Genomic DNA, 526,310 nt, shown 5'->3' on the forward strand with positions numbered 1-526,310 from the left:
TTATTATTTGTATCAAAGGCACTAATTACATAAGGTGCACATGTTGGGTCTGTTACCGCTTATCTAGCAAATTATCTGTAAGATGCAGGGGTTGGGTATTCAGCTCTCCAGCTCTGATGATATAAGAGATGATTCTCTAACAATGAATCCTGACGTGACAAAGAGGCCTTCTGTTCTCTTCCTGGAAGCCAGGGGAGCATGACTCTCTAGGTGTCTAGAGGTGGTCTGCAGACATGTGCCTAATGGCACTTCTAGAGTGCTAAAGGTGAGGTAAGACTCCTAAATCAGTGGAGATCTGCCAACTGAAGAATCGTTCTCATTGTCAGGACTAAATACTTATGGCACAGACCACACACCCAAGAGCTTGTGAATCCCCAAAGGCCACAGCCAGCAGCTCCCTCCCCCCCCCCCCCCCCCCCCACCTCATGCTATTGGACTTCCACAGTGGCCTGTAGTCATCAGAAATCTTCTGGAGTGTTTCCAGTCCCTTTAGAAATCCATTCATCCACCGAAACATCCATCCTTCTGGAAGCAGGGAGGTATGTATTACTTTATTGATGGGCAGACGGTTGCCTGATGTGGGTGCTCTGGGCAGCCAGCCTGAAGACCAGGGATGGGGGTTCTCCATGAGCTGCAGGTCCCTTGGAGGGGTCTCAGTGACAACCGCAGGACTTTACCACCATATTCCGGTGTTTCTTGAGAATGACGTTGTTGCTGGTATCATAATAAAGGACCGAAGTGGCACTCAGCTTGGTGGGAGCACAGCAAGCCTTGGGGACGCTGTCGGGCTTCATCAGGTGCACCTATGGGGGCAAAAGATTCAGCAGGCTTGACCTTCCTGGGAGAAGCTTCTCAGCATGCTCCCAGCAGGCCAGAGGTCATTCAGTGAAGGAAGAAATAAAGGTAAGTATTACATCCCCCCCAACCCAGCAAATCCTTTTTTGTTTTCATGTCACATTTCCCAACCTCTCTCCCTCCCAGAGAGCCATCTGTTATAATGAAGAATAAAATAAAAGAGGGGAAGAGAGAGAAAGTTCAGCAAACGTAATCAACGCATGGAAAAAGCTGTACACAATCTGCAGCATTCCACACTCATGGACCCCCACTTCTGCAAAAGAGCAGGGGGAGGTGTCTTCTCGTGTGTCCTCCTCGGAGCCAAGCTCAGTCCCTGTCACTTCACGGACTTCTTAACCCACTGTTTTCTGCTGCTGCTTCTCTCCATTTGCATTGTTGTGGACCTTGTGAGGACTGTCTCCCTGACTCTGGGAAGTTTTCAGTTTTTCTTAAAAATACTTCTTAAATATGGGATGACTCATATGAACTGATGCAGGGTGAAGTAAGCACCAGCGGAACAAGATAAATACGAACTACAACCATGTCAAAGGAAAGTACAAAAAAAATTAAAATTCAGTTCTTTAATCAGAAACTTTTTAAAAAGAAGATAACCCTCTATTAACAGGATCATAGATAGCAGATTAAGGGCAGCTAGGTGGCGCCATAGTGCACAGAGCGCCAGATAAGGAGTCAGGAAGACTCATCTCTGTGAGTTCAAATCTGGCCTCAGACACTTACTAGCTGTGTGACCCTGGGCAAGTCACTTAGCCCTGTTTGTCAGTTTCCTCATTTGTAAATTGAGCTGAAGAAGGAAATGGCAAACTACTCCAGTATCTTTGTCAAGAAAACCCCAAATGGGATCCAGAAGAGACATAAACCACTGAATAACAAAAGACAGTGGATCCAAGACAGGAAGGCATTATTTTACTGATAAGGGAACTGAGGCTTTGAGATGTTAAGCTTCTTGTATGAAGACACATAGGTAGTAAGTGTCAAAGGTAGTCCTCTGCCTCCGAAGTCTATGCTCTGTGTAATTATAATGACCAAGCTTAGCTCCCCCCTAAAGAGATATAAGAATATGCCTCCTTCCCATCTTTCCAGAGGCTGTAGACTCTGTGTTTACAATTGGACTTCACTGATATATTGGTTAATTTTGCTGGACTCTTATTTTCTCCCCTTTCTTATTCATTATCACAAAGGATGACTGTCTGAAAAGGACAGATTAGGAATTGAGGGAGATCTAAAGCAAAGATGTCAATAAAACATATTTTAAACCTGATACTTTTTTTCATTCTTAGAAGACCCATAACCTCAGTGGTTTGAGGACTCCCATCTTCAATGCAGTGTCTAGCCCTACTAGATCTTAATTTCAAATGTTGCCCTGATGACTTCTCTCTCTAGGAGGCTGACCTCTTGGTGACTAGCCAAATCAGGCCCTAGATGACCTCACTAGGCCCATTCTCAAGGCCCTTCCAGCATTATACAGTGTCTGCCCTCCCCTGATGCTGTCTCTGAGGATGCTCTGCACACCACAGTGAGTCAAGGGAGGAGGCAACAGGTCAATAAGTCATTTATAAAGTACCTACTATGAACTGTGCTAGGTACAGTGACTGTGATACGAACAGTGAGGGGATGCTAAAGGCTGGGGATTCCCTCAGACTATGCTAGGCCCTTTGTGGTCAGGCACTTTGACATTCATTTATCTCCCTGGATCTTTACAGAAACTGAGTGGAAGACTATTGAGGGCTATTAGGACTATTAGGTTCATTTCACAGAAGAAAAGACAGCTCAGGGAGGGGGAAAGCCCTGCCCAAAGTCACGCAGGTCACAGCTGGCCCAGCCCAAGCATGAACTCAGGTGTCCTGATTGTAAGTCCAGTCAGTGATCTTTCCACTACACCCTAAACCAACTCTTTCCTTAAAAAAGACTCTGGTTGAATGAGTAGATTATTTTCAGCCTTCATGAAAATATTTATTCTAAACGCCTGGCAGGCTGGGCGGCAGTTTACATTGGAACCCTTCTCGTGGTGGTGGCGGCAGTGGCAGGCGGTGCCCCTCCTGTGGCCAGACTGAGGCCTCTGGGCGGCTCTCTGCCCCTCGACCATCCACCAGGCCCTCACCCCCTCGGGAACAGGCCAGGTGAAGGAAACTAGATATGAGGCCTTCTTTCAGTGCTGATGGCCCAGAAGGTCAGCCTGGTGGCAGCGTTTACTATTTGATTCTCCATCTCTTAGTGAGGGAATGACCTTCTCTCCACTCTGAGCTGGGCTTGGCCCTGTGGATATTCCACTCTCTCAGCAGCCTGGCAAGTTCCACTGCTGGACAGACCAGATGGGTGACTGCTGCAAACACTGAGCTTGCCCAAGACCCATGGACGACGAGGGGGAAATCCACTTGGTCCAGAGTAGGGCTGGCTCAGGGCACGAGGAGTCTGTCTGCTTCCTTCTCTCTGGCCTCAGACAATTTGTTGTTGTTCAGTCACTTTCGTATGACTCTCCCTGACCCCATCTGGGGTTTTCTGGGCAAAGATACTGGAATGGTTTATTATATCCTTCTCCAGCTCATTTTACAGATGAGGAAACCAAGGCAAACAGGGTGAAGTGACTTGCCCAGGGTCATCCAGTTAGTAAATATCTGAGGCCAGATTTGAATTCATGAAGAGTCTTTTGGGTACTGTATGCGCTAGGGCACTGCCTACATGTCTTGGAAAACTAGATCTCATCAGTGCTGCAATCAGGAGACACAATGTACATGAACCTGGGAAGGTCACATCTGTCCACATCTGTAAAATGAGGAATTTGCTCTCAGTGGCCTCAGGTATTTTCCAGCTGTAAATCAATGCTACCAAACTGACCTCTGGGCCTCTGTATTCATTCATCTCAGATTAGCAACTGCTGGGGCATCTTCTGAGAGCTTGGTAGATTCATTTGTCTCAGGAGAATGAAGTAAAGAAACACGGTTTCACATTATGAAATAAGACGGCTTCATTCCTACCATCTACTCTCTACTGCTTTTATGCAAGAACTGTCTTTTTGCTCATATATGTATCCCGAGTGCCTGACTTGGAGCGAGAAACCAGTAAATGCTTCCATCTTTCTTTTTCTGTTTTTTCTTCCTCTTTTCTTTTTTTCCTTCTTTTCTTTTCTTTTTTCCCTCCTTTTCTCCTTTCTCCTTTTCCTCCCTCCTTCCTTCTTTCCCTCCTACCACATTAGGAAGGTTGCCAGAGAAGCACTTAGAGGATTCAGGTCATCCTGGCTGAATGTGACTTGGAATCAGAAATTCTGGCTCTGCCTTTTTCTATCTGAGTGACGTTAGGAAAGTTACTTCCCCTCTGTGAGCCTCAGTTCCCTCATCTGAAAAATGGGGATAATAATACTTTGACTATCGACCTCCCATGGCTAGTTATAAGGACTGAATTAATAAAGCTTTGTAAATGCAAGCTGCTAATTATTTACCATTGAAATCTATCAAATCTCAGGGAAAGTCAGCAAGTTTGCAGAATCAAGAAGCTGCCAGCGAGGACTATTTTAGAAACGCTCACACCAGGGCAGCTAAGTAAAAAGGACTGATTCACTTGGACTTGCAATGCTGCTGTGGTGAGCCTGTCTCTCTTTCACTTTCCTCCCAGATCTGCAGTGTCATTTTAGCCTGAATCAGGACTCAAAGCCAAATGAGGGAGAAAACCTCTCTGCAGAGCAGCCCAGTTCACTGGGCACAGACAGGCAGGTACTGACCAGGGACTGCAGGATGGCGTGGTTGGTGGCATTCATGCAGGAGTCCAGTGGAAAGGCACACTCCCCCTCACAGTAGTAGGCAGAGTAGCCTTGAGGGGCAATGACCCAGTCCTAGAGAGAGAGAAAGGTTCAATTTAGCCAGTCACCCACCTAGCCACCCGCCTACCCACTTGGACCACGTCAGAACAAGTCACCTACTCCCTCTCTCAGAGGCCAACCTGCCCTCTCTGGTCTTAATATATAACACTCTCTCCTGTCTCTCTTGTGCCGCACGGCTGAAATGTGCTGTCCTCCCCTCTGTTTCTCAGTCTCCCACAGGCACCATCCACTGCTTGGAGCCTTCCCCAAGTCCCTCCCTAAGCCACCTGGGACTTAATACTGCCGGAGCGCTTATTCTTACACTCATATGTACTCATATGTACTCATTGCCTCTTCCATCAGAATATAAACTTGCAAGTAAGGACTGTTCTCATCTTTGTACTTCTAGCCTCAGGCTTAGCATGAGTCTGGCACCTGGTAGGCACTTAATACATGCTTGTTGATCGATTGACTTCTCCGAAAGCTGAGAGTACAATCCCACAGACTGGTTCACAGCTGGGATCTGCAGGCTTCCAGCAAGAGGATGTGGTGATGAGCCCCAGGGACAGACATGGCTGACTTATATTCTGAAGGGTTTGGAAGAAAGATGTCTTGAATTCCAATTTAGACAAGTCCCTGTGTCATTAAAAAACAGCAGCAACTCAAAATCCCAAACAACCTTTCCTTGATAACAGCACTGATGCTGAGATAGTTGATTGCTGTACTCTCTATGTACACAGCAGGTGTTTAATACATGCATGTTGGCATGGAATCGATCCTGTTAAGAACTGGGGGTAGCCAAAGCCCAGGAATGGGAGGCTGTCATGGAAAGACCTCCTTCTGCTTGTGTTGGCTAGGTCTGGAAGGATGTCCCAAAGCTGACTGTCAGCTTTTCTCTGATGAGGTAGAAGGAGGTGTCCTCCTTTGTCCCATGGGAATAACTAGGTGTGTACAAAGACTCACCATTCTCAGGAACTGGGAAGTCACAAAGACTTGTGTGGGTGGAAGGAAGGCATGACGTGAACATGCAGAGTGAGGAAACACTCTCCTCCCGGGGCTTTCCTGGCCCCAGACTTGTGTTCTCATTTGTGCCCTATGCCTGGGAAGTCGAGGGATTTTTGACACCAAATAGCACTGAAGTCATATCTCACAGACCAACTCTGGGAGGGATTTCACTCAGTGCAACTCAAAAAGTATTTAATAGGTGCCTACTGTATGCTGGACACTGTACTTGGAGAGTAATACTGTGGCAAAAGCAATGGACTTGAAGTTAGTGAACCTAGGTTCAAATCCGTGCTCTGCCACTTGGGTTACCTGTGAACTTTGGGGCATGGCACTTCTCCTCACTGGGCCTCGGTTTTCTTATCTGTAAAAGGAGGGGTTGGATTTGATGACCTGTAGGTCCACTCTAGCTCCAAACCTAGGATCCTATGGCAAAAATAAAATTCTCTTCTCTCAAAGAGCTTACATCCTACTGGGTATGGGGCAGTCATTGTATACTAGATAAGGAAATCCCTCTGTCTCTCTCTGAATCTCTCCATCTCCATCTCTCTCTTTTCCTCTCCTCTCTCTCTCCCTCCCACCCTTATCTTTCTTCTCATTCTCTCTCTTCCTCTGTGTCTCTCTCCTCTTCTCTTTCTCTTCTCTCTCCACTTTCTATTTCTCTCTTCCTCCTTTTCTCTCTTCTCTTTTTCTCTCCCTTTCTCTCTCCCCTTTATATCTCTTATTCTCTTTCTCCCCTCCTCTGTTTCTCTTCCTTCTTTTCTCTCTACCCCTTCTCTCTCATTCTCTCTTCCCCCCCCCCCTTCTCTCTCTTCCTCTCTCTGTCTGTCTGTCTCTCACCGCTTGATTGGAGCTCCTAACACGGAGACGCCTTGCTTCTCTGAATTCTCCTGCCACATACATGGGAACAATCCGTTCATGTTGGTGATATCCCAGAAAGGGCTGTCATCAAAACTCCCAGTCTGAGACAGTCTCACCCTTTTTTCCCTGAAGGGGATTCCTTCTCCCTTCTCTTTGCTTCTGGGCATACAGCAGGTGATTAATAAATGCTTCCTTCCTTCCAACTTCTTTAAATCTTGCTCTACATGTGTATCATCTTTTAAATGTTGTGGTTTTTATTGCTAAGTTCCAGTGTTTTAGTACATTTTTGTACAAACCCCAGAGTTTTGAGTGGCAAAGCTTTCTTTTCATCTCTTCCTAGATGAAGTATGCTCAGGAGCTGCTCAGACCATGAAGCCATAACCAGGGGTGGTGCCGCTTTGCTAGACCTTAACTGAAGGCCAAATATTTCAGATGAAATCAATAGCCTCTTGAAGGCAGAACTTGCAACAAACATGTAAACTGACAGCAACTTCAAAGGGAGCGTTTGTAACTAGACAAGCAGCCTGAGGGCATGTTACTACTAATTCAACTGAATTCAGTTCAGACTCGGGAAGGTGCAGGTACAGGGCATACGCAGATGAAATGTTCCCCAGTCCCTGGCCTTAAGGAATTGCAAAGGAACAGGAAGGCTGTGGCTTATGCACCAAAAACATGGTTCAAAGAAGAATCTGCTGGGAGCAAAGGAAGGATCCAGATGACAGGCTGAAGGGGAACGTCCAGAGGGAAAGATCGCGCGTACCTGGAGCCCAGGAGGGAATCAAGGAAGGCTTCGTGGAAGAGATGCCAGCTGAGCACTATCTGGATTTCAGAAAGGAAATGAGGAAGACGTTTGCTCCAGGCATACAGGCCAGGATGCATGAATGCATGGACATGAGAAAGGCCAGAGCTGGAGGGAAACATTTAGTCTGGTCTGGTTAGAACCTAGAATGCATGAAGAAGAGGCTGAAAGAAATCTAGACAAGCAGATTGGAGGTAGGTTATGGCAGACTTTAAATGTCTGGCTCAGGTGTTTGTATATTTTATCCTCAAAAAACTAGGGAGCCACAGGGGAGGCAGATCCATGGATAAGGAAGATTATTTTGGCTATTGAAGATTGTAGAGTGAGAGATTCTAGAGGCAAGGACACTAGCTGGGGGGCTATTACAATAGTACAAGTATGAAGTTATCTGGGCCTGAATAAAGGAGTGGCAATTTTAATGCCCTGATATTGAGGAGGGAAGATAGGAGAAGTAAGCAAGGAAGGGCTATGTTCCCTAGGCCATAGCCCCAAAGGCCTAAGGTGAGGGGTCAAGCATGAAGGCCAAGGTAGTCTCTAATATTCTGTCCCAGGCTCATAGGTCATTGCCTAGGCTGGAGTAAATAATGACCCCTAGGAAAGTATTCTTAGACAGTCCTGATCAAGGAGGTAAGTCTCATTAATCCTTACCGAAATCTACCTCCTTAGAATGGTGGCAATGCTTCCTAGACTACAAGTCAAGAAGTTCCCATCTTCATTCTGTCAATCCTTTGTTTTGCCCATCTCTGGGACTCAGTTTCCCTATCTGTAAACCAATGAGGTTGGACTAGATCTAGGTTTCTGAACCACCAATCCATAGACCAGTATTGACCCCTGATCAATCAGTCAACAAGCATTTCTTAGGTGTTTACTCTGTGGGAAGTCAAGCACTGGGGATAGGAAGAAAATCGCAAATAGTCCCCTAAAGCTTGCAGTTTAGCAGGGGAGATAGGGAGATAAGAAATGGGTACATGGGAGACACAGACATACTAGAAGGAAGGCAGCCTTAGAGGGACAGCTAATAGTAGGGAAGTAACAGCAACGTTTTCTCCAATCTTAACTTTTACTACCAAAGGCTCCTTATTTTTTAAAAACCTATACACTCATAACGGATTCCTTTTCTTTCTTGTCTCCTGTTCCCGTCTCCCTCTGACTGCCCAGAGCCTGGTCCCTGTCGCTGACAAAGGGAGAGCTCCCTTGCTGAGACTACACAGTGTGGAGCTGTCCGTGGTAGGTCACAAGCTGCTTTGTCTGGGCTGGAGGATCATTGAGGGCCACTCCACCTCCAACTCTTTGGGAGGGTCTTAACACCTCTCTTCCAGGGCACCTCATCCCAATCCTGAAAAGCCTCCTTTCAAATAGTCACACTAAAGCTTATTCATTCACACACCAGGCTTTCTTTTGCTTCACTCATTCCAACACTCATATTGGAATAGTTCAGAGAGGGCAGAGAACATTCTGACATCTTATATGTATAACATCTTAAAAGAATTTCATAATTAAGAAATGAAACAGGAAATTACCAGCCAACCAAGGTCCTGAAAGCTAACGTAGAGCTCATGCCTCCTGCAAACCTGTCTGCCCTCGGCAGCATGGATGTCATCTGGAGGAAGAGAAGGGTACATGTCTTTTCTGTCTTTACTGTTGGTCATACATAGTTCAACAAGTGTGTGACCTGCCAAGGCAGTGTGGGGGAGGGAGTGTAGCATGGTGCAGAGAGCGTTTTGATCCTGGGTTAAGTCACTTAACTTTTCTAGGGCTTCCATTTTCCCATCTCTAAATTGGAAGGATGATGATACTTCACTATTAACCTCATGGGATTATTATGAAGAAAGAGCTTTATAAACCTTGAAGTCTAATTTAAATGTGAATGGTTATAATTATTTCATGACATTGATGGATAAATCACTAAAAGTTATAAAATTATTAAAACATTGAAAAACTTGGCATTATTGCTCTCTAGGATTACTGGGAGGCAGCCAACTAAACCAAATAGGACTCTGGTCTTGGAATAAAGAGGCTTCAATTCTATTGCTGGATCTGTCACATATCAGCTGTGTGACACTGAACAAATCATTCAGTGTCTCTGTGCCTCAGTTCCTCATCATTAAAAACATTTGATACTTATCTCTTGGGATGGGTCTGAGAATCAAATGAGATACCAAACATAAAATTCATTGAAAAATTTAAAGCAATGTTGAAGCATCAACATCATTTTTATTGCTATTAGGAATTGGTTCTGTCTGGCACATTCCTATTCCATCTCTTCTCTGAATAATGAGGATTGGAAGCTATCCCTGAGCTCTCTTGCCATACTCTATGATCTCCAAATAAGGATTTGCCACATCTCTAACTTGTGTTTTGGAGCCTTTCATCTTCTGCCTCTTACCAAAGATCCCTGGGAGTTTGTTTGGGTGGGGGAGGTCATTGCTTTTTTTCGGCTGCCTTTTCTTCAGTTGTTTGAGTGCCCGAGGAGCTCGGATGGGATTTTGATTTGCCCTGAAAAAAGTGACCATAAAAGGTTGTTTGGAGCGTGGCCCCTGCCGACCCAGCAGTCCAGCTAATCCAGGATCAACGCTTCGCCCTGAGACATACAGGAAAGAAAACACATTTGTTTACTGAGGGCATAGATTCACACCAGATGATCACAGCAGAGTCCCCAGGGATGCTATGTAGCTGATGATCTAGGGACATACCAACTATAAAATCTGCAACCAGTCACCAAGTCTTCGCTGAGCCTTCCATCAAAATCTCTTTTGTTTACAAGGCCCCTCCTCTACTTCCATGGCCACCAGCTTTTTCTGTTAGCCTCCTGGACTACCTCAATAATCTCCCAACCAGTCTCCCTCTTTCCATCTGTTCCCCTCCAATCCATCTTGCACAGGTTGTAAGATTCATCCTTTTTTTTTTTACAGAGACTTAAAAAATTTTTTTTTCAGTTCCAAGTTTTCTCTCTTTCCCCTTCCCCATACCTATTGAGGTGAGAAAAACAAATGCATTACAATTATATATAGTTATACAAGACAGATTTCCACATTAGCTATGTTTAAGAAAGAAAGAGGAAAAATATGCTTCAATCAGTACTTTGACTCCATCAGTTCTGGCTCTGGATGTGGGTAGCATGTTTCATCATGAGTCCTTTGGATTGTGGTGGGTAATTGTGTTAATCAATTACTAAATCTTTCAAAGTTGATTAACTTTATAATATTGCTGTCACTGTGTAGATTGTTCTCTGGGTTCTACTCGCTTCACTTTGCATCAGTTTATACAGATTTTCCAGTTTTTACTGAAACTATCCTCTTCATCATCAGTTATAGCACAATAGTAGTGTTCTTTTACATTCATGTATCATAACTTGTTCAGCCATTCCCCAATTAATGGTCATCCCCTCAGTTTCCAATTCTTCTCCACCACAAAAGGAGCTGCTATAAATATTTTTGTACATGTGGGTCCTTTTCCTCTTTCTTTGATTTCCTTGGGGTACAATCTTAGTAGCAGTATTGCTGGGTCAAAGGGCATGCACAGTTTGATAGTTTTTTGTTGAGAATTTCAAATTGTTTTCCAGGATGGTTAGACTAGTTCACAGATCCACCAAGAGTGCATTAGTGTACCAGTTAACCCACATCCCTTCATCATTTCTCATTTTCATTTTTTGTCAGCCTAGTCAATTTGATGGGTGTAAGATGGTGCCTCAGAATTGTCTTCTTTTGCATTTTTCTAATTATTAGTGATTTAGAGCATTTTTATATGGCTATCAACATCTTTAATTTCTTCCCCTGAAAACTGCCTATTCATATACTTTGACCATTTATCAATTGGGGAATGCCTGTTATTCTTGTAGTTTTGACTAAGTTCTCTAGAAAGCTTTATCAAGAAAACTTGCTGCAAAGAATTTCCCCTCAGTTTCCTGCTTTTCTTTTTATTTTAGATGCATTGGTTTTGTTTGTTGCGAACTTTTTAATTTTATGTAATCAAAAATGATCCATCTTATCTCTTGTGAATCTTTCTATTATTTGATAATAAACTATTCCCCTATACAAAGATATAACAAGTAATTTCTGCCCTGTTTCATTAATTTTCTTATGATTCACCCCTTATATTTAAATATTGCACCCATTTCAAGCTTATCTTGGTATTGTGAGATGTTGGTCTATGCTTAGCTTCTAACAGACTATTTGGCAGTTTCCCCAACAAATTATTTTTGTCAAATAGCAAAATCTTTCCCCAATAGTTGGGATCTTTGCTTCTGAATACTGTGTACCTAATCTCTTCTACTAAATAACTTCTCTATCTCTTATCCAATACCAAATTGTTTCGATGATTACAACTTTGTAGTATAGTGTGGAATCTATTATTGCTAGTTCACTTTCCCATTTTTTTATTGATTTTTTTATTGATTCCCTTGCTATTCTTGACCATCTGTTCCTCCAGATGAATTTTGTTATTTTTTTCTAACTCTATAAAATAACTTGTAGGTAGTTTAATTGGTATGGTACTGAATAAGTAAAATAAGTTATATTGTTATTTTTACAATATTGGTATGATCTCCCTAGGAACAACTGATATTTCTCCAAATGCATCTGTCTTTGTGTGAAATGTGTTTTATAATTGTGTTCATATAGTTCCTGTGCCTTGGAAGGTAGACTCCTACATATTGTGTACTGTCTGCAGTTATTTTAAATGGATTTTCTCTTTCTACCTCTTCCTGATGGATTTTGGTGGTAATATGGAGAAATGAAGATGATTTGTGTGGGTTTAAATTATATACTCCAAATTTGCTGAAGTTAATTGTTTTGGCTAGTTTTTAGTTGACTCTCTAGGGTTTTCTAAGTTAATCATCATAGCCTTTACAAAAAGTAAAAGTTTAGTTTCCTCATTACTCTCACTTATTCCTTCAATTTCTGTTTCTTTTCTTACTGTTATAGCTAGTATTCCTAGTAAAATACTGACCTTACTGGAAAGGCTTTTAGCCTATCCATGTCACAAATAATGCTTGCTCTTAGATAGATACTGCTTATCATTTTAAGAAAAGCTTCATTTACACTTGTGCTTTCTAGTGGGGTTTTTTAAAAACAGGAATGGGTATTGTATTTTGCCAAAAGTTTTTTCCTGCCTCTGTTGAAAATACATATGAAATAATATGATTTTTGTTGTGTGGTCAGTTATGCTTATAGTTTTCCTAACACTGAACCAGCTCCTACATTCCTGGTACAAATCCAGCCTGGTCATAGTACATGTATGATCTTTATGATATACTGTTGTAATATCCTTGCTAGTATTTTATTTATTTTTTTGTATCAATATTCATCAAGATAATTGTTCTATAGTTTTTTTCTCTCTGCTTTGATTCTCTCTGACTTAGGTATCAAGACTATATTAGTGCCATAGAAAGAATTTGGTAAAACTCTTTACCTATTTTTTCAAACAGTTTATATGGCATTGGAATTAATCATTCTTTAAATATTTAGTAGAATTCACTTGTAAATCCATCTAGTCCTGGGTTTTTTTTTTCCTTAGGGAGCTCATTTATGGTTTATTTAATTTCCTTTTCTATGGTAGGTTTACTTAAACATTCTATTTCCTGTTCTGTTAATCTGGCAATATACCTTTTTATAGATATTCATCTATTTTATTTAGACTATTGGTTTATTGGCATACAGTTGGGCCAAATAGCTCCTAAAATTGCATTTATTTCCTCTTCATTGGTTATGAATTCACCTTTTTCATTTTTAATACTGCAAATTTGTTTTTCTTCTTTCTTTTTTGAAAAATCAAATTGGCTAATGGCTTACCTATTTTATTATTTTTTTAAAAAACAGCTCCCAGTTTTATTTTTTAGTTTAACTTTTTTTAAATTTCAGTTTTGTTAATCTTTTTGGACTTTTAGGATTTCTATTTTGGTGTTTAATTTTTTTTTAATTTGCTATTTTCTAGGTTGTTTTTAGTTGCATGTCCAATATATCTTCTCTCTCTCTCTCTCTCTCTCTCTCTCTCTCTCTCTCTCTCTCTCTCTCTCTCTCTCTCCTGATTTAAGCATTTAGGGATATAAATTTTCCCCTAAGTACTGCTTCAGCTAAATCCCAAAAATTTTGGTATGTTTCTCATTGTTGTGATTATCTTTGATGAAATTATAGATTATTTCTATGATTTGTTCTCCAACCCTTTCATTCTTTAGGATTAGGGCTCTCTTTCTGTCCTGGTGCTCCTTGCCCTGGTGTTCAGTTTCAGCCCCCTTACCATCCTTAGGCACTAGAATGCTCCCCACTACTTCTCCCAAGCTGTGTTCCTAGCCAACCTTTGTTCCAATGTCTGCAGACCTCAATGTCTATCTTTCTAAGCTGCCCTGTGTGGAAAAATTACTCACTGTGACTTAGATTTCCTGATCAAAAATTGGTCTGGTGCAGTTTTTAGGTTGTTGTGGAGGAAGTGTTCTGGGTGAACTGGGAAAAAATCCCAACTTTACTACCTCATCTTGACTCCAGTCAAAATTCATTCTTTTAATGCAACAATTTCATTACAGCACTCTACATATTCTGCCTAAAATCCCAAACCCACAGGATGGCATTGAAAACCCTTCACAATTTAACCCCACTCTTCCTGTCCAATCTAAACCCTAACACACAACCATGCTGTCAGAACTTGGTGAGACCTTGGAGGGCATCTAATCCAACTCATACCTAAGCAGGAAATCCTTCTACAACATTCCTGACAATGTGAAATAGTCTCCACTTGAAGACCTTCAGTGATAAGGAACTCACCATCATTTTTAATGGCTCTTGATTAATCAGAAATTTTTATCCATGTTGAACTCCCTGTAACTTCTACTCACTGATCCAAGTTCTGGCCTTGGGGTCAAGAACAACAAGTCCAGACCCTCTTCTCTGTGCTAGCCCACCAAATAATAAGACAAGGCTGCCATGTTCCTCCAAGGCTAGTCTACTATAAGCTAAACATCCCCAGTTCTTTCAACTGGTTTCCAGTTTTCTTACCATTCTGAATCTGTTCCATCTTGTTAATATCTCTTCTAAAATGTGGTGCCTCAAATTGGATACAATATTCCATATACGGTCTTAGCAAGGCAGACTTTTGTCTGAACACTGAGTTTTTATGAATGTAGCAGTTTAAGATCACATTAATGGCTCACATTGACCTTACATTCTCCTAGGACACCCAGATCTTTTTTCACATGAGTAGCTAGGTGGTGAAGTGGATGGAGTGCTCGACTTGAGGTCAGGAAAACCTCCATTCAAATCCTGCCTTGGATACTTCCTAGCCATATGACCCTAGGGAAGTCACTTACTTTCTCACTTTTCTCCTTAATTTCCTCATCTACACAACGGGGATAATAATAGCATCTGCCTTATTGTGAGGATCAAGTGAGACGATATTTGTTAAACGCCATAGGAAAGTTAGCTATTATGATTCACATGAATTTTCACCTAGCTGATCATCTGTCCTTGAGAAATGCCAAGAATGAGCCCCATTTGCCAACAAAGAGGCTCTCCTTTGTGGTCCGTTATACATACCTTGTCAGTTCATGTCTCTGTAGCTTTGCTTTGGCTGATCCTCCTTCAGCTGTTTCTCATCTCCTACAGGTTCAAGTCCAAACTCCTTAGCCCGGCATTCAAGGCTGTTCAGAATTTGGGCCTAACCTCCTCTTCCAGTCTTATTTCCCATTCTTCTATGTTTCTAGCCATACCAGGAAACTGATTTTTCTCTAAACATGTCCTACATCTTCCCACACTTTTACCTGGGACACACAGTCCCTTCTTACTCAAGATTCTCGCTCTCACATCTCCACCTAATGAAAGGCATCATGGTATAGTACAGGGATTGTTAAACTTTTTCTCTTTGGTTGATAGTATTGTGTGGCCTGAGGGCATGCACACTGCAAAGTGCACATGATATTCAGAACCAAGGCTTCAGCGAAGTTGAACAATGCAACATAGGCAAGCTCTGTCAGAAACACCTTGAATTCATTATGTTTTTGATTTTTAATTAATTTTTGGTCGTTGCATGGTCAGAAATCTTTTACTGTTGCCAAATTTTTCATGACCCCATGTGACCCATAGTTTAAGAGGCACTAGAGCAGAGGGCACACAAGGTTTGGAGCCAGGAGTCTTGGGTTCCAACTCTAGCTGTAAGGCTTAACTAGCTGTTAAGAAGTTACTCTGCAAGCCTCAGTTTCCCCATTTGTAAAATAGGGATGACAACATCTACAGTACTGAATTCACAGAGTTTTGGAGAAAGTATCTATAAACCTTAAAGTGCTATGTTATTATTGTTTTTGTTGCTAAGTAACAACTAGCATTTTAACGTTTATAAATCCCATCTTACCACTAAAACATAGCTACAATGTGGATAAGTTTTTAATATGCTTAGGTCTAGTACAATATTGGATCCATAAAAGGAATAAAATATGAACTAGGGATGACCTTGGTCCTGGCTCTGCCACTAATTCATGGAGAGATTTTGAGTAAGTTCCTTTTTTTAACTGGACCTCAGTTTCCTCCTTTGTACAATAAAAGGGCAGGTCCCTTCCAACTCCCAACATCCATGCCATTCCAGTTATTAGATGAGTTAATGGAATGGTAAAATATTACTACTAATAATAGTAAAAGTAGTAAAAGCTGGTTCATCTAGAGCTTCAAAGCTTGCAGATTGCTTTGCAAACATTATCTCACTTGATCAAGACTTGAGTGGAGGTGGCAACCAAATACATGAAAATGGAAAAATTGGGTTAATTTTCATCTGAGTTGAAAGAGTAAGTCATTTAAATGCCTAATGTAGGTTCAAACTCTAGCTTGGCCACTTACTAAATGGATAACCTTGGGTATAAATTACTTAATTTCTCTGGGTCTCAGTTTATAAGACCACATTAATGTTGACTTTGGGTTCCCCTAGGCCACCCAGATCTTTTTCACACACACTATTTACTTAACTCAGTGGTTCTCAAAGTTTTTGGTTTTGATAGACTTGCTTGCATGTTTGTAATAAGTTTTGTTTTTCTCATGTTTCCCATTGGTGGCAGGAGGGACTGAAAAGGTTCCAACTGATTAAAACAAATAAAATATTTTTAAAAATTACTTAGGCTCTCCCAAAGACTTTTTGCTTATTAATATCAATATTTATCATATTAGAAATGAAAATATCTTAATATTATGGTGATGATGAAAATCGCTTTTTCCTTGAAGACCTCCCAAAAGGCCTCAGGGGTCCCCTAGTAGTCCCTGGACCACACTCTGAGAACCACTGACCTAGATGATTACAGCCACCTGCTTCTACTGCATCCCCTTCCAAACCATTCTTCATATCATTGCCTGAGTAATCTTTCCAATGAATCTCTATGATCATGGTCAACAATCACTTCCACTCAAATACCATCAGTGCTTCCTCAGGGCTTGAGCAAAGAAATACAAAATTTCAATCCCAGCATTCAAGGGTTTCCCCAAGCTGGCTTCAATTTCCTGTTCTAGTTATATCTCATAATGTTACTCTTTGTATATCATTATTACTGTTGCTGGTGCTACTACTAACTCATATTTCTACAGTACTTTTATGTTACCTTTTTAAAAACAAAGTACTTTTCTCATGACAAGAGTTGGAAATAGGCATTACAGGCATTATTATTCTCAGCTTAAACCATCTGGAAATTGAGCCTCTTGTCATGATTTGCCCATGGTCATACAACTAGCTAGTGTCAGAGTCAGGATTCCACCCTCTGTCCAACAGGTCCTTCAGCCCTAGCTGTCATCCTGATCACTCCTATATCCTTGTCTTTGCTGACACTGTCTCCCTTCCCAATTCCGTCTACTGATCTCTCTCTTCCTTCAAGAACCACAGGATCAGATCAGTCCAACCTCTTTATTTTACAGATGAGGAAACCGAGGTCCACAGAAGTTAAATAACTTGTCCAAGATCACACAAGCAGTAAGTGACAGACTTGGTATTCAAACCCAGGTCCTTTGATTTCCAACTCACTGCACCACGTTGACTTTCAGGATCAATTTCAACCTGCTACTTCCTCTAGGGGTCGTCCTTAGAAGATCCATTCTTATCACAAATCCCTGCTACAGTGTCCCTGATCCAGTCTCTGCCTGATGACTACTTTCTGAGGCCCCCCAATCTACTTTTGAATGGCTCTCATTGTAAATCTTCATATCCCCTAGCCTTAGTTATTCATGTCCTTCCCTCCATTACTGGCAAAGTCCTTTGATAGCAGGGTGCCATATGCCTTTTGCATTTCTAGTGCCCAATACAGTTTTTTGCATAGCCTGGATTCTTAATAGATGCCTGTTGAATTGAGTTCAATTAAGGCAAAGCTGTTTCATCTCCATGCTGGTCAGTGCTTACTTTAAGCCAGCCCAGCATTTCCAGGGATTTAGAAGTAGCCTGAGACATCTCCCAACCTCATCCAGGACCAGCCAAGCTAGAATGGACCCCAGCTGGTTGGCCAACCCAGCTGGAGACATTTCTGAGACACAAAGTATCATTGGTCACTAGCTGTGGGCTCAGTTTCTGCCCTTGGAGCCAGCTTTTTAAAAGATCAGTCATAAAAGACCAAGGCCTCCAGGCCTTTCCACACTGGCAAAGGGAGGCCAATTCCAGCTACACTTCTGGGAATGAGAACTACCTTTCTGGCAGGCACAGCAGGAACTCCACCCTGAATTCTCAATCATCTATTCTGGACTGGGTTTGTGGGCCTGCACAGAAGTGCTCCTAAGCTCATCCCAGGCAAGCTGATGGAATGGAAAGAGACCCAGACCTGGGAGTCAGAAGGGCAGAGGTCAAGCTCTGGTTCTGTCATTCTTACTGTGTGACCTTGGGCAAATCCCTTTCCATCTATAGGACGATTTCCTTACTTCTAAAAAGAAGGGATTGGATTGGAATTAGATCGTCTCTTATAAGGGAACTTCCCACTCTGACATTCTGTGATTTTATTATGGTACTGTAGTAGATACTGTAGTGCTAGCCTTGGAGCAGGAAGGCCTAGGTTCAAGTCCCACCTTTGATACATATTAGCTACGTGACTCTCAAGTGTTCTAGACAACTCTCTAAGTTTCAGCCAAGATGCCAACCTGCCTTGGTAGAAGGAGTTCCCTCACCTGGGAATTTCCTATAAGAATGAAATCACAGGCCCATTCCTTATGCCCTATGATAATTTGAACAGTTTCTGAAGATTGCATTATTTCTTCCCCCTCCAAATCTGTTTCACAGAGTTGGTGTACAAAGTCCCCAGGGCAGAGGGCTACTCCATGTAAAGTACTAGATTGGGCTAAACTGGGTCATAAGTTCATATACTAATGTCCCTGGTCCCCCTGATGCAGAGGGTCCAGAGTCCAATATACATTCATTTCCCAGGTGGTCACCTCCAAAGCAAACCTCTCAGATGGGCAGCCAAATACAGATCTTACCATCCTCGGCTTCCACATAAAGACGAAGTCCAAGGTGACTTTTACGATTTAATAACCAGTGATTGCTGGCAGCTGTGACATCAAAAACCAGCCAGCCCTCATCCCCAGCCTGGAGGGTCTGCAGGTCTAGCAAGAATAAATCGGATTCCCTGTGGAAATAGAAGAAAACCAATCAGGTCAGATCAAAGGTGACTCTGGAACTACCTGTCCGGGTATCAGGACCATGGAGAGTCCAAACTCTGTCCCTATTTCCCAACACTGAATAATGCGGAAAGGTTCCCTTAAGCTTGTCTTTATTTTGTCTGGGAAACTTTTTTACTTCCCAGAGAATGACGTGCTTTCAAATGCCAGAGCACCCACTCTGGTATTTTAAAACCACCCTTGATGCCTTCTTACAAGATCTTTTTTTAAGTTACTTTGCTGACTTTCTCCTGCAGTGTCAGCATGGTAGACCAAGGGTTGGATTTGGACACAGGACAACCTGACTTTAAATCCTGCTGCCTGAAATATACTGGCTAGGTGACCCCAGGAAAGGAAAGGGCTTCAGTTTCCTCTCTTTAAAATGGGGATAATAAAACACCTGTAGTACCTGCCTCCCAGGGCTGTATGAGGCTCAAATGAGATAAACTATGAAAAATGAAGGATAAATCTCAAAGCACCATATAAACGTCTGGTATCAGAAGCAGCTAGAAGGCACACTAGGATAGAGTGCTCTGCCTGGAGTCACTCAGACTTGAGTTCAAATCTGGCCTCAGACACTAGCTGTGTGACGTGGAGCAAGTCACTTAATAACCTCTGTGTGCCTCAGTTTCCTCATTTTTAAACTGGGGATAACTGCCCCACAAGGTTGTTGTGAGGATCAAATGAGATGATATTTGTAAAAAGTGCTGAGCTCAGGGTCTGGCACATAGTAGGTGCTATATAAAAGCATATTCCTTTCCTCCCTTCCCTATTACGATTGCTGTTACCTCACTGTGTTGTGGGGGCTCCTGTGGGTTCTGAGAATCCATCCCACACCAGCAGAGTAACAAAGTGTCACTTTAAGGATAACAAACTGTTTTACATATGCTCTCTGACATGTCTGACAATGGGTCATCCTACTTCTGCTTAGAGCCTTCCAAAGAGGGGGACCCCACCCCCTCCTGAGGCAGGCCATTCCACCTTTGAACAGTCTTCTGCACTAGGAAGTATTCCCCAACATCAAGCCTTGACTTGCCTCTCTGCAGCTCCTGGTTCTGCCCTTTGTGGCCAGACAAAACAAATCTAATCCTTCATGGGAGAAATAAAGGATCCGTACCTGTTGGACTGCTCTGTGAGGATCTCATAGATGCTGATGTGGAGGGTCTTGTTGAGGTGTCTGGTGAAGCTCCTCATCTTATAGATTCGGAACTCAGCGGCGGTGACACATTCCCCTGATGGAATCTGGGTCAAGTCGAATCTAAACTCCTTCCAGTAGGGCTCTTGGTAAAATAGATCCCGGTCATGCTCGACTGGAAAAGAAAATTGGGGGAGGGTGATGTGTGGAAAAAAAGATGTTGAAGCTAAAGATCATGGATACTCCGACGATGCCTCCCGATCGCCTACCAGACCACAGCTGAGCTCCTCTCCCTGCATTCAAGGCTCTCCGTGAGCTCTGACACCATATCTTTGTAGCCTTTTCCTACACCACTGCCCTTCTTCCCATGGAGCCATGAGCCAGCTCAGCTGGAATACTTGCCCCCTGGCCCTTGCAAATACCCTCCACCATTATTTTTGCTCATGTTGTGCCCACTGCCAGGAATACCTTCCTGTTTGTTACCTCCTTTCCTTCATCTGCTAAAATTCTAATCTTATTTTAAGGGCCAACCAGCTCAAAACCCTGACTCCTCTAGAGAGCCACCGTCGATCTTGACAAGGACCTACCCCTGCTCCAGACTATACTTTCATCAGATATGACTTTGTGTCATGGCTCTTGGTGCAAATCCATATCCCTCACTAGACCTGAAGTTCTTCAGAAGCAGCTAGAGGAGAGCGCACCAGGTTCAGTCAGAGACCTGAATTCAAATCAAGCCTTAGACATTTAAAAGCTGTGTGACCTTGGGCACGTTACTTAACTTCTGTCTACCTCTGTTTCCTCAACTGTAAAATGGGGATAATAACAGACCCTACCCCTCAGGGTTGCTGTGAGGATCGAATGAGATACTATTTGCAAAGCATTTAGAACAGTGCCTGGTACACAGTAGGAGGTGCTTAATAAAAGCTTATTTCCCCTGCCCTTTGTGTCTCCCTAGAATCTTGCATACAGTTGACATTTAATAAATTTGTTAAATTGAAATCAATAACAATAACTAGCATTTGTATTGTGTTTTAAGGTTTGCAAAGCACTTTATATCTGTTATCTTATTTGAGCTTCACAACAGCCCTGCAAAGTAGCTGTTATTATAATTCCCATTTTACAGACAAGTAAACTGAGCCTGAGAGATTAAATGAATCACCCAGTGTCACACAGCTATTAATTAACTGAGGTAAGATTCAAACTCAGCTCTCCCTAATTCCAAATCCAACAATCTCTCTGCTGTGCCACCTAGCTAATTAAACTGGCAAAGGAGAGTCAGTGGGTATGAATTAGATTTTCTTCTATATTCTTCCCCTAATCTTGTATATATCTCAAGGCCCTGTCCTAGGCCAGCTCCTCTTTTCTCTCTATACTGGTTCTCTTAGTGACATCCTCTGCTTCTATGGGTTCAGTTATCATCCTTACTCAGATGAGCCCCAGATCTATACATCCAGCCCTAGTCTCTCTCCTGAGCTCTAGTCCCTCATCACCTACTGCCTACTGGATATCTCCCCCTAGATGTCTCATAGGCATCTGAAACTAAACATGTCCAAAAAAGAACTTGGGGTCTTCCATCCTACATTCACCTAGGTTCTGCCAATAGTACCACCATTTTCCCAGTCACCTATGTTCATAACCTCAAAATCCTTCTCTTCCTTAATCATGCATCTGAGCTGGGACCCAAACATCAGAACTCTCTAGTGATGAGGGACACCCCTCTCCTAATCAAAACTTGTTTTCAGCAAAGGATAAGATAAAGTCACCCACCACGGGGATTAAATGACATAAGGGGGCTTAAAGAGGGACCTCTGAGGGACTAGATCTTATATTTGAATAAAAAAACCAAACAACCAGAACAATGAATGTCAATGGATGATTCCGAGCATTCGGAGCTTTGAGGAGGCATTTTTAAAGGGGGTGCAGTGCCCCTGACATCACAGTGACAGACAGCTGCCTGAACTACCACATGGACAGACAACAAACCTGGCGACCTTATAAATGAGACAACAGTTGTAAACCACTTAGCACAGTGCCTGGCACGTAGTAGGAACTTCACAAATGCTTGTTCTCTACCTCCTCCATCCAAATGAGCTGTCTGTTTAACATGACATATATTTTTGAACTTCCATTCTGGAAACCAGCCCTAAACAGCCCTCTCCCTACAGGCAAATGAAAGCAGAACCTATGATATTGATCCAAATTTTGAAGGGAAAAGCACTATTTTGAATTGTCTGAATAAAGCAGGAAGATGAAAGAAGGCTGAAACTGAAGGTCAGGATTGTGAGCTAGGAAGGATCTTAGGGACCCCCTTATTTTACTCATGGGGAAACTGAAGCCCAGAGAAATTGTAACTTCTCTGTTCATTGATCAGCAAGCATTTATTCCTTCTCCCTCCATTAAAAATAGACTATTAAATGGATATACTACTTTTCAAATCAACCTTGTGACAAACATGAATGGTAATTGACATAGTCTTTTAAGGTTTGAAAATCTCGTCACCTATGGGACCCATTGGATGGCCCAGTAAAGCAGTGGCTCTCACTGGCCAAGTCCAGGAACATCTGGCTTCTTCTGCACCTCTTTGACAGGAGGAGGAGGGTGGGGGAGGGCTTCATCATCCTGTTAGGTATCATGTCCAAGGTCATGGAACAAGTTAATGACAGATTCAGGATCTGAACCCACTACTGTTCCTAAATCCCATAAATCCTCTAAATCCCAAGGCTCCTACTCCCATAAGTGAGAATCCCAGCTGTGGCAGTAGAACTCAAACAACCCTGAGCAAGTTGCTTCCCCCTATGAGCCTTCATTTCCCCATTCATTTCAACTCACTTCAGCTCAGCAAACATTTAAGCCCCAAGTGCTGGACACATGCCCTTGAGAAGTTTCTAGTCTCAGAATCTTGGTCCTCGGAGCCCTTTCCTCCCTCACAGTGGGAGGGAGGATCACAAGAGATGTCAGAGGACAAGTTATAGGAGAATAATATTAAGGTCAGAATAACAGACTTGGAGCTGGGAGGGTCAATGAATCCAACTCCTTTAGTTTACAGATAAGGAAACTGAGGCACAGAAAGGCCAAGTGGCATACACAAGGTCACACAGTTAGTAAGTGTCCAAGGCAGGATTTGAACTCAGGTGTTCTAAGGCTTTCTCTAAGACTAAGTCTATGTATCTCTCTTCTGAGTGGCAGTATCCCATCTCCAGCTGACCCTTGGATATCTTAAATCCACCATGCTTATTATCTTTTCCCCCTCTTCTCTATTACTGTCAATGACTATGACGGCTATTCTCTCAGGATCCCACAACCTAGGTGTTTCCCTTGGTTCCTCACTCCCTCTCAGCCCACGTGGCCAGTCTGTGACCAAGTCCAAGGTTTCTGCCTCAGTCACATCTCTTCTATACAACCTCTTCTCTCCTCTGACAGTGCTACCACCCTGGTCCTACCTGAACCATACTACATGAACTGCTGGTGGCCCTGCTTGCCTCAAGTCTCTCTCCACTCTGGGTCATCCCCCACTCAGCCACCAAAATGATCTTCCTAAAGCAAAAGCCATACTGTATCATTCTCTCTTTCGGAACTCAAGTGACTCTCTATTACCTCCAGTATCAAACAGAAAATCTTCAGTTTAGTTTTTCAAGCCCTGCATAAGCTGTACTCAGTCATCACTCCATCTCTCGGATCCATCATCTTTGGGCATTCTCTCTGGCTGTTTCCTGTGCCTACTCTCCCTGCTCATCTCTACCACCTGGCTTCTTTCCAGTCCCAGCTAAAACCCCACCTTTGTGTTAGAAGCCTTCCTGATCCCCCTTAGTGATCACCTCAGCTGATCCCCTCCTGTCTGTTTCGTTTGGATGTTATCTTTTCCGTTATACTTTGAGAGCTCCTGAAGATTAGGAGCTATTTTTGTCCTCCTTTTTATCATGTGATTAGCACAGTGCTTGGTGCATTGTAGGCATTCAACAAAAGGTGGCTGAATGGACCCGATGACTGTAGGAGCCCCCCCTCCACCAGCCATGGAGGACTCCCTAGAGCATTGCAAACCAAATGCTTCCCAACAAGGCGTGATTGGGACAGTGCATCCCTGAAACTGAACACTGAGATTTAATGAGGAGCCTGTGTGTCTTTAAAAAAAAAAAAGCCACTGTATCCCTCTAGCCCGAGGGCTCACTCACCACAAGACCATTTTTAAAAAAGCCTCAGGTTGGCTGGCTGGGGGCGGATGCGGGGAGCACTTCCTGCCCTCGCGGTGTGGGCCTGGCACCCGAGCTGGACAGCTGGGCCGGGGGAGGACAGGACAGGATGCTGGAGGGGGAGCATTGTGGGGGACTGATATTATCATCCCTTCACAAGACAGAGAAGAAAACAACTCATCCTGGTGAGACCCCTTAGCTGGCCTTGGCTGTTAGGGACCCACCACTCATCCAGGTCTCCCAGGTCAGGGAGCCAGTTACAGAGGGAAAGCATCCAGGGCAGAAATATCAGCCTGGCTGCCACGGAAGTTCTGGCTCCCCAGCCAAACTGGAAAAGGAACATTTAAGAGCCATCATGGTACTAGCTGGAGGGATGGGGCCCCCCAAAGCCCTTTGCTGAACTCTGGGTACTGTGCCTAAAGACAAGGCCAGCCTTAAGTGGACACAGAACCTGGGGCACTGAAAAGAGGAGCAAGGGGAGGCTGGTGCTTGAGATTTCCATGGGGAGGGGCGGGAACCATCACTTTGGCTTCCTGAATCATTCCTTAAAACAAAGAATGTCAAAGGGACTTTAGAATATAGAATATAGTTAGTCACAGGCAGAAGGAGCCTTAAGGCTAGAAGGAACCTTAGAACATTGAATGTTAAGCCTCAAGGAAACCTTAGAACATAGAATGGCGGCAGCTAGGTGGTGCAGCACTGGCCCTGGAGTCAGGAGAATCTGAATTCAAATCCAACCTCAGACACTCACATCCAGCAAGTCACCTAACTCCAATTGCCTCCCCCCACCCCCAAAAAAGAACATAGAATGTCAGAACTGGGAAGGGCCTCAGAAAGTAGAATATCGCAGCTGGAACACAGTGTCAAAGATTTGGAATGCAAAATGTCAAAGCTGGAAAGACCTTTAGAAACCATTTATTTAGTCCAATGCTCCACCTCCCCCATCATGGGAAATGACATGCCCAAGGTCACAGAGTTAGTAAATAGAAGACCCAGGACTCAAACATCTGATTCCAGAACTAGAGCTCTTTCTCTGAATCCCCCAGGACTCTTCCGTGCAAATCTGTAGTCCTGATAAATTTCCTGGGGATTCCAGGACAGGAAATCTTTCTGTACTATTCCCCAAACTGGGACATCTGTCAGGGAAACACTCATCGTCAGTTCTACAGAAGCAAGCCGGGGGCGTGGGAAGTGATACCGGAGCAAGGACACAAAGGTCTGCGACTCTTTTCATGATAACTTCTCCAGATCAGGAAAAATCTTTGTATAAAAAATAACAGCAGTAAACACTATCTTTTCCATGGCATTATAGAGTTTATAAGAGGTCTTACGTGAACTGTCTTATTCAATCTTGACTCATTGGTTGGGAAGGTTGTGCAAGAGTGATTGCCTCATTTACAGATTTCCCCTTTCCCCCATTTACAAATGAGGAAACTGAGGCAGAAGGGATTTACATATGTCTGTAGTCACACAAAACTCAAGGGGAAAACATTTTCTGTTAAAACTGCATTTCCCCTTGTGTGTAAAATTGCTGGAGAGAGGGAACAAAGTTAGGGCAAGTCCATCCATTTTTGCTAAGGAAGACTGATAGCTTGCATGCTAGAGAGGGTGACATGGGGGTGGAGGGGAGACCTGGGTTCAAGTAATCTGAGTGATCATGAGCAAGCAAGCTAACTCCTTGGAACGCCCATTTCCTCATTTGTACAACTGATTTCATGTCTGGAATGCTCTTCCTCCTCACCACTGTATCTTGGAGTCCCTAGATCCCTTCACAGTTTAGCTCAAGAGCCACCTCTGATGGAAAACTCTCTTTATCCACCACCTCCCCACCCCAATAAAAATTACCCTGTGATTTTTTGTATGTATTTTGTATTGATCTGTCTGCTTACATGTTGTGCCAGTGGAATGTAAGCATGTTGTTGGGAGGAGCTAGTTCCTTTTTGAGTTTGCATTCCCAGGCCTATGCTAGAGTAGGATTTAATAAATGTTTGTTGATTAGATGGATAGAGATATTTTGGTAATCAGGTTTCATATGCCCATGAGTAATGTCTACGAGTTTTCACAAACCCTCTGAGCATGGTAGAGAGGGACCAGGATCCCTCAGGGAGCCTTCACTAAGTCCCTGCCAAAGCACATGAAAAGAAATAAGCAGATGGTGGAGAAGGGCCAGCCCACTGCTAAGCCTGTCCATTCCCAGCCCTCCCCCTCTCTGCTTTTCTTCAATGACAAGAAACTGAAGCTGTCTTTGAAAGACTCATATTGGAAGAGATCTTAGAGATAGAACATTGAGTTGACAGTTTAGAATCTTCTTTGTGCCAAAGACACAAAAGTAATACATCCAAAAGTTTACACATCCAGTAAAACCTATGGGCCCCTTTCCAGAATCATATTTTTTAATGCATAAAGTCAAATATTCAGAATTATAAAGGAAACCTAAGGAAATGCAGTTATCTATCTATATATCTATCTGTCTATGCAGCTGTCCTCTAATCTATCTATCTAATCCATCATCCATCTAATCTATCATCTATCCATATCATCTGTTTATATTTATTTATAATCTGAAGGACAAAATAATCATCTATATTTATCATCTATTTGTATCTATTATCTACCTGTCTATATTTATCATCTATCTAATCTATCAATCATCTGCCTTCCTCTCTATCTCTCCATTTAATCTATCATCTATCTACCTCTCTATTTAATCTGTTTATCTATCTATCATCTATCTATCTACCTACTTCTATTTAATCTACCTATCTATTCATCTATCTATGCAGCTAGGTAGCGCAGTGGGTAGATCACTGGTCCTCAAGTCAGGAGAACCTGAGTTAAAATCCAGCCTCAGACTCTCACTAGCTTTATTAGCCTGGGCAAGTCACTTAGACCCAATTGCCTCAGAAAAAAATGTATGTGTGTGTATATATATATATATATTAAAGCAAGTTCATAAATCTCAGGTGATAAAGCCTCATTTTAATCCAAACTAGCTCTTTTTACAAAGGAGGGAACTGTAATTCAAAGACCAAAAAAGGGTTGCCTAAGGTTATAATGGTCAGTGAGTAGTTTAGTTGGGATGAGAGACCAGGTTTCCAGATGTCCAGTTCAGGGCTCTTACCCCTGTGGTGCTGTGGTGAAGAAAAAACAAGTTGATAAATCTCAGGGTCATATTTCAGACATTTGAGTTCCCTTTGGGTTTGAGTCTATGTCATATTTTTTTTGTGTGTTTGTCCTTCATTGCCAAAGAAGACCATGCCGTCAGAGAAATGATGACATGACTTGCACTTGATTTTGTTTTGAGTGAGGGAGGACTGTGCAGCTTACCAGCCTCACTTCTCCTCCAGAGCCATCGGAATCCAGTGACCAGATATTCATCAAGATGACTGCAGATGACCCAGGGTGCACTGGGAGACTTTGGCCCCTTTAGGGCAAGGTCTTTGCAGGTACTCATGTAGAGTGAGTCATATAAGGATCAATGAAAAGAACTGAGGATCCTTAGCCTCAGAAATAAAGACTTTTCTGGTTCTTCATAGATATTATATTTATTAACTGTGGGTAAACCCCAAGGCTCTGTCTGGGGCTTCCTTCTCTTTTTTCTCCAAACTATCTCACTTGTGATCTTATCACTTTCCATGAGTTCAGATATGTCTTTTATTTTATTTCTGAGGCAGCTCCACTCCTAATGTTCATGTGGACTATTTGTGCCCAACCCGTGGTAAAGCCTTCTGAGCAGTATTGGACTGATCAGCCATTGGTCAGACATACTGTACCTTGACTCCAATAAAGTGATGTCATTTTGGTCCTCTTCAAGAATGAAGAACAACAACCAACAATCTCCTTTAGATAGATAATTCACACACACACACACACACACACATACATCTATGTCTAGCTTTATCTCTGTATATGTTTATTCTTTCTATTCCTCTCTCTCCCCATCCATCCACTGAACCACTGAATCATTGATCCATCCATCCATCCACCTGTCTGTTCGTCCGTCCGTCCATCCATCCATCCATCCATTCATCTATCTTCAGAGCTAATCAGTTCCACATTATTAATAGCTTTTTAGACATCTCAAACTGGATGACCTGTAGACACTTCAAATGCAATGTGTCCAAAACAGAACTTGTGTCCACAGTTATTTAAATATCTCCTCCATCAGCACATGAAATTTTAAGGGGCAGAGCTTCACCTCTTCTTTGTATCTTCAGAGCTTAACAGAGTGCCTGGCACATAGTAGGTGCTTAATAAACATCTGATGACTGACGGATACATCTGTCTTCAAGTACCTGAATGGGTGCCACATTGCAGAGGGGTTAGACTTGTTCTACTTGGCCCTAGAAGGAAGGACTAGATGTTGTTATTGTTGTTTGCCTGTTTTCAAAAAGAACCAATGATGTCATGAGGGTGACTTGTGCATGAATTGGATTTAAGTGAGGCAGAGTTGCACAGTCATCAGCCTAGCCCTGTATTCCAGTCATCAGAGTCCAGTGGCAGGGCAAAAGTCAAGACAACTGGCGACGGCCCTGGACACAGTGGATGACCTTGGCATCTTTGATGTCCAACCAGACTCTAAGTGCTCCATGGTGCTTTCGTGGACGTTGGAACAAATTGTTGTCACCTGCCCATTCCATGGGGGAAGCCTTCACATGCATGGGGTAGACATCCCTCTAAATCACCAACAGGTTTGAGGTCCATAAGTTACCTTCAACCTGGTTTAGCCCATCTGTTGAGATGGTTTTACAGCTTCTTGGACCCACAATGTGAGACCTAAGTGCCAGGTACACACCAAAGGTGGATTAGCAGTCCTCACACCAGAGTGCTAATTTTCCTTGAACACACCATAAACCCCATGTATATAATGGATAGAAATACAGTCTGGCTAATTTACGTTTGACATGCCACTCTGCCAAAGTTTATTGGAATGACACAAGAGGCAATGGATTCCACCCTCCCCCCCACCCCCCATCTTCCTCCCATTGATGGTCTTAAAGCAAGACCACTCATTGGGTATGTTGTAAGGGGGATTCTCAGATCTGGGTCAGATGAGATGACTTCTGAAGGTCCTTCCAACTGAGAGTCTGATGTAATCCCAAGCCCCAAAGCCCACTGGTACGGGTATACCCCTTATTGGTAGAGATTAATGCCCCACCACTGTGTGAGAGTTGATGTGGAATGGGTGAGAGCTGGAGAGAAAAGAGGGTCAATTTCTTCAAGCTCTAGAATCAAAGAGATTCTAGACCTTCTGAACCTTCTGGCTTCCAGTTTCAAGAGAGAAGATGGAAGATGCCAACCCCACTTCAGACTGCTGAAGGAAAAGACTCTGGGAAGAAGCTGGTATGAGGAGAGCTGGCAATTGCCATCATCATTGTTCCAAACTTGCTCCACTGGAGACTTTGGGGAACTTCCCCTTGAGTGAGAGCTAGGACTCTTTCTCTTGGTTGAGCTGAGTTTATCTTGCTCCCAACGGGACAGTTTCTTCACTTTCTATTGTCTGGCATATATTTGCCTATGGACACTTTCTGTGATTTCTATTTGCCTGTCAACTTGGATAAAAGGGTTTCTTTGCTGCTTACTAGGTAAGTGAATTGTGGAACTGGTATGTGGTGAGGGGAAAGAGGTCAAGTCTTGGATAAAGCTTGAATCCTCCTTTACCCATTAAGAAATGGTGATCAGAAGTTTAACTTGAACCTGAGAACCATGTTCCTTAGATGAATAATGCTGAAGGGTGCAGCTAGATATAATTGTAGCCTGGTACCCCCTCTCTCTGCGGAGAGCAGAATGGTCAAGGTTTTGGTCCCAACCTCCTGCCAGGAATAAAAATCTCCCTCAGAGGGGGTTGGGGCAGGAGGCTGGAGATGTTTCTTCTTCCTCTCTGCATGTAATGATGCCACAGTGCCACATGTAAGGGGCCCAGACCCTCCCTGAGGGAAATCAGGGTAAATACCAAGTAAGCAGTTATGGCTGTTCCGGGTAGTCATAATTAGCTGCATATTAAGGACCCCTAGACAGGGACATCCCCAAGTTCCCCCATGTCTCCCAGGACCTCCATCCACTGTCCTAACCTACAGTCCCATCATTTCTCTCTGCTCCGAGTCTGCAGCCACATGGGTTCCATCTTCATGGCTTCTGTCAAATAAAATATGTGAAAGGATTTTCTCTCCTATAAATTTGCAGGATCATCTGTTTAGAGTAGTAAGGTGCCTTAGAGGACATGGAGTTCAACCCTTTTATTTTACTGATGTGCAAGGTGAGGTCCAGAGACAAAATGTGACTGCTCAGGTCTCCAAAGATCCCCTCTTCAATACCTCCCCCCAAAGTGATCACAGGTCTTTATTTTGAAGGTCTCCAATGCCAAAGAATTCACCATATCACGAAGGAGCCCACTGAGGCACAAAAGCATGGGATGTATTTCCAGCACAGTCTGGCCATTTTCATATCACTTACTTTACCTAGTAATATTTGATCTGCTTTGCAATGGAGAATAAGGATTTTGTCTAGTTCCACTCCCTCATTTTACAGGGAAGGAAACTGAGGCCAAGCGAGGGGATGTGACCTAAAGTCACACAGTTCATTAGTTCAGAGACAGGACCAGAATCCTGGACTCTTGCTTCCTCAGTCCAGTGTTCTATTAATTTAGAACACAATTAAATTGCTTTTCTTTTAAGGCAACTTTCTATCTTTCAGTTGTTAACATGGCTTGACTGACTTTTGATTTCCATGATTAGTTTAAACAACTGAAGTGCAATCTTGCCAAAATAGGGAAAATCCAGTTGGCCCATCCCCATCTGTTTTGTCTCTGGGTATCATGATCCTCCTGAATAGACAGAAAAATGTTACAGGGATTCCCTTGCATTTCATGTTACAAACTTCCATAACTATGTCCAACTACAGTTCTGGTGCCATATTCTTTGTTTTTCCTCCTCCACTTCAGCATTGCGTATTAGGTAGGGAGAAGGGAGAAAGTATTTATTAAGCACCTACTGTGTGCCAGGCCCTGTGCTAAGCACTTTGCAAATATTATCACATTTTATATACAGTTGTGGATTAGAAAGAGTCGGGAGTCTGGATTCAGGAAACCTGGATTCTGATCCTGGCTCTGACCTGGGCAAGTCCTTTAACATCTCTGAGGCTCTCTCCCCTTTACTATAAAATGAGGATAATTTTCCCTGTCCTCCCTCCCTCCCGGGCCTCCTGTGCAGATTAAATGAGATAATAATGTATGTACCTGTGAATTTGAGGGGCTATTACTCAAAATAGGGCCTCCTTCACCCACCAAGAAGTTAAATGTTAATTCTGATTAATGGTGGTGACTTTTGATGTCCTGACTGTAACTCTACATTAGAAACTGCTGAAAGATTTCCTTCATTTCCTTCATTTTCTTCACGTGCAAGAATCCAAAAAGACCAATGCCCAAGGGAGAGGCTGCCCCTCCATTTTACAGATGAGAAAACTGAAGGGATTTGAGTTCATGGAAGTACCAGGATTAGAATCCAAATCTCCAGACTCCTGGCTGGTCTGAGAATCTTTCCAGAGAACAGAAAGACAACTTTAAGGAGCCTCTGGAGATTGCGGGAGGGGGTCCCCTTCCAGGAAGGCTCCCAGCAGAGCTGGATGACCACTTGATAGGTATTTGGTGGAAGAGATCCTGGTCAAGATATGGGTTGGACTCCATGTTCCTCTGGGGTTCCTCCTGGCTCTAAAATTCTCCAACTCCCCAAATACACATGCAAATGTATAAGGTAACATATTTATATGTTTAAAGCATCCCAGGAAGGAAGCAGCTCACATTCCTACAGATGAACAAAGTTAACACTGTCAGGCCATAAGGACCTTTTAATGTTTACTTTCTGTATAATTTAAAAAGGACCAAATAATGTTCAAAAGGGCCAAGATGGCTTCCTCCTGGGGAAATCACTAACGAGTTTACTCTTCAGGCTGCTTTCATGTGGCCAGTGAAAAATACACAATTGCTAATCACCAACATGTGTTGCATGGAGGTTCTCTGCTCTGCATGAAAAACTCTGGTTTTCCTTTGGGCTTCTGATAGAAAGTGACCTCTCGGCTTTAGGTTCATGATCCTTGGTCTCACTGAACAGAATCTGAGCACGGTAGGGTTGGAAGGACCATTAGGATGCAGAATGTTGGAGCTAAATATAGACCATCAGAGCTGGGAGGGGCCTTAGAACATGGAATATCAGAGCTGGGAGGGGCCTTAGAACACAGGATGTCAGAGCTGGAAGGGACCTAGAACACAGAATATTGAGAGCAGGGAGGGGCCTTAGAACTTAAAAGTGCCAGAACTGGGAAGGTCTTTAGAGACTGCTAAATCTACCCCTGTTATTTTACAGACAAGGAAGCCAAGGCACTGAGGGGAAAAGGGACTTTCCCAGTCACACAATTTGGTGGTAACAAACAATACTAAACAGATACTTTTATATGAATTTAAGGTTTACAAAGATTTCTTAGGTCATTCGATCTTCACCATATCCCTATGAGGTCAGCACAGGCATTATGGTCTTGATTTTACAAAGGAGGTAACTGAGGCCTGGGGCCAGTGAGTTGCCCCAGGTTACACAGCTGCTCAGTGACGGAATCATGATCTGAACCCAAATCTTCTACATTCTAGTTTAGGGCTCTCTCCTCTGGGGCACAGCTACCCAACCACTCCTCATCCCCACCCCACACGCACCCCCCCTCACCTGGGCCTCTCCCTTTAAGCTTCCCACGGGCTGTTACTGCCTGATTGGTCACCTAATAAAATCCCATCCTGAAGAAACCTCGGCCCCACAGAGGGAGCCGAGAACCAGTCAAGGAGGGAATTTTCGGTTTTGACCCTGGTGAGAACAGCTGGCTTACAGAGCTGGGAGGCCCCCTGAAACCTGGGCTGGGCAGCCAGGCCCCCCTCAGGCGTCTGCAGAATGCAGGCTCCATGGATTCCCGGGCCTCAAATAGTTTCTCGCCCAGAAATCTCAGCCCGGTTGAGAAGAAAAAAAAGCCTAAGTCTCTATTTCCAAGGTATTTTTAGTCGCTCTTTATTGTAAACGTTCTTCGTGTTTCTATAAACTCCTCTGTACTTATAATTATGAGGCCCAGCTTCTCCTGGAGAGCCGGCAGGAGGATCGCAGACATCAGATTAAAAGGAAACACCGGCCCATCCAACCACATCAAGTGCGCCAAGTCTTAAAATATAACTCGATGTGATGCAAGGGAGCAGGGCTCAGTTCTTTCAGCCTAAGCTTGGGGGGTGTGGAGGGAAGAAGGGGGAAATAAATTACAGGAGTCTTGCAGAAAACAGCAAAAAGCAAAGGTGCCTCCTCCTTTCGGAGGCAGGCTCATGGGGTCGTAGATTTTAGAACTTGAAGAGATCATCTGATCCGACTTGTCTTAGAGGAGGAAACTGGGGCTCAGAGAGGGGGAGCCTTTTGCCCAAGGTCACACAGCAAAGATCAAGCTGGAAGGGATCTTTGGAGGTCATCAAAGCCAACCTCTGTATTTTATGTAGCAGGAAACAGAGGCTCTCCAAAGTTTAGTGATTTGACCAGAGTTACACAGGTAGTAAGGAGCAGAGCCAGAATTCAAACCCAAGTCCTCTGATTTTATTTATTTTCATTTGCTAGGCAATCAGGGTTCAGTGACTTGTGCAGGGTCACGCAGCTAGTGTCAAATAGCTAAGGCCACATTTGAACTCAGGTCCTTCTGACTTCAAGGCTGATGCTCTATCTACTGCCCCACCCAGAGGTCCTCTGATTTTAAATCCCACACCTCTGGCCTGGGCTACTGCAATAGCTGCTGGTAGGTTGGCCTGCCTCAAGTCTCTCCCCCTCCAGCCCATCCAAGATTTTTCTGAAGGGTGGGTTTGTCTCTATGAAACTTCCTTAACTTACAGTGAAATGCAGTAACTCCCTATCACCTCCAGAGTCAACCAGAAAGCCCTCTGTTTGGTATTTAGAGCTTTTCATAACTTGACCCATTCCTACTTTCTGAGTCTTCTTACATCTTTCCACCGGACCCCCTTCTCCTATGCCAAGAGAGATCACTGAATGAGATGACATGATCTGCCAAGGACCATACTAATTAGTCATAAGGTCTAGAATCCAGAGATCCTGACTCACCTTTCCGAGATGCAGGTCCCTACCCTTCCTATTAGCATTTCAGAAGACAGGAACCTTTTTGCTTTATTTGGGAGGTACTATGGTACAGTGGAAAGAACACCGGCTTGGGAGTCAGAGGATCTGAGTTCAGATCCTGCCTCTCCCACCTACTATCTGAGGAACCTTGGGCAAATAACTCAAAGTCCCTGAGCCTCAGGTGTCCCTCTGTAAAATTGTGTTGGACCAGAGGCCTCTGGCCTCCCTTTCAGCTCTGGCTCCTGGGATCTTCTAATCTCCCAACTCAAAAAGTTGTGATAATCACATTTATTCTTCCTGACTTTAGAATCAGACTTCAGTGGAAAAAAAAAAAAACCCAACCACTTATTAAGCACCTACTGCACACAAGGCCAGTGTTTAGTTCTGGGGGTAGGGGTGGGGAGAAGGATGGGAAAAAAACCCCTCCCTTCAAAAACATTCTAGTCTAGGAAGATGATGCTGAGTGAGGATGGTGCTCATGACCAATATGACACCAACTGGAATGTCCTTAAGTCCAAAGAAGGGAACACACAGAGGGTTGTGTGGGACTGGAGTGGGTTAAGGGCTAGGGAAGCCTTCACAGATGAAGTAGAATCTAATATGGGCCTTGAAAAAGTGAACATTTTTTGGCAGAGATATGGAGGGAGTCCATTCCATTCCAAGCTTGGGGTTGTATCCTAGTTCTCTTTAGACTGAGGAGGGACCTTTAAGGCCAGCTATTCCAACTGCCTTCATTTAACAGGTGAAGAAACTGAGGCCCAGAGAGGAAAAATAATTGGCCGAGGGTCATATGGCTAGTAAGTAGCTGGGGCAGGATTCAAACCCAGCACTCTTGTCTACTACAGCCCTAGCTGTATGACAATGGGTAGGTGGGATCTGAACCCAACACACAATCTAACACTCTTGCACCATATCATGATTCCCTATGTCAAGAACAGACTACCTTACGTAACAGGCTATCTCAAGGGTCATATCAGATAAGAGGTGGATTTTTCAAGTAATGGTATGTTTTATTGACAGTAAAGTCTTGCTTCCATCCCCAGAGTGGTTTAAGAGTTCCCTAACATTTCCCTCAAAGCAGCCCTGTGAGGTTGCTAGTGTGCTTATTGGGGGTCTCCATTTTACAGAAGAGTAAACTGAGGCTCAGACAGGGGAAGCAACCTGCTCAGAGTCAGTTACACAAGGCACTGAGTAAATGTTTGTTCAACTGGATTGAAGGATGCTAAGTTAGGAAAGGAAATAAGTTTTATCCATCCCTGGGTTCTGTTGCAACACGATTATCCCAGGCTGGTTCTAAAGAATCATTGTACCTGACCTGGCCCTGCCCACCCTCGAGGCAGCCCAACTGTGACAAGGATGGGGCACATCCTTTGCCAGGGGCGTCGGTGCTCAGCTCTGGCATCATGAGTAAATCATTAATGTGGGCGGCTCCTGGAGAGGGCTCAAACACCCTAAAATAGCTACTCTCAGTAGGTCTAGGTGAGCGATGGCAAGCAATTCCCATGAGCTGCCCTGGGATTCTCCCTTCTTCTGTGGGGCTCAGCTCTGCCTGCCCCTGAGGTCTACAGAGCAGTGAGGCCAGATTTTCCAGCAGAACACAGCCTTGGAAGCCATTAGCCACCCACAGCCCGTCTGCGGCTTGAAAGGTGAGCCTGGCCTGCAGGCGATGGGCGATGGGCGTGGAGAGCTTGGGTGTGGGAGACCAGGTGTGGGTGTGCTTGTTTGGGTGTTTATTGGGAAGTCACTATTCCATTAGAGTGGCTTCCCTTGGTGGCAAATTGGCCGGATGCCACCATTATCCCCTTGTAGGCCTCAGTTTCACAGAGGCCTCTCTGGCTGACCAGGATAGGCACTCTGGAAGGAACTTCCATAGCCATCTAGACCAAGCAGACCCCCAAAAGAAATGCCTCCATACGTACAATGACTTATCATTAGCCTCCCTGCTTGAAGACTTCCATGGAAGGGTCAAGCACTTTCCTCTACGCCTCTTCCTCACCCCTAACCTCTCCAGTGACTTTTCCATTACACAAACCGAAATATCAAGTTGGACAAAGACAGATGGAGGGCATCAAAACCCAGCACTGGCACCAGCTCAGGACCTTTCCCCCAAATCCTTCATTTTACAGAGGAGGACAATGGCACCCACATGAGTTAAATGATCACCCAGAGAATGCCACAAGAGCAAATTCTTCTCATGGCTGGAGCACTTCTTTTAACGTACAAAAACAAACAAAAAAAAGGTTTCTATCATCAAAGGTGGTGGGGGGGAGAGGAGAGAGAGAAGATGCTCTTCAGGGTTTTCTTCTAGCTTTCCCTAAGTGGTTTTTGTATTTGTTTGTTTGTTTTTAACAATTATTGTCTCATTTTGTCCTTACATCACTCCTATAAGACAGGTTTGAGAAGGCCTTTGATGCTTACTAGAAGTGTGACAACCTTTCTAAGCCTCAGTTGTCCTCATTTGTCTAACAGAAAGGTTGAGCGATTTGCCAAAATCACATGTCCAATGAGTATCAAAGGCGGGACTCAAATCCTGGTCTCCTGTCAGCCTGAGAGTTTGTATTTTAAATTGAATTTTACTGAGGAGATGTTCTTTGGTTGGACTTTTAGGATCTCCCCCTAGAACAGGCCTTTTTAACCTTTTGGGGTTCTGGACCCCTTTGGCAGGCTGGGAAAGCCAACGCAGCCCTTCACAGGAAGATGATTTTAGATGAATAAAATGTAATAAGGAGGATTCAAAAGGAAACCAATTCCATTAAAATAATAACCTAGATATTTGTGTAAAAAACAAGCTCCCAGACCCCGGGTTAAGAATATCTGTGCCTGGACTAAATCTTGCCACTGTGCCTCAACTGTCTTTTCCCTTGGCCCCATCTCCCACTGATGAAATTTTTTCTGGGACCTCCATTCTGAGAAAGAGCCCAGAGCAGCTGTCCTTCCTTCTCCAGACTTCACCCCGACACCCCTGAAAGGGACGCTTCTCCTTTACATCTCTCTTCCATGTGCTGTCTTACTTCGTTAGCATGTAAGTTCCTTGAAGGCAGGGGCTGCCTTTGCCTCTACTTGTATTTCCAGTCCTTAGTAAGTATTTAATTAACGTTTATTGACCAGACAGATGGTAGCTGATGCCTCTGACGTAGCTTGCCTCTGACACATCTAGGAGCCTGGGCAATTAACCTCTGAACCTTAAGTCTGGCCAATTAGTTTGGCCAACTTGGGAATTTGTTTTGCTCAACTATGCATATTTGAAACAAGAGTTCTTTCCTTCCTTCTCTCTTTCCTTCCTTCTCTCCTTCCTTCCTTCTTTCTTTCCTTCCTTCCATGGGAGAGGGAGGTAGAAGGGAAAGAAAATAGAGTTTTGTTCACTGAAGAAAAATACATTAAATTAAAAACAAAAGCCTGAAGTATTAATCTCTTATAATCAAATCCCCCCCCCCTTTTTTTGAGACCCTGAGAAAAGCTATATAGTTCAGTAAAAAGAGGTCTGAGAGTTGGGAGCTGGGGTCCCAGTCCTAGCTTTGCTACAGATTCCCTCAGTAGCCTGGGAGACAAGTGCCATCAGCAAGTCTGTTTCTCAGTTTTCTCTCCCTCCCAGGCTTGTGGTAAGTCTCTAATGAAGTAACAGGAATATATCATCATTATATCATAATAATCGCAATAGTAAACATTTCTATAGCGCTTTAGGATTTGCAAAGCACTTTACAAGTGTTTAGGGGCACAACGTATATAAAGCAAGTTGTCGACCTTAAAGGAGCGTACCAATGCGGGTCAGTATCATCACTATTATCTTTTCACAAGAAATTCATCTCTAGTGCTAGATTGTAAGGAGGTGGAGGTTGACCAGAAAAGATGTGCTCCAACTGACCAGCTGACCTGTATAAGATTCAACCCTCCACTCCCAGAAGCACCCTACACCCTGCCCCACACATCCATACTCCTTTACGTTAGTTAAGAAAAGTTTAGAGATGCACACGTCAATGAGACCTGTCACCCCAAAGACATCTCTTATTCCCCCTACCTGAGCCCTTTTTCCTCTTGCTGATCCCTCAGTCCCCTGTTTCCAGCTGAGTCCTCTCAAGCTCCTGAAGACATGTGACACCTTATAGGGTTAGATTGAAGTAGGAGGGGAAAGAAGCACGCATTACCTGTGAGGGGGTTTGGGGTCCTTCATCCCTCCTTCCCCCCAGAAACATGGCTGCTGACATCCTGACCTGTAGAGTCTCTGTGAGGTGCCATTGAAAACCTATTAGATTCCTTGGCATTTCTAATCAGGCTTCTAGAGGGATTTTAATTCCCAGCTTTGGAATTTCCTCCCGAACTGCTCTCTGGCTGATGTCTCTGGGTCTCCCAGTGTCCATCTGGGTTCTTAGGGAAATCCTTTAAATCATAATCCTCCTGCAGCCTCTGGCTCTCAGGATTTCATTCTTTGATGCTAATACCCACTTCTAGAGCCTTTGAAAAGTATTCTTTTTTTTCTTCTCACAATTACCTTGCAAGGCAAACAGATGGGTATTGTTATATATGAGAAAACGGAGGATCAGGATGGGAATGTGACTTGTCCAAGGTCACACAGCTGGATTGGGACTTGGGTCTTTCGGATCCTAGCTCAGCACTTTTCCTCTCTTCAATGGGACTGTCTCCTAGTCAGGCCTCTGGAATTGTTCTTGGTCAGGTGGGAGAGCCCCAACCCATGCTCTTCAAGGGACAGCCTGATGTACAGGGATTCACATTGGAACCAGAAGGGTTGGAATCTTTGCTCTCTCTTTTATTAGCTGAGTAACTACTGACAGGTCATTTCCCCCTTCTTGGCATTGGTTTATTTACCTGTAAAACAAGGAGTCCGGATCAGAAGATCTCGAAGGTTCCCTCCAGATTTAACATTTCATGATGTAACGTTCTATGTGCTAAAGTCCTTTCTATCTCTGTCTTTCCATGGTCCTCAGTTCTGACATTCTATGTTCTAAGGGTTTTTTCCGCCCTGATATTCTAAAGTCCCTCACAATGAGTGACCTGGAGTCACTTAACTTTTGTCAGCCTCAGTTTCTTCTACTGTCCACTGAGGACAATAACAGCACCTACCTTCCAGGCTATTGTGAGGATAAAACCAGAGATTTGTAAAATGCTTAGCATAGGGCCTCGCATATAGTAGGTGCTTAATAAATACTTGTTTCCATCCTTCCTACCTTAAGGAAACCTCTGCTCCTATGAGAACTCTCCCTCAGGTCCCCCACCCCCACCCTAGTCCAATCCCAGGCATAGCCAGCTCTTTTTAAAACTAGGACATGGAAGGTGGCAGCTGGAACCAGCCTGCCCAGACTCCAGCCACCAAGACTGAGGACGATCTGGTATTAAGGGCTCAGTTTGATGGCCTGGTCTCTCCAGGAAGGGGTGGGGGTCAGCTTCTGATGCTGTTCAGTGCTGCGGGAGGGGGCCCTCAAGGAGATGACTCAGAAACTAACTGGGAGCTTCTGCCAGAGGGGCCTACGGCAGGGGTGGGGGTAGGTTAGGGGGGGTGTCCAGGCTCTCCACCTCCCCCACTTTGCTCAGGTCAGGACTTTTGCCTGTTGAAATCCTACCATAAAAATTCAGCAGAATCTCCCAAATGTCTATAAATGCTTTTACATATGGTTTTTCGTGTGGTACAGTGGAGACTCGGTACATTGGACTTGGAGGCAGGAGGCCTGACTTGGAACATTTGTTTCCTTATGCAGAGACTGAGTCTTGTTTCACAGAACTACAGAATGACAGAACTGGAAGGAGCTTAGACATCATCTGGCCTCAATTTTCTCATCTTTAAAATGGTGGGGTTGGATTAGATCATCTCTAAGATCCATTATAGCTCTAAATGTACCAGCCTGCAGTCTCATGTGAGACCCCCTACTCATCCATCTTATGTTGTTGAGTGGTTTCAGTCATGACCCCACTTGGGGTCTTCTTGGCCAAGACACTGGAATGTTTTGCTATTTCCTTCTCCAGCTCATTCTACAGATGAGGAAACTGAGGCAAATAGGGTTAAGTGACTTGCCCAGGGTCACACAACTAGTAAGTGTCGGAGGCCAGATTTGAACTCAGCAAAATGAGTCTTCCTCACTTCTATCCTCTGAAGTTCAGAGAAATAAACTGATTTGCCCAAGGCAACATGGAGCGTCAGAAGCAGGCTGCTGGGCCACTAACCTCTGTCACCCACTTCCAGTTTTGTGCTCTGTCTGCCCCATCACACCACACCTGCTTCTTACACCGCTGTCTCCCACTCAGTGCAGGGCTGTGCATAGTTGGTGCTTAATAAACATTCGTTGAATGGAGAACACCCCCTCTCATCAGTACTGCTAGAAAGGACCTCAGTGGAGACGTTCTTTTAAATATCTGGCAGCATCCACATGACCTCAGGTCCCAGCAAAGCCACATTCTGACATCACAAGGTTCCCCCTGGGGGCTTTACAGAAGTAACAGAGCTATCTCTTAGGGGTTTCAGGCCTCCAAAACACCACTGCACATCCCTGTGATAGTGAAACTGCCAGCAGGAGCCTGGGCAGAAAAATAATTCTCCTTGCTGACCAGTTTATCCAGTTGAGCTGCTCTGAGGATGGTAATTTATAAGATTCTGGCAGAAAGCAAATATTTCCAAGCAGACAGAGGTGGAAAGGACCTCAGAGGACAAATTCTTCATTTTACAAAGGACAATGACACCCATACGAGTTAAGTGTTCACCTAGAGAAATCAGTAGTAGGGCTGTGATATGAATGCAGCTCTTAGGACTCAAGTTCAGTGCTTATTAAAAATAGTTTTATGGTATGAATTTTTGTTTGTTTTGGTGGCAATCAGGGTCAAGTGACTTGCCCAGAGTCACACAGCTAGTACACACAACAACTGACTCATGGGCCATTGTTCTATCCATTTCGCCACCTCGATGCCCCTCTTTCAATATTTTAAGCTTTGCAAAGCACTTTAAACTATTATTTCACTTGGGAGGTATATAGTATTTTATCCCCAGCTGTCTTATGCACACCTGACAGAAGGAACATCCTTATTTTACACAGGAGGAAACTGGTGCTCAGGGTTACGCATCTGGGAAATGTCTGGGGCAAGATTCAAACTCAGGTCTTCCTAACTGAGGCCAGCACATTATCCTCTACATCACCTAGCTGCTTAAGTAGTGAGTCTTCTGGAAACCTTAACAAACCTTCCTAGCAGGGGATGATGGTGTCAGTACTAGGAAGAGTGAGGAAGGACCTAAGATCGCATCTGGTTCAACCTGGCCCCTCATCTCCCGTACAAGAACCCCCCACTACAGATCTCTGAGTAGTGGTTATGTGGTCTCTGCTTGGAGACCTCTATAGCCAGGGAACTCACTAGCTAACAAGACAAACGATCCCGCCACCTCACTTTGAATAGCCATCTTCCACTTTCTGCTTCTGCATCTAGTTCCACTCTCTGAAGGTCAAACAATTCAAGTCCAAACTGTCTTCTACATGAAAACCCTTCAGATCCTTGAAGACAATGATCCTGCCTCCCTAATCCAGGTCATTGGAATCTTTCCTACATCATGGACCCCTTCTGGTCTGGTCTGCTAGGCTTTGACTCTGAACCCCCTTCTCTAAGATGTATTTTTAAATTCTGGAAGGAAATGCTAAATTTCAGTAAGAAGGTGGTGAAAATAAGGATATTCACACACACACACACACACACACACACACACACACATTCACAGACACCTCTCCAAAATCTATCCATAGGAATAGGATTATAAGAATAGGAAAAGAGATTTTGGGGGGTGTGCGGAACCCAGATTAAGGACCTTTTCTCTTTCCTCTGAGGTCTTCTCTCCAGATTACAATGCAGTATCAATACCTATCAGTTGTAATGAAAAACAAAACAAGAGCAAAGAACCCTGAATTCTGATCTTGTATAACCCCATGGTTTTTGAGACCCTTGGGGAGGGTGTGGGGCACAGTAGAAAGAGGTGAGGGACCTGAAGGAGCTCTGCTTCCAGGTCAAGCTCTGTCAGCTAGGTGGTGAAGTAAGTCAGGAGAATGTGAATTCAAACCCAGTCTCAGACACTTAACTAACCGTGTGACAAGTCACTTAATCCTGATTGCCTAAATAAATAAATAAGCGTTGGGAGCACAGTCAGTTTCCCCTTCTGTGAAACGTGTGTGTTGGACTCGTAGGTCTCGGAGGTCCTCTAGCAGGACGTTTGATGAGAAAGGGGGGAGAGGAGGACTAATGTAACAGCTGACCAAAAAGACGAGGGGAGGGAGCATTAGACACGGTGGACAAAGTGCTGGGCCAGGAGCCAGAAGATCCGAGTTCAAATGTGATCTCAGATGCTAGCTCTGTGCCACCAGGCAAGTCACGCCCTCTCTGTTTCAGTTTCCTTCTTTATAAAACAGTGTTAACAAAGCATCTACCTCCCAGGGCTGTGGTCACTGTGAAAGAGGATATTATATTGGTAAAGTTTTTGTAAATCTTAAAGCACCAAGCAAATGTTAGAATTCTTATTGCTGCTTTTTTCAGTTAGACGGAGTGAACAAATCAGGAGCAGAGTTTTCAAGAGGAGGAGATCTGTATTGTGGAGATGTATGTTGGCAGTAAGATCATGAAATGGTGCGCCTTATGGGCAGCTGACAGAAGGGATATTTCTAGAGTAGGAGGTCTTATAGGAATGAAAACCAAAGTTCCATAGCACTTAAAGTGTTTATCTTTCACTGTGAGTCAGGCAGTGAAAGAAAGAGTAGTTCCATTTTCTAGATGAAGCAACGAAGGACCCCTCCCTATCCAGAGTGAAGTGATTTGCCAGCGTTAGACGGCAGGCTGGTGGCAGGGCTGGGCTCAGAACCAGCCACTCAGGCCAGGGGTCTTTCTAATATGTTGTAGCTGCAAAATGCTTTTTAGCCATGATCCGGACAAGAAGGGCCTGCCCCTCAGCAGGAGATCTGGTCACCAAATATCTTCTGAAATGGGAGAAATTGAGTTTTCTCTGGGTCTGCAGATAACCAGGACTGGGAAAAGGGTTCAGTGAGGAAATTAGAAACATAAACTCTCACCCCAGTGAGAGCTGAAGGATAAATGGCAGAAACCACTTGGAGTCTTTTCTCTTTTTAAAATAAATAACTCATTATGAACTTTAACAAAACCAACTAAACTCTCCATTACAACAAATTAAATAATGAAGCAGTTACTTCTTCTTTCCTGTCTCCTCCCGGAGTCTCCATCCATTCACTTCTGTATTTGCACATGTGAATGTATTTGTGGGTGTATGTATAGTTCATTTACGGGATAAATGTTCAGCCTGAAAGAGCAGGGCCAGTTAAACATAGGCCAGCCAAAAACAAGCTGGAAGTCCTGCCTGTCTAATTCTGACCTGCCTTTAAGGATGCTGCCTCCCCTGGCTCCTTCTTCTCTAATTCTCCCCCCATTCCCCCGGCTCCCAAAGGTCTCTGGGCTTCTTTCTGGTGGCTCCCACATGGGGACTCGTATTACTTTTCTTTCTCTCTAAGTCATCCCCACTGCAAACATCCTGAGTTATGTGTGTGGCTGAGGGATGGTATCTTTTCATCTGTTTATCTCCCCCGCAAACCACAGAGACACACACACACACACACACACACACACACACACACACACAGCTGGGCCACAGGGCTTTTCTTGTATCTAGCAAGGGCTCAGTCAATATTTGGGAAAGGGGAAGAGGAAGGGAATGGGTTTAAGCATATGTATATGTATATATATGTACACATATGTGTGTATACATATATGCATAAACATATATTATATAGAGAGATGTGTGTGTATACACACACATACATACACACACACATATATAAAATAACCTACTATGTACCAAGCACTGTGCTAAGAGCTTTTTACAAAAATCTCATCTGATCCTCACAACAATCCTGTATGGTGCTATCATTCCTATTTTACAGTTGAGGAAACTGAGGCAAACAGAGATGAAGTGACTTGCCCAGGGTCACACAGCTAGTAAACACCTGAGGCCTGACTGCAGGCCCAGAGCTCTATCCACTTTGCCATCAGCTGTCTCTGTGAAAGTAAGTGCATTGTTGAAAAAAACAAAACACACAATCTGAACTCAGAGCACAATGGAAATCAACCACATCTTGTCTCCTAAAGATGGGGATTTTGGAATCTCTGGACTTGGGCCATTACCTCTCTGCTAGCCTGGCCCCCAGCTTCCAGAACTATCTGCCTATGAGACTGGGTGAATATCCCTTTTCTGTAGGGCTTCTTTCCTTACCTCAAGGGTCCTTTCCTTCTCTTGTGCATTTCCTTTCAACCTTGAGGGGGTTTGTACCAGACACTGGAACAAGGATCCAATGACACCTTGCGGAACCCCACCCTCCTTGCCCTTTCAGGGTCCAAGGTTCATAGGACATAGAAACCATTTAGTTCAACTTCCCCCACCCCCTATTTCACAGAAAGGGAAACTGAGTTCCAAATAAAGGAAATGACTCATCCAAGGCCACATAGACAATAAGTACAAAGTGGGGAGCCAAAGGTCCTCTGAACTGTGGGGTCCCTCCCTTCTCCCTCCTTGGTCTCCCACTCACCCATATTTACGAAGCTCATGACCATGTCAGCATGACTGATGACCCGTTCCAGAGGAGGGCTCTGGGTGCTCAGACTGGTTAGCACAGGCCTGGAGACCCCACGGCCCCAGGTCACATCAGCATCATCACTGCCTTGCCCATCTTCCTCTTCACTGGCCATGGCATGGTACAGGTCCAACATGAAGAGTGGGGCTGAAGATGGCAGCTTGGCCCCTGGGGGGGGCTTGGGCCGGGGGCGGCCTGGTAACCCCAAGATGGATAGGATCTCCCGTTGCATTTCCCGCTTCTCCCAGCCACTGAGTCTCCTCTGCAGGAAGCTGGAGGTGTGGAGGTAATTCCCATGGAAGCTGCTGCTGCCCAGCTCACACAGTACAAGTCCCAGGAGCCATAGCAGGGCCATTCCACCGAGAGGCCCACTGGAGAAGAGCTTCATGGTCCTGCTGGTCTGCCCCTCTCCTGCTGCCAGACGTGGCTGCACTGCCCTTGCTCCACTCTCCCCCTCCCCTTGCCTCCCTTCTTTTACAGTCCAGCTATGCGAGGGCAGAGTCTGAGGGATTTAACTGGGGGTGAAAGGGATGGATCACAAGCGGCCCATTCACGGATGGACTTTGAAATCAAGAACTAGGAATTGAAATGTTTTGTTAAAAAATAAACTGAAGTGTGAAGACTTATGGGAAATTAAAAAAGGAAATCCTGAAGCCTGTGAAATGAAATGAAAATGGAAACAGTGTCCAAGGGTCAAGAGAGGCTGCCTGGTGGTCACCAGAAGAGCCCGGAGTCGGTCTTCCACCCTTAAGAGTTCCTCTGAAGGTGGGGAAAGCCGCTTTGCCACTCTCCTGGAGGCCTCGTGGGCGGCTTTTTCTAGGTGGCCGGACAAGTCACCGGGAGCAGAGCAGAGCAGGGACTGAGCCTCAGCCCAGAGATTCTCCCACTGGTCGGGGGAGGCGGGAGGATGGGATGGAGGGAGAAAGGAGAGAGAGGAGGGAAAGGAGAGGGGAAAGGGAGGAGAGCCAAGAGAGGGTGGAGGAGAAGCAGGTGGGAGAGAACAGCAGGAGACAGGCAGGAGGGAAGAGAGAGGGGAGACAGACAGACAGGCACAGTGAGAGAGACAGGGATGCAGACAGACAGAAGGAGGGGAAAGACAGGGACAGAAGGGACACACGGTGAGTTTAAAGGGAAAACCGAGTCGGAAGAAGGTAGAAACAAGGAAAGCCGGGCGAGGGAGGAGGAAGGAGGAGGGCGGCAGCCCGTCCCGCTGCAGCGGCGCTCCCCAGCCCGTCGGTCCGCAGCTGCGTCCTCGGCTGGACCCACCGCGCTCGTCCGGGGCCTCCCGCAGAGCCCCGAGGGGCAGCAGGGCCAGCAGTCCAGGTCTCCCGGTCTCCTCCGTCGAAGTCTCTCTCCGGCTCCCGGGCTGGGCTCGAGGCTCGAGGGCGAAGGTGCCCGCGCGGGGTGGGGCGGAGGCGTGGCAGGAGGACTGGGGGGTGGCGGGGAGGAGGAGCCACCGCACTACCTGCCCCGGACCGTGGGTCCGTCCGTCCGTCAGTCTGTCCGTCCCGTCGGAGCACCCACACCTCCTCCGGCTGAGCCCGGTCCCTGCCCTGCTGGGCTCCTCCTCCTCCTCTCCTCTGTGTCCAGTCCCGAGGTGGGGGTCTCCCTGGGCAGGGAGGGCAGGCGTCTGCGGACACGTTCGTGGGCCCCCTGGGTGCCCCGCGCTGCGCCCGCAGGCTGGTGCGGGGCCGAGCCCGAGGCGGCGCCCTGGCCGCCGTGCCGGACTGGACTGGCGCTCGTTCCCACAGTGAGGGACTCGGTGCCCGCCTGGGCCCGGGACCGGGTTAAACCCAAAGCTGGGCTAGGAGGGGGCGTCGTCCCCGCGCCCGCTCCCGCTCGCCCGAGCCCGCAGGGCACGCTGACCAGTGCGCCTTGGACATTTTCTTAAATTTTCAGTATGGACAATAGACCAGAGCCAAATCGACTTTAAAGTGGACGCAAGTTTATTGTTAAAGGGCACGCTGACCAGCTCAAGGTCCGCAGGGACGCTCGGGGCGTGAGCCTGTGCTGGGATGCCCGCTTTTGCCAACTGTAGCCAGCTGTTCCCAGCTGTGATTGGGGGCTTCGCAGGCGCCTCTGCCCCCTCCTGGACATCCCTGGGCTGGCCGCTCCTCGGTGAAAACCCTTCCACAAATTCAAAAGCCTCCCTATGTACTTTGTACCCAGGATTGCGGAAATCAACACGTGAAGATCTATGAGCAGCCTATCCCTTGAGCTCAGCAGGGATCAGGGACTAGGATCAGGCTAAGACCTCAGAGCGTACTGAGTCTAATTCAGTCTGCCATTCCTACTTCGTCCCATTCCGTTCCGCTCCGACTTCCATGGACAGGGAGCTCACTACCTTAATCATTCCTGTTCTTGGATCCCGCTCTAATCGTTGAGAAATTTTTCACTCTCGCCTGGCGTTGGTTCTGTGATCTCATCGATATGGGCCCTTCCTCCAGACTTTCAAAGGAACTGTAAGAAAAGGGCTCCCTTTGGAGCCCGAGGACCTGGGTTCAGATCCTAGTTCTGTGAGTAGCTGGGAAACCTTGGTCAAATCCCTTTCCTTCTCTGGGCTTCAACTTGAGGAGGTCGGACTAGATGACCTCAAAGGTCCTTAGTTCCCGGGGAAGGGATCCTGTACTGGGAGCCTATCCCCTCTCACACCTCCACTGGCAGGTTGCTCGGCGCCCTGGGGGCTTTCTCTAGATGTTCAGACGTGGCATGGGCAAGGATGGAGTGTGAGTCATTGCCTTATAACCAGCTTGCTCCATTTCCCCTCGTGTTTCTCTGATATATTTTATACCACTTTTCTTCATATCAAGACCAAATCTTTTCCCCTGAGATTAATTCTCTGGTGCCATGTAGGCAAAGCCTGATTCTTCATTTCTAGCACAATCTTCTAGATAATTTGAAGATAAATATCATTCTTCCTCTTCTTTTTCCCTCTGTATCCCTGTCTCTGTCTCTCTTTGTCCCTGTGTCTGTATCTGTCTCTTTCTCTCTCCCCATCTTTCCCCACCCTTTCCTTCCCAGTCTTCTCTTTTCAAAGCTACACTCACTCTCTGGATCCTTCTAGGGCCATGATCTCTGGTCCAATCATTGCAAGTTTTGTGCTATTTTTTTTTTTAGATGCACTGAGAGCCTATTTAAAATTCAAACAAAATATTTTTAAAGTCATTGTGGGAATAACAAGCCAGAGGCTGGCCCAGATGCAATCTCCAATCAACTTTCACGTGCAAGGGGAATTTACATAGAAGCACCAGCCCTCAGTCCACACAAAGCTTCCTGGAGGAGGTGGGATTTGAACTGGGCCTTAAAGAATGGGTCACTTTATAGAAGCTTTTTTCTGTTTGAGTCTGACAACAGCGCCTGAGAGTTAGCATTGTTATTAATAAACATTGTCCCCATTTTACAGAAAAGGATGGAGGCTCAGGGAGCCCATGGTCACACAGGTAGGTTTTCTGATTCTAGGTCCCTTGCTCCACCCAGTATATCACACTGCCTTCTCACAAGCCACTTTAATTATGTTTCCAAGTAGCTTCATGCAAATGTCTAGTCTCCTCAACTAGATTGTAAAGAGCCCAAGGGCAAAGCCTCGTTTATCATTGTAGAAGAATTCACATGGAATTGGGATGGAGCAGAGAGTTGTATTTTTAAATGACAGGATGTGTATTTTCATAAACCGAAGCAAGAGGGAGTTTGGGGCCCACAAATTCCCAGGGTACTTTGTGGTCCTATCAGGGCTAGATTTCCAAGAGATTTGTCAGGTAGGTATGGGAGGGGGGCAAATTAAATCCAGGTCTTCGGAATCTCAGCCTGGTCTGGGAGAATGTCTGGTGCATCCAGCTCAGCTCCATATGTCACCTGCTTCAACCCCAGAACCAACTTTGCCTTCAGGGCATTATGTCCAATGTTATTCCAAAGCTGTGAACTTAGTTTCAATGGTAGTGTCATGGGAATCTTCCACTACGAGCTTTTGAGATAAATGGATTGGCAAATGGGCAAAAAAATCTATTAAAAGTATGTCTTAGGAACCACTGAATGTCAGTGACTTTCACCATGCTTTCTGATGTCACTCCACCCTCCCCAGATATTAGATTCCCAGAGTCAGAAGAGATGAACAAGAATTTAATAATGCGAATAGTCTGGCCTTTATTATATTATATATAAAATATTATATTAATATTATATATATTATATTATAGTTGCCCCTTTGGGGCAGCTAGACGGCTCAGTGGATAGAGCACTGGGTTTGAAGTCAGGAAAACCTGAGTTCAAACTGACCTCAGCCACTTTACTAGTTCTGTGACCTTGGGCAAGTCATTTAACCTTGCTTGCCTCAGTTTCCTCATCTGTAAAATGAACTAGAGTAGAAAATGCCAAGTATCTTTGCCAAGAAAATCCCAAATGGGGTCACAAAGAGTTGGGTACAACTAAAAACTGACTGAAAATAGTGCTTCAGGATTTGCAAAGTGCTTGACAATATTATCTCATTTGATCCTTATAATAACCTTGGAAAGCAGGTGGTGGTAGTATCCCTATTTTACAGATGAGGAAAACAAGGTAGGCAGAAGTGAAATGACTTGTCCATAGTAACAAAGCTAATGAGTCTGAGGTCTGGTTTGAACTCAGATTTTCTCCATTCCAGGCCCAGCATTCTGTTCACTGTATGGTCTCATTCCCTCCAGAACCCAGAGTCCTAGTCCAGCTTCTACTCCCCCATTTTACTGGAGTGAAGTGAATTCTCCAAGATCAAACAGATACAAGCAGGGGAGCCTGGATTTACATGCAGCCCCCTCTGAATATCATTCTTGTTGCTGCTTACTTTCCATGAAGCCAGAATCCCCTTTTTCGATATCCCTGAGAAGTGGGCATGCAATTGGTCTTCAGTTGAAGGCCTATACTGATGGGGAGCTCATTACCTATTGAGATAAGACCATTCTACCTCGAGGCAACTCTAATTGTTGGGGAGTTTTTCCTTAGATAGGACTGATCTGAATCCCTGTAATTCCCAAGTCTGATTCTTTTTCCATATTCTGGTCCAGTCCTGCCACTATTTTTCCTCCCCCATCTCCATACCCCAGCTTTCTCCCCCATGAATTGACACTTTTTGATGGCTTAGTAGAGAACAGTGTAGAACTCTGAGCCTTCCTGGCTTTTAATGGGGACTCAGACCCTTATTGAATGATCTTGGGGAAAGGCACTGAACTTCTTAGAGCCTTATCTGTAAAATGGGGACAGTAGCAGTAGCAGTTACTAGCACAGGGTTGAAATGCTTTGGAAATATTAAAGTGCTACATGAATTTCACTATTATAAGTCTGCAGGTGGGTTTAAGTGATAGCTGTCAGCTGATAGCTTAGAGGGAACACTGGGACATTACAATGGTGTTTCCTGAGACTTGCGATGATCGGTGGTGCTGTTGGAATTTTACATTTTATGTGCTGACTCTCTCCCCAAGTAATAGAGCTAAATGGGCAAGCCCTTCTGGAAAACAGAAGGACCAACGCTGGGCGTGAGAAATCCTTTTTGGTCAGAATACAGAACACTAGGTTATGGGTGGAGAAAAGTATGGACAGCCAGAAGCCAGAGCTTGAATCCCTCCCTATTCCCCCAAACACTAGCTAACGGTGCAGTCATGAGTGAATCACAACTTTTTAAAACCTTATTTTCTTCATCTGTAAAATGGGGGTGATGCCCGTATTTCCTACCTGTATATTCATTGGGAGGGTGAAATTTTCTAATTCTTCAAAATTTGAAGGCTGAATTATTTGACTGGTAGAAATGATACCTAAATTCTTTTCAGTAACAGCTGCCTACCTCCCTGTGGTCCAGTGAGGCTTGCGGGGTGGGGTAGGGGTGGTGCTCAAGGTCTAATCTCAAGTTGCTTTTCCATGTGTATCCTCTGGGTAAGGAGTGCTGTGGAAGTCTGATCAACTCCTTCGGGAACATGGACTCTCTAAACTTGACAAGGCTTTGGTTGTTCCATCTCTTTAAGAGATTGGCTAAGTGAGGCCAATGGCAGAGGGCCTAAGGACACAAGAACAATTAGTTTCAAGCCTTAGAAAGAGACTATTGGAGGCCTGGAGAGATTCTGAAAAGGAGCAAAATGCAAGCAAACTACCTGTCATTTTCTAGGTCTGCCACACAATGGAAGGAAGCAATGGAAAGAGAATCAACCAGGATCCTACATCTCAGTCAACTTGAGAAGAAAGGCAGAAGAGGACTAAGTTCTACGTGAAGACAGAATGCCTCGAGCTCTTTTTCTGAGTGCTGGACTTGGCTGGTACAAAGACCTGGATCTGAATCCTCGCTGTCACTAACTTGTGCAAGCCCTAAGTCCGTTTCCTAAAAACTGTAAATTAAAGAAATTGTAAAGTTGGGGCAAAACGTACCTCACAAGGGTGTTTGTGGGAAAAATGCTTTGTAAACCTTAAAGTGCTATAGAAACTTGAGCAATTATCACCCTATAGAAATCAGGGATCAGAAATCCTGGCCAAAGGCAAACCAGGGAACATTGTAAGGACTAACTTGTTAGTTTTGCCTCAAATAGCTTCGACAAATATCCTTTTTCTAAATGTCTGGGCTTCAGTTTCCTGAGAAGTAAGCTAAAAAGTAGCATTTGCTAGTATTTAAATGGCATGCTGAGATGTGCCTGGGCCAGTCTCCCAGATCCCATTTCTGGAAAGGTATCTGTACCTGGCAGACAGTGGTATAGTGGATAGAGCCATGTATTTGGAGTCAAATGGTCTAGGTTCAAATTACAACTTTACCACTTATTACTTGTCACCAAAGTCACACAGTATCACTAGGCCTTAGCTTCCCCATCGATAAAATGAGGAGACTGGACTAGATCAAGGGTTCTCAACCTTTGCTGTGTGGGTCATGGTGACTGTCAGCCTGGCTGCCATTGGACCCCTTGTTAGAATCATGTTTTTAAATGCATAAAGTAAAATACACAGAACTACAAAAGAACTCAATGATAATAAAAGTTGGCAAAGTATTACAAAAACATGTCAGTGGGCCACCAGATTCGGAAGTCCTGGATTAGCTGATCTCAGAAGTCCCATTCCACCTTGTATTACACACTGTAAGTTTACTTAGCCAGGGTGACAACGATGTAGAACTGAGTTGACACTTTGACCTTGGCCTTTCTCCTCTAAGTCTGATTGCCACCCATGATTTCCTGAGTGTTCTCCTTCCACAGACACATATTACCGTTTCTCCACCATGGACTTGGGGATTCCTCCCCATTCTTCCCTCCCAGTTGCTAATTTACAACTCCAAGGGCAGACTTCTAATGATGAGATTCTAGCTCAGCCAGCTGGGCTAGTACTTTGGAGAGATGGTCCACAGACCCTTCAAGTAGGTCACACCTGAAGCTTATCCAGGGGGACAGGTCCCTGATGTGACTTTGTGCTCTGCTAAGGTAGTCTTAGAGAAGCTAGGGGCCACCTCTGAACCATGCTGAAGCACTAGAGGTGACGACACTGTCTTTGTAGGAAGGAAAATACACAGGGGAAGAAGTGCTCCCGACAACTCACCTTAACATAAATGTTCCAACCTTCTGCTCCAAGTAATGACTCAAAATACACTCAATCTTAACTTTTAGCTAAAATGTAATACAGAAAAGTAGGGCTTGGAATGAATCAAGAAAATAAACCACCCCAAAACATCATGACTGCAAGCAATTTTAATACAAAAATGTGTCTTGTTTTTAAACAGTTCATTGGTACAGCTTTTGTTTCTGCCTCAGTTAGAACCAAGTGAAAGAATCACACAGCACCATGGTTGGTCAGAGCTGTAAAACAGCAGGGAACACACACAGGAGCTTTGGACAGCCCCTTTCCATCCTCCTCATGGTCACTCGGTCAGTTGATATCACCATTAGAAAACAATATAAAAACGACAAAAAAGCAAAGACACAAGTGAAACAGGACTTGATAGGGAGTGTGCTGGTGAGATTTTCATTAGAGGACAAATGGGTTAGGTTGTCAGCTTTCCAGATATGCTCTGGGGAAGCTGAATGACTATTTAAATAAATACCAAAAAGAACAAAAAAGAGGTGAATAATTCTGGAATTCAAACTTGAGATCATGTTGTCTGGGTGGCCCAAACAAACAAAACAGGACATTACCAAGCATGCTGCTGTCTCCTGATCTTCCATTCCCAAACAGGGCTCTCCCCCACTGCCCTCTCCGCCCTTCCAACAATCTCAAGATGAGCCCTGGACATCCACAGCGTTCATGTAACTTTTAAACACTCAGTGACTGAGACGGTAGTTTAAAGACAGCACTTTAATGAACTTTTACCATAACATGTGCAAATCCTATTAATTCAAATGAACTTCCCCTTTTCTTCGGCTAAAATCACAAAGTTAAAAACGATGGAAAAAAAACAGCTGGAGGTTCCCTCCCTCTACTCCTGCTTCTTGATTGCTTGAGGTGTCTGTGATTTACAAAAAAAAAAAAAGAGTCCCTTCCACGCCGCAGGATCCTCTTTTTTTAAATATAATTTATCTTGCTGAGATAGCAAGTCAAGTTTATAAAGAAAATGCATTTAGGAATAATCCTAAAAGATAAAGCAGGTTTATAACCCTGCACCGCGCAGAAATTCTATTTATAGGATTTTCCCCCTCCTTTAATACATGTTCACATCTTGACCTTTTTTACTTTTGCTTCTCAAACCTTTCAGTTTCTGGCTCCCCATTCAGTACTGGGGTTTCCCAGAAGGCAAAGTTTATCTACATAAATATTCACATGAAAATAGTAACATACAAAAAGAAAAAAAATAAGGCAGCTTCATAACACAATTATTCTTTTACACTTTTAACAATATAACTTCTCCCATTCAGAATAAATATACACCCAGCAGATGGAGCAGGTTTAGAACTTGACACAGGCTTGGAGGGGAGCTGTTATCGCTTTGGGCCTGGAGTCCTAGGGGAAGCTGTGGTGGTTTTCTTGGACATGGTAGGGATTTTGGAAGGCTTTGTTAACCCTCTCCTGGAACTGCCTTGGCCCCCTGCTGCACTGCTCTCAGATGTGTCTGAACAAGCTGACTGGGTCTCTAAGACGTCAAAGTCGGAGGCGTCACTTCCCCGGCGGCTGCTTGCTCGACTCCCTGTCCGGCTTCCAGCACGACTTGTGGGCCGACTTGTGGTCTTTTTCGGATCTGAAATTTATTAATGAAATCAGCCAACATTTATTAAGTACCTGTTCTGTGACAAAAAGAGGCAAAAGAGAGTTCTGCCCCATTTCAATGGGCTCATGTGCCAACAGGGGAGACAATGTGCAAACAAAGGTACCTACTGATAAGCTGTTTACAAGATAAAGAGGAAATAATTGAGAGAGGGAAGACGCTAGCATTAAGAGGGTTGGAGAAGGCTTCCTGCAGAAGGATCTTAGCTGGGACCTGACAGAAAGCCAGGAGAGTGACATGATAACCTGTGCTTTGTGAAGGTGATTTCACAGAATCACAGACATGAGGTTGAAAGGGACCCAAGACTCCAGTGATCTCATTTTTATAGATGAGGAAACTGAGGCACAGAGTGGAGAAGAGACTTGACCAGGGCCACACAACTGCCAAGTGAGTGAGCCAGGCCCTTCCTGACTCAGGGCCCTCATGCTGCCATTCCCCACAACAACTCCCCTTTCTGCTTGTAGAATATCCAAGCATTCCCTTTCCAGTCAAGCCGGCTCACTGGCCATTATTAGCCTGATGGGAAGAATAAAAAGGGATGGGCTTGGATCAAAGGTACTTGTCATCTCATGTACATGTCTTTCAGGGTATTGATTTCTTGTGTCCCCCCATCCCTGGTGTACCTGAACACACAGAAGTATTTATTTGTAAAAGGCGTCTTTTAATTTAGGAAGCTAGAAATTGCTTTCTTTCTCCCAGTCTATTGTCATTCCCAAATGCCAATCTCCAGAAACAATGAACAGGAGAGGCAGGGTTATCACAAGGACCTATCACAGGAGGCAAGCTTGCTAAGATGTGCATTGAACTGATGCCACTGAGGGGGAGAGAGGCTGAGGGCAGAGAGCAGCTTTATCATCAACATGACTGACAATCTAGGAAGGGTTCCAGTACAGGCCAGCATTGGATTCCGTCTGACATCCGGTGACCAGCTTAGGTAAGGGCACTAAGGTCTATCATTAGAGCAAAGTTTCTTAACCCTGAAATTCTTTGGCAGTCTGGTAGACCTAGCGACCCGCCCCCCCCTCCTCTATCAGAATAGCAATTGTATAGTGTACAAAGAAAACCAATTATATTGAAATATATAATTATTAAAATATTAAACAAGTCCCCAGACCCCAGGTTAAGAGCCTCCTACAATAGTGGGTTGGTCACCAAGACTCATTAAGACCATCTACCAAGGTATGATGCTGACCTGCACTGCTGGAGGGCACACTCACCACCACCGCCACCACTGCTGTTATCTAGAGGGAAGACTACAGCTAGTTAAGAGGTCTCCTGACTTGGGGGCCGGACATCTTCATAGGCTGCTTCCTGAGTATCAAAGGTACATGTTTATCTTCAAAGCCATTCAATCATTTCTAATAGGGCACAAATATCTAGACAAGATAATGTTCACTAGGAAATATGCAGTTCTCAAAAATCTTTTCCCACTCTGGAACCTTGGCCTCTCATGAGAAGTCAGAGGACTGATGACTCTAGAGTCCAATGAACTTACCAGTCCGATTGGTTTTGGCACTGGTGGAGACTGGAGAAGAACTGTTACTTGCATCCCCAGTAAGAGAGGTTCGGCTAGAATGAAAAGCTGGACGTTTCAACTTGCTGCCTGTGGATGACATCACCTTTGGGAGAAAAGGACATTGTTACTAAGCTGACTGACAGTGATTTGATTCAAAGAAGCACCCTTTTTAGCCCCTGCCATAGGATTTTAATATAGAACTATCCTGAAAAGCAAATTAAAAGTCAAGGAAAACATTCTTTTGTTGTTGCTTCAAAAGTATGCATTTTGAAAAGTTAGCTAATCAGAACTTTCTGATTTGTAATTTTAAAGTATTTTCTAACACCTTTATAGTTTCCATAAACTTCCATGAGCAAAAGGTAAAAAGTTTTCTCAGATTTTCAAGACCACATTAAGAATATTGTGGTTTAGCTGAGAGGAGAGGGGGTCATGGAAGGAAGGGAATGGGAAGAATTTTCTAAACCTTATAGGTCGAACTTCTTTGATAAAAACCAGAAAGATAACTTTCAGTCCAAAGTGCCATAATATGATTACAGTGAGACTTAATCAAGAAAGTAGGGGAATGGAAACTCCAGCAGACCAAGGGTCTAGTTTTATAGCTAAGTGTCTGGATGACCCTAGATCTGCTGCTTTACTCCCATGAGTCCCACTTTCTTTATCTACAAAATGGGGATGATATTTACCCCTGTCCTGTGTCTCCCTCATCATCCCAAGGAAAAGATGGACATAACTGGGCTTTGAAGGGAAGAAATTACAAAATTTTCAGTTGCAGTTAAAAATCCCAGACTTTGTTTTGGGGAAGGGTGGATATACATTTTGATTCCACTTTAAATGCCACTCTTCTTGTAAACATGTCCTAATTTTTTTCAAAATAAACTAAATGTTTTCCAAGACTTTTAAGATGTTCATTTGATCAGAAGAGAAAAATAACCCAGCAGGATTTTTCTGCTCATGGACTTCTGGGTTATAAGTTTTTCCAACAAATCAAGAGAAAGTTGAATAAAGCAAGTTATCCATCAAGCCCTTGGAGCCAAGGTCCTCGAGTCTAAGTGGACAGCAAAGCCCCAGTTTCAGAAGCTGCCCTTTTTGCTGGAATTATAAGTCATATTGTCTTAAGATAATAGCAGCTCAAAGTGTTCTTAAACAGCAATTCAATTTTGCCAAAGTGAGCTGGTTACAGGGTGACTGAATTAATGAATATCCAGCTGCCATAGGTAAGTCTGGATAAAATAAAACTTCAGCCACAAGATGAGTTTTCACCTGTAGGCCTAGAATTCGCAAATTATCTTTTTTTGAGCTTTGGAATTTCTCAGATTCTCATGAAACTGGAGCCCTAAAGAAGACAGGCAGCAGGATAAGCAGATCAATTCCTGGGATTCAAGTGGCAGCAAGTGATAAAAAATAAGAGTCTGTGCTTTGGTTTAAACTGGGCGGAATTCCCAGGTCAGTCCCAAAGCCCAGTGAATGCCCAAGCCCAGGGTTCTGAGACATTTTCACTAAAGCTCTTGATACAGGACCCTGATGCTGCCTGAGCAGAATCACAAATGCATATTTTGTGAAGAGAAGAATTTTGAAACGAGAACCCATGAATTAGGCAAGACATTTTATTTCTAAAAAGCTGCCATATTCAAAGTGTTGCGGTGCTTTAGTTATAGTAAATGAATAGGCTGAAATGCTGGTTTGTGTATTCAGGTCAAAATAAAGTTATGAAGAATCAAAGTCTAGGTCCAAAAGGTTCTGAAGTAAGGTTCAATCTGGAGCCCAAAGCAATTTCCACTGGCCTCTCTAGGCTGCTCCAATGCTGTAAGCCTTGGGGCCAGTGAAATGCATGCCATGGGGACCTGCGCAGCCAGTTAAAAACCAAGTTACACATGCGCCATTGTTGAATTTCAGGTGTTAATAACTCGGCTCTCGATTGGATGAAAACTTTTCTTCGTGAATGAACTTCGTAAAAGTGTCATTAAAAATGACAGAGTAAATGATCAGAAACCATAACTTTTTTTTTTCTGGCCATATTTTTAGTGCTGTTGTAAAAGCTATGACTGATCTGGTTTTTGGCCATAAAATCAGATCATGTGCATCAAATCAAAGATTTTAAAAGTCCGAGTTAGAAACTCCTGAAAAACACTTCCCCGTGTGAATTAGCCATTAGAGCAAGTGCTAGGAGAGGACAGGAGAGAGAGGAGGGTGCTGGCAAGTCAAGGAGAGAAGCCACTGGCTGCCTCCCCTCGGCACACTGGTCATTGGCCAGAGATGCCATACTCTACCTCAGAACCGGGGAGCTGGAGGTCAGGAGGACCGCTGTCCCTGAGGGGGGTGCCAGCTTTACTGTTTACCAACCAAGGTTTGTCATAACAGCGAGAGGACTGATGTGGAGTCTGTGGAATGGAAATCCAAAGCGGGGATGGAATGGTTGGACATGGAACAGAAAGGGGCAAAAATGGGACAGAAAAGCAAACGAAGGATCCTGAGTTTTACAGAAATGGAGACAAAACCAAGAGGCGTCAATTGTGGTCTAGTGGGAGGAAAGGTGGCAGCTCTTGCCCTGCAGAGTCTGTGGCCACACAGTTGGGAGACAAGGAAGGATCTGTGAGCTGGAATGGGGAGGATGCAAGAAACAAGTGGAGTTCTGAACAAGACCCTGCAGGCCCAATCTCCTGGGGCCAGGATGCACTTGGCTGGGTGAGGCAGCTTCCAGCCTGTACCCAGCCTGTGGAGAAGGTGCTTGGTAGCCCCTGGGCAGAAGGAAGGGCAGCCCATCATCATGCCCAGAACCTACCTTGGCCCCGCTGGCAGGGGTTGCTGGAGAAGATGGCATTGAGGCGCAGCTGTGGTTACTTTGGCTGGCACTGGAGCTAGACCGGGTAGGGGAGGCTGCCCGGGAAGATGGCTTGGATCTTCGACCACGGGATCTGAAAGGTGTCATTCCCTGGGACACACCCTCAGGTAAGATGAATTTCTCCCTAAGTTCTATGTTGGTTCTTCCTCGAGCTAAAAAAAAAAAAAAAAAGGGAGGGGGAGGGACACAAAAACGCACACAAACACAGACATATCCACAGAGTTAATCTTGAGAAACATTTTCCTGATTCCCACAATAATGCTCAATCCCACAATGCCAATTAAGTCTTAGGCATTGCTGACGCATGCAATATTATCAGAGGAAAATCCCACCCTTCCTTTAATGAAAATTTTGTCAACATTCTCATCCATTTGATGATAGCAAGCATTTTCGTTATTGAGTTTCCTTAGAGTGCTCCATACGTAAACTCTTCCTTAAATGGCATTTACAAATAAGTAGAGTGGAAAGGTATCTAAATGAGTTGACAAAATGCTAGTTGTCATGGTCCCCAGGGTAAGCACACTGCATCCCGGTAAAGGTAAAAACACAAGTACAGCCTTCCATGATCTGAATGTCAAACTAAATATCTCCTTCTCACAATATGTGTATCATTTATTCAAAACTTTTGAATTGTGACATTAAAAGAGAGAAATGCAGCCTTAATAGCTTTCACTAGTGGTGCAAACTCAAATGGAAACAGATCCCTGTGCAGCATATTGACTTAGAAAACCACAAATTAACATTATCTCTGTTGTACTGTATTGTTATTCTGTTAAATAAATGCTTCCCAATGTAGTTCTGGCCTCATTCAGAAGACCCAAGTGGTGCTACATTTGATCCCTCTGGTTTTCACAGCTCTGATTCATATAATGGTAGGGTATAGAAAGCAGGATTTTTATTTTTTTAAGGATGAGGGGATTCCAGACAGTGAGATCAGCACACAGCCACTTATTTAAAGAACAACCAAGTGATTCCATGTGGAGAAAGAGAAGCCATGCATAAAACCTGACTGTTGGGAAATATGTGAAAGAGCACTGAGTGGAGGGGTCTTGGACAGAAGCTGCCTCTATCCTACTACTGCCAATAAAACCAGGAATCAAATTTAGATTCAAAAGATACTTTAAATTTAGTTGAAGCAAATCTTAAGGATTTGTGTGGAATTCCTTAAGGGATTCTTTGAGTGGAATCTTAAGGAAAAGTATGATTGACTTTTAGAAGATGAAGGAGCCCCTTGGACCTTCCTTTCCTTCCTCTATTTGCTTCGCCTAAAAGCCTTCCCATTAGAAGCGCCAGAGGGCACTGTGGTGTAGTGGAAAGAGTTATGGATATGGAGTCAAGAGAGAACTGGGTTCAAACACTGCCCCAGGCACTTGCTAGCTATGTGGCCATGGGCAAATTACCGAACCTTTCAGAATCTCAGTTTCCATCATTAGAGATTATGTACTCCACATGGTTGTTGCAAGGATCAGTGGGATGATGGAAGAGCTGTGAATCTGGCGTTACATGATGTCAGTTCAAATGGGGCTCAGCCTCTGACAATCCCTGCGACCTTGTCACTGTCAAGGGCTCTGGGTCCATTCGTACAACATGGGACCATCTTGACTGATCTCTGAGGTCTCTTTCAGCTCAGATAATCTAAGAAACAGACTCATTAGATGCAAACTGATGTTTCCTTGGGGCTTCTTGTCTACATACTCTTCATTTTCTATAGTCTTTCTCTTGGATAATGCCATCCATTCTTCCACTTTTCTGCAAGACTCTCAAGTCTGAAGTCACAGCACTTAAATGTTCCACTCATTTTGGTGTTTGCCTGTGCTGTCATTTAAGTGTTTTGACTGTGTGTCCTCTCTCCTGAAATGGACTATAATCTCTCTCTCTTTCTCTTGGGATACAATCGGGATTAAGTGACTTGCTCAGGGTCACATAGCTACTGAGTGTCTGAGGCTGGATTTGAATTTAGGTCCTCCTGACTTCAGCTCTGGTGCTCTATCTACTACACCACTAAGCTGCCCTACAATTTCTTTAAGGGTAATAACTATAACTTGTATCTCTCCATTTGGAGCAGTGGAAAAATGGTAAATATGGTAATGGTAAATGGTAAATATGAAGAGGAGTCAGAAGGCCTGGCTTCAAATCTTGGCTCTGCTGTTTACGACCTAAGGTGACATCATGCAAGAGACTGGACCCCTTTGGGCCTCAGTCAGCTCATTTGTAGAACGAGGAGGTTGGATTAGATGATCTCTAAAGTCTTAGCCAGATCTAAATCTTTAATTTCCCTGTATCTGTTACAGGGGTGGCTACACAGTTGCTGGTGGATACACAATCTGTTGATTTAGAGAGCTCAGCTAAGGACTCAAGACATCCTCCAGCTGCTGCAGCTCCACAAGGCCCTCAAGGTTTAACATATGCTCAGATCTGAACTTTTAATATGTCAAGCTCTATCCAATTGCAGCCGTAAGCCAACTTTAAAAATCAAAAGTGAAGAAAAGATTTAAATTGGGGAGGGGAGAGGAAGAACAGGATTTACACTGCTATGAGATGCAACAGAATTACAGCAAGTCCATAACTGGATAGTGTAAGCCCTCAACAATGCAATTATGTCATAAGTTTACAGAGTCCTCTGTAGCTGTGAACACAAAAGGGTACAAGAAGAGGAATCAAAAAGGTTATCTGGTAAAATAAAATAAAATGCTGGGAAAGCAGTCAGAGAGGGAAGAAATCAAGACAATCCTGGGACTTTCTCTAAGAGGGAGGAATTGCTGGTCTGCCTGTGATCTCACCCAGTACCAGGTAGAGGGGTCCTCCCTCAGGTCCCTTGGTCTCTAAGCCTGGCACAGAGTCCTGTGTGATGTTTCATTCATGGCTGCCCTGGCATCTGAAGTGTTTCTGGTGCCCTCATCTTTCAGTCATGGGCCGGGAAAATCTAGTCCATCATGTACACAGGGCATACCAGACACACTACGAAGAGCACACTACCATATAAAACAGCCCTTACTCTTCATGTGGCGAGAGTGAGGTGGCTCTGGGCCTGAGACTGCATTGTTCTGGCTGTAGCTGTTGCAGCCTAGAGAATGGTCACCCCTTCTTCTTCCTTGGTGGGATGCTATGGCCCTTCAAGGAGACTTAAGAGTTTTAGGGTGAGAGTGACTATGAAAGAAATGATAATCAGTAATGTCTTACAGGACCTTTCATCAAGGTGATGAGTCTAAAGACTAGGGTCTGCTTTGTCATAGAGGCTGCTCTTCTACCTATGGTCCTAGGGCCCTCAGGCTTGTCCTTGGGGCATGGTATTTCATTCACTAAAACCATTACTTATCTATTTCTTATTATAAGTCTCAGCTAAAGTGACTAACCACCCTTTACATTCTGGGACATCTGCATCTTAAAGGAGAATATTTGAGGAGATAACACAAAGAAATGGCCCTAGAGGTTGAATTTCAGGCCCCTGAGTTGACATACATTACTTAGGAACAAGAGTGGTCTTGAGGCAATAAATAAGAAGAAGAAATGCTCAAAGGGAAAGGAGATTCTCAGGGGCTGCAGGAATTGGCTGATAGGAGAGGAGCTGATAACAAACGCTCTCAAGTCCCTGAGTAGGAGCCAGAAATATCAGAATCAGGCAGATGACTGTAGGGGAAGAAATAGGAGGAAGTTATGGAGATAGGGAGCGCGCACTAAGTTAGACTTTTTGCCTTTAAGTGTGTGAATGGTCCCTTCTTTCCATTTCCAATGAAAGTACTAATAAATATTCTAGAAACACAAGGGAGTTGACATCATTTGGAACAACACACTACTGGGTTTGGCATTACCTCGTTGCTCTTTGTATCAAATCCTGGTGAATATAGTTGCTCATTCCTGTCCTCTCCAAGTATATAATAAGTAAGTGCCTCTTGTGTAAGTACGGAAGTAGAGAAATTGTGTGTCTGTGAACCTTGGAAAACTTTCCCATGATGTCTGAAGACTCAATATCATATAGTCGGCCCAAAGGTGAATGGACAGGCACATGGTGGGTGCAAGAAAGCTAAGTATTCCTAATTATGAACTAAGCAAAATAAGTGGTATACAGCTGATCACCTAGCGAGGAATAACAGATCAACTGCCCAAGTGTGACTGATAGCCACGAAATGTAAATCAGTCTAGAGCAAGGTCTCATCTCCTGTGGTCATTAAGGACAAAGGTCACAGGATCTGGAACTGGAAAGCATCTCAGAGGCTATCAGCCCAATGTTGAAGAGGCAGTGAATGTAAGTGATGGGATCTGAAACCCTATTCCTCAGCTTCAGAATGAGCTCTTTGCACTGAATTCCACAAAAGACAGGAGGCATGTCAGATGCGTGCTGACAAATACTCACATTAATGAGTTCAGGGACTTCTTAAAGTATGGACAGAACTCAAGGACACCTCTTTCAAAGTAGAGCGTTAACATATTTGCAAATACCAATAGTGTGTTTCAAACCTGAATTCAAGTAGGGAAGACACATGGAAACTGTGGGGTTTGAAAATTATTGCCAGTCTATCTGGAATCTTTCATGTGAATTCTTAGAAACCTAGGGACTTTTGGGCTGCACAGCCACTGCATCTGAATAATGGTCTCACATTTTCATCCATTTTCTCTGGAGCAGTAGTAATTGGCTGAGGTGAAATCAAATAAAGATAGAACCTTAGAACTAGAAGAGACCTCAAAAGTCATCTAATGTTAGGTAGTCAACAATCAACAAGCATCTATTAAGCACTTACTATGTACCAGGGACCCCTACCTGAAGTATGAATCCCTTCTACAACATATAAAGTACTTATGTGTGTACATACATGTATGTATGTGCATGCTCATATATACACATGCACATGTACACACACAAACACATTATCCCAGGTACCATCTTGTCAAAGGAACATTACACAATATCAGCCCCAAAATTAAGTCTTTTGTCCCAGACCCACCTAGAAGTTGACATTCCCATGACTATGCCATGATGCCAAACCTAGGAGGCTGTCTCACTGACAAAGAGGCCTGGTTTAATGAAATCTTATGGAGTTAAAAAAGCATATGTCAATTGCAAGTTGGTCTGAAAAGGCAAGGGCAGAGTCTTTTCCCAAGATAACAAATCATGTACAAGGTTTGCCCAGCTTAATGTAGCAGCCTTGTCATCTAAGGCTCAGAAAACCCCATCCTGTTGGTTCAGTCTTAATGGATGAAGAACAGAGAAGCAGAAACCCCAACCAGGATGTGGCCCATAGTGGGTACTGTCCTACACCCACCAATCCCTCAGCTGGTGTGGGTCACCTTTTGGTTTGCCTATATGAGGTCTGACAGCCCCAAACAGCCTCATGTTTACACAATTCCAAAGCATTTTACTATGTTTTATCCTAGTCCTTAGTCACTGCTACTTTGGATGTCTTTTCCTATCTACCTCATCTATCACTGATAAAAAGTTGTATCCTTTTTGTAAACCCCCTATCATGCTGTATTGCTGATAAAAAGGTTGTAAAGTTGTTGGAAAGAGCTCCGTATGAGAAACAACACAATCTGTAACACTTCATTATTTTGCTTCAATGAGGCCACACTTTCATAGCATCATATACGAAAGTACCTCCTTGTTTCAAAAGACAAGATACAAACTAGAAAGATTCAAAAGATAGAAGGTAAATAGGGTGATCAAATGATAAGAGCACACAATTAGCATGGAATACCAAGCCCTATCACTCTGTCTGGATGAAAAGCTAGCTAGAATTCCATAGGCCTTGGAAAAGTTTTTGGTCATACAGCAGATGGAGGTCAGCCCATTCTAATTTCCCAAGCTCTTCATGTGATTAAGGCTTGGTTGGTTCCAGATCTGCTGACCTTCTTTTCACCTTTGAAACCCTTGAGCTATTCAGGGAAACCTGTTTAAGCTTCAAGCTGGGCAGCAGCTGGCCTTCATCATTCCTTGTCTCCCTAAACCTGCAAGTCCAAATGCCTTTAGACTTTCTGCCAATCACTTCATGATTTATCATCCTTGGGAGCAGTCTTCTGACTGAGTCTGAGTTTTACAGAACAAATCCTTTTATGAAGGGCCCTGAGACCACAGATTCGCCACCCCTGCACCTCGCTCAAAATCTTGGTTTTAACTATGAGTTTTCCATTTTATTTACCTCTTACAGCCAATCAGTTATCAAGGGTTAAATATTCTGCTCCTGCAGTCCTGCTTCTATCCAGCCTCTCCTTTCTATTTGTTTCTACCACCCGCAGTGTAGGCCCTCAATTCTGCCTGATTGGATGATTATAAAACCTCCAAATGGCCTCCTCTACCTCTTTTCTTCCCTGCAATTCATCCTTCATAGCAATGCTAGCTTAATTTCCCCTTTTCAGTGATCTGGTCGTGCCATCATTTTGATAAAAAATGCTTACTATGCAAAGTTAAAACTGCTGCACTCAACATTCAGCCCCACTTCCCCCATAACACCTGACGCTGCCCTACCTTTTGAGCCTTATCTCACACTGCTCCCCATCAGATACCAGTTCAATCAATTATTGTGTGTCTACTGAACAGGCCCTGACTTGACCTGCTTCCACACTTTTGCTCATTCTGCTCCATATCCCTAGAACATTTTCTCTCTCCCTTAATGACTAGTTATTTTCCTAGGTTATCTTTTAAAGCTCAACTAAAACACTGTCCCCCTCATTAGTAATAACCTGCTCTTCCTTCATCCCTCACAGGATACTCTGTTCATACTTTTCCTATGCTCTTATCATGTTCTGCTGTGTAATAAATTTGTCTTTTTTTCTTATCCTCCTTCTGAGCTGTGAATTTCACGAGGGCAGAGACTGTGCCACTCTCTCAGCACTGAGCAGTGTTCTGCAGACAGGAAATAGTTCATAAATACACAATGAATTAAGTAGGATTTCTTTGGTGCTGTTATTTTGATCTGGGAATGCCATAGAGGATGCCAGCAGAGTGGTCTCCTCATGGACAAGGCTCCTGTAGGAAGAGGAACATTCACTTTTCAAACATGCAAATATTAAACAGAGGCAAACCCAGATAGAACAGAGAGTATCTTTAGGGCTATTCTAATTCAGATATAGGCACATATGTAGAGAGAGAGAGATGATGGAAAGATAAGCCTTAAGTCAGTGGAATCATTTGGAAAGGAAGGAGTGAGGTTATACTTAGGCAAATGCAAGAAATTCAATACTGTGTCTGAGTTTGCCTAGAGAGGAGTTCAAGAAACACTCATTCCAGGAAAAAAAACAAACCCAATATTGTCTGATCATGGGCATTACTGATTCAGGCTGCCAAGTAAAAGCAAGAGAAAGCAAGTCATAGTGGATCCATTCCAGAGCTCTTCACTGCAGAGATCTCACCTCTTACTCCTTGATCCTCTCTAAATGCTCCCAACAGTATTCAGTCACACCACACGGGAAACATTGACCCTTAGTTCTATTATCAGTCAAAAAAGGCATTAATGTTTTTAACTTAGCAAATGGGGCCAAATTGGGTTTTTGGCCTCTATGCTCCCCAGCATCCTCATTCTCCCTAGAGAATAAATCCCCACAGCCCTGCCTTAACTGCAATACTGAGCGCACTGCCAGCCAGAAGAGGCATGAAAGCTGCCACCGTGCCATGTCGTGCATGCACAAAGGCAGCCAAAGGAGCAAAGCTTGGCAGATGAGTGACGACGAAACCAAAAGGCCAACCTATGGGAGACTGACTGGCCATCGAAGAGCTGGAGTCTGAGCGCTTTATCTTACTTCCAGGGTGGTGCACTGGAATAAAAGACACACATGTACAAAGACATCTCTGCTGACAGAGCTAGTCAAGAAAGGGATGACGCTATAAGAAGAGCAGGGCAGTAAGGGTCTTGTACACCCACATGCAGCTCTGTCATTGGGGTAGGCATCAAGGGTCCCTCCACTCCCCCCAGCATGTCACAGTAGCTGCCAGTGAGAGGACCTACAGTGGGAGAAGCCTCTGGGCGCCTGGCACTACAGCTGCAAATGCTTATTCGCCACCTCAGGAAAACAGGCTCATCCACCCAACAGGAGCAGGAGCTCTTTGACCCACAGAAATAGCAGAGTCCCACACTCGCCAAGCTTCAAGCAGACAGGCAGGTCATCAGGCCAGCAGAAAGAAATTACAGGGAAAGATATTTTAAACACCAGGAAAGAACCTTAGTGGCTTCATCAGGCTCTCTCCTAAGCATGTGTTAATTAGATAGCCTAAAATGAGATTTCCTGAATCTTTCATTATTAACATGTCACAACTATTCTCTGAAAGCCCATCTTTTGCCCTTTTCCCCAGAATCATGACTGGTGACAATGGGTAACCTGCAAAGCTTAAAAACAAAAGAAATAAAACAAGAAAACAAACAAAACCATGTGTCACAAGTAGAAAAGACTTTTGATGTGCATGTCTACCTAACCTATACAATCCCTTCCTGGGGTCTTTCATTACCTCGGCAGGGATCATTTTTCACTAAAAATTCATCCAGGGCCATCCATCCTCCACCAACTCGAACCATGACGGTGCTGCGCAGAATACGGACCAGCCGCAGTTGCTGGGAGTCTCCAAACTGTGGAATTAATACAGAATTAACTGAATAAATGAGGAATAAACTGAGCAATAGCTCCTTTTCAAAGCAGACTGTATCCAGGCAGATATTCTAAGAGAGTAGTTTGGATTTAAAAATCTCACCAAAAATGCAGCCTTGCATTTCTTAGTTTTCCAAAAAGGAATTTTTTTTGAAGAGGGGAAGGCAATTGGGGTTAAGTGACTTGCCCAAGGTCACACAGCTAGTATGTGTCAAGTGTCTGAGGCTGGACTTGAAATCGCATCCTCATGACCCAATGGCCAGTGCTCTATTCACTGCGCCACCTAGCTGCCCTCCAAATAAGATTTTTTAAATGGGTTTAAAAAAAAAAATCTATCCCAGAAACTCTAGTAATATCACAACTTCCTCTTTGCAAACTTTTGTTCCCCTAATGAATGGTGTCCTTAGCCCATTCACATCAAGTTAAGTTTTGATGTCCAAAGGAATGAACAGCAGGAATATCTCCAGTGTGATTTCTTTAAAGGTTTGGCCCAAAGTGGAACAAAATACTCTTTGATAGGCATTTGTTCCCATTTACTCCTGATACAAGACAGGCAGTTATGAACTGCATGATGTCTGCTGGCTCCCGGATACAGTGCACTGTACAGTGTGGGATTGCACTTTAGGAAGCCATGCCTTTGCAAGCACCTTCAGCCCTGAGCTTCCTTGGGGTCCCAAAACCTCAGTGAGTCCATCCCTGAGGTGATGTCACCGGCAAGAAAGCTACCCCAGCAGAACCAACCACCAGCAAAGTTCAGGTGCAGAAATTTAATTAAGCCTTTTAATCAGCAATGCTTATTCCAAGGAACACGTTTCTTTAGTCATTTTGGGAGCTCGCACCATTATGAAGATTGACTTCAGTAGAAAAAGATTCAGTATCCTCCTCTGAGATCACAAAGGCTACCCTGGGACCCACTCTCTTCTAGCTTCTTAGCATACCTAGTACCCTTCCTAACCCACAGACTTCTTAGTCCTATCTTCCCTTTAGGTCTTGGTGTGTCCCAGCAGGTTAAACAGCCACCACCAACACGCAGGAAGAGACAGAGGAGACACAGGTGACACTCCACCTCCTTTCTCCATAAGGTGCTCCCTCTCTCCTCACCTCTGCCTCCCAGAGGTCCTGTCAAAGTACCGCTTCCTACAGGAAGTCTATCCTGACACCCTCCAGGTGCTAGTTTTTTCACCTCTGAAAATTTCTATCTACTTAGTGGATATATTTTGTATTTAATTTTATGAGATGTTTTTCCCCAAAAGAACGTAAAGTCAAGGGAAAGGATTGTTGTTTTTTGTTTTTGAATCCCCAGTGCTTTGTACATAGTAAGTCAGTAAACATTTATTAAAGGCCTACTATGTTCCAGGCACTGTGCTGAGCTGTTGTGTTCATCCTTCCTTTTCAAAGAAGACCACGACAACAGAGAAATGATGGCCTGACTTGCACTTGACTTTGTTTTCAGTGAGGGAGGGCTGTGCAGGTCACCAGCCTCACTTCTCTTCCAGAGCCATCTGACTGGGGATATAGAAAGAGGCACAAGACAGTCTCTGCCCCTTATGGATTTTAGCTGGTAGTTGAAGAAGGCCAGGAAAGGCACCATGCAGAGACAAGGAAGAGAGCATCCCAGGCATGGGAGACACCAGAGGAAATGACGAGAGATGGAGGGTCTTGATTGAGGAATAGACAAGAAGCCAGTATCACAAGACTGAGGAATAGGGGTTAGGGTGGAAAGGCAGGTGGGGGTTAGGTTATAAAGGGCTTTCAGCATCAGACAAAGGATTTTGTATTTGGTCCTGGAGTGGTGAGGAAGTCACGGGAGTTCACTGAGTTGGGGGTGGGGGCATGATTATATTATATGCTTTAGGAAAATCACTTTGGCAATTGAGTGGAGGACAGACTAAAGGAAGGAGTGAATATTTAATTAATAGGATAGTATGGTTCACAAGGGTGATGAACGCCCAGAGTATAGATCTTGTTAAAGAAGCGAGAATCCTCAATCAAGAGACTCGAAGGATTCTATCTGGAGGAGTAGGGAGTGGAGAAAGACACAACTTGGGTTTTCAGGAGGATTTATATTCTGATGGCTAATCTCACTTAAATAGACTTAAAAATTAAAAATTTAGGAAAGATTTCAGAAAGTAGACAAAATTATCCCCATGCATTTTTATATGTATGGGCATTACTTGGCTCTATCCCTCAAGTCCCTCCAGCTTGATCAAACGTTACACATTCTAAGGTCTCCTCCAGCTCTGACATTCCATGTTCTACAGTCCCTTTCCCACCCTTGTTCTAATGGAGAGAGCACCAGAACTCCATGGAATGTGCCCCCCCAAATTTATTTGACAACATTATTTTTCCAAGTATTGCTTTTTCACCTTTTAATTTCTTTTGCATAGGCTATTAACTTGATTTATGCAGAACCAGGCTAACACTTTACATTCACTTACAAAAAATCCTGCTCTTTAAAATTTTCACTATTCTATCAACATATTATCTTTAGTTTCTCTATCCTAGGCTGTCCAAATTAAAATCAAACCCTACTGTGCCAATTACTACCTCTGAAGATGATGATTAATAAGGTTTCTGAGCAATCTGGGGGAAAATTTAGTATCTATTTTTTTCTTTTAGACATAATAATCATTTGAGGAATCAAATCAACCTTTAATTTGGTATTTCTAATCATAATTGGACATAATCACACATGGATATAATTTATCATGCAATATATGATATAAATGATGCCAGATCCCTTTGGGAATTCATGAGAGATTAAAGTGACCCAGTGGGTGGAAAAGAATTTATTTCTTCCTACATTTTAAAAAAATTCCATCAAAGTTCTGGTATGCAGGCCAGATTCAGAAAGTTCAGAAATCAAATAATTTACCTCGTACCAGTTACACTTCTCCATTTTCATTTGGTATACCTTATCAAAAGCTACCAAAGCATTCAAATAAAGAGCAAACCACAGTCATTCCAGGCCTTCTTTGCTCAGTATAAATTTCCCAATCAGAAGCCTGGAATTTATGCCACCTGACATGCCAAGCTAAAAAAAAGTGAGGTCATGATCTCTTAAAAAAATGAACTGGACATAGCTCACGCTTCAACCATCACTAAATAATTGCATCACAGTGATTAAGAGGCAACTTAGCGTCTGAGCAACACAGATGCCTCTGCGGATTTTAGTGGAATTTTTAGCATCCGCTTCAAAATACGTGCTGAGTCCTTTCACTGCTGTGAATGTTCTGAAACTCTGGCCTGTATATGAGCCTCTTGATGGAACCAGATGTGACACAAGCATGCTACTGATCACTTCTCACCACAGCAAAGGACAGAAAGAATTAACTACACAAACCACATCTACTCAGAGGGGTGGGTACCTCAAGGAACACTGTACCTGATTGCCGAGGAAGAACTACGAAAAACAAGGGAGGAGGAAAGAAAAATAAAACAAATAAGAACACTGGAACAAATCAATATTAAATTGTGGAAAAATCACTCAGTTATGGTACCAGTCACTAGAAATCTAATCACATCAAGCCCTTCATGCTAAGGAGAGACTGTCACCTTAGAAGGTAAGAACCAGACTCTCTGACTTCTCTGGGCTGGGTCTAAGCTAGATTCCGGGGATCCTGAAGCTGTCTCCCTTCACTGTGCCATGGCTTAGCTTCACCCACACCCTCTCCCCCCGAATACATAATTTCCTAAATCTTTTAACTTAACAAAAATTGTAGTGAGTTGCTTCCAGTTCCTCAAGCAGAAGAACTAAATCAGGGTATCTAACCATCTGAAATATGGCTGAGTAGTTTTACCTAGTCAAATCTGAGCCCTTCCATAGGAAACCTAAATGGTGATGGCTAATCCATTTCCACAGTCTGTCATTCAAGACAGAAACACATTTTCACTTATGCAAATACTGAAAAGACTTTCTATGATGACGTTTCCTACTACAAGGAGACAAAGGTGAAGAGGGCTGACAGTGGCATCTGAGGTCCTGACTACATTGACTGTAACCTTGGATAAGTCCCAGAATCTCTTGGGAGGCTCTACTGGACTTAGGGACTCTAGAACTCTTTAATGCTTTCTGGAAGTTTCTCACGGGTACATCAGAACCAGGACAGTCTGGCTTGCAACACTGCTCTGACTGCAGCTGAAGACAAAGGGCTGGTTTGGTAAGATAACTAACTTCTGTGAGACTCCATTCATCCATCTGTGACATGAACCTAACAGTGATCCAAGTATAGGAACATGTTTTGTAAACTTGTTGCATGCTCATTCTTAGCAAATGAAGGTTGCCTCTTAGTGACTCGGACCTGGATGGTTTCTACTTGGGATACATCCTCATGCTCACATAAACAAACTGTCTGACATCCTGGGAGCTACCCATTTAGCCACTATTTCACGCAATGCTTCAGATGACATCAAGAAAGGAAAAGTAAGGTCTGGCATCTCTCTACTCATAGAAAAGATTGAGGGACCAGCAGGGAGGTGGTGCAGAATGTAGCTCTCTTTCTCAGACTGAACAAGCTGATGAGCAGGGCACCTCTGCCTCAGGAGTGGGGATTGGAGAACTCCAACTGTGAATCTCAAGGATGCCCATTCATTCTGTCAGATGAAGACTCTGGCCAAGGCCACTCATGTGGCACTTCCCTGAGCTTACCCGGTACTTGTTTTCCCCAATCTGCTCCACTTGGAATCTTTTTGCACACTTGCACTGAGCCACCTGTCTCGTGACCTGTGAGGATAGAACAAAAGGGAGAGTTGAGCACAGGTCCTCTTCAGGTCAGGACACAGCCCCTTTCTATGCTGAGGTGTGGCACTGTCCCTCCCTGCCTTCGTGGGCCTGAGTGCTACCATGGCCTCCCTGTGGGATGACAGGAGGGCTGCAGCATGGCATCCTTTGGGGTCTGAATAGCACCTGGTCAAGCAAATGGGGCAGGCCAAACCTCCAGAGCGCAATAAGGAGTATGGAAGAATGGAAATAACATTGGACTTTGAATCAAGAAAGCCCAGGTTCAAATTCTGCCTCTTATCAACTTCTACAGCCATGACAAATCATGGAAGCTCTTCTCCCTCTATATTTTCACCACATGGTATGGCACTGCCAGTTTTGTTACCATCTCTTTGTAAACGATTCCCAGATCCAAATACCCAGTCCTATACTTTTGTGTGCACTTTGGTCCCATGTAACCAACAGCTTCTGGAACATCTCAGAGCTATCTCAAACACCCAATCCATCATCTTCTCCCAGTCACCAAGGCTTGTAGCCTCACAGATCTAGTCAGCTGCTCAATTCTGTCTTCTCCTTCTCCACAATGTCGCTCCTGTGGCTGATACCCTCAGTTCCAACCTTCTTTGCCTCTCATTTGGACTACCTTGATAGTTTTCTAATTAGCCTCCTGACTCTTCATTTCTAATGTGAAGGTCTGACTGTGTCCTGCCCCTGCTCAATCTCCAGGATCAAATATAAATGGTGGTGTTTAAGGCCCTTCATAGCCTGCTCCCTTCCTCCCTTCAATTCGGTCGAGAGCTCAGCCAGACTGGCCCACTTGCTGCTTTCCCCTTGGCATCCCCCCTCTCATCTCCGCCTGAAGGATCACTGGCTTCTTTTGTGTGGCAGCTCAAGCATCACCTTCTTCAAGAGGGCCTGATCCCTGGGCTGTTGGCACTTTCCCCTCTTGTAGATACCTTCTGGATACACACTGCATCCCCCTTGAGGAGGCTTCTCTGCCTCCTCAGTGCTTTGCTCAGTCCCTTGCACATAGTATGTGCTCAATAAATGCTTGTGGGCTGATCAATGGTTCTGAGTTCATCTTCCTCATTTTAAGAATGAGGATAATAATGGCTGAACCTACCTCACAGGGTGGTCTATCAAATAGGACAATATATGTAAAATTCTTTAGAAAGCTTTCAGTGCTACATAAATATCAGCTGTTATTATTACTTTCACCGTTATTGTTGACAGACCTGTATCTTTCTACCAACCTTGCTGCCTGGCATTCTAGGATGTTTGTGTTCTTTTAAAGCTTCATGTAAAGTATAAGCACCTTGAGGGCAGAGACAAGCTTAGTTTTGTCTCGTATACCCATCACCTAACACAGTTTCTTACACACAGTAGGCACTTAATGTATGCTGAAGTGAAGTGACTGTCATGTGACCTGCCATCTTAGTTGTCTTATGTCTATAGTGGTTGATACACTTTCATTTTCAGACATGACCTTATGTTTTCTGAGGCAGGAAGCTGGATGGGTTGTGATGGGTTCTGCACATTCATTCCCCTGCATCCACAGAGAACCTGCCTAGAATTAGTGCATCAGTGTGGCTGATGACCAGTGACTCAGTGACCAAAGAGGCTCGTACAGCCTGAAATTTTGGGTCATCAAATTACAGCAAAGCTCTCCTGGTAGCATAACCTTGCTTAACCAAGCACTCCTGGAAGCTGGGCTTCTCTCAAATAGGCCTAAACAAAGGGCTGAGAAAGTCATGACTCAACCCCACCTCTACCAACAAGTACCAAATACTGCTGTTGCCACAGTCACCATCTGGGAGGGTTAGAAACCAGGACGACAAATACAATGAAAGCAAAATGACTTTATACCTCATCTTCAATCTTGTCTGCATCGGTTGTTGGTCGATAAGCATCCTTATTAGGATGGAGAGCAGCCACAAATTCATAGTAATCAATATAGCCATCACCATCCCGGTCAAAAATATCAGCTACGGCAGTCATTTCTAACTTGGTGGTGGGGAACTCTGAATTGAAAAAGAAATTACCTTGTGAAACTCCAACCAGGAAGATTCTTGGAGGGCTGAGTTAGAGCAAGTTGTATCCCAAGTACCAAATACAAGAGAAACCTTATTTGAAAACACATTTAACTTAGAATTCCTATTTTTATGAAGTGAGCTTTCTTTTACTACTCCATATTGTTTTAGTTCTTGGTGAAATAACTTAAGTTCCTCTCCTTCTCCAACATTTCAACTATATTTGGTTCTCAAATTACTTCTTCCCTTTGCCTAGAGTTCTTTGACAACATTTTGCTTGTTTCAAGCAAGTGGAAAAAACATTCACAGGTTTCTTTCAGAGCTGAGAAAAGACTCACTAGATGCTAGAATCCCATCAATGAATTCTTGCCGGGTAATTTTTCCATCTTGGTCTTTGTCAATGCGTCGGAAGAAATCCATCACCCGGGACTTTTTGTGATTCATCCAGCGCATATACTTCTTTCTCCAGACATCAAAGTCAAAGTTTGCGAATTCCTTCAACTGGACAAACATGACAGGAGATCAATATGACTTGAGAGTTTGGTTACAGGGAAAACTTGCCCCCAAGCAGACTGTAGCTGTCAGACACTCAGTAAAGCCATGCAGGCCTTCTTGGGGTGGGGGGGCGGTGGCGGAGGGCGGGGGATGGAGAAAGGGAGAGGGTCCACCAAGGTGTATAGTTGGATATGATCACATTTTGAAAGGCATGACTTGGCTACTCTGCTTAAAGCCACAGTTACTCAGACAACCTGCAGTGTGGTACAGCAGCAGGACAGACACCATAACTAAACAATTGCCATGAAGAAAATGCAGCTTATAGGAATCAAAATAAAACAGGCAGAGAATGCTCAGCTTTTGCTCTGGGCTTTTAGTGAGCAGCACCTTCTCAGATATAAAAGAATAGGTAAGTTTTATTTCAGAAGGGGTGCCCTCAATATATCTCCAGCTATTTGGGACAGCATGGATCCTACTGGGATCCACCCAAACAGAAGGATCCAAGCAACACAGGCTGCATTCTCCAAATCATTCCTATAGGATGCCTTACATTGTTCTCTAGGGCTGAAGCACGAGAACCCCAACATGGCACCCAAGCATGTTGTTTTGAAATGGCACCAAAGTGAACAAATTGCCAGTGAAACTTTGGTTATCAGTCCTGAGACTTTGTGGGAAATGGCAAGCCTATGCAGGATGCAGGGCAGTTCTCAGACATTTTGATTGTTTTAACTCAAAATGCCAACAGTGCTTCAACCAACAAATAAAGAGCAGTTCCTTCCTCCACCCCTTGGTTTTCCAAACTTCCAAAAACTTCAAAGTTGGAAAGAACAAAGGAAAACATATTATGCTTAAAGCTCCACTGACCTACAGGAAAAAAAACAAACAAAAAACAGAAAACAAAACAAAAACCACTCACTTCTGGGCAGAGCTGCTTTGTTACGCATAAACAAACAAACAAACAAAGAAAGATATTATCAGCTTCTTACAAAGAATATGAAGAATACTTACTATCGGGCTTCTGTAGAATGGGTGATACCTCAAAAAAAAAAGTCTCTTTCCCCAGGTGTAGTGAGGACTGATCAACTGCCCATCCACAGAAGTCACCTCTGTGATTTACAACTGCCAGTATGTAAGCTGCTTAATCACATCCTCTTTCCCTCTTTATTTTCCTGATTTTCAATTAGCACTTGGTGCTAATGTGATCAAGGTTACAGGCTTCATTCTCATAGGATCAATACACTTTGCTCTATTCCAAAACCATGGATCAAACCTCTAATTTATCTAGCTGCCTCACAAATATGTATCTTTGGTCACAAGGGGGTCTGGGTCAGAAACAGTAAGGTGGACTCAATACAAAGTTCCTTAGACTAGTGGGAAGGCCCACCTCCTACGGACAACGGTTCAAGAGTGTTGTCCTTTTAAACAACTTTCTCCTCCAGCCCAGAGACGTTACCTCTTCTAATCTGTCCAGCATATCATTCAGTTTTCGCTGCCTTTCTAGGGCCAGGAGCCAGACCTGCTGCCAGCGCGCTGATAGCTGGTGAATCCGGGGATTTTTTGCTTCAGACTGGGAAAGGAGTGGCATAGGGGGAGGAGCAGCCTGGCCCAAAGACTTCCCTAAAAAGAAAATCATAACCACATGGGTTATTGGAGGCAAAGGAGAAATTTATGAGCCAAGAAACAAAGACACTTATAGGAGCAGGAATAACTTGGAAGCACATTACAAAGAGGTGTGATCAATAATTTGAAAAGAAAAAACGGGGAGAGGGGGAGTACAGGGTAACAAAACCTTTAAATGCATAAAATATCTTATTCAGTCACAGGCAGTTGCTTTTCTTCCAAATCCCTGTGGTTTCTCTTTTCCTATTTTAGTCTATCAAAGTTATGATCCACTTCTTTGGCCAAATGAAAGGAAAGAATGGGTTTAAATAGAGGCGGATATTCCTAGAAGTAAATCAGTGTAAATAAAAAACAGACAGCTCAGCAGGACTTACTGGAGGACAAGACTGAAGGCTACAGAAAAGGTTCACTCATTCTCCAAATTTCATTTTAACTTATGGAAGTTAATTAAAACTATTATTTGCCCTTATACTGATTATATTTCAAAATAAGATCCATGGGAGCGGAAGAGGGTTCATTAATATTTTTGAAATAAGAAGATCAGGTTTTAACAGTCCCTCAGCAAAAGGGCTCATCCTTTTTTTTTTTTTTTAATAGGAGGAAGCAACTCTTAGCTATTTGGACAAAAGAAGTTGGGAACATACGGTTACTGCGAGATTTTTCAATGAATGGTGCATGAGTTGGTTCTATGGCCTTCCTCTTATATGTCTTTGTGACACGATCTACATCAGGCTGTTTGCGAGTCATCTCTTCCATAAAGGCCTGTTAAGCACAAACACAACAGGAAAAACCACTAACAATTATTTTCACAGGTTTAGATGAGACCCAGCTGTTTCTTGCTTACAAATATCAAACTGACACAGACGTTAAAAGGGCTGGCTGGCTGGCTAGATTAGCCACAGAGTAATTCAAAAGGGTGCAGCCTTGGCATTTTGTGTTCAGGATCCCCGCTAATGCAACTGACACCAATAAACATATCATTGATCATGACAAGCAATAGTGGCTGGACTTAGAGCCAGGAAGACCTGGGTGTGAATCCTGAATCTGACTTTTACCAGCCATGTGACCATGTGACCATGAACAAGTCACCTAACACTCATCAGTAAAACTGTATCACTTCAAAAGGTTGTGAGGATCAAATAAGATAAAGTGTTTTATGCAACTAAAAATATTATAAATTGTTAGCAATGAAGATGATGACATGGTAGGAGTAAATGAACAAAAGACATGAGTTCAACCTCAAAAAAGAGATGGTTCCAACAAGCTTTCCTGTGCACTCTTGGGTTTCAATCGTATAACAAACACCTACAGGATACCTACTGCATGCAAAGTCATATTCTAGACATTAAGGGCAATGCTAATTTGACTGAAACGTGGCCCATATCCAAGCAGGAGACATCAGAATGGAAGATAGGGTATGAACTCAAAGTTTGTGACACGAAGTACAATGTGATAAGAGCCTAGGTGAGGTAAAAACGCAAAGCAGAGAGATCTGAGGATGACAGCTCCCATACATGACCTTGGGGGTGGGGGGGAACAGGACAATGACCAGAAAGAGGAAAAGCTAAATAGAGGAGGGGCCTTTCAGGTGGAACATGAAGAGAAGAAAGGCTTTTCAATAAGAGGAGATGGGCAAGAGAGGCTTAAGATTGGTTAACAATGAGAATGGACAGGAGAGGAGAGGAAACATAGATAAGATTAGGTCATAGGGTTTTAGAGTTAGAAAGGAAATCAGAGATAATTTAGTACAACTCTTTTATTTTACATACTGGAAAACGATGCTCAGAGGGAATAAAGAGACCTCCCCCAAGATGATATCACCATGGAGTGGCAGAGCTGGGACTAGACCCTATATCTCCTGACTTCCAGGTCAGTGCTGCCGAGGAGCTGACCAGGAATAGGATAGGGGGAGGGAGGTGCTGAGGTCTAACTGTGGGCAGCAGGTGGCCCCATTAACCAGAAGAGAAAAGTTAGTAGGAGGAATAGGTTTCCTGAGGAAAATGGATGAATTTAAAACAGCCCACGATGAAAACATATGGGCAGATTGTGATCTGCATCAGAAACAGCAGCTGTGAGCATAAATGAACTGTTCTAAGAACTACTGGAGAAGCCATCAGAGATGCGCAGCTTAGAAAAGGGAAATGTCATGAAGGATTAAGTTTATGCTGTTTGAACCTAGGAGGCAGAACTAAAAGCCATGGGTGAGGAGTGCTAAGGCAAAGCCAGGCTGGTCCCTCTTAGAACACTATAGTCAGCAAAGAGCAGAGAGGCTCTGGGGCTTCTTCTCCACCCACCCCTGGAGGTTTTCAGGAAAAGGTCAGATGACACTTGTCAGACATAATGTATATGGATTCCTAGTTAGGCACAGGTGGGACTACATGACTTCTGAGAATCCTTCCAATTCTTAGATTCCGGATCCAATTGTGGATCTCTTAAGTAGCCAAGTGGGAGGTGCCAGCAAGACATGTAGACATCTGGGGATATAAATATGGAGTGTAGATGACTGGTAAGGGATGGAGAGAGATTTATAAGTCATCTGTAAGGTGGTGACAGTTAATTTTAGGAAACCAAAACCCAAAGAAAGCCTGCAGAGAAAAAAGAGGGATGAAGAAAGGGACTCAAAAGACCTAATTTTTAGGGCAGGGAAGATGTATGTCTATGTAGAGAGGGAGAGATTGAAGTTCAGTAAATAAATGAGAAGATTTAGACACACACACTCTCTCTCTCTCCCTAGCATGATGGAAAGAGTATAAGGTTTGGAGTCAAAAGATCTGGGTTTAAAGCCCAGTTTTGTGACTTATTTTCTGTGTCACCTTGGGTGAGTCACTTTACTTTTCAAAGTAAAATTGTGGGGGGAAGGGGGATGTCAGACCACATAACCTCTATGGTCCTTTCCTGCTCTAAATCTATGGTCCTATAAGAAAGAGAGAAAGGTCTTGAAGGAAGGAGGGAAGGAGAAAGGTGTTGGTGGAGGTGGAAGAGGACAGGATCCAGGTCCAAGAGCAGGAGTGCAACTTGGAGAGGAGAGGAGGGGAAAGGAAGACTGTTTTAATGAAAAGAGGTTTGGACATATGCATCAGGGGAGGAGCCTGAGGGGGCTCATGTCACATGGTTTCAAGCTCTACAAAAAGTATGGGGTGAGGTCTTCTGCTGAGAGCAAAGGAAGTGTGTTTTCAGGGGAGAACTGAGAATGGAAGTTGCTTGGAATAGCTGTTATGGGCAAAATGGTAGAAAAATGCCAAGAAGGCAGTGAAGGCCCAGGGAAAATGAAAGAGCATCAATCATTTGGCTTGGCCTTGTGTACACACATTCTAGGGAGGTTCACTAGGCTGACTTGGTGGTATTTCCAAGACATGTTTATTGTGGGGGCAGGGAGATGAGTTGCCAATGTTCTTGGCTACAAATAGTATCAATTAGTAATTCTCTGATCAAGCAAGCAAGGAAAAACACTTCAGGAAAGGAAAGCAGGTTAATGTCCCAAGTACCTGGTGCTCAGCGATGAGGGATTTGACACGGTCAATATTTTGTGGGGTTGGTTCTTGATCTCGTTGGATGAGGGTAGTCTCAGCCCATTGAATCCAAGCTAAAAGTTCTTCCAACAGTTCAGCGTTTGCGATGAGTTCTGAAAGGGCTGCTTCAAGACGCTGCTGGTGCTGTTTCGCCCATGTCAAAACCTGGACACAGAACAAGAGAGATGGAGGAGGAGAAAGAAAGAAAGAAAGAAAGAGAGAGAGAGAGAGAGACAGAGAGAGAGAGAGCGGGAGAAAGGCAGAAACAGAAAGAGGGGGAGAGACAGTATGTGAGGAAGAAAGAGGAAGAGCGACAGAAAGATAGAGGGGAAGAGACAGAGTGAGAGAGAATGTGAAAGACATAAAGAGAGAGCCACAGTAAGCCTTTATGTTCCAGATAGATCATTGTGTGCTACGTCCTGTATTGTGCTGTTTCACAGGCAATGGTCACCCCCACTTGACAGACAACACAAGTGAAACCCAGAAGCTGAATCTTGTGCTCAAGGCTACAGAAACACTGATAGAATCAGGGCCAGAAATACAGCCTGCTGACTTCATCTTTAGTGCTTTTCTTCTACTCTATTAAGTCTTTGCTCAGGAAGAGGAAGAGAATGCATATGCTATGCTGTTTGCTAATAAGAAGCAAGAACTATATAAACACATGTGCAACATTCAGCACTCATTACTTGTCTTTTTTCCTTCACAGATTGGGGCATATTATTATGAGAAGGGGGCTAAGAACTAACAATGGAGGCAGTCTTCATTTAGTTCCTGTGGGAGTGCCCCTGAGAATAAGCAAGAGACTGCAAGAGCATCTTGTCCAGAGCCAAAATGCCAATAGTTTTCTACAGCCCTCGGAGGTCCCTTTCATTTGGGGCTCACCTCTTCAAACCGTGCACGGATAATGGTGATCCAGTGTTTGATAGTGGTGACACAGTCTGGGTGGCACACTGCCAGGATGGCTTCTCCCATTGCCACAGCAGCATTCACATCCACTCTCTTTTCCTCCACCTTCTTCATGAATTCCTAAACAAATATTTCAAAATGTGAATTAAGGAATGTTTTTCTCTTGGTGACTGCTAGGGTTACATTTAGAGGAGAAAAAAGTCAACGAAAAACTTGGAGTCAGTTGTCTTCCACTTTCATAGTTATTCAGACACTTAGTCTTTTCTGCAGTTGCCTCCTTGTTTGCCCAGATGTGAAAAGTGCAGAGATGGAGGGGACCATTGGGGTTACTTGCACAGAAGAGGGGCTTGTCTCCGAGGTGAGGACAGGTCTGAGAGCTGCCCCAGGGGGCACTAGAGGCCCTTGTTAGTTATGCCAATTTGATTATCCCTTTTTCCACCTTTCTAAAAAATTTTTTTTGATTTCTAAAACTTATAGCCTTTGGAAAAGAGCAGTTTCAGGCACAAATAATAAAACAATGAATTATAAAATGTGGCAACCTCTAAGAAAAAACTAAACTAAACCACAGGGTCCAGTAATGCTTAAAACATACATGCAGACAACATAAAATAATGGAAAAAATCAAAATGGGAATGAATAGTTGGCCTCCTCCTTAGGGAACACCAGCTTAAAATGCTTGGCCTTTCACAATGTCTTTCAGTCTAGTTAGCAGGTTCTGTGGGACCAGAAGAGGGAAATGATTTATAAAAAGGCTAGGATCCTACATTAAGGGAAATAATTAGCCTCACTTTTTGTAAATGGCAACAAGTTGTTCAAAAAGAAGAAGAAAGTGTTTGTTTAGCGAGTTCAGGAAGGGTGAATCTTTAGAGTGATACAAAGACCAGTCACATCTTGCAGAAGAATCTACTCTCATTCTCACTAGATAAGTTTGGGATAAGCCAAACTGGGACTTTTCTATTTCACATGATGCTTCTGAGTAAAGCATCTTCAGGTCTTTGGGTGCAGGGTGATCAGCCCCCATCAACATGTCATCAAAAGTCATTCCCCAGAGTGCCTCACCTTGTGTACATCAATGAGGGACTGTAAGGCTTCTGTGTCATCAGGAAGTGCTCCCCGAAAGCGGAGGGTCTGCTCGGCTTCAGAAAGCCACTCCAACAGCAAGTGGACTGCATTTCGAAATTCTTCTGCCTAGAGGGACCAAGGGTAGAGGAATGAATTAGACTCTTACAGCAACTCAGTCTCAGAGTTTACAACAGGAAAAGGAGCCCAGGCCTTCCATTATTTTTTTAAACTATCCTGAGCAAATGGAAGTACTAAGAAGTAGCACGATCTAGTGGAAAAAGTGTTAGATCTGGAATGAGAGGTCCTAGGTTCAAATTCTGGCTTTGCAAACACACTATGTGACTGTGGGCTAGTCATTTCTGATGATGATCCTATGTTGATGATCCTATGATCAGTCACCTCTTCACTTGAGGATCCTCTAATACAACAGGCCAAACTCTTGCAGCATTGATCTGTTTCTCTCATCCAAATAAAGGGGAGGGCCTGATGGGAACATTCAGAATAGGGATCCCCTACTTGATGAGCCTACCACATCCATGTCTACACCCACACCGAGGGATGCAGGCCCTCCCCTCATACCTGCTTCAGGGCGTGCTCCAGCCTGGTCTGCTTGGACACAGAGAGCTTGCACACGGTATCCCAGCGGGTGCTGAGCTCCTGCAGCTGTACCCGCACCCATGTGGTATCATCCCGGCTGTTCTCAATCAGCTCTCGCCCAGACCGCTTTAGGACCTGTACAGTCCCGGTGCGCTTTCCCAGCTCCTTCTGGAAAACCTGCAAAGGGAAAAAGGCATCTTCACATTGCTGGGAGCCTTGGGGTCCCTGAAGATTCTGGTATTCAGAATCTATCGCTGTCATATAGCTTCTGACTGGCTAATTTAGCTCAACTAAAGGCTGGGGGGACAAAGACAAAAAAGATCCTAGTTCCTGCCTTCAGTGAGCTTACTGTAGGGACACCAGGGGAGGGTATCACGTGTACGCAGTGAATACTAAGCACATACAAAGTAACTCCATGGGGTAGAGAACACAGACAACTGGGGGGATCAATCAGGGAAAGGAAGGCGGAGCTCTGAAGGAAGCTCGGCCCCTAGGAAATGGAAGCGAAGAGGGAATATATTCTCGACACTGGGAATGGCCTCTGATCAAATATCAAGGAACACATTTTTAAAATAGGCTTCTAAGATAGAGATGTTTTTCCTTCACTGAGGAAAAAATAAATCCTGATCTTCCTGGGAGTTGCTGGAGATTCCTTAATCCTCTTAGTCTAGAGATCCAGTCTATGAAAAGACAGGCCATCAAGAGGATTCTCAAAGTGAAGTTTACACAGCCACAAATCTTGAACAACACAAGCAAAGAACTAGTTTAGACAAATCTTTGACTCAGCACTTAGGGAAACTGGCCTCATGGAAATGAAGGGTGGGTGTGGCACCACCACCATCCGTGGTTTAGGGAAAGGTCACATCACATGGGTGACAGGAGCACTCAGCTGAGAATCAGAGCAGCCTGTCTGTTTAAGCAGGGAGAGACTTGCTTTGTTGCAGGTATTCCCTTCCAGGGAAGGAAGGACGAACACGATTCCCTTCCAGGGTACAGGCAGGGGAAAACCCAAGTGATGAATACGGTGCAACCTTTCACATAGCAGAGGCTGCTTCTTCCTACCTTATGCGCATCCATGAGGTTCATGACCAAGTCGAGATCCCCGTGGACAGGTTGGTCTTCAGCCAGCTGTGGCTCCACTTTGTACAACCAGTCAACCAGAGCCTGTAGTGCGTCCATGAACTGGCCAGAGAAGAGGAGGGCCTCTTCTAGCTTATGCTGCCTAAAAAAGTGGACATCACAGGTTCAGAATCGCAAAAGTCACTTTTGTAATTAACTTGAAAAAGTACAGTTCTTTATTTTAAATTTTATTTTTATTTTCAATTCTAAATTTTTTCCCTCCCACCATTGAGAAGGCAAGAAATACAATACATATGAAGTCATGCAAGACTTAGTTCTGTACCTGTCATGCTAAAAAAAAAAAAAAAGCAAGAAAAATAAAGAAAAAAAGCTTTAATCTGCCCTCTGACATCATCAGTTCTTTGTCTGGAAATGGAAAGCACTGGCATCATGAGTACTTTGGAATTGTGGTAGATCATAGTCTATGTCAAAGTTATTAAGTCCTGAAACGGAGTAGTTCTTGAGAAATAGCCCTAGACAACCACTTATTTGGAAATCGAGAAATCTGGAATGTGTAAACAAGGGAGATGAATGGCTATTTTTAATAAAAGGGATTGGAATCTTCACTAAGTACTTTTCCTATGCCCTTATGGTGACATGGGTTCTCAAAGGCTATGCCAGAAGTGGAGGCTCCAACAGGTCCTGTCAATCGCTTAAGGCTTTGAGGGTGTGTCTGACAGTGAACTGGATAGTTAACATCTGAGGACTGGCCTAGGTCAGCTGAGAGAGCCTTGCCTTCAGAAAGGTAGCCACAAGATGATGGCTCAAAAAGCCATCTGCTAAGGTATGGAGAGAATGCATTCTACACTGATAAAGGAAAAACACACCAACAATTTCATATATCTAAGATCTAAGATAGCTTAATTGAAGCTCTAGCCAAACACATCCATTAAAGCATTAATTTGAATTAGTAACTTTTTACAACTCCTCTTTTCTGTAATAATGGAACAGGAATAGACAGAACTATTATTTCATTGGTACAGGGAATTCCCAGAAGACGCATCTCTTTCTAGCCATGTAGATTGGCACCTTTTCTACAACCTACATGTTTAAGAGGGTTGCTTACGAGCACTGGTAGCAAACTCAAATAGAAACAGGGGCCACTAAACCATATATAAGGATTCTTGTTGACTTAGATAATATTATATAATATGTAGGTTCTATTTTTATTTTTTTTGCTAAGTATTTCCTAATTAGATTTTTCACGGTTTGGGTTCCCCTCAGGAGTGTTATGCTATGTTTCACATCTCTGGCCAAGAGCACTAAGTGACTTGTCAAAGGTCACACAGCCAGTTGGTGTCAGAGGGGGGACTTGAACTCCTTCCTAGGCAAGTTCTCTCTCCCCTCCACTATGTCACAATGTCCTGTAATAATGCCAGCAGCTAAATGTACTCCCAACTTCCCTTAACGTGCTGAGGGGCAGAAAGTTTAACTTCAAATTAGAGAAAATCAGATCTAATTGTAATGTGACTATTTTACAACACCCTTGAGAAGACTTGATTCCCTCTGGGGTTATCACAAATTCATGACACAATCACAAGCTTAAGACATCAGGTTTATCTGGACCTTAATGAAGACCAGCAATGCACTGAGTGCTACAGAGAGTAAAAAGCTGGGCCCTAAATCATGTAGACACTACTTTCGTTGAAAACCAATGTTACACACAGGCTTACGTCTACCCTCAGCTCACCGTTCCACAGACTTGCCACACACAGTGTCCCATTTGTCTCTGACTTCCCCCAGGCAATTGTCAAGTTTCTGAGCATCATCAGAAAGGGAGGTCTTTTCTTTCAGGGCTCGGCCAGTCCGAATGGTGGTATCATACACAGGCTGTTTGCCACCGAGTGTTTTCTGAAATTCCTGTGGTTCCAAACAGAAAAGGAAAAGCCTGTTTTATATCAGATACATTTCTGGCTTAGAAAAAGTAAGAGGCATGGATGGTTTTCTGGTCACATAAGTGGAAGAAGCATAAAAGTGACAGTGCCTTCTGCAGCCTTTGTAGTAACCAGAGCTTTTCAGAGCTGCTCACAGAAGTGAAGGGAAGCAGGGTCCAAAGGACAGCACAGAAAAGTCACACAGCAAGGTCAATGCAGACAGCATGGGAAGGCAGAATGTTCAGGGTAAATGCTGGTCCCACAGCACTGAAGTTTAAAATGTACCTCATCTCTTCTGATTAGCTATCAGTGAACTACAAAACTGCAGTGTAGGCTATACTATTAGGCACAAGTGCACTACCAGGAGTGAGTGGGAGGAGGGCAAGTTGTCTGGGGACTGGTTAAGAAGCATCTGTTGTGTCAAGACAAAACGTACTCCCCAAAGAAAGACTCTGAAAATTTGCAATCCATAGGCTTTTGCTGTCTAGAGTAGTACCAGATGCCTGCCTAAGACTGACTCACATGCGCTGGTGATCTATTTGTTGCAATCATGAAATCAAGGAATCTCTGAATTAAAAGAAGCCTCGGAGACCATCCGCCCGAACACAAAGCTAAACATATCCCTGACAGAGAGTCATGCAGATTCTGCTTAAAGCCTTTACCGAGAGGCTCTTCACGACCACAGCCAATTCTACTTTGGGGAGTACTGAACTGAGTGCCAGGCCTGAAGTCAGCAGGATCGGAGTTTGAATCCAGCCTCAGAGACTTACTTGAGCGACCTTAGGCAAATTTCTTAACCTCTCTCTGCCTTAGTTTCCTCATCTGTGAAATGGGGATAATATCAGCAGCTACCTCCCAAGGCTACTGTGAGAATCAAACGGGATATCTGTAAAATGCTTTGCCAACCCTCAAGTGCTATAGAAATGCTAATGATCACCACCATTATCATCCTTCTAGACCACTCTTTTTTTTTTGTTAACAAGTTGTAACACAAAATTTGCCTCTGTGACTGACTTTTATTCGTCACTCCCTTTTGCTGCCAGCCGGTACAAAGTAAATCAACTCCAGGGTCACACAACTGTTCTGTAAACATGATCCCCTCCCTGAAACCTCTTCACCAGTTCTTCCAGTCAATCCTAGAACAGCCTGGTTTCCAGCCCTCTTGCCATCCTGAGGACTTTCCTCTGCACACATTTCAACTGGTCATTGTCTCTTCTAAATCGTGGTGCCCACAACTAAATCTGACACCCCATATGTGTTCTGACCTGGGCAAGAGATTCCTGTTCTGAAGATGAGATTTCTACTCCTGGGGCTTCATGCCACATGAAGTCCTGTTTTGGCTGCCACACCACAGTGTTGGCTCCAGCTGGAGTTGCACAATAGTTCGCTAAACGTGGCAAGTATTTTACATGACATATTGTCTTGCTAGGCTTCCCCACTATGGGTTTTCTGAACCCAAGTGCAGCACTTTACAGTGGTCCTTACTGGATTCCACTTGACTTGATGTGAGCTACTGCCACTGTGCCAGCTATCCTGCCTAGCTCTGGGTCATCTACAAACTCAGTAAGTACACACCATCTATGTTTCCCTCTGAGTTACCACTAAAGCATGTTGAATAGAACACGGCCAAGAGGTCTTTCACTAGAGATCACCTTGCAACCTAATGGACCCAGTAATCCTCACTTGAATTCCAGTCATTCCACTCAAAATGTACCTAAGTAAATGAAAACACAGAGTTCCACATGACTCATAGACAGCACTCACTTAGCTGAAACTGGGGAACATCTCACTGTATCTACCAAGGATTTCTCTCATCTAAAACATGACACCTAGCAGACTTATGTCTAGCAGAAGCTGCTCTTGCTGAAATCACACCGACTTGCAGTTACGGTAGTATAAGATGTTTAAGGGATTTCAGAGAATTGCAGGATTCCCAAGATGTAAAGAGCCCGAGAAGTAGGTAGTCCAACCCCTTTCCAGTCTTCTCACTAAGGGGTCATCAGGGCTCCACATGCAGGCTCTGAATGAGGAAGGCAGTCCATGCCACAGATGAACAGCTTTCATTGTTAGATGTTTCTCAGACTCACAAATTTGTTCCTCTATAACCTTTCCCTTCCTTCCTCTTCCCTCTTGAGCCAAAATCTAACCACGCCTTTCCCATGTGACAGCCTCCAGGTGTGTGAAGACAGCACAGGTCTTCTTTTCTTTTTCCCCCGGGCCTACAACAGACCTACTATGTCAGGGTCTCAAGCCCTTCACTGGTCTGCTGGGTCTCCTCTGGAGGCTCTTCAGTTTGTTGCTGTCCTTAAAATGCAGCCCCAGAACTGGAAGTAGTTCTTTTGATGTGTTGTAAATGGGATGGTATACACAGTGGAATTACCCCCTCACTTAAGGGGAACACTACACTTCTCATAAGGAAGTTTTAAAATCTCATAATCTTTTTATGGTTACTATACCATCATGTAGTTGGCTTGCAGTCCAGTAAAATCTTAAGGTCTTTTTCCTATGAAACAATATGAGGTCAGACTGATTCTGTGAGAGAGCAGGAAGGAACATACACCTCTGGTTGGAAGGGTTTAGATCAAATGAGGGTTAATTTCCAGCATTCTACATCTCTCTAGATTTTGCTAAGTAAACTGAATCTCTTTCCTTATTTTTATTTACATATTTTAAAGTTCTATTACATCATAACTATTTCCCAATCTACCTTCCACCAACACCAAATCTTTTCTTGTGACAAAGAAAAATAGTTAGGAAAAATCAATATGCAAAACAACTGTGTCTGACAGTACATGCACAATAAAGCACTTGTAGTGCTTCCTCCATCTCCACCAAGATGAGGCATACTGAGGGACTCAGACCGGCCACTGAATACAGTTGGAGTCTGGCTCCCTTTAGTGCTGTTTTCACTCACTAGCTGTCTGTTTCTCTTCAAAGAGTTAGACTGCTTCTTGCCAAGCCATAATCTCTGTAGGTTTTTATATTAGGGACTGTCTTACCTTGTGCCTGGACAGCTGAAGCTTGATTTTGTCTGGATCGTTGGATATCTCCAGCTCTGAGTCCAAGTGATTCTCTGCATCTTCTAGCCAGTCAATCAGCTTTTTCCAAGCTTCATGGAACTGAAATCATATGACAAAAACATTGGGATGCTAGAGTACAAGGTTTGAACCTAAGAGATTGGTTTATAACGTCCCTCAGTGAAAGTTTCTTACCTGTTTAGCTCGTTTTCTGGCATCATCCAAAGATCGACCCCTCTCAACAGACCGTTGGACCACCTTTTCCCACCGAGACTGAACGCTAACCAGTAAGTTTTTGATCAAGACGACATCCTGCTTTTGACTGAGAAACTTCAACTGATTTCCAGTCTGGTCTAGCTCAATGATGTGGTCCCGGTGAGCATTCACTTCATTGGCAAAAACCTGAAGAAGAACATTGCTCTTGTAATCTCAAAAGACAAACAGTACTGGACCTGGGAGTCTGAAGACTTAGACTAAGTTCCACCCTCATCACATACTTGCCATGTAACCTTAAGTAAGTTTCAGACTTGCTATCAAGGCCTAGGTCTATACTGTCTGCCTCACTGGGTTTTTATAGATTGTAAAGTAGAAAATAACTGTAAGTTGTTACTGTATTACTCTAAGGAAAAGAGATTCGTCTCTGACATATACAGAACTATGAACTCATGAGCCTCTTTTATCCACACCTTTACAAAGAAAAATAACTGGTACCTTGTGCTCATCAATTTGTGAGAGGATGGTATTTAGGATAAGGCTGGGTGGAGGTGCTATGTTCAAATTCTGCTCTGCTAGCGTTAGCCAGTTGATAAACTCCTGCAGGGAATTCTGGAATTCTGTTGCCAGGTTGAGCACTTCTTCCAGCTTTGACTGAATTTTAATGACATAAAGAGAAAGGACCAAGTTTAGGGACTATGAACTTACAGATAAAAACTTCACTGTACACCAGATGAAATGATCTCTAAAAGGGAAACCTCATTAAGACAACCATGGAACATGACTTGTTTGTCAAGGGTGGATTTCAATGCTAAGGGCTGAAAGTGGAACAAAGGGCTAAGAAGTGGGCATTCAAGGAGCATCCAGGGAAAGAAACTTTAATAAATGGGAAAAAAAAACAGATGCGCTGGAAGTAACAGCTGCAGAATCTGGGAACTGGTTTGGGTAAAACCTTCAATTTCCTTCAGTTTATTCTTCACATTGCCAAATACAACAGGAGGTATGTCCATTGATCTGTTAGAATTTCTGTGAATATCCATTTTGGGAAAGCATGCTACAAAAAAAGGTCAGTGTAATAAAAGCAGCCAGGAAGTTTTAGTAGTTAGAGGTAAAAATCTCACAACAATAGAAACAAGCATTCCTATTCCTTGAAATTCAAGGTCCTATTACTTTGATCATAAAGATGTGAAATACAAATGCAAAGGAAAACGACCCAACTTGGACAAGATACGCTCCAATTTTCATAGGATTTAGCAAGGACAAATCCTTAAATATGTCTTAAATACCCATTTATGGGCCTCTACCCTCATAATCTACAACTATCTCTTTTACTTTTGGCTCACCAGTCACACCTCATCTTCAGGCAACACTGAAGTGATAGGAAGGTAAAGAGTACAACTACTTTTGGTACTGATTCTGAAAAAAGGATCTGATCTGATTATTCAAAACTGGTTGGCTCCTAATCATCTCTCCTTATTTTTGCTCTTCTGAAAAGAAATTCCTTAGCTTTTCTCAGTTATTCAACTAAGGACATGTCTTTGATTTTTGAAAATGTCTCTGGAAATTGCCTATAGGTGCTGCATGAAATTTAATAATCATGATTTTTAAAAGCCACTGGCTTTCCTTCAAGTTAACAGCTGGTGACAAAAACAGTCACAAAGTGACACACCACCTTAGTTAGTGATTCCAGGAAATGAATGAACACAGTATGATGAGAGTGAATCCAACCACCTATCTGGCCAAAAAGCCTCATGCTAGGCACTGCAGATAACGAAGACAAAATGAAAGACATTCCCTGCCCTCAAAGGGGGCATATGGAAGATACAAGATAAGCCTGTATACAGAAATTGAGAAGGGAGAGAGCCCAGACATCTGAGGGAATCACCACTTCAATCACCAGTGTAGCGGACTGGAAGTAATACAGACTGTAAACAAATATAGTAGGAGAAAAGGCTGCCTCTCTGGCTGAGATCTTTATAAGCATGTGTCTGTTCCTTAGCGATGGCGCTCATTATACTGGTACCTTTCTCTCTTCCATCTTGCTACTGACCACGTGCCACTTTTGTTCTAACAGTGTAACGCTCTGCTCTGTTTTTGAGCCTGATCCAGAGTCATCCCGGCTTAGGAGTATCAGCCTCCCCTTGTCCAGCAGCTGGTTATACGTCTCCTCCTGGGCTTTCAGCTGGTCATAGAGCTCCTACATGCAATTTAAAGAGGTAGCAAAAATATCCATAAAGCACATTTCAATGGGATTTTAGTTCAATGAAACTTGCATACCCTCATGCACATGTACACGCCCACACATGTCAAAAGAACCCCAGGAAAGAGCCTAGGAAGGTATGTCTAGGTCCGTCTCTTGCATCACAATTTGGCAGTTAAACTGAAGGGCTATGGAAAGCCCTATCTGGGAGCACTCTTGTCCCTCTGAACTCAGCAGAGATAAAGGAAAAAAAAATGTATTTTAGAACCAGACATGGGGGAGGGGGGAAAGACCCTAGGGATAACTAGATATGTCACTATCAACAGAGGATTTGTCCCTTCAATTTTACATCAATTTAAGACCCTTCTCCTGAAAAACTGCCATATTAGGATTTCTCAAAATCTGTACTAAATAGCCCCCTTATGGAGCACATCTCCATCTTATTGTTACAGAGGCAGAGTATAGATTATTGTATGCTCTCTTTGTTTCTTTACCAATAAAGTTCTCTAAGCCCTACTGATAAATATAAGAATATGAGCAGATCACTGATAATTTTTATCTGCCAAATTTCTCCAAAAAATACTGGGACATCATAGAAACTGATAAAAGCTCTGGATAAGTGCTCATCTGCAACTGTGTATTAAATTACCATCAGCAAAAATACATATCAAAGAGTAGCTTTAAAGACACAAACGCTTCTGGCTTTAGAAAGCAGTTTTGTGCTCTAACTCATGGCCTCTTACCATGTGAGCATTGAGTTGTTCTCGCGCTGTCTCAGGGAGTCCTCCTGTGGGCTTGGATGAAGAAAGCTGATTTTCCATTCTAGTCAGTCCCAAGAGAAAATCTTCAATTTCACTGTGGAAACCCTGGGCCTATTTGAGAAAAGCCAGATTATGAACTGAGGACATTAGCCATTATTAGCCTTCAGTTTGAAATTTAATTTTCTAAATTACTGCATATGGAATTCAATTTCAGGGAAAAGTGATTCTGACAATTCCAAAGAGTCATCCCATGACTTAGCTAGGATCCAGCCTGGACCATGGATCAACTAAAAAACATTTCCATCCTCTACAGCAAAAAGTACTACACAAAACAGCAAGTACAGGGGCCTCATAATAACATAGCTCATTATTTTACAGATTCAGATATTTCAAGAGTGAAATTAGATCTCTACCCAAACAATTCCATCAAGTAAACTCTGATACCAGAGTTGGTCTATAAGAGCAGCTCCAGTAAATCATTAACTGCTCCCTTCATAGGAAAAGAAGACAGGTAACTCATGTGATAGGAAACTGTCTTAAAAGAAGAACGGTGTCTGGGGTGAGGGAGGTGAGATGCTGCTTCTACCCTCGTTTTCTGCCCAGATTAAACCACTTTCAGTGGGGTACTGTGTTCTGTTCTGGGTGCTGCATTTTTTGGAAAGGACTCTGATGAGCTGAAGCATATCCTGAGGAAGACAATCAAGCATGGAAAGAGCACTGACATCATGAGACACAAGAATCAGATGCAGAAACTATAGATGCTTATTCTTAAAGGGCAAATCATAACTATCTTTAAGTATCTGAAGGGTTGTTGCAGCGAAAAAGGAAGATGCTTGTTCTGCTTAAGCCTGGAGGGCAGAAATAAAGAACAACAGGTAGAGGTTTTAAAGGAGCAAATTTAAACTTAACATAGGGAAAAGAACTGCTAACAGTTGGTGCTAACCAAATATAATGTACTGTCTCAGGAAGTGGTGGGAAGCTCCTGTCTGGAGGTCTTCAAACAAAGGACTCCATGGTCTCCAAGGGCCTCTCCAAAGCTGAGCTTCAGTGATTGTGTAAGTCTATAGACATGTATTTGTGTGCATACGTGTGTGTGCATGCACACTCACACGTGCAGCACGTACATGAACAGCTCTGCCAGCCCTGGAGGATGCCATCTACCTGCTGGAGGGTCGATTGTAGCTGCTGCTCTCGCTCCTCTGTCTTCTGCAGCACCGACTCCCAGCATTGGTTCATCGTTTCCAATCGGTTCCGTAAGCTGCTCGCATCATCATCACCAGCACTGGATTCCAGAAGCTCATTGCCAGCTTTGTTGACTGTTTCAACTGTGGCTTGGTGAGCCAACACATCATTTTTTAGAACCTAAAGAATATTGAACATGTTAATTTCTCTTGCATGTTTAATCAATTCAAGCCTATTCTGAGACAGAGAGACAGAGAGAGAGAGAGAGAGGGAGAGAATCAATGACTTACATGGTGTTTTGCAAGCTCAACCTCAATGACCTTGGGGTCTCCACTGATTGGCCTCTGTGCATCTAACAGCTCTTCTGTGTGAGTCAGCCAGCTCATCAACTCCTCCAATGCATGCTGGAACTGGCCAAGGGCTAGCAGAGCCCCTTCGAGTTTGTGCTGGTTGGGAAAACAAAGGCAATTTAGGAAAGTGAAACCCCAAAGGAATAGGGTATATGTGCTTTTGGTAACTTCTACCATACCTGCCTATGGGCGATTTTCTCACCCAGGTTCTCCCAGAGGTGCTTTAGTTCAGTCAGTGGTTCTCGGATAATATCTCTGTCAGTTTCATCAGTAGCTTTTTTCAACATCAGCTCCCCCTGGTGATTTAACTTCTCCATCTCAATTTGCTGTTGGTAAACTTCCATTTTAAACTCCTACCAAATACAAAACCCTTAACATTAGCGTGGCAGGCCTTTCAAAGATCACCCCTGCCCCCATGCACACAATTAGCCCACTCAGCCATGTTCAGGAAACAAACCTTCATCTCATTTAGTTGTTCTTTCACAGTGTTGAGGTCAGTGCCGACAGGAGGCATGTTGCAGAGTTTAATCACAGTGTTATCTAGCCAGTCAAACATGGTCTAAAATTAAACACAATTAGAAAAATAAGACTATGGAAATCTAAGGAAAAGTCGGTGGCCTCTACGCAGGTAAATAGAAGCAAATCCAATCCTCTTGTGATGTTCATTCTTAGCTTAAAAAAATTAGCAATCTTTATTCTAAAAATAAAGGATAAGAAAGTGAGCTTGTGAAGATCTAAAATTTAAAGAACTATAACTTGGTCTGGTTAATTTTAGATAAAAATTGGGAATTATGACAAAGATTAATAATGAATACTTGTCACTTGAGAGACTATAAATAGGAGGCTGGGACCATGTATGCTCTTTTAATGTTATCAGTATGGTTGCAAATCAAGACAGCCCACTCTCTTTGGATCTCCCTGGTCCTCAGCGTAGGGCCTGGGCCAGTTTAGTTTAACAGCCAAAATATGCCACTGTGAAGAACACCTGCCCTCTTGCCTCTCATCTGCTACCTTGGAGAAATCATTTAATCGCTCTGGTCCAGTCCCCTTCTGTGTTCAATGAGGGGCTAGAACAGATGACTTCCAAGGTTCTTCTTCCCCACCTTAAAGGCCTACAAGTCTAAATGCAAAGATTAGCAGAGACGTCAGGAAACTTGAACCACACCACACATATCTCACGATTTCCCTAGTTGCTAAAGAGCAGACCAAAGCTACACCAGTGGAAATCATCAGTCCTGAGAGTGACTGGGCACTTGGCCCATCTCTTAGCTCAGTCTTCCCCAGTCTCTCACCTGCAGGGTATCCTGATACTGCACGGCAGCCTGCATGGCTTCCTCCAGTTTTTCTAACCTCTCTCTCCAGGTTTTGTTTAAGTTCTCCCAGGCATTGTTCAGCTTTAAGGGAAAAAAAAACAATCAAGGCCCAAAGTAAGGGAATCTGCCAGGCTTCCTCTGTGGCCCAGGGCAGAAGCTCCGCCTTCTTCAGGACTCCAGCCACCTGCCTTCATACCTCATCCATGCTCTTCTTCACCTCTGGCTTCTCTGTTTCTCCACAGGCAAAAATCAAGTCTGCCCCGAGGATCCGGATAAACTCCAGTTCTTCATGCAGACCATCTGTCTCCTCTTTGATAGTCTGTGTGCAAATGAACATAGGACACAACTCTTAAGCTCTCTAAATGCAATTTGCATACTTCACAACAGAGAAGGCTCAGCAGAGCTGCCAGTGATGTCCTACAGATGTCATTTGATTTTTCCCATATTTTGTTTCTTAAGAATTAAGGCTCTCCAGAGTTTTGTTTTGTTTTGTTTTCTAATGCACATCAAGCAGACCGGAGAGGTTGCACTGGATTTTCAGTACTTTATGATGGTTCCTTCTCTTCCTCCAGCATTTGATAAGCAACTATGGCTTACAAAGGCTGCTAACAAAGCATTCTAGAAGGATAAAGAAGTAGAAGACAGCGCCTAGCTTCAAAGGACTTACAGACAATGTGCAGATTGTAGAAATGGCAACCAAGTCAGTCACCTGTTTGTTTTTGAGGAATATACTTGGAAGGCTTAGTTTGTTGGAAATACCCACTGCATCAGAATAAAAGTGATTTTTTTTTTTTAAAAGAAAAAATGGCACTGTGCTTATAGTCATAAGAGTCAGGTTCAAGTTCCAGTTGTGCCATTTAACCAAGTGATCCCAGACAACATCTTTTTCCTTTGAGTTTCAGCTTCTTTATCTGAAAAATGGAGTTACTAATACTGCCTCTGAGAATTACTGTTGAGAATCAAATGAGAGAATATATGTGAAGAGTTTCAGAAATGTGAACTTCTATTATCACTGAGTTTATATTTAGTTGGAGAGATTCAGCACCCCCCCCCCCCACATCCATGAAAATCCCCAAAAAACCTTCCAACATGCCTAAGTCACAGAAAAGGCCACCCATACGACCGCTCAGAGGCTAGGGAGTGAGGCGACTGTCTGTGGAACATGGGAACGGATGGGGAAGCCTCCTGAAGAGAGGCCATGACTGGCAGAGAGGGTGGAAGGAGTTACATGTGGAAAAAGAGGAAAAATTAAAGGATCTGCTACGAGAGCAGAGGAAGGTTATGTAAAACCCAGTGTGGACAGAGCTGAACTAGTGAGCTAATGGGGAATTCTGGAAAGGAAAGGTTAAATGGGTACTGAGCTTGGCTAAATACTAAATATGAAAGTTAAATGAGGCAATAGCCAGTGTAAAAATATCTATCATTAAAGAGGATTTTTTTCAGGAGAAAATAAAACACAGTAGACAGAGAACAAGGAAGATCTGGGTTCAAGCCCCATCTCCAACACTCCCAAGCTCTGTGACTCTGGTCAAATTAAACAACCTAGTTGATCCTCAACTTTTTCATCTAAAATGGAATAACAAATACTTATAGTACTTAGTTCAAAAGGTTACTGTAAGATCAACGTGCTCACCTCAGCAGCCTCCACCTGCTGTTTGATGATGGATGGGTCGATTCCTGGGCTCTCCAGATCATGAACAATATCCTGAGTATCTTTTATGGTGGTCAAGAGGGCTGCCATGTCATACCAGAATTTCTCTGCCAACTCAAGGACATCAAGGAACTTGATTTCCCGCTCTTCAGCTCGTGCTTTGATATCTTCCCAGAAAAATACCATCTGATCCAGTTTGTCCTGGATTTCTGATGTAGGAAAAGAAGATAATGAATAAAGATACCCTATGTATGTGGCTGCTTAGTCTCATTAGAAATTCCATCCAAGTCCTCACATATCACTGAAGAGTTGTTAAGGGTTGACATTTTTACAGTGCTTTGAGATCTACAAGATCACTGTGTGCATATAAGATATTTTGCTCACTCTCCTCCAGGCCTCTGCACTGGTTGTTCCCTGTGCCTGTCATCCTCTTCACTTCTGCCTCTCAAAATCCCTAGCTCCCCTCAAGGGTCAGTTTGAGTGCTACCTCCTATGTAAGGCCTTTCCTGATCTATCCCAGTTGTTATTATTCTCCCTCTCTCAGCAAAAATGACTTTACATTTACTGTGTATATAGTACAGCATATATATTATCTCCCCAAGAGAATGTAAGCATCCTGCGGGCAGGGACTGTTTTACTTCTTAGTACCTTCAGAGCTTAACATGAAGCTTGGCTGATAGGAAGTGCTGTGGAATGCAAATTGCCACACTGCTAGGGAATCTAAGCTACAGACAGTTGCCAGCTGATGAATGAACCAAATATTTAAATGAGCCAAAGTAAGGAGAGCACAACACCAATGCTGCACTAGAGAGGTCATCCTCAGTAGTTCCGGGTGACATCACCTCCCTCCTCCCCGTTGTGGATGAAGCTGTTGCTTCTATTGTAGGACAGGAGCAGGGAGGAGTTCGCGTATCTGCTGCCAGGGCTGTAGGGGACTGAGAACAGTCTCTATGCTTCCTGGGACTAACTTAGAATGAGGGTGGCAGAGTTTCTGCTCCTGCTACCAGGCAAGTATGGGATGTGGGCAATATTTAATTCTATTGCCAGGAATATCTTGGGGGAAAAGAGACAGAATGAAACCATAATATGCTTCTGGCAAACTGAATCTGAATTTGGTAGTCCTGGTTCTTGGTGTGGTGATGGCTCAAATGGAACAGGGATTCCCCTGCTACTCCTGTCCATTTAAAGGTATGATTCATACTTGAGCTGGTCTGGTTTCAAAGCACATCAATATTATAGCTCAGCAATGTTGTAGGCCAAGCTACCTAGAGGACCTGGGCTTGGCTCAACTCTCACTTCTACTACTTCTTACCTATTTGACCTTGGGCAAGTCTGGGAACCTAACCTGCTATGCATTAAATTGTCTGTAGAAACTACATTCTGAGTTCTAGACAACTGATTTCAAAACATTTTTGCAACATTTTTCAAACCATTTTAAGGTTTAAGACTAAGTAGGAAGTTAACCTTTTACATTCATTAAAATATAAATATGATGGGAAATAAAAGATAACCATTAGTTAAATGACCTCATAAAGGAAAGAGATTCAAACACCTTTTGCTGCTAGATCCTTGTCAGCTCCTTGGGATCGGCCAATCAGCTCCTCGCCCCGGCGTTTCAACGCTTCAAAGGATGGCTGCAGCTTCTCCAGCTCCATGGCTGCACTCTTGTTTTCACTGAGACATTCTCGGATCTTGTCCACTTCGGCAGGGATCAGTGGTGGTATACGCAGGCGGGAAGAGAGATTTTCCAGGGTTTCCAGCATGGGCTCCATTTTATCGTGGAACTAAACAAACATACATAGACTAGGTAGGATGCTGTCTCAGGCATTCATTTCTCCTATGTATTTTTAGGAAGTAATAGCAATATCTAAAGCTATCTGCTGCCTACGAGCTGGATGTGGAACCCTATTCACGGTTTGTGTTGCCGGTGGCCCAGATCCATCTGTCCTCCAGGACACAGGATGCTGACACTTGTGGTACAATTTCTCATGAACTGCTATTTGCCATTAGAAATGGAATTCTTAAAGGTAGTCCAGGGAGTAAATTACGAGTTAGCTTACTTCATCACTGTTTTAGATAATGTTGGGGCACTGTCATAGTTTTCCTACACCTGACCATGAACAAGAAAGAGATGAGACTATGAAACTGATAGAAATCAGTGGATCCATGTTGCAGATGATGGCTGCATGCATAACTTGAATATTCACAGATCAGAAACCCTGCATCAGGAGTGCAAACATGCTAGAAGATTTGGGGATTAAAAACAAAAAACCTGACATGCAAAGTAATAATTTTGTGTTTATGCAGAGAAGGAAACAAGTGGGTGACTAGGGAGGTGGAAATCATAGGCACTTTGTCAACTTTAAAGTGCTACAGCTACATGGCTAAGTACTGTTACCAATGCCAAGTTCATTCATCTAGTCTATGAGTCTAAAGAGAAGTCTAAAGATCCTCCCTTAGGGACTTGGCAATCCTAAAGCTGTCAATCAATATAGCAGATCTTATTTTATGACTACATCTAGGGTCCCTGGAAGGAGATTACAACAGAATCTTCTGAGAGGGAAATGGTTCCCAGTCCTCCACACAAATAAATGGCTCTTCTAGCCCCCTCCCTCCCAGCTCTACCATTCATGTCACATACTGCTTTGTAAAAAAAACCCAAATTTTCCCTGGATACCCCCTTTTCAAAGGAATTAACTATTGTTATTCTCTGTATTAAATAAATCACTTATGGGTGTGGGAACCTTACCTCTGAAATCTGTAATGGAGGGCGCAGTCAACACAACAATGAAATGTGACGATGTGGGGGAGACAGGAGGCAGGCAGCAACAACACACAGTAACACATTCCACAATGTGAGTGAGAGATGGGACGGAAGGTGGGGGAAAAACTTGAGTAAGTACAAATATCAACCAAGAGAAATGACTAAACGCAGGAATAAAATGCCCAGACATGACAAAAATTATCACTTACAGTCATTATATTAGTTGGAAAGTATGTAGTTACATGCTTACTCTCAAGTCTCCATGGGGCACATGCTCTCGGACCTCTCCCACTCTGGATTCCCCTCTCCACCCTCACACACCACCCTAGTCTTCTAGGTTCCTGCTTCTGTCAGAATACAACAGCTGAGGACAGTCTCTTGAAAAACAGATTCGTATGCTCTCATTCTAGAACCATATTCAACATGCCCTCCAGAAATCTGGCCTTGCCTGAGACACTGACTTGGAAGGTTTACAAAAATGAGTCTTTGCATAGTCATAAACCCTAGCCCTGCTACTCACCACCTCTAGGACCCTGAAAATAATCTCTGAACCTTCTGGGTCTAAGTTTCCCTGTCTATACATCAAAGAGCTGAACTAGATATGATTCCAAATCCTATGAGATGTCATCAAAAGAACCACAAAGCAGTGAATAAATACCTGTCATGAAACACTGCCACCTGCCACAAAATACTGTCCCATGCAAAATATATCAAAAGCTGTTGAATAGAACATAGATATTCCAAGACTTTCTGGTCTTTTTACATCTATGATCAGTGCAATGGGCTAGACATTTCTGCACCTTACCTCTAGAGCAGAGCTGTTTCAGCCACTGCTTGCTTATTTATATTCACATAAAACCACAGGCTCTTGAATGCCCAGGAAAGTCACATACCTGAGCAGACTGAGAGACCGCCTCATCCAGCGCCAGTGCGCGCCGGCGTACTTCCTCCTTGATTCTTGAGTAGGTCTCCTCTGCTGTCTGGTATTTCTCTTGCACCATTTCACCTTCATCAGGGTTCAGCTCCTTTAGCTGTGGGCCAATCTTCAGTAACTTATCAATGTGAGGCTTGTGTTCAGCAATGGATTCCCTTAGTTGCTGTGCCAGAGAACAGAACCAGCTGATTGAGACTGAAATGGCCTGAGTATTTCCATTGCAGGCTTTTTACTTATTGGTGTGCTCTGACCAGGCCCTACACATCCTAAGACTCTGGGAAACCTCACACTCCAGGGGCTGTAAGAGCTGATTCCGCACAATTCCCTCACTCTTTTCTCTTTCCATTTTCCCTTGGGCATATTCCATGCAAACCACACCAAAAGGTAATGTAGGCACAAACTATACCTCCAGTTGCCCAAGGACTCCAGCTAACTTGTGCAGGTTAGACCCTTCAGCTCATGACGGGGCAGGGATATGGATGCTGGCCAGTGAGAGGGGAGGCCAAATGAAAAGGAAACGAGTATGAATGGGCTCCAGCAATCTTAGGAAAGACACTGCACTGTCTTGAATGAGGTTTTCTCACTCAGCTGAGTCATTCCATTTCTATTTCGGGTGGCTTTCCCCTAGACTCTCTCCATTCCCAATGCCCGATGTTCTAATTAAGCTTGGCTCTAACGTGAAGGCTGTTGTTGGCACAAAGATTGTTTTTGGCAAAGCTGTTCATAGAAATCTAAACTTCCCAGGTTATTTTTATGGATGAGGCATTAAGATGACTGAGATTATCACTTCGTAGCTGCTTAAAACAGACTGCTGAGTTCATTTTCAGTAATAGAAATTTAAAAACAAACTCCTAACTTGCCAGCCTTCTTACCCTCATTTCCTCCTGTTGCTGCTTGAGTTGCTCATGATCAATGGCAGGTGGAGGCAACTGTGCTATCAGGGTCTGGGTCTCCTCGATCCATGGATTGAGCTCCTCATATGTTTCCCAAAACTGGTTCACTAAAACCTGGGCGCGTTCCAGGCGGGCATAGCGCTCTGAGTTGAGCTGGCTAATGGCCTCATACTGCTGTACCAAAGACTCTGTTTTCTCCTACCATTGAGAAAGAGTAAGGTGTTAAATGCTATTGCAACTCTGGTCTGAAAATCTAAGATCAAAATGGCACTATTAACTTTGCAGGGTTGTCATGAGGTAAAAAAGGTGCTTTACAAACTCTAATGCACTATTAAAACGCATCATTATCATGATCAGAACCACTCCCTTTGTCAGCTTCTTTGAGTAAGATGTAGGCCTGGAATGACTAGCTCTGCTGGTTAAAAAGCAACAGAACTACTGGAGACAAGGTAGCCAATCCCACCCCTCTCTGGGCACCTGGCTTTACACACAGCAGGGTGTCCTCCACAGCCAGACTCACAACTCGGCCAGTGATTCCCCAAGATTATGCTACGGGAGATGAGAATCAGGAGAGTAGACATGGATAGCATGATTGAAGCCTTCCTCAATCCTGGGAACATCGCTTAAAGACAATGTCCTAAAGCTGAGGGGTGAGTATGGTCATTGCAATTGTAAGGAAAAGAGGACACGTGCCTATTTCACATTCTATATCGTTACTGTTCAAAGGTAAATGCAGGGTAGGGAGAAGGTTCAGTGTTGGATTTCAATATAAGCTTAAGCAGTCTTTAATAAGAAAAGCAGGAAAGTATCTTTAAAAGTATTGTTTCATAGAGGGTACTTCTAATTTTCCAAAAGCCAGGCCCTCTGCATACGCCGTGTATAAAGAAATAACTTACTTGTAACGCTGCTTTCTGCTCCTCCCCACAGGTTCCAAAGATTTCACTGCGCTGGCTAAAAAGCTCATCCACAGGATCTTTGTGCCGAATGATATCAATGGAGAAAGCCTTGGAAAAGGAAAATGCTGTTTAGCAAAGAAATAAGGGCAGACGAGCTTTCCATGAGGTGGGGCAATAGAGGAGAAAGAATATTTTATATCGAGTCGGAATATATGGGTTCAAATCCCTGTTCTGCTACTTAATTCCTGCTCAAAACAGAAATTCACTGATCTTTTAAGTTTTAGTTTCTTCCTTTTTAAAATGAAGGGATTGGGTCAGGTGACTTCTAAGGTTCCCTCCTCCCTCAAGCTCCAAGATCCTATGATGCTCTGATTCCTAATTCTGAACTTTCAGTGGGTGAGCATTGGTAGCTTTAGTCTAGTTTAGATATCTATGATGATTACCACTGCTGAAAATTTTGAAATTTCCTTTACCACAGGGCTTAGTAGCCAATATAGCATTTATAACTTATTGGGCAGAAAGACTGAGATCATCTACTATCATCTAAAACACACCTTTTGAGTCAGTATGCCAAAGACCCACCCATCTCCACCCGTCTAGGACTTACAGTTTTGAGACAGCTGCCTGAAGTTCATCAGAATTTAATGATTTGCCCTTAGTCACTCAGCTAGTAAGTGTGCAAAGTCATATTTGAAGCCAGATTCCCTAGTACTCTAACCCCAATGCCTTTCATTTCAGGTTGGAGTTTCTAAAGTACCAAAGGAGGTGCCCTTGCTACAACATAGTGGAAGTCAGTTAGCTCTGGATATAAGTGCATTTTGGGGATACACATACAGAAATAGCAACTAGTAGCAGTGGCAGAAATACTTGAAAGCCCAATGAAAATATACCTTTTATTTGTGGCTTGAGCCAATACTTTAACTGACAGAGAAAGCTCCTAAAAAGCAAACTCATGGCTGTGCAGATGAACTCTTCAACATGTAGAGGGTGGCCCAAGGTTATGAAGTCATTATTTGTCTGAAGGGGGATGGGGAATCCAAGGCTTTCTGACTCCACTATGTTACAGCCTCTTCTATGTCATTGTTGTTAGGTTAAATTTTAGGAAAAACACTTCTAATGTAAGAATGCTAATATGCTGAATCAGAACAATAATCAGCTTTTGTTTGCCCTGTGTTTTAACTGAAAAATAAATTCCTTTCCTGTTGAATTTCTGCCAAGAAATTACCAACCACTCTCTCTTCTACACTGACTATAAACATGTTTGAAATTTAACAAAACCAGAAATTCCTCTCCTTCCTCTAGAATCTCCAACACTAATTCTTGGTCTGCTACTATGTCAGTGGATCATTTTATTTAACTCAGGATTAATGTTATCTGCTATATTTACTGTGTTCAGTTTGGAGCACCATATGTGCTCTGAAGGCCTTGATAAATGGGGAAGGGTAACCAATATTGTGAGAGAGCTCAAGATACTGTCATAAAACAAATATCTGAGGGGAATGGGGGCGAGAAAACTCAAGGAGGACACGACAACTCTCTTCAGATACTGAAGGGCAGACAAGGCACAACAAGGAATGATGGGTAGGAGCTGCAGAAAGGGAGCTATAGGTCTAACGTAAGGTAAAACTTGCTAAAAAGCACTCTTCTAAAAGCAGAAGAGGCTGCCTTGGAAGGCAGGATGTTCTGCCTCCCTAGAGATTTTCAAGAAAAGCTGAATGAGCACATGCCAGGTGTACTGTAAGGAAAGACTATTGCTCCTGTATGAGCTGTACTTGATGGACTCTGGATGTTCGGATCCTTTGAAAATCACTGCTGGACATTCTGTATTAACTCCCTGTTCTAAGCCCAGTTGGATTATTAGGGCAGCTAGAGTGACACAGTGGACAGAGTACTGAACTTGGAGTCACAAGATTGTATTTCGAATCCAGCTTTAGATACTTACGAGCTATATGACCCTGGGCAAGTCACTCAACCTGTCTTGGCCTCAGTTTCTTCATCTGTAAAGTAGGTATAATAACAGTACCTACCTCATACAACTTTTCTGAGGATCAAAGAAGATACTATGTATAAAGTGCATTGCAAATCTTATGAGTGCTATATAAACACTAGCGATTATTACCAATTATTATTATTATCATTACTTTCATTAAGCCATATCTGTGTGTGACCATCATACTTACCTTCTGAACTTGTAGCTGGGCAGTGGTCTGATCTTGCTCCAGGCGGATTGGACCAAGAGCCATCAACTTCCGCTTGGTTTCAGCCACCCAGGCTAATTCTGCATCAGCAGCTTGCTCATACTATCAGAAGAAAGGGAAAACAAATACATTACTACAAGCATGGGTCTACTCTCAAGTGCTTCAAATTTACCTAACATAGAAGATCCCTACTTGTACTAATAAGAGCCTCCCTCCCCTCCTCCAGAATGTAATTTCCTCTTTATAACACTATGCCTTCAGTCACTAACAACCTATTTCTGTAGAAGGAATTAATGAACTTTGTAGGAATAAACTTATATGGATATATATGATGGAACAAATGAATATGGGTACATGGCTGAAAGCAGCACTCACCAAAAAAGATAATTGAAACACATAAATTATTGTTTTGGATAATCCCTCTCTGTGCCCTTACGTAAACCATAAGAGTTTTTTAAACAAGTGTTTTAATGTGGTGGTATGCCTCATGCTCACCAAAGGTCAGCCAGGGAGCCTAGAAGCTCCAGAAGAGGCTGCTAAACTGCAGAAAAGTTGTGCCAGTTACACTGACAGATTGTCAGACCCTCAGGAACCAAAGCAATGACAGACTACTTAAGAGCTGTTGCTCTGCAAACTTTAATGAAGAATGTACAGTATATGTATTTGTATCTATTAATGTCATATTTAATATTACCGCACATCAACAGGAACAAATAATACATGAATACGGAATGTATAAATATGAATACATATAAAATATATACATATAAATATCTCCTGCATTAAGTTATTCTTATCTAGACTGGACCTATGCTTCCTCCTCATTTTCAAATCTGACAAGTTGCTTGCACAGATATTTAAAGATAAAGTAATCCTTCCCTAAGCAAGCAAGACAGCAGTTTACTTTTCATATGGTTGAGAGGATGAATATCAACCTTTGGATGACAAGTGAGCAAATGCAGATAATTAGAATAGCTCAGTCGGACTAAGGTTTGTGCCTTCAATGTGCCTGTCCTAGATGGGTCAAGGCAGACCTGAGATGGTTGGGTCAAGATAAGCCTAGCAAATGACTCTCCACTAGAAAAAGCTGCCTTATCTATAAAGCCAATGGAATGCATCTGTACTACCTACCCTACAAGATTGCTGAAGCTCAGAAGGAAATAATGCAAACTCACAACGCTTTGTAAATTTTAAACTGTGTACAAATGTGGGCTCATTTCATCCCTCTTTAACAGGTTTTAAAGCACATGGCAGCTCTATGTCAAATGACACTTAGACAATGGAAAGGTAAGCTACCACTTTTCTAAGAAAGCAAGAGAGGGAAGAAGCTGGGAAATGGGCTGTTCTCCTTCCTGAGCTAGCTTTACTTTGTAAAAGCGACTGACACATTTAATGAGCGGGTTGGTCTCCTCAAGCACCAAAGGTCTACAATCTACGATTTGGCAGAAATTACAGCTGTTTGCTTCCTTCCCTAGTCTGTCCAATTCTAAGAGAGCTGAGTATTTCAGAAAAAAATAAGGAAGTATTTAGCCTATAACTGAGGGCTACGGTTATCTACTATAAAGCACTCTTCACCAGCTTGGCAGTGCTATAATTAGGAAAGGGCCTCCCTCCTTTTTTATAGATTTCTTCTTTACATTTTTCCATCAAAGGGCCTAGTTATTCCCCAACTATTCCCTCAGCCTTGGTATATTCTCCCTCACTCAGTTGCTCCCCAGCACTGAGATATGCCCACAGGATTCCATTTGGCTTGATCCTGTAATTCCTGTTCTAGAAATTGTGCTTTTACTGGCCCCAGTGGCCATGCCTTCCCACATGTAGCATCCCTCCAGAGACGGTCCAGATGTAGAGTACATTCAATACCTGTTGCGACCTCTGGATAGCTGCATCGATTTCATCCACTCTCTGACCAATGGTGTCACTAACCAGTTTGTACTGGTCATTGGCATCGGAGACTAATTTATCCAGCCCCTCCCGGGCTCGCCAGGGCACCAGCTCCAAGAGGGCCCGGCTCACCTCATTCACTGTGTCCAGTACTAGCCTGTGCTCCATGACCTCCTTCTTCAGCTCCTAGGAAGGGAAGACAGGTTTTCAGGTCACACAAATTTTCAGGCTAAATAAAACACAATTAACAGCTACTGGGGGAGGGGGTGGAGGGGTTGTGGGGGTGTGAAGTGCCATCTTTGTCATATATCCCAAAAGGATTCTGACCTCTTTCCTTCAGTTTTTTTTTTCTATTGCAAAACGTTCAGTATATTCCCAACCTGACTTTCTGTTTAGCTTGCTACATGTTGGGAACCTTTCTGAGTCAGCCCATCTTTGGGTAAAAACCATTTGCTATTCATCTTCTTCCTTTCAACCCATTTAAAAAAAAATAAGGAACAAAATACCCTTAAAAAAAAATTACCCCAATCCTCCATCTTAAATTTAATAAGACAAAACCAAACAAATCAGCCAAAAAGTATCAAGCAGAGAAATGTTTTTATTTTGTACCCTTTCCCAGGCTAGCCCCATCTAATAATTTTGGTTCTTTTTTCTCTTTCTTCTTCTTCAAAAAACATGCAATTGTAATCAACGTACAGAGTGTTTCAGTTCTGCTGAAACTGCTCTGAATAACCTCACAAGAGTCTTTCAGAATTTATTCTTTGCTTTATAGTAAGCATTTTAAAATTCACTCAATGGTCACTGATGAATGGCAAATGACTACCTTGACTATCTTTAGCTTTACTGAGCCCACTGATTTTCATAGCTTAGTGAAGCAGGCATAAGGTGGAGCTTTTACTTCAGGTGCTCTTTACTAAGAGCGACACACATTAATGTGCCTGCTCCTTGCCACCCACAGCAGCATCAGCACGCATTTTTATACTGCCTGTTATGTGTCACACACTATGAAGCACTTCACAAATGTTATCTCATTGGTCCCCACAACAATCCTGCTATTATTAGCCCCAATTTTACAGATGAGGAAACTGAGGCAAACAAAATTAAGTAAATTGTCTTTGTTTCCATAGCTAACAAATGTCTGAGACCAGATTTGAACTCAGATCTTGCTGACTCTAAACCCACTGCTCTACTCGTTGTGCCACTGAGTTGCCTCTAAACCATTACACACCCAAACCACTCCTTCAGTTGTTGTGTGCCAAAAATGCACTGCTTGGGGATCAATCTTCTGGTAATGATTCTTTCTCTCTAAAATTAGCTAGGGTTTTCCCTTGGATGATGGGCATGGAGTCCCAGAACCGTACTTAAAGTCTTTACACCTTGGCAGGATTTAAACAAGCCTGTGTTCCACCTGCATAGTTGTATCTGGGCCATCTTTCAGATGTTACCTATCAGGCCAGTTTTTCATCTTTCTTAGATCCTGACTCTGTCACTCCTATGCATTATATTTCTAGCATTAGTTCATTTATAAGTCTGAGAAGCATGTCACCCATTGTCTTCTTTCTTTTTAAAAAAAATTCTAAACTTAAGTAAAAACCAAATAAAATGAACATTTCAGTATACAAGAAAGAAGAGAACACTGTACTTGAAAATGTCAATCTCTTATGTAGAGCTTGATTTTCTTTTAAATTATATAATAAAATGCTCTAAATCGCTAATAATTACAGGAAGTCTAAAAAATGGCTCTGCAGTAGCACCACATACCCATCAGATTGGCTAAGTCACTAAAATGACAAAAAAGGAAAATGACAAATGCTGGAGGGGATGTGGGAAAACAAGTACGCTGATGTATTGCTGACAGAACTGTGAGCTAGTCTAACCATTCTGGATATCAATCTGGATCATTCTAAGGAAGTGACTAACATGTCCAAATCTTCTGACCCAGAAGTCCTGTGTCCTACTGCAAGTCAAAGATAGCAAGAAAGGTTCCAATACAGAACAAAAGATTCCTGGTGATATTTTATGTAGTGAAAAAGAACCAGAAACAAAGTGGACACTCATGGAGTAGGGAATGACTACGGAGACTGTGATACTGGAGTGTAAGGCAGTATTGTGAAGCAGTAAGAAACCATGACTATGAAGAACTCAGGGAGGCATGAAAAGATCCACATGAATCCATGCAAAGTAAACACGCAGAGATGGGAAAAGAACGTACACAATGACAATATAAACTGAGAAAGCAACAACCACTCAAACCAAAACTGAACACTCTTATTAAACGACTGAGGCTGGCTCTGGGAAAGGGAAATGAGAAGGCACCTCCCCTCCCTTCTTTACAGAAGTGGGAAATTATGGGCAGCTAGTGGTACCACAGTACACAGAGTGCTGGTCCCGGAGTCAGGAAGACCGGAGTTTAAATTCAGTCTCAGACACACTTACTACTTGTGGGACCTTATGTAAGTCACTTAACTATTGCCTGCCTCATTTTCCACATCTGTAAAACGGAGCAAATAACAGTGCCTAACACTCAGGGTTGTGGTGAGGATCACAAATTAGATTTGTAAAGTGCTTTGCAAACTTTAAGCACTATACAAATGCTAGCTACTATTATCATGAGAGTGGAACACAACACACAGACTTGATTAACGTATTTTATTTAAAAGACTTTTTTCTTTCTTTTCTCTTTATTCCTCATTCTTTGCAATAAGGAATAGCCTCCCAGGTCAGAGAAGGCAAAGGCATGTGTTGGAAAATGAAGGTGATGTAAAAAGAAAAGATTTCAATAAAATTTTTTGAATGGTTGTTGGATGAATGAATGACTTAAATATAAGCAAATTCCCTAGGGATATTGAATATAATCTCTTCCCTATAAAGGCTTCTTTAGGCAATAAGAGTTGCCTCGCCTCTCATGTGTCTTGTAGTAAGTTCAAAGGGCTTGCTAATGAAATCTGTTTCCCATGACACAGGGAGGATATGGAAGGTCTCCATTTAGTGGAAGAAACTATGGAACCATCTTTGGTTTTGATCCAAGGTCAAAGAGCTGGGGAATGGCATCATAGAGCCTGAACCCAAGTACTGACTTCCTGCCTCAGACAAAGCAGGGAGATCTCATTTCTCACACTGTAACACAGAGCTCACCTTCTGTCTTTGCTGAAACTGAGGAATCTGCTCCCCCTTAGGAGACTGTCCTCCACTGGCCATCAGCTCTTCTTCTACCTTACTTAACCAGCCAGTTAATTCCTCATGAGTGGCCTGGAACTTAGTGGCGAGTTGGCGGGCCTGCTCTAATGTTCTTAGGGCCTTGGAACTACTGACAGTGAGGTCAGCGTAGCGTGTCTTGATCCCATCTAGTTTCTCCTGGATAAGGAGTACCTCCTCCCCTGTGGGGAAAAGCACAGAGTGAAGTGAATCATTTATGTCAATAGCAGGATCTTGTCTACTCTCCTTTGGCAAGTAAAGCAAAAACACAGATTCATATTCTCTTAATAGCTGTGCCTCTCCACCCCCCTCTGCCCCATTCCTTTAAACTTGGACTAAAGGTTTTTAATGTCCTTTCTCATTGAAAAAAATAAGCCATTTTTGAGAATGCTAAAATGAGAGAAGTCTTCTTATACACATTTCAAAATTTCCACAGAATGATGACATTCCCTATCCTTTACTCAGGAAGAAAAAAGAAACCCTACATAGTGAATCTTCATGTAGAAGCAGATGGTGAGATAACAAAGTCTTTCAGTGTCCCCAGAGACTTAACAGGAAATAGGAACACAGGGTCAACAGCCTCCCTGGAGCAGCCTGTAACATGATCAGCAGGAACTAAGCTTCTCATACACAAAAAGGGAATTGGCTCACATAGATCATCTAACTGACTGGGCATGTGATCGACCTATGGGCTAGGCAAGGAGTCAAAGCTGTTGATTTCATGATACCTGTTGTTTGTTTAAGAAGAGCTTGTCCATTCTTAATAGCTTGATCTACATTCTTCTTCCTGTTAACAATCTCTTCATTTAAAGCCTGAAAAGAAAAAAAATAGCATTTTAATATTTTTGTCAAAGGGCCACTAATGGCACAGAAAGTGGTACAAAGAAGAGGTGAGACTAAGACCGACTTCAAGGTTAGGAGATACGCTGTTAATGAAGATCAGATAAAACAAGCAAACTATTTATCTCACTTTCCTCAGCTGTTATTGCCTTCCCCATCCCCCTTTTAAAGGTCTTCTGGACACATAGTTAACTCTACCATTGTGTGTCTCAGTGGATAGCTGACTTTTTTTTTTTTTTTTGCAATCCTTGAGGCATCCTAGGGTTGACTAAAAAGTAAATGACAAAAGGAAGAGGACAAATATGAGTTAGAAAGAATGAGATCATTCAGTAACATAACAAATAGGATGGAAAACATGAATACCAGGTGGTCAGCATGCTGCTTCTGGAGGACATCCTGTCTGTAATCCTTTACGAAAACCGAGCTGAGTTTGTCCTCAGCCTCAGCCAACCAGTTGAGCACCTCCACCTCATCCTCCCCAAAGAGTCTGGCGTTAGCTACGGCTTGTTCAAGCAGGGCTGCTTTTCGACAGCACCAGTTCTGAACCTCACTGTAACGGGCCTGCAAGGCTTCTAGCCTGTCGGCCAGGATACCCTGCTCTGCCGGACAGGTCAGGGAGGAGAGGGAATGCCCAACTCTGACTGCCTGCTGCACATCAGCTGCTCGGCTCTCTATTTCTTCCTCCAGAGCCTGAAAATCCGGAGTGGAAAAAAATGAACAACAGAAACAAAATGGGAAAAACAATTCAAGAAATTAAAGTATACACAAAACAATGAAAAATCAACAATAAAACAAATGAAAACAACCCTCCACTCTCTGAAGGGCACAAATAATATGAAATACTCCTGAAAAACAAGAGATTTTTGTGATCATTGCCCATCAGGCCCCACTGCTGTCCATCCCCTCCACAGTGGCAGCGTCATTCCCACTCCTCTTGCTTACTCTACTAGTCTCCTGATAGGGCTTCCTGACTCGACTTGCTCACCATTCAAGTCCATCCTTCACAGTGCTATCAGATTAACGTCTTCTTTACACACAGATTGATCAGACTGTTCTATGTGAAACCCTGCACTGGCTCCTCATGACCTACTGAGTAGAATTTACACTCTAGACATTAATATGGTTCCAACATACTTCTGTAACCTTTTCTTACTACTCTGCTTCATACATTTGATGCTTCAGCCAAAACGGACCCTTCTCCCTGAATACATCATGCACTTTCCTACCTTCATGCTTATGCCATTCCCTATGTTTTAGTGTAACCCTCCTCCCCGCCTCTAACTGTTGAAAACCTCACCATCTTTTGAAATCTCAGCTGAAATGCTACCTCCTTCTCAACCCCCTAATAACAAGTTGTCCCCATTTGGACTTCATAGAGGTACAAACAAAAGTTCTATTTCTAAGGTACTTTTCAGTTTAACTCTGTGTTCTATTTATGTGGGTATCTTAACTTCTGAATAGATTATAAGGATTCTGAGAGCAGGGCCCACATTTTAAACAATCTTTTTACTACCTCTCAATCCCAAAGTATAGTGCTCTACCCATAGCAGATACTTAAATGTTTGAAGAATGAATTTAAAAGATGTGAGATCTCACCCAACACAAGAACGATTTAAAATATTTTAAATAAACCTGTAAAAAAATAAGGTCCTAAGGAGAGGTGCTGAATGTTACTGGATTATGGTTTGTTTCTAAGATTTCTGATTCCCAGCTCAGTGTTTCATTATAAAGATTTCCTACCTTGTGGCGCACAATCTGCTGCTGGATTTTGGCAGTCTGGGTGCCAACTGGCTCTGAATTGGCAAGTTTCTTCTCAGTCACAGATAAGAAATCAGAAATAGGCTCAGCTGTTTCATGGAACTGTTTTGCCAAAACCAGGATATCCTCCAGCTGTTTTTGCCTACACAAAACAGAAAATGATGCTAGTCAGAAGAGCAAACCAACCTGTACAACATTACTAGCTCCTTCAGTCCCAAAATACCAAGTGCCATACACTGTGTGAGTGAGCACATGATATTGTGGGCATTTTATAAAATAGTTGTTGAAATGAACTCAAATGTAGAGCAGAGCTAGTCTTTAGCAGAAATTTATCAAGTCTTTATATCTCTCATAGTAAAGAGAAAACAGATTTATATCCTATGTTTATATACAGCTTTAATGTTTTCAAAAGATTTTCACATCCACTGTATTAGTGGTATTTCACAACATCCTTGATAGAAAGGGCCAGGTTTGTGATGTCCACTTTACAGATGAGGAGAACTGAAATTTAGGAAGATGATGTGATCTTTCTGCCCAAGGGCATACCCCTGGCTAATGGCAGGAGGGCCCTAAGTACAGGTCCGGAGCACATTTTATGGCCCTGTGTATGCACATTCTCACAGTCTCAGAACATGGTGCTATGGCCTCCACTGGAATACTGCCATGCTTCAAGAAGCCATGATTTTGCCACTTTGAATGCTGCGTCTGATGTAGATCACAGCTTCTTTACTTAGGAGCTACAATGGCCAAGACAATTCATCAACCTTAAATTTACTGAAACTGATTCTCATATGACAGACACAGATACAATCTATCACTTAGATCATATCCAGGACTTTTTATTTTGGTAAGAAAGACAAGGTAATGTGCTTCACTGACAAAGCCTTCAGAATCAAGGTTCCTTCTCAGGCCTCAACGTATATAAGAGTTAAAAAGTCAAAAATGTCAGAAATCGTCAGACAGGACTTCTATCTCCTCTCCACAGGCCAGCCTTCCTGGCCCTGAAAATTATTTTAAAAAACACCAAAACATGTTTGCACTGCACATGAAATAGCTAGTCTGGGGCACTGAAAATATATAAATGTGGCAACTGTTGTAATCCAGTAAATTAATTAGTAAAAATTAGTAAATGGTATAATCTGTCTCTGAATCTGTTTTTTACAACAAATTTTCTAATAATTTTTGAATTTAGAAACACAAATGTACTTCCAAAAACTCTTACTTCTATTACTGCTTACTTCTTTAAGTAATATAAATGGGTCTCCCAAATCTTCCCAATCTTCTGAAGCGTCTAAAAGTCAAACCAACTCTAAGAAAATTTGGTGGGGTCTTTGTTGTTGTTTGGTTGGTTTTTTTGAATGGCAGACTATCCCAGAAAGGTGCCCAGGCACAGAGTTCTTAATCCTCTAACTCTCTGGCTATGATTGACAATCAGGTTTTTCTAATCAGGACAGGTGTAGAGAACAAAAAATGTGTCTCCATTTGCTCGGTATGGGTTTTTTCTTATCTCTTTCAAGGTGGGGTCAAGGAGGAGTTAATGTTTGCAAAGCAGAGGAAATGCAGACAAATGCCAGAGGATTGTAGTAACACTACCATACTCCCTCCCCACTAGGAGGTAAATCTTCAAGCAACTTGTCTAAGGCTGGGTTTGAACTCAGGTCGTCCTGACTCCAGAGACAGAAGCACTCTATCAACTTTGCCAACCAGCAGCCATTTAGGAAATGGATGAATTAGAAGACATGCAAACAAGATAGTAAAGGGATTTGAAAACAGGAATCAAGTAAAAGAACTGGAGATATTTATCCTAGAATAATAGCAGCTAGCATTTATACAGCTTTTTAAAGTTTACAAAGTGCTTTACAAATATTATTTCATTTTATCCTCATAAATAAGTACGTAATATTATTAGCCCCATTTTATAGCTGAGGAAGCCAAGGCAGAAAGGAGTTAAACAGTTTGCCCAAGGTCACACAGCTAATAAATGTCTGAGGTCATATTTGCACTCAGTTCTTCCTGATTTGAGTTCTCTTCTCTAAGCCAGAGAAAAAGAAAATTAAGAGTGACATGAGAGCTTTCTTCCTCTACTTTACAGAAGAGTTAGACTTGCTCTGCTCAGTTCCATTAGGCAGAACTAGCATCAATTGGTGGAAGCTACGTGGAGGTAAATTTCCATTCACTACGGAAAAACTTGTTAACAATGTCTAAAAATGGAACAGGCTGTGCTGGGATTACTACACAGCGATTCAGTCTAGGATTGGTCATTACTTGTCCAGGATACTGTTGATGTGATTCACGAATCATGCAAAGGGAAAGTCCTTCTCCTTCTGAGGCTCTATGACCTGGTTTCCTGGCCCTGAAGTGCAGAAAGCAGCAAAATTAGAGACCTCTGGGGTGGAGGGCTGTCAGCTCAGGCAGGCAGCCTACCAGAAGTGACCGGAGAGGGGAAATGGAAAATCTAAAAGGGACATGCCTTCTCTTTCCTTTCACTAAACAATAAACAGCCAGGCAGCAATGCAGGAGCGGAAAGGGAAACAGATTTGAAGCCTGGAGACCTGGGCTCTAGTTCTGCCACCTACTAGGTAGGCAGCCTTGGGGGCAGCCTCAGTTCCCTCCTCTTCAAAATGGGGGTAACCTCCTTTTTCAGTAGGTTATTGTGAGCACAGTGATTTGTACACCTTCAAGTGCTACTAAGGTAGGGAACTCCTATCAATGTAGATAGGCAACTCTCCTGCAGCAAAGTCAGTTAGAGTGCTGGACTTGGATTCAGAAAGAATTTTGCTTGAATCCTGTGTGCAGACAATCACAAGTCCGTTAGTTTCTGTGTGCCTCAGTTTTCTCATCTGTCAGGTCCCTTCCAGTTCTAAGCCCAGAAGCCCATCTAATAGTCAGAGCTGCCTGGCACTTGCCCAGAGTCACAAAGCCATGCTGAGGTAGGACCTGTGCCCAGGGTTCTCCCACTCTCTATGTTGCCTCTCTATACATGACAAACAACAGACATGGTGAACGAATCACCAAGAACAGGTTAAACGGGGCTCATCTGTTTAAGAATGTAGGAATGGAAAGATTTCAATGAGCAATTTAACAATTAATTAATAATGAACAAAAGTGAAAATGAACAATATTTTGGTTCTTTTTCAAGTTTTAAGCTTCAGTTATCTGGTTCCAGTTCACGTAGTCAGGTCAGTTTACTCTCTGACAATGCCAGCAACATGCGGTTATGATATTTTTTTTTGTGACTATAGCAAAACAATACATTCTAAGTCAAATTTCTGAACTGCAATATCCTCTCAGAATTCTCAACATGCAACAATGAAATTTCCATATCCAACAAAGTTCCTGCTGGCACCTCATCTTTCTTTAATACCATTAGTTTGTCTCTCTTTTCTGGAGTCACAGAATATTGGAGCTAGAAGAGACCTTAGAATGCATCCAACTTCCTCATTTTACAGAAGAGGAGACTGAGGCCCAGAGTGATGAAAAAATCTGCCTAAAGGACATAGACACCAGGCCTAGGGCAGTGCCCTTTCTACCACATCGTTCTGGCGCTGTTTCTTAATAAATTATGGCACAGCAGTATCATGACACATTTTTAATGTTCTGATTACGCGACACAGAACAGCAGCTTAAATATAACTCACCATTAAAGTTTGTCTTATAGAAAAGGGACTAGACTTTTTTCCTCCTTGCCCACGCTGAGAAGGCAGAACTAGAATTCAAAGATGCAAACTACAGGAAAGTAATGCTAACTACTTCTGGGATGTGGGGAAGGTAGCAGGTTCCTAGAACCCTGGTTTTCTGTTTCCCTTAGAACACTCACTTCATCTAGTGCATTAGGGCAAAGAGAGTGGCTAAAGTTAGAACCAATCAGATATACAGTAAGATAAGTTATCCTGTAGTAACTCTGTAATTAGCTTTTAACAAAAAGTGTCGAAATTCCAAATGGTACAGGCTTACAAGTTGTTCAATTGCTTCAGTCATGTCTGACTCTTCATGACCCTATTTGGGGTTTTCTTGGCAAAGATACTGGAGTGGTTTTTCATTTCCTTCTCCAGCTCATTTTATAGATGAAGAAACTGAGGTAAACAGGGTTAAGTACTTGCTTAGAGGCACATAGCTAATAAGTATCTGAGGCTAGATTTGAACTCAGGTCTCCCTGACTCCACGCCCAGCAATCTATCCACTAGGTCACCTAGCTGCCCTTACTACAAGTTACCTGCTTCCAATAGGCAAAATGATCTCATTTCTGTGTACAGAAAGAACTGTTTCCATATTCTGCCTGTCATGTGGCTATTTGCTAATAAAGGAAACTTCAACATAGAGTGCATGTAGGTCCTTAAAGTTCCTGTCTCCTCCTCAAGGCAGTGGACTGGCTGCTCCTACTTACAGAAATAATTCTAGCCCAAACTAGTAGGCGTACAAGAAGAGAAAAATTTTCAGGATATTTTAGTTCCTCATTTCAAAAGAATTATTCTTTTAAAAATAAAGGGAAATGGCTATTTCAAAAACTTGGCGGGTGGGAGGAGAGAAAATGGGGAACATCTTGGCCAGATTCTTTTAAATATCATCCTCCCACCACTTGATACAGAAAATGTAACAGAATACTCTTACTAGAGCAGTGTTTCTGATTTAGAAATTAAATAGATTATCTCTACCACACCTAAACTTACAGCAGATCAGCTGGAGCCCATTACACGTCAGTTCTCATTCATTAGAACTTTTAAAACTTATGTTGCTTCTTAGTAATAATCATCACATTGATCCTAATGGCATCTTTGACACAAATTCGGGGCTTTTTATTTCAATATCATATGGATTTCCAACACTGGCTATGTGCTATGGGATGATACAAGCACCAGAGAGGGTTGCTGATCTTAACGAAACATAAACTGACCCATACTCAGTCCAAGAAGAAGTTTAAGCAAGTGAACAGAAAAATAAAGTATCTTGTTCCCCTGCTCCCATTCCTCCGTCCCCCGATTTTACCTGGCTGCTGCTTTGCTTAACAGTTCAGTCCACCTCCTTCCCAGATTCTCCAGCTGGCTCGTGATCTTCTCCCTATCAGCCAGCTCAGCAGACTGAGCAATCCTTTCCCCTTCTGCCTGAAGCATGTCCACAGTGGCTTTGCGATCGTCCAGGAGCCGCTGGAGCAGCTGTTACACACATTTGTTTTTTTCCCAAGGAAAAAAAAAGTCACAAGGCTGTCAGGAAAGACATCTCTCAGCCTGAAAAAACATCAACCTCTAAGTTCAAGTCAGATCCCAATGGAGCAAGTAGATACTAGAATGATTTTTTATCTTAAACTCACAGATAGTGGGATGTGCCAGATTGCAGAACATTAGAGCCAAAAAACCCAGAAATCATCTAGTGTAGTCCAATACAGGCATACCTTGTTTTACTGAACTTTGCTTTATTAAGCTTCACAGATATTGCATTTTTTTAAGAAACAAATTGAAGTTTTGTTGACAGCTCTGCATCAAGTAAGTCTATTGGTGCCATTTTTCTAACAGGATGCATTCATATCATGACTGTCAAATTTTTGGTAATTCTTGCACTATTTCAAACCTTTTCATTATTATTATATCTATTACAGTGATCTGCGATCAGTGATTTTTGATGTTACAATTGTAACTGTTTTGGGTTGCCATGAACCATGCCCATATAAGATAAAGGCTGTGTGTTCTGATTGCACCACTGACTCACTGTTCCCATCCTCTGTTCCTCTCCCTTCAGCCTCCCTATCCCCTGAGACACAATAATATTGAAAAATATTATGTAAATTTAGTTGAGAAAGCAGTGGCAGGGTTTGAAATGATTGATTCCAATTTTGAAAGAAGTTCTACTATGGATATAATGTAATCAAAGATCAATGCATACTATAGAGAAATCTTTCATGAAAGAAGTCAATTGATACAGCAAATTTCATTGTTTTATTTTAAGAAATCAATACAGCCACCCCAATCTTCACCAACCACTGCTAAGATCATTCAGCAGTCATCAACACTGAGACAAGACCTTCCACCAGCATTATGACGTGCTGAAGGCTGAGGTGATATTGAGCAATAAAGTGTTTTTAAATTAAGGTATGTATATTTTTTAGACATACTATTGCATACGTAACAGACTACAATATAGTGTAAACATAACTTTTACATGTACTGGAAAACCAAAAAATTTATGTGACTTGCTTTATTTCAATATTTGCTTTGTTGCAGTGGGCTGGAACTGAACCTGCAACGTCTCTGAGGTAAACCTGTATTATCCAAATTAATTTAGTCATGGAATATTTTGGGTGTTAATTCAATTAAATCCAACAAACATTTACTAAACACCTCATGTGTGCAAAGCATTGTGATAGGTATTGTAGATATAAAACACCAACAATAATGAAACAAAGAAAAAAAGAAATTGCTGTGTTCAATGCCTTATTTTCTAAGGGAAGGATAAAACATTTATGTAGATACATAAATATGGGACAGGTGAAGTTGGGAAAGAATAATAATAATTGGAGGAACCAGAAAAGGTACTTGAGCTGAAACCTGAAGGAAGTTAAGGATTCTAAGAAGCAAAGCTTAGGAATGAAGGCACGCATTTTAGGCATGGGGGGCAACTTTATAAAGGGCAGGAGGTAAGAAATGGTATGCTGAGATTAGGGGAACTATGATTAGATTAGCTGGCAAGAAGGTCAAGTATGTGAAAGTAAGCAATGTGAAGTAAATGTGGAAGACTACAGACAGATTGTGATAGGCTTTAAATAGCAATTAAGGAGTTTATATTTTATGCCACAGGCAATAGAAAGTCACTGAAGTTTCTTCAGCAAAGGAGTCAAACTACTGAATCCATGCATTAGAAAGATGATTTTGGAAGCTGTGCGAAAGTCTGCAGAGGTGAAAGGATGAAGGCATGGAAACCAATTAGGAAACTATTAAAGTAGTCCAGAAGTGAAGTGGCAAGGATCTGAACTAGGGTGGTGGCCATGGGTGGATGAGAAGAGAGGCTGTACAGACAAAACTAAAAAGACTTGGCAAGGAACTGAAGATATGGGACAAAGAGTAAAGGATGACTCCTCTGTTTGTGAACCTGAGTGACTAGAAGGTGCTCTTAAGAGAAAAAAATTAAGTTTGGAGGAGAGATGGGTTAGAGGCATAGTGAGCTTGAGATAATGGTGGGATATTCAGGTGGAAAGGTCCAATAGGTAGTTGGTAATGCAAAAGTGGAGGTTAGGAGATTTGGGATTGATATATAGATTTGAGAGCAGTTTGCATACAGATGATAACTGAACCCATGGAAACTTATGACATCAATAAAAGACTAGCTTTAGAGAGAGAAAAAGATGGAATACAGAACCTTGTTAGATGGCCATGATTGGAGAAGGCCATGGATAATGATTAAGCAAAGGAAATGGAAAAGGTTTAATCCAATATTCTGAAGAAGAATACGAAATAGCAGTGTCATTTAAGTCAAGGGAAGAGAAAAATAGGCAGAGGGTGGAGCTGGTCAATATTGTGAAAAGCTGCAGAGGGGTCAAGAAGGATAAAGACTGGGAAAAGACCACTGGATTTAAGTTAAATGCATAATGTAATAACTGTTTCTGTTACATCACATTTAAAATTTTAGAAGGAAAAATAATACTAACACTGAAACTTCCTCATGTAACAACGATTCACATTATATGGAACACCAGGATTCTGCAGGACAAAGTTTGGAAAATGCTGGTCTTGACCAATCTCCTCCTTTAAGGCTAGGTTTGTTGAGGTACAGTGGGGAAGGACTCACCCAGGTCATATAGGTAGCCCTTGGCAGACTCAGAAACTTTAACTTCTTCCTGGGGACAGGGGCCTTTCCATTACACCTAGCTGTCTATCTCCAAGCAAGGGATAATTTCAGTCTTGAATAAATTTTTCTTATCCTTTTCATATATGTAGATCTGTTCTACATATATGATGAGTACTTAAAGACAGAAGAGCAGACACTTTTATCATGTAAATATTTAGCATAACTATTAAGATAAACTCAGATACATATAAAGTTAACTATGCCACAACTGAAATGGACAATTCTTAGACAACGTACATATATTGATAACTTTCCCAGTAAACTGAGGCTGGACTACCTAACACACCCAGACACCTGTCTTTTTTTTTTTTTTTAACTTAATACCATAGATCAAACATTGAAACAGGGAGCATGACTAATAAGTAGAGGTCTCTAGTACAAAAAAGAACAGGATGAAGTCATTTTGGCTGCTGAATGCCAACCACAGAGATTAAAATACACCCATGAAATCACAGCTCCTGTTTTCCTTTTCATACCACTACAAATAAATTATGAATTTATTCAAAACCACCGGCTGTGCTCTCAAACTGCATACAACTGTGTGGCCTTCCACTCCCTACCACTGTCATGGTTCCCTGTCCCAACATTCTCATTTACCTTCTGTTCTTGGATCTGGGCTTTCACCACTTTATATTCAGCAGATGGAGGCTTCTGATTGGCTATGAGATCCTCTGTGTCTGCTAACCAACTGAGCAATGGCTCCAAGGCATCCTGGAACTTCCCACAATGCAACAGGGCCTCCTGTAGTTGTGCAATTCTCTGTGCTACCTGAATTGTGTGTACATAAGTCAGGTCAATAGAAAGACAGATCTTGATTTCAATTGTGACACATTCCTAGATCTCCTCCCCCACAACCTATCCTTGTTGTTAATAGCCTGTCTTTCAACAGTTTGATTTGGGGCTGCATCTTAAAAGGAGAATCTGGATTCAGGTTATTCATTTTCCATTCCTACTACTTCCGGAAGGTATGCTTTGTTCACAGATCACAGGGCTATTAGTTTCCCCTCTGTCCTCAATCACTCACCTTTTTATTCAGTGTGTTCCATCGAGCATTGATCTCTTCCATGTCATGTTCTAAGCCTTGCACATCACAGTTTTTTCCTGCACTCTGGATCAAGCCCTGGCCAAGTCCATTTACCTGCTGCAGTTTCATCTGAAGGGGATCTACTTGCTCTTTCTGAAACATCTGGACAATGACAAATAAAAAAAGACAACCGATTAGGTGAGAAGGGCTAGGATCTACTATAATATACAGCTAAAACGAATCCCTTTCAGATGGTTCAGAATGTAATGACAATGCAGGACAAGTCAGAAAACAAATCAGAAGGAAGAAGACAGGTTATTTACATGCAAAACTCAACATGTAGTGGAGAAGACTCTAAGTCCCATGACTTTTTAAGAACCTAGATTCAAATCTTGGCTCTACCATATTATTAGCTCTGTGACCATGGATAAACAACTTCCCTTACAAAATTTAAGTTTGATTTATACCAGAACTGAAAAGCTCTGAGTGTTGTTTTAGCTGACCAAACTGGTCACTATGAACATAATTCTCCGATAAGTGACTTCACTGGGCCTGTTTCCCCATCTGTAAAATGGGATAATACTATAGGCTGTGAAGAAAGTGCTTTTGCAAACCATTAAGTACTAGAGAAATATGAGACATTATTTTGAGCTATTATAACTCAACACATGTATGCAAAGAATCATGGAATCCCTAAACCAAATGGGACCTCAGAGGCCATCTAACACAATTTATACAGGTATAGGAATGTTCTCTACAATGTCTCCAATAAGTAGTCCTGTAGCCTTTGCTTTTAAGGCAGCCTACTGAATTTATATACATACATACACACATACATATATATGCAATATTAAGCCTACACTGATCTTTTTGCAAGCAGACAGCAGAAGTCCAGACCCCCTAGATGCAATAATTTATTCAGGGAAGTTACCAACACCCAGTTTTGCTTCAGTCTTTACTGCAAGAAGTCAAGCTGCTTAATTTTTAAAGCCAAAGGTATAGGGAAAAGAAAAGTATCATCTTTACAACTTCCCAAAATTAAGTATGATTTAGCCCAACGCTGAAAAAGAAGAATGGAGTCAAACGGCTGGAACTTGAGAGGAAGATGACCCTGAGAGTTGCTTTTGCTGACAGAATTTCACCACTATGTTTGTAACTCTTTGATCAATGACATGAAACCAAGGCAGAATACCCATACAAGACTCCAGTTCATGGCCACAACTTGCACCCCTACTAATCTCAGTCTATACAGTATCAAAAATGCATGGCCTGGGGATGGTTGTCAGCAGCTAAGTATGGAAAAGGCTATAAAAATTCCAAGTTATTAAAAGAAGGCTGAACAGATCAATAATGTATTTTCTGTACAAGATAGGTAGCATTAGAGATCACTCTTCATTGTAAACTGATAGAATTCTCCCCTACACCCCCAAATAGCAACACAGATTCAGAGCTGGAAGGAACTTTAGAGGCCATATAGTCCAACCATCTCCTTTTACAGGTCAAAACTGAAGCTTAGAGAATGTGAGTCATTTGCCAAGGGCTCAGCGCTGGTAAATGACAAGGGTGGGACAATCTGTCGAGAAATTAAACCTAAATCAACTAATTTTACAATTACAGTTTGTATTTACAATTAAACTATTAAAAAAGACATTCAACATAACTATGTCTATAGCTTCCCCTCCTCCCACTGCCTCAATTGAGAGCCTTGCCTCATATTTCACAGAAAATACTGAAGCCATTTACCATCAGCTCCATTCAGCTGAAATTACTCAGATGCTTTCTGCCACTCTCTCCTCCTTCACTCCATCTATATACAAAAAGGTAGACCTGCTCCTTAATAAGTTTAGCCCTTCTCCATGTGCAAACAATGCCACTCCATTCCATCTCTTAAAAAAATTGCTCATTCCATCATCCTCATTCTCTCTTAAGTCTTTCTTTAGGTCTACTGGCTCCTTCTCTACTGCCCATGTTTCCTCCATCCTCAAAAAAACTCACTTGAACCTTACATTCTTCAAATCATCCTATATTTCTCCTGCTTTTTGTGACTAAAGTCCTTGAGAAGATCATCTACAATAGATGCCTCTATCTTCTCTCCTCTCACTCTCTATCCCTATAATCCAGCTTCCAATTTCATTACTTCAACAAAACTGTTCTCTCCTAAGTTGCCAAATTCAATGGCCTTGTCTCAATCTGTTCTTGACTTTTTGCAACTATGAATGACTCTTTTCTCCTAAACACTCCCTTCTCTCTAGGTTTGAGACATCCCTTTCTCCTAGTACTCCCCTCACCTCTCTGATCACTTGTTCTTGGCTTGCTCTGTTGGATCCTCATCCAGGTCACGCCCTCTAACTGAAGGTGTCCCTCAGAATTGTCCTGTGCTCCTTTCTCTTCTCCCTCTATCCCACTTCACTTGATGTTCTCAGTCCCCAGCGATTTAGTTACCTTCTCTGAGCTGATGATCCTCAATTTCTTGTTTCCAACTGTCTTATTTAAGACATCTCAGACTGGATGACCTGTAAACATCTTAAACTCAACATATCCCAAATTCGTTGTCTTTTCCCCTAAACTCTCTCCCTTCCAAATTTTCTTATTAATGTTGAAGGTACCACCATCCTCTCAGTCTCCCAGGCTTGAAACTTGGGTGTCATCTTTAATTCCTTACTCTCTCTGTTACTCCCCCATAGCCAATATAATGCAAGGCCCATCGATTTTACCACTGGGACATCTCTTGAATATACCCCCTTCTCTCCTCTGATGCTGCCAATACCAGGCTATAGGGGCAGCTAGGTGGTACAGTGGATACAGCACCAGTACAGGAGTCAGGAGGACCTGAGTTCAAATCTCACCTCAGACACTTGACACCCATTAGCTGTGTGACCTTGGGCAAGTCACTTAACCCCAACTGTCTCATCCTGGGTCATCTCCAGTGATCCTGATGAATATCTGGTCACTGGATTCAGATGGCTCTGGAGGAGAAGTGAGGCTGGTAACCTGCACAGCCCTCCCTCACTCAAAACAAAGTAAAGTGCAAGTCACATCATCATTTCTCTGATGATGTGGTCTTATTTGGCAACGAAGGACGATCACACACATCAGGCTATAGGTGCTCATCACCTCATGCTTGGAGTACTACAAAAGCCTGCAGGTGGAGCTGCCCACCACAAGTTTCTCCCCACTTCAATCTGGCTGCCAAAATGTCCTACACCATGCCACTCTTCCACTTCATAAACTCCAATGGTTCCCTGTTACCTCCAGGATCATCTACAAAATCTGTCTGTCATTCAAAGCCCTCCTTAGCCTACTCATTTCCTCTCCGCAAATTCCAGTCTTCTTGCACTTTCCTGCCACCATGGACTCTATGATTAATTGAGAGTAGCCTCCTGGGTGCTCCACCTCCCAACTCCAGGGATTTTCTCTGGCTGTCCCTATGCATGGAATGCTCTTCCTGATCATCTCCACCTCTTGGTTCCTTTTAAGTCCCAACTAAAATCTCACTTTCTACAGGAATGCCTTTTTTCCTACCCTTTCTTAATTAACAGTGCCTTCCCTCTGTTAATGACTTCCTGTTCATCCTGTACCTAGCTTGTTTGTACATATCTATTTGCTTGTTGTCTCCCATGAGATTGTGAGCTCCTCAAGGGCAGGGACTGTCTTTAGCCTTTCTTTGTATCCCCAGTGCTTGGCACAGTGCCTGGCATATAGTGGGCAGTCAATAAATGCTTACTGACTGACCTTAATTTAATCTCTTCTTTGTCACTGGGACATTTTAAAATCACATTCTGCACCCTACTGCTAAAATTCAACATTCTTCAGCATCAAGGATTTTTCTCCCCACGTAAATCATTATTTATTTTATTCTGAATTTAAGAAAACAAGCATTTCCAAAACACAGAATAGAAAAAAAGATTGCTGCACATGAAACTGCAAATCTATTATGGACAACTTGCTATTCCTTTTGAATATATGATAAAGTTATCATGCAGCTTTTTTTCTTCCCTCCTTCCCTCACCCCGATGACTATTATTAGATAGAAATATGTATGTGTATGTAAAATCATTCTATACCCACTTCTTTTTATATTAAATTACTAAGAATTTCTAAAAGTCTTAGAAGAGAAAAAGGGTGTCTCTGCTGTGCAACAACAATGGGGAGATAGCTAATTTCCCCAAAGGAGAATCTCCACTGTAAGATTCTTGGACTCTACTGCCAGGGAGGGCAGCCAAATAAGACTATATGGGACAGGAGAAGCAACAGCCCCAGAAAACAAACGCAGAGGAAAATGTGAAATCTTCAGGCTCATGGTAACTTAGCCAAGACCCAAATCGGTACACTAATGATGACAGTGGTACAACATACGACTAATGATACGTGGATCAGCTATAACTATACCAGACTTAGATTTATACAATCTCTGAACAATGCAATCCCTACCTGAATGGCAAATTCCCACTATAATATCCCTAAAGAGTCATCTATCCTCTGTACGAAAATATTTCTCTCTCCTCCCCCAAGTGACAGGGTACTGACTACTTTCTGGGGCAGTTCATTCTCCTGGATAGCTCTGGTTTACGCCTCTCTTTAACCTGCTGTTGCTAATTTTGCCTTCTGGAGCTATACTAAAATCCCTTGTAAGTCTCTTCTACTTGGAAACACTCTGAATACCTAAAGGCAATGATAACATCTCTTCTAAGTCATGACTAGTCTCTTAAGACACATGGTGCCATCTGCTGTGATGCAATTCTGAATCAAAAATCTTGGATTCAAATCTAGGCTCTGCTACTCAGTCTCTGTGTGATTTTGGAAAAATCATTTAACCTCTGACTGAGTTTCTATATTTGTATAATAAGGGGACCGCACTAGACCATTTCTAAAGTAACTTCTACCTCTAATCCCTATTAATTAATGGTCCCTCTGCAGAATCAATCAACAACTTGATGAGAAGAATGCTTTCAGTTTACAAACTGTATTTTAGACTGACTGGTAACATATTCTGGGAAAGTAGGTGAAAAGTCCCACTGATGTTATAGAATATAGGAAAACAGCAAGAGCCAAGGTATTTCATCAATTTGTTTCAAGACAGATGATGTTTATTCTCTAAGATTAAGGAGGAAATGCTGCAATCAACTGGTTTTTATGGTATAAGAAAAAGTCTGAATAGAAGCTGAGCTCTAATCCTAGCTCTACCACACCTTGACAGGAAAAGGCCAGGATCTCTGGGAACCCCGTAAAGAGATGTAATAGAAGGAACAGAGAAGAGAGGAGGACAAGGTCCCTGTACTGTTTTGGGCAAAGTAAAATATGGATCATGGTGACCATAGAGGGGATTACTCCTGGTAATGGAGAAGGACCAAAGGACCTGTGGATACCTTTTTTTTTCTTTTTAATTTTTTAAGGGAAGGTGGACAAAATGGTGGAGAAAGCAGAATTACATTACAAATTAATGCTTTCTGGGGAAAGAAGCTTTAACCTCAGGGTAACATGAAGTTATGACATTGGTGTATTTCTCCTAATGCTGGGCCTATGTGGCATCTGAATTCCTGTGGGGAGGACACTTACTTATTCTTTTTGACCTTTCTGAAGCATCTGACAAGGTCAATCACCCCTTCTCCTTAATACTCTCTAGGTTTTGGGTCACTGCTATCTCCCGGTTCTTCTCCTACCTAGCTGACCACTTCTTTTTAGTCTCCTGATACTCAAGTGGCAGTCACATGTTCTAACTGTACGTGTCGCATAGAGTTCTGTTCTGGGTTGTTTTCTCTCTCTATACTACTTGGTGATCTCATCAGCTCCCATGGATTTAAATATCATCTCCATGTTGATGATTCTTAAATCTACCTTTCCTGCCCCAATCTCTCATCTCCAACTGCCTTTCAGACATCTCAAACTGAATGACCTGTAAACATCTTAAACTCAACATATACCAAACTGAATTTATTATCTTTTCCCCTAAACTCTTCCTCCCAAATTTTCCCATGACTGCTGAGGGCACCACCATCCTCTCAGTCTCCCAGGCTTGAAACTTAGATTCCTCTCTATTTCCTCCCTCCCCCAGCCCACACCCAATCTGTTGCCAAGGCTTGTTGACTTCATCTTTGCAATATCTCTCAAATACACCCTGCTTCTTTCCTTTGACACTGCTACCACTCTAATAAAGGCCCTCATCATCTCACACTCAGATTATTACTGAAATAGCTGCTGGTAGGTCTGCCCCCTACAAGTCTCTCTGCACTTTAATCCAGCCTCCGTTCAGCTGCCAAAGTGATTTTCTCAAAATAAAGTTCCGACCTTGCCACTATTCTACTCATTAAGTTCCAGTGACTCCCCATTATCTCCAGAATCAAATATAAAATCTTGCTTGACATTCAAAGTCCTTCATAACCTAGCACCCTCCTACTTTCCTAGTCTCCTTATACCTTACTCCTTAACATAAGTGACACTGGCCTCCTGACTGTTCCTCGAACAAGATGCCATCTCAGCTCTGGGCATTTTCTCTGGCTCTCCCCCAAAACTTGGAATCCTTTCCCTCCTCATCTCTGCCTCCTGGCTTCCTTCATGTCCCAACTAAAATCTCATCATCTACAAGGAATCTTTCCTAATCCCTCTAAATTCTAGTGCCTTCCCTCTATTATTTCCTATTCATTCTTACATAGGATATATACATATTCAGGATAGTTTATTTGTAAATAGTACATATTTGCTTGCTTGTTGTCTCTCCTATTAGACTGTGAGCTCCTTGAGGACAGGGACAGTCTTTTGACTTTCTTTGTATACCTAGCTCTTAGTGCCTGGCACACAGGAGGTACTTAATAAATGCTTACTGACTGACTACCCAGCTGTGTCCCAGCCATGTTGCAGGAGGAGGTAAAGCTGGATTGTAGTAGCATAATAATATTAATTTCACATGCTTTAAGGGGAAAGCAGTTCATAAACAGATGTGCATGAAAGAAATGAGTTACCATTAATAATAATACATTTTTGAACTCGAGTCCTTCTATTGATGAAGATCAGTACCTACTCTGCAACTTGCAGCCTTAGAGAGCTCCCTAGAGTCACTGGGAGGTGACATGATTTATCTAAGGTCATGAAACCAGTATATGTTGTTGTTATTATTATTGATAATAATAACAACACAATAAGACTCTGTTCCTCAGTTTCCTCATCTTTAAAGTGAAAGGGTTAGATTAGAAGATCTTTAAGGGCCCTCTTAGCTTTAATTATGATCTTATTGATATCTCTAATAATTCTCTCTCTCACAGGGTCAATAATAAGACTTGTTAATTCAGCTTCTGAATAATCATTACAGAAGGAGTTTCTAATATCTTTCAGTATTTTCTCATGCAAGGAAGTCATTGGAGAAGAGCAGCAATCACATCCCCTTTTTAAAGGCATATGAAAGCATTTGGAAATGAATACTGATAATTTATTCAAAACAAACTGAGTCTAGCACATTAAAAGTGATAGAATGAATTCAGAAAGCACATTTTGCTTTCTGCTCAAATTAATAAAAATCAGAAAAGCTGCCTAGGAAGAACAATGTTTCCAAAATTCACAGAAATGCTCCCTCAGGCAAGAAGTATCTTGTTCAATGTCAGTGGACTGGTACTAAGTGATATTTCAGAAGCGTTTGCCAGGGCAGCAGAACGTAGAACACTGGCACAAACTTACTACACTGTTATTTATACACCACAATGGTGACATGGGGTAGAAATCTTGGGGCATTTTTTTTGTCACTGCTAATATGGGATTTTTGTTGGGAGTTAGCAACCAAATGAATGAATATTTGGGGGTCCAGGCTGCTAAGCCAAACCCACAAAATGATACTGTGGTGACCCAACTTTTGCTCTTAAGAGACCCTCTGGCACTTCTTAACTTGTTTGGGAACTTGTCCTTTTACACATATGCTACCTCGCGTTTTCTACCCTTTTTCTGTTGAGTAGCCAGTGAGCTGACCAAGTGAGGAAGGTGACTGGCTAACTCAAACCTCCTACTCCTTTAAACCCTAAATGCCTCCCAACTCCAACACTTCACACCTTGGTTTTCAGAAAGTTTTCTTCTACATTAACTACAAAAAAGACTTCGAACAAGATCTAACACAATTCATCTGACTCCCACTCTGGGCAGCATTTTCAGATTCTAATCACGTATGAACAAAGGGACAATTTAGCTCAGTTGCTTCAGAGATAACCTTTTAAAATGTGAGAAACAAACTTATGAAAGAGAGAAATCCTGTTCAATTAGGAAAGGATAACTGGGACTTATCTGAAGTAAAAAAGAAAATAAAAAGTGGGCTTCCCAAGAATAGTTCACACTATTTTTCTCTTTTCAGAAGATGAATTAACTGTGTAAATGCATTTTGTTTTCTTCCAGGAAGTACTTTCAACACTGTGTCCTGATTTATTCCAGCCACAGACAGGCTCTCTAGCTTTTGATCTTGCTCTACCTTTTAACTCCTTTGATGAAGGACATAAATGCAAGCCCTCCATTCACTCAGGGGATACTAAAGAGCCCCCAACAGACCACACTTCAAAGAGGCAAGGGTAATATTGTAGTTTCCTCTCTTTCCTTCACTTATCTCTCATTTCTTTCTCTTCTCACTCTAAGCCCTGCCCTTATCTCAGGAACCGTCTTCATAATCTCTGCATATAGATATCTTTAAACATCATGTAAAATTCTGTTGCCATTATTATTATTGAAGAAGCATTCTTTCTACCTTGTTTGCCCAATAATAATGGTAATTGCTACTAAATATTATTAAAACCAACCCTCTTTAGGAGGAAACTGAGGCCTAGAAGAGACTGACAATTTAAAAGTCAGTTGACTAACACCGTCTTTTCCTTCATATGATTTCAGAACTAGAAAAGAGGTTGGAAATCATTTTGTGCAGGCCCCTTTATTTTTAGAGGAAGAAACTGAGGCCCAGAGAGGGGAAGCAGCTGGCCCAAGGTCACAGCTAATAAGAGACGACAAACTGATTCCTAGTCAAGTAGATTATGGTACATCAGTGATTATGGGTCACATTTCTATAGTACTTCAAGGTTTACAAAAATGCTTGTTCTGTGAGGGGTGAAATGAGGACATTGCTGTCCCCTCTTTATAAACGAGGAATCGGAAGCTTAGACAGGTCAAGACTTGTCCAGGACCAGAGTTAGTCAGTGTTGATACAGACTTTACCCTAAACTCTCTACCACACCACCGTGGGCCTTACATCAACATCAGTTTGTAACCAAAGGGCCTAAAGAGAAGAAGCCAGAATTAACTTCAGTCTAATAACAATTGTAGTGGACATTTCCAAAGTCTTTTAAGGCTCACAAAACACCTTACATATTTCATTTGATCCTCACAGCAAACCAGTGAATAAGGTATTACAGATTATTATAATATTATTCTCATTTTACATTTCAAGAAACTGATGCTCAAAGGAACTGAGTGACTTGCCCATGGTCACCTAGCTAGAAAGTGGTGGATTGGCTATCTGAATCCAGGTCTTTGCTCATTCCAAGTCTCTCCTATGAAATACTATCTATCTCCAGAGAAAGAACTGAGGGAGTCTGAATGTAGATCAAAGCATACTATTTTTCAATTTCTGTATTTTCTGGTGTGTTTTTTCCCCTTTGGGTCTGTCTTCTTCCACAACATGACTAATCTGGTAATATATTTTACATGATTGAACATGTATAATCTATATCAAATTGTTTACCATCTCAGGGAGGGGGGAGGTGAGGAAGGGAGGGAGAAAATTTGGAACTCAAAATTAAAAATAAAAAAGAATGCCGAATGCCAAGTCTCTCCTATGTCTGTGACTACAAAGAAGTTTTCTGGTATAAACCCTTAAGCATTTAATAAGATTGAGAGGTTAAGGTCACAAAGTCACAATACTGAAAATGTCCCTCCTCCTTTTTTCTCAGCTTATTACTCTCCTCTTTAAGTATTCACTCTTCCCAATCATAGTCAAACTAAAACAAAGGAAACCTCCAGAGCATCGATAACTGTAGTTATCAACTGGGTTCTCAGGATTTAAAAACACAAATTAACCTTCGAACTCCAAGAAAAGTACAAGTGAAATGCTCTTCTTAGTTAAGTGACTCTGATCTCATGTATCTCAGTTTAGTGAGTCTGACTCCATTTATCATGTGACAGTTTATGGAGAAGCTACATGCACTGGAGGCGGCTTTGGGGCTTACAACAAAGAATGAGACATCAGCTAGATTTTGATATAATTTGGAGAGAAACAGTAGTGAGGGTGTTAAGGCAGCTGGGCAGAATTTACAAGGAGACCTTCGTGGGCACCAGGACCAGTATTAATACCAAGGAGCACTAGTACAGTAAAAAGAATAAATACCTTTCTAAGAGCTGGGAAATCTGGATTCCAGTTCGGTTGAGTTGCCCCAAGAAAGCCATTTCCCCTTCTCAGCCTGAGCTTCTTGGGCTGTGTGATAATCAGCCAAAAGAGGGTCTTGGCTACAGTGTTCCTTCCTCTCTTCCCTATCTTGACCACCGACCCTGAGTGAGCCAATCCAACTCTATACCATCATCTTTATTTTGAGTCTCTGGTCCTCTTATCTTGTGGTACAGAATTCAATTACTCCCACTACCTTTGCTCCTACTCACTGAATGAAGCTGAAGAAAAAGCACAAAAACATGCTGACTGAGCACACTATAAATGTATGTTACACAACCTTGACTGGAGCCCACCCTCACCTTATGGATTCATGATCCCACTCACCACAGCAGTTTTCCAAACCTGTTCATCTCCCCTTCAAACAACTCTTGGCTCACTCCACCCCTCCCCACCCATCCTCTCAGCTCAGAACCTTGACTTATATTTCACTGAAAAAATCGAGGTCATTCCAAGAGAGCTTCCTCTTCTCTCCTTCTCCCCATCTCACATCACTCAGAGGCCTTCCTCCACTTTCTTCTCCTTCACCTCTGACTCACTTGAAGAGGTAGGTGGCCAAACTACTCTCCATGCACAATTGATTCCCCTGTACCCCATCTTCTTCAGATTGTCCCCTCTCTCTTACTTATCTGCAATGTCCTCCTGTCTACTGGCTACTTCCCTGCCTACTAACTCACTCATAACTCGCTCCCTCCTTCCTCAAAAGACTCTGACACTGGCCTCTCCTTCCTGTTCCTCCCACAAAACATTCCTTCTTCTGACTCCAAGCATTTTCACTGGATGTCGCCCTACCTGAAAGACTCTTCCTCCTTATTGCCATTTCCTGGCTTTCCTCAAGTCTCAGCTGAAAAAACTTTTTCCAGATCTTCCTGAATGTTGATGCCTTCCCTCTCAGACTGCCTCCAATTTAACCTGTAAATATCTTGTTTGCATATGGTAATTTGCAAATTGTCTTTCCCATTGGTTGATGAGTTCCTTAAGAGTAGGGATTATTTTTACCTTTCTTTGCATCCCTAATGTTTAGCACAGTGCCTGAAACATAGTGAGCACTCAATAAATGCTTTATGACAGAAAGATCTAGACCAAGTCCTCATTTTACAAATGAGGACACAGAGGTTCTAAAGGAGAATAGACTTGTCCAAGGTCTTGAAGTGAGCATGTGGCAGGACAGACCTACATTTCAGGTCTCCTACTTCCCAATCAGTCATAATCTACAAGGAGGCTGGAGACTGAAAGGTCCCCTTAAGAAATTATCTAGTTCAGTTATCCTCATTTTACATAGGAGTAAACTGAGGTCCAGAGAGAAGTGACTTCTCTAAGATCCTCTTCAGTTCAAAATTCTGAATCTAAATTTCTTTATTTCACTTTCCACTCAATTTTCCTTTCCTTCTCATGTCCTTTTCCTTTAAATAACTAAGATGTGGGCTCATACGGACTCAAAAGTATCACCTCTCCTCCATTTCAATTGGGGACTCAAAATTTCTTGCTGAACCTCCCCCTCTCACCACCCCAACTTAACGCACAGGTGCAAAGTTTTTCACCACTTGAGGCTACATACAGGGGCAATCTCCTAATGTGTTCCTGCCTGTTTCTGCTGAGTCTTCTCATGTGCAGTTTATAAGCAAAGATTTAGCAGCCAGTTGGAACAGGATGTCAACCTCAATTCTATAGGCTCTGTGACCTCCAGATTAACAAAGGCAGTCAATAAGTGCTCAAGGATGAGGAAGACTTTTAATTATTTCCCCATATATTCTAATGTTTAGATTTAGGAAGGGACCTTATAATAGTTAGAGTTGAAAGAGATTCTGAAGATTATCTGGTTCAATCCCCACATTTCACATGTGCTCAAACTAAGGAATAGAGATGTTGAATAATCTGCCCAGGATCACGCAGCTTTCAAATACCAAAGAACAAATGGATGTCAACACAAGTTATGGACATTTTCTGCTTAACTGTCCGGTCACTTGAATTTTAAGCATCCGTGGGCTGTTTGTACCCAATCTACTTTCTCGATTCTGAATTTTCTCATCTGAAATTATTTCACTTTTCACCTAAATCCAGGCACTCAGAACGGTTCTGTACTAATGTCAGAAGACCAAGATTCATGGGATTATGTTTAAGAGACAAAATAGTCCAACCTCTTAATTTTATAGATGAAGAGGCTGGAAAAGGGAAGTGACCAGCTTAATGTTACTCAGTGAGTAAGTAGCAGAGAACATTCAAATCCAGGTCCTCTGATTCCCAAATCTATTCAGATTTCTAGCCTAAGCCCTGAATGAATTTGGGCAAATCCTGTCCTCTCCTTGGACTTCAAAGTTTCCCATCTCTAACAAAAGAGGGGTGAGGATCAAACTAGATGATTTTGAAAGACCTAGTTAGTTTTGACAGCTTTTGACTCTGAATTCACTTTGAAGAGAATATGCTATATTACAGAAGCAAAACCTCCCATTTCTTGTAAAAATCTTTCCCAAATTCTTAAATAATACCTACTATTTGCTTTATTTTCCCCTTGGACTGAGCAAGTCTAAATGTGGGGATATAAACTACAAATTTTGCCACCTGTTCCAAATATGTTGAATTTACTGTCATCAGCTAATTGCAAACGGAAGACTCCAAGTACTCAGGAAGACTGGGACATCAAAAAGGGCAAAAAGAGGCCTGTACTACTTCTAACCAACAACCACTAAGACAGAGAACGATCAATTTCCAATTCCTTTCCCCATCCCATCAACCCTTCCCCACCCCTCCTAATTAGAAGGATATATAAGTGAGTCACACAGAGTATGAAAAACAAATACCTCATCACTGTAAGCTAATTCGTTGGACACATCCAAGGAGCCTTCTGTATGAAGTACGGTACTAGGCAACTCTATTCCAGGTGTTAGCCTGGCCAAGGTCTCCATGGGTTGCACAATAGTGGGAGCAGCCTCTTCCACAACAGGTGCTGAAAAAATAATGGCTGAATACTGCAGGATGGGTATATCAGCTGGTGGATCCTCTAAGGGAGACACTACCATGGCACTAAACCCCTCTGAGGCACGTTCTGTAATAACATCCTTTCCCACAGTGGATCTTGCAGCACAGGGGGCAACTTCCTCTCCTGGGATGAGCACTGAAACACTGGGGACATCTTCCCCAGGGATGGACACCAGATCATTGGGAGCATCATCTTCCACGGTGGGCACTGCAGCATTGGAGATGTCCTCTTCTGTGATGGGCACTACATCGCTGGGAGCTTCTGTGATAGGCACTGCAGCTCTGGGGGCATCCTCCCTTGTGATGAGCACTACAGCTTCGGAACCATCTTCTCCCATAGTGGGCACTACAGCACTAGGGGCCTCTCCCCCTGTGATGGGCACTGCAACATTGGAGCGATCCTCTAGCATGACAAGCATGGCAGCATTGGGGGCCTCAGCCCCCGTGATACACACTGCAGCAGCTGAGGAATCTTCACTGGTGACAGACGTAGGCACCACATTTGGGGAGGTATCTTTCCCTATGATGTCCACTGCAGCAACAGGGACATTTTCTACCATGACAGTTCCTAGGTCCATCATAACTGGTACACCAATATTTCCTGTAAGATGATCTCTGACAATTTCCCTCTCCTCTTCTGATGCCACATTCACCTTTTGCTTGCCATGAGTAGCAGATTCCAAGCTCTCTTTGTCAAGTCTTGCTCCCTCCACATGCAGAAGCAGACCTAAGGAATCCAATTCTTTTTGTGTCTTCAAAACCTGCTCTGGGATATACCTATGAGAGTATGCTTGAATCTGACCATCCAAATGCCTGGACTCCCACATCCGCTGCTTTACTACATGGTCCTCATCCTCAACTGGTTCATTTTCCCTGGGTGGTAATTTTGAGGGGCCTGCCTTTTTCAAGGGAACCTGATCATTCCCTTCAGGGCTCTTCTTTATTTCCCCACTTTCCAAACTGATTTCATCTTTCAACAAACATGAATCTTGCAGAAACTCTTGCTCTTTGAGCCTTAAAGTATAGTCTATCTGTTCACAGTTAAAATCAGGCTTAAGAGATAGTCTTTCTCTATATTCTTCAATGTCTTCCGTTTTGCTAGCATTTGTTAGGGACAAATGAATGTCTTGTGCTAATACCAAAACAACAGAAGCAAGTCCTTTTTCCTCACAGGAATCCTTTTGGTCAGCAGTCAGTGATGCTTTAGTGTTCAACTCTCTCACTAACTCCATATCAGTCTGTGGTACCAACTTAGGTTCTGTAGCCCTTGGGCTAAAAGGCACTTTTTCACACCCTGCTGTGCTAAGAGTTGAAGTTTCTCTCTTAGCGTCAGGCTGGGTGCCAGGTTCCATAGGAACAGACACCTGAGGACAATTCAGGACATCAGCAGAACCATGATTCAACACAGGAGCTACATGATGTCTGGTTCCTGAGGCAGCCCCAAGAAAATCACAGCCTAAGAGTGATTTTTCTTCTTCTTGGAATGAAGTCAGCCCTTCTGAAGAGGCTGGATTTTCCAAATCAAATGGAGGAATTTCTGCTTCTTCACATAAGCACTGTTTTTCAAGTTCAAGAAACATCTGCACTGAATCTGTGTCAGAGAACTGCTCCGGGAAAGTAGGACTGACAAAACATTCTGAGTCTGGAATGAGACTTTCTTGATGTTGAGGAACTGTGTTTTCTACTTCACATATAACATCCCTGTCAGTGAGAATACAGCTGTAACCAAAGTGTAAATCTTGAGAAATAGATGTCAAATGGTTTTCCTCTGGCTGTGGGTCATCACAGCAACACACTTGACCACCTGGAGATGGATAGTTGGCTATCTTAGTACCCAGAACATCAGTTGAACAGTCTACTACATCCCTTACTTCTATAGGAAATTCTTGTTTCCTTTCTTCAGAAATCTCTGTCCAACAGTTCTTTTTCTCATCCATCAGCAAAATAGTCTTTTCTCTCTCTGACAGTTTCTCTTCCTCCAACTCCTCAGTTTCCATCATGATCCATCTCTCATCCTCTTCAAATTTCAGTTCAGATTCTGTCTTTTCTCTTAGGCTAGGGGTGATGAGAATATGCAATTCTGAATCCAAAAGTTCTTCACTCAAACAGGGTGAGAGTGGTGGCATTTCTACAATGCAAGCTGCCTGGGCTGCTTCCCCTGGGTGGTGCTGGTGGTCACTGAAGCTTCCCTTAACCAAACTTTTCATGGCTCTGGGCCAGGTTGCACTCGAATATCTCTGGTCCCGTGTGACATCTGTGTCACCACTTGGGGCTGTCTCTGATTCTAGAGGTTGGAATTCTCCACGAGAGAATTCATCCTGTTGAAATATGAAGTTGCGGCAGTCGACACTCAAGTTTTTTAACTCCTGAACTTCTGGAATGCCAACAGATTTGGATATATGTTCTAAAGTCAGTGACTCTGACCTGGGATCCTTGTGGTCCAGGTGCCCAGAACTTTCAGTTAGCAGGGAACTGGACTCCTTTTTTTCCTGCAAGGAAGGGTTTGAAGCACCAGCTTCTGAAACTTCACTGAGAGAGGCTTCCATTCTCTCTGCAAATTCTGGGAAATTGGGTGGCATAAAGGACTTCCATGACCTTCTGTTAATATTGTCTTTTCTTTCTGCATTTGGTCGCCTCCTCGGTGGTACGGGTGCTGACTTCTGCACATCACTGCTAAGCTTCAGTGCATCAAAGATTATTCTCTCATCTAGCTTTTTGCTTTCAGGTGCCCGAGATTCAAAGACATTAGAAGCTGCTCCTAAAGTCCCATTGCTCGATATAGTACTTCCTTCTATTTTCTCCATGGTACTTTTTGAAGTCTGATTAAGTTTTGACCCCTGGTCAATTTGTTCATTTATCCTCATGGTGTCATATATGGATCTCTGTGGAACATAACAGTCCTCTATATAACCATCTTCTTCCTCTCCTTTCCCCAAACAAGTGGGGTTCTGTCGCAAACAATCTGGTCTGCTAAGTGGCTTACCCATTCTTTTTCAATTCAAGATGAACCTTCAACCTAGTAAATGTTTTCCCCGGACTCTCCCTTGTGCATTCTGTACTAGTTAAAAGTCTTTTCAAATGTTTATAGCCCAAACTAGCAACAGTGGCATCTGCACTCCAAAAAGGCCCCCGGAGGCCTGCTCAGAAAACACTTTGGGCTCCAGTAAAGTCTGAAAAAGATCAGAGATCCAGACCTGCACCTTCATGGCTGCAGGCAGCTAAACAGGATAACTCAATCAACAAATAGAATTATCACCGATTCCTTGTATGACTTCTGGTTTTGCTTTGGGCTGTTTAATTTTAAAGCAAGACTGTTCCACGGGCCTTGGTCTCTGTCAGCTAAAGCCATCTGAATACAAGTACCATCCAATATCTATTCCCAGACATTTCCCGCAGAAGGTGCAGATGAGTTAGAAGCAATTAATTTATACCGAGTGTGTCCTTTAGTAACAAAGGCTCTGCTTCCTCAGTCTTTTCATGGATCCACAGTTCAGGCTCCCAAGGATTCTTCTCATTTTAGCCCCAGTTGCAGTCCAACGGAGGCCAGCTGGTCCAAATTAACCACTCGTCCTCCCCAGCTCCGGGGTGTTTGCATTTGAACTGGGTTGGTCAGGCGGATATTCCAGCAACTTTAAACACAGGAAGTCCTTCATTGGGGGCCAGCTCGGGGCTTCCTGTCTCCAAAACATCATGGCATTGTTGTGGTTCAAGGGGGAAGCACCAGGTCGCAGCTGAGCTCCGCGAATCCCGCAGAGCCCGACCCTGCCGCGGGCCCCTCCCGCAGCCCGTTCTAGGCAGTAGGGAGGCCGAGCGCGCGGCTCCCGGGCGCGGTCCGGCCGCGCAGGGCCGGGGGCCGGGGGAGGCCGCGCGCTACGCCGCAGGCGGCAGGTGCCAGGCTGGGCTGGCCCCGCTGGGCGCGCTCAGGAAGTTAGTTTGTCTTTCGCGGAGCAGAGTCCGGGGCACCGCGGGCACCGCCTCCCCCGCCGCCGCCGCCAGTCCCCGAGCCGCAGCCGCCGCGCGGCGGGCAGCATGTCCGGCGGCCGCCCCTCCTCTCCTCCGGCGCCCCTCCGCCCTCCCGGCCCGCAGCTGTCACGGCCCCCGCGCGCACACAAACTTCTGGCCGGGAACAAAAGGCTCCGCTCGGGGCCGGGCGGGGGCGACCCCTCCTCTCTCGGCCGCTCTCTAGCGCTCCCGCTCTTCGGTGGACACCAGCGTCGGGCCGGCGGCTCCGCTCCGCCGCTCGCCTCTCGCCTCTCCTCCCCGGCGCCCCCGCGCAGCCCGAGCCAGCCGCTGCAGCCCCGCGCCCAAAGCTGGCAGCCACGGGGCCACCGAAGGAGGGCAGGGGGAGCGAGCGCCGAAGCCCGAGCGCGGAAGGCAGGGCTGGCGCGGGGCTGGGGGAGGAGCTGGGGGCAGCCGGCCTAGGGGGCTAGCATTAGAGCGAGGGGAGGAGCGGCGGTCTGGGGCGGAGACTGCGCTGGGGGAGGCGGGAGAGGGGGGGAAGGGGAGGAGGAGCGAGGGAGGGAGCGGGGAACAGGGGAGAAAAAGGAGTCAACGGAAAGGGAACAGTGAGGAGGAGCGGATGGGAGGAAGAGGGAGAATGACAGGAGCGAGGGAGGAGAACAAGCAAGGGGGAGGGGGTGTGGATATTTGGAACCCGAGCACACACTAGTCTACCCTCGCTCCAAGCGCCGCCCTCCTCCCACCCCACCCCACCCGCGCTCCCTAGGAGGAAGGGAGGAGGGAGAGGACAACTCCCAGACCCTCAAATCCCCTGACAAAGGAAAGCCCCGCCTGCGTGTGCCCAGCCGCCCGGGCTCCCCAGCCGCCCGGGCTCCCCAGCCGCCCGGGCTCCCCAGCCGCCCGGTTCCAGAGGCCGCCGAGCCTCACCGTCGTCCCCCCAGAGCCCAGGGGCGAATAGAGAACGAGCGTCCAAGCCCCCCTCCTCCTGGCATCCACCCAGTTTTCCAGTTCTGGCCATGCCCCTGAGAGGCCCCATCTGCTGGGCAGCGATCCCGAGGGTGGGCGCGCCGGCTAGTCAGAAAGCCCACCTGGGCTTTAAAATCGGCCGTCCTCAGGCTACCGCTTCGGATCTTAAAGTTTAGAGCTGCCTGGAAGGTACCTTAGTTCTCACCTCCTACAACGTCTTCATTTTAGTGCTAGTTATTTTTAAAAGCTTGAATTTTATTTACTATCTATTTTGAAAGGTCAAAAAACCCTAAGGATTGGGACCTTGGTCCCCTCCCCCTCCCCTCCCACCTTAGGTTAAAGGGATAAGGAAGAGAATGAGAAAGGCTCAATAGGACATAATCCAGGCACCCTAGCCAGAGGTGTGTCTGCAACATACTTTCCTGGCGGAGCTGCAAACCCAGGATACTTCTGAGCACAACAGGACCAGGAAAGCCCCCAAATCCTGTGGCACCTACTGAAATAGCTGACTTTCTTATAGAGTTCTTTGAGGTTTGCAAAATGCTTTGTAAACATTTTCACATCTGACCTCCAACAACAACAATCTTTTAAATTTGCTCAAATCACAGATGAGGAAATTGAGGTTCAGAGATGCTAAGTGACTTGCCCATAGTCAAACAGCTAATAAAATCAGAGGCTGAAAGTCAGGTTGAATGTGCTAAGTCAAGTTTCAACTCATATTTATAATCCATTGGGATTTTGCAGAATGCTTTCCGTACACCAAAACTGATGCAGGTGGTGTTTAAGAAAAACCTGTAAGAAAGTTTCATTTTTATAATAAAGCAAACCCCCATTCTCTGGCCTTAGTCAGAATTCCTTTGGTTCTTCCCAACTATGGGAAAACTAGAACACCATGTGTTACAGATGGAGGAACTCAGATTCAGAGAACTGCAGGTACAGCCCATGGCACACTAGCTAGTGTCAGAGCTAGACCTGAACCCCAGGCCTTTTGGCTCCAATTCCTGTGATCTTTCCTCCACCACACCCCACCACACGCCTGTTAATTCTCAACACTTCCTGCACTGGAAGGAACCCATATGTGATCATCTGATGCACAGCACTTTGGGCTTTATTTTTACAGAGAGTTCTTTTTTTAAAAAGTTCAAACCATGAAGTAAAGCTTACACAAAAACGAGGGTAGAAGTGCTTTTCCTTTCAGAAAGCAGCAATTCTGGGCATATAAAGGTCCTTTGTCAGCTCTGAGGAAGGAAGGAATTGCTAATGTTCTTGAAACTTTGGTGTACCGTGTGATGATATAAACCTTTAGAAATGTTATTTCTATCCTTTCACAAAGAAGGCCAGGAGGTAGTGTGGGAGTCTGGTAGTCAAGCAGGAGAGTCAGGCTCAGGGGGCCAGACTGACAGCAGTCTGAAACAAGGTGATAAGAGCCAAGGAACAAAGTAAATCACCTGAAAGGCCTTCCCACAGGCAGAGTATGCTCCACACACATGAAGGAGGCAGAACATCTCTGCCTATCAGAACTAAAGGATTCAAGAGCATTACTTCCAACATCTCCCTTCTAAAGTACAAAACTCTTCCACTCAGAGGACAGAGACGTTTATGGTTACAAGAGTACAAGCTTTTGTTTACATTTAATAATTTAGTACAGCTAAAATCACAGCACCAGTAAGCCTCCTGCTTTCACTAGGGAAACCTTGTGGCCCTACCCTTCGTGAGATTAAATCACACTTAACAGTTCAGATTATTTTAACAGGGTTCTTTTCAACATACCAGGATTTCTTGAATAGGAAGAAACTGAGGAATTAAGGCTAGGGACTGAGGATAGTGTTTAATCTATTGTAAAAAATTATCTCTATGTGGACTAGCCAGCTTGCCAGCTTCATGGCCAGAAATTCCTTCCTTGTTTCCTCACCAAGTCAAATGCCAGTTAATTCAACTCCCTGGTTACCCTATACTCCTTTCCACTCCCATAATTCTAAATAAATGAGATTCCATTTAGGAAAGAGATAAGATCATTTCTCTAGAGGGTTCCACTTCTGATGATATCAGGCATTTATTTACACACATCTGATTAAGATATTAAGAAAATATTCCAGAGGGACTCCAATAGAGAATATGGAAGAGCTGCCCAGTTGTAAAAAACAAACAAAAAACAAAGAAAACAAAACTGCCTCAAGTTCTATACCATAAACCAAAAAGTGCTTTGCTAAGAGTATACTTCTTTTAATGTGGGGTGTGAAATTAGGGAGAATGAAGGAGGGACAAGGATGGGGCCCCACCATCTTATTTTCTATCCTTTCATAGGTCTCTCTGTGCTGGTATGTGGAATTCTGCCAGCAACAATCAGTGTTACTGACATAAATGCCCAAAACAGCTTCCAGACTCTTGTTACTCTGATAAGTGCCAACAACAACAACAAAAAAACCTGTCTGGTTCACTTCACATCTAGAGATGTAAATTTCTTCTAAAGGAAAAGCCAAGGAGCTCTGGAGAACCTCCTTTGCTGCCCTCCTAGTCCCACAAACCCAAATATGAATAGAGGCCAAGCATCAAATTCATTTTCACTGAGTTGATTACAGAGTTCAAAGAATACTCCATTCATTTCGAAATTCCTAGGGTGGAATTTGGTGTCATATTCCCCTTCAGTAACCTTAGGCGCAAAGAAACCTCACCAGCTCTTCCTGCCGACTCCCTAATTAAAGTCAGTCAGCCAGCCTGGTAGAATCTCCTCCTTTCACCCCACAAAGCACACCATTCTCTACTTCAACCCAGGGCACTGTGCCATCATCTGGTGTAGAGATTTACCACAAGCAGTCTGATGACCTATCAGTCTCTATTTAGATTCTCCTATTTCCTTTTTACCTAGAGGCCAGGCATCCCTCTCTCCAAGGGGGATAGAGGAGTGGGTGTGAAGGGCTCGTTGAGTCTTGTACCTATTTAATCTACAAAGCACCTTTCATCTGACAACCTTACTGCTTTACAAGCATTATTTAGTGGCAAGTACTGGCTCCCATGTCTTGGCCTGTACTTGCATCACTCACTGTGGTACTTACCCCTCCTTTAGGTCATTAGTACAATAAAAAACATTAATGGCATGCCAATTTAAAGCAATACAACATGAAATGAAGCCTGTTTTCAAAGGGGTGCCCTGGATTTTGATATTGCTACCCAATCTCAACACCCTAGGAGAGCCTTCCTTTTAAACATTCTCCAGTGACTCTTGTCAGCCATGAAGTAAGCAATCATCAGATATTCTTATGCATAAACAACTCTTTCTTCCTATTCCTTTGCTGTAAAAAGTAATGGAGAACATTGCTATCTTGCCACACAGTATCAACCTCAATGCTCCAACCTGTTAGAAAATGGAGATGCCATGTCTCTCTTCCTTCTCCCAGTTTCTGATTCCACAGAAAAACTAGGCCCTGAAGGGGCCCAGATAAATCAATCAACAGACATTTATTAAGTGCTTACTATACTGCCAAGCCTTATGCTATGTGTTGGGGATCCAAAGACAATCTTGCCTTTTCTACCTCTGTAACATTTCTCATCCAGGACCCCTTTGTGTCTGACTCTTTTAAACCCCATTTGGGGTTTTCTTAGCAAATGGCTGCATTTCCTTTGCCAGCTCTTTTTTTTTTTTTTAATCAGATGAGGAACTGGGGCAAACAGGTTACATAGCTAGTATGTGTCTGAGGATGGATTTGAACTCATAAAGATGTGTCTTCCTGATTCCAAGCACAGTACCTTATCTACTTCACCACCTAGCTCCTTCCTTAATTCAGGCCCTCATTACTTCTTACCTAGACTATTACAATGGCCTCCTTCCTAATTTGCTTTGTCCTTTTCCACTTCAAACTATCCTCCACACACCTGCCAAAGTGACAATCCTCAGATCTAACCATGTTACTCCGCCACTCAAAAAACTCCAGTGGCTCCCAATTGCTTCTAGGGTCAGATATAAACTCCTTTGTCTTTTGAAGACCTTTACAACCCAGCCTCAGTCTCGTTATATATCACAGTCCTTCATCTACTCTACCTTCACACATAGCATTCCATTTAAAATTTCTATGTGTCAGTGCCAGCTATCCCACATGACTAAAATAAATCTCCTCACCTCCACCTCTTTATGGTTTCAGCCTTTATATCTAAATACCCATTCTGACTTTATCTTGGTATAGGGTGGGTGTAAGATGTTGGTCTATGCCTTGTTTCTGCCATACTATTTTCCAGTCTTCCCAGCAGTATTTGTCAAATAATGAATTCTTGTCCCAGAAGTTGGAGTCTTTGGGTTTATTAAATAGTAGATTACTATAGTCATTGACTACTGTGTCTTGTGTGCCTAACCTATTCCACTGATCCACAACTCTGTTTCTTAGCCAGTATCAAGTAGTTTTGATGATTGCTGCTTTACAATACAAGTTAAGATCTGGCGTAGCTAGGCTACCTTCCCTTGAATTTCTTTCATTGATTCCCTAGATATTCTGGACCGTTTGTTCTTCCAGATGAATTTTGTTATTATTTTTTCTAGCTCTATAATTTTTTTGGTAGTTTCATGGGCATGGCACTGAATAAGTAAGTTAATTTAGGTAGAATTGTCATTTTTATGATATTAGCTCGGCCTACCCATGAGCAACTGATATTTTTCCAGTTATTCATATCTGATTTTATTTGTGTGAAAAGTGTTTTGTAATTGTGTTCATGTAGTTCCTGGGTTTGCCTTGGTGGGTACTTCCTCCTCTTCCTTCAAGACACCAAGTTTTTCATGACCCCTTTCTTGATTTCTTTCCCATTCCATTGTTAGTGCCCTCCTTCCCCAACTACCTTGTATGTAGCTACTTTGTTTTAAAGGCAAAAAAACAACCAAACAAAACAACCAAACAAAACCTGGAAAAGAAAGTTTGAGGTTAGAGTCTAATGAACCTGCTCCAAGTGGAGCTTTTGCTACAGAACTAGACAGAAATACTAGATGCTTTCACTTCAGCCCATGAAAACAATCAGATCAAATATAAAATTTTGGACTTGAGTTTTAAAAAGCATCATCACAAGTTAAGAGATGGGGGGAGTGAGGATATAGCTAGCTCCTCATTTATCTGAACAATATCTCAGAGCTTTTAGTATGCTGAAAGCTCAGTATGAGTCAACAGTCTTTTGGTAGCCAAGAAAGCTAATGGGATCTTTGTTTGCATCATGAAGTATAGCAGTAAGGCCTATGGAAATGAGAATTTTACTGCCCTTTGCCAGAGCCAGACCACATCTGGAGTTCTATGTTCCCTTTCAGGCAGTAACTTTTAGAAAGTACATTGATCAGCTGGGTGAGTGTGTCCAAGGGAAGGTGGCCAGTATGGTAAAGGGCCTTCTGATCACACCATATGAAGACTGATTAAAGATACTAAAGATATTTTGCATAGAGAAGACTTGAGGAGACATGACAATTATTTACAAGTATTACAATGGCTACTGTAGCGAAAAGGGGTCTATTTGGCTCCAGAAGGCAGAGCTAGATATAAATGAGTAGAAGTTTTAGGGAAACAGATGTAGGCCTGGTAAAACCTTCTATTTGACCTATCCAAAAGTAGAATGCCACTGCCTCAGAATGCAGTGGGTTCCTCTTCTAAAAGATGACACTTAAAGGGAAAAAAAAGCATTATTATTTTTTTAACGTGTACTGCCACCCCTTTTTATTGCCCTTAGAAGGGTTGGAAAAGATGTAGAGTTAAAACACTGCCTGAACTTCTTTTTGAAAGACCACTGGCTAATCTTTTTTCTAAAGCCCAGAATGGCTGTTTGTTCCTCAGTTTGGATCTCAGCAATTTCCTGTTATCTTGACCAACATATAATCTCCACTTTTCCAAAGAGATAAAGGGCCAGCCAGGTTTAGAACCACCATTTATTTCTAGGCATAAAGCCTCTTCCATGACAGGTTTCTCTGGTGTCAAATTCAAATAGAAATGGATCCCTGCAGGCTACATACTGACTCAGAAAACCACATGTTAACATTATTTATGTTATGTTGTTGTTCAGTCTTGTCTGTCCATGGATCAAAGCGTGCCAATATTGTCCACAGAGTCTTCTTGGCAAAGATACTGGAGTGGTGTGCCATTTCCTTCTCTAGTGGATTAAGGCAAACAGAGGTTAAGTGATTTGCCCAGGGTCACACAGGGGCTGAGGTCAGCTTTGAACTCAGGTCTTCCTTATTCCAGGCCTGCTCTATCCACTGAGCCCTCTGACTCATTTATCTATGTTCTATTGTATTTATTTATTTATACACTATGTTAACATTTCCCAATTACATTTCAATTTGGTTCATTTTGTGATCTCTTTTAGGGCTCTGAGTTTGACAACTGCAATACAGAATTCTACCATAACACTAGAATCATAGAATCTCAGAGTGGGAAAGGTTCTGGGGTTGCAGTGGGGGAAATCTAGTCTAACTCATACCTAAACAGGCATACTCTATACATTATCCCTGAAAAGTGGTTATCTAGCCTGGATTGGAGATCCATTACTTTCCAAGGAAAATTCCTGCACCAAACCAAACCTACTTATTTTTGATGCTAGGGAATGAACAAGGTAAAAACTGCATCTCCTCAGATACCATGGACAGTATGAGTTTCCTGTCTGGAGAACCTCTTATACTTTTCCCTTCGTTTCAGAGAATTTCGGCCCTCATCTCTAGGCCTCAGTTTCATCTGTAAAATTCAATTTTTTTAATCTCCAAAGGCCCCTTTCAACTCTAAGTTTCTATGAGCCTAAAGTTTTAAGGGAGATTAATCTGATGGAAATATAGGAAGAATTTGGGGTTGGGAGGGCTAGCATTAAGAGGTGATTATAATAATCCCAAAGTGACATGACAAGGGGCTGAACTAGTTCTACAACAGCCTATGAAACCAATTCCATGGTTTCTGTGTTGATATCTTTGTAAATCAAAACTTTCACAGAGCTACTAATAATTTTTACCCAAAGGAAGAAACAGTTTGGACATCAGATGAAAAGTCCTAAGCTCTAGATAAAAATCAGAGATTCTATGGAAATCTACCTGCAAGGCCAATGTTTGGATGCTGAAGTATAATTTATTATCCTTTTTTTCATGGGAACTCTGTGAACCTACACTGACCATCCAATCAGACTTTAGCTTTTTGCACTCTTAACAAAGAGTCCTTTGTTCCACACAGTAGAGCTGGCATGCTACACTCAATTGAGACAATCTGTCTGATAAAATCACACTGGGATCTCAGTCCTCAGGTTGTACACTATAAACAGCTCACTGCTCCCAGCTGGTGATAGGGCTGATGCCATTCCACAACACACCCTACAGGAAGCAGCCAAGGAAAGACAGTTGATTGATACCCACAGCAGGAGTTAGGTATGTGCAGCAGGGCAGGGTGGGGTGGGGACTGGCCAAGCCATGGAGGGAATTCCTTCTTTTATTTACTGAAATCAAGTCAGTTCACCAAGACTTCTATTTAACTCTATTGACTTCTCCTGGGAGCACCATAAATTAACCAAAACCTCTGATGTGACCAGAAAAATCCTGTATGGTCTTCAGAGTAAAAAATTTCATTAATAGTTCATACTGTTTTGGGGAACCGGAAAGGTTGTTATTTATCTAACTCTATAACTATGGGATCCTTATTCATAGAGCTAAAAAGAACCTTAAATGTCTTCTAATCCAATTCCTTCATTTTAGGAGAGGGCAAATAAATCGAGAAAGGTTGAGTGAGTTGTTGATGGTCACACGGGTGGCTAACAGATTAAGAGTTTGAATTCAGATCTCTCCTGACTACAAATCCACTCTTTGCACTGAACCAAAATTTACTCCCCTTATCAAAGATAAATGGGTTAGGTTGGGGGTTTTAAGGTAACCCTCATCTAACAACTTTCAAATTTATGATAAATGACCTGGAAGGCATTTTGAACCAATAATATCTGGAATCAGGCCATGTTTTTCCCTGATTGCTTCTACACAATTGGGCAAAAAAAAAAAAAAGCACTTGAATACAGGGTCACCATTGAACATTGCCACTAAATATGAAGGCAAGTTATTGTCCACAAGGCTGTTTAAGAATTAACATTTTTTTCAGACAACAGACAGAAATCCCCACATTTCATTGCAGTTGTTTTCAAAGTCACCGAGTTCTCAAATGCCTTAAAACAAACTTTCTAAAAACATAAAGCTATCAATTTTAACACTCTTTTTGCCCTGACCCTGGCTTTTCCATTTTACCCCTATCATTAAAAAAAAGTACTCAACAACCCACCCAAATGAGTATTATAACCAAGACACCCCAAAAAAACTGTTATCAAGTGAACTACAATGAAAGAACCTGACAGGTCTTCCATTGAGCTTAGAATGTCATTAAAGCTAGGCTTAAGCAAAAAGGAAAAAAAAATTCCCCCAAGGGAAGCTTTTCCTAAGGAGGCTTCTGAACCCCAAGCAGGAATCTGCTTGTTATTCAGTTGCACTGATCCTCACCCAAACGTTGCACACTTTAAATAGTCCAACTAAAGAAAACCAACTTGAATTTAGGATCAGAAACAATAACAGATTTTGAAAACATCTTAGTATTTTGCATTTTAGACTAGCTAAACCTTCTTAGAGTTCGAGCTAATATTTTTTGGGGAAAAAATAAAGAACTGAGCATTGGTGAGGAGAAATACCAATGAAATACCAATAAAGGTTGGGTAAGAACTGGGGGAAGAGAACAACTTTCTTCCCATATCTGGGCTTTTCCAACCAGGACAACTGACACCTGGGAAAGCTTAGGCCAAGTGGCCTGACAGAAGATCTGGTGCAATGACCTGATATGACTTGATTTCAGATTCATTTGTTCCTGGCAAACCATCCAACTATGAAAACAGTGACCTCCACAGTAACTAATCACAATTCTAAGTGGCTTCTGAGCCTTCTCCAGCTCACTGTTTATAGCTCATGTGCCAGCAGTTTGGATTAAAAGTTACTAGGACACTGCTCTGTTTGGTCCATAATGGTTCAGTAGGTAGCACACAGGACTTGGAGTCAGGAAGACCTGGGTTCAAATCCTGCCTCAAACACTAGCTCTGTGATCTTGGACAAGTCACTTGGTCTCCCTGTCCCTTGGGAATGGGAAATATAATTCAACAGACCTCATTTTCCTCATCTATCAAATAAGGAGGTCAGACTGTGTTTCTCAAGTCCATTCCAACTCTAAATCTATGGTCCCATATAAATCCCCAGCCCTAGGCTGAGGCCAAAAATGAGTCATTTCCATATACAGGGAGAACCAGTCTCTCCCTTTCTAGAAGTTAAATCCATCTGTGTTTACCTTAAATTCCTAAAACATGGTCCACCAAAAGAGTAAACCTCTCACCAGGGACAAGACTAGTGTCACCCTGCTATTTCTGGGACTTTTACAAGCTGTCCCCCTTGCTTGGAGCTCCCCTTGACCTCAGTTCCACTTTACAGTCTGAGCATCCTTCAAAGGAGAGCTCAGGTGATACCTATTACTCCTTCCTTCTTCCCCCAGGGATCAATGTTCTCGATATCCTGAAGTTCCTTTGTATTTACTTGTCTGAAATACCTCCTACAGGGTAGGAATTATTTCATTGTTCCTGCTGAATCCCTGGAACCTAGAATAACACATGTTTAATAGATGCTTGTTGAATCAATTCGAATGGCTAACTAGTACTTAGAATAAATTTCCCTTTGCTCAATCTGCTGTAGTATCTTCTTTCCCTTAAGGTTCAACACAGATACAACCTCCTTTAAGAAGTCTTCCTTGACTTCCATCAATTTTTCTCCCAATCTCTCACCCAGACTCAACTCTTCCTTCTCAAATTTCTCAAGGCATTCTGGCTAGAACTCCCCACTTTATAACACTTTCTCTTGCATGCTAGTTATTGATATACATGTAGATTCCCATGAGATACATAAACTCCTCAGGGATGGGGTCTGATTGTTCCTATCTGGGCATCCTGAGTTCCTAGCATGGTGTTTTACATGTTGTATGAGAACTTAATAAATGTTGGTTGAATTTGAATGTTTTCTTTCATGTGCAAAACTATAGATCAGTAAATTTTAGTTGTGATTGATGAACCTCTCTAAACTCAACCTGTTCTTAATCTTTGCTTCTTTATTCCAGCATCTGTCAAGACTTCCCTCCCTTCCATCCAGTTTCCCAGACAATGCTATATGAAATCCATCAGAGCTTTCTTGGCAACTTACTCTTTCATCCTGTTTGCTTCCCTTGGGTGGGGATTGGATAGAAGTGATACCTTTAAGATGATGTAAGAGCTGGAAGGGCAGGCATGTCGCTTGTCTTGCTGAAGTTTAAAATTCCAGCTGATGCTACTGTAATCAGGTCTGGAAAGTGTTCAATGAGGAAAAATATCATCACACCCCCTTAGGCCTTCTCCCCACCCAGTTGCTCAGACCTTGGAGATAGGGACGAAGGCTACAGAGGGGTAATGAAATTCTTTGGGGGTCACATAAGGGTTAAAAATATCACCAGCTGGACTGTGAGATCAGTTTGTAGTGGAGAACAACTGACAGACTCTCCCCTCCCCATTAAAGGAACAGAACAGTACTTCCCAAAGTATTTCCACAGAAGAAGTTCTGTATCTAACTAAGTTTTGTATCTCCACTAATCAAACACCAAGTAAGCTATCAGTGCTGGGGAGAGCTCTTTTGGATTTTCAGCTCGTTTGTCCTAAGTATACCAGAAAACCAACCTGGGTAAGCAAATTCACAGGATTGTAGAATTTAAAGAAGGAAGGGGACTTTATGGGGCCTTGACCTATAATTTAAAAAACACTAAAAGGGACTTGAGTGGAAAGTGTAAGGAGCACTGTTTTAGATCATCCAGTCCCTCATTTTTCAAGAGAAAAGTGAAACCCAAGAAGAGGAAAGAAGTTGCCTAAGGTCACAGGGCCATGTGGTAGAGCAGGAATCAAACCCTAGCTCAAGAGGAAGTCATAATTTCTTTAAGGGGACTCATGGAAAGCAAAAAAGTGAGGGTTCCTAAGAGCCAAAGTTCCTAAGAACTTAGACTAACTCTGGATTCACTGAAGAGGAGGGTTATTGCTGATAAACAAGCTCATGATCAGATTATCAGTATTGATTTCTATGTAAATATTTAATTTAATCTTCCAGCACCTAATGCTAGTAGATCTCCAAGTTTCCTCAAGGGACAAGTCAAGTTTCTTCTTGGAGTATTCCTTTCACTATTGTTTTATAGTAGTCACATTACTCTCTTTCTACTCAAATGCTATTAGTCAAAATGGCCCAGGTATCCTTGTGGCTGTCTTAGAAAAGAAGGTCCCTTCTCCTGATACCTCAGCCTATGAACTTGGCAGCCAAAGGCTTTTGACCTAAGTAGAATAAAAACTCTCCCTCCCTTGGTGGCTGGAGCAGGAAATGCCTAGGCCTTTGATTGTCTGATAATCTTTACCAATTTCCCATATCGACGCTTCCCTAAGGAAGGGAAAGAATGCTCTTCTAATATATTGCTCCCCAGAGAACTTTTGTGGGACAAGTTGGCAAAAATGTTAGTGAGCTGATAAATTCCTTGCAATTATTTGAAAGGCTGGATTAAAGTATCACTTTGCAGACTGGGAGCATCACTTTGTCAACATCACTTCAGCCTCTTTTTCTTAAAGTTTAGGGGCTTGTAGGCAATACAATGATCTCTTTGAGGTCAATTATAATTCTAAAATTCTCTGACAGTCCTACTGAAATCTTGCTTTTCAGGTAGCATAAAAAGAGATGGAGGTATTTAAAATCACATTTTTGTTAAGTTCTGGCTTCAAAGAGCAACTGGGAAGGGGGTTTGGGAACAAGGAATAGTGGGAAAATAATATGCCTGGAAATCAGGAAATCTGCCATGATTTACCAGTTGCATGATCTTGAACAAGTTCTTTCTCTTTTCTGGGTCTCAATTTCCCTATATGTAAAATGAAAGGGTTGTACTCAAAGAACTTTTCTATGGTTCTTTGGATTTATGAGTTAACTACAGGAAAAGAAAATAAAGTGATAGATGTGACTAGGGATTGGGATTTTACCCTGTAGGAGACAGGGGAAATGAAAAAGAGCTCCAAAGAACTAAGTTTACCTGCTGGCTCTGATTACCAGCTCTGTATATTTGGACAAGTTCCTTACCTTAAATGGATCTCAGCCTCCTCATCTATAATGGAATGGCACTAGATCAGACTAGATGATCTTGAGGGTCTCTGACAGCTCAAAAACCTTTGAACCAGAAAAGACTGCCAGAGGTCCGCCTGAGCCCTTTTTTCATTTACTTTCCTTGAGACAGAAATGCCTTCTAGGGCATCTGAATGGGAATACCAGGAATCCTGGAGCCTGACTGCACTCACAAAGTGTTTCTACTCTGACTAGCACACTGGGGCTCATAAGTATGGCTGATTCAAAAGCTTCTGAAATGGTTACTGACTTGGAGGCCCTGATGGAACATGGGGTTGTGGGGTGTGATATGAAGGATGATTTAAGCCCTAGACTGAGCAAAATCAGCCTGGGGAAATTCCACAGTGAGGAAAGCTCTTTTATTATTACAATTTATTCCACAAATCAGGAGTCTTTTCTCTACCCTTCTCAGGAAAAGTCACCATAGACATAATCCTTTGACATAAGCTACAAGAAAATAAGGTATCTTCTATTTGTTATTCTTTTCCCTCTGTATACCTTAAGTTCCTTTCCTTCACCAAGTCCAGACACTAGGCTTTTCACTTTTGTCTGGAAAAAAATTTCATGAATTATTGTTATCAATAGCCAGCATTTATATAGTGCCTCTACGTGCCAAGCACTGTGCTAAGTGTTTTAAAAATATTATCTCATTTGATCCTTACAACAGCCTTGGGAGGTCGTTTTCAAGGCAGACTTGGGTTCCAGGGTCACACAGTTGGTAATTGTCTGAGGCTGAATCTGAACTCAGGTTTTTTTACTTTAGGCTCAATACTCTATCCACTGCACTATCCAGCTGCCTTATTATTGATGATGAGAAAGTTGAGGTTCTAGGGGAAATGACCTGTCCAAGATCACAAGAGCAGAAAAGAGCAAATTTGGGGTTCAAATTCAAGTCCTCTGCCCTGAAATCAAGTGAGCTTTCCACTACACGATGCTGCTTTTTCTATTCAATAATAGGCATTTATTAAATCCCTATGGAAGTAGGGTCCTGTTTGGTGCTGAGGATAAAAAGATAAAATTATAGTTTCTGCTCTCAAGAACCTACGAGTTTATTAAGGTGGGAATAAGATACGTATATAAATAAATATAATAAGGCACAGGAGAAATCAAGAGTGCTCTGAGAAATCTGGGGAGGGAGAGATTACTTCCATTAGGGACTGGTGATAAGAAGGGAAGTTGGTGAAAGTTACTTGGAAGTTGACACTTGAGCTGGGTCTTGGAGGAAGATAAAAATTTCAACAGGCAAAAATGAGGCAGAACTCTGTTCTAGAGGCATGAAGGATGGTGTGCATGACTGAACTGAAGCAAGAAAGGGCAAAACAAGATGAGAAGTACAGCCAATAGTATGATTTTGCCATAGTACATAAAGGAGTGTCATATCAATAAATTCTGGAAAGGCAGGGTGGAACCAAATTGTAGAGGGCTTCATATGCTGAACTAAGGAATTTCTTTTTTGTTATCTACACAAAAGGGAGCCACTAAATTTAACTGAGCAAGGGAGCAATATGATCACTCAATTATGAAGATTATTTTGGCAGTAGATAGAAGATAGAGAAACATTCAATTTCTTCATTTGAGTTTTCTGAAATGGTTCTTTTATTCCACTATGAGCCAGTTGGCTTAATAGATATAGGCCAACATCTGGTGGCCATAGACTATTCGGAGTGAAGGAAGCAGTGTGGTATAAGAGAAATAGCACTAGATTTAGAATCAGAAGACATGAGTTCTAATTCCCATTCTGCCTACTTCGAGTCTGTATGGCAAGTTGTTTCATCTTTTTGGGCTTCAGTTTTATCATCTATAACATGAGGGGGTAGGACTATATGACCTCTGAGGTCCTGTCAAACTCTAAAAATTCTATGCTACATTTCACACCAAGAAGATCTTCATTTGATGTCTAGATCCCAGTCATTATGCAGAAACAACATGGGAAAAATACCTTTTCCAGAGATAATGACTTTTCAGTTTTTCTCCAGTCTCTGAAAAGGAAATCCTTCTTCCCACAAAACTGGTAGGCTTTTGAAGGCTATTTCATGACCTCAGGGATTTACTAGCACTGCTCTGTGGTCTCAAGTCAGTTCAGCAAGTGTGTGTGGAGAGGGACCTAAGGAGAGCGGGAGGGATGTCCTTTGTCAAACAAGACTTCATCTATTCCAAACTCATTCCATTTGGGGCCAATCCAGTCTGGTAACCTCAGATTCAGGGATTTCTGACCCAACAAATGTAGATCTTCTCCTATTTAAGACTGATTTAGCTCTGAGGACCTGATACTCATTTATAAAAAAGAAAAGAAGTGGTGAAACCTCAAAGCTAATATTATGCTTGATGTTTGTGGTCCAGCTCAATTCCATTCCATTAAAAAAATTAGTTAGAAATTGAAAGCAGGAATCATACTTTATGACCTTAACGTGGAGGAAATATAATTAGTTGCTGACTAAAATTCGTTAACTAAAGAATTAGACTCTCGTGTCATGAAAATGAATCAAAACATTGTGACTCAGTTATTAGAATGGACCCAAAGAGAACTTCCTTTCATTCATTTTCCAGGGATCTAGGAGGATTGACATACATGGTTCCCTACCCCCCTCCTACCCCCTTACATTGTTCTAACTTCCCATGAGCTCAGTGTGAATTAGGCAACGACTGACTAGGAAGAGATGTGAAGACCTTTAAAGGCCTTAAATTCTAACTAGACTTGAATTATTCCTGATTTGCTTACTTACTGAAAAGAAGTACCAGTTACTTCACGTTTTTTTTCACTGTCAGGCATTTCTGTTTCTACTTAGGAAGAGAGACTGTCCTCTCCCTTGTGTTTGTATCCTGGTCCTGGTCAACAAGGCTATGTCTTCTGGCAGCAAGGCAACTTCAAGCCTCAAAGCCAGGACTAATCCAAGCCTCAACACCTATAATAGGCCTTTCCTGTATCTTCTCTCTCCCTCCTGAAATCACTCTTGGCAACGTCAATACCCCAGACTACAGTTGTGAATCCAGAAGTAAGGAGGAGCCTTGTTTGATTAACATAGCATTATTAAATTTATAATGTTCTTCACAATACTCTATGAAGAAAGAAATACAAACAACATCTGCATAATTTAGACAAGAAACCAAGGCTTGGGGAAGGTCAGTCACTGCCCAGGGCCACACAGGTAGTAAGGGTCTGAGGCCTTATTTGAACTCAGGTCTTCCTGCCCCAGTCCTGAAACTCTATTCACTGTGCCATCTCACTGCTCTGCCCAGTTGAAGGAGCAGGACAAGAAACATTTGTTGGATTTTATTGCACTGAGTTGCCTAGCACTGTGCCTCCCCTAGATAAGATACAAAAGTTCAATAAAATACAGTCTCTGACCTGAAGGAGTTCACAATTTAGTATAGGGACCAGGATACACACACACACACACACACACACACACACACACACACACGCATATCTATCTGCTACCAAGCTGTGGTTTCCCCAAGTCCACCTGTCCTGTCCTTCAGTTGAGCATGCCTCCATTTCTTTTAGGGTTTTCATAACAGGGACAATCCAGTCACAAAGGGGGGTTGAGGGTGTGTGATATGAAAAGTATTTACTGGAAGGATGGGAGCCACTAGCTGGGAGTCAGAAGGGAGACCCTAGTTAACAAGATCTTTCATGTTACAATACTCACTGGGAAGGAGATAGTGGAGACACGTAATCAGCACAGGCATGAACAGATGGAGACAGAGAGAGTCATTCACTGCAAGGGAGACCCCACACAGACACAATGCAGATTAACAGTCAGGCCCAAAGGGAGGGTCTTTCTGAATTAAGGCTCCTCACTTCTTGCATTTTCACTGCAGTGTTAGTTAGGGACCAGTCTAATTTCCCCTAATTTCTCACTGAGAATTACAGCATTTTAGAGCTGGACATTCCAATTACAGCAAAGAACCAAAATGCCCAAGGAAACAATTATTTCTGTTAGAAAACCAGCTGACTTCTCATTTCAAGTTACAAAATCAAAAAGGCATGTCACTGGCTTTAATGAGTAATCACTGAAATAAGAAACAAGACTTGGAAATCTCTTAGGAGATCCTAAATCCAGAGTTGGTTACTGAAAAAGAGAAAAATAAAAGAAACCTACCAATCACAGTCTCAGAGCTGGAAAGAACCTCAAAGGCCATGTAGTCTAGTCCTTTAATGAGCAACTCCATAGAGTTGTTATATTGCTTTTTGTGGGTCTCTAGTCAGAGGCAACCCACCAAGTCCTGAGGCAGCCCATTCCACTCTGAGGTAGCCCTTAGAAGTTTATCCTCACCCTACTGTGAGGCCAACCAGAACAAATCAAATCCTTCTTCCATGTGACAGTTTTTACAATCCTTGAAAATAACAATTATGTCCTTCACAATGCTAAAAACATGGTTCCATTTCCTTCAAGTAACTCCCAGAAGCCATGATTTTGGGAACCCTCATTATCCTGGATACCTTTCTCTGCCTGCTCTCCAGCTTGTCAGTCTCCTTCCTTAAGTGTAGCTAGGCCTACGAAGAATTCTTTAAATGTGGTCAGATCGAACAGAAGACTGAGAAACTCTTACCTCCCTTGGTCTAGGTACTGTGCTGCTCTTAACACAGACTGAAACTGTATTAGGTTTTTTGGATACCACATCACATTACTGACTCACATTAAGCTTCCAGTCTATGAAAGCTTTCATGTAGCACTTAAAACTCCAGGAGGAAGTTTTGTCTTTTTTATACCATGGATTGGTAACAAGAGGCAGGGAAAAGCAGAAGGTCTTCCATTAACAGTTATTTTCTCCATACAATCAGTTTCTAACTGATATTAAGGATCTGCTACAAGGAAGGATAAGATTGTTCAAAGAACCAAAAGATAAGGCAAAAAAAAAGATTAAAAAAACAAACATGTAGACTTACTTTAAAGTCTGCCAGTTGTTGGTTGATGGTGTCTACTTCAGTCCCCACCACCCACTGAAGGGCTTCGCTGTCCTCTGCTGCAGTGGTCATGTCATTGAGCTCTTTCAGCTTGCTGTAGAAGTCTCCCACTCGGGCCAAGGTAAGCTCTAGCTGCTCCTGGCGGGTTTTGCCCCTCTCTGTGAGTTTGCCACACTGTTTTCTCAGGGCTTCCAGTTCTCTCTTAAGTCCTAATAAGTCTAGACTTCCTTCTTCTTCCAGCATTTGTCGGCACTCTCCTTCAGAGGCCTCAATGTCTGATTTTAGGCCCTGAATTTTGCTGAGGAATAGACGAACGTCTTCAATCTGGGATTGGAGGCTGTCAATGTCTCTGCCAATGGCACGCATGCTATCAAGTTCATCATCTAGGTCAGCTAGCTGAGAGAACATCTCTCTGACTCGACAATGGAACTGGCCAATGCCCTCAAGTTTATTTTCCATTGTCATGCAGCTGCTGTTCACTCTTTCTTTGACTTCCATAAAGTCCTGCTCAGTGACCTGAGCTTGGCATAGAAGTTGAGAAGCATCAGACCCTTGTGGGGCATCTTCCACAAGGCCCTGAGTGAAGTTCTTTAGATAGTCCACCTGTGGCTCCAGGGCCTGCAGCACTTCCTGCTGAGCTCGAAGCTTCTCCAGATTCTTGTTGCTGCAGGCTTGGGGGCCTAGTGCATCAAAGATCTCAAGCTGGTGTTTGGCCCCATCGAGCTTCTTTTCAATGTTCTTAAAGCTATCTTGGAACTCTTTGAGCCTCTGAGTCATTTCTTCAAGGGACCCCGTTTTGGCTTGCAGTTCTTCTGTGATGGCATCCATGTTCTGATTGATCCCTGCCTTCTCATCTCGGATATCATCTTCATCTGTCTGAGAAGAATTGATTAGGATGTCGGCAGCACTGTTCAACATTTCCAGCAGGGACCGGCGCTTTTCCACATCAGTCAGCATGGCCTTTGATCTTAAAAGATGAGACTCTAGCTGGACTGGATCCAGGGTCACCTGTAAGTCCAACATCTTAGCCTTGCAGTCCTCAATCCATGGCACAAGGTCTTCCACATGCCACTGGTATTTCTGAGCCTTCTGCATACAGTCCTTGAGCCTAGAGTGTCTGTCAGCAGCCTTTTTAGTAAGCTCTTCCCAATGGCTTTTGAGATCAACCAACTGACTTTGCAAAGTCCTTTTCTCTTCCCCTGGATGCACGGAGAGAAGCAGAGATTCCCCTTCAGCTACAATCACCTCATAAGAACCACTACGCTGGTTTAGGCTCTTCTGGAATTCTTCTTGCTCCTGAAGCTGACAATGTAGCCGGTCTAACTTGGCAGAGATTGGGTGAGTCTTCGCCTGTTGACTTTGTTTGTCATCTAGCCAGGTCCTAAGCTCATCAAACATTTGCTGGAATTGTTGGGTGCTGGCAAGAGCTGTCTGGAGTCTATTCATGCGATCAGCTGAAATGAAATTTAAATTAATCAAGACTGAAGAAGGCATTTTAAGTAAGTTTGCTGAGTGTAAAAGTTCTAGTCTAATGAACTGAAGTGGGAATCACACTTTCCCAAGAAGAAAGCAATGGATTTAGAACAAAGTTCTGATTTCAGTCTACAGTCCTACTATGGCCTAGAGATAGAGTTCTGGAGATGTTTCTTATGTATCAGTGTGAGAAAAGACAAAATTATGTGGATGTGAGAGAAAAGTATGACGAACAGACCTAAGAGTACAAGTCTCTCATCTTGACTGTTAAAAGTATATTTGTGGGATCATAAACTTTAGAAGTGGAAGAAATTTTAGAAATCAGCTAGCCTAGCAAAATTCTCTTTTTTAAACATGAAAAAACTTAAATAGAGAAGTGGTTTGTTTACAGTCATATAGGCAACATATTGTACCCAAGCTGGGATTCAAACATATATCTGCTGACTTCAAATCCAGTGTTCTGATGATAAGCCTAAAACTTAGGAAGGATTGTTTCTCTAATAATTATGATTCCTATTTGTTTATTGCTTTAAGGTTTTCAAAAAGTACTTAAGGTCTATCCACACTCCCATAAGCAGCCTCCTGTGTTGATGGGGCTTAGTTAAGGTGGAGTAACCATAGCAACAGCACCACACCTAGGTCAGGTGGGAGAAGACTGTTAGTCTACACTACTCTACGAAAGGCCACCAGAAATTCAGGAGATAACTGGAGTCACGTAACTTCACATTCAGAAGGGACCACAGGAGTCACTTAGTACAATTATATTTGGAGAAGAATTCCTTCTACATTCCAGCAGGAAGGAACCTGCTGAGGGAACGCATTCTACTTTTGGATATCTTTCAAATTTAGGGAGCTGTTCCTTATGTTCAGACTAGGTCTGACTCTTTGTAAATTCTACTAATTGCTCCTAGTTCTTCCTTCTGAGTCCAAACAGAATAAATTTAATCCTTCTTCCATGTGATAGTCCTCTGAATATTTAAAGACAGTCATCATATTCCCTACCCCCTACTCTTCCCTTCTCTTCTACAGATTAAATATCCCCAGCCACTTCTTTCAATAGATGCTCACAGAGCATTAGAACTGGAAAGAGAAAGACCTGACTTCACATTTGGCCTCAGATACTTACTAGCTGTGTGAGTCTGGGCAAGTCACTTAACATCATCTGCCTCAGTTCCTTCACCTGTAAAATGGGGTTAATTATGGCACCTACTTCCCAGAGTTGTTCTAAGGATAAAATGAGACAATATTTCTAACGTGCTTTGCAAATTTTAAAGCACTAATATAAATATTAGCTATTATTATCATCGTCATCATCATTATTGTTACACATGGTTTTGAGGTCTTCTACCATCTTGGTGGCCCGCCATTGTGATGATGATGATGATGATAGCAGCTCACATTTACAGCACTTATTATGTGCCAGGTGCTATACTAACAAAGCACTTTATAATTATTATCTCATTTGAGCCTTACAATAACCCTGGAAGGGAGACACTCTTATTGCACCCATTTTTTAGACAGGAGACTGGGGCAAAGAGAGGTTAAGTGATTTACCCAGGGGCACACAGCTAGGACGTCTGAGGCCTCTCTGGTCTTCTTGACTCCAGGCCCAGCACTATACCCACTGTGTCACCTAGCTGCCTTGATCAGAGACAAATCCTGGATATGTCATTTCCTACTTCTGTGGTCCTGATTATGTCACTTAATCTCTGGGCCTCAGTTTTCCTATCTGTAAATGAAGAGGATGAAGTACATGATGTCAAAAGTCTTTTTCAGCTCTAAAATCTATGATCCTATAACTCTGAAGCCAGTATTCCAGTCATGGATAAGAATCACAGAGATGGAGAAGAAACTGGATTTCAGAGATTAAGAAATTCCTTCCTTGAAATGAACATATCTTATATTCCCAGAAAAAACACCTTCTCTGACATCAGAGAGTATTTCTAACAGCACCTCACCTGCTAGGTCTTCTAAGCCCTTGAGAGGGAGGGCCACTGTCTCTAGACGCTTCCTCAGTTCATCCTTGAGGTACTGCTCCCCTATGAGTGTGGACAGCTCATCACATAGGGTCTGGGCCTCAGTGATTTCATGATCCAGCTGCTCCAGGTCAGACCGAATCTCACTTGTTTCTTCCAGCTGCTGTTTCACAGCAACAGGCTGGGTACTGATGGCTGACTGGCCATTCAGTCGTTGTCCAACAGCCTTTACCCTTTCAGATAAGTTCTGGAGCAGCTTTTGATACTGAGTGCTTTTGATGAGAGCCTGGTCAATCTGGTTGGACCGGGAGTTGAGCCTGTCTGTCAGCTCGACCCATTTGTGATTGATGCTTTGGAGTTCTTCCTGTACTTGGCGAGTGGATGGAGAGACATCTCCAGGGCCCGTTAGGATGCCCTGAGCTGCTTGGTTCAGCTGCTCGTGCTGTGGCCTGCGAGCTTCAAATTCCTTTAGCATAAACTGAAACAGAAATAACACTGAGTTGTTTAGACAGAAAAGACAGATCTAAAAACAGTGTCAAAACAAAACTGACTTTAGAACTCTCCAAACAATTGTCAATGACTTTGGAAATAAACCAGAAAACAATATGAACTGGGCTACTGTGCCAGAAGGGTGTGGGGGGTGGGGTGGGGGGAGAAGCACTGCTATTTATAAAAATTTGTTTGGAAAGGATCTCTTCTTAATTCCACTTCACTTCTTCTTATCTGTTCTGCTCTGTTGAGCTTCAGTCACTAAGGGAGACATAGAGTTGGAAGAAGCTTGTTCTCTCAAAGTCATGGGGATCTAAAGAATTTGGGTCTCTAGAAGACAAAGAAAAAGTACTGGAGGACTCAAATCAGAGGAACCGAGTTCAAATCCTGATTTCTGTCACTTCCTCTCTAGGCCTCAGTTTCTTTATCTGTGAGTGAGGAGAACTGAGCTTATGACCTCAAAAGTCTCTTGCTGCTCTAAGTCTATGATCCTATAATTCTAAAGCCATTATTCTGGTTACAGACAAAAATCATACTTAAGGAAAGAAACTTGATTTTGAAGATATGCAGGGGACTGAAACAGCTTGCTCTGTGGATTGTTTTCTCTTAGGTACTGACATGATCCTGTAAAAAACAACTCAGAATGTGGTACTGGGAGTCAGGAGGCCTATTTTATTTATACTACTGGCTGGGCTCATCAGTTAATTTCTCAGTACTTCAAATTTTTTTCTCATTGAAGGACAATGGAATGTAGGGCTAGAGTACTAGCAAAGTCAGGAAGTCTTGATTAAAGGTCCTGCCTCTGACACTAGCTACGTAATCAGCAGCAAGACCCAACCTCCCTGAGTTTGAGTTTCCTCATCTGTAAAATGAAGATAATAATACCTGCTGTGTTATTACCTCATAAGATTGTTGTGAGGCACAAATGAAACAGTGGATATAAACTGTTATGCAAACATTAAAGAGATAGGGATAGGGACTGAACCTATGATTTCACAGAATTAAGTACTCGCTGGTGAGTTTAGTGACATTATGGAGACCAATTCAGACCAGTACTTTCTCGCCAACTTGTTAACATTAAAGCTCCTGTAACATTAAGGTACCATATGAATGGCAGATACTATTAGAGGTTCTCCTTTCTGAGCTCTTGCAACACTTACAATCATGACCAATTTAGCAATTAAATGTATATAAGCCATCTCCAACTTACTGATGAAAGTCATTTTCCCATGGAAACCATGCTTTAAATCAAGGCTTACTTTCCCCACTGAAATATCATAATACCAATAGTAATGTTACAATTACAGTTATCCACCATTTATAAAACTGTTTCTATGGGGAAATGCATTTCAATATACCAGAAACACATCACCTCCTTCTTAGTGGGACAATTTATTTTTAAAAAATGTTGTGAAATTAACAAATACAAAATAAAATTGGTAATTTTCATATAAATAGCAGAAAAGAAAAAGAGGTTTGTACATGAAACTGCAGATCTCTATTTAATGTACAGCTAGATTTTCTCTTTCATTACATAAAACGTTCAAGTTATGGTTTTTAAAGCTCCCTGCTTGTGCTTTTATCTGGTCTTCTTTCTGTTCTTTTTTATGCTTTAAAAAAAGATACTTCAATGATCCTCTTTTATTTCTTTTCTTTTCACCTTCCCAACTATCCTTCCCTATCCCCTTTTCCACTTTCCACTGGGGGGAGGAAAAGAAACCTGAGAAAAATAAAAATAAAATAAAGTCCCCATAACAAAACAATTTCCATATTGGTTCTGTACAAAAATATACGTCTTAGGTCTTAGTCTGCATCTCAAGTTCATCACTTCTCTGCCAAAAAGTGGGTAGCATGCTTCATGCCTCCCCAACAGAGTCACTGTTGCACTCATCACAGCAGCTGAATTCCAAACCTTTTCATCCCACTTCAAGCTTCCCATGGCAACTCTTCCCCCAACCTTCTCACTGAGAGCTTTGCCTCATATTATACTCGACTGAAAAAAACTGGGGGGAAAAAAACCCAAAACCTACTTGACTGAAAAAAACAGTCACACAGAGAGCTTATCTCCTCCTACACTGTCTTCACCCACTATCTTCTCCTTTACCCTTCTCACATGAATAGGTGGCCCTTCTCTTTGTCAAGGCAAACTCCTCTATATGTACTCTTCATCCCCTTCTATCCCATTTTCTTCAGGGGACCAATATCATCCTCACTCTCTCACTAATCTTCAATGTCTCCTTATCTATTAGCTGCTTTTCTGACCCTAACCCTAATTTTGACTCTGTGTCTTCCCCATTCTTTCAAACAAACAAATAAAATCCCTCACCTGGTTTCTACCATCCCCATTAGCTATCATCCCACATCTCTCCTCTCTTTTGTGGCTAAATACTTTAAGAAAAGCATATACAATTGATGCCCCAACTTTTTCTCTTCTTTCTTCTAAACCCTCTGCAATCTGGCTTCCAACAAACTCTTAATGACCACATCTACGGCCTTGTCTCAATCCTCATCCTGTCTCTCTGCAGCCTCTGAGGCTGTCCAATCACCCTTTTCTTTTGGATCCTCTCTCCTCTCTAGGCCTTCATGACGCTGTTCTTCTGCCTGTTCCTTCTCGGTCTCCTTTGCTGAACCTTCTTCCAGGCCACAACCATTTGGTATCCCACAGAGCCCTATCCTGGGCCCTTTTCCCTTCATCCTCCCTACTATCTCCTTGGTGATCTCATCAATTTCCATGGACTAAATTACTATCTTTACACAGATTATTCTCAGATCTATTTATTTAGTTCTCATCTTGCTTCTGACACCTCAAGATCTGAATCACTATCTGCCTCTGGGACAGTTCAAAGCCAACATATTCAAAAAAGAATTTTCGCTACAGACCCTCTCTTTTTCCAAACCTCCCTATCATTGTTCTCCCAGTCACTCAGGTCTGAAATCCTGATATCAGCCTTGACTCCTTACTTGCATTCACCCCACGTAACTAATCTGTCTTCTTGTTGTTTCTTCCTTCACAAGATCTCTTACACACATCTCTCTTCACTCACTCAGTCACCACCCTGGCACAAGCTCTTATCAACCTGCACCTCCACAACGCCTCCTGGTTGGTGTCCTGGCCTCAAGTCTCTCCCCACTCTAGTCTATGCTCCAGTCAGCTGCCAAAGAAATTTTTTTAGGTCACCCTCCTATACTTAATAAACTCTAAGAGTTCCTCATTACCCCCAGGATCAAATATGAAATTCCCTGATTTTTTAAAGCCTTTCACAACCAACGCCCTCTTCCTAACTTTCAAGTCTCCTCCAGGTACTCTTTAAGATTCAGTGACATAGACACTCCATGCCTGTAACACTGGCCCACCTTGCCTTTGCCTCCCGGCTTTAAGACTCAGCTCCAACCCATCTTTATTCCCCTATAACACCTCCCATACTGCTAAACAGACAGCAGGCATTCATTATATATTCATATGGAAAGGCTCCAATTGCTCCCCTAGCTTTTGGAAAAGTATCTTCAGTATCTGAATTATGGTATCACAGATTCAGAGCTGGAAGGAACCTTAGAAATCATATTATATCACTCCCTCACTTTACGTATAAAGAAACATAGACACAGAGGGATTACAGTGACTTCTTTTGGGCACAGATTTGGGACAGAGAAACAGGTCCAGGCTTTGGAGCCATAGGATGAGATTGTTATTACTGTTGTTGGGTTGTTTTTCAGTCATGCCCAACTCTTCTTGACCCCATTTGGATTTTCTTGGCCAACATACTGCAGTGGTTTGCCATTTTCTTCTCTAGCTCAATTTTCAGATGAGGAACTGAGGCAAACAGAGTTAAGTGACTTGCCCAAGATCAAGAGCTAGTAAGTGTCTGAGGCCCAATTTTACCTCAAGGGGTTGGCACTACATTCACTGCGCCACCTAGCCACACCTACCGGATGAGGACCTGGGTTCAAATTCAGCTTCTGAGAGTTAGCACCGGTGTGGCCTAGGACCTTAACCTCACTGGGTCTCAGTTTCCTCATATATAAAATAATAGTAATATTAACAACAACAGCAGTTATAAATATCTAACGTTTATGTGATGTATTACATTCCAAATAATTTTATCCTCACAACAACCTGGGAGGTGCTATTATTAGCCCTCTTTTACAGAGGATGAAACTGAAGTAGACAAGAGGTGAAGTGACTTGTCCAGGGTAGCATGGATAGTAAGTGTCTAAGGCAAGATTTGAACTTAGGTCTCCTGATTGCAGGTCTGGTGCTCTACCCACTGTACCACCTAGCATGTTGAGGGCTGGACTAGAGGATGGGGGCAGGGTTTGGGAAAAGAATAAGCATACCAGGTAGTGACTCCCTGAGTTTCTATGGCATTCACTGCTTTCAATGGAAATGTGAGCAGACCCCCAAATGAAGGTAACAGATGTCAAACCCTGATCACCAGAACTGAATGGCTTCATCAATGCCTTCCCTCTGCTGGCCCTTCACCATCCTGGCTTCCTTCTTACCTGGACCTGTTGCTTCTGTGCATTCAACATGTTAGGGTCAATGGACAAGGGCCCCAGAACACTCATCATCAGCTCTTTCTCCATCAGCCAGGGCCGCAGCTGGGCCTCAGCAGTCTGGAAGCTTGCAAGCTGGTTGGCCGACTCCTCCAGTTTCTGCTGCCGTGCTGCCGTCACCTCATTGGCCCGCTCCCACCGGGAACCTGGACAAAAAAAAATGAGCAGAAGTTGGTCCTTCACTCTCCCTTAGCAACCAGGTTTCCTCTCATAATTGCCTTCCTAATACAACCCAGCATCCATTATTTTACTTCTTTAACAAAACAAATCGGGATAAACTATCAGTGTTCTTAGTTTGTCTAAGCAAGATGACATTTGATGTTAAGGGGGAAGCCTTTCTGGAGGGTAAGGAGGATTATATTTGGGTTTCTCTTGGATCATGTCAAGACTTTTGATCTGCCTATATGAGTTAACCAGTTTTTTTCCTTTTCCTGGCATGTAGGTGCCATAAAACACTTTGCATCTGCCTTAAAGCGGTAATAAGGAAGACCTAGAAATTAAAGAGTTTAATAAAATCTCTGCAATAACTTACTTAGTTCCTCCTGCATTTCCTTCCAGTGCTTTGCTTCCTGTGAGTTGGGATACTTCTTCAACAAATCAGCCAGTGCTTCCTTTACTTTGTGGATCTTTGGAGAATTTTGTTCCAATTCTGCCAAGAAGGCCTAGAAGCAAAAATCCTATCAGTACAAGATGAGAGACAAGAAACTATGCTAGGTATGAAATTGAGCATCCCAAACCGCAGGGGACACTCATCTGCTCAACGAGAGTCTTGTCACAGGTTAAAGAGAGCACAAGTAAGGTACTCAGAATTTACAGAGGAATCAGGGTGACACAAGCTCTGTTCCTGATTCTACAATGATTCTGCTGGTAGGATCCTACGACCTCTAACCCAGAGACGTACTCAGGAAAAGGGCTTAGAAGATGCTATCAATGAGGCAGCTTGACATGACCTGGTGACACAGTTTCCTCACAGCAAAGTCCCTTTCATGTTCTTTGGGCCCAATGTCTTAACGAGCTTAGGCCAACGCACAAAACTTGCCAGTGGAATCTCACTCATAGCTATAAAGGGAAAGATACCCCAGATGTCTTACCTGATGGTGTTCCTCTGCCTCCTCTAAATTCATGGTAGTTTTGCACATGCAGAGGACTGAGTGCTCATTTCCAGATCCCAGAAGGGAAAGCTGTTTCTATGTGCTAGGTACTTGTTTAGCTCCTGTCTAAGGCTTCTCCCTTTCCATCCCATCAGGTGAGCTGGGCCACGTTCCTGGATACATTAACAACTGTTAAATAATCTTTTATGTCTTGATTTTTACTGTAAAATGTCAACCTAGAGGGCAGAGGTGGTTTTTTTTTTTTCCTCTTCTTATTTTGTTTTTGTATTGATAAATCTCATTTTTATAAAGCCCCAACAATCCAGAGGCTAAGTTTGCACAGCTGTGGGGCCCACTGATCCAAAAGGTGATAATGACTAAATATAGTGTTACTATTGAATGTTAAAAATTATCTGGCAGGGAGAGGGTGTGTGTGTGTGTGTGCATGCATGTGTGTGCGCACGCATACGTGTGTGTGTGCGTGTGCATGTGTGCGTGTAGTGTTCCAAACATCACCATATTTTCTAATGATATATTCTTGTCTTTGTCACTTTAGCAACGACCCACACTGTTTTCTGGTCTCATGAATTTATTTTAACTGTTGTCTACCTACACCCCAAATGGGAGTTCACAAAAGTGTTATGGTAAACTGCAGAAAATTATGCAGATCCCTTTATGAATGGGCTAATGTGTCCAATAAAGATCCAGGACAAGGAAAGCAATAACCCTGTATTCCTCTCTGGTCAGATCATCAGGGAAATATTGTGTGCAGTAAGAGGCACTACATTTTGGAAGGATATTAGGCACTGACCATCTGAAACATGACAATAAGAGGGTGAACATGTAGTGATATCATTTCATAAAACGGTTGGTTAAAGGAACCTGTAAAGAGAAGATTTATGGGAAATATGATCACACACTCTCTTTTGAAGGGCTACTTACATGGAAAAAGGTTTAGAATTGTTCTTGTTAGTCCCTTTGGGAAGGACTAGAACTGATGGGATACAACTTTAATAGCATACAGATTTCCATTCAACACAACAACAAACCTCACATTGGAGTTGTCTGACAGTGGAATGGGATGTTTCATGGATCAGTGAATTCTGTCTCTGGAGATATTCAAGCAAAGGCTGAATGACATTTTTTGGAGTCACTGTAGAGAGGAGAGATTCGCATTCAGGTACAGGTTGACCTGACTGGTCTCTGAGGTTCCTTCCAGTGCTGAAATATTATGAATCCCTTTCTATGATTGTTGTTTCTAAACTTGATGATAAAACTCAAATGTAAGGAGAGTAATAAGTTCACCAAAGATATTTTGAAAACCTTTATCTCCTCAGTATTAAATACTTTGCTTACCAAAGCCTAGCCAGCACCAGTACCTTACTCATGCTCTCTTAACTTGTGGCAAAAGTCTCATTGAGCAGATGAGTGTCCCCTGCAGTCTAGGATGCTGTTTCTGCTGCCATGGAAACCATACCTTATTGCACTCAGCTTGGGCTTTCACTGTCTCTGTTTTAGTTGGTGATGAAGAGGCTTCCAGAGCTTTCAGGGCCTGCTCTTTAGATTCAAGCCATTGCAACAGAGAGCTTGCCTCCTCCTGAACTTCCTGCATGCTGTTGAGCATGGCCAGAAGGCTATCCCGGCGCTCCTGAAGCACCCCACCCAGCTTCTCATACTGCTGGCTCACATCGGACATGTGACATTGGATTTCCGTCAAATCTAAGTTTCAGAGAAACAGAAGGCAGGTTAGGAATAGTTATATGAGCTTGATGCCCATCCTCCCCCTTCTAGTGGTACTCTGGTATAGTGATATAGAGCACAGGATTTGATTCCTCTTCCACTAAATCTACAGTTCTGGGTCAGATATCACTTATTGCCTTTTAGGACTAAAGTTCTACAGGTGCAATTTCCCCCAGGTTACAGTAGAGATTAAGGATTTCCTGTTTACTCACACAGAACAAAACTGCTCCTATTCATCTACCTCTTGGCTCTAGACTTGGCTATTTATCCAGCTGTATAACCTCAAAGGGACAAGTGACTAAGTAAGGAGAGTACTAAAGCCAATGCTGATGCCTTATCAGGACTGCCCAATCCCCCTGTCTTTGTATCTCTGTTTAGAGGCCGCCCTCTTTGGAAGCAGAATGCTGCAGGAGATGACCACCTCTAAAGAGCCTTGATACCTCCTGCCTTGGGTTTATTTTTCTCTCTAAGGCAGCCTCAAAAGCCCAGGATGGGAAGTGACCTTGGATGTCATCTAGTTTGAATGGCAGAGTTAACCTCCAGGTCTAGGTCTATCTCCTTAAGAACTCCTGGTGTCACAAGTGGCTCACCTCCTCAGCCTAAAATACTAATCAGGGCTACAACTTCATTCTCTTGGGATGTGGGAGCCCAGTTTGGCTGAGAGGAGGAGGAGGATTTATAATAACAATAATTAGCATTATTTTTGGCCTTCATCATACTGATCCTGGCAGCAGCTCTTCTGCTCCCATGGAAACAGATGCAGATGCACACACAAACACTGCCCTAACACATCCAACACAGAAGGTGCTGTCATGATGGTATAGCTCACCTTTGCAGGTGTGGTATCCGTTTACACTGCCTACAGAGCCTCCTAGAGAGGGCGGGACAGAACCTGAGCAGAAGGACAAGGAGACAAACAAAGGGCAAGACAAAACGGTTAGGAGCAATACACTGTTGCACTCATCATGAGGGAGAGGTGCCAACAGGTTAACATAGCACAAGACAACAGAGCTCATGGAAGGAGACAGATCATTCCAGCTGCCAGGCAACAAAGGCACATTTCAAAGCACTGATAATCCATAGCCCTTTCTAGAGGATAGTTGGATTCCTTTCTTCTTGCAGTTCCTTCTAGGTCAGATTCTTTCTTTAACCAAAGCCATTTCATCATATCATTTCAAATATGCCCTACTTCCTATTTTCTGCCCTATTTCCTTGAGGCAGGTAAAGGTCAAACCAATTATATCTTTAGAAGTATGCCAGTCACATTCGTATACTGGGAGAATGAATTTTTTAAAAAAAATATCCATGGGAAAGAGGTGATAGAAGCGAGAAACATTTTATATGGTATTGGTTTTTTTGATGGTTTTTTTTTTTAAACTAAACCTGTAATTTCACTGAGTCAAGGAATTCCCGGTGAGTAAATTTCTACTGCTGATGCAGATTGCCAACTGTTCTGCAACTGATAATCTTAGAAAGTTTCCTGGGGTTAAGTAACTTGCTCTGGTTTTCCCAGCTCTATCCATCATACCATGCTGCCTGTCAAAAGTACTGGGGTTTCTTTAGAATCAATAGAGGTTTGTTCATTAAAATCAATGGCTTTTAGAAAAATATTGATGAACAGGAATTGAACCTGGGGACCACAGCAAAAGGAGCTCATGTTCAGAGAAGTTATGAAAGACAGCTATTCTTAGACTTCTCCTTCAGGGTACAGGAATTTGTTCCCACCACTCCATTACCTTGTCAACTTCACCTTTCAAGGAACTCAGATCTAAGAGCATTATGACTGGCAATCTGAGGGGTTAACCAGTTTTTAGAATCATAATTTTACATTCATTCTAAGACAGGTTTTTGCATTTCACAGATTTCTGAGGTTGATTGAAGCGAAATCATTCTACTGCAGAAAAAACACTGCAGATAGGATTCAGGAGTTCTAAGTTGTACTGATAGCTCTGCTATTTACCTAATGTGTGCTCTTAATTAAGACATTTAATCTTGAGTCTCAGAACTCCCTTAACTGAAAAATGGGGCTATTATTAAATTTCTTAATAGGGTTGCTGTGAAGATTAAATGAGATTATATGCAAAAGATGTTAGAAAAATATAAAAGGTTATACAGGCATAAGGGATTACATTTTTACATCCATCAAATCTAATATCTAGAAGACCGGTATTAGATTGTATGTTGATTTAAAAAAAACCCACACAGACATTTCTGTAGTATTCTAACATTTATAAGGTACTTTTGTCAAAAGAAATTAATGACTGAGGCAGTGCAGTATTACTACCATCATTTTAGGCACAAAGTAGCTGGGGAATCAGAGAAGTAAAAAAACTTGTCTAATGGTCACAGAGTCAGTAAACATCAAAAGTAAGATTTGAACCCTGGTCTCCTGGGCCCCTGTTGTACATCTGGATCATTCACCCTCTTGAAACACTGCTGCTACGAGCTAAGAGCAACAAAATAACAAGGTCAACACTCTGAGGAGGGGACAAGAGAGAAAATGCCTTCAGCTGGAGCCAGAGGGACCATCACAAGAGGCAGCTCAGGAACTAGGGACTCCTTCCTTGGGCTCTGTGCAGCTTCTAGGAGAGATGGCTAAAGTTCTACAGTGACCTTTTGTTGGAGAATACTTTCTCTGGCAACCCCTTGGATGCAGCCGGTGTACGTGTCAGATCTCCCAGGAAGTCAGTGTTAGTATAAGCAGGCTGGATCTGGGCTTTGTCTCATCAGACATCAAGGGCTGAACCACACTCACTCTCAACTGAACATTTCCCCAAATCAGATGCCTCAAAACAGGAAGTCCCAACTTAATGTCTCTAAGTTATTTTCCAGACTAAAGGAGATGTCTGCTCCCTATACCAGGTAGGTGCAAGCCTAAGTTCCCTGGGTGGTTTTCTTCTAATTAAGGTGTTGTGCATTATTCCAGAATAATGTCATTGCTACTAAGGAGCAAAAGGAAGGACAAGGTACAGGAGGGGTGGCCTGGTGGACACTTTCTTTGTGTTAACACAATACTCAAGAAAAATCATCATCTACTTGACATATTTTCTTCACTACCTTTTTAAGTCACCATTGGGCTGTTTCTTACCTGTCTTGGATTGTGTTTCAGGTGCTGTAATCTCCACAATCAGATTTTCTAAGGCCATGCCTTTGTGGTTTATTTCTTCCACCTGGGGTCCCTTACTTGTCCAGTCATCCAAAAGGGCCTATTTAAAAAAAAACATAATTCAACAAACATTTTTCAAAACATTATTTATGTACATACCCAGTGCTTGATGTTGAAGCTAGTTACAAAGCTGAACATTTATATAGTTTCTGACCTCAAGGAACTAAAGGAGAGTAAGACATATATAAGTAAGTAATGATACAAAGAGGAAGGAAAGGTTCTTGCAAAGCATCTAAGGAAATTAAGAGGGTGGAGAGATTATTTTCAGGTAGTTGAATCAAGGGAGAATTCATGGCAAAGATGATACATGAAATAAGCTTTAAAGGAGTACAAGATCTCAGTAGGTAGAGATGAAGCTTTGCAGGCATAGTTAGCTAATAAGCATTTATTAAGCACCTACTACGTGCTAAGTAGTAGGGATCCCTGCTCCCAAAGCATCAGATTAATGGGGAGAGAATTCACAACCATGTACAAATAAGAGATATAAAGGATAAATTGGAAATAATCAGCAGAGAGAAGGCACTCAAATTAAGGAAGATCAGTACACACTTCTTGTAGAAGAGAGATTTTAGTTGCAACTGGAAGGAAGTGAGGGCAAGTGGGAGGTGGAGACTAGAAAGGAGAGAATCCCAGGCAGGGCGATGGCCAAAAAAAGATGCCTGGAGTTGGGAGATGGAGTATTGGTGTTCAAGGAATAGCAAGAAGGCCAGTGTCACCGGACAGAAGAGTGTGTACTGGGGGTAAAAGTGTTAAGACTGGAAAGGTAATAGAGAGACAGACTACTGAGAAACAGAGGATTTTATATTTGAGGTGATAAGGAGCAATTGGAGTTTACTGAGTAGGCATGGTGACATGGTCTGACCTGTACTTGATAAAGATCACTTTGACATCTGACTGGAGGATGGACTAGAGGGCAGAGACACTCACCAATAGGTTTTGCAACAGTTCACGTGTGGGGATGAGGGCTGGCACCAGTATCAGAAGAGAATAGGAAGGCAGCATGTAAGAGATGTTATGAAGGTAAAATCAATGGGCCTTGGCAACAAATGTACAGAGATAGGAGAGAACAGAAGGAGTCTGATGATGGCTTTGTATCTTGTCTGGGCATAAAAAAGGCAGGACCAAATGGAGAAATGGCATTTTGAAAAAAAAATCAATGGGGTGTGGTAACATTGGCTATAGAGGTGAAAGAAAGTCTAGAGTAGGGGTCTTAAAACTTATTTATGTCATGGACTCCTTTGGCAGTTAGGTAAAGTGCATAGATTCCTCCTCAAAATGATATTTTTAAATCCATAAAAAAAATGTAAGATTATGAAAGAAACCAGTCGTACTGAAATAGTTATAAAAATACTCAAAAAACAAGCTTATGGGTCCCAGGGTCCCAATGTAGAATCCTGGCATGAAGTCTATCAAGAGGAATGAGGTTAGAATTCTAACTCAGTTTTAGGGGAAAGAGTGGAGAACAAAGCCATTCACTTCTGCATAGGACCCTCTCTCACATTAGGAAATTCTATCCTAGCATCACATTCCAGAAGAAATGTCCTGGGGAGTACCGGGCTTTAAAAAGATGGAGCCCAAATTCTCTTCCATGTCTATCTCATCCCCTTGGACTCTATGGAAGCTGTCATAGCAGCCATACCAGTTTCCATCCCTGGATCTTCATTACCATCACTGTCTGGCCCACCATAAATTCACCTTGTCTGACTTCAGTGTGGCCTTCGCCTCCGTCAGACAATCCTTTCATCTGTCTCTTGTTGGTTTCTTGGCAGATTCCCCATTGCAGATGTTCCTGGCCTTTTCTGTCCTTAAGTCCAACATTTCCTGCCTCTCAGCAGGTAACTTCACCTCCTTCTGTCCTGAGAAGATATAGGGGCCATCCAGCTCAATGCTCTTTCTCTTTGTTGGCTTTCTTAAGGGTTTCCTCTGCCTACTTTTTTGTCTTAATCACTGATCCTTCATTCTAGCCTTTCTACCCTGACCTTCTGATTGCACTTTTATATATATCTTCCCTCAGATAATTTAGTCGCTCTCAAGAGTTAACATTCACCTTTGGCCTAAATGCTATCCTGACCTCCAGTTTCATATTTTAGTTGCCTAAAGGAATTGCCAGTTGAATTCTACTGAAAATGCCTATGTGTCAACTCAACGGGAGGTGTTACAAGTCTCTTACTTTGGGTATGTTATAGATCAAAGAATTCTAGATTAGAGATTTAGAGCGTGGAGGTCATATTGTCCAATCTCCTTCCTTTACATTGGAAGAAACTGAGAAGAGTAATGATGTAACTTGTCTGAGGCCCCATAGGCCAGGCCAAGCCCTGTCCTCTGACCATGTCCAAAGCTCTTCCCACTGTCCACAATGATGCAACCTCAGGACTCAACATGCATGACCTAATAACATTTTTATTAATGAATAGCTGAAGAAACTATCCTCCCAACAAGTTAAAAGAATAGAGAAAAGAATTATTTTCTCCCACCTGTCTGACCACTTCTCAATTTCCTTTGCTGACTTATCAATGACACTATGCCCCCTAAATAGTGGGTGTTCACCATAGTTCCATCTCAGGCTCTCCTGAGTATACTATCTTTCCATAGTATCTTTCTTGGTAACTTTGTCAGATCTTAACTATCATCTCTATGCAGATGATTCCCATATCTATATAATAGCCCCAGTCTCTCTCCTGAGTTTCAGTCTCACATCTCCATTTGACATTTCCAACTAGATGTCCCAGGGATATCTAACTCAACATGTCTACATCTGAACTCATTTCTCTTTCCTTCTTAACCCACATTCCTATTTTTGTCAAAGGTACCACCATCCTTCCCGTCTCCCAGGTTCATAATCTCAGTATTATCCTCAACTTGTTACTCTCCCTCACCTAATATTGGTTGCAAAAAAGTTCCACCATTTCTACCTTCATAACATCTCTCCTATCCAACCCCTTCTCTTTACTTACCCAGTTACCATTTTAGTTCCAAACTCATTACTTCTCATCTAGATCATTGTGACAACCTCCTAACTGGTCTCCCTGTCTCAAGTATCTCACCATTTTAGTCCATCCTATGGGCAAAGTAATTTTCTTTTAAGTATAGATCTGACCATAAGTGGGGATGTGACTCCCTTACTCAACCAACTACATAGTGGTTTTGCCTCTAAGATAAAACATAAACCCTTTGATTTCTCTGTTAAAGCCCTAAACAACTTGGCCTCTACCTATCTTTCCAACCTACTAGACATTATTGCTCTTTCCTGTACTCTGTGATCTAGTCAAAAACTGGCCTCTCTGCTCTTCACTTCTGCCACTCATGCCTTTGCACAAGTCGTTCTTGATGCCTAGCAGGCCATCCTTCCTCATCTCTTTGGATCTGAGTTCCTCTCTTCCTTTAAGACACAGCTCAAGTGCTACCTTCTCTGGGAAGCCTACTCTTGATCCCTCTCCGTACCAAACTACTCACATTTAATTACTTTGATTAATATTTGCATTTCACACACACACACACACACACACACACACACACATTTATATGAACTGGTCTTATCCGTTAGAATGTAAGCTTATTGCAAGTAGAGATTACTTCATTCTTTGTACCTGCATCCTTAGTCCATAGTATGTTATGAATATTTAATAAATGACTGCTTATTGATTGGTCACATTTGTAGGTGACAGAAAGCAGAGAAAGGTAGAAGAACCAAGATTCCAAATAGCCTCAGTTGGGTGGAACACTGTCCAAACCAAAAAGATAAAATTCAAGAGGAATACAGGTAAGCTTTCATTTCAGTTTTTTAAAATCTGGTTAAGTGATTCATGTGAAAAAGATTTGAAAGTTTTAGACTACCACAAACTTAATATGAAGCAATCACGTGATGCAAATGCTAAAAAGGCTGATATGACCTCAGGCTGGATAACTTATTGTTATGTTGTGATTCCCTTCTCAAGTATTCCTCTGATGCCCTATCTTGCTGTGGAAGGAACTCTGGGTACTTAAAGGCTATGATGCTCACTATTCAACGAAAAACAAAACAAAACAAACTGCTGGAAAAACTGGAAAGCATTTTGGCAGCAAATAAATTAAGAAAAAGCCTTGCACCACATAAAAGAAGTTATGACTTGTCCTGGGTTATGCAACTAGAAAGTATGAGAAGCTGGATTTGAACTCAGATCTTTCTGACTTCAGGCTCATCCCTCTCTCTATCCACTGGGTCACCCAGCTGCCATACATAAAAAATAAGCTCCAAATGGATACATGACTTAGATAAAAAGAGTCATATAAAAAATAAATTAGATTTTCATGCCTCCAGAATGCAATCAGAACTTACCTTTCAAATCTATGGATAAGAGAAAAACTGATGAGAAAATAAGGAATACAGAGCATCACAGAAGATAAAACAGAAATTTTTGATTGCATAAAATTAAAAAGCTTTTGTACAAACAAAACCAATGTACCTATTAGAAGGGAAATAGTGAAATGGGGAAAAAATCTTTGCAGTAAGTTTCTCTGATAAAGTTACAACTTCGCTTATAAGATATAAAAGGAACTGATTCAAATTTACAAGAATAAGACTGATAAATTGTCAAAGGATATGAACAGGCAGTTTTCTAAAAAGGAAATCCAAGGTATCAACAGCCATATGAAACAATGTTCTAAAACACTAATAATTAGAGAAATGCAAATTAAAGCAACTCTGAAGTTCCACTTTATACTCATCAGATTAGCAAAGTTAATAAAAAGAAAAATAACAAATGTTAGAGGAGTTGTAGAAAAATGAGCACATTAGCACACTGTTGGTAGTAATGTGAACTAGAACAGCCATTCTGGAAAACGACTTAGAAACATGACCAAAAAGTTACTAAACTATGCATACCATTTCACCCAGAGATATTATTATAGGCCCATACCTCAAAGAGATCAAAGAAAGAGAAAAATGAGCCACATTTACAAAAAATTGTTTACAACATCTCTTCTATCGCAAAATAGCAAAGAACTGGAAATGAAGGGGTGCCCATCAACTGGAGAATGATAACTGAACAAGTTATGGCAAAATAATGTGATGAAATATTTGTGACATAAGAATTGATGAAGGGGACGGTTTAAAGAAAACAGGTAAGACTTGTATGAACTGATATAGAGTGATTTCAGCAGAACAAAGAAAACAATATATACAGTGATAACATTGTAAAGAAAAAGAACTTTAAAAGACTTTAAAAGAGGTCTGATGAATGTGGTGACTGATAAGGATTTCAGAAGCCTGACGACAGAAGCATGCTATTACCTCGTGACAGAGAGGTGAAGAACTCAAGACGCACAATGAGAGACATACTTTTAGATCAATGTGAGAATTTGTTTTGCTTGACTTTGCATATTTGTTACAAGGGGTTTTGTTTTTCTTTATTTCTTTTTATTTAATGGGAGTGGGGAGAGGAGGGAAGGGACAAAAAAATAAATGCCTGTTAACTGAAAACAACAACAAAGGCTACGATGCTGAAACATGAAACTCTGGTAGGTTTTACCAAGCTGGAAGGTTTCAACTAGGAGCCTGGCACTGATCTCTGTGTCTCTTTTCCAAGATCCAGATCAGCTAAATATAGAAAAGCTTATCACCAGAAAATAGCTAGCCACCAGGTGATGAAATTTTTATAGAAATGAATGAAAGTGTCTACACCAAGGCATGAAAAGACTGATACCTGTAACTATGGAGAAAGCACCCAAAGTGATGAAATCATTGTCCATTCAAATAAGTACCCAGATGAAGAAATACTGTGATTCTAATAAATTCTGTTCTCATCAGAATTTCTCTGGCTGTCCCTCATGCTTGGACCATGCTCCCTCCTCAACTCCACCTATTGAATTCTCTGGCTTCCTTCAAGTCCCAACAAAAATCCCATCTTTTATAGGAAGCCTCTCCTAATCCCTCTTAATTCTAGTGCCTTCTCTCCATTAATTATTTCCTATTTATACTGTATATAGCTTGTTTGTATATATTTATCTGCATGTTATCTCCCCCATTAGACTGTGAGATCCTTGAGGTAAGGTGCTATCTTTTGCCTCTTTCTGTATCTTCCGGCATTTAGCAGAGTGTCTGGCACATAGTAGGCTCTTAATAAATGTTTACTAATTGACTGATCAGACCACATCCAGAGTAATAAACATCACATTTCATGACAATCAGAGCATACTTAGCAGTCTGAACATTATGGAGAAAGGCTTGTAAACCGTGCTATACAAGGAATATCGTAGTTAAAAAGGTGGGGGAACTATCCAACTTGGAACAAAAGAGACTAAAGGAAGATATCAGTACTGCTTCAGATATTTGAAAAACTATCACAGAGCAAAGAGAACACATTAACATGCTTTCCAATTGCAGAACTAGAACGAAAGTGTTAAACTTAAAATGAAATAGACTGTGTATCAAAACAAGAAAATGTTCTAAAATCTAGAGCTATCTACCAATGGCTGTCCATTACCTGAGCAATTAAAAGAAAGATGAGCTGATCACCCGGCCAAGTGCATTGTAAAAAGGGTATGTGCACCTGACAAGCTCCCAAAGGGCTCCTTTCGGCATCCTGACTCTAAGCCTTTCCTGAAGGCCCAAGGCTAGAATGGCTCCTGCCTTCTCTGATCTGTCTATTAACAGGCCCAACAACAAGCACTGGGAAGACAGATAAGGCTCATTAAAAACTTACTGAGCATATACATATGTTCAGTGCCATGCTGCATGGCAGACTTAATTCCTTCAAGATTGTTAGCTTTGACAGAGACTGTATGATTTCCATGGCTCGGTGGAACTCACCTATCAAGGCCTGAAGGATTTCAGTCCTGAAGATGTTCTCAGGAAATGAGATTAGTGAGCTGATAACTTCTGGTTACCATCTACCATCATGGCCATAACTGAATTAAAAGGTCTCTACACCACTGTGTACAGCAAATATTCTGACAGGTACAATTCAGTCATTTCTCTGCCTACCTCAAGGTGCTCGATCTGCTTCTGTAGCTCTTTGGTACTCATGGAGATCTCCACCACTGGCATATTTCCTTCACTTTCCTTTAGCCATTTCTGTAGGGCCTGAACCAGCTTCCGAAATTCATCCAACTGTTCCTGGCAGGATGATGTATCTTTCTCTCTGCCAAAGAGAAGTTATTGTTACAGAAAGGATAACGTTCACATCTTGAGCACATATTGGGGCTAATCATGGACTCACAGCAGCCCAAAGAGCATTCATTGGACCTAAGTCAAGAGACTTGTATTCAAATGCAGCAATTAATAGATGAATAATCATGATAAGCCACTTAACTCACTCTTAAGCCTCATTTTCATAAATGAGGGATAAAATGGAGATGTCAATAATTGCACTGTCTGCTACAAAAAGATTGCTGATTTATTAAAAAAACATTTTATTTAAGCATTTACAATGTGCAAGGCACTGGGTACAATGCAGAGTATTGTGGGGAAAGTACTTTGTAAATGTTAAAAAGTTATAGAAATTGAAGTTATTATAATTTGGATTACTTTTCTAGCTGAAGAGTTTGGCTAAACCACTATAAATGCCTGAAAGCAGCCCCACTCAAGAACTTGGTGCCCTCAAAGGCTAGGGATGACTGTCAGGTTCACTCTGGAATGAACCAAAAGGAGGAAGAAGGGACCCTGTTCTTTCCCTTACACTGACAGAAGGATTCTGCCTAATCTGTATCCTAGGGCTGAGATGTGTTTTGCTTGGTCCTTTCCAGTCTATAACTTAGAAATGAAGCAAAGGACAATCATTTACTGCCAGAGGAGACAGTAAACAATGTTCCAGAAATGAAAAAGAAAAATAAACTGTTGCAAGAGAAGGGAGAAGTTAGCCACAGGGTCTTCTGCCTTGGAACGGGCCATCAGCAAACATTCTGATGCAAAGTCAGGGAAGGCTGACCAGTTCATAGAACATTAAATCATGCAACTTAATGTAAGGAAAACCTAAGGGACTCTGGGCCCTAGACCTTCTCTCTCCTCCCTTCTACTTCTGTCATTGCTTTATCTGTCTTGGTGTACTATTACATGTCAGACTCTGTGCTAGGGCCTGAGGACACAAAAGCAAAATGATACAGGTCTGTCCTCAAAGACCTTTTAGTCTATTCAGGGAAATGTGGACAATCATTATACACAAGGTAGTTTTGAGGTAATGGAGAGGCACTACCAGCTGGGAGAACCAGAAACAGCCGCAAGTAGGAGATGGTGCTTGAGGTGAGTTTTGTTAGAAGGAAGAGGTGAGAAGAAAGTCCATCCCAGGCTTTGGGGATGACCCGTATGAGAAGGATGGAGGCAAGAAGTGCCATGTCATGTGAAGGACAGCAAAGAGGCCAGTTTGGCTGGACCAGAGTATAGAAAAGGGAAGAAAAGAAAACTGGAGCCAGACATTCCCCAAAAGTGAAACAAAGGAGTTTGTATTTGGTTACAGAGGCAAGGAGGGAACTTCCTGAGTAGGCACCTGACAATCAAGTATAGCCTTAGGATTATTCCTTTGGCAGTGGTATGGACCATGGTTTAGAGGGTGGAGATCCTGGAAGGGGAAGAAATGAAGAGGATACTGAACAGTCTGAGCAGATGGCAAAGAAAGCTTGCCCTGGAATCTAGAGGTCTGAGGGTCTCTCACAATTTGGAGCACATACAGAGAGATGCTGACAGGAAACAGAGAACTCACCTTTCTTGAACTGACTTTTGCAGCCTAGTGAAATCCTTCTTTAGCTTCTGTACCCTCTCCTGGTGCTGGGAAGCATCCAGTGCAAAACCACAGGAGCTCAGACCAGTGACCAAGTGCTCAAGGGCATCCAGGTTCTCTTGCTGTTCTCCCATTTCCAAATTCAGCTCCTGACAAGGCAAACAACCATAATTTCACAAGTTTTCCCTGCTGAAGTTCCTTTCTAAAAAGAAAGGTGACCTACAAAAGAGTCAAACTGGCAGGGTCAACCACTGAATCAAACAAGCATGCAACTGCATGTGCTCTTCAATCAGCTGTGTCAGGGCTCCTGTCTCCCTTGCACAAATCCCTTATCACCCATCACAGAGTTAGCCTCACCTGAATCTGTTGGGAGAACTGAGTAATATCTCTATCAGGCTGGTTTCCAGAGGCCAGCACTCGAGCCCGGCTGTCCAAGAACTGCTGGAGTTTCTCCGAGAGGTGCTCAAACATCTCCACCTGGGGCAGGAGCTTCTTGAGGGAGCTCTCTTTCTCCTGCTGCCGCTGGCACAGCTGGCTAAAGCACTCAGTCACCTCTGCCAGCTTGCCCTGAAGCCCTGTGGCTGTGGTACCATCAGCTGTCTCCATGAATCGAGTCACCATTTCACGGGTAGCCTCCAGGCTGCTCTTCTGCCGGGCTATGTCCTGTTTGAGTTTCTGCCATTAAAAACACATTGGCTCTAAGATGCACTCACCTCAGGAAAGCTGACAAACTCTGCCCACCAATCTCAGCCTTACCTAAGAATTCATGGAAAATTTTTCTGCAGCATTTTCAGAGCTCCCACTCCCTGCCATCACAATAACTACCTTGCAAACTCTCTTCCCAGGGTCAAACCAATTTGCAAATCACTGTGCACGTGCACATGTGTACGTGTGTGTGTATGGCAAATCATTTAATCGATATTTGCCTCAGTTTCCTCAACTGTAAAATGGAGATAATAATCACACCTATCTTCCAGGGTTGCTGTGAGAATCAAATGAGTTATCTGTGTGGTGCTCAGCACAGTGCCTGACACACAGCAGGAGCTATATAAATGCAAGTAACATATTTTATATATATATGATATTCAGTTACTTTTGGATAACTCTACTTGAGGTAAGTGGATTAATTAGATCCTAATACCTGGAACTCATTTAAATGATGTCATTCATTATTTTAGTATCATCACACTTTTCCACCCACGTCTCTCTCACCATATTGATGGCCAAGGCTTCCTGGAGAGCTGCTGAGCTCAGTGCTGCCACCTGCTCTCCCTCCAGGCTCTTCTCTACTTCACTGATGGACTGCAGTAAGTTCTCCAGGCCCTCCTGGACACTTTGTGACTGAGCAATTGCCTTTTGTAATAGATCGGCACGTTCTTCCAGCCTCCCAGAAAGGCTCTGGAAATGGCCTAAGATGGAATCTGAAGGATTCAAAGAGAATGAGGGCAGTGTTTTTTCCAGGTTGCTCCTCCCCAATAGAATGTCTGGAAAAAGGTCATTTGGGGGATTTCTACTGAAAGAAATTCCTCCAAAAGTAAATTCTAAATTCTACTGTAAATTGTGTAAACTCAACTTGACAAAGTGTAGAGAAAACCCAAAAGGGAAGGCAAAGCCTGGAGTACCGTTGACATTTGGACCTCAAATGACGTAAGCATAAGTAAAGTTAAAAATCAGTTATTTCCATAAAAAAACAGAAAGAATATGAATGAAATTTCCCTTAAACATATGAGCTGCCCCTCCTCCTCTGCCAAGCATATTTTCAATGTAGTGTTTTTTCTGGTTTCTGATAAAAATATCTGCATCAAGGATCAGCATCTTTTGAGAAAGAAGCTTAATCCTTCTCTGACAAGGAGCCTCTTGGGTCAGCTTGACAACTTTAACTGGGCATCATCCCACTCCCAGGTAGAATGAGTACTTGGATTTGGAGGTGCCAGGCTCAACTGTCAGCTCAGCTACCTGTGTAACCTTGGGAAAGTGCTGGGGAGTGCCTCTGCAAATGAAGGGGTTAGACAAGGTAATATCCAAGGTGCCTTTCACCTTGATGATCCCAATAAAGTCTGGTCAGGGTCAAACCTGCTTGAACATTTCCCAGTATCCAAGGTATAAGCTCTGAGGTCCAATGATGTTATATGAGGCCTCCCCATCTTCACTCTCTGCCCCCACCCCCCAACTGTATTCTTAGGGAAGTTCTCTTCTGTAGCTTCCCGATTCCTGTCCCCTCAGTACCATTGGCTCTGTACCTGTGGTTTCTTGGATGTGCCGGGGGTCAGGAGCTGGCTCACCCTCCATCTCCAGGAGGGCCCCTGCTGCTTTCTGGAGTTTTTCTACAGGTACCTGGTGCTCAGCCAGATCTCCCTGTAATTGCTGTTTGTTCAAGAACAGAATGAAGACCAACAGGGTTAGTGATGGTGGCTTCTTCTAAGATCTCTGAGTAAACTACCCCCAAGGGTACTTGCTAGTGTCCAGAACGGGGCTCTCAGCACTCTGGTGTTATTACCCCCTTTTCCAGTTTCCCTTCTCCAGCCACTTCTAGATCATGAGATATGGGGGGACTTAAAGGAGATCATTCTGGTATCAGGGTTTGGGTTTAACTGCTGACTTGTTTTACCTTTGTGTTTGCAAGCTGTTGCTGAAGGACTGTGGGGTCAGAGGCCACAGGGTCGGAGAGAAGCTGGTTCACCTTGCTCTCGCACTCCTGTGCCCAGGCCTGAAGGCTGTCTGCACTGCTCTGGAATTGCTGAGAGTGGTCCAAAAGCATGTTCAGATGAGAACCTAGTTTGTTGCACTATTTCAAGAAGACGGGGGAAAGTAGGATGAGTGAAGATAGCTCTGGGCTGCCCCTTGCACCAGCCCCACCCCCCATGCCAGGCGCTTTAGGAGGATCCATTTTCCTGAAAACTGCTTTCTCTTCCCAGATATCCCTATTTCCTCATCTCTGTTGGAAAGAAATCAGTCCTTAAAGGGTCTGTTCCTCCATGCCCCCATCAGAAATGATCTCTCCATGCTTGGCCTCACCTTTTCTTAGCACCACCTGGCATGGTCCACTTTTCATGGTCTTTAACTCTACATAGCTAATCATCTGCCAGATCCTACACTTTCTGAGGACAAGTATCCTAGCTTACCCTTCTCTGTATGACCCACAATGCTTTGTGCCTGACAAGTAGTGAGTGATCAGTATGTGGCTATTTAATGAATGAAAGTGGACAAGCTTTTACTAGGGAAGAGCAGTTTGGAGTTAACTCTAAGGCTCTGTGAATTCAGAGTTCAATCATTCAAACAGTCCTTGCCATGTACTCATTGACTACAACTGTTCCCAAATTCACAAATGGTTAAAGGATACAAACAGGGAGTTTTCTAAGTAAAAAAAAAAAAAAATCAAAGCTATCAATGGCCATATGAAACTGCTCCCAATCACTATTACAGAAATGCAAACTAAAGCATGTCTAAGGTGCCACCACCTCAAACCCATCAGATTAGCAAAAGTTACAGAAAAGGAAAATGACAAATAGTGGAGGGGCTGCAGAAAGACAGGCATATCAGTACACTAATGGTGCAGCTATGAATTAAAACAGCGTTTCTGGAAAGTAATTTAGAACTCTACGCCAGACATTCTTAAACCATGCATAACCTCTGGCCTGTTAAGAACATGATAGGGCTAGGCCCCCAAAGAGAGCAAAGAAAGAAGATGTGCCTTAAGAAATGATGAAGGGCTTCCCCTATACAAGAAAAGGCAGGGGAAGGGGATAAGAGAAGGGGGCTGTGATAAAAGGGAGGGCAGGCTGGAGGAAGGGGCAATCAGAATGTACTCCCTCTTGGGTTGGGGTGAGGGGAGAGATGGGGAGAAAATTTGGAATTCAAAATTTTGTGGAAGTGAATGTTGAAAACTAAAACTAAACCAATTAATAAAAAAAAAATGATGAAGAGGATGGTTCCAGAGAAAGCTGGGAAGACTTGTGTGAACTGAGGCAGAGAGAAGTGAGCAGAAATATGGACAAAAATTTAGGAAAAAATGAAATTTCAAACAACTCTGAAAGTTGTAAGAACTCTGCTCGATGCAATGACCACTTGTGAGGAATGCTACCCACCTCCTGAAAGAGGGGATGGGCTGAGGATGCAGAATGAGATATGTTTTGGACATCACCAATAAAAGTATTTATTTTGCTTAACGCTGACATTACAAAGGCTTTGTTTCTCTTTTTTTCCAGTTGAGGGTATGAGAGTGAAAGAAAATAGCCTTTTGTTAACTGAAAAAAATTAAACTTAAATTTAAAAAAATCTGTTCAGTTCCCAGCTCTTCCGTGCAGCCTTCCCTGATTCTCCCAGTCACTCAGTCTCCCTCAGTCATCTGAGGGTTGGCCCCTCTCTCACACCCTCATCATATGATAGTGGACTGATCTAGATCTGAGGTTTCATTGGTGTAGGTCACTCCAGGAACTCCCAGGTGAGGAAACTCCCTTTACCAAAGCAGATGGGCAACTCTTCTGCATTGCTTGTGGATGCTGAGAAGTTAAATGACTTGCCCAGGATCCTACAGTAACAGAATGAGCTACAGCAAGGTTTGAACCCAGATCTTACTGACTCAGCTCTTTGTATCACACTGCCTCTCATTCTGTAATGCTGCATATTACAGTTATCAGCGTTGGTATCTTATTCCCATAATAGACTTTCTCATGATGTTGGGGACCAAGCTGTTATCTAAACTGTGTATGTGTTTTCCCTAGAACATAGCACTCAATGTTTGTTATACTGTGTACACAGCATGTATTTAACATTTGTTGAATAAACAGAGACACAATAGCTTGGACCAAGGCCATATGCTCAGTGACTTGTCCCATGTCCACCATTCTAGAGCAGAGAGAGAGAGAAACCTGAGTCCCTGAAAAGCCTGCTTAATTAACAGCATGGGGATCTGTTCACACTACTTTGTGGAAGTGATTCCCATTCTATACCATGAGCATGTACCCAAAAACTCAATGAAAGAACTGACCCTGGGATTCAAGTTTTCCTCCATACCTTTAAGTGAAGGGCAGTATATCTCTCAGTTGCATTGTCCAGCTTAGAAGTCACTAAGTGCCTTGTTGCTGAGGGTTCTGTGCCTTCCCTGGAGCTGTTTTCTGTGTCCAGGACCTTCTGTCCAGACATGGTCACAAACCGTAAGTCTCCTTTGTGGGAAATGACATCCTCAGAGAAGCTCTTCTGTCGCAGCAGCAGGGACTGGAGGGCTTCAGGGTCACTGCCCCCCTTATGCACATTCTCCAGCTCCTTCTCTGCCTGCTGTAGCCAGTCTTCAAACTCCCCATGATCTCGGAGGAACTTGCGAAGCTCATCGCGCAAGGCCTGTGACTGCTTCACCTCCATCTCTGCCCGGGCCAGGGAGGCAGCGTACTGTTCCTTCAAGTCTCTGAGTTTCTGCTGAAGCTTCTGCCGCTCCTCCAGGGCCAGGCTGTGGCCATGCTTATCCAGAAATGCCTGAGCCGCCTGAGTGGCCAGGATAAAGTCTTGCTGCTGGGACAGGAGCTCCTGGTGGCGGGCCTGGGAAAGAAACCCCAAACCAAATGGACAGTTAGAAGAGGATAATAAGAACTCACACTTCTATTACACTTTACAGTTCAAGAAGCACTTTCCAACCAGTGCTGGTAAGGAAGTAGTTCAAATAACTATTTCCAGTTTTGAGATGACAAAGCCGAAGGTCAGTGATGTAAGGTGACTGGACAGGGTCACACTGGATAAGTATCTGAGCCAGGATAAAAACCAAGACCACCTGATGCCAAACCTGGTACTCCACCTTTTCTTTTCTTCAGGCAGGTGAGGAATCAAGTTTTGTTTGGTCGAATGGTGTTACATGTACTTTCTTCAATCTTAGAAGCAGATTTTCCCTTTCTTTTCTAAGAAATTCCAGAATTATTCCCTGAGTACTGGGGCAGAATAATACCACCTTATGTTAGAATAGTATTTCTAAGGAAAGGGGCTACTTTTTGGGAACCCTGGGATGACAAGTGTCAGGCTGAAGTTTTAAAGTGATGAGAAGACCATCACATTTATCAACTTCGTATTTCCTTGCTTGTCCTTTGATCCAAGTAGATAGTGCTGGTAAAGGCAGGGTGGGGGTGAGGGTGAGGTGGGGGAGAGAATTAAATTATCTAGATCCTGGGCAGCTGATTTTGACCACAGGTCAGTAAGACGTTGGGCTGAATCCTTCATAGGGATTTGGTTTTCAAAACACTTTCACATGTCTTAATTTCATCTGATCCTTACAACAACACTGTGATGAGGCAGAAACCACTGTCCACATTTTAACTGACAAAGAAAACAAGGTCCAAGTAGGTCAAAGAGACCTCTCCAAAGTCACATGAAGAATAAATTGCTTAAGTGGCGTGTAACAGAATCACACACACTCATCTACTCCCACTCCGACCCTATCACTGGCTGACCCCTGAACGGCTCCTAGGAGACATGTCACTTACTGACAATCCTGACTCCTGTAACTCATTGTTCATGTTCTATTCCTCCCACAATCACTATGCATTTATTTAGGTGTACTTGTATTGCCCCAGCAGGACAGTACAGGAACTGCCTTGTGTCTCTGTAGCCTAGGACCTACCATCATAACAACTGCTTAATAAATTCCAGAACAATCTGGACCCTGTGCCAACACTGAACAACTTGAGCTTTTGAGAATGTGCCATGCAGTCTCTCCTGACCTAAAAAGTGGTTGAGGTTCCTCAAGGCCTTGGGAACCTAAAGCAACATCCCTATGGCCCAGATGTCATCTCTCCAGACCTGATGGTCACCACCCTCTCTGCCACACAGCCAGAAATGGAGCCAAGGGCCAGGCAAATACCCCCGATATAAGATCTGTCCTCATACAGGTCAATAAGCATGAATGAAAACACTTGCCTTTGCACCCTCATACTGATGGTCCAGCTTCTCTGGAGCTTGACTCATCTCAGCATAGCCATCAATGGTGTCCATGACTCCATTCCCCAAACTCTCTCCTGTGGTATGTTCCAATTTTGGAAAGTTGGCCTTGGACAATCCACCTGTTGATTCCAGGGATGCCACCCAATCCAGAAGGGCATCAATTTTACTCCTGTTCTCCTCCAGTTCTTTGGCAGCTTTAGTCTGAAAATACAAGTGGCAAGTGAGAAGAGAAGGCCTGAGTCATTTTAAAACAACACCTGAATCAGACTGGCCTTCAACTCAGAGGTAAGGGAAGTTAAAAAATCAATGAATGTGAAGCATTTGCACAGAAAGCCAAAACATTATCATGAACCAAATCCACTGAAAAATACTCATGTCAAACTCATTCCCTAGTTATTTTTATCCCTCTCCTTTACTCTCCATAGCTAACTAACAACAGTGGTCTTAGGAGACATTCTAGAGCTGGGAAGATCTATAGGGGTCACTCAGTCATTCTCGCTGGCAGGGCCACACTGAACCCATGTTAGACACACACCTATCACCAGCTGAGGACAGACAGGCACACATTCTCCCATTCCAACTGGACGCCATTCTATCATCCCACCTAGATTTTTCTGGGCTGCTGTTTCTCACACCTTTCTCTCTTCCAACATAGTCAGTTCTTAAACTTCTCTTAAGTCTTAACTTTCTATTTTTTTAATTTTTTTTTTTGACATTTAAAGCTGGTAAAGTGTTATACACATGAGTTACTTCTTATGAACCTCAAAACAAGCCTGTGAGGTGAATGCTTCAGATAGGATTTTCTTCCCATTTTATAGATGAGGAGACTGAGATGGGCTACATAGCTTGCCCTGAGTCACAACTATGAAGTGCCTGAGGTGGAATTGGAATTCATATCTTTCCACCTTCCATTTCAGCACTCTATTCACTTTCCAATGTACTGCATACTGGGATACAGCAGGCTGTGCTGGACTCAAAATGTCAAAAAGACCTGGATTCAAATCTTGCTCTTTACTCTTAATAGCTTAATAGACTTAGCACAAGTCATTTCATCTTTATACTTCAGGCAACTCCCCAGGACTCATTTACCATGCATCAATCAGGCTGTGACTTGTCTTGGTGAAGGGAGTTCCCACACCAAGATTTCCTCATGCTGATAAAATAATCTTTCTTAACACTCATGTAGTTAATTTTATTACTCTTCTCAATATTCTCCATCTCTTTAGCTTCTGAAACCAGAGGAGGGTGATGCTAGCACTGAGTGTAATAAAAGATGACCTCAGACTTCTATAATTCCCTACTCCTTCTTGGAACAGTGCCTGTAAGCGTGCTTGCAATTTTAACTGGAGTGCTACAGGGAGGACTTGTGGCTAGTTTGCTATCTACTAGGGATGTGCCAGAGTGCCCTCTAGCTCAGATGGGATCCGAGATTTCACAGCTGGCCAAGGGTGCTGAAGATTATCTCGAGTAGCCTTCTCACTTTACTGGTGACCCAACTGCACCTTTGTGTCTCCTGGCTTCCCAAATGAACTCATGGAGCTCCTGGGCTTATTTCATTCTATTTTATTTAGTTCTTTAATGAGGCAACTGTTACTGGTCAGGTACTGAGATTTCTTTATGAAACATACATCTCATGGCTTGGAATTCTCTGCTGATGATTTGGGAGGAAAAAGTGACCCTATAGAGCCCTTCACTAAGAGGCAACCTAAGAAAAGGCTCCAGGGTCATTCTCTGCTCCTATTAACTCCATTACCTTTTCAGATTCCTGCTTCAAGGCTTCAGTGACTGCCTCCTTCAGCTCCTTCTGGGCCATGCGTGTCCGTTCCTGCAGAGCCTCTGACTGTTCTTTGGCCTGGCGCAGCTTTTCCCTCAGGCTACTCAGCTCATGGGGGCTCAGTTTGGTCTCGTTCTCCTCCAGGAATCCTTCAGTGTCTTTGATAACATTGGCAAAGGAGGTAGCATGATTCTGAACATCCTTCTGCAGATCCTTATTATGTGAAAACAGCAGGAGAGGTGTGGTCAGTCTCAGTATCACTAAGCAGCATAATGGGGGGAACAGCCAGGGGAAAAGCTATGAAATTAGGGAACAACATGGGCATTCTAAGAGCAGTGCTCTCAATACCAATAACTAGGAACCTAACAAGTAGTGTGAAACCTGTGAGGGTACTTATCAATTATCAGTTATCCATGCAAACAGAGGGAGCCATGGACACAGATAATCCAAAAGATGTTCCTAGCTAACCTTAGAATTCACATAAAAGATACATATGTAATAGATTTACTCTCCTATGTTGAAAAGAATTTTTAAAATAACTTTTCATTCCTTGCATTGATATTAGGTAATAACAACAAAAAACAACTCAGGTGCGTGTTGTGTGACAGAGAACAGTCTGTGATTTCAAATTTCCTGTTGGTGAGCCCCATAGTGCTAACTTATGTGAAGACAAGACAATGGAATATACATAGTCCAGTGACATGTGCCTCTACTAGCAGGGCTGGGTAGGGGCCTACCTCTGTGGGAGAATGTCCGTTCTTCTGACCCAGAACTGACCTTGACAGAGTCTTGCTTCTGCTGCAGGGTGGAGAGATCCTCAGGGCTGCCCCCTCTGATGTGGTGGCCTGTCAAGGCTCGATCTGCTTGGCTTACCCAGGCACAAAGGTCCTCCAGCCTCTGGTGGCATGTGTTCTGCTGTTCTTGTAGCGTCTGGTTCGAATGCAAAGGTATTTTTAAAAAGTTAGCATTTCCCCCTCAGCGGAGCCCAAATAAAAATCAAATCCTTGAGACGCAAAATGAAAAGGTTATACTGCAAGATGGGTGAGTGGGGTGAGATGTGACAAGCACAGAAACCATACTTGGAAAGCTCTCCTTGGCCTCTCAGTCTGAGCATCAGAGTCTGTGTGATGAAAACAAGGTCTCATCACTTAATACAGCTGCTTAATGCAGTCAACTCTCTAGTGTCCAGGGCAAATAGGAGTAAAGGCCCTTAGATATTTAAAATCCACATATGATAAGGCTGATCTAATATTTTCAAGATTTTCTTTCATTAGAGCTTTGAGCTACTAAATTGATGGGTTTGAGTTTTACGCACTTTTATTTTCCCTGCACATCATTTGAATCTGCTAAATATTGAGAAAATGGACAAAAGGAAGGAAAATCACTGCATGCCATATGTTACGAGGCTTGGGATAAGGAAATTTTCAGCAGTAATTTTTTACCCAGTGACCACCTGCCCAGCTATCTCCAGTGAATCACAGATGTGAGAGGCTTGGAGAGAGGTCCCTGGCCAGAGGAGCATGCTTTTGTGACTGGTTCCACCTCTAGGCCCCATCCTTGTTGCATGACAAAAAAGCACCGGACAGATGAAGGATTGAGCATGATGTGTGTCTCTGACCATCTTTTTCTTTTTTTCATTAAAAAATAATCCTGAACTGAGCATTTGCTTCTCACCAGTGTCTACCTCATGAGGGTGCTCTGGCACCTACACTCACAAAGGGTGCCCAGCTTGGCTCCCTCTCTCTCCCCCTCCTTTTAACACAAACAAAATAAGGATTCTGGAAGAGAGCTCCTAAGAGCTCTTCAGCTGCAAAGAGGGATCTTCATGGGTTAGGATGGGTGCAGATTGAATCTGAAAAAAGCAAAGCAAACAGGTTAACACACATACACACACACACACATACAGGTAGATATAGAGGAAGGCATAGCATTTCTTAAGGGGTTCAAGGTTAACACAGATTGTGGGATTAACTGTGTGCTTGATGAGAACACCCACATGCAGCTATATTCCCCCCTGCAATTCAGTGATGACTTCAGGCTGGGGCCCTGTCCTCAAGGGCCTCACATCTCACTGCCATGGCCAATTGGACTTCATTAATTACTCACAGATGCTAAGTGCACTAGACTCGGTTTATGTAGCACTAAGCCAGGTTCTAAGTAAATTTCCAGATTTGAAGGCTAGATGATCACACCCCCATCACCTTGTTGAAGGCTTTTCTTTGGTCAGTGCTCAACTGCACCTTTAAATACAGTTGATTCAAAGGCCCAGCTGAAGGGAGACAAGTGTAAAAAGTGTCCTTGGTCTTTTCTAGGGGCCTCTTGCTTTCCCCACATCAATGAAGGTGGGGAATACCAACAGTCTGAGCCCCAGTTTACAAACTGGACACTAAGGCCCAGAAAGGTGAAATAACTTCCAAGTCACTTGTTTAATTATAATAACTGACATTTATATAGCATCTTAATGCTATGTCATTTCATATATTATCAAACCAACAGACAAACCAATCCCCCATCATTTTATATATTTTCATCTAATTTGATCCTCGAAACAACACTGTGAGTGAGGTAATGAAACTGAGGCTCAGAGAGGGATCCAAGCCAGGGCTTGAACCTGGATGTACTCATGACAGTCTAAGGCTCTTCTTTACACAAGACTACCCTGATGCTTGTCTTCTCAATAGCAAACTAACACATGTGAGGCAAGAAAAAAAATAATTCTCATCACTCTGGGATTGTTATATTAATAACAATGGAGTTGGTAACAACATAGTAGGAGTAATAAAAAGTCAAGCTGTCTGGAGATTTTTTTCTTTTTTTTAAGATACTGTGATGGAGAGGCAGATGCCACAGGGACAAGTGCCGGACTTGGGAGGCGGAATGATAAAGAGGATAGAGCTCTGTACTTGAATCAGGAGCCCTGGGTTCTAGTCTTGGCCTCCCCACACCGCCCTCTGCCCTCCTGACTTCCTCTCTCTCGTCCTTCATGCCAGGTTATCTTTGTATGTCCATTTCTTCCTGCCCCCTCAGCTCCCTTTTATGTGTTGTCCTTCCCTGTTATAATATAAGCTCCTTGAGGGTACAGACTGTTTTTCTATCTCTATTTGTATTCTCAGGACTGAGTGCAGTGCCTGGGTACATAGTAAGTAATAAATGCTTGTGAGCCTGGGAGATACAAGACAGCCTCTTCATCCTATTTGCTCTACCACTTCCTAGGGATGTTGTGATTACATGATTTAATGCATGTCTTGCAAATGGTAAATCTGAAAGTACAATATGAATGTCAGCTATATTGTACAGTTGGGATGCTCGAGCTCGAATCCCAGTTCTGCTACTTGCAAGATGTGTGGCTATCAGCATTGTCAGCAAATCACTTCCCAGAAACTGAGCTTCAGGGAATCCAGTAGTGAAATGAGGACAATAATCCCTGCACACCCCATGGACAGTGCTATGGTGAGCAGAGCCCTTTGTAAACCATGATGACAGCTCTGACATTACCATTCCTCTGTCATCTGTCTTCCTTATAAGATGGCTATGACCTCCTCAAGCACAACAGCTGCATTTCTAGAGCACTTCCAGGTTTGCAATCTGCTCTATAAACATTATTCCATTTGATCTTCACAACAACCTTGGGAGGTAGGGGCTGTTATCTCTATTTCATAGATGAAGAAACAGATGCAGAGAGGTTAAGTGACTTGCCTGCCTTCACATAACTAGCAAGTCTCTGGGCAGGAATTAGAAGCCAATCTTCCTGACTCCGAGTTCAGTGCTCTAGCTACTATACCATCTAGCTGCCCTATTACTGTTCTATTAAAAAAAGGCACTAGAATGTGTCTAGTCATATCTGGTGGAATCTTCCTAATCAACCTTTTAAAGGAAGGAGGTGGCCAAATTAACAGCCAAGTTCTCAAGAGGAGGCTGGAGTGGCAACCAGGGAGCCTAGGCAGAGAGAGCCTCTCCAAAGGCCTGACCTGAACCTGGGCAGCCTGCATCACTCGCTGAAGATGGTCCTGGAGTGCATCCTTTTGGGCCATAGCATGCACCGATAGCTCATGGAAGGCCTTGTGCAGCTCATTCAGAAGCCTCAGTAGCTTCAGGCTCTGTGGAGGGGCCAAGTCCTGGGCATGCTCTGAGATGAAATACTGAATGTCCAAAGCAAGAACGTCTAGCTGAGATCTCCTCTCAGAGAAGGGCTGTTTCAAAGCCTGAAAAAATGCAAAAGAAAGATGAATGGGAAATGAAGCTCCTCTCCACTACTTTACACGAGCAGTTGTGCACCTCTCTCCTCAGTACAGAGATGCCTCAGTTAAAGAACTGACTAGAGAAGCTTCTTTCTCTGCTGAGCATGAAGAGACAAACCAATCCCCAAGAGCCTCTCAATCCTATCTCCTCCAGGCTCTGCACAGGGAACATTAAGTTGCCTCTGTTGGACTTCCATTCCCAAACACATTCAATGAGCTAAAGTGCTCATTGAGCACCTAAATCCAAAACAGTTAAGACCCCAAATAGATCATTTCTGTTTGGCTTTGGAATGCACCTCCCCCTTCGCTGATTCTTTATTCTTAAAACTCAATTTCATGAATGAATGAATGAATGAAAAAGCATTTATTAAATACTTATTGTGTGCTAAGCACTGTGCCAAGAGCTGGGCAGCTCACATTCTGACTGGAAGGCAACCCCTATAGGAAAGATGGGATCAGGGAAAGAAATCTGTTCTAGGGTGGGGAAATGGGAGTACTCAGGCAGTCACAGGCAGATGGCAAGTTGGCCTGTGGGACAGCAGGGTGGCATGTGAAACTGAAGCACGGATAAGAACTAGCAGTCATATTGCACTTTAAGGTTTATGAAACACTTTACACACACTGAGCCTCACAACAACTCTGTGAGGTAGGTGTTATTATTATGTAAATTCTGCAGATGAGGGAAGCGAAATGGCTTATTCAGTGTCACACAGCTAGGATCTGAGGCAGAATTTGACCTCCAGTGCGCCAGGCCCCATGCCACCTAGCTGACAATTAGCACAGAATGCGTTTATACTTGAAATTAAGAGTGTTATTACCCTGCAGTGGATTTATTGGAAGCAGCCTGGGCTCCAGTAAATTTGGAGGCTTAGTGGATAATTTGCTGGATTTGGAGTCTGGAAAACCTGCATTCAAATCCCAGCTGAGACATTCATTAGTTGTATGACCCCAGAGATATCACTCAATCTCATCTTCAGTTTTCTCATCAGTAATATGAGGTAAGATGATGGAACTAGCTCACAGCATTGTTTTGAGAATCAAGTGAGATAATGTATATATGAAGATCTTTGAAAACTTTAAAATACTACAGAAACACCAGCTATTATATCCTATATAATTATGTCTTAAGTTGCTAATTGATGAGGGGTTGTCAGTCATAGACTGATGAAGCCCTGCAGAAAAATGAGAGCTCACTAGGTTTCTAGAAATGCTAGCTGGAAGCAGGGCCTTTGAGCATCTCACTTTTCCAGAGTACCAGAAAAGGAGTGACTTGGTTCAGGTTACAAACAAGTCAGTGGTAGATTCAGGATTAGAATGCAGGCCTCTGGACCCTCAGTTCGGGGGTCCTTCGACTGCACCCGACAGTCACTGATGTTGCTGCTATACTTTACACTGAGGGATTATACACAGACTTCCCGTGTGACAGATGCCTTACTGCCTGAATGCAGGGAAGAGGGGCCAAAGATGAGAGCTGCCACTTCCCAAGTCACTGACTGCCCATGTATTTGACTGAGTTCCTTTAAGGAGGTTGGGCCCAGGGCACATCTCTAAAGGTCACCACAAGTGGAGTGAAGATCAAGAGAAATGCAGCGCTCTGGAATCAGAGCAAACACTTTTGCATCAGGTTTATCACTGAATCAGAATCAAGGTAGCAGACTGAGCCAGATACTCAGCTCTGGTGAAAATATCCAGTCTGATGTATATTTCCCATCCATGGGAAATTCCAGAGGAATAATATCTGCAAAATTCCACATGCCTAATTATATTTAAATAGAAAGCCACAATTTTATTTTAAAAACAATCACTCACATTTCCATACCACCATTGTGTTAATTAACAAAACGTTTTTTGCTTACCAATAGTACGTGCCAGCCTACTACTATTAGAGGGGAGCTCCACTCCGTAGCCCTCAGTAAGACTCTGCGGAGAGGAGGTGGGGGGAGGCCTTTTCTAGCTTCCCTAGTATCCCGAATACACCATCAGCTCATATCTTTGTATTCCCAGTATCTGGCCTACAATGACTGCCTAATAACTGGCTTTTCCAGGTTCTCACATGGTGCTTTTAGGTTGAAAAAGTACTTTCTATACCTTATTCTCACTGATCCTCACAACACCCTAGTCATCAATCAATAGGTATGCACTGAGCACACTGTGTTCAGTGCTGTTCAAAAGACAGTGCAAGTACTATTACTTCCATTTTAGAGATGAGAACATTGAGGGTCAGAAAGATGAAGTAATTTGTCTAAAGCTATATAGCCAAAAGATGGTGGTCACACTTGAACCCAGGTTTCTTGACCACATGTCTTATATATCCTTTTCTCCTTCCCCCACACTATATTGTTCTGAACAGTAGTTCTTAACAGAAAGAGAAAAAGACAAAAATTCCAAGGGAAAATTAGATGCATGATAAGTAACTGAAAGTCCAGCAATACCTCATATTCCTGAAGATGGTTATTCAGATCAGCAGCATCAGATTCATTGACATTCTCCCTGTGGTACAGAAAGTGACTGGTTTCATTAATCCAGGTTCCTAATTCTTGAAGTTTATCTTGTAGCACTTCATGCTGGTTCAAGATTTTAACCTACAGAAAAAAAAAACCAGGGTCAGAGAATTATAATTATCATCTCTAAACCTGCTCAGACTTTTTGGGCCTGTCATTTGGCTGTGAAGAATAATTCTACCTTTTCCACATCCACACTGTTCTGGAGGCTGAGCAATCTGGAAGCCCATGTGTCACTCACAGATCTGAAAGACTTTTGAAGATTTTTGGCATCCTTCTCCAGGGCCTTCAGCAACTGAGCAGGGACTTCCTGGGGCTGCTTGGCCACAATCTGATTAACACATTCCAGCTCTCGATTCACCAGGATGGACAGATCCCTTAGCTCTCTGTCCAGAATCTGTGAGGGAGAGGGGAAATTAGCCCCATATGGCCCCAAGAGGTGAGTACGCAGGACGAGTGTAAAGGAACCACAGAGACTACCAAGAAGAGTATCAGGAAGGAAAAGCACAGGATCAGCTTGAAGGCTGCATGGAAAGAAGACACCAATGACAACAGAAATGCTTTGTAAACCATCTGGGGGTCAGAAGAGGAAAAAGGACAATGTCACTCTCTGCTTGAATGCGATGGGTAAGCTTAACAGACTAGTAGGGCTACTAAACTCCTTTCACACTGCTCTCCATGATTTTATAGTTAATGGTAGACATTTTCTCAGCTAAGTTTGAAATTGTTCACATTTCTAAGCTTGCAGACATATTTTGACTCACTGCACTTCTTGTCAAAGCTGTCCCAAAAGGAAACAAGTTGTCTCAATAAGTAGCACTTCAATGGAGATGTAATGGACAGTGTGGCATGGTATAATGGATAGAGTCCTAGACTTGGAATCTGAAAGACCTAGGTTCAGATCTTACCTCAAGGCGGGGATGGGGGTGGGGGTGGGAGAGTGGAATAACATTTATTAAGGGCCTACAATGTGCCAGGCACTGTACTAGGCACCTTAAAAATAGCATAAATGGCTTTAGGCTGTGTTGGCCCTTGGGCAAGTTAAGTTGCTTGAGCAAGTTCTCTCACTCTCAGTCTTCTCCTCTGTAAAAGGGCTGAAATAACAATCCCTATATCATTCACTTCACAGAGTTGTTGAAAGGATCAAATGAGAATGCACATAAAAAGTATTCCAAGTCTTCAAGTACTTTGTAAATGTCAGTTAACAGAATCATCGTTACCCAAGGGAAGGTGAGAGGAGCCCTTGTGAGGGATGCTACAATGGAATTCCTGTTCAGGGACAGACTGGACCAGAGACTCCGAGGCCACTTACAACTGAAATTTTAGAGTCTTTCCTTGTCATTCCACAGTATCCCATCCTCAGGATGATTTCAGCTTTTCATTGCCACACTTTGTGTCTTTCCCACCTTTATAGCATCTTTATTTAAGTGGAGCATGACAGGTAAGAAAAAAGATAGAATGCTATACACAGGGAACACCTAATAGGACAGTGGATCTGGATGGAGAGTACATGAAGATAAGTAATACATAGTAAGTTTGGAAAGGTAACGATGATGATGTTGGCTAACCTTTATACAGCACTCACTCTGTGCCAAACACTATGCTAAGTGTTCTATAATCATTGGCATTTGATCCTCACAACAATCCTGGGAGGTCGGTGTTATTATCCTCATTTTACATATGAGGGAACTGAGGGAAACTGAGGTTAAGTGACTTGCCCAGGGCCACACAACTACTAAGTGTCAGTGGTCAGGTGTGAATTCAGGTATTCCTGACTCCAGGCTCAGAGTACCCCCTAATCAGATCATGAAGGGTTTTGAACACAGAATATGAGTTTATATCTGATCCTTGCAGCAATAAGGAACCACTGGAACTTCCTGTGCAAGGGAGTGACATGATCAAATTTATGCTTTAGGAATACCAGTTTAAAAGTTGTGTGAAATATGTATTTGAGGGGAGAGGCTGGAAGTAAGGATACCAACCAGGAAGCCATTCCAACCATTTAGGCAAGTGGTAATAAGAGTTAGTAGAGAGCAGAAAGATGGTAGTACTCTCAACAGAAACAGGAAAGGTAGGAAGAAGAGAAGGTTTTTGGAAAAACAATGAGTTCTATTTTGTACATGCTGAATTTGAGACACCTATAGGACATCTAGTTAGAAATGTCTAGTAGGCCTTCCACATCCAGAGAAAGAACTATGGAATTGGATTGCAGATAGAAGCAGACCATTTTCTTTTGTTTTACGTTTTGTTTTGTTTTATGGTTTCTCCCATTCATTTTAATTCTTCTATGCAACATGTATTTAATAGGAATGTACATGTAGAACCTATATAAGACTGTACGCTATTGTCAGGGAGGAAGTGAGGTGGGAGGGGGGAATGAGGGGGAGGGAGGGGAAAAAATCTAAGATATATGGAAGTGATTGTTGAACACTGAAAACAAATAAAATAATTTAATTTTAAAAAATATCTAGTAGGTAGCTGGTAATGCAGGACTCAAGGTCAAGAGAAAGATTAGGGTCTACAGTGGACATGTGAAAGTCATCTGCATAGACAGATCACAATTGAAGTAATTGGAGCTGATGTCATCACCAAAAGTACGAAGAGAAAAGAAGAGGGCCCAGGAGAGGGTAGGATGTGGGTAAGATCTTGTGAAGGGACTGAGGAGTAGTTAGATGGATAGAAGAACCAAATATTTTCAAAACTACATGTCTGTTGGTCAAAACAGCCCAAAATTGCAATGACTGAACAGCAGCCCTAACACTACCACCAGTCAAGTATTACAAAATTTAGTCAGTCCTACTTTAGAGACTCCAAGCTACAGAAGCTTGCTGACCCTAAGATAGAAGTTATCCAGAAACTCCATTCAAACCTAGAAATCCAGAAATAGGACTGAACCCAAAGTCTCTTTTTATTGTGTTATCTTGGGCCTGAACTTGAGGAACAAACCCAATAGGAAGCCTAGAGTCAAGTGGGAAGCTCTGTGAACTTACTTTTGCCTGGCGCAGTTGGTCCTGCAGTCCTGCCAGGCTCAGCTCTGCTGAGCAGATCTGCTTGGTTCTCATCTCAATATTCCGAAGGAGAGAGAGGTAAGACACCAGCTGTTCATCATGTTCCAAACAGAGCCGGCGACTATACACTGTCTGTAGAACCAAAAGAAAAACTACTTAGACCTCAAACAAGTTCCTTCGGGTTCAGTTTTCCCCTTCTGAATAATAGAAAGGTTTTCATTTTTAAGATACTAAAACAAAACAACTTCAGAGATATCTAAACTTAGATATGCTTCCTCTCTACTAAAGAATCATTTCAAATAATGGTGACAAAATGTGATTTCATAAATTTCCAGTTATCAAGTCATTACCATTAATTTAAAAGCAATGTTTTAGCAAACATATCAATTTGCCAAAGACACCCTGTCCATCTTGAAGATTCTGCAACGTTTTGCAGAAGGACATGCTAAATCACTGCCATAATTCCCTAAAACAATTTTCTGTACAGGAGATGGGCCCTATTAGGAGAGAATTGATGTGCTTTGGTGGAAAAGTTGCTAGATCAGAAAAGCCAAGTACAAATCTCTGTTCTACCAATGACTAGCCATGTCACAAGAAAAGAGGGCAACATGGTATACTCAAGGGAATATTGTTCTAGCAGTCAGAAGATCTGGTTCAAATCGAAGTTTAACTATTTACCAGCATTGTAACCTTGGATAAGTGATTTCATCTCTCTCTGGGCCTCTGTTTCTTCAGCTCTAAGATGAAGTGACTGGACTAGATCTTTCTAGTGTATAATTTATGCATATTACTTAACCTCTTTGAAGCTTGATTTTTTCTATAAAATGAACATAATATATGCATTACAACTACCTCACAGAGTAATGACTGTCACAGATAGTACATAAGATAAAGTGTGTAAAGCATTTGGTGAATACAGAGAGTTATGAGTAATAAGGTATCTCAGGGAAAGAACTATTGAGCACACACCCCCGCCATGTGTCTATATGTATATTACTTTATGCACACACATACTGATTAACATCCAGTTTTGCTGAACTAAACTACTAGTAATCCAATCATAGCCAAAACAAAAAAAATACACACCCCACAGTCAAACTTACTTTGGCTGTTTTGAAGGGCTGTTGGCCTGTGTCTTCATTCCCCTTTCCTTCTGGTAAAGTTCCAAAGAGAGACTGCTCACTGCTGGAGCTCAGAATCACCTTCTCCTGCCCTGTTTTCTCATCCAGCTTCCCTTCTTGGGCTGATGCCAAAGGTACTGGTTTTTCCCCATCACTCTTTGCACCAGACCTACACTTAAATCTAGGAGTATCAGTGATCTGAGGTTCCCGGACAGCTTCTCTAGACATATCTTGGAGTGGCTTCTCTGGTGTAAAGTGCACTGAAGATCGGGGAAGTTCTCCAGTCACTTCATGGAAAGGCTTTTCTTTAAGTTTGAGGGTTACAGAAGATTCCCAGTTAACTTTGGTATCCTCTTCAACTGTTTCTTCAAGAAGCACTGTTTCTGGATTGGCCACTATGGAGGAAGCCAGATGTGAAATTTTCTCTCCAATTATTTCCTGACCTCTTATTTGTTCAGATTTGAAAATTCTGCCAAGTTCTTCATTGTTTCTGCTGTCCTCTTGTAAAAGAATACTTTTTTCTGGAAATCCCAAACCTTGAGTTCCCTGTATACTTGCTCCTGAGACTGTAACTTCCTCAATTTTAAGTGACATTAGTGAGTCACAAGTTACCCCTTGGTGTGACTTTTCTTTGGGAGCATCAGATGAGGAGATGTTCACATTTTCTTTATCTCCAAAAGACACAGAGGGATTTTGGAGTGACTTTGCTGGCCTGAAAGTTAGGAAAGTGTCTACATCCTGGGTGCCTTCTTTAATTGCTTCTGTGAAAATTACTTGGGGAGTTATGTCCTTTGATTTATTAGTTAATTTCTGATTGACATATGATTCTTTCTCTCTTTCTTGTACTGTTTCTTCTTTAGTTTGTAGGTTTTCCTGGGAGTCTTGTTCATCTTTGGCAATCATCTCTTGAGAAAACTTTGCTTCTGTGATAGGTACTAGTGTGTATGAAAGGCCACTTTCCTTTGCATTCAGTTCCTTTTCCTTTTCCCTTTCTATATCAGTAGTGACTGGTTTCTTCATGCTAAGGTCAGTCAGCAACTTACCCAAAGTTTCACACTTTGGTTCTTGTGTCTCTGAAGTCAGTGATAACTTGTCCTCTAGAGTTTGTCTTTCCTTCATATGTTGGATTATTTCTACTTGAGCAATGACTTCTTGACATGAATCTGTTTTCTCTTTTTCTGTGTTTCTCCAAACTACCACTCTCATCTTTTCAGGAATATCAGGACTTTTAATTTTTATTTGTTTTACACCAGAACTGTAACCTTCTGAGTGAGGCTGTTTCACAACAATCTGGTCTAAGAAACTGTCCTCAAAATTTGGAGAAAGTGTGATTTTGGTGGAACCTATAGCATCGTGAGGGGTTATCCTCTCACCCTGATCCACTGACTTATATCCTTCTGATAAAAGCTTCCTCACTTCCGGATCAGCTCTTCCTAAGCTCTCTGTTCTCTCAACAACTTCAGGAACCCTTACTTTAGTTTTTTCGTCCATAGTCCTAAGCATTTTCTCTGTTTCTTCTTGGTTTTCATAATAACTCACTTCAGTTGCCTGGTCATAAACAGCCAATATTTCCCTTCTTGGAAATTCATTCTTTAACTCACATGAATCAATTCCTCTTTGAATTTCAATCTGCAAGCTGTCATTTATTCTTTGAATATCTGTCTGAATAGAAGCTAACAATTCAGAATGGATTAATCCTCTTTCAACAGCTTCTATTAAAGTTACTCTTTGGTCACTAGATACATCAACAATTCCTCCATTCAACACCTGATGAGTTGCAATTACTCGAACCATTTTTTCATCCACCAATTTTTGTTCCAAAGCTGACTTTAATGACAGTTTTTTGCCTGTAGCAATATCTAAAATTCCACCAGCATCTGCCTGGGCTTTTAGTAGTCTCAACATAGGCACAAGGTCTACTTTTCCAAGCTGGACTGCTTCAGACAGAGTGAGCTGTTTGCCAGCTACTCCTCTGACATCTGAGAAGGGAATTATCTCTAGATATCTCTGCCCAGATTCAACATCAATCTTACATTTTTTAATAAGTTCTGAATAGGGTACAATTTTGCAGTTCTCAGGGTCTACAATCCCATGAATCACTCCTGAAGACAATGTGACTTCATTGGATGAAAGTCCAATTCTTACAGCTTCTGACAAACTCAGTCTCTGGCCAGAAATGGGATCTATAAAGTTTCCACTTAGGGCTTGAATTTCTTGGACTTGATTTGTAAAGTCTCCAGTAACAAGATCAATTGCTATGGCCTCAGGGAGGGAAATAAATGCCTTTGTTTTGGGATGAATAAATCGATGAAGGCATATGTTCTCAATTTGTTTGAGTTCTTTAGACAAATCTCCATCAATTAACCCACGTTCAGTGGCATTATCAACAGAGAGCCTCATCCCAGAACTGTGGTGAATGATTCCTCCATCCACCAGCTGTTTAGTTAACAATTGAATGGCTTCCTCTCTTTCCAAAAGACCTTTGTTAATGGACTGAACAATTGTTAAAGGAATTTTGGTGTCAGGATCCATAATTCCATTTGTTTCAACCTGTAAACTAATCAGCTTCTGCTTGGCAATCTTCTCAGACTCTTTACCTTTGGTAGCTTTCTCCAGGCATATAAGTTCTCTCTGATCAGCACTGTCCACCAAACCAAGGTTTGAAGCCAAAGTTACCGAGACTTTTTTATTTCTCTTCAGATCAACAATTCCCCCAGTCACGACTTGTCCCTCTAAAATCCTTGTGGCTGTTTGCTTGTCCAATAATCCAACTCTGACAGCATCTCTCACAGAGCGAATGGTGTTAGTATAGGGATCTAAGACACCGCTTATGGTTTTGTCTGATGTGAAAACCTTCTGTAGAAGATTCTCATTCATTAAGCCTTCATCAATGACTTCCTCCGTTGTCAATGATTCACATGTTTGAGAGTCAAAGAAGCCCCGGAACATTTTCAGTTTTTCCATAAGTTTCACTGCAGTATGGCTAGGTACTATGCCACAGGCTACTGCCTCATTTAGTAGGAGTTTCTGGCCAGTCTCATCATGAAGGATGCCCCCATATTCTAACTGTGTGGATAACATTTTTAAGGTAGCATCTTCACTTGACTCTAAAGGATGGTCTAGTAATGGTGACATTTCCATAACACTATCAACTGACATACTTTCCATATCTCTTTTTACCATCTTAATCAGACTTTCACTTGCCATCTTTCCTCTTTCTAGACTCTGTTTTTGGTCATCACTTTCTTCTCCTTTTACTAATTTACTCACTGTTCTTTCTTTTCCCAGTAAATGAAAAGTCTTAATATTTGAAGGCCTCATATCTGACTCTGAATGCAAAGTTCTCTCTTCCTGGGATTCTAATTGTTTACTTTGAGGTTTTACAAGGTCTCTTCCAATTCTACCAGGAACATGTGCTTCTTTTTCAGTCCAGGATATGATTCCTTGTTCGTGCTGTAAAGCAGAAACAGTCTCAGTTAGAGTTGTCTTGTTTTTCCTTATTGGTTCGGCAGATAAGGGGTCTTCATCAACTAAAATTTGAATGCCCACAAATTCTTCATTAGAATACAATTCTTTTGGCTCTTCTTTCTTGACTATAGAATTCTGACTTTGCTGTTCTGATTCAGTGTTAATTATGTTCTTAAGACCACCAGGATTTGGAATTCCCATTTCTTGATTCTCTGGGAATGAATTTTTTCCAGACTCCTTGGAAGTGGAGGGGCTTACTTCTAAAATCTTCTTTTCTGTTTGATCATCTGTTGGCTGTTCTTTTGGAGACTCTTCTTTCAGGGCAACCTGTAATTCTTTATGTCTTACAGTTAAACCATCCCCTGTGTCAATTTCAGGATGTCTTACACTGGCCAAGTCTCTTATTTCTCTGTGAGCCTCTGGACTTGGCTGGCTAACTTCACAAGCTTCTAGTGGATAAGCATGGGATGTTTCTCTCTGTGCTGGTGTCAGGATTTCCACCAACCCCTCATCTAAAAGAAGCAGTCTGTGTCCACTGTGCACATCAATATAGCTATGAGTCATCAGATGAAACAGGAGCTTTTCATGGTCAGTTCTTGGTACATATGCACCTTGGTCTTCACTGTATAAGGGGGCTGCTGCCACAGAACTAATACCCAGGGCACTTCTTTCTAAAAAGCCTGCCAACTGCATACTAGGCATCACATCAGGTATGCAAGTAGATTTTAAGTTCTTGGCAATGTCTTCATCCAAGATGCCTTTATCAACTGCTTCCTTCCAGGACCAAACTTCTGTGGTTGCTGGTTGAAAAAGAGCTTTGATATACTGCCTGTTGCCAAGGATTTCATGAGCAAGCTCAGTAGATAGGATACCTTGTTCTAGGGCATCAGCAATTGAGAGGATCTCTCCAGATTCAGGCCATAGCAACCCCATAAAAGACCAAAGGGACTGGAGAATCACAAGGGCCATCTTAGAGGCTATTAAATCTTTCCTTATTGCTTCATCTACTGTCAGCCTAAACCCTGTGACAGTATCTATGATGCCCCCTGTCTGAAGCTGCCTGATGAGGATGGCACAGGCCATATCCTGGTCAATCAAATTATGTCTTACAGCTTCATCAACTGTTAGGCGATGTCCTGTTCTGGGGTCTACAATGCCACCTGCAAAAAGCTGAGCTTCCAACAACCTGACAGTAACCTGTCGATCAATCAGTCCCTCTTGAACAGCACGAAAAATGCTAACCTTCCTGCCTGATTTCAAGCTCACCATCCCCCCTGCCAGTTGTTTGATGGGTAGTAGTCTTAGTCCTGAATCCTGGTGAACAATACATCTCTGCATGAGATCCAGTAGACTGATTTTCTCAGCTGTATTAGGGTCAATCAAATTCTTACATGATCTTAGGTGAGTCTCTATTTTTGAATGGAGCTGTGCTGTGGTAAGTCCTTGGTAAGAAGCTTCTTTCAGGTTGATTTGCTTTTCAGTAGGAGAGAAAGGAAAGTTTTCAGTAGCCAGGTGAACTTCTAAGATCTTCATTCCAACTCTCTCACTGACTTGTCCCTTTTCCATTGCTTCAACAACAGGAAGATAATCTTTGCCTTCAGAAAGCATGTTTATTGAGGACTGGGCATCCTCTAATTCCTGAAGCAGCAGGCGAGTCTGTTGATCAATGAGGTTTCTGGACAAGGCTTCCTTCAAAGAGAGTTTTTCATTGGTTTCAGGGACATTCAGTCCAGACATGATAACCTGTGCTTCCAGGAGCACCAAGCCCGTATCTTGATCAATGAGGCCCTTCTGCATGGCCTTGAAGATGGGAAATATTTCCACTGTGCCCAGGTCAATCACCCCGGCTACTGTTCTGCTTCCCTAAAAAATAATAAAGAGGAAAATAAGAATAAAACTGAAGAAGAGGCATGACCAAAGAAGACAGACATTTAAAGTACTTTGATGCATAAAAGTCTGAGATGTCTCAGCCCAGGTTAGAGTAAATGCCACACGCAGAAGCTTGAGAGTTTATGACAAAACAGAAATATTTCCTAACCTTCATGGTGCTCAATCAGGCTGTAAACTCAGCCAGGAGACTGGGGTAGTGCTACATAAAGACAGATCTGAGGACAGACTGAAGAGTTCACTTTACAGTACTGCACAGTGGAAAGCAACAAGAGTGCCAAGAGTAAATATAAACATGTATATGGTCAGATCACCAGAGGCCTTCTACAAACACACACACTTTCTTGCTTTCTCATTACCAGTTTCTAAGAGAGAATAATTCAAACCTTGACAGGAGGCGTAATATTTTTGGAAAAATCATTAGACTGGGAGTCAGAAGATCTCTAAGGCTTACAATTTAGCTCTGTCACTTAATAGCTTTGTGACCACAAAAGTCTTTTAAATTTCTGGGCCTCAGTTTCAGTATCTATAGAATGGAGCTAATAATACTTATACGACCTCTCTCACAGGACTGTGGGGAGGATTAAATAAATAGTACATAAAGTACCTTGTAACCATAGGATACTATAAAAATGTTATCATTAACTTTCCACTACTTTCTTTCTGTCTTGCTTCTGCCTTCCATGAATAAGGCTCTCACAACAGTCAGCAGCTCCACAATGCCAAGTATACTAGAATTGGTCCATGGGAAAGGAACAAACAAGTTTAGGCAGCAGGATGGTCCCCATGGAGCCCTGCCTCATTCTAACACCAATTCACTTAGCTGTTTGGCATTGAGGGACATCTACACTCTTATTTACCCATAATAGCCTTTCCCTGAACTGCTCTGATCGAAATTAGTTCCAGGAACTGGAAGCCACACAAACAGGCCAAGAAAGCAGATTGGGAACATGTGTTATGGAAGCCACATGGGCTTCTCCTCTTGGCCATTCAATGGTAAAATCAGAAACAAAGAAGAAAACACATGTAGAGTTAACCATTCAAGGAGATGGAACAAGAGCACTAGCTTCTGACCTTGGTCAAAAGGGCCACTGCACCTCATACAATGAAATTTCTTTTGGGAAAGCTTGTGAAAATATTATTTGGAGCCAGATCTTGTGATAACTGAGAAAAAAATGATTCTATTCTGGACTCACTATCTTTCAGATAAAATTCATGAAGTCTCAGCAATACCCAACCCTCGGGAAGAAAATTCTTGTGAGAAGGCTCAGGAAAGACAAGATGACTATCATTTCTAGCACACTCGTGCTGAGAGGGCAGGCCAGGAGCAGCAGTGAGCTGGAAGCAAACTTTGGAAATGGCCCTACCAAACTTGTCCTTTGAGACCTAACCAAGCACAGCAAGAAGAGAGAGAATAAAAGGATTTTACTTACCAGAGCTGTAGGGTACGTACGCCTTGAGCAGCTAAGAGACAGAGCCTTACGGAGCAGCTCAGCCGTATCACACACAGTGTAAGCTTGGTGTTAGCGTCCAGCATGCGACTGTTTTGCTTTTGCAAAAAATAGAACCCCAAACAGGTCGTCCTCTTTTCTCTTTGTGCATTTGTGTTTAAACTCCAGGGGGTTAGTGAAACTTGTAAGCAAGGATGTCAGTTAATCATAACAATACTTCACATGAAACACACAAACAGTACAGGGAGACACATCATGCTCAATATAATGGTGCTCAGCAGCTTGTATTTTGGGGGGAGGAGAGAAGTTTTTGTTTTTTCTATTTCATAACCATACAAAATGAGAATCGGATGTTCTCAGCAAGCAACTGTTAAAATTGTTCACATTCTCCTTTATATGGTGAAGCAACGAAGCCATTGTCAGGAAGGGTCCCTCACAGAGAGAAGAAAAATTTGCCCATAATTTTCCTATTTTGGATAAAGTACTAGTGACACTGTCACTTTAATTCTTCCTATAAAAAATTTGGCATCTAGAGACCCGAGTTGAGGTGGGATCTCTGTAAACATTAAAGTGATTAGGAAGACTAATGATTCCTTCCCTCTATTCATCTGGAAGATTACTCAGGCCAAATTTCATCATGGAGTAAGCAGAGATGTTGGCCAAATCTCAAATCCAAAGTTGTTCATTGCTTCACAACATAAGAAACAAGCAGGCAAATGCACATAAATATCCCAGAGACACATGTATATAATATGGTAAGCTTACATACACAAAACGGATACCCATGAAGGACTTATGACAACCAGCAAGAGCTCCAACCCCTTTCACCTGGCTTGGGAAATTAACAAGTGATGGAGATGGATAAAGATGCCATGTGATGGGATGAGCATGGGTAAGGGAGGGGAGGAGGTTCAGTGTCTCAGTCAGTGAAGTCAATCCAATCAATGATGTTTCAAGCTCCAGGTTGCCCACCCAACCCAAGAAGAAACTAAGAGAACACACAGAGGGGACAGTCCTTCTAAGAGGAGAGTTGAGTTCTCAGGTTTCTCTTCATGAAAGAAAATATTCCAAAAGAAGAACCTGGGGGTTCTCTAATTCACCATGACTTAAGACACAACATAGCCCTAGAAATTAATGATGCCAATAATCACAATCAACTACAAAATGACTTACAGGAAGGAACTTAAATGTCCCTGAACCTAGTCTGGTTCTCTTGACTGACCAATACATTACTGAACCCCACACCCTGCCTTCAAAAAAAGTAAGAGAGTCATTAGATTGCTAATGTGAAGTTAAAAATTAACAGCAAACTAGTGATCAAAGGCTGACCAATATAACCTCAAACCATCAAAGTTTCTTGCCCGCTGCATGTAGATGTAACCTCCTGGTATCTGGGTAGCAAAGTACAAGTACCTTTTGCTCTGTCTTTTGGGCCAGCTGGCCCTGAAGCTGCTGAAGCTGACGGGCTGAGCCATCACATAGCTCCTGGTAAGTTGTCTTTAAAGCTTCCAACTGCTCAGATATTCGCTCTTTCTCCTGGTCAGACAGCCTGGAAGACAGCAAGGAGAGACTTATGAAGACACAGAAGAATCCAGGTCTGCTCTTAATAACTTCAGACTCCGCTAAAAGACTATAATTTTATGAAAATAGCCTGAAGCTTTTGGCCACAAATCAGCCCCCTGAAGGCACAATTATGCTTCTGGATTATCAATACAAAATTTATTTCTCTCTCAGCTTTTTGAAATTCAACAGTCTAAGGATCTAAGACAAATACAATAGAGAAAACAGGTGCTGGGCTTGGAGTCAGGAAGACCTGGATTCAAATCCAAACTCATTTACTAGCTGTGTGGACCTGGGCAAGTCATTTAACCTCTGTCTCAGTTTCCTCATCTGTAAAATGTGGATAATAATAGTACCTACCTTACAGTCATTGAGGGAATCAAATGAGATATTTGTAAAGTGCCAAATGTACTGCCTGGCACATAGGAAATAGATGCTTAATAAATGCTTGTTCCCTTTCCCTTAGACCACAGACATTAAAATGACTTCAGAGAAAAGGCCTCATTCTAGGAATCAGACTAAGGTAGAGTCACATTGCCAATAGAACATTTTGGTTAACCAGACTGCTCTCCATCCAGAGCAGGGGTTTTTACACTTTTTTGTGTCCTGTACCCCTTGAACATCTGTTGAAACCTATAAACTCTTTCTCAGAATCATGCTTTTAAATAAATGAACTCCTAAATTTCAATTAGAGGTTAACAAAAATAAAGAACTTTTTTCCATTCAAGTTCATGCATGTGTCCTGAAATCTATCCTTAGTCCCCTTTAAGAAAACCTGATCTAGATTTTAACTTAGCAATTTTTTTTTTTTGCAGAGCACTTATTATGTGCCTAGCACTGCATGTGACACTAAAAAAAAGCATTAAACTTAGAATCAGAAGATGTAGATTTAAATCTGTGCTCAGAAACTTACTGTGTGGCCAAGCATAACTTTTAGTTTGCTCATCTGCAAAATGGGAACAATCTAACACCTTTTACTTAAAGAACTATTGGGAAGCTTCCCTTATTATGTTTAAACCCAATCAAATGCTAGAGAAATGTGAGGCTATCTAGTTTATGGATTAACTGCCAGATGGAGGTATCTTTTCCTGATTTTAGGTATACCTCTGTTCCCTACCCTTCAACACTTAGGCACCCAAGGCAGCAACTGACACATTACTGGACAGCCAGCACAGAACAACCCTGGCCAGAGTTCAGTGACTCAGCTTTGAACTCGTTGGGATCTCACCTTCTATATTTCCCATACTGCCACCACTTCCCTTTCCATCTCCTACTATAAGAACAATAATGAAACCAACACTCTCATTGTCTTAGGAAAGAATGTATCAATCACTGCCTTGCCATCATCCCAGTGGCTTCCCAGATCCTTCCTTAGCCATTGTTTTCCTTTATAGATTGTTTCTTCATTTAAGTGTTAGGTCCATGAGGGCAAGGACTGTCTCACTTTCTTATCTGTATCCCTAGTGCTTAGGACAGTGCCTGGCCCATGCTTAATACACATTAAGCACTTCTACATGTTTCATTCACTCATTCATTCATACTCACTTGTGGCCATGTTTGGCTAAGAAGATCTGTGAAGTTTTGATGGCCTCAGAGACTTGTTCCTTTTTGGTTGCCAGCTCTTCAGTCAGAACCTACATGAACAGAAAATTAAGTCTTGTGACCCAAAGGGTTTGAAGAATCTAGAAAGAACTGAAATGACCCTAAAACATAAAGACATATGTAAAGAGCTGTACTTAGCCAGGTGGTATAGAAAGCAATTGTACCTCCTCCAAGTTATAATTAACCCCCTTTGGGTCTGGGGTGGCAGAAGTGTGTCTATATTATTAAGGTCAAACGTCACAATGAAGATTGAGCATAGGTAATAAAGAGGCATAACAGAAGGAATGCTAGACTTGGAGTTAAAAAATTTGGGTTTGAAATACTGGCTCTGCCACTTGCTAGACTCCTCACAGGGCTTTAGTTTCTTCCTCTGTAAAATGAGGGTCTCTGACGAAGTGATCTATCAGATCATTTCCAACTCTAACAATCTGTGATTTTGGTCTGTAATGTGGGAGTTGTTACTCATCATAATAAACATAATCTGTTACTTTGGAGCAGGGAGATGGTAGAATCACTGACCTGTTGTTCTAAAATAGATTTTTCAATGTCTATCAATTCTTTGCCCTGGGATGAGGTGGCTTTTCCTTGTGGGCTCCTCGCTAAGGCAGACACCCAAACTAGAAGATCTTTCACCTTTTCCACATGTTCCTGCTTTTCCTCTTCCACCACTTTCTAGAATGGAAAACAGAGCAAAAGAGTTGACATAACGCTGTTATTACACTGTACCGATCTCAGACTTATTAGCAAAGCTAATTCAGCTAGTGAATCACTGGGCATCTGAGAAGCCCCATGCCTCAATCAAATCAATTAATACTCAGAAACTATTTAGTTTAAGTTTACAGTATACGCTCAGTTGTGTAACAGGATTTGGGAACATGAGAAGATTTAGAGGACAGGAGCTGGCAACAAACCATTTCTTTTTTATTTAAGACAACACATTTTGCAAAGCATAGTGCCTACCACATAATAGCACCCCATAAATTGCTGATTTGATAAAAGTCCCACAAAAACAACATTGTATCCATTTTCACAATGACTTCAAATGTACAAGTGGAGAAACTGAAATAAGGAGAAGTTAAAAAGAAGCATCTAGGGTTAATGGCAATCCCAGAACAAGATATTATGACTCTCAATACATTGCTTTTACAGGGAGACTACATACTCTTCCCCTAAAAATATGGTTTTTAGCTGTCCTTTCAAGGGAAAGCAGGTCAGGCTATACTCACCTCCTCCTCTTCTAGTCGCCGAAGTGCATCACTGATATATTTCACATGCTGAGTGGTTAAGGTCACCAGGGCTGTGTACCGAGTCCTCAAGTCCATGAACTATATTTTAAACAATAATTTATGTAGATCTTTGGCCAGAAATTTAAAATATTCTTATAGCAAGTAAGTATATTCCTGCTTCCTCCCAAGAGTAGGAATCACTCTGTGACCTGTACTATCTATGTGTAAAAGGACATGATTTCTAACCAGCTGAGAATGGAGAGGGCTTCCTTTGGTGAGGTCATTCCCTTCCATCTCACTTTCAGTCAAAGAATTCCTTTACCATTATGCATTCCTTGGTCTATTCTAATCTGTATAACTTCTCTAACTTCTGTTTACTGTTTTGCTTGGACAAATGAATTTATTTTCCAATCATCATGGTTTTATATGAGAACAGACTAAGCTGCTGAGAATAAGGCATGGGTCACCCAAGGGGTAGCCCTTGAGAGGAAGCAGGCAAAGAGCTTTTCATTTGGCACCCAGACTCATGCCACTAGATCAGAGATACCTGAGGGGAGGCAGACAAGTATCATTCCAGTCTAATATCTCTCATAAGACTACAGGAGGGCCTACCCAAACTTTGTGGCTCTGGATGCTACTTGACCTTCTTCCAGCAAGGTTGTGGGTGGTACCAGACAATCCTTTTCCTGTCTTCCTTAAAGGTGGGTCAGATTCCAGATCATATAACTATGACACACTCAAGTCATGCTTCCCCACCCCACCTACCCCAAGTGAGCTCCATATACATGTATTTTATATAAGTGAACACCAAACTGGTGAAGGGTCTGTTTTCATATTCAACAGAAAAGGTTTGAGGGGTAGGTAGGTCCTACAGTGAGCAGTGTAGGAGAGATGAATCCAACTCTTCCATTAGATGGATAATTTCCCTCCTGACCTCCCTTGGAGAGGTAGAGATATTTCAGAGATGAAAGGGGAAATCTCCAGCCCATCACTTCTCACCTCCTGTGTGATGGCATCAGATGAGGAAAGCATGCGCCGGCGCTTCCCAGGAGATTTCTGCTGAGATTCCACAAAAGCACGGTATGTCATTAGTTGCAGTTCATAGTCCTACAAGGAGGGGCAAGGAAGAAAGTACAGAGATTCATTCCTTGCACCCAAGACTTTAATAACCCCATAACAAAAACTCACTTCTTCCATAGAGTCTTCTAAAATTTTTCCATCCTCAAAGGAAGTCAAGAAAAAGTCCACTATCATAGCCAGTACGTATGCCAGCTCATTCTGCACCAAGAGTCTGATTAAAAACTCCAACAAAACTAACACACTTGAGGCTGCATGAAGAAATAGCATATCTAGTGGGAGAAGACCATCCCACTCTCCTATAACCTCACTCTCCTATAACCTGATCAGCTATCATCTTGCCCAGGGTCACATGATCAGTATATGTCAGAGATAGCTCTTTTGTCCTACCTAGGATATACATCCAGAGTGCCATGCTAATATTAGCTCTAGACTTTGAAGAGCCAGAGTGTGTAAAGAGGAAGTTAATGAGTATGAAGAAGAGATCCAAAACTACATAATAGGATGAACAGGTGAAATAAACTGAAGAAAAACCTTGTGATGAGAAATGACAGTTATTTCCCAGTATGATGGGTTGACATATGGAAGAGCTATTAAACTGTTCTTGGCTTTGAAGGGGAAGAGCTAAAACCAATAGGCAAAAATTAGAGAAGGGCAAATTTTGAAAGGTCAATATAAGGCAGAACTTCTCCAAAAAGAGTTGTCCAAAAATGAACTGCTTTAGTAAGTAGTGAGTCCACAATTATTGAAAAGCAACAAGTAGAAACTGTAGGATCACTTCTTTTTGACATGGTGGAGGAATTTTCCCATTTGAGGTAGAGGTTAGACTAGATGATATTTGAGGTCCCTTCCAAAAGAGAAATTCCATGAAATCAAAATGACACAGGACCTCTTTCAGGAAGAATTCTTTTTTCCTTTGCTAATGAATGGGACCCACGAGTAACAATGTCAGGCCTTAGATTTTTTAGTTCCTGACAGGGAATGCATAGTTACCTTCACACTGGCAGAGTACTGCTGGGAAAACTTCTGACACTGGTCTAGTTTTGTCTGATTCCTCTCAATTTCTGCAACCAGAGCCTATAACAAAATTTCACAATTTAGTTGACAAATTAGTACAAAGAAGTGGTTCCCAACAGCTTTTCCCATATTTCTCCTCTGTCCTGGAAAAATGCAACACATCAATTTAGTCAGAAAAGAGAAGTGCTCTACTCACTGTCTGCTGGCTGAGCTGCTCTGACAACACCCGGCTATCCTCTGCCTGACCTGGCTTCATCACCTCCTGCTGAGCAGTGGTCTCCTCAATCCACTGAATGAGAGCTCCATGGCAGGCCCGGTAATCCCCTAGCACTTCTTGGATGCTCTCTAGTTCAGAATGCCTGTAACCAAAGAGAAATTAGTAATCATCAGGTATTTTGGGGTTTATATAATCCAGAGAATAAGCTATTTCCCTCTCTGGCCCAGTCCATCTACAGGAAGAGCCACAGAGAGCACAGATGCAAGGGTGAGAGCAATGTACTATTTCATTTGATCGTAGGATGTGGACCTAGAGCTGGGAACCTTAGAAACTATATAATTCAATGTCCTCACTTTATAGATGAGAAAACTGACAGCCACAAAAGAGAAATGATTTGTCTAAGGTTATATAGCTAGCTCAAGCAGGAGAACCAGGATTTGAATCCAGATGTTCTGACTTCAAATCCAGAGGTTTGAATATCTTCCATCTTTCAAGGCTAAGGAAGCAGCAGCAGACCAACGAAACTAAATCACGGGCCTGGTAGTCAACCTGGCGAATTCTGTACCTCATATGAAATTATTTCCTAGTGTCAGGCCACAGCCATTGTCTTCATCTAGACTCCTAAATTCTGACCTATAAGTTGGGATTGGGATTCTCAACACTGCATAATGCAAAGGAGCAACAGTGGTTCTCTGTGTTCTCCGAGTGAGGAAATGCCTAACTGGATCACACCTATTCAGTAATGTCACTTCTAGAACAACAAGAGCACCAGTGGAAAGAGACCCTACACGATCAAGGTGTAGATCTATGTAAGTACCACAGAATCTCACTCCACCTACCCCAGGGAGAAGATCCAATCCTTGTGAATTACTTCTGCTTGACATTCTGACCCATGCATACATACACATCCTAGTCTCTACAGAGTGGCCAATCCTTCCTGTCCAAACCCAGCTCAAAGCTGCCAAATCCAAGCTGCCTTTTTTTAATCCTCATTATCTTTGACCTCTGTGCAAACTTTGACACTGCTGCTCACTCTTCCTCCTTGGAACTGTTTTCTCTCTAGGTTTTCAGGATTTAATTCTCTCCTGGTTCTCCTCCTACCTATCTAATTGCTCCTTCTTTCTCTTTTGCTGGATTATCCCCTAGATCATGTCCTCTAATCACGGGTGTCCCTCTGGGTTCTGTCCTGTGTCTTCTCTTTTTCCTCTATACTACCTTCATCTGCTGATCTAATCAGCTCTCATGGATTTAATTCCCATCTCTATGATGATGATTATCAAACCGACCTATCTTGCTGTAATCTCTCTGCTGACCTCTAATCTTGCATCTCTGACTACCTTTCAGACAACTCACACTATATGTCCAGGAGCCATCTTAAACTATACATGTCCAAAGCTAAACTCATTATCTTTCCCCCTAAACCCCACCTTCTCTATTATTGTAGAGGGCAACCTCATCTTCCTAGTCCCTCAGGCTCACAAGCTGGGTGCTATCCTGGACCCCTCAACTCTCATTCTCCCACATTCAAGCTGTTTCCAAGGCCTGTTGATTTCACCTTTGCAATATCCTTCAAATATGCTATCTTCTCTCCTCTGACACTGCCACCATTCTGTTGCAAGCCCTCATCACCTCATGCCTTGATTATTGCAGTAACAGGTCTCTCCCCACTTCAATTCATTCTTAATTCAACCACTAAAGTGATTTTCCCTAAATTGTACATCTGACCATGTACATCACCCTAGCTACTCAACAGAATCCAGGGGCTCCCTATCACCTCCAGAATCAAATACAAAATACTCTGCCAATTGTTTTGTTCAATTTTTTTGTCATGTCCTACTCTTTGTGACCCTACCTGGGGTTTTCTTGACAAAGACACTGTAGATAATAATTTGCCATTTCCTTCTCCAGCATATTTTGGAGATGAGGCAAACAGGATTAAGTGATTTGCCCAGGATCATGCAGCTAGTAAGTATCTGAGGCCAGATATCTGAACTCAAGAAGATGAGTTTTCCTGATTCAAAGCCCAGCATTCTATCTACTGTGCTACCTAGCTTCCCCATAAAATTTAATTCACTCCTACGATGTTTACTCCTGAACACGTACTTTTCAATCAAGTGACCCTGGAATCCTTGCTATTCCATGAACAACATACTTCATCTCTTGGTTCTGAGCATTTTCTCTGACTGGCCCCATGCCTGGAGTGATCTTCCTCCTCATCTCTGCCTCTGGCCTCCCTGGCTTTCTTTAAGTTCCAACTAAAATCCTATCTGTTACAAGAAATCTCTTCCAACCCTTTTTAATTTTGATGGCTTCCCTCTGTTAATTATGTCCTATTAATCCTGAATATAGCTTGTTTGAATATATTTGGTGTTTCCCCTATTAGACTGTGAGTATTCTGAGGGTAATGACTATTCTGAGCCTCTTTCTGTACCCCCAGCTCTTAGCACAGGGCCTAGCACATCATATGTGTTTAATAAATGTTTATTGATTGACTGTCACCCAAAAGAAGGCCTCAAAGCAATAAGAAGAAGTGAAACTAAACACCAGGAATAGAATCTGGGATTGGCACATTTATTTGCCAAAAGAAAATAATATATACGCTAGAATTTTTGAAAAATATAAATTCTGAACGTTCCATTGGCATGAAGTCCTACACTAATAGTCCATCATCAAGGTACAGACATGGGGTTGGTTTCTTAGAGACTCTGCCAGTGGAGCATTAACTCTAGAAGGGCCTAACAACTACCAGCACTGGTGACAGACTGACTGGTATCTGCTAGCTTAGTTCAGAGAGTCTTCAGAGCGATACATTTTCTCCCCTACAGAATTTCTTGAAGAACATCTGCTAAACTGCAGAGGACTTGCAATCAGGTTGTGGAAAGAGTATGTGTGTGGATGAAATGCCAGATTTTATAGGTACTGAAGTCAGCATAAACTAGGAAAATATTATGGTATCTGAAAGGAAAAAAAATCTCTGAAAAGAGGTTCATGTTTTTATTTTAAAGTGATAGAATGATTCTGATCTTAAGAAAATGTTATGGATTAGAAAACTCTCATGCCTCCATGTTTATTCCCTACCAACTGCAAGACAACCAGCACAGCAGTGATGAGGCATCTGGGCTAGAGAAGGCTGCTGACCACTGAAAGGGCACACTCTGGGGATCCTCACTGTGAGATGGATATTTCTGGTTGGTACAATAATGCTAGCTCATTTCCATCCTTTTTCCAAAATCTTCATTCCCCTGATTCTCCCAGCCTCCCCTGCTGCTTCCAGATGGGGTCAGAACTTCCCTTTAGTTATCCCATTTGTACTCTCAACGTTCTGGAGCAAGAGAGGTGGGAGCCTCTCCTACTCACCGGCTCTCTATCTGGGCACCAACTCTGTGCCAGCGCTCCTGCAGCTGGGCCCCCCTCTCTCGGCACCGCTCCAGGTCCAGGCTACGCTCAGGCGTCAGGCGGCACAGCTGCTCTGCCACCATTTTGGCTTTGGCAATTTCCTCGTCCAGCATGAAGAAAACTGAGTTCTTGTCCTTTACATCACTGAGCCATTGCTACAAAAACATATAGATGGTCAGTTATGGCATGGCAGCCTCAACATTCTTCCCAAGAGGTGAAATACAGATTGCGTAGGACCAAGGAAGCCATGGAAAAACACACAGATTTGGCCGAAAGTTGGTTACTGATTGTATTCACTGTTCAGGAGCTAAGCCATAAAGATGTTTCTGTAATCAGAATTAGGAAAAAAAATTAGGCTGCAGCCTATGCTTTTCAGAAGGCTCACTGGGCAACAGAGGTAGCCACATGAATACGCCTTGTCAGAAATAATGAAAACAAAGACTCCAATGACAGTCCTGTGGGATATTGCAAGAATATCAGGATCTAAGAAGGCCATATCTTTCCAGCTACAGATACTGAAATCTCCCTCCCTTTGGAGCCATTCATTTAAGTCCCAAGAGCCATCACTGTCATTACAGTTCCAAGTTTGAAAATGTTAATGAAGTCTTGCCACGGATGTGCAAGGTGAAAAGTCATCATGACTAACCTCTAAAGCAGCCCTGTGAGACTGCAGAGCTTCAAGATCTGCTGGCACAGCTTCCTCCTGACTCAGCTTGATTTCATATCCTTTGACTAAGAGCTCAGCTCCTTGGATGTTCCGGACTATAACATCAACTATCTTTAGTCTGCCAGGGATAAATAAGAAAATAGCACTGTAAGTTCTAAAAAACACAGACACTTAAGTATACAAAGAGGAACGATAACAACAACTGACATTTCTGTAGAGGCAATGGCAGTTCATGGAGGGACAGTTGGCCTTGGAACCAAGATGACCTACTTGCCTGGTACACACACTAAACTCCTCAGTGCTCTAAGACCAGAAGTGGTAGAGAAGGTTTAAACCCACACCGGTAATGACATCAAGTCTAATAATCCCTATCCTCTGAAAATAAGCATTGTTTTATCAATCCTATAGTAAAACAGAACAAAACAAAACAAAACATGGGATTTTCTATTTTTTAAGAGTTAGGAGGAACTTTAGAAATAATCTAGTCCCACCTCTTTATTTTACAGATTGAGGAAACAGATGCTGACAAGGATGACAATTTGAGAGAGTTTCTTCATTTCAGGATTCTCTTCACCAACGAGAACACAAGCTCAGTCCCAATGGTCATCCATATTTACATCCTACCTTTAACGTGCACAAAACACTTTTTCCACAACTACAGCAACACTACAAGGAAAACTGTCTTGGTATTTTGTGTGTCTTCCAGATGAAGACAATGAGGCACAGAAAGGTTTAGAAAAGCTCCTCACAGCAATATCTGAATAAGAACCACTTTGGCTACAGTCACTGTAGTGTCAAAGAAATCAGACAAGCGGTGAGGCATGTGTGCATCCATTTTAAACACACGTTATAGCTTTGAGTGGTCCTGTGCAGCACATTCTCTTGGTCTGACTTGATACCTACGTTTGGTATCATAGCTGAATCAAGGTAAAGATAGCCACATTCACTCAAAAATAGATATTATCCATTTGCTAAGCAAAGAAGAGCTCTAGTAAAGCATGCTACCTCTGTCACATAATTGACCCTGCATCCAAGAACCCCTGAAACCTAGGGCCCACAGCAACCCAGATATAACCAGAATATTAACAGGGAATTTAATTAACAGGTGGGAAATGTTCAGATGCAGTTTGGAGTTGACTATCCTGGCTAAAGAATGAATATGGGTGGGGCGGAGCCAAGATGGCAAAGTAGAAAGACGCACATACACATAGCTCCGAACACACAAACCACAGAACAGCTAGAGGGGACCAAGCCAGGGCAAATTCTGCACCCAGAGACCACAGAGTATTGGAGCGAGGGAGATTTCTGCTCCGGAGAGACCTGCGGACCTCTCCGGGGGGTCCTTCGCGCCACGGACTGGGCGCCGGGACAGGGAGCGGAGTGCAGCCCTGCCGGCGGCCGCGACACTGAGGGGAGGAGATCCGAGAGGGCTACAGGGATGGGATCTCCAGCGGCCACGCGGGTCCCCCCACCCACAGAGGGACCTGCAAACCTCTTGCAAAAGGTCCGTCGCACTGCAGACGCGGAGCCCAGCCTGGACCTGCAGCGGCAGCGGCCACGGCTCCGAGAGGCACAGATCTGAGAGGGCTCCGGAGGCGGGATCTTCAGTGGCGGCACGGCCCCCCCCACCAACAGGTGACTGACGGGGGTGGGTGAGAGAGTCTCTTTGGCAGGTTGAGAGGGGAGTGGGGTGCCCCCAAGGCTCGGGCCCCCCCGGGAGGTGGGGGCTGAGAGGCGGCTGCGGACGGGGGCTCCCCAAACGGGCAGGAGCCTGGATCCATTGTGGAAGGTCTGTGCATAAACCCCCAGAGGGAACTATGCATGAGAGGCGGCCCTGCCCCTGACCACCTGAACTTAATTCTCACACTGAATAGCAGCCCTGCCCCCGCCAAAAATCCTAAGGCGGGAAGCAGCATTTGAATCTCAGTCCCCAAACGCTGGCTGGGAGGACCAGGAGGCGAGGTGGGTGTGAGGAGAACATTCAGAGGTCAGGCCACTGGTTGGAGAAAATGCCAAGAAAAGGGAAAAGAAATAAAACTATTGTAGGGTACTTTACCGGAGAAAAGACACTTCCTCCCTTCCTTTCTGATGGGGAGGAACAATGCTTGCCATCAGGCAAAGACACAGAAATCGAGGATTCTGCGTCCCAGCCCACCCAATGGGCTCGGGCCATGGAAGAGCTCAAGAGGAATTTTGAAAATCAAGTTAGAGAGGTGGAGGAAAGACTGGGAAGGGAAATGAGAGGGATGAGGGAGAAGCATGAAAAGCAGATCAGCTCCCTGCTAAAGGAGAACCAAAAAAATCTTGAAGAAATTGGCACCTTGAGAACTAGCCTAACTCAGCTGGCAAGGGAGGTGCAAGGGGCCAATGAGGAGAAGAATGCTTTCAAAAGCAGAATTAACCAAATGGAAAAGGAGATTCAAAAGCTCACTGAAGAAAATAGATCTTTCAAAACTGGAATGGTACGGATGGACGCTAAGGACTTTTCGAGAAAGATATCTCAGAACATATCGCGCAGATTCGAAAAATGGAAGATAATGTGAAATATCTTACTGGAAAAACAACTGACCTGGAAAATAGAATCAGGAGAGACAATGTAAAAATTCTGGGACTACCTGAAAACCATGATCAAAAGAAGAGCCTAGACATCATCTTCCATGAAATTATCAAGGAAAACTGCCCTGAGATTCTAGAACCAGAAGGCAAAATAAATATTCAAGGAATCCGCAGAACACTGCATGAAAGAGATCCAAAAAGAGAAACTCCTAGGAGCATTGTGGCCAAATTCCAGAATTCCCAGGTCAAAGAGAAAATATTGCAAGCAGCTAGAAAGAAACAATTCAAGTATTGTGGAAATACAATCAGGATAGCACAAGATCTAGGACCCTCTACATTGAGGGATAGAAGGGAATGGAATAGGATATTCCAGAAGTCAAAGGAACTAGGACTGAAGCCAAGAATCACCTACCCAGCAAAACTGAGTATAATACTTCAGGAGAAAAAATGGTCTTTCAATGAAATAGAAGACTTTCAAATTTTCCTGATGAAAAGACCAGAGCTGGAAAGAAAATTTGACTTTCTAACACAAGAATGAAGAGAACCATGAAAAGGTGAACAGCAAAGAGAAATCATAAGGGACTTACTAAAGTTGAACTGTTTACATTCCTACATGGAAAGACAATATTTATAACTCTTGAAACATTTCAGTATCTGGGCACTGGGTGGGAGTACACACACACACACATGCACACACGCACACATACATAGAGACAGAGTGCACAGAGTGAATTGAAGAGGATGGGATCATATATTAAAAAAAAAAAAATGAAATCAAGCAGTGAGAGAGAAATATTGGGAGGAGAAAGGGAGAAGTTATATGGGGCAAATTATCTCTCATAAAAGAGGCAAGCAAAAGACTTATTAGTGGTGGGATAAAGAGGGGAGGCAAGAGAAAAACATGAGGTCTACTCTCATCACATTCCACTAAAGGAAAGAATATAATGCACACTCATTTTGATAGGAAAACCTATCTCATAATACAGGAGAGTGGGGGACAGGGGCACAAGCAGGGTGGGGGGGAGGATGGAGGGGAGGGCATGGGGAGGAGAATGCAATCCGAGGTCGACACTCATGGGGAGGGAAAGGACCATAAGAAAATAGAAGTAAAGGTGGACAGGATAGGATGGAGGGAAATATAATTAGTCCTATACAACACAACTAGTATGGAAATCATTTGCAAAACTAAACAGATATGGCCTATATTGAATTGCCTGTCTTTCAAGGGGAAGGGGTGGAGAGGGAGGGTGCTAAGGAGGTTAGAACTGAAAGTGTTAGGACCAAATGTAATGTTCTTACCACTGGGTAACAAGAAATACAGGTTAAGGGGTCAAGAAAGCTATCTGGTCCTACAGGACAAAAGAGAAGACGGAGACAAGGGCAGGGAGGGAGGATAGAGGAGAGAGCAGATAGGTCACAGGGGCAATTAAAAAGCTCGGGTTTGGGGGGGGAGGGGATAAAAGGGGAGAAAATTTGTAACCCAAAATTGTGTGAAAATAAATGTTAAAAATTAATAAAATAAAAAAAAAAGAATGAATATGGGTGTTTATACACTGAACAGAGAATGAGATAATACCTTCTTTGCCTTAATCTAAGGAACTGATAAAAATGATGAATGGAACATAAGAGTGGTGGAACCCTCAGGTCCCCATCAGTGTAGGGTTTGGGAAAGAGTCCTGCATCTGGAATCAGAGGATGTGGGTGTTTGATACCTACATGATCTTGGATAAGTACATTCACCTCTCTAGAATTCTGTTTTTGATTTATAAAATAGGGGGTTGGATTTGTAAGGTTCCTTCCAGCTCTAAATCCCTAATACTATTATCTAAATATGTCAATCATTACCAGGAATATTTTTTAAAAAGGAAAAGCCTATAAGAAGTAATTCAGAACATGGGTAACATGGAAATATGTTTTGCACAACTGCACATGCAGAGTCTATATCAAATTGCTTGCCTTCTCAGGAAAGAGGGATGGGAGGGAGGGGAGGAGAGTTTTGAACTCAAAATTTTCAAAAACAAATATTAAAAATTGTTTTACATGTAATTAGTAAAATTTAAAATATTAAATAAAAAAGAAATAATGCAGAACATGGCTAATATGGAAATTTTTGTATGACTTCACATGTATAATCAATATAAAACTGCTTGCCTTGTCAAGGTGGGGGGAGGGACAGGAGGAAGGGAAAGAATTTGGAACTCAAGATTTATTAAAATGATTAAAAAAATTTTTAATATGTGATTGGGAAATATTTAATGAAATAAAAATATATCTATATAAAAAGAAATATAGAGAAAAAATCCACCCAGAAGTAGATAAACAAGTTACACACTAATTTCAACAATATAAAAGGAAAAAAAGGAAAGAGAATGGATAAACACATCCTGAGGAAAACTTAGAGGAAGTGAAATGTGAGTGGTTGTGACATTTTATGTCATGAATCACACCTGTTTAATTGAAAGTGGTTATAAAGCAAGTTTGATTGTAATGATGTTCAGTATCATTTGTAATATATAATTTTTATAAAAATGTTAAGCAGTTCACAGAACTAAGTCAGGAACCCAGAGAGATCAAATATTGCCAAGTGGATAAACATTCAGGCTTAACCAGTCAAGGAAAGGAAGAGTACAGAAGTCCCGTGACACCTAGATTAGGCAAGCAATTCCAAGAGTAAGAAAGGGGGCCAGGGACACAATAACTTCAAGCCTCAACAATGGTGATTGTCTCAAACAGATCACCCAGACCTCTATGGTCCATGATGACTAAGTCCTTCCTATATGCCACACACAAACACTGAGGAGACACAAAATGATGTGGTGGAAAGAATACTGAAGCCAAAGTCAGAAAATCTGAGTTGTAGTTCCTGGCCCTGCTAGGCCCTGTTCTATGATGCAGGTCATAGGGCCTTAGCTAAGGAGCACTTCAACTTGCTTCCCTGATCTATAAAATGGGGATACAACATACTACTTGTTCCCTTACCTCATGGGGTGGTTGTGAGAGAACTCTTTAGAAGGTGTATCTATAGTGGAAAACCCAGGACTTACCGACTTTTGGGAGAAAAGAATGTAAATCTAGAAGATCAGTGAATACTATTATGGGGTTAAGGACTGTTGCTCCACACAAGGAATTGAGGGGTCAACAAGATGGAAACAAGTTTTTGGAGCTCAGTGCTATATTTAAAACTTTGTCCTTTTCTATTTTGTTGCTAAAGGAAGGGAAGAATCATTCACCATGATTCTACTGAATCTTTTAAAGAAACAATGAAATGACCCTCAGAAGTTTTTCCCCACACCTCTCAAGTTCAGCCAGCATCTTGCCTTAGATTTCCCTTTCCTCCCCTTTCCCCCAAGATGGTGCCAAAGGCAAAGAAGGAAGCTGTTGTCCCTCCCCAAGACAGAAGCCAAGTCCAAGGCCTTGAAGGCCAAGAAGGCAGTGTTGAAGGGTGTCCATCGCCACAAAAAGAAGAAGATCCAAACATCCCCCACCTTCCGGCGACCAAAGACACTAAAACTAAGGAGGCAGCCCAAATACCCTCGGAAAAGTGCCCCTCAGAGAAACAAGCTTGATCACTGTGCCATCATTAAGTTTCCCTTGACCACTGAGTCTGCTATGAAGAAGATTGAGGACAACAACACCCTAGTTTTCATCGTGGACGTCAAGGACAACAAGCATCAGGTCAAGCAGGCAGTAAAGAAGCTGTATGACATCGATGTGGCCAAGGTCAACACGCTGATCCGGCCTGATGGAGAGAAGAAAGCTTATGTCCGGCTTGCTCCAGACTATGATGCTTTGGATGTTGCCAACAAAACTGGAATCAACTAAACTGTGTCCAGCTGTCTCACTGCACCTACAATAAAAAGTTTTCCCTGAAAAAAAAAAAAAGATTTCCCTTTCCTTGGGATGCTGTGAACTAAATACTGCTTATAATTGTTCTTTACCTGAAACTAAGATCACCAAACCTCTGAACACCCTAGACCTTCCTGGATTTCTCTGAAATGATTCAAGGACAGGACATGACCTAAGGACGCTCTGCTTCTAATCCCACTCCAAACTGCTGCCCCTAGAACCAAAGTAGCAGCTCACTCACTTATCCAAGTAGACAGACGACAGACCATACACATGGGTCATCTTTTCCACCAGCAGGTTGAGCTCTGAGCGAAGAGTTGGAACACTGGACCCTGATGGGGATTGCTGGAGAAAGGTTTTACATCTTGTAGAAATGCTGTCAAAATCAGACCTCAGTTGCTGCAGATCTTCTTGGGTATGCTATCAGAAATCAGGGGAAAAAATAGAGAAAAAAACTATGAATAACAGGAAAAAACAGGAAAAAACAAGTAGGGATTAACAGATTTAATTCACCCCAACCACCTTTTAATATCTCCTTAAGAAAAGATACAAATTAACTTCTTAATTCGGAGTTTAGATTAGGTTGGACAGTAAGACTCTGAGTGATACTACAAAAATAGAAATTAGAAAATCACAGGCTCATCATGGTGAAGTGTTTCAGATGTTAGTCAAATTTTTTGGGTTTCTCATTCTTCATCAAGCATTGATGGATGATGAGAGAAGCAGAGGAATCACATTCCCCTTGATCTATTACATCTTATCCATTCATTCAGGCCCAGCTCAAATTTCGATTTTCTTGACCAAGGCAAGCATTTATTAAGTACCTACCATGTGCCAGGCACTGTCCTAAGTTCGGAGATACAAAGAAAAGGCAAGACACAATCCCTGATCTCAAGGAGCTCACAGTCTAATGGGGGAACAATATGCAAACAACTACGTACAAATGAAATATGTACAGGATAAACTGGGTCTCATCATGCCTCTCCCAGGATAAGCTTATCACCTGAAATTTCATCATCATGCAAACTGATTCAGCTTCAATACTCACACCTCAGCACCCTCAGCTGCCTCTCCCCTCTCAATGGAGGGCAGAAGGGTGGAGCAACAAACTCCTTCCAAAGCCTCTCTCTCTAGAGGGCTCAGAATTTTCTGGCCAATTCTTCATTTCCCACTACCTGCTCTGCTTGGTTTCAACTCGACAAAAATCGTGCCCCCAGCACACCACACTCTAAGTTCCTTTTGTGTATTGTCCTTCTCTATTAGAGTATAAACTCTCTGAGGGCAGGAACTCTTTCCCTTTCTTATTTGTATCCCTGAAGCTGCCCAGAGCACCTAGCACATAGGAGGTGCTTAATATATGTTTACTGACTATTGAATGTAATAACACAAGGCCTTGTGAAGAGCTGGTACTCAGTAAATATATGCTGATCTGACTCATATCTGGAATCACCAGATTTTTGTATTCTGCATCACTGAAATTAAACATATCAAAGAAAGTTGTGTTATTTTTGTTTCGTGTGTTTGTATGTGAACAGGAGGAGATGCTATCTGGATGTGTGACTTCATTGGTGAAAGAAATTCTTCTTACTAATGAAGACTGTCAACTGTAATTTATATTCTCAGAGAATACCCTGGGGCATTGAAAGGTTAAGGGATTTTTCCAGGTGGACAAATTCAGGATGTACCAGAGGTGGATCTGACTCCAAGGCTTCCTAAGAAATTCCCTGGGTGGGTAGGAGCCAAGATGGCGGAGTAGAAAGACACACATATGCTAGCTCCTAACCCACAGCCCATAAAATATCTGTAAAAAAGAACTCCCAACAAATTCTGGAGCAGCAGAAGCCACAGAACAACAGAGCGGATGAGATTTCTGTTCCAGAGAGCCCTGAAAAACCGACGAAAGGTCTGTTGCGCCCCGGACCCGGAGCCCAGCCCAGCCCTGCCTTGGCTGCATGGCACCGAGAGGAGCAGATCCGAGCAGGCTTCAGGGATGGAATCTCCAGTGGCCGCGCAGATCCCTCCACCTACGGGGGCGGGGGTGAGTGAGAGAGTCTTTTTGGCTTGCTGGGAGGGGAGCGGGGTGTCTCCATAATTCAGGCCCCCTCAGGAGACAGCAGCGGGGGCGGCAGTGGACAAGGGCTCACCAAGCAGGCAGGAGCCTGGATCCATTGTTGAAGGTCTCCGCATAAACCCAGAGGGAACTGAGCCCTGTGTGGCGGCCCTGCCCCCCACCTGAGCACCTGAACTTAATCTCACACTGAATAGCAGCCCCGCCCCCACTGAAAGCCCTGAGGCTGGGAAGCAGCATTTGAATCTCAGACCCCAAGGCTGGCTGGGTGGATCTGGAGGAGAAGTGGGTGTGAAGAGGACATTCAGAAGTCAAGTCACTGGCTGGGAAAATGCCCAGAAAAGGGAAAAAAAAATAAGACTATAGAAGGTTACTTTCTTGGTGAACAGGTATTTCCTCCCTTCCTTTCTGATGAGGAAGAACAATGGTTACCATCAGGGAAAGACTCAGAAGTCAAGGCTTCTGTATCCCAGCCCACCCAATGGGCTCAGGCCATGGAAGAGCTCAAAAAGGATTTTGAAAATCAAGTTAGAGAGGTGGAGGAAAAACTGGGAAGAGAAATGAGAGAGATGCAAGTAAACTATGAAAAGCAGGTCAACACCTTGCTAAAGGAGACTCAAAAAAATGCTGAAGAAAATAACACCTTGAAAAATAGGCTAACTCAATTGGCAAAAAAGGTTCAAAAAGCCAATGAGGAGAAGAATGCTTTCAAAAGCAGAATTAGCCAAATGGAAAAGGAGGTCCAAAAGCTCACTGAAGAAAATAGTTCTTTCAAAATTAGAATGGAACAGATGGAGGCTAATGACTTTATGAGAAACCAAGAAATCACAAAACAAAACCAAAAGAATGAAAAAATGGAAGATAATGTAAAATATCTCATTGGAAAAACAACTGACCTGGAAAATAGATCCAGGAGAGACAATTTAAAAATTATGGGTCTACCTGAAAGCTATGATCAAAAAAAGAGCCTAGACATCATCTTTCATGAAATTATCAAGGAAAACTGCCCTGAGATTCTAGAACCAGAGGGCAAAATAAATATTGAAAGAATCCACAGATCCTCTCCTGAAAGAGATCCAAAAAAAGAAACTCCTAGGAACATTGTGGCCAAATTCCACAGTTCCCTGGTCAAGGAGAAAATATTGCAAGCAGCTAGAAAGAAACAATTCAAGTATTGTGGAAATACAATCAGGATAACACAAGATCCGGCAGCTTCTACATTAAGCGATTGAAGGGATCGAAGGGCGTGGAATATGATATTCCAGAAGTCAAAGGAACTAGGGCTAAAACCAAGAATCACCTACCCAACAAAACTGAGTATAATACTTCAGGGGAAAAAATGCTCTTTCAAGGAAACTGGGGACTTTCAAGCATTCTTGATGAAAAGACCAGAGCTGAAAAGAAAATTTGACTTTCAAACACAAGAATGAAGAGAAGCATGAAAAGGTAAACAGCAAAGAGAAGTCATAATGGACTTACTAAAGTTGAACTGTTTACATTCCTACATGGAAAGACAATATTTGTAACTCTTGAAACTTTTCAGTGTCTGGGTAGTGGGTGGGATTACACACACACACACACAGAATGCACAGAATGAATTGAAGAGGATCGGATCATATCTTAAAAAAATGAAATTAAGCAGTGAGAGAGAAATATATTGGGAGGAAAAAGGGAGAAATGGAATGGGGTAAATTATCTCTCATAAAAGAGGCAAGCAAAAGACTTTTTAGTGGAGGGAAAAAGAGGGGAGGTGAGAGAAAAACATGAAATTTACTCTCATCACATTCCACTAAAGGAAGGAATAAAATGCACACTCATTTTGGTATGAAAACCTATCTTAAAATACAGGAAAGTGGGGGATAAGGGGATAAGCAGGGTGGGGGGGATGCTAGAAGGGAGAGCATTGGGAGGAGGGAGCAATTTGAGGTCGACACTCATGGGGAGGGACAGGATCAAAAGAGAGAATAGAAGCAATGGGGGGCAGGATAGGATGGAGGGAAATATAGTTAGTCTTATACAACACGACTATTATGGAAGTCATTTGCAAAACTACACAGATATGGCCTATATTGAATTGCTTGCCTTCCAAAGGGAAAGGGTGGGGAGGGAGGGATGAAGAGAAGTTGAAACTCGAAGTTTTAGGAACAACTGTCGAGTACTGTTCTTGCTACTAGGAAATAAGAAATACAGGTAATGGGGGATAGAAAGTTATTTGGCCCTACAGGAGAAAAGAGAAGAAGGGGACAAGGGCTGAGAGGGATGATAGAAGAGAGGGCAGATTGGTGATAGGGGCAATTAGAATGCTCGGTGTTTTGGGGTGGGGGAGGGGACAAATGGGGAGAAAATTTGGAACCCAAAATTTTGTGAAAATGAATGTTAAAAGTTAAATAAATAAATTTTTAAAAATATTAAAAAAAAAATTTTAAAAAAATTTAAAAAAAAAAGGAATTCCCTGTGCACTCTACTATAAGCAGAACAATTAATTATGGCCAAGTTTGGTCCTACGGCACAACATTTTAAAATATGTACTCCTTTAGCACTTCTAGTTACTAAGGATGATTAGTTAAAATAGGAAGTTATCAGATGAGTTTGCATTGTTAATAACCTCTAGCTAGGAGTCATTATAAATAATAAATTCCCTCTTCCTCAGCTGCACTTGTCTTGCTTTTTGTACTTATTTTTACCTCGTCAATATAAAGTTGATTTACCAGTCCAGTTAGTTCTGCTTGCCCAGGGTACCAAACTATCTAGTGATGGTCCTGCAAATAAGTGGCCCAAATGGGCCAGCCTTGAGCAATTTACAAGAAATTTGTTTTTTTTCCTGAAGGGAGAGGGAATCACTTAGAAATAAGAAGATGGAAGCTGACATTCTACATATTCCAGCTGCAGAAGTCAACTCTTTACCTTAAGTAATTTGGTATTTGCAAGACTGGCTACAGGAGACTAGTTCCCTTTGAAAAATCCTCAAGACATGCACTTTGATTGCCAAAAAGCTGCAGTTTGCTTTCTTAGGCTCCACCCTGCTTCCCACAACCTTCAATTCAGTCATCTCCTGACTAGCCCAATACAGGCAGCTGCAAGCCCACTCTCAGGGCTGACCTCCTGCTCTGCGATCCGTAAAGTGTTATCTTGCCGAGCATCCTCATCAGTCCTGGAGCCAGAGGAGGACTGGATACGCCTGATCAGCCTCTGCTCACACTCCTCCAGACGGAGTCGGATGTTTGTCAGTTCTGAGATATACATCCTAGCCACCGTCTCATCCTTATCTTCTGCAGAGACATAAACATTGAAGTTGATCAGAGGCCACCCCAAAGAACAACCAAAACTTACATACCTCCAGCAAAAGATAAGAGTTCTTTAAAATGACAGGTTTCAATCTAATATTCTTCTAGAAAGCAAGACTCCACTGGGGGACAAAGAGCTCAAATTTGGTCCTAAATTCTGTGTACGCTGAGCTCTGTAAAACGGGGTTACAATAACTTAACGTTCCTTCCCAGGGCTGTTGTGAGAAAGCCTTTTGTAATCTGTAAAGTGCTATATAAATGTGACCTATTATTATGAAGATCTATTTCCCAGGTTGTTGGGAAGAAAGTGCATCACAAATTATAGAGCACTATGTAAAGGAGGGCTTCCAAAATCTGATTTGCAGATTTCATGTTTATAGGGCCTTCTCCAACCTGTATGTATCTTAAATACTAAAAATATATGATTTTATAGTGAGATAAAAGGAACTACATTTAAAGAGTCCAATGAGGTACTCCCTTTCTAAAGATCACCCTTCCCACACTCACCGTTCTCCAAGGACTCAGCCAGCTGCTGGTAGTGTGCTTTACAAGAATCTACCTCCTCCTCTAGGCGAAGACGATCAGTCACTGAGAAGAGCGAAGAGTCTCTGCTATCCTGTAGGAAATCTTCATAGTGGATCCGGAGGTTCTCCATGACCTGATGGCACTCACCAGAGGCCAAGGATCGAAGCTAGGAAGTGTGAGAAATCATTTCAAAGACTGTGGCAAATCCAGGTTATATTTTACCAACATATTTGCCCTTTTCCCTAACCAGGTATACTGGTGTTTCCATTTCCTAATACTAAATTTCCATAAGAATATCCCCGATTCCCCAATCTTCCAGTCAACTGGATAGGCCTTCCACTGGAACCAAAAGAAATTCTCCTGATAAAGACAACCCAAAATAATACACAGAGAGGTATCTATCAAATTACCTTCTCCAGGCTCCAGTTCTGCACCAGGTCAATGTCCTTCCGCAGATAGTGCCAAGAAATGAGACTTTTGGTGTTCATGTGCAGCTGATGCCAAAGAGTCATCACCTTCTGATAAGATTGCTCCACTCTGGAAATAACACGGAGACACATTACTATATGGCCAAGAAAGCGTTTACAATGTGTTTACAAGGGCAAACCTTGTAAGATAACCTCTTTGTACACTAGGGGAATCCTACACTCATAGAGGTTTGAGAAAATCAGTTTTAGAGAAGGTGCAGACCTGCCTGCATTGGTTGGAGGAGTTTCTTCACCCGGCCAAAATCAATGAAATCATAGTTCTGGTCCCTACGGTGTTTGGCATACATGAGCTGCTATTGTTGAGTCTCGCTAATAGTTTTTTACTGGTCCTGTGCTTGGCTTCAGAAACGTTCTAGGATATAGAATTGGAAGTAAGAGAGGTGGGGAATTATGTGTGCAAAGTGTTGCATATGAAGTCAGACATGGGCAATGCGTGGGTCAATTTTCTTTGACTGCTTTTCTTTGCAGGCAATTAGATGGTAGGGTAGAGAATATTGGACTTGGAGGCAGGAAGAATTGAGATTCAACCTTGTCTAAGACACTTATTAGCTATGTGACCCTAAGCAAAGTCATTTAACTCATCCCAGACTCAGTTTCTTCATCTGTAAAATGGGGCATATACTACCTACCTCATAAAGTTGTTGTGAGCATCAAAATGAGTTAATATATGCACAGTATTTTGCAAACCTTAAAATGTCATAAACATCATCATTATCATTATTATTATTAATTACAAAAGAAATCCTTAAGAAATCATGGCTATAGACTGCTGCTGCTGCTACCCAGCCTAATGCAGTTGGCCTCACAGTGATATCAGGGAGCTGGTAGAATAGTCACAAAGACCACACGTAGCCAGAAAGCCTGCATTTCCTTCAAGCACCCAGTACCCTTGTCAACGAGGAAAAATACAAGTCAAAGGACTGGGGGTGGGTGGATGGACAGGCACCATGTTCTAACCTTAATGCTCCATTTTCAAAGAAGCAGCTAAGAAAACTGTTGATTTGGCATTAAGAATCATTATTTCTTAACAGAATCTTCATGACTAAATAAGGTCCAGCTTGAAAGTAAGCAAGGTGCCTACTACTCAGCCAGCAAGATGAGCTGTACTTCAAAGTACGTACCAGGCACCCATAGAAAAAGAACTCTGGGAGACTGGAGCTGAAAGGTGAGTGGAGAAGGAGGCAGCAAACAAAAAAAAGAGGCGAATAACAATAATGAGCAGTTGGGTCAGAAGAAGATCAAAACTTGGAGGCAATTTTCAAAGAGCAAGTGAATCTTGGAAACTATGACACTTAAGACTCTAAGTTATTTATACCTTCTATAATCTTTATATAAATTTCAAGTTATTGAGGACATTATTATGCTGATTGGGTTTTTCTTTAAAGAACTATACATTTCTAAATATGACTGTTCTAAATTAGTCATTTCTAATCAACATGTCTACTCCCACTGAATTAGCAGTTAAGAGATTCAAGTCCTACTTTAAATTTTGACACTAACTAGTTTGTTGCCTTATACAGCACTGGTCTTCTCTAGGCCTCAGATTCCTCTGCAAAAGCACTGAATTGATTAAATGCTCTCAATATTCCTCCTGCTGTAAATTCCATGAGGCTATGTCTTTACTCCTGAAAAAGCCTGGACTCCAAGCTACATGAGGACAGGAAACACATCTGATTTAAATTCTGTCTTCTGCATTGTCTAGCTCTGTAATCAGGAAAAGCTTAATAAATGTTTACAGAATTCTGTAGCCTGATCCCTCAGAGTTGTCAGCGCTTCCTCCTCTTCTTCAAATGATCAGAAGTCTGCTCACTTGTTAATATCCCGTGTCTGCCTGGTAAAACTAAGCTCCTTCACAGCAGGGATTATTTGTCATTCTCTTCTGTCTTTACATCTCCAACAATTAGCAAGGTTCCTTACACTTAATAAATGCTTTCTGGATTAGACTGGAACTAGAACTTTGAAGGACAAAGGATAAACTACCAAAGGGGCAGCATGCCCCCTAGTGGCATTAACACCAAACCACAGTAGCCTGCTTGAGAGTGGTGTTCCTACACTTCAGAAGACAGAGGACATGGACAGTTCAGTGGTTTGGAAAACAGGATTTCTTAACCCTGTTCAGTAATCTCTAACTGAAATTTAGCATTTCCTTCAATTATTTAGAAACATGAGTCTGAGAAGTGGTCTAAGAAGGCAATCTTTTCCAGTCTGCCAAAGGGATCCAAATATGACACAAAAAAGGTTAAGAACCTTTCACTTTAGGGGCAGCAGATCACCTTCCAAATCTGTGTTTTTAAAGGTAATGGTAAAATGAATTTGCACTCACAAGAGAGCCTCTAACTTATGGTAAAAGATGGTACCCAGAAACTCAATAGGAAATGGGGGGAGGTGGGCAGTAGCTGTGAAAAAGAAGCCACTTCAGGATTTTTTTTTTTTAAATCACCATAACCATTACACAAAACACATAAACCACCTGCTGACTACTAACTTTGTATATCTCTATACATGTCGTGTATGTATAAGTACTCTGAAATTTACCAGTCACATCTGATTTTCTGCCACTCTATCCTGGATCATGAAAGAAAAGAGTAAAAAATAACTGCCAAAACTTACAATTCAGTCTGTGCAAACGTTTATGTAAAATATACAACTCTTATTTCCACATTTAGAGGTTATAAAGTGCTTTCCTCCAAAATGTCCTGTGATAATGGTAATATAAGGCTTATTGTTCTCATCTTATAATGTAAAAACTGAGGCTCAGAGAGGGAAAACAATATGCTCCCACCAGCACACAGTAAGTAGGCTGGTATACGGATAAAGATTCAAATCCAGGGTTCCTGTTTCTAACTACAATATCTTTTCAATGATACCACACTGCCTTTCTCATATCTATACAAGCATGTAGTGATAGAGTAAATATCTCCTAAAGAATGAAGGTATATACTCTTTAGAGATTCTGCATATGCTAGATATCTTCCTATAACCAGTCACAGAAGGATCAGCAGCAACATATATCCTGCCCTGCAAAGGCCCATGAACCCTTAAAAAATGGCAGATATAAACATACACATTTAATTGGGTAGAGAAATCTGGAAAGTAGGGTGAAGGCGATGAGAAAAAAGGAGGTAAGAGAAGGGAGGGAAGGTGGGGAAGGGGTAATCAGAAGCAAACACTTCTGAAGAGGAACAGGGCGAAAGGAGAGAGTAGAATAAATGGGGTGAGACAGGGTGGAAGGAAACAGTCTTTCACAACATGACTTATGCATGACTGCACATGTATGTATAATCTATATCAAATTGCTTGGTTTCTCTGATCAAACCATTCCATAGAGCAATTTGAATCTATGCCCAAAGGGCTATAAAACCAGGCATACCTTTTGATATAGTAATACCACTACTAGGTCTGCAGCCCAAAAGAGTTAAAAAAAAAAACAAAACAAAAAGGAAAAGAACTTATATGCACAAAAATATTTATAGCAGCTCTTTTCTGGGGGTAAAGAATTAGAAATTGAGGGAATGCACATCAACTGGGAAATGGCTGTTGTGGCATGTAATTATGATAGAATGCTATTGTACTGAGCAGTATGCTCTCAGAGAAACCTGCAAAGACTTGCACAAGTTGATACAAAGTGAAATGTACTATGTACAATTGCTACAAATGTAGCAATATTGTAAGATGATCAGTTGAGAGTGACTTAGCTATTCTCACAATACAATGACCCAAGACAACTCTGAAGGACTTAGGATGAAATATTCTATCCATCACCAAAGAAAGAACTGATGGTGTCTGGATATAGACTGATGTATACTTTTTTTCCCTTTATTTTTCTTGAGATTTTTTTTGTCTGTTTTTCTTTCACAACATGACTATTATGGATATGTTTTGCATGAGTATACATATATAACCTATAAGGAAAAAACCCAACAGATATAAAGGAATATTTCTAGACTCTGAAGAGTATATATTTTTCCTTAAAAACAATTTCATTTGATGGTAGGATGGTACTGATGTTATTCCCCTTTCAGAGACAGATGAAGGGGGCAGCAAGGTGGCACAGCAGATAGAACCTGGGCCTTGAGTCAGGAAGATTCATTTCAAATGTGACCTCAGACACCAGCTGGGTGACCCTGGGCAAGTCACTTAACTGTGTTTGCCTCAGTTTCTTCTGTAAAATAAGCCGAAGCTTATTTGTAAATAATCACCTGTAAAATAAAGCACTCCAGTATCTTTTGTCAAGAAAACCCCATACAGGGTTGTGAAGAATCAGACACACAACTGAAACGACTGCATGACAATATAACATTCCTCCCAAGGGCTTATCCAGCCTTTTCATAAAGTCTTCCAGGGAGAAGGATCCCATTAGCTCCCAAAGCAGACAACTGCCCTCAGGGATAGCTTTCATTACAAGAAAGTTTTCCCTTATATTAAACCTAAACCTGCTTCTCTGAAACTTCCACCCGCTACTCTTTGAGCTTTCTGAGATCAGGAAGAAGAAATGTAATCCTTCCTTCTCCTTGTTATTATAGTGAACTGAGTGATGCTGTTCCCCACTAAGCTTTCTTTGTCCCCAGAAGAGCTATGACTAGTCCCTTCCCCTGATCCTCACGTGGCATGGCCTTCATTATCATCTATTGATGTCTTTCCTGAATACAGTACACACAAGTAAAAGGGTGCTCTACAAGTGGCCTGTTCAGGGCAGAGGACAGAACTTCTCTCCTTCGGGCCACTATACTTCTCATAATGTGGGTCAAGATCACATTAGCTCCAGAGTTCCATGGCACAGTGATGATTTATTTTGAGCCTACTGTCCACTAAAACCCGCCGATGCTTTTCACAGGAACAAGGCCAAGAAAAAGGCAAGTGAAATACAAAACCTGCTCTGTAGGAATCAAGTCCACTGAGTGAGCAGGTTAATTAATATTCCTGTAAAAACTGCACAGGGTTGGCAACAAAGTGTCTCCAGAACACTTTGTTTAGTTAACTTCATTTTTGTGTTTCCCACACTGGTGGCACATAGCCAATACTCAATAATGTGGTTTAAAATATACTTTAGAAATCAGCTACTGATGCACTAAGTCCACCAAAACATAGCAGCAAACACATGTAGAACTTTTAGAAAAAGGCACGGAAGCAGCATGATATAACGAAAAGAAAGCTGGACCTAGCAAGAGACCTGGAACTAACCTGCCATTGAACTTGGACCAAATCACTTCCACTCTCTGGTTTGTAAAGTGCAGAGGCATCAAATGAAGGAGCTACATGAGATGATCTTAAAGGTACAATTCAGCTCTAGCATTCCATCATGATGAGGATGATGATAATGCCACATTTAGACATTGCTATGCAATTTATAAAGTGCTTTTTAAAAAAATTACTTTAGCAGCACAAATCTAATTATCTTTACTTTAGAAATGAAAAAATTGAGGCAAATAAAGGTAAAGAGATGAGCCTAGGGCTAGGAGGCAGTGGAGGCAGGACCAAAACCCAGGTGGTCTCATAGTAAACCTAAGGTTCCTTCCACCACAGTCCATTATCTCTAATTTAGCAGAAAAGAAAATGATTTTTTTTTTTAATGCAGAGAAAAGAACAGAAAGAAGGCCAGAGAAACAAGAAAGGCAAATTATGTATGACAGAAAAAAATTTTATGTGCAATTTCCTTTTTCTGTTCTACCAGGTATATGCAAATGGTCTATCTGATATTTCTTAAGTGCAGAATAAAAAAAAAACTTAGAAGAAATGCTCAATTATCTACTCCTAGTTCAGGAGGTGAGTGGAAGGGCACCAGGGTAGTACCATAACTCTGGGGTACAATGCAGCATCCTCACTGGAGACAGACATAGAGTTGTCACGACTTTTTATGGACTTGGGTAAAATGGATTAAATTCTTTCCTGTGTTCTGTTCACTTCATTTTGTATCAGTTCAAACAATTCTTCCCAAGTTTCTCTGAAATCACCTCATTCTTAAGGCAAAATAGTATTTCACCCTATACATATAACACAACATTTTCAGTTATTTCCAAATTGATAGGCTACATAAGTACTACTTTAGCTGCAGCCCCAATATTGTAGTATATTGTCTTACTGTTGTCATTATCTTTAATGAAATTATTGATTATTTCTAAGATTTGTTCTTTGAGCCACACATTTTTTTAGGATTAGTTTCCAAGTAAGTTAATATTTGTTCCAAAAGTCCTTTGTTTAATTTCATTTTTTATGGTCACTAAAAGATGCATTTCATATTTCTAGGGGGAAAATTGTCCTGTATTTTAAAAAAAAATTAAGAAGGAAGGAAAGAAAAGAAGAAATCTAATTTCATTTCACCTTACAACTGTGATCCCTCCACCCTCCTCCATGAAAGCTCAGGTAACTAAATTATGTTGTGGCCTGAAACATCTGTCTTTATCTGCAAAATTACTTAACAGCATGAAGAGGATTGTTGTTTTTTAAAAATATATGTTAAATATAGAAATTAAAATTTTACAGGACCAGAGGACCTTCTAGAGACTTAAAATATATAAATACATACATACATATGGAAAAACCCAGAATTCCCTTTTAAGCAAAGAAACAATGTTAGTTCTAGTTAACAGCATGAAACAGAGTTGCTAAAAAAGTCACTATCACAAAAGAAGTGCCAGACTTGACCTATAAAGTTAGCAGCTCTGGTGGGTACGTGGTCAAGCAGGGAAGAAGGAGGCACAAATTTGGCATGGAGAAGTACCTGTTGGCCACCTCAATGGCATCTTTGTTTGGTGGAGGAATGAGGAAGCACACTGAGGGCACCATTGCTTCATTTCCTGTGGGGCTGATCACCTTCCACTTGGTCCTCTGGGAATTATCTTCCAACACACACTCATCATTCTTGCAGATGGTGATCTACAGGGACAAGCAAGGAAAGTTTACAACAACAGCAAAACAACAAATCCTGGACTAGTCTGAAAGTTGTGGAAAGCTTGGGGAAATGGCCTAGGTAATGGATTCAGAGTGACCTGAGCCTGAAATATTTAGCTTCAGTTTTGGAAAAAGAAAAAAAAATACAGATTGACATTCAGTCCTCAGGAAAGGTGGTGAATTAAAGTAAGACAGGTTATACCCATACTGTGATAGAATTCCAGAGCTGGAAAAGGGCTACCAGAGGGCATTTAGGATAGATCCTAACCTGAATACAAGTCTTCTCTACAATGCCCTTGAGAAAGGATCATCCAGTGCCTGCTGCCATTTCTGAGAGTGTTTTTAAGAGTCTACTTACTAGGTGTACAATACTATGCTAAGCCCAGAAAGGATGATACCTACTAAGTAGAAGGCTTAGTTTCTACTCTAGGATTTTCCTTTACAACTACAACCACCAAGAAAGATGGGAAATACCACCACAACTTTCTATTTGTAGGCTATGTAATAGTTTTTTCCTTTGAGACAATTTATACAGGGCTCATCTTTCCTGGGAGGAAGGCTAGGAACTGGCATTTTACAGAGGAAAAAACTGAGACACAAGTTAAGTTTGATGGAAGAGATTTAACATTTCTATTTCCAGAGTTCTATTCCCCAGAATATATGACTCATTCTAAATAAAAGGACTGTTTTACTCACTTCATCTATTCTTTTCCTAGGCTCTCTCTCCATAGGCCTACCATCCTAATAACTCAAGGCAATATGACCTTCCCATTTTTTTCTCCCTCTCAGTCTTCTTAGATTATTACCCCAAAATCAAAATTTTCTTTCTCTCTCCATTGATTTAATGAAAACCATAGGGGTTTCCTCTGTCTGCTCACCTCAATTTGCCGGTAGTCACAGATAGCCTTGATGGAGATGGTGCTCTTTAGCAGGTGGTCTGGATTCCGTGGCTTCAGTTGGATGATGGTTTTTGATCTCCCCACTAAACTGGCAACAGAACTCTTTGACTGAATGAGCTGCTCCTTTTCATCCTACAAAATAGGAGGAAAAAATACAAACATAAATGTTTCTAGTTAAGTGACCAACAGCCAACTAAAATAACCTAATAACATACCCAACCACTGCAAGAGAATGTTGTATCTTGGGCAAGGACCCTCCATAGAGCTATGAAACAGAGGACTGAAGGAATAGGGAGAGAACATTTCTGTCATTTCTGTCTCTCTCTTTCTCTTTCCCAATGACTACAAATCCACATGCAAAAAATAGAAAATGGGAATATCAAATAACAGTAAAACAGGCTTTCACTGACAGAACCCTGTCTGTGAGTGGCTGGAGAGGCATACTCAGTTCTCAATCTTGTAGAACAGAAGTCTATCCTCCAAACTGTACTATAAGATTCACTATTTATTAAATTAGAAAAGCTCAGAGAGAAGTTCATAAAAGCTCAAGAATCTAACTTCTTGGACCATGACTGGTAGTTAGATAAATGATTTAATTATATCAATTAAAATACGACTTTAAAGACCTTGCAACTTTAGTGATTTGGAGACCTTTGGTTAGTTTAAGAGAAAGAGCACAGAGAACTGAAACTCTCAAGACTCTACTGACCCAATTATCTCACAAATACATGAGCTTCTTAAAATAGAACTGGTTAACAGTATATTGCCAATTCCATTGGAGGATAGAGCGTAATTTCAATTTATTAGCCAGGATGTTGTTCAAGCCCATTTTGAAGAATAAAAGCCGCCAGAAGAGGACTTCCTTAAGGCAGGAATAGATATGATAAAGGGTAGAGAGTTAATAATGCAAGGAAATGTCATAGCTGAATTAAGAATATTCAAGAAAAGAATAATAAATACTGAACTACCTGTGCCTGTCCCAGGGAGCATGATTGAAAGAAATACAACTTTAACTCATTAGTTAAGAAAGAGGAATGGGATATATCAGAGAGACAGTCATACTGTTCCATGCTTGAAGTCTGGTCTACCCATCTCATCCTCCTGGCATTAAGCATATCAATTTCTGTCTAACCAATAGTCACAGGTCTCCACTTCCAAAGATCAAGTGCTTAGCAAAAAGAATTCTGAAAAGAACCAGAAGCCAAGATAGATGCTCCCGAACATGACAGCCTGAGAGTACAAGCAGAGGAGTAGACTCTGGTGACTCCGTGAACTCGATGACTCCACCAACCTGATGCCCCTGACCTAGAAAGGAGGGAACATAGCAACAACTCTCTAGAAGAGGAGAAATGATAACAATGCAAAGGAAATATTCTGCAGAAAGAGGGTGATGATACTAGGTACCATCTGCCTCCTTCATGTTTGTGGCCCTTCTAACTAAGCAATGACTTTACAGCTAATATCGAGGAAGAGATGTTTTAATGCAGAAGCTACTATCCCCTACCAGGGATAATTAATATTGTTCAGCAGAGTGAAACACCTAACATGAATGTATTCGTGCTGAACCCCTAAAGATGTTTTTAAACAGACTAGGTTCACAGATGCCCAGTTGTTACCAAAAGCACAGCTAGTGAAAAACTTTAAGTCACTTCTGTATTCTTACTCAGAGCCCTCTATTGAAATGTTCTGGCTCCACATCTTAGGACTCCACCCCCTCAGCCTCACAAACAGATAATCACCTGTAACAGATGTTCAAATAAGATCAAGCACATCAAGTATTGGTAAAACTTAAAAGCACTACAGTAATGATGGCTGGACTATGTGACTTGGAGGGGTAGAGAGGGAGGGAAAGAGGGAGGGAGGAGAGGGGAAGAGGAAGGAAGAGAGAGGGAGAGGGAGAGAGAGAGAGAGGGAGAGAGAACTCATTAGGTAAGAAAGAGGAATACAATATATCAGGGTGACAGCCATAATGTTGCATGCTTGAAGTGTGGTCTACTGTTCTCAGGTTCTTGGCATGAAACACGTCAAATTTTTTTTAATGCAACAGGCCTTGGTCTATACTTCCAGAGAATGGTTGTTTGTGTGTGTGTGTGTGTGTGTGTGTGTGTGTGTGTGTGTGTGTGTGATAAAGGTCTATAAAGACATATCTTTGATACATGTATGTATAAAGTATATAAAGGTCTATAAAGAACTACCTCTGATACTTATCAGCTACGTACTCCCAGAATTTAGCCCATTTTCTCATCTGTGAAAATGAAAAAGATGCTTGTAACACCTTCCTCGTACAGAAGTTATGAGGATCAAATGAGAAAAAGTATATAAAATTTTGTAAACTTTATTGTAATATATTGTAATATACAATAAAAATAATTGTAAACCTTAAATCTCTGTATCAGTGTTATCTGCTATTATTACTCTCAGTTCATATAGAATTGCAACTTGATCCCTGTCTCTTCCTGCCAACTCTGTACATTGTCCACTGGCATTTAATCTCAAGCAGCCCTTCTCATGTAATGTTGTATCACTAGGTCTCTTGAGGGACTAATTTACAAGGGCAAATGAGCATAAATAGGATTTATATTAAATATGGATTATTTCAGGCCCTTCCAAAATAGAGTGAAATAATGGACATGCAAGGGCTTGGGAAAGTTAAAAGTTCAATACAAGCATTATTCCACAAGCATATTCATGCTTTTGTTGAACTACATACAAGTTAGGTTTAAACACTGAGCATGATGAAGACCAAATTCCTATTACCTTATAGTTCCACAGAGAAGAAGGCTAGGGAAAAATTCAACACAAGTATAGGTTTCATCATTTACAAACAGCTCACATCTTTCCCTCTGCCTAGCTGAGAGAATGAAGGCAGAAATTTAACATCATGTCCCTCTGCCATTGCTCTACCTCATATCTGCTCCAGCTATCAAATTAAAAGCAAGCAGCCACATATGACTGGCACTGAGTGGCAAAGAGGAAGTGCCTTGGGTCACGTCAATAATCTTGTGGAATCTCATCAACGTGTAGGCAAAGAGGCATCTTGGCATTGTGAAAACAAGACTGGTGGTGAAATCCAAGTGCCAGCTGTTACACTTTCTAACTGTGTGACTTTTGACAAGGAATGCCACCACTTAGTTTCTGTTTCCTTATTTGAAAAATGAGGACAACAACACTCCCTCTACATACTTCAGGGGGCTGCTATAAGAACAATGATCTGTAAACCTTAAAGTGCTATAAAAATGTGACTTATCCATAACTTCTGCAAAGAAGGACAAAGAGAGGAGAATAGAAAAGAGAAGGAGGAAACTGTAGGAAAGTGATTTCTTAAATGTAACTGAGAAATAGCCTACACTTTGTCAAATTGACCCCCTCTTAAGGAACATTCCAAAGCAGAAATGGTATCCTCAGTCATATGATTCTGTTTTTTCATGGTACTTTATGAAGATGGAAAGTATCCCAGCTGATACTCTGGCAACACCCACCATGGAATCCTGGAGGAGGTCTTCAAGGCGGGACAGACTGGTGTTGTGGTCACATGAATACTTCCGTTTGATGGAGTCTTGTAGGTTCTTCAAGAATATTTCTAGGTCTCTTGCATCACTAAAGAACTGTAGAGACAAAATGGGGTAAATGGATGCCTTGAGATCAGGGCAACAGCAAGCACTAGGTGCCAAGTAGGAGTGCTCTCACTAAGCAGGATGGGGTCTACCTGTTACACTGGGGTAGTAACAATTCATCACTCAAAGGGGCACACAAAAATATAAAGTGAAAGTCTTAAAAGTCTGCCTCTGTCAATCAATAATGATAAGTAAAAAACCCACATTAACTCCTGTTGCTCCTCCTTCATAAAAATCATTGTTCCTATCCTCTGGATGTCTCATTGCCTGTGAGTATATCTCATCTGAAACAGGGAGACTCATGATGTAGAGCCTTACCTCTCACAGCTGTGAGAGATGCAGAGAGAAAGCTGGGTTTAGACACCTCACGCACCAGTTACCTTCTGTCTGGGAATGAGGCAGCAGGGAATCTAACAACATTTAGTAGGAAGAGAGAGCTCTCTAAGAAAGGGTTCAACATGCTCAAACAAGTACAAGAAAGTATATGGGGAAGAAAATGTTTCTCCTTTCTCACAGAACACAATTACCAATTAGTCAGGAAATGCTGCATTTTGGAGCAAACCACCACAGATAGCTGCTCGAGTCCTCCCCACCCTGAGTGAAGCCTGACACAATCAGCATTCTCCTCACATGGTATTTTCTTTCTCACTCTCCTCTTTCCATTCCATCCCCAGCTTTGTACCTGAAAGTAAGCGCTATTCTCCTTCACATGTTGTTCCACACAAAGGCACAGCTGCTTCATCCACTGCCACTGGGACTGGATAGCAGCGCTGTATGCCTGGAAAAGAAAAGAGAGTGGGCACAGGAATTAAGAGTAAAAACTCCTGAGTCTTAACACAGACGAAGGGCACTAGGTTAAATAGAGATTGAACAATGGGAAAAGGGGACACAAAAACTTAGAAAAGATCAGCACACACAGCCTTAAGGTTTCCCATAAGAAACAGGTTTCCCTTTGGCCAAAAGGTGATGGAGCTACATAGGAAAAGTCTCTATTCTATGGAGCTTCTGCTAAAAGATTCCACCTGCATACTGTAGCATGAGGGGCACCCTATTCTCTCAGCTTTTTTTGGATAAAAGCATCATACTATTAAAAGACATTCTCTTCCTGGACAACTAGTTAAAAGAAATGGTTTGGGGTTACATTGTTTCCCTATCAAAAGCAAGAGCCTCCAAGACCCCTGTGTATTCTGTTGCTCCTTTTTCCCTCAGAGAGGCAAACAGTCCAGAGTCTGATAGAGGAAAACAAACTATTTTAGATAGAAGATGAGAGAGAGCAAACAACCTCCAGAATTTCTTGTCTGTTTTCAACCATAAGACAGCTTTGGATTTCAAGACCTTTCTTCCAAAGGCCTTTGGGTCCCTGAAAACATAATACCATCCCTTCTTCAGGCACATACCTCAACAGTCTGCTTTGCTGGGTGGTTCTCCAATGACAGCCGCTCTGCTGTATCTTGTAGAGACCGGAAAACATCTTGTTTCTCATTCAGTTCCATGGTTAACTCCTGAAAATGCAGTTCAATTTTATTCAATGAGTATTCAGTGAAAGCCTACTATGAAAGTTCTGGATTAGATAGTATGGAAAATACAGAAGATTAGAAGACATATCTTTGCTCTCAAGTCCCATAAAGGAAATAAGACACAACAAACATGAAACATATAATAACTTTAAACTATAAATGGCTATTTTTCCAATATTTCCAATAAACGATAGCTTTTTCAGAGGAGGGAACAATTAATATGATCCAAAGAAATTAGTAAAGTCTTTATGAGAGAGGTAAGACCTGGGCAGGGCTCTGAAGGGTAGTTAGATTTTAGAGGGGCATATGAAGGGGCAGGGGAGGGAGAAGGCCTATCATGAGCAGAGGCAAGAAAGCTCCCTTACAGGACAATGAGAAGAATAGTCTGGCTAAGGTGGTGTCTTAGTGCTGTAGAATAGCAGAAACTAAAGCTGGTTAAACTAGACTGTGGAGAGCTTTGAACACCAGGATGAAGAGTGTGGACTTGATCCTAGAGGCAATGATGAGTCACTGAAGGTTCCCAAGGAGGGCAGAGACATGACAAAAAGAAGGCTTTATTTTGTTTTTGTTTTCAAACATGACATTTTAGAAAGAAATCTGGAAAAGGGAAAAAATGGAAACAAGGCCACAAGTTCCAAAGCTATTCTCATTAATTCAAGCATGAAGCAATGAGGGTCTAGACAAGGGAAAGGAATAGAAAGATGAATTCAAAAACTGTTTTGAAGTGTGTTCAGGACTTGTATAGTGACTATATATAAGGGATGAAAGTAAAGGCAGTCAACAACAGTTCTAAGGGTTTGAGCCTAGGGAGTTGGGTGCCGTTGACAAAGACATAAAAAATTGGGAGGAAAAGAGAACTTGGGAGGGGTAGAAATATGAATATGCTAAATTATAATGAAGAAGGGACATCAAGAATAGAAATATCATATGGACAATTAAAGAAACATTCACCATAATGCTGCAAAGAGGTTAAATTAGAATGCAGTAGACATCCATATACTGGTAAGACCTGAAACCATGAAAAGAGATCAGTTCCCAAAGGAGAGAATACAAAGGGCTAAGATCCAAGGATTAAATTTGGGAAATGTTTACCATATTAAGTGGTAAGAACAGGAAAAAAAGCCAGGGAAGAAGGCAGAGAAGCAAAAGACAAGTGACAAAAGTCAAAGAAAGAGAAAGTTGTAAGCAGGAAAGAGTGGTGAACAGTATGAGATGCTACTAAAAGCAAGGACTCAGAAGACCAGTTGGATTTGTCAACACCTTCAAGATTACAGTTTTGATACAGAAAGAAGATAAAATGCAGATGATGAAGGAAAGATAAAGATTGGTGAAAAGTAGCTAGGCCTTGTTTAAAATCAGATATTAGGAAAGAGAAGTTGGTGAAGGAAAAATAAAACACAACCGGGAGATTAAGAAGTGCAAAGGGGTAGTCGTTCAGGAGCCACTCAACAGGGTGTGTTGTGAGTGAGCTGGTTCTTCCTTGAAGCTTAGGAGAAAGTATGAGATGACAGGAAAATGGTGAGGTGAAGATAGTAGACAAAGGAGTTCACATTAGATAACCTCATTTGTATACTAGGAAATAACAATAATGGTGGAGGGAGGCAGGTACAAAGGATACAAAAAGGTACAAAAGAGACCTGGACTACCTGCTACAAAGAAACAAAGAGATGAAAAGAACTACACTTTCACTTGTGAGCAATTCCACCCACCAGGCCCCCTCTTCATACAAAGGGTAGCTTCTAAATGAATGGGAAAGTACACCTCAAATTCCTATGGGCTTTGACTCCTTCCAGTCCAGAATCGTATCTAGCAATTCTGAGCAAGTATTTAATCTAGTAGCTTCTGATTTTAACTTGTTTTCTTGCCAACTACGTATCAAACTCAGTTGTTTCTATGCAGGCAAAGAAGAGTATGTACTGTGCTTGCCCTATGCCAAAGCTCCAAATTCTCAACCCCACTTACCCACTTCTGTCCCAAACCTCACTAACCAACAGGACAGTTGGACAGTGGCCTCTCAGATAAAGACTTAGATGTTACAGAAACTAAGTTCTAATTCTCCAGATGATTCTGAAACCTTTCCTCTAAAAAAACAAAGAGCCTTGGTCACTGAGGTTTATTCATCCAGCGGAGTGAAAGGAAAAAGAGGAGTCAGTACATCCAGAGTCTTCTTAAACTCTGCATCCTCCTAATGACCTTGTTATTTAGTACAAGGTACTGCAGTTATCTGTATGTGTGTCTCATCCATTTGCTAACCAAAGCTCCTGGAGAGCAGCCACTGTACTTATTATCTAAGAGTTAGACTTTTCCACAAGGCCTACCACAAGGCTCTGCACACAGAAGGAACTTAATAAATATTTGTTATTTGATTTGCAATCACTCAGAGTAACTTCAAAAACACTTCCAAACAGAGAGATACAATCCTAATTCACTTCCAGTCTTATGTCTTGTGTTCTGTCCAGGCTCCTTTCTGCACTCTGTCTGGCCATATGACATTACCCCTACCCACACTCTACAGGCTTCAGTTGCTGCCTATTATGCCTAGGATAAAACACAAATGCTGAGTCTGAGGCCTCAGAGGCAGCCTCTTGCAATGAAAAGAGTATTGGATTTGGAGTCAGAAGACACTGGTTTGAATCTCAGCTCTAGAACTTAATACCTGTGTGACCTTGGGCAATCTGATAGGTCTCAGTTTCCTCACTTCCAAATAAGGGGTCAGACTAGCTGCTGGTAAGGTCCCCTCACGTCTCTAAATCCAAGATCCTCATCCCCTACTGTTGCTCTCTCCATACTCCAGGTCCCAGTCAAACTCGACCCTTCTCTGTTCCCCAAACTTTGATACAAGCCTGGAATACATTCTCATCTCCAACTCTCCAAAACCCGTCTGTCTTCAAGTCTTGGCTCAGGTATCACCTCCCTCCCCAAAGGCTCTTGGTGCAGACTCCATCTTCCAGTTACCTTGTGCTTACTTATCTGTGGACACAGGGTGAAGGCCCTTCATGACAAGGACATTTTGTTTTTGTCTTTGTATCCCCAACATCTAACTAACGTTGCCCTCACTCAATCGTTTTAGTCATGACTGACTGATTCGTTGTGGCCCCATTTGGGGTTTTCCTGGCAAAGATATTGGAATGATTTGCCATTTCCTTCTTCAGCTCATTTTACTGATGAGGTAACTAAGGCAAACAGTGTTGCCCAGGGTCACACAGTTAGTATGCATCTGAATTCAGATTTGGATTCAGGAAGGTGAATCTTCCCGACTCCAGGCTTAGCACTCTATCTACTAAACCAGTTTAATTCATTTCTACAGTGCCTACATCCAGGAGGCATTTATACCATTATCTCCATGCAAAATCTCTTGGGAAACTCCACTGCCACTATCTTTGTGAACTCTGAATTAAATTATTTCCCTTCTCGGGTTTTAGTTTCCTAATCTGTAAAATGATGGGGTTGACCAGATTCTTTTCTAAAGCTCTAAATTTTCTTCTATGACCTTATGACTCTCTGATCAATGGACATGGCCTCCAAATATTCATGGCTAAGTAGAAGCCTTAGAAACCAATGGAATAAAGGAATATGAAGAGCAAGAAAGATAACACACAGCCTTCACCTCTCATTATTCTGAATCGTAGTAAATGCTATTTTTCCTACCATTAGGCAGCTAAGTGGTGCAGTGGATAGAGTGCTGGGACTGGAGTCAGGAAGACCTTAGCTCAAACCTGGCTTCAAACACTTATCAGCTGTGTCATCCTAGGCAAGTCACTTAACCTAAGTTTGCTTCAATTTCTCCAACTGCAAACTGGGGATAACAGCACCTACTTAGTGGCTGGATCAATGGAGATAATATTTGTAAACTTCTTAGCATAGTCCCTGGCTATACAAATATTTATTCTCATCTTTTCTTCTTCTCTACCGTTCCTCTGATAATAATAAGTGGAAAACCAAATGGATCTACTCTTAAGGACTGGAAATAACAGAATTCAAGGATGTGAGTGGCAAGAGTAGAACAATGCAGACACTTCCATCCTCCGAATGTTACTCTAGTCACCCAATCTTTCCAAATTTAGTTAGGGATCAATGGATTCCAAAAGTAACATCCAAGGTACTATTTTCTTTCTTCACACAAGCTATCAGTGTTCATGGTGGACTGGGCTGTTATGCCCAGACAGTTTAGCAATGATGTCACAGAGGTTCCTAAGAGCCCAGCCCCTACAACCTAGGCCTATAATAATGGACCTTGAATTAAACTCACAGAGAAGTAATTTTTCTTGGCTATGATGTTGGGATTGTTGTCACTCCAATCGAATGCCAATTCCTCCTCCTCCTTTTCATTCAGCCAGATCAATTCAGTTGTAGCTCTGGAGACAAATTTATGCAAACTCTGGAGGTGTCGGAGCCGGAAGCTGGAGGTTTCCTGTACAAAGCAAGAGAAAACATGTTAAAATTACCTATTCATGTGCTTGAAAAGGAATAATTTATGACATCAATAGAAAAAGTGAATGATGAAATTAACTGGAGCCTCCTTCTTAATGATGAAACCAGAAAATGACCCCAGGAATTCAAGAGTATTAGAAAGCAAATAATTGAATTCAGGGCTCACAAAGCAAGCCTCAGATTCCTACATGGACCCAAATAAACCTTCTTTTGTAGGAATTCCCTGAACCAAGGATGAAGATAACAGTAAAAAAAATCTGGTATCAGTTGGCAAAAATGTCAAAAGATATGAATAATCTATGCTGCAGCATTGTGGGAAGACAGGGACACTGATACCTTCAGAGTGGATCTGTGAGTCAGTACAATCATTTTGGAAAGCATTTGGAATTATGCAAATAAAGTGATTAAAATGTCTATACCTTTTGACCCAGAGATACCCCAAGCTTATACTCCCTAAGGATCACTGATAAGAACAGAGTCTCCATAACACAACAAAATACTTATTATTTTATTTGTTTTCAGTGTTCTACAATCACTTCCATATAACTTAAATTTCTTCCCCCTCCCTTCCTGAGTCGGCATACAATTTTATAGATTTTACATATATATTCCTATTAAATACATTTTCACCTTAGTCATGTTGCATAGAAAAATTAAAATGAAAGGGAGAAATCATAAAACAAACCAAAACGTAATACAAAAGAAAATGATCTGCTACATTCTTTGATCAAATTCCATAGTTCTCTGGATGTGGAAGGCATTTTGCCTTAAGGGACCACTGGGAATATTTTAAGTCCTTTCATTGCAATAAAGTTCTAAGTCTACCAGAAAAAATTCCTCACACACTGTGTTTGTTGCTGTGTATAAAGTTCTCCTTGTTCTGCTCCTTTCACTCAGCATCAGTTCATATAAGCCTTTCCAGGCCTCTCTGAAGTCTTCCTGTTCATCATTTCTTATAGCACAATAGTATTCCATTATATTCATATGTCACAATTTATTCAGCCCAATTGATGGGTATCCCCTTGATTTCCAGTTTTTGGCCACCACAAAGGCTGCTGCTATAAATATTTTTGTACATATGGGACCCCTATGGGTCCCATTTTTATGATCTCTTGGAGATACAGTCCTAGAAGCAATATTGCTGGGTTAAAGGGTATGCACATTTTTGTAGCCCTTTGGGCATAGTTCCAAACCGCTCTCCAGAATAGCTGGATCAGCTTACAGTTCCACCAACAATGCATTAGTGTTCCAACTCTCCCAAAATATTTATAATAGCATTTTTGGGGGCAGTAAAGAATTGGAGACAAAGCAGATACCCAATGATTGGGGCTTGTCTAAACAAACTGTGGTAAATGAATGCAACGAAATATTATTCTGCTATGAGGCATGAAAGAATGGAAAGATTTATACAATCTGATATAGAGTGAAGAGTCAAGAAAAAAATGATATTCACAATGACTATAACAAGGCAAATAGAAAGAACATGAATAAACCAATCAAAAATGAATATTGAAAAATTACAAAGCACAACCACGGTCCTCAAACAGATATGAAAAGGGATGGGCACTCCAATTTCTTTGCAGAGGTAGAATATCCACAAGTCATTCAATGAACAAATTAGCCCCTAAAACTTTATTAAGCATCTACCATGTGCCAGTGCTTATATTGAGGATACAAAGAAAGGTAAAAGATGTTCTCATGAAGCTCATAGCCTAATAAGAGAGACAAAATGAAAACAACCATGTACAAACAAGATATATACAGACAAATTTAAGATAATCAACAGAGGAGGCATAAGCAATAAAGGGAATTAAGAAAGGTTTCTTTGCAGAAAGTTTATCTGGTACTTGAAGGAAGTCGAGCAGGCCAGAAGACAGATGAGGAGGAAGAACAAAGAAGTAGAGAGAGATTCGAGGCAGAAAGACTAAACAGAAAGCATGGCAATGTCAGAGGACAGAAGAAAACATATACAAGAGAAGTCAAAAGGTAAAATCAACAGGACTTGGCAACTGACTGGGGGTTGAGGGGAGAGTGAAGAGTGAAGGATAACATTTAAGTTGCAAACTCAGGTGCCTGAGAGGGTGGTGCTACCCTTGGCAGTAACAGTGAGGTAATGAAGACAAGAGAGTCTGCAGCAGGGGGAAGGGAGATAATAAGTTCAGTTTGAAAACCTGTCCAGTTTAAGCTGTCTATAGGACAACTAGTCTGAGACATTCAATAGGCAGTTGAAAATGAAAATCTGAAGGTTAAGAAAGAAAAAGAAAGGAAACAAGAACTTATTAAGTGCCTACTATGTACCAGGCACTATGCTAAGCACTTTACAAATATCACATTTGATCTGCCCAACAACCCTACCAGACAGGTGCTGTTATTATCCCCATTTTACAGTGGAGAAAATTGAGGTAGGCTGTAGTTTTGTGAATAGCCTCAGGTCATATAACTAGTAAGGATCTGAGGCTGAAATTGAATTCATGTCTTCCTAACTCTAGACCCAGCACTCTATCCACTGTATCATCTAAAGAGAAGTCAGGGCAGAATAAGTAGATTAGAGAATCATTAGCACAGAGAATAAAATTTAATCTGTGGAAGCTGATGAGATCACAGAGAGCAATAATAAAGAGGGAGAAGAGAAGAGGGTCCAGAATAGAATCTTGGGGGTCACCCATGATTGGTGAGCATAGATAAGACTAAGGAGGAGTCATCAGGTAGGAGAAAAACCAGGATAAGGTAGTGTTGTCATGGAAACCTACAGAGTTGAATATCAAGAAAAAGAACATGATTAATAGTATAAAAAGCTGGAGAGAGGTCAAGAAAGAGGACTGAGAGAAGGTCATTAGATCTGGAGATTAAGAGATCACTGGTAACTTTAGAAACATCAATTCCAGTTGAATGATGAGGTCAATGATGAGACTGAAAGTCAGACTTCAGAGAGTAAGAAGGAAAAGTGGAGGCACTGATTATAGATGACCTTTCAAAGAAGTTTATCCAAGAGATAAGAAATGTGGCACAGTATCTAATGGGAATGGATGAATCAAGTAAGGATTTTGTGAGGATGGGGGAGACAAGAGCATGTTTTGGGGCAATAGACAAAGAGATTGAAGATAAGTGAAAGAGTGGAGAAAAGAGAGGGGGCAATCTGTTGGAGGAAATGGGAAGAAATGGAACCACTTGTAGATGTCGAAGGGTTAGCCTTGGCAAGGAAAAGCATGACCTCTTCATGTGAGATAGGGATGAAGGAAGAGATACTTGGAAAAGGCCTCTGAGTGATGTAAAATCACAAGGAGGGAAGAATAGTGAGCTCTTGGTGAAATTTCCTCAGTATTTTCAGTGGAATTTGAAGTAGGATTCTTAGTTGGGAGAACAGCTATTTGAAAAGAGGTGAAAAGTGAGCCAAGTAAGAAAATATTAGAGTGCCTTGCTGTAATAAAGATCCAACTGAGATAATATAACAAGTCTGCAGTGGACTCAGGCAGCATGGTTTCAAGATTTCTCTAGTTTCATTCAGCAGCACATGTTTAGGACTAAGACAGTGGAAAGTGAGAGTAATATAAGGCTAGGTTCGGAAAGCAAAGACTGATGACAAAATAAAGGGACTCAGGAGAAGAAGAGATTGTAGTGAACTAGATTATCAAAGGGTCAAGATGGGGAAGGGAGAGGAAAGAAACCAATGCAGGGGTGACAGCCTAGGAAAGAACTGCAGGGATGAGGGCTGAATGTACCATTTTAGAATTGCAAGGAGGAGGGAGGGGAGGAATGACAACAGATTTTGATCATATAAGAGAATTTCAAAAGTTCATGAACAGGGAAGGGGTGCATTTTGATGGCAAGATCCATTTCTGTGTGTAACTGAGGAGGAGTGGAGAAATAAGTCATGAGAAATGAGCAAGTTGAGAACTGAGAGGTTAGGGTGTTTGAGAGGGTATCAATATATATGTTGAAGTCTTCCTATATGAAGGCAGAAGTTGAGGAGACTAAGAGTCAGATATAGAACTGACTGAGGAAAGAAGAGTCATGTCCTGGAGGTTGTTAGTTAAGAATCAGCAGAATTTTCATTGGGTGGTATATAGAGACTGAGTAAACAAAGGGGAAGAAATTACTCAGTGATGCTGATAGAGAGAGAGCTTGGAAATGGCAATGCAAATAAGAGATATTCCAACTCTCCTACCTTGATCAAAGGGGAAATGGGGAAAAATGCAACCAATGCTAGAAAAGACAGCCAAAGAGGTTGTGTTATCAAGAGGAGCTAGGTCTTAGTGAGAGACAGAAGATGGAAGGCATGGGAAAGGAAAAGATTTAAGATGAAAGGAAATTTGTTATCCATGGAGGAGACATTCCAAAGAGCACAGTGGAAGGGTTAAATAACTTTAAAATGGATATTGAGATGGTTGAGTTGAGGCGGATAGGGACAAAGGACTGGGTAGAGGGGATAGTTTGAACAATGACAAGTAAGGATTCAGAATTACTGGGTTAGATGGGTGTTGTATGTTACATTTATTTTCAAACAGTTTTTCCTTTTCCTCTATTTCTTTAAAAATAATATTATTTGTTATATGAGATGGCTATCTGGGAGGGGAAAGGAGGGATACTAGGAGAAATTCTGGCAACATAGAAACAAATCTTTTTTTTTAATCTATTTTTAAAACAGTCTACTAACTTCCCAAGGCACATATCTGAGACATTCATGAAGAACTTTCCTGGACTTATGAAACCCAATGATTACAACCCACTTCCGATGACTCATCTGTGCACAAATGATACTACTAGAAGAAATCTAGAAAATAAAGCTAAGATTTATGAAGTCCTGGGCAAGAAACTGACAACAATAGGAGTAAAAGTAGTAGCTTCACCAATGCTATCCATAAAAAGCAAGGGCATCAGAAAAGAAGTATATTTCAGAAATGAACAGCTAGTTAAGAAGATAGTGTCTGAAATCAAGATTTGAATTCTAGAACATAACCGAAAATATTGTAACAATAAATTCTTGGTCCAAGATAGTGCAAACCTAATGAGGGAAAGATGTGTTAGTCTGAAGACGTATAATTCTAATCAAGATGAATTTAAATAGAATAGGAAGAAGATGGGGAAAAAAAAAAACTTGTATATATCTCCTGAGAGAGCGATTATGAAGAGCAGCTTCGATATGGGAGGAAGCCCGGGGTCTCACAGCCACAACGTTGTCAGAGAGGGGACCTCAACCTGTGTCTTCCTAGCTTCAAGGCCTGCTCTCTATCCACTATGCCATGCTGTCTCTTGCTAAGATATGAAACAGTTAACAGCTCTCCCTGATAATGTCCTCCTTCAAAAGTAGAAGCCACAAGAAGAGGAACAGATCTTTTGGACCTGATTCTGACCAACAAGCAAGACCTGGTTTCTGTAGTAGAAACGATGGAGATGTTTGGGGAAATGACTGTTTCACTACAGAATTCATGACAGAATAGGGAGAAGAAAGTTGAGTGTCATTTGACAGGTGCTCTAGATTTTGGGAAAAGAAGATTTAAAAAGTCAAGCAAAAGGACTGACAGTATCTCATGGATTGACATCATATAGGAAAGTTAGGCCAGAAAGAATGAGCTCTCAAGTATGAAATTCTGAAGACACAAAAAGAAACAATTCTGATGTGGAAGACAGGGGGAAGCTCTCCAAAGAGACATCTCTGGCTGTTCAAGGAGCTCAGCAATCAATTTAAGATTTTAAAGAGACACAAACAGGAGACAGAAGCAAGGACAGGAAAGAGAGTGAAGGCAAAAGTATGGAATGATTCTGTAGTGTTATGAGCAAGTGGCTGAGACAATGATCATGAAGAAGCGAAAAGGAAGAACTACTCAATTCTTATGCTTCTGTTTTCTATGACCAGGAGAATAAACTTTGAAGCAGAAAAAGTAGAACTAAAATGCCTAAAAGGGAATTAAAAATGCAAGATAAGTAAGAAAAATAAGCTCCTCAAAAGCCCGTGATGGCTTAGAGTAACCAGGTCCAGAAAAACAATATCCCAAGGTACTGAAAGAACCAGTAGATTTGAGGAGTTTGGGAACGTGCAGGAATCACCAGGAAGCAGCACAGAGGACATGTTGGACCAGCCTCATCTTCCTTTTTGACTAAGACACTAGCTTAGCAGATCAGGAAGGCTGCAAAAACAGTTTATGTTAGAAGTCTGAACTGTCACCTCCTGGAGGTCTGCTGTCCTGACTAGTGCGTGCTTATTCGCTATTAGGATCTGTTTGCAGGGTGAACTAGGTAGGCCCTCACTATGTTTCACTCTCCAGTCATCTCAGTGGTCTTGCTGACACCTGCATCTTCTCCCGTCTCCTCTCCCCCTACCTTCCAGTTCTGAAACTATGACCAAATCAATTCTTCCATGGATCCTAAAAGGGGTTTATCCAATTCCCTGCTGCCACTCCACTGGCTCTATAACTTTCTGGATCTATATTTCCCTCCCAGACCACCACTCCTCTGAGTGTATTATCTTTCCTATCTGTCAGCTCCTTCAGGGCAATAACCATCTTTGGTTTTTTATTTGTATCTCCAGGCTTAGCAGAATTCTAGGCACAAAATGAGTTTTTAATAAATGCTTTTTTTATTCAATCAGGCAAAGGATCCGATAAAAAAATGCCTCATGCCATTTTAAAGAACATGATGATAAGATGTGCACAAGATAATCTGTTAGGAAAATTCAGAATGGGTTGAATGATTGGACCCAAAAAATAGTTATTGATGGATCAATATCAGTTTAGAGAAAGCATCACTGGTGGGCAGGTCCAAAGATCTTTTCTTGGTCCTGTGCTAAATTAATCCATGACCCTTAAGAATCTATGAATCCAAGTTCTAACATCTGTTAGCTGTGTGACCTTATGCAAGTCATTTAATCAGTATTCTCAGTATTCTCATCTGTAAAATGGCTATTATAATCTCAAAGATCCACTCCACTTCTAATATCATGTATTTGTGTATACATGTGAACATAATGGCCCAAACTTTCAGCTTTCTCAGTCAGTCATGGAACCCAGTTCTCAGTAGAGCACTGGAACCTCCTGTCAACAGCACAAGAAAGAGACAGTCACTACTCACCATCAATTTACAGTACTGCGTCTCCAACTTCCCAAGTGTTTCAGTATAGCTAGCACGAAAATTCTGGGACATTTTGCCCTAATGAGAATGAAAAGAAACAAAAATACTTTAGAAAATGGATTTAGTTTCACGAGATATTACAAGTCTAAGATTTCTCTCTCAAATTCCTATGCAAAATCCTTAAGAATCTAAAATGGTAATCAGTTCATTGGTTCAGGGGCAGAAGGCCCATAACAACACTTAAGAGTAGGCCCATTCAAAGTACCACTGATCAGTGTGAGAGGAGAGGACTCAACATAATACATGAGCCAGATCTACAACATGGAACCATCACTAATTGGGCAATAATTCAGCAAAGTACAATAGGATAGAGCCCATTCTCAAAGAGCAACACTGGGAAAGTTCCAAGAGAATCCCATGAATAGTGCTTCTCAGTCCCAACTGTCTTACTGCATCATCTCCTCAAAAGCATGCATGCTATGAACTGTCTAGAAACTATTATCTCTCTGTTCCAGTGTATGCTAAGGACGCTGCTTACCTCATACAGCCTAGCCTCTTTGACACTTGAGCCTAGTTCTTCTACGCTGGTGTGGATGTGCTGCTGAGTCTCAAGCTGGAGCTCCACACTGGGTAGGTCACTGCCCCACTCAGCTCGCTCCAGTTTCATCTGGAAAAGCAAACATGACACCAATTGTAACTTCAAGAGATTAGAAGAAAATTATGCTGCCTTTCTATCAGCAAAGGGGTACATTAATGGAGTAGAGGTTCAGAATAGCATTCACTGTCAAACACAGCTAATGTGCAAACTGTTTTGCTGAAAGGTGTGCTTTTTTGTTATGAAAGAAGGTTTTCTTGGAGTAGGGATGGGATATGGCTTTTATAAAAAAGAACAGCAATGAAACATTTATTAAACGAGGGTTGGTTTTTTTTCTTTGAAGAAAAGAACAGATAGGTCAGTTAGTAAACACAGGCAAGGCACATAAAGAATAAGGGTACTGATAGATGCATGGAGGTACTGGAGATATCTTAGACCACATAGTTGAACTCCTTGCCTCACTCTAGAATGGTTCCTAATTTGGAGATCCAACTTGTAAACTTGCCTATTTTGCTGTGGCAACATGAGATAACCTAGAAAGTAGCTCTCACTCAACATTTCACAGTGGACATTTCCTTTTATTGGGTCCTGCTCTGGGATGCACAACCCATAAACTCCAGTGCAGACATATAAACAGAGTATTTACAATGACCCCTTCTCCCCCAGAGCCTTAAGGATCCAACTGAAATCAAACAATCTTTGATAGAAATGACTTGTTCTTGAAGATTCTGATACACTGGCATGTGAAGTGTCCTCCAAAGCGGGGGAGAATACTAAGCGAAAACACAGCATCAGGGTCAGCGAGGCAATATCAAAGAATTTCAAATCATAGCATTGAACTCAACATTGAAACTCATGAACTAGTCCCAACTCTCAATGAAAAAACCTGAAAACATTTCTTAGAAAGTAGTTAATTAAACAGAGACACTGCACCTTCTTCCAAAGGTGTCCATCTGGAGCACAGTTATTCAAAGGGAGCAAACTCCTGAACTGGGAAGCACATATAAGTTGATGCAAGCCCTCTATCCATCAAGGACTGATTTAGAAAAGCTGGAAAGGGGAAGGAAAAAAAGGATTTCCCAGACAATATTTGACTTCCAGCAGTAAAGAAACATTTCAGAATACCCACAATAGAGTTACAGGTCTGATGACCTCAGAGGAATTGCTGGACTCTCCCAGACGCTAGTCTAACTCATTGTTATCTGTTGCATACACCTACCTGCATCTCTTCTACCCAGGAGAGCAATTCATAAACAAATCGGAGATTCCCTTCATCTTCTGAGGAAGAGATAGACACCAGTTCAGCACGAGTCATGGGTTTTCGGAACCAAGAGGTAGAAGGAGGATGTGTGCCCTTAGTCAAAGGGTCTGCCTTCAGGTGAGTAGTGGTTAAGGTAGGAGCCTGAACAAACTCAAGTGTATTAAAATGTCCTTTCCGATAAAGATTTGTGCACTCTAGTCGCAAGGTGACCAGCTCATCCTGGAGACGCATAACCCTGGAGTGAAAATGGAGTAAAAAATGAAAAAAAGAGTTCAATGGTAAGAAGAATAAAACAAAATTTTTCAATACAACCTTGCTTTCTCCTAGTAATTTCTGCCCTGTTCATCTTATTGAGATAAGAGAATGAAAAGATCATTTGTTGTGAAGTCATTTTTCAGTCAAGAACAACTCTCTGGGACCCCATTTGGGGTTTTCTAGGCAGAGATACTGAACTGGCTTGCCATTTCCTTCTACAGCTCATTTTACAGATGAGGAACTGGAGCAAACAGGGTTAAGTGATTTGCATAGGGTTACACAGCTAGGAAGCATCTGAGGCTAGACTGGAACTCAGGAAGATGAGTCTTCCTGACTATAGGCCAGGCACTGTATCCAATGTACCACCTAGAGGGCAATAATCAACTAAATGGTAAATTCCCTGGTGGAAGGAATTTTGTATTTCTATAGTCTGACAAACGCCTTGCATACTGCAGGCATTTAATTCATTTTCATAGAACTCCGAACTATGTTAGCTGTAAAAATGAAAGTGTTTTGGGAAAGAACCATAAAATTGTATGGTGGTAATACTAATAATCTTCATTTAGTTTAGAGCTGACTTGACAGTATAAATCAAAAACATGCTGAAAGGGAATCAAATCAACACTGACCTGTCTATGGAGATGGTGATATCAGAGTTCTAGTCCTGAACTCTACTAATAGTTCAATGAATGATCCTGAGTAAGGCTCTTCCCCTAGGGTCTCAAGTTCCCCAGGAGTAAAAAGAGGGGGTTGGATGAAATGATCTCTAATATCCCTTCAAGTTCTAAATTGTAGAATACTCCAAGAGTAATTCAGTATACAGACCCTTAGTCTCATGGGATGAGCAGGGTTTCCTGCTCACTCAGGCTCCACAGCAACACGCCTGCCTTGTCCCTCTGCTATACAAACGTACATACATATGTGTATATGTATACACAAGTGTGTGTATGTATATATAAATGCGTGTATATATTTTGCTACTTAATTTTTTCATTTTTTAGAAGAAAAAAATTTTTTTTAACCTCACTTTAAAACTGAAAGGAGAAACCCAAAGATTTGTCTCATTTCAGGATCCTTGGGCCAAGTTCTGCTGCTTAGTTTCCCAGAGAATAAGCCCAAGGCAATAATTAGAGGGTAATACTATAAGGTGTTTTACACAGGCACACATATATACATATACAACCAGGGTTCTGTCCTGTGCCCTTTTATCCCTTTTCTCAATCTTCTTTTCTTTGGGGATCTTATCAGTTTTCAAGGGTTCAACTATTCTCTCTACACATTTAATTCTAAGAGCCACATGTCTAGCCTGATAAAATGATATTCTGAAAGCAGAAGTCTGACATATCAGTTCCTTGCTCTTTGCCTCTGTGACTCCCTATTGCCTGTAGGATAAATACAAACTCTTCTAGATTTGATATTTAACATCCATGACAATCTGACTCCAATCTATCATCATTTCAGCCAAACGAGCCCGTATGCTGCTGCTCCTCATCCATCGCCCTCCATCTCCCTCTCTGTGCCTTTGCCCAGGCAGTATTCAATGCCGTGATGGCTCTCCGTCCCCTCCCTTCATATTATGAAATTCCAGGTTCTCCTTCAAACCCAGCTCAACAGCCATCTCCTGACTTTCCCAATTATTAGTGCTCCTCCTCTTCCTGCCAGTTAGTCCTTATCTATTTTATACTTCTCTTACATTTATTTATGTACACTCATGTTGATACTTTACAGCTTCTTAAAGGGACAGTTTCATTTTCATCTTTAGATTGACAGGATCTAGCATATAGCAGATACACAGTAAGTGTTTGCTTAGCTGACTTCTCAATTCTCACCTAAAAGCCAGCTCTTCTAGCTGGTAGTAGTTCTCATCCCGGAGGATCTGGAGGTCCACCTGCAGTTGCCTGATTAGTCCTTCACACTCTTGAAGGTACATGATGACATCTGACTCATACTGCACTGGCTGCCCTGATTCCAGGTGAGCAGCATCCTAAGGCAGAAAGGAAGATGGAAAGCCAGAACAGTCACACTGGATCACCAGAATGACCCATTTTTTACCTCTTAAAGCTGAAAGCAAGAGACACCAGATAAGACAGCAGAGGGAGGCAGGACTGGGATCCTAATCTAAAACTCACCGCCTGTAGCGTATTCCTTGCTAGTGTCAGTTTTTCTTCACAGCTCAAAGCACCATTCTGGATTTTGTTGGCAATTTGTAGCAGCAATTCCAACCTAAAACAAGATATAAACATACTGATTTCATCTCTATGATCAAGACTACCAAGAAGGAAAAAGTCAAATCACCTTTGGGTACAAAACCAACCTTTCTACTGCTGGCCGAAGTAACTTCTCTCGTTCTAGCATTTCAATGATTAGCTTTCCCCACTCTTCCTCCACATCGTTAGGATGATAGCCTTGAGGCAGCTTAATTCGACCAAATTCAATCCATACCTAGAAACAAAGACAAAGAAGAACATAAGAATAATAAGAAAAATTCACATTTACATAAACATGTTACAGTTTGCAAATTGCTTATATGTGTTGACATATATTCTTATGTCTCTTCTGTAACTTAACATCCATTATATCACAGGAAATATGCCACAATGCAATGTAGACACAAAAGGTAAATATTATCCCATTTTACAGAACAGAAAACTGAGGGTCAAAGAGGTTAATTAAGTGACTTGACCAGGATTCATCAAGCAAGTAAGTGTCTAAGGCAGAATTTCAACCCTGATCACTCCGACCCCAAGGGCAGCACTTTATTCACTCAACTTCACTGTCTTTCAGCTCCCATGTGATGGCACAGGAAGACCTCTCTTACCTACACATGCAGCACACATTCTGTACTGCCACCCATCATGCTTCTCTAAGATGGTCCAGCTAAGGCACAGACTCTCATATACATCTTCTTTTCTCCCATTCATACTCCACTCCAATTTAGGCCTTCATCACTTCTTGCCTAGACCACTGCAATAGCCTTCTAACCTGTGTCTTTATTTAAGTCTTTAATACTTAAATTCATCCTCCACTCCCCTATCAAAGTGGTTTTCCTAAAGCACAGGTCTGACTGCACCACTTCTTCCTCTTCCCTCCCCTCCATTCAATACACTCTAATGGATCTCTAATACCCCCAGGATGAAATAAAGTTCTTTATTTGGTATTTAAAGCTCTTCACCAGCTGGTCCCTTCCTACCTGTCTAATCTACTGAATTCCCACTCCCTTCATATACTCCATGATCCAGCCATACCTCCCTATTTGCTGTTTCTTACACATGGAGCTCCCTCCAGTCCTCTGATGCTCAGAATCCCCAGATTCCTATAAGATTCTCCTCAAGTATCACTTCCTCCAGGAGGTCTTTTTTGGTCCTTCCTCAGCTACTAATGCCATCCCCTCTAAGGTTACCTTCCATTTACTTGGGCAGTATGCATCTTGATCATTTTGAGATACAGACAGATAAGTTCCAAGCTGAACTAATTAAGAATTGTCCTGAAAAACACTGTGTAAAAGGGTGATTTCAGTCCTGTGGCTTTATTCTAGATAGTATCACAAACAGACTTTTGATCAATCAATAAATCAGTATTAAGTACTTACTGCAAGCCAGTCGTACTAAGTCCTGGAAATACAAAGAAAACACAACAGTTCCTGCCCTCAAGCAGTTTAGATTCCAATGAGACACTATTTACATAAAGCTCCATATTTTAGAGAGCATCTTCCATACAGACATATCTATAAATCATATCCACAGATATAGATATGTCTATGTAGATTTGTTTAGTCATTTCAGTTGTGTTCAACTCTTCATAACCCATTTGGGGTTTTCTTGGCAAAGAATTACAGTGGTTTGCCATTTCCTTCTCCAGATCAAATTACAGATAAGGAAACTGAGGCCAACAGGATTAAGTGACTTGCCCAGGATCCCATTGTTAGTTATGTCCAAGGCTGGATTTGAACTTGGATCTTCCTGACTCCAGGCCCAGTGCTTTGCACCATCTAACTGCCATCTATAAGGTATAGATATCTTTATATCTTTATCAAGATATTAAAGGTATAAATACATAAATAGACAGCATCTCTCTTTAGAATGTAAGTTTCTTAAGGGTAGGGACTATTTTTGTATTTTCTTTTTATCTCCAGGGCTTCACATATACCTAGCAGACAGTAAGTACTTAATAAATGACTGATTTATTGAGTAAAAGTCCATTTGTGAGTCCTATCTAGAATAAAGTCACAGAGCTGAAATCACTCTTTTTCATGCAGTTTCTCAGAACAATTCTGGGTCAGATCTGTGCTCTGAAAGCAGACAGCATTAGACAGACAAATGCTACATTGGGAAGAGAAGACAGAAAAACCTGGCTAGAAAAGATAGTAATAGCACAGTCACAGGCCTCAGCGAAGGAATAAGCTTCTTTACCTCCAATAATTTATACAATTCCTCGATTCTTCCTTTTTCTCTCTCCTTGGCCAGAATTTCAGTTTCTTTAAAGTGTATGTACTGGTTATAAAGTGCCTGAAATAAGACACAAAATAATTTGTGACCTAGTCTTCTGCATCAGCTTGCCCAAGAATCAGTGCTGGGACTGCTTTGTAAAAGTGCCATCCCAGCCCCAAGTGTTACCTTTAACTCAACAGGGTTCTGGGGGAATGATTTATCTGACATCAGCATAGTGTGTTGTTTGATCCAGGGAAGGAGGGAGTCTACACGGTTCTGGTACTCCTGCCACCTGGAATCCACCTCCTATTGACAGGAAACAACCAGCAGGCACTCTATCAATAACAGTCCTCCAAAAACCCCTGAGAAAAGTCTCTCAGGAACACCCTCTGCTCCACCACCAGCTAATGCTACTGATACTCTGAATTCGGTGAATCCTTGGTGGCACCAACTGTTAACTTTCGGAGGTTCCCAACTGGAATCTATAGCTGGTGGCCCAGGTGCCCAACTGTGATTCAGGGCTCAGGCCTATAAAACAGATGATCTTCCAACATTAGATCCCATGATCACAAAAAGTGCATGGCATGTCTGAGCAAGGAGGCATTTGAAACAGAAAAATCACAGCCTCAGCCCAAGCCAGAACTAACAGGTGGGGAGAAATGTTCTAGGTATTTAGCACAGCTCAACATGGACAGGACGCTGCATCAAAAACTGTGCCTCTAACAAGGACAATGAATGAAGCTGGAGATGATAGTATTAATCTCTCAAATCTGCAACACGAAGCCTCTCCTCATAGAACATGTCCAAAGAGGCTATTTCATGAGCTACTTGGCAGGCAAACTCAAGTTGCAATGTAAAAGTGTCTTCCATAAAAGCATCTACTCACAAAATTCTGCTCTACTGACTCATTCACTCCAAAGTTCTTCCAGATAGAAAAAATCTCAAGCAAATTCATTCTTACCGTAGCACTAATTCCTTCACCTCCCTCGGGGACTTTGGGGAAGGCATCATAAATTGAAGACACATAAGTGATTACAGACTTCTCATCTGGGGAAGGTACATCCACATCTGAAGGAGAGGGGAAACAAGACGCCTAAGTCAGGGTGGAGAAGCAGCTACCTGCTAATGCAGGTCACCTGTCCTAAACTTGAACCAGGCTCTGTCATCTCTCACCTTCTGCATCCAACAACCGGGTGACCCCAAGTCTCTCTGCTACTTCAAAGGCCTGCTCCAAATTCTCTCGATTGCTCTGGATCTGCACTCTTTCCATATCTACCAAGTCTGGCCTGTAAAAAATCAGCAAAGCAGACACTGAAAAATGTTTCACATAAAGTTTCTAACCAGAAAAGGAAACTCTCTAAACACTTAGAGGGGATAAAGAGTGGAGGTCAAAAATCTGGAAGGTGCTAGTCCCACTGAGCACTATACACTGACAGATCACATTACCATGACACTAAAAGTGTAGGATAGTAGATCTTAAGGCTTTATCCTTAAGAGGGCAGGGAAACTGAATGAGAATAGTGAGATGATATGGCACCTAGGAGAATTATGTTCACTAGCTCTCTTGTTCAAGGGTATACCAGAGCCCTGTTTCCTGGTGTAGGCCAAAGAAAGGAACTGTAGAAGACAGAATTTAGGTTATGCAATTTAAAGATGAAAGGGACTTACAGAGATCATCTAATCTAACTCTCTCCTTTTACAGGAGAAGAACAATCTCTCAGAAGTGAAGAGTCTTGGTCAAAGTCAGATAGCTTAGTAAGGAGCAAAGCTGGGACCAAACACAGGTCCTCTAATTCCAAATTCAGTACTCTTTATCAGATGTTTCTGAATTTGCAAAGGAAGGAACTAACAAAAAGAGAATAGCCCAACAGAAGCTGCCTCAAAGGTGGCACGCTACCTTTGTCATGTTCAAGAAAAAACTGCCAAGAATGCCACAGAAATGATTCTTGCACTGATTGTAAAATGGGGCTAGATGATCTATACCTAACCTCCCTTTCAGGTCTAAGTTTCTATAAAATAACAGCAAGGAACAGAAGAAAGGAAATCCCCCAGTCCCCAGTCTGAGGCTCCCACTCACATACCTGTATCGGTGAATAAGGGCATTGAACATCTTCCCATCACTCCAGCATGAGGAAAAGTTAGTGCATTTGATTCCTGTGTAACCAGCTGTCACCTTCTGGGTCCACAATAGCAGTTTTTCCTTTGCTGACATGTCTCCTGACTCACCACTGATGTAGATGTCAGAGATCTGCCCAAATACAGGATACAGAATGACATTTTTCTCAAATAGAAAGATCTCTTAAAAGCTCTTTTAGCTACAACATAGATGGGGTAGAGGAAGGGGAGGGCAGGGAGGGCAGAAGGGAAAATGAAAAGGGAGGGGAAGAAGGGAAGAGAAGAGAGGAGGAGAAAGGGGGACATACAAGTGGGAAGGAAAGGAAGTGCTAGATGAGAAAAGGGAAGGGAAAAGGATGGTAATAGGAAATATAGAAGGAAAGGAATGGGATGTGGAAGGAGGGGTATTACGGGAAAGAAGAAAGAAGGGAATCTGTGGCTAAGAGGATTGATAGGATTTCAGATGAAAACTCTAGCACTGCAGTCACTGCGGAAAAATGAAAGACTTTTTTGTACACATATAATCTCCCTCACTGATATCTGTCCTCTAAAATACTATGACACTTATGACTGCCAAACAATTTCTCTCTTAATTAGATATTGTTTTATATCATTCACTGTTGTTTCATGTTTGCTAGTTTTGTTTTCCCAACTAGATTCTAAATCCCTAGAAAAGAGAGACCATCATAAATAACCAAGAGCTGCCCAAAACCAGAATAGGTTACCTTGATAGTAAATCAGCCTGATGGTGAGGATCAGTCAAAGACTAGACAACCCTAGGGAGAAGGATGTGGAGGGCAGTCCTGCATGGAGTAGGAAGACAGCCTAGAGGCCTCTATGGGTCCTTCCTGTTATATAATTCTGCTTCCTCTCTATCTCCTACATCAGAGGTATCATGTACCCCACAACTCTCCCCCACACCTACCCCAGTGCAGTCAAATCAGATTAAAATTTAAGTGGAAAATGCTTAGCCAAAAACAAAAACAATTAACACAGATAATATGTTAATTTATGGTTTTCTAAGTCAATATGTCCTGCAGAGGTCCTTTTTTATTTGAGTTTGATGTACATTACTACTCGCTAGCATGGACTGATAAAGATTTGCTGACTGATTAAAAATCACTTGATTTTATGCACAATATGAACAAATTTCATTTGGATAATGCTTCTGGGCTTGGAGCCAGGAAGACTAGGCTTCAAATCCTGCTTCTGACACTTAGTACCAAGGTAACCATGGGTAAGTCATTTTGCAACTCTCTAAGACTAAGTTATAGACTATCTGCAAATCAATTATCATACCCAGACTGAGAATTCCTTGCTAGGTTGGTGCTGACTGTTTTCAAAGTGCTTTCCCCACAATAATTCTTGAGATATGTTAAGATTATTATCTTTATTTTACAGATGAGGAAACTGAGGTTCAGAGATAGGAGTTGATTTTCCTAAGGTCACACACCAAGAAAATTAGAAGTGGTTCCTAAACCCAGTTCTCTAGGCTTCACATTCAATGTTCCTTTTACTCTGTGAAAAAGAGCACATATGTACCATTCAATTAAGTGTTTCGCTAGGCAGCGATACTCTCAAGTAAATAAAATTTCTACTCCTTTCTATGATGATAAATCTGAAACACCATTTTCTTTCTAGGTAGTGTACACAGGGACAGTAAGAGCTCTGATATTAGCAGAACAATTGTCTCTTGGATATATTTATAGCATGCCTAGCAACAGGAAGACAATTTTTCTTATCTCCACATTTTAGTGACCAAACATCTCCCTCTGCAGACACATCCCAGTGTTTTGCATTTTTTTCCACTTAGCACAGATGTGAAAGCAGAATATGGTTGTGTACTTTAAAACAGAAGGATAGAAGTGAAGAGAGGATGGGACCTAAGGAAGTAAAATGAAGCTTCTGTATTTCACTGATTTCTATAACAATAACAAATCACAGGTAAATGGATGGTTTTAAGTCTGACCCAACTAGAATCTAGCTTTCTGATGGCATCTCCCTCCGGAGAGTAAACCACAGGATTCCTACTTTGCTATATACATCAGAACACCTTTGCCAGGGGTGTTAAATACAGCTGTTCTGCTCCCTCACAAAGACCACTCATTCCATGTAGGGGCAATGGGATTGTCAGGGGAATTAGAGAAATGGCCTCATTGTTACAAACCTTCTGAGCAATTCCATTTGGCTCCCATCTACCTCCTCATATTATACACACACACAGAACAGTATGCTACTTGGGCTAAGCAGAGGCTTCTAAATTAATCTCTAAAATCAACCAGAAATTCAGCCTCAGTTCCAGAGAGTTGATTGGTTTTTAACAATGCAGCTGTTTGGATTGGGAAGAAAGCCTCTCTAAGGATTTTCCCTTTAATCACGTCAAAGGCCAAAGCATCTCTATTTTGATCCTCTCCTGATCCACACTTTCCAAGGCTCTTTTATTATTAATTTCCAGGCCCCTGATGCTTTTCTAATGATTTATTCATTCATTAAGCAGATACTTTTTTGAATATCTGCTATGTGTAATGTGGTGGGCACTAAGGTAGATACACAAAAAAAAATATAATTAGGGAGTCAAGACAAAACAGTTAAGTAGTAATACAAGTTGACATACAATTAACAGCCCCAAAGAATGATAAATCCTAAGTGCGGCAGAAGAAATTTTGATACTGGTCTCTCTTTGAGCCTTCCAGCTCTTATGTTCCATGTTCTATGTTTTAAGGCATTTTCCTTCTTTGACATTCTATGCTCTAAGGCCCCTTTCTGTTTTAACATTCTAGCTCCTAAGAGTCCTTCAAACTCTCTTTCATATTCTATGATTTTAAGAGATCAGAAAGTGACTCATGTCTACTATAGTGGGCAGAGAAAGCTTCAGAGGAAGATGAATCTTGAAAAGATGAGATTTGGACAGAAAAAGGGAAAGGGCATTCCAAGTCAGGGAAAGAACATGACAACAAAGATTTGGAATTAGATTCTGGTACGCAGATAGAATGCTACTGCTCAGTAAGAAATGCTAATATGTCCAAAGAGATCATAAAAAAGAGAAAAGGATCCACATGTACAAAAATATTTATAGCAATTCTTTTTGTGGTGGCAAAGAATTGGAAATTGAGGAGATGCTCATCAATTGGAGAATGGCCAAACAAGTTGTTGAACGTAATCAAATACTACTGGGCTATAAGAAATGATGAGAAGATGATTTCAGAAAAACCTGGAAAGACTTCCATGAACTGATGCTAAGTAAAGTGGCAGAACCAGGAGAACATTGTACCCAGTAACAGAAACATTGTGTGATGATCAACCATGATGAATTTAGCTCTTCTCAGTAATATAATGATTCAATTCCAAAAGACTCATGATAGAAAATGCTATCCACATCTAGAGAAAGAACTATAGAGTCTGAATGCAGATCGAAGCACACCATTTTCACTTTTTTTTGGTGTTTTTTTTTTCTCATGGTTTTTTTCCTTTTATTCTGATTCTTTTTTCACAACGTGACTAATGTGGAAATATGGGGCAGCTATGTGGTGCAGTGGATAGAGCATCAGTGCAGGAGTCAGGAGGACCTGAGTTCAAATCTCACCTCAGACACTTGACATTCACCAGCTGTGTGACCTTGGGCAAGTCACTTAACCCCAAATGCCTCATCCTGAGTCATCTCCAGTCATCTTGACGAATATCTGGTCACTGGATTCAGATGACTCTGGAGAAGTGAGGCTGGTGACCTGCACAGCCCTCCCTCACTCCAAACAAAGTCAAGTGCAAGTCATCATTATTTCTCTGATGGTTCTTTGGCAACAAAGGATAAACATACACACACGAATGTGGAAATATGATTAATGTGAATGTACATGTATAATCTATATCAGATTGCTAGCTGTCCCATGGAGGGGAAATGTTTAAAAATTCGGAACTCAAAATCTTATGAACAATAATCTTATAAGAGTGAATATTGAAAGCCATCTTTACATGTAATTGAAAAAAATAAAATACTATTAAGTGGAAAAATGCTAATATGAAGAGTACAGAGAAGCATGAGAAGACATGAATTGATGCAAATGGAAATGAAGTACGCAAAACAAGAAAAAATATATACACACTAACTAAAGCAATGTAAATGGAAAAAATGAGAACAATAAAACTAGATTTTATGTAATTATAATGACCAAATTTGACACTGGAGATGAGAAAATGCACCTCACTCATTTCTGCAATCTTTGCAGATAGGGGAAACTATGGGTGAATAACATTACATGCATGGTTAAACTTGTTTGATATGTTAATTCCCCTCAGCTGCTTTTTCTATCTTTTTTATTCATTGTTATAGGAGATGATTCAAGGGGGGAAGGGAAGAATATATGTATAAGTGAAGGTTATGCAAGCAAAAGATATAAATAAATATTGGAAAGGTTAGGAGTTGAGGATTAGTATGATTTGGTTATGGCAGAAGACAGAGAAGAAACCAATCTAACTGAAGAATAAAGTTTATGTTGGGAATCAATGGAACATAAGATTAGGCAGGTAAAATGGAATGTAGAACATTGCAAGCTAGGATGAAAAATTTGGATTTTATTCTACAAACACCAGGAACCACCAGGGTTTGCTGGGCTCAGATGAGATTCACAATTACTCTTTCCTTAAGCTTCTAGTTGACCTTACTGCATCACAGGGGAAATATTACAAGACCAACTTTGAAAACAGTCCCCTAATAAGGGTAAGAGAGCACTCTCCTCGTTAGAGGCCTCTAGTGACACTATGTGTTTTTAACTGTTCCCATAAGTGGAGGACTCTTTGTCACCAACAGAGCTGGAAATAAAGGTGGCTGATGTTCCTGGAGGAAATACATCTTTACAGTAATCCCTCCAACTCTAACCCTAACCCTTAAGGAATTATTTCCTCATTCTGAGTCTTAGTTTCTCTATATGGGGAAAATCCTTGTATAGCCTCACAACTTCCAGGACAGGCATCTCCCTCTACATGAATGCATGTTCTTCCCACTCTGCAGAGTGCAACTCCTCTATAAGTTGATACAGTCTTTAAAACTTGCTGTGGCTGAAGAACTTAACATCATCCTGTGGCCAGTCGAGAATTCTTCAGAATTCTATGACTTTAAACTATACTGGCCCTTGTATATTAGATATGTAGGCAGCTAGGTGACACAGTGGATTGAGTACTGGACCTGAAGCCAGGAAGACTCATCTTCCTGAGTGCAAAATCTAGCCTCACTTACTAGCTACATGACCCTGAGCAAGTCACTTAACTCCATTTGCCTCAGCTTCTTCATCTGTAAAATGAGTTGGAGAAGGAAATGTCAAACTACTCCAGTATCTTTGCCAAGAAAACCTCAAATGGGGTCACAAAGAGTCAGAAACAACTGAAATGACAGAGCCACAACAACCAGTACAGAGTTTCAATGAGAGGCGTTTCTAGCTTGGTAGAATCTACCAGAGTTTACACTCCACTGGTGTAGCCTCTGAGAACTTAGGGTTGCTTCATGCTACTATGAGGCATCAGGGTAGGACTTTAGTAGAGGAAATCACTTGCTTAATATTAATGTACTATAGAAATGTCACTATTACCACTACTATTATTAAAGAGAGAAGGGAAAGGGAAGTTGTAGATACTTATAAATTGAAGTAGCTGGGCCTGGAAGACATACCAACTGATCTTCCTCCAACCATATCTATCCCCTCATGTTGACAAGGAAGCAGCTCCCCCTGCACTTCGGAACTGCTATAGTTGAGAATTAAGCTCAGGGCATGGGGTACCCAGAGATCCACCACAGAACCAGTGGCTAATTCATCAGGGCCCAAAGAAGTTAACAGATGCCACATTCTTCCACTCATGGTAGAAAGGAAAGGGGATTTTAATCAACTTTCTTTAAGGGCAAGAATATGGCAGCAGCATAGGCTGGGGAATGACAGTGACAAAAAAAGACATACAAAACTCTTCAGCCTAGACAGTGGTATAGGAAGGCAGTCAGCAGGACCAGCATCAGAAGCATAATTGGGATGCAGTTGCTCACTTCCCTCGCCAAAGCCTGATAGGTTTATCATTCTGAAAATCATTCTATCAGCTGGCTAAGACCACATATGTCCTGTCAGGCATAGGGTTAGGCTTGAATCTGTTAGTATGAATATAGCTCTAGCATGTGATTCACCAACTTTTCCAAAAGGAAACATGCCCCTAGACCATGCATATCACATAAGCCTCCCTCCATTAAGAAGCATACAGCCCTCATGCACATATGAAACTTTCAACCATTCTTTAAACTAGAAGGAAACAATGCCTACAGTAAATTTCCTTTCCAGGTGTTGAATCCTCTATTCCCACAGAAATGCCCTGGGACAAGCACTGAGGCTTCAATGAACAAGACATTGCCAGGTTAGACGCCAATCCTGAAATTCTGTGACTGCTTTCTTGTGTGGATTAATCTCTTGGCATATTCAAGACAAACTTCCGTGGGAAGGTGCTAGGTTTGTTCTGTACAGATAACAGTTCCCTGCCTGACCCATGTGTCCTTCCTTATTGTTGTCACACCTATCAGCTGCTGGTTCAGGCTCCAGTCAGCTGCTCCAGTCTTGATTCTCAACTTAAACAGCACTATGATTTTTTAGGGTCAGAACATGCAGCTCTCTGAGAGCCTGCTGACCGACCCTGACTTCACAGCTCCACACAGCAACTCTGGGAAGCAGCCTCCTGCTGAGGAACAAACCAAGTAACAGCTCTCAGAAGAAGGTCACCTTGGAGTCTAATAAAGGCTGATTCTCAGGAGCTTTAGCTCTCAAGAAACTTTAAACTCTTCATTTGCCCTATAGGGCTGACCAATCTGAGGTTCCCACAGGAGAAAACTACTAGATCCAGAGATAAAGAACTTAGTCTAAATCTCAAGTTTCTGAAGCCATGGAGTCAGCGTGCATTCTATACTTTATCCCTTAAATAAGTGCATCCCTCCCCCCACTTACATATACACGCACCCCTTCATACCTCTGGACCTTTCTCTCCCTGGATTATCCCTACTCTAGTCCTCCCCCATTCTTGATATCCTACTCATCCCTTCAAAGCTCATTCAAATGCTATCTCCTCCTTGTAGCCTTCTCTGATCTCCCCTAGTGAAAAGTACTTTCTCCCTCATCCAACCCCATAGCATTTACCCTCTTCTCAGTCACTTTTCAATGTATAAAAAGTTTACCTTATTTATCTTTGGATGTCTTATATTTTCCCTTGTTATTAAAACTATACACAATGAAGTTAAGGATTATGTCATATCTTCCTCAATGCCTAGAAGGGCTTTGTACACAATAACTATTTAAAAAAGGATGACTAAATGAGTAAATGAACTGCTGTGGAATAAGTAAAAGCAGCCTACATGGGATGTGAGTTGAGTGTCAAGCAAATGTCTCAGGCAAATTTCATTCACATACTCAAAAACATAACTGATGACCTCTTATGACCACAACTGCCCTTGTTCAAAGGTCCTGTACAGTTAGATGGACCCTTATTTCAGGGGACAAAACTTCTATCACAAGTCCTACACTGACTGTGCTCTGTAAGTAAAACTTTGCCAGGCTGCTTCTTATTCAGCCCTCATCACCTAGAATCCCTTCCCAGAAGCCAACAAAGTTAATCTCCAAATTTCCTGTCTTTTCATTCCTCAAACACTTTAAGAGTTCATTCACTGAGTTTCACCTTATCAAAGAATATTTTGTCAAGATTACCTCCCCCAAAACAAAACAAAACAGATCACATAAACTGCTAAATAAAACTTCAATTATTTCACAAATATTCCACTCCAAAATAAAAGTCCCCTCTTGCTCCTTGGCATCCAAAACACATGCACACATCACCACCATCACCACCACAACCATCACTCTGAACCCAACACTCCCCAACTTAAAACACATCATAAAATAGATTAAAACCGATCAAAGAACCAATTATCCAGTCACAGTTCGGGCTTTCTCTAATGTTTTTTCCCCCTCCATTTCTTTTCAGCCTCCAAACTTTCATGCCACACACCAGACCCCTACCAAAGAGGGCATTAGAGTAGGTCACCAATTAAAGATTCACTAGCCTCCCTCGAAAGGGCTAAACAAGTCCTTGCTGAGAGGCAGTACGAGACACCTCTAAGTGGACCCTGCCCCAAAGTCTTCCGCGCATCCTGCCATCAATGACCAAGGGCCCCGCCTCTTGGCTTTCTTTGTCCCTTTGCCTTTTCAAGTTCTTTAAGTATATATGTCCATCTCTCTTTTCATGCAGGCTGACATGCACTAAATGACACTGTCAACCATATATATCATCATAAATTCCAGAAAATACCAATCTAACCAACCAAAACACTGTTCAGAAGAGCCTTCCCCTTCTGGCTGTTCAATGCTACTTCTCTCTGAGGACTCTGCGTCCACTCCCCTAACACACAGGGTCATGAAGGGTCATTTCCCTTTTGCCACTGCTTCCATCCCTTCAGACATCATTCACTTCTACTATGCTGATTCTAGAAACTAAAGTCAAGCCTCCCCATTACCTTACATGCTATGACATAGTTTTTGGTTGCTGAGAAACTGAGAAAGAGGCCAGCAGAGAGTAAACAGTCCTTAGCCCTGCACGGTATTAGGTACTCTTATCATTATCAGAGTGAGTACACTTACAATGCTTAGTTACCCATAATTATGGGCTCACCCAGGGAGGCATACTGGGTTCCAAGCTCCAAGGGGGAACCCAAAATAGATTCAGCTTGTCAGGTCCCAATGGGTCATTAAATTTACAGTTAGAGTTCAGTTTAATATCATGTTGGAGAAGAAAGGATGGGCTTCCCTGCTCTTCACCCTGACCTCACATCAAGGGGACCCAGAACCAGAAGAGCAGTCTAACCATCCCTTTAGCATACCCACCCACCTCCTTAGGACCCCATGACAGGATGTGGCCAGCTTCCAAAGAGAGGGCACCATCCTCTTCAGAGAGAGAAGCAGAGCTTTTGCTAGGCTCAGCATCTTTCAGTTGGAGCCCCTTCCAGTGGGGCCCATCGCTGCCATAGCCAGAAGAGGAGGGCAGAATACCACTTGTGGTAAGAATACTAACAGACAAGTCACTCTGAGAAGTGGGTAGCTTAGGGCCATGGTAGGTTTCTCTCCCCATGGGAACAAGTTTCCTAGGAGATGATGAAGATACCCAAGGAGGCTTCTCAAACCTGTGTCTTTCTAGCTGCTCAACCAAAGGTGAAGGAGTGGACAATTCTGATGCTGTCCCAGGCTCCACAGACCAGGAACCTGTCCAGGCAGTACTTGAAATGCTCTGTGTTCGTCCCCACAGAGTCTGATCTTCTGATGACATGCCCCTAGTCCCTGGGACTGTACGTTGGTCTGTCCTGGGCAAAGTGTTTGTCCTGAATCCAAGCTGAGTATTCTCTTTATGAACTGCAGTTTCTCTTTGCAAAGGTAGCAGCACAGCTCTGCTGCTGCAGGACGCTGTCCTCTGAAATGCCACCAACCGGCTCATTGACTTCTCACAGTTCCTCTCTACTGGGTTGTCAAAAAGGTGAGCAATAACAGTTGTCCCCTCTTCGAGGGAATCCCTGACCCTTCTAGGACCTGATGGCCTGTCATCTACCAGTAATTGAGCTGTCTGAATTTCCCCCTGGAACTTCTCTTTCACCTGTACAATCAGCCCTTGGCCTCCAGTCCCTAGGCTGGGGGCAGGGTCTCTAGGAGGATTCACATCCTGGGGAGGACTCTCCACAGTTTCCACTTCTTCCTCCTGGGAGGGACTGCCACCCACTTGCAGCTTCTTTGGTGGTTCCTTCTCTTCAGTTGTTCCAGCCCCCTCTGAGGGTCCCTCCTTGGGAGATGCCTCTGGTGTGGGTTTTCTTTTCCCCCTCCACTTCCTTTTGAATCTAGCCCTCTTCTTAGGAGACAAGGGAGCTTTCCCTGAAATAGCCACTGACTCCTTTGGTTCCTTTACACATCCCAGAGAACTGCCCATATTCTTCTTTTACCAAACCTTGGCAACAATGCAGTTAAGCTGATCCTGGGCTCCCGGAAAAATCCCCACCTCAGCTTCATCAGATTAGCCGTACATTTCCAACCACGCACTCTGGTGACAATCCCTTTGATTCTTCCTCCCTCCCTGTCTCTCTCCCAGGCTCTTCCAGATGCCGCTATTCAGACAGCCATCTTACAGGCTCAGAGCTGCAACAAGACACAAATTCAAAGCATCTCACTGCAGTTCAGAAATCACTTGACCTAAAAGCAGACAGAGACCGGATTGGCTGCAGCTTCCTCTCTCCAAATATGAGGTAATTGGAGCACTGCCCTCAGTAACACAAACAGAAAGCAAAAAGGAGATAGATACAAGGAAAGGGGAGGGGGGAAATGGGTGTGTGAGTGGGGAGGGGGGGAATGTATGAATATATGGAGGAGGGAGGAATATGGGTGAAGATAATATAAAGGAAGGAAAAGGAAAAAAGAACAAGGAAAGGCTGACATGTTCAGCATGCAACAGAGAAGGAAAATCTAGAATCCACCTGGGCTAGGGAGCCCCCTCAAACAAAAATGAAAACAATCTGCTGTTACAGTAAGATACATAAAGACTATATGTGTATATATATATATATGTATGTATGTACGTATATATATATATGTGTGTGTGTGTGTGTATACACACACACACACACACACACACACACACACACAGACACACACACACACACATATATATATAAGGTGCCTCCTGGCTATAAAATGCTAGACAAGGTACATTTTTTGGTTGTTTTTGGTTTTTACCAATCACAAAAAGGTAGGTTATTCCTAACCTTGTGTAATTCAAGGTGGAGACTTAAGTGGAAAAAAAGGAACCTATGCTTTAAGACTCCATTTTATTGAAGCATTTCTTATCACTGTCATAAGCGATGGCAAGAGGTAAGAGAAATGGTTGCTACTGCTTAATCCTTTCTCAATAAAAATACAAGATTGTTGTAATGATAGCTTGTTTCCCTTTCCATATGTACACACACACACACACACACACACACACACACACACGCGCACGCACACACACATGATCCTCCCTAGCACTAAAACTATACCAGTCTAACAAGGGACTCAGAGACCTGATGCATACTTTCTTTTGGCAGAAGAAAAAAGGAAAAGAAATCTTTGTTTCCCCATTTGTAAAATAAAGAGTTTAGGTAAATGATCATTAAAGTATATAAGCTAGCACACTAACAGCCATTTGCCCCACCCACACTAGATGATATCACACTGCAGGGCAGTGAATGCTGATTCCAGGTAGAAAAGTCAGAATTAAAAATCCTTACATTTCCCAAACATGTACCTGGCACCCCCATGCCCACGTGGAAGGGAAGCACCTTACACACTACAGATCTGCCTGTGACATATAGGTGATTCTTCCACCCAATTTTTCCTGCCCAAAGGAAGGCCCTATTAGGATGGGAATACTGCAAATATATACTTGGTCCCAGTATGCATGCATCCCGGAAGGTGGCCTGATTATTCTAGACTGACTGAGCCCCATGTAGTAGTCAGAGGCTGCCAACTAGCTCTAAGACCTGAAGATCTCTGTGCCAGTTCAGCTACTGAATAAATTCTCTGAAAATCCACAAGGTCTCTCTACTAAAGAGGAGAGATGGCATTACTTAAAGCAGTGGCTTCTCCTTACACAGTCAGCCTCTCTAACGATGCTCCATCTGTTTCACAACTGCAGTCTGTTTCCCTAAAGCAAACCCTCCTCCCAAAGAGCTGTATGTACTACCACCTAGTGGTACATTCACAGCAGAAGACACAAGAAGAAAAAAGCAAACCAGGATGGAAAGAGAAAAAACTGAGGGACTCCCATCAGTCAGAGACACCCAATAGGGCTTGGTAGTACAATACGCAGGCTCTCAATAAGCTTCCAGCAAAGATAGCCTAAAGTTGTGGGACTGTTAAGTAGAAAAGCGGTATCCTGTTTTATTCATCAAATATCAACAAGTACCAAAGGTGAGTGGGGAAACAAAAGACAGGGATTCAGATCATAAGAAGGACTGCTATGGGAACTTTTTTGAGAAATCTAATGCAGCCAAAGCATTCCTATAATGGACCTCTTACAAATGACATTCAATCAAACCATTCCATTTCTTTCCCAACCTCAATCTTGTCACAAAGCTGACTCTGACCTGGAAACCAAAACATCAAGACCTCCTAGCACAATGGAAGGCCTTCTAGCACATTGTGCTTCCTCACCAAGCTTAAGTGGAGGCAGATTTGTAACAACATCTAATGATATGATGTCTATGAATGTACATTACTGGAAGCTGACATTCTCTCTCTAGTTCCTAATGTAGCTAGTCTTCAGTTTACCATCTGTAGAATGAAAAAGTGGACTAAAGCTCTCTAAAATTCCTTACATTCTCTCTGGAGGAAACCTTAAATAGCATGTAGCCTCGGGCTTCCTTTTACAGATGGGGAATCAAGACCCAGAGAAGTCAATAACGTGCCTAAGGTCAGTTAGTGAAGATCAAAGCTTGGATTTCAACCCCACCTTCTCCCTTTCTTGGTCTCCCCAACTTTGAGTACCTTCTCCTTCTGTATACATCTTTGTATGAACAATTCCGTGGGCTGTTCTCCCTCTCCCCCCAAATTAGAGTGTGAGCTCTCTGAGGGTAAAGACTAATTTGACTTTCTTTGTATACCCAGCACCTAAGAAGATAGTGAGCCTTTAAACGCTTTTTAACTGGCTGAACCCAGAACCTTTGACTCTTAAGTCTAATGGTCTTCCCACTAAACACTAAGCTGCCATTCGTTAGAATGTAGGCTCCTTGTAGGAGTCTTTTTGTTAGTCTTTGTATGCCCAGTACCTGCAGAAGTGCCTTACCTAGAGGATTACTTAATAAATGTGTGCTGAACTGATATGAATTGGGACCAGACTGGTCTTTCCCAGGGCTGCTACATCAAGCTTAGATGACGCCAAGATAACTTTTCCTTGAACCCATCCCCTAATGGGCAAATCTTAAGAGCCTGGGCAATCTTTTACTAATATCCCCTGTGTCTTTCCCTTGCAAGCTGGCTGACACTTTCTCCAAGATCAATTCATCTTTGCAAAGGCCACAGAAATTTGCCCAGGTCCCACCATGATTGATCTTTCATTCATTCAATAAAAACTTGTCAAGTCCACACCACATGTAAAACCCTATGCTCGACAGTAAGAGTTTACAAAGAGCTCTAAGAAAACATCCCTGAATTAAAAAAAAAAAAAGTTGCAAACTATTAACAACCTGTTCCAAGAGTTTAATAATAAGAAAAATGCAAATAAAACCAACCTGAGCTTTCACCTCATACTCAGAAAACTGCTAAGGATGGCAAAAAAGAAAAATCAATGTTGGAGGGACTGTGGAAAGACAGTATATTAATACATTGCTGGGAGAGCTGTGATTTTGTCCAACAATTCTGGGAAACAATTTGTAGTTATGCTAAGAAAGTAAATAAAATTTAGGCATATATTCCCAAAGAAGTCAAAGATAAAAAGGCTCCATATACACCAACAAATTTATAAATCTCTCCCTATTCTAATCTATCCCCTGTATATCTGTAAAAGTGATTTTCCTTAAGCATAGATCTGACCATGTCATTCTACTACCAATAAACTCCAGGGATTCCCTATTGCCTTTAGTATCAAATATAAAGTTCTCTGACTTTTAAAGTCCTTCACAACTTGACTCCAATCTCTCTTTTTAGACTCATTAAATATTATTCTGCTTCCAACACTCAAGAGTTCAACCAAACTGAACTTCTCTCTATTCTCTCATCTCTTAATTTTGTATTCATAATGCATGTATTTATTTTATATATAATCACATATGTATCTACTGTTTTCTCCAGGAAAATGTAAGCAAGCTCCCTGGGAGCAGAGATTGTTTCCTTTGTCTATCTTTTTATCCCCAGATCCTGGCAGAGTGACGGCATATGATGGGCACTTGAGAAATGCATATTAACAAATGCTCTGACTTCACTTCACCCTTCTAATCTTATCCTGATAGCTAGTTTCACTCCACACTGTCCTCTGCTCTCTAATTCCTTTCTATTGCCATTCATCTTTTGCTAACACCAGGCCCTGGATCACTCTCATCTCCTGCCTCCTCTGTGTGCATGCACACACTGAACTGAGCAGGAGGAAGTCACATAACCATGCTAATTCATGTTGTCCAACTGGGCCCAATCCCGTAGTCCTTCCTAACTGATCACACAGAAGCTGCTCAAAACCTTCTTTTCCCTCCTCAAGATTCCTACACCTTCTCCTCTCTCAGTCAAGAACCATACTTTCTTACTTCACTGAGGAAACTGCAATTATTCAGTGTCAGCTCCCTCTTCTCCCCTTCATATCATCTCTTTTCTCCTACTTTTCCACAGTCTCTGACAGTAAGACAGCCCTTCTCTGCTGCTGCTGTCTCTTAATTTGATGCCAGATCTGATGGTTCTGATTGCCTCTAGGATCAGATTCTTTTGGTTAGCTTTTTAAGCACTTTACAACTTGGCCTCATTCTATCTTTTCAGTCTCACTGAATATTACTCCCTGTCTGACTCCCTCTCTGAATTGGTTCTTGTCTCTCTTTTCTATTGCTTGTTTATAAGGAATGGCTGTCTGCTTATAGCAGGGGAAAGTAAAGGCAATGTTAAGACAAAAGAAAGCTATAAAATTAAAAATTGGGATAAAGAAGGCACTGTTGTCCCTGACCTCAAGTAGCTTACAATCACTTCAAGGAGAGACTAAGTCTCTCCTTTTCTTGCTGTGTGTACATGTGTACATGTCTCCCTGTTTGTCAAACCCAGAACATCCACAGGCACAAATCCTTCAAGTATACCAAACCCCAACCTTGGATAATTCCTACCATCTTCCTCATTCATTCATATTTATGTGTTGCTGAACAGGAGTGGAAAAAAAATTTCCAAAAACTGTGGTGACTGGGTCCTATAAGGAATTTATGCTATGTAATCTCAAATGAGCACTGATTAAAGTAGGGCAATCCTTTTGCAGTTCCCTAATCAATTCATTATCCTTTTTACCACATCAGGTATTACAAGTCTTTATCCTGTGGCATCCTATCCCAAACCCTCCTAGCTAAAGACCTTGCCTCATACTTTAAAAAAAAAAAACAAAAATTTGAGGCCATTCACCAAGATCTCCTTTTCTCTTCCTTCTCTTATCATCCAGATGTCTTACCCTGCTCTTTACCTGCCTCTTTAATTCCTATCTCACAAGAAAAGGTACCCTCCTTGGCAAGGTAAATCCCTCTACATGCACCATTGCTTCCAAATCTTCTTGAATTTTGTAGCAAGTTTCACCCACTATCATCCCTTCTTTCTCTTTAATCTTCAATTTTTCCCTATCTATATCCTTTCCCTGCTATCTGTAACATGTCTGTATCTTGCCCATTCTTAAAAAAAACCCTTACCTATCATCCTCCCAAACTATCATCTTACATCTCTCCTCTTCTTAGTTCAACTCAAAAAAGCAAGCTAAATGCTCTCCTCTCGTTCTCTTCTAAATCTTCCCTTGCTTCTGCATTTGTCATTCAACTCTTTTTTCAAACTTAGCACTGATCTCACATGCCAAATTTAATGGTCCTTTTTCCTCATCCTTCTTGACCTTTCTTCATCATTTGACACTGTTAATCATTCTTTTCATCTAGGTAATCTTTCCTCTCTAATTTCCATGACACTGCTCTGACCCGGTTCTCCTACTTGTCTGACAGCTCCTCCTCAGTCTCCTTTGCTGGATCAAAAGTCTGTTCTGAGTTCTCTTTTCTTTTCCCATCATTCTATCTCACTTGGTGATCTCATCAGCTCTCATGAGTTCAAGAAATGTTTCTACATAGATTATTCCTGAATTCATATATCTAGCTTTAGCCTCTCTCTCAACCTTTGGTTTTTTCATTACCAACTGGTTCTTGGACATCTCAAACTGGATGTCCTAGAGGCATCTCAAATTCAGTATGTCCAAAAAATTATTTATCAAAACATTCATTATCTTTTCTGTAAACCTCTCTGCAATGGCAGCATTCCTATTGCAACCTCAGTATTGTCCTTGACTCATCACACTTACTTAACATAGTCAATCTGTTGTCAAGTCTTGTCATTTCTTTTTTTTTTTAATTATCAGATACTTTATCTTTTCCCCCAATTACATGGTAAAATAACTTCAAAAAAATTTTTTAAAGTTTTGAGTTCCAAATTCTATCCCTCCCTTTTCTCCTGTCCCTCCTCCCTCTAATTTAATTGGTAAGCAATTAGGTATAGTTTATACATTTGCAATCATGCAAAACATTTCTCTACTAGTCATTTTGTACAAGAAGACTCAAGAAAGACAGACAGACAAAAAGAAAGATAATATACTTCAATCTAAAATTAGACAATATCAGTTCTTTCTCTGGAAGTGGATAGCATGCTTCATCATGAATCCTTTGGGACTGTCTTGGATTACTGTATTGCTGAGTATAGCTAAGTCATTCATAGTTCTTCATTGCATAATACTGCTGTTACTGTGTATAGCATTCTCTTGGTTCTGCACACTTCACTTTGCACCAGTTCACGTAAGTCCAGGTTCTTCTGAAATCATCCTGTTTATCATTTCTTATAGTACAATAATATTCCGTAACAATCATATACCATATCCATTTCCCACCTGATGGGTCTCCTCTCAATTTTCAATTCTTAGCTACCACAAAAAGAGCTGTTATAAATGTAAATTTTTTTCCTTTTCCCTTTTTTTTTTTTTTTGATATCTTTGGGATATAGACCTTGCAGAGGCACTGGTAGATCAAAGGATATGCACAGTTTTAAAGCCCTTTGGGCATAGTTCCATATTGCTCTCCAGAATGGTTAGATCAGTTCACAATTCCACCAACAATGCATTAGTGTCCCATCGTCATTTCTATCTTCACATCTTTCTACTCATACACTGTAGTTTAGATCCATCATCTCACACATGAACAACTGCAATAGTCTTCTAACTGATGTCCCTGCCTCAAATTTCTCCTTATTCCAACATTCATCTTCTGCTCAAGTTGCCAAAGTGATCTTAACATTTAGGTCTGACCATGTCACCCCCTACTCAAAATAAACTCTAATAGTTCTTTATTACCTCCAGGATAAGATGAAATTCTCTGTTTAGCATTTAAGTCCCTTCATAACCTGACCCATTCATTCCTACCTTTCCAAGCACTCTATCATGCAGTAATAGTACTGTTCCTCAGAAAGGACAGTCCATTCCTGACTCCATGCCTCTGGACTGGCTACTATACACCAGGGCCTAGATGCTCTTCTTCCTTACCTCCATCCTCCTAGATTCCATAGCATCCTTTAAGAACTCAAATTATACCTTCTATAGGCAGCCTTCCTAATTAGTATACATACATACACACTCACAGTTATCTGCATGACGTCTCTTCAATCAGCATGTGAACTCCTTTGTCTTTCTTTCTATCCCAGCACTTAGCCTAGAGCCTAACAGATAGTAGGTACTATTGATTGGTTGTTGACTATAGAAGAGAAAACTTATGGGGGGACATGATAACTAAGCTTCAAGTATCTGCAGAGTTGTTAGGTACAAGGGTACTAGGTATTACTCAGTTGTAGAGGGCAGAAACAAAAACAATGGGTACAAGTTGCAAAATGTCTACTTTTAGCTCAGTGTAAGGAAAAACTTCTGAACAATGAGAAGTAGCCTCAATTGGAACAGGCTGAATCCCCTCCACTAAAAGTCTTAAAGTAAAGGTTAGATGACTACTCTTTTGGAGGCAGGGGAGGGGAGAGGGAATGTTCTAGAGGTGATTCTTATTCAGGTACTGACTGAATGAGATGCCCTTTGAGGTCTCATCCATCCATCTATTTCAAGGCAGGGAGACAGAAGCCCCATATCATCCTTTGTCATCCAGCTATACAGCTCTATAAAGAAACCTATTTGTACCAGGCTGTACCTAGTACAAATAAGCAATTGCTAACTCACTCAGAGAAGCAAGAGGAGTAACAGAGACAAAGGTAAGGAAGGATCTAGGAAGAGAGTCCTGGCTTAAGGGAGTCTTCCACAAGAAAGATGTAGACGGGGATTCTAGGAGGACTGTGTCAGCAGCACAGAAGGGTCACCCTGTATCCCATAGACAGCATGGGCTAAGGCTGCCTATATTTCATTAGGGAACTTGTACCTGGGCATAAATGTGGCTCAGATAGGCAGAGAGTTCTGGCAACTAGAGACCTATGTAAGCAACAGCTTTCTGATGAATTTCTGAAGTTGTTTTCTTCCTCAGCAGCTGTTACTCCACCCTTGCTTTCTCAAACAAATTGTTGCTTAAGCAGCTCAGGGTTCATTTTCTTATTCTCTGGCCTGGAGTTTGCTTTCTTGGAGCCTAAGGATTTAGTTGCTGTCACAGTAGAGAGGAAATGAGGGGGAGACAGTGGTTGCATTCTCTGGATCTCATGTCCACAATGGTCACCCCCAGTGAGGGCTGAAATGTGGAGTGGAAGGTCTCTTGAAATCTCCTCTGTTCGCATGAGAATCCCAGTGAGGCATCTCTAGTCCTCCAGGGAATTCCTAACAATAAGCCTTTGTCTAGCTTCCCAGGACACACCTGAAAACCTCTAAAGAATATTTCCCCTACATCTAACCCAATAGATGACTGGTCAGCTCCCTGGAACTCTAAGAAAATCACCCCATTGCCACAGTGTAACAGGTGTCCCTGTACCTATTTTCTCACTTGCTATTCCTATATAACATGCCCAAGAAAAGCTGACATGGTTCCCATAATTTCAGCTTCTCTTTCCAGAAGGACTATATCATCTTCCCTGTCCTACCCACTTCACAGACAGGGAGACACTTGGAAATCTCAAAGTGCTATCGAAATGTGAACTGCTATTATTATTACAACACTTCAAATTCTGAAGAATTATTTTTCCTTCACTAGCTCTACAGCTTATTCTTCATTCAATCAGCAGGTGGCATGATTCTCCTAGTTGTTATAGCACAGAAAAAACTCAGGGATGCAGCAAGGGCCAAACTTGGGCCTGGGAAGTGTTTTAAAATTACACCTCTTGTGTACTGCTGTCCATACTGTGCATTAATACTGTGGTGATACACATAACTTGGCTCCTACAGTGGTAGGATCCGTGATTTCACTAATGTATGGTTGGTCCTTCCAAGATGGCTCCGGATCACAGAGTTAGAGCTCCATAGGATCTTAGGGGGCAACTAGTTCAAACCTCTCATTTTATCAGTGAGGAAACTGAGGTTCAACCAAGATGAAGTGACTCACTCAAAGCCACAACAGTATTAAGTGAGAGAGGCAGGCCCTGATTCTAAATCCAGTATGCTTTCCACTGTGCCTCTTTTATAAACGATTCATCAGTTGGTAAAACCTCCAAAATTTGGCCTCTACTGGACAATCCCCCAGTGATAAGGTTCTCCATACAGAGAGAACAGACTGTTATACATGTATCTTGCCTGGCCTATTGCCGAGGCCATTCTGGCTTGAGATGACCTTCTAAGAGCTTGGGAGGATTATATAATCTGCTCCAATATTCCAATGGGTCTGTGATCTCATTGATGTGAGTAACCCTCCCAAAAAGGCAGAATTCTATATATGAATTCCTGCTCATTCTGTATAATTCAACAGGAACTCCCATAAGCTTGCCAGAGAGATAAGATTAGATGTATCTGACTTAAATTTGTGATGAGTTGCTAAAAAAAAAAAAAATCCCCAAAATTTCTTGCCTTAAAATTATATACATTTATTAAAATAACATTTAAAAATATCCTTTATTGTACCCCCCACTATTTTTGCATCCTAGGAAGGTGCCCACGTTGCTTTACTCAGAAATTCTGCCTCTGTCTACGGTAGAATCTTTTAGACAACACGCTGAGGACTTACCCAGCGCTCTGATTGCCGAGATCAGCCCCAGCCTGCTACGGTGAGTAAACAGCACCCAAAGACAGATTAACCTGGTACTGGACAACTGGGAATTCAAAATATTTTCTGAGCAATGGCTCTGGGCCAAGCAGGAGTTGAAAAGGCAGTTACAAACAATGCTGGCCTTGACAAACAGAAATCAAAACATGGAAGGGAAGCAAGGGTTCTCCATAGGTTTTTTGAGATACAGACACAGGCATAGTAGCAGTTCTGTATGAATGAGAACAGTGATATGGCAATGCTACAACCACTTCTCAGTAGATGCCACTGTACTGAGGAGGGAGGGAGATTTTGACAGATTCTTTTTAGAAGCCTATGTACACACCAGATGCAGAGATATTGCAGTCAATTAGATTATTTTAATATCATTGAAGGTAAAAAAAAAAATGCTATGTCAAAGTAAGATTTTTATCCTTTGTTCCATCCTTACTCAACCAAAATCAACTTTTCTCCCCATGCAACACTCCCAGAAGTCCCAAGAAGTCCAGCTGAACAAACAGAAATTTCTAATAATCTGGCTGCCAATCACAAGGCAAAGCACAAGTAACAGTGAAATCGCCAATGTAACCATGCAAATGGTTGAGACATTCACAGGTTAGCTTTCAGTGCCTTTTTCTGTCAAATTGCTACTAATCTTCTTTCCAAATCAGACCGTGTCCATCTCAGTACACACACACACATACACACACACACACACACACACACACACACACACACACACCCTCACCACCCAATGATCCTCTCTGTTAAATACAACAAAAGAATTTCCATGCAAAACTGACCCAGAAGGCAAAGTTCCTTGCTTTCTTCCTCAGGCTGAGCACAGAAGCAGACCCAGTAAGAACCCTCTCCATAGGCCTACCTGGAAATGCAAAATGATGGTCCATATCAAGCCTAGAGTAAGCTTGGGGTTCCCGTCTGTAATGTCATCATTGCGAATGTTCACCAATTTTACCTGTAAAAGAAGCACAAGTGACTATCAGAGGCTTGGCTCTGGCACCTTCTCACCACTGGCACTGTCAGCCTGCTTGCAACCTCTGCTTCCTTTATCTCCAGTCTCTTACACTTTCTCCACCTGCTCCTACCTAACTGACCCTTCACTGCCTCTCACCTCAGCTTCTCTCCCTCCCAATCTCTACAAACCATTTCCAGACCCCATCACCCCTCCTCCACAAATACCCTGAAGGTCAATCCTCTTTGGGGATTGTTGCTTCATCCTTCCTCTATTCCTCTTTTGCTTTTGCTTTCTTCTTCCTCCCCTGAACTAAAACCAGGAATACTCCTTAAAGGACACTTCCTGGAGGTCATGCTCAATAGAGGTCTTACTTTTACCATGTTCCTTATTTCCCTCAGTCAGTGGAAGTGGAATAAGGGAAGTGTATTTTTTTCCTGTTCCTCAGTGTCATGGCCAGCCCTGGCTATCTTGTCTCCTTTTTCTCTGGAAGTTCATAATAATAACTACATCCTACCAGCACCCTTAGCAATGTTAGCCTGGCACTTTCAGCTTCTCTAAATGAAAACCTGACAACATGCTTGAATTCCCATCTCTGCCTTAGAGATCTTTTTTCTTCACCTTCTTTCTCACCTATCCTTCCTCCTTTCTGAGACTGACCTATACTCTTGATCCCATTTACCTCCATCTCCTTAGGAACCTGGCTTCATCATTTGGGAGCAATAAGAAACATGAGAAGAAACCTGGTACATGAGAGGTCACATGACATAGCAAGGACAGCAGCATACTGGGTATAAGTGGCTGGATTCTAGATCTGGCCCTACTATTAACTGTCTATATGACCTAAAAGCAAGTCATTTCATGTCTCTGGGCTTCAGCTTCTTCTACATGTGGAAAATGAGAGTCTAAAGCCAGCTTCAAATTTTAACTTTCTATGGTTCTAAAATTTTCATTAATGCCCCCCTCACATCTTCAATATCTCTCTCTTCATTGGCTCCTTTGCATCTATCAACAAACATTCTTGCGACTTCTCATCTTGAAAATATCTCAATACTGCTGCTTTTTCAAGCTACAATCCTAGTTATTTCTTTTTCAATCATCAACTTCCTTAAAGATTAGTCTACACACACATCTGAACATCAAGTACTGTTTAGTACTAGAGAAAAGAACTAGGGACAGTTTTAAAAGTTTTAGAAAAGCAGATTTCATCATAAACTAAGATAGAGCTTCCTAACAATTAGAACCATCCAAAAGTGGAATCGGTGGTTTTGTGAGCTAGTGGGTCTTCCAGGGAATGCTAGATGACCATTTGCTGAAAATATTGTGGAAAGGATTGTTAGCTAGGTATGGATTGGTCTGGAGAACCTCAATCTGAGGTCTCTTCCAATTTTGTCAATCTGGAATTGATCATTTTCAAGTCACCAGGCACTGTATTCGGAGCAAAGAATAATATAGTCTTGAATTCCACCTCCAACAATTTCAAGCTGGATGACTGCGGACAAATCATTTCATCTTGCTAAGCCTCAGTTTCCTTAGCAATAAAATAGAGACAATACCTGTGGTAATGATTCTGCAGGGTTTCTGTGAGGATCCAACAGTAAAGAGCTTTGTAAACCTTAAAGCATTATATAAATACTAGCTATCCACCAATCTTACGGCCTTTTCATAGCCCTTGGCTGTATTTCATTTCACTACAGCAGTTAACACTGTTCACTCTCTCCTCCAATGGCTTCTGGTGACAGATACGTGGCTCAGTAGATAGAGCACTAGGCCTCGGGTCAAGAAAACCTAAGTTCAAATCTAGACACCAGATATTTACCAGCTGTATGACTCTGGCAAGTCATTTAACTTCTCTGCCTCCATTTCCTGATTTGTAAAATTGGGATAACAAAAGCAGCTACCTCCCAAGGTTGTTGGATCAAATGATAAAACCAAATCAAGGTTGGTGAGGCCTGCAGTTTCTATCTTTGAAACATTTCTTGAATCTAGCCCCTTCTCTCCTCTGACACTGATATTTTCAGGTATCATGAAAATACTTTTCATGCCTTAAAGGACTACATAAAGCTGGAACAATAATACTAATTGCTGATTCTCAACTTGTAGAATGCCCCATATGTTGGGTACATGACAGGAATGAGAAATTAAGAAAACACACAAAGAACTTAACTGTAGCCCCATTAGGACACTTATGTTTTGAAATCCAATCTCATGAGGGCTTTCTGTATCAGTCATCTCCATTCTCAAACAGTTTTAGGAGACTTCTAGGCTTTGCACCAAGACTATAAGATTTTACAGTTAGAGTACATTTCAAGAGATCATTTGGCCAAGTCTCTTGCCATAATTCCATATCCTTATTCATTGTAGGATCCAGGATAGATAGTAGTTCATTCTCTTCTTAAAGATTTCTAAGGCACCCAGGAATAACAGAGAGCTGGCCTTGGAAAGAGGAAGACTCAAATTCAAAGCTAACCTCTAACCTATATTGCTGAGTGACCCTAGGGCAAGTCTCTTAACCTGGCAGTGAACTTGGTACCTTTCTAAGATCATAATTTGCCCACATTAGTAGATGGAGTTTCCTATACAAATAAAATCATACCTTTAGTCCCTATAGATAAGATCTCTAAAACTTGGTAGCTCATTGCAGCATTTTTAAAAATTCCTACAGTTAAAACATTTTCATAGAATTCTAGATTAAGACCTAGAAGTGACCTTAGAAGTCATCTATCTAATCTAACCTCCTTATTTTAAAGGTAAGGAAACCAAGATTCCGGTTATTTTGCCCAAACTAACCAGTTAGTTACAGGCAGTCAGTATTAAAAGCTGGATGTCAATTTTGGAGGCAGTGCTCTTTCTACTATACTTTTATTATGCCATGTCTCTTTTTTAATAAATCTGACTTATTATCACTTAATCAATAAGCCAAACAACAGATTAAAGACCTATTACAGAATAATACAACACCTATTATTAAAAGGATGCTGTGTTATGAATTGTGGGAGGTACAAAAAGGGCAGAAAAGTAGGAAATAGTAAGGTGTCTATGGGTTAGGGTTATGGGTCTATGGGGTTAGGGTTAGTTAGGGTCTATGGGTCTATGCGGTCTAATAAGTCTATTAGACTGGCTGGAGCAGAAGGTTTGTGTTGGGGAGCAATTAAAGATAAGGCTACAAAGAAGTAAGGGGCTAAATTATGGAGAGTTTTGAATCTAATGTTTTGAATCTACTCTAAACTAAGAGATTTAGATCCATTTGCTCTTGTTCAGCATTCCACAAACATGGAGCACAACTGATTGGGAATACACCTCGTCTCCTAAACACACACAGACACACAGACCTAAAAACCTTTCAGATCAGATCATTGAAGGTATGACTAAAGGAGACCTTAGAAACCAATTAATCCAGCCCCCTTCATTTTACAGATGAGAAAGCTATGGTCCAGAAAATCTAAGAGAGTCATCCTAGTTCTAACCATCCCAATCTCACAAAGCTTTCCTATAGGGCCCCATTTTTTAATCTTTTTAGTCCCTGTTTAATACAATTATCCCTCTTTTCTGTATCTGAACCTTCTCCAATTTCGCCAATGACCTGACATTGGACGTGATATCCCAAAAGAGGCACGACTATCATGGGATATAGTAAAGTAGCATGTGAATGTATGTGCATGATATGCTACTATGGCAAAAAACAAGACTGTTGTAAAATGTCACTGAAAAAATCTGCAATAAAATTAGGGGCTTTTAAAAATCAAGTCTGAGGAACTACATTGCTCAATAATCAATGTCAGAAAGCATTTGTCAGTGTTTAAAAGACTATCCAACTGTGGATAAGCAGACTACAGAATATAAATTTCAAGCAATATCTAGTTAATAACTAATCACCACGAATATATCTGGAAGAGGGATACTGTTTTAGAGAAGAAATTTCCTTCTGACTGGGAAAAATAATTTGTCAAGAGGCACAACGGTACCATTGAAAGAGTGTGGAGTCAGAGGACGTAGGTCCAAATCAACGTAAGGACTGTCTGTGTAAACTTATACAAAGTGACTTTATACTTTCCTACCCCCAGCTTCAGTTTACTCATTTGTAAAATGAGACAATGGGCATTTAAGTCTGATTTACCTGTTTCTTCAATCAATCCTACTACATATAGCTCAGCAACCAGGCAGGGCAGAGCAGGAACCTCAACTAACAAAGGTGCAGAAGTCACTTGTGTCCTGAGAGACTCAAGTAAGCAGGCCCTATGCATTGAGAGCAAGCACATCTCATCCTTACTGTCTGCTCTACCACAAGATCCCTGGCAGACACCTATATCCCTATATGGATTCTAGTTATATTATGATAGCAAGGCTATGTAAATGTTGAGTAATGATAACAGGTTGTGCCCATATGTAAGTAACCACAAAGCTGAAAAAGAGACTCACCAATAGGGTTCCACAGAGAGGATTAGTAACCCATCCATCTGTAGTGAAAGCCACTAGGTGGCACCATAGAGCACTGGGCCTGGAGTCAGGATGACTCCTCTCCCTGAGTTCAAATATGGCTTCAGACACTTACTAGCTGTGTGACCCTAGGTGAGTCACTTAACCTTTGTTTGCCTCAGTTTTTCATCTATAAAATGAGCTGGAGAAAGAATGGCAAATCACTCCATTATCTTTGCCAAGAAAACCCCAAATGGGTCATGACAAGTCGGACACAATCTGACAATGACCAAAAAACATCTGTAGCGCTATTTCCTCCCAGTGATTCCCAGAGAATGAAAGTCAGAACTAGGTCACTGTTTCCGCATCATTAAAAACATATTTGTTGAAAATCCTCTAGGACAAAGGGTACTTGAAGCATTCTTAAACCACTGGAAGAGCAAGGAGGAAACAACCTTACCTGCCGCTGTTTCAGGAAGTCCAAAGCAATCTGTACATTTTGCAGTCTGTGAAAGCGCATCCTGCCCTTTTCTCGGGGCTGCAAGCAGAAGAGAAAAGAACTTTTAATTCTGCCTAAATCAGGTCTCTTTACCCATCATTTCAAAAACTAGAAACTAGACTGAAAAAGAATGGCTCTTTGCTGAGCCCTTTGCTTCTGAACATAAATTCCTTGAAGAAAAGCTCTATCTGTATCTTCTCCAACAGCCTGATCTTCAGCTCCATTCCCACCAAATAACACCTAGGTTATTGCCATGCACATCACAAACACAATATACTGTCATCACTGGTGTTAATTCTGTGTATCAGCCTCTGCTAGCTGTTTTGCGTGCCTGAGTTTGGCAAGCTGTGACTCTGGATCATCATTTTCCATTGTTTACAACAAGAAACCTCCTTAAACAAAAGATTTTTAAAAATCTATGTTAAGAGAAGGGTGGGAAGATCCGGGGGCACACAATACACTGCACCACAATGCCTCATTTTCTAGGAAATGATGGACTCTGACAGATGGGAACTGTATACAACACACTCTAGAAGAGAGGAGCAAGCCAAAGTGCCCAGGAGTGGAGAAAGAATTTAGGGGGAGTGTTGTAATCAATCTCTTACAGTTACAGGAGTGGCAAAGGTAAGAAAGCAAACTTCTTGTTACTGTGTGAAATTTCCAGTGAGAAAAAAATTGAGGCACATTTCTGATATGCTAACTTTTAGTTGTTGTAACCAAGAAAAAATGTGTTTAGGTCAAGACCACAAACCTGGGCATCATGGCACCAAAAGGGTCATAGGGAAGAGACCCATCCCACCACAGCAAGAATTTATTCCTCTCTATACTAGGTGATGCAATGGATAGTTTTTAGACCTGGACTCAGGAAGACTTGAATTCAATTCTGGCCTCAGACACTTACTGTGTGACCCTAAACAAGTCACTTAACTTGTCTGCCTCGGTTTCCTCATCTGTAAAATGGGGATAATAACAGTACTTTCCTGCTAAGATTGTTGTGAGAATAAAATGAGATAATATTTATATAAATGCTTTTTAAATCTTAAAGAACTATGTAAATGCTAACTGCTATTATTATAATATTATTATCTAATCTATCCTAACATTAACTTTCAACTAAAATTGAATCAAATCTTCTTTTCTGATGAGTATAAACAGAACTATTTAACTCTGTAACATTCTTCGTATTCACACTCTTCTGCCCAAATCAGGAACAAATCCAGAGCTGCTTTTATTCTACCAATGCATCCACCAATGCATTCCTCCTGTTAAAAATGTATCTAATTAGTCCCTATGTGGCAGTTTGATACTAAATAATAACCTCAAGGAGACTGGGCAGATCTCCTTCAGGAATCTGGTCAGAGAAGGCAGGGTGCAGAACCAGTTAGGCTAACTAATTGGAAAGGGAAGTAATGGAGGAGGGATGGGGGTGATGGGGAAGAAAAGAGGAAACAGATAATCCTCGACTTCTATAAGGTACTCAGAGCAGCACAGAGCCTAGGGGCATTCTAAACAGGGTGGCAAACCTTCCCTGGGCAAAAGAATGTCTTCTAGGTTAGAAGAAGGAATATGGGATTTTTCCAGTAGAAGCCTCTCTCTTACCACCTCAGTTGGGAGAGTTTCAATATGACTCAGGTAAAAAACAGCCTGTGAAATATAAATTTTGGAACATGAGAATCATGATCAAACAGGAGAAAAATTGGGTTCAGGTAGAAAGAAAATAGCACTGGGCTGCTCAAGAGATGTTGCCTGGATCCTGTTTCTGGAAGGGGGTGTATGCTCAGTTGAGCAGGGCCTGAGAGTAAAGAAGGTTCCCAGTCGCTATACTTATGCCATAAACTCCTGCACCAAATTCCTTCCATATGACCACCCTAATAACATGCAAGGTTAAGTCTGTGCTTTCTGTCAGCAAGGCTAAAATCAGTGTTGTCCGAAGTTAAGAAACTCCATGCAGTGAGTGGTTGGCTAACAACGCAAAGACGAAGGGAGGGGTTTCTTTTCCCCTTTATTGTCTCTAAAAGAGTGAGAGTTGGGAGGTGTTGCAGTTAGTCTTTGAGTGGGAGATGTAAGCAACTGATGACATGCTGTAACTCAGATGTTCCACATTCTCACACTGCAGGCCACCTGGAGACTTCTCCAGAAAAAAAACAGGACCACCATGGCTATCAGACAGCTCCAAGTCTCTAGGTCCCAACAGAATCTCTTGCCTCTTCAACATCATTACTTTCATATGCCCCCAGAAAAATCCAGAATCATTTAAGAGTGTGGCAGGAGGCATGGTTAATTTCACTATTCTCTTGGGGTCAAACTCCCCCATTGAAGACAGAGGCAATAATTAACTGAGTTCCTGGAGATCCAGAGACAGACAGACCATCTTATGGCACCTGCAGTGTCAGCTGGGATACCGATAACCCCAAGGGTCCAAGACCTACTACATCATCATCATCTTCCTCCTCCTGCTCTTCACTGCTTGCTCGACGCCAGGAGGGCATGCTCACCAGGCGAAGGGTCTTCAGCCCTGCTGGCTCCTTTGGTCAACAGGAAGACCACAGACACAACAAAACAACAGGAAATCCATAACACAAAATCAAAGAAAGAATGAATGCACCACAGATGAAGAAAGGTAAAAAGTCAGCATGAAAATGTCCCCCTCCCAAAGAAGACAAGAGAATGAATCTAATACAGATGAGAGGAAAAGAAAAGAAAACAACAGGAAGATACCCTATCTCCCAATGAAAATCAGAGAACTATCAAGACCAGAACAAATTATTATACTGACAATGAGCCACCTCAAGTGCTGGAAGACCGCTCATGAATTTTAGCTCAAGAAGGAAAGAGACGAAATAGTGTGGAGATAGATAGGAGACAGTAACTTTCCACAAATGAAGTGGTAATGGTACTATAAACATCTGGGACAATGTTAAGAGGTCTCTCTTATGAAGGCAAACTGAAAAAAATGGATCTCACTAGGGCCTGAACTTAATGTGGTACAAGTTCCACCATACAGGAAGTAATACAACCAGAGAAGATGTTACCAATAAGACAAATTTCAACATAAAAAACATATTCATCAAACACATGAACTAAAATGCCCAATTCATTCTTAAGTGAGGATTAGGAAGTGAATTACAAAGTGGCAGTAAAATTGTGATAGGACACACAATTTACAAGACAGAGCTTCATATGCTAGCTGTGTTTATAAGATCATGGAAAGCCAGGAGAGGAATTGAAAATCATTCCTGCTAGAAGGCATATATAGGTGTAAAATCAAAAGAAGAGGAATGTGGAAGACAACCAGTCCCAGAGGGTTGAAAGAATTTCTCTAGGGAACACAGGTCAAATCTGACTAATTTTTTAAAATTCAGGTGAATTTAAAGACCCTAGAATATACACAACTTAATGCAGCCTGCTGACTTTGAGAGTACTTCTTCAGTTTCCATGGCCAAAGAATTCATTACCTACTGGTCAACTTTTTGGTAATGAGCCTTTTCCATACTTAGCTAGGTTGGAAAGCAGAGACTGTTGCCAATACCAGACTCAAAGTCTTTCAAACTTAGTAAAATTTGTGGTGCATCTGAATAACCTTCAAGAGCCCATGGTCATTTCTATGGTATGACGGAACACTGGAGTACAAATATGGTGAAGATTTGGGCAAAATCTACAAAAACTTATCCTCTTTCCCTATCTCCCTAAAGGTTAAAATATTGTCCAATAAGGAGAATATTTTGTGAATCTAATCTTGAGTTTCTTACAATGAAAAATGTTTTTCCTAAGATGCCAGAAACAAAATATGGATCTCATGAGATCAACAGCCCATGGGATAATGTGCCTATAAACTCTTATCTGCTTACTCATTCAAAATGGCATGGGCAAGAGTTGCAAGCTGATAGGAAGGCAAAGCTCACACTATGTTGTACTACAGGAGAAAAGGGCTCTCCCACAGACTAAGATGGGACTAGTTGGCCAAAGGAAATTACTTTAATTGTACTGAAAGCTGGGATGGCCATCTTCCTGAAGTGACAACTCACTCAGTCACAAGAGGGAAAAAGTGAGGTGGTTAGACATGAGTGGGACTGGGCACAGCTAGGCTTTTAAAGGCAAACTGCAGGTTCTCAGCTGATCTAAGGAAATGACCAAAGATCATAGATAGATGGAAGAATCTATTAAATGACTGAATGACAATTTCTAGGAAGCAAAAATCATACCTGTTCAGTAAAGTTGTACCTCCAAATGACCCCCAAAGTTTGAAAACTGGACACAGACAAAATATGTATATGGAGAGGAAAAAAACTTTTGAGATGGGAATACCCTCTTCTGGCTTCTGCTGAGAAATAATGATGTCACTTAGGTCACAATGAAAGCACTGCCTATGTAATTACATGTTTGAGTCAAAAAAGAAGGACTAGCAATGTCTTCCACTCTAATGGAACATTGTGTCTTGTGAGGGGAAAAGAAGGAAACCAGAAGCACAATGACCCTACATACAAAAAGACCAAGGACTCTATTGCCCCATGATGAGAATGTAGAAGCTCACCAATTTGATCCCCGAGAGAACCTCCAGAAGAGATATCAAGTTATGGCCATCTCGAAGATCTTCGTAGAGATCATTAATGTGCTTGCGGACCTGGGGATGAGAGAAAAATAAATACTATTTAACCTGGAATAAATTAATCAGTGCAATTATCCCTGGCTCAAAGTAAATTCAATCTACAAAATCAATAGCCTAGGGAACTGTTTGACATGATAAAAAGCTTTGCATTCAGAGATTACACAGGCTGGGGTACATTATATTAAATTCAGCAACATTTATTAATCACCAAAAATATGCCTAGGCACTAGTGATAAAAATATGGAGAATAAAGTAGCTTTCACCCTAAAGAATCTTAGGAATCTAAATAAGAAGGATATGGCATATGCATAAATTAACTATGACACTAAGAAGAATATGAACAAAGGAGTGATGCAAACTAAGAGTTCTATGACAATTTAAGGAGGGAGGGAACAATTTTAGCTGAGAGGACTAGGGAAAGCTTCTTGGAAAAAGTGTCACTAAAGCTGAACCTTGAAGGAAGAGAAAGATTTCAACAGGTGGGGGTGGGAGGGTGGGGTTTACTGGCATTGGGGGAAATAGGGAAAGAGCTATATCTACTACCAATCGGGTTTAGAACTATAACAGTAAGTCCAACTGCACCCCTGGAAATATTTAAAACATAATAAAACCACCCTTAAGACTTACTTGGTCCAGGAGACTTAAGAATTGAACTGTAACTTCCAAGTTGCCAAAAGTGGTCTCCAAAGTGGAGTCCTACATGTTGCCAAGGGGTATGTGTTTGTTTAGCAAGTGGGAAGATGACTTTCCACTCTCCTCTTGATAACCAATCACAAGGCTTTTCTCCAACACAACAAAATCTATGTTTTTCATTTAATACTCCTCCCGCCCAAGCTCATCCCTTACCTCTATAGAAAAGTTACCTCATTCAAGGCCCTTATAACCTAACTCCTAGCCAGGAAGCCAGAGTAGCAGCTATGTGATGCCATTTTCAACCCCTCCCCCATGCCCATTCCTTGTCCCCCAGATCACTTTGAGACTGAAGCATGGTATCCCTCAAAGGGTGGACTCTGAACTCTAAAGCAGTGAACAGTGAGAGCTTCCTCACCCTGCCTTTCTCTCTGCAACTCCACATGTCTCATCTCTGTCCTCTTTTCTCTATTCCCATAGCCACCATTCTTGGTTCAGGCCCTCATCATCTCTACTATTGCAACTACTGCAACAGCCTCCTAATTGGTTTCCACCTCTCAAGTCGTTCCCACTCCAATTCATTAACAACATAAAAACCAAAGTAGTTTTCCTAAGTCCAAAACCAAGTATGTTCAATAAACTCCAGAAGTTCTCTGTTGATTCTAGGATCAAATATTACTTCATATTTAACTCATCTTTTTAAATTTCTATTTTGTATAAGTTTTATAGTATACATATGTCTGAGGCTGGATTTGAACACAAGTTTTCCTTACTCCAAATCCAGTACATTATGCACAGCACCACCCACTGCCTCTAGGAATAGCCAGGAATACTGCTTGCTCCTCATTGCCACTTCCAGACTCTCCCGCCACCATTTTCAATAAGCCACTACTGCTCCTTTGTGGTCCACTCTATTTATCAACCAATAAAGATCCTGCTGACTACTGTCTAATAAACCCAAGAACATTTTCCTTCTTTCCTTAATGAGTTCAGTGCCTAGCTCATAGTCTCTCCTCCCCAGTTCTTGGTCTCATTCTAGAGGGTTTCAACATACATAATGATAAACACCCAATTCCCAAGACCTACTCCCCTAAGGTGGTGAAGTGGATAGTCAGAAATTCCTTTCTGAGTTCAAATCTGACCTCAGACACTTACTAGCTGTGTGACCCTGGGCAAGTTGTTTACGTCAGTTTCCTCATCTGTAAAATGAGCTGGAGAAGGAAACGGCAAACCCCTTCAGTATCTTTGCCAAAAAAAATCCAAATGGGGTCATGAAGAGTCAGAGACAACTGAAACAACTAAACAACACTCCCTTCTACCTCAGCTATGCACAGGGATATCCTTGTGTATCCTTGATCTTGCCATCACCTAGAAGTAATTTATTTGCCTATTCAAGAATTCTGAAATTCCTTCATCTGATCATAATCTTTAATTATTACATCTTTCCCCATGCTTATGATCTTCATTGTGACTTCTAGTCCCTCCAGTTCTTTCCCAGGTCATCATCTCTGCACCAACTGCTTTGGTGAACCAATTCAACTCTACTCTATCTGCTACCATAAGAATCCCTTGCCCCACTTCCCTACTGTCAGTTACAGCTTGCCAAATATCAACCCTGAATAATTCTCAGAATCCACCTTTCTTTTGCTCCTATTTGCATGGTGCTGAGTTGAGGTGGAGAAAAAACAGAAAACCATGATGCTGCAGTCAACTACAAATCTGTGTTATCTAATATTAACTGGTCTAGTCTGTCATTGAAGGAAGGCAAATTCAGCCTTCAGCAATCCACCATCCTACTCTCTGCAATGGCTATTACAAATCTTCTCATCTCTCCTTAAGCCTCTCATGACACTTTCCATTCCATTCTCTTAAAACTCCAGGGGCTGCTCATTACCTCCAGGGCAGTTAAAGCTCCTGGATCACACAGTTACCACTCTGGTGTAAGTCCTTATCATCTCTCACCTGGACTACTGAAATAGCTTTCTAGTTGGTCTCCCTACCTCAAGTCTCAAACCAATCAACAAACCCCAGTGGTTCCATATTACCTTCAGAATCAAATATAAAATGGTCAGTTTGGCACTGAAAGCTTTTCACAATTCAGTCCCTTGCTATTCTTCTAGTCTTCTTACACCTCCTTCCCCTTTACATGCTGTACAACCCAGTGACACTGGCCAACGTGCTGTCCTTTGCAGATGGCACTCCATCCCTCATCCCTGTGTCTTTGTACTGGCTGTGTCCTGTGCCTGAAATGCTCTCTTTATTCACACACAAATGTCAGAACCCCTGGCTTCCTTCAAGAATCAGCCTAAATCCTAACTTCTGGGGAGGCATTTCTTAGTACACTCATTCTTAAAACCTTCCTCTTTTATACTCTCTTCCACTTAGTCTGTATGTCTTATGTTGTCTCCCCAATTAGATATGTTACGTTAAAATGTAAGCTCATTGAGGACAGGGACTATTGCTGCCCCTTTTTTGTATCCCTAGTACTTAGCACATGGCCTGACACATCGAAAGTACTTTATAAATACTTGTTAACTACTATTAACATTCCTTTTTAGAAGAGAAATGTAATATCACGGACTATGCTAGCCTTAACAAAAATCTAGCAGGTGAGGGAAATCTAGAATCGTTTGTGAGTAAAGAGAATGCCATGATGGTTAGGAGTCAGCATGGTTTCCCTAAGAATACATCATATCAAACTATGATAAGTTATGAGGTTGATAAGTTACTGGCATATCAGAGAAATGACACTGACTCAGTGTTCTCATGACTTCAGCAAGCCCTTGACAAAGTCTCTCGTGATATCTTTATGAATAAGATGGTGACACAGTATTACTATTAGTTAAATAAATGTACCACCGAAGGACAACAATTAATGCTGATCAACCTAGGGATTGCTATTAGGCTCTATCCTTGGCCCAGTTCTTTTCCACATTGTTATGCAGAAGACATAGCTCATCAGATATATAGAAGACACAAAGCTGAATGGAAGGCTAATACCACAAACCTAGCTACAATCAAAAAGTCACAGAATGTTAGGAGTGGCAGGGACTTGAAAGACCATCTAGTTAACCTTATACTAAACATATTGACCAGATTCAGTGGTAAAACTCAGACTAGAATGAAGGCCCCCTGACAGCTTCAGGGTTCTCTCCCTTACACACTTTGTTCTATGAGAGGCAGCGCTTCTGAGATGGGAGAAGTGAACAAATGATTTCTCAGTAGGAGCTCCTGGTTTAGAGCATAGTGTCAGCTTTCAGAATGGGCATGGCAGGTGGTCCAAAGTATTTAGTCCAGGTAGCACCTCTGGGTCACAAAGAAAAAGTTATTACTTTAATGTCACTTGCGATAATATAAAAATATACCTGTTCTGATTGATTTAATTCTCTTAACCAGTGACCTTCTAAAATGTAAAATGTATGTTTGCATTTCAATGTCAGTATTTAAATAGTGTTTTTCTCCTGTGGAGCTCAAAATGCTCTCTAGGCTTAACTTTAGTGAACACACACTAATGCTATACATACCATACATCCTGATCACTGAAATCAATCAGATTCTACTTTGTAAATCAGATTTTTGCTCAAACAACCACAGGATGATGAATTTTATTAGTCAAACTTTAGTTCATGGCACAGGGAAGAAAACGTACAATAAATGTATTCTTTATAGTGTTCTGAAAAGACAAAAATTTCTGTTTCACTTTAAGCTGTCAATGCAACAAATCAGAACACAAGACCAAAACAATCACAGCAGGCTCAGACATTGGTAAAAAAAAATCAACCAGATGAAATTTAGTGGGGATACAAACAAAATCTTACAGTTAAGTTTATAATAATAATAATGACAAAAATAAGTATCATATGGGAAAGACTTAGCTTGGTAACCATTTGTATGAAAAAGAGCTAGGAGGATTTTAAAAGAACCAAAATTTATCACAGGATTGCATAAGGAGGGGCCTTGTGGAGTTCATTTAGTCCAATGCCTCATTTTATACATAAGGTGAAAGGGAAAGGGAATAAACATTTATATATACTATGTGCCAGGCACTGTGCTAAGTGCTTTACAAATATTACCTCATTTGATAATATATTCATATCATGGTAAAAAGATAATTAATTTGATAAGATAATAATAAGAAACCTAAAGCCTACAGAGGTTAAGTGACTCTTCCAAAAAAGATTAGAACTGACATCTATTGCCTCCTAATCAAGTTCTAATCCTCCACTTCTCAGACTGAAGATCACAGCGAGGTGGGTGATAGAGGCAGTAATCTGATGGAGAAGATGGGACAGAATGGAATCACTTCTTTATGTAGAGGGCACGCCTCCAGGCACTTTAGCTTCAGCTCTCTACCTTCCTCCAATGCTACATCCATCTAGTAGGAAGTTATTTGTAGGTTGCCACCCCATTTAGTATGGATACTCCCTGGGGGCAAGGACTGGTTTTGTCTTTGTATCCTCAGCGCTTAGCACAGTGCCCAGCACATAATAAGCCTTTAATAACTGTTTGTTGATTAATTTGCTACAGAGATTCCTTTTCACGTCTAAAATTCTCTGACTTCAACCTAGAGAACACTTGGCATGGAAACTACTTCACCAATGATGATAACGGGGACTCATCTGTAACTGACGGTTTTTGAGAACTTCCTCAGACTTGTGAGAGGTTACTTGATTTGCCTGTGGTTACATAACTACTATGTATTAGAGACAGAATCTGACCCCAGATCTTCCTGAGTCCAAGGCAGGACTCCTACTCATACTGCCTCCCTAATATAACAACAACTCAGAATTTATTGGGGATTAAGGAAAAGGCCCATGCTTGGATTCAAATATCAATGAATTAAATATAAGAACTGCCTTAACTACATTGTACATAAAATATTACTTGATAGTTTTAAGTGAGCACAAGTTTCACATTAGCTAACACTGGGATGTTGCTACTAAAGTATGTCTAGTCTCAGACACCACACTTTTAAAGGGGGCAATGACAAACTAGAAAGTGTCCAAAGGCATTAGAACCAGAATGTTGAGAAATCTGGAAATAACGTCCAATAAAGAGCAGTTAGGAAAACTGGGAAGGAAGGCTTGGCTTGAATAAGAAATTATTCAGAAAGGAAAAGAATCACTCACCATCTTCTACCTTACTGGGGAAGGGAAGGAGGAAAGACATATTTAGAAATGAGGGTGATATAAAAACAAAAGATGTTGATAAAAAACTTTTAAATTTATATAAAAAAGAATCAATGCCTTAAAATATAAGAAACTTTGCCTCTTATGAGGAAGACAGCGTAGATTTATAGTCAATAAATCCAAGTGACAGAATAAGGGAGAATACGTATGAGTTTTCAGGAGGCAGATTTTAACCCAACATAAATGAAATCTCTTCTGAAGCACTACTCCAATGGCTCACTGTGGCTTAGAGGTGGTGCTATCTTCTTGAAGGGGAGTAAAAGCTGTGGCAGGTTCTCTGAAGTCAGAAAAGATTAGAGTATGGGACCAATGACAGACTATACTCATTCCATTTGCCTTATGGAGCCCATCTCCAGCCCTGGTCAAGAAACATGACTTTAACTGAATTACAATTTGAGCCTACACTGGGGTCAAAACTCTTGTCTTCCTGATTCTGTTTCACCACGTGAACAATGGTGTTGGCAACATGGGATCATGGAATTACAACCTGAAAGGACTTTAGAAGTTATCTATTCCCATTTCACAGCTAAAGAAACAGAAAAGTGAAGCAACTTGCCCAGGGGTTACAAAGGTTGGAATTCTAACCCAGGTTTGATTATCTACATGGGTCTTCTAAAGAGAAGTCTATGTAGGACAGCTATTCTAAAAAAGCTTTTATTTAGAAATATCAAAGGCAGAAGGTAGCTCTTAAGTGAGGCTAGGTCCTCTGCTGAAAAAGTTCAATCTGCATAAAACTCAACTTTGAGGACTAAGGCAAAAGGCCAAGGAAAGAAAGGCAGGAAAAGATGAATGAACATTTAGCTCCCTCAACGATAAATGTGAAGGTAGAAGAGGGAAAAGAGTGGTATTGTTTTTGTTTTTTATTGTTGTTTTAAAGAGCCAGACCCAGGAAGATTTCAGGATTGATGTATGCTCAAATGGTAGAAGAATTTCACAATTTGGGTGTGAAGAGCAAATCTAAATCCTCAGACTATATGCCAACAAAATGACAAACTGCTATTTTAGTAATAGCTCTCTCATTTCTATCTTGCTTTATAGTTTCCAAAGCATTTTCTTCATAAAAATATTGCAAGGTAAGTAGATGGTATACATATTACTTTCCCCATTTTATAGGATTAGAAACTAAGGGTTGGGGAGTTAAATGACTTGTTCATGGGCATACATCTAGCAAGCAGCAAAGAGCTGCAACTCCTATCTTCTTTTTCCTAATCCAGGACTCTCTCTACTATGCTGCACTGCTTTTTTCCCATTGAAATACTGGGATAAAATTATCTAAATTTCTTAATTCTTTGGCCAGTTTTCTCTGCAAGGAAAAAAGCCAAATCACAGATGCCCATGTGCTCAGATCCAAGATTAACTGAAATGTGCTCTAGTATCCTAGAAAAGTCTTACCAGGAAGGGTGGGATGTAAGAGTGAGTGCAGGGTCTGCACAGGAAGGGATGAACTATAGGCTGGACCTCTAAAGCTTTTAGAAACTCAATACAGTGTCACCACCTTGCATGGTGCATGAAAATGCACTGAGGACAATTACAGAACTCACTAAAAGTGGCCGTCCACTGTGTGACGTACAAGTTGCTCCCTCTACTGACACTGTGGCCACCCTATTTCTAGTCTTCATCTCTTCTCACCTAGTCTATTACAATAGCCTTTTAACTGATCTTCCTAACGCAAATTTATTCACCCCTACAATTCATCTGCCACACTACTCACTGTCTTAACAGCCATGGTAACACATTACTAGGATTATGTCACTTCTCCTCTCAAAAACTTCAACAGCTCCCCACTGCCCATGAAGTAAAGTTTAAATGCCTGACCCTGGCATTCAATGCCCCCCACAATGTGGCCCCAACCTACCTGTACAACATGATCCTCTCCTTCATACCCTTCACATAAAACTGGACAGCTTCCTACTTCCTGTGGTTATACCTTTTCTGTTCTGTGTTTTTGCACAGACCAGCGTTCATGCTGACAGAAGACACCTTCATTCCATCTCTGCTTCTCAAAGTTCTCTCATCTTTCTTCCTCCCAAGGCCCAATGCTAATGCCCCCTCCAATGAAGCATTCCTTGATATCCCCAGGTAAGTTATCTCTCTCCTCAAATTTTTCCTCTGGCCTTATTTCACTCTACCTGTATCAGAATTATATAGCTTTGAATGCAGTCTCAGGCACTCACTAACCATGTGACTCTGGGTAAGTCATTTAACCTCTCATCCAGTTTGTTTATATGTAAAAGGTAGATAATAATAGCACCTACTTTACAGAGTTGTAGTGAGGATCAAGTAAGATTACATATGTCAAGTGTTTTGTAAATTTTAAAGCCATATGTAAATGCTAGCAATGACTGTTTTAACAAGTCCAAAAACAACTCATTATAATTCCCTTTAAATTAACATTTCCTCTAAATTTCTCTAATTCTATGCTTGGGGAACTCCAAAGTTTACCCCCTCAGAGTCATTCTTCACTCTTTTTTTACTCCCTTTCACATTTCACATCCAGTTGGCTGTAAGGTCTTGTCAATTCTATTTTCACACTAGTGCTCACATGGATTCGCCTTCTCTTCATACACACAACCACTATTAGAGTTCAGGCCTTTATCACTCCTCCCTTGGATTACTGCAACAGGCTCCTCATTGGTCCCCTTGCTTTTTAGTCTCTCTCCTCTCCAATCTAGCCTTCACACAGCTGGCAAACCAAGAATCCATCATAAAGTGCAGGTCAAATCCTGCTCAAAAAGCTTTGCCCATGCCGCTAGAATAACACACAAACTCCTGTGTGCTTTTAAGCCTGTCACAGTCAGAATCTAGCCTACCTTTCCAGACTCATTCCACATGATTCCCCTTCATGCATTCTATTTTTGGGCCAAACTGGCCTACCTATTGTGCACACAGGAGATTCATGTGCCACTTCTAAAAAATTACCACTTGCCATTTCCTCATGCCTAGAATGTTGGCCTTCCTCACTTCTACCTCCTGAAATCCCTTGCTCTCTTCAAGGTTCAGCTCAGGCTCCATATTTCCAATCTCAGGACTTTCCCTTTTCTCCCAGTTGTTAATAATTTCCTTCCCCAAAATACTCTGAATATCCTTTATATTCACTTTTGTGTACATATGTTGAATCCTCTAGTAGAAGAAAAGCTACCACAGTGCACAGAGCCTTGGGCCTGAAGTCAGAAAGATTCATCTTGCTGAGTTCAAATCTGGTCTCAGATACTTACTAGTTTTGTGAGCCTGGCAAGTCTCTTCACCCTGTTTGCCTCAGTTTCCTGCAAAATGAGCTACTGAAAGAAATGGCAAACCACTTCAATCTCTATGCCAAGAAAACCCCAAATGGACTCACAAAGAATTGGAGGGCGAAAATGACTCAACACCAGTTTGGATTCTGTCTTATCTCCAGTGTTTATCACAGTCAGTGTCTTGTACACAGTAATTTGACTACTCTCTGGAGTTAACTGTTTTCCAAAATTGAAATGCCTCAATTGCATGAAGAAACTCAAGACAGGATCCCTCTTGCTAATGCAGCAATGTACTTAGGTGGGTTTACTGCAGAAAGTGGGACAATGGAGCTTGTCTGTTCCAAATCCTGAATCCTAATTCTTATTAACAAATAATAGAGACCACTATTGATTAGAGAAATGCAAATTAAACAACTCTGAGGTACCACCTCACATCTATCAGATTGGCTAATAGGATAGAAAAGGAAAATGATTAATCTTGGAGGGGATATGGGAAAATTGGAACATTAATACACTGTTGGTGGAGTTGTGAACTGATCCAGCCATTCTGGAATGCAATTCAGAACTATGCTCAATAGTCTATAAAAATGTTCATACCCTTTGATCCAGTAATACCATTATCCTAAAGAGATTTTTTAAAAAAAAAAGGAAAAGGACCTATACGTACAAAAATATTTATAGCACCTCTTTTTGTAGTGAAAAAATTGAAAATTAAGGGGATGTCCATCAATTGAAGAATCGCTGAACAAATACAGTATGTGATTGTGACATAAAACTATTGTGCTTTAAGAAATGATAAAGAGGATACTTTCAGAAAAATCTGGAAAGATCTATAGGTGAAGTGATACGAAAAGAACCAGGAGAACACTACATACAGTAATAGCAATATTGTGTGGTGATCAACTGTGAATGTTTTAGCTCTTCTCAGCAGTACAATGATTTAAGACAACTCCAAAGGACTCATGATGAAAAATGCCATCCACCTCCAGAGAAGGAACTGATGCAGTCTGAATATAGATTGAAGCATAATTTTTTTACTTTATTATTTTGGAGGGGGTTTTTTTGGTCTTCATTTTATTTTGCAACATAACTAATATGCAACATGGCAAGTATTTTACTTGACTTGCACATTTATAACCTATATCATACTGCTTGCCTTCCAAGGAACAGGGAGGGGAAGGGAGGAAGAGAATATGGAACTCAAAATTTTTTTAAAAATTATTTAAAAATTTTACCTGTAATTGGAAAAAAATTTTTAAGTATATATAAGCAATATTAGAGAGACAATTTCTAATCTGAAGCAGTACCACAAAGAAGAAATAATCCCAGAGATATTTTGCTTCAGAATGAAGCGAGGTGGTACAGTAGATAAAGCACTGCCCTGGAATCAGTGACTTCAATTCTGGTCTCAGACACTTAGTAGCTTTGTGACCCTGAGCAAGTCACTTGATTAATAATTTAGTTTCCTCATCTGTTGTTGTTGAGTCGTTTTTTAGTCTGTCTGATTCTTCATGATCCCATTTGGTGTTTTTTTTGGCAGAGATACTAGGAGTGGCTTGTCATTTCCTTCTCCAGTTCATTTTACGGATGAGGAAACTGAGGCAAACAGAGTTAAGTAACTGGTCCAGAGTCACATACCTAGGAATTGTCTGAGGCCAGATCTGAACTCAGGAAGATGAGTCTTCCTGATTCCAGGTCCAGCACTCTATCCACTGCAGCACCTAGCTGCCTCCTCACCTAGGAGTAATAATACTGAATACTTCTTAGGGTTGTAGTAAGGATAAATGTAGTGAGGATAACATGAGATAATATTTTTAAAGCACTTTACAAACCCTAAAACTCTATATAAATGCTAGCTATCATTATTGCTATTATAATTATTGAATCCCATTCTGAAAAGAGATAGCACAGTTTAGTGGAAAGGACACTGGACATGCAGTGGGAATACCTGGGCCATCTCCTATCTCAGTCACTTGTGTTCAAGTCCTTAATCTCTCTAGGCCTCAGTTTTCTCATTTTTAAGATGAAATGTTTGGTTTAAGTGATCTTTAAGTTTCCTTCTGCTGTCTCTAAATCTATGACCTAGTATCTATGAAAAGTCTCCCAGTGGAAAATGACTACTTGGATCAGGACTAGAAGGAGGAAGAAAAGAGAAATTAATAAAGACTTAAGCAAAAACTTGGCTGATTTCCCATTTCTAACAATGCTATGGTGTGTTCTCCTGGTGCCTCTCTTCTACAGACTCCTGTTACCACACAATACCAAAGCTTAGATCCACCAGGCAGCACCAGCTACAGCTTAGCAGCAGTGAGCCACAGTATTTATATTCAACTATAAAAGACTTAGGGAGTAGGTCTGAAATAAGGTAGATTATCTCAAATTCTCCTAGAAGACACCAAGAAAACATACCAAGCTCACAGGACATAGCTATGGTGTTCTTGTCTGGCTCATCAGGATCAAACCTAAAACTCAGAGTATCTGATTTAAAATCCTGGTTCTCCAGGAGTACATTATATATTACCCTACCTTGCACTTTGTACCTTGATTTGCCCAGATATAAAACTCCCAGACCTATTCTAACTTCACAGAGATGTCACAGGGGTCATACTAACAAAAAGAGAAAATTACATTTAAAATACTTTGTAAAGTGCTTTAAGATTCGTGGGGCAAAATACTTGAAAAATTTCAGACATCACTGCCATTTTGGAGATCTCCATCCCATCTCTGGAAAATAACAGTAAGTACAATCATCAACATGGGAAAACTGACTGAAGAGAGACAGAGGACATCATGGATGTCTAAGCTGGAAGAAATCATAGAGGTCTTCTAGTATAACCCCTTTATTTTATATAACAGGAACTTGAAACCCTTAGAAGGGAAGGGACTTGCCCAATTTCTCACAGCCATTCTTGTCATCTTATCTACATTATTCTGATTCTGCTTTGACTCTGGAAAAAAAATACCCAAATTTTACCTTCTACCCCTGCCTCCACTTTACCACTATAATGCTTTAGACAGTAGCAATGGTAGCTTGAAATAGAAAGAAGCATCTGATCAAAAATATGAGTCAGAAATCAGGAGAGATTGGACTTCTGGAGGTCCCAGCTCTATCATTTACTAGTCATGTGGCTTCACTTAGATTCACTGAGCCTCAGTTTCTTCATCTGTAAGATGAGCATAATAACAATGTCCTTCCTTCCTACTTCATTACAGTATAATATGGATCAAACAGGTATGGGTACACTGTATAATTATGAAGCACTATAAAAAAGTACGGTGTTATTGTTATGATTACTGTAGGAATTCAATAAATAGTGAATTATCCAAATACTCTATTTGGAACACCAATCAGAACACCAGAGTTGAAACAACAAGAGTTCAAATAGAATATAGAGCTGCCACAGAAACAACGCTCATGTGTGAGAGAACCTTACCTTCATCAAATGCTTGTTTACCCATTTGGTGAATGTTTTCTTTTGTACACGGTCCCGTTCATCTGTTAAGAAAACACAAAGATGGTTCTTGGTTAGTATTATTCAGGTTAAAATCTAACATACCCGTACTGGTCCATGCCTCGGTTTTCTCAAATTCTGCCAAAAGCAAGAGGGACATGAACCTAGTAGAAGTCAGCAAGAACCCGAGCTTCAAAAACTATTTAGTAATCCAGCATCATGGAAATTTTCCTTTCTTGTTTTGAGGAAGTTGTCCCATCCTGTATCTTCGGGATGATTAGCCTAACTAGTACATCTTCAACCCTTATAACCAGAAAAGAACCTCTTCTTCTAAGATCAGTGAGGAATAGACATACCAAATGATGGTCCTCTTGCTGATAGGCACCAGAAAGTCACATCTATGGGCCATTCATAATAGTATTCAACAAATATTTATTAAATCATCTATGTGCAAAGCACTGTTGCCAGATAATCTTCTAGCATCACACTCCACTACTGCATTCAGGATACGAGGACTGAACTCTACTTCCTGTGCCTACCTATTTACTCAGCACTCTATATCCCCTCAATATGTGTCCTCTCTTTTCCATACTTCACTGCTTCCCTCATCTCAGTGAGGCAGACTTCTTCCTTTCTCTTAATTAAATTCAATTTAACAAACATTTATTAATAGCTTAGCATAGCAAGGAACTATGCTAGGTGCTGGGGATACAAAAAGAGATTTGGTCCAGATTTTGCCCCCAAGGAGCTTACATTCTAAGGGCCTATACCACACTTTCATATCAATCCACATTCACTCTCATTAAATCTCTCCCTTCTGTTAAAATCTTGTTCTATGCCTTATGGAACTCTCATTCACCTCCACTATCAACCTTATAGTCTTAAAAGTCTATAGGGCTAACAGTTGACAAGTAGCATCATATTCTCCAATGAACCTCTACTGTTCTTCCATTCTTCTTCCATTCCCTCAGGCTCAATGGGAGAGAAGAACCTGTAAGTTATTTCTTTCCCATACACAACTCATTTCATATACTTTGTCCACTTAACTTCATTTAAAGTCCTTGACATTCACCAATCCCATTCTCTCCAAAGCATCATCACTGGTTACCTACCACCCCTCAAGACACAAATATTTCAAGACCTGGCTCACATTTTTCTTTCTCACTTCATCCTTTGCCAGAATCCTTAGCATTGAACATCTATGCTATAAACCTGACCTTATTTCAGAGTTCCTTCTCTGCTTCCACTCCACTGACCTAGTACAATTTCTGATACACAGAAGGTGCTTATGTTTATTGAATGACTGACCTACATACCTTCATATCAGCTATCTACTTTTTTCAATTTTTCCAACATTTAGCCTTTTTTTCTTTTCTTTTTTTCTCTTTCCATCAAAGAAATAATCTAAGTACTTAGTTTCAACAATACTTCTATGGAGATGATTCTCATTCTCAAATCTTTCTCTCACACCCTAACTTCTTAAAGTCTAATTCCCCTAGCTCCATATATCTACTGGGCATTTCTATTGGGACACCTTCACTCAGTAAGCCCTAAATAGAATTCATCTCTTCTTTTCCCTCAAACTAGTTCCTTTTTCTGATTTCTTTCTTTTTGCTAATTATTCCAGTCATCAAATCACTGGAATCATCTTTAATTCAGTCCTTTCCTTAATCTACATTCAACCAAATTCTGTCAATCTTCCTTTTTTCTGTTCCTTCTTTCTATTCCCATTAATACCTTCACCAAGTCCTCAAACACATCATTCCTGGATTATTTTAACAGCTTTCTCCTAAGTGGTGGACCTGAACTTATTTTCTTACAGGTCCAACCTACTCTGCACAGGGTTAAATTCTCCTTAAACAGTTTTCATGATGTTACTCTCCCTGTTTAAAAACTTTCAATAGCTCTCACTTGTTCACAAGATAAAGTTCAAATTTCTTAGCCTGTTCAAGACCTTCCAATAACTGACTATAGTGTACCTTTCAAAAGTTATTTTTTAAATTATTTCCTAGCTTGAATCCTAGATGAAGAAAGGGAATAAACATGAAACTTAAGAATGCTCCATGTTCCGTCCAGGCTAGTACACTCACTGTTTCCCAAATACAGCTTACTCATTCTTGCCTTTCTGTCTTTGTTCATGTTAGTCCCCATCACCCTTCAAAATATTCTTTGTCTTTTCCACCTATCTAATATGAGCAGAATGCTGGATTTAGAATTAGCCTCATTTTCCACATCTACAAAATGAGAGGATTAATTCCATTAGATAAACTATAAGTTTCCTTCCCACTCTTAGTTTTAATGAACATATAGTATTAGAGGGTTCAGTGGGTTTCTTATGTATCATTCATTATTTTCAATAAGCACTCACTACATGAGATACTAAGAGAAAAATCACTGCTCTTAAGAATTCTGAGGGCAAATGAAAATGCAGTGCATTCTAACCATGGCAATGGCCTCTGTGAATAAATGGAGATGAAAGATGAAGTGTCCTGTATGATTGGAAATAGTATGAAATAAAGCCGGAAAAGTAGGTAGAAGTCAGATTATGAGCAGCCTGAAAAATGTTAGGCTGTTTGTATTTTAGCCTACCAAAAATAAGGAGCTATATATTGAAGGTCTTTGAGCTAACACTGTGATGCAATCAATCAGTCTCATGCCTTAGGAAATTCATTTTGGCACCTGTGAGGAGAATGGTTTGGAGAGGCGAAAGTTTTGAAGCAAGATCATCATTTAGTAAGCCACTGAAACAGTCCAGGACAGGGGTGGGAAACCTGCAGCCTCGAGGCCACAGGTGCCCTTCTAGGTCCTTAAGTGCAGCCATCTGAGTCCCAGTTTGACAGAACAAATCCTCTTATTAAGGGCATTTGTTCTGTGAAAGTTGGATTCAGTCAAAGGGCCACACTTGAGGGTCTATAGGGCCATATGTGGCCTTGAGGACACAGGTTCCCACCCCTGGTATAGGAAAAAGGAGATGAGAGCCTGAACTAAGATAGCGGCTATGTGAATGGAATGAAGGAAAGAGATTTCAAAAAAATGTTCTAGAATAATTCCTACCTTTTAAATAGACCATTTTAAATAGACCACAGTGTAGGGATGCACAGGGAGTACTGAAGTTGTTTTTAATATTTTGTCAGTAAGTTAGTCAGTAAGTATTTAGGTACCTACTATGTACCAGACACTGTGCTAAGTGCTGGAGATACAAAGAAAGGCAAAAAACAGTCCCTACCTTCAAAGAGCTCAGAATCTAATGGCACAGAGAACAAGTAAACAAATATGTACAGATTAAACAGAGGATAAATAGGAAATAATTAACAGAGGGAAGGCACGGATTTCAGAGGGGTTAGGGTAGGCTTGAAGAACACTGGATTTTAGTTGGGACTTGAAGAAAACCCATATAAGGAAGGAAATAAGAAAATTATTTTAATAACAGCATTTCAGGATAAGTGGTTTCCTTTGTAATCCTTATGTATTTTATTTTATGCTTTTAAAATCTTATTATGAGAAAGGGTCCACAGCCTTAACCAAAGTGCCAAAGCAGTCCGTGATATAAAAAAAGATTAAGAACACTTGTGTAGAGGTAGAATCGTCAAGATACAGTCAGCCAATTAACAAGCCTTCCCTCAGTGCCTTTTTACCCTGAACAAAATCCTCCACCCTGCAGGAATAAACTCATCCCTAAACCCATTGGTGAGTTCCTCTTGGAAACTCCTTAAAAAAGGCAGGAACAGCCACCCTTAATTTAATGTCTCTCTTAGTTTTGCTTTTGACTCTCCAAATTGCACCACCATGTCCCTTCCTGGATACTTCTCCCACCTGCTACTTTTCAGCTCCCTTTTACAGATGATCTTCCACCATTAGACTGTAAATTCTTTAAAGGCAAGAATAAAAAGTGCCTGATGACTAAATGAGAGCAGGTAGTTTGATGATGCAGGATTACAATTCAGGAGAGAAATTCAGGCTGCATATGTAGATTTGGGAGTCATCTGCTTAGAGAATCCATGGAAGCAGATGAAAGAAGATGACCCAGGAGGGTTTCCTGGGGACACCCATGCAAGGAGTGCAGAAGATTGATAATGATCAATCACAAGAGACTAAGAAGGAATGGTCACACAGAAGGAGTAAATAATGTTGAAGACAGAATGCCCCAGAGAATGAGGCAGTCAATAATAGCAAAAACTACAGCAAAGTTGAAAAGGATGGGGACTGAGAAAAGACCACTAGATTTAAAACTTAAGTGAATACCTGTTTCAACTATTCTGGAAAGTAATTTGGAATTATGCTTTTAAAAAGTCAATAAAACATCCATACTCTGACCCAGAGACTCCACTTTTATATACCCTAAGGAGATCAAAGATAAACATATAAACCAAAATATTTATAAGTAGCACTTCTTGTGGCAGCAAAGGTCTAGAAACAAAGTAGATGCCTATCAATGGAGGAAAGTCTGAACAAACTGTGGCACGTGATTTTAATAAAATATTGCTGCACTATGAATGGGGGAGAGGAGGAAGAAAAGGAAGGAAAAACTGTGCTAAGCACTTTACAAATATTCTCTCATTTGATTCTCACAACAGTGAGAGGAAGAGGAAACTGAGGCAAACAGGTTAAACGACTTGCCCTGGGTGACACATCTAGTAAGTTTCTAAAGCTGTATTAAACTGAGGTCTTCCTAACTCCAGTCCTAGCACTCCATCCACTACACCACCCAGCTGCCTCATAAGAAATGATGCACAAGAAAAATTTGGGGCACAAGAAGACTTATATGGATTTATGCATAGTGAAGCAGAACTAGGAAAACAATACACAGCAATGACTACAACAATGTAAATGGAAAGAACAAAAACATTACAAAAGGAAGTGAATTCTTTATAATTAAAGATAATAATCTAGAAGCTGGGCCCTGGAGAAGTGGAGGGAATGCATTTTACTTCCTTCTTTGCAGAGATGGAACACTATGGGAGTGAAATACTACACATACTATCAAATGTGGTTGAAATGTTTATAGCTTTTGCTGAAATGTTTTTTCCTCTTTCTTTTTTTCTTTGTTTCAATGACTTGCTCACTGGGCAGAAATAAATTTGAAAACACATGTAAAAACAAAAGATATTAATTTTTAAATAGACCATATTTATGTCTAACATAATTTGACCATCATATGATTACATGGATTCTATAAAAGCAACAATGTAAGCATTAAAAATATTTTTAAAAGATCATTAGCAAGTTGAGAATAGTTTCAGTTGAGTGGGGGTCAGAGGACAGATTACAAGGGACTGAGAAATGAGTAGGTGGTAAGGAAGGAAAAACAGCACTAGAGTAAAGAATATTCTAGAAACCAGGCAATGAGAGGGAAGAATAAAACAATAGCTTGAGAGTACTGGGAATAGGGGGTGGGATGTGGAATCAAGTAAAAGTCTGGAAATAAAACTGAGTATAAGGGGTCTAAAAATGACAGACAGGGAAGATATGATACATGAAGTAATGTCTTTAAAGCACGATATAGAGAGGATGATATTGAGTTCAGGAAGAGGGATTAAAAGGAGAAAATATTGGGTGAAGATGTAGGGGAGATGTGAGATGTGACAGATGAGGAAGCTCCAACTGAATATCTTGATTTTCTCAAGAATGTGGGAAGTAAGAAAAGCTGCTAAGAGAAGAGAATGGGGTTTTTAAGGAGACTAGAAGAGGTTTGGAATACCTACTAAGGGAAGTAACATGTTCACAGTCAGTCAAGGAAAGATAACAGTTTTGCAGCAATGAGGGCCCAATGGAGATTAGATAACATGAATCTAGAGGAGCCTCAATCAGTAGTGAGAGAAGGGTCATGTGACATCTTTCAGCCATCTATGCCCTTTGAAAAGTTAGTTATTCACAGATCTCCTAGAGATGAGGGGGGGGGGGGGGGTATTCTTGAGTGCAGTACTGGGGATGATGTCAAGGGATAATAGTTGTATTTAGTTGTTGTAATTTAGGATTCAGTTGTTGTAACTGAAAATTGAATCATCAGGTAGCCCCAGTATGGGCCAAGTCTAGGCTCAGAAGACTGATTTAAGGTGAGATGCCCCATAAGCTGCAGTCTCACGGAGAATATCTCTGTTCTACATTCAGGCCATGGAAATCTTTCATTGAAGGCAACAGGCTTTCTGTTACCAGCCCAATCCCCCATGAAGTTCTGGCTCATGCTAAAGAAGGGAGTGGAGAGAGACCCTAAGACTCTTTTCAGTAACGCAGATACTTCAAGGTGGAAGAAGCAAAGGAAAACTTATCACTAGGCTGCAGAGAAGGAGTTTGAACAAAATTTTGGACTAAGACTCTGCAGAGGGAAAAGAAAGGTGCTCCTGGGCCACACTGCCTAAAAAGTGCATAGAAACTCTTCACGAATAAACCTTCAGTGAGAGAAGGACAGGCAGGTTAACCAGGAGCACCAGACCCTTGCTCTTAAGAGTTCAATAACCATTTCACTTTCCCAGTCCCTCTATGCTGTATTTAAAGAGGAAATGTTGTAAATTTGTTTAATTTAATTTAAATTTCTTTTCAACCCTGTAAAGCTACAGGGGATTCCTTCCAGCAGATCTCAGAAAGGAAATGTCAATGATTCACAAGATAAAGAATTCGAACAAGACACTGAAAAGCCAGGACATTAATCTAGCACCATTTCTGCTTTACAAAAGCCTAGGAAGATTTAATTTCCAGTGACAATTTGCTTATTTGGACTACAATCTTGTTCAGATCTGGAGACTCAGAATATATCTCTTGATATGAACTCTTGTGTTTTGAAAGAGGCAACAGTTAGGGAGAAAGAACAGTGGACTGGAATTCTAGTTCTGGTTCTACAACCAATGTACCATGACCTTAACTCCCTTGGGCCTGTTTCCCCATTAGTAAAAATGAAGAAGCTGAACAGGGAGGGTCCCTGAAGACTATAACATTATATGGTTCTTTACCATCTAAATTATAGTTTTTACTTCTTCTTCCCTAACCCCTAATCTTTCTTTAGATCTTTTCTTCCAACTTTTCTCTTCTCCAGACACAGCTATTAGGAAACTCAAGTGCAATAGGATTAGAGATGATCCCCAAGAACAAATCTGAGTGGTTTGTCCAAAGTATGCCAGACCAGGTCTCCTCCCTGTTCCTTCTGCCCTCCCAAGGGTGAATTCATAAACTATAAGGAACCTACTCCTGCTAAAAATATACCACAGGCCCTCAGAATCATGTAACTATAAGTTACCGTGGTTTCCTGGTACAGTCAGACAAAATAATGTGAAAACAGAAACTAGCCCCAAAGTTTCTCTCTGTCTCTCCATCTCTCTGTCTGTCTGTCTGTCTCTCTCTCTCTCTCTCTCTCTCTCTCTCTCTCTCTCTCTCACACACACACACACACACACACACACACACACACACTCTCTCTCTCTCTCTCTCTCTCTCTCACACACATACACTGCCCCCCCCTCCCCCAGGCCCACATTCTCCATGTGCCTGAAGTAGTCACCATGCTACACTCTCTTCTCCTCCCATAAGAGGTTCCCCAGGAAGTCCCAACTACTGCATTATTACATGAGCCCAAAGACTGTAAAACCTGGAAAGTTTCAAAGACCACAGGATTCTATGAGTCAAAGGAGAGCCTTGGTCATGCCTGACCTTCAGGTCCCAGGGAGGGGAAGGCTCCCGATACTAACCCATGCAGCACATTCGGCATACCAGGTGGGCGTTGAACTCTCTCTCCACTTGATAATTGGGCCACATGATCCCCTGGTTGCTTCCTATCTGCACAGCTATGAAGAAAGGGGGATCCGGAAGGTACCTCTACCTCTTTGCTTTGGTCCCCTCTGCAGCTACGAAAGAAAAGGGCAGGAACCCTAGGCTGAGTTGAAAGACACACAGTTCAGAGAAGCAACTCCACCCATCACTTCCTACGGGCCTCCTCCCCTAGAGAGCCTTGTAAGGAAGCACCTTCCTGGGACAGTGTTTTAAAAAATGGGTCCAGCTCTTCTTGGCAATTGACTTATGTCTGAAGATGGCACCAGCTGGGTGAAAAGAGTCTCATGCAGGTTAACAATGTAACAAGAGAGTAGAAACTCTGTGAACAAAACACGACCACAAGACAGGTTCCTGGGAAGTGATTAATCCAGTTCAAGTAAGAGCAAGCCCTAGTGTGACCCCTGCATTGCAAAGCAAGAGCCTTGTAGCCAGGTGAATCGACAAGGTGGATGCTGTTTTTCTCAGTAACTTTTCTGGAGGCCTAGTCAATTTAGATGTCCCACTGACAAGTCAGGGACAGCCTACACATTGCCCAACTTCCTGTTCCATCGGTGGCTTCTTCTCAAGCAGAATCCAATGTAAGGCAACCAGCCCAGAGGCCTCCTAACCAAGAAGTTAGTTAACCAAATGGTACTCAGAAGGAGAATGCAATGTCCCAAGATTACATACTGCCTGTTTCTTGCTGTCCCTAGCACTCAAAAAAATCTTGATTTTCTTGTACAGGATAATGCAAGAGGAGAAGTGTTCCCTCTGCCACCCTTACACCTTTCAAAGTAGCACAGTCCCAGCCAGAAGCAAAACAGCAAAAGAGAGCTCATCAACTCAAACTCCAAACATCTCTCTCCCATGGCATCTCCAAGCTAGAAATCGCATCTCCAAGCCCCTTTCCACTCCCAGATCCTCCCCTTTTGTCCCTGAAGCCACTGCACTTATCTCTGCCTGTGCCAAAAATGCCTTCAGCGTGGACCAGCACAGGGGCTGTTTGTTTCTCCAATTTGCTTTCCAATTCTTGGCTAATTGTACCAGACGCTGGAATTTTGAAGAGACACAATGAAGGGCCTTTTCATATGGCCACCCCAGCCAGCCTGTTGCTTCTTCACAAGCTCTCGATCCAACTTGGGGAAAGGAAAAGCTGAGTTTCTGGAACCCAATCCCAGGCTTCTGCTCTGCCCCAGCTAAAAGCTCCAATCCAGCTCTCACACCGATAAGAGCAGGCGTAATCACTAACCCTCTGCTCAGACTCCCTAAATAGAAAGACTTCTGGCTAATGCTGTTTTAAAATCCGGAGATAGTAAAGGAGGGGTAGGAGAGTGGAGGAGAAACAAAACAAAGTTTCTAAACAAAATCAGCCCCAATTGTTACAAGTGTACAAGTGGATGAAACTCCCACCTTGGAGCTAGACTTGCAAAGTTTTATTAATATAGAAGAACTGGATTCTGTTTCATCCATCCCTGGCTCCTTCCTTTATGCAGCATACGGCTTCCACCAATACATGGCTAATAATCTCCTTCTTGCTTACTAAAAACAGTAAGGAATCACAATCAGCCTTATTCATCCCCTCTTTAACTTATCTCTCAGTCACTCTAATAACCTGCAGCTAGTTTCCCTCAGTATATTCTTCATTTTCCACAACTAGGCAGGATGGTTAAGTGGATAGCGTATCAGATTTAGAGTCAGAAGACTTGGGTTCAAATCCTTGCCCTGTAACCTTGGGAAAAGTACTTTAATTGATATTAGTCTCAGTCTCTTTATCCGTAAAATGAGAAGGTTGAACTAGAATACTCATAAGACCCTTTTTAGCTCTAAATCTATGATTCAATAATTCTTACTAAGGTGAGGCAGGGGGAGGACCCTTCAAGGGCTCACCTAAAAGAAAGAAAAAGAAGAGGACAGGGTTAAAATTAGGAAAAGAATTTGCAGAGATGAAGGTGGAGCAGGGGACAAGGCAGCTGAACCTTGAGGATTCCCCTTTTACCAAAGCTAAGAAAAAAAAAATTGTAGATTAAAGGTAGCAGCTGGAACTTCCTCATTTTATAAATAAGGAAACTGAGAACCAGAGAAATTAAATGATTTTCCCAATATCACACAGGTAGGAGGAGCTCAAAGAACTAGGATTCAAAACCAGATCCTCAGACTCCAAATCAAATGCCTAGTGATTATCATACAAGAGAAAGATTCTTTCACATTGATGACCAAGGGGTTATCCTTGGAAGAAAGTTGTAATATTTATTTTTCCCTAGGTACATAATCTGACTGCTAAATGACTTCACCGCCTTTAAAACATGAGAGCTCAAAGTAGGACATGAGACCATTCTGAGTCAGATACCAAGAGAGAAGGAAGAAAGCAGTAAGCATTTATATAGCACCTACTATATGTCAGAAGAATCTGAAGCTCCTTCAGTCAGACCCTCCAGAAAGAAGGCAGAAATCCCCTTCAGAAGTACTGCTGGATGATTAGAGAGACAAGCAAGAAGGAAAAGCCACCTGGGTGACAAACCTTAAGGATTCTTGACACCAGTCCTTTATTTTCCAGGTACTGGAAGCTACAATGCACAAGGACAAAGCCCCTTCTTTGAAGTCAAGAAACGATTGATTTGTAGCTCTTGATTCTCCAAAAGACAGATGACGTGGTTTGTTATTAAAATTTCCATCCACTCCTTTATTCTGGTCCAACTTCTGGTCAATCTTTTGTTCACAAGGACAGCCTCAGAGCTTATGTAGGAGGAGGGAGTACAAAGCAGAGAGGACTACCAGCTCTGTGGCTGCTGGGTGTAGACTTCAACAAGGCTGAGTGGGGGTAGGGAGTGAAGTCAAAGGCTAGGAAGAGGTTTATGATTATCTATGCACATCTAATATAGACCTTTTCTAATACTAAAGAAAGCTGAAAATGAGCTGTATTTTTTCAGTTCCTTTTTGAGACACACAAATCTCACATAAATCTATTATTAAGCAATAAATTCAGGTCCAGTTTAAATCTCTTTTTTTACATAAAATGATTTTCCAGTCTTCCTTACTGATTCCTACACCACATTCCCCACACTTTTACTACCAATGGCCAATTTTCCCTTTTTAGATAGAGAACTATCTAGCCCAAAAACAAATATAAATCTTTTCTCAGCTAAGCCAGAAAAATATGACAACTTTCTATGATACCCTTTACGAATAAGATGATAAGGGATGGGTTGAATGATATAGTAAATAATAAACTCAAAGCTGGTTGGACCACTGTTTCTAGAGAGTGGCTCAATACTGATCTGGAGGGAGGTTGCTAATGTGTTGCTTTAGTCATATCCTTCAACATTTTTATCTCCGAGATTGGCAGAGAAAGCATGCTTATCATATTTGCAAATGCAACATGTGAGAGCTCTAACATCATGGAGGCAGAATCAAAATTCCAAATGATATGAACAGGATGAATACCATGTCAAGCATTAACATGAATAAATGTAAAATCCTATACTTCAACAGGCCCATTATCTCATCAATGTAGGGGCACTTCATCGCCTATCTGTGCCTTCTCATCCTAGGCAATTCCTGTCCATGTTCTTTCCATAGATCATCCACAGAGGGCCCAATCAACACATTGGAGGCCTGCTTTTAGGTCTCTGCATTTAAAGCATACTAGTGGAATGGTAAAGTTCTATATTTAGATTTAAAAAATATATCAACTGCACATTTCCGCCCACTACAAATTTATGTTACATAACTTCAATTGGGCCTTCACTGCTGCTAGGCATTCCTACTATCAACTCACTTTCCCACTCCCTTCAGCAGTTCTTCCAAACCTTTGCATCACTTCTTAAATATCCCACGACTCCCCCCACTCTCTCAGCTGAGAATTTTGCCTGATATTTTATGGGGACAAAAATTTGTGGTAGGCAGGCACAAAGTGGTTTCTCTTATTTGTTACATCTTATATAACATACTAAGAGTACCCCTCTAACATAGGGAGTGCAAGTAGTGTTGTTTATATGTAAACAGATTCCTTCAGATTCCTTCTACCACTCTTTCCCTCTTCATCCCCATCTCACGTGATAAACTGGTCTTACTCCATACCAAAGCTAACTCCCCTATTTATTCAAATGATCTCATTCAATCCTTTCTCCAGCAATAGATTGACCCTTCTGTCATCCTCACTCTTTCACTTATTTTCAGTCTTTCCTGTCTACTGGTTCATTTTCTACTGTCTACAATTATAAGCAAGACTACGTCTCCCCTATCCTGGAAAAAACCCTTCCTTGACCCTTCCATTCCCCTCTAAATATGGTCCTATATGTCTTCTGTCCTTTGTAGCTCAACACCTCAAAAAACACCATCTACAATAGGTGCCCTCCACTTTCTCTCCTCTCACTCTCTTCTTAACCCCTTACAATCTGGCTTACAACTATATCACTCCACTGAAATTGCTCTCTCTCCAAAGTTACTAATGATCTCTAAGCTTTTCTCAATCCTCACTCGCCTTGAATTGTCTGAAGCCTTTAATATTGTTGATCACTCTTCCCCTCCTGGAAATTCTCTTCTTTCTAGATTTTTAGGGCACCACTTTGCTGGTTTTCCTCCTACCTATCTGACTGCTTTTTTCCATCCCCTTTGCTATATACTCCTCCAGATGACTCTCTCTAATTGTAAGTGTCCCTCAGAGTGCTGCCTTGGGCCCCCTTCTATTCTCCCTCTACACTACTTCACTTGGTGATCTTGTCAGCTCCCATGGATTGTTATAATTTCTTTACTGATAACTGTCAGATCCCTTTATTCAACTCTAACCTCTCTGATCCTGCATCCTCCAGTTGACTATAAATATTTCAAACTAGAGAGCCTATAGACAATTTTAAACCAAGTACAGTGCCAGACACATAGTAGGCACTTAATAAATGCTTATTAATTGACTGCTAGCTGTTTGACGGTGTGCAAGTCATTCCACCCGAATCTCAGTTATCTCCTTTGTTACATATAAACAACACTACTTGCACTCCCTATCTTAGAGGGGTACTCTTAGTATATTATATAAGATGTAACAAATAAGAGAGACCACTTTGTGCCTGCCTACCTCAAAAACTTGTGGCTGTTTACCAAGTAACAAGGTAGTGTAAGGGGACCTGCTATGTCTTGTCTTTCCTTTTCACTTTTTTTTAAACTACCACCACCAAGACACACATATTTCTCCTGAATGTTTTTTAAGATTCTTGAGGACAGCCGATAGAAGTGCCTAATATTGGCAATGAATGTTTTTAATCAAGAGATTTCTAGGATATGCTGAAAGAGGGGCTGCTAAATCTCACTCAGTGAGGCACACTGTTGGCACTCAAGCTATCAAACCATGATCAAGAGAAACAAAGCATTCATTTTATTTATATTTACTTATATATTTCTATATTTTATATATTTATCTATATATTTATTTATATACATTTAATTTATATATGATATTTACATATAATTTATGTAATTATAAATAATACAAAGTATTAATAAAATTATATGTATATAATTTATATATTATAACATATAATAATTATATAATATATAATAATAATAATAAAGCACAATCCAGCATTCATTACAACATGTAAGAAACATAGGAATAGAAAACTTAAAACTGATTAAACACCTTAGCTTGAGGGTAGGGGTCCTACTCACACTGACAGCCTTGTAGTTTATTATTATTAACAAAAATAATGACAATTCAGATTTACATAGTGCTTTAAGAGTCACAAAGTGCTTCACCTAACCAAAACCTATGTGAGATGGTAGTGTATTAACATTCCAATTCTCCAGACCAGAAACTGAATTTTCCCACAGGTTTAAGTAACTTCCATTCTCATACACTACCTGAGGTCTCCCGCCCAGTCCCCTTGACTGACTTCAGTGTTCTATCAACTCTGTTTCTATGCTGCCTTTCTAGTTTACATAGGCGGTGGGGAGGTGTAGAAAGGGAGAGGAAAAGAGGGAGGGAGGAGGAGGAGGAAGAGGAGAGAGAGAGAGAGAGAGAGAGAGAGAGAGAGAGAGAGAGAGAGAGAGAGAGAGAGAGAGAGAGAGAGAGAGAGAGAGAGAGAGGGAGAGAGAGAGGGAGGGAGAGAGAATGAGAATGGGTGTGTGTGTACTACACAGGAAGTCAAATCTGATCAGTCCTCAAACGGCAGTGTCTAAAAATTGGCTCCTCCGGGAGAGACCCCATACAGGAAGATTCAGAGTTTGTCATTTTGGAATACTGTAAAAGCAAAGGTGAAAATGTGTAGTCTGGCAGAAAGTCTCCATTCCATTTACGTTACTCCCCCTGGTATCATGGTTATTTATGTGCAAATCTCTCCTTTGGCCCTGCCTCCACCTTCATACTCACAGCAGAAGCTTTGTAGTTCTCTGCCTTTAGGGACTTGTACTCAGCTCATGGCAGGTACTTAAGAAATGTTTTGCTGAATGAAGTACCCTGGAGCAGGAATCTGGAGGTTAAGGTTTGCATCCTAGCTGTGCCATTACAGCACACTACAGGATTAACTTTAAAACTCTGTTGATATATCTAATACTATGCTATCAGAAATAATGAAGAAAGCAAGTATGTCCCACTATTGGCCTCAATTTCCCCATCTGTAAAATGAGAAATTTGGGCTAGATAGCCTCTAAAGTCCCTTCCAGTTCTAACATTCTGGGATTCTATGATAAACATGTCCTATAACACCATCGGAAGAAGAAGCCTCTACTTTTGGTTGTCAGAACACTGGTTCACTACAGATTCAAACAATGAGACTACTTCAGTCACTGAAAGATGAACTATATGACTGGCTAGCCTATGGACCAGCTTCAAAGCAAAGAGCTAAATACACAATCAGGCTCTGACACACCCCTACAAAAGACACCTCCTCTCTCCATTGCACTCCTTTTTCCTTATGCCCCATCATAGTTTGACCCTGCCTTTTCCATTCCTTCCATCAGCCAATCAATAGACCAAATTCAGAATCTCTTCCCTTTACACAATCTCCCCAGTCTTTCTCTAGCTGGAATGTAGATGAAATGGGGGCGGGGGAGAACAAACAAAAAACAAAACCAAGAACTTTAAAGCATCCACACAAACCACAGTGAAAAAATCTAACAGAAAGAACCTCCTACTCTGAAGACAGCCTCAAGCCTGTTTAGCTACTTGTTTTCTAAAACCCTTTAGAGTTCGGATGTCCCCTAGTTTCAGAAAGACTCTCTGGGTTAGGTAAACTGTCTAGGACAGAGAAAAGGGTTCTTCGGACATTGGCACCAGAGTACTGCTACCTCCCAGTTCCCACTCACCATCACTCCAACATTGTCATTCCAGAACATACCCTAGCCCTTTAAAGTAGATAGTAAGGAAATACTTTCCTGGGTCGCATGTGAAGTATTAAAAAAAAAAAAAAAAACCACCTTACCGTCTCTACTTTTGGCAAACCTCTTCCAGTATAAGACTCCAACAATTCCAAAAACATAACTCAAAATAACAAGTGTTGGAGGTAAATAAGTTGAGTCTAGGAAAGGCATTTCTAGTTAAGGTCCCAGTTCCAGCCTTCCTTTCCTCCTGGTCGTCATAAGCCCTGAACTCCAGGCTTGTCTCTAAATGCCTTTCCCCTGAGGTTGCTGCCGATCCCGTACTAGCATCACAGGGCTACAGAGGCGCTGTCAGAAACTTCCTGACCACGGCCCCTTGTTCTCTATCTGTCTTTCAACAGACACTAGGAGGCTGGGGCTAAAATTCTCTGGGACAGACGAAGCCCGGGAAACTGAATAACCAAAGTGGGGGAAGTTGTGGGGGAAATGGGAGGGAGAACCAGAGTGAAGAGGACTCTGAAAGCTAGTGTCAGGCTGACTCAAACTTCTTTCTTAGGCATCCTTTACTTAGCTTAAACAAGCAAACTCCAAGACAGTTTAGCAAGCCAGGAGGGTGTCAGAAGACGTCATACTTCTAACTTTCCATTCCTGGCTGGGTTGGAATGCTAGAAATAGGGACGTAGTCAGAAGGAGGAAGTCACAAAAGAGAAAAGCAGAAAGACTTCTTATGAAACAGAGGGGCAAGAAATACAGGCGCATTTATAGAAAAATGGAAACCACCCAGGCACTATAGAGTATAGCCCAAGTCTTCTGGTCCTAATATTTGAAAACAAATTCTCCCATGAGACAAACTCTATTACCATTCTGATGGCTTCAGGTGGCTCCAAAAGTCACTCACTATTAGGGGAGATTCTTTTAAGACAAAAAGAAGCTCTGATTCTTACTCGCTATCTGAGAGGTGCCAGGGAATTCTCCTGTTCATTCATGGTGCTGGCCAGTGGCAGTAGGGGCCCACTGTGTTCTACAAAACCAAAGCCTACTAAAGCCAGCTCCAAATGTTAGGATGACAGGATGCCAAAACAGCAGGTGAAACTAATTTGTGAGCTGGACTAGAAGTTTCTACAACCTAAATTGCATGTACTCAAGTCAGGTGGGAATACCAGTTCTCCCCTCATCTCACACCCTACTTCATATGGATACTTTCATGAACATAAGGGTGTGTGTGTTCGTCCTTTGTTGCTGAAGAAGACCATGCCATCAGAGACATGACGCACTTGACTTTGTTTTGAGTGAGGGAGGGCTGTGCAGGTTACCAGCCTCACTTCTCCTCCAGAGCCATCTGAATCCAGTGACCAGATATTCATCAGGATGACTGGAGATGACCCAGGATGAGGCAATTGGGGTTAAGTGACTTGCCCAAGGTCACGCAGTTAGTGAGGGTCAAGTGTATGAGGTGAGATTTGAACTCAGGTCCTCCTGACTCCTGCACTGGTGCTCCTCCACTGCACCACTTAGCTGCCCCCACATAAGGATGTAAAAGATAACTGTAAGAGACATTTAAATGTTTTTAGCTTAGCCCATAAGGCAAAGCTAGGAAGTCACAGGGAGGCAGATTTGTGTCAGAATAAAGAAAAAAAAATTCCTAGAAGAGGGACAAGATTTACATTGATGAAGAGTTAGGTTTTTTTCTGTCACTAAAAGTCTTTGAGTAGGGGCTGAGTGAATACCTTGAGAGATGTTGTAGAGGGAATTATGATTTGAGAAGTGATTGAACAAGATGACTTCTGAGTTTCTTTCTAATTTTGAGATTCTATAAAACAGAAAACACACAAGCACATGTACACAACCATACATATATGAATATAAACACTTACTGTAAAAGGTGATTTTATCTTACTTCTGTCTACCAGCCTAACTTCCTCCACTAGGAATGAAGTGGGGGCTATGGGATTGTCTTTGTGCCACACTCTTTATGTATTTAGCTATTTATGTATTTCTATGGTGCCTATCACCATGGCATATAAATATTTTGTGTGTTCTCACAAACTGACTTAGAAAATCTTCACTTGGGCAGGGGTTTCTGCCTATCATATTTAGTAAAGAACAGTGAGGAAAATCTATAAAAAAGAATACTTCTTGGATACCACAACAATGTGGAAGGACATTGATAAGGAGCAGAGCATTCCAAAAAAGGGAAATCAGAATGAAGATTATACTATATGAGGACTGATTGTAGGAAATGGGAATTTTTAGCTGAAGAAGAAAGGACTTGGGAGAATTTAACAGTTGGTTGGGTTTTTTTTAATATTTGAAGAGCTGCCAAGTTGTCTGCCAATTATTAGCCTTGTTGTCTTTGGCCCTAAAGGGCTAAACTAAGAGCAAGAAGTTAATATTGCAGAGAGCCTGAACAACGTAAGGAAAAATTTCCTAACATTTAGAGCCATCCAAAGTGAAATGATCTACCCTGAAAAGTAGTGATAGCTTTACATATATTATTCCATCTGATCCTCACAACAACCCTGTAAGGAAGGTGCTATTCCTATCCTCATTTTATAGAAAAGGAAACTGAAACTGAGAAAGGTCAAGTGACTTGCCCAGCATCACACACCCAGTAAGTGTTTAAGGCAGGTTTTGAACTCAAGTCTTTCTAGCCACTACACCTATCTATCCACTATCTTCCACTATCTATCTTGTGGGATCCTCAAAAGGAAAGCATTTTAAAGTAAACTTTAAAATACTCTAACACATAAATTTTCATTATTGCACATATTATTTCTCTTACAAGATATAAGCTTCTAGTGGTCAGAAACTGAGTCCTTGGAGACTAATAACAAAGACTCTCATATAGGAGTTCAACAAATATTTGTTGAATGAGTAAACCAAGTCAACAGGTCAGAAGGAAAAAGAAAAACTATCTGGGCTTCATACATCCTTCCAGTGCCAAGACATGGGATATCCAAAAATATTGATTTGGAACTACCAAGAAGTATTAAGAAATATTTTTTGCCTCATAACAAGATGTTAATTATTTAATGTTGGACTTTATGTCTTTAATGCTGCAGAAGATTTTATATACACACATATACATACGCGTGTAAGATACACGTGTGTATGTGTGCATGGTCATTCACAATTTAAGGGAAGGCTTTAAAAACATTTACTGATAGCTTTTAGTTTTATACCATCTACATTTTCCAATACATCCCACTCCATTCACTCCCCTTCCAGAAAGCTATCGTTATAACAACAACTAAGAAAGAAAAAAAGATTCAGAAAAACTAACCAGCGCCTCAGTTTGAGTCTGTAGTTGCCTTGCCTTCCCCCGCCACTTCTGCAAAAAAAGTTGTAAAGTACATTCTCATACCATTTCTTTGGGGCCAAATGTGATCATTAAAATGTCATGTGATTGGATTTTTTTCTTATTACTTCCATTTACATTGCTATAGTCTTTGTGCTTGTGTTTTTCTGTTTTACTTAGTTTTTTGCATCAATTAATATGGTCTATATTTCTCTATATTCACAAGTTCTTATAGCACAATAATATTTCATTACTTTCACTTCTCACAGTTTGTATATTCATCCCAATTGATGCGCATCTTTTTTGTTCTGTAAAAAAAAAAAGTGCTGCTATGTTTGTGTATATAAGACTTTCTTTTTACTACAAAAAAAAATACTTAAAAAAAACCTATACAGAATTCTAGAATAATCCTGAAGTATCATTATAAGAAGTCACGTTTATATGGTACTTTAAGGTATTCAAAGTGCTCTACATACATTACCTCATTTAGGCATTACAACAACCCTCTGAGGTGGGTATACGGGGAAGGGCAGGGAGAAGGAGAAGGAAAGGGAAAGGGAGAAACAAAATAGGGTCACTGAAGCATGTTTGTTTTTAAATGCAAAGAACAGAACAGAAGGAAGGCCGGAGAGAAATCAGAGGGACAGATCTGAAACTTATATGTTATATTTATTAAATATACTTCAGAGTTGTTCATAATAGAGATCCATATTTTCATATACAATCCCTCTTCTATTCTTACTATGTATATAGAAATGCTCATTTTATTTAGGGTTTAAGTGTAAGATAAAAAAATTTTAAACCCTGCCCCATTCAGTTTTCTTATCTGTAAAGTGGGAATAATATCATCTGTACTACCTACCTCACAAGATTATGGTAAAGGCAAGTATTTTGCAAACATTACAGTCCTAGAAAAATAAGAGTTACTACTACTTTTCAGCCTAGGGGGTGGAGTAGTCTGTATGCTTGCAAGAGAGATTTTCCATCTAATAAAACGAAGAATGGGGCTGTGAGCTGAGCTGTACTTTATAGGAAGTGGTGCAAAGTTGGCAGGAAGGAGAGGTTAGTTTCCTTTTTTCGATACTGTGTTTTACATATATATATATATATATATATGTACACAAAGCAGAAGATATTTCATGCCACATTAAACACACACCCTGGAATGCTCACCTCACTAACCAGCAGAACAAAAGGCAATGCCCCCAACCACCAAATAAAACTCTTTCTAGGGGACTCCTCCATTTCCCTAACTTGCTTCCATTCCTATTCTACCTCGTATAGCAACTCAGTCACCATCTATAACCATTACCCACAAGAAATCTCAGAACAAAGTAGCACTCGGAATAACTGTAACATCTGTGGCTACCACCAAAACATGTCTGGTGAATTGGGGTTGTATGTAATGCTACACAAATTGTCGAAGAGTCTTAAGTCCCAAACACTGCCATTTACAAGGTTTATAACCATGTAGACAAGAATGTATATGGAAATCATGTTTAAAAGGTCAAAACCTAGGACAGTAAAAACATTTTTAGGAAAAGAGAGAAACTAACCTAGGACCCCCAGCCTAGCAAAGAGAACAATAGAAGTAAGTCTTTTCTGACAATGATATGGAGGTGAGAGGTATCATGGGATACCATACAGAGAGCAGGAAATTTGGAATCAGAAGATCTGGATTCAAGACCTGAAAAACACACACACACATACACACACACACACACACACACATACACACACAGAGATAGATTTATCTATCCATATCTATCTATCTATCTATCTATCTATCTATCTATCTATCTATCTATCTATCTATCGGCCAAGCTATTTCACCACTTGGAGTCTCCATTTGGTAATACATCTGTAATACTGATATAATAATAGATTTGCAACCTATCACCTCTTACAGTTATTGGTGAGGAGAGGGACTGGGGAGAGAATCAAAAGAGAAAATGTTATGTAAAACACTTTATAAACTGTAAAAGTAGTGTGCAATGAAAACCAAGCTATTATTATAGGGGCATAAACTATGGGTTTCTGGGAACGGAGGTTCCCATCATCAAAGTCTAGCTCTGTATTGTTTGTACAATTTATCCCACTAGCCTACTGGGCATTGTTCCACAATCTAATCAGGACACAGGATGCAAAGGCTGTTCATAAAGTACCTGGTTGCTCTGATGTGGTACCTTGGTTATGTAACTCCAATATATAGCACAAGATGATCAATCAAATCAAACACTAAAAATTTACTCAGCACTTCCCGTGCTCTAGGCCCTGACAATATAGAAATAAAACAGTCCCTGTCCTAGAAAATCTTCCATTCTGTCAGGGGAGAAAACATATACAGTCCATATAAAACCACTTATCTTAAGACATGTAAGAGATATACAAAATAGGTTCAAGGTAACTGGGGAGGAGCACTAGCAGCTGGGAGGCAGGTGGCACAGCGGAGGGAGTGGTGGGCCTAGAGTCAGAAAGATCCAAGTTCAAATCTAGACTCAGAAATTCATTAGCTGTGTGACCCTGGGCAAGTCACTTAACCTGTTAAGAAGGAAACTGCAAACCACTCCAGTATCTTTGCCAATAAAACCCCATGGACAGTACTGGCATCCACAGGGTCATTAAGAGTTAGACACAACTCAACAACTAAACAAAAACTAGCAGGAATCAGGAAAGGTTTCATATAGAAAGTGGTTCATCGGTCAAAAAGCATTTATTTATTTATTAAGTGCTTACTACATGCCAAACACTGAACAAAGTGCTGAGGATGAAAACACAAAAACACTGTACCTTACCCTCAAAGGAACTAACAATCTAATGGAGAAACAACAGATAGATAAATAAGTACAAACAAGATATGCAGTGTAAATGGAAGGCAATCTCAGAGAGAAGTCTGAGGGAAGAAGGATGCCTGCAGACAGTAAGTTTGGAGCTGAGCAATGAAGAAAGCCAGGAGGCAGGAATGAAGAGAGAGAGCATTTCAGGAAGAGACAGTCAATGAAAACACAGTCAAGAGATGGAGTGTCATGTGCAAGAAACAACAAACAGACTGTATACCTGGACTGTAGAGTGGGTGGAAGGAAGCAAAGCCTAAGAAAACTAGGATGGAGAGAGTATAGAATGGAAGAGGAGAGAAAGTGAAATACACATTTTTGTGTCTACTATATGCCAGGCACTGTGCCTTTTACCAACAATCCTATGAGGTAGGGGCTATTATCATCTCCATTTCACAGCTAAAGAATCTTAAGCAGACAGAATGATTTGCACAGGGTCACACAACTAGTAACTGTCTGAGGCCAAACTTAACCTCAGGTCTTCCTGACTGAAGGCTCAGCACTCTATTCGTTGTGCCACCTAACTGCCGAGTTAAAAGATGTGAATAGGCCATGCTGTGGACTTTAGGGACAATCAGAAATGTTCTATTTGATCCTGGAGATAATATGGAGCCATTGGGGATTATTTAATAATGGGATGAAATGGTCAGACTTGTACTTCAGGAAGAATGCTTTGGCAACCACATGGGAGAATCAAATGTGTAGGAAAGACCAAGAACCCCCTAGAAAAGATGATTTTATTCTGGTTCTAAATTCTCTAGCTATGACCTGTATGCAGTGAGACCAAGGAATCCTAGAATTTCTTTCTAAGTGAGTTAAGTAAGCTTGAATTACATCACAAGTCAGACCAGCTCACAAAGATTCCTGAACCTAAGTCACATCCAGCTCTGGACAAACTAGAGATCATTGCCACCACTCTTATAAATTATTGGTTGGTAAAACAGAACTAAAAATAAGTAAATGAATCAGAAATATAAGGAAAAGGAAGAATATCAGAATGGATATGGTTGGGGCTTACAAGTTTTGGACCCTCCTGAGACATTCTTGTTTCTTGGAATACTCCATCATTTAGACCAATGATCTCCAAATTTTTTGGTTACATATCTCTATCAGTAAGGAAAAAAAGTTTTTGAGTATGCTACCACAATGTGTGCATTTGCTTATTATAAATTATACACAGAGCAAGGAACAGTTTACCTGTCAAATTTATGGAGAATGGAAGAATTTATGACCAAACAAGAGGCAGAATACAAAATGGATAATTCTGATTACATTAAATTGAAAAGTTTTTGCACAAAGTCAACACAACCAAGATTAGGAGGGAAGCAGAAAACTGGGAATTATTACAACTAGTGTCTCTGATAAAGGTCTCATTTCTAAAATAAGTAGAGAACAGAGTCAAATTTATAAGAATACAAGTCATTCTTCAATTGATAAATGGCCAGAGGATATGAACAGGCAATTTTCAGAATAAGAAATTAAAGCTATCTATAGTCATATGAAAAAATGCTCTAAATCACTATTGATTGGAGAAATGTAAATCTATACAACTCTGAGGTACCACATCATACTTATCAGTTTGGCTAACACGACAAATGAGGAAAATTACAAATACTGGAGAGGATGTGGGAACACTGGAACACTAATGCATTACTGGTAGAGTTGTGAACTGATTCAACCATTCTGGAGAGCAATTTGGAACTATGCCCGAAGGGCTATAATATACTATATATATACATATATATATATGTATATATATATAATATACATACCCTTTGACCTAGCAATACCACTTCTAGATCTGTATCCCAAAGAGATCATACAAATAGGAAAAGGACTTCCATGTACAAAAATATTTATAGCAGCTCTTTTTGTGGTGGCAAAGAATTGGAAACTGAGGGGATGCTCATCAGTTGGGGAATAGCTGAACAAGTTGTGGTATATGAATGTAATGGAATACAATACTATTGTGTTATAGGAAATGATGAGCAGACAGACTTCAGAAAAACCTGGAAAGACTTGAATGAACTGATACTGAATAAAGTGAGCAGAACCAGGAGAACACTGTACATAGTAATAGTCACTTAATGTAAGATGACTAACTTTGATAGACTTAACTCTCCTTAGCAATGCTAAGATCCAAGACAATTCCAAAAGACTCATGATGGAAAATGCTGTCCACATCCAGAAAAAGAATCTGAAGTTTGAATGGAGATCGAAGCATATTATTAGCTTTTTCTCTTTTTTTTCTTTTTTTCTTTGTTTCTTCTTTCTCATGGTTTCTCCCACTGGTTCTAATTCTTCTTTACAATATGACTAATGTGAAAATAGGTTCAATATGAATGCATATATAGAACCTCTATCAAATTATATATACACCATCATGGGGTGGGAGGAAGAGAGACATGGGGAGAAAATTTGGAACCCAAAATCTTATGGAAGGGAATGTTGAAAATTAAAAATAAACTAATTTTTAAAAAAAGAAAAGAGAAAAAAAAAAAAGAAAAGAGAGTTGGGTTGGTTAGGAGGGGGAGATTACTTAATGGGGTGAATTACTTGAAAAACAAAAAGTATCAGCGATTTTTTTACAGAAAGATGTGTACCTCAAAAGAAATGTGAAAAGGAAATACAAAATTACTATACACAAAAATAAATAATACACATATATTACTACTGTACTAGCAGTAATTATGTACATTACAAAACTTATATAAAAATCAAAATTTAAAAAGGATAACGATGAAATAATAATTGATCCCCAAGTTACTATGGAGTCACTCAAATTTATTAAGTATGGAAGTAACATGGTCAGACCTGTACTTTAAGAAAATCACTTTGGTAGTTCTACGGAGGATGACTTAGAAAAGGGAGAGTTGAGGCAGTGAGAATAATTAGGCGGCTACTGCAATAGTACAAGTAAGAGTTCATGAGGTCAGGCTGGTGGCCATGTGGTTAGACAGAAGGAGATAGATGCAAAAAATGTTGGGAAGGTAAGAACAAAAAAAGGTCTGGCAACTGATAGTATATGTGGGGTGAGGGAGAATGAAGAATCAAAGGTGATATGGAAGTTGTGGAAGATGACAGGGTAGGTTACTACAAGGATATTAATCAGGGTGCTCAATAATGGAAAAATTCACAAGAGGGGATGGGCTTGGGGAGGAAAATAATGTACTGTAATAAAAACTTCAATGTACATTGCAAGTCATCCATGCCTGTTCATCTTTTGTGGCTCACTCTGTCCTACCCAAAATGAAAAAGGGGGGGCCAGAGCTCTTATTGATCACTCACTGCTCCAGGGTCAGAACCTGCCTCCAAGGGGGTGCCTGGTGCACTTGTAATCAAGACCATCACAAAAGGATCTAGAGGACAAGGGGTAGGCATGCTGGAGGCAGAAGAAAATTTCCCCAATTCTGCCTGCACAGCTGCTGCTGTGGGTGCCCTCAGTGTGGTTAGCTTATAACTGCTTTGAAGGGACAACTTGTAATGCAGGCTGGGAAAAGGGGAGGTTGGGAACATTTATAGTGGAGAAAAAGGACAAAGAGGCAAAGTGTTGGGAGATAAGGCTAAGTATGGCTATGCTGAAGACAAGCCCCATGCTATCTCAGGGAGGGTGGATGTGACCCATCTCTACCTGGGTTGATTAGTTCATCACACACCCCTTAGAGTCAAAGGTCATCCCACACTTGAGATATGAATGAGTTAGACCCCAAAGTACCAGAGAGCAGGAAGAGCAAAAGAGCACTCTCCTTAAAGAAAGAAAGTTATTATGTTCCTTTGGGGAGCTGATGAGGAGAAGAGAGGGACAGTCACTGAGGGTTTTTACTCAAGAGAGAAACTGCACTGAAGTTACTAGGCACCAACAAAGGTACTTACCAAGCTAAACTCAGCAGTGCTCTAGTATGCCAGCCTGAGATCTCAAGGGAACAAGCAACTCCCAAAACATAGATCTGGGTTCCTGCCCTTCCTTGGAAAGAACTTGTGAGGTGGGTAGAAAAACAATAAGGACATTGTCACTGTAGAAAGCCCACATGTGGAAATTCATCAAGACAGACACAGGCAGCCCAAGCTACAAGGGTCTTAATATCCATCAGTGTGATTCAGAAGCCATCATCTTTGTGCAAAAGAAAAAGATTAAAGTAGGAGGGGAAGTGAGAATGCAGGGAGGAAGGGATTGTGTCTTGACATGAAAAGAAATCCCCTTTACATGTACATGGCACTATTTACCTAACAGGACCCTATGGTAACGTGACCATCTCCGGGACTTTGGACAGAGCAGTTATAAAGTCACCTTCAGAAAGTACAGTGCAAAGAAACAAGGCAGACTGTCTCTCTTCCTCTCAGCTTACCACCTCAATTCTCTATTTCAGTCAGAAGAGGAACAGAAAAATTCAAAATATCTTACATCTCAGGAGAGGTCTACCAGACCAATGAATTGATCAATCTTATTTCTCACTGCTTTGTGAGAGTGGGAGATAAGAATCAAGGACAGAATGGAAGCTTCTTGAGGGCAGGGATTGCTTTGTTTTTATCTTTATATCCCAGAAGTATTTAACAAACTACACTAGCCCAAAAATTGACATGATTTCCAGTTGGGCTCTTATATTCCCATAGCAGAATCAGAAAGTCCAGTGACAAGTTTCTTTAAGCCAGTGCTCACGGCTAATACTTCATACCAATAATAGTGGAGATGATCTTGGAGAGGAAAGGCTGCTATTGAAGTTTTAAGAAAGATTACTCAGCTCACAGGTAATGCTATGAACTGACAGTACTGATCCTGAGTGATTGCACAGTGAAGATCAGTGTATACACACAGAGAAGAATGCACTTTAATGTCTACCCAGCCCAAATGATTCTTTTTCAAGGGGGTGATGGTGAGACAGAATAGACCCTTGATGGGAAACCTTTTGGGGGTGTTCTAGTAATGACAAAGGATAGGTTCTGGGTGATAAATCCTCTGGACCTCTTGCAAATGAAAAAAGACAGGTGTCAATCCTAGAAAGGTATAACTGACAGGTCATTCTTTTAAGGCGCTCAACTGATCCAGTAAATCAGAGTTCAGGCAATCTGACAGGACTCAGAAGTGCTAACCAGGAGTCACATCCAGAGTTCTGGAGTAAATTTCAAGCACTGGTGAAGATAAGAGGTAAGAAAAAGCAGGCTAGACCTACTCAGCCATGGAAACCAAGTTCTGCACACAAACAAATAGCTAATTTTAGGTCCCTAAGAAGCAGCTTTCCTGGTTCCCAAAGAAGCCCAAATTGGAAGGAAAAAGAGGAAGAATGTGTAAGAGGAGTATAAGAAACAGACAGACCTTGTGGATTCTATATACTCAGTGATGTTCAGACCTGCTCAAGAACCCAGTAATTTTAAATATTTGGGGATATTTGACTGCAACTCTCCCAGCCTCTCTGTTTTATCAAGCCTTATCAATTCTCTGTCTACTAAGAATATCTTCCGAATTTGCATGCCCTAACACCCCTGGCCTCCTCTCCATTCTCACTGGCTACCACCCTCCTAGGAGCTGAGCTCTCCCCATCTCCTATTTGAACTGCTGTAATGGTCTCTACACAAATCTTCTCAGCTCTAGTCTTTCCTCCTCTACCTATCCTGTACATGCTACCAAAATAATATCCTCAAATAGAGGTCTATTCACATCAGGACTGGCACAGAAATCTTCACTCAGTGGCTCCCACAGATTAAAAAATAAAGTCTTAGTCTGGGATCAAAGGCCCTCCGCATTCCAGTTCTCCCCTTCATGTGCTCTATGTCCACTCAGTAAGTAAATATTTTTTATTAAGCACCTGTGTGTCATTCTGTGCTAAGTACTAAGAATACAAAGAAAGGCAAAAGATAGTCCCTGCCCTCAAGGAGCTCACAGTCTAATGGAGGAGGCAACATCCAAATAGCTGTGTACAAACAAGAAACATACAAGATACAGTGGACATAAGGAACATGGAAAAGGTACTGGCATAAATGGGGATCAGGGAAAGCTTCCTATAAAAGGTGAGATATTGGCCGGGACTTGAAGGAAGTCAGGGAAGTCATGAGATGGAGATGAGGTGAGGGGATTCCAGACATGGAAACATTCAGTAAAAATGCACTGAGCTGGAAGATGGAGTGTCTCATGCATGAAAGGCCAGTATCATTGTATCAAAGAATACATGGTGCAGGAGTAAAGTGTAAGGAGACTGGAAAGGTTGTTCAGGTCAGATTTGAAGGGCTTTAAAAGCTAAGCAAAAGATTTTATATTTGAAATGAAAGAAACCCACTGGAGTTTATTGAATAAGGGATGACATGTTCAAATATGTACTTTAAGGAAGACCAATTTGACTGCTGAGTAGAAGACAGTTAGGAGTGAGGAGAGACTTGAAGCAGGCAGATCCAACCAACAGGCTACTGCAATAGTCCAGGCATAAGATTATAAGGAACACCCACAGTACAGGAAGTAACTAAGCTAACGCTTAATTTCACTTAGCCCCCAGTCACCAACAGGCACCTAAGCTTTGAGATGACTATTTACTAAGGGAAGGGGAAGGAGAATCCATTACCATTCAACCTCAAGGTCCCCTATCAAGTTTTTTATTCCCCTGTATGACTCACTCACAGGTTGCAGGCCCATAGAGCCAGGAACTCTGTGTATGTCTGGTGAGTAATGCTACCCCCTGTATCCTCCAGCTGCTTCTAGCTTAGCTAGCCTAGATTGCCTTTTATGACTTGCAAAATCTCCTAACACATTAAAGGGGACAGGAAAAGCCATTCCTGGAAACAGTCAATGTTCCTTCTCATTTATCCCCTTGCCAAGGGAGGAGGTTCCACTCATCCTGTGCAGGGAAAGCTGAGATGCAATTTCCTCAAATGGCACCAGGGGGCAATATAGAAACACAAACCAGCAGGAAATATTTCTCTCTAGTCCGGGAAACCTTGGAACAACAGCTCCTACTTCTGGAAGGAAACAACAAAATCCAGCACTGATCCAGTATGGTGCACTATTCTAACAATACTTCACAAAGAAGACAGAAGACCATAGAAATCACAGAATATTACACCTGGAAATGACTTCAGAGATCAACTGAGTAACTGAATCACAGGGGATGTCAAAGTTGTCAGAAACCTCAGGTATCACTGAGTCCACCCCATACATGATCAGGAATTTCCATTATAGCATAACCAAGTGAGTATTTACTCCGGCTCCACTTAAAGATTTCAAGCAACAGAGAGAGAAAACTCCTCACCTCCCAAGGCATTCTATTCCACTGTGGGATAGCACTAATTGTTACAAAGGCAGCCAGGTGATGCAGTGGATAGTGTTGGCCCTCGAGTCAGGTAGACATCTTCCTGAATCCAAATCTGGTCCCAGACACTACTAGCTGTGTTATCCTAGGCAAAGTCACTTAACCTTGTTTGTCTCCGATCTGTAAAATGAGCTGAAGAAGGAAATGGTAAACCATTTTCACTCTCTTTACCAAGAAAATCTCAAATGAGGTCATGAAGAGTCAGACATGATTGAAATGACTGAACAACAAACAAAAAATTGTTACAAGCTGTCCCCCCATACATACAGCCAAAATCTTCCTTTGTCTTTCCAGCATCTAGCAAAGTGCCATGTGCTTAAAGGTGATTAATGTTTGCTAATGCTTATTTGTGTTGTTGCTTTTGCTGAATGTTTCCTTCTCTTTATTCTTTGTTACAAGGAATGGCACTGTGTATAGGGGCAGCAAAAGGAATATATTTGGAAATGAAAGTGATTATTCAAAAGATATCTATAAAAAATTTAAAATGATAAATGTTTTAAATGTTTCTTCAACTGAAAAGCAAAGAACTTCTGAAATATCATTCTCAATCTGTTCAACCTAAAGGTTAAGGGCTTTGGGAAGGGATGAAGTCAGACACTTCTGTCCAGTGCCCAGAACTCTTGGTATTCAAAAGCCTTAGATGAAAATGGGGAGCCATCTCCAGTCATCCTGATCTTTATCTTGCCACTGGACTCAGATTGCTCTGGAGGAGAAAGTGAGGCTGCTAACTTGACACAGCCCTGCCTCACTTAAATCCAATTTACTTGCAAGCTATGATATCGCCTTCACATGGTCCTCTTTGAGAGCAAAGGACAAACAACAATAGATGAAAATCACAGGTACATTTGTTCAACCTGGGCCCATTCTATTTATGGAGTAATAGAGCCCTGTCATCTCAGATTCTCCAAAGAGAATTATTAACTAAGCCTTTTCCCGCCTCCATCAAAAAAGCACAAAGTGGACATCTTTCATGAAAGGCACTAGTAACATTGTATACACTGCAAGCTACCTACAGTTCTGTGAAACCACATGTAATTAAGATCCCATCTCAATTAAATATATTGTTTTCTGCACCCAAACTAAAAAGGTAGGCTATAGCATTTTAAACTTGATGATTACTGGCATGCTGGAAATGGTATAAAGAACATTATTGAGGACATGTATGATCAGAAATGAAAGTGGGTCAATCATACTTTGTTATTTTAGCAATATTTCTTAAAATTGGAAGTAGCTTCTGATATGTAACATACCTGTACTTTGAAAGATTTATAAGGAAAGATAACTAAGAATTATATAAGATGAGAAGACATGAAAAAATTGTATCTACCTTGATGGAAAAAGACTACCACACTAATGCAATTCCTAGGTGTCCAGTATATGCAAGTTACTGTGCCAACATAGTAGGAGATACAAAGATGAAGAAGGTAATAGTCCCTATCCCGCAGGAACAAGATTCTACTTGAGGAAGCAAGACAAATATAAATAACTAGGCAAGTAAATTATAAGTTCCACAAATACTTCAAACTATCTTCCATTTTTCAGCGTAAGGGACAAATAACTCATTTCCTAAAACCTAACATTTAGGATATGTTTTAACTACCCCTCTCCCACAGGATACCCCAGAATCAATCCCCATTCAGTATAATCTCCTATATGTTTCCACAGCTATATCCATTGTCCTGAATTATAATTATAACAAAGAGGGACTCTGTCAAGAAACCAGTGTTTTTCTATGTTTTGACAGACCTCTCAAAACCCTGAATTCTCAATAAAAAGGATTGCTATAATTACTAAGGTAGGAAAATTGGCTGGTATATCTTAGAATCTTTCAATTTTGCTGTAGAAAATTTGAGAAAAGTTTCTTGTTGGCCCTTGGCTAAATCAAATAATTTCTAGAACACCACATGTTCACTCATATTTATTAGGCACCTAATATGTGCAAGAGATTGTGCCAGATATTTTAGGAAGATATTAAAAAAAAAGATATAGTCCCTACCCCTCTAGGAACTTAGATTCTAGCTGAGAAGAAAAAACATATGTAAATAATTAGGCAAACCATTTATGATAAATACCCTAAAAATGGTACAAGTTATAAGAGATTACTTCTGAATGGGGTCAAGGAAAAGATTTCAAGAAACTGGCATGTGGTCGTAGATTATAATGATAAATAGGATTTTGTCAAGGAGACAATGGTCAAGATTTTTTAGGCAGGGAAAGAAAAATAAAAGGGACAAGAAAGTGAAAGACATATTTGAAAGACCCTATATAGAACAGCTGGAATGTAAGATTAATGCTTTAGGAAATAAAGCTAGAAAGACAGATTGGGTCCAGACTATAGAATGCTTTGAATGCCAGGTAGTAAGTTTAAACTTTATCTTCTAGGAAGAGAGAGACACGAGAACAATTATACAGTTATACAGTCAAGGTAGCATTTTAATAATACTAATAACTAGGCATTTATACAGCACTTTAAGTTTGCAATGCACTTCACATTCTATTTCATTTTATTTTAAAAACAGTCATATGGCCTCTCAGGAATAGACCTACACAATCCATTCCAAATACAATATTTCTATTTTTCTCATTATTTAATAATGCACTGTTACTACTAATAAAGTTTTGTTGCTTAGAACCAAGTAGAACAAAGGTCCTTCCAGGCTGTTACCAAATATGGGAGAGAGTAATAAAGCCAAGACCTCTTCTCTTCTCAGAAATCCATTTCAAATCCACTTGACCCAATGAATCAAGCTTGATTTCCAGGTGAACCCAGGGAGTGTCAAACCTGACTTAGGATCCTAGATTACTCTCAGGGAGCATCCATAACAATCTCACCCTAGGAACCACTTCTCCCTGAGAAACCCTAATAACTTCATATATAGAGCATCTCTTAAGGACTGGATGGCACCATAGAAAAAATGGGGAAAACATGCCTCCAGCACAATCCCTGACAGCCAAGAGAACCTAGTTCCTTCAGTCTACCTATGTACTACCTGATTCTGATCCTCCGGCTTCATCCAAGATCAGTTTTGAACCTAATTATAAACATCCCCTAGTTTTGACTGAAGATATAATTTGTGATCAGCTAAGACAATGCAGCAGTTGGAGGGAATGCTAAGACCTTAAGTAGGATCTCCTTCCCCCTCTTTCAAATTTCTAACTTTTTTCCCCTCTTTCCTCTTTCATGTTTAAGATTTTCTTCAGCTAATTTTTTTCGGGAGGTGGTCTTGACATGGGCTTGTTGGAATATTCTTGTCCTGCCACAGGTGGCACATTGGATAGAGTCGGGAAGACCTGAGTTCAAATCTAGCCCCAGACACTTTTTCCAGCTGTGTGACCTTAGGCAAATCACTTAACCTTTGTTTGTCTCAGTTTCCTCAACTGTAAAATAGGGATAATAATAGCACCTACTTCCCAGGGTTGTTGTGAGAATCAGATGAGATAAAATTTGTAAAGCATTTACATAGCACAGTGCCTGGCACATTGTAGGTTTATTCCCTCCCTCTCACAAGTTTTTAAGGGTTTCCTAGGATAGTTCCAATCTCTCTGCTATTTTTGAGTAAAAAGTACCTGAATCTGGAACCCCAAATCCTAAATTCAAATCTCCATCTTGCCATTCAATCTCTGCGTAATCTTAAATCATTTAACCTCTCTGATCTTCAGGCTTTTTGTCTTTAGAATAAGGGAGCTAAATTAAAGTCCCCAACTAGCTCAAAAACTTATAATAAGTACTTCATTTAAATTCTTACAGTTATAGAGTTAGAGCTGGACAAGACCTTAAAAATATCTAGTCCAACTCCTATATTTTACAAATGAGGAAAATGAAGACCAGAAAAGTAAAGTGACTTGTCCAAAGTTACATGGGTAATATATGACAGAACCAAAATTAAACCCAGGTCCTCAGCACTGTTTCTACTGTACCATACTGCCTCAGGCAATGGTCACAGAAGCAGTAATTATTGTTGACATGTTCTCTCCTGAAAATCCTTCCTCCTCAGGAGAATCCCTCACCAAAAGTGGGAAACTTACTACTGACCTTCTTGCTAGGGTTTCTCCCTCTTTCTGCAAGTTGCAAGTAAACCTACGACCATCTAAAGTTTGTTGCCAAGACAAAGTTAAGATCAGGCCCAGATCCAAATGGAAACCTCAACTGTGTCTCTTGAAACACATAAAAACGTACATCTGAATATGTGCATTTTTACTTTATCCCCTCATGCCTGGGAATTCTCTCCTTCTTCATCTTATCTCCTATTCTCCCTGGCTTCCTTCAAGTTCCAGTAAAAATCCCACCTACGAGAAAACTCTCCTAATCCCCCTTAATGCTGGTACTTTCCTTCTATTGTTTACCAATTTATCCTTTATCTACCTCATTTGTACATGGTTGTTTTTATGTCGTCTCGTCTCCATAACTGGGAACTCCTGGAGAACTGGGATGGTTTCTGGGCTTTCTTTGTATTCCCAACACTTCAGACAGTGCTTAGACACATAGCAGGCACTTAATAAATGCTAATTGAATGACCGATGCAATCTAATCTATTCTTCCACCTGACTGCACAACCTCTCCCTTCTAATCAACTATATTCACACTCAGATTTCCCTTTCACCGAAGGTTCCAGCTCAATACAAGAAAGGAAACTTGATCATGCTCAAAGGAAAGGAAATGACGAGAGGCAAAGTGACTTCTGGGAACAAACCCTAGCTCCTCAGATTTGACCTTCTGATGTCTAGTCACATTTCTATATTTTAAAATGTTCAAGGAAATGTCATGTCTTCCAAGCAGCTACCAAGGGGAAGAGGCAAGCAGTCAAACTCCAAGACTCCACACTCCAGCCACAGAGTGGACAGGTCCAATGTGAAGGAACAAAGCCCAACTGTGAAGGATGAGGTACACTGACCCATCCAGCCATGAGCCACCTGGACCAGACACAAACATGTTACACCCAAGACATGCACAGACCTGATGGCAAACTGGGAAGGTACATAAGTGGTGTTGGCCAGACAAGGCTGCATGGGAGAAGAACTAAGAAAACAGGTGACGTGATATTTCCTGTGATCTGTGCCATTCAATCAACTTGACAGAGCCCAGCTAACTATGCCATGTAGCCCCACCCTCCAGCATCTCAATTTAAGCTCCTGCCTCCACCTGTTTCTCTGACATCATCCTGTCATTATACTTTCTTTAAAATTCCTTTGATGGAAGATGAGTCACCTGGTTCCTGCTGGCACAGGCTAAAACCCTTTCCAGTCGTATCATGCTGCTCTGGTGATCCTTCAGAGGCAGAGTGACACCCAAAGGCTTCTCCAACCATCATCCCCATGCTACCTAGGCCAGGGCAGAATCATGGGCATGATGAGGGATTGGGAAAGAATGGGGAAGAAATGATGCAAGTAGTATTCCTGGTAGAGCTGAGAGTGGGGCCTGGGCTCAGAATCCAGGAAACAAGCTTTTCTTAACTCAAATGCTCCAGGGAGTGTTGTCAGTGGGGGAAATGCAGAGAATGAAATGAATGTTAGGGTAGGTCACAAACAGCTTACACAATGCGTAGAAAAGTTTCAGGGTTTGAATATCCACCTTAAAAAGTCTATTTCCATACAGTGAGTGGAAAAAACATTAGTCTAAGAGTAAAAATTTAAAAATAAAATAAAAATAATTGAGTTTGAGTCCTGACACAAGCTACATGGGCCTGGGCAAGTCTTTATTTACACCTATGTTTTCTTATCTGTATATTTGTCAGTCAATCAATAAGCATTTATTAAGTGCTTATTACATGCCCAGGCGCTATGCTAAGTGTGGGGCATACAAAGAAAAGCAAAATCTGTCCTTGCCCTCAAGAAGCATAGCATTCTAATTGGAATTCTAACTTGTAAGTAAGTAAGCAGCTACAAGATATACACACAGTACACAGAAGGTAACTGAGAGGCCCTAGTAATGAGAGGGACTGAGAAAGACCTCCCGCAGAATGTGAGCCTTGAATTGAATCTTAAAGGAAGCCAGGGAAACCAAAAAGAAGAGCAAAGGACAAGGTACCTCAGGGATGAAGATGGGGAAAAGGCTATGGAGTATGTGAGGAACAGTAAGTTGTCTTACATGGTTGGATCATACAGCAGTGGAGGGATGTAAAGAGTACGATGACTGGAAAAGACAGGAAGAGAAAGGCCAAGTGATGAAGAGCTTTAAATGTCAAACAAAAGAGTTTATATAGATACTGGAGGAAATAGGGAGCAGTGGGCAGCATGGTCAAACCTCCACTTTAGAAAAATCAGCTTAATAGCTGAGTGGAAGATGGACTAAACAGGGAAAGACTTAAGGCAGAAAGACTCAGAGGGCTCCTGCAATAGTCCAGGCAATATCTGACGTGGGTCCAAACTAGGATGGAGGCTGTGTGAGTGGATAAAAAGGGAACACATAGGAAAGGTGTTGTGAAGGTAGAAATAAGATTTGTAATAGGTTGAATATGTGGGGTAAGAGTGAAAAACAAAAAATGACACGAAAGTTGTGAGCCTAAGTGACTGAAATAGGAAAGTTCAGAAGAAAGGAGGGTATGTAGGAGATGATAATGAATTCTATCTGGGACATGATCAGTTTGAGATGCCCAAGAGGCTCAAGACGATATAAGACTGAAGCTCATAAGAGAAGCTGGGACTGGATATAGATGCACACATACATACACACACATACACACACACGCATACACACCCATACATATACACAAAATATGTGTGTGCATATGTACACACACCCACATGCATGCACACATACATGCACATGTACCAACAATACATGTATGTATATTTACATACATACACATGTGCATGCACACATGTGAATCGTTTGTATAGAGATGTAATTGAACCTATGAGAGTAGATGAGATTAACAGATAAGATAGCATATAATGCAAAGAGAAGAGAATTAGAGGATGTGACATGGATAAAGATCCAGCAAAGGAAACTGAGAAGCAGTCAGACTAATGGGAGGAGAATCAGGAAAGAGTTGTGTTATTAAAAACCCACTGAGTACTAAGGAGTAGGAGAGGATCAACAGTATCAAGTGCTGCAGAAGCTAAATAAGATTAAAAGGTCATTAACCATGCAATGAAGAAATCACTGATAATTTTGGAGGGCGTAGTTTAAGATATAAACATTTTTACTCCCTATTTCACAGAATCTCCGCAAGGAAAGCTTTTTGTAACTCTTGCTATTCTAAAACCCAAGTTACACTGTGAGGCCTCAGGTTGTCCGTAAGCAAAGAGAATTCAATGTAATTCCCTAAAACTGGTCGGGAAAGAAGAAGCAGTACATTCTATACAATTTACCAACATAAAAGCACTCCAAATTCTAGTTAAGAAGACCTTGGATGGCTTATTAAAGAAATAAGCTTACCCTTTTTCTTCTGATAATCAAATTAAGAGAAGGCAGTCTAGGCTTCTTTATACTAATGCAATCAAAGGATCATGTCAGAAATGTATAAGAGATCATCTGGGGGTTGATCTTTGGTTTTAGACAGGTATGATACTAACACCTCATTTTGCTGTAAGGCAACTGAATCAAAAAAAAATTTATTTATGTAATATTCAATAATGCACACACTGGGGACCTTTAGCAGATGTCTATCATTAAAATGATACAGTATAACAAACTAGAAGATGCTGACTACAAAGCCAGTTAGGCAAAACTACTCTCCCTGAATCTCCAAAGAACTGAAAGAGTAGGGGGAGGGTGAAGATTGAAGGGAACAGTTATTAAGCACCTACTATGTGCCAGGTACTATGCTAAGCACTTTACAAAGATCTTATTTAATCCTCACAATAATGTGTGAAGGTAGGTGCTCATAAGAAACAAAAACTAAAACAAAGAACACGTAACCACTCTGAACTTCAGTTTTTTCATCTATAAAATGAGGAAAATAATACAGAGTATCCCAAAAGTCTAAGTTTAAAACATTTGGGGTAACCTGTACTTGCACTTCTTATCTAATAGGGCTGTTAGGAGGAAAGTTCCTTATAAAAGCCTTAAAAGCACTAAATAATAAGTTAGTATTATGATTACCCACTTGGTTACTCTAAGGCTGCCAAATTCAGAAGCCTCAAAGGACTGGGTTATCAAGTACAGTTCAAACTAACTATAACAGAACAGGCAAGATCACCCTAGATTCTGAGCACACCTCTTGACAGAGGAATGACAGTAACCAATAAGCACTCCCCACCTCCTCTGCCAAGGATGCCAAGAAAAATTAATATATTCAGAAAGCACCATTCATCCTTTAAAACACAGCTTAGTCAAGGATCTTGAGAAAATTTTTCTTGCAATGACAAAAAAAAAACTTTGTAATAGAGATAGAGTAAGTACCCCAAAGGGGAGAAAAGGAACCAAGCATTCTGAAAGAACCAAATCTGTTTGCTTCTGTCCATTATGACAGGATCAAAGCAGCCAGAGATTTCTCACCAACTCTGCCTCTCCTGCCTCTCTTGTCCAGTTGTATAGTAAATCTTCCTCCTCCAAACATTCACTTTTACTGCACCGAAAAACTGGAGATAGCCTGAGCTCACAGGAAAAGGATGGCTCAGGCCTGTCCCCAGCTCTTAATGAACTGGCTCTGCTGGAGCTACCAAGGCAATATATGCAAAGGAGAGAGACATGCGGAACAGAGATGGACAGAGGGAAGAGAATGGATGGATGAGTTCCCATTGAAAAAATGAAACTGGAAAGGTCAAGGAGCCCTGACCATCAAAGATAAGATGGCTTTCATCAAAGTTGCAAACAAATTTTTTTTCTTGGTGATTTTCTTCTCTGTACACAAAAGTTAAAATGTCACCTAACCACAGTTTAATCATTCTCTACAAGTTCATGGAAGTTTAACTCCTTAGATACCATCTGCACTGGCCATGCCCTACAAAACTCTGGAAAAGAACTAAGGTCACCACTGAGATCTGGAAGGAAGAAATCAGAAATAAGCCTGAGGCCCCAAGGTAGGTTTGACAAGTTGCAAGTTTTACATAAACTAAAACCCACCTGTCCTTGTCTCCAATTTTCCTGACACCCATATTGTGATATTGTGTGACTACTGTATTTTTTAGGAAGAATACTTTTTAAGAGAAAGATGCCACACTGGAAAGCAGACTGCTGACTGTTGAGATTTCAGGACAGCTGGAACATACCCAGAAAGCATTTCTATCGTTCCCAGACAGCTGAAATTCCCACAAAAGGATTCAGCAAAAGACAGATGCTTTCTCTCAGTGTTGGGGAGGCCAGGGTTTTAAATCTCAGCAACTCAACTGCATCTTGTAAACATATATTCAATACCTGCTGTATACAGACCACTATGCTGAGTAGTGAGGGACCTACAAAATTTAGATAAGATTTTGTCTCTGACTTTATGGAGTTCACATACTCCATAAATCCTAGTAGAGGGATAGTAGCAGCAGCAGCAATAGTACATCATCTCATTGATTCTCATAAAAAATGCTATGAGGCAGGTAATGCAGGAATTATTAGATCCATTTTACAAATGAAGCCCTAAGAAGCCAAGTGGCCTATAGTTATAAAACTAGGAAGCATCAGAAATTGCCATGTGAAGTTCTTGGGGGAAAAAAGAGGAAGAGAACCACTGAAAGCTTCATTGAACAGGTGGTATTCACTTTGTACTTTAAAGATTGGGTAGAAATTTAACAAGTAAATAAGGCAGAAGGAATATAATCCAGACTTAAGGAACAATGTGAAGAAATGTGGAAAAAGCAGGGCACGTTCAGGGGTCAAGAAAAGAGCACTCTAATTTGGCTAAAAAGTAAATAGAAAGGAGAAGTGGATGATAAGGCTAAAAAGGTGTTCTTCCTTCATTTTGAAGAGGATGAAGGACATCACAAGAGTGTCTTGACTTGTGCATAAATTGAATTTAAAGTGAAGCAGAGTCACACAAAGCAGTCACCTTCACTCCCTCTTCCAGATTCCAGTGGCAAGACAAAAATCAAGACTGGCAATGGCCTGGGATTCAGTGGATGACCTTCAATATTTAACAATGTCTTCAATGTCTAACTAAGCTCTAAGTGCTTCATGGCAACCATTGGAAAAAATTGTTCTCACCCATCCATTCTTCAGGGGAAAGTACTGACATGCTTGGGGTAAATATCCTCCTAACTCACTGGTGGGTTGGAGGCCTGTTGGTTATCCTCAACCTGGTTTAGCCCATCTGCTGAGACATGGTTTTACTGGGGTGTGGCCACAAACTGGAAAGGTAAAATGGTACTAGATTACAGAGAGCCTCAAATACTGGACTAACATGTCTGAACTTTATTCAATCAGCAATGAAAATTCCAAGCTGAAGATAACATGACTAGAGCAATGGCTAAGTAAAATGAATTTGGCAATGTATGGAGAATGGCTCAGAGACTGAGGAAAAGAATAGAGGCAAAAAGCTCTTAGGAGTCTTTCAGTAAAGGTAGGAAAAAGCTAGCAGTGAAGCTTTAAGGAGAAGCTCCATGAATAAGACTAGGGAAAAAGCAAATAAAGACACATGTATCTCCCCTTTTCACTCACCTTCACCCCACAGAAAACAGCAAATCATTCATATATTTATAGAATACAACTAGGTCATGTGAAAAACACTTTAAAAAGTTAAAAGCATTTTCACCATGAAATGAGGGAACTTGATCAGTATTATAACTCTAAGTTATACTCCCCTTCTTACTGGACTCAAGGACAGTCTTTTCAGAAGCAACATGATTTTTTCTATAATCTATAAATACAGTGATGGGAGCTAACTGGTTTCTTGGACTATCGATATGTCACAGTTCCCTTCTAGGTAACCCTATTTTCCCATCTAACAGAGATACAACTACCCAGATTGTTAGAAAGTCCTGTTTAACTCACTAAGGTGACAGCTTCATTACCAGCATGGTATAGCTTTTGTGTGAAGCTAATGTCATATACAGACTGAGCAGTCAAGAGACTGCTGGGTTTAAGTTCCTACTCTGCTACAAAATACTCTAAGGTCCTTTCTGGTTCAAAATTCCATAACCTTACCATATGATCCTCCCTATTAGTCCTGTGCCCTAGAGCAAGATATTTTACTCCCACCAAGTCTCTGAATGATGGAGGTAACATCTCTTGTACTACCTCAATCTCAAGGCTGCTTGGAGATAATGTGCATAAAGTGTCCTGAAATCATAATGCTCTAAAGATAATCTGGATATTGTAATTAACATGACAAGAAGCTACTGAATTTAAGCATCAATTACACTCACCCACATGAGATCACTAGGTACAACCACTACAGAGGGTAATGAATCTCCCCATTGTCCATCAATTCTGGTAATAGTAATTTAACAAAGACTCTGGGAGAGTGACTGATATTTATAATGCATTCATCTGTAGAAGGACTTGAAGGCACACAGCTAACTTGTAGAGCCATAGTTCTACCTACTATATTGCATCCTAGTCTTGCTCTGCCTACTTGGGGCTCCAGTCTCTTTTTCTTGCTATCTTCCCGAAGAGTTGCCAGTATCAAACATGAGATGCCATTGTTAAACTCAGGACTCATCTATGATTCTTGTTCAGCAAGATAAGCATTGTCAGTCACTGACTTTCCAAGCTGCCATTGCAAGCAATAAAAATAGCTCCCATTTCTATCAGCAGAACCAGATAACAGGACACTTTCACCACACACCTGTGTCAAAGAGTTTTTTTTAACTTTATGGACAGAGAAACTGAGGGTCAGAAAAGGAAAGTAACATGTCCAGGGTCATCTAGCAAACACTTGACTGAACTTGACCTGAGGTCTTCTGACTCTGTTCAAGGCTACTTTCTACTATTCACGTCTTACTTCTCCCAGGAAAGCACCCATATGAAAAGGACTGATTCTCTCTGGTCAGCTGTCATTCCAGCAATAGTCTAACATCCTGCTTTTCCAGGAATGAGTTACAACTTCTCTGCCATCTTCCTACACAGAGGGAATCAGTTGATTCTGACCCTTTCCAATCTCTCAGAATAAATATTTTGCAGCCTTGACCTCTATTATAAGTAATCAAAAAATCTGAGAAGCCTGATTCTGCTCACCCGTAAGAGGCCAGAAAGGACAGCATTTCCATATCCTAATCAGAAGCAGGGAGGAACTACCTTCTCTCTACCCCCATGTCTGAAATATACTTATCATGTAAACTTTCCTCTGCCTGGAGACAGCTCATTCTACAGCCAAGGCCAAAAATGATTTTTCTTATTAGTCATAAGTCTTGTTGATAGTCCCTCTGCCCACAGGAAATACAGAAATAGTTTGGAAGTTTCCTGTAGTTCTTATCAACAGCTCCAATAAGGTAGACTATCTTGGGGGCAGAAGCAAGAATGGGGGACGAGGGGCAAGGGTATCACAGGTGAATGCTGCTTGTTTCCAGCTATCTCTGCCCACTTGGTAACCACAATAAAACAAAAGCTGAAAACCTAAGGGAGCCACACCACCTCAGAGAGTAGAGGTTTCCTTGAAAAGTCTATTTGAGAATCCAAACTGGCATTTGGTGTTCCATTCTGAGAATTTCCTAAATCCCCTTCCCCCATGGACAGTTCTACACATCTTGCTCCCGTGCAGGGACAACAGAAACTATGGACACAACACAGTGAGTTCTCAGTTCCTTTCCGTGCCAACTGGAGAGAAAAAAAATACACATAGATAGATTTCTTTGCTTGGACAAAGTGAATTAGCACTTATTAATCAAAATGAAAAGCCATGTGACTTTGGGCAAGTCCCTTCCCCTCACTGGATCTCAGCTTCCTCATCTGTAAAATGAAGGAGTGAAACAGATGGCTTCCCAAGTCTTCATAGATCTTAAAAATGTCCATGATTTTATGATTTTTGACTTCTCCTTGAAACCAATGTATGATGGACCAAACCTTAAGGGGCTGAACCTTATACCGCAGTTATACTTCTGAGACACAGGGGAAGCTTGTTTCCAAGTAGTCTCACACTGGGCAGAGGGTGTATACCACAGAGACATGTGGTGAGAGCTGGGAAGGAAAAAATAAGAGAGAAGCTGACACAAAGAGAGTAAGAAGAGTAGGAAGGAAGTACTGAATCTAGACAGAGAAAGACGTAGGCTGACAGAGGGGTGCCCCTGGAATGAGGGAAGTCTGAATGAAAAAAAAGAATAAGAAATGCAAACAAGCCAGGGAAGGAACATTGGAGCTAAAGGAGAAATAAAAGAGAGAAACAAAAGAGGTGAGGGGAGAGGGGAACTCTGAAAATGAAAGACAAGACACATAAAAAGGCCTCACAGGGAATTAAGTTATGAAAGAAAAACACAACAGAATCTGAATTTTGGTGTGCTTCTAGGCGTTCCACAATTCAGCTTCTCCTTTCCCTCCCACCCCTCCATGCTGTCCCATATGAAAGTTACTCATCAGGGGAAGGAGCTCAGAAGGCAATGGTCAGCTAAGAAGCATAACAATTTAGTAACAATCCTTTATGGATCAGTTCCCTAAGCGTAGGTCTCCTGGCAAGAAGCACATCAGGGCTACATCTTGAAACAATCAGAGGTCACATCCTGATACCCCCCACATTGGTTGACAGTGTTCATGGCCCAGATTCAGCTCTGAGGATCAGCATCTCTCCACAAGATCATGTGTACAGGGACTGTTCTATTTTCCTAGGGAGATAGATGCCTTCAGATTTTTCTCACCACTTTCTATTTAGGGAATCAGGTCAAGAGTGCCTCTCCCAATGCCCAGTTCAGCTGGTTCTGCCTGTCCTCATGGGGGTCCTCTCCCATTTTCCATTCCTCTTGTCTTCAGACCAGGGTACTGCCACAAGCCCTCCCCCAAACAAAATTATGATCTGTGGGTAGGTCCCTTATTACTAGAAAGATTCCCTTCCCTGCTAAAAGCAGTTCAACTATCCACTCAAAAGACATTGGGCTTCTGAGATCAATTGTCACATAAAGAATGTCCTTTCCTTTATCTCTGACTACCTCTAGGTTCAACCTCTTTAAAATTGAAAAGCCACAGGTCCAACCCCCTTAAAGAGGACCACATCTGGAGTCAGGAATTCATGGTATATGCTTGTTTCAGATACAGTCTAGTCTGTGCTAAAAGCTCATCCTGGGACAGCTGCTCTGGACAGACTTCACAAAGAAGAGAAGGAAAGACAAGTCAAAACAGCCCCCAAAGCTGTCTTTGCATAAAGGAGAAGCAAAGCACTATTAATTCTCTCCTCCTTCTATCAGTTTGTCCCTCCCAGCAGTGCTTGAGCTGCAAAACCTTCCCAGGTCTCCCCAAAGCTGGGTTCTGACTATAGCCTTCCTACAGCAGCTTAAGTAACAAGGAAAGAGAGGAAAGAAGGCCTCAATCAAACCTCTTTTCTCTTGGCAAACAAAAGGCCTTGCTGTCTACACAAAACAGAGTAGTTATTCTTAACACCAACCAAAGATTCTTTGGCAGAAAAAGAAATATGAAAATGTTAGGCTTGTGGGAATAGCCCATGCTCCAACTATCTGTGCCCTCTCAGCGAACTCAGCCCACTGAAAGACAAACAGAGCAAGCCCCACAGCCCTGCAAATCTTGCTTTCTGACAGAAAGGCTGGCCTTGTCAATCCAGCTGGACTGCTGGATCTGGAGAAGGACAAAGAAGGGGAACCTGAGAGGGGAATATGGAACTTCTCACTCTCTCTCTCACACACACACACACACACACACAACACACACATACAACACACACTGATAGATCAAATCTGGCCAGTGAGAAGACCACAAAGGATTGACAGCAAATGAAAGATTAACCCCTTCCATGCTATTCTTGGCTTAAGCGCCTCTTACTGTTAGTCAAGAATTTGGAGTTTGAATTCCTTCCCAAGTGACCTAGTAATCAGACTGTTCCAAATAACTTACCCCCTCAGCATAGGATTAGAGAAGCGCTTAGACCCCTGAACTTTCCAAAAGGAGAGAGAAGGGCGGGTGCGAAGAAGATTGAGCTATTTTGCAAAATGACAGAGTCAATAAAATTTTTTAAAGAGACTATCTGTGGGGAATCAGCTCTGGGCTGCTTTCCCAGAAAGATCAACATCTTCTAAACCCAAGTATCCCAGAAAAAGGATTATAACCCACTCCTGATGGCCCTTCTTCCATCCTGTACTCTTCAGCCAATGAATGTTTCTGAAGGGGCACTAGATGGCATATTCTTTCACCAACACTAATGCAATTCCTATGTTTACCACAGGCCTTTGAACCTAAGAACTGCATAAGCTGTTTGAGGGATTCCTTCTTCATTCTGAGGATGCCTAAATCCATCCAGAAAAGTTCATACCAAAGAAATGAGGGGCTACTTCACTTACTGAGCAGATGTACCTTTTTCTGGTTTGAGGACTCTGGCCGAGTTCAAGAAGCCACTACAGTGAAAAGTTCTAGATCAAAGCATAATATGATCTGAATTCACATCAAGCAGCTAAGTGACACAGTGAAGGCCTAGAATCAGAAAGATCTGAAGTCAAATCCAGCCTCAGATATTTCCTAGTTGTGTGACCCTGGGCAAGTCACTTAACCCCATTTGCTGAAGTTTCTCATCTGTAAAATGAACTGGGGAAGGATATGAGAAACAATTCCAGCATCTCTGCCAAGAAAATCCCAAGAAAAGGGGTCACAAAGAGTCAGACACAACTGGAAATGAATGAACACATGAAGTAATGATGCACGTGTAGCTTAGGCTTCTGAATCATCTCTGACCAACCCTGAAAAATCCCCATCTTGTTAGCACACATTCCCAAATAGCACTCAGAACCTAAGGGTGGAAGAGGCATAGGCATGCCTAACCTGAGCTCAACCCAAAGTCAAGTTTCAAAAGTTTCATTCCCAGTCTCCAGAGTCAGTTCCTGCCCCCACCCATGCCCTGAGGGGCAGAAGCAGCAAAGAATTTTAGAATTAGAAAAAGAAAATCTTTAAAGCTACTCCCTCTCAGCTCTGAAAATAAGATCTGCTTCAGAAAAGTTCAACTCTCCTTTCTAATAACAACATAAACAAAATGTATAAATTATTTTAATACTTGCAAAGTGCTGTTTAAAAATACATTACTCATTGAAGTCGCACAATAACGCAGTGAGGTTCTTGTTTAGTCATTTTTCAGTCCTGTCCATTTGGGGTTTTCTGGGCACAGATACTGGAGTGCTTTGCTATTTTCTTCTCCAGCTCATTTTACAGATGAGGAAATTGAGGCAAACAGGGTTAAGTGACTTGCCCAGGGTCACACAGCTAGTAAGTATCTGAGGCCAGATCTGAACTCAGGAAGGCAACTCTTCCTAACTTCCAGTTGAGCACTTCACTTTACCAGGAATTTCTGGTATGAGAACTCCCCCAAGAGATGATCAAATCTTTGACTTAGCAGACAAATTCTAGGGAGTTGCCTGATACTCAACAAGGTTAAATAACTTTCCTATGGTCACCTAGCTAGTGTCAGATGTAGAATTTAAATCCGGGTCTTCCTGACTTGAGAAGTACATAATTCTATCTACTACACCATTCAGATACCATCAGCTAAAAGAAATTATCAACATATTCTAAGTAGGCCCTCAGAAGCCCAGACTCTCTCACCATGGAGTCTGACAGGTTCACAGGGCCACTATATTCTTCCAAGATCAAGGGCAAGTAATACTATCCTAAGAGTCAAAGCTGGAAGGGGTCTTGGCAATTATCTAGTCCAACTTTCTTATTTAAGGAAATGGAGTCCCAGGGAAGTTGAGTGACTTGTCCAAAAGCACACAGGTCATGATTGGCAGAGCTAGCTTTCAAACCTAGCCTCTGAATCCAAAATTCAGGGTTCTTTCCAGAAAAGCACACTTCTTCAGTGACTGTGAGCCCTGAAGGTCTTTCTTGAAAACATAGACGCTGAGAAGTAATAATGCTCCTATAGCTGACACAGCACATAAAGTTGCCCCAAAGATGCAAAAGGAATGTAGCAAGCCAGCCCCCAAACCCCAGGCACAGGCTGGATCCCTCCCCACAAGTGCCTATAATCAGGAAGATAAGTTACTTAGGATCATTAGGCGCCAGAGCAGCAGGTGTGTGCAATGACAAGAGAAGGGAGAACCCTTTCTCTTTAGTGCAGTTTTCTAATCCCAGTTAGAAAGCACACCCTTGAGTAAAAATGCCATCTGTCTCACTAACTCCAGAAGATCCCACGAGCAAATTAACTCTTTCTTTGCTGGGATGACACATCTCCCTTGCACACTGTTAAATGTCCCTGAATCAATCCCTTCCTTCCTTTGCTAATCATTTCACTGGTGCTTCATTCCTTCAAGTGTGTCCAGTCTAGTGCTCCCATTCATTAAAAAAAAAAAAAATTGACTGGAGGGGAAGGAGTATGTTAGTGAACAAAGTTGCGTAGCAAGGGTAGGGCCATATAAACCCTAGACAAAGTGGTTTAGACTTGAAGCACTAGGCTATGGGGAACTTTTGAAGTCTTTCTAGAATAAGGGAGTGATAAACAAAACAACTGCAAGGAGGAGAAGGAGAAAGGGTGACAGGAGACGAGGGAAGGATGGAGGGAGTGCATAAGCTTGGATAGGAACAGATGAAATGGAGAAAAGGGACAAGTCAGAAATATTTTAAAGAAGAGTAAGACTGAATAAGAATTGGGTAAAGTGGAGACCAGGTTATGAAGGGTTTTGAATGTCAAACAGAGCATTCTGTATTTGATCCTAAAGGAATTAGAAGCCACTGGAGTTTACTGAAGTAAGGGGATGACATGGTTGGATGTGTCCTTTGGGGAAATTCCCTTTAGTGGCTGAATGGAGGATGGATTGGGAGAGACTTGAGGCAAGCAGATCTACCAATAGGTTATTAAAAGTCTGGGGTGATGAGGTCCTACACAGGGTGAAATTAGTAAAGGGAGAGAAACGGCAGTATACAAAAAATTGATAGGCCTTGGCAAAAGATTGGATTGAGGCACGGGAGAGTAAGAGACTATGAAGAGTCTTAGGATGACTCCTAGGTTGTGAGCCTGAGGGACTGGGAAGATAGTGTTGCTCTATACAATAAAAGGGATGGCTCCTCCCAGGTTTCCTGCATGGAAATCTGGAAGAAGAGTGGCATCATTGACAAAATGGAAAAGAAAAATTGATTTTGATGTAGGAATGAAGAAATGAGTTCCATTCTGGAAATGCTGGTTTCAAGGTGACATCAATTGGAAATAACCTGCAGTGAAAATACAGGAATGGAGACTAGGTAAGAGATGACAGGGTTGGAGGATATATGTTTAGGAATCATCTGCCCAGAGAGAACTGACGCAATGATCTCCCTGAATGAGAAAAACACAGGGACAAGGAAAGAACCTAAGGCAAACAACCACAAATGGAAATGGAAGTAAGAGAGACAAGCAAAGGAGACAGGTAGTAAGAAAGACAACAGGAAAACCAAAAGAAGAGAGAAGTTCAAAGAGAAGGGGGTGTAGTCAATGTCATATGTTATAGAAGTGTTCAAAGCCACAACACCAAATATAAATGGTTAGGGCTCTCTGAATCCTGTCCAAAGAAAGGCACAGAATGAACTAACAGAGCAACCCAGAGTATTTCTGAGAACCAATGGTCCCACCATAGTTTGGATGAGCTTTCTACTATCATCCTTCCTCCTATACACACACATATTTTTATCACTGGCAGACACCTTAGGCAGCTGTGTTCAGCTGTTGTATGGGCCCCATGCTAAAGTTTAGTACATGACCAGTTCCCAAGAAACAATTACTCAGTATTGCTTAACCAACACAAAGAACTAGGGTCAACCTGAGCAATTGGTAGTAGAACTTAGGTTTGCTCTCCCCAACATAATTCAGTCTGATGACCTCCTACCTCAGCATCCTGAAACACAACCATGTCTTTTAAAGGATTCCTTTTACCTACTACATCCCCTTTTCTTTAGCCCTCTGTACCACAGTAAAAGCTAACAATTTAAGAGTAGCTTTAAGACTCTTAAGTACTTAAGACTTTTAAGTATTTTTAAGATTCCCATATTTAAGACCCCTACTAATGTTTTGGCTCTACATAATGTGGATGAGGACTTCTGCTCTAAGGACCAATGGCAAGAATGAATTCATTCTCATGGAGTGGGATAGTTTTCAGGGCCTGAGATAAAGCCATTTTCTAAAACAGAAAACTTTATGCTAGATCTAGAGAGAAGAGTGAATAGGTACTTCTCTTGAACAAGACAAAACAGACTGTGAAGCAATCAGTGCTCATTCACAGTGACTGCCTCCAACTGGTGCCATAGCAGCAGCTCTGTAACTTTGGGTTTGAGATCTCACAGTCTAGATTCTAATTCATTCAAAAGGAAGTATGGCAGGCACCTCAGCAGTAGAAAAGCTAAGGACCTGAAGGCAGAAAACCTAGATGCAATCTCTACTTTCACCACCTACTAGCACAGTGACTCTGAACAAGTCACTTCACCTCTAGAGTTTCAATCTCCTTATCTGTAAATTGGAAAAACAGATACTGACTTGCCTCCTTTATAGAACTGCTATGAGGATTAAATGAAAGAATGGAGACAAAGGACTTTACAAATGTAAAATACTATATAAAAATCAAGTGACAGCATCCTTATCATTGTTACTTGCTTGAGGGGCCCAAGATGAAAAAACTAGAATTTTATATGGCAATATAAACTTCTGGGGGGAAAGGCATGTTATGTATTCAGTTCTAATGGTCAAGTTTATGCCAACAAAGGCCTTCTTTCTTGCCTAGTCTAACCTATAGCCTTTCTTCTCTTTTCCCCTCCCCCATTCCTTATCCCCAGACAAACTAAGCTGGAAAAGGCAGCCTAAAGCAGGAGCAGTTGAAAACTAGAAAAGCTACTCAACTAACCAAAACAAGCAAAATATTTACTTCAGACCTACTACATGCCTGGCATCTTAAAAGGAAATCACAAGCTAAACTTCCCACACATGTAGGCCTATATAATGGAGAGAATCATCTCATTATAGTAAGTTTGCTTAAGGGCTTTGGGAGAGAGAAAGGCAGAAAGTTCCCACTGAGGAGTTTGCCATCTTGTCTGTGACTCAAGAAAACATCCACTATCCTATGTGCTAGAAAGAGTTTCTACTGACTGTTCCCCATCCCCCACCAAAACTCCAGACATCAAGATGTAGAGCTAACTTTCAAATAGCTTTGCCTACCAAATAGCTAGGTACCTATCACAGGGCCTGCTTTATGGTGTATAAAACTTCCTAACAATCACAACTGATCGATCAAAAATAAAATAAGCTGCTTCAAGAAGTTCTCCATCACTGTAGGCCTTCAAGTAGAAGCCATTTGAATATTTTTTAGGGATTGTTATAGATTGCACCTATGACTTGGGGAGAAATTGGACCAGATGGCCTCTAACATCCCTTCCTGATCTGAAATTCTGAAAGTTTATGATGCTCTCTGAATTCTCAGTTCAGACCAACTGAGCAAAAGCATTTACACAATACACATAGTTCTACTATAAGTTCTCCTATTATGCCTCATCCTAGTATAGTAGTGACACCAGGCTCTCTGTGGATGTGCCAGCAGAGTTCAAACTCTAGCAGGGTTTGGAAAGGGCTGCTGTCTGTCTTCTGAGGACTAATCTAATTAAGTTCAGAAAAGTTCATCACTATGAGAAGTGAATGAATCTTTTAAGTCATAAAAACTCATCAAGACAATCTAATAAGACAAATAGCTGCAACTTACATCACAGAAGTACATACAATGATAAAATCATCACATGAATATCATTCATAGGCTACTATAATAATCACAGCAGCTCATGTTTCCACTTTAAGGTTCACAAAGCACTTTTCTTCACAACAACCCCATAAGGTAGAAACTACAAGTATTTTTATATCCATTTTTCAGCTGAGGAAACTGAGAGGGAGGGGAAGTGAGACATGCTCAGGATCACAAAGCTAATAAACATTAGAAACAAGATGCAAACTCAGTTATTCTACCAGTGCTTTGCTATCATATTTACATGTTGGCTATCAAAAGCACATCCTCAGCCTGCATCACTTCCTCCAGAGGCTGATATCCCTTTGTGATGAAGGATGACTTCCTGCAGGCAAATGCTCTATTAGGTACAGAAAAATCTGGCCTAACCTAAAAAGATTTCTAGTTATTTCAACTTTCACGTGGCTCCAATTCAACTTCAGCACTAGACAGAGAAAGCAGAAAAGGAAAATGTCATTAAAGATGTGGGACCAGGCTAGATTTTGCTTTCATTTTGCCATGTGTCCTTGTATAGGTCACAACCTCTACGAAGTTTCCCAGGCTGCATAAGGGGCATCATATCATCCTCCTCTTGCCCACTATAAGAGAAGGAGATCAGAATTTGGGAAGACAAATTAGAACATGTAAAATCTTGGGGCTTCAGAGTAAAATGAGTCAGTGATGTGATGAATCTGCTGACTAAGTGAGATTCATGTCAGCATTCCCAAGATTAAATTAACTAAGTAATTAAAAAAAAAAATTTGGACCAGGTAACAGCAAACTAGCTTGACCATAGGATTGTCCCTACAGGGGTGGATCCATAGTTGTCTCCATGGAATCCGAGGTGAGGAAAAATAATAATAATACAATTATTAATTAATGATATAATATTATAAGATATTTGCAAACTTAAAGCACTACAGAACAGCTATTATTGTTGTTGTTGGTATTATTATCAAATATTAGAACGGAGATTGAAATCCACATCCTCTGATTCTAGGAGGCATTAGTTCAGTATTTCCTCTTCACTCCTTCACTCCCTCCAAAAAGATTTGTATGCAAATGAAACTAAGTTAAAATTACAATCAAGAGAAAGGCTTAAAAATACAAAACAAAAACCCAAAGGCCAACAGGTTGAGAAAAGAATGGATAAGAGGTGGAAGAAGCAGTCTGTGTCTTAGGGTTAGGGTTAGGAGTCATGGCCCTGGTAAATAAAAATTTGGATATGGTCTATCACAACTATATATGGATATGGTCCACTCTATCCTCTCTAAAGCAGATCTCTTGTATTCCAGCAATTCAGTCACTACTCAAACCACTGCTGGAATTACTCTTTGGAACTGCCACCAGAGCACATTCTTTTGCATCTCCACAGCAGCAGTAAATCTCTGTCCTTTGAGGGTGAATTTCCATTTTGTAAATAGTCAAAAGTCATTTGGAGAATAAGGAAGACAGTAATGCTAGAATTTTTAGAGAGGGAAAGTCATCTTATCAATCAATCAATCAACAAGCATTTAAGAAGTGCTAACTATGTATCCAACATTCTACTAAGCCCTGGGGATACAAAGAAAAAGGGAAAATAGCTCCTGCCCCCAAAGACAAGTCATACATAAATACAAACAGACAAGATATATACAAAGTAGATACAAAGTAATCACTTAGAAGCTGGTGGGAGGGGATGGTGGAGGTGAGAAAGATTTCTTCTGCAAAAGGTGGCACTTGATATATCTTAAAGGAAGCTAGTGACTCTAAGAGGTACAAGTGAGAAGCAAGTCAATTCCAGGCATGGGGAGACAACCAGGGCAAATGTACTGAGACGAGAGACAGAGTACTGTATGAGGAACAACAAGCTGATCAGCAAGAATGGAACATAGAATGTGGGAAGAGAAGGAATATGTATATAAGATGGGGAAGAGAGGAATAAGCCAGATAAAGAACTTTAAATGCCAAAATGGGAAGTTCATATTTCTGTTACTTTAGGAAAATCACTGGTTTTGGGGAAAAAAATAATAAAGTGGTATGGAAGATGGACTGAAGTGGGGAGAGACTTACAGGAAAAGATCAATTAGGAGGCTTCTGCAAAAGATGACACTGATTGAACTATGGTAGTGGCTATGAGTGGAGAGATAGGGGCATATTCAACAGAGATTGTTGAAAAAGAAACAAGAAACTGGAGAGCAGGTTGGATATGTGAGGCAGGAATGAGGAATCAAAGATGACAACGTGACTGCAAAGGATGTTGGTACCTTTGATGGTAGTAAGGAAGTTTGTAAAAGGAGTAAGTTTTTGGGGGAAACAATGAATTGTTTTGGACCTACTGAACTTGCAGTTCCAAGAGGAAGTCCAATTTAACATGTCCAGTCAGTCAATAAGCATTTATTAAGCAACACTGTGAGAAGGGTTGGGGATACGAAAAAAAGCGAAGGACAGTCCTTGCCCTCAAAAGCTCTCAATTTAATGAGGGAGGAAACAAGTAAATAAATATGCACAAACAAGCTATATGTACAAAAGTTAAAAGGAAATAAGTAACAGAATTAAGATAGCTTGGGAAAAGCTTCCTTTAAAAAATGCAATTGGGGCGGCGAGAACAAAGTTAAAAAAGTATGAAGCAGAGAACAAAAAAACTTACAATGAAGCAAAGAAAAGATGGACAACTCTCAACACTGTGTAGTATTTATCATATAGGCTTTCTTGAAATGAAAATTTATTGTTACATAATCCTCCCTTATGTTGCGCTATGCACATGACAAGCTTTTTTTCCTCTTTCTTACTTTGAATTTAAGTTCCAATATATAAGTTTATGATATGTTTTTGTTTCTTTTCTGGCAGATAGGTGGTGATTGGTGGTGCCCTAGACAATAATAGAGAAGTTTGTAAGGGGAAAGGCTTTAAGGAGAAACATAATGAGTTCAGTTTTGCACATGTTGAGTTTAAGATGTCTACTGGATATCCAGTTAAAAATGTCTGTAAGGCAGGTGGAGATTAGAGATTGGAGGTCTGCAAAGAGGTTGGGGCAGGACAGGCAGATTTGAGAATTGCCATCATAGAGATAGTAATTAAGTCCAGCTGAGGGGGTTCACCCTAGGTAGTTAAACTCTACAGTAAGATACCAAAAATAGTTATTGGTACTAAATTGGAAACAACAGCATATTTCTGGTATATTCTCAATCTGAGCAGGATTTAGAATGACGTAGATTCACAGGTCTGATACCTCTAATTGAATAAGAAATATTGCTGGTTTAGGAAAAAGGTGGTATTACGGACATCAGTGGCCCAAAAAAATATCCTTTAAGAATGAGCTAGGGACTACAATGGAGGATACCTAAAGGACACCTTTTCCCCCAATACTGACTTCACTGAGGTCCAAAAATCCCCCATACCCTGCCAGAGGAAATACAATGAACAAAGGCTACCCAAGTTCAGGAATCTGCTCCATAATCTACTTGATCCCAGAAAACAGATTACTGGAAAACAGCAGCCCAAAACAAACAAACAAAAAACAGTTAGCAAATAGTAAAAGAGCCTGCCCTAGGGCAAGCCCTGCCCCAGGGCAAACCCTGCTCCAGGGCAAACCCTGCTCCAGGGTCATTATCTGAATCATCCTCCCAGGCCAGCCAAATCTTGGGTGTAGCTAGGCAGCAAGCCTTCCAGATGGTGAGGAGAGCCCAATACCAGCTGGACTAGTCTAGGGGGTAATCCCTTGGGGTGAATATACTGTAGAAAAGGCAAATGTAGTCTTCTAGTCCAGGAGAAGCAGCTTGGAGCCCACAGACAGCACTTTTAAGAGCATGCACCCTGAGAGGGTGACAAAAACCACCAGAAATCCTGGTGTGTGCTCTTATCTAGTTCCCATACCTCTCCTATCACAACTGATCCTAACTTTAGAATGTTTAAATGATCATCTCAAGAGAAAACACAAATTGAGAACTCAAGACAACAGAAGCTTCCTCGTGCTCGCAGCCCTAGCACCTGTCCTACAGAGACATGAAATTAAACCAGGAGGTAGCAAGATACCCTACAGTGCACAGAATGATGGTCAGGGGGGTCTGAGTTTAAATCTTCCCTCAGACACCTACTAACTGTGTAATCCTGGGCAAGTCATTGTAAGCTCTGCTTCCATTTCCTCACATGGAAAATGGGAGTGATGACAGCACCCAAATGCCAGGGTTGTGTTGAGATTCAAAGGTGAAACCTTAAAATGTCATATAATGTTAGCTATTATTATTATAGTTATTATTATGAGCAAATGAATAGAGTTGTGGCTGTCCTGCCAGAATGTGACCTGCTCAAGTTCATTCTGATTGTAAGAAACTATACTAAGACTTGAATGGAGGATTCACTATGATCAAAGGGAGCCTCTACTAGGACCTTATAGGGGAGGCCAAGGCAAGCCCAGCACCATGTTATTAATACCTTTAAGGCAAAGTTCTAAGATTTCCCTGGGCATTCACAACCATTCTATAAACTGGATTTGGAGCTAGAAGACCTAAGGTCAAAGTCCAGTACATCTGCCACACATTGCTTATGAAACTTTTGGTAAGTCACAACCCTGTAGGTTCTCAGTTTCCTAAGAGGTCTGTCTGAGATGACTTCTAATGTTTCTTTCAACTCTAAATATGTAATACAATGACAAAGATCCAGTTAAGGCTAGAAGCACTCCCATACAATATCTTCCTAAGTACATATGAGAAGGCTCAGTGTAAGACAAAGTGCACTTAGTCTTTGTCCCATGATTTGGGACCCCCTGACCCGTACAGACTGTCACCCTATAGTAGTGGCTGTGGAAGGGTTGTCAAAAAACTTTAAAAGTTAGATTCTATACTAGGAAAGAGCAACAAGTTTTTGCAAAAGATGATTTCTATGTAATCCATTTGGCCAGGCCTAATGACCAGAAGTCCTCACCCTTTCCAGGGTCCAGTTTGAAAGCTCTAAGTCCCTGAAGCATAAAGTCAAAGGTCATTTATTTCCTCTTTTTGATCCCCCACCAGCTTGACACAGTGCCTGGCACATAGTTAAGTACCATAATACACGTTTACTGATCCATCCATTGGCCATGGCTTCGTGGGAAAAAAGAGGATGAGATTCTGAATCGAAATAACACTATAAAGGAAGTTTAAAGACAATCCTCTCCCCTCCAGACCACCTGGTACTTAACTCCTGAGATAAACAGGATAAAAGGAAGATGAAGGTAAACTCTCTGAGTCCTGAGAATTGGCTCACTGCCAAATCCAATTCAGTAGAGGGGTCATAACCACCCTAAGATTACCTGATGGTCAAAGCCCTGACCTTGGTTATATAAAGTACCCACAAGGAGAGTTGTACCCTTCAGAATTTTCAACGAACAAAAAAGTAACTCAGCCTCTTCTGGCCAGCTCCCACCTGTTATGTATGCCACCTTAAGAAAACTCTAGTACCTTTCAACAAAAGGGAGAAAGGCCTAGAAGAATTAAGGGGAGAAAGCTTGTCAAGGAGAACCCTGGGATTTCTGCTCCAGGTCTCTTCTTCCCATCAGGGGAGCAGGCAGGTTAATTAGGTTTGGCACCACGGAAAAACCCCAAAGGGTAATCCTGCAACCAGGCTTATTAGCACAGGGGAGAGAGGGCTCCTGCTGCTGAGTAGGCAGTATGCCCAGCAAAACAGAAGGGATCCTTTGTAGATAGGAAATGTAGAAAGAAAAAGAAACCCTTGTCTGAACCATGGGTAAGTCCTAACCTTCCCCAGAAATCTACACCTATCCCCAACATGGACCAGAATCATGGCTTGAGAGGCCTCCAGGCCTTCAATCTCACTTCCACCCACTTTGTTTTCTAAGACTAGTCAGAGGAACCTAGGCCTGAAATACATACTTTCCCAAGTTGGTACAAGCAATAGTGAATGTTCCCTTCCCTTGCCCACCTCCTTCAAAGGTTCATATACCCTTTGTGCAAAACTTCCTTCAACATTGAGGTAGTCTGAATCTGTCTCTCTCCCCCCCATGCACGTGTGTTCATGTGTGTCTATCTCTGACTGTCTCTCAATAAACATACATTCTGGGGACAGTTCTGTGCCCAGAATCTTAATAGATGCAAGAGATCTGGCTCCCTTACCATCCCTGGCAAGAGGAAATAAACCAAGAGGTAAAGTGGGGGTGTGGGGGGTGGGGGGAAGTGGGAAGCTTTCATTCATTTTCAGTCTAGATAAACCCCTGGCTCCCATAAAGAACTCTGTTCTACTCACTTAGGCAGAACACATTCTTCTCATCTATGGTCAGTGCACGGTTTGCCAAGGAAGCAAAGAAAAGATTTCTCCCTCTCTAACTTTAAAAAAAAAAAATCTTTCAGAGTCTTTGTTTTGTTCTTTCTCCAGGTGCTCTCATCACTGCTAGCCATTCCTTTCTGGTGGGCTCCTCTCTCTCTGAACCACTGAACACAGACAGCCACTGAAAAGCTACACCCTTTGGTGAAAGAGGCTGCAGGGCCCACCAGGGATCACAAGATTTTACAACTGGAATTACCTGAAATGTCATCTAAATCAAAACCCCTCATTTTACACCTAATGAAATGGAGACCCCAAGAGATAAAATGACTTGTTTGCCCTGAGTCAAATCACTCCAAAAGGGCAAAATTAAGATTTAAAAGCAAGTCTTTCTACTCTCATCCAGCATTCTTTTGACAGAACCACAGGGTTTGGCAGTGTCAAAGGAACAGAGCTCCCAAGAACCTGCCATGTTCCTCAAAGTCAAACCAAATCCAAGGAATGGGAAGCGCTTACTCCAATGGGATTCAGTCTTCCTGTTCTCTCCACTGCACACATTCTATCATTATCTCTATATCTTCTATGCAATCAGCTAGACACATACACTGTACGAGCAGCTCAGACACAGGGCAGGAAACCCAAGCCCCCCAACGCTGCCAGGAACTGGACCTAATCCAAGGGTTCCCAACATCCCTGATCTGCCATAAGAATGAGAGCAAAGGTTCAGAGACTCAATACCTCTCAAGTTGTTGAGACCCTCCAGGAACTTCTGGTACTTGGCAGCGTTCATTCCCTGCAGGACTACCTTGCCTCAGCAGCAAAAAGTAAGCACCATGGTTCAGTGACAGCTGAGGCAAGAGCCAGGGAGCTAGCAACAATCCAACTCCAGATCCTCGTCTCTGCTACTCCGTAGCCTCCAGGAACTGGACTTTGAACACACTTACTAGTGACGTCACCAGGAGAGCTTCATTGCATTACAGTCCTTTGTGTGTCCTCATTTGCTGCAGTGAACGGAAATACCTCCCTGGTTGAGGCCACCCCCCCCCCCCCCCTTTGTGCAAATGAGCCACAACAGCTACTGCCTATCACATAGCACCTTCCCTCTCCAGACCCCAGCCCAAGCCTCCCTCCGTTGAGCGAAGTGATTGCTAGCTTCCCTGGCCCGGCTCAGGACTGACCCACTGACACAAACAAACATGCAAAAAAAAAAAAAAATGCTGATAAAGCCACAAATCTGGGTGTTCTCAGATCTTCTCTCCCCCTCCCACAGACCATGATCATAGTTGGGACATTACCATAAGCCTGGAGCTGCTCAGCAAACAACAGGCAATGAAAATAGTTTAACAACAACAACAAAAAGCCCCGTGCCTGGGAGACAAGAAACAGGAATTCTAGTTCTTGATCCCCTTAACTAGATCCAGTGGGTGACACTTAAAAGAGTCCCCTTCCTTTCTCACAGCCCCAATTTCACCCTTCTATAAAATAAAAGGGTTGTATGAGATCACTTTGGGAGTCCTCTCCAGCTTTAGAACACTGAAATTTCAGTTAGAAAGCAAGTTTCCACAAGCCAAATAATTCTGAACTCTCTCTGAATCTTGGTTTCCTCCTATATAAAAAGAGACTCATAACAACCTATCTTATAAAACTTAATTGGGAAAGTACTTTACAAACCTTTAAAGTACACAGAAATGTGAATGTGAGCTATTACTATTAAACTTGAACCTTTTCACCGCAGATAGAGATGTACCCATTTTACAGAGGACATGATGACAGAGATCTTTCCTGATCCTCTGATTATAAGCACTCTCTCCTTTCTGAAGTTACTTTGTATTTATTTTCTTGCTGACACAGTGTATCCACCCAGTAGAAGGTAAGCCATTTGAGGACCCAGATTGTGTCACTGTTCGTCTTTGCACAGTATTCCCAATGCTGATCAAGCCTTAGACATAGTAGGGGCTCAACAAATGTTTGCTGAATATAAATGAAGGTAGGCACCCACCCACACACTTAGTTTCTCCCTGGACAGCCTCCAGCTCTTTGAGGCCAAGGTTCCCTCCATTGAGTTTGCTATGGAGATATTTCAGAGCTATTCTACTTCAATGGTCTCACCAGAAATCCAAGCACTCCCAGAAAAGGGAAAAAACAAAAAACAAAGAGTTGGAAACCAATGCCTAAGGCCTTTTTCAGCCTTAAATCTAGTATCTAATAGCTCCATGGTGACAGGTTCCTAGGAGAGATAGGCTCCCAGAAATGAGGATGAAAAACCACTTAGAATTTCTAGAGCAACATGGCTGTAGCTCACAGCAATCATACACCTGCGTTGCCACATTCATCCTAAATTACAAAAGCTAAAAACTGTGCTAAGATTTGTGGGACACTGTACTTGAAAGAGCAAATACAAACTCCTTTTAACAGAAAAACAGCCATAGAGGGATTAGGGTCACTGGAGAGTACCTCAGAAATCATAATCTCTTCATTTTATAGCTGGAAAAACTAAAACCCAACAGCAAATGACTTGTTCAGAGTTGCACATTTAGTAAGTAAATGAAGAGAGATTTAAATCTTAATCTCTTGATTCCATATCCAGTATCCCTCCCACAACACAAACTGACATTTTCACCATTTCTAGCCTCTGTTCCTATTACTCTCCTTGATACACTTCATTATCTAGCCCAACCAAACTATCCTCTGGTTCCCCAAACCAGCCAACCCTGTTCTCTCTTGCTTCTGTAACTTTATTTACTGTGTCCCCTCTCTGGAATGCCATCTTTTTCTTTCAAACTCCTACCTATATCCCTTAGCGCCCAATTCAAATGACACCTTGTTCAAGAATCTTTTCCTGAGATCCTTCTCTATCACATAAAACTTTATTTGCAATTCACTGATTCATTTGCAATCCATTAGTGTGCATCTGCATCTGTGTTTTATTCTTATATTGACCTGTAATACCCATGAAGGCAGGGAACCAGGTCTCACCTAAAATTCCTTCAGCACTGGTCCTGTTAAGTGGCTTGCCCATTATCACACATCATCAGTGAATGAATTTTAAAAACAAGTCAGCAGTATGAGATATAGCATGGTTTCACATACAATCTTCTTTTTGTGTTCTGCTATGTATATGGAAACGCTCTTTTTGTGTGCATTAATTTTCAATAGCCTCTTAACTAGCCTCCCTTCACACTGTCCAATTAATCTTCCAAACACAGATCTAATCATTTCTCTCCCTGTCCCCACTGTTTGACAAACCCAAACTCCTTAACCAGCATATGAAGTCCTCCAAAATCTTCATCCAACTTCCCTATTCTGCCTTTTCATTTACTGCTTTCCCTCTTCATATCATCTATATTTCAGTCAAACTGGACACTTAGAATTGTAGGATTCAGATGATCTTCAAGGGCCCTTTCAGTTCTATGTCTAACCTCTAGATTTACAGGAGAAAATGAGGTCCAGAGAAGTTAAATGTTTTATTCAGAATCATACTGATGCCCATTCCTCTCCCTACTTGCCAAAAGCAATCTTTGTGAGAAGCAGCATGATATAATGGATAGAGTGCTAGACATGGAACCAGGAAGGATTGTGTTCAAATCCTTTGGTATTTATAAAGAATTAACTTAACCTGTCTGGTCATCATTTTTTCATCTGAAAATGGAAGTATTATCTATAGTACTTACCTAAAAGGATGAAATAATATACCTAAAGTGCTGCACAAACTTTAAGGTGCTATATTAATATTATGAATTTCTCTCCTCTCAAATCTCTTAACAATACTTTGCCTCCTCTGCATTAATCACATTATATTTTTGGGTGCCTTTGTCATTTGTTGTTGTTGTTAAGGACAAATGACATCATGGGGTGATGTCTTGACTTGCACATGAATTGGATTTAAGAGAGGCAAAGTTGCATAAGTCATCAACCTCACTCTCTTTTCCGGAATCATTTAAGTCCATTGGCAAGACAGACGTCAAGAGAACTGGTGACAGCCAATGACTATGGCATTTCGATGTCTGACCAAAGTCTCAGCACTGCTTCAGCTGCCTTCATGACCGCTGGAACAAATTGTTCTCAATTGCCCGTTCTACCTGGGGAAGTCTTCCCATGCTTGGGGTAGATACCCCCATAACTCTCCAATGGGTTTGATGCCTTCCGGTTACCCTAAATTTGATTTGGCCCATATGCTGAGACAGTTTTACAGAGTTGTGGCCACTGCCCATGCTACAGCTTCTTGAAGCCACAGGTAAAAGCTGGGTGACAGGTGGACAGCAAAGGTGAATGAGCAGCCCTGAAGAGGGCTTGGTAGGCCCTCACACCAGAGGTATTAGTCCTCCCTGAACATCCCATTGTCATTTGTAAGCTCAAGGGTAAGGGCGATGGCTTATGCATTTGTGTATTCCACTGTAGAATAGGCTAGCACAGGAAATTGCACATGGTAGGCACCTAAAGGTTTTCTTTCTTGAACACATTAATCAACATTTCTTAAATAAAAAAAAAAAAGACCACAATAAAGCCCAGACTAAACTCCCCAATTAGGCTCCCTACTCTAAAACAGCTTGTGTTTGAGATCAGACATGGCACACAAATGAGAAAGACTGAAGAGTTCTTACAAAATAACATATAATACTCTCTGTATTATTATGTATTACCATTACTAGGTCTATAACTCAAAGAGATCAAAGAAAGACCCCACGTACAAAAAATACTTATATGTAGCTCTTTTTAAAGTGCCTAAGAACTGGAAACTGAAGGGGAGAATACTGGGGAATGACTGAAAAAATTATACAAATGTATATAAATGTAATGCCACACTATCATAAAAAATATTGAAAGGGATAGTTTTCAGGAAAAAAACATGAGAGGCCTAGTAGGAATTGAAGCAAAGTGCATAAAGTAGAACCAGGATAACAATTTATACAAAAACAACAATGATATAAAGACAAACTCTAAAAGCCTGTTAACAACTCTCATCAATGCAACAACCAACCATGATTCTAGAAGACTGATGATGAAGGTATGCATCCCCTGATAGAGAAGGGATGCAATCAAGATGTAGAATAAGATATACATTTTTGGACATGGCCAATGTGGGAATTTGTTTTGCTTGATTATGTATAATTGTTACAAAATTTTTGCATTTTTTTTTCCAATTGGGGAAGGAGTGGGAAGAAGAGACAATAAATGCTCACTAGTTGAAAATTAAATGAAATTTTTAAAAATGACAGGTAAGTTTAGAAGCACTAATACAATTGAAAGAGTTGGGAACACTGAGTTCTAGTCCCTAATCTGTTATTCCAATCTGATCTGTCCACCTACCTGAGGGAAATCACTACTAAATCTCAGGTGTCCCATCTGTACAATAAGGGGGTTGACCCACATGATTTCTAATGCCATTTCCAACCCTTCCTAGTTATCAAATCAAAATAGACCTCACTTCCTCACATTTTCCTCTTACGATCTCAGTTCAAGAGCTATCTTCTACATTAATTATTTCCTGAACCCCCAGTTGCTAATAAAGTTTCTTCCAATAATACATATATTTACTTATGTACATTTTGTATCCCCTCATCAGATTACAAGCTCCTCAAGGACAGGGTATTTTTTCACTTAAGTCTTTGTAACCCTAACACCTAGCATTAGTACAGTGCCTAGTACACAGTACAGTAGGCACTTATTGTCTATTGACTGATAGTGTAAACTATCAAATTGACAAGAGATTCTACATACAAAGTGCTTTAGAAATCTTAAAAGAGTTACATGAATGTTGGCTATTATTTTATCTGGGTCTTTAATGCCAAGCAAAGGAAACTGTTGCCTAATTGTCTACTGTGCCACAGGAATCTCAAACTCAATGTGCCCAAAACAGAGCTCATTATTTTTCCCCCTAAAAGTCATCCTTGCCCCAAACTTCCCTATTACAGGAGAGGGCACCATTTTTCTAGTTACGCAGGTGCACAAACTCATCCTCATCCTCAACTCTTCACTCTCATTCAACCCACATATCTACTAAATCTACTCCCATGTCACTTATATATGGCCCCTTCTCTCATTTATACAGCCATGACCCTAATCCAGACCTTCATTACCTCTCACCTGGACAACTGTAATAGCTTCCTTTTTAGCTTCCCCCATCTTGTCTCTCTCCTATCCATTTCTCCACAAAGCCACCAAACTGAATTTTTTTAAGCGCCAAGTCTGATCATTCCACCCCTCTCCAAACATAGTAAACTATAAAGGCTCCCTATAACTTCCAGGATCAGATATAATACACACCTTGGTATGGCATTAAAAGCTCATCACTTGGCCCCTTACTATATTACAAATTACTCTCCTCCACCCACTCGGCAATCCAACAATAATGGCCTACTAGCTGTCCCACACGCCCAATGTTCCATTTCTCATTGTTTTCCAGGTCTAAAAAACACTCACTATCTCATCACCTTCATTTCTTGGAATCCTTAGTTTTCTTCAAAATTCAACTCAAGCAGCACCTCCCTGATCTTTCTAACTCCTACTCCAGCTGCTATTTTATTTCTTCCCAAAACTTTGACCTCATATTCATTTTGTACCTTTAGGGCAGCAGCTCTGTTTCACTTTGGACTAAGAATCCCCTGTGTTTTGCATAATGCCTGGCACATACTAAGTGCTAAATCAATCAACAAGCAGTTATTAAGTGCCTACTATGTGTCACACAATGTGCTAAACCCTGGGAATACGAATGCAATAAATGAAATAATCTCTATTTGCAAGAAGCTTATGCTTGATTCACTGATTGAGATCTTATTTATATTGTACTTTGTATAACTGGAATATAAGCTTCCTAAACAGGGGGCTTATCTTGTACTTCTCTTGTGTCTTCTATGGCATCAAGCACAGTGCTTGGTTAAATAATGACTAATCCCTGTTTAAGGGCAAATGCTCAAACCCTGACCTTACTACTGCTACCTTCAACAAGTCATTTTATTATTTTAGACTTATGTTTTCTAATCTGCAAAACTGGAAAGTTGGACCAGATGATGTAAGGTCCCCTTACAGCTCTAAATTCTATGATCCCAAGAATATGCAAGTGCCAGAGGTAAAGGGAGTAGAGAACAAAGTTGGTCAAGAGTCAGGTAAGTCAGTAACAGCAGAGACTTAGATTAGATATTAATTTCACTTTAAACTGTATACAAGAGACTCCTCCTACCATAAGGGAGGAAAGCTGCCCAGATGACAAAAATCTAATAACAGGAGCAACCCATTTTAAAAACAACTACTTGAACTTAGTGTGTTTAAAGGACAACATATGCTTGCTTGTCACTTTCTCTGGATTTCACCACTGAAATTGTTCAGTCACTTTATTAAATTGAAAAATAAATAGAAACAAAGTTGTCTGTGACTGGAGGGTAATGAATACAGCTTGGGCTCTGGCAGGAGAACTGGAGTTTTAGATGCTTTCTCTCAGCGGAGGGCCTCCTCCCCAAAATCACTACTTTCTGAAGTACCATGACCTACTCTGTAAGCACCTCATAGGTATTCATCTTTTATACTACCAATATTACCCACGTTGTATAGTAGTGAGTTGTGACCTCAGAGTTTGGAGGAGTTCTATCCTGAATTGTGAACACAAAATACAGAAGTCTCAGAGGCTAGAATCCTATGTAGTACTCTCACTCTCAAGATAGCTGCTGACAAGACAAAAACTTCTGCTGTCTGACAGTCCTTATACAGGAAGATATTTTAAAACATAGAGTGGGAACTGACTGAAAGCAGTCAGCAGAAAAATGGGGATCTTAGCACCCTAGATCAAAAACACCAGGAAAGGGAATGGAGGAGAAAATAAGGTGTAATCATAAAGCTTTTGAAGCTACAGAAAGAGGATTGTGGAGGCAGAAAACATAATGGAGGGCCTGGTCTAAAGAGTCAAGGAACCATAGAATTCTGAAAATGGAAAGAGTATAACAATCTAGCCCGGCATTGGGTTTAGTCATTTCAGTCATGTCCAACTCTTTGTGACCCTATTTGAGGTTTTCTTGGCCAAGATAGTGGAGTAGTTTGCATTTCATTCTCCAGCTCATTTTATGGATGAGAAAACTGAGGCAAACAAGGTCACACAGCTATTAAGTGTCTGAAGTTGGATTTGAACATAGGTCTTCCTGATTCCAGACTCAGCACTCCATCCACTGTACCACCTAGTTGCCCACAGCCCAACATATATATGAATAAAAATACCATTTATTACAATAACTCAAAAATGGTTATCTGGCCTCTGTTTGAATGTGTTCAGTGAGAGGGACCTGATCGTCTCTCATTAGACTTTTAGATACCTTTAATTTTTTTCCTCAAATCATGTCTAAGTTTGAATTGTTCACTCACTGCTCCTAATTCTGCCCTTTGAGGCTAAATAGGATATATCTAATCCCTCTTCCAATTTGTCTTTCAAAAACTATATTGAAGGCAGCTATGATAGTCCTCCTCCAATCTAACTATCCCCAAATTCTTTCAATTATTTTTCATATAGCACAAATCTTGATCCCATCACCAACTGTTACTCCAATGTTCATCTTAAAATGCAGTGCCCAGAACTGAAGATAGGATTCTAAAAGTGGCCTGGCAACAAATGATGACATTGGCCTATTCCTAGAAGCAAAAGCTCACTTAATGCAATTAAAGATTGCCTTAATTTTTATTGTATGGAGCTTGCAACTGACTAAACTCCCTAGATCTTTTCTAGATGAATTGTTGTCTAAACATGCCCCTCCTCCACCTTGGACTTTTGAAGCTGATTTTTTAAAACCTATATTCAGGACTTAATATTTGTCCCTATTCATTTTACTAGATTCTTTTCTTAGCACTGAAATCTAAGATCTCAGAGACTGGTAAAAATGGTATAGTAGGAGGAAGCAGTATATCTCACCTCTTTCCCAAAATGATTCCAACAAAAATTATGGAAGACTACTAAACTAAGTACTGATCAGAATATTCAAGGAGAATCCACAGTAAGCCATTTTCCCAACCGAGGTCAGAAGACAGCAAAAAGCCTGCAAAAATACTCAAAGATCAACCCCATTAGCCAGCATACAGGTAAGCAACTCCTTGTATTGATAATGCATTTTTGCTTATTGTTAAAATAATTTTGCTTCTTAATGAGAAGATCTTCCCCACTCATTAATGGGCCTGTACATCAAAGGAAGTTTGATTAGGGAAGATCTAGAGGAAGGCCTGCCTTTTGTTAATTTTCTAATGAGGCACTGGTTCTCAAGGGTTGTGATGCCCTCTGGCTCTGAAAAATGTATAAGTACTCGGAGGCGAGGTTTTACTTTGGGGCTTACTTACTGGAAGTGTTTGGCCAGATGAGATTCTGGGCAGCCTCTAAGGAGCCCCCTCCCCCTTTGAAAACTCAGATGTTGGTGCTTCTCTCTCTGGTAACTGTGTATATATGTAATGGTCAGACAGTTGGATCTGTCTTGCTTATGTCAAGCAGCAGAAGGCACTGTCTATTGATCTTTATTTCTCTCTATTTTCTCTGAAGTTCAAGGTGCTGACTTTCCCCCCTGAACTAAGTAAATAATATATATGTGCTTGATTAAAGTGATTTTTTGACTCCTTGAAAGTTGCTTTCCTTTTAGAAATGCAGATCAAAGTACCTGTGATAGCAGGCCCTCCTATGTATGCAGGGGTCCTTACTTTTACACTTCTATAGAGAAGAGGCCAGAATCCCCACCAACTGCCACCTATAAGCAAAGTGAGCTAGCCTAGATTAAGCAGCAAGGCACCCTGAGGGAGAGACAAAAGGAGGTATATACCAGGAAAAAAGAACCAACACCACCCTGGACTCTGAACCTAATAGCCTTGGGAACAGCAGTACCCTACCACCTACCAGAGCAGCTAGGTGGTGCAGTGGATAGAGCACCAGTGCAGGAGTCAGGAGGACCTGAGTTCAAATCTCACCTCAGACACTTGACACTCACTAGCTATGTGACCTTGGGCAAGTCACTTAACCTCAATTTCCTCATCCTGGGTCATCTCCAGTCATCCTAATGAATATCTGGTCACTAGATTCAGATGGCTCTTGAGGAGAAGTGAGGCTGGTGACCTGCATAGCCCTCCCTCACTCAAAACAAAGTCAAGTACAAGTGATGTCATTATTTCTCTGATGGCATGGTCTTCTTTGGCAACAAAAGACAAATACACCCTATCACCTACCAGTCCTATTTCAAGACTATGCACCACAGTCATTATTTAGGGGAAAAATCACTACAGAAAAAGGGTCTATCTGCCCTCTTAGCTAATACCAACAACCAAATAGCTGCCAAAAGACAGATAAAAAATATTGGCTAGGAGTAACTACACCTCTAGAACCACAGATTTCCAGATCAGCTCCTATAGTCTTCATTCTGGGAAGCATCCCTCTCTAGAGATGTGTCCTGGCAATTGCTTCTGTAGGTAAAACAGCCAAAACTACAAATCACCTAGAAAAAAGTTTTGGGCACCAAAATTCTTGTATTTTGTCAAATGGTTCAACATCAGAAACAAACATGATTTTTATCAGTAGAAATGACATTAAAGATGACATATTACCATCTGCCTTGTTGCTATAACCTTAAGGACCATGGAACCTTTCCATCTGACTTGCAGCTGAAACCTTCCATATGTATTGTCTCCCTTGTTACAATATTAGCTCCTTGAAAGCAGAAACTGTTTTATGGTCTTATTTTTAATATTTGTATCCCCAATTCTTAACAAAGTGCTTTGCATATAGAAAGCATTTAGTAAATACTTTTTCATTCATTCATTCATTCATGCAAAATGGTCAAAGGAGAACAGAGCATATACACACAGAGTTTGGTATAGAAATGCATTCAATGCAGTAGGAAAACAAGAAAGAATGAAGAGAGGGGAGAGAAGGGAATAAGGAGGCGAGATCTGAAACAAAAATTCACAAAGAATTAAAGTAAGAGACAACTGCAAAATCTGTTAGGCTTCAATTGAACTCAAAAAGTAGGAATAGTAACATGACCTCAGACAAGGTAAAAGCAAAAACAGATTCAGTTAAAAGAAATAAACAGGAACATTATGCTTAAAGGTACCACGGACCATGAATTAATACCAATATTCAACATTTATGCAATGAATAGCATTCCATCCAAATATTTGATGGAAGAGTTAAACAAATTTTGAGAAGAAATAGACTGTAACACTATAGTAGCGTACCCCTTTCAGACAATCTAACCAAAAAAATCTACATTCTGAGTTCTTAACTACTTTTCGCATCCTATGTTACAAAGTCTCTTCTCTCAAACTAACATTATTGTTGTTGTTGTTGAGTAACAATACCTACTTACGTTTATATAGAGATTTATGGTTCAAGTTCTATAATTTGGTCCTCCTGCTTCCTCTGTAAGGTTGGTAGGAAGCACAAAATATAACCTTAATTTACATATTAGGAAACTAAAGGTCTACTTCAATTCAGCTAACACTTATTTATTAAGTGCCCACTGTGGGCTGAACAGTTTTCTAGGTACCGGAGAAGGCAAAAAGTTTATCTAAGACACAGCCTGACCTCATGAAGTTTAAATGGGGGAGGGCGGGGAGGGAGAATAATATGGAACTTTACAAAGCACTTTCTTCACAACAATCCTGTTGAAGGAAGTAGTACAACTCATTGTCATCACCGTATTACACATGGAGAAACAGAAGCTCAGAAAAATAACATTTGTCCAAGGTCACACAGTTTGAAGTATCAAATTTAACATAAATCTCCTGATTCCTAGCCTACTGCTTTTTCCCACATTGTCATAACTGCCTCTCTAAGAGGCATCTGTGGTTAAATATCTGCTCTGCCCTTTTGTGGCCTCAGATACCACATTTAAGCTCTGTGAGCCAGATTCAGGAGACTATTTTTATGGAATGAGGGCCAATGAGGTAAAAAATAAACTTCTCTCTTCTGCATTGATAAAGGTAGAATTGTGTGGCACAGAGAACATGGAACTGTACCAACAGTGCTCTTACTACTCCCAAATCACTACTGAGAATCAAATGTTGAGTGACCAAGTGAACTACCCTTCCTGAAAAGTCACTGACATTGAGTCTTAGTTGTGACCTAGTCAGAATGGCTTAGGGATGCTGGGGAAGAAGGAAAATTAAGCTGAAAAGTAAAAGCAGTATTCACAGATTGAGAAAAAAAGGAGGCTAATGGACTGTCAAATTCTAAAGGAGCTATCTAAGGACACAGACTAGACTATTCTTCATTCAAATATATAAGACAGGAGACAGAAACAGAAGCTTTCCTGTCACTTCTGCCTTTCACAAACTAATTTATCAGTTGTTTATTTGTTTTCTTTTCTGAGGCATATTCACACCCATAAGATCTGCAGTTACCACTGTCATGCCAAAGCAGCTGCTGACCCAGGATAGAAGCATAAAATTTCTCTAGTCACTTAAAAAAGCCGGGCTCAAAAGCAGGTGCTAGATTCACAGTCCTTCTGGCCATGACAAAGATCACTTCCCTCATTGTCTCCTTCTGGCAGCAATGTCAGATGAAGAGAGGGCTTAAATTACACCTTGTCCCTCTAGGCTGCAAAAAAGAAAACGAGCACACAATCACAATGTGAAGAAAGAGCTCTTCCCAAGGGATGCCTTCAAAAGGCTAAGGAACAGAGGACAAAGAGGCTCAGGCCTCAGTAGCGGGTCTGGGGAGGACAAGAATGACGATGCTTGTGAAGATTTTAAAGTAAAAACAATCAAAGGAAGACTTCCAGAACATTGGGATGTGTCCTCTTATGGGAAACATGGACAAAATTCTCACAGGCTCAGAAGGTCTGGCAGAATACCTACAGTAATAAGATCATAGATCTATCAAAGTATCTAGGCAGGGGCAACAAGGAGGAATGATATCTGACAACCAGGCTCATCTACCAAAATGTACTAAAAAAAACTATGCCAAAACTGCACTGGAGAAAGGATGTGTTGCAGTGTGCAAGAAGCACTCTCCAGCTAAACCCAATACCATAGTTGGTGGCTCTTTCAGCAGAATCCTAGATTTTCAAGGTACTCTCCGCATTGTTTGTTGTATAGTCATTTTCAATTCTTTCCCCCCCCATTTGGGGTTTTCTTGGCAAAGATATTGGAGTGGTTTGCCATTTCCTTCTCTAGCTCATTTTACAGATGAAGAAACTGAGGCAGAGTTAAGTGATTTCCCTAGGGTCACACAGCTAGTAAGTCACACACTTAATTCTATATGCACTTCATGTTGTTTGCTTAGTAATGTGTGGAATTTGTGTTGAATTGACCCTCTTACCTGAATTCTAGGACCTCAGGATTTAGAACTCAAGTGGAACTTCTAGATCATCCAAGGCTTATTTTACAAAAGGGATAACTGAGAGATGAAATGAATTGTCTAAAATAACAAAGGTAGCCAGACTCAAAGCTTTTTCCAATACCTTATTCCCATTAGGGATAGTTAACACACTGGCAAACAGTAAAGATTTGAAAAAGATCCTGACAAGCTTAAACACTGGGTTGACTCTAATACAATGGAATTTAACAGTGGCAAAATTAAATTCTTATACTTGTGTTCAAAAAATCAACTTCACAAGTACAAGACATGGGAGGCATGGCTAGACAGTTATAGGTGTGAAAAAGATAATGAGGCTGAAAAAAAGAAAAGGAAGTTCAGAAGGAAACAGAGACAAGCAGGACAGCTTTGAAAGTAATAAGATGAATTTATTAAATGTTTTAAAAAGCAAGTGCGTTTTTTCTGCTCTACTTTGTATTTGGAATGTTTTCTTTTTCTTTTGGTATTTGTTATAATCAGATCTTTTAAAAAATATTTTTTTAAAAAGAAAAAATTTTAAGTGTTTTACTGGACTACAAGTTCAAGATGAGTCAATAACATGGAAAAATTAGGCAAGAAAGCTAATGCAATCTTGGGTTGCAAAAAGAGAGGAATGTCGTTCAGGTCTGGGGGAGGCGGGGGGGAGGCAGTGATAGTACTACCAATTCTGCCCTGGACAGACCATATAAAGAACAATATAATCATTTCTGGGCAACACATTTTAGGAAGGATTGTCATTGTTGTTTGTCCTTTATTCTCAAAGAGGACCAATGACATCAGGGAGGTGTTGCCATGACATGCAAATGAGGTGGATTTAAGGCTGTGCAAAGCCACCAGCCTCACTTTCTCCTCTGGAGCCATATGGGTCCGATGTCGAGATCAAGACAACTAGAGATGGCCCAACTTAGGAAGGATATTGGTAAACCAGATAATCATCCAGAATAGGAAAGAGCCTACAGTTCATACCATATAGGAACCAGCTGAAGGAATCTGGGCTTGGAGAAGAGAAGATTCAGGGAAACAGAATAGCTGTCTTCAAGTATCTGAAGGAGTATGAAATAGAAAAAAGAATTAGACTTTCATTACTTGGCCCCAGAGGGTAGAATTAGAACAAATGAGTGCAAGTTGCAAAGAGACAAATTTGGGCTTCATGTAAGAAAAAGCTTCCTAATATATGGAGCTATCCCAAAATGGAATGGTCTATCTTGAGAAGTAATAGATGCCTGCTCATTTCAAATCTTCAAACAACATAGGGATGATCATTTGTTGGATGTTGTACTGAATTAGTCAGCCTCTTCAGTTCCTTCCAACTCAGATTCTTTGAGAATTGGCAGTGCTGAGCAAAGTGTACATAGTAGGAAATAAATGCTGAATGAGTGAATCAATGTTTACAATATTCCTAGAACATCTAAGATAAGAACCTATGTGAATTGCTGAGAAGAAAGGCAATGGAATGATCAGTCCCAGGTGTCCAGTTCTCAGTATGTCCTTTCAGCCAGGACACACTGAAAAATACCTCACCTGGAGCCTTAACTCCACGAGCAGCTAAGGATCCTTGGCTGTTTGCAAAATCACAAAATATGCTGAAAGCCTAGGATGGTTCACAACTCGGATCTTTGAGAGCTTGAGAGATCAGAGAGAACATCCCTCCAACATTGAGAATAAATTATAAGGAAGAGAGGAGAGGGAAGAAAGAGAAAAAGATAGAAAAAGAGACACATACACAGAGACAGAGACAGAAAGGACAGGAGGGAGAAGTTAAGGCAAGAGCACAATGGGGAGTGGGAAAGGGACAGGAAGGAATAAAACGGAAATGGTTGGCCTTTGTCAAGTGTGATAACAGACCAGCAGCTGTCAGCTTTCCACTAGGATGACCTGTCTCAGGTACCACCACGAAAACACAGTAGTCATAGTTGCAATTTCCAAGTCTACTAAGATGCCTGACGATTATATGTGGATACAGTGGTTAAAGAATTTGAATGAGCAATTTTCAAAGGAAAAAAATCCATGCTATCAATAACAATAGAAAAAAGGTCCAGATTATTAATAACTTCTTGTTTTTCAGTTATGTCTGATTCTTCATCACCCATTTTGGGAGGTTTTCTTGGCAAAGATACTAGAGTGGTTGCCATTTCCTTCTCCAGTTCATTTTGCAAATGAAGAAACTAAGTCAAACTGAATTAAGTGACTTGCCCAGAGTCACACAACTAGTAAGTATCTGAAGCTGCACCTGAACTCAGGTCTTCTTAATTCCTAGTCTGGCACTTTATCACTACACCACTTAGCTGTACAGAATTAGGGAATGGCTAGACAAATTATGATATATAAATGTAATGCAACACTACTGTACCACAAGAAATAACAACATGGGTCCAGAGAAAGCTGGGAGAACTTGGATGGACTGATGCAGAGTGAATTGAGCAGAAACAGGAGAACAATTTAGATAATAAAAACATTATAAAGAAATTCTAACTAACAATGACTAACTACAATTCCAGAGGACCAATGATTAAGAATCATACCCATTGTGAATTGATCCAACCATTCTGGAGAGCAATTTAGAACTACGTTCAAAGGGCTATAAATCTGTGCATATCCTTTGATCCAGTAATAACCACTACTAGGTCTGTATCCCAAAGAGATTTTTAAAGGGGGAGGAATGGACTTATTTGTACAAAAATTATTTACAGCAGCTCTTTTTGTGGTGGCAAAGAATTGGAAACTGAGGAGGTATCTATCAGTTGGGGAATGACCAAACAAGTTGTGGTATATAATTGTGATGGAATACTATTTTGCTATAAGAAATGACGATCAGGATGATTTCAGAAAAAACCTGGAAAGACTTACCTGAGCTGATGCAAAGTGAAATGAGCAGAACCAGGAGAAAGATGTCATAGTAACAGAAATACTGTATGATGATGAACTGTGGATGACTTAGCTATTCTCAGCAGTACAATGATCCAAGATAATTCCAAAGGACTCATGATAAAAAATGCGATCCAGCTCCAGAGAAAGAACTAATGGAGTCTGAATGCAAATTGAAGTATACTAATTTTCACTTTGTTTTATGGGGGGTTTTTTTTGGATCTATGTCTTCTTTCAAAACATGATTAATATGAAAATATGCTTTGCATGACTGCATATTATATAGGTATAACATATCAAACTGCTCACTGTCTCAGGGAGAGGAAAAGGGAGGAAGGAAGAGAATTTGGAACTCAAATTTTTAAAAACAAACGTTAAAAATTGTTTCTCTGTGTAATTAGGGGAAACAAAATATTTTTTTAAAAGAATACTACCCATCCCATCTCCTTAAAAAGTGAGAATCAAATCAATATGGAAAATGAGACATTTTTAGAAATGAACAATGTGGAATTTGTTTTGCTTGACTGCATATTTTACAAAAGTTTTTTTTTTTAATGGAAGGTGAATGTGAGAGGAAGAGAAAAATAAATGCTTGTTAACTGAAAAAATTTAAAAGTTTTAAATTTATTTTTTTTTAAAAAAAGATCACATGGGGAACTCTCATCCAGTTCAGAGGGAATAAAGAGCTTTTCTTTGCCATTTACCTGTGCCCCTCTACCAAATCTTCAAGCCTCTATCAACAAGTCCCTGTGCCTTTCCACTTCTGGTAATATTCTTTTGTTGCCTCTTGAGCAGAGGAAGGAGGAAAAATAAATGCTTTCTGTAAGTCAAATCCCAGCCACTATAAATAGCACAATGGAATTTTTCTCTGACGCTGCCTTTTGCTAACAAAGAGGTTACAATCTAAAAAAGGGAGCCCAGTGACAGAGGGCATAAGAGTTATTTGAATGTGGAAGAGTAGGAACCTAGAGAGACTTGCTTCTCTTAAGTTTGGAGATTATATCGTATACCACAGCATTACCATGTAAGAAGCGTGCATAAGGTGCACGAATAAAAGCAAGTCATATTTAATGGAAAGTAACAGAGCACTGCTCTAGGAACCTAGAGACCTGGATTCCAAATTCAGTTTTGCCATGAACCATCAGCCTTTCCTCAGCTGTAATGTGTTTGATCATTTCATGAAAATCACACATAATACACACAAAATATTTTGAGCAGTTAGTGGATAGAACAATATCATTCAGTTACTTTTAAAAAATGTGTTGAGTAGCTTTTCTATATAAACACAATTCTGTGCTCAGCATACACAAAAATGCACAAAACATTGTCCTACACTCACAGAATCTACAATCTGATAGAAACATAAGAGCTACATAGTAGTATGGTGTAGTAGATAAAGAGCTAGCCTCAAAGACAAGAAGAATAAGATTCAAGACTTGCTTCTGATACAAACTGCTTGTGTGATCCTAGGCAAGTCACAACTTCTCAGTACTCTAGATAACTCTCTAAGAATGGAATTTACAAAACAGGTGCCAATCTGCATTAGTAAAAGTTTTCTCATCCATGAATTCCCTATACGCAATGAAATCATAGGTTCAGTTCCTATTGCTCTACCTTGCCTATGATTAATTAGTGTTATAGAAACAAGTCAGGTGAAATTACATTATCAGAGGTGGTCAGTTCAGTCACATAATTTTATCACACCTGGGTTCACTATTTCAACCTACATTGGCTATTACTATTCTCAGAGTTCTTTGGGTGGCTATCCTAACAACACTAGTTTATTGAGCCCCCACCAAAATACTTCCCCCTAACAATTAGTCAGTAGCCTCACTTAGCTCTTTGCAATGGTATTTACTTAAATTGCTACAAAGCAGTCTTCCACAAAACCTGGGGTGTATTCTCTCACAAATACACTCAAGTGCATGGAGTCATAACATTAGCCATATGACCCTGGACAAATCATTTAACCTCTAGTTGCCCTAGGTCTTTTCAACTATATTATACAAGGGCTATCTATCAATCTGCCTTGGTGGAAGGAGTTTCCACACAAAGTAACTCATACTGTGAAAATTACAAATCGCTACCATTACAGCCCTATAGACTATAAGCTCTAAGAAGGCAGAGACTGTTTTCTAAATATATTCCCTCCAGTGCCTACAATAGTAGTCTGCTCACAGTAGGTATTCTGTAAATATTTGTTTAATTTAATTGTTTTTAGTTTACAAAGTACTTTCCTCACTAGAATCTTACAAGAATGTAGTGAAAATATTATTTACTCACATTTTACTAAGGAAAGAGGGGCTTAGAGAGCTTAAATGGCTAGCCCAAAATCATACACTTAGTAATGGTGGAAGCAGGAAACCATGTGTGCCTAATCCAGAACTCTGAAACCCTTCCAATCCTGAATTTCTCATTCTGATTGTCTAACTAAAGTTCCAGGGGTGGGGAACCTGTGGCCTCAAGGCCACATGTGGCCCTCTAGGTCTTTCAAGTGAGGCCTGATTCAAAGGGTAGCATGTAGCCTCAAGGCCACAGGTTCCCCACTTCTGATTTTACTAAACCATGTTGAAAGGTTGGCTGTTAGAGAAACTATGAAATGCTTTAATACTTAGGTGTAGCACTGCAATGGATAGAAGGTTGGATTTGGAGTCAAAATTTAAGTTTATATCCTATCTTTCACAGCTAACAGCATCAGTTTCCTCATCTTAAAAATTAATATTCATACCACCTACTGCTTCACAGAGTTGTTAGAAGGCTTAAAATTAGATTAATGTACAGAAGGGACTATGCAAATCTTAAAACACTAAATGTTACTAAAATTACATTGTAATTTAATGCGGCTACTCACTTTTCCAACAGATTGCAAATCTTCCATTATAGATGGCCTCTGAAATGCACTTACACCCAACCAAGATTTTAATGAGGTACATGAGCAATCATCAACCAAGCAATGCCAAAACAATATTTGATGGCTTTACAGTGGGATTTTGTTAAAATATTATTGTGAAATGACATTAATCAAGGTAGCCTCATTTCATGAGAGCAGATTACAATCCAAAGACCAATATGTGGTAAGTATAATGAGTGAAACTACTAAGGTTCAAAGGAGAATGTGTAGCTACAGGAATAAAGGAAGGCTGACAGAGAAAGCAGTATTTGAGCTGAGTCATATGGAGTTAGCAGTTGTAAAGATAAGCATGTGTTAATTAGATTATACCTTCTACAACTAGGAATATAAGGTTAGATTTGGAACTAAGAGGACATCTCAGTTTGAATCCTGGCCCTACCATTTATTACCCCTATGTCCTCTTTGGGCCTCAAAATGAGGAGTTAGACTAGATTACCACTAACGTCCTTTCCAGTTCTAAATCTATAATCCTATGATCCTATTTCAGTGGGCAGACAGGAAAGAAGGAGAAAGGCACTCCAATAGGAGCGGATGACTTGAGCAGGGGCTCTGAGGAATGCCATGTGGTTCAAAAGAGAAATTTGAAGAAGAATTGACATAAGGTGAATTATGCAGCCAGGAGAATAATTTATATATAATGACTACAACATTGTAAGAAAAACAACTTTGTATCAAAAATAAATAAATGAAGGAAACTGGAGCAGTGCATGGTAATCTTTCATCTTTAAGTTCCCATATTATTCTTGAAGCTACTTCTAAATTATTCAACTCTTCTATGTAAAATAAGACAATTTGGCATTAGATTAGATACAAGGATGGGGAACCTACGGCCTCGAAGCCATATGTGGTCCCTCTAGATCCTCAAGTGCAACCCTTTGACTGTATCCAAACTTCACAGAACAAATCCTTTTTCCTCAGAAAGAGCCAATACTGAAGAGCTTATTTCATATACTCTATATATGACTTCTTCAGTGCAGGAAAGACTGTTTACTTACTGTATGCACATGCAGCACTGTAATCTCTCTACTCCACTGTACATTTATTATATATTATACAAAGTAATAGTGTTAAAATTTCTCATTGTATATACCTGAACTTTTGTTAATGGCAGCTTGCTGTTATATCTATGCATCTTTGGGAGTTTGAAGAAGAGATTTTTCTTCTTTTGATTGTGTAAAGAGAAACTGGTTTTAAAAACGTTAAGTTTAGGAAACTACAACTACGTACAAAACTTTTGGAGTTTGTTTTTGGGTTTCAGCAACAAAGCAGCATAGACTGAAAATGAAAGAAAGAAAAGAAAAAGAATTAAGAGTATAAAGAAAGAAAAACAACTTTGAAAGACTTAAGAATTCTGATCAATGCAAAAAATAACTATGACCCCAGAAAACCAATGATGAATTACACGCTCATCTTCTGGCAGGAGATGAACCAGAGGTGTGGAATGACATATAGATAGATCAGTAGATTAAGAGAGACAAAAGATATATCTAGATATATTTTTTTCAGACATGGCAAATGTATGGATTTATTTTCTTGACAATATTTATTTGTTATAAGAGAGGAATCTTTTTCCCCTAGGGAAAAAAGGAGAGAAGTAGTGATTGTAAAGCGAAAAAAGAAAAAAAGAATGAACACCACTGCAACATTTAAAAATACACAAAAGAGAATTATAATTACCATGTTAAATTTCTTACGTATATATATATATATTCTTACATGTATGTGTATATATTATATATATATTTAACAATTTGGCAGTATGTTATAGAAATTCTCAATGTCACATATATACACACATATGTATATGTACATATATACACACACATATATTTCTTTTTCTGTTCTATGTACATGGTGATATCTATAAAATTTGTAATAAAAGTAAATTTTTTAAAAGAAAAGATAAAACTGAAGTACTGCTGTGCTATAAGAAATGATGAGCAGCATGGTCTCAGAGAAATCTGGGAAGCTTTATACGGACTGGGGCAGGATGAGGTGAGCAGAATTAGAATACTGTACAAAGTAACAACAATGTTGTAACGATAATCAACTGTGAAAGACATAGCTCCTTTGTTTAAGACAATGATCCAAGACAATTCCACAGGACCCATAATGAAAAATGCTATCCAACTCCAGAGAGAAAACTGACAAACTCTGAATGTAGAATGAAACATACTTTTTTCCATTTTATCTTTCTTGCTTTTTTCCCCCAATATGGCTAATATGGAAATATGCTTCACATGTATAATTTATATCATACTGCTTGCCTTCTCAAGGGGTGGGGGGCAGGGAAACAAAAGAAAATAATTTGGAAGTCAAAATTTTTAGAAATAAATAAAATAAATAAAAATAAAACATATATTTAAAAATTTAAAAGTTAAGGTTGAAATGCTGGGGCCAGACATTCAAATTAATCAGTGAGCATTTATTAAGCACCTGCTATTACATGCCAACCACCGCACTACGTTCTGGGGGTACAGAGACAAAAATGAAATAGCCCCTACCCTCAAGGTATTCTATTAGGGAACCAACAAATACACACACTAGTATATATATAAAATACATCCAAAGTAAATGCAAAATAATTTGAGGCAGGGTTGGGAGGAATAGCAACTGGGAGGATCGGGAAAGGCCTCACATAACGGTGACTGCACTGTGCTGTGAAGGAATCAGAGGTGATGAGGAAGGCATTCAGACAAAGAAGACAGCCAGAACAAAGATGCACAGATGGGAAATGACATGTCACATGACAAGTGACACAGGTCCAATGGACACATTGTGAGAGTTGATTGTGAGAAGGTCCTGGCTGAGGGAGGGGAGGTCTGAAAATGGCTTTGCCCTCTGCTGCGATCATGTTTATTAACTTCTTGGTCACCATGACAGATTTTGCTTTCTGGTTCTGGGTTTTGGATTTCTGATGTTTAAATAAATGTTTTTCTTCTGCCTTCTGTATGGAGAGTCTTTTATATTTTGCGACTGAGAATTATGCTGGTATATTCATGCTCACCACCAGGGCTGTGAATATTGCCTTGGTGATACATTTGGCATCAGGAACAGGATCACAAAGTAAAAAGTCTCTCAGAAATGATTTAGAGGAAGACATGAATATCTCAGGATGGGAGAATTTACTGTATTCCTCACTAGCAAGGGAGTGGGCTAAAAGTACTGGACCCTGCAAAAACTGGGAAGAGACGTTATAGGAAGGGGAACCTGGAGATTTGGAAAGGTGTTTGCAAGGAATACCAATAAGACCAGGGAAGCAGTTGGCAGGGGTAAGTAGGAGAGGCTGGATTTTACTAACGGCTTACTGTATTATGTGTAGAAACAGATGAGCTGTTTAAAGAAAAAAATTAAGATGGAAAAACAGTACAAGAGCAGTCGGGGGGGGGGGGGGGGTCTCCGGTGGAAGGAAAGGCTGTTCATTTAGCTCAGAAGAAGCTGAAGGCTAACAAAAGAAATGTGCCTCTCACCTCTGTACCGACCCAGCCTAGATGCCACAGTGACAAAGGAAGTGAAATAGTTTTAGAGGAAGAAGTTTCTCAGTCAGAAGCCTGTCCAATAATGAGGTGGAAACAGGGGAACCAAGGAGGTAACTCAGTGTTTAGGGAAATAATAGAGGATTTTACTCAGTAGGAGGTCACAGAAATTTTGAGTAAATGCACCCCAAAAATGAGAGAATTATTAATATCTTGGATGGTGAGAATCAGTGATGACAGAGCTAGAGGAATAGCTATTGATTCTGTAGACTGCCTGAAATTTATAGGTATTAGTCAGAATCCTTCTGTGCAGCAAACTTTTAGAGACTATAATATTCAAGGAGGTAACAATACAACTAATCTGTTAGCTTTGGCTGCAGAAGGCTGCAGTAGGCAGTATCCTACTGACTCTATGTGGCCTAAGGGAGACAGACTCTGGTATTCATATAGGGATTATATAAGAAAATTAAAGGAAGAGGTAATGAAGACTGCCATAATGATCAGAAATGCAGATGCCTACTATGATACTCCCTTTGGAGTTTACCATAGAAATATAATAGTGAAGATGGCTCCTCCTATTTACAAGCATTTGATTTTGACTCTAATAATTGGGGAAATAGGGCACCCTCTTTCAGAGGTGCTGGACAAGATTTCACAGGTGACTTAGGAGACTGGGGAAAAGACAACATAGCTAGAGCGAGAAGAGTAAACAGCCACCAGATTGAAAATCAGAATAAACTGACAAGGAGAGAATTGTTTACTGCTCTATTGAGATCAGGGGTTGATTTTAGAAGCATAGATGGTACTCCAACTAATGAACTATACAGAATGTACTGAGAAAAGGGACTTGATACAAGACAAAATAGAGAAGTAAGAACTGCCCCTACAGATCCTGCTGAACGCATTGCATCCAAGTTTGTTGCACCTTCGGGGAGAATAGAAAGGTGGCCAAATCCCAGCTCAGATTAGGTTTAGCAGCTAGAGGAATACATGTATTGACTGGAGAGATAGATTCTATTTATCAAGGAGAAATTATTGTAACATTCCAAAATTTAGGTGATGTACCCATACAGTTTTATAAAAATGATAGAACAGTTCAAGTGATTATTATTATTCCTTGTGAAACAAGACCACTTGTGAAAACTTACCCTCCTTCTGAAATAACTAACAAAGGAACTGAAGCATTGGGTTCTACTGATAGAATAAAATCAGGAGCTAAAAGTAAAATGGGCAAAACAGAAGCCAGACAATGTTCCAAAGGCTGTGGAAATTATAGCACATGGGAAAGATAATACCATAACTGTTGTTTATTCAGGAGAGAATGATTACCAAATTGTACCCTTAACTCATATATTCTACTGTGAATGAGGCTGTGATAGTGGGTTTATGGGCTCCAGAACCACAGCTGACCCTGTATCTACCCTGCTTCTGGTTACCGTTTCCTTGTTTTGTTTGTTTGTTTGTTTGCTTTTTGGTTTTTCATCTGTTAAACTTGTTTGCTAGATTTGTTTCCTATAGGCTTAGTACCCTCCACCTGCAGATGCCTGATCACTTAAGCCAGATGTCACCTCCTATCCATGACAGTGATATGTCACCTCTGGACCTGAAGTTGACCAAACTCCAGATGTCAGCTAAATAACTGATCTCTGATAACCTGACCTCTTGGGGCAGGACAGCTCAACATCCAATCTCAGCAGGAAGTAGTTGTGGAAGAAGAGACCTTCACCCCTTACCCCAAGATTTCCGGCCTCATTTGTTGAGAGGGAATGATGGGGTGCTTGTAATACCAGTTGCCCCACTGATGTATGTAATGAATATGAAAAATTCTGGGGCCAAACATAATAGTAATTTAAATGGAAAGATCTTTCTCATTAATTAATGGGCCCATATGATCTGGAAGTCTGAGTCACATGTGATGGGAGGAGCTTGCTGAAGAGGCAGAACAGGAAGGGTGGAGCCAAACCAGAGGGAAGTGAGTGAGAGGGGTCAGGTCAGAGGGGAAAAAATACAGGCAACTGACACATGACAACTGACGCAGGCCCAACTGACACATTGTGACAGTTGATAGTGAGGGAGCGAAGATTTGAGAATGGCTTTGCCCTCTGCTGTGAACATGTTTATTAACTTCTTGGTCGTCACCATGACAGATTTTGCTTTCTGGTTCTGGGATTTGGCTTTCTGGTGTTTAAATAAATGTTTTTCTTCTGCCTTCTGTATGGAGACTCTTTTATATTTTGCGATTGAGAACTACGCTGGCATATTCATAGTCACCACCAGTGCTGTGAATATTGCCTTGGCGATACACATATATATGAGTTTATAACCTAGCTAAGGCAATTCAATACAATTCACAAGCAAATGGCATTACTATTTCTATTTTATAGTCAGAGAAACCAAACACTAGACAGTTTCCATGAATCTAGAATTGAGACCTCCTAACACCTAAGCCAGGAACTACTATTCAAATCAAGCCTTCAAACTAGAGTTTGTTACTCAAAGGTGGATAGAAAAGAAGGTTACTAAGGCATGGAGTTGAAATGAAACAAAGTCTGGGCTATTAGGATAAGATATACTATTCTCTATGTCTAGAGCAGGGGTGGGGAAGCTGCAGCCTGGAGGCCACAGTTGGGCCTTCTAGGTCCTTGGGTGTGGCCTTTTGACTCAGTACAAGTTTTACAGAACAAATCCTTTTATTAAGGGGATTTGTTCTGTGAAGTTTGGAGTCAGTCAAAGGGCTGCACTTGAGGACCTAGAGGGCCATTTGTGGCCTTGAGGCCACAAGTTCCTCACCCCTGGTTTAGAGTCTCTTCTTCCCAGACATTCAGATCTATTGACATATTGAGAGAAGCCATGACTCACCCTCTAGTTGTGGTAATACTTACAGATGAACTATTAGACAAATATATAACAAAAAAAAAGCTATTCCTTAATAGTTAAGTAGTCTAAGGATACAAAAAGTCAATTTTCAAAAGAACACATGAAACAACCATATGAAAAAATACTTCAAATTCCTAACAATAAGAGAAAAGAAAGTTAAAACAGCTCTGAGGTTTTACCTTACATCCAAATGGTATAAATGACTAAAGACAAAAAATGGCAAATATTGAAGGCTCTGTGTGAAGGTAAGAATACTAATGTTCTACTGATAAAACTGCAAATTGTTCTAATCATTAGGGAAAACAATTTGGTGTTATCCTTTAAAAACTACTAAATTTTACATTTCTTTTGAACCAGACATACCATATTCCAGGCAGGTCAAAGGCAAAGGGAAAGATCATTATGGGAAGAATCCCTATGTCATTTTGTATACATAAATATGTATATGTTCATATGTGTCTATATATACAGATATATGGAAGAATTGGAAGTGACTGCCCTTCAATTGGAAATGACCAAATAAATTGTAGCTTATAAATTTACTGGAAAATTACTGTGCTACAAGAAAATGACAAATATTTAGAATTTAGAAAAAATGAGGAAGGCTTGTATGAATTAATGCAGAGAGAAGCAAACAGAAGTAGGAATACAATTTACATGATGACCACAGAAATGTAAAGGAAAACATTCCAAAACTAGCAGTGACCAATGGCAATTTCAAAAGACTCATGGTGAAATATATCTTCTCAGGAGGAAGGTAGGGACCTACAGGTATCTGGTATCTAATGAGGTATAGATTTTCAGATATGGCCAATGTTTTGATTTGTTGCTACAAGAGAGGGTTCTATTGGAGGCTGGACAGAGTCATTAGAAAGTGACCATGATGTGTGAAGAAAAAAAAAAAGGCAAAGAGAACCAATAAGAAAAATTTTTTAAGTTAAAAAAAAGGAAAACTATTAAACAAGGAGTTTAGATGAAATCAAAGTTCCTTTGCAACTCTTAAATATCTACAGTCCTCTCCAAAACATTATAGGAACCCTGAACCAGGTGGAACCATTGGCTTACTTTGCAATCTTCTCAATACCTGGACCTAGCAATAAAGGAGGACCATGGATGCTATTCCTAACACTTACCTTTCTCTGGGCCTGTAAGTCTTTCCCTTCAATAGCCAAGCAACTTCAGGGACAAACACACCAATTGACATACAGTCTCCACACAAGGCGGAACTGGGTAATCAGGAGACAAATGATCAATTCCCTTTTCCTCATGTGCAAACAGGGAGTTTAGAGCTAATTCTTATGTCACTGGGGCAGCAATATCAAAACCACCCACTTACTACCTAAAGTTTTAGTCTCCTATCCAATGCATTATTCCAGTACCCACATACCAGTATTTGTGGCAGCAGAGATTTGCATTCTCTCACTCAGAACTCTAAAAGAGCCAGACCAGAGATCTGATACAAAGGCAGTTGCTAGCTGGTTGCTTTAGTTGAATCCCAATGTTTCGATCCCCCCTCATGTTTCAGTTCTCAAAGCCTCATCCATAACAAGTATATCAGGAAGTATAATACAGGAAGAATACTGGCTTTGGAGTTAGAAGACCCAGGTCAAATTCCCAACTCTGCTTCCTCTGTAAGCCTAGGAAATCCCCTTCTTTTTAGCCCTAATTTCCTTACCTGTTAAATGAAATGATTGGGCTAGATGACCTCTAAGGTCCCCCCAGATTTCAGATCTGTGATCCTAAATTAAATTAGTAGGAACAAACAGCCTGGAAGCTGCCTGAATTTTATCAATGACTTAATGGGAATCAGTGTGGCTCTCCATTCCATTCTCTTCCCTACATTTATCATGAGTTTTGCCCTGCTGTGTAATAATGAAAAAGTAACTTTAAATGTTGTTTAATGCAACTCTAGTTCACCCTCCCCTGGTCACCCACTTCCTTAGTTCACAAATACTTTATTGTCCCTAAAAAGTAGGTCAGTGCCTTGTGGATCAAGCTGCTGGAGGGGCTGAGCCCCAGCTCAGCAGGACCCATTGCTCCAACAGGCTTGGGGAGGCCTAAACTGTGTCTAGGAAACCAAAACCAATCAACAGAATATGATGCTCAAGGCAATAACATGGTTGATGCCATTCAAAGCAGGTGGTTCTGCAGGATGGATAGCAAAAGGAACTTATGGTATGGGACTATATGGCTCACAGAAGAATCCAGGAACTTAAGTGGTAACTGAAGTAGAAGGAAGAAATTTAAATCTTAATCAACTTTGATGGAAAATGATAGATAATGATCTTCCTGGGAGAAACTCAGAATACTGAACACTTCCTCCTCTCTGTCTATGTGGTCCGTTCTGCAAGATACCAGGCATTGTTCAACTATAAATGGAGCTGCCTGATCTTCTCTTCCTTCTTTCTTCAATGATTTCTCCAAGATACTCAAAATGACCGCTGTTCCTTCTACCAGGAGCTGGAAGTGCCTTCTCAGCATAGTGACCAGCCCCTCCAGTCTTCCTGGTACACAAAGAGGAATGCATTTGGGACAGAATATATCTTGGTTCTGAACTAAATTCCCTCCTTGTCCAGTTAAGTGCCAAGGATTCCAGGGTGGGGAAAGAGTCACTCCAGCTGGCTTTGGCTGAACACAGGATATTGCTTCAGGACCTCGAGTTTATATCAAGGAGGGGGAAGCCAGGAAGGTGCAAGGAGAGAAAGCTGATGGTTTCTGGAACAGCTACTGGAAAGCCAGTTGTTCGGCTGGCTCTGGAATCTAAAGACTTCCCAACCCAGCAACTGCCTTTCTCAGCAAGAATCAAAAGCATGTGAACAGCTGTTGAGGATGAAGCAAACCAGGCTATGGAACTTCCGCTAGAACCTAGCAATAAACCAGCCTTGGTGCCTATTGTTACCCACATAGCAGGGACACAACCTGCCATGCATAGTGCACTTCAGACCAGACACCCTACCCTCTAGGTGTAGGTCAGGAAGGGGAGAAACAAGAAGAAATGGAACCATTCTTTGTCATGTGGCAGGTATAGCCTAACAGTTCTGATCGTGGCACACATTTCCTTTCTCTATTTTGACTTTTCTTACTGTATTTAAAGTCAGAAGACTTGGTGTTTAAACACAGATTCTATTCCTAACTGCCCCTGTGATCTTAGGCAAGTTAGAAGTGTCCTTGTCTGTGAAATGAGAGGGCTGATTTCTTAACCTTCTCTCCAGCCGTAAAACCATGATTCCCATGGAAAATGGCTACCATGCCAACCATGTTAATTAATTATACAACTTTTGATGATTCATATCCTATTTATTCTTGCCTGGCTCCCCTCCCTCATGCCCTGTTTTCTATTCTCTGAATTTCTATAAGTACCTGGCAGCCAAAATCACATTTCCTCACACAAAACAGAACACTTAATTTTATAGATATAGATACTGATCTCCCCCCACCCTCGCCAATGTCTATCTTTACTGTTTAATACAGTTGCTCTACTGAACCTAAATCTAGTCTTCTGAAACAATGAGTGCCTCAAAGGGCAAGCACCATGTCTTATATGCCTTTTGTATTCAAACCAAATCATTTGACGATTCATTAGCATTTCCACCAAAGAGATGGTCACAGAAGATATGGCCCCTGCGTTTCCTATACATACCTCTGTCTTTGATAGAGAGGGAACCCACACTGATGAAACCCCAGAACTTTTGAAAAGTCTTAGTATTGAAAGATAGGAGACTGAAGACCATGCCATGTGACTAGCTGGAAGAGCTAGGGTAAAATAAAGACTCAGGCAGGAAATGATAGCTGTCTTTAAGTACCTAGAGGGCTATCATGAGGAAACAGATTAGACTTGATCTCATGTAAAAGTAGACTTAAATTCTAGCAATTAAAGTTGTCCAAAAGTGAAACTGACTGTCTCTCAAAGTAATGAACTCATCTATCAATAATAGTCATTAAGAGGCTATATAACCACTTTTTTGCATTATATATAAACACATACACATATCCACCCACACTAACATAGCTCAGAAGATTTAGAGAATCTTAAAATCTTAAAAATCATCTAATCTATGCCCCTCATTTTAAATAAAGAAAATTAAAACCTAAAGAAGTCTGATCCTACTTTCCCAAGTTAGAAAGTAGTAGAGACAATATTAAATTCAGAGCCTTCTGACTCTATATTTGGTGCACAGAGGGCCATCTCCAGTTGTCCTGATCTATATCTGGCCACTGGACCCAGATGTCTTCGGAGGAGAAAATGAGGCTGATGACTTTGCACAGCCTCCCTCACTTAAATCCAATTCACTTGCATGTCATGGCATCACATCCCTAATGTCTGGGTCCTCTTCAAGAACGAAGGACAAACAACAACCAGCATTCTTGGAGTTCAGGTACAGCTTGGACTAAAATGATTTCCTGGATCCTTTCCAATTCTGTGATTCTGTGAAACATTTTTGATAATGAATGGATAAGCCCAAGAGAGGGTCTCTGTCACTGTATAAAACAAAGCATGTATTCATCCACACCCTTATTATGACCACTCTAGCTGGCACACAGTAAGCAGCTTCCACTTCACTGAGCTCAGTACCCTACAATTGTCTAGCATAGTCTGTTACATAGAAGACAGGCTGGTTATGACAAGAGAGGCTTGGGCTGTGAGGTGTGGACAGCAGAGAAGAAGACAGACAGAACTGGTGAGAGGTATCTCTTGGGCCTGCCACTGCCACAGGATAGTGATTCTCTGGGAGCAAATACATAAGTCCTCTCTAATGGCAGATGAGTACTGGAAAGAGATTTCTACTTTCATCTGGGTCATGCCAAAACCCTCAGGACACATTCTCACAAACTGCCATGACAAGGAAGGGAGTGGGGCCAACATGGCAGAGTGGCAGGAAGCAATACAGCAAGCTCTCTACACTCCCCCCAAAAAAATCCTCCAAAGAGATCTAGTAATGCATTAGGTCAAATCCTAATGGGGAAATCCAAGAAAAAGTCCATTTTTTTTCCAGCCAAGGTCACAATAGGGACACAGATAGTGAGGCCTGCGGAGACTAGGGATAGGCTGGCTGGAAGCAGCTAAGCACCAGGGCAAGAAGTCCTAGATCGATACTGGGCACCAAAACAGGAATGGGTGCTATCTGGAAGCTCTGTCACTCTTCCAACCTAGTGGGTTCAGGTCACAGACTAAGAACTTACCTTTACCTAGGGGGTGGTTTTCTGAGGTAAAGAGCTGCCAAAGGTCCTAGGGTCAATGCACTACGAAGAGGAGAAAGATCAGCAGTTGAGTTGCAGCAATGTAACTCAGATTCTGAAAAGAAGTCTCAGTTCCAGCCTCCAGTCCAAGTTTCAACCTACAGAGGAATAACCAGGACAGGGATCCTAGACCACAGAGGAACCTACAGTTCTATGACTTTGAATTAACAGAGCTCTCCAGTTGGCTAATAGGGGCTGAGTCTATCAGCATCCACTATTACTCATACCCAAACCCAGGTCAGGAATTTGCAGAGCTCAGACCGAGGAACAACAGGTCAGATGTGGTTCTGGATCAGACCACTTTGCGAACACTGAAAGCTTGTAGGTCTCCACCCTAAGAAAATGACCAAAGTAGCTTGGATATTCTCTCTAGAAGTACACAAATAGAGCTTATAGCTAACATCAATTCTGAAACAGATTTGTCTGGAAGAATAAGAAAGCCAAAAAAAAAAAATCCCACCATAAAAAGCTATTGTGGTATCAGGGAAGTTCAAGGCACAAACTCAAAGGAGAATACCCTAAAACATCTGCAAGAGAAGTCTCAAAGGAAAACACAGGTTGGACACAAATTCAATTAGAATTTCTAGAAGAGATGAAGCAAGAGTTTAAAAAAATGCTTTTGTCAATGAAATGAGAATGCTAGAAGAAAAAAATTAGAAAAGAAATGAAAGCTATGAAAGACAAAATTGGAAAAGGAATGAATAGTCTGGCACAAGAGGTACAAAACCTTGCCCAAACAACAAACTCTCTCAATGAGATAACAAGAAACAATAAAGGAAAGTCAAAAGACTGGAAAAAATAAAGAAAATTTAATGTATCTCAGAGACAAACTAGGAGATACCCTGTGGAGCTGGGGTTCATCATCTCGTAAGGCTCTTATTACAGCTGCCAAAGTGAGTCAAATAACACAATCAGAACCTAGAGTGATGAACCTAGGCCTTGGACATGAATATGGGCTGACCGACTTCCTACTTCCACTCCATCTTCTTCCTCCAAATTTCTTCTGCAGGCAAGGAATTCAAGGTATTGCCAATACAAAATTAGAAAGTTAAGCTAGTTTCAAACATAAGAAAATCAAGGTTAGAAATCATTGCCAGTCAGAGCACAAAACCAAAAAAGTACTGTGGAAAGGTTACCCTTAACATTCTAGTCTCACTACTTACAGCCATGGGGTGGTATTTCTACAGAGCCACTGATGATTTCAGAGCACTTAACACATTCTTATTTAGCCTGATAACACCACAGTAAAGAAGGAAAAAAGAGCTTGTGCAGTTGGCAATTATGGTAACAAAACCTAAAGACTATCCATAAATCAATGCTGACTCTCAAGTGGGAAACTAGAGGCAGGGTATAAAGGACTTCTTAATCACCAAGTCAGAAATCTGAGAGTAAGCCCAAGAGAACAGACCCCCAGCTGAGGCAAGAGTTCTTCTAATAGCATGGCAATGGCTACATCCTCTCTAACCCTAGGCCTCAATTCTCAATTGACATGGAGCAGGAACAAGCCAGACTGGATGGGCAGCTATTGACTGAGTTCTGAACACACAAACTGTGCACTGTTCCATGGTAGGGATAAAGAGCCAAATCCCCTCCTCCACAGAAAGAAATTAGTAGGATCTGCTGTTAGTGGACTAGGAGTTATAGAGGATAACTGAATTTCAGTCTCAGTTCAATACAGGTCTGTCAGGACTCAGGGAGGCCCAAGCAGGGCAAAGACTCCACAGGAGAAACCAGTCACATCTAATTTTTTTTTAAAGGTACAGAGTTCAGAAAGTGTCCAACTTGGAGTATCAAAACTTAAGTTTTAATTTCAGCTCTGCAACTTACCATGTGACCTTGGGCAAATCACTTAATCTTTCTGGGCCTCAGTTTCCTCAACTAAGGAATAAAAAACAGAGGGGAGGGGGTCCTAGACTAAATGACCTCTAAAGTCCATCTCAGCTCTAAATTTATGATTCTATGAGCCCAATGAACAACAAATACCTTTTCGTAGTTTCTGAAGGTACAAAGTACTTTTCTCCCAATCATCACAAGGTGCAAGTAATTATCATCCCCATTTACAGATTAGGAAAGTGAGGTTCAGAGAGTCTAAGTAGTCCTAACCCAGGTCTCCGGACTAGAAATAAGCTCTTTTCATTATAATACATTGCAAATGGTAGCATTTGCTCCACTAAGGACTAACATTCTGCCATGTGACTTGGATAAGAGAATAGCACAAAGTAGCAGCTATTAGATTCAGCTACAAATTAGTTCTATCTTGAGGGCTTCAATTTACTGGCCTTGAGGAAGGGACAGAAAGCACAGGGAGATTTTCCTGCCAAGAGTAACCAGGCATACATAGGCTTAATAAAAACTACACTATCCTGTCCCCCATACAATCAAGACAACAAAAGACAACCTTGCTGTCTGCCCAACCACAACACTCCCAGTGGGACAAGAATGCTTAGATTTACACGTGTGCTGAGTTCCTCAGATGAAACATACCCTATAGTGGACTAAATGAACACTGCCCTCCTTCCCCACATTCTGGGTCAGTTTACATCCCGATGTCTTTCTGCCACTGAAGAAAATTATTATTAAACTGGAAATGAAAAAGATCTCTTTCAACTAGGAGAATTGAGGTGGGGGAAAAAATCACATTGCTCCATAGGCTGGCTGACAGGAAATCAGCTGATCATGATCTAAGTCAGGCCCCAGGGAAATGAGTCTCATTCTCAGTACAAGGAGGTGTGCAAATGCCTCCCTAAATCCTCCCAGGTCTCAGCCCCTCCCTAAGCCTCCCAGTAACTGCCTGCTCACACAGAATGCCTTAGGCATTTAATGGCCACAACAGGGAAAGGAAGAGAAAGATACCCTAGTCCCAAACAAGAGCATATTTCCATGCCCCATTCATTCACTGTTGACAGGCACAAGTCAGTGCACCTGGAAGTCCCATGAGACATTTACCAAGAGTGATGTGGCCACTTAATTCAGATCCTGCATCCAACTCAAGGGACACTGTAGGTAAGTATGAAGTTTGAGGAAAAACTCGTGCTAGGCTTTTGTTTATTTTGCAAACATCCATTATCCCAGTAACTTCGTATCTTTAAAATACTTTACTACTAGCTGCTCAATACTTTCTTTTTACCCTTCATCTCTGGGGCTCAGTTCAATGTTTAAATCCCAGCTCTGTTATTTACTGGTTGTATGATCTTAAGCAAACAAATCACAACTTCTCTGGGACTCAACTGCAGAGTGATGGGGCTCAGACTATCTTTCAAATTTCTTCCAGTCTGTAATCTATGATCACTATGAGGGGAATAGATCAAGGGTTTTATCTCCATTCTCCTAAGAGGAAAATCAAAAAACAGAACATTTAGGTGACTTATCCAAAGTGACATAGCAAGTTTTAACACTCTTAGTGGCAGCTGAACTAGCAGCACACAGGACTTCCAGCTGCTTCCTCTGCCAAAACAGTGGCAAGCCACAGTTTTCAAAAGTTATCAGGTAGTAAAAGTTCCCACCACCACCACCACCACCACATGTCCCAAGCCTGTTCTCCACCCTCCTTACCATCTCTCCACTTGCAATGGTAATAACTGGTAATAACCTTTCACCAGGACAGACAAATGTATTTAGAGTTCAGCTCTCCAAGCACAAATTTTCACAAAAACCAACCACAACATAACTTGAGGGTCTATCTTCAATTGCTTTCAAGGCCACTTGCGGCTTTTCATTAGATCTGATTTCTTATGACCAGTGCATATTTTCACAGCTAATCTGGAGATTCTTACCCAGTCCAGGTAATTGAATATAGCTAGAAGAAACCTCAGGGAATATCTAGTTCAACCTACTCATTTTACACAGCAAGCAACTGAGGTTCAGAGAACTGAAATGACTTGCCCAATGCCACACAGGTAACAGAGTACAGGTCTGATTCCAATGTTCTTTTCTCTACATCAGCTACTTCACTTTCTCAGCTATTGCTGCCAAGGAGATCTGCCCTGTCTGGTGAAAGGAGCTGTCGAACTGCCTATCAAAAAGGCCTCACATCCTTCATTCTCATCCTAAATGCTCCAATTAAAGCCGACAGGAATTCCAGGGCCATACACAGGTATGACATGTGGGAACAAGAACATGTGGGAACAGGAGAGAATACTGAGGTCAGCTCTTCATTATAGCTCCAGGGGAACCCCACCCAGGAAAATCCATATCCTTCTACTAGAGAAAAACAATAAGATCAGTGTCTTCTCCCTTCCCATTTTCATCCCACCAATCTTCCCACAGTCAAAGACCAGGACAATGTGGGTGAATTTATTCTAGTAAGATAATGACTAAAAACCAGCCAGCCCTACCCTGTCTATACTACTGTATCCACCTGGGAGAAAGAGAAAAATATGTTTCCTTTTGGAGCCTAAGCCCTCTCTGGGTCTCAGAGCAGAAGAAAGAAATAATGTAAGCCTATCTATGTATCTATCAGTCACTGGGAGAGCCAGGGAAATCACAGTTCCTATTTCTAAAAAGCTTTACAATTTATCAAGTGCTTTTTTCAAAACAACCCTAGGATAAAGATAGTACAAATATTATTATTATTCTCTTTTTGAGGAGGAGGAAAGAACTTCACAACAGATAAGTGATTTGCCCATGGTCACAGCAAATGAGTGGCAGAAAAAGAACTTGAAGCCTCTTTCTTTCTTTCTTTCTACTCCAAGTTTACCACCCTAGAAAAAAAATCTTCTACCAGGCAACACTAGAAACTTTGTGTCGAGAAATGGTAATAACCTCTCTTGTGAGGAATGACAAAAGAAGTCATCCCCATAGAAGAATTTAAAAACTAATCTGTTCCATCCTTCTCTCTATGCCTTCCCAGTCCAGAAAAGGTGCCCAGCTATTTCCCAGACCTGGGCAACCCCAGGCATGAGTTCTTCCTATCTCCTTTGTTCTCTTGGTTCCCTAGACCAGCGCATTTAGGGTCAGGGAATGCCGACTTCCCAAAGAGATTGAGGGGAGAAGACAAGGGAAGGTGGGAACAAGAGGATTACACCACTCCAGCAGCAACCCCTGCTGGTAGCTGAAAGTGAGAGCTAGAGCAACCTCTAAGCTCCAGTTTAGCAGAGAAATGGTGTGTATGCATATGATCTCCAGCCACAACCAATCAATTCCTTTATGAAGATCCCACAATTACTCAGAATCTCCTAATCTTAATTTAGGATTTTTCTCAGGAACAAACTGTAAGAGAAAGCAAGGTGTCTGGGTGGTGTAACTTTATCACAGTGGCATAAACCACCACTAATAACTAGTTAGCACCAGAGAATCTGGTTTAACCAACTGGCCCAGTACAACAATGCATCACTTTCCTTCCAGCACTGTGAACTAAGTGACTTGCATAAGTCTGTCCCCAAAATGCCTTAAGGAAAGTGCTCTGGCAGGAATCATAGAATTCTAGAACCAGAAGGCCTTCTAGTGCACAGTTACCTGAAGGATGAATCCTATCTAACACATACCCACCACCACAGAGGCCTGAAGACCTACAATAACAGAGGCAGTCCATTGCATTTGATGGACAACTTGGCTTGAAATTACCTCCTTATACTGAGCTAAAAACTGCCTACTTATAAACTCCCTCCCCACTCCTATTCTTTTTTGGGGGCCAACAAGTATGATCCTACTACCACATGACAACCCTTCAATACCTAATGAGAGCTATTATGTACACCCACTATACATTTCTTGTTTTCTAATCTAAATATACCAAATTCCTTTCATAAGATTCTTTTTATGACATGGTTTTTCTAATATCCTCAACTCACTATAGTAGCTCTCCTATGGAGATACTTCAGTCTATCACTGTCCCTTCTAAAATTCAGTGGTCATAATGAGGCACAAAATTCCAGATACTTAGAATGCATTCTCTCCCTCATCCCTGCTTTGCAAATCCCAGGCTTCCTTCAAAGCACATGTCAGGTATCACCTCGTATGTGAGTCCTTTCCTAATACTCCCAATCTCTAGTTCTCTGTTCCCTTTCGAAATTACTTTGTGCTGCCTTGTAAATATATATATATATTTTTTTTTCTCATCTGGGTATAAGCTGCAACTCCCTCAGGAGAATGTAAACTCTATGAGGGAAAGGACTGTTTTGTTTTTATCTTTGTACTACTGCTCATCATTCTGCCTATGAGACCAAGCACACAGTGAGTGCTTAATAAAAAGTTGATTCTCATTATTTACAGAAGCCCTATTTGTGAATTCTCCCACTTACAAAAATTTATTTGTAACCTCAAAATCAATAGGGCACTTGGCAAAATATCTGAGTCTCCTCAGTCACCTAACATGCATATTCCCAGATGAGTTCAAACAAGGCAACACTGCCTGCTAGTTTCAGCTCTTACACTATAAGCAACTCTCCTTTTCAAGCTGTATTAAGTGCCATATTTTCAGCATTTATTTTCTTGTTGGTGGTGAAATTATTCTAAAAGTGGTCCCCAAGCACAGTGCTAAAGGGCTTGCTGGTGTTTCTAAGCTCAAGAAAGTTAAAAAGTGCTTTACAGAGAAAATATGTCTCAAGCATGAGTTAATACTGTCAGCTGCAAGTTCAATGTTAATGAATCAACAATATGGTCTATCTAGAGAAAGAAAGAGAAAATTCACTAATCTGTACCCAACGTCACTCCAGAAAGGGCTAAAGTAAATGTGACCAGAGTCTAGTAGGAACTAATGCTTTATTTCCCCAAGGGCAATGGTTCAGTATTGACTAATTCAGTATTCATGCTGACTTTACAGAATATAACTACCAAAAATGACTGACTTCCTTCAAATCCCAGAAAAATTCCCACCTTCTGCAAGAAGCCTTTCCTGCATCCTCTTTAATTTTAGAGTCTTCCACCTGAGATGATGCCAACTTCTCCTATGTCTTATTGTCTACAGATGTTCACATATCATCTCCTCCATTACAATGTAGACTCGTCCAGGGCAGGAACTTTGCATCCCCACCACAGCAGGCACTTCATAAATGCCAGCTGATTGAAATTCAGTGTAGGGTCCTATACTCCATTCTTTTTTCACTTCTTTCTTCTGTACTGTCCTTCTTTCATCCCCAAGAGAGGAGATTATCCTTCCCATCCATCACAGGAGGAAATATAACTTGTTACACAGGAATTATGTATGCTGCTGTCACTCTTCATGGCCCTCACCTCATTAAGGCAGGCAGCCAGAAATGACCTCTACCTTCTGATTTTGGCTGGATCTTCTACAAGCACCTGATCTTCAAGGAGAAGCAGAGTGTACAGTAGATGCATAATTACAAAATTAGAAGCACAGAATCTCAGAGATAGGAGGGAGTCAATTCAACCTGTACTTGACTGAGAAATTCCTCTTTAAGATTCCCAGCAAGTGGCATCTGGTTTCTGTTTAAAGACCTACCTCTAGTAAAGAGGAACTACTACCTCCTTGGGACAGCTATTCCATTTTGGTCAGTTCCAGTTGTTATAAATTTATCCCTATATCAAACCTTATAGTTTTTCCTTACACCTATTCACAGAGCACTTATTATGTGTAAAGCCCTACAGAAGACAAAGAAATATTGGACACTGCCCCTCTTATCCAAAAATCTACAACCCAGTTGAAAAATAAGACAAACACATGAAAAATTAAGCAACAGTAGGAAAGTCAAATAACTTTAAATACAAAATAACAAAGAGATTCAATGTTGGAGGGATTAGAAGTGATTAGAAGCTGGGAAGGCTTCATGGAGGATGAGGGACTTGAAATAGGCCTTGAAGAACAGACAGCTGGAAAGGAGAAAAGGGGGCCTTTAGGATTAGTGGAATGGCCTGAGCAAAAACACAAATATGTGCTACTACAAGCATGAGAAGATGAAACCAAGACAAATGTTGGCCAATACAGGAGAAAAGAAACCATGATGAAAGGTCCCTTATAAGACTGCCAAAGAAAGTGGTCCACCGTAAAGCTAGTCTGATTTTCACCTACAAGTGAAAAGTGACAAGTGACATTCTTCTCCTTAGTACACAATGACCCTGATATCACTTGACCCCAGTGTAAGATATTTAAGCCCACTGGGGAAATGTGCCTGATAGTTATGTGCCCTTCTCTAGTCACAAGTAATAAGGTATCCCACATCACAGGTAAACATGACTCACTGGTCACTTTCAGCAGTCTGAAATACTACCAGGATTAACTTTATAATATAGGTGATACACCTTTCCCACCCACCCCCCCACCTCCCAAAGCATTAAAAACCTGTGAGATCCAGTCTGAGACAGTAGGAAAGAGCATTTGACTGGGAATTAGAGAGAAATTAAGTACTAGGTCTTACTCTGCCCCTGTGTTATCTTAGGCAAGTCTTCAAACCTCTAGTCCTCTGTTTTCTTCTCTGCAAAAGGAAAAGCTGGAGTAGTGGGTCTCTTTGGTCCCTTCTAGGTCTAAAGCTCAATGACTTAATGACATAGATATTGTAAGACACTGCTGTGGGAATCTCTTGGTTGGCTGTAGGGAGGAGATGTTACAGAAGTAGGAATTTTTACTAAAGGATAAGTGATGGCAAACAGTACTATTCAATGAGCAAGTCCATCCCAAGAGTGCTAATAGGCCAACCCACTGTGGAGAGGAGAGAAACATTTAGCAACATCCCAGAAGCACTATTCCTGGCCACATACTCTATGATCCAGTCAAACTGTCATATTTTTTATATACAAAATCCCATGCTTAAAATAAACCCCCTCCTCAATTCCACCTTTTGTAATCCCCAGTGTTATTCAAAGTTCAGCTCAAGCAACATTCTCTGCATGAAGTCTTTTCCTATCCTCCCCCAGCCGCTAGTATCACTCCACGAAAATTATCTTGTCTTTACTTTGCAAATAAATTGTATATACTTCTATGTGTTGTTACTCTTAGTAAGCTCTTTGAAGGCAGGAGCTATTTCATTTTTGTCTTTGAATACGTGGCATATAGTAAGTGTTTAAAAAGTCCTTGTTGATTGATATACCTGATGGCACTAAAAATTGCAAGATCAGTGAGACAATGGGTGAAGTTATTTTCTCTTGTATCCCCACCAAGACTATCTGCTTTGGTAACATTAGACCTGAATTCACCAAAGATCCTCTAGGCTTCCCCTGACTATATCTCAAAAAAACTGGCTCTTTAACCTATTCTTAATGATATACTCACAGAAGAAGTATCTACTGAAAATTTCAGTATGTGCTTTCAGAAACCAAAAGGTTTTCAGAAATGTGCTTGAGACACTATTAGGCTTTTTTCTTTTCAAAGTCCACTAATTCTTTTTTTCCCTGGTTGTAAAAGATTTTTTATTTACTTTAATTCTATTCTATTTTCAATTCTTAATTCTCTCTCTCTCTCCTCCCTCCCCCAACCCATTACAAATATGTATAGTCATGCAAAACAAATCATTAGCCAAGCCCCAAAATCAATAATAAATAAATGAATGAATGAATGAATGAATGAATAAAGAGGAAGGAAGAAAAGAAGGAAGGAAGGAAGGAAGGAAAGAAGGAAGGAAGGAAGGAAGGAAGGAAGGAAGGAAGGAAAATGTTTCATTATGCACTGTGAGTCCATTTGCTCTCCATCTGGAGGTGACTAGCATGTTCCATTACGAGTCCTTTGGAATTTTAGTTGAAGACTGTGTTGATCAAATTTACTAAGTCTTTCAAAGTTCATTATCTTTACAATACTGTTATAATTGCATAAATTGTTCTTCTGGCTGTGCTCACTTCACAAAGTCCATAATTTCTCATAAAACTGCCTTTTAACAGAGACAACTGGCTAATAGAAAATAAAGTCAGATGCAGTCAGAATTAATACTTCCCCCTTCCTCTAGCATAAAAGTCTTTAGTCATCTGACCTCAATATAAGTCCAAGAGTACTTCTAGACTAATTCCCTAGAAGTGGGTTTTTCCATGTACTCAAGTGTCTTCCCCTAATCGTGGCTCCAGCAGCCTGTCAAGCACAAAGGTCCTTAACTCCTTGAGGAAGAAGATGGTCCCAAACGATCCTGTGTTTATCTGCCACTTCTGCAGCTCCTCTTCTCCAGCGCTCCAAGGCTTAGCTCCTTCCTTCTTAATTTAGGCTAAGCAAGCTGGCTGAGAGGCAGCTACTTCTGAGAAGTCCCAAAAGGGTAGGGATGTAGCTCTTATGCCTGGATGATTAGGGTAGGTTGTCACAGGGAGGTTAGGTTGTCACAGGGATGCAACAGATAGGTACGGTGCCAATTCAAAACCCATATTCCCAACCATGACATGGCAGACAAGACACATTGGAAAAGTGGAAAGAATATTTTTAAAGTGAAAAGTAAACTCAAGTCCTTCACTCCTGTAGTAAAAGATAAGATCCCCCAACCATTTCTCCCAAGAGAATTGGGTGTGATCCCATACCTCGTCCCCACCCCCACCCACTAGATATCTGGGTTACAAGGATAATTAACACTCTGCCTACCTATGAATGAAACTCCTTTGGAGTTTCAGTTGGGCTCAGTCCTCTCCCTCTAAAACAATGCAAAAGAATGTGGGGGGCCACCCCACACTCCTGCATTCAAGAGTGATGCTGCACACACCCCAGAAATACTCACAACAAAGTAGGGTGTGATATTATCTTTCTATAGGTTTCCAGGATCCCTTGGGGCAAACAAGAGGCAATGCTACATTTTGAATAAATTCTGCCTTAAACATAAAGGTAGGGTACAACTTTCAGGGGAACGTTTAGGATAATAAAATAGGTACCTATAAAATAAGATCTAGGTAATTTAGGGCTGAAAGGGAACTTGGAGATCATTTTGTTTGAACCCTTCATTCTACAGGAGAGGATACTGAGGTCTGAGAGGCCAAGCAACTTCCCTAAATTGGCTCGGGTAGTAAGAGAAATCCCAGCCTCCACCTAGTTCTGATATTGTATGTGTGACAGAGATAGATCCTTTGTGAAAAGTTCACATTCTGGCCTTCATAATACCCAAACAAAATATAACCCCCAAACAAAAGAAAGTCTCCAATTCAATGCCAAGGTTCTGACAGTTACTTACTAATGCTTCCTAGGAAACACTGACCCTGTCTTCATAGTATTTTATCACAAACCTAAGAACCTGTTGAGATTGTCTGTTCTGGTCCCATATTTCCAGACAAGTGAATGGATGACTAGACCCACTTTAAGAGAGAAGGCTGTGTCTATTTTCCTCTTGAAAATCTCCAAAAGTAAAAATTATACCAACCTCTCTCAAGAGGAGTACATTCCATTTTTTTATTACCAACAAAATCTCTCTTGATTTTTATAAGCCCATTTTTTCTTATTTGTGCAAACAGCTCCATTCCTTTCAGTATTCAGTAACCATTTATAAAGTACCTAAAATTTAACAAACAATCCACTTCAACAGATATTAAGTACTTCCTATGCGCAGGGCATCATTGTAGTTGCTGAAAGACACAAAGACAAAAAATGAAATACTCCCTGAGCTAAAGGAGTTTACATTCTGCTGAGGACAAGGAGGGTATGCAATGTGATGTTCACAAAGAAGTAAATACAAGCTAATCTAAGAAGAGAGAAAAGGCTAACAGTTGGGAGAGATCAGGTATGGCTTCCTGTGGTAGTCTCTACACTAAGCTTTGGAGGAAAGTGGAGATTTTTAGAGGTGATGAAGAGTACATTCCAGGAATGAGGACAGACTATGCAAAGGCAAAGAGGCAGAGAGATGAAGTATCAGACTATCAGAATTGGGATAGTCGGTAGGTCAATTTTCCTGGAACATCAAGTGCATAAAGAAGTAAAATGAAATACATCTGGAAAGAAAGCTGACAGCCAGATTATGGAGGGGTTGAAATGCTAGTCTGAGTTTTATTTTATGCTAGCTAGAGACACTAGGAAGTCAAAAGTGTGATATGGTCAGAACTATGTTTTAGGAATATTAATTTGGCAGCTTTGTAGAGGGCAGACTGGAGAGGAGACCCTGAAAGCAGGTAGGTCAATCTGGAGGCTCCTGTCAAAGTCTGGGTAAGAGATGATTAGGGCTTAAACTACAGTAGTATCTGTGTGAGTGCAAAGAAAATAAGGATACAAGAGACCATGAAAAGTATAAAGCACCATGCTAGGCACTGAAAGAGATGTAAGGTAATTAAAACATAGTCCCTACTCTTGGGGTGCCTGCACTTTCCCAGGGAGTACATGACATAGACGCAAATATGTCTAATATGTCTAAATATCTCTAACAATGATATCATAACATATTATTGGATATCTGAAATCAATGAAAGTATTATTTCTGACTGGCTGTTCCAACAACAAATATGTATTGAGCACCTACTACATGCATAGCACTACTGGGGGCACAGAAAGGTAGAGACACACGATATTCCCCTTTAGAATGTAGGCTCCTTAAGGGTAGGTCCTGCTTCATTTTTATCTCCATAGGCTCATAAACTGTACAGTATCTAATACCCAGTAGATACTTAATAACTGTGTGTTGACTAAGTGCCCTCGAGAAGCTTACCACTACTGATAAGGGACGACACATGCCTAGGACATGAAGCAATACAAGAGAAGTAACTACAGAGACTTCTGTGAATATACTCATACATAACGTTTCACATAACTGAAGACAGAAATCACAGCATTCCTTAGTTCTCTCTTCTCCTAACCCCAATGACCCTAAACCCCATTCAGTCACATGCCAGGCTGCACGGGGGACTCTGCCCTATTAAATGTCTCTGAGAAGAGAAAGCTAAGGAATGCAGTGACTGCTGTATTCAATTGTACAAAGCTATATGTGAGTATATCCTGCAGAAAGATAAATGAATGCAAGGTTGTTTCAGTGGGGTTTAGATCTGCCTGCAGACACAGGTCTTAAGTGGAGTTAGCTAACAGCAGGGCATCAAGTCAATCCCAGCCAAAAGGGAAGCTGTTGACAGCAACAAATAATCTTTTCTGCCTCTATCAGCTCCTTTAATACAATATTCCTGCCCTGCCCCCACACCGGCTTGCTCTGACTAATACAGGAAATTGTGCTGAAGCCAGCAAGGGAATACTATCCCATACAGTGACCTTATTCTTTGGCATGGCCACTCCAGGACCTGGCCCCAAATACCATCTATAGGGGAAAGAAAGAGGAAATGAGAAGAAGAAGGAAAAGAACAAACCCATTCCTTCTTCACTTCACCTCTCAAAAGAGGAGCCACAAGGCTTAGCTAGAGCAGGAAAGACTCTAAATGATAAAAATCTGATATCCTGTCCTCTTGGGCCTTTCACTTAAGGCCAGTAACTTCCCATCTCTATGCCTTGGTTTCCCAGGTGGAAAAGGAAGTGAGACAAGATCTCTGAAGTCCCTCTAACGCAAAACTCTGACCTCTGACAGTCTCATTCTTCCTAATAAAGACTCTATTCTCTACATATTTGATTACTACTATTACTCATATTTAACAGTAAAAAATGATTCTTCAAAGTGCATTAGCCCTTTGTGTCAGAATCTTGCATTTTATCAGATCACAAAGCGCTTACATATAACCCAAAAAGCTAGTGGTTTCTTCTGTTATCCATATGGGGAATCTGCAGAGTAGTGACAGGAGTCCCCTGGCCAAGTAATGCCAAGACAGATCTTCCAAGTCTTTACTCCCAATATTTGTTCAGAACAGGTCACCTCCCTTTAATCCCAACACTGACCCAATGCTCTGGCTGGCCCTGACTCCTATTCAGTTAGTGAGTGGTGTTTTTGTGCACGAGTATTTGCAACAGATCTGGGATGAGTTTCCTCATGTTACAGAGATAATCACCCCCAGAGGACCAGAGCTTTCCAGGTGCTCTCCCTACTGGAAACTGGAGCCTGCAGCTCAAGGCACAGGTCACTGGAGAAGGCCCTGCCAGGATCCTGGCCCAGGTGCAAAGGAAGCTAACATAGCAATAGGAAGAGATCCCAGTAGCTACAGAGGATGTTGAAGAGAGGCACACTGTTCACAAAGTCTTGGCAGTATTTGGGTTACAGCAGAGAACAAGATCATCAATGTCTAACCAGAAGTGAAGGTATGAATGAAAGAATGAAAATGTATTTATTATGTGTCATGCATTAAGCTAAGCACTAGAAATACAAATAGAAAATTCAGAGCTTGCCCCTCCCTGCCTGTCTCCTTTATCACAGGATTTGAAAATCATCTCCCATTTTACAAATAAGTTACTAAGATGCAGAGATGAAGTACCTTGCACAAGAATACACAGCTATTTAGTTGATGGGCCAGTATCTGAACCTGGGATATATTCCGGACTAAATTTCTCTTTCAGATGTATTTCCCTCTGGGAAAATGGTGCTGCCATGAAAGGCTTACAACAGCTTGTTCATTTCTTCAAGACTGTTTCAGTGTTCTATTCAATCTTTACTTCATGTCCTCAGGCAAAATGTCTATCTCATGCTGTAAATTTCCACAGGACAGAAGCTAGGTTCGTAAACTTATTTTATACAAAGCCACATTCAAAGAAGCTCTTACTAAAAGCTTTTTGCCAAAGGTGAGAATGACAGTGATAGTAATGGTATCCAAGGTCCTGTCACTCAGCATTCCTCCATGCTACTGCCCAAGTAATTCTTCTATGTACCTACCACTATGATTATGTGACACCTCTACTCAAAAACTGTCAATAGGTCTTAATGGACTCCAAAATATAAGTATCTAACCCTAGAAAGCCAAATCCCCCCTTTTCATTTATTCTTTGTATTATTCCCCATTTCCTGTTTCAGTCCTGCCCTCTCCTGTCTCCTTGCATTTGTTTGCTTCCTCCATCCCTGGAATGGACTGATGCCCCTTTGCTCAGATGTGGAAGTTCCTTCTTCCTCAGGTGCCACCTCCTCCCATGCCACCTTTAATGATTTTGTGCTTCACCTCAGGTGAAAGTGATGTCTTCCTTCACAGTGATTTGTCTAGACCACTTTCTTTATACTCAATTAGCTTTTTCTTGGATTGCAGGATTATAGTAATTACAGATCTAGAACCAGAAGGGATGTCAGAGGGCATCTGGTATGACCTCTCATTTTACAGCTGAAGAAACTGACACCCAGAAAAGTTTGGTGACTTGTGCAAGGTCACACAGACAGTAAACAGGGCCAGGATGGGAACCCAGTTCCTCTGAGTCTAGAGAGCTAGTGTTCTTTCCACTGTCCCATGCTGCCTCCCATGGTATAAAAATATTAATAATAAGTAATAATTATTTGGTACTGTAAGATTTTCTCGATATCATATAGTCTTGTCTTACTTAAATCTCTCAACAAACCAGGAGTGTAGGTACTATTATTTTATAAATAAGGAAACTAAGACTCAGAGAGGTTGTGACTTGCCTATGGTTACATTGCTAGTAAGTGTGAAAATTAGGATCTGAACAAAGGTTTCACCTAACTCCAAGTACATACCACAGTGTTCTTGCCACTGCACCAGGCTGTCTCTCCTCTCTATGAGATTGTCAGTTCTTTGAAAACAGTCCTCATCATAGCTTCATCTCTTCAGCACCAAACATGTAGCAAGTATTCAATATATGTTGAATTGAATTAAATTTCTAGTGGGGATCAACCACTGCAATAAGAGGCAAGATACACAACACTCTTAGAAATCAGGAGAAAAGGGGGTGAAATTCCATAGGACAAGTCAGTTCCAAACACCTCCATCTCTTAAATCAGAGACTGAAATAAGATCAAAGATTCTCCAAATTAGTAGTGACACACCTTCCACTCCCTGGGGTGACTCATGTCAAGTTCATCCAGTTTGGAGCCAGAACCTATAAAAAAGGAAGCAGAAGATGACCCATCCCAGGAGCAGAGGTCCAGAAACAAGCCAAAGCTAGAGGCCAAAAGTGTCATAAGCCCCCAGCTTTCCCTCTGAATTAGGCCCAAGACAGTGTGAAATATCCTCTGGAGTAACAGAAAAAGAACCCAAAAAACATCTAGCAATGGGAAGTGCAATAAATACTATTTCTAGATATAAAGGTCCAGATACACAAAGGACATTACCACCCTCTGAAAGGTGGTAATTATATTGAACATGTTGAGGTAAGGCAAAGAATCAGGAGAACAACTCCAATATATTCACTGTCCAAGAGCCAAAATAAACAAGGAGGTGGCTGCATCTTCTACAATAGGAGCTTTGTCTCACATTGCCAAAAACCCAGCCCACCTCAGCTCTTTACCCAAAAGAATGCCCTCTCCTAAACCAGCAACTTTCCTAAGTGATGTATCCCACAGGCATTCCCAAGCAAGACAATAGCTGCACCAAGTCAACCTGGAGGATTCAAGAGTGCTCCTAGAGGTCAAATACCTCCACACTCCCTGGGGTTTGACCAACAAAGACCCTTCATTGGTTAAATCAACAAAGCCTACACTCTCTATATTTCATACCTGGATGGAGGTTAAAGACCACAGGTAAGAAAAGTCACAAGATTATGTTACTTCTAAGTCAAATCAGGTTAACAAATATCTACTGGACTCACTACTTTATTAGGTGTTGTGTAGGGTACTAAATAGCTTCTTATGTAAGGTCAAGATCAAATGTAAGATGTAAGATCAATGTAAGATCAAATCACTTAACCACTTGGTGCCTCAGTTTCCCTACCACTAATATAAAGGGTTTAGATTAGTGATTTCTAAGGTCCCTTCAGATCTAAATATATATATATTCTAAGGACATTTTCACATTCGCAGTTCTAATCACAACAGTTTGATACAATAGTCAAAAAAACTAATGTGATCTTAGGCTAGAGTAAGAAAGGTACAGGTACAGGTCCCAGAGAGAAGGCAACAATCCTACTATGCTCGGCCCTGAACAGACCACATAAAGAGTACTGAGTCCAGCTCTGGGTGCCACATTTTAGGAAGGGCAATGATAAACTGGAAAGCATCATGAAGAGCAATACCAGGGAAATGAAGGGCCCTAAGTTCTTGCCAAATGAGAAAGAAGTGAGGGAAGTTAACTTGGAGAAGAGAAGAATTAGGAGAAACATGATTGTTGGCTTCCACAAGGATCTGAAGGGCTGTCACATTCCAAGAAAAGAAATTAGATTTGTTCTGCTCAGCTCCATGGGGCAAAACCAGGAGCAACAGATGAAAGCTGCTAAGTGAGAGCTTAGGCTTAATTTAAGGCAAAAGTTACTAACAAGGATAATTGTTCCCAAAATAGAACAGGCTGCCTTAGGAGGTATAGAGTTCCCCTTCTCTTAATGTCTTAAGTAAAGGCTGAATGACTGCTTGATGATGTTGTAGAGAGGACCCTTACTAATAATATGCAGGCTGGTCCCCCCTACAATCTCTGCCAGCTCAAATTCTGTGGCTCTTCCAGACATGACATTCTATGTTCTAAGGCTCCTTCATCTTTGACATTCCATGAGAGCTAAGGTACAATCTCTGTGCCAAAGTAACTAAGTTTTACGGAGGAAATATGAAACAGTTTTAAAAAACTAATTTTAAAAAATTAGCATGTAATCAATAATAAAGTGATAATTATGTGACACAGACTATACAAGGATCAAAAGGGCATTGGGGCAGAGGAGGGGGTGGGGAAAAGGTGTCAGGTAGTTCTTCCCTGTAATATTCAGGCACTGATTTCAAACAAATATAAGGTTGTTCAAAGTATGAGGCATGCGTGGGCTTTATCACAGCCAGAGTTCCCTGGAGCACTGCCTTAGGGAGGAAAACAAACTTGAATATGAATGAAGTTTAGAAATACCTGGACTAATCTCTGCTTGACAGAAAAACCTGAGAATTAATACAATATATAATACCACATACACATATATGTGTATATATGTGTGCATATATGTATGTATATATGTACATATATGTGTGTACATATATATAATACTATATACAGAAATGACTCTCAATCCAGGAAAATTCCTGATCTGAGGCCTTTGTCAGTCTAATGAGAAAGAAAGATTATGAAGATTTAGACTCTTTTGCTATTAGCCAGTGATCTTGACTTCAATTACTGGCAAAAAAAGTCCAGATCTCACTATGAATGGTATCTTTTGTGAGCACAAAGAAAAGAAAGTGATCTTTAAGAACTAGCATAGCTGTATTAAGAATAAATCATGTCAAATGAACCTCATTTCAGGGCAGCTAGGCAGGGCAGTGAATAGTGGTACAGCAGATTAAAGCCTAGAGTCAGGAAGACTTGAGTTCAAAGCTAAACTCTGACACTTACTACCTCTGTGACCCAGGGAAACTCACTTGACCTTTCCCAGTCTCAGTTTCCTCATCTGTGTCTCTTTGTGACCCCATTTGGGGTTTTCTTGACAAAGATACTAGAGTGGTTTGACATTTCCTCCTCCAGCTTATTTTACAGATGAAGAAAGTGAGGCAAACAGGGTTCAGTGACTTGTCCAGGACCACACGGATAAGTGTTTAGACACTTTGTTTAGGCAAAATGTGAACTCAGGTCTCCCTGACTCCAGGCCCAGCACTCCCCACTATACCACTTAGCTGTCCTCCTTTCTCCTCTGTAAAATGGGAATAACAGTACCAACCCCCTACAATCAAATGGGATGATAACTGTAAAACAGTACAGTGCCTGGCACATAGTACCATATAAATGTTAGCTGTTATTATTTCTTTTTGACAGCATTGCTAACTGGAAGATTAGGGGAATACCACAGATGTATATTGTGTGTGTGTGTGTGTGTGTGTGTGTGTGTGTGTGTGTGCGTATTTCCGCAAGATACTGTCCAAGTCTCTCACAATAATCTTTTGGAAAAGATAGAAAGATATAAGCTTCATGTAGATTTGGTTGGATTCTGAAATGGCCCAATGACTGAACCTAAGCAATTCTGATTAGTGAATTGATTTTGACATGGTGGAATCTCCAGTAGCGAACCCTAGCACTCTATCATTGAGACTGTCCAGTTCAACATTTTTAATAAGTGACACAGATAAAGGCATAGATGTAGAAGGTAAATTATCAAATTTTCAAGCAATAGAAAACTGGGCTGAATACCTAACACACTAGATACCAGAATCAGGATCTAAAAAAAAAAATTTCAAGAGACTAGGACAATTAATAGGAGAGGGGAATAGACTTTATTTAGGAAATTACATAGTACTTTGTTAAGATGTCCCCTGCTGCAAAATCCCATTTTATTAGCACTGCTATTCTTCCAATGATCCCCTATGGCTTTGAATGCTGATGCATCACCACCTTAAAAGAATCAAAACTGCAGATGGTCCAAAGGACAAATGGGCAGTCTCATGATAGACGTAAATAGGTAGTAGCATATTACTAATCATGACTCGCATACAAGACTTATAATAAAAGAGATCACTGAGAACATGAATCACTGAAGAAGAAGGTGAACCTGCCATATAGTGAGAGAAAACAGATGGACAAGCTGAGTGTATCAATAGTACACACAAAATATCTTAAGCCCTAGAAAAAGGACTCAAATGATATGGATGGCTCCTTCAGGGAAGAACAAGAATCCAAAGGATTAGAAGGCATGGATCAGTTGTAAATTGCAATAATAGAAGGCACATCCAAATTTATAAGATTGTTTGCAGTGAAGTACAAATATAAAGTCTTACAAATGGTTAAAAAAATCAACTGCAAAAGTACAATATGGGAGAGGCATAACTAGACAACATTTCATATAACCAAAGGGTTTTGAAGACTACAAGTTCAATATGAATCAACAGTGTAAAATGTTAGGCAAAAAAGCTAGTTCAATCATAAGCTACATACAAGTAGCAGGGTGTTTAACATAAAGGAAGCTAGAGTTAAAGGACCACTGTACTCTGAGGTGATATCACTCTCTGTACTGTATGCGGCTCTGTGCACCACATATATTAGAAAGGTCACATTGACAAGCTGCAAAATATCTTAGGAGTGAAACCAGTATAATGAGAGTATTCAAACTATGCCATACAAGCACCAGTCAAAGGAACTGGAGTTATTAAGCCTGGAGAAGAGAAGGACTGTGGACTGTGGGGGAAGGGAACAATAATAGCTATCTTCAAGTATCTGAAAGGATACTTGAAGACGTATGGGGGTACAAATATTTATTTTTCTAAAGGACACAACTAAGAGCAATGGTCCAAAGTTACAGAGGTAGGTTCTGGCTCAATATAAGGAAAAAATTTCCTAACAACTGGAGCCACCCCAAAGTGTTAGGCTGCCATGAGATGAAGAGTATTTCCCATCACTTGTAGTTTTTCAAGTTGAAGCTGAATGACCACTTTGTGGGGTTCCTGTAGAAGGTATTCTGGTCAAAAAGCATTGGGCTGCTTTGAGAAGGAGAGTTTCCCATCAATGAAGGCCCCCAAGTGGAATCTGGATGACCATTTGTTGGGGATATTGTAGACAGACTCAGATGACCTCTGAGGTCTCTTACACCACTGCAGACCTGTGACAAAGTCTTTCAGAATTGCCCCTTCCTATCTTTGGAAAAACCACCACTTTAATGGAACTATAATAGCTTACTGGGTCTCCTTCTCTGAGACTATGCCATGCCTCCACAGGCAACAAACCACTCCAGAAGAAAGAATATATGAGTTTCTAGGGGCCACAGGTGGGGAATGCTGGAGAGAGAGTGCCAGAAATGGGATGGTGACAAATCTTGGTGAAGGGCTGAGACTCATGATTTATGACTCATGTAGCTTTTGCCATGCAAGCTCGTCCAGCAAGCTCTACAAAGGTAATAAAATAAAAATAAGAAAGGAGAAGGAGCACAAACCTGGTACTTCAGAGCTTTTATCACAAGAGAAACACAGAAAGTAAAAATAAGATATACAAATAGCCTCTTGGTTTCCCTGCCTTCTGAATCTCCCCATAATAGTCCAACCTATACAACGACTAGATTAATCTTTCCCAGTGGCAATTTTCATTATTTCCCCAATTAAAAATTGTTATGGCTCCCAGCTGTCCATCATATTGAATTCAAATTCCTCAGCCTAGCTTTCAAGGTCTTCTACCAACTGCCCTTCTTTATCCAAACTAAACTGCTTGCGGTCCTTGGCACATGCATCTCTGCTTTGGTGCACATCATTCTGCTTGCCTAGAATTTTCCTCTTGGCCAATCAGTTTCCCTCACTTCACCTTCCCACTTCCACTTCCTTTGATTAAGGAGGGTAATGTTACACTGTGCCCACACACTTACAGGTGATCAAAATATGCTCATAAGGTATGCTATCCGTGAAGGTAGAGCTTCTTCTCACTTGTATATATAGTCACCTTCTTTGTTTCCAGAATGCAAAGCTAAGAAATAGGAATATCATCTAAATAAAATTTTTATACCATTCCCCTTCTTCTTAGAGGAAGTTCCAACCAACTGACAAGTATTTACTCATCACTACCAGGTGAAGATTGAAAAGAATATATAATCTTTGCCCCTCAAAGACTTGAAATGCTTGTTGGAGAAATAAAACTAAAGGCATGTGAATTTATAAGAGAACAATACAAAATGGGACACAGTTACATACTGAATTCATTCTTTAAGTACTGTTGAGTCTGAAAGAAATAAATGTATTTAAGGAGAGAAAGAACTCCAGAGAAAGTACTTCAAGGAGGAACTGGAATTTGAACTGTTCTTTGAAGAATGGAAGAGGGAAAAGGGTATTCTAGGATTCCAGGAAAGGCATAAGCACATATATGATGGGAAATGGAGATGAACCTTCGAGAATGCGGAACAAACAATAACCTGTGAGTAGTACAGGCTGCCCCACTGGCGACCCAACTGGCTAGTTCCAGATGAACAACACAGTTCCTTCCTTCCCTTTTCTTTCCCTTCCCTTCTTTCCTTCTTCTCTCTCTGTTCACATAGGATAAAATACCCTTACCTGCGTGCTCTGTCCAAATGAATGTAAATTCTGATGTCTGAAACCTCATAAGGTATCTTGAGATTTACTTTACAGCCTAGATCTCTTTCTTAAGGACCAGGCCTTAAGCCCAAATCACTCTGGCTCTCATTGATTAAACAATAGGTCCTAGTCTACGTCCCACCTGGTCACTGTTTGGGTGATGGCTCAGAGTGAATGTAAATGGCAACTACTTCTGTTTTGGCTAGAAATCCTCAGGGTCTTCCCCTCCCAGACTGAATTTTTTTCTTGATTATGTAGAAAACACCATTCTTTACCTCATTTCTTACCTAGCCTTAATCACAGAATAGGCATTGCCTCAGTCAAAATGAGACTTGTGAAAGACCTTAGCTTAAAAAGGCCAAGGTCTTCCACTTCAGGGGGCCATCTCCAGTCATACCGATCACCAGTCATACTGATCTTTATCTTGCCACTGAGCCCAGATGATTCCAGGGGAGAAAGTGAGACTGGGGACTTTGCACAGCCCTCCCTCACTTAAATCCAATTCACTTGCAAGTCATGGAATCATCTTCCTGATCTTCTCTTCAGGAATGAAGGACAACAAGAACACCCTACAGGCTGTTTGTGAAGTGTGATTTTTAATTCATGATTTCCAACCTCAGGATGTTCCTCTTACCAAACTTACCAGTATTTTTTCCCATGGAAAAATGTTTGGAACTGGAACAGGCACTGAATAGTCCATAATAGTGTGGCCTGAGACATTGCTGATGCATTTCCTTGAAGCACATTATAGCATTTGTCAAACAAGCAGGAGACGGAAACAGGAGTTCCCATATGCAATGATTACTACATACACACATTTTATTATTTTAGCAACATTTAGTCATCCAAAGTTCTTATTTTCCCAGTAGCCTGACTTAACTCTCTTTCTACAGGTTATAAATAGTGCCCATGTCCAGAAGCAGTAATTACCCCATTGTTCGATTTGGAAGCCATCCCTCCTAAGTTCTAGGATATATCTCATTCTTAAAAGAACCTTCACAACTAAGGCTGCATTGAAACCAAGAGATTACTTTGCATCTATACTTAGGGTAAACACACCAAACTCCCAACTCCATAGTTCAAAAATTGTGTTAACAGTTTGCCTCTTCTATAGTTGCTGCTCTTCAAAGATTTAAGAATTACTTTTACCTGTGAAACAAACCCTCCTCACGAGAAAGGGGAAGGAGAAATTAAGCTCTCTTATATATGAGCAGCCGTGGCACAAGGCCATCTGTGTCATTCACCTGACTGTAAACCAAACCCTAACTCATTGAGAAATCAACCAGTTTGTCTCTAGACTTCAAATAAGCTCATGTATGTCAGGTGCATTGAAAACCTTAAAGTGATATATAAATGTCAGCTATTATCATCATCATCATGATGGCAAAGAATACAAATGGCCTAAAAAGACTAGAGACCTGGCTCTGTCATGAACCAGCTGAGGAGTGATGTCATCTCTCTATGTCTCATTTTCCCGAACTGACAAACAGGAATACTAGCCCTGCCTACCTCAGAGGCACCATAAGGAACAATTTAATTAAACAAACATTTATTAATTCTCTTGTCCTGCATCACCAACTGCTCATTGGACATTTCAAACTGTATGTCTATATCGAACTCAACATGTTCGAAAAGCAACTCATCACCTTTCTCCAAGTGAGCCCCTCTCCTAAACTTTTCTGTTTCTGCCAAGGGCACTGCCATCTTTCTAATCACCCAATGTCAGTCATTCTTGACTCCTTGCTCACTCACCTCATATATTCAATTAGCTTCCAAATATTGTAGCTCCCATTTATCCTCCCCTTTTTATCTTCACAACGTAAATGTCCCTTTTTCTCCACTCTCAGAGCCATCACTCTGATTCAGACCCTTATCATCCCTGGACAGGACAAGAGGTCAGGTTTTGTATGTTTTTCCTTTTTATCAGTCTCCCTGCCTGGAGTCTCTCCCCATTCCAGTCTATCCTTCACAAGAAGTGATTTTCCTAAAGTGCTGATCTGGACATATTGCTCTCTCCCCATCCCTTAAATAAACTTCAATGACTTCTTAATATATCTAGGATAAAATGAAAATTCCTCTTTGGGATATTTAAAGATCTTCACAACCCAGCCCAATTCCTACCTTTCTAATCCTATTTCTCATCACTGACCTTTCTATATTCTATAGTTTACTTAAACTGACCTTCTTCTATTCCTCATGTACCATACTCTATTTCTCATTTCTGTGCCTTTGCACAATCAAATGGAAAGCCCTGTTCTCCACCTCCAGCTCCTGAAATCTTTAGTTTCCTTCAAGACTCAGCTCAAGTACCACCTCCTACATGAAGCCTTGCCAGATCAACCCAGCTGAGAGTGCTTCCTCCCCAGGCCTAAAGTCTGCTTGTATCTGTTTTACATATATTCTGTATAAATCTTTTTATATATACTCATTTTACAGTCAGAATGTCCATTCCTTGAGGGCAAGGACTGATTCACTTTATTCTTTGTGACCCCAGCATCCAGCATGTTAGGCATTTATTAAATACTTGTTGATTAAATGTTTATGTGCTATGAAAAGGTTGTCAATATGGAAGACAGATTAGACTTATTCTGTCTGATCCAAAAGGGCAGAATCAGGGACAGAAAATGTACTGTACTCACTTTGTCACAGTGCAGAGTGCTACAACACCCTTTTCTGTTCATGAACAGCACAACAGAAAATGGACTGGAGTTACAAAAGCAAACTGTAGGTTTGATGTCAAAACAACTAGTACCATCCAAAAAGGGGCTGTGCCTCAGGAGGTGATGGGTTCATTTTCACTGGAGGGCTTCAGGATGGAAGAATTCTATAGCACTTAGCAGGTATGTAACTGGGCTAAATTAACTACTAAAATCCCTTCCAACTCTAAAATTCTGTGATTCTGGATGAGAAATGCTAAATGCTGAAGATATAAAACCAAAATTCAAACTAGTTCCTGCTCTCAAGCAGTTTAAAGTCTCCTGGGGGAACAACAGGTATACAGATAAGTAAATACCAAATACATACAAAGTTCTTTCAGGGGAGTACACTAACAAGGAAGTGAACCAGGAAAGGCCATTGGAATGTGAACCCCTTGGGGGCAGAGATCATGTTTTTTGCCTTTCTTTGTAACCCCAGATCTTAGCAGAGTACCAGGCACAAACACTTGATGATGTCAAAGGAGGTGGTGCTCAAGATAGCCTCCATAGGAGATGGGGTCCAAGAAGAAGAGATGAGGAAGGAGAGCATTCATGGGAAACATCCTATGGAAAGGCAGAGACTAGAGAAAGAATGAAATGGATGTGAAAATACTCTGAAAAGTGTAAAATTTTGTACACATTTAAGCACTCTTTGATATAGTAGTTCATATTTTACACAGCACTTTCCTCACAACAACTGTGTGAGGAAGGAAGGTCATGAGAACAGTACTGGTACCAATATCTGCAAGACAGTGCTCGGAATAGAGTACAGACTTAGTATCTCCTGGCTTTAAGTGAATTATCTTATTTCAGATGAGACAAAGTTCCTTCATTCCTGCCTGGCTGCAGTTCTGTAGGCCACCTTCTATGGCAAGCAGGGATCAGACCTAACTTTATAAGAACGCCATCATTACTAGATTTCCTACTAGCAATGATGAAGATGACACAGCGCTCCCTATTTCGCCTAGCTTTTAGGCTTCAAGGAACGGCTTTCTTCAATCTGAACTGAGCTGTGTGTCCTGCCTAATCACCCACTATAGACCAAAACTGTTTGTTCTAAACCATCCTTCTAAAAAGCCCCATCTAAAACTGTGCCAGTGTAGGCCCTACATCAGTCTCCATGTTAGGCAAGGAGAAGGATGTACCATGTTGATAACTCACCAATACTGCCGTACAATTCAAAGGGTTATTGGGGGAAAGGCCTCTATGTTGACCTGCTGGCTGTCAGGGAGGAAGTGTACAAGATAGGAAATTAGGCAGCAGAACAGAAGACCCTCTATGTCCATGCTGAATTATTTAACCTTGTTTTGGCTATTCTCTCTCCTGACATGTAGGAAAATGGTTGCTAGGTAAAGTGCTAACAGATACATGCTTGACAACCATTCCCAATATGGTTAGTTCCAAGGAGCATCATTCTACTCCCAGGAGAATCTGAGCTGAAGATGAAATGAATGCATCACTTACGGGCAGCCTTCTCATTTTTGCTCCTCCTGGGGTACAACTCATGTTTCTGCATATTTACATCTGTATAGAGGCAAGCTAAATGAGTTTAAAGTAACAAGTCCCTTTTTATTAAGCACTCTACAATTTACAAAAGACTTCCCATTCCAAGCCTAAAGTAGGTAATTATAATACTCCTATTGACACTTTATATAACACTTTCCTCACAACCTTATGACCAAGGTAGCACACATGTTGTTATCCCCATTTTAAAGATAAGGAAAGAAATCCAGTGAGGGATGCCCCAAGTCCCACAGCTAATAAATGTGGTGGAGTTGGGACTCAAACCCAGATCTGCCTCCAATTCCAGAATGTCAGAGCTGGAAGGGACCTTAGAGAGCTAAGCTGATGTCTTTATTTGACAGATGATGAAGCTGGAGAGGTCAATAGTGGTTCAACTTGGTGCTTGGGAGCTCTAAATTCAGTAGTAGCAGAGAAAGAGAGAGATGGAAGTATTTTGGAGGTTATCTCAAGAGGGTGGAACCCCAGCTTTTTTCAATATCAGTATCTCATCTCTCTCCAAAACTAGTTCCTGACATTGCCTATACAAATCACCCTCCTCCCCCTGAGTCACCCGACTGCTTCCAACACACATTTCTACTCAGGCAGACAATTCACTCCTTACAGCGCAGGGGGAATTCTCACAAGCCTGGAAAAGCAGGAATCCCAAAAACCAAACTAACAAAGGGCCCTAATGCCAGTCCAAGTGGGCTTTCCAGCCCCAGTGGTGAAGTAGAGGAACACTTCTGCAACTATTGCAGAGCAGCAGCACTCAAGTCAGTTTACTTGGGCCAAACTTTTTCAACCCTTTCCTACCCTCAAGAAAACAAGAGGTCTGGGAAAGAACTCAAATTCCTTCCTAGACACTTGATTAAAATACTTCAGAAGGGAAGCCAAACTGAGTGATACAGCTCAAAGGGCAGAAAACAGGAGAGAGCTCCTGAAACAGAACCAGTCCTCAAACCAAAACTGCCCATTTTCTCCAGCCAAATTCACTCCAGAGTCTTATTTTCCAGAACTCCAGGCTTCAAAAACTAACAATTCACTTTGAAACTTCTTTCTATTGGAAGCCTTATCAAAAAAGAGACCTCATTAGGATAAGAGACTGAGATATTTTCCCATTTTATGGGAGGGGAATGGAGGATATTCATTCTAATGACTTAAAGATGTCACAATACAAAGACTTCCCCAGAGCATCCATCCTAGAGGAGTGCTAGAGATTAAAAACAACTCCTTTTCTTCATATTCTGGACTGTTCCATATCTCTTAGGGGACTGACCAAGAAGGACTGACAGAAAACTTCATGTCAGCAGGAAAACCTAGAGGCTTACATAAATCACCCCAGATTAGGTCAGAACTGGTATTGGGAGGATGGGGGGTTAGGGCACTGACAAGCAACTTGATCAGGCTCATTTCAACAAGTTCTTCATTACTCTCCTTCCTGAAGATCACCAGGGGGGAAAAAACCAATTTAAAGTTTCTTCTACACTGGGTAGGAATCATAAACAAGTATGCAAGAGCTGAAGTAGCCTACCCAGAACTGTCAAAGGAAAGAAAATTAAACTCGGTCATACTGGCCCAAATTGGGACTAACACAAGAGAAAATGCTGCCTTCTTAGGCTACTTAGAAGAATCTCCCTGTCTGTGGAATGCAGCAGGACACCTCCCTCATATACATAAAGTACACTGACATCCAGGAAGGTTAAATTAGTAGCCTGCCATGCTTATATTTCCCTAGCTATAATCTGGAGGTCATACACACATGTCCAAGAAATAAATGCATGGTGACTTTGGCCTATAAAAACTTTCTCCTTATCCACCTTGGGCTTAGGTTAGTCGTTAACTTGCAGAACTGATCAGCAAGAGAGCCTCTTGGGATTGAAATCTGGGCTCTAACACAAATTTTTCTCTCTGCAAAAGACAAGCACATGAGCCTTCAGACACACAATTAGGCTCCCCCCCTCCACCTCCTTACAAGGAAAAGAACTCTCCATCAAAAGTGCACACTCACTGCCACCAGCAGATGCCACAGACATTCCCTCTACAAATCGCCAAAGAAACCAAAGGTAGCTTTACACTCTCCATGCCCTATTCTCTTTCCGAGCTTCTGGGAAGACAAAGGGGGATACAGAACCTTGGAAAAGCTTTGGCAAACAGATGTTGGAGTCCCAGAAGAGAAGAATAGTGACCAGAACTAATGACTCTTTTTATCTTTAACTTCTTCTCCTCCTCATTAACTCCCAGCGATCCCGGAAACTGGGCTCTTTTTCTTGTTGATTTCCAGGTAGGCCCAGACAACAGGGTAATGTAACCAGTGATAAAGAGGGGAAAATGGAAAAAGCTACCATGACTCCTACAGTAGTGATTCCAAACTCTGTCTGAACTTGGCAAACAAATTCACCTTATAGGTAAAATGTGCCAAATCCCAAATATTGATGTAATATGGAAAGAGAGCATTACTCGCTGGGACTTGTTTGTACACATGCCTTCAGAGACTCCATCCCATCATCTTCAAATGGGTTAAAAACTATGATAAAAGTCCCCTTTCACAGCTCTGACACCATCACCTGCTAAGAGCCAGATCACCTTAAGGAGTCCCCCTTTCATTGTCTTAAGACTCTTATCACCTGCAATGGGTTAGAATACCCTAAGAGGCCCTAACTGCAGTGGGCCAGGTCTTCTACCTGAGCACTAAAGAACATCACCTACAGTGAGTAGGTCAGGGTACCTAAAAGGACTCCCTTCAGTCCTATCACCTGCAATGGGCCAAGAGACTTTAAAGGTCTCCCTTCAGACTCCAGCCCCTCACCTGCATTGAGTGACTCAGGCTCCCCAAAAGGTCTCCCTTCAGACCCCAGCCCCTCACCTGCACTGAGTGGATCAGGCTCCCCAAAAGGTCTCCCTTCAGACCCCAGCCCCTCACCTGCACTGAGTGGATCAGGCGCCCCAAAGGGTCTCCCTTCAGACCCCAGCCCCCTCACTTGCACTGAGTGACTCAGGCTCCCCAAAGGGTCTCCCTTCAGACCCCAGCCCCCTCACTTGCACTGAGTGACTCAGGCTCCCCAAAGGGTCTCCCTTCAGACCCCAGCCCCTCACCTGCACTGAGCGGATCAGGCTCCCCAAAAGGTCTCCCTTCAGACCCCAGACCCCTCACTTGCACTGAGTGACTCAGGCTCCCCAAAGGGTCTCCCTTCAGACCCCAGCCCCTCACCTGCACTGAGTGGATCAGGCTCCCCAAAGGGTCTCCCTTCAGACCCCAGACCCCTCACCTGCACTGAGTGACTCAGGCTCCCCAAAGGGTCTCCCTTCAGACCCCAGACCCCTCACCTGCACTGAGTGGATCAGGCTCCCCAAAGGGTCTCCCTTCAGACCCCAGCCCCCTCACTTGCACTGAGTGACTCAGGCTCCCCAAAGGGTCTCCCTTCAGACCCCAACCCCTCACCTGCACTGAGCGGATCAGGCTCCCCAAAGGGTCTCCCTTCAGACCCCAGCCCCTCACCTGCACTGAGTGGATCAGGCGCCCCAAAGGGTCTCCCTTCAGACCCCAGCCCCCTCACTTGCACTGAGTGGATCAGGCTCCCCAAAGGGTCTCCCTTCAGACCCCAGCCCCCTCACCTGCACTGAGTGGGCGAGGCTCCCCAAAGTGCCACAGCCTTATCACAAGCAGCGGGCCAAGCCTGCTTGGGGTCTCTTCCCCGCTGCCCCCATCCGCTCCCACCCCCGCGCTGGTCTAGGCCCCCCTCGGGGTCTCTCCCGGCCCGGCGGCCCAGGCCACGCCGAGGGTCTTGCCTTCAAGGCCTTAACCCCATCATGCCCCGCGGGCAGCCTCTCGGCTCCACGTCCGTCCCTCCCAGGCCGCGGGGGAGGGGCTGTCCGGCGCCGGGCCCGGCCGGGCCGGTACCTTTGTAGCGCTCCAGCACATCCTCGTACGCCTGCACGAACTCCTTCTCCTGGCTCCGGTTGGCCGGCTGCTGGCCCGGCACGTAGCCGGCCATGGCTGCACCCCGGCCGGGCCCCGCGGGGCTCGGACACTCCGGCGGTGGCTCCGGGCCCGGCCGGCTCTTTGTACCGTCTGCTCGAGGCGGCGGCGGCGGCGGCGGGGCGGGGGCCTCCTCCCGGGCCGGGCTCGCGGCTCCGCGCTCTCTCTCTCGCTCGCTCCGGGCTCCCGCGGGGCTGCCTCCAGCTTCCGCCTCCCGGCTCCGGCTCCGCTCCGGCTCCGCTCCGGCTCCGGCTTCTCCTCCCTCAGTGCGCCCGAAGCTGGGGCAGCGGCGCTGGCTGGGCTCCGCCGAGGCACAGGCGGCGGCAGCGGCTCCTCCTGTCAGGAGCGGCCCGGCCCGGCCCCCGCCCCCTTCTCCGCCCTCCGCCCCAGCCCGGGCCGGCCCCGGCGCGAGCGCGAGCGCGAGCCCCGCCCCCAGCTCTGCCCGGAACCCGCCGGCGCGCGCGCCCCCTGGCGGCAGCGCGAGGCGCTCGCCCCCTCCCCCGCTCTCTGCCCGACACTGACAACTTAGTCGCGGCCCCCGGGAAGCCCAGGGAGACCTGGGCAAAGGACGGAGGGGACGGACCTCAGCCTCAAAACGAGGAGACCCCACTCCCAGGCCAAACTGGAAAGAGAGGGGAGTCCGGCCCCCGACTTGGAGTGGCTCAGAGCTGGGACAGAGGGGGCAGAGGGGGCCCTGGCTCCAAAGCAGAAAGATTTCAGCAGGACAGGAACGTCAAGGGCTGAGATCTGGGGGCGTCCCTGGGCCAAAGCCGGGGTCGTGGGGAGGAGGAGGGTAGGGACCCCGGGCAGGAGGAGCACACACAGTGAATGAGCAGGTCACCCGGATAACAGCCCCCCGCCACAGGGCCAAGGAAGTAGGAGCGGGGAGAACCGGGCCAGGCCTGCGCAGCCTTGGGACCAAGGAGAAAAAGGGAAGGAAAGACGGAGATCAAAGCCCGGACCGAAGGACACTCCAAGGTCAAAATAAGGGCAGGGACCTTCAGAACTAGGGTGCCAGCAAAACTGGAGCCAGAATAAATAATAAACACTGGACCAGGGAAATCCAAAGACAAAGGATTTCTAGAAAGGCCAGATACTTGAGAGACAACCAGGAGCCAGGGTTAGAAACATGGTATAGGACCCAGCATGGGGAGCCAGAGTCTCGGAGAAATGACAAGTGAGGTAGGAATAAAAGCAGAATTTTGACTGGACTGGTGAAGCAGTGGACAGAGGAATGGGAATGAGGAACACGACGAAGGGAGGACATAAATCTGGAGGTGAAAAACCCCAATGGAGCTGTTAAAATGTGACAGCAATCTGCACAGAAACTGAATGAGGACGGAGAACTGTGGGAACCTGAGAACTCAGCTCCAATTGCTTAGAACAAAGAAAGGGGCTCTGGAGCCCAGCACAGCACTGAAGGAGATTTACAAGAGAAGGAAGACATCTCATTCCTTAGTTACCAGAGGATGAAAGGTCACCAGAGGGGAAAAAGAAAACTAGCCCAACAAACAAACAAACAAAAAGGCAGAGGATTTGTTTAGGGATGGGGCACTTTGGAGTGGATCCTCCCAGCAGAGCAGCTGATTTTCCTATTCAGTTGTTTCATTTTTTTAATTACAATTTTTTTTAAAGCACTAAGCTAGGGCCAAGAGCTATTCATGAGAAACTCTAAGAAACAAGTAGAGACAAGGCTTTTTAGTTGTAGCTGCTCTGCTTTGTAGTTAGTTCTCCTCAGCCTCATGGGATAAATGCTCTTAACCTGATTTTCAGTGCAGTGGTTATGGAAAGAGTGCAGAACCTGCTGGTCTTGTAGTGACTGTATATTAGTAAGAAAACACAGGGCATTAATGGGCCACTGAGCAGCCTAACTGAGCATTGTCTCCTCTTCTAGCTCCCAGCCCAGAAGTCAAAGTCGGTTCTGCTCTACCCCTTGGCAGAGCATCATGTTTTTGATGCAACCAATGCCAGTTGTGGGTCACTGCTCTCAACAAAATTTAGAGCAAGGAATGATAACAGCTAAAATGATGCTATAATAGGAATAATGAAATAATACTGTAATTGTGAAACATGAAATAAAGGTGGACTGGTAACATGCTAAGAGAGGGGGATACTCAATGCACAGCCTGTTGGTTTTAGTGGCATCCTCGAGATGTCAAGAGAGGTGAACCCCAATAAGGCAAATGTATAGGAGAATATGGAAAAGTCATATAGGATAGGCATACTTGGGTTAGTCACTGCCCCATGTTGCCTTTCCAAAAGTGTTTTTCAGAAACAGGTGTAGGCTGGTATTTCTTCCACACAGCATCCTCACCAATGGGGTGGGGTAGTTACCTACTAAACCTAATTAAATACATTGGTCCTATACCTTGTTCTAGCATGTTTTTGCTGAATAGGCCCAAGTTTCAAGCAATGTCGAAGAGTGGCGCCACATAATGAGACACCTGAGAGAGGAAAGGGAAAATGTGACGAGTGAGAAAAGAGTCTCAGCAAATGTGTATCTTCTACCCACTTAAGCAATAGCATGCAAGAGGCCCAGTATGGTGCCAATAGAATGAGCATTAGACAAGGCTCATAGACCTAGAGCTGAAAAGGACCTCAAAGGCCATTCAGTTCAATCCCCTCATTTTACAGATAAGATAATGTTAGAGACAAAATAAATTACTCATCCAAGGTCATAGATCAAATGAGCATCCAAGACAGGTTCTGAATGCAGAGGTTCTCTAACTCCATAACTCATGTTTTTTCCACAATGAACAATCCTTCACTCCCTATTCTTCCACTTACTAACCTATAACCTTGGATAGGTCAATACCCTGTCTTGGAGATTCAGTTTTTTCATCTGTAGAATGGGGATAACAGTAATCTTCCCTGTGTACCTCAGGAAATAATCCACTTTGAAAAGGAGGCAATGTAAGGAAATAAGCTCCATCTAGTTAAATTAGAATGATTAGGGTCATTTATGCAAAGGAAGTTTAATTGGAATGGATCTAAAAGCTTTGTATAAACCAGAATACCTAAGTATTTAATCTTGCCTGAAGCTCATTTTAAAATTGAAAGTGATTGTAGCATAGACCTATAAGGAGAGGAAATATATTAGAAAATATTTTTTAACTGTTTCGCACCACAGATTTATGTCAGGAAATCAATCCAAGAATATTTGCCTTCCATTTTGTACACAATAATAGAAGTAAATGTTCTGTTAAACAATTCATTAACCATTTCATTCTTTGATTAATTCTTAAATGTTAAGTTGATCAACTAGAATGTGCCTTCATTTTTGACTTGCTTTTTCTAGCCAGCAACTAAACTTCCATTGCAACATGAATCAATCAAATTGCAAATAATTTAAAAAAAAAGAAAAGAAAAGGAGGCAGTGTAATGCAAATGTAATATTTCATTACCTGGTACCTTAACTATTAATAGTTCAAATAAACTGGGTCTGGAGAACTTCATGGATATGAATAGGAATGAGGAAAGAAGCAATGTCGAGAAGAGAACCCCAACCAGGAGATGCCAGGTACAAAGCAGCTTCAATGCTCTTCTCGTAAAGTAATAGAAATAGGAACGAGATATCTGGGAATCTTGACAATATGTGTTACTGCTGAGTCATTTGTATGCTTCTAAAGGCTTGGTACACCAGTCCAGTGGAGAAGTGGAAGACTAAAGCATCTTTACAATACCACCCGCACCCCCACAGACACGAACAAACTGGCTTCTTCATTTTCATAAATGCTAATCATTAGGGAAAAAAGACTTAGCCACCTCACCACCACCACCGCTGCCATGCTTCCTGAGCCAAATATTTGACTGAAACCTCTTAGCCAGGGTCAGATTGACTTTGTACCCAAGTCACTCAAAGAGGGTGCTACATGGCAGAAGTGGGTACAGCTGGAAGAGTGGTCAGATAAAATCTCCTCTGGAGGAGAGGTGGCTGGCAAACTCACCTAGGAAAGGTGACAAAGGAGGAGAGAATCTGATTTAGACAATGCTCAGAGGACTTTCCCAAGCCCTGGGTTTCTTACTTTACTCTTAATTGCACTTCAAGGCTCCCCCAAGCTGGGAAGTTAATGCACTGTTTTGGTGACTGGGAGAGAGGGCAAAGTTCACGTTTTGCTGATGTTTTCTATTTTAAACTGAGAAAAATCACTTAAGGATTGAGGAGCAGGGCAGCTAAAGGGGAAGGAAAAGGAAGGTTGGGAAGGGAAGAACTAAGAGAATGAAGGGCTCTTTTGAAATTTTTCAGGAAGTGCCCTTGACTTGCGGCCAGACCACCAGGAAATGATCTGAGACATTCTCTTTTTAGTCTTTAGTGCTTTTCTCCTGCTCCCTCAGGATGGGAGGGCCATGCCAGCACCAGGCAGTGTCAGAGAAGCCCCGAAGAGATGGATGGGAAAAGAGAAATGTAATTTGAAGGGCATCTAGTGGAAGAAAAGAGGTAAGACAGGGAGAAAGGATCGAGAAGTTCTTTTTGGCTAGATGCTTGTGGTTTGGGGGTTTGGTTTTTTACCTCCTCAATAGGGGAAGAAAAGCAAATGAGATACTAGCTCAACAACTATCCTGGCACCATCTTCTGAGTAGGAGTCCAGCTTGGCCTTAGAAGCCAGAATCCCCATAGAGAGAAGATTGACATGTTAATATTATTTTATTATTATTAATATATTAATATCTAACATGTTAGATATACCATCCCTTTACTTATTTTTAGAGGCAGTATGGTATGGCAGAAAGGGCATATGACATGGAGTCAGAGTACCTGGGCTGAAATTCCAGCTCTGTAACTTTCTGCCCGTATGACCTTAGACAAATCAAGGAACCTTTATGGGTCTCAATAGTCTTATCTATAAAATGAAGAAGCAGGAGTCGGGTGACTTTTTGGTTTTTTTTCCAGTTCTAAATCTATGAGATTTAGATTCTATCTATAAGATTATAGATTCTAAATCTATAAGACTGGCATTGAAGTCCCTCCATGAAGTCCCTAACCTACTTTTCTGGCCTTAGCCACTCAAAATTCCTGTAGCTCCAGCCAAACCAGAATTATTTATTATCTCTCATCCTTTGCCTAGGCCAGGGGTGGGGAACCTGTAGCCTCAAGGCCACATGGGGCTCTCTAGGTCCTCAAGCATGGCTCTTTGACTGAATCCAAACTTCACAGAACAAATCCCCTTAATAAAAGGGGATTTTATTTATATTTATATTTATTTGTTCTGGAAAAATTGGACCCAGTCAAATGGCTGAACCTGAGGACTACATGTGGCCTTGAGGCTGTAGGTTCCCCACCCCTGGCCTAGTCTATGCCTCTACCCTTCTCTTTACCTACTGCCATCTCTTCCCCATCCTTTTAAGGGTCAATTCAAATATCACCCTTCTAATAAGCTTTTTGATTCCCCAAAAGAAGTGACTGGTCCTTCTTCTACACTGTCAATCCACTTTGTAGGTGCCTCTTTTATGATTCTCATTCATCACAGGCTGCCTTGAAATATGATACCTTGCTATTGGACCTAATGGACTGGGAACTTCTGGAAAGTAAAGACCATTTCTTGTTTATGGGTCATCCTTCAAAAATCTAGAACTGGAAGAGATCTCTGAGGTCATCTAACCTAAATCCTCATTTTAGAGATGAGGAAAATGAGGCCTAAAGATGCAGAGTGATTTCCCCAAAGTCACCCAGCCAAACATCAATGTGTAGACATGTATGATGTGCACTCTGGTCTTCTGACTCCAGATCCTGGGCTTTTTCCAGAATGTATTTCTCAAGGACCCAGAATAGGGTCCTATACAAAGTAGGTGCTCAGTGAATGATGAATGAATGAATGACTTCTTGTAGACACGAGGCACTGAAGACACAATGTAGTGTCTGTTCAGTGAACTCAGTGGATTAAAGCCAAGGGGATCCTGGACACAAAGTGTTTTGCATGTTTCCTTGGGTCTGTGATTCCACTAGCATTGGCTCTTCACCCACAGTACCTTGCCATCCCATGCAATTCTTTTCAAGGGATCACTACAAACATTCCATAGAGGATCTACCCAGTAGACTGGAGTCCTCCCCTTACACTCTTCCTATCTCAGGAGTACCAGGAACACGGAGTCTGCCCATCTCTTGTTATTCATTCTCACTAATATGAACTGCCCATCTTCTTTGCCAACCAATCACATATTAAGCTCTTATTAAGCTTCCTTCCCTGGGTCTCAGTTTCCCAATCTATAAAATGAGGGAGAGGACTTTGAACTGGATGACCTTTAAGATGCATACCTTCTCTGATCTTAAATCTGTGATCCTCTCGTGTGATCATCCTTGGCCTGCAGCCTTAGCCAGCCACGGACAGAGCAAAGGCTAGCCCAAAGGTTTTTGACTGTCTTAATGCTGCCCTCCTGTGTCCAGGGAGTTGTACTCCCCCGCGTCCCTGAAGCCCCCACTGAGAAGCTCAGAGGAACAAGACCAAGGCCACCCAGCAGTTTATGTTTCCATGACAACCCTCAAAATGCCTACTCAGCCATCTGAGTTGCCACAGCAACCAGTCAAGCCTTTTTTCCCAGTTCAGCCAATCTCCCACCCCCACCCCTTGTTACAGGTGCCTGTGCATTAATACTTGCTGATCTCCACTGCAGCCAAGAAAATGGGGGATGGGGATGGAGGGGGAATCCTGGGCAACTAGGGATCAACCCAGACTCTGTTCCCTGAACCCTGAGAGCTCAGGAAGGAGCACAGTACGGGGGGAGGGAGAGGGCAGAGAAATCAGCTTAATGTCTGAAAAAAATAGCACTGGCTTTGGAGTCACAAGACCTGTCTTGGAGCCTATTACTCAAAGTTGGTGTGGCTCAGGGCAAGTCATTTCAGCTGAGCCTTAAAGAGAGGAAATAATCCCCGCCCACCTCCCTGAATGGTAGGGAGGGAAACCCTCCGTCAATGGCCCAGTGGGTGGTATGGGCTATGGTTATGGCTGTTAGGGTTATTACTATTGCAAATTGGGGGTCCCTTTGTAATTTCTTTCCTAGCCTCTTGCTAATTCATAGTTATCCCCTAGTAGCAAAAGGAGAGGGTCAGGCTGCTGCTGCTGATAAATAGGTGCATTTCCATAATACTGATTGGTTTGGAAGCCCTCTCTTCAGGAGAACCCAGTGAGGTGTGTAGTATAATGAGTATTAAGAGTCAATGTGGTCCAGTGGAAATGGGCACTACATTTGGAATCAGAGTGCCTGACTTTGATCCTATATTACCTGTGTGACCTTGAGCAAGTCTTAGAGCTAGGAAAGGACAACATTCCTAGAGCAAGGATGGGACAACCTTCGCGTTCTCCTTTGAGTCTAGCCCTTTCATTTCACAGAGGCCCAGAGAGGTTGAATAGCTTGTCCTAAATCACAAAGGTGATCACAGGTAAATGGCAGAGCAGGAATTCAAAGCCAGGGCCTCCAAATTGAAGGATCATTCTACTCCTAGCATTCTGTTCCGGGGTTAAGAGATGATGGCCATGTTTTGCATATTCCTTCCCTTCATTCTGTGATAGCTTTCAACAATGGAAGATTGTAAAATCTTCACTGTTTTAGTCATTCCTCCCAAGATTATACCGTTAGAGCCTTGATATAAGCCCAGGGAATCTAAAAAGGGATCATGTGGTTCTGTACAAGTGAGGCAGAGCAGACAAAACACTCTTGTGCTTGGAGAATATTCAAAAGGAATCAAATTTTCGGAAATGAAACCAGCTGTGCAGCTTCTGTCCTGTCTGAGTCTGGCCTGGGAGTGGTCCCTGAATCACTGGCAGGAAGGACAGTCAGCTGATGCCAAGGGAGGTGCTGCTACTGCTGCATTGTAATCATTCGGCAAACACTGCTTTCAGGAAGCTATGCTGGGCCTTTGGTAGCAGCCTACGTGGCACTGATCCTATTTTTCAGGTAAAGATACAGAGACACGAGGAGTGAACTGTGTTTGCCAGGGGTTCTATTTGACTTTGAACCTCCAACTTACCTGGAACCCATTTCAGGATGGAACTCTCCAATCCATCTACTGGACTCCCCACAACCATTCCCCCAATCCTGGGGGCTGTGCTGCAGCCAACCTGATCAGTCTGTTAAATTTTTTAATGTATTTATATCTTGGAAATGGGCAAATACTACAAATCAGGCTTTGGTTTATTGTTTTATTGATTGTCTAGACTTAAGAAAATGTTCATAATGCAAATTAAACTGAAAAATGGTCTTGCCCTACATATTTTTTCAGGAAGAGGTAGCTGTTAAACATTTGCCAGAACACCTCGGCCACAGACTATTATTTTACTGTATATCTTCCCACTGTAAACAAAGCAGGAACTAAGACAGTTTGGGCACAAAACTAAATAGATCACCTGCTCCTTCAGAGCAGGGCCCAGGTCATATTTGGTTTTTTTGTCTCCAGAGGCTATTCAGTCCAAGCCTTTCATTTAAAGATAAGGAAATTTAGGCCCAGGGAGAGATTAAGTAACTTACCTAAAATCACATAGGTAGTAAAAGCCACAGATTTGGTTTATCATGCACGGTACTGGCGTCCAATGGGCACTTAATAAATGTGTGGTGAATTAAATACCCCAAAAGTTGGTTGAATGAATGAACCCCAACAACTTCCCATGAAGCAAGGTATTCACAGGCTCTCGCTTTTTATTGCTTCCTCCCAGCCCCATCAGAAAAGCATAAAAAGTAAATTCCTCCCACAGGTCACAAGATGAATGCCTGAGTACTTTCTGGGGGCGTCTGACCTGAATAGAAATCCTAAAGATCACTAGCTATTTTAAGAATGGGATAGTAGGAAAAAGAGAAGATCTCAGTTCAGCTACCACCTCCTCCATTTACTGACTGTGCAATCTAAAGCTGTATGTGCAAGTCATGGGATCACTGATACTATTTGGCCCACTGGGTTTGCACAAGCTCTGTGCACATTGGATCATAGATCGGAGTTGGAAGGGCCCTTCGAGGTCAGTTAGGCCAGCCCTTTTATTTTAGAGAGAAGGAAGCTGGGGACTAGAAGGCCTAAGGTCACAGAGTCAGTCATGGCATTTGGCTTGGATTTGAACAGTCCCCCATGACTGCAAATTTCGTGTTCCTTCCACACTGCACCATGCTGCCTCCTCCCATATCTTGGCCTCCATTTTCTCACTTGTAAAATGAAGGGGTTAGACTAAATTATCTTTAAGGTTCCTTTGGATTCTGTCATGTTATAGTCTAAGTTCCCTTTTGCTTAATGGCATTCTATGGTCTAAGGTCCTTTCCAGCAAAGACATTCTACATTCCAAGCTCTCTTCCAATTCAGACACCCTAAGATGAATTCTAAGGTCCTTACCAACAATAGCATTCTGTTCTAAGATCCCTCCCAGCTCTGACATCCTGTGTTCTAATGTCCCTTCCAGCTCTCACATTCTGTGTTCTAATGTCCCTCCCAGCTTTCACATTCTATGCACTAAGACCCCTCCCAACTCTGACATTCTCTGTTCTAAGATCCCTCCCAGCTCTGACATCCTGTGTTCTAATGTCCCTCCCAGCTCTTACATTCTATGCACTAAGGCCCCTTCCAGCTCTGATACTCTGTTCTAACGTCCTGCCCAGTTCTGTTCCTCTATGTTCAACATCCAGTGGGATAGGAGAAAGGGGGGGAACATGCTTAGTTCTGTCTATTCTAGGGTACTGCAAAGCGCCCTTCTGACACCTAGCAACAGGCAAAGCCAGTCACCAAATGACAGCTCCTGTGCCAGGTCAGCAAGAAGGAAGGCAGAGGATGATACCGTCAGGGCTCAAAGGGCTTTGAGGAAGATTAGTAACTAATGCATTGAGTGCAGCCAGGGATCATCCCCAGTTGCTTTCACAGAAATACTTCCTCAGAGGAGGAGAGGAGCATTTAAACTGAGGCCAGTGACAGCACCAGGCTCCTCCCCCGCCAAGCTCTGTGCAGGCGCTAAATCTCTGCCCTGCCCTCGTGCCCAACAGGAAATGAAAGCAGACTCCCTTTCATAACAGCCAGCATTTATTCCACAGCTACCCTTCTTGGTAGGTAATGAGGCATTCCCACTCGTCCTTCCCCTACCAAAAACTGCTGGTCCTAGCCCTTACCCACTGTACAGTCCCCCCTTCCTCTCCTCCCGCCCCGCCCCCCCCCCCTGCAGTTCCCCAGGAACATGGTCTTTTACTCCCTGGAGAGGGATAATAGGAAATGCTCTGTAAAATGCAAGCAGGCATCTCTTTCCTGTGCAGAAAGCAGACTGTTCCACCCAGCTGGACCAAGTGTACAGGACACATTTCCACTGAGAGTTGGTAATCTCAAGAAAAGGACAGATTGGTTATTCTCCCCTCCCGTCTGCTTTGACCTCCACTGGCAGTCTTTCTTCCATTCCTGTAAAGACTCTGACCCAGATTTGCACTAAATAGTTCAGAGCTGGTCAGCTGGTGTACAGCCACACCAGGCATCCAGCCAGAAGCTCTAAGTCTCACTTGTCCCTGGTTCCAGGGGGCAGTGCCTGTGTAACTAACGAATTTTGTGCCTGAAACTAGACTATAAAATGGTATCCCAGCCCCCATCCTAAAGGGCATGAGCTGCTTAAGATACATATTTTATAGATTTTTTTTCTGCTTCTTCAACTCCTCATACCCAAGGCAAATAAACTTATTTGTCACACTTTTGTTTGTCATTCTGAGAGATCACAGAAGGCTTCCTGGAGAAGGCAGCAGTTGAAGTAGACTTTCCTATGAGTGAGAATTCAGTGGGTAAAGAGAGTGGGTAAAAAGGAAGACATTTGAGACATGGGGCAAAGCCTGAGCAAAAGCATGGAAGTAGGAGAGTACAATTCAGGTTGAAGAAAGTTGAATTTTGAGAGTCCTATGTGCCAGGGAAAGAAACCTGAAGTTTATAAATGAAGAGTCACCAATGTTTTTGAGCAAAGGAATAACAGGCCTGGATCTAAGAGGAAGAAAGATTTTTCTAGCAGTAGTGTGATGGGAGAATTAGAGTGAAAAAGAAGTCTACTGCCATAGTCTAGGCAGAGAATATAAAAGATCTGATACTAGAATCATGAAAGTGGGGATAGAGAAGGAGTGGAAACAAGAGACGTTATGGAAGTACAATAGATAAAACTAGAACTTCAGACCTGATTAATAAACTCAATACCTCCACTGCTTTTGTATAAATACTGATCAACTACTCTGTGACTCCTCTCACCAGGCCTGGGTCTATAAGGACTATATGTCTCACTTTTCGATTTGTATCCCCAACACTAACATCTCGTCCTCATTTCCCAACTACTCATTTTGGACTTCTCGTTTAGGATTTCTTTAGCTTCTCCACCATGCCTCCAGCATTTTTCTCCTCTCTCTCCCGCCTTTTCAGCTTTCTTTTGTGTTAGATTGTACACTGAGGAAGATGTCTCCCTAACTCCAGACTCAGTGCTCAATCCACTGCGCCACCTAGCTGCTATGTGATTTAGCACAGTGCAGACGCTCAATAATGCTTTCACTCATTCATCCATTCCAAGATAGCACTAGGGGTGGCAGGGCAGTAGATGGAGCACCGGCCCTGGAGTCAGCAAGACCTGTGCTCAAATCCAGCCTCAGACCTTATTGTCTGACCCTAGGCAAGTCCCTTAACCCAACTGCCTCAAAAAAAATTAAAAAATTAAAACAATATATATATATAATACCTAGGTGTTAACATGGGAGACTTTGACAAATGGTGGTACCAGAAAGGAATGATGAAGTAAAAAAGAGAAGCTTTAGGGGGAAAGATAAGTACCTACGGTTTGGCGTATGTTGAATTTAAGATGCACATAGATAAACATAGATGGAAGGAAATGTAAAATATAAAAGTTGGAGATGCAGATTCAGGAAACACCTGCCTTAAGGCAGGAGTGAAGATGTTTGCCAAGAAGAAAAGCATGGAAAGAAAAAAGAAGAGGCCAAGCACACACTGCTCACATTAAACAGTCTTGAAGAGTCTGAAGAGCCCTCAGAGGAAAAAGAGATAGCAACAAGTGGGGCCCAGAGACATTGTCATTCATCTGCAGTTACATCACTAATAAATAGTAGAGGCTGCTGAGGGTACAGGGGATAGAGGGCTGAACTTGGAGACCAGAAGACCTGTGTTTGAATCCTGCCTCTTATTACCTGTATGACCCTGGCCAAGTCCCTTGAGCTCTGTGGGCCTCAACTACCTCATATGTAAAATGAGGGAGTTGGATTCAACAGCTTCTAAGTCTGTGATTAAGTGAGGGAAGAGAGCCTGGGCTTCAGTAATGGCGGTTCAATGGGTACAGTGTGCTTCTCTCACCCCTGCCTCACAGGGCCGTTCTGAGATTGTCTGGAAAGAACCAAAGTCCTTAGCTTAAGAGTGAGGCTGCTTGAGACCAGGGCCTGCAGGAGAGCCCTTTGCACTCAGTGGTCTCCACACAGTCACCACTTAATAGATCTTTGCTGAACGGAGTTTGAAAGGTGGGTTTGTGGGAGCCCTTGTCAGGGCCCACACCCCAGAGGAGTAGCTTGGGGCATGACAAGATGGTTGGGGACTGCAGGAACTGCCTGAAGCTGGGCCAGCCCAAGCTGAGCACAGAGGGAGGTCACAATCTTAATAACAACAAAGAGTAAGCGCATACAGAATAGCACTTTACAAAGATTTTACTTGATCTTCATGACAACTCTGCGTGGTAGGTCTTACTTGGCAGTTCCTCAGTTCCTTAGCTAGGTGGTATAGTGGATAGAGTGTCCAGGCTGGGAGTCAGGAGACCTGAGTTCAAATCTAGCCTCAGAAAATTACTAACTATGTGACCCTGAGCAAGTCATTTCATCTCTGCCTGCCTCAGTTTTTTTATTTATAAAATAGGGATAATAATAGTGCCTACCTTCCAGGGTTCTTGTGAGGATCAAAATGAGATAAAAATTAGCACAAAGTCTGGCACATAGTAAGCACTTATATAAATGTTAGCTATTATTATCATCTATTTTACAGAAAAGGAAGCTGAGGCCAAGGGAATTTCAATGACTTGCCCGTGGTCACACAGCTAGTAAGTGTCTCAGGCTGGCATCCAAGCCCAGAACTCCATCTACTATAATGTCTGGCTGACCCCTGGTGCTGGGTTCCCGGTAGCCAGAAGAGTACTTTAAGGATGACCATCAGTGGAAGACAGAAGAGGGCACTGGGACAGAGTGCAATAAAGGCAAGAGGGGAGGGAAGGCATGTTCATTTACTGCACTCTGGGCTCAGGACCAGGGAGAGCTTCCAATGACCTCATGTCTCCTGATCTCACACCAGCATGCTCTCTCCACAGCTTTCTGGGAAACAGTCACTCTATAGACTCTCACCATCTTCCCTGCATTGCATCTCAGGGCCATGGCCCACACTGCATGGGGTTGGAGCTTGTACAGGGAAGGGGAAACATGGTGGGTAGAAGGAACCAATAGTTCACATTTATGTAGTGTCCTTAGGTTTGCAAAGTGCTTTACAAAAGTATCCCCAAAGTCTTAGGGCAGTTTTAAGCTCTAAGAAATAGTTTTAAGCTTTATTAGTTTAAACTTGCACTAAGGCTTTTGGAATACCCCAGCATACATGGAAATGGCAGTGTACTACTACATGTGTGATGTTCCAGACTTGCAAAGGATCCCATGAAAATTACCCCAACGAGGGGAACTCAAGCCACAGCTTATCATCAACAGCAACTATAAAAATAATAGCAGTTTACATATCGAGAATTTTTTGCATCCAAGATTCTGTTCCTGCTCCTGATAAGAATATATTTATGTACCCGTTGAGATCTGCACAATATTTTCCCCACATTCCTGAACGAGAGGTAGTGCAAGTATTATAGCTAATAGCCGGCATGTAGGAGTGTATTAAGGTTGGCAAAGCATGTTATAAATATTATCATTTCATATCCTCGATAACCCTGGGAGGCAGAAAGGGTAGGGATCATCCCCATTTTATAAATTAGGAAACTGAATCTCAGAGGGGAAACATTATTCATCTAATGTTACACATTGCTACACAATGCCACAATGCTACCCAGAGGTAGCCCTTCTCAGCCCTTCTGATCCCTGATGTTCTTTCCATTAGCCCACACTCTTGGTTTCACCCAAAGTGAAAATGGAAAGGAGTGGCAGAATGGACAGGCTTGCCTCCTGAGTTGGGAGGAAAGGTTAGAATTGGAAGTTAAGGAGTTGGACAAAGCCAGGGAGCACACAAGCCAGGTCTCCTTTCTCAACCAAGATGGCGGCTCAGAGTGTCTTATCTGACTGCTCCTCTCTTAGATGCCTGTTTAAAAACCCTTGCTTTTGTTTCCAGGTGAGCTAAGGGTAAAGAAAAGCATTCCAAGCTAGGTTAGACTAAGACAGGAGGCAGCAGGAGAGACATAAAAAGGAACCTGCCTCCCTGTTCTCCCACCTCCAGCTCCTCTGGGGTCCTGTTTCCTCATACACAGCAGCAATTTTCCCAAGCAAGAAAAGTCTTGGGAACCAGATACAGCACACCAGGTGGGACCAGAGAAAGGAGAACTGTGGATATGGAAAAACAAGGTCCAAAGCTCGTTCTTTATTTCCTGATCCAGACCCTCCCTGATGGGGAGAGAGGAAAGAGCATAGGTCACAGCTGGCCACCAGCTCTTAGAAATATTTCATTTCCGTTAAGGACAAAAGTCCTAATTGCAGACAGCTTTGCAGCCTTAATATCCTGAAGAGAAGTAAGGGACCGTTCTCCCTACCCCCTCCTCCAGTTGTCAAGCAGGGATGTCCTCCGGAGGAAAGGCTGCCTTTTGAAATCTCTGGCTGAGTCCTCACTACATCATTTCAAAATGGTTATCAATATTTCAGCACATTTTCCAGAGCTGTCACATTTAGCTGCCTCTCCTCCTTCCTTCCTTTTCTGTTCACTGCAGCCCAGCTGCAACTCACAAGTTATTTTTAACTAGAATCCAGGACATCTTCTGCACACAGCCTTGCTGGATCAGTCACACCTCGAAACACTACCTGGACACCACCACGAGGTACAGAACATCAAAGGCAAAGCTATATGACCTTGGGTAAGTCCCTTCACCAATTTGGACCTCCGTTTCCCCCATCAGTAAAAGAAGGATTTTCTATTATATGGTTTCTTAGGTCCCTTCTGGGTCTAATATCCCTTAATTCTATGCTCTAAAACCCTTTCATTCTAAGCTCCCTTTCAGCTCTGACATTCAATGTTCTACATTCTAAGATTCTATGCAGTAAGGTTCCTTCCAGTTCTGACATTCTTATATACCAAGGCTCCTTTTCAACTTTTACATATGTTGTCGTACTCTCTGTCCCTGTCTCTCTCCCCCTCCCTCTTCCCCCTTTCATTAACTCTCTACTTCTCTCTCCCTTTCCCCTCCTTTCCCTTCCCTCCTTTCTCTCCTTTTCTATCTCTCTCTTTCTTTCTCTCTTTCCTCCTTCCTCCCCCTCTCTTTCCCTTCCCTCTTTGTCTTTTCTCCTTCCCCTGAGAACTCACGTAGCTCAATCTGTAGGTCACACTCTTTCAGTTTCCCCATTCCCTGATATATAGTTATGAGCCTGTCTCTGGGGTACACCATCGACTCCCACTGGCATTTGTGTCCTGGTGATACCAGATTACAATGAACACCTGGGACACCCTAGGGAGGAATAACTTAGCAAAGGGAATGAAGCAGCTGTGTATACACAGCCTCAGGCTTTTTGCTACCTCCCCAATCACTGCCTGGTCCTCTCAGTAGTATATTCCCTCCCCCCAGCGCAAGCCCCAAACTCCTTCTCATCCTTTCACAAACCCTATTTCTGAAAAAACAAACAAAACAAAAAGAAAAAGCCTAGAGGAACCCAAACAAGTCACCAAATAATCAATTCCTCCCTAGTGTTTACTGGCTCAGATCAAAACTAGTCAATCCTAATGTGAAATATGTTTAATATAAATATATATATAGGGCCTGTATCAGATTGCATGCTGTTTTGGGGAGGGGGGAGGAGAGAGATGGGGAGAAAATTTGGAACTCAAAATCTTATGGAAATAAATGGTAAAAATAAAAAACTAATTAATTGATTAAAAACCCAACTAGTCAACCCAACATTCAAGACCCTCCCCTCGCCTTAGCCATCCAATGCTCCATTCATGGTTTCACAAAACCAACCCTATGCATCCAGCAGAGCAGTTCTTCCTGCTGTCCTCCACCCCATGGGAGCACTTTCCCAACTTTGCCCCTTTGGTCTTGTTCTGGAATGTGCTCCTCCTGCTTCCTCTACCTATCAAAAGCTCCATTTTTCAAGGTTCAGATCTTCCATGAGGTCTTTCTCCACCACCTAAGCCCACACTAATCCTGCCCCCTTCATGACTTATCATTGTCACCTAGATGTTTCCTGCCTGCCTGCCTCTCCCAAACTAGAGACTCATGGAAGGTAAGAACTTCTGAGCTAACAAGGTGCAGAAAAGAATACTGGGCAAATACAAGATGGCTCATAAATCCTTAGGATCATAAGATTATCGAGCTAGAGCTGGAAAAAGGCCATCCAGTTCAACCCTCTCATTTTACAAATGAGGAAACTGAGGTCCATGAAGGTGAAGTGACTTGACCTAGGTCACAGAAGGAATAAACAGCAGAGTCACAATTGAGCATGAGCTCTGGACTGAAAGTTGGAAAGATCCAGGTTCCAATCCTTCCTCAGACATTTACTCGCTGTGAGATCCTGGTCAATCACTCAGTTTCCTCATCTGTAAGAAAAGAGTATTGGACACAGTGACTTCTAAGGCCCCTTTCTTGCCCTAAATCCATGTTGCTATGATCTGTCCTCTGACTCCAAATCCATGTATCTTGTTATGCCATCATGTGCTACAGAGAAAAGAAGAGATAACTAGTGACTTGGATAAGAGAATAGACAGCATGCTTACCCCCTATGCGGATAAGAGGGAGGTAACCGGAAAATGAATGGATCAAATAATTGTGAGAAGCCCAAAAGGTCTCATCAGAACAGAATCCGTTTTGTAGCTAAAATGAAGCTTAACTGGCATAAATATAAAATAGGTTCAAGAAATCTATAGCACAAGTACAGGGTAGGTGAGGCATGCCTGAAGAGCAATTCAAAAGAAGAAAGCCTCCAGCCTCTTCTGGGACTCACTATGAGTCAGCACCAGGATACAGCAGCCAAAGGAGCCAATTCGATTTTGACTGAATTAAAAGTCAAACTCCAGAAAAAAGGTAAATCATAGGTTTGCTGTCCTCTGCCCAGACCAAAGCACATCTAGGATGTTAGTATCATCCCCAGTGCTGGATGCCCCACTCTGGAAGGGGCATTGATAAGTTGGGGAATGTTCATAGATGAGGGAACTAAGAACTATGTCACCCACTGAAAGTGTGATTGAAAGAACTTGGGAAGATTTGAGAAGTAGGAATGAATGAATGAGAAACACTACTATAAGCCGATCTCTGAGTGTACAAATACGAAAGCAAGCTAGTCCTTAACTTTGAGGATGTCCCCACTAATGGGGAGGGGCAATATACATATGGAAGTGGCAGATAAGAAAGGGTATTTGGCCTTAGGAGGTTACAAGGATGGTGAGGGAAGCTATTTGGGTACTGACTGGCACACCATTCCACATATGGAAAATTCTCTTGCCAGGTATGACAATGGTGGTACTGATTTGATTATGGCTTTCTGGGCACGGAAGAAATGGGAAATGCATATTTGAAGGAGATAAGTTAGATGGTAAAAAGATGATTGAGATGGATGACTAAATGGGATATGAGGCCCGGCCTCAGTGGGATCTTAGTAGCTATCTTGTACTGTTTCAAGAGGTGTCAGTGTCAGAAGAAGCAATAGTGGGGCCTTTGGAGTCCAAAAGGAAAAGAGTCCACACAATCAAAAGGAGAGCAGGGTTCAGGCAGAATGGTCAGAAAGTCAAGAAATACCCAGAGAGGGAACCATGTTGGGGGGGAGGGAATTTTTGAATAGTGACACTTGAGAGCCTTGGATTCACCCTCCTAGAATGAAGGAGGGAGAGGTTTTAGGAAATGCTGAGTTCCCAAGCTAACCTTTTTGGAAAGACAAGGAGCAAGCATGTGATCTTGTCAAAGAGCTACTGGGATGCAGAAGGGCAAACCTTGAAACTTGCCACTCTGCTGCATAAATGAGCCCAGAAATGGTCATGGTGGAGCTCGGAGCATTCTTGGACTAGAGAGTACTTGGAATCAGCTGCTCCAAAAGAAAAGGAATAAATATGTGGTTCAGAAGCTGGAGGCGCAGCCGTGAGGGACTGAGTCATAATGTGAGGGAACAAACCTAGATCTCATCTATTACTGATTTAGAGCTGATGTTTCCTTGTAAATCAAATGAACTTGAAAGGAATGAAGGCCCATACTTGACTGGCCAGAAGATGTGGAAGTTCCATTCAATCTCACCATCTGGACATCTACCCTGCTCCCACCCTGTTTCCCCCAACCTGGGGACAACCTCCAGACTGAACCACCAGAAAAAAATGCCTCCAGTTCCTGGGGAAACTAATCCTCTGAGTTTTGGAACACCCACTCTGAGCCAGGCTGTCTTGCTTGTTGAGAGAGGAAGCAGAGCAGATTCAACTAGCCCACCACATTGAACCAACCCCAGATTGCTAGACTAGACTATAATAAGAATTTCTGCTCAGGCATAGGCTCAACTAGCTGGCCTTGGGAGTCCTTTTAAAATGCTGAGATTCTGTGTTCTGGTGAATTATGACACCATGACATAGTAAAATTATATGTATCAATCAATCAAGTGATTACTGGATGCCTCTGATGTGGCCAATACTGGGTTAAAGGATTCAGAAGAAGTAAAAGACAACTTAATTTTCTTTGAATGGAGTCTAGATCAAATAAGATAACGTCTTTGGAAACTTTAAAACACTATATAAATGTCAGTTATTATTGGATTATAATTCCTAATCTAGGTCAAGGAGATAAACAGAGCCAGAACTCAGGGCAGACAATGTAGGCAGATGCCTGGGGCCTAACACACAGGAGGGGGCAGCACAGAAACACTCAATGTGACTTTCTATAAATAAACCTGGTTTTATGCCAGAAAATTCTGCTCTCTGTGACCCAAGAGTATGCATTTTGAAAAGCAAAGTTGTATATATTACAGGCTCAAAACTTCCAGAGGGACTGTAACACAACAAGAGGAAGGGATGCAATTTTCAAATGTGGTGAGGCACAATTTTCAAACCTTACCTGGGAAAACACATGCTTCGTCCCATCTTTGGAGGCAATCAGCAATTAACAAATTATACAGAACAATGTATAATTATATACAGAATTATGTGGCACGTAGGAACTCTGTGCTGTAGCAACTCAGAATGATTGGGCCTGGAAAATCTGAAGAGACGGCACTTGATCTGAATCTTCAAATATAGGAGAGCATTTAGATGAGTGGGGGCACCTCCCAGGTTGAGGGGGCAGTCTGAGCCAAGGCAAAGAGGTGGGAACAAACATAACATGCAGGAAACAGTATGGCGACTGGTCTGATTATAGCAAACAGTTGTGCTGGGAACCAGAGAGAGAGATAAATTTAGCATAGAAGCAGATCAATGAAAGGCACACAGAAGAGCTCAGATTTGATGTAGTAATAGAGAGCCCCTGAATATTCTTGAGTGAGAGAGCTCATGAGCAAGTATTTTTTGGGAAAGATTACCTCTAGCAACCAGTGAGAGTCCCTAGGCAGTCACAGACACCCTAATTCTACCAAGTACTATCATAGATACCTCTTTTTTTTTCTTATTTCTCTCTTTCCCTCACCATTCTTGCTTCCTTTTTTCCTTGTTTCTTTTTCCCTTCTCCCTACTATGCTTCACACCTGCCCTGATCTCAGTAATCCCCTCTGATGCCTCCATCCTTAAATGGCAACCCAACATCCTCCAGTCATGTGCTAGTCACTGTCCTGACTGAGCCATAGACACTGCTGGATCTATGGCTCTGAGGTCAGGAGATATCACAGGAGACCATTCCTGTTCTGAGTTAGGTTCTAGTCTCAGCTGATTCCCCATGTAACCTTGACCAAATCCTTTCCCCTCTCTGAGTCTCAATTTCCCCATCTGTAAAATGACAAGAACAGACTAGAGAGTGGCCCCTGAGATCTTTTCCAACTCTGAGATTCCGTGATTCTATACTCTCCATGGGCCCTTCCTAGCCTGGTCTACAATTCTGGTTCTGGTCTGTTGGACCTGGCCAAGTCCCTTCTCCTCTTTAGGCTTCAACTTCTTCATCTATAAAATGGGGGTGGTGATGATAGCACCTCCCTCACAGAGCTGATGTGGGGATCAGCTGAGATGACACAACACAGATAGATGCAATAAGAGCTGCCAGCCTCGACTTTGTCTGTAAGATGGGGATGATGGTAGCACCTGTCTCACTGGGCTATTGTAAAGGTCAAATGAAAAAGCACATATAAAGCACTTCACAGATCTTAAAACAATACACGTTTTATATAATATAATTGTAGTCAAAATACCTGGGTTTTTTATTATTGTTATTATTGTTTATAAAACAGTTGGAGTAGATGACCCCAGTGGTCCTCTCTAGCCCTGGAGCTATAATCCCATGAGTTTATGATGACCATTAGTTTGCACAATGCCCACAGGAAGCACTTGATTCCTTGTTAAAGAAGATGGCACTATGGAAGACTTTCTTCCTTGAGAAAAGCTGGATAATCTTGTCTGTTGCAGGATGCACCACTGCGAGATCCTGACGAGACCCAGCCAGCTCTATAGCAAAGGAGACGGACCTGCAAATCTCTCAGAGCTGGAACAGTAATAGCATGTGTGCGTGCGTGTGTGTGTGTGTATACACATATACATATATATGTATGTATATATTCAATTATATACAGTACACATATATACAATATACATACGTATGCAATATGCATATATACAATATACATATATACACTACACATGTATATACACTACATACATATATACACTACATACGTATATACACAATATACACATATACATATATGTATATGACACAAACTTACTATGTGTCAAGTGCTGTGCTATTGGCTTTGTAATTGTTATCTCATGCGATCCCCACAAAAACCATGGATGGTAGGAGCTATTATCCCCATTTTACAGATGAGGAAAATGAGACTGAGAGTGATGAAGTGACTTGTCCAGGATCACATTCTGGCTGGATTCGAATTTAGGTCTTCCTGACTCCAGGTTAATCGATCTATCCCCTTCGCCACCTAGCTGCCTCAGACTAGAAGGGATCTCAGAGGGCATCTAATCCAGCCTGAGCAGGGAAATCTCCCTTGCAGCCTTCCCAAGAAGCAGCCTTTAGCCTCCACTTGAACGCCTTCCAAGGCGACCCATTCCATTGAGGGCAGTTCTACCTTTAGGAAGTCTCACTGACACCCAAGACTCAATCTGCCCCCTCTCTAAGGGCCTGCATTGCTCATGGTTCTGTCCAACCCCTCTCCTTCATGGCAGCTCCCAATGATTGATGACAGCAACCATGTCCCTCCAAGCCCTCTCTTCTCCTGGCTAAATACCTCCATTTCCTTCAAGCAATCCTTGTATGACCTGGTATCTAGTCTCCACCCTACCTTGGTTGCCCATCTAAATCATTATAATAATATGATATAACGTAACCATAAAGGAACCTAGGGAAAAAAACAATCTCCACACAATTTCAGCAGGTCAAGGAAGAGAATGAGAAAAATCTTAGGATAATGCCCAGGACCACATTCTACTCAATCTAGGTACACTTAGGGGAGTAGTCTAAGGTGGCTAACCCACATAACAGGCCTGAGAGTGAGTGCCCAATCCCAGACCCCAGTGCAGAATCAATACCTCTACTGAGAGTCTCCAGCCACTTGTCCACCCATCTAATCTGCAAATAATGAGCGTGAGGCCCTTGGGAAAGCCCAATTTTCCCATAAAATGCCCTTCAGACACCACTCTTACCAGCAACTCTGACCACAGCTCTTTCTGCTGGATCGAGTACGGAGTCCTGGCTTTTCCGTTTCTTCTGCTCATGGAGAGGTAAATTCCAGGGTAAGGTATCCCCAGGGGGACAGGGAGATAGGCTCCCAGACCGCTCACTCCTGTAAGAACGCTCGCTCCGGCACGACCTCTCACTCCGGCAAGATCGCTCACTGAGGGTCTCTTCGTCTGAGGAAGACATCTCCCAAGAAGTGGTAAAGACAAGATGGTATGGGAGTTCTCAGGGGCAATGATCTGCAGGGAAAAGTAGATGTTGTATGATTAGACCAAGACTCAGAAAGATGTAATGGGCCCTAGGCAACCAGTGAGTCAGAAGAACTGGCATCTAGCCCAGGCTCTGCCACTAGGTCATTCCATGGCCTTGAGACAGTTTGGTGCAGTGGACAGGATGGTGTACCTGGTAGCAGATGATCTGAGTTCAAATGCTGGCTCTAACACTTATTGCCTGTGTTTATTTGGGCAAATCATTTATATTTTCTCGGTCTCAGTTTTCTCATCTATAAAATGAAGGGATGTGATGGGAAATATAATCAAATCAATAAACACACAGAAATGGAGGAATCATTCAAAATAAAGAGACTGAATTGTGGAAGTTCAAAAAAAGAATAAGGAGGCTGAGTTAGACAACTTCTCAGGTATCTTCTTGTTCTAATTCAATAATCCTTGGACAAGTTCTTCCTCTCCATGTGAGGATAATTCTCTCTACCTTGTCTAATTCACCTGGATATTGTGAACTACTCATATTACTATGGCCTCTAAAAAGCTTTAAAAAGTACTCTTCCCCATGACAAACCTGTGTAACAGGTACAAAGGACATTGAAAATCTAAAAGTAGTATCAAAGTGCTAGTCATTTCACCTAAGACTCAGTGTACTCATCGGTAAAATGGGCATAATCACATTGCGATTAACCATTCTAGAAATACAAATAGCATTAAAGTGCTTCACAGTTACCAGAAGTTTATTGTTGGGGTTTTTTCTCACAACCATCTTAGATGAGTGTCCTTCCCAGCCATCAGAATCCAAATTAGCATCAAACAGGTATTTAAATACAGTGGACCCATGGCTGGCCACCTATGTTACTGCTATTTTGTAGTAGAGTTACCCTTGGAAGTCACCCTGGGCATGATAAATTGGAAAGATTACAGGATTCAGTCAGAATCTAGGTTAGACCCATTTGGCTACTCTCTCTCTATTTTTTTTTTAAGGCAATTGAAGTTAAGTGACTTTCCTCCAGGATCGCACAGCTAGTAAGTGTTTGAGGCCACATTTGAACTCAGGTCCTCCTGACTTCAGGGTCAGAGACTCCTACCTACCCCTAAATATTAATCTTTAAGAAAGAATAACTCATGTGAAATGGAAATAAATAACACAAGACAGTTTATGAGTAAGTGCCAATTTGTATGGCAAAGATAGTATGGAATAACAGAATCAGCTCTGAACCGGAAAACAGGAGACCTGGGTTCAAGTGTGGGCTTTGCCAGTAATTTGCTATGTGACCTGTGGCATCTCTCTAGGTCCTAGTTTTTTCACCTATAAAATGAGATGATCTCTAAGGTTCCTTTCATTTCCACAAATCTGTGGTAATTAGTACTCTGTAACTATAGATAATAATAGACTCTGGGATAGATTTTTATTTATGTCCCGTTTGAAGATCTTAAATTAGATCCATAAATGTTGAAAAGAATCTGATCTATCTATCCACACAGGAAAAACTAAGTGGATCAAAATTGCCAATTACCTAGATCAGGAACAAGGAACCTGCTGTCTGGAGTCCACATGTGGCCCTCTAGGTCCTCAAGTACAGCCCTTTGACTGAATTCAAACTTCACAGAACAAATTCTTTTATTAAGGACACTGACCTAGCTTATCATATACAGCTGGATGACTAACCCACATGTACCTAGGACCAGGGATAACTGATGAGAATCAAATATTAAACTGTCATTGTGAGGATTTACTCCTTGGAAATCTGCCAACACTACAAATCAAAGCCTGATTTATTGTTTAGTTGATTGTCTAGACTTAAATGATTTTTTAAAAATGTTATTTTTAAGAGTGTGTCATGCATATATCCTCCTACCACTGCCAGGACCGGTTGTTAAATATTTACCATCACACTCCTGCCTAGATTAGACACTGCAAATAGTTAATGAGCTGGGCCTAGAACTGAACAGAAGGAACAGACAAGGCTGCATTGCCTTTGGGAAACTTGTGCAGTGCTTTTAATGACTCTCCAATTTCTCCCCAAAACAAAGGCCTATCTTTTTCATACCAGTATTCCTCCAATGACACTGTATGGCTTTGAGTCATGGAATATGATCTAGTCTAAAGAATTAAAATTAAAGGTCACCAAAAGGCAATGGACAGAGGCACATGTTGACAATGAGGAAGTGCACAGGAAAAGAGGTATAAAATTGCAAAAATGGGATAGTACAACTGTCAGGATCTATAAGACCATCTATAAGACCAACAGATAAGAGGTCAATGGATATAAACAAATAGTTCATGAAACAATCGCAAACTATTAACAACTATATTATAGAATGGTCTAAATCACGAATAATAAGAGAAAAGAAACCCTGAAGTTTCACCTTACACCAAGAAAACTGGCCAACATGATAAAAGATAGAAATGGTCAGTGTTGGAGGAGCTATGAAAAGATAGACATACTGATGCATTGTTGGTGGAGCTGTAAATTAGTAAAAGCATTTTGGAAAGAAATTTGGAATTATGCAAATAAAGTAACTAAAATATCCATACCCTCAAATATTTCTCTGTTAGGCATATAGCATAAGGAGACCACTGATAAGAAAATCTTCATATACCCCCCCCAAAATATTTACAATAGCACTTTTTTTGGTTTCAAAGAATTATAAACAAAGTAAATTCTCACCAACTGAGTTGTGGCTAAACAAGTCATAGCAGATGAACATAATGGAATATTACTGTCCTATAAGAAATTATGAATATGATGACTATAGAGAAGCATAAAAAAGATGTACATGATAAAAGCAAGCAGAGCCAAGAAAACAACATACACAATGACTGCAAAATGTAACTGGAAAGAACCACGACAAACAATAAAAAATGAATGTTTAAAAATGACAAAGAACAATCTTAACCTCAAAGAAGAAATGGAAGATATCTTTTCCCTCCAGTTCCTATGTTTAAGTGGGGCAGGGGCCTATAGCTATGGAACATTATACATATCATAAGATTACATATATTGTGAGATTCCAATCCCTTAATAGTTTTGCTGATTTTTTTTCTCTTCCTCTTTTCCTTTTTTATTAAAAAAATCTTTATTATATGCATTAGCTCTCTTCGTGGTGGTGGGGAGGGATACAGAGGGAAATTTAGGTGATATAACAACAAAAGATACCCATAAAAATTTATTTTTAAAAAAAAGGCAGCTCAAGTCCCAGTTTTTCTAAGAGGCTTTTCCTACTCCTTCCTCCCCTTCCTTCAGTCGTAAAATTACCTTCGATTTACACTGCTTATATCCATATCTACATAGGTATTTGCATGTTATCTCTCCCACTGGAAGCTGAACTCCTTAAGGGCAAAGAGAGGATTTTTGCCTTCCTTGTTATCCCCAGGAATTAGTACAGCGTCTGGCTTACAGGAGGGACAGTTAGGTGGCACAGTGGATAGAATGCAAGGTCTGGAATCAGGAGTTCAAATCCCACCTCAGACACTTACTGGCTGTGTGACCCTGAGTAAGTCACTTAACTTTGTTTGCTTCAATTTCCTCATCTGTAAAATGAGGTAAAAAAGGAAATGGCAAACCACTCCAGTATTTCTGCCATGAAAACCCCACATGGGGTTATGAAGAATTTGACACAATTCAACAACAATAACTGGTCCACAAGGAGGTATTCAATAAATGTTTGTTGACTGACTGAATCTATGAGGTAGAAACCATAAGTATAAGTAACCCTATTTTCTAAAACCAAGCTCAGAGGTGTCAAAGCTGGAAAGGGCATGAGAACATTAGAGAAGAGAACCCCAGAACTGACAGGGCCTTTGGAAACCATCTCATCCAACCCTGTCATTTGATAGATTATGAAACTGAGGCTCAAAGAAGAGAAAGGACTTGCTTAATGTTATACAAGTTGTAAGTGGTACAGGGAGAAGCCAGAATCTTATTCAAAATTCAGTCCTCCATAGCTGCCCCTGTAAGGTGCGGTAAAAATGTAAACTTCCATCACTATTACCACCATCACAAGGGAAGACATGGTCCAGGGAGCTAGGACCCCAACTCTTCCTGGGCCAGCCTTCTCCTTATTCATATACTTTTATGGTAATAGATGATACAGGAAATTAGCAAAGGGACCTCTCTCAGGCCAGATCAGTTTAACAGCCCTGGGGTATTGCTATCCCTTTACTCCAGGCAAATTTTCCCCAAAGTCTCTCAGTCTAACCTATCTGAGGCAGGGCAGGGCAGGGCTGGGACCTAAGCACCAAGAGGAAAACAGAGGTTTTCTTCTTCTCCTGGATTATGGGCTTCCATACCAGTCATAGTTCCCAGGGTCAGATGCATAATAATGGGAAAGGCAGGAGCTTGTCCTTCTAAAAGCTTTTGGATTATATGCCTTTTTTTTTCAGGGTGATTTGAGGTTGTGGGTAAGTTGTGGTGAAAATAGCAAATGGACAGAGAAATTGGGATTATATAAAGGTCTCTATCACTAGCTCACTGTATGATCCTGAGCAAATCATTCAGATCACTCTGAGTCTCAGTTTCCTGGTCTGTGAAACAAAAGGTTTACACTAAGAATCTTTAAGTTCTTTGCCAGCTCTGAATCCTACATGTGGAATAAGGGGGAATGACCTCTATATGCTAGCCCCCTTTAAGGTTGGCAAAGTACTTAACAGTCATCACTTCATTTTCTCTTTACAATTTACCCTGTAGGGTATGTGCTTTGCATCTCCATTTTATAAATGAGAAAACTGAGACTCAGAGAAACTAAGGGATTTGCCCATGGTCACACACTCCAGCAGAGCATCGGAGCTAGGTCTGCACTCAGGTCTTTTTCACTTTCAGCCCAGTGCTCTATTCTTATATATCAGGCAATCTATCTAAAATGGCAAGAAACTAGGATTCTGTGGGTGTCAGAGCCATGCTTCCTAATCAATTCAATCCAATACCATTCCATTCAAATCCATTTCAGTCTAATGAAATTCAGTCAGTGGTCCTTTAGTGATGCCAGCAATCACACTCCGAAGAGAGTGTGGGCTGAGGAAGACTGGCACTGCCCATGCTGAGCCCACTTCGGGTCCAAGGTACCTCCTCCACACATACCCCACACCCCAAAAGCTGTCAACCTGCCACTGGCACAAAATTGACCAAGGTTACAAAAGAAGACACCCCCTGCCAGAGCAGAACAGCCTGGATGTGAGCCTTTGAGGGCAGGCGGGCAGCAAAGCCTCTTATGGCCACAGGGAGGCCAGAGCAGCTGGGGTGGCAGCCGGAGCCTCCCTGAGCCAGCAGCAGCCAATTCATCCAAGCTCCTGGCTTCATTTCCACCCCAGCCGGATCTCCAGGCCTAAGCAGAGGTCATAACCACTGTGTACTCCTCCCAATGGTGAACTGCCCCAAGCAGCATCATCTGAGGAGTCACCCAGGATACCTTGCTTAAGGGGGAGGGGAGGCTCAGGCCCCCGCTACAGCTCTCCTTCCTTTCTTTCCTCGTTCCATTACATATATAGTCTTTCTTCTCAGTCCCACCCAGCAGAGAATGGGCCTGGAGAAGAAGAAAAAAACCCAGCTCTATGAAATCCTGAAGGGAGGAACCCGGGTAGCTCAGCCCCCCCAATATTATGTGAGCACCCTTCGGGTATTTCATGGACCTGTGAGAACATTTGCCTCATTTCATAAATAAATCAATACCTCCTTCCTCTCCAACATACCAAATCCCTTTCAGAAATGCCTGATTTTTTTCCCCCTAAACCATCTCTTTGTCTCCTCATTGCCTCCTGCCAGGGAGGTTTGCTGTCAGTCACCGGGGCAGGCGGACTTCTATCGCAATGTACCCACCTTCATTGGAAAATGCCCATCCAAGCTCATAAAACACCTGTTTCATCTCAGTGCTCCCCAGTTCCTTTCATAAAACCCCGCTCCACTTCCCATCATCTCATCGCACAAATGCAGGCTGCTGCAGAAACAGACCCCTTTATGAACAAGCGCCTCACCTTGGCTCAGGCTTCGGGTTCGTCCCCGGGCTCCCCACCCCCACCTCTGGGTTTCTCCCCGCCCAGCTGCCTCCCCCATTTCTTCTCCCCCCCGTTTTGTGACAGGGACACGCGCGTTTCGGCTTTGCTCGGCTCCACGGAAGGGGGGGAGCCGCCCCGCGTGTCCGCCCAGAGAACGGGGATGACAAAGAGCACCCATCGAGGCGCCGCCCCCCCTCAAGTCCCCCGCCCCAGCTTGCGGCCGGGGGGAGCAGGAAACACATCTAAGGAGGTCACTGGGGCGGGAGGCTGCCCGATGGGGCCGCGCTGAGATCAAACGATCCACTCCCGAGCGAGAGAGGTAGCGGGGATCCCCGAGTTTTGTCCTCCTCCCTTCGCCCTCGGGGACTGACCTCAAGCGAAGCCAGAGCCCTACCCTTTCCACACGGACCCCGGGGAGACAGCTCTTGGCCCCTCATCCATCCCACCCCACCCGGCCCCACTCCCCGATCTCTTGCCTAGTTTTCCTTCGGAACACACCCACCCTGGGCCTGGGCCCGAGCCCGGCCCGGCACCCATCGAGAGCCCCGCTGCGCCGCAGGTGCAAGCCCCGAGGGGCAGCGGCGTCACAGCGCTGCCACTGTCCCCAGGGCACTGCGAGCACCATCCCAGGACCCCGTGCGCCCCTACGGCGTTGGGCCAGCCTGAGATCCCTAGGGATCCCATAGCATATGGCCCGGCCGCCACCCCAAGATTCTCCCCTCGGTCGAGCCTACACGCTCCCGCCACCTGCCCCTGGCAAGCGCTCCTTTGCTGTGCGCTCTCGAGTCCCTGGCGTGGCGCGCCGCGGCTCGCTGACTTACCGGGGAAGGAGGAGCCGGCAGAAGGCGCCGGCAGCGGGTACTGACAGTAGGCAGGAGGCAATGGGCAGCGGGCAACCGGCGGTCAGGCGCACCCTGCCTGCGCTGGAGCGGCTCCCACAATGGCTGAGCCCCTCTCCCGGCCCGCGGCAGCGGCTGCAGCAGCGGCGGCGAGAGAGAGGGAGCAGGAGCTGGAGCTGCCTGAGCCGGAGCCGGCGCAGCCGCCCAGCCAGCTCCCCCCACCCCCAGCGCCGACACCGCCCCCCGCTCTCGGCTCCCCCTCCGCCCACCGAGTGCTCAGCTCCGAGTCAAGCCTGGCTCTCGGGGGGGCGGGAGCTGCTCCCCAAGCCTTTCAGCCCGGGGCCCTCACTCAGCTTCCAGCCATCGCCGCCTTCGATCCTTCCACTAGCTCGCTGCCCTCCCACAGCCCAGTGCCCGAGGTCTCAGCCCCCTCCCACTCGCCCCCGGGCGCTGGCTCACACCCTCTCCTCCCCCAAACCCGCAGGTCCCTCCTCTGCTGGCTACACCTCCTCCCTCAGCCCGGGGTCCCACTCTTCGGACTCCCTCCTCTCCCCACACCCTCTACCTACCATCTCTGCATCAAACCTCCCACATGCTGCTGCTTCCTAACCCTCTGGGCTCTAGGTCTTGGACTGTCTAGCCTTGGACCTCGATCTTGGATCTCTTCTGCCCTCACTGGGCTCTCCCTCCCTCAACCCTGCGTTTCCACTGCGTGGGGCTGCTTAAGCTGCTTTGGCCTTCCATTCACCATCTCGGTTTGCCTCGGTTATCCCACATACATCCTCTCCCCTCCTCCTTGTGCCCTTGGCCTGGCTTCCAAACCTCTGTACCTGGGTCTCACCTTTTCCCTACCCCAGTCCCATTTCCCTTCTCTCCTTCCTAGCCCTTTCCCCCAACAGCCCTGCCCTTGTGCCACACTGCCAGGTTTACTGGGAAACCCTAAGCTTCATTCCCCTCTCATTCATTCTCCTCTGCTGTAGACACACCTGGCAGAGGAAATCTAAGGTTCCCTTGGTCCTGATATTTTGTGATTACTCAACAACACCCCCCATCCCCACACAGACACACAGACTGTCTCTCACATCTGTCAAATTCTCACCTTGTATCTGTCTAGGCCTTGCCTTGTACCTTGTCCTCCCCATAATTAACAGAGGTAGAGGCCTATACCAAACCCAAGGTCCCTAAATCGCATAGTTGGGAACTTAATAAGTTAAAAAATTCCCTGAAATCTATCCACCTATGCCTTAGAGCCCTGACACAACAGACTGAGAACAGACCCAAACATTTTAGAAAAACCCTTTTGAGGGGTGGAAGGTACAGACTGAGGCTTCACTGGGCCTTACAGAAAACGAAACAGACCTCAAGCTGTGGAGAAATAATGACACAAATTCTAGATCAGGAATGGACCCAATACTATCTAGTTCACCCTCACATTTTTCCTTCACCCAAGGAATTGAAATGACTTACCCAAAGTCATGGGATAACAGTAGCAGTAGAAGATCTGAATCCAGGTCTCCTGATTTCCATTCTAAGGCTCTTCCACTTACATCTCAGAATGTTAGTCCAGACTGGAAATAGGTCACATAGCTTGGGAACCTTAAGCTTCTTGCTACTATGTGTACCCTCCACAGGACCCTGAGTCCAGAGAAGGAATCAAGGGGTGGAGGAGGAGAGGAAAAAAATTTCAAGCTGGAAGAGAAATATTGTGGCTTGAAAGATTGTTTCAATTAACATACCTCCCTGCTTTTGGCCGGGGAGGGGAGGAGGGTGGGCACAGAACTACTAGGACAGAATGTTGGATACGTTGTCAGATGTGGTAATATCTGGGTTCATTTTCAGGGGAAATGGAGTGGTTTCCAGAAGTGACTGTGATTTTTAAAAAAATTTCTTTTAATTCATAAAACATCAAGCACATGCAATAAAGAAGTCACTCTGCCTAGAGATCCCCCCTCTTTTGGGAATCAGGAGAAAAAAATAAAAATATCAGTGACAACTTGATAGACTCTACGTAGAGAGATGGCCTCAGCATGGGGGTGAGCCTGATGCTATCTGTAGAGGTGTATAAGCTGCTTCCTGCAAAGGATGGTGAGTATGTAGTTTGCTTGCTTTCAGGAGTACCTAGGTAGTACCCAGAAGCAACTAAAGCTGGTGGCCAGACCTGACTCATTGGCCATTAGGGGGAGGGGAGAATCTAGCCCACTGAGACTCCATAGGAAGGTTGCTTTTCCAGCCCTCCCTGGCTGTGCTGTAGCATGCACCAAGCCTGGGGCCCTCTCCAAATCTACCTTTGCCTCTGAATTATTCATGCTATTGACCACATTGAGTTCAGGTTTCAGGAAACAGGACATTTTTGCTCCTGTGATGGTACCCAGCTGGTCCGCTTGGTTGAGTTTTTGCTACTGGAAACTAATTAACTGTTCGGAGCAGTTGGCCTGCTTCCTTCCAGCATATGAAAAATAAAATACTAATTTTATTTCAAATATTAGTATAGAAAGGCAAAAGGCATCAGAGGAGATTCATTCTACATTTGCTGAGCAACTTTATAGGTTTACATGACTTAGAGTTGAAAAGAATTCTATCTTCCAATCCAACCTCTGACTTTGGAGATGAGGAAACCAAGGTCTGGAGAGAGAAAGGGACTTGTTCAAGGTCATACAGCGCCAAAGTATCAGAGTGACCTTGAACTCAAGTCTTCAGACTCCCACATTTTACCTTCATTACCCCCACATAGCCTCTCTTCAGCACTCAACAATATGTGTCTTCCCCCTTGCAACTGTCTAGTGACCTGTTTCTGCAGACCCTGGTGAATGCAAGACGGTTTTTGTGTTTAAATGGTATCTGAAGTGTATTCAACCTTTGGAAGGGTCCTTTCCTTCTTTTCCCTTCAATTCCTTCATCTGAAAAATGGGAAGAATAATAGTTCAACTATCTATCTCACCAGGCCATTAGGATGATCAAATCAATGCTGATGGAAGTACAAAATGCTGTGTCAGCAGTTAGTAGTAGCAGCATAACAGTTCATATTTCTCTAGTGCTTGAGTATTTTCCACACAACTACCCTGTGAAATAGACTTAACAAGAAGCTTTATGCCCATTTTAAAGATGAGGAAACTGAGACTCAATGAGTTGAAGTGACTTAATCAGGGTCACCTGGGCAGTAAGCATCAGAGCTAGGACTCAAGTCCAGGTCTCATGACTTATGCTCTAACCACTACATCACACAGCCGTTATATATTACCATCTTGGGTACATGCTCTGCAGAGACTTACTGACTCTTTCACTGAATCCCCCTTGTCCACCTGGAACCCCAAAGTATGTCAAACTCTGACCTTGACCTCAGGCCTCTTTCTCCAGCCTGTCACATGCCATCAATGTGTCAGAACTGGTTAAGTCTTGGTTTGTGCACAGTGAATGTGTCCTGGTGCTTTTCTTCTTGCTCAGATGGCGTGTGTGTGTGTGTGTGTGTGTGTGTGTGTGTGTGTGTGTGTGTGTGTGTGTAGATTTCCCTACCCCTCATCTCCTGGAGCTTGGCGTCTCATTTACCAGAAGAACTTAGCATTATCCACAAACTGAGAGATTCCCTGACCCTCTCCTTTCGTGAATCATCTGATCGTAAAATCATAGTTGAAAGGGACCTTAAAGGTCATCTAATATGGTCCCCTTGTTTTATGAAGATACTGAGACCCAGAGTAGAGACATAACTAGCCTAAAGTCACAGAGATAAAAGTCTTCCCAGATTTCTTGGAAACCATCCCTTTCACCATTTCTTACAACACAATAGCATTCCATCACACTTATAGACTACAACTGTATTCGGCCATTGCCGAGTTGATAGGGACCTTCTTGATTTTTTTATCTGCCACAAAAAGAGCTATAAACATTTTTGTACATCCATATTTAGAATAATTGTTTTGCTTAGAGCTAATCCCTCCCTAAAATCTACTCTTCCTTTAATTCCCTCTTTTCCTTTCTATTTTCATTTTGAGTGAAGGGTATTTTTGTACTCATTTGTGTGTGTGTGTGTGTGTGTGCGCGCGTGTGTTGTGTATTCTTCCCATTGACCAGTTCAGATGAAATTGAGGCTCAGGTGTCAGCTGCCACCCCCCACTCCTTCCTCCTTCTTTGAACACCCATATCATGCATGATAATTCCCCCACCTTTCCTTTCCCTCTCCCCTCCTTAATATGTTCTTTTCCTCCTCCCTTTCCAGTTACTCTTTAAGATAGTCAAGATATAACAGAACCACTCTCAGGATCCATAGAAATCTCTGTCTCTGTATTCTGTATTCTGACTGGAAGAATAAATCACTGTGATTTTTCTCTTGGATTTCCAGATTAGGCTTCAGTCTGGTGCATTTTCCAGATCTGTTTGAAGAAATTTTTTTGGGGGGGGGAGGTATAACTTTCTATTTCCTACTGCTCTGCAATCTTCATTCCCTAGAATTGGTTTCATTTGTAACCCTATGTCTTCTATGCATTAAAAACGTTATTCAGAAAAGGGATCCATAGTCTTCACCTGACTGCCCAAAGGGTCTACGACAGAGGACAGGCTAAGAACACCTGCCTTAGACCTCCTAACATTGCCTGGAGATCAGTGGAGCACATGGGCTGTCGAGAAGCTGTCCTTAGCTCCAACTGGCCCACCTTTTTTGTTCCCACTTTGCACAATATCCTCTATGGTGATTCTCCTGATCTTCCAAGGACCTATGGTGCTGCCTGCCACGTTCCTCTTCCTTGCCCTTTAGGTGACCTACCATTCTGATTCTTTGGTGACTTTGGTATTCCATGACTCATAGTCATATCACCTCACTGGAAGAATGTTGATGTGACAAACACTAAAAATTGCAATCATCACTTATATCTGTGTAGCACTCTAGGGTTTGCAAAATGCCTTATGCTTATTAGCCCATGCATCTTCTACTGTAAAATTAGGGGAGCTGATTGAATGATGTCTAAGGATCCTTTCAGCTCTGATTTTGTGATTGTGTCTTTGGGGTAGGGGAGAAAACAAGCACTTATGAAGTGCCTACATTGTGCCAGGCACTGTGATAAGAACTGACAAACACTATCTCATTTGATTCAGGAAAGGGAGTCCACAGTGAAATCTCTGTTTGTGGGAAATGCTAAGCTTTTCTGGCAAATGGAATGCCAAGCTCCAGGAGAGGAAGGGTAGAGAAATCTGGAAAAGCTGTTTGAGCAGGAAGAAAAGCACCAGGAGTAGTGGTTTCAGTGAGTCTAAACCAGAACTTAACCTGTTCTGACATATTGAGGAGAGGTGACAGGGTGGGGAAAGGGAGCTGAGATCAAGGTCAGAGTTTGGTACACACTGGGGTTCCAGGTGGACAAGGGGATACAGTCAAAGACCAGCAAGTCTCTGGAGGTCAAGGTACCCACAATGGTAATACATAACAGCTGTGTACTGGAGTGGTTAGCATATAGGTCATGAGACCTGGACTTGAGTCCTAGCTACGATGTTTACTACCATCTGAGTTTCCGTTTCCTCATCTGTAAAATAGGGATAATACTTCTTGTTAGCCCTGCTTCACAGTTATTTTGGGAAAAGTACCCTCAAGCACTAGGTAAATGTGAACTGCTACTATGCTTCTACTACTACTACCACCACTGCTACCACCACTGCTATCACCACTGCTACCACCACTACTACCACCACTGCTACCACCACTGCTACCACTACTAATGCTACTACTTCTACTACTACCACCACCACTGCTACCACCACTGCTACCACCACTGCTACCACCACTGCTACCACTACTAATGCTACTACTTCTACTACTACCACCACCACTGCTACCACCACTGCTACCACCACTACTACCACTACTAATGCTACTACTTCTACTACTACCACCACCACTGCTACCACCACTGCTACCACCACTGCTACCACTACTAATGCTACTACTTCTACTACTACCACCACCACTGCTACCACCACTGCTACCACCACTGCTACTACTACTACTACCACTATTACTACTACCACTACTACTACCACCACTGCTACCACCACTGCTACCACCACTGCTACTACTACTACTACCACTACTACTACCACCACTGCTACCACCACTGCTACCACCACTGCTACTACTACTACTACCACTACTACTACCACCACTGCTACCACCACTGCTACCACTACTAATGCTACTACTTCTACTACTACTACCACCACTGCTACCACCACTGCTACCACTACTAATGCTACCACTTCTACTACTACCACCACCACCACCACCATCACCACTACAAACTGCTGACATTTGTGTATCATTTTATGGTTTTAAAAAAAAGCACTTGAACATCTGTTGCCATGAATCTGATCATTCCAAAAGCTGATCAAAAATAATCAAGGGTGAGCTAGGTAGTTGAAGTACTATTCTTCCCCTTTTTCAGATGAGGGATTTGAGGATCAGAGAAAGAAAATGACCTGTGGAAGGTTGCAGACATTTCAGATAACTGCTAATATTTCCAACAGACTCACGGTATAGAGTTTTAGCATTGTCATTGCTATTTTACACATGAGGATCCATGAATCTCTAGCAAGTCAAGTGACCTGCCAAAGGTCACAAAGTAAGAAAGGAAGGAAAGTAGGAAAGAAAGAAGGAAATACATTTATTAAGCATTTCCTATGTGTCAGTCACTGTGCTAAGACTTGGAATATAAATATAAGCAAAAAAAAATGTAGACTCTGCCCTCAGGAAGCTTATACTCTAGTGGAAGAAGATACAAAAGTGAGCTGAAAAACAAGGGGAGATGGGGAAGGGACTTGGCTCAGGATGTGGTTTTGAAATCCAGAAGCCATAGTAAGGCCTGGAGGGGTATGAAGGCCAGCTTGGATGCACCACTGAGGCTTCACGAAGAACTCAGCATTGGGAGAAGGGGGAGGCCTTACACATTGATGCTCCAGGTTGAGAAGGTCACAGAGGGGGTTGGATGTGTTAGGGTAAGGAAGTCCCAGGTTCTGGGGAAGCCAGAAAGAGGGCTTGAAGGAGAATGAAGGCTCACCTAGGCTAATGCAACAAAAGGAAGGCTCCAGGAAGAACATAGCAAATTAACAAATGAGCTTGGAGCCAAGCCAACTTCAATGCTTTTTTCTTTTTTTAACTTTAATTTTTAAAATTGACAAAAAACTATTTTTTTCTAACTGCCATCTCAACCCCTGCCTCTGTGTCACACACACACACACACACACACACACACACACACACACACACACCCTGAAAAGGAAGAAAAACAAAACCTTTATAAAATATGTACAGTCAAGCAAACCACATTTTTACATCCATTGGTCTTTCCGAGGGTCCTCTGGAGAACTTGGGTGTAGCTCTCTGTTGGATCTGAGTGCTTACCTTGATTCTGAATTCCCACTTCTCTTTTTCACGAGAAGGTCTCACCCCCTGAAGCTGCCATCATCCTCAGCTGATCATCTTCCCACCTGCACCTTCAGGTACTTCTGTTATGAACCAGTGGTTATCATTCTGGTTTCGGAGGTGGAGCCCTGGATCTCCAGAACTCACTGGGTCATATCGGGGAGGGAGAAAGGAACTCTCTTCTTCTCAGGGGCTCAGCTAGAACTCCTCCACTACCAGTCTGGACAGCAGGGTTCTCTGAAGGGGCCCAGGGGCCCATCTGAGACTTTCAGCTAATCTCAAGATATTTCTTGTGTTGTATTATTCTTCTTGATCCAGTGATCAAAGCTCTTTATTCCCTTTAAATTTATCAAATATTATTAAAATTAAATTTAATTCAAATTTATTAAATTTAAATATTATTAAATAATTAAATTTGTTTGGAATGTCATTTATACTTTGGTTCAATCATCTGGGCACCTACTACATGTCAGGTACAGTGCTAGGCACTGTGGATACAAAGACAAAGAGAGAAGGAAAAGCCTGGGCAGATCTGGTCATACAGGTCACTGAGCCTTTGGCTCCCAGGTAGGAGTGGGGCAAGGGGAAGGGAAAGGAGCAGGACCCAAAACCACCTCTTCATTGCTCTAGAAATTCATTCATTATGCAAACACTTATCAAGCAGATTCTATGTGCTCACCCCTATGCTTAGCAATGGGAGAGATATAAAGATTTTTTTAAAAAGATAGCCTCTTTTCTCAAGGAACTTAACAGTATAGTAGGGAAGATAAGATGGACACTCAGATAATACCAGAGTGAACATGATAAATATGTCAGGAAGGGAAAACCAAAATGCTATGAGGATTCACGGGAGGAAGGGGTCACTGGACTGGGAAGGGATTGTGAGGGTGGGCCAGGATCAAGGAAAATTTGGTGGACGGTAGTGTTTTAAACTGGACTTTGAAGGACTACATAATTTCAATAGTTCAGAAATAAGAAGGAATTATATTATGTTGTAAACTCTACTAGCCTATGAGTACCATGAGCTCAGGGACCGTGTCTCATTTACCTCTGTATATCCCCCACGTAGGTGTTCAATAAATGTTTGAGTAAAGAGCCCTATTAGAGTCAGAAAGACAGTCCTGTCTCTGACACATATTGGATGTGTAACCCTGGGCAAGTTATTTAATCTCTCAGTGTCCTAGTCAACTCTTGAGATTTTAAATGGCAAAATCATTGCAGATCTGTATTAATAGAGGGAACTACTTCACCAGAAGTTGCCAACATCAATGTAAATATGAACCCAATAAATAAATAGGAAAGAAGGAAATTAGGGAGGGAAAGAGGTAGGAAATGAAGAAGAGAGGGAGGAAATGAGGAAGGGAAAGGGGAGGAAGAAAGAAATGGAGGGAGGAAGAGCCAGAGGGAGGGGGAGGGGAGGAAAGAAGGAAGGAAAGGAGGATAGAAGAGGGAGAAAGGAAGGAATGGAGAAGAAAGGAGGGAGGGAGAGAAGAAGGGAGGACTTAGATTTGGTTGCTGTGCTCCACTCCTTGCATACATTGCCTGGGCCTATTTTCTGAGTAGATTTTCACCTAGCTACGAACCTGATGGGGGTGCAAGGTTTAGTTAGTTCCTATGCTTCATCCCCTTAAACCAATATTTCTCTCCCTTCTTTGTTGGCTGAGCTCCCAGGGCAATTAGATGGTGAATTGATCTACTGAGAAGGAGATGGGTATGTTGGGAAATATTCAACAGTCTTTTAAGACAACAGCTGGTGAAGCCTTGGCTGCAAGTCTTTCCTCTCCATATCAGAAAGTTCCTCCAAATTTAGTGGGTCGGTCCCAGCCCCCTCCCACCCCTCCTTTAGGGTGCTTGTTTGTCTGGAAGCCAAGCTGGCAAACTAGCAATTAACCCAGTGGTACCATCAGGGTGACAGAATGGAATGAGGCAATGAGACTGTAACCCTTGACTTCCTGGAGAGGGGGATGGGTGCACTCAAACATGTTAGATTCCACAGGCTTGGGGGATGTATGACAGTGGGTTACCAAGGTAGGTCCCCTATCCTCCCTTTTGCTTCTTCCTCTTTTTTATTTTTTAAAATTTTAGTTTTGTTTCTAAAACTCATCCCTGAATGAATTTCACTTGCTGGTAACAGTTAGCTTTGTGTTAAATGCTAAGCATAATCCTTTCCCCATTCCTCTGCACTTGGACTAGAAACAGCCTAGCCAAGCAGTTAATCACAAGCTATTGTCTGAGCTAGGAAGGCTGTAGTTAGAGCTTCAGCTACCATTTTCCACTCTTGTATAAAATATGGCACTTGAGAAATGGGGAATATCTATCGTACAAAATGCAGGCAGGTTTAGGGGAGGAAGGTGGGATTTTCATTTGTTCCTGTGGAGACCTGGAGCTGTTGAGACTTGAGTCCCACATAATTCTGTAGATAAAGTTCAAAATCTATCAGACCACTTAAGCAGGTGGCCAGTTTTTTATCTTTGTATCACTAGTGCTTAGCATGGGGTCTTGCACATAGTAAGGACTTAATAAATATTTCTTGTTTTACATTTAATTTTAATTTTATGTTTTCTCAATTATGTGTAAACAAAAATTTTTAGTATTTTATTTTTTCCCCAAATATATGTAAAAACAAATTTAACATTCACTTTTTAGAATTGTGAGTTTCCAGTTCTCTCCCTCCCTCCCCCACTATCCCCTCCTTACTAAGACAAGCAATTTTATATAGATTATATATATTTAGTCATACAAAACATTTCCATATTAGTCATGTTGAAAAAGGAAATGCAGACGAAAAACACCCAAGAATAATAAAGTTTTAAAAGTATGTTTCAATTTGTATTCAGACCCTATCAGTTCTTTGGAAGTGGATAGCTTTTTTCATCATATATCCTTCGGAACTGTCTTGGATTATTGTCTCGCTGAGAAGAGCTACGTCATATCACTGCACAATGTTGCTGTTACTGTGTATGATGTTCTCCTGGTTCTGCTCACTTCACTCAGCATCAGCTTGTGTAAATGCTTCCAGGTTTTTCTGAAACCATCCTGCTTGTCATTTCTTATAGCACAACAGCATTCTATCACAATCATATGCCACAACTTGTTCAATCATTCCCAATTGATAGGTATCCCCTCAATTTTCACTTCTTTGCTATCACAAAAAGAGCTGCTATAAATATTTTTTTGTATGGATGGATCATTTTCTTTTTCTTTGACCTCTTTGGAGTACAGACTTAGTAGTGGCATTGCTAGGTCAAAAGGGTATGTAGTTTTATAGCCCTTTGGGCATAATTCCAAATTGCTCTCAGAATGGTTGGATTAGTTCACAACTCCATCAACAATGCACTAGTGTCCTCGTTTTTACATATCCCCTCCAACATTTGCCATTTTCCTTTTCTGTAATATTAGCCAATCTGATAGGTATAAGATGGTACCTCAGAGTTGTTTTAATTTGCATTTTTCTCAATAGTGATTTAGAGCATTTTTTCATGTAATGATAGATAGCCTTGATTTTTTTTCTCCTGAAAATTACTTGTTCATATTTTTTGATCCTTTACCAATTGGGGAATGATTTGTATTCTTAGAAATTTGACTCAGTTCTCTATATATTTGAGAAATTAGGACTTTATCAAAGAAACTAGCTGTAAACATTTCCCCATTTTCCTGCTGCCCTTCTAAATTTGACTGCATTGGTTTTATTTGTGAAAGCCCTTTTAAATTTGATGTAATAAAAATATTCATTTTATATTCCATAATGCTCTCAATCTCTTATTTGCATAAATTCTTCCCTTCTTCATAAAATCTGACAGATAAAATAGTCAATGATCCTCTAGTTTCCTTATATCACCCTTTATGTCTAAAGCATGTACCATTTTGACTTTATATTGGTAAATGCTGTGAGACATGTCTATACCAATGTTCTGCTGAACTGTTTTCCAGTTTTCCCAGACATTTTTGTCAAATAGTGATTTCTTGTCCCCAAATCTTGGATCTTTGGGTTTGTCAAACACTAGATTTCTATGGCCATTTACTACTGGATATTTTGCTCATAATCTATTCCACTGCTCCACCATTCTATTTCTTAGCCAGTACCAGATTGTTTTAATGATTACTGCTTTGTAATGCTTTGAGATCTTGTAATGCTAAGCCATTTTCCTTCACATTTTTTTCATTGATTACTTTGATATTTTTGACATTTTGCTCTTTCAGATGAATTTTGTTATTATTTTTTCTAGCTCTATAAAATAATTGGCAATTTGACAGGTATGACACTGAATAAGTAAATTAATTTAGGTAGAATTGTCATTTTCATTATATTAGCTCAGTCTACCTGCAAGCAATTAATATTTCTCCAGTTGTTTATATCTGACTTTACTGTGTGAAGTGTTTTGTGAGAGTGTTCATATAGCTCCTGGGATTGTCTTGGTAGGTAGACTCCCAAGTATTTTATATTGTCAGCAGTTATTTTAAATGGAATTTATCTTTCTATCTCTTCCTGTTGGACTCTGTAACATATAGAAATGCTAATGATTTGCATGGATTTATTTTATATCTTGTAACTTTGTTGAAGTTGCTAATTATTTCAACTAGTTTTTTAGTTGATTCTGTGGGATTCTCTAAGTATACCATTTTATTGTCTGCAAAGAGTGATAGTTTTGTATCCTTATTGCCTGTTTTTATTCCTTCAATTTCTTTTTGTCTCTTATTTCTAGAACAATATTGAATAATAGCAGTGATAATGGGCATCCTTTCTTCACCCCTGATCTTATTAGAAGGGCTTCTAGCTGATCCCCATTACAGATAATGCTTGCTAATGGTTTTAGAGAGATGATATTTGTCATTTTAAGGAAAGCTCCATTTATTCCTATGCTTTTTAGTGTTTCTAATAGAAATATGTGTTGTATTTTGTCAAAAACTTTTTCTACATCTATTATTATGTGAATTTTGTTGGTTATAAATTTTGTTGGTTATTTGAATTTTGTTGAATTGAACTCCCGCAGTTCTTTCTATGCTTATTAGTCTTGGCAAGTAGTTTGACTAATGGTAATAAGGCCAAAGATGCATACTTCCAAGGCATCTGGTGGCATAATGGCTAGAGCACTGGGCCTGGAATCAGGAAGACCTGAGTTCAAATCTAGCCTTAGACAATTACTAGCTGTGTGACCCTCAGCAAATATCTTAAGCTGTCTGCCTAGGTTTACTGAACTGTAAAGTGGAGCTAATGATAGTACCTACCTTGAAGGGCTGTTGTGAGAACCAAATGAGAAAACATTTATGGGGGGAAAAATACTTAGGACAGTACTTGGCACAGTAGGTGCTATATAAATGCCTATTACCTTCCCTTTACCCTGCTATGAGTCATCTTTTCTCATATGTTCCAATTTTTCTTTTTCTGAAGCCAGGTACTTTTAGACCCCTGGTTTATGCCTGTGCTAGCCTGCCAGGATAGTAAGGCTGATTCCAGAGTGCTTTTATACACCTAGTAACTAAATGAAAGTCAAGTTCCAACCAAATGATCTCTGAGGTTCACTTCTGGGATACTACAGGCAGGGAAGCTACTTGAGCAAAGTCAGGTAAAAATTCATGGCAGAGGCTAGAACCCAAGACTCCTGTGTCTCAGATCAATATTTTTCCTTCACAATATAAGAGTTAACAAACATTAAGCACCTACTATGTGCCAGACACTGTGCTGAGTTCTGGAGATGCAAAGAAAAGCATGAGACAGTCCCTCTCTTCAGGGAACTCATAGTCTAATGGGGGAGATAACATTGAAAAAGAAGCTGGAAAGGAGGGAGAAGGGGAAGACGTGAAAAAGTTCTGCAGCCAATTTTTAAGTTGATTTCATTTCGAAGAATGATGAGTTTTTGGAGATGATAAAGTAGAGAAGATCCAAGGGTTTCTGATTTGAAATCAGAAGACTTGGATTCAAATTCTGACTTCATTACTTATTCCTTGTGTGACTTTGGGCAAATCAATTTCCCTTCCCCAGACTTGTTCCTTTATCTATAAAGTGAGAAGGTTCAATTCCAGAAACATGTTAACATGAGCAAAGTACTATACTAGGTGCTGGGCATACAAAGGCAAGAATGATACAGTCCCTATGCTTGTGGAGCTTATATACTTCTGAGGAAGAGAGGTAGACTTTATACTGATAAGGATAATGAAATATGATGATGAGGTGAATGTACTTACAAAAGGGGGCTCAGGGAAAGTTTCATGTGGGAAGTAGCCTCTAAACCAAGTCTTTAAAGAAGATTCAGATTCTAAGGAGTGGAAGTGAAGAAGGAATGGGGACACAGAGGTGAGCCATTCATGTAAAACAACCATGATCCAGTTTTGATTAGACCAGAGGATTTGCAAAGTCCTTCCAAGCTGTATATCCTACGATCCTATGGTTACCACATTACAATCCATCCTTGTCCTTGTGTCCGTGCCAGCATTATCTCTTTGCCTGGGAGCTATGAGGAATTATGATTAAGATAGAGTTGTAAATGGCCACAACTTTGTTATCTTTGAAAGACTGTGGAGAATAGGAAAGGTACTACAAGACTAGAGAAAGGCATACCCTTCAACTTTCAAAAAAGAAAAGAGAATGTAGTTTGTAATCTAATAGCCAGAAGTCTGGCAAAATTCTGGAACATGGGCAGGGACTATTATTACATTTTTGTCTCCGCATTTCCAGTGCCTAGCACAGTGCCTTGTGGTCTGAAGTCCTGGGTTCAAGTTCTTACTCCCCCTTGTTAGGTATGACTTGATTTGTCTTTTTAGCTCCAGATATTCCTCAGTTTGACCCTATATAAAACTAGAATAATACTTCCATTATCTACCTCACGAGAATATTCCCAAGAGAGAACTTTGTGAGCTTTCAAGTACTTTATAAATGTAGTTATTAATCTATCAATATACATTTATTAAGTGCCTCCTATATACCAGGCACTGTGCTAAGTACTGGAGATATAAATTGGCAAAAACCAATTCCTGCCCTCATGCAGCTCACAATCTAGTTTCCAGTACTAGGTCTTCAACAGTTCATGGCTCACTAGCCCGATGAAGCTTTCACTAAGTATTCCAGCAGGAAGGGATACACTGACCCTTTAAACTAACACAGCACTCACTTTGTGCCTTAATTTTATTGCACTTGCTCATCTGCTATTGTATTATATTAGTGGGGGCTAGTCTTATACTCCATGAGGGCAGGGACTATGGCTGTGCCAATTTAGTCCAATTCAGTAAGCATTTATTAAACACTATGCCCAAGGCATATGTTGGAGCAGCTAGGTGGCACAGTGGATTGAGTACCAGGCCTGGAGTCAGGAAAATCTGAGTTTAAATGCAGCCTCAGATACTTACTAGCTGTGTGACCCGGGTAAGTCACTTAACCCTGTTTGCCTCAGTTTCCACATCTGTCAAGTGAAATGGAGAAGGAAGTGGCAAACCAGTCCAGTAACTTTACCAAGAAAACCCCAAATGGGGACACAAAGAATCAAACATGACTGAAATAACAACAAGAAAATGTTCAAGGCACTGGGGGATATAAAGATCCCCCCAAAAAAGACCACCTGCCTTTGAGAAGCTTTCATTCTGGAAGAATACAATATGTATATAGATAAGCAAAAACTAGATAATTTCAGGAGAGAGCCCTAACAATGGGGGTGAGATGGGGGTAGTATGCCCAGGGGAGGCTTCTTAAAGGAAGTCCCAGCTACACTGAGCCTAGAATGAAGCAGGAGACAGAAAGAGGTGAGTACATTCTGTGCTTCACTTCTCATTCGATCATCCTCTCTTGTCATCTTGCCATCTTCCCTGACATCACACAACCCTGCTTCCACATTCTGCTTAGGGCTGTCATGAAAGCAATGTTATGACTGTTTTTGAAAAGGGCATGTTAAGAGATGCCCTATAATCATTAATTCACCATCCCTATGACTCTGTGACTCCCCACACAGTTCCTTCCTGGGCTGCTACTCTGATAGATGTTGACAGGACTGTGCTGCTTTCATATTTATATCCTCAACACTTATAGCAGTGCTTAATATAAATATGTTCTTAATAAAGGCAGTTAGGTGGTACAGTGGATAGAGTGCTGGACTTGGAGTCAGGAAGACCTGAGTTCAAATCCTGCCTGAGACTTTGACTACCTGTATGACCAGGCAAGTAATTTAATCTCTGTAAAGTGGGGAGAACAACAGCACCTGCCTCACCAGCTTGTTGTGAGAATTTAATGAGATAACACGTATAAAGCACTATATACCTGCTAGCTTCTATTTATTACTAATGTTTTTTCATTCATTCATTCATTTCAGGAATAGGAGACAGAAGGTGGAATGTTTAATTCAGGGAAGTTAGAAAGTCAGCCTGGCTAGAATGTAGAGTGTATAAGGAGAAGGTAGGTGAGATAAGTTTGGAAACACAGGTGAGAGCCTGATTCTGGAAGGTTTTAAACACCAGACTGAGGAGTTTCTCTTTTATCCTAGAGGTAATAGGGAGTCACTGAAGCTTATGGAGTGGGGGAGTGATGTGGTTGGATGTCATAGAAATATTAGTTTGGTAGTATAAAAGATGGCTTGGAGAAGAGAAAGGATGGAAGCAAGGAGATCAATTAGAAAGTTATTACAACAGTCCAGGAGAGAGGTAATGAGAGTCTAAACAAGGGTGATCTCTGATGAAGATTTCTATCTTCATATCCTAGGCTTTCTTGTATCTCTCAAAAGATTTTATTGTCACAGATCTTTCCCTGGCAATAGTAACTGTTGAGTTGATTTATTTTGTTTCATTTTATTTTCCCATTTAATTCCTAAAAGAGTTTTTATGTTCAGCCCCACCCTAGGTGAATGAAGAAAAGAAGGCAAGTTCCTTTGACCTTGATCCAGAGGGTCAATTTGAAGAACCCTTCAAATTTCCCTGGGGGTCTGGTGAACTGGCAGCAAAGAGAGAGGAAGGGACCCTGTGGGAAAGGAAACTGAGAAACTATTTGGAAACAGCCTCTTGGGAGATTTCTCCACAGAAGCTATTCCATCCTCCTCCCATTTAGTTTCCACTGGTCCTGTGGAGGAAAGGGAGGCAGGAGAGTAACACAATGTCCTGGCTTGTCAGATGGGAAGAGGAACTGCTTCATAGCTTGGACAAATGCACTAAAACACAAATAAGTTTTCATCTTTAGCCAGCACTTGCCTCCTGATGGCTAAAACAACATGGATGCAAGCTAGAAGGAACTAGGTTTCTCAGCAGGATCCTCCAAATGACATCATTCCCAGTCACTGCCAAAGAATACACAAATTCATGAGCAATTTTAATTGAAAACATTTTCAAAGGCTTCCTGGTTTCCCTGTTTGGGAGGGCAGAGAAGCCTATACAATTTTTCATTCATTACGGTACCTGGAGCACAGTGTTCATAGCTACCTCACTAATTCAAGATACATGATTTCATCCAAGTGAGTACTGCCTTTGCTAAAGCTGACTGCAACCCTTGCAGGCCTCAGGGAATGGTTTAATGAATTGCTGAGGTTGGAAATGTGGTCACCTGGTGGCTAAACTTCTGGACATGAGCCTCTTTGCACTGAGGGAGTCAGCCTGTACTCAAATTCATTGTTGGTTATAGAAGCTAAGTCATTCTGACTTGGAGTGCCTTACTGGAGTTTTAGCTCTTCATGATGAAATAGAAGAGAAGGATGTTGGCAGAGGGAAAGGCACATCTCCTTTTAAGTGGGATTAAATGAGATTGTGAAATGCTTTGCAAATCTTAAAGAGCCATATAAATATAAACATTAGCCATTATTATCTGCTTTGAGGGATTCAGGATCTCAAAGGCATGGGCACCGCCTCCACGGGTACAGACCCAAAACCCTTGAGGCCTTCTCACCTCATCCATGTCCTCCTGTAAATCGTCATAGAAGATATGCCCAATGCACTAGAGATCTATGGTCAGTTCAATAAGCTATAGACAATCTGTGCAGCTCTGGGTCTATCTGGTTCTCTAATATCTTTTTTCTATCCATACACAACCTCTCTAATATCATTGACACTAAATATTGAAGAAAAGTCATCACTGGTAACATGCCACAGCCCTATAACTAGCAAATCAAGTCAAGTAGCATTTATTAAGCACCTAGTATGTGGCAGGCATTGTGCTAAATTCTGGAGATACACAAGAAAGGCAAAAGACTTTCCCACTCTCAGAGGAGTTCTCAATCTAATAGGGAAGACAACAGGAAAACAATCATGTGCACACAAGATATAGCCAGGATAAATGGAAGGTAAGGAATAAAGGGAAGTTACTAGGCACTAGCATTAAAGGGGGACCAAGAAAGGCTTTTGTGAAGGAAGTGAGAGCTTAGCTGGAATGGGAGACAGTGAGGCCAGGAGCTGAAGGTGAAGCAGAGAATGCCAGGCTTGGGGAATAGCTAATGACAATGCAGAGTGGAGAAATAGAACATCTTGTTCAAGCAACAAAGTTGGGTGACAAGTAGACACCAAAGGTGGATAAGCAGCCCTAAAGGGCTAAGCAAACCTTCACATAAGAGATGCTAGAAAGATGAAAATTTAAACAGAGATGGGAAGAACTAGGGAGGATAAAAGTATTTCATCATAGGACCATAGATTTAGAGCTGGAGAGGAACCTTAAAGGTGCTTATAGAGGCTGACGAGATCAGTGACTAACCCAAAGTTGCGTGGGTAGTGACAGCACTGGAATGCAAACTTATGCCCTCTGACTCCAAATCTAGTGATCTTTCCATTGCACTGCATTGCCTCCTAATCAAAGGCATGAAGGTAGGAAGCACAAGACATAGACAGGGAATAGGGAGTTGGTAGTAGCACAAAGTAAATACATAAGCACAGAAAGGTGGCAGAAAATAAGACTGAGGTGAGATGGTAGAAAGCTTTGAATGCTGGGTTAAGGATTCCAATTGTCCATAGGAACATGTTCCCAATAGTTACTAGGAAAGAAGATAGAATAGGAAGTGATAGAGTTATATCTCTTCTTATTCCCTATCTCTCCTCCAGCTGCCTATATACAAAATAAGAAACAGTGGATCTCAAAAACTTTACAAAAGAACTCAGTCTCAGCTCTGGTTTTGACCTAAATCAGGTTTAAGTAAGTGCTTAACTTAAGTAAGTGCATGAAGGAGCAAGTAAGTGTTTAGAAGCTTAGAAATATTTCTTGTCCCAAAACGAAGAGTCAAGGGAATGAAGTTATCATAAAAGCCCCACTGAATACAGGAAGTCAACTCTAAAAACAACACACACAAAAAACCCCAAAACCAAAACTCAGATTGTCTTAGCACAGTATTCTTTTTTTTAAAAAATAGCTGTATCCTCACTACCAATTGAATTAAAATGATCTGGGTTGTGCCTAAGTTTTTTAGACTCTGAAGAGTTAGTGTAATAAAATCTCTTTTGAAGATACCCTGTGTCTGATACCAGTGTTACTTCCACACGTCACTGCGATAGGAAGTTCCAGAGATTTAGGTCAAAATTTCGTACCTCCCCTGAAGTGGGTGGGTTTGGGATCTGTGTACAATATCAAGGTTACATATCAGCTAAACTTTTACTAAGTTTCTTCAGGAATCCTTTATCTATTGACTTTATGTACAAACTGCCTCCTCCACAGTTCTTTTAGAAATTGTTTCAGCAGCAGAGTTTAAAGTTACAGAAGCTAAACTTGCAACAGAACATTTGGAAAAGTAACTGAAACAAGAGAATTAAACCATGTTCATCCTACTCAGCATCAGATAATTCAGGCAGTTGGTCAAGATGAGCTGCCAGGTGCATGCAGGTGGTCTTTGGTCTGGTTCAGATCAGGCTCCCAAGCTAGCAGAGTAGAGAAAGAAAAGGAGTATTTATGGCTGCTATTAGAAATAAGCCAACTCTGAGGGCAGCGAGGTGGTGCAGTGGATAGAATGTTGGGCCTGGAGTCAGGAAGACCTGAGTTCCAATATGACCTCAGATATTTAATAGATGTGTGACCCTAGGTCAAGTCACTTAACCTCTGTCTGCCTCAGTTTCCTCATCTGTGAAATGAGCTAGAGAGGGAGATGGCAAACCACTCCAGTTATCTTTGCCAAGAAAATTCCAAAGGGGGTCACGAAGAGTCGGATATGACTGAAATGACTAAACAACAAAACTTGGGCTGCTATGCTGCTCTTGTTACCATACTCATTAGCGTGAATAAGAAGTGATGTGGCCATTGTTTCTCAGCAAAAAAGATTGGACTGAAGGAAATCAGATTGCTTACATCCATGGACGGGAAGGCAGGAGACAGGAAAGGTGACCCCAGAGTCTCACTGGACAAGATCACATCTGTGATAGCCCAGAAAACTTGGGATTTTCTAGGCCTAGCCTTTTTCAGGATAGGCTGTCTCTGCTCTAGACCCTTCCTCTTGTCTGGAAAACCATCTCCCTGTCCCTCTTCCACTTCCCCCACACAAGTCTGGAATCTTCCTTGGGGGAAACTTCAAACTTGCTTGGTAGCTCCTGGCCTGTGACATCAGAGGTGGGAAGTCAATTAGATGTCCTCCTAGAGACTTCAGCCCTCCCCATAAAACCACTAGTCTAAGGTGTCACCTCAGAATTGTCTTGATTTGGGGAGAGTCAGGGGTCCTAGCCTGGGAGTAATCTAACAATATGCCAAATCCAAGAGGTGGCCTCTTGCAAAACCATCTTGAATTCTCTCTTCCCGCTAAGGCCTTCAGATTGGCAACATCATATGTTCCTTCCCTGTTCTACTTTGGGTCAATTTCTGCCCTTGGTGGCTTCTGTTTCAGTGTCCCTTCTTTTATTGCCCCTGACTTCCTCTCTACACTTTCATGCTTCGATGTCCCACAAATGTCCCTTCAGTTGTATGTTAAAATATATATCCAGTCAAAATGGATATATGATTTAAACATAAAGGGTAATACCATAAGAAAACTAGGGGAGTATGAAATATTTTACCTATCAGATTTATGGATAAGGGGAGAATTTGTAATCAGAGATAGAGAGTATTATGGGATATAAAATGAACACTTCTGATTACATCAAATTAAAAAGGGTTTGTACAAACAAAACCAATGCAGCAAAATTTAGACAGGAAGGAGGAAATTGGGGAAAAACTTAGAGCAAGTTTCTCCGATGAAGTCCTCATTTCTCAAATAGATAGAGAACTAAGTCAAATTTATAAGAATACAAGTCATTTCCCAATTGATAAATGGTCAAAGGATATAAACAGGCAGTTTTCAGAAGAAATCAAAGCTATCTATAGTTATATGAAAAATGTTCTAAATCACTATTAGAGAAATGCAAATTAAAATAACTCTGAAGTACCATCTTACACCTATCAGAATGGCTAATATGACAAAAAAGGAAAATGGCAAATGTTGGAGGGGATGTGGAAAAACAGGACACTAATGCACTTGCGGACTTGTGAACTGATCCAATTATTCTGGAGAGTAATTTGGAACTACGCCCAAAGGGCTATAAAACTGTGTATATCCTTTTGACCTAGCAATACTACTACTAAGTCTGTACTCCACAGAGGTAAAAAAAAAAAGGGGGTCTATATGCACAAAAATATATATAGCAGCTCTTTTTTGTGCTAGTAAGGAGATAGAAACTGAGAGGATGGCTCATCAACTGGAGAATGGCTGAACAAGTTGTGGTATATGATTGTGATGGAATACTCTTGTGCTATGAGAAGTAACAAGCTGGATGCTTTCAGAAAAACCTGGAAAGATTTATATGAACTGATGCAAAGTGAAATGAGCAGAACCAGGAAAATGTTGCATATAGTAACTGCAATATTGTAATGATCAACTGTGAATTGTTTGGTTATTTTCGGCAATACGATAATCCAAGATAATTCCGAAGGATTTATGATGAAAAATGTTATCCCCTTCCAAAGGAAGAACTGATGGAGTCTGAATACAGATTGAAACATACTTTTTTCTGTTTTATTATTCTTGGGGTTTTTTTTGGGTCTGTGTTTTCTACTGCAACGTGACTAATACGGAACTGTTTTGCATAGGTATCAAATTGTTTGCCTTCTCAAGGCGAGGTGGGGGGAGGGAGAAAATATGGAACTCAAAATTAAAAAAAAAGAATGTTAAAATTTTGTAATTGAGAAAAATAAACAATTAAAATTATATCCAATAAAAACTGATTGCTTTGCATTGAATGTCTGCTCTAATTCTTCTGGGATGCCCCCTTTAAGACCCCAAACTACAGCATCAAGATGGTGACCTGCTAGTCTTGCTGACTTATTCTTCTCCCCACTTTTGGCCAAGAGCCTAACCCTGCATAGGCTGGCCCTTCTCTTCCATACCACCCTTTCTTTGAGACTAAAATGACAAGGGTAGCTCCCTAGTGAAGTGCATAAAAGGACACAGTTCCTCATTGGCACCCCAGCCCACTCCAGCTGTCAGAATTTAAAGCTAAAAAGCTAAAAACCTTGGTAATCATCAAGCTCAACTTCCTCACTTTACAGAGAGGGAAACTGAGATCCAGTCACACTGGTAATAAGTGGAAGACTTTGGACTTAAACCCAAATCCAGTGCTCTTTCCATCTCACTGAACTGACTTGACAAAGCTACTTCATGGACTAAAGTCTGAAAAGTTCTGCTTAGAGTATGACTCAAAGATGCTCGAATATAAAAGATACTGGCTACCCTACAATGACCAGCCAAGATTCCAGGATCAATAAGGACGCATACCATGTATCTCCTGACAGGGGTGATGAACTTGGGTGCAGAATGAAACATATTTAGATAAAGCCAGTGCAGGGATTTGTTTTTGCTTGACTGTGCCTGTTACCAAAGTTTTGTTTTCTTTTTTGCAATGGAGGATTGGAAGAGGGAAGGTGGGAGGAAGAGAAAATAGATTTTTAGTAAATGAAAAAAAAAAAGAAATAAAAAAAGCTATCCCAATAATAAAGCTGTCTGGGCAATTTGCATTGACTTGTCACTGAATTCAACTTGAAAACAATGATAATTACTCAGAGTCCTCTGATAAAGACTCTCAAAACTCAAGTATTGCTTGACTATTTTTGGTCCTGGGCTTTGTTAACAAAGCTAATTCTGCCTAGAAATGAAGAGGTAATAGAACAGTCAAGGTCTTAGCTGGTTTAGAGAATTCCTAAGTGCCAAACTACTCCTTTAGCGCTTTCATTAAGATGAAAGGGTATGAAGTCCTTCTACAGAAGTGAAGCTGTCACAATTTGGAGGTGTGAAGAGTGAGCAGGTCACTTCTTGGTGCTGCTGGGTGGTGGCATGCCAACATGCTCCAGTGGTAGGTCATTTGTGGGCTACTGAGCAGGGAACTGAGTCCTGTCTAAGAATTTCCATAAGAGGATGCATATGGTGCAGTGGAGAGGTCCATAAGACATGGACTTCAGTGCCCATTCTGCTTCAACTTTGTTGTGGCTATGGGGGCCTCTCTGTACCTATGTCCTCTTGTACTAAATGAGGGACTTGGCCTACTGTGACATAAGATCTCTTCCAACTTCAAAATTCTATTAATGCTTGGTATGAATATCAATTTTTTAAGATTCTTTTCTCATAAGAACTGATAGAAAGTGAAATACAATAAGGAAAACAATAACAAAGTAAATGGGAAAAAACAAATCTAAAACTGGAATTATAACCAAACTTGGTCCTGGAAGAGTTGAGAAAATGCAGAGGTGGAAGACTCTGGGTATGAAATTTATACATAATATCAGACATGGCTCTGTTGAACAGTGGTGGGGTTTTTTTTCCCTTTTAGAATCTTTGTTAAACAGGTCAAGTCCATGGGTAGGAGAGGGAGGTATTCAAAATGAAGGTGACAAAAAAGAAAAACTGAATAAACACAAGATTTTTCAAGAAAAGGTTCTACTACTGGACATAATTACTCAGGACTCCCTAAGTCATAATCTAAATTCCTTAGTGTCAGGTCCAGGGAAGTGAGTCAATGTTGACATATGATCACCACATATAGGTCTCAACTATAGTTCTTTTTCTGGAGCTATAGCCAACACTTTCCCACCCTGGGAATTCAATTCAGGTTCTTCATATAGGGTCAGTTCTGAGAAAGAATGCTTTGAGAGGTTTCAATGAGCATTTATTAACAATCCATGGTATGAATGCTTTGTGAATGAATGGCCTCCACAGGGGTGTAAGGGAAGATGGTGGTCACGGTAGTGGCACTGGGCAGCATGGCCTACTTGCCTGGCATATACTAGCCCCCGCTTCTTCCTCAGATGCCCTGATGCCTCAAGCTGTACTAGATTTTAGAATTACTAAAAAACACCCAGTAGTTGCCACTGAGGAAACTGTCCTAACAAGTCCAGAGAAGTTGTAATTGTTAATATAATAAATGCTAGTAAGCAAGTAAAACCAGGCTTGGTGTATTGAGTCTTATATGTTAGTCCCTTGAGGACAAGGACTATGCTACAGCTCATTTTATATATGCTTCATGACCTAGCCATAGTTTACAGACAGTAATATTGTTCCTTGCTGCTGCAGCTGCTGAATATTACAAATGGAATTTTCTTTAGTCCCCTAAGCCACTTTCCTGACCTGTCATATAGACTAGAGTAGATAATTTCTAATAAATCTTCCAGCTCCAACAGTCTATAAATTTCACAACCAATAAAGAAAGAGAGGGAATAAGCATTCCCCACTGAAAAATAGATGAGTCAACAGATTTTATCTATTCCAGGTCCCTGAGCATAACAGGTGAAGGAAGTTGGCAGAGAGAAGTCACCCAGACATAGCTGCTCTGGCTCCAGGTCAACCTATTAAAAGCACCCCAAATATTCTGTGCTTTCTCATGCCTGAATGGACAGCAATTACTCAGGGTTGAGCAGAATCCAGTACCCTAGTGTTCCAGGTCCAAGTTGCCTGGGAGCAGGGAGAGCAGAAATATCAGCCACAGAAAGCTTGCACACATAGTACCATTTTCTTCGTGGGAACAAAACTGACTTGCCTTTTAACATAAGGTTGAATTACTAAGTTGAAAGGATCTCTCTGCTGTCTCTGCCCCCTCCAATTCTATTTTGCATCAGCTTTGGAGACCAAAAAGCACAAACAGTCCTAAGAGAACATTATTCGTGTTCAGACTTTTTAAAATACAGTGTGCTAAAATACAGAGGACTCCTGGAGTCAGGATCAAATTGGTCTATTTTATTTTCTAATTTCTAAATGGGCCCCAAAATGCTTCTAACCTACCCTTCCCAAATAGAAGATTGAAAAAAAGCTAAAAGGTGGCCAATTGTGAAAAGTCCAAGGTAACAAATGCTGGTTCTTGAATTGGTTGTGGGTGCTTAGTGGAAAGAATGCATCTGAAGTCTCCAATGGATGCCAATTCTTTCCAATGCTGAAGAACAGACACAATTAATAAAAGGTCCCTTTTCTTGTCTATACTTACACAAGCACTGACAGGTCGGGGTTTAAGGTTTCCTTTTATGCTAAAACTTAGAGCAAAGGAAATAGAGTAGATATAAGGAGATCAGTCACCAAGGCTGGATGGAACTTTAGAGATGCTCAAGCGGTCAGTAAACCATAGCTACTGGTGGGCTGCCTTTTGCTGCAAAGGCCAATGAACCAAGACTGGTTTTTACATCTAAAATTTTTGTTGTACTTAAAAATGTAAAAAAAAATTCTTAGCTTGAAGCCTTCCAAACACAGGCAGTGGACCCAATCTGGCCCTCAGCAGTAGTTTATGGGCCTTGACTTCTGGTCTTTACTCTCATTTGAAATGGTGAAGAGAGGCTCAGAGATGGGAGGGAATTTGCTCAAGGTAGCACAGCTAATAAATGAAAAGTCTGCACTAGAATTCAGAGTTCTCAATTCCCTGGTTGAGACTCCTTCCCCTATACCCAATAATTTTGGTCCTAGATGACATTAGTGGTCATACGTCTGCTTCTGTTCTGGACCCTGAAACTTGGTTTCTGTTGGCAGGCAGTGTGGTGTAGCAGTAAAGAGTACTGAATTTAGAAAGTCAAGAAATGTAGGTTCATAATGTGGATCTGATACACGCTTACGTGACTCTGAACAAATCATTTTATCTTTCTGAGCCTACTTCCTGTAAAATTAGGATAATGATGCCTGTACCACCTACCTCCCAGTTTTGTGAGTATGGTAACATAACAATGGGGCTTCAGTTAGGTGATAAATATTAAAAGATAGCATGACGCCATACTAGTCTGAAATCCTTGGTCTCACTTGAATCAAAGACCTAAATGATCTTCCTTAAAAAGAAGACTCAATTCCAGGGAGGAATCTGGATTCCCTGAAACTAAGAGACTTAGTAATATCCATGGTGAACAAAGTGTGAAAATGTCTCCAAAATCTAGTTGAGAAGTATCGCTGTTCACCTTGGGCCAGACTAAAAAGAGATTAAAGAGGGAATGACTAGTTTCAGGAATATATCCTCTTCAAAGATTCCCCAGCATTATTAACATTAGGTTAGCATTGATCTATTACTTTAAGATGTTTTACAGATTGTCTCCCTCAATCCTCAAGTGAGGTAGGTGCTATTATAATTTTACTAATGAAGAAACTGAGGCAGATAGGCAAGGTGAATTGCCCAGAGTCACATAAACAGGAAATATCTGAAGGTAGATTTGAATTCAGGTCTTCCCAGCTCTAGGTACAGGGCTTTCTAACCACTCTTATGCCTTGCTAAACTTAAAACTATGTTCCTTTTTTTCCTTTGTGATGGAATTTTGTCTTGTTTTAGGTTTTACTCTAAAACGTAAGTGGAAATTGCTTGAGAAGAGAGAATTCCAATTAGTGGCCTATTTGGATTGCTGTCCCAAAGTTGTGTTTCCACATAAGAAAGTACTTTGTAAGCCTTAAACTGCTAATAGTAAAGGGACCTATTGTTGTCACTATTAACATTCTGGGTTCAGCCTCTCTACACTTTAAACTTCCAAAATTCATGGGTGAAATGGGAACAGAGCACATGGCTCCTCCTGAATATTTAATAACAAGATCTCTGTAACATTTTAAGGTTTACAAATCACTTTTTATGTATTTTCTCATTTTATCCTCACAACAACCCAGGGAGGTAGGCCCTATTTATATTTCCATTTTACAGATGAGGAAACTGAGACTCAGAGGTTAAGTGAGTTGCCCAGAGTTATACAGCTGATAAGTATCTAAACCAGGGTTGGGGAACCATGTGGTCTCAAGGTCACATGTGACCCCCTAGGTCCTTAAATGTGGCCCTCTGATGGAATCCAAACTTCACAGAACAAATCCCCTTAATAAAAGGATTTGTTCCGTAAAACTTGGACTCAGTCAAAAGGCCACACCCAAGGAACCACAAGGCCATGTGATCTCAAGGCCAGAGATTAACCACTCCTCGTCTAAACTCATGTTCCTGATTCCAAGTCCAGTGACCTATGCACAACTGAGAACCTTTGAGAAGCTTAGAGGGCAGGCAGCAAGTAGAAGAAGCTAACTCTGGGAGGCAGCTCAGGCACTTTCTGGAAGGTCTCCAGCTTGGTAGGTGAGAGATGTGCTCTAAGTGGGTTTAAGCAAATACTGTTTGGCCACAAAATAAGGATGCACAGGGCTCAGACCTGAATGCTAAATTCCAATTCTTATAATAAGACAATGCAGAAGCAGAAAGAAGCATACTATTGTTCTACCCTCAAAACTGACATTTCAATGACTTAAAATAATGCTATATTAGTTTTGTTCTTTCATTCTGTATATATATATATATATATATATGCTTTCTGGAATTTTACACCCTCCCTTTCTACACCCAGGAAATTTCTTTATTCAATCCTATTTTTCTAATTTGGAATTAAAACTGAAGGGACCTTAAAGATGGCTTAGTCCAAAGTCCTCATTTTACTGATGAGGAAACTGAGGCTCAGTGAAATTATCCAGGTAGTAAGAGGCAGAATGGGATTTGTAATCTAGTCCTCTGACTGAATTTAAAAGTATAGCATGCTGCCTCCTACTCGTATAGAAAAGTCAGTTTAAAACTTGGCAACCACATTCCTTTCCAATATATTTTAATCTGGTATTCAACCACCTGTCAGTAACCTTGCAGTCTGCAGGTCAAAACACACATATACACTCACAATCGTACACACGTGTACACAAATCCTATCCTGCAATTCAAGAAAAATAACCAGGCTAGAGAAAGAGAGCAAATACATTGGTAAATATTTACTTTCCAAAATGCCTATTTTTAGATACAGGCAGAATCACAGATCATATCCCAGTGGGTGAGCCACTGCCACCACCTTGCCTCGTATGGTTGTCCTAATGGCAAAGTACAGAGAGAACTGGGGGCTGGGGAAAGCAGAATGGCTTCTATACTCCGATTTTTAACCTTTGGAAGGAGATGTCTGTTTTAAGAAGTAAACATTTGCAGGGCACATTCCATCACAAAGAACGAAGCCACCCAATGTCACCACTGGCTGTTCATGGCCTTGGCTCTTCCTTGCCTGAGTGGTGAGGTGGGGGAGTATACTTCCCTTCTTTCATTAGCTTCTCCTTCTGCTTCACGATTATTCCCAAGCGCTCTATCTGCCAATGGAAAAATATACAGCCATTGAAAAAACATTTAGAAAGGTATAATCATGCAGGTTATAAATAAATACAATTGTACAGCCAGCCTATATACTATGCTACAGATTTTATGTTTGGCTATGATGCTAATGATGATCATTCTGCCTGTATGGCTGCAGCTTAAGTAACCAATGCATAGCTAATAACACAGGATGTCCTCAAAGTCTTGACCAGTTTAAAACTACTAAAGTTTCAAACTGCATTTTTACTACAGATTACTTACTCCACACACCAGAGTTGATTTGGGCTTAGCCACTGTCACCACTGAGAACCTAATACAATGTTATGAAAGAGGCAGCTTTTCAAGGCGCCCTCTGAAATTCTTCCTGGCCAACCACAACAATGTCATGCAGATTACAGTTATAGAAAAAAAGAAACAATTGCAAATCTGGCCTATATCTTATGACATACAGTTCAATACAATCCAAACATTAATTAGGCACCCACCACATGCAAGGTCTTATGGCAGGGTGGCCAAAAGAGGGAGTGGGGGTCAATAGTGCCAAATACTCATGGAAAATTTTTAGAATGTCTTACAATAAAGGTCATTTTCTAGCTACAACAGCAGGATGCTACAAAAAATGACAATGGCCTCTTCAACGAGTTCAGGAAGATCAAAGAGCCTGGGCTACAGAAGTAGACTTTAGTCTGGAAGTAATCCCAGATACCTGAAGACTTTGCCAATAAAGTGTCAAGTTCTGGTAGAGCCTACTGACATGGGCCTGGTGAGAGAATCTCTGTCTGTTGCCCTAGGACTCCCAGAGCTAAATTCAGAGAGGCTCATGGCCAGGAGAGCTACAGGCAACCCTTTAACATTCTTGATTATGTTACAGTGGTGTGGCAATTTGCCTAAGTTAAGAATATCCCCAGTGATGAAATAAGTCACAGATCCTTTTGATATTTCACTCTTCATGTATTCTGCACAGATTATCATTCTTAGTATCTTAGAAAATAAAAGCCCCGTCAATCTTAATTCCATAGGACAATGTGTTGGCCCTATCCTTTAGGCAAGGCCTAGAAGAACTAGGTGACTAGAATCTCCTCATACAAGGCTAACTTTGTCTGGCTAGTGAGTGGCTTGGAAGAGGAATAAAAGATGGGCAGGAGCGTAAGTCAGGCTTGAAGTTAGGAAGGTTTCTAGTTTTGGCTCTGCTAATAACTCACTCAGAATACTGATTACTTCCCTTCCTTCCCTCAATCTCAGGCCTCAGTTTCTTCATTTGTATGAGAAGGTAGGATTAGATAATTTCCAAGGTTTCTTTCCATCTCTAGCAATATGATTAAAATGTTTTAAATAAATTGATGTTTAAAAAAAAAAATCAGTCATTCCCTAATGACATACTCTCTTGGTCCTTGCACCTCCACCCCACCAGATAAAAAAGTGATTTAGGTGAAAGTGATGCTTTGTCCACATCTGACTACAAATTCTCACTTCACCCCTATGTTAACCACCCTCTCTTTCTGACAGAGGCAGAAGGTGTGCATCACTCTGACCACGCCCATCAGCATTCTGAAGCCTTTCAATACTGCTTTTCTTAAGGTTACTGTGGTCATCATGTGAATTGTTCTCCTTGTTCTGCTTTACTTTACTCTGTACCAGTTTCTAGGATTCTACTTTCTCGTACTTCTTACTAACTCTAAAAGGTGATATTTTTTTTAAACAGCCAATATCTTAATATGATCAATAAATGATTCAGGACAACAGCAACACCAGGGTGAGAGTAAGCTATATTTTGTCCTAAGGAAAAGATGGATCCCTACAACACACACTAAGTATCACCATTCTAAACGGAACCATACCTTGGAGACTTCTCTTTTCCCCTCCCTGACTTAACTCCAAGGTCTCTGAATAAGGAAAACTTTTTATTTTCTTATCTGCTACAACCTCCAGTGAAAAGAAACAAGGTGCTTGCCTATCTCACAGGATCAATGGATAGTGCTGATGTCTCCTTGGTTACTTTCTCCATCAAGTGTGGATGAAGTCTCAAATGGGGCTCCTTGGGTTGCCCTTTTTTCATCAGGCTCACTTCCCTAGTCAGGCTGACCAAATATAATACTAGTGATCCTTTAGTGAATCAACTAATCCAGGATTGTTTTTTTTAACAATGGGCAGGGTAAGACTTATTACATACACTCTTCTGCACCAAGGTTCACTGACCTGGAATAACTCTGATGATTATGGCAGCCTCTGAGACTGACCAGGCATGTGTGAATATGTGCACCCACCCAGACACAGAGAAATGCCTAACTCTATGACTCTGATCCTTCTAAAGAAGGTGGGAAGTTTGAGGGATAGGAATATATTTACAGAGAGGAGGCTGGCCTGGATGAACTGTTTCTCAGATTCAATACTTGTAAGAACTCTTAGGGGTACACGTCAAACTGGAGTTGACCCTCTACTCTGAAAGGAGACAATAATTCTTCAGTAGTATGAAGAATTCTTCCCTACTTCAGTGTCTATTATAAAATTCAATTCAAAATATCTATCACATATCTGTAAAAATATCTATCAAAGGACAACCAAGATCCACCATTATTGGAGGAGCTTGTTACTACTGTTGCATGTGACCAAAGCATGGGAAACTTTCTTCCATGTGACTTTAAATTATTTGAATAACAAGAAAAAGGTCCCTACTATGCCAATAAAGTATGCATTAGTGGGTAGCTCACAGATGAAGAAGCAGTGGACACCCATACTACACTCTCGCTATCATCTTACACCTGGTGGGGCTTGCTTGCCACAGGTATCTGCCTTTTAGAAGGTCATTATAATAATTTACTAACTAAACAAATTAGACCGACTTTATACTGAATTTAGCACTAGAATGAAGAGAAGTTGTTGCTGTTCAGTTTTGTTTTGTTTTTTCAGTTGTGCCTGACTTTTTGTGACCCTGTTTGGGGTTTTCTTGGCAGAGACATTGGAGTGGTTCACTATTTCCTTTTCCAGCTCATTTTACAGATGAGGAAAGAGAGACAAACAGGGTTAAGTGACTTGCCCAGGGGTACAAAGCTAGTAAGTGTCAGAAGCTGTATTTTGAACTTGGGAAGAAAAGTCTTCCTGACTCCAGATCTGGCACTCTATTACTGTAGCATCCAGCTGCCCCCATAGAGAACACAATCTAAGGCATTTTCACACATAGCAAACTGAACTACTGCACACGAATGGGCATAAATTGAGCATTTCTCAAAGAACAGTTATCTACTTCTGTCCTTCATCGTTTCACATCCTCACCGTTTTCCGCCTATGCAAGCATTCAAGGAAATCCTCATATTCCAGTTTGCATTCTTTCTTGGCTCGGGTCATACCAATTCCATGGGCACACTCAATGAATTCCTTCTCGAAAGCATGGCATCGGGCTGGCATTTTGTAGGGTTGTTCAGCACTCATAATTGTCATCCATTTGTCAACATCGAGGCCCAGTCGGTTCTGAATATCAAAGAATGGCATGGCTGTAGTAAAAGTTAAGAAGAGAAGCAATATTAAGCCACACAAACTAAGTAAAATAAAATCTCTTTAGAAAAATATGCTAATTAGCTGTGGGAGATGGCCTTAGGGACTATTAACTATTAGTATTAACTAAATTTCACTGTTAAAATCCTATCTTTGATTCTACTTCTTCCATGAAGTCTTCTCTGTTCCTTCAACAGGAACTAATTTCTTCCTCAAAATTCTTATAACCCTTTGTATGTACCTTCTTTTGGCATTTATTAATTTGCTAATTAGTTACCTATGTTGGTTTTGTTCCCCTGATTCTGCACAAACCTCTTGGTGGCAAATACCATGTCCTCATCTTTGGATCTCACCCAATACCTAGCATAACCTGATCTGTACATAACAGGTGCTAAGCTTTTGTGGAATTTTAAATTCAAAACTTACTCATGTACATAAGAACCAAATAAGAGAGAACATATCTCATCAGAAAAGTATTATGCTAGCTAGACAAGTGATTTTCTCAGAGAAAAACATAAAAATCTAAAAATATTTTTCTACTGGCTCTACAAGTGGCTTCCTTAAATAAAAGCCTCCTGCTAGAAAAAGAAGAGAAAAAAAGAGTGCTGGACCTGTAAAGGAGATAGCTAGAGCCCCCCTCTGACACATAAAGTGACTAGGTAAGTCACTTATTTAACCTAAGTCTTAATTCCCTCATCTCTAAAATGGTGAGTACTTATTTCATAGGACTGTTGTGGGGATCAAATGAGACAACAAATGTAAAGCATTCTGTAAACCTTCAAGTATTAGATATGATATATATGAGCAATTATTACAATCTGTAGTGCAATCAATTTGAGGTACTAATTCAATTCATAAATATTTGAGTACTTACTGCATGTAAAAGGAATACAAAAAGTTGAGTATGGTTCATTGCATCACGGTATCTCTTTTTAATGCAATATTATAGTGTTAGGGAGCCAAAGGGAAAAAAAGGTCTGCTGTCCTGGGGAAAAGGACTAGGTTTAGAATCAGAGGAATGGATTCAAATCCCACTCGCCTAACTTACCTGTGTAACCTCAAGCAAGGTATTTCACCCCTGGACTTCAGTTTCATCATTATAATAGCTTGCATTGATAGAGGATTTAAGGTTTGCAAAAATGCTTTAGACACATTAGCTCCTCTAAAGCTCAAGATCCTTCCCCACCCCCGGTGAGAGGTGCAACTTCCGGAGAAGGTAACAGCCTCAGAGGGATTAGGTGAATTGGTCAGTCACACAGCTTCTAAGGGTATGTAGTAGGACTCAAACCCAGGTGTTCCTGACTCCAGGCCCAAGGAACACCCACCCACCCACTTACACTTATACACCTATACCCACACCTACCTACCAGCTCCACTGTACTCTGCTACCTCTCAATAAAATGAAAAGGTTAAACTAAATGATGTTTTAAGATACTTTCCTGCTTTAAATTCATGATCCTAAACACTAAGGCTGGTTTTGTTTTCCTTTATATTCCCAGCATTTAGCAAATGCCTGGCACATAGTAAGAGCTAAATAAATGCTTGCTGATTGGAGCTCACTGGACTTGCAACGTAGAAAGGTGGCATTTGAACTGTTTCAGCAAGATTCCAATGGAATTCACAGGAAAGGTGAGAGTATATGATTAGGAAAAGCAAGGTCTTCATTGCCCTTAGGACCTGAGAGTCTAATAGAAACAAATAACCATTAACGCAAAATAACGTGTATGTGACAGTTCTATAATACTTTAACTATGTACAAAATGTTCTTAAAGCAATCTTCTGAAGAAAATACAGGGATTATAATCCCCATTTTGCAGATGAGTAATCTGAGGCTCAAAAGAAAACATTACTGAAGATCACAAGTCAGATATCTTCATTCATTCAACAAACATATAAGACCTTTGTGAAAGTGAAACACTGCTTAGCAAGAGTGAAAACAAAGAAAAAAAAATACACATTTCCTACCCTAACAGCTTAAAATCTAAAAGAGGAGGGAATAAAACATGTACACAAATGAATACTACAAGGGTACAATATGTCAGCAGCAAAAAGAGATTCAACCAAAGTGGCTGAGAAAAATTTAAGAACAAATCATTTAAGCTGGAGGAATCAAGAAGGGTTTGGTGGGAGAGGTGGTACCTCAGTTGGGCCTTCTGGGAAAGAGAATTTCAATAAGCAGAGACTAAGAAGTGTTTTCAGGAGCAGCTAGGTAATGCAATGGCTAGACAGCCAGGCCTGGAGTCACGAGGACCTGAGTTCAAATGTGACCTTTGAAACTTATTTGCTGTGTGACCCTGAGTAAGTCACTTAACCCTGTTTGCCTCAGTTTCCACATCTGTAAAATGAGTGGGAGAAGGAAATGGCAAAGCACTCCAGTATCTTCGCCTAGAAAAAGAAGCTGGAGGAGATTGAATAAAAAAGGGAGTGTTTTCTGGTGCATCCCAGGCAATAGAAATGCAAGGCAAAAGGAAACAGAACCAAGAGAATAATATACATGACTATAGCCAAGTAAATTAAAAGATCACTGACAGGAAGTTCAAATCCGGTCTCAGACCAGAAGTAAGGTGTGACCCAGGGCAAGTGACTTAGCCTCTGGGTGCCCCCGTTTTCTTATCTGTAAAATAAGGTTGGCCTCCGTGGCCTCCAAAGTGCTTCCCAGCCCTCAAACCAATGCAGGTCCTGGACTGGATAATGAAGTACAAGGACCCAGCCACAACAGAGAGCCCCGGTGGGATGCGTGTATACGCGGGTTTAAGGAAAACCGTGAGTCGTCGGATCTGAGGTGACTTGTCTTTACCCCAGGAGAGGGGCAGATAAGACGTTTTTCTTTGAATGCAGGCGGGGGCAAGATGTTTCACCAAGGCTGGATTTGGGTCCAAAGGGGGCTGTCCCCAGAGCACAAAGGATGACAGCTTCCCCTCTCCGGGACTCAGTGTCCTCATCTGTACAACAAGGGAGAGGGGATGACGACCTCTAACGACCCACAACACGTTCCAGGGCACGTGACGTTAGGAGGAGAGCAGGGACTATACCCCAGGTCGGCCCCTCACAGCTGGCGAAGGGCAAAAGGCAAAGAAAAGGCCTGGGGTTCAAATCCGACTGCGCAAGTCATTCGGTCGCCGCCAGCCTCTGTAAAATGGGCACAATGGCAGCCTCCCTTGGGATCGTAACTGCAGCTAAGCTTAGCTCTCGGGCCTGGGAGGCCGTCCTGGGGCGGTCCGGGGACACGAGAAGGGGCCTCGGAGGTCAAACCCTCTACAACAAACAGAGGCTCTGGGAAGTCGGGGGACCTGCCGGGGTCACCCGAAGGGGTGGGGCCCGGGCCCAGCAAGAAGGGCGTGTGGAGGAGGGGTCTGCGGACCGGCCCATCTTCCCACCCTCCCGTCACCCCGGGCGGACACCCGCCGGTCACCTGCGGCCTAGTCCAAACTCCGCGTCCCTTTCCTTCACCACCGGTCTTTCTCGTCCTACACCTTCTTCGCGACCCGCTGGCCGTAAAGCATCCTCGTAGACGCACGACGCCCAGAGATCCCGCCCCTCCGCGCAGGTTCGGACCAGGCCGGCGGGGAAGGGAAAAAAAAAAAAAAAGTTACAGTCGTCTTTCTGCGCATGCGCCCGGGAAGATGGCCGGGGTGGAGAGAAGAGAAGCGGGGGAGGGGTGGTGGTGAGAACCGACCCGGCCTAGGACGAAACCATGTGAGCCACTCCACGGGGGGAGTGTAGTGGGAGGGGGTGGAAGAGAGGATCGGCGGACACCATTCTGTAGCGAGGTGGGGGTGGGATCCGATGTGTATTAATGCATAGTAGACGTTGTCCAGCCCTCTCATTTTACAGGCTCAGTCCGGGAAATTGATCGGGCACCTAGGTGGGCAGTGTGTAGGCAGGAGGGAACCCAGGCTTCTTGTGCAAATCCTGGTGCAAGAAGGAGAGGAGCCATGGCCAAAGGAACGCCTGGCCTGAGACCCAGAAGGAAGCTCTGGGGGCTTCCTTATTGTGAATCATTTTATTATATATTGAATGAGCAAAAACATCAAACTGTATTATTTATACTAACAGATATCCACGTAGAGCACTTTCAAGTTTTGATCCAAATAAATCTTACGTTAAAAGAAATCCTTCATATTTGATGAAGTAGATCCTCAGAATTAATTAAGTAGAGGAGGTTTTTATTGAGTCCTTGTCTAAAATTCTATCATCTCTGGTATTGTTTTCTAACTAAAAAAAAAGATAGTTGTGACTGTGTTTATAATTCCCATTCTGCTACGTATCCCTTCATGTAGGCCTTTCCACATTTCTGTATGCTTCATGTGCATTGCTTTTTTATAGCGCTGTACTATTTATCCCATGACATTCATATACCTTAATTTAGTCAGCCATTTTCTAATTGTTAGACTATATCAGATTGTTTCCAGTTTTTATTTTTTCTTTTCCAGTTTTTATTGTTTCTAGTGTAACCCCAATTCCAAAGCCCATTGGTATGGGGCTCTCTCCTTGGTGGAGATCAGTGTCCCTGCACCTGTGTGAAAGGCAGGACAAAATTGCTAAGAAAGGAGATTTCTTGACTCTTTGAGCTGTGACTCCCTTCTGGAGTTTCTGTCTTTGAGAGGTAAGATGGAAGAAGCCAACCCCATTTTAGGTTGCTGAAGGAAAAGACTTTGGGAGCTGACAGTCTCTATCATGTCCCTATTATCAGCTTTCTACAATAGAGGTTTTTGGAGAACATCCCCTTGGGTTAGATTTAGGACTCTCTCTTTTGGTTAAATTGAGTTACCTCAATCCCAGTGGGAGAGCTCCTTCGCTCTGAATTGTCTGGTAATATTTTCCTTAGGGATGTGTGGGGTATTCTGGCAGACTAGCACCTTTGGCATGAGGGCTTACCGAGCCCCTTTTTAGGACTGCTCATTCACCTTTGGTGTCCACCTGATTCACCTCTCACCCATGGCTCTAAGAAGCTGTAGTGTGTGCAGTAGCCACACCTCAGCAAACTGTCTCAGCAGATGGGCTGAGCCAGATTCAGGATAACTGACAAGACTCAAACACGTTGGTGAGTTAGGGGGATGTCTACCTCAAGCACTTGGTGAAATGAACAGATGAGATGAATTTGTCCCAATAGCTATGAAGGTGGCTGAAATGGATGCTGTGGAAAGCTGCATCAGGCTTCAAAGACGGCATCCTGGTCTATGGCCAGTTATTCTGACATTTATCCTGCCACTGGACTTTGATAACTTTGGAAGAGAAAGTGAAGTTGACAACTCTATGAAACTGTGGCTCACTTATGGGCCAGTCAATACATCACCTTGTGATGTCATTGGTCCTCTGAAGAAAACAATGGATGAACTTATTTTCCTATGTATACTTATTCTGATATCTGTTTGTTACTGATTTGAATAAATGGGTTTTCTTGGCTGTTATATGTGTTGATGTGGAATTGGTATTTGGTGGGAAAGGGGTCACACCTTAGATATACTAAAGCTTAGATATACTAAAGCTTGCTTCCCCCAAATAATGAAGTGATCAGAAATTAGCTTGAACCTGAAAACCTTGTCCCCCAGTCTAAAAATATTTAAAGGAGCTGACAGACATATATCTAACCCTATATCCCTTCTCTGAGGAGAGCAGTTTCTGGCCCCAACTTCTTTCTTTCCCTCTTGGCAGAAATTACAAGTCTCCCTTGGAGAAGTAACAGGAGAGAGGAGGCTGTTCTTTCTCCCTTCGGGCCACATAGTGATGATGCTCTCCATACAACAAATGGGGGACAGCCTTTGCATCACAGGGGACCTCAAGATACACAGCCCTCACCAGGGATAATGGGAATCTTGGCATGGTGGAAAGATCTCTGCATTCAGTTCTTTTGATGCCCCTGAGTCAAATAAGGCATTGGGGAAATCTACACTGCACCAGTAGGATGACCATCTATTTAACTCTTGATGTTCAACCCTACGGACAAGGCTGTGATATGGCTTGCCTTGTAATAAAAATGAGACTACCTCCTATTTCCACAGTACTTTACAATTTACAAGTTGCTTTCCTTACTGCACAGTAAGCCCTACCTATGGGGGACAGAGGATACTTAGGATGGCGATGGTAGTGAAAAGCAACGGCCAAAATTATTAGTTGTTTTTCAGCAGCAATTTTAGCTGTGGGACACCTGATGCTCATTTCTGGCCAGCAAAGGCAGCTAGGTGGTGCAGTGGATAGAGCACCAGTGCAGGAGTCAGGAGGACCTGAGTTCAAATCTCACCTCACACACTTGACACTCACTAGCTGTGTGACCTTCGGCAAGTCACTTAACTGCCTCATCCTGGGTCAACTCCAGTCATCCTGATGAATATCTGATCACTGGATTCAGATGGCTCTGGAGGAGAAGTGAGGCTGGTGACCTGCACAGCCCTCCCTCACTCAAAACAAAGTCAAGTGCAAGTCATGTCATCATATCTCTGATGGCACAGTCTTCTTTGGCAATGAAGAACAAACACACACACACACACCACATTTCTGATCAGAAAGCTGGGTCTAGGGACACAAGAAGACCCAAGAAGCTGCCCTGTGGTTAATAAATTTTAGAAGCCTGCTGGAGTCTGCTGGTGGGGGAGGGGAGCATAAGTGGGAAGCGGGGGAACAATAATCTGACCCTCCCCCCAGGTAACTAGCACACCTAGGTGCTATTGTGACTTCCCTTTTGACTTTGGAAGGCATCACAGTATAGTGGGAAGAGGGTTGTATTTGAAATCAGGGCCCTCTAGGGTCAGACAACATGGGTTTAAATCCTGTACCTGCTATTTCACTATGTGACCTCGGGACATCATCTACCTCTCTGGACCTGTTTTTCTCAATTGTAAAAGGAGGGTGTTCCAGTAGGTGACTTCAAAAGATCCCTTCTAGCTCCGAATATGATTCTATGACAGTGAATGCAGCATGAAATTGTTATTTTTATCATGTTTAAAATTTGTTAGAAAACTTGCAATATTTTAAAAATATTTTTTAAATGAAAAATCCATCCTCTTGCTCCCCAAATCACCCTAATAAAAACGTAACTCTTCTAACAAATACGTATAGTCAAGGAGAGCAAATTCCCAAATGAGCCATAACTAAAGAATGTCTCATTTTCAACCTTAAGTCCATCACCTGTCTGTCATCACTAGTTCTCTGCAATTTCGGGTTGGTCAATATTCTTACTTTTATTTGAATAAAATACAAGCTAAGAAAATTATTTGAATAGGTTGTTTTGTGAATAATATTATATGGAGGTAGCTTGGTGGTACAGCATAAAGAAATACGGGCCTGGAGTCAGAAAAAACTGTTTTCAAATCCAGCCTCAGACATTTCCTGCGTAACAAGGGGCAAGTCACTCAACCTTTGTCTGCCTGTTCTCTTAACTGTATATTGGGTGGGGATAATAGCACCTACCTTACAGTGTTGTTGTGAACTTCAAATGAGATAATATTTGTAAAGTGCCCACCACAGCAGGTATTTAATAAATGCTTATTCCATAAAAGTTGAGGAGGGTATTATTTTTAAAAGGAGGGCAGGGCTACCTGGAGTTTGAAAAGCAAGCCTATGGAAGAGGGAGTGAAAATATGAGTATGACCACTTTAGGGTAACACTCACCCTCTTCTTCCTCTTTTCATAGCTCACCCCTCCACAAACCTGGGCCCCACAAATAGCCTCTTAACAGTCTCACAAGGGTTGGTCACTACTAGGTTGTCCATAGCAGCTCATGAAGATAGTCTACTGAAGTGTGGAATCAACAGTCCCATCCCTGTAGGTTTCACCTACGTGGGCCACAGAAATGGAAAACACCTAAGAACCCAACCATCTTCTGATAAAGGAACGGAGGTTCTAAGGCTTTAAACAACTTGCCCAGGGTCATTCAGCTTGGCAGTATCACCACATTAACAATATATAATATTTCTACGGTGATTTAGAATTGGCAGAATGCCTTGCATGTGTCTTGTAGGTATCACTGACCTCCTTTTATAGATGAGGAAAATGAAATTCAAACAAGACGAAAATTTAACCAAGGTCATTCTCTCTGAGTTGTGGAGATGGATTTAAACCCAGGCCTCTTCCCAATGACAGATTCTGGATTCTATCTGTGTTATATGATGAGTAGCTGAGGAATGGATGAAATTAGGGATCTCTTGAAGTAGCATAGACAAAAATTGTTAAGAATGTGTAATAGCAAAAGATTTTATATATATAATATATATAGAATTACTAAGACAATGGAAAAGGCAAGGATGCTTTTAATCTACTCAGAATTATCATCAATAATAAACATGTATTTCATCTCTGAATCCCTGGGAGATAGGGAAGGATCAGGTGTTAGACCACTGAGGCAAGTTGTAGTAGTAGAAACAGTCCTAGATTAGAAGTCAGGAGACTACACTTCAAGTCCCAGCTGGACGCTATCTTTCCCCACCAACATCCCTTCACTTTGGGACTTCCCCATTACTGTTGAGGGCAACACCATCCTTTCAACCAGCCACATTCCCAATTTAGGCGTCATCTTGGAACACTTACTCCATTATCTTCAATTTATTGTCTGCAACTGTGATGGCGATGGTGAGAAAAAGTAGAATTAAGAGCCAAGTCTTTTTTTTTTTTTTACTTTTTAATCAGATCTATGATTTTCACTGATATAAAGAACTCTTGGTGATGAAACTTCCCCTACCAATGCACACACAAAAGCACCTGCTCTGCAATTTATAGTCTTGAGTTGTTTGTGGGCAACGAGAAGTTAAGTCACTTAACCAAGGTCATACAACCAATATGCATCACAACCTAATACTCTAAAAAAAACCCCAACACATCTATTTTTAGTACCTTTTCAATTGAAAAGCATTTATTTTCTCTCCCTTCCACTTCTTCCTCACCTGTGGAAAACAAAACAAAATCTTGCCTGGGAAGTGATGAAACCACTTCAAACTCATTTGTTGCTTGTTAATTATCAGTGTGAACATACCCTGGAAATTGGCAAACCCTACAGATCTGAGAATGATTTATTGTTTCGTTGATTAGTACAGCATTTAGACTTAAGTGACAGAAAAAAATCTCAATAATTCAGATAAAATTTAAAAGTATGTTCTGCTTCCATTTTCCCCCTGGTAACAGGTTGTTAAACATTTACCAGCATACACCTGGTAGTAACAAATATGTACAGTCCAACAAAATAAATTCCCACACTGGCCATGTCCAAAAATACGCATCTTCAGTCTGACTCTTGAGTCCATCACTGTCGGGAGATGAGTAGCGTGCTTCATCAGCAGTCCTCTGGAATTGGGGTTGATCACTGTATTGATCACAGTTCTTCACTCTTTCAAAGTTGATTTCAAAGTGTTGTTACTGTATAAATTTGGTCTTTGTTCTACTCATTTTATTCTGTCTGTTCATAAGTCTTCCTAGGATTCTCCAAAATTTTTGTTGTATCTTATAGCACAATAATATTTCATTACATTTAGATGCCATAATTCATTCAACCATTCTCCAACCGACAGTCCTCCCTCCCCATTCCAGTTCTTTGCCATCACAAAAAGAGTTACTATAAATGTAAGGGTCCTTTTCCTCTTTCTTTGATCTCTTTAGGGTATGGACCTACTACTGGTATCGTTGGGTCAAGGGGGTAAACAGTTCAGTGATTTGGGGGATAAAATGCCAAACTGCTTTCTAGGGGTGCCCAGGCTTCCAGGCTGAGGTAGGCTTTAAGCAGTAATATTATGTCAGAAGGCCTCTGATGGACTGAAAAGGGGAAGAAGGCATTTCAGGTCAGGAACCTTAAAAAAAAAAGAATCAGAAGTTGTACAAACAGGATCAGATGAAAAGAGATCTGCTGAAGTAATGTGGGGATGGCTTTGAAAGGGGTGCATGATTATAGTTTCCAAGTTAATCCTTTAAAGTTTACAAAATGCTTCCCCCACAAGAAGCCTGTGAAGCAGGAAAGACAAGTATTATTACCTTTATTTTATAGATATGGTAATTGATGCACAGGAAGGAGAAATGATTAGCCCTTAGTCAAAGAGCTGCTAAGTCTCAGAGGTGGAATCTAAACCAAGATCTCCTCGAATTCTTAGGTGGGGTGGGGCAAAAAGAGGGTCAAAGAAAAGCTTTCGGAAGCTAGGGAGTTTGGAAGACTAAGGGAAAAGTCAAAGACTTCTATTGAGCTGTAAGAATCACAGGATGATTGGTGTAGTAGAAAGAACACTGAGTTTTGAGTCAGAAGATCTGGGTTTAAATCCTAACTGCTGCATGACTTTCGGAAAGTTAACTTCACTTTGTTCTCAATTTCCTAGACTGTAAAGTGAAGGGGTTGGGCTAGATAACCCAAGATTCCTTTCGGGTCTAAATCTCCTGAAGTTGATAGATAGTTAAATATGCTGATATGCAACTAACTGGCACAACTGGTTGTGTGACCCTAAGGAAAATCACTTAACCCTAAGTCTCAATTTCCTCACCTTCAAAATGGGCATGATAAAGAGCACCTATCTCCCAGGGCTGTGATTAGGGTCAAATCTGTACAGCACTCAGAGGAACTCTAGAAATTCGAGCTGGCTATAACTTTGGCAGTCACCATTTGAGATTCTGATGGCCCTAGGCAAACGACAGCCAGGTATGGACTGAGGAAGGGTGGCGTCAGAAGATGCTGGGAATGTGGCCACATGGTGGCGCTGTCCAGGAGGATATCTGAGAAGCCAGGCAGCCAAGAAGACTGGGGTGGCCAGATTCTCAATTTCCCATTTTACACAGGAGTTTCTGACTCTTTGACCAATACACCGAAGACTATGGGAGATGGGCTGAACAAGCAGATAAGATTTGTTGGTTAGAGGAACTCAAGGGAACAGTTACCGTTAGAACTGTTGCACTTCATGTGGGGCCTATTAAGTCCACATGAAATGAAATGGGACATGAGCTCTGAGGGAAAGTCACAGGTTGTTAGGGCTGGGAGGCACAACCTTGGAGAGCATCTAATTTAGGGGTCCTTGACCATTTTTTGAGTTGTGGACCCCTCTACCCTTTGGGAGTCTGGTGAAGCGTATGCAATCCCTTTTCAGGATGTTTTTAAATGCATAAAATAAAATGTGGAGGATTACAAAGGAAATTAAGTATACTGACATAGTTACAAAAAATTGTTGTTTTTTTTTAAATTCACAAACCCCAGTTTAAGAATCCTAATTCAATCCCTACATTTTGCATATGAAGAAACTGAGGCCCAAAGAGTTGAAGCAACCTCCCAAGTTCATAGAGGTAGCAAGTGGGGCTGGGATTTAAACACAATCCTACTTAGAGTGTTGAGCTCTTTCCACTACACCAAGCTGTCTGGGATCCCAAGGGCTCCTGGTCACCCAGGCTCAAACTAGGCAATACCTTCTGACTTCTCCCTAAACAGGCAATCTCAATGACCACTTCCTCCACGAAGTCTTCTCTGATTCTCACCTACCAAACACACACAGACACATACAGACACACAAGACTCCTTGGTAATCCATCTCACATCTTGTGTAATACTTTATCCCCCTCCCTAATGCACTTGTGAAAAATACTCATAAATAGCTGGGTGTCTTACTCTCCTCCTAGAATGTACATTCGATGAGATCAGAGATACAGTCTAATCTTAATTTGTATTTGCCCTTGCCCCCTAGAACAGGCTCTGCATATAGTGGATGCTTAATAAAATACTGAAAGGATGAGTCAGATCCAGTGATCAAAGTACCATCAGGTCTCCCTTCCCAGAGATCCTCTTTTCTCCCTCTTCTTCCTTTCTATTCCCACTGGTTCTTGCCCTAGCTCAGACATTCCCTCATCTAACTGGTTTCTCCAAATTATTCTTTCCCTATACTGACCAATCATCACATCTCTGGTTCAAAATTTATCTTTAATTGCCTCCTAATAACAGACAAACATGTTAGCCCAACATTCAATTGCCCCTCAATTCTGATTCCCAAACTACCTTTTCTGGTTTATTCAATAGAACTGGTATATTCCAACTTGCTATTTCCCACAGGTTACCCTGTTCAGTCTATGCCCATCAACTATAATGTCCTTCCTTCCTCCTGTCTGTCCTTTAAGAACCAGCTTGAATGCCACTCTCTATGTAGAATCTGTCCCAAGTCTCTGTAGCTGAGTCATCTTTCCCACCTCTGAAATTCATATTATGCAGTAGACATTTCTGTGCATGCCATCACTCCCTATTAGACCATGTTTCAGATATTTGTGTGCCCCTCTTCTCCCCATTAGAAGTATTAGACTACAAGGTCCCTTCTCTCTAGCTGGTTGCACTTTTCCCCAGCCACGTGCTGATCCAAACAGCTAGAGAATCTAATTTCAGTACGCCCCACCCCGTGCTTCTGCCCTGCCCACTTCCTGGGGAATTCTCAAACAGTAACATGAAAATGGAAAAGTGTGGCTTTGTCAATGCTTCTAGAATGAAATGGTTCCAAGATAATGGATATGAGGGCCTAGGGAAACACATGGAAGTCTATTAGAATGGATAAACAATGAAAGTTATAAAGTCCCTACAATGTGTAAGACACATAATAAGCAAGACAAGGGACACCAATTCCACCAATTCAGAACCAGCTCTTCTTCTGGAGGACAGAGAGGGAGAAGAGAGGCATATTGTAATAGTGGCAGTGTGGTCTTTGATGGGAAAGACTGGAGTTTGAATCATCCTGGATAATACACACTACTTGGAGAACTCTAGACAAGTCACCTTTTGATGAGTTGATTTTCTCATCTGTAAAATGAGATTTAATTATCTTTATACTACTCACCTTACAAGGTTGTAAGGAATGTCACAAACCTAAAAATGCAACACACAAGTAAATCGTGGTGAACATACCGCAGCACAGTACTGAAAGGCTTACACTGCACTTGTCTTTACCACCAACGTGCCAGGCAACACCACAAGGACTATCCCCTATGATCATGACCACCATGACAATTCAATTCATAAGGGATTTATTAAATACCTACCATACACCAGGCATAGCACTAGGTGCTGGTGATACAAAGACAAAAACAAAATTGTCCCTGCCTTTAAGGAGCCTATGTTCTACCTACACACTTTGCCCATGCTATCCCCACTAGGCCTTGAAAAAAGCAAGTCTTGTAGTCAACAGCCAAGTGGCACAGTGTAGGAAGCACTGAGCTGGAGTCAGAAGACCCAAATTCAAATCCAGCTTCAGACAATTACCAGCGGCAGGACTTTGGGCAAGTCACATAACCTCTTCTTTGCCTCAGTTTTCTCAACTGTAAAATGGGGATGATAATAACCCCCTCCTGAGGTGGTGACAATCAAATGTGATAATATTTGTAAAGTACTTAGCATTACTCAAAGATCATGGCCCCATTTCACTCTTTCTTATCACAGAATACAGAGATGGAAAGGACTTTTGAGAAGTTCATCCAACTCTTATATTATCAAGCAGGTGGCAGGATCAGGATTTAAGCCAAGTGCTCACTCAATGTCCACCACCTGTAATACCTTTCCTTCCTCCTGTCTATCCTTTTGGGAACCAGCTTGAATGTCACTCTTTGTGTGGAACCTGCCCAAGTCTCTCTAGCTGAGTCATCTTTCCCACCTCTGAAATCTCCTATTATGTGGTGGGTATTTCTGTGCATGCCATCACTCCCTAAGGCTGGGAGCCATAACAGAGATGAAGGTCTTTTTTTCTGGCTGTCCCTTTACCTCAAACATACTCTTCTCTGTTTTCTACTTGTATCCCTTGATGGTATTATTCCTAGATCGCATTTGCAGAGCTGAACAGAGATAGCTTGGAGGGAAACTACTGGAAACAAATCCTCTTAACTATGGGCAGACCTTCTTATCTGAGGGTAACAAATCACTGCCCACCTGCCTGTGGCATGGAGACCTATTTTACCAGAAGGAACATGACATTTTGAATCAGTAGACCTTGATTCAAAATTCCCAGCTGTTTAATCATGGGCAAGTGATTTTCCTTGTCTAGGCCCAAGTTTCCTGGTTTATAAAATGATGAGGTTGAGCTTAATGATCTCTAGGTTTTTTTCTGGCTCTGACACACTGTAAATGTTTGAATGACTAATAACTAACTGGGCAGTGTGATATTACCACATGTCTATTGTAATATATTACGCTTGGCCCTGGCAGAGAGAAAGATAAAGGAGGTCTTTATCCTCAGGAAGATCTAAGTTCCTACTACTACAGGTAGCCACTGCCACTTGGAAGAAGAAAAGAGATGAAGCAATAACCCTCAAAACTGAGACAAAATCATTCTTTAATTATTAAAAATCATCCCTAGGCTGGGGGAGAAGGGAAACAAAATCTTCCATGTCATGTCAAACTCAGAAATTGATCAAAGCAGCCTCCTATAAAATTGCATGAATTCAATCAATGTTTGATAACAATATTAAGAAGGCAAGATAAACAAACAGCTTAAGTATTTTATTGGTTTGCAACTAAGCCCGTTAACACTATATAATGAAAATGTACAAAGGATAACATTGTAGTTTTTTGGTTAGATTTAAGTCAAAGACATTCATCAATAGGCAATCTGCAAATGTGACTATTCCAAAAGGTTTCTCTATGCCGTCTGATCAAGAACAATTGTCTCTGAATATTATCCACCCAGAAGGCATTGGCATACATTTGAACTAAACTCAGCATTTTTCAAAGTAAGCCCTAATTTAAAATTCTAGCCTATATTTAAACTAAAAACATTTAACTCTCAAGAAACAATAATGAATGAAACAAGGCATTGCTGTGGAATATGGTCCTTGACAAGTCACAGTAAAAAAAAAGTACACTAAACTTCCACCTCCTCAAAACAGAGGTTACTTTCTGTCCTTCGACCTTGGAAATTCAAAGGAGAAGAACAGCATGTTATCAACTCAGGGCAGTTGCACCCCCTAAAAAAAAAAATTCAAGCAGCCAAGCACTGAAACATCTTGGAAGAATTTGGAAAAACCTGAATGTGGGATCAGAAGTTCTGTTTCTAGTCTAATGACCCAAGATGAACACACCGTTACTAACTGTAACAATATGATGCTGGACCGAGCAGGGCCACCCTCATTCACTTGTGTGACACCAAGATAAGCTAAACCTACTGCTCTTGGGGAAGCCTTTTCTTCTGAGAGGTCAAGTGTTGGTGGAGCTCCTGGTTGTGTAAATGAGCACACAAGCCGCTGTGAGCTGCAGACTCCACATGTGTATTTTAAGGCTTGGAGTCAAGGTGTTTTCTTAGCACGGCTAGGCCGAGTCCATAGGTCAAATGATCCTTTCTCCAGCTTGTACTAATTCCATGCTGTATATAAAACCTACAAACACAAAAACCTCTCTCTGTCATCATAATCACATCTACTGTCCAACCTAAATTATGATTAATATTCTGTGCCTGAAAATAGTCCCTGTATTTAACAATAATAGCTACACACAAAACAATCCACGGTTATAACTTCTATGGTCACCAAAACATTATTGATCCTTGTAGACCAAAAAATGTTTCTAACCATAATTGTCGTGCATCAAATTCACAGCCAGGATCCCCAAGATCAAAAATTTGCACAGTACAAATAATAACTTAAAAAACACACTCACATATACACACCCACACCTGCACACACACACACACACACATCCAAGTGCGCACACACACACGCACACACACACATACACACACACACCTTACAGAACTGGGCTTGGGGAGACGTTCCATCTGCTTAGTGCCAATAAAGGCTTACGTTGCTAAACTGCTGCTCCATGTATTTTGTGTTTGGGAAATATCTCATGGTAGGGCACAGCTGTTTATTGGCTGAGCAGAAAAGAAAGTTATGCTTTGTGGCAACCAGAAAGTTTCAAGGTCTTTCAAGTTATATAAAAATGGACCTGCAGAGATATTTTATGTGTTCTCAGGATGCAAAGTTGGAGCTGAAATGTGATATCAAACCAGTTGCAAAAGTGTACAGCAGCCATCTCTTGAGGTCAGACCAGGTACCCAGATATGCAAAGAAAATTCAAGACACGTCTGCAAAAAGAGAGTAGTAGTTATCAGCAAAAATACAGTGTTGTACTTTCTTGATATACAAATGGGAATATGGGTAGAACACTCTATGGCATACAGGTTTTAGTACTCACTGGAATGAAAACTCTCAAGATTTAATCAAATGAGCTTGGGCCCAACTCTTCTGCACTTTCTTTGACTACTTTAGAACTTTAGACCTCCAAAACTGTCCTCCATCCACCGATGTCTCATTGTGCTACTAGGCTCTTAAATGCTGTGTCAGTGGTGTAAGTACTAACCTTGGGTCTGTTTTCCAAGAGCCATCTAAGGCAAGTTTAGAGAAACTTCTCTGCCAGAGGATCAATCAGATACTAGGGAAAGAATTTTCTCAGCTCTAGCAGCTCAAGATGACCATCTCCTAAAGTAAAGGAGGACTACAAGTCTAACCTGATGGAGGGAGCACCCATAAGGAGGAAATCACGGACCCCTGATGTACTAAAGTAAACTTTAGGTATCTGCAAGTTCCACAATCTTCACAATCAAGAAATCCTGAGCACTAAATGAAAAAATTTGGTCAAAGGACCAAACTGATGGGTTTTAATCTGAAAAAAAGCCTAATTTGGATTTCTTGAGTGGGTTTAATTGCCTTTTCTCACAGCATTCACATCAACGGGAGGGAAAAGGCACCTGCCCTAATTGGGCTGGCACCTTGTGCTGCAGAGGGGCCTGGCCCAGTCTAACCACTGCCCTCAGCAGAAGACCCTATGGGTCTAGGGCACACAATGTAAAAATCTTTACTCTTTAGAATTTTTGGAAAAAGAAAAGATAAAGATGACCCTGACAAATGAGTCAGAGGAATCACTTACAGCTTGTTGGCCTTGTCCCATATCGTCGCATGATCTGATCATGTGTGAATTTCACAAAAGATTCATATTGTTCTATGAGGGGAAAAGATACCGTTCCATGCATTGAATCTCAGGGTTCTAATCAACTCCACAGACTCCTTTCCCCACATTCAAGTTGGTCTCCAAGCCCGCCAGTCCTCCTACAGTCTAGGACCTGCCCCCTCCTCTAGAACTTCGTGGCCAATTGCCTAGTGCTCACTTTGATCTTCTGTTATCTGAAAGAGTGTTATCATCCTAATTGCCTCTTTTTGTCTTTAAGAGCAAACCTTTGCTGAGTGCCTTCATAAACAGAAGGTCATGCACTGACAGTGTACTATGTTCTAGAGAACACTGATCGAGACAATCTCTACAAACCTCACCCTCTCTCTGCATTACTACTTCCTCCACACAGGCTCCAAGATGAGGGAATATCAGAGGGAGAATGGAGCATGGTTAGCAGGGCAAATGACAACAGAGAAAAACCCTGCCAGTTAATTCCCAGCTGAGTGGGAAAGGCTTCTTTAGAGAGGGAGTTTCCAAGGTGAAATAGAGTGGAAAGCAGGAAAGTACCCTGACAGGTACAAGGGGCAAGGTGGCACAGAAAGGGAAAGCAGAGGAGGCTTAGGCTTAGTGCCACGAGTTGAACAAGAGGATATATGGGGCAGAAAAGGGACTGACCTGAATGGGAGTACAAGGAGATGGGTGGGAAATGAATAACTGAACATGCAGTCAATGGGAAGAGGGCTGTCAGAGACTCATAAAAGCTCAAAAGGCCATCTACTCTGTCCCTAGCCTAGCATGTGAAGGGAAGAATACAGAAAATGAGAGCTGTGAGAATATGCCTGAACCAACTGTTCTTAGCACTCTCCCCTCCTGCCAAACATCTCTTTCTTTTCTCTGTTCCTCCTTCCCACCTCCCACCCCCTTAACTTTCCCCATATTCCAGTCACCCATAATTCTTGGGCCTAATAGTGCTGTAATCCCTACAGTGGCCTTGTGGGCTAGGGAAACTCCTGACCCACTTGTAAAAATGGACAATTATGGCACTGACTAAATAAAGATCTGTGACATATGACAGAGGAAGGTCAGTGACAAAGCACTGTAGGAATTTAGGCAGAGAAGATCATTAAAGCCAACTGGCAGGTAGAGCGCAAAGTGTACAGGACTGAAAACTGGAAGGCCTAACTTTCTACCCTGTTGTTCCATACTAGCTGCATAACCCTGGGAAAGTTACTGAGGCCCACTCCCTGTACCCCAAGTTTCCTCATCTATAAAATGACAGAGCTGAACTAAATGATCCCTAAAAAGTCTTTTCCAGTTTAAAATTCTATGCAGGCAGAGAATTTGATAGGGGTTAGAGGTGGTGCTTTAAAGTACTGAGAGGAAATATCTACTTAAATCATGTAACTCAGTTTCCTTTCTCCAAATCCTTTCCTGATGAGCTATTATGCTCTATGTCAAATTAAAAATTATTTGTTAAAGGACTTCATAAAGTCCTCCTTTTCCCAAAGCACTGCTCATTTCTCTCCTACCATGTTCTTTTCACTTCACTCAGAACTTTTTCACTCCCTTATAATCACATAATACCACCACATCACATTTATGACCGTAAATCACTATCCAAATGCAAGGTGAGAAAGCTGAGGAGTCTGAGAACAGAAATGAGGTGACTTGTTGAAGGCTGCAGGCCAGTGGGGTCCCTAAAGGACACCTGTGGCACTGTCTCAGTTCCCAAGCTGTTTCCTGCCTCTGCCCTCCATCTCTAACAGGAAGCTCATTCTAGCCTGACCTGAACTGTCTGCCCTCCAGGTCTAAGGAATGGGGCAGCCCGCCCCTGTGCTCTGGCACATATCTATAAAGTGTTAGCTGAACAAGTGCCACAGAACACTCCTTGTCATTCACACCAACCAGGTCAAATCAGTATCTGAGTGACACTTTGTACATATAGCATATTTATGTGCATAAGATGAAACCAAGAAAACAATAGCAAAATCAGGTGCCTCAGCAGGCAAATTTGATTACCTTAAAAAACCAAAACTCATACCTATACCAGTGAAAACACTATGAAAGTTACTATTTCATGGAAAGCTATAACTGCATCAGTACAGCACTGCCTCAACTCACCTGCTAATTTTGTATTGAGGATTTGCTCATATTCCTCCCGAATTCTATCTTCATAGTCTTTTAAGAGACGTTCACACAATATTCCCACTTGTCGTAATGTAAATGTTGGCTGGTCCTTTTTCATCCAGGATGAACCTAAACAAAGAAAACCACAAAGTCTATGGAGCTTCTGCCAAAATCTCATTCTTGTTTCAAAGCTTAGATAAAGAGCAGCATCCTGTTCTGCCCCTTGTGAACCACGAGATCTCGGGGCAAATCAGTGAGCCTCGGTTTCCTCATATATAGAATGGGGTTGAAAAATCCTGGTCCTAATTAAATTTGTAAGGTTTTTGGGACTAAGAACATATATACTAACGCCTAAGAACCACAAATTGTTATACAAAGATAGCTTGAGAGAATGGCTCTAACATCATAAAATGTGGCACACATTTGATGCTCTGATGTTACAGAAAAGCTTCAAAAGACTTAAACAAATAGATCAGATTTTAAAGCAAAAATGAGACTGTGACAATCAAAGCAGAAAGAGACCTCAGGGAGAAGGAAGAGTAGTGCAATGGAAAGGAGACTGGGTTGGAATCACAACATACGTGACTCAAATGTAAAATGAGGGGCTGGCTTGGATATCCATGATCCTATGATCAATTAGTCCAATTTCTTCTTAATGTGAAGAAACTAAGGTGTAGGGAATGGAGAGGCCTGGCCAAGATGATCAATAATGTGAATTAGCTGAAACCATGTTACCAAAATCACCAATACCTTAAATGCTTTCTAATAAACCTGGAGGATGTATGCAATGGAATCATCTCTGAAAGCCTAAAAGGCACACTGATTATTACTATCTTCATCTGAGAATCAGTCTCTAAGGACTGAAAGGGATTTCAGAGGATCATCTAACACAATCCCTGCTGGAAATGGGACTTCTCTGACAAATGGTCACCCCACTTCCATGAAACTGGGCTGAAAAACTAGAGACAATTTACATTGCAATTCTATGCAGGTCTCTGATTAGTAATAATATCAAACCATGTAAAACATTACTAGAGATAGCATACAGCTTATCACCCCAGTGTACTCTAGTGTTATGAAGCAACAGCACAGAGCATCTGGCTTTTGCAAAGACAAGCAGATCCTAACAATGTGATTTATTGGTTTGATGAAAATACCTGAGGCAAAATGAGGCTGGAGTTGAGGAGGAGTTAATTCCACAGCAACAATATTACTGTTGGGTTTCACTACTTTTCATCAAGTGTTTGTTCGTAATGCATTAATGACTTTACAGTGAGCCATTGCTGGCCAACACTATCTTTTGTGGGGTGTGACTATATGGAAAGAGAGGCATCAATCCGCTGTTTCCGGTGGCTCTGCTAACTTCTAATAGCTACTTGGCAAACTGCCTAAATTAACAGAAAAAACTCAACTGGGAAATGCAAAAATATTTATCCCAAATGTATATATATGCATATATGTACCCTCCTGAAATATTCTATTAACATAAATTGATACTAAATCTGAAGTTCCATGAAAACCCTATCACTGGTACCATTAACCAAATACTGTAAACAAAAGGAATTTTAAACCTGTAGTCTTCTTACCTGGTGAGCTTGGTGCTGTAAGTACTGAAGAGTGTGACTGACCCTCTGAAGTGCAGGTTTCACTCTGATTAAGGACAACTTCTAACTGTCTCCACCTTTGATAGCGACTGTATTCTTGTTTGATGTTCTGAAATATTTGCTCTAATTAAAAAAAGAAAAAAGAAAACTCATTGTATCTTTCTCCTTAAATTTTCAATATATGGGTTCTTAATCTAGGATCTGTTATCTTTTTTGTAAATTCTGATAAATGAATTTCAATAGAATTGGTTTCCTTTTAATCCTATGTATTTTATGTACCTTAAAAAAACAAACATGATTCTAGAAGGGGCCCACAAGCTTCTTCACTAGACTATCAAAGGGGTCTGACATACATAATGGTTAAGAACCTCAAGATCAGCATGAGAGAAGGAACAGACTTGCTCTGTCTAAATAAATTTGGGGCATTTCCTAAAAGCATACATGTGCCATGATCCCCTTTAAAAATGCTTATTATGCATATCTTCCCCTCTTCTCATGCCTCACAGATACAACATGTTCCCATTATGATTAATTTCAACTTACTGAGCATCCAAAGGCAAGGTCTCCATTCTGAACAATTTAAAAACCACAGATATTAGAACAGGAAAGGGTTCTTGAAGAACATCTATTCTAACACACTTATCTGACAAATGAGCAACGTAACAACAGACTTTCATATAATGCTTTAAGGTTTGTAAAACACCCCTTAAGGCTGCATACTTATAGAGCAGCCAAGTGAGGACCTGTCTTGGACTATTCTGCCTTCCAGAATGCAGTGCACTTTTCTTACCCCATCCTTAAGCAGAATCCTCTTCCAACAAGCACCTCCATTTCCCATCTTTCTTTGACTATAGAGTCCATCCCTATTTAATGCCGAGGAGCCCAGTTAGGGACCATTTACAACAGGGCTCCCCAAACTTTTTTTGATGAAATTTTTCGTTTCTCTTTAGTCTTTTGCTCTCTAGTGATGCTGAGAATTTGAGCCATGAATAGGGACCAGGTAAAGCAAAAGATGTGTATAGTGTATGGAAGGGAAGTAGGAGGCTCAGTTATTTCATACCACTTGCCACAGGCCCATCAAGTCACCCTGCCTCTTACTTGGGCTATTTTGAGCTGAGGTGGATCACTTGTCTAGAAAGGTCCATCACTGTCTGCCTGACATAGTGGGGAAGGCTTAGAAGAACTAGTTGCCTGCATTTATTGGTTAAAAAAAAAATCTGGATTGCAATACGATCCCTAGAACTACAAGATGATCTACATTTTGTACAGCTTCAGAATACTAAAGGGCAATGTCATCTACTGGATGTGTTGTGGTTTGTCCTTTGTTCTCAAAGAGGACATGACATCAGGAAGAGGATGCCACGACTTGCAATTGAATTTGATCTGAGTGAGGGAGGGTTGTGCAAGGCCTTCAGTCAAAAAGACCTCGATTCAAATCTCACCCCTATCTATAAGCTGTGAGTCCATGGGCAAATGAGAACCTCTTTGAGCTTTGTCTTTCTCATCTATAAAATGAGGATAATAACCGTAGAACCCACCTCACAGAGTTGCCTGAAAGGCTTAAATGAGATGATGTATGCAGAACAATATGAAAATCTTAAGTTTTGTTTTTACAAATATCTATTATTAAAGTTCACCAGTAATTTTATCAAAAATACTCAAAGTGGTTTGATTGCAATACAATTACTAATTTCCACGTGCAATGCCAACACAGAATGGTGAGCAGGAAGCATTTGGGTTAATTAGACTTGGAAGTGGCCCTTAAGGATTAATCTAGTCTAGTTCTATCATTTTAAAGATGAAGAAACTGAAGCCCAGAAAGGCTCTGCAGAAGATCACACAGATAGTAAGTAGCCAAGATAAAGATTTTCACCCCAGTTTTCCAAAACTAAATCTGGTGCTCACCTCACTATGCCACAACACTTCATTTGAAAGAACCTTACAATCCCTTCAGACAATGCTCCATCTCCCACCCGGCCGCAGTCATTTTGGACTTGTTTTCTCCACTGTTTCCCTTACCCCCTTTTGCTTCTGATCTTTCATTTGTTGTCTTCTCCATTTGACTGTGAATTTCCTAAAGGCAGGAATTAAGTGTCTTTCATATTTGTACCTCCAGCACTTAGGGTGGTGCCTGGAACATAGCAGGAGTTTAATAAAGGTTTACAGACTATATTACTCTTATAGCACTGGATGGAAGGCCATTGAATTAGTCTGTCAAGACCCTGAAGAGGTATTGCAGATGACAATGACTTGGTTCCAGAATTGAGGAGGATGTGAAAACTGGATTACACATAGGAAACTGGACAGTTTTCAATCATGCCAAACTGCTTACTGCAGCAAAAGCCCATCTCTCCAATAAATCTCCTGGTGATAATATATACTCCTGGCATTCATGGAACACAATAAACCAAACTACAGTTATGTTACCAACAATGACTTGCATATGCAAGAAGTTACATTAAAGATATCAAAGAAGAGATCCACAAACCTGAAATGGAGGTGGCTGTGGCAAAGAGACACGGTAGACAGAAAGCTCAAGTGTTACAATGGTGTATCTGAGATATTGGGGGAAGGGGAGAGGGAGGAAGAAACCATAAATAAAGCCTCCCGTGCAGTGGGTAGATGGAGCATTTATGTACATAAACTGTATAGGATGAAAAGGTCAGAGAAGGGTTGCAATCTGTAATGTTGGTATTATTGGTATTGGTAAAATATTGGTATCGGTAAATTCATGTTAGTACTGGTAAAATCACGGATTAAAGATGAAAATAATCATTGCTTATAAGAAAATGAAAGTATGTATTACACTTTCACATAGCCAAACAAGTAATGTTCTGGTACTTTGGTATATACGGTATTATAGTCAATTTTAATTTTTAAATGAGAGTTCAAAAGTCAACAATTCTTCAACTTGTCTGACCACAAAGGAGTTCTATACAATGGTAAGGAGCCTCTCTCAGATTCCTTTCTCCAGTGTCTTCGGGTTTCCTCAGTTTTTTACTTCCATACAAGTACTGCTTATTCCCTCAGGATATTTGTTCTCCCACTTCTACCTCAGTATTTTACTTCCCACTGCCCCTATCATATTCAAGTGCTTTGTAAACCATAAAACATATATGAATGAGTTATGAAAAACTGCCTATTAGATATTGCTAATTTCTCTCCCTCTAAAGTTCCTGGATCCTAAAGAGCAGTCTATACTATGCCCAAAGGGCAATCAAATTGTGCATACCTTTTGACCCAGCAATACCACTAGTTCTATATACCGAAGAAATATCAAAAAGGGAAAAGAACCTACATGTACAAAAATATTTGTAGCAGTTCTTTTTGCGGTGGCCAAGAATCAGAAATTAAGAGAATGCCCATCAATTGGGGAATGGCTGACCAAACTGCAGTATATAGATGTAATTCAATACTATTGTGCTGTAAGAAATGATGAGCAGGTGAATTTCAGAAAAACCTATTAAGACTTATACGTTAAGTAAAATGAACACTGTACACAGTAATAGCAACAACGTACCATGATCAACTATGACAGATTTAGCTCTTCTCAGCAACGCAAGGTTCTAAGACAAAAGGCTCATGATGGAAAATGCTATCTACATCCAGGGAAAGAATTACAGTCTGAATGCAGACCAACACGTACTATTTTCACTCTGTACATACACTCTGTGTATGTTCGTGGCTTTCCCCTTTTGTTCTGTTTCTTCTTTCACAACATGACTAATGTAAAAATATGTTTACATGATTGCACATGTATAACCTTTATTAGATTGCTTACTGTCTTGAGGGGGATGGGAGAGAGAAAAAAATTGAAACAGAAAATCTTATAAAAAACAAATATTGAAAATTGTCTTTACATGTAATTGAAAAACAAAATACTATTTACAAAAAAAGTGCAATCTATGCACTGGTTTGACTAGGATCAAAGAAAGTAAGCATATCCTCTAGGTTCTGAACATACTGGACAAGAGTAATGCAATAATAACTCTTTCAGGAAACTAGGCTAAGTCAGCTAAATGTTAATCAATGATAGTGTGGTACTTGAAGGATGTTCATGCTTTCACCTACCAGCACTGATCATTTCTACTTCCTTTCAAGCCTGTCACATTCAGTCTATTCACATGCATCTAGATAGCACCTTATGTGTGAACATGACAAAGTAAAAGTTTCAGAAGCAAAATGACGCGCCCTTGGGAACACAGCTCCTAAGTTTCAGAAGCAGAATCTAAAATTGGTTTCTTTCCGTCACATCACACTGCCTCTGCCTCCCTCCCTTTCTCTATTGCCCTCGTGCCTCCAGGAAGAAGTGGTCTCTTGCATTTCTGAACATAGTGCTGCATACCTCTCTATTGGCCTGCACATTCTATCTTATATTGTGGATATTTGTACAAATGTTTTTCTCCCCTATTACACCGTGAGCTCTAAGAGGGCAGTGACTGTCTTATTTTCTGACTCCTCCACAACATTTAGCATTGTCCTTATACAATTAATAAACAACAATCAGCATTTGTAAAGCATTTGAAAGTTTGCAGAGCTCTATATTATATACATTATCGCATTTGATCTTCACAACTTTTTGAGACAGATAATTAAAATAATCTGCTATCAGCAGATATTAGCTGCTATTTTACAGCTAAGAAAACCAAGACTCAGAGAGAACTCCCAGTCACACAGCTAGAAAAGGACTAAAGAGGTAACTGAATCCAGCTTTAATTGTTGAATGAATAAATTAACAAAATGAGCTTTCTGGTCATTATTTTTACTGCCTTTCAAAGTGGCTGGGGTAACCTTAAATGTAGATAATTCTCCTATTTAGCAAGCATGGTGTAACCCAGTAGTTTACAAGCTCCTTAAGAGCAGGGATCATTATAAAGGGGGGGAAGGGGGAAGGAGCCTGGGACGATCACTGTCTATCTCTGTGTATCCACCACCAAGTTAATGGTTGTTGAAGAGAACTACATGCACATAAGTTGTTAATACAAAAAGAACATAAATCATTTCTATATCTATGTCAAACTTTGAAATACACACACACACACACACACACACACACGCAAGCACACTTTAATTCCCTACTGCATTGTGGGTTCTCCAATCCTCCAATCAAGGTATTCAGTTTCCAACTTAGAAAGCATACACAAGGTATTTAGATATAAACAGATGAAACCCCAAGGAAGATTTAGGTAGACTTATTTCTTTAGTCTAAGCCATGTATACGTATAATCCGTGGCTTAAATAGTCTACAAGAATGTAAGATTAGCAGAGTTTTCATTCAATAGTTCTAAACAGACTCTAATTTTGGCTCACTTGAAACTATGAGGTCCTCTTCTCTTTTGTCTCAAGACCAAAGAATTGTCAGATTCTTTACAAATATGTAAAGAAATGCAAAGACAAGAAAGGACACGTGTGAGAAGAACAAATGCTCTGGAGAACAGAAGGTCTTTCATCAACTACCAGCTGCTAGTGCAGCTACAAGGTGAATAAATTGGGAAGGCAAATCCCTTGTACTCCAAAAGACTGACCAATACCAATCCTGAAATGGCATATAGCTCAGGAGAGGAAACTAATTTATATTTACCAGTGATTGTAAAAGAGAAAGAGCATACTATAGAATGCTAATAATGTCTTTCAACATCCCACTCAACACTATATATATATATATTTGTATAGTTAAAACTATACAAAGAACTAAAGGGTATTTTTAAAAAGAAAAAAAATCCCCTCTTTCTCTAAGTGGCAATAATGGAATCACTGAAATCAATAATTCTCAGACTATTTGGCAAAGTGATATCCTACTGGATCCCAAAAACAGCCTGCATGAAGTCACAGGCCCGGTGGTCTTGGTCTCTATACCAGGGCAAACATAGAAGCACTGGGCATGAGACTGTCAGCGGACCAACACTCACGTCCTTGGAGAATGATGACAGATTCCTTTTAGACTAAAGATATTATATTGTTTGATGTTATATTTTCTTTCTCTCACAAAGAGTTCTGATATATTTTTTTCAAATTATTATGAATTTAAGTTTTTTTTGTGAAGTTTGACAACCATTAGGCTGAAACCTTTAAGATAACTGTTGCCATCCTGGTTTTAAAATTCATTCATCATGACGTTGGTTTCATTTGTACATGCAGCCAAATAACTACTTCTACCACTTTCATTCTCACCCCACATGTTTTCAGTCTTCCACTCTGGAATCAAAGGTTTTCTTTTTTTAAATTCCAAAGGCTCCATTCATACAAAATATACCCAGCATGGCGAGCCATCAGTAATTTTGTGTGACTTCATTACCGAATTTAAACAAAATATTTTCAGTATAAATGACTACACATCTAACTAAAATGGATCTTTAAGCAGTAGGCTCACTTTAAGACTAGAAATAATATCAACTGACTAAATATAGGATAGAAAGAAGTGATAAGACATTACCACAAGAGAAATAAAAACCAAGAGTTTCAATGGAGGGTGAGCTCAATACCAACCAAATATGTGACATGGCAGACACAAGAATTAATTCCATTTTAGGCCACATAAATCAAAGTCAAATATCCAGAATGGATGTGCTCATAGTCCTGATATTTTCTGTACTGGCTAGGCATCTTTCTAGGACACTGTGCTTAGTTCTGGGTGGCAGATTTCAGAAAGGATGCTGACATGCTGGGGAATTCCAAGGCACCCAGAATGGTGAAGGGACTAGGGATGCTTAGCCTTGAGAGAAGAAGCCTTGGAGGTGGGAGGCGCTGGAGAGGGTCACCATCACATATCTGCAGGGCTGTCACACACTCAGAAACAAGAACTGGGAATAACGGTAGGAATGGCAGAGGTAGAGCTCGGTACACTCCTTCCTACTACTCCTGAGACTGTGTCATGACAAAGCCCTATAATGCTGAAGATCTTCAAGGCAACAACGTCTTTACAATACATCCAGTTCTAGCACAGTATTCTGAGGAATACAAAGCACTTTATATTTTTTGGATCGCTTTTACACATATTATCTCACCTGATTCTCAGATGTCCTAGTTTTGTACTAAATTATTTAGTCTTACAACTCCCAACCGCCCATCTCCTCCCTAGATGTCCTACAAAAACTCAGCATACTCAAATTGAGTTTGTCTTCCCACTTAAATCTCTTCCTTCTTTCAACTTCTCTATTTCTCTTTAAGGTACTACTAGCCTTCCAGTCTCAAAACCTTAGTCATTCCTCACCTCTCACATCTAATAAGATACAAAGTCCTATAAATTCTACCTTCACAACATCTTTTGTCCTTTCCTCTATTCCCGCTGCCACCACACTAGTTCAGGTTTTTCATCACCTTTTGTGTAGACTACTTTAACAGCCTCCTAACTGGTCTCCCTGACTTCAGAAGTCTCTTTTCCAGATCATTTTTCCCACAGCAAACTAAAACAGTTAACTAAGGCACAAGTCAGATCATGCTACTCCCTTGCTCAAAAACCTTCAATGGCTCTCTGTTTACTTTGGATAAAATATAAATGCCTTAGCATAGCATTTAAGACACTCTCCAATCTAACTGCAACCTACCTTTGCAATCTTATTTCACATTGTTTTGTCTTCATGTATTCTATGTTCCAATCAAACTGGACTGTTAGAACAGTCCCCTGATTTCATTATGACATTTCTTGCTTCCATTTATTTGAGCAGGTTGTCCCTGATGTCTCCTCTCTAGGGTGCTTTGATGGCCAAGAACTGTGTCATTTTTTCATTCTAAGTGTCCCCAGAACCCAGCACAAATGCCTCATATGTAGAAAGTACTTAAATATTAGGCTGAATGGAGAGAAGTTGGGGTAGGCATTCATCCTTCCCTTTTTATAGAAAAGGAATGTGAAACACAAAGATGCACAGAGACATCTCCAAGGTCACACAACTCATTTATGGCAGGGCCAGAAATACTCTAATATCAAGTTTGGCATTCTCTGAAACAAAGAATAAATACTAAGGCACTATTCAAGCAAGTAGAGGTTAACTATAAAACTTACCATAATACTACTTTAAGTGCTAAGACAGAGATTCAAAGTAAGATTACTGTGGGCGTAGTGTTAGTGTAATGGAAGTGAGTTTTGAGCTCAGCCTCCAATGAAGTGAAGTCTTGGTTTAGTGAAGAGGAAGGGCATCCTCCTGGTGATGACAACATCAACAGAGAAAAAAATGGAAAAAGAATCAATGGGAAGGAAACCAGTTTGGCTTGAACATATACCATTTTGGAAAAGAGTGAGAAACCTGGATACATAAGGTGTGGTCAACTGATGTAATGCTAGGATGGGAGTTTGAATATGATCTGAAAAGTAGCAGGGAATGATAGGATGAAATCATGTCTTAAGAAGATTGACAGCACAAAGCAGGGTGAACTAGACTAAAATTATTGCAGTAATCTAGATGGGAAGGTGAGGGCTTGGACTAGGTTGGTGAAATGAAAAAGGAATTGAATCTTCTATTTCCAAAGAAGGAATGGGAGAATTGGACGATTAAAGGAAAAAAATAGTTAGCCATGCGTTTGACTTGGAGGATCAGGAGACTAAGCACTTAAAGGTTACTTCCCAAGGACTTTTTTTGACACTCCTATTTCAGGAAGTGCTTTGGCCATAACTAAATTTCGTTTTTAAATAAAGCCTTTTTTTTTGCATTCTTTGGCTCCTATACGAATCAAGGCAGGCCTCAGCCGAGATTTTCCCTTCTCTTCTTTTATGTGGCCATCTCTTCAACTACCTACAGGTCCAATCCAATCACAACAATCCTAGGGTAATCAATGATTTCTAAGCCCTGAGAGGATACCCCTTTCAAACCAGATTTGACATAAGAAAATTCCTGAACAAAAGAAATTGGGCCAGTCCCTTTGAATTGGTGGAAATGGGCTCTAATAGGTAGTCCTCTTCTGCCTCACCCCCTCCCCTTCTTCTCAGGGCCATAGTTCCCCTAATGTAATCTGCAGTAATGCCAGACGCGGTGTTGATGTGTTCCCTTTTCCAATTCCCCCAGCCCCCGCCTGCGGAAACGCCCCCACCCCCGGAGCATCGCCTCGCCGCAACAGCTAAGCACGCCGAGAACGAGGGCGGACCCCGGGAGCCCTCCAGGCTGCTTTTCTTTCCTAAGACTGGGCCACGGGGGGCCGCCCCGGGCGGTCGGAGGCTCGTCGGCTGTTTCTCCCTCCCGTGCCCCGAAGCCCCCTGCCCTGGTTCCCGCTCCCCCTCCCCGGGCCTCGGCTCGGGCCCAACCCAGCCTACGGCCTTGGGCCCCGGCCCTTCCCCTCTGCCGCAGCCGCCCCCGCCCCGGCTCCCAGGGCCCGCCCCTGTTACCCGGGGTCCGCAGGCGGCGGTCGCTGCCGGGCGGGGAAAGCGGCGGCGGCTGGAACTGGGGCTGAAGCGGCGGCGGCTCAGTGTCCGGGGGCCGCAGGCCCGGCGCGGGGCCCGGCAGGGGGGCGCAGCGCCGCCGCTTCGGCGAGCCGGGGCTCAGCAGCGCCGCCTCGAACTCCATGGGCCGCTTCAGCGTCGCCCCGCACGCCATGCCCGGGGCCGAAGGACGAAGAGCAGGAGGACGAGGAGGAGGAGAAGGAGTAGGAGGGCGGTGGCGGCGGTAGCGAGAGGGCCCGACCTGCTCCGGCGCCTCCGCTCGGGGCTCTCGGGTAGAGCCGGCTCCAATGGCGCCTCCCGCACCCGGCAGCGCCGCCGAGCCCCGCCCCTGTGACGTCAAGAAGACCGCTCCACCATCCATAGGGGGGGAAGGCGGGTGAAACCATCCGGGAGTGCTTGTTCGAGAGAGACTCAGCCGGGAGGCGTCCCCTCCTGGGAAAATGGAACCGTCTGATGCCCGAGACGGGCGGGGGGAGGAGGTGGGGAGAGAGAGGGCAGGGTCACCAAGCAACAGCCGGGTGGTAGATTCCCCTCCCCCCCTCTTTCCCCACCCCACCGCCCCTCCCCCAAGGTCTCGCCTTGTATCCCCCCCACGCTCCTGGGCTCGGGGTGTCCCGACCCCTTCCGTCTCGCGCTGGCCCCAGGACTCCAGGACCGGGGAGAGAAGTCACAGCTAGGGGACTAGAGCGGGCGTTCCCACGGGCGCCGTCCGGCAGGGGGCGCCGCGTGGCCGCCCTGGGGAGCGGGGGATGGGTGACCCTGACACACGTCCGGAGAGTCGCCACAGCCCGACCTCACCTGCCCCCTAACGACCCTCTCCCCCCATCCTCCCCCGGCCACTGTGCCGCGACGCGGGGTTCAGCAGGACACCTCCCAGCGCCCCCGCTCCCGCATCTTAGGGAAGAGGAAATTGATACCGGGAGGGCAGAGAGGACTTGCCTCAGTGACCCTTCCAGCACATTCCCCACGCCTGGGCTGCGTGACTGGAGCGGAAGGGCCCGGAGGGCGGGCAGGGCCACAAGGTGCCGGCTGCCTGGCGGCCGGCCCGGGGGGCTTCACACTTGGGCCACGTGGGCCCCGGCTCCCTGCCGGGATTCTCCCTCTGCAGCCAGCGCTCTTTCCCCCAGTGCCTCCCAAGCCATGGAAGGGAGCTGGACTCCTGTCCTTCCTTTAAGAATCCTGAAGAACGCTTTCGTCGCTTTTGACTTAGGAAGTCAAACAAATTCACCCGTTACAGCACCAGCCCAAGGTCTCCCGTGGGGGTGGAGATGAGCTGGTCTTCACATGGCCGACTGCTGCAGCAGCCACGTGCTTGTTCGGGAAAACAGTTATCAAGTCTCTCGCTTCTCACTCAGCCCCCTTTGTCGACCTCTCCTTATATCTTCTCTTGCTCTTTTTTGGTTATTTTCCAGTTTTTTCACATGCCCTAAAATCCAGAAACTCACACTAAGTACAGCTTTTTCACTTGCGGTTCATTTTTAGTAAATAGGGGAGATAATCCCCAAAGGACTGTAAATTGGTTACAATGTTACCTGAAAGTCAACATGGGGTAGAAGAAAGAGCAAAGATGGTGCGTGTCTGTATTGGTACAAGTTCCTCAGCTCCTATGAGGAATTAGAAGACATGGATGGGTTTCTGTCTCAGCTCCTTCACTTACTAAGTGTGTGTGATCCTGGCCAAGGTAGCATGGTTCCATTGAATGGTATAAGGAGTTTGGCTTGTAATCCTTGTAATTACCAGCTGTGTGGATCTGAGCACAGTTTCTCTGAGATTGTTTTCTCTTTTGTAAAATGGGCATAATATCATTCTCACCACCTGCCTTCTAAGGAGTTTTGTGGTAGAAGCCCTAATCCAAAACCTAAATGGGATCATCCATGATGGAAAATGACTCAACAGCACTACAAGTATGTAGCAAGTGAAATTTAACAAAAAGGTAAACTGAGCACATTTCTCTGAGCAAGATAATTTATTATCAGGGGATGAACCTGAGAATAAGGTGAGTCGATGGCTACCTCAGTTTCTAGCCAAAGACCCCAAGCAGTAGGACAGCTTCTCTTTCATAGATTTTGGGGAGGACCAAACAAAGAACAGAACAGGGTGGGTGATATCTTGGGGTTGAGGACAATATGATTGGCTACATAACTGAAACACAGGGAACAGTATGATTGGTTGGAAGTTTGGCGATGAGAGGCTCACAATGACCTCCTCTTTACTCCATCCTAAGAAGTGTTCATTATTTGAGTCTACCTGCAATATAGTGGCCCAGACTTTTTGGACAGCAAACCAGACCTCCTTGAAGGATAGTTTGTGGTATAATGATATTAAGCCTGACTCCTTATGACAAACTGCACCCCACCATCATTAGCTAAATTCAACGAGGCAAGAATAGAACAGTGATTAACAAGAGAACTGAATTTCTAAACTTAGGCCATTACAGGCCAGCTGAATTCTGAGCTAAGTTCAGAGACAGAGACCCATGACTGAAGCAGTTACAGGGCAAAATCAATTAACTGTAAATAGGATCAATAAGTAAATGGTACTGATTGAATTTTCTCAGAATTTTCTCTCAAGCAGAATTCAAAATCACGCCTTCTGACTCTAAAACCAGTACTTTTTTCATTATTCCAAGATGCATCTTCCTTTGCATTACTATTACTATTAGAGGCAGTAGGTGGTGCCATAGTGCACAGGCCTGGAATCCTGAAGACCTCAGTTAAAATCTAGCCTCAGAGGCTTTACTAGTTGTGTGACCTTGGGCAAGTCATTTAACCTCTGCCTGCCTGAGGTTCCTCAATAGTAAACTGGTGATCTTAATAGCATCTCCCAGTTGTGAAGATCAAATGGGATATTTGTAAGGTGCTTATCCTGGTGCCTCATACTAGGCACCCTATAAATGCTCGTTTCCTTCCCTTTCCCTCTTTCTATTACTCGTTTGTAAAGTATTGCTTTTCATTTACCCAGACTGAATTCCCTAATCCATACTTCTCTCTCTTTATCCTCCACATCAGGAAAAGTAGAGTAAATGTAGGACTGAAACCACACTGCCCTCAACTTCTGTCTAGGGATGTTAGTTATCCCATATAGTGTAATGTTTGACTTAAAGTTGTTCCCATGAAAAGTCCTAAGGAAAATTATAATCATAGACTGATAAAACTGAAAGAACTCTTATAGAAAACTGAAAGAACTCATCTGTCCAATCCACTCTTTAAAAAATTGTCTTATGTTTATTAATATCTTTTGTTTTTTAATATATCCTCTCCAGGATATATATATATATTTGAATATATCCAACCCCCAGGAGCCATTCCTTATAACAGAGATTTTAAAAGAAAAGAAACATCGGCAAAAACAACGCATCAACCATATCTGGCAGTACATGTAATATTTTACAGCCATCCTGCCAAGCTTGGTTATTACAGTTATGGAATATTGAATTGGGGAAGGGGTGGGGTGAGGTTTGGTGTTCTTCTGGTTTACAATACTGTAGTTGTGTATATATTGTGCTGCTGATTCCGTTTTCTTCATTCTGCATCATTTCACTGAAGTCTGCATATGCTTCTCTGAATTCTTCATAGTGATTTAAAAAAAGAATACAGTAATATTCTATTACATTCCGATATCATGTGTAATGGGAATAAATGGAAGGTGCTCTGGCCTTTTCTGGGGAGAGCAGGCTCCATGACTCCATTTAACTCCAGTTAAGCCCATGCAATCCCCTTTGTTTTAAAACTATCACTCTGGAATGAGGCAGTGAATAATCCTCTTGTACTTGAACTTGGTCAGACAACAGAATACTGAGTTAAGCTCTGGGTGCCACATCTTGGGAATAGGCATGTTCTGTTTGGACCTGGAGGACAGAACTAGACTCCATGGTGGGGATAGTGGGGGAGAGGGAAAAAGGCAGCTTTAGAGTTAATATAAGGTAGTAATTCCTAACAATTAGGGCAGTCTGGAAGTGGAACTGTCTCAGGAGCTTGGTGTGTTTAGCATTGCCTGGAGAGTTTCTAGGAGAGTTTGGATTTAGTCTGTTTTTGAGGGGATTTCTGTTCAGTGATTGAGCAGCTAAGTGGTACAGTTGATAAAACACAAGACCTGGAGTCAAGGAAGATTCCTCTTCCTGAGTTTGAATCCAGCTTCCCACACTTACTAGCTGTGTGACCCTGGGCAAGTCACTTCACTCTGTTTGACTTAGTTTCCTCATTTGTAAAATGAGCTGGAGAAGAAAATGGCAAACCACTCCAATATCTTTGCCAAGAAAACTCCAAATGGGGTCATGAAGAGTTGGATACCGAACCTCCTAAACAACTGTTCAGGGATTAATTGGATTAGATGGTCTCTGAGGTCCATTCATAAAAAAATTTGAGATTTGGTGAAGGCAGGATCGGAACCCCAGTCTCTTCAGTGCCAACTCAATACATTTTCCATTATACTGTATTGCCCTCTGGAAGAATCCAACGCACTTTCTGCTGTTCTACCCTCTCAAAGGAAAAAACAGAGAAGCCATAGAGGAAGACAGAAATATGGGAAGATGGAGTGGAGGCTGGTTAATCCTTACTCTTTCTTTCTCCATTTCTAAAAATCCCATCCCTTTCCCAGCTGTCATCCAGAAATAGTTTCTTACCCTGATCACAAAGGGAAGGATCACTCATTTTACCATCCTTAGTTTCCGCAGGATTTGGAAGGCTGGTAAGGGGAGCAGGCACTGGGGGAGACACACAAAGTAGAAACCCACCCATAGAGGAGAACACATCTACAATTTGAAAGGAATGGGGGAAGGTAGGGGGAAGGGCTTTCCCTCAGGGATTCCTTCAGGGGGATTTCCTTCAAGGATTCCCTTCCCCTGGGCTGGACAAGTCTGGCAACCCATGTTGATTCTTCCAATTTTGCAGTCTGCGTTTAGGGAGGGACTTCCCAAGTTACTCCAAAGGGTGGCAATATCAGGAAGGGGAGAGGGAGAATATTCGCTTCCTGCCTTTCTTCCTCTCCTTGAATATTTCTGATTTTCTCTCTGGGTCTTGGAGACTTAAGGATGCTAAGACAGTGACCCTTCCTTCCCTTTGTTGTCAGGGTAAGAAGGATGTGTCTGAATGGAGACTTGGGAGGGAAGGGGGGGCGGGAAGACAGGGGCTGGGGTAGGGACATCTCTCTATTGGCAGGCTCCAGCTGATCCCAGGAAGTGGAGGAAGGTCTCTTGACCTTCTCCAAGGAGTGGGAATGGAATGAACGTGAGGGAAGGAACTGGTGTTCTGAGGTTGACAGACAAGCAGATTTGGGAGGTTCTGCAGTGCTTGATAGGAGCAAGAAATATTGGTAGGCTATTGTTCGGGTGGTAGGTTCTTTGTGGGAAATTGTCTTTAGTGGAAGTCACATGTTTCTGGTCTGGCTAGATCATTAACATATTAAATTTTTAAGTGGTTTGCAGATTCTTTTAGACTTTAAGAGGAAGGAACCCAGATCATGAGATCTAATCCTCTCATTTGGTGAATGAAGAAACTGAGGTCCAGAGAAATGGAGCAATTTGTCCCAAATCACATAGCAAGTGGCAGAACTCCAAAGCCCATCTTCCAGCATTCAGTCTAGAGTCTCTTCTCCTAGAGCATTCCCAGGAAAAGCTCAGACTCATTTTGACCACCTTGTTCTTTTCTCCTGTTATTCACTAGCCTCCTCTGAAGAGTAGTTTTAGGTCCCTGAAGCCTGAGCCACATACATCTTCATTTATCCCTGGATAAATCTTCTAATGGACCAATTAGAAATTAGAAATTAATTAGAAATCTTCTAATGGACCAATTCATATTTTTATGGTGGGAAATCCCTGAGTTCTTCAGAATTTTTTTTTCCCTTCCTTGATTTACAGATAGGCTCATCTGTGTATATTTTAGGCCCCTTCCTCCCATTAGAAACAAAGTTTTCAGAATAGGAGCCTGACTGTTTTTTCTTTATAGTGCTGCTTCTTTAATTTGCTTCCTTCTTCTTGGTCTACTTCTCTGTAGGAAATTTCTTTTTTTTTAATCACTGAAAATAATTGTGTTTCAACAGGTTGCAGAGTAGAATCACAGAACTGTTAGAGCTTACAGAAAAATAGGAATACAGACTCTTAGAATATAAAATATCAGAGCTAGAAGAGACCTTAGAACATACAATGTGAGAACCCAGATGGTTCAAGAAGGAAGGAACCCTGGGACATATTGTCAGAGTTGAAATAGGTCTTAGAATATAGAATCCAGAATATTCTAGATGGGAACTTCTTGATCATCTGAACTGATCACCAATTTCTTCATTTTAAAGATGATGAAACTCAAGTCCAGTTGACCCAGGGACCACACATTGAACACAACTGAGACTGAGACCAAGTCTTTCTGACTTTCTGTCCAGTGTTTATTTTCCTATTTCATGCTACCTCATTCTACCTACCTAAGCTAGGCTGTCTATGTTTTGGAGAAACAGAAAATAGAGATGATTTGGAAGCGATTGAAAGATGGTATTTATAATTATAAAATAATTTATAATCAAGTTTTAGATTTGAGCACTTTTGATGAGGAGAAGAGGGACAAGTTGATCAACAAAACCCAACTCTACCTATGAAATCCTTGTACCCTAGAGAGGACCCTGATTGTGGGACCCAATAACTCAAAGTAACACTTTACCTTCCTGTCACCATGCCCCAAGAAAGGGATCATTCATCCCTTTGTTGAGGTTTGCGGTGCTGTACCCAAAAATACCAACACACTGGATCCTGCTCAAATGAATTCAACTCAAGACTTCTTAAAGCCAAAAAAGACAAAGTTTATTAAAGATTCACCATATTGGGTTGACTCTTAAGGAACCTAAGCATTTGTAATGCTTGTATTCACAAGCAGGCCAGATAGAATCTCAGCTAGACAGAGTCTGAGCTGGATTGAATCAGAACTCCTTCGTGGAGGCGAGATGGAACTTAAATACAGAGAAGACTGAGGGAAGCATCCAGGTGTCACCAGGTAGTCTGGGGTCCCAGGGATGGTCTTGATAGATCAAACCCAGGGAGGATCCTGATGGGAGTGACTGGTAATAGGATCAAAGGGAGGAATATCAATAGAATGCTAAATAGAAGATAGGGAGTATCTAGCCTGGGAGAAATGTAAGGGGAATCAGAAGAGCCCCCCTCCAAGGCCAGACTTTCTGGGGGCCCTTCAGACAAATGTGACAAAAGCCCTCCCCATCCAAGGGGAAAAAGTCTTGGCTTGGGCTTGTACCCTATCACCTTGACACTTAGCTTTTATGTTTTTCAGCTCCTGCAAAATGACTACTCAGAGGCAAGACTTCAGAAAAAACCTGGAAAGACTTGAATGAACTGATGCTGAGTGAAGCGAACAGAATCTGGAGAACATCATATATAGTAACAGGCACAATGTGCTGTGACTAACTTTGATAGACTTATCTCTTCTTAACAGTGCAAGGATCCAAGGCAACTCCAAAGGAGTCATGATAGAAAATGCTGTTCACATCCAGAAAAAGAACTATGGTGTCTGAATGCTCTCTTTTCATAAAATTTATAAATATATTTATTGATTGATTTATTGATACATTGATATCAATTTATCAATATTGATACCAAATAATAATAATATCAAATAAATCAATATCAAAATCAATCTATATTGATTTGTTGATAAAGGTGATGATAATCTCATTGGAACTGTTTGGGAAATCAACCAATTCAATTCCGCTAACATTTATTAAGTAAATAGCGCAATCCTGTGCTAGGTACTAGGGTTAGAAAGATAAAAAAGGAGGCTCCTTGCCCTCAGGGAGCTCCTATTCTAGCCAAGAAGATATTTGTACTCCTGCTTGAGTTGGATACCTTTGATACCTGGCTTACAATTTTTCTCTCCTTCCCAACAACCTTCATACTAGGGGACATCAACATACATATTGTTTCTCCCTCAAATACCTGAACCGCTCAGTTCCTCAAACTTACTCCCCTCTCAGGAGCTGCTCTTTCACCCCTTATCAGTCACACACAAAAATGGTCATACCCTTAATCTTACTATCACCCACAAATGCACCACTTCCATGTTAAAAAATTCTGAAATCCCTCTATCTGACCATAATCTATTGGCTTTTCATCTTTCCCTCTGTCTTCCCTTATTGTAGCCTTTCTCTTCATCCTCATCACAACCTCCATTTCCTTGACCCCTCAGTTCTCTGCCCCACCATGTCCCCTACGCTAACCATTCTTTCCTTTTCTCCCTATCTTGACCCCTTGGTGAACCAATTCAACTCTACAGTGTCCTCCTCTCTTGAATTCCTAGTTCCCTTTTTATGTTGCTAATTATGCTCAGTCTCCATCTTGGATCACTCCTACCATTTGTCATCTTCATGCCTCCTCATATGCTAAATAAAAGTGAAGATAATCATGAAATCATTCTGACTGGATTCACTATAAATTTATGTTACACAATCTCAACTGGGCTTTCATTGCTGCTAGTCAATTGTGCTACATCTCCTGTAAGGTCTGGCTCAGGTACCTTGTACCTCCCCCGTAACTGTGGAATGTTCTTCTGATACCCAAGTATCTCAAGATTGTAAATGATTATAGGTAGCAGTTTAATCAATTAGGTACTTGCATTGGGGCAATATGATGGATATCAATCATCCTCTGTCTGGGCCAGTGACCAGACCAATCAGTGAGTCCCCATCAAGTGCCCCCAAAATCCCCTTGATAATTATAGAAAGCAAAGGGAGGAGGAGCTATAGAGTATATCACTACTGATTGGTGGGCATTTTTGGTTTTCTGTTTAGTGATAAGCTTGGGATTTAAGCTAATGTTATGCCCAAACATAAGTTTATGTATTGATCATGTCCCAGTCATATATATGTCACAATATTCTTGTTATGGCTTTCATAGGTCATAGTATATGACTTGGTGCCTAAGTTATGATTGTTAACAGGTCACCATGTTTGGGCTTCCACCTTTCACAGAGTTTAAAATTTTATAGCATTTCACTTATTATTTTATGGCTTTTTCCCTATAGGAACTCTACACCTTCCTTATCATTTCTATGGAAGTGACTCTTCCAAACCATTTTATCTCTCCTCAAATTCCTCTGACTCCCCCTCCCCCACTCTCTTACCTGAAAACCTTGCCTCCTATTTTGCAGAAAAAATTGAGGTCATGGGTTCCCTCTTCCTCATCACTTACCACACAGGTACCTTCTCCTACTTTCTTCTCCTTCATCCCCATCTCACATAATGAAGTGGCCTTACTACTTACCCTTTACTTGTTCAAATGATCTCATTTCATCCTGTCTCCTCCAACAGAAAGAATGTTCCCAGTCATCCCCACTCTTTCACTTATTTTCAATCTTTCCTTCCCTACTGATTCATTTCCTACTGCCTACGAGCATGCCCATGTCTTCTCTATCTTGAAAAACCCTTCACTTGATTCTTCCATTCCTACTATCATCCTATTTCTCTTCTTCACTTCCCTTCCTCAGTAAGGCATCTATAATGGATACCTCCATTTTCTCTCCTCTCATTCTCTTCTTAACCCCTTACAATTTGGCTTCCAACCTTATCATTCTATCAACATTCTTCTCTCCAAAGTTACTAATAATCTCTTGATGGCCAAACCCAATGGCCTTTTCTCAATTTTTATTCTCCTTGACCTCTCTTTAGCCTTCAGAACTGTTGATCACTCTTCTTTGATACTCTCTTCTCATTAGGTTTTCAGGAAACCATGATCTCCTTTGCTGGATCCTCATCCAGATCACACCCTCTGGTGTTCCTCAGGATTCTGTCTCCTGGGTCCTCTTCTCTTCTCTCTCTGTAATACTTCACTTGGTGAAATCATCAGCTCCCAAGGATTTAATTACCATTTTTATGCTGATGATTCACAAATCTACCTTTCCTGCCCCAATTTCTCTGCTGTCCTCTAATCTTGCATCTCCAACTGCTGTTTGGATATCTTGCATTGGATGTCCAGTAGACAATTGAAACTCAACGTGTCCAAAACAGAACTCATTATTTTTTCTACTAAACCTTCCTAGCTTCCTACTGTCCTAATTACTATAGAGGGCAATCCCATCCTCCCAGTCCTTCAGGCTCATGAACTATGTATGAGTCAACCTGGATTCTTCACTATCTCTCATCCTCCATATCCAGGCTGTTTCCAACGTCTGTTGATTTCACCTTTGCAATAACTCTCTAATACGTCCTCTCCTCTCCTCTAACACTGTCCTCACTCTAGTGCAGGCCCTCAACACCTTATGCCTCCATTACTACAATAGCTGGCTGGTAGGTCTCCCCACTCCAATCCATTCTCCATTCAGCCATCAAAGTGGTTTAACTAAAACGAAGGTCTGATCATGTCACCCTCCTCTCCTTCCCCCTGGCCCCCACTCAATAAACTCCACTGGTTTCCTATTGCTTCCAGGTGCAAATACAAAATTATCTGCTTAGCATTCAAAGCCCATCAAGACCTAGTCCCCTCCTACCATTGTAGTCTTCTTGTGCCTTCCTCCCCTACAGTTAGTCTTTGACCCAATGTCACTAGTCTCCGGGTTGTTCCACAAATAAGATCCTCCATCTCCCGGCTCTGGGCATTTTCTCTCGCTGTCCCTGCATTCCTGGAACACACTCCCTCCTTACTATGACTACCGAGCACCCTGGCTTCCTTTAAGTTTCAGCTAAAGTCCCACCTTCTACAGGAAATCTTTGATTTCCCCAACCCCCATTCCCCAATGACTTCTCCCTGTTCATGATTTCCTGTATATTCAGCCAATAGTGTGCTTTGTATATATTGTTGGCTTGTTGACTCCTCTATTAGATCGTGAGCTCCTTGAGGGTAGGAACTGTCTTTTGTGCTTAGCACAGTGCTCGGCACATAGCAGTCACTTAATAATATTGAATTGAATTAAATGTATGCAATAAATATAATAGAAGGCAATTTGAGGAGGCAAAGAGCAGTAATAATGGGGGGAGCATCAGGGAAGGCTTCATGGAGGTGACATCTGACCTGAAACTTCAAGAGCAAGTGCTGAGCGAATTCTTCCCAGCACCTTTATTGATGGAGGAGGGCAAAGAAGAGATGACTTCTTCATTCATTCAATGAACATTTAGAATGCATCTGCTGTGGGCAACGTCCTGAGTTTGATGCTTTAGGGGATGCAGAGATGAAGATGCCTGACTGCCTGTCCTCAGATATCCAAAAATGTAGGCCTTTCCTCTCTGTGTGGGGATGATGCAGGAGAAACAAACCTAGACTGGAATATCTTTCATCCCTCTGATACCTGCCCCTGTGTAATTTAGATAAGTCCTTTTCCTCCAGTCAGGAGTCAACTTTGAACCCAGGTCTTCCTGACTCCAGAAGGATTAAAGCTCAGAGGGACCTTAGAGGCATCAACTTCCTCATTTAAATTAGAAGAAAGAGTAAATGTTTTATTTATGCCCTATTACTTAATTAGCCATTGTGTCCTTTAATAAGCCATGCCTAAAGATGCATATTGGCTCTATACTTATTGCCTACTAAGTGACAGGTCAGTTCTTATTGTTCACTGAAAATCCACATCCAGTTCTGTACCTATTGCTCCCCATTTGCCAAAAGGGTCTTTGCTGATCTTCTCGATTTGACAGATAGGGAAGCTGAGTCCAGAGAAGGAATATGCCATTAGCCTGTAAGTGTGTACTCCTTATGAGTAGTGGCTGTATTCATTCATTTTATTTGTATTCTTAGTGACTAGCACAGCCTGGCACACAAAGGGCTCTTAACAAATTACTTCTTGACTGATTGACTGTGTCACTGGAATTTCCTGAGAGGGGGAGTGACCTGGTTAGCCTAGTGCTTTGGATGTATCATTTTGGCAACTGTGGAGGGTGGACTCAAGAGGAGAGAGACAAGAGATCAGTTAGGAAGTCAACAGTATAGTCTGGGAGAGGTGATGAGGGCCTGAACTAGTGTGGTAGCTGAAATGTAAGATGCATGAAAGGAATGGATACGAAAGATTAGAGATAGACATGACAAGGCATGGTAGTTTATTGGCTATGGAATGTGAGGGAAAAGGAAGACTTGAGGAGGTCTTCAAGGTTGTGAATGTGGATGACTGCAAAGATAGTGCTGTCTTCAGCATACATAGGGAAGTTAGGAAGAGGGTGAGTTGGCAGAGGGAAAGATAATGACAGCAGCCTCATTTTATTGATGAGGAAACTGAGACCCAAAGAGGGCAAGTGATCTGCCCAACATCACAAGTGCAGTTAGTGTTAGGGGTATGAGTTGAATCTAGTACCCTGACTCTATGTTGAGTTTGAGATGCCTATAGGGTATCCAGTTGGAAATAGACAATAGATAGTTGGTGACCTAGGATTCGGGATAGAGCTGGAAATGTAGATCTGGGAGTCACATTATAGAGATGATAGTTGAACTTGTAGGAACTAATAAAATCATTGAGTGGAGAGGACAGCTGAGGACAGATCCCCAGGGCACATTCACAGTTGGAGGAAGTGAGACACTAGTGATGGTACCACAAGTGGACATTTCTCCCACAGGCAAGAGATATAAAGGAGAACAGTGTCAGGAAAACCCAGGTAGGAGAGAATATTCAGGAGAAGAGAGAGTGATTTCAAATGTAGCAGAAAGGTCAGGAAGAATGAGGGTTGAGAAAAGGTCATCAGATTTGGCAATGAAGAGATCCTTAGTAACTATGGAGGGAGCAATGGCATTTGAGTAAGGAGGTCAGAAGCCAGATGGCATGAAATCAAGAAATCCTTGGGAGGCAAAAAAGTGGAGGCTTTAACTTTAACAGCTCAAAAATTACCTCCCATTTACCCTAGAGATGTCTTGTACAGAGCTGCTTGCATGTTGTTACCCCTGTTAGAATAGGAGCTCCTTGAGGGCAGGGATTATGTGTTTGCTTTTATTGGTATCCCTAGCTCAGTTTCTGTCACATAGTACGTGCTTAATTGTTATTGATCATGATAGTATCAAACGAAGGCCAAGTTCTATGTTTCAGGCTTATCAAATGGGCACTGGTGAAGAGGACGGTTTGGAAGCAGAAAAAGCTAAAACTGCTTGGCTCTGGAGGAAAGAGGTGGTTTGGTTTGGTTTTTTTTTTTTTAACTGTTATTGGCCCACCCAGGGATCTCATCTAGAAGTTCTCTCTACCTCTGCTGCCCTTATAGGGGACTGAAGTTTTATTTTGCTTTGAGAAGGCCCAAGAAATTGTGCAAACTGAGGTTTGTGAAAGCATCTATGGTTTTAAAATCTTTTGCACATGTATTCAAAAGGCCAAAATTTATTCTCAGGGATGCAGTTTCTATTGGGAGAAAATATCACATTGAAATGACCAGTTCTTCATTTCCCTAGCTAAAAAAGCCTCCTTTCAGCCCACAACCACAGAGTGATTGCTGCAAGACCCTGCAACTGGGATGTAATAACAGTTTCTAGGATGGCAAATAACTCTCTTAATCTCTTTGGCCCCGAAGCCCAATTTGTAGTCTGTACAATTACTCCAGCTGCTTAGCAACACCACCACAAGCCCCAGGGCCAAGCTGATCTGGGCAGCAGTTATACCAGACCAAGCACTGCCTGCCACCCAGCTGCTTGGACCAGAAACCCACATCAAGTGAAAATTCAGTCCGGACACAGTTCCATTGGTTGAGGCAGCAGGGTGGGGTGCTAAAGGAATTGCTGGGTTTGTTTTTAAAAAATGGATCTTTCTTGTCATTTTCGACTGAAAGGTCTTATTGTTTGTGCATATCAAGGAAGGCAGAATAAGTGTGAGAGTCAAAGTCGAGTCCATTAAGTGTGGAATGATTGTGTGTGGCACCCCTTGGTGCCAATGTCAGCTGTCCTGGGCAAAGTAAGGTAGGAAAAACCAAAGGGATTCAGTTGTCAGAAGGGCCCCAGGGCCTCCTGCAGGTACAATCCTCTCGGCAGATCATTCTCCTCATTCTGGGAGGCCACCTAGGGAGAAGCAGAGCTGAGCCTGGGATGCTCTGGAGGGACCAATGCCCTAGTCCTCTGTGTCAATCTCATGATTTAGTCCCTTTTTGTCCCTGCCTTAGTGTACGTTCATAATTTCCCAGTGGCTCAGCCTGGGCTCCCTCAGGGGACTGTCATGTGGTTTGGGAAAAGGAGTGGGGGAAGGGACAGGGTGATTTCTGCCTGGCAAATAGACTGCTGATTTATATTCATGCTGCTAGACCCAAGGTGATGTTCTCTGTGAAGCCAGGAATCCAGGATCTTTTTTTCAGCCAGATCCAATTTTTCCATGTTCCCTCAATGAAGGAAATGTGACAAAGTGGGATGTGGGTTAGGGCACAGGGAAAGGGGGCAGAAGGAAATACTGCCTTGTAACATGGACAGTTACTTTGGAGTAGGTAGTCAGTCAGTCAGTCAACAAACATTTATAAAGAGCCCACTATGTGCCAGGCACTGTGCTAAGTGATAGGGATAAAAAGAAAGGCAAAAAGACTGTCCCTGCCCTCAGGGAGTTCACAGTTAATAGATGTTGGGAGGGAGGAGGAGAGACAAAATACAACAACTATGTAAAATGCGTAGCAGTCACCACCTAGGTTATAATAAAATAATAATAATGTGTACTTTTCTAGGACTTTAAAGTTTACAAAGTGATTTCCTGACAATACTGGGAAGTAAATAGAACAAATGGTTTTTTTAAACTTGTATTTTTAAAATTTTTTTTGTAAATAGTTTTTTATTTTTTCCAATTACATGTAAGGATAGTTTTCAAACATCCATTTTTCAATAAGATTTGGAGTTTAAAATTTTTTTCTCCCTCTCTCCCTCTCATCCCCTCTCCCCTGGACTGCAAACAATCTGATCTAGGTTATACATGTGTACAATCATGTAAACATATTTCCACATTATCCATGTTGTGAACAAAGAAACAGAACAAAAGGGAAAAGCCACAAAAAATGCAACAAAAAAGTGACTATAGTATGCTTCAATTTGTATTCAGACTCCATAGTTCTTTTTCTGGATGTGGGTGGATAGCATTTCCTTCCTGAGTCTTTTGGAATTGTCTTAGATCCTTGCATTGCTGAGAAGAGATAAATCTATCAAAATTAGCCATTGAACAATGTTGCTGTTACTGTCTACAGTGTTCTTCTGCTCACTTCACTCAGCATCAGTAGAACCAGTGTTATTACTCCGCTTCCATCCACCCATCTTACAGATGAAGGAACTGAAGTTCTGATTGCCACCCAAGGTGACAGAGCATTGTGAAATGAGGAAAACACAGAATGTGGATTCAGAGAGCCAGATCTGCTACTTACCTTTGTGATCTTATCTGTATTACAACCCGCAGCTCACTTCACCTCCTTACATCTCAGTTTCCTCCTCTGTAAAATGGAGGCACTGGACTAGATGGTCTTTAGAGTTCCTTCCAGCTCGAAATCCTCCAGGCATGGTCAGTGGTGGAAGTAGATTTTGGTCACGTTTCCTGGGTCCTGCCACTAAGGACAGAGGAAGAATGAAGGGAGTTTGGCAGGAAGGTCATAGGCAATAAGCATTTGTTAAGTGCCTACTGAGTGCAGGGCACTGTGACAGGCACTGGAAAAAAGGAAATTGTTTTGGCCCAC

At 41.7% G+C, this 526,310-nt stretch overlaps 5 protein-coding genes and 1 pseudogene across 22 annotated transcripts; 1 reads left to right on the forward strand and 5 right to left on the reverse strand.

Annotated features, from left to right (window-relative positions):
• Window positions 1-561: 561 nt before the first annotated feature.
• Window positions 562-45,466, reverse strand: LOC140504683 (bone morphogenetic protein 8B-like). The gene is made up of 7 exons (XM_072609969.1): window positions 44,922-45,466; window positions 20,016-20,208; window positions 18,719-18,867; window positions 9,694-9,888; window positions 8,828-8,907; window positions 4,568-4,678; window positions 562-803 (listed from the first exon to the last, which is right to left on the reverse strand). Exons 1-7 carry the CDS (start codon window positions 45,352-45,354, stop codon window positions 654-656), a joined length of 1,311 nt encoding a protein of 436 aa, XP_072466070.1. The 5' UTR covers window positions 45,355-45,466; the 3' UTR covers window positions 562-653.
• Window positions 45,467-52,627: 7,161 nt separating this feature from the next.
• Window positions 52,628-450,927, reverse strand: MACF1 (microtubule actin crosslinking factor 1). 17 transcript variants are annotated; one of them, XM_072609949.1, is made up of 101 exons: window positions 449,380-449,511; window positions 442,306-442,578; window positions 304,348-304,409; window positions 291,787-291,876; window positions 289,685-289,780; window positions 287,217-287,294; window positions 282,251-282,343; window positions 261,407-261,573; window positions 260,499-260,611; window positions 260,287-260,393; window positions 259,512-259,631; window positions 259,308-259,403; window positions 257,213-257,340; window positions 257,028-257,121; window positions 256,728-256,882; window positions 254,602-254,878; window positions 253,326-253,454; window positions 252,788-252,865; window positions 245,541-245,702; window positions 241,172-241,276; window positions 240,457-240,552; window positions 239,640-239,765; window positions 236,140-236,292; window positions 235,092-235,246; window positions 228,296-228,422; window positions 227,868-228,051; window positions 227,176-227,345; window positions 222,250-222,428; window positions 215,586-215,724; window positions 214,901-215,094; window positions 211,523-211,685; window positions 211,303-211,386; window positions 210,232-210,339; window positions 209,233-209,331; window positions 208,526-208,678; window positions 207,950-208,038; window positions 206,258-206,393; window positions 198,021-203,369; window positions 196,900-197,049; window positions 194,091-194,306; window positions 193,841-193,990; window positions 191,139-191,372; window positions 187,948-188,100; window positions 187,150-187,383; window positions 185,373-185,597; window positions 183,489-184,007; window positions 181,084-181,260; window positions 180,716-180,839; window positions 179,688-179,896; window positions 178,833-179,150; window positions 178,458-178,624; window positions 176,747-176,903; window positions 169,708-169,825; window positions 167,449-167,511; window positions 166,357-166,598; window positions 164,321-164,450; window positions 163,735-163,934; window positions 158,728-159,223; window positions 155,279-156,750; window positions 119,915-120,076; window positions 119,488-119,658; window positions 116,041-116,207; window positions 111,040-111,199; window positions 109,663-109,989; window positions 109,188-109,272; window positions 108,400-108,641; window positions 105,244-105,450; window positions 103,363-103,482; window positions 101,183-101,290; window positions 100,266-100,484; window positions 99,353-99,556; window positions 97,248-97,479; window positions 95,678-95,904; window positions 94,241-94,363; window positions 94,024-94,125; window positions 93,189-93,290; window positions 92,911-93,084; window positions 92,672-92,827; window positions 92,361-92,561; window positions 91,182-91,310; window positions 90,262-90,435; window positions 88,737-88,892; window positions 88,221-88,427; window positions 88,008-88,127; window positions 84,825-84,994; window positions 83,078-83,237; window positions 81,998-82,192; window positions 81,416-81,544; window positions 80,333-80,476; window positions 79,427-79,615; window positions 76,586-76,703; window positions 75,775-75,938; window positions 74,165-74,327; window positions 73,663-73,817; window positions 71,725-71,799; window positions 70,462-70,479; window positions 66,940-67,057; window positions 58,449-58,660; window positions 57,937-58,047; window positions 55,649-55,772; window positions 52,628-54,126 (listed from the first exon to the last, which is right to left on the reverse strand). In XM_072609949.1, the coding sequence occupies exons 2-101, from the start codon at window positions 442,523-442,525 to the stop codon at window positions 53,870-53,872; spliced, it is 22,605 nt and encodes a 7,534-aa protein (XP_072466050.1). In that variant the 5' UTR covers window positions 442,526-442,578; window positions 449,380-449,511; the 3' UTR covers window positions 52,628-53,869. The 17 variants fall into 17 exon arrangements, with proteins under 17 accessions (XP_072466050.1, XP_072466051.1, XP_072466052.1 ...); XM_072609950.1 differs by lacking the exons at window positions 289,685-289,780; window positions 449,380-449,511 and adding an exon at window positions 450,865-450,926; XM_072609951.1 differs by lacking the exon at window positions 289,685-289,780 and having other exon boundaries at window positions 449,380-449,615.
• On the forward strand, window positions 221,513-222,022 carry LOC140504684 (large ribosomal subunit protein uL23-like; annotated as a pseudogene).
• Window positions 270,183-271,515, reverse strand: LOC140504682 (uncharacterized). The gene has a single exon (XM_072609968.1). It carries the CDS (start codon window positions 271,416-271,418, stop codon window positions 270,273-270,275), a length of 1,146 nt encoding a protein of 381 aa, XP_072466069.1. The 5' UTR covers window positions 271,419-271,515; the 3' UTR covers window positions 270,183-270,272.
• Window positions 450,928-476,907: 25,980 nt separating the features above from the next.
• NDUFS5 (NADH:ubiquinone oxidoreductase subunit S5) lies at window positions 476,908-484,385 on the reverse strand. Its single transcript, XM_072609970.1, has 3 exons — window positions 484,191-484,385; window positions 480,560-480,777; window positions 476,908-477,285 (listed from the first exon to the last, which is right to left on the reverse strand). Exons 2-3 carry the CDS (start codon window positions 480,773-480,775, stop codon window positions 477,181-477,183), a joined length of 321 nt encoding a protein of 106 aa, XP_072466071.1. The 5' UTR covers window positions 480,776-480,777; window positions 484,191-484,385; the 3' UTR covers window positions 476,908-477,180.
• Window positions 484,386-495,182: 10,797 nt separating this feature from the next.
• AKIRIN1 (akirin 1) lies at window positions 495,183-511,077 on the reverse strand. 2 transcript variants are annotated; one of them, XM_072609980.1, is made up of 5 exons: window positions 510,684-511,074; window positions 501,353-501,493; window positions 499,761-499,895; window positions 497,619-497,690; window positions 495,183-496,776 (listed from the first exon to the last, which is right to left on the reverse strand). In XM_072609980.1, the coding sequence occupies exons 1-5, from the start codon at window positions 510,889-510,891 to the stop codon at window positions 496,766-496,768; spliced, it is 567 nt and encodes a 188-aa protein (XP_072466081.1). In that variant the 5' UTR covers window positions 510,892-511,074; the 3' UTR covers window positions 495,183-496,765. The 2 variants fall into 2 exon arrangements, with proteins under 2 accessions (XP_072466081.1, XP_072466082.1); XM_072609981.1 differs by lacking the exon at window positions 497,619-497,690 and having other exon boundaries at window positions 510,684-511,077.
• Between the last annotated feature and the right edge of the window lie 15,233 nt (window positions 511,078-526,310).

This window comes from Notamacropus eugenii, chromosome 5 (assembly GCF_028372415.1).
Source record: "Notamacropus eugenii isolate mMacEug1 chromosome 5, mMacEug1.pri_v2, whole genome shotgun sequence".
Taxonomy (NCBI): Eukaryota; Metazoa; Chordata; class Mammalia; order Diprotodontia; family Macropodidae; genus Notamacropus; species Notamacropus eugenii.

Coding starts and splice junctions, on each gene's coding strand:
- LOC140504683 (XM_072609969.1), bottom strand. CDS start 45,354: ATGAAGCTCTTCTCCAGTGGGCCTCTCGGTGGAATGGCCCTGCTATGG. Junction 18,868..20,015: donor CTCACAGAGCAGTCCAACAG/GTACGGATCCTT, acceptor CTATTTCCACAG/GGAATCCGATTTATTCTTGC. Junction 4,679..8,827: donor TTCAGGACCTTGGTTGGCTG/GTAATTTCCTGT, acceptor CTCTCTCTCTAG/GACTGGGTCATTGCCCCTCA.
- LOC140504682 (XM_072609968.1), bottom strand. CDS start 271,418: ATGGGCAGTTCTCTGGGATGTGTAAAGGAACCAAAGGAGTCAGTGGCT.
- MACF1 (XM_072609949.1), bottom strand. CDS start 442,525: ATGTCTTCCTCAGACGAAGAGACCCTCAGTGAGCGATCTTGCCGGAGT. Junction 88,428..88,736: donor CACAAATTGATGAGCACAAG/GTACCAGTTATT, acceptor GTTCTTCTTCAG/GTTTTTGCCAATGAAGTGAA. Junction 80,477..81,415: donor CCCTCATTGATGTACACAAG/GTGAGGCACTCT, acceptor ATATTTGTTTAG/GAATTCATGAAGAAGGTGGA.
- NDUFS5 (XM_072609970.1), bottom strand. CDS start 480,775: ATGCCATTCTTTGATATTCAGAACCGACTGGGCCTCGATGTTGACAAA. Junction 477,286..480,559: donor GCTTGCATAGGCGGAAAACG/GTGAGGATGTGA, acceptor TTCCATTGGCAG/ATAGAGCGCTTGGGAATAAT.
- AKIRIN1 (XM_072609980.1), bottom strand. CDS start 510,891: ATGGCGTGCGGGGCGACGCTGAAGCGGCCCATGGAGTTCGAGGCGGCG. Junction 501,494..510,683: donor CCGCCGCCTGCGGACCCCGG/GTAACAGGGGCG, acceptor TTTTTTAATTAG/AGCAAATATTTCAGAACATC. Junction 497,691..499,760: donor CCTCAATACAAAATTAGCAG/GTGAGTTGAGGC, acceptor TTCCCCTCATAG/AACAATATGAATCTTTTGTG.